Consider the following 576,716-nt stretch of genomic DNA (forward strand, 5'->3'; position numbering starts at 1 on the left):
TTTTAAGTCATCCCTGTTTGGTTCAATATATATTTTGTGTTCATCTAGACCTAAAATATTTTTAAATATATTTGGTTCATCATGCTTTTTTTTTTTTTTTTTTTAACTTGCAGGACAATCATTTACCCTTAGAACAACTGGTAAATGTAATAATGGCAACATTTATTACTCTTTAATTCATGGTGTTAGATGAATCAATGAAGGATGAGCTATAAAAGAAGAGATATTCACAAATCAGAAATCTTTCATAGGTCACAAAACTGCAATTTCTGCTGCAATTGTTGTTGATACTGTCATTGATTTTTGTTTTTCTCTTGGAGCATGTTGCAACATCATGACTAAACGTTCAAAGAAAGCATCTCATTTTACAAATTACACTGTTACCATTAAGAGGATTTAATTTCTTTTTCCTGAAAATAATCTGATATTTTACTTGCCTTGCATGATTGCAGAAATAGAAACTTTCAAATATATAACCTTAGGATCTTTCAAGAGAAAACAAAAAATGGAACATGCTATTATTACTAAGTGCCATTATTTTATCATTGTCATCAATACAATCATCCTTCAAATCTGAATAACTTCACATCGAAGTTTTCTTGAATTATAATAGGCACTATTATTACTTTGTAGTGATCTGTCTGTTATGGAATATAGCTGTAATTATCACTCTGAAGTAAAATGCCATTTCTTCACACATTATTTCCTTTGAAACCCTTTGGTGTGACAGAACATAGTAAAATCATATTATAGTTCTAATATTAAAATCATGACATTTCTATGGACTCTGAAAAACAATCTGAGGGTTTTGTAGTGGCAGGGGGATGGGAAGGTGGGTGAGCCTGGTGGTAGGTATTAAGGAGGGCACGTATTACAAGGAGTACTGGGTGTGGTGCATAAACAATGAATTCTGGTACACTGAAAAGAAATTTAAAAAATTAAAAAAAATCAAAAATTTAAAAATAAAAAAAAATCATGACATTTCTGAAATGTACCAAAATACAACTTTTTAACTTTATTACCCCCAAAAAATGTATTCTGTTTATTTGGTGATTTCCTTTCTGTAATACTCTGGTAAATTTTGTAATATAAGAAATAACTGCCAGAGAAAAATTGTCCAAAAACTTAAAAAATTTTTAAGTTCTTTGATCTTTTTATACATTTTAGTAATATTACTACATTAATTGATTAGTTAATTAATTAATTAAAATGTATACTGTATTATTTGTTTCCGGGGTGCAGGTCTGTGATTCATCAGTCTTACACAATTCACAGTGCTTATCATAGCACATACCCAATGTATACCACCCCGCCACCCCATCCCTCCAAGCCCCTTCCACTCCAACAACTCTGTTTGTTTCCTGAGATTAAGAGTATCTTATGGTTTATCTCCCTCTCTGGTTTTATCCTATTTCGTTTTTTCCTAGGATCCTCTGCCTTGTTTTTCAAACTCCTCATATCAGTGAGTTCACTTGATCATTATCTTTCTCTGATTGACTTACTCTACTTAGCATAATACCCTCTATTTCCAATATTTCCATCCATGTCATTGCAAATGGCAAGTTTTTTTGTTTTTTTTTTGTTTTTTTTTTTTTTTTGAGGAGGGCGCTGCATAATATCCCATTGTATTTGTATACCACATCTTTATCCATTCAACTGTCAATGGACATCTGGGCTCTTTCTATAGTAGTTTGGCTATTGTGGACAGTGCTTCTGTAAACATAGGGATATATGTGCCCCTTCAGATCACTGCATTTGTATCTTTGGTGTAACTACTCGGTAGTACAATTGGTGAGTCATAGGGTATCTCTATTTTCAACTTATCGAGGAACCTCCATACTGCTTCCAGAGTGGCTGCACCAGCATTCCCACCAACAATGTCGGAGGATTCCCCTTTCTCCACATTCTCTCCAACATCTGTCATTTCCTGACTTGTTAATTTTAGCTATTCTGACTGGTGTGAGGTAGTATCTCATTGTATTTCCCTGACATCAAGTGATGTTGAGCAATTTTTATGTGTCTGTTGGCCATTTGGATGTTTTCTTTGCAGAAATGTCTGTTCATGTCTTCTACACATTTCTTGATTGGCTTATTTGTTCTTTGGGTGTTGGGTTTAAGTTTATAGATTTTGGATACTAGCCCTTTATCTGATATGTCATTTGCAAATATCTTCTCCCATTCTGTTGGTAGTCTTTTGTTTTCATTGACTTTTGGTTTTGTTGTGCAAAAGCTTTTTATCTTGATGAAGTCCCAGTAGTTCATTTTTGCCCTTACTTCCCTTGTCTTTGGCTATGTTTCTAGGAAGAATTTGCTGTGGCTGAGGTTGAAGAGGTTGCTGCCTGTATTATCAAGGATTTTGATGGGTTCTTGTCTCACATTGAGGTCTTTCATCCATTTTGAGTCTATTCTTTTGTGTGGTATAAGGAAATGGTCTAGTTTCATTCTTCTGCATGTGGCTGTCTAATTTTCCCAATACCATTTGTTGAAGAGACTGACTTTTTTTTCATTGGACATTCTTTCCTGCTTTGTTGAAAATTAGTTGACTGTAGGGTTGAGGGTCCACTTCTGGGCTCTCTATTCTGTTCCATTGATCTATGGGTCTGTTTTTGTGCCAGTACAGTAGCATCTTGATGATTACAGCTTTGTAATAGAGCTTAAAGTCTGGAATTGTGATGCCAGCAGCTTTGTTTTTCTTTTTCAACACTGGCTATTTAGGGTTATTTCTGGTTCAATACAAATTTTAGGATTATTGGTTCTATTTCTTTGAAAAAAGTTAATGTTATTTTGATAGAGATTGCCTTAAATGTGTAGATTACTTTAGGTAGCATAGACATTTTCACAATATTTGTTCTCCCAATCCATGAGCATGGAATTTTTTTTTCCATTTCTTTGTGTCTTCCTGAATTTCTTTCATGATTATTCTATAGTTTTCTGAATACAGATTCTTTGTCTCTTTGGTTAGATTTATTCCTAGGTATCTGATGGTTTTGGGTGCAATTGTAAATGGAAACAACTCCTTTAATTTCTCTTTCTTCTGCCTTGTGGTTGGTGTATAGAAATGTAACTGATTTTTGTACATTAATTTCATATCTTGACACTTTACTGAATTCCTGTATAAGTTCTAGCAGTTTTGGAGTGGAGTTTTTTGGGTTTCTCACATAAAGTATATCATTTGCAAAGAGTGATAGTTTCACTTTTTGGACTGATTCAGATGCCTTTATTTATTTTTGTAGTCTGATTGATGAGGCTAAGATTTCTAGCACTATTTTGAATAACAGTGGTGAGAGGGGACAGCCTTTCCATGTTCCTGACCTTAGGGGAAAAGCTCTCAGTTTTTCCTCATTGAGAAAGATATTTGCTGTGGGTTTTTCATAGAAGGTTTTAATGATATCGAAATATGTATTTCTACTCCTACACTGTGAAAAGTTTTAATCAAGAAAGAATGATGTAGGGGGGAGTCAAGATGGCGGGGAAGTAGGAGGAGGCACCATTTCGACCTGTACCCTAAAGTGAGCTGATTACCTAACAAAGAACTCCAACCACCCATGAAATCAGCCTGAGATCAGAATTATACACGTCTGGATCTCTACAGGAGTAGAAGACGCCAGTGGCAGGTAAAGGAGACTGGGAACGACCGACTGATATCGGAAGATAAACAAAAGGGGGAGGGAGCCACCAGAGGTGACCGATCGGAAAGTAACACCCCAACACGAGAGTGCTCTGCGTCTGGGAACCAGCATTAACTTGGAGTCTGGTTGAAAGCACTCAAAAAACAAACAGCAAAGGATCGCGGGGGGTAATAGTGGGAACCTGGGCAGTTAGGGTCAGGGACCTAAGTCCCCGGACCCAGGACAGCCTACCCTGGCGTGGAGCCAGAGAGAGTGTGGCGGAGAAATCAGGTCTCCATCCCTGAGCCGCCAGTGCACCTGAATGCCAGCGCGCCCGAGAACAAGTGGGGTCTGGCTCCCGTGAGGGGCTGGGAGCCTGGCCAGATGGCAATCCTGAAACGCGCCGCGTCCCACACCCTCCCTTGGGATAGGTGCTCATAGGCGCTAGCCTGGAGCTCTGGCATCCGGAAAAACCAGACATCCCCAGCCCGGGACAGTGGGAAAATCTCAGTGTGCAATCTCTGCTTGGAACCTCTCTGGTGGTCTGGAGCTGCCTAGACAGCCACCGCTGCCCTGGTTTTGGGTACAACGAGGAGCTCCTGCATCCCCAGGGACAGTGACTCAGAACCGACTCTGCCAGCAGCTTTTGCAAAACAGTCTGAGGCTTCTCTTTGAGAGGGAAGTTGGGGTGCTGTTTGCTCTCCTCTAAACCTCCAAAAACCATCAAAAGCTGTCAAGGCGAGAGAAAGCAGATGAAAGAACATAAAAACCCCCAGAGAACAAAAGGCTGAAAAAAACAGTTTCCTGAAAAAAAAAAGAGCTCACCCCTTGAGGGGAGCGGAGGACCTAACTCAGGGAACATCATTGTCTGAAAACCCACGTGGCAGGCCCCTCCCCAGAAAACCAACCAGGAAGGAAGAAAAAAAAAAAAAAAGACTACAAGAGAACAACCACCACTACTTCATAAATACAACTTTTATTTTTAACTCTTTACCAATATTCTGGTTCTTTTTTTTATACATACAGATAATTTTTTAACCTATTTACCATCACACTGAGATGTCCAGTACATAAAATTCTTTAATAACCTTCTAACCTGAACTTTTTGAAGCATACACCCGTGTTTTTCTTTTGTTTTTCTATTTTTTTAATTCTTTTTTAATTTTAACTTAGTTTAGTCTAGTTTATTTTTTTAACTTTTATTTTCTACAATACATATAGAGTTAAACTTCAAGGTAATCCCCTTTCCCCAATCAATGCTACCCCTATAGACAAACCAGTTTCTAATCCCCCTGTAACTTAGGAAAGTTGAGTCCCTTAACAAAAACATCAAGATACCTTCAGGAAGAATCAAAATAACTTTCCTCACCCACACTGAGAATCTATAACCATTCTCCCAATTTTTCCTTCTGTCAGTGTTTCTGTGAATTTCTGTTTGTCCTGATAATATATAAACCTTATACTTGGGGTTCTTTCTGATGAGGTTCTTCCCTTTTTTTTGCTTATATATACATATTTTTTCTCTTGTCATATACTTTTATCACTCTTTTTATCTGTCTGTTTTTGTTTGTATACTCCACAAATCTTACCTTGTGGCCCATTTAGGCTGAGCCTTCTCTTTTATCTTCCCTTTTTTTCCTATCTCTCTCTCTCTTTTTTTTTCCTTTTTTCTTTCCCCTTTTTTTTTCTTTCTTCTTCTCTATTTCTTTTTCTTTTCATTTTTCTCTCATTTGGGTGGGGAATCCTGATTGCACAGGAGCGTTCCAGGGTGCACATTGACTGCACCACAATCGATAAGTCCAGCTGCATCTGTTCAGTCATCTCTTACCAAAATGACTAGGAGGAGGAATACCCAACAGAAGAAAAATACAGAGGATGGGCCTTCTGCAACAGAGCTAATGGCTATTGACATAGACAATATGTCAGAAAAGGAATTCGGACTAACAATTATCCAGGCAATAGTTAGGTTGGAGAAAGCCATGGATGACCAAACAGAATTGATTAGAGCAGAACTGAAAGCCACCAGGGATGATGTTCACAATGTTAGGGCAGAACTGAAAGCCACCAGGGATGATGTTCAAAATGCTCTCAATGAGTTCCAATCCAATCTAAATTCTCTAAAAGCTAGGGTAACTGAGACAGAAGATAGAATTAATGACCTGGAGGACCAACAGATAGAGAGAAAGGATCAGGAGGAAGCCTGGAACAAACAGCTCAGAAGCCAAGAAAACAGATTCAGGGAAATAAACGATGCCATGAAACGTTCCAACATCAGAATTATTGGAATCCCTGAAGGGGAAGACAAAGAAAGAAGTCTAGAAGATATAGTGGAAGAAGTTGTCTATGAAAATTTTCCCAATCTCACGAATGGAAACAATGTTCATGTACTAGAGGCAGAAAGATTTCCTCCCAAGATTTTAGATTCTCGAAAGTCCTCACGGCACCTTATAGTTAGAATGTGGAATTATGTTTCAAGAGAGACCCTCTTAAAAGCAGCTAGGACAAAGAAGCTCCTTACATACAGAGGAAAGCCCATTAGAATAACGTCAGACCTTTCCACAGAGACCTGGAAAGCCAGGAAGGGCTGGCAAAATATATTCAGAGTACTAAATGAGAAGAACATGCAACCAAGAATACTCTATCCAGCAAGACTGACATTTAAAATGGATGGAGAGATAAAGAGTTTCCAAGACCGGCAAGGCTTAAAAGACTATGCAACCACCAAGCCGACACTGCAGGAAATATTAAGGGGGGGTCCTATAAAAGAGAAAAAATCCTAAGAATATCATTGAACAGAAATATAGAAACAATCTACAGACAGAAAGACTTCAAAGGCAACACGATGTCAATAAAAACCTATCTCTCAATAATCACTCTCAATGTGAATGGCCTAAATGCGCCCATAAAATGACACAGGGTTGCAGATTGGATAAAATGACATAACCCATCCATATGTTGTCTACAAGAGACCCATTTTGAACCTAAGGATACACCCAGACTGAAAGTGAAGGGATGGAGAAGCATCTTTCATGCCAATGGGCCTCAAAAGAAGGCCGGAGTAGCGATTCTCATATCAGATAAATTAGATTTTAAACTAAAGACTGTAGTCAGAGATACGGAAGGACACTACATAATTCTTAAAGGGACTATCCGCCAAAACGATCTAACAATTGTGAATATCTATGCCCCCAATATGGGAGCACCCAATTACATAAGAAAACTATTAATCAAGATAAAGAGTCATATTGATATGAATACAATAATAGGATGAGATCTTAATACGCCTCTCTCAGAAATAGACAGATCATCGAAGCAGAAAATTAATAAAGAAATAAGAGCATTGAATGAAACATTGGACCAGATGGACCTCATCGACGTATACAGAACATTCCACCCTAAAACAACAGAATACTCATTCTTCTCAAGTGCACATGGAACCTTCTCCAGAATAGACCACATACTGGGTCACAAAGCAGGACTCAACCGATACTAAAGGACTGACATTATTCCCTGCATATTCTCCGATCACAATGCTTTGAAACTGGAGATCAATCACAAGGAAAAGTTCAGAAGGAACTCAAACACATGGAAGCTAAAGACCACTTTGCTTAAGAATGCTTGGATCAACCAGGAGATCAAAGACGAACTTAAACAATTCATGGAAACCAATAAGAATGAAGACACCTCGGTCCAAAACCTATGGGATACAGCAAAGGCGGTTCTAAGGGGGAAATACATAACCATCCAAGCCTCCCTCAAAAACATTGAAAAATCCAGAATACACCAGCTGTCTCTACACCTTAAAGAACTGGAGAATCAACAACAAATCAAACCAACTCCACATGCAAGAAGGGAAATAAGATTAGAGCAGAGATCAATGAGGTAGAAACGAGAGATACAGTAGAACGTATCAATGAAACTAGAAGCTGGTTTTTTGAAAGAATCAATAAGATAGATAAACCATTGGCCACACTAATCCAAAAGAAAAGAGAGAAAGCCCAAATTAATAAAATTATGAATGAAAAGGAAGAGATCACAACTAACACCAAGGAAATAGAAACAATCATCAGAAATTATTACCAAAAGTTATATGCCAATAAGCTAAGCAACCTAGATGAAATGGATGCATTCCTGGAAAGCTACAAACTCCCAAAATTGAACCAGGAAGAAATTGACAACCTGAATAGACTGATATCTACTAATGAGATTGAAGCAATGATCAAAAACCTCCCAAAAAACAAGAGCCCAGGACCTGACGGATTCCCTGGGAAATTCTACCAAACTTTCAAAGAAGAAATAACACCAATTCTCCTGAAGCTGTTCCAAAAAATTGAAGTAGTAGGAAAACTTCCAGACTCTTTTTATGAAGCCAGCACTACCCTGATCCCCAAACCAGGCAAAGACCCTACCAAAAAGGAGAATTTCAGACCAATATCACTGATGAATATGGATGCAAAGATTCTCAACAAGATCCTAGCAAACAGGATCCAGCAGCACATTAAAAAGATTATCCACCATGACCAGGTGGGATTCATCCCTGGGTTGCAAGGTTGGTTCAACATTCGCAAATCAATCAGTGTAATAGAACACATCAATAAGAGAAGAGAGAAGAACCACATGGTCCTCTCAATTGATGCAGAAAAAGCATTTGACAAAATCCAGCATCCGTTCCTGATGAAAACGCTTCAAAGTATAGGGATAGAGGGAACATTCCTGAACTTCATAAAATCTATCTATGAAAGACCCACAGCAAATATCATCTTCAATGGGAAAAAGCTTGCAGCCTTCCCGTTGAGATCAGGAACACAAGGATGCCCACTCTCACCACTCTTGTTCAACATAGTATTAGAAGTTCTAGCAACGGCAATCAGACAACAAAGAGAAATAAAAGGTATCCAAATTGGCAAGGAAGAAGTCAAACTCTTTCTCTTTGCAGATGACATGATTCTTTATATGGAAAACCCCAAAGACTCCACCCCCAAACTACTAGAACTCATACAGCAATTCAGTAACGTGGCAGGATACAAAGTCAATGTACAGAAATCAGTGGCTTTCTTATACACCAACAATGAAAATACAGAAAGGGAAATTAGAGAATCGATTCCATTTACTATAGCACCAAGAACCATAAGATACCTGGGAATAAACCTAACCAAAGAAGTAAAGGACCTGTACTCGAGGAACTACAGAACACTCATGAAAGAAATTGAAGAAGACACAAACAGATGGAAGACTGTTCCATGCTCTTGGATTGGAAGAATAAACATTGTTAAAATGTCTATACTGCCTAGAGCAATCTATACTTTTAATGCCATTCCGATCAAAATTCCATCGATATTTTTCAAAGAGCTGGAGCAAATAATCCTAAAATTTGTATGGAGCCAGAAGAGACCCCGAATTGCTAAGGAAATGTTGAAAAACAAAAACAAAACTGGCGGCATCACATTACCCGATTTCAAGCTTTACTACAAAGCTGTGATCACCAAGACAGCGTGGTACTGGTATAAAATCATACACATAGACCAGTGGAACAGAGTAGAGAGCCCAGATATGGACCCTCAACTCTATGGTCAAATAATCTTTGACAAAACAGGAAAAAATATTCAATGGAAAAAAGACAGTCTCTTCAATCAATGGTGCTGGGAAAACTGGACAGCGATATGTAGAAGAATGAAACTTGACCATTCTCTTACACCGTACACAAAGGTAAACTCGAAATGGATAAAAGACCTCAACGTGAGACAGGAATCTATCAGAATCCTAGAGGAGGACATAGGCAGTAACCTCTTCGATATCAGCCACAGCAACTTCTTTCAAGATATGTCTCTAAAGGCCAAGGAAACAAAAGCAAAAATGAACTTTTGGGACTTCATCAAGATCAAAAGCTTCTGCACAGCAAAGGAAACAGTCAACAAAACAAAGAGGCAACCCACGGAATGGGAGAAGATATTTGCAAATGACAGTACAGACAAAAGGTTGATATCCAGGATCTATAAAGAACTTCTCAAACTCAACACACACAAAACAGATAATCATATCAAAAAATGGGCAGAAGATATGAACAGACACTTCTCCAACGAAGACATACAAATGGCCATCAGACACATGAAAAAATGTTCATCATCACTAGTCATCAGGGAGATTCAAATTAAAACCACATTGAGATACCACCTGACACCAGTTAGAATGGCCAAAATTAGCAAGACAGGAAACAACGTGTGTTGGAGAGGATGTGAAGAAAGGGGAACCCTCTTACACTGTTGGTGGGAATGCAAGTTAGTGCAGCCACTTTGGAGATCAGTGTGGAGATTCCTGAAGAAATTAAGAATAGAGCTTCCCTATGACCCTGCAATTGCACTGCTGGGTATTTACCCCAAAGATACAGATGTAGTGAAAAGAAGGGCCATCTGTACCCCAATGTTTATTGCAGCAATGGCTACGGTCGCCAAACTGTGGAAAGAACCAAGATGCCCTTCAACGGATGAATGGATAAGGAAGATGTGGTCCATATACACAATGGAGTATTATGCCTCCATCGGAAAGGACAAATACCCAACTTTTGTAGCAACATGGACGGGACTGGAAGAAATTATGCTGAGCGAAATAAGTCAAGCAGAGAGAGTCAAGTATCATATGGTCTCACTTATTTGTGGAGCATAACAAAGAACATGGAGGACATGGGGAGATGGAGAGGAGAGGGAGTTGAGGGAAACTGGAAGGGGAGATGAACCATGAGAGACTACGGACTCTGAAAAACAACCAGAGGGTTATGAAGGGGCGGCGGGGGGGGTGGGTGGTTGGGAAGTTGAGGAACCAGGTGGTGGGTAATAGGGAGGGCACATACTGCATGGAGCACTGGGTGTGATGACAAAACAATGAACACTGTTATGCTGTAAATAAAGAAATAAAAATAAATAAAAAAAAAGAAAGAATGATGTATTTTATCAAATGCTTTTTCTGTATCTATTGAGAGCATCATATGATTCTTTTTTTTTTTTTTGAAAGAGAGAGAGAGATCATAAGTAGGCAGAGAGGCAGGCAGAGAGAGAGAGAGGGAAGCAGGCTCCCTGCCGAGCAGAGAGCCTGATGCGGGATTCGATCCCAGGACCCTGAGATCATGACCTGAGCCGAAGGCAGCGGCTTAACCCACTGAACCATCCAGGCGCCCCCAGAGCATCATATGATTCTTGTTCTTTCTTTTATTAATGTATTGTATCATATTGATTGATTTGCAGATGTTGAACCAAGCTTGCAGCCCAGGAATAAATCCCACTTTGTGGTGAAAAATCCTTTTAATATACTGCTGAATCCGATTGGCTAGTTTTTAGGTAAGCATTTTTGCATCTTGTTCATCAGGGATATTGGTCTGTAATTCTCCTGTTTGATGGAGTCTTTGGTTTTGGGATCAAGGTGATGCTGGCCTCCTAGAATATGTTTGGAAGTTTTCCTTCAATTTCTATTTTTTGGAACAGGTTCAGGAGAATAAGTATTAATTATTGTTTAAGTATTTGGTAGAGGCACCTGGGTAGTTCAATGGGTTAAGTCTCTGAATTCGGCTCAGGTCATAATCTTAGGGTCCTGGGATTGAGCCCCACATCAGGCTCTCTGCTCAGCAGGGAGACTGCTTCCCCATGTCTCTCTGTCTGCCATCTGCCTACTTGTGATCTTTCTGTGAAATAAATAAATAAAAATTATTAAAAATAAGTAAATAAGTAAATATTTGGTAGACTTTCCCCAGGAAGCCATCTGGCCCTGGGATTTTCTTTGTTAGGAGATTTTTGATTACTGTTTCATTTTCTTTGCTGTTTATGGGTCTGTTCAAGCTTTCTATTTCTTCCTGGTTCAGTTTTGGTAGATTATACATCTCAAGGAATGTATCTATTTCTTCCAGATTTGTTGTCATATAGTTGCTCATAATATGTTCTTATACTTGTTTTGATTTCTTTGGTGTTGTGATCTGTCCTCTTTCATTCATAATTTTGTTCATTTGAGTCCTTTCTTTTTTTCTTTTGGGTAAGTCTGGCCAGGGGTTTATCAATCTTATTAATTCTTTCAAAGAACCAGCTCCTAGCTTCATTGATCTGTTCTACTGTTATTTTGGTTTTTATTTCATAGATTTCTGCTCTGATCTTTATTATTTCTCTACTTCTGCTGGGTTTAGGCTTTATCTGCTGTTCTTTCTCCAGCTCCATTAGGTGTAGAATTAGGTTGTGTATTTGAGACCTTTCTTGTTTTTTTGAGAAAGTCTCGTATTTCTATGTAATTTCCTCTTAGCACAACCTTTGCTGCAGCCCAAAGATTTTGAACAGTTGTGTTTTCATTTTCATTTGTTTCCATTTGTTTCTTTAATTTCCTGGCTGACCCATATGCTTTTTAGCCTCCATGTATTTGAGTTCTTTCCAACTTTCCTTTTGTAATTCAGTTCCAGTTTCAAAGCATTGTGGTCCAAAAATATTCAGGGAATGATCCCATTCTTTTGTTACTGGTTGAGACCTAATTTGTTACCCAGGATATGATCTATTCTGCAGAAGATTCCATGTGCACTGGAGAAGAATGTGTATTTTTTTTTCTTTTTTTTTTTTTTTTTTGCTTTGAGATGCAATGTTCTGAATATATCTGTGAAGTCCATCTGGTCCTGTGTGTAGTTTAAAGACTTTATTTCCTTGTTGATCTTTTGCTTAGATGATCTGTCCATTTTAGTAAGGGAGGAGTTAATGACTCCTACTATTTTTGTATTATTGTTGATGTGTTTCTTTGATTTTGTTATTAATTGACTTATATAATTATGTCTTCCCATGCTAGGGGCATAGATATTTTAAAATGTTAGATCTTTGGGCACCTGGGTAGCTCAGTCGTTAAACATTTGCCTTTGGCTCAGGTCATGATCTCAGGGTCCTGGGATTGAGTCCTGCCTCAGGCCCCCTGATCAGCGGGAAGCCTGCTTCTTCCACTCCCCCTCCACGGGAAACCTCCCTCTCCTACTCCCCCTGCTTGTGTTCCCTCTCTAGCTGTATCACTCTCTGTTAAATAAATAAAATCTTAAAAAAGAAACTGTTAGATCTTCTTATTGGATTGACTCTTTAAGTACGATATGGTGTCCTCCCTCCTCTCTTATTATAGTCTTTGGCTTAAAATCTAATTTGTCTGATATAACTATTGCCACTCCAGCTTTCTTTTGATGTCCATTAGCATGGTAAATGATTTTCTACCCTCTCACTTTAAATCTGGAGGTGCCTTTGGGTCTAAAAGAGTCTCTTGCAGAAAGAATATTGATGGGTCTTGTTCTTTTACCCAGTCTGATGCCCTGTGACTTTTGATTGGTGCAATTAGCACATTTACATTCAGGGTAACTATTGAACTTTATGAATTTAGTGCCACTGTATTGCCTTTAAGGTGGCTGTTACTGTATCTTATCTCTTTTACTTTCTGGTCTATGTTACTTTTGGGTTCTGTCTTTGCTTAGAGGACCCCATTCAATATTTCTTGTAGGGCTGGTTTGGTGTTTGCAAATTCTTTTAGTTTTTGTTTGTCCTGGAAGCTCTTTATCTCTATTTCCATTTTCAATGACAGCCTAGCTGAATATAGTATTCTTTGCTGCATGCTTTTCTTGTTTAGTCCTCTGAACATATAATGCAAGTCCATTCTGGCCTGCTAGGTCCCTGTTGATATTTCTGCTGCCAATCTAATGTTTCTACCATTGTAGTTAGAGACCTCATGTCCCAAATTGCTTTTGGATTTTCTCTTTGTCTCTGAGACTTGTAAGTTTTACTATTAGATTATGGGGTTTTGACCTATTTTTATTGATTTTGAAAGGGGTTTCTTTGTGCCTCCCAGACTTTAATGCCTGTTTCTTTCCAGAATTAGGGAAGTTCTCCACTATAATTTGTTCCAATAAACCTTCTGCCTTTCTCTCTCTTTCTTCTTCTTCTTGGATCCCAATTATTCTAATATTGATTTGTCTTATGGTATCACTTATCTCTTAAATTCTCACCCCATGATCCAGTGGTTGTTTATCTCTCTTTTTCTCTGATTATTTATTCTCCATAATTTGGTCTTCTATGTCACAAATTATCTCTTCTACCTCATTTATCCTAGCAGTTATGGCCTCCATTTTTTATTATACCTCATAAATAGCCTATGATTTGGACTTGGTTAGATTTTAGTTCTTTTATTTCTCCAAAAAGGGATTCTCTAGTATCTTCTATGCTTTTTTTAAGCCTAGCTAGTATCTTTATATTTTTAAGATTTTATTTATTTATTTGTCAGAGAGAGAGAGAGCAAGTGAGCACAGACAGACAGAGTGGCAGGCAGAGATAGAGAGAGGGGCAGGCTTCCTACTGAGCAAGGAGCCTGATGTGGCACTCAATCCCAGGATGCTGGGATCATAACCTGAGCCAAAGGCAGCTGCTTAACCAACTGAGCCACCCAGACATCCTTAGCTAGTATCTTTATAATCATCATTCTGAACTCTAGTTCTGACATTTTACTGATGTCTGTATTGATTAGGTCTCTGGCAATTCATGTTGCCTCTTGTGTGTGTGTGTGTGTGTGTGTGTGTGTATGTGTGTTTAGATTAGTTTGTCTATTTTGTCATTTTGTCCAGAGAAGAATAGATGAATGAGACAACAAAATGTTAAAAATGTAACAATAACCCCAGAAAAATATACACTAAACAAATCAGAAGAGACTCAAAACCTTAAACGGGGTGGGTAGACAATGATCAGTCTGATGAATAGAACAGAGCCACACACTAGATTTGGGGTGTATTTTGGTCTATTAGAAGAAACTGCCACCCAAAATTTTAAAGAAAAAGAAATATGTGCATACACACACACACACACACACACACACACACACACACACAAATAGGGTAAATATAATAAAGGGATGGAACATGACTGTAAAAATGAAAATTTAGAAATATTTTTAAAAAGGAATTGATAAGATAAGAAGTTGGTTGAAAAAAAAGAAAAGGATTTTTAAGAAATGGAGAGAATGTGATCAGGCTGGAGACTAAACAAAACCATATACTTGATTTAAGGTATATTTTGGTCTGTTAGAAGAATCTGTATCTCAAAAATTTAAAGAAAGTATATATATCTATATATATAGATACACACACACACGCAAATAAGATTAAATACAATGAAGGGATAGAATATGACTATAAAAATGAAAATTTAAAAAAGATTTTATTTTTTAAAAGATTTTATTTATTTGTCAGAGAAAGAGAGAGAGAGAGCACGTACTAACAGGCAGAGGGGCAGGCAGAAGTAGAGAGAGAAGCAGGCTTCCGGCCAAGCAAGGAGCCTGATAGGGAACTTGATCCCAGGACCCTGGAATCATAACCTGAGCTGAAGGCAGCAGCTTAACTGACTGAACCACCCAGGCATCCCTAAAAAAGATTCTAAAAAAGGAATTTATAAGATGTTCATTGCAAAAGAACAGAAGAAAAATTTAAAAAAAAGAAAAAGAAAAAAAATAAGGAAAATTTAAAAAGTTAACTTCAAAAAACTATAGCATCATGGGATAAAAGCCATGAATTCTATGTGCTATATTCGCCTAGCACTGGAATTTTGCAGTTCTCCTTGATAGGTAAACTTGGTCTTGCCCTGATGTTCTTGCTGATCTTCTGGGTGAGAGGACTGTTACAATGATTTTCAAGTGTCTTTGCCTGAGGCAGAATTGTACCACCCTTGCGAGGGGCCAGGCTAAGTAATCTGCTTGTTTTGCTCTTAGCAGCTTTTATTCCCTGAAAGGTTCACATACAGCTTTGGGAGACAAGAATGAAAATTGCAGCTTCCCAATCTCTGGCCCCAGAGGAGCTGAGAAACAGGGCTCTACTTCTCAGTGAGCCCTTAGAGAAAACAGTCAATCACTCCTGTCTCCCTGTTTTCTGGCCACACTCCATGCTCACCCAGCTGTGACCGAGCATGTCTATCTCTGGCACACGACCCTGTTTGGAGTCTCTAAACATCAGATTCTTGTGGCATGCTCCCATGCTACTCCTCCTGGGGGAGAAAGGGGCATGCTCCCAGATCTTTCACTTGTGGGGTCTCTGCTTGACGAGTAGTGACCCTACTGTGCCTCAGATCATGGTTTATGGCAATCCCAAGCTGAAAGTCCACTCCTCAGCTCTTTCTTTGTATCAGATTCCCAACTCCAATATCTGGGAGCTCTGCTGCACTCAGGCACCCACCCCGTCTTTCTGTGATCCTGTGGGTCCTGAGACCACATTGTCTCAGTGAAGTTTCCATTCCCCCTGCTTAGCCACTGGAGTGACATCCCTCAGTGGAGCAGACTTCTAAAAGTTCCAATTTTGTGCTCTTCTGCTCTATCACTTGCCAGTAGCTGGCTAACAGAGGCTTCCTCCCACTGTGGTCTGTCTTCCAAAATACTACTTTAGATTCACTTCTCAATATGCCCTACCTTTCAGAAAGTAGTTACTTTTCTTTTCATACAATTGCTACTATTCTTTTCTTAGATCTCTTGTTGAGTTTGTAGGTGTTCAGAATGGTTGGATAATTGTCTAGCTGAATTTCTGGGACCAGACTAAATTTAGGTCTCCTACTCCTCTGCCATTTTTTTCTCCCCTGCTATATGAATTTAAATATTAGAACACATTTAATAGTATAGTTTATATTCCCTGACTAAAGTAGCTCTTAAGGATTTTATTTACATAAATAATATACTGATTATGAGTTTTTGCATTTAATACTCAAGTAACACATATGCAAAAAGAGGCAGTTAATCAGGTATCCTTCAATTCTCAAATTGTTATCTGTGGCTTAGCTTGAGGAAACAAGTCAGAATGTGAGGATCAAATAAAATAACTCTATTAGATTATAAGGAAATAAAACAGGTAATGTAAGTTATGTGGGCTAATCCAAGTTTGGAGGAGAATGCCACCCAATAAAACCAAATTCTGGCAGATCAAACAGAAAGAAAATCGGGATTTTTTGGAGGTGAATGAGGAGTATAGAAAATAAAAACTGTATGTGTTTAAGCAAATAGAAGTTCTAGAATTAAAGGAATCATGAAAAAATAGGCATAATCTTCTATACTAAAAGTGAGAAATAGCAACAAATCAATAACAATGAAAATACCTAACAGTTATTGAATACTTAATATGTGTCTGATGTTATGTTTTATATGAGTTATTTAAATTAACTCCCAAAATAATCATACCAGGTAGTAATATTATTATCCTCATGTAAGAGTTGAGTAATCTGATACTTGAAATAATGAAGAGATAGTTAATTTGTGTGACCAGACTCAATCTGCCTCCAAAGTATAAACTCTTTTTTTTTTGCATAATCAAACTTTGCCTACTTCAGTCATAATCTCTATACCTAATACTACTATTTGCTTTGAATATGCTAAAGAACTATAGGTTTTGTATTGATTTTTATGATGTGTCCTCAAATTAAATATTGCATTATGTGTTGTTATCCTCATTGTACAGATATATAGGTGAGAACTAGAAATAATCATTATTTGTTCAGATTTACCTAATTAATAATTAACACATCCATAATTAATCTTTTCTTGCTCTTCAACAGAAATTATTTTCAGACAAAGAATTTGAGTAGCAGGACTAAAAGAAGAGCATAGGAAAATATGGATAATATGGAAGTGGATTGTCTCTTTGAGTTCTCCCATCTTTATCTATAAAATTGAAATAACTATGATCTACTGTATAACAACATTGAAATAATTAAATGAGAAATTATGTATAAAATATTTAAATTACTGTGGGGATAATGTAAGTTCTCAATAAATGCTGGTTTGCATTATTAACACAAACAACCTTAAGACTCAAGTATCAAGTAACACTACAAGAAAAATCACAAACAAAACAAAAAAGAAAAAAAAGCTCACAGAGATGGTTATTGACTGTCTTGTCCACTTAAGCAACAAATAAGATAATAAAAATATGAAAAATGTTTACCAGAGTGTTTGGGAAATGACAGGTACACAAAAGATGATGCTTTATGTGAATCATGCAGTGGAATCTTCCAGAGAATAATATTCTCACATTGAAGGATTACCAGTCTACTACCTACCCACGTCAAGATGTTAGAGCTGAGTCTTTCTTCTGACACTCCCTCTTTTTCAGTACATTTATCTAGCTTATGCTTCATCAATTCATAGAGATGATGGATAGGTGATGACAGATGATGAAGATAGATGATAGATCAATGATAGGTAGATAATTGGTAGATCATAGATAGTTGATGAAGATGGTGTGTGGTGTGTATACATATGTTTAGGCTCTCCAACACTTTAGCAATCAATTATTCTACTATTCAAAAATTGGTGGTCATATTATTCAAGAAAAGGTTTAACAGGCTTCCAAAGTAATACACATTAAAGAAAGAAAGAAAGAAAGAAAGAAAGAAAGAAAGAAAGAAAGAAAGAAAGAGAAAGAAAGAAAGAAAGAAAAGAAAGAGACCTTTGGAATAAAGAACATTCTTAAGAAAATAAATGTGGATGTGAAAACTAAAGGATAACCAGACTATCCATAATTACAAAGAAATAATAAAACTGCTTAAGTCCTGATAGAGAATTATTTAAGCTAGAAATACAAAACAAAGGAATGTTTTCATCAGTGCTAGAGTAACCCCTGAATAATTTATAGCTGCTTTTCTTTAGAGATGCAAGTAATTATTTTTGAACCTATCAGCATAGATTATCAGGTTTCTGCATTTGTATAGAATTGCCTTATTGAATTTATTATTATAATTTGTGATAATTATTTATTTATTTATTTTTGCTATTCAAGGACTTTGTTATGATTTAAATTGCTTGCACAAGGTCGTTCTTTGGAGACTTTGGATTTCTAGGAAAAAATCTTTTTTAAGTTCCTAATGTGAGCTCCTCACAGTGTGCTTTAAAACTGTATTATTAAAATTCTACACTTGTAAATCCAAAGATTAAATATTTCCTTTTACCTTAATAAACATATGAAAACATTTCAGAAAAAATGTATAATATTTTGGTTAATGAAAATATATATAAGCAAAGCATTTTAAAATTCTATTTTAAAGAGAGACTGTCTGTTTCCATTAAGTAGATTTTGAATAAAGTCTCAGGAATTTATTCATTGACTAAAGATCATAATTACAGAATAGAATTTATTTCAATATCATTTTATAATGTTCTATTTCTCTGGAAGACTAACACTTAGAAATCATTTCATGAAATCATACACTACTCTTTAGTGTTGTAATGTAGGACATAAGTCTTTCTAAACCACAAATATGTGTTCCAATTTTACTAGCATCAGAGTAAAAAGCTTTGGAGGCAATGGCATCTCCATTTCATGAATAAAAGTCATGTAATTAATTGATCTTTGTATGTAATTCAGAAACAGTTTTATCTAAAAGAGCATATGCATTTTATTGTGATTTCATGAACTCACAGAGTCCAGTGATTGTGATGACTGGATGTTGAATTGAACTCTTAATTTGAAGTCTTTTGAATTCCTAATGACTTTCACTGCACCATTACCATCAATCAAAGCTGTTTTCTTTTATTGTTATTCATGTTTGAGTCATCATAAAATCACAATGACTTGGTAAAGTAGGTAATATAAATGTACTATGATTGAAAGCCATAATGGTTGAATCACTAGTTTGTATAAGGTATGTGATGGTCTCAGTTATGTTTCTTAAACATTTATCATTTTAAAATTTAGGAAATGTATTCAATCACTTGCATAGCACACTGAACCAAAATGTTGAATCAAATAATATATCACCCTGAAGACAGAATAAAATGTAACAAAATGTCAAGATCCTTTTACAGTTTTGTTTAGTCACAAATTTTGCTTGTCTTTGACTCTTTCCTTCTTGTTACAAAATATATTTAATTAAAGTGAATTAAATTGAATAATACATTTTAGTTATACACAATAAAATAATCTTCCAGTCAGGAAGATCTCCTTAAGTGGCCCCAACAGTTCCTCTATAGTCTGAAGTCTAAGCTTTTCCTCATTAGTTTCTAGGCACAGAGAGAATAATGAAATATTTTCTCATTCTGTAAAGAAAAATATTCAGTAGCTGTTCTTCTAAGTGTTTTAGCTGGGGTGTGTGGATCAGTTGTTAAGCATCTGCCTTCTGCTCAGGTCATGATCCCAGGGTCCTGGGATTGAGCCCCACATTGGGCTTCTCCTTCTCCCACTCCCCTGCTTATGTTCCCTCTCTCACTATGTCTTTGTCAAATAGGTAAATAACATCTTTTAAAAAATAGAAAAATAATAAAAAATAAGTGCTTTAGCTGGAAAATTTTTCCAAGGTACATTTGTACTTTTGCCAAAACACATTTCTTTGGAAAAGCATATTTGAGGATACTTGTTACTATATTATGCCCTATTACAGGGTTTTCTTAGGTACTGCATAGATCTTCAGAATATATAATGCAGAGATTTCTCATTTTACTTGAGGAAATTTTCAAAAATTATTTTCAAGGACTATATTTCTAAACATATGTTCTGTGGATGGTGCAGAGTCATGAGGCTTTGGCAAAAGATATTCTAGAGCAAGAGCATTTAAAGGAAAAAAAAGGTTCTTGTTTAGGTTCCATTTATAGATGTTTCTTTGAAAACATTACTATTCCTTTTTCTCATATTGTATTTATTCTAGAGACAGAACCACAAATATTAAACTAAGTTTGACCATTTACAGAAATACAGTATTATGTGAGTGGCTGTCGCATCATGGTGCAATTTTATTCCTCACAGAGGCAAACCCTATTACAGTGTTCTGAACAGCTCTATCTGGGGTGAGAAACCTGCCTACAGAACCCAAAACTGGGTTCTGTAGGATCTTGGCCTTTTACATCTTTTTAAATCCCAACAGAATGGAAGCAGAGATTAATTTTTTTTTAGGGTAAACAACCCAGAGTTAATTTTGGGGTTACTTTATGTGATTCCCTGCGGTAGTTACTTCTGCCTTTCATGACTAAGAGAAATGTTTGGTCTATTTAAGGGATATCATATCAACAGGACTGACTTGTAACACTTTGAGGGAACTTGCAGTCAGGGGGAAAAAATTGATGTTTGTAGATAATGGCACTGATCTAAAATTTAACTTTGCTTTTGACGTTGTGTCAGTAGTGACTCATTTCCTGGTTGGTTTAGTTTTTGTTTAGACTTTCACAGTGTTGGATGCATAAGCGAATTTAATTAGATTGCATTTGTTGTAGGAATGTATCCATGAAGGATAGATCTTTTCTTTCTCACAATATACTGCTTCACTCTGGTAGCATATGTCCTGAACTCAGCAAAACAATCAAAGACAGAGTATAGTCTGATGTGGAATTCAAGGAAGGATTAGAGAGACAAATGAAAGTGTGTATGTTGGATTACTGCAAAATATTGGTGGCTTCTGGTACTAAACAGTATGTGTGTACCTCTCCAAGGTCACATCCTTCTTCGGTACCCTTTGGTCTAGCTCACCTGGCCTCCTCAGGGATCATATTCTAGGAATTCCTGTTTCTTTTCTTTTCTTTTTTTTTTTTTTTTCAGTATTACTCATCTTGTCTATTTTATCATGCCCAGAGTAAAATTATTATATCTCCAGAATTAAGAATAAAGCTTTCTCGCCCCACATTCCTCAATTGCTGTGACCTCATTATCCTTTTCCTTTTTACGACAAGTGTTCCAACTATTTATATACCCTGCCTGTAATTCTTCTCCTTTCTCTCTTCTATGTATGTCAATTTGCTCTTGACCACCATAACCTGACAAATTTACTCTTATTTCTCCATCAGGGATCCCACTGATATTTTGCTATGACCCAATGGCTGGTTGGGACTTCTCTAATTTAATGTATCTGCATGCATTGCCAAAGGAGATCACTCTTTCCTCCTTGAAATACTGTTCCCTATTACATTCCACAGGGTACGTTTTCCTAGGTTTTCTTTACATCACACTCACAATCTATATTCTGGTTCATCTAGCATCTCCAAGAACTGGAGGGCCCCAGAGCTCAATTTTCACACCTCTTCTCTAGGTGTGAAAGAGAGAACACCTCTTCTCCCCCCATTTACTATTTAAATATTATAATCCATCTTATTGATTTTAAACACTAAATATGTTAACAACAAACACCTCCACTAAAATTTTCTTCTCAACTCCAGGTTAGTATATTTGTAATTTAAATTCCTTGCTGAATAATTCTAAAAATCTGTATCAAATCTGACTTTAGTTCTGATTTTTTTTGTTTCATCAAATTGTAATTTTTGTTTTTGCTTTTAGCATTTCTTATAATTTTTTTTATTTGTTTATTCTCAGCATAACAGTGTTCATTGTTTCTGCACCACACCCGGTGCTCCATGCAGTACGTGCCTTCCCTATTACCTACCACCTGGTTCCTCAACCTCCCACCTGCCCGCCCCTTCAAAACCCTCTGGATGTTTTTTTAGAGTCCATAGTCTCTCATGGTTCATCTCCCCTACCACTTTCCCTCAACTCCCTCTCCTCTCCATCTCCCCATGTCCTCCATGCTCTTTGTTATGCTCCACAAATAAGTGAGACCATATGATACTTGACTCTCTCTGCTTGACTTATTTCGCTCAGCATAATCTCTTCCAGTCCTGTCCATGTTGCTACAAAAGTTGGGTATTCATCCTTTCTGATGGAGGCATAATATTCCATTGTGTTTATGTACAACATCTTCCTTATCCATTCATCCGGTGAAGGGCATCTTGGTTCTTTCCACAGTTTGGCGACCGTGGCCATTGCTGCAATAAACATTGGGGTACAGATGGCCCTTCTTTTCACTACATCTGTATCTTTGGGGTAAATATCCAGCAGTGCAATTGCAGGGTCATAGGGAAGCTCTATTCTTAATTTCTTCAGGAATCTCCACACTGTTCTCCAAAGTGGCTGCACTAACTTGCATTCCCACCAACAGTGTAAGAGGGTTCCCCTTTCTCCACATCCTCTCCAACACACGTTGTTTCCTGTCTTGCTAATTTTGGCCATTCTAACTGGTGTCAGGTGGTATCTCAATGTAGTTTTAATTTGAATCTCCCTGATGGCTAGTGATGATGAACATTTTTTCATGTGTCTGATAGCCATTTGTATGTCTTCGTTGGAGAAGTGTCTGTTCATATCTTCTGCCCATTTTTTGATATGATTATCTGTTAACAGATAATCATTTCTTATAATTTTTTTGAAAGTTGGGCATGATATGTCAGATAATGGGACTGAGAGAAACAGCCCTTTAATATGTCTTATGTGATGCTGGCTAGTGTTCAGACAGTGTAAAATGTTTGTTGTAGCTTTAAGCACCAGAGGCTTCAATTTCTCCTAGTATTTTTCTTCTGTTTTCTTCTTCAGTGCTGTATTTTGACTTCCCTAAGGACTCCTCCTCAGAACTACAATCCTCTGTGAGTATACCAAACACTGGAGTCCTGATGATGTGGAGTAAAGTGTCAAGGAGAAGCATTCTAGCCCTAAGATTAGGTCTCAGTTTTTTAATGGACCTGTGTGTTTAGTCCATGATATTCATAATTTTTTCTTATCCTCATCCAACTTTTTTTTTAAGATTTTTATTTATTTATTTGGCACAGAGAGAGAGCTCAAATAAGTAGAGAGGCAGGCTTAGTGAGTGGGGGACCAGGCTCTCCACTGAGCAGAAAGCCCAATGCAGGGCTCCATCCCAGGACCCTGAGATCATGACCCAAGCAAAGGCAGAGGCGTAACCCACTGAGCCACCCAGGCGCCCCCCTCATCCAACTTTTAAGTGAGGCAAGAGGGATAGATGTGACAGCATGAAGCAAAAGTCCTTCTCCCAGGTGGAATGAAGGTCTTTTAAAGTATTTTCCTGCAAAGCAGAGGCCTCTGTTATGGAAAAAGCACTTAGCATATTGCACAATGGTCCTTTTTGTCCTCTGCTAGTGCCACAAATGACTCTTTCTTGGCTCACATGAGAAACTGTTAGGATTCCTGGAGGTAAAGGCCATCATATTCTGGAGGAGGCTGCTGGAAGACTGTGCCAGGAGGCATTTCTCAGTCTCACTCAGATCACTCAGCTTCAGCCACTCATCAAAGTACTGTTTATGTGTCCTATCAGTGCATGGCTGCAACAGCTTTTTCTCCTGCTAAGCATATCCTGCCTGGGACCCACTGGATTTGCCTATCTCTCTAGATTTGGGAGAAGTGGTTTGCCCTGTGAGCTCAGTTCTCTGACGAACCCAAGAGAAGTCACTGATTTTCAGTTTGAAAAAGCTTTCCTTTTTCTTAATGTAAGGACAGGAGTGATGACTTCCAAGCTCTTTATGTTTTGGGGCTGAAACTAGAAGTCCTATATCAGTAATTTACTCAACACGTCCATGTATATCGACTCTCACAATCAACTATTCAACAACTAAGCCTGCCCTCCACCAAACATCCATCACCATTCAGGTTTTTTCCCCCCTCTATGTTTTTCCCATGTCACTAAATGACAATTCCATCCCTAGGTACGCTTTGACCCTAAGCGTTAGAAATAATTTTTATTCCTATATATCACGACTCATATACATTCTATGAGGAAACCCAGTTGATCTTATCACCTCTGTTACCACTTCCACCACTCCCACCTTGATCTATGCATCAATATGGTAACATGAATTATTGCAAGATCCTTACAACTAGCCTCCTTACTACTGTCCTTCCCAAAATATACTCCATTTTTAACACATTAGCAATAGTAGATCCTTTTCAAGGATGAGTACAATCTTGTCACTAACATTTTCACCATTCTAGAGTTTACTTGCTATGAGTTAAATACAAAAACCCAGTATTAGGTGAATCTTCTATCCACTACATCTATTCTACCAGTCCTACCTTCAGCTCCAGCCACAATGACTTCTGTACTATCTTTGGAATACACCCATGTATACCTTACAGGGCCTTTTCATTTGCTCTTCTATCTGCCTTGTGTATCTGCCTTGTGAACAGAGCTTTCATACTCTGTTCAAATTATAGCTTCTCCTTGGGGCACCTGGGTGGCTCAATGGGTTAAAGCCTCTGCCTTCGGCTTGGGTCACCCAGGGTCCTGGGATCGAGCCCCACATGGGGCTCTCTGCTCCGCAGGGAACCCACTTCCTCCTCTCTGCCTGCCTCTCTGCCCAGTGTGATTTCTCTCTGTCAAATAAATAAAATATTTTAAAAAAATCTTATAAAAAAATTATAGCTTCTCCTTGACAGGCATTCCTTGACCAATGCACTTCAAACTAATTGCACCTCAGGTTGATCTTCCTCCTATTCATGTCCTTAATGGTGTGTGTTTATTTCTGTATGGGTGCATTTCTCTGTGTCTCTACCAGTAAAATATAAGATCCCTGAAAGCAAGTGTATTTATCTATTTTGTAACCAGATGCACCACCAGAGCAATAGAATCTTGAAAACAGACTGAGATAAAAATTGGTGTTTAATACATATTTATTGAATAAATAACTAAATTTTAGTTCCTTCAAATAAGAATATTCTGACTATATTCTCTGTTCTTAAATAATAAAAGCAAACAGACCTAGTTATATTTAGAGATAATATTTTATACCTAAAACTTATAGTTAGTTCTTGTGGTTAAATTTAGTGTGAAATTTTGACCTTATTATAGGTTAATAAAGGGGAAAGAATACAATACTGATAGATGAAGCTTAAGTGGGATGAAAGTTTTCCTTTAATTCCTTTTTTCTCTGGAGTATATTTTTGATACTGAACATTTTGGCAAGTGACCTCACTTGATATAAGTAGCTACAATTTGCATGTACTGTACAAATTCCATTATAACCTGGATAAATAACTCATGTTAAAAGATATACACTTTCTCAAAAATGTACAACTTTCTGCTTTAAATGGGACCTCAAAATACTGCTTGCTTCTCAACTATTTTTTTTCTATTTAATTATTTCTTAAAATTACTTAAGCAACTCCTTACATCCATAGAGTTTATACTTAGACATGTGATCATGTACTTATCTTAAATCTCAGACTACTTAGTCATTAAAACTTTCCTAAGAACCTGCATTTCTAATATAGAATCACTTACAAATTAAATTTATAATCAATTAATAATTTCTCTAATAGTAATAATCATTATTATAATAATGTTTCTTTTCCTAATTTTCATAATCATGTTACAAGTAGCAGAAAATGTCACAGCTTGTTAGATTTTTGGGAGTGACATAAGTCTCACTTCTGATTCTTCCAGCTAATAGAAATTATTAAAGAATGCTAACACAGTTTTATACTTCCTACCTATCCTTGTAGTTTTTCCAATGAAATATGGAATGGTGCTTCTTTTTCCATGCAAAAAAAGAAGACCTTAAAGAATAGGAAATACACAAGACACGGAGTGGTGAGAGGATTCAAACTATTATTTATTATTCAAGGTTGATTTGAATAAAAAAATCATCAGTGTAATTAATAGCAATAGAGTCAGAACAACTGCAATTACACCTCTAAACATTTTCTTCTCTGAAAATTACAAAGATATTGCATTACTTACTACTTTACTCCCATACTTATGTAGAAATGCAATCTACAGAAAATGTTAACATTCCCATTTGGCAAAGATATTACTTTTTATTTATAGGTAAGTTTCTACATAGAAAAAGAGAAGCTGATAATTTTCCTACTAAAGAAACCTATGTCCTCTTTTTGGAAATAATTAAAATTCTATGTGCATTTTCTAGGAAGAATAATGCAAGATAAACATTCACTTACTTTGAAATTAAAGCTACAATAAAGTCCCTTTTAATTTATTGATATGCATATCTTATTGGTATAAATAAGAACATATGTTTTTATGCATTTTAGAAAATTACTGAAAAAATAATATATAAGAATTGAAAAGACTTTAAACTACATGTAAGAAATTGAAAGTAAATAATTTGATACAATTTATTTTATAATTCTTTTTGAATTCTGATACTCATATATTCTACCTTTGTGATGGAAACTGTACTTATTTAAAATAAGCTATGTTTATTTATCTACAATTTAGAGAGATTTCACTTTATATTAATTTTTATAAATGAAACGAAATCTTGAATATATTAAGTAGGAAGTTCTATTGCACACAAATAATATATTTCAACCATCTTCACACATCCAGTAATAGTTGTTCCATTCAATTATGAATTAAATTCAGCAGGCATTTTGTTTACTTACTGGATAATGTGTTATACTGGAGTTTACTAAAAATTAGACACTTTTTTTTTTTTTCCTGAAGGAGTTTAAAGCCTAATTATTGGGTCAGGGAGAATAACCATGGGAGCCACAATTTTTTTTTTTCCACATAGTACCTAAGACTTTGCCTTTTTCTTTAAACTGTTTCTCTGAATTGTGAAATACAGGGTCAATAAAAAGATGAATTAAATAATTATCTCATTCTGTGGCCCAGCAAACTTACAGAAGGTCTTCCTAAAGTTGTATCAGTAAGCTATGCTAGTGTTGGGTTGATCAGCCATGCAAACAAATGAGCATATTTCCCCCTATTTTTTTTTTAATTGAAATGTAGGTGACACACAATGTTACATTAGTTTCAGGTATACAACATAGTGCATTTATGCATTATGGTATACTGACCAGACATTTATGCATTATGGTATACTTACCACAAATGTAGCTACCTTCTGTCATCAGACAATGCTATTAATATACCACTGACTATATTCACTATATTCTACCTTTTATTCCCATAATTTATCCATCCCATAATTGGAATACTGTATGTCCCACTCCCCTCTATCTATTTTGCTCATTTCCCATTCTCCACCCCGTGGTAACTATCAGTTTGTTCCAGATGAACATATTTCTGAATAAAGAGCTTAAGGTTATGTATTTGTAATTCTGTATTCATACAAATAAATTTATTTGAGTAGAGTTTGTCAAAAATGATTCAAAATGACTTGTATCAGAATAACTCAATTCACCACATGACCAAGCTAACATAATAATTTGCATGCTCCAGGAAGATTTTTCTTTAGTATACAACTGATCGTAAGTTTGGATCACTAAAAGAAACCTTGCCAGGTTTTTCAAAGGATGATTTGGTTCTCTTTTCTTAATATTCAACTGAAATTTTATATTTTGTCTTCTTAAATAATAAATTCTTCAATTTTATGTTAAAATTCATGTTCAAAGAGAAAGATATCTCCTAATGAGTTATAGAAAGTGTTAGAAAAATATTTGTAGCTATAGCACTTTTGTTTGAAATATGCTGACTTGTGAGTAATTAAGATGTTAAGTATTACATTCCATTAGTGTACTTTCTTGGATATAATTGTGCCTATGATAAGTTAAGAGTATTTAGCTACTATCCAGATATAAGACCTACATGGTTTATTTTTATGCAATAAATTTGAGCTGAATTGGTGTTAGTGAAGTTTTTTTAATCTGTACCTATAGATAAAATAGAGGCCAACTGCTCTCCAAAATTATGCTGCAGCCATAATCCTGAATATCAAAACTCTAATAGGTTAAAGGAGTGGGGGGATTTTTGCTGTTAAACATATACAAAATGCCATAATGGGGACTATACCAGAATTACCTTAGGAAAAATTACCTTAGGTAAGCTCCCCAACTTGTAAAATAAGAGTGATGAATAATAGAAATTCAAGAGATCATTGTATAAGATCTTAAAATTCTCCAAGCAGGTTAAGAGAACAATCACACTCACACACACTCACACACACAATTATACCCTACATAATTTTTAATGTTACTAAAACTTTATTACAAAAATATTCTATGACTGTGAATAGATCCATGGAAACAAAAGGTGTTTCTTTGTTTAAATACATTGACAGGAACATTAAATACATATTTCAATATACTTAATAAAATTTGATTTTAGGGGTTTATTTCAATATTCTTTAAATTATATAATAACTTAATCATCAAAGGCTTATGTTCCATATCAAATGAAGTTAAATAAACAGAGAGAGAATTTACAATAACATATTTTAGGAATTCGATAAATCTGTATTACTTTAGCAAAAAAAGTGAGAAAAACACCCATTTTAAAATTTTTATTATTTTATATTTTTTATAAACATATAATGTATTATTAGCCCCAGGGGTACAGGTCTGTGAATTACCAGGTTTACACACTTCACAGCACTCACCATAGCCCATTGTTTTTTATAATATAAAATGTCATGTCTCTTGTAGTAAAACCATTGCTTATTTTTTCACTTGCCAAAATATTTGTGCTTCCCAAAATGGATAATTTAATATCTCACCAAAAAGTAGTTATAGTCTGTATACCATTCTGTACTAGGATAATAAAAGAACATTTTCAAAGAAATTTTTGAAGTTGATCATTACAGTGTTGAGAGAGGATTATAACATTTCAAACTGTGAACACTTCAGGTGCTGTATATAAAGATGCCAATTCCCATGACCTTCTCTTTTTAAATCATGTGCTAGAGATTATTTTCTCTTTTAACATAATACTTAGATAGAAGCCAGTTGGTGCTAATGCTAAAAAGGACACATTCTGCCATTGGTGAAAGCTTATAATGAGCGCTGTAATTCCTAGTACTTCATCTCATATCAAATCTCAGTTTTGACATATTTTATTGACCAATGTATGGTTTAAAGAGCAATTGTGAAGCATTATTTTTTAGGTATGTATGTAGCTGGAATAAATACAGAACACAATAGAATTGCAGCTTTTTTTTCAGACATAACATTCTCTGGTCGCTATTTGTTCTCATCTTCTAAACTTAAATTATATTGTTGTAAACTTTGAAGTCAAGTTGTACAATTTAAGGCCAAATGGATATATGGTTTAAAAACTTAATAGCCTTTTTAAACTTAGTTTTCTTACATTAATTGAATTTAAGGATTTCTTTAACAGAGTGAAATCAACTAAAATATCAGGTCAGTCAAGGGGTGCCTGGGTGACTAAGTCGGTTAAGCATCTTGATATCAAAACCTGAGTTGGGCTCTGAGATCAGCAGTCTGCTTTTCCCTCTCCTCTCCTTGTTTAAATAAATAACAAAGATTTTGTTATTTATTTGTTCTCAAATAAATAAATGAATAACAAAATCTTTGAAATATCAGGTCAATTCCTTTTTGTTTCTTTGTTTCTAAAAATAACTGGTTAACTGATTAACTGAAATAAACTATTTGGGTTTTTGAAGTGTTTGTTTGTTTGTCTTATGGGTATAGCCAACATGAGGTAAAATGAAGGGATTTTATTTTTTAATTTTATTTATTCATTTGAGAGAGAGTAGGGGGAGAGTCAGAGGGATAAGCAAGCAGACTCCCTACAGAGGGGATCCTGAAGAGGTGGGACTCTAATTCAGGACCCTGGGATCAGTCATACCCTTAACCATCTGAGCCACCCAGATACCCTGAAATGAAAGGATTTTTATGACACTTTTTAGTAATAGATTTTTACTTACGGCAGTTCTACAAAGTTAAGCAAAAACATATCTTAAACAATAAGGGCAATAACTTAATACTATAATTTGGATAGTAAGATTATTTGTGCCATGTCTTTACATAATGAAACTTTATAATTCATCACTCAGAGCCTCTTTATTTCCATTATTCTAAAACGTATCACTTCTTAACAATTAGTTGTATTTTTAATTATCTCTTTACCCTGATAGAGCACAGCATCTAAAAAAATAATAAATGTTTGTCTTATTCATGCTTTAATTTCTGAAACCCAGCAGAATGTCTAAAATAGAGTCCAGACAGAACACATATTACTTGACTGGCACACCACTGAGTGTTAAATGCATCTCCTTCTAAAATAATTAGTTAATTTTGAATTAATAGGAAAATATATCAGTTACTTTAAAAGACATATGGACAAATTAAAGTGGTGTTATGAAATCATTTATCTGAAATACATTAGCAAAATAAAGTGGAACATTTATAAATTATCATAGCACTGAACTTATTTCAAATATCTAGTTCTCTATGGAGTAAATAAATTTGAGCCAAATTTCTTCTCAAATTTTTCATCTTTTAAAAAATATTAAATTAAAAAATTATAGTAGAGAGAATAAATATGTTTTTCAAAGCATTCATAAATAGCATATACATGGATAACATTATTATTTTATTGTTATTTTAATGTTATGTTGTCTATCAGAGTTGGTTATCTTAATGTATCTTTAATATATTTCTTTTCTTGTTTAACAAGCACTAATTTTGTTCTTGAGTATAGGTGTCATCTATATTCTTAGGTTATTTTACTGACATTACTAACACAGAAGTTAAATAAATTGGTCAAAATAACAATTTCTAATAGGACATTAGTGTGTTATTTATCTATTGGCTTATCACTATAGCTACCAAAAATGTTCTTTGGGAATTTATTCTACTTTGTTTTGTGGAGCAAAGGCAACATTAAAATATGGAATGAAATTTGGAAAGAAAAGTAACCTAGTATTTTCACTTAAAAATGTTTGTGCTCTTTTGTTGTCAACCATAAATACCCTGACTTCTGTTGTAGTTTGCCTTTTTCCTTGAAAGTTATTCTTAAGTATAATCTAAATCTTGGTAATTTTATTATTTTTTCTTCTCTTTTCATTCCACATTTTACTATATTCAGTTGTAACTTATTTGTATTATAGCCCTCTATTGTTAGTTACAGTGAAATTTGTCAATAAGTAAGTCTCTGCTCCGCGGGGAGCCTGCTTCCTCCTCTCTCTCTGCCTGCCTCTCTGCCTACTTGTGATCTCTGGCTGTCAAATAAATAAATAAAATCTTTAAAAAAAAATTGTAGAGTATAGTTGATACACAACTAATAATACATTAATTTCAGATGTACAAAATAGTGATTCAACAAGTTTATACATTATGCAATGATCACAACAAGTGTAGCTATCATCTCTCACCACAGAATGCTATTACAATATCATTGACTATCACCCTTTTCTGCCTGGACTTACATTCCAATGACTTATTCACTCCATGGCTGGAAGTCTATATCTCTAACTCTTCATCCATATGTCCATCCTTCCACCTCCTCACTCCTCTGGCAAACATCAGTTACTTCTCTATATTTATTGGTCTGATTCCACTTTTTGCTTGTTTCTCTGTTTATTCACTTTTTTTTTTTAAGATTCCATAAGGAACCCTCATACACTGTTTTCCTGTACTGAATATTTATCCATTGAAAATGAAAACACTAATTTTAAAAGATATATGCACCCTTATGTTTATTGCAGAATTATTTATAATAGCTAAGATATAGAAGCAACCTGTGTTCTTCAATAGACAAATGGATAAGAAGGATGTGACACTGACATATTTCTAGTTCAATAATTAAAGAAACAAAAACTGGAAATCATGCATTATTCATGATATTCTTATTAATATTTTAAGTATTTTATGCAATTGTTTATATAGAAATATCTCTCAAATACCTAAACTTAAAAATATGTGTTGATTCATATATTTATTCATTGCAAATTAAGAGCCAAAAATGTGTTGGGCTAGCTCAAGTATTTATATTGGTCTACTAACAATACCAGGTTGGATAGGGAATTTTTTTTCCATGTCATTCATTCAATATTTAATAGTCACTAATTATTTATTGAGCCCCTATGAAATGTTTTGCTACTTGAGGACACAGTAGTAAGCATGACATGATAACCACTAACTCCATGACGCTTGTATATGTGAAGTGCTGCAAATAAAGAGATAATAAAATATGGTTAGGGTAATTAGTTTAGAATGGTGGTCAGGGAAGGCATTTGAGCTGAGCAGAGATCTAAAAGTAATAGATGAGTATGTATCTGTTAAAATGGTAAACTAGGTGAAGATCAATCTTACAGTTAGAAGATATAACAAGTACAAAGGCTTGATTATTATTAGAAACACAAAGTTATGGGGCACCTGGGTGACTCAGTTGTTTAAGTGTCTGCTGTCAGCTCAGGTCATGATTCTAGGGTTCTGGGATTGAGTCTTGCATGGGGCTCCCTGCTCTGATGGGAGTGTGCTTTTCCCTTTCCCTCAACCACTCTCTTTCTCACAAATAAATAAATAGAATCTTAAAAAAAAGAAAAACATTATAAATATTATTTAAAGGAATATGTTACTAATATTGATATTAAGTAGTACACATCTATAAGGATTTTTTAACCGTATCAAAAATCAAGGTTCTTGATCCTTTTATGTGCAACTCTGCTTCTTAACCATTTTTGATCATAGATTCTTTTAAAAATCCTTTTTTATCTATGCTGTCTCCTCTATAGTCTCTTGGTTTCATGTATGCATTAGTCTCTTCGCAGTATCTAGAGAATATAGTCAGAATGCTAACTGCCAGCCATGGTCCCTAGGTTAGAAACTCCTCTTTTCAATTGAAACAAACAAACAAACAAAACAAAAAACAACAACAAAACAAAACAAACAAACAAACAAAAAATTGAAAGTCTGGATCTGTTGCTTGAAATGGTTAATTAAATAATTTATACATAATAACAACTACTATATAATATAATCTAAGGGAAAGTAGTCCTTTAATTTTGCAGAGATCTTAAAATATTGTTGTATTTCATTAATAGTAACACAGTATTCATTTACTCACGAACTTTTATGTGCAAACCTCTTTGTGATGTGCACAGAAAAATGCAAAATCAAAGACAAGTGAAGCTTTCTCAATAAGGAGTTTATATGCATCTTTAATGTTTCACATTGGATATTATTATGTTTAGGTGTGTTTAGCCTCAAATTTTCTAGGAGGGCTTTTTCTCCCAAATGGAATCATCATCCCATGGCATGAACTTATAAAATATCAATAGAGCAAAGTTCTGAGAGATCTATCATCTCATAGATCTTTCTTTCACAAGTATTACCAATTACCAGATTTACATCCTTCTGTTACCTTGTAAATGAGTTCAGAGGGAAATATCTCAAAGCAATATCTTTTAGAGTTTCTCATTATTCTTTTATCAGGCATAAGAACCTAATTAATTAGATGCATGTTATGTGTAATATATTTAATGCATCATTCACTTATCGATATACACAGACATTCAGGAAATGTTTGCAGACCATAGTTTTTATCACACCACCAACTCTGAGTAGATTAATGGACAGGCAATTCAATTGTCTGGAGAAGTATTCACATATTACCCAATTTTTTTCTTAAAGATTTTATTTATTTATTTGAGGGAGAGAGAGAGAGAGAGAGAGCAGACACCAGCAGGGGGAAGGGTAGAGGGGAGTAGAGAGAGAGGAAGAGAGAGAATTTCTCAAGCCAACTCCCTGCTGCTCATGACTGCAGCTGAAACCAAGACCCTGACACAGAACTGAGTGTCACTAACGTGCCCCTACCCAGCATTTTTAATACATTACTTGTTCTAAGCATTATCCTAGATATTGGGAAAACCAGACAAAAATAAAACAATAAAAAATTTACAAACTTTTGGAAACCACAGTATATTTGTGAGATAAGATAAGAATTAAAACATAAATAAATGAAATATCATAGGAATGACAAAAATAGGTACAATGGTGTATGAAGCCTCTTGCTTCACATTTTATTAGGTGTGTTCTAATTACAGGAACAGCACTTGGAGTTCTGAATAAAAGGTCATTTTTTAACTGTATGGTTCTTCCTCTGGGCATGTGAGCCTCAATCTCTCAATTATCTTCCACATACCGAAAAATTTGGAATCATGTTTATAATCCAAATAGCTAAATACAGTATGTAGTTGTTTTTATATAATACCCATTAACCTTGATCCAACTACATATATAAAAAGAAGCAAGGAGGGATGATAAAATTTCCTAAAGTGGTGGCAGTCTATAAATTATTTGGAGGTGAATGTTTTGGGCTCATATTTCTGCAAACAATTGTAGGAATAAAAGAGGATCTTTTTACCTTCACATTTGGACAGAAAATTTTATAGGTATAGAAGTGTGGAATCAAATGTAATATTCATGTGAGGAAGTTTGAGTTCTAACTTGTTTTTTTTCCTCTGGTAAAGATATTTCCTTTCATAGAAAAAGAAGCTGAGACTGTCAGACAGACGAAGAGTCATTTAGCCACTTAAGTCGATCTTAGTTGTAACATATATTGGGGATGAATTAGGTAGGGAAACTGAAAGTTTAAGTCAGTATTTTTGGTCACCACCGAAAGGTGCCCTCCATTAAATAGCCCACTTATTACAATGGTATCAAGCCAAAAATATAGTAGTTAAGGATATTGGGAGGATAATCTTGAAGAAACAGAGAACAGCTTTCGCTGTTACTATCCTCTTGAGTTCTGTGTTCTTTGAGACCACTCACTAAGTGTGCTTCTGCTATTGTCACACTTGTCCCTCAGGAGTATATGGTAGCTTTCACACTAAAACAGAGTTGTGTAGTTACAACAGAGATCATATGTATCACCCACAAAACAGAAAATACTTTTCATCTGGTTCCTATGGAAAAAGTTTGCTATACCATTGGTAGGACCCTGAAAATGAAGCATTCACTGAATTCACCTGAAAGGCAAGACTCCCAGTTTACAGAGTCACAATATGTCAGTATGTTAACATTTTTATAGCTGTAATAGTTAAGGAGATGATCAGCAAGCATACAGTAGTAGATGTTCACTCTTTCATGAAATTGTATTTAAAATTAATTTTTATCTCTACTTCATTATATATAACATTTTCAGTCAAAATTGCAATGATAGTATTTAGATATCAAGTTACACATTTTCCAAAAGGAAAACATCTCACTATCTTCATTATTCAGCATAATTATGAACTATATATTAACTATATATTAAATATAGCTATATTATATTATATTACATTATAATAATTATATTATATTACAAATGTATATTAAAATCAGACATATAATCCAACTAGGTATATATGGTATATAATATCCTTTATGAGATTAATGCCCAATTAACCTAATAGAACCATAGATAAGGAAAAGTAAGATGACCCTAAATTATTTGCATGATGAAATGAGAGGAGATCCATTAAGATATTAATTTAAGGGGCACCTGGGTGGCTCAGTGGGTTAAGGCCTCTGCTTTCATTTCGGATCATGATCCCAGGGTCCTGGGATCCAGTGTTGCATCGGGCTCTCTGCTCAGCGGGGAGCCTTCTTCCTCCCGTCTCTCTGCCTGCCTGTCTGCCTACTTGTGATCTCTGTCTGTCAAATAAATAAAAATATAAATCTTTAAAAAAAAAGATATTTCTTTGTGTCTTCTTCAATTTCTTTCATGAGTACTTTATAATTTTCTGTGTATAGATTCTTACCCTCTTTGGTTAGGTTTATTCCTAGGTATCTTATAGTTTTGGGTACAATTGCAAATGGGATTGACTCCTTAATTTCTCTTTCTTCTGTCTTGTTGTTGGTGTACAGAAATGCAACTGATTTCTGTGCATTGATTTTATATCCTGACACTTTACTGAATTCCTGTACAAGTTCTAGCAGTTTTGGAGTGGAGTCTTTTGGGTTTTCCACATATAGTATCATATCATCTGCGAAGAGTGATAGTTTGACTTCTTCTTTGCTAATTTGGATGCCTTTAATTTCTTTTTGTTGTCTGATTGCTGAGGCTAGGACTTCTAGTACTATGTTGAATAGCAGTGGGGATAATGGACATCCTTGCCGTGTTCCTGACCTTAGTGGAAAAGCTTTCAGTTTTTCTCCATTGAGAATGATATTTGCGGTGGGTTTTTCATAGATGGCTTTGATAATATTGAGGTATGTGCCCTCTATCCCTACACTTTGAAGAGTTTTGATCAGGAAGGGATGCTGTTCTTTGTCAAATGCTTTTTCAGCATCTATTGAGAGTATCATATGGTTCTTGTTCTTTCTTTTATTAATGTGTGTACCATCCATTTTTTTCAAAGAAATGGAACAAATAATCCTAAAATTTATATGGAACCAGAAAAGACCTCGAATAGCCAAAGGAATATTGAAAAAGAAAGCCAAAGTTGGTGGCATCACAATTCTGGACTTCAAGCTCTATTACAAAGCTGTCATCATCAAGACAACATGGTACTGGCACAAAAACAGACATAGATCAGTGGAACAGAATAGAGAGCCCAGAAATCGACCCTCAACTCTATGGTCAACTAATCTTCGACAAAGCAGGAAAGAATGTCCAATGGAAAAAAGACAGCCTCTTCAATAAATGGTGCTGGGAAAATTGGACAGCCACATGCAGAAAAATGAAATTGGACCACTTCCTTACACCACACACGAAAATAGACTCCAAATGGATGAAGGACCTCAATGTGAGAAAGGAATCCATCAAAATCCTTGAGGAGAATGCAGGCAGCAACCTCTTCGACCTCAGCCATAGCAACATCTTCCTAGGAACAACGGCAAAGGCAAGGGAAGCAAGGGCAAAAATGAACTATTGGGATTTCATCAAGATCAAAAGTTTTGCACAGCAAAGGAAACAAAACCAAAAACCAAAGAACACCCAAAGAACAAACAATCCAATCAAGAAATGGGCAGAGGACATGAACAGACATTTCTGCAAAGAAGACATCCAGATGGTCAACAGACACATGAAAAAGTGCTCCACATCACTCGGCATCAGGGAAATACAAATTAAAACCACAATGAGATATCACCTCACACCAGTCAGAATGGCTAAAATTAACAAGTCAGGAAATGACAGATGCTGGTGAGGATGCGGAGAAAGGGGAACCCTCCTCCACTGTTGGTGGGAATGCAAGCTGGTGCAACCACTCTGGAAAACAGCATGGAGGTTCCTCAAAATGTTGAAAATAGAACTACCCTATGACCCAGCAATTGCACTACTGGGTATTTACCCTAAAGATACAAACATAGTGATCCGAAGGGGCACGTGTACCCGAATGTTTATAGCAGCAATGTCTACAATAGCCAAACTATGGAAAGAACCTAGATGTCCATCAACAGATGAATGGATCAAGAAGATGTGGTATATATACACAATGGAATACTATGCAGCCATCAAAAGAAATGAAATCTTGCCATTTGCGACAACGTGGATGGAACTAGAGGGTATCATGCTTAGTGAAATAAGTCAATCGGAGAAAGACAACTATCATATGATCTCCCTGATATGAGGACATGGAGAAGCAACATGGGGGGTTAGGGGGATAGGAGAAGAATAAATGAAACAAGATGGGATTGGGAGGGAGACAAACCATAAATGACTCTTAATCTCACAAAACAAACTGGGGGTTGCTGAGGGGAGGTGGGATTGGGAGAGGGGGAGGGGGCTATGGACATTGGGGAGGGGAGGCGAACCATAAGAGACTATGGACTCTGAAAAACAACCTGAGGGTTTTGAAGGGTTAGGGGTGGGAGGTTGGGGGAACAGGTTGTGGGTAATAGGGAGGGCACGTTTTGCATGGAGCACTGGGTATTGTGCAAAAACAATGAATAGTGTTACGCTGAAAAAAATAAATAAAATGGAAAAAAAAAGATATTAATTTAAGACCTATTTTGAAAAACAAAATATCACCTGTAGTCAGCCAATGTGATAAAATGAAAGATTTCATTAATACTTATGAACTTTCTTTTTTTTTTTTTAGCTTTCGTTTTTCGATAGCGAACTATTTGAATGGTATCCTCATTTTCCCCATAATAGGCTATAAAAATACGCTTGCTTTCACTGAGAAGTTAGTTTGAATATATGTTCTAGTTTTCTAAATTTTATTCTTACTTCCTCTTTGAACATTTATGTAACTATTAATGCAGTCTTCGCAAAAACATGACTTTCAAACAAGCCATATAAATATCCAACCCTCATCCTGCTTCAGTGTCTTTCTCTCTGCTGTTTCTACTGTCAACAATAATAAACTGCTTCCTCTTTGTTAAACTGGATCGTATTCCTCCTTGAAAATTTTTCCTATCCTAAGTTTAAGCTCTACTCTCAAGCACAGTCTGATGATACCATTGCATCATTTAGTGATCTCCCTAGACATTAGAGTATTTAATTGTTATGTTTCTCAAATATAGATAGTGAAATAGTAAATTTAAAATGGAAACACTTTAAAAAAAATAAAATGGAGACACAGAGTTGTACAGATGGACAGATGAACAGATTAATAAGTAGATAAGTAAACAGGTATGTAAGTACACATGGATAGATATAAACATGAAGAGATAGATGAGATAGATGATAGAGCCACTTAACAACCTAATTGGATAAAATATTATATATACCTATACATGTATGTCATATAATATAAATTAGAAAATATACATTCATAAATGCATATAAAATCATATGTGTGTTAATGTATATAATTTAAATTCTGAAATATTATGTATACATGCATATGAACAACAAATATAGACATACATATACACATGTATACCTATACCATATATACATGTATATGTCCAATTTCATTTTCATTATATTCTCTGAGTCAACTGCAGTTCCTAAGACTTTTCCTTACTGACATTAAGGTGAAGGTATATTAGTTGATGTTAAATAAAATACACAAATAATGTAGGATTGTTAATCTGTGTGCCAAGCCTTTTTCATGATGAAAATAATAATAATCACTCTGTCTTTTTCTTGTCCTGTGAAGAAATTCCTGACACTAGCACCTTTTGGCCACTGTTTTGATTCACTTCCATTTAATTTTACACATATAAAGCAAATAATGGTTGTCAGTGGACTACAAGGAAGAGCATCCTTAGGTCTGGTACTTTTTTTTTTTTCTTTTTCAAATTTTTACTTTACTTCTAGTTGGTTGACATCCAGTGCAATATCAGTTTCAGGTGTGGAATCCAGTGATTCAACACTTACATACAACACACAGTACTCATCACAAGTGCCCTTCTGCCTATGGCTTTCTGATAGCAGTCATTATGATGACTTAGGAAAAAAAAATTCTAGACATTTCATGACCTATGAGTAAAATTTATTTTGGCTACTTAGCAAATCTCTTTTATTCCTCAGAATCTCAGACATTTATTATGTTTTAATTATTTACTTAGTGAGTCTCAAAAGATAGAAGTTTTTAAGAACTGGGGTGAATGGGTATCTTAGGCCATCTGTGTTTGCTAATTGATTTTACCCAGAGGAAAAGAAAACTTTTTTGTATCTAAGACAGGCAGCAGCTTTACAATTTGGAGCATGGCACCTTTCTAAATTAGGGTCCTGTCCTGTCACAGACTCTGGGAGATAGGGGCATTATCTTCTTTGATGATGACATTTCCGTGAGATGGTTCCTAGGCCCTTCAGACAGATTACTGGTTGTGAAAACTTGCAAGAGGATTTTAAAAAGATTTACGTCTCAAAGAATCACAGTTTTCTCAATAAATGCTCTAAAAAAAAAAAAGGCAGTCAGGGGCTTCATGTCAGGAAGAAGCCTGTCTAAATTTTAGTCAAGCTGTGGAGAAGTTTAAGATGCTCTTGCTCTTGGTCAGTAACCATGGGCTTTCTTATATGGGCTTGGAAACAGGATCTTACCAGCTGCTTTCCTCTAACTCTTTTCTCCAATTTCTCATGTTTATATGGCAGCTTAATAATATATTTTTGATAGGACCATGTTTAACTTAGAACATGAAGATAAATGTGAATGGACAAGTTATTTGATGACACACACTGACCCATTTTTCTGCTGGTATAATAATGAATAGTCTTTTAATGCCTGTTTTTGTTACTAAATGACCCCTTGTCATTGCAAAAAATAGCAAATCCTGGGTAATGGTTATTGAGCATGATTAAAGTGCATAGTTCTAGCATCTTTTTGAATTATCAGGCTTATTGGAACTAATTATATATAGAAATGTCACCAAGACAAACTGAGTTTTAAAACACTGATCTGTTGTGCCTAAAAATATCAGATTTACCCAAAGAATTTTAGTAAATTCTCTTATTTAGCAATAATTACAGTTATACATAATTGATAGGTAGCTTTCAACTCAACAACTTCTCAAAAACCATTATTATTGATACTCACTATTTTGATAATATGGTTGGAAATTTTAGAAGTTATATTTTAATATATTCATTATACTTTGTTTTTCAGAATTTAGAAGAACAGAAACTAAGATAAGTGGTACTTAATACATTGCTGAATATAAATTTATCGAACATGTTATAATCCCTAAACAATGCTTAATTGATATGTTATAATGTGAATAAAACCAGTAACCTCAAGAATAATCTTTTAATTACTAGAAAAATGATTCACAGGGTCATACTTGTCATTCTTCCTTCCCTGAGAACACTTCTTTCAAATCGCTAAGGTTCTCCTTAATAACATCTCAAAATGTGCAGATGCTATAAGGTCAAATCTCATCATTGCCCTTGGTTCATTAATAAATCACAACCATTTGAAGTAAGAGAGACAAATATCTTAATGATTTATTACCTCAATAAAATTTAGATCTATGAAGAGATGGGAAAAAGACAGGGAAATATTTATTTTAAGAGAAATAGGCATTTAAACATTGCACTGCTTTTGAATATATTATATGGGTTAATCATTTTATACATATTGTATGAAAATATATTCCACTTACTGGAATTCTAGTCCTCAGACATCCATTATATGAAAACTATTATGTGTACTACTTGGTGCCTTATATCAGAAAAGGCAACATGTTTGCATTTTTTTGAGTCGTTTCTGAGGGGGTGGGGCAAAATCATGTTGGAAAGAAGTTGGAAGGCCATAACACAGTTAATTGAACACTTAGTATTCAATTCAGGCATTCTATATCTAGATATTCACACAAGAGAATGAAACCATACGTCCACACAAAGACTTCTATTTAAATATTTGTAATAGCTTTATTTATAATAGACAAAATCTGAAAAATATCCTTATGGACACCAATGGGAGAATTAATTGTGGTGCATCTAGACAATGGGACATTACACAGCAATGAAAAGAAATTAACTACTGATAAGTAGAACATTATGGAGGCATCACCAAAGCATTATGTTAAGTGAAAAAAATCAAGACAAATATGAATACATATATTATCTGTTACACAAATAGTTTATGTTAAGTGGAATTCTAGGGGGAGTAAATACAGTGATGGAAAGTAGATTAGTGGTTGCTAGTATCTAGGACATATGGGAAGGGGCTTGAGTGCAAAGTGAACAAAGGAACAGTTTGAATGATAGAAGACTCTATATTTTCAAATCATGTTGCAAATGACATAAATCTTGACTATAAGTTTTATTTTCCTGGCTTCAGTGCTTGTCCAATATCTTTGTCCTTTGACTCACAAGGTACCTAATTTATCAACATGGAGGTCTATGTAACTTCTCCTTGGATCAAGGCACCCACACTACCTCAAACAAGGGGAATTGCCCAGTGAGGCAGTGCTTACCCAGAGGTTAACAGTGCAGCAAAATGTTGACATTTTAAGGTGCAGATAAAACAACACATGGAGAACAATGCACTGCAGAATTGGACATTGTCCTTCCAGACAAGATGCGTATTTTGAAACAAAGACCATTATATAGCTGCCCCCATGAGATGAAACACAAAGTCCATGCATCTGCCACTTAAGATTGAATAATTTGGTAAAACTACCAACATTGACCTGTCAGAAAAATAATAATAGTATCCAATAATGCGTGCTACAGAAATGTAAATTAATAATAATGTAAGATGCTTACACTAAAAGGACAGATAATGGATACTTTACAAAATTAAAGCTTATTGTATATTTGAACAACAGTATTTTTTTTTTTTAAGGAAGAATGCTACATACAGTGCCTCATTTGGTTGTGTCTGGAGTCCTGAAACCTAGACAACCTTAAGGTCTCCTACATTTAAATTGACCTTTAGAGCTTGTTTGGATGGATAGTCTAGCAGGGGAATGCAGCTACCGCTACACACTTGACTAAAGAAGACTGGTCCACCTCTATTGGGATAGGTCGTCCTCTTTGACCCAGGGTGCAGCTTTGGGAGGAATTCAAGAGCAGTCAAGAAAGAAGGGGACACATGCCTAGACAGCCAGATCAGTCTAGTCAATCCTGGTGATCAGTGGGGGTGACCAATGTTATAGGCAGCTCTCCCTCACATCCAACCACAGGTGATTCTTTACACATTGCAAATCACCTTCCTTTCACCACCATTTCAATTTTAAAAGGTGGCTTAGGTTCCTTAACAATGACTTTCTTTTTTATTTGCTGATCATAAAGTATTCATATCTATAGGTTTAGTGAAGCCATTCTTTCTACTGAAATTTTCTTCAAAATTCTAGTATCAATACATTTTTTAAAAGATTTTATTTATTTATTTGACAGACAGAGATCACAAGTGGGCAGAGAGAAAGAGAGGGAAGAAGGCTCCCTGCTGAGCAGAAAGCCCAATGTAGGGCTCGATCCCAGGACCCTGAGATCATGACCTGAGCCCAAGACAGAGGCTTAAACCTCTGTATAGAATACATAAAACTTTTTTTTCAAAAATTAAACTAATACACAAGAGGATATCAAGAAGTTGTGGGAGGTCCCCATGTAGTGTTGTTATTTTCACTTTGAGCTTCTTTTCAGAGTACGGCCATAAACACAGAGTGTGGTGTTCTTTTTCCCAGGTTAAAAGAAATAAAAATATATAGGTACACAATAATAGCAATGAGGACACCTAGCATTCAGAACTTGATTTCAATACAATTCTGTCACAGCCAGGAGGAGCCAAAATAAACAAGGCGACTAAATGGTATGTGTATCCTGGGTGGGATGCTGGAAGGAAAAAGATACTAGATAAAGTCTAAGAAAATCAGAATAAACGATGGATTTGAGTTAATAATAATGTATCAATATTGATTCATTAATCATAAAATATATCTTACTAATCTAAGATCTTAATAATAGGGAAAACTGGATATAAGATATGTGGGAACTATCTGTACTGTCTTCTCAGTTCTTCTGTATATCTAAAACAGTTCTTTAAAATAAAAGATTTATTTATTTAGAGAGAGAAATCTCACAAACAGGGGGAGAGGCAAGAAGAGAGAGAGAGGGAATCTCAAGCAGATTCCCCCTGAGGGAGGGGACTTGGGGCTCAATCTCATGATTCCAAAATCATAACCTGAACTGAAACCAAGACTGGCTGCTTAACCCACTGAGCCACCCAGTTCTTAAAATTAGTCTATTGAAAATGTTGAGTATAGGGACACCTTGGGGGCTCAGTGGGTTAAGCGTCTGGCTTCAGCCCAGGTCCTGGGATCAAGTCCCACATCGGACTCCCTGCTCAGAGGGAGTATGCTTCTCCCTCTGCCTACTGCTCCCCCTGCTTGTGTTCTCTCTTCAAATAAGTAAATAAAATATTAAAGAAATGTTCAACATATACTGAATATGTATATATAGGCACAGTACAATCATTCAATATTCTATGCTTATCTCCATACTCTACACACTTTTGTATGTTTCTTCAATTTTTATTGAATGAGTAGCATATCTTTATGCACTACTAAATTAGACAATCCTTGAAATATGGAAGCAGTAGGGGCAGTAGTGGATATATTGTATTACTTTACTAGATGATAAAAAATTTAACAGAGAAGAATTTCCTTCTGAATCTTCACTTGAACAAGTCACTAAAAATTAAACTAAATTAAAGCAATGAAACACATGCATACACACACACAGAAAATAACTAATTTTACTACTGATTATGAGAAAAAAAAATGTTCTGGGTTTGAAATTTTCCAGGGTAGACTTCTGTTTCATTCCAATTTACTGAAAGTGAGTTATATTTTGATGAATTATTAAACATTTCATCAAAGTCATATATATGTAATATCATTTCTTCGATGAAATGAAAATGTTTCTAATCTTAAATGAAGTCCTTTCTAACACTAGATGCCTTTTTTAGGTCCTGCTGATGAACTGAACTGGCCCGTGTTTATTAAAATATGAGTTACAGAGTTTGGTCTAATGTTAAAAAGTGGTTTCATATTTACATATCCATGTTATAGCTGTATCTTATGTAAGGCCTAATATAGGCAGAACTAAAAGAACATTGAAGGAAGAAGAACACATTCTATGCATAAATTTAACATAGGATTTCAGCTCCAGAGTATTTTGTATTTATTTACTCACACTCAAAAGTGTACCAGCTTTGAAAAAAAAAAAAAGTATGTTTATATAAAGAAAATCATTTTAGCAGGCAGTCTTTATAATTCTTTAACATAAGCATACTTAAGCATACTTATTTCCTGTTAATCTCAATGGCATATCAAAAAATGAGTGAAACAAGAGTAAAAACTTTACGAGTATTTTTTTTAATATACAACTATTAAATTATGGTGAAGATAATAGATTTCACAATAATTTTTGCTATCTTTATATTTAAAAATCAGGATGTTTTCATGTAGGTCTTAATAGCTGCTTTATCATTCTTATGCAAACTACCTGTGTATGCTACAATCCATTTTTATGTAATGACATAGATCCTCTAATAATATTATCTCCTTGAAAAAGATGGAGTACTATGTCAAAATGTTTTATATGGTTACTTTGATGTTTAGTCCGTTGAATGTCAATTATTTTGCTTTCAAAGGGAAGGTATTACTTTTCCAATGCTAAATTCACAAAGCAATGTAAAATCCCTGTTACTTTTTTTTCTATCAAGACAAGGGTGGTCATGTGTAGAAGTCATTGTCTCCTCACCTCGAGTGGAAAAAGGATTCTAGCAAACATACAGTAAATAATTTCAATTTTTTTCTCAAGGCTATACTCATAAATTAGGAGAAATTACCAATTTGACAGTATCAGTACTTTTTTATTTTCAAATTGAAAATTAGAAAAATATATTTCACTCAATGAATACTCAAATATTTTACTCAGTGAATTTGTTTATTTATTTTATTTTATTTACTTACTTGACAGAGGGAGAGAGATCACAAGTAGGCAGAGCAGCAGGCAGAGAGAGGAGGGGAAGCAAGCTCCCCGCTGAGCAGAGAGCCTGATGTGGGGCTCTATCCTAGGACCCTGAGATCATGACCTGAGCTGAAAGCAGAGGCTTAACCCACTGAGCCGCCCAGGCACCCCTTTACTCAGTGAATTTAATGCAATGATCATTTTACTACATTTAATAACAATGTTGAACTAAAAGTGCTTCTTTCAACTTTTTTACAACGTCACTAAAATGTTTAGTTATTCAACTCACTATTCTCTTTCAAGGGACTTTTTGGTAGCCTATTGACTACTTTATTGTAAGAGTAGTCATTTCTGTATTTAGCACTGTGCTTGCACAGAGTACTAATTCATCAATAAATACTGCATTGCTACATGAATAAATGATAAACAAAGTAATAGGTTGACAGACAGCTGATCAAGATGGAATTAAAAAAGTAATTCTTCATATTTGTTTTTTTAGGATTTCTTCTTACCTTCTAGATGGGTAACACTCAATTTTACTGAAAGATGTATCCTACTTTCCTCCCTTTCTCCTTGGTACTTTTTTCTTAAGATTCATTTATTTATTTGAGAGAGAGTATGAGCAGAACGGGCAGAGGGAAAGGAAGAGAGAATCTGAGCAGACTCCCCCTTAAGGGCAGAGCCCAATGCAGGGCTTGATCTCAAGACCCTGAGATTACTACCTGAGTAGAAACCAAGAGGTGGATACTTAACCAACTGCACCACCCAAGTCTCCCTTTCCTTGGTATCTACAATAACAAAAAAATATTTATTCGATTCACTTCTGACTTCCTGTAGACAAATTATTTAAATATAAACTTTACGGACACATACATTATAGAGTGGAAAATGTGCTATAGCTTGAGAGAGAAAGCTTAAGTAACAGCTGCTGGAAGGGAGCAATGGCAAGGAGATTGGGAACTTGGGGACCACAGGTGAGGGTAGAGGTATTGGAGAAATTAAATCTCAGAATGCTGAGATTCTTCAAGGAATAAGAAGTATGTTCACCTTTTCAAATATGGTATTTGGCATTTTCTCATGGAAAGTTAAAAGCATTTTGCTGTTTTTGTTGTTTTGTTTTGCTTTTCCAAGTAGAACACTTCCTAATCTCTGGAACTTGCATCACCTAAATTTACAAAACTGTATGATACAGATAGCAAATACTTGTAGTTGCTGTGTAAATTCTATAATGGTGAGTTAGGATTTTTTAAATTTTGTGTACGCAAAAAAGAAGTAAAAAAAAATCACTTAAAGTGAAATTTGATTCAAGTCATGGAACAGACTTCAATAAGATAGTGCCCACAATAACACCCATTTCTTTCTATATAAAGCTGTTATTTTATTGTGTCATAACAGGATTTTGCTTTATATTTTTAAGGGTTGAATAGCTTTTAAAATTTACTATAAATTTATGGCTCATATACTCTGAACTGTCATTAAATCAATCTCAGATGCCACATGTTCAGATAAAATTTCTTCAGAATATTTAGGTCCTCCATATTTGCATGAAAGGCTTTACATATCCTGAATGCCTTATTTGTCACATAAAAGTCAGCTAAAGTATCATAATTCCATAGCTATTCTCATATCTTCTAGGCTTTGGATCCCTTCATGAATCCACTTCCTCTGGGGAGGTACTAGGTGCAAAGCACATGTTCACTATATGCTGTGCAATGACTAAATCATTCCTTCTATTTTTAGTTATTTTAAAATAATATTGGTGCCAGCATCTGTCATTTCCTGACTTGTTAAATTTAGCCATTCTGACTGGTGTGAGGATGTGGAGAAAGGGGAACCCTCCTACACTGTTGGTGGGAATGCAAGCTGGTGCAACCACTCTGGAAAACAGCATGGAGGTTCCTCAAAATGTTGAAAATAGAACTACCCTATGACCCAGCAATTGCACTACTGGGTATTTACCCTAAAGATACAAACATAGTGATCCGAAGGGGCACGTGTACCCGAATGTTTATAGCAGCAATGTCTACAATAGCCAAACTATGGAAAGAACCTAGATGTCCATCAACAGATGAATGGATAAAGAAGATGTGGTATATATACACAATGGAATACTATGCAGCCATCAAAAGAAATGATATCTTGCCATTTGCGACGACATAGATGGAACTAGAGGGTATCATGCTTAGTGAAATAAGACAGTCGGAGAAAGACAACTATCATATGATCTCCCTGATATGAGGACATGAAGATGCAACATGGGGGGGGGGTTAGGGGATAGGAGAAGAATAAATGAAACAAGATGGGATTGGAGGGAGACAAACCATAAATGACTCAATCTCACAAAACAAACTGGGGGTTGCTGGGGGGAGGTGGGGTTGGGAGAGGGGAAGGGAGTTATGGACATTGGGGAGGGTATGTACTATCATGAGTGCTGTGAAGTGTGTAAACCTGGCGATTCACAGAACTGTACCCCTGGGGATAAAAATACATTATATGTTTATTAAAAAAAATTGGAAGGGGAGGCAAACCATAAGAGACTATGGACTCTGAAAAACAACCTGAGGGTTTTGAAGGGGCGGGGGTGGGAGGTTGGGGGAACCAGGTGGTGGGTAATAGGGAGGGCACATATTGCATGGAGCACTAGGTGTTGTGCAAAAACAATGAATACTGTTACACTGAAAAAAATAAATAAATTTAAGAAAAAAATAAAGTAAAATAGTTAAAATAGAAACAAAAATAATAACATTGGTGCCCCTCATTATTTCTAAAACTAGGCCATTCAACTTACAGATATAATTACTCATCTGCCATTAATAACATACAGAATGAGTGAGAGTTTCTGATTTCATTATTAGAAGTACAATTTGTAAACCAGAATCAAACAACGCCTGTGAAATTTTGGTGGCCTACTTATCTCTTTGGTATTGGAAATTATTTTTTCCATTTGTGTGAATCAAAAAATAAATATGCTGGACTAAACCATTGTTGCCAAAAATGTGTGTGTTCTATCGTTATGTGAGCCATTAATAGTAAGTGTGCAAAACTTCAAAAAAAATGTTTTCTGACTAACATTATTGGAATACACTGGGTTGAATTAACAAAGACAGGGTTCTTAGGTATAACAGCTGACAGTACAGAAGGCTATAAGGCTACATGGGGAAGAGGTGACATGACATAGCTTTTAGGTAGTACCAACTGGCAGACATTAATGAGGTCATATTAGACTCTCTGAGGCAACCAAACAGCTGCATGAGGAGAAAAGAAAAGGGAAAACAAAGAACCAAATCACAATCATAAAAAATAATCAACTATAGTTGTTTTAAAATACCAAGTTTTCTAATGCTTTATGGTATAATAAATAAAACTTTCTTATTTCTAACTAAATGCTGAGAAATATTCTAGATGCCTCACATATATTAAGTTACTTATTTTTCACAATAATTATCAAAAGAAGTATTACTTTTTATCTCCATTTTATTTATTTATTTACTTATTTTTTTTAAGATTTATTTATTCATTTATTTGACAAAGAGAGACCACGAGTAAGCAGAGAGGCAGGCAGAGAGAGAGGAGGAAGCAGGCTCCCCGCTGAGCAGAGAGCCCGACGTGGGGCTCGATCCCAGGACCCTGAGATCATGACCTGAGCTGAAGGCAGAGGCGTAACCCACTGAGCCACCCAGGTTCCCCTTTTTATCTCCATTTTAAATACAAGTAAAAAAGACATGATGAGGTTATCATCTTCCAAAGATCCTCAAATTAGTAAGTGACAGAACCTGGATTCAAACCCAGTAAGTGTATATCTAGATCTCTTTCTAAACCTCTACCATTCTATTTCTATAATCATTTTACTTTTCTTCTCAAACTCTCATTTGGAAATCATAACGAATAAAGTTATGTTTATAAAGTTTATTAAAAAAGTTTATAAAGTTTATAAAAAATTCATTAATGAATATTCAAAAATTGTTACTGTTCCTTCAAAGTCATCGAATTTAAACTTGGTTACATTGTCAATTGTAAATTTATTATAACTACAGATAGATATTTCCTAAAAAGTTAAAATGTATTTTTGTTTATATAACAATAGAAAAATACATCCAAATGTACTTATCAAAAAATGATGACCTTTTATATGACATAAAATTACCATATTTAGTAACCAAGAAATCCCCATATTAATATTAACATCTTTTAGCATCTGATCAACTGTGCATTCTGTTATAGTTATTCCACTATTACAAGTCAAAATATGATAATGATGACCAATGATTGAGAGCTTTCTTATATGCCAAACCTTTGCTAAACACTTTACATGATATAATGCTTCATTGAGGCGTCCGAACAAAGCAAGGAGGCAAAGAAAAGGACTATTCCTTTTAACTTATGAGGAAACTAATAAGTTATATAAATTGCCTAAGTTTAAAATGCCTGCTTATCTGCTCCAGCTTCTGCAGAATCACCCACTGTCCGATATTGCAGTACCTAATTTTTTGTCTGTTTTTTACTGTCTAATGAAAATAATAGTTTTCCTTTATGAACACTTTCTCTTCCTATTTCTTATGTAAAACAATTTATCTACATCATTATTTATTCATATAGCTACCCAAGAAAGTAAGGATTAAAAGGAAGGCACCAAGACTTTGTGGTGTAACTTACCTAGGATTAAAGGGCTAGCAGGTAACAGAACTAATATCAGCTGTGTTACAGTTGTTTCTTTAGTCTTTGGTAAATTACACAGAACGTATATACCATTCCATAGAATTTCAAAATGATATAGCATTCTTTTTTTTTTTCTCATTTTATTTATTTTTTCAGCGTAACAGTATTCATTCTTTTTGCACAACACCCAGTGCTCCATGCAAAACGTGCCCTCTCCATTACCCACCACCTGTTCCCCCAACCTCCCACCCCTGACCCTTCAAAACCCTCAGGTTGCCCCAACCTCCCACCCCTGACCCTTCAAAACCCTCAGGTTGTTTTTCAGAGTCCATAGTCTCTTATGGTTCGCTTCCCCTCCCCAATGTCCATAGCCCGCTCCCCCTCCCCCAATCCCACCTCCCCGCAGCAACCCCCAGTTTGTTTTGTGAGATTAAGAGTCATTTATGGTTTGTCTCCCTCCCAATCCCATCTTGTTTCATTTATTCTTCTCCTATCTCCTACCCCCCCATGTTGCTTCTCCATGTCCTCATATCGGGGAGATCATATGATAGTTGTCTTTCTCCGATTGACTTATTTCACTAAGCATGATACGCTCTAGTTCCATCCACATCGTCGCAAATGGCAAGATTTCATTTCTTTTGATGGCTGCATAGTATTCCATTGTGTATATATACCACATCTTCTTGATCCATTCATCTGTTGATGGACATCTAGGTTCTTTCCATAGTCTGGCTATTGTAGACATTGCTGCTATAAACATTCGGGTACACGTGCCCCTTCGGATCACTATGTTTGTATCTTTAGGGTAAATACCCAGTAGTGCAATTGCTGGGTCATAGGGTAGTTCTATTTTCAACATTTTGAGGAACCTCCATGCTGTTTTCCAGAGTGGTTGCACCAGCTTGCATTCCCACCAACAGTGGAGGAGGGTTCCCCTTTCTCCACATCCTCTCCAGCATCTGTCATTTCCTGACTTGTTCATTTTAGCCATTCTGACTGGTGTGAGGTGATATCTCATTGTGGTTTTGATTTGTATTTCCCTGATGGCGAGTGACGTGGAGCACTTTTTCATGTGTCTGTTGGCCATCTGGATGTCTTCTTTGCAGAAATGTCTGTTCATGTCCTCTGCCCATTTCTTGATTGGATTGTTTGTTCTTTGGGTGTTGAGTTTGCTAAGTTCCTTATAGATTTTGGATACTAGCCCTTTATCTGATATGTCGTTTGCAAATATCTTCTCCCATTCTGTCAGTTGTCTTTTGGTTTTGTTAACTGTTTCCTTTGCTGTGCAAAAGCTTTTGATCTTGATGAAATCCCAAGAGTTCATTTTTGCCCTTGCTTCCCTTGCCTTTGCCGTTGTTCCTAGGAAGATGTTGCTACGGCTGAGGTCGAAGAGGTTGCTGCCTGCATTCTCCTCAAGGATTTTGATGGATTCCTTTCTCACATTGAGGTCCTTCATCCATTTGGAGTCTATTTTTGTGTGTGGTGTAAGGAAGTGGTCCAATTTCATTTTTCTGCATGTGGCTGTCCAATTTTCCCAGCACCATTTATTGAAGAGGCTGTCTTTTTTCCATTGGACATTCTTTCCTGCTTTGTCGAAGATTAGTTGACCATAGAGTTGAGGGTCAATTTCTGGGCTCTCTATTCTGTTCCACTGATCTATGTGTCTGTTTTTGTGCCAGTACCATGCTGTCTTGATGATGACAGCTTTGTAATAGAGCTTGAAGTCCGGAATTGTAATGCCACCAACTTTGGCTTTGTTCTTCAATATTCCTTTGGCTATTCGAGGTCTTTTCTGGTTCCATATAAATTTTAGGATTATTTGTTCCATTTCTTTGAAAAAAATGGATGGTACACACATTAATAAAAGAAAGAACAAGAACCATATGATACTCTCAATAGATGCTGAAAAAGCATTTGACAAAGTACAGCATCCCTTCCTGATCAAAACTCTTCAAAGTGTAGGGATAGAGGGCACATACCTCAATATTATCAAAGCCATCTATGAAAAACCCACCGCAAATATCATTCTCAATGGAGAAAAACTGAAAGCTTTTCCGTTAAGGTCAGGAACACGGCAGGGATGTCCATTATCACCACTGCTATTCAACATAGTACTAGAAGTCCTAGCCTCAGCAATCAGACAACAAAAAGAAATTAAAGGCATCCAAATTGGTAAAGAAGAAGTCAAACTATCACTCTTCGCAGATGATATGATACTATATGTGGAAAACCCAAAAGACTCCACTCCAAAACTGCTAGAACTTGTTCAGGAATTCAGTAAAGTGTCAGGATATAAAATCAATGCACAGAAATCAGTTGCATTTCTGTACACCAACAACAAGACTGAAGAAAGAGAAATTAAGGAGTCAATCCCATTTACAATTGTACCCAAAACTATAAGATACCTAGGAATAAACCTAACCAAAGAGACTAAGAATCTATACACAGAAAATTATAAAGTACTCATGAAAGAAATTGAGGAAGACACAAAAAAATGGAAAAATGTTCCATGCTCCTGGATTGGAAGAATAAATATTGTGAAAATGTCTATGCTACCTAAAGCAATCTACACATTTAATGCAATCCCTATCAAAATACCATCCATTTTTTTCAAAGAAATGGAGCATTCTTTTTTTTTAATTAAGATTGTATTTATTTGAGAGAGAGAAAGAGAGCATGCACTAATATGAGCAGGGGGTGGGGCAGAGGGAGAGGAAGAAGCAGACTCCCTGCTTAGCAGGGAGCAAGTAGTGGGACTCAATCCTAGGACCCTGGGATCATGGCAGGAGCCCAAGCAGAAGCTTAAGCAACTGAACCACCCATCTGTGCCCTGATATATCATTCTTTTAATAATCATATGAAAATGTTACTTTAAAGTTTTCTCCACTCATAGCTAAATACATCAAATTTCAGTCTTCCTTTTCACCTTTTTTCCCTGAAAAAAAAATTGATGATTCTCTTTCTTTCTTTTTTTTTAATGTTTAAAGACAATTCATATATGCTTACCAAATAAGCATTTTGCAACAAGAACCTCAGCTCTTGGGGCACCTGGGTGGCTCAGCGGGTTAAAGCCTCTGCCTTCAGCTCAGGTCATGATCCCAGGGTCCTGGGATCGAGCCCCGCATCGGCCTCTCTGCTTGGCTGGGAGCCTGCTTCCTCCTCTCTCTCTCTCTCTGCCTGCCGCTCTGCCTACTTGTAATCTCTATCTGTCAAATAAATAAATCTTAAAAAAAAAAAAAAAAAAGAACCTCAGCTCTTTTCCTTTTATCACTATTGTCATTGAGGCACACATTGTAAATACTCAGTAATTACTTTAGAAATTATTTTAGTCAGCTTTGTATTATGGTCAATTTTTAATATGTTTGGCTATCCTGGTTGTAACGATATTTATGGCAAGAATTGTATCTTATGTGTCTCTTATTTGCTGTGTTTAAGGCAAACTTTACACATAAATATCAAATGCATGTATGCTCAACCAAAGTAAACTGAAATTTTGGGGAGTTAATTGAAAGATTAAAAAGGATTAGAAAAAAGAATTAAATTTGACCAACATCTTGAAACTGCCAACAGATTAGTCTCAACCAAAGCTGAGAAAGCAATGATATATTTTACTATACTCAATTGTCACACATATTGTTTATTTAAATCTGAGTCTTAAAAGCAGTTTAGCTTAAGTAAAAACAAATCCTCCTGACATGCCTTTGAGCATTTTGAGGTTTAATGATGCCTAGCACAGCAGTGTAATTAACAGTACCCATGATATATAACAATGCTATGTTTTCTAGTGCTATAAACAGAAGGCTTATGCCAGATTGCTTGTTAAGGTACACACGGTATCAAAGTACACCAGATGAAACAATCCCCCAGTAACCATGTAATGAGGTAAAGACATCTGTAACATAATTCTAGAACTTTGAATGTGAAGATTTAAAGTCTTTGTAATGGTGCAGATGGAATTATTACCATCCCCATGGACACTGTGACTAGAAATAGATCAGCCCCCAGTCATAACAGACCACTAAGAGATAAATTGTATTGGCCTTCAACAACAAGAAAAACTAACATCCCCAAAGTTAATGGTAAATCTTAACTGCAAATGACTATCACAATCTCAAAGTGAAATATAAAGATTTCTACAGCACAAACACAGTACACATTGAGAGACATCAAAATGATTATAAAACACCAATCTGATGAATAATTTTATTGAAGTGTAATTAACATGCAGTATCTTATTATTTTCATGTGTACCTCATAGTGACTCTATATTTTTGCATACTATGAGATGATCCCCATGATAAGTTTAGTTAGCACCTGTTCCCATAAAATTTATTACAATATTATTGACTATGTTCCCAATACTATACATTATATCCCTATGACTTATTTATTTTATAACCAGAAGTCTGTACCTCTTCATTCTCTTCACCTCTTTTGCCCACTCCCTAACCCCTCCTCTCTCTGGTAACAGTTTGCTTCCTGTATCTGTAAGTCTGTTTCTGTTTTTCTTTGTTTTGTTTTACTTGTTGCTTCATTTTGTTTTGTTTTGTTTTGTTTTAGATTCTATATAAGTGACATCATATGGTATTTGTTTTTCTCTGACTTATTTAATGAACATAATACTCACTAGGCATCCATGTTGTTGCAAATGGCAAGATTTCATTATTTTTTATGATTACTATTCTGTTATAAATATGGATAGATGATATAGATATAGATAGAGATAAAGATAGACTGCATATTCTTTATCCATTTATCGATTAGTGGAAACAGGTTACTTCCATATTTTGGCTATTGTAAACAATGCTGCAATGAGCTTAAGGGGTGCATATAGTTCTTCAAATTAGGGTTTGTGTCTTCTTTAGATAAATATCCAGATACCTTTCCTTAGTGGCTGCAGCACTTCACATTCCCACCAACCCAACCATGGACAAGGAAGGATACAAAAGTGGCCAAGTAGGAACTCCATCTAGGAAAGGACACCTTTGATACAGGAAAAAGTGGGGAAGTTCTTTAATTAAAGATTCTAAAGAAGTCAAAGTATTGTTGGACTCTGAAGACTGGAAAGAGATAAATTGCAAAGTTCTTGGAAAGATAAGTGTTGCTTAAAGTAGGATGTTTGAAAGTGAGACTTATGATAGTACAGCTATTGATAATCCCTAAGCCCAGACATAATAATAGGAGTTTCTGACTAAGTAACTTGGAGTAGTAAGCTGTTCTTAGTTAAGAAATTAAAAAGTGGTCATGTATGTCAATGCTCTCCAGGCAAAGACCTATAGGAACATACTTATAGCTGATCAAGTTGGAATTTACATATTGTGAGGGAGTAGAACACACATCATGGGAAAACTTGGGGCATTTCATTAAGATGATGAAAGAAAGGGTTTATTAATGTCTGAGTTCTGGTTGGATAACTTTGGAGAGAGTTTGTGTAGCAAGGCTTTGTTCTGGATTGGATGTTATAATAAAACAGGGATAATTCCATAACTGAATACTTCAATATAGCTTACTAGTCCAAAGGTAAAACTATATTTTGTTGGTAAAGAAGCAACAATTCCTCATATTAGTCAAGACAGATGTTTGGTCATTTCTGTGGTTTGGAAAATATTTTTTTTTCTTTTTTACTGTTATCAGACATAATTCTGGAACAGAGCTGAATTTTTCATGATTTACCTTGATCACAGATTGTCTTTGTCTGTTCTTGATACTTACAGTCTAAAGGAGAACACCAAGGCCTAGCTGTGAGGGTCAAGCAGCTTCTATCAATAACAAAGCACACCTCATAATAAGTAATAGGCTAGCTCCTATAGATGTATATGTCATTAGAGAGCCCTTCTCTTTCTCAGTGTGTTGTATGAATGACTGCCTCTTAAAGTAATTACTAAAGTCATTATAAAGAGGAATGAATGAACTAGATGAAATCTAGTGAATGGATGACGGAATGAATGAACTAGATGAAATCCTTAAAAGAACAAGAATGACATGGAGGTTGATCTACTGTTGAAAAAATGAGTGCTTTGGGTGTCGTGGTTTGATGACATATGCTTCAAAAAAGCTGAGCTTTTTTGAGAAAGGACCTGCGGTGGGTGGTAGGAGTGGTGGTGGTGGTAGTGGTGGTGCAGGGACTGGAAGTAGCAATGAAAAGCAACAAGGACAATATCCTCACTTCTAGAACTTATGTAGAGCATGAACGAGAGAGGGAAATAAGTAGACCAATTACTCAAGAAAGATAAATGATGTATTCAGGACCTTAACAGATTTAATTCCATAAAGATGTTGAAGGCAATTGTGTCAGGTAATGTTCGGTGGATAACACTGCAGTTATTCCCATGTGTCTTATCATTCGCTCTCTCCCCATAATTAAAAGTGTATCCCTTACAAATACTACTAGGGTCCATGTAACCTAACTTCGACCAGTAAGACCTAAAGATGAATCATTAGAGAGATTTTGTTTTCCTGTTCAAATAGGCAGATACAACCTTCTTACTACCTTCAGCAAGAATTGGATGCTTTCAGTTACATCAGCCATCCTCCATTTAAGAGGTAAAGCAAAAATATGAGGATAGAAAACCATTCTCTTGAGACAAATGGCAGAGGGAAAGTACTGAAACTTAACCAAAACTAGCAATTGTCCATATGTGAACCTCATGTTATGTTAGGGAAATATGACCAAAAAAGAAAGAAAAAAAGAAAAATATGACCATATTGTCAAGCCACTTCACCAGGAATATACTATTTACAGATAAAAGCAATCCAATGTAACTGAACCAAAAATATTCTGAAAAAAATTGAAAACTATTAGGTCAAACTGAAAATTCTAGATGGTACAACAGAAAGCACTTGTTTGGTGGGAAGAGTCCCAGGGATAATGTCTAACCTGGCAGTCTTTACATACTGGTGGTACCTAAATGACTGATTGGTTCAGGAAAGCTCTCAAATCTAAAAATAGTCTATTTTGGAGAAATGGTTACTTATGCAGCTTCTCATATACTGTGAGGAAGACAATGACCTGGTGGGTGGTATAGATATGAAATGGGAAAGATTTGTCCAAGGTAAGGGGAGCTTTGGGCATCTCAGTCAAGAGCTAATTTCAGCCTCTGCCTAACTATCTTTTTCCTTTCCTTTCCTTTCCTTTTCTTTTCTTTTCTTTTTTTCTTTTTTTTTTTTTTTCTTTCCTTTCCTTTTCTTTTCCCTTTCCTTTCCTTCTTTTCCTTTTTTTTCCCTAGATGGAGAGCCAAGGGGTCTCTAGACCCCACAGACTAACTTAATTTTAAGTGATTTTGTCCATTTCTATTATACAAGCTGAATTTCTGTCAGGCATGATAATCTGGGTAACTAATTGTATGCCCACAGAATGTCAGGTATTGTTAATCTTTTTGCATTTTGTGTACTCACCTTATAATCTATAAAGCAAATTTGTGAATATAGAGATAAAAGGAGACTGTACTCTCTACTACTGTCTTATATACCTGTAACTTTGGTGTAGAGGGATCTGAACCAGACTCCTTCAGTTCACTTCATGCCTAAGGGTATAACTGCATGTATATAAGTTCCGAAATATTCTCTGAGGGAAAAGATAACATCTGCACAATGTTTTTATATTTTGGATTGATTTACACCCTAAGAACTAAAACTCAATAAAAAGAAAGAACAAATATCATGCTGAGCACTAAGCTTTTTCTGATTTATTGTCAGTGTATATAACCATTTTAATTTTCCTATATGATTACTTTATTATTAATTATAATGAGACTTTAATAGAAAGTCAATTTTCTAAGTTAATTTTCTTTCTAACAATCTGACAATTAATTAAGTCTTGTATGTTTACAGAGTTATTTTTCTTTGTTCCTTCCTTAATTCATTCCTGAAATTCACCCTTTCTTACTGATTTCATTTTTTCCACTCTTTAACCTCTCTTCTCTTTCTTTCTGATTCCCCCATTCTCCTTCCTTTCTAGTCTTTTTTTTTTTAATTTATTTATTTGACAGAGAGAGATTACAAGTAGGCAGAGAGGCAGGCAGAGAGAGAGGAGGAACCAGGCTCGCTGCTGAGCAGAGAGCCCCATGCGGTGCTCGATCCCAGGACTCTGGGATCATGACCTGAGCTGAAGGCAGAGGCTTTAACCTACTGAGCCACCCAGGTGCCCCTCTAGTCTTCTTTTATTCCCTTCTTTCCAAGTTTAAAAAAAAATGACATATACTTGATATATAGTACTGTACTATTTAATACTGTTGTATAATACAATATCATGATTCAATATCTGTATGCATTTTGGAATGACTACCAAAATAAATCTAGTTAACACCCATCGCCATACATATTTATAATTTTCTTTCTTGGGATGAGAACTTTTTTTTTTTTTTAAGATTTTATTTATTTATTTGACAGACAGAGAACACAAGTAGGCAGAGAGGCAGACAGAGAGAGAGGGGGAAGCAGGCTCTCCGCCGAGCAGAGAGCCCGATGCGGGGCTGGATCCCAGGACCCTGAGATCATGACCTGGGCCGAAGGCAGAGGCTTTAACCCACTGAGCCACCCAGGCGCCCCTTGGGATGAGAACTTTTAAGATGTTTTCTCTTAGCAAACTTAGCAACTTTCAAATATGCAATACAGTATTGTTAACTATAATCAACATGCCGTACATTATATTCCTAGGACTTACATAGCTTGTAACAGGAAGTTTGCATCTTTTGACACCCATTTTGTCCACTCCACAACTCTGCCTCTGGCAACCACCCTGTTCTCTGTATCTATGAGCTTTTAGCTTCCTGATTTCTTTAAAAAAGAATTTATGGTAGTTTAGAGTATTTTGTTTCATGTTTGTTCAAAGACATAAAATAACTGCCTTCCAAATTTTATGTGTAATATGCTTATAAATGAACCTTTGTGTTCTAAATTTTAAATATTTGCAGATAGAAATAGATATCATTGACATAACTGTCTTAGAACTCTAGGAAATAACCATACAACTTACCCTACAATTTTAATGCTCTGATAACTACATATCATTTTGTATTTTATTTAGTGATCTCCTATAAGTTGTTCCTAACTTTGTAATCTTAGGACAATAACATGTCAGCCTTAAAAACAACATATTTACTTTCATGGACAAAACTTTTGAGAAAGTAAAAAAATGCTCAAATTTTTAAGTTTTGTGAAAGAATGCCTTATTCTTTTCAAGAAAGGCTAATTTAGGGGTCTCTGGGTGGCTCAGTGTGTTAAAGCCTCTGCCTTCAGCTCAGGTCATGATCTCAGGGTCCTGGGAATGATCCTCACATCAAGCTCTCTGCTCAGCAGGGAGCCTGCTTCCCCTTCTCTCTCTGCCTGCCTCTCTACTACTTGTGATATCTCTCTCTCTGACAAACAAAGAAAGAAAATCTTTTTAAAAAAGAAAGGCTAATTTAATTCACTGTATGTAAGCAAAATATAAATGTAACCATTTCTCTATGCTCTTTTTTTTTTAAAGATTTTATTTATTTATTTGACAGAGAGAAATCACAAGAGAGGCAGGCAGAAAGAGAGGAAGGGAAGCAGGCCCCCTGTTGAGCAGAGAGCCCGATGTGAGACTCGATCCCAGGACCCCGAGATCATGACCTGAGCCGAAGGCAGCGGCTTAACCCACTGAGCCACCCAGGCGCCCAATTTCTCTATGCTCTTAACAATCCTGGAGCTTATAATATTTTGTTTATTGACAATATGATAGTTATAAAATTTTATCTTTTTGTATTAATTATCACTCCTCTGACTTTCAGCAGGGCTAAGAAAATTTTCTACATTTACTACTATTCCCCTAAAATTCCTTTTCTGTGAAATGTTCACTTGTATTTTTGTATATTGATTTATTGTGCTTGTTTTTCTTGTCTTGCTTGTCTTGCTCTTATGAATTATTAGTATCTCTGTGCATATTTTTAAATCACATTTTGGTAATACTTCTCCAAGCTTGTCACACATACTTTAATTTTGTTGATTCTCTTTGTAAACTGTGACCAGACAGATGTTTTTTTCACAAATTTCTGTATTGCGAAATGTGTTAAATTTATCATTGTGACTGGTCTCCCCAACACTAAAATATAGATATAGATTAGATTCTACCTTTATCTTGATCCATTATATATATATATATATATATATGTATATGTATATATGTATGTATGTATTTTTTTTTTCCTTTTTTTAATTTGTCTGAGAAGAGAGAGAGAGAGAGAGTGCACAAGCAGGGGAGCTGCAGGTAGAGTGAGAAGCTAAGCAGGGAGCCCGATATGGGACTCAATTCCGGGACCCTGGGATCAGGACCTGAACCAAAGGCAGATACTCAACCAACTGAGCCACACAGGCATCCCTTGATGCTTTTATTTTTCATATTTAATGGTAACATAATGATGTGGATTTAGAATCTGGGTACCTCAATTCAAATTTCAACTCCACCACTTTGCAGCAGTATTACATCAGGCAAGATACTAATCTCTTTGTGAAAATAGTAATACGATGATAATAATACTCGCCATGTCATGAAGCAGCTGAGAAGAATAAATATGTTGGTTAAAGGAGTTTAGAGAAATGGTCTATAAACAATAAAAACTCTTTATATGCCTTAGACATTATGTAATTTATCAATAACTTATTTATGTATACTATTTTATCTTTATTTTGTCAAAAACTCTGTCAAAAACATGTTATATATTTAAATACTTAACTGATAGCTATTAAAATCACAGATGTGATAGAAATGTCCATTAAAGAAATTCCACACAGTATTATTGAAAGTTTTGACTCAAAAAGAGAGAAAGTTTTGACTCAGAGAAATATTAGCATTTAAAATATCTAACAAAATTATAAGTGTACCTTGTTTTCTTACACTTCACGGATATGGTGTTTTTTACAAACTGAAGCCTTATGACAACCCTAGATCAATTCTGTTGGTTCCATTTTTCTGACAGCATTTGCTGACTTCATGTCTCTGTGTCATTTTGGTAATTCTTGCAATTTATCAGATTTTTCATTATTATTATATTTGTTATGTTGATCTGTGATCAGTGATTATGGCTTTCTGAAAGCTCGTATAAGAGCATTTTTAGCAATAAAATATTTTTAATTAAGGTGTATACATTGTTCTTTTAAAACATAACATTGGGGCACCTGGGTGTCTCAGTGGGTTAAAGCCTCTGCCTTCGGCTCAGGTCATGATCCCAGGGTCCTGGGATCGAGCCGGACATCAAGCTCTCTGCTCGGCAGGGAGCCTGCTTCCCTTCCTCTCTCTCTGCCTGCCTCTCTGCCTGCTTGTGATCTCTGTCTGTCAAATAAATAAGTAAAATCTTTTTAAAAAAAACAAAAAACATTGTTTTGCAAGCCTAATAGACTATAGTATTATGTAAACATAACTTTTATATACACTAGAAAACCAAAAAAAAAAAAAAAAAAGTTCATTTGACTCATTTTATTGTGATATTTTATTGCAGTGGTCTACAACCAAACCCTAGTATCTCTAAAGTATGCCTGTATTCTGAATTAATATAAATTACTATAAAATAAAAACAATAAAACATTAGATATAAGGAAAATATTTTAAAAGGTTTATTAATATAAATTTCATGTACAGACAACTTGTTTATATACAGTTGACCCTAGAATAACATGGGTTTGAACTGCATGTGCCCACTTATATATGGATTTTTTTCAATATAGTGCAGCACTGTAAATATATTTTTTCTTCCTTATGACTTTCTTAAAGGCATTTTCTGTTCTCTAGGTTGCTTTATTATAAGAATACAGTATGTAATACATACAAGACACAGAATATTTGTTAATTGACTCTTTATGTTATGGGTAAGGTTTATGATCAATAGTAGGCTACTGGTGGTTAAGTTTTGGGGGCACCAATAGTTATTCAGGGATTTTGACTATGAAGGGATCCAGTGCCCCAAGCCCCACATTTGTTCAAGAGTCAACTGTATTATCAAAAATTCAACTGATAGGAAAAATCCAAGTATATTATCACTTTGCTAGACTTTATTCTGAATCTTTAGTTAGAAGTTTAATTGATCTTTCTTTTCCTTCTCTTTCAGAATTTTTATATAGTTACAGCAACAGGGTTATACTGAATTTATAGAATAAATTGGTGACTTGTTTATTTTATTGACTTTTCTTTTGATTCATAATAAATTACCACAAAGTTAACATTAGAAAACTGCACCCACTTATTATGTCACAGATTCTGCAGATCAGGACTCCAGGTTTGAGTTAGTTGGGTCACTCACCAGCCTCAAATTCTGGTGCTGACCAGGCCTGCAGTCTCACCAGAAGCTTGAGCTCCTTTTCAGAGCTCAATAAAGCTCTTGGCAGAATTTCGTATCTTGAAGTTATAGAACTGAGGTCACAGTTTTTTGGCCAGCTATCAATCTGGGACTATTCTCAGCTACTAGAAACTGCCCACAGATCCTGTCCTGCATTCCTCTCCACAACAAGATAATTTGTTCTTCAAGGTCAACAGGAGATAGCTTCAAATCTTTGTGCCTTTTTTGATCTCTATCCCTTAGATATTCTTCTAAAGGACTGAGCAGATTAGTCAAATTATAAGTACAATTATAGGGCTTCTACCAAAGGTGTGGGGACATCTTAAAATTCTGTCTAGGGTATTCATTTATTCCCATCATCTGGAATATGTTGAATAACTTTGACATTATTTCTTTTCACCTATATTGTCAAACTGATTGTCATAAAATTATTCTGTTTCAATTACTCTTAGTTTTTCTGAATTTTGTTAAATTCCACAAATAATATACTTATGTCCTCTTTTACAATTCCAGCATCATTTACTTATTTTGCTTTTTAAAATTGTGCTCAGTTTTGCTAAAGATACATTTATTTGACTTTTCAAAGTACCAGAACTTATAATTGTTGATGCTTGTGACTTCAGTCCTGACTATCAAGAATCATAGATGCCAGGTGCCTGGGTGGTTCAGTGGGTTAAAGTCTCTTTGGCTCAGGTCATGATCTCAGGGTCCTGGGATCGAGCCCCATATCAGGCTATCTGTTCCTCTCTCTGCCTGTCTCTCTGCCTACTTGTGATCTCAGTCTGTCAAATAACTAAATAAAATCTTTAAAAAAAAAAAAAGGATCGTATCTGCCTTTTGGAATTTTTCATTTCATCCTTCCATTTTTTTGTTTTTGTTTTTGTTTTTCCTGTTTTAATTCTTCATCATCATGCCACACTTTGGGCTGACCTTTGTCAGGAGTTCAGCCAAACTGGAAATGAAAAGCTGAGCTGCCAGGTATCAGAGTTATCAATTAAAGCAAACTCCAAATGAAAGTAACAGTGTAACTCTGGATCAGTTACTGCAATAGTTTAAACAAGAGGTTAAACCAGACAAGTCCTGACTCCCTCCTGTTTTATTTCCTTCTGTGGAACAGCATGCCAGCCAAAGCTCGGGTGGACCCACATAGATGTGTGTCATCTCACTACCAAGGAGCCCTGAACTGAAACTTTATGGACCAGGGGTGAGGACAAGGCGAAGGCCAAGGTCAACGGGAGGAAAACTGAGAATGTAAAGAACTGAGTTCTAAGTTGATTGGGGAAAATTATCTTTAAGGTGTCCCTTCAGCAACCTTTAATAAGGCCTTTGCAGAAGTGCCAGGAAGAGCTCATGTAAGACCCCAGGAAAGCGACTGAGGAACGAAGATGTCTGGACTAGAAACGCACATGTGTGTTAGGACATGAGAGTATAGAGGGGCTTTGTCCTTGACTGCAACTCACTCAGAGACAGCAGTGAACTGGCCCTGTCCCACATATCCTGAAGAGTTCAAAATTAAGCAGTGTTGTTTTCTTCTATACCATCCCTGATTTCCAATACATACAACACATATGCCCCTGAGCAATGAAGATTTTCTTGCCAGCACATCGAAAATAACTTGCAATTTCTCAGGCAAGATAATGTAGAGAGTAAACTCTGACTCACTCTTCCTTAAAACAGACATGCTGAATGATAGAATATAAAAAAGGAAAAAACCAACATAAAACAGGATAAACTCAAATGCAAGATAATAATACGTGTGTACTAGATTACATAATTGAAGAACAAAATACTGAACAGAGCTAAACACTGAAGGCTTATTGGGATTCAAGCAATAGAACAAAGTAGTGAAAGGTAAATTTGTTGGGTCGCCTGGGTGGCTCAGTGGGCTAAGCCTCTGCCTTTGGCTCAGGTCATGATCTCAGGGTCCTGGGATCCAGCCCAGCATTGGGCTCTCTGCTTAGCAGGGAGCCTTCCCCCTCTCTCTCTGCCTGCCTCTCTGCCTACTTGTGATCTCTCTCTGTGTCAAATAAATAAATAAAATCTTTAAAAAAAAAAAAAAAGGTAAATTTGTTCCTAGGAGAAAAGAAGATTTAACCTTTTTTAAATTGAAATATATTTGACATATAACATTGTGTAAATTTAATGTGTACAACATGTTAATTTGATACATTTGTATATTGTAAAATGATTGACACTATAGTGATAATTAGCACCTCTGTCACATAACATAATTACCATTCCTTTTTAGTGGTTAGAATAATTAAGTTCTAGTCTGTCAGCAAGTTTGATGATTATAATATACTGTTGTTGTCTATATTCACATTAGATCTCTAGATCTTCTAGGTATTTACCAAAGAGGAATGAAAATAAGGACATCTAGGAGATATCTCTACCCTTGTGTTTGCTTTATGAATTTTCACAGCAGCCAAAAAAAAAACAAAAACAAAACAAAACAAAAACAAACCAAAAAACCCTGAAGTGCCCATAGACTGATAAATCGATAAAGAAGATATGCCATCTGAGTCAACGTGGACCTTGAAAATTTATGCTAAGAAAGAGAAGTCAGAGAAAGACAAAGACTGCATGATCTCATTTTCATGTAGAATCTAAAAAAGCCAAATTCATAAAAACAAATAGAGGGGAAAGAGGGTGGAGGGATAGGGAATAATTGTTTAAATGTACAAATTTGGTACAAGTAGTAAATAAGTTCCAGAAGTATAGACTCAAACTGCAGTCTGAAGCCAGGACTGGGGAGATCTCTATTCTTTAGAGTATCTATACTTATTAAACAGTGTTTTAACAGAAAGATTATTTACTTTGTATAATGTAGTATATATTGTAGTATATATAACCTCTCCTTGAGTTTAAGATTAAAAAAAAAACAGAAGAGTTGCAAAGTCATCCCCTATGGATGACTTTTTTTTTTTTTTTAACAATGATGTACTTAAGAATCAGTTGATCAATTTCTCTTTAAATTTGTGTCATCTGATCAGTAGGAATCGATGGGGCTTGAAAGCCTTGGAATTTTCATTTCTAATAATCAACCAAACTTTTCTGTCATTTAAGTCCTCAAGGGGCACTTTTTGAAAACATTTCCAGTTCCCAAGCTTGAGAAACATTTGTAATTTAAAGTCCTAACCTCCTTGATTGACCCAACAGTGAGGGTCACTGCTTTACCCTTTCCAGTTCTTAATCACCACCATGCTTGATAAAAACCCTACTCAGTGTCATGTGATCAGTCTTGTTTTTTGAACAACTCTCAAGTCTGAATTTTTTAAAAAATTAAAATTTGGCTTATTACACATGCAAAAATATGATTACATTTTAAGGTGGGCATGACTATTGTGTTGCAGATACTTGATCATACTCCTTTAGTGAGATAACATTTGGGAATCTGTATTGGAGGGTAGGGAAACCTTTATAAGAAATAGGAAAAGAAGATATAAATCAGGCCAGCCCACTCTTAAGGATTCAAACATATTCACAAATTTTTAATTTAATTGCTTCATAAATAATCTAATAAAAAGTGAAAATATAAATTTATGTGTTTTAAAAAGCACAACTGAGTTTAATTTTGTAGTTATAAATTCCTCTAAAATGTATAAAAGTCTTAAGTATATTTTTCAATCTGATCATGTACAGAACATGAAACATTTAAACCTGCTAAATATAATTACTTTATTTATTATGGCTTAATGTTTTGATTTTTCCCCTACCTTGTTCTTTTCAAGAAGCTCTGAAGGAGATAAATTTGATTTATAGCAGATTATTGGAGTAAACAGAAATATCATTTATGCATTTTAGCAGTCAAGTATTAAAAGCATCCAATATAATAATAAGTTGTTCATGTCAACTTCCCTGTAAAAACTGAAAAACATATTATAAGAAAGTATCATTTAAGAATTATAATAATTCTATTTACTCTGGAATATATAACTGTCACTATTTACTATGATTTTGATCTATTTTTAATATTTCAGCTTCCTATTTGTCCCTCTCCAAATAAAGTGAAAATCTGAAAGGCACAGAAAACCCAAATGTTTTCATAAATCACAAAATAAAAACTTAGGAAAAATATGATTGAGAATGGATAGTCATTTTCCTTTTATTTGTTAATATTTTGTGTCAATGTTACTATTTCTGAGATTTTTATCTCTTCAAATAACTCCATTCTGATAAGTCAATCGGAGAAAGACAACTATCATATGATCTCCCTGATATGAGGATATGGAGAAGCAACATGGGGGGTTAGGGGGATAGGAGAAGAATAAATGAAACAAGATGGGATTGGGAGGGAGACAAACCATAAATGACTCTTAATCTCACAAAACAAACTGGGGGTTGCTGGGGGGAGGTAGGATTGGGAGAGGGGGAGGGGGCTATGGACATTGGGGAGGGGAGGCGAACCATAAGAGACTATGGACTCTGAAAAACAACCTGAGGGTTTTGAAGGGTCAGGGGTGGGAGGTTGGGGGAACAGGTGGTGGGTAATAGGGAGAGCACGTTTTGCATGTAGCACTGGGTGTTGTGCAAAAACAATGAATACTGTTACGCTGAAAAAAAAAATAAAATGGAAAAAAAATAAAAAAATAAAAAAAAATTTCAAGGTACACCCTTGAAATTTAAATGATTATTGCTTCCACATAGTTCATGTAAATTGGTAGTAGGCAGAATAATATTCTTCCTCCTGGTGTCCATGTCCTAATGAGTGGGACCAGCCTGAAATTTCTGTCATTATAGATTAGTTTGTGTTTTTGAAATTTTGCAGACATGAAATCTTACGATATGTACTCTTTTTTTTGTACAGCTTCTTTTACTCAATTTAACAATTTTGATTTATTCATGTAGTTATGTGTAGCAGTAGTTTTTTTTTTTCAATACTTTTTCATTTATATTGCTGAGGATTATCCCATTGTATGGGTATGTCACAATTTGTTCATCCATTCTCCTTCTGGTGGACATTTGGTCTGTGTCCATACTTTGGCTATTACAAAAAAATCAGTTACAAACATTCATAAGCAAGTCTTTGCATGGATATACATACTTTCATTTCTTTCATATGAATTCCTAAGAAAAAGTGGCTGGGCAATATGCTAGATGTACATACAAGTTTTTTTTTAATAATCTGTCAAAATGATTTCCAAAGTGTTGCACCATTTTATATTCACACAAGCAGTGTGGAGGTTCATGTTTCTCAGTACTCTTGCCAACATTTGGTATAATCAGGTTTCCTATTTTTAACTCAGAGCTACCCTAACAATTGTTTAGTAGTATCACTTTGGTGATTTTAACTTTCATTAATTAAAATGTTGTTAAACATTATTTCACAGGCATCTGGGTGGCTAAATGGGTTAAGCCTCTGCCTTCGGCTCAGATCATGATCTCAGGGTCCTGGGATCAAGCCCCACATCAGGCTCTCTGCTCATCAGGGAGCCTGCTTCCTCCTCTTTCTCTCTCTGCCTGCCTCTCTGCCTACTTTTGACCTCTGTCTGTCAAATATATAAATAAATACTTAAGACAAATTCTTAAAACAAATTCTTAAAACAAATACATCATTTCACTTTCACTCACTCGAGTGCATGCATGCGCGTGCACACACACACACACACAGAGATAGCAAATGATTTTTATATGTATTGTTTGGCAAAATATATGTCCAAATTTTTTAACTTTGCCAATTTATTTGTAAATGGATTGGTTTTCTTTTAATGAGCTCTGAGGGTCTTTGTAAGTTCTTTATGCAAACCCATTTTAATGATTTAGAAATACTTTCTCCCAGGGGTGCATGGGTGGCTCAGCCAGGTAAACATCTGATTCTTGATCTCAGCTCAGGTATTGATCTCACGGTTATGAGTTCAAGCCCAGGCTTGGGCCTACTTTAAAAAAAAAAAAAAGAAAGAAAGAAAAAGAACTTTCTCCCAATTTGTAGCTTATCTTTTCATCCTGTTCAGTGATGTACTTAAAAAGGGAAAGTTTTCATCTTTATGAAGTCTAATTTATAAACATTTTTCTCTCATATATCATCTTTTTGGTGTTGACATAAGAATTAAGAAATATTTGTTTGAACAGATGCCTTCAAAATTTATTTTCTTATATTTTCTTTTAGAAGTTTTATAAATTCAGTTTTAGATTTAGGTCTTTGATTCATTTAGCTTAAAAAAGAGATTCCTATTTAGGAATTATTAAACATGTATATTAATTATCAGAAATCAGGGAGGAGATCACCAAAAAGAATTAATGGAAACAGTACCTGAAAATCACACAGACCAAGAGAGTGACAGTTTCTACCAGAGAGAATGGAAAACCCCATAAGTCACAAAAAGGGTTATAGTCCTCATAGGGTCTTGCTTTAATAGTGGGTCATAATTACTTTTAAATTAAATGTTGATCTGGTACTATCTTATGAACTTTGAAAGACAGTTCTTAAAGGATAAAAATATATCCCAGTACTTTATCTGCATGCTGAAATAAAGTTAAAATATATTAATAGGATTACAAAAATGTTTACATCTTTAAATAAAAAAATCTTACCTAAAAGGTAAAAATTCAATTTGTGACATCCAATTAAAAATTATCAAACATGTAACAAGGAGGAAAATATAAATTATACTGAGAAGAAAAAAATTCAATCAAAACTAGCATAAAATTATTGATCTAGAGATAAGACTACATATGTTAAATGGAAAACATGAACAAATATAAAAATTCGGAATGAAAGCTTACAGATTAAAAACCATAAATCCAGAGATGAAAAAATATTATATAGGATTAAAAACAGATTATGGATTATAGAAGAAATGATTAGTGAGTTGGAAGGCATATTGATATAAACTATCCAAACAATACACAGACCTGATTATCAGCATCTGGGTCTCCCCAAAACAATGTCAAAGCATCATGGAATATGGATTCTTATCCAGGCCACCACAGCAAATGAACCAGACTGTATTTTTTTTTTTTTTTAATTTCTGGATTTAGGCAAATGACCTGGGCTTTTGGTCAGACCATTGGTAAAACAGGCCATCATATAAAACAAGCTCTCTCATAGAGACAAAACATTTATATAAAAATCAGTTCTGCTCCTCATATGTGCTTTGTTACCCTTGAGGATGCTCACCAAAAAGATCCCTCTGCTGATGAAGCAGAGAAAACCAACCTGTGTGAGCTTAACCTGAGAATGAACTCTTTTCAACCAGGAACACGTGGACATGTCATCAGTTGCCCTCTGGCTCCGTGAGAAGATGGCTTGTGGATATAGAACACCATCCTAAATCGAGCCTGCAGACAGGGACAACCCCTCTTTCAGAAAAAAATCGAAGTATCATGACAAAGCTGCCTATCTGCCAGATTCTACTCAAGATTAAAAACACTGTCCAACAAGCCAGGGGATCCCTGGCAAATAGATCATCTTGGGCCTGTCATTCCATCACAAGCATTCCATCAGATCCTGACTGCAATTGACATTTTCTTTAGGTTTGGCTTAGCCATTCAGATTGGTTCCTCTGACTTAGGTCACATTATGCAGGCCTTGCAAGACCTCATCTGCTTCCTGTTTAGTTTCCTTGAGCCCATTGCATCTGGTAATGGCCTTAGATTGGAAGTCAATGCTACGTACAAATGGTCATATGATAGATCCTCCATAACACCCCAACCTGTAAGATGGTTGAATGTTTTAAAGGACAAATAGATTATAGGCTTAAGTGTTATGGGGTGGGAGGGACAAAATAACTTCACTCTGAACTACACATCTCAGGTAAGCAGCTGGGCTTCACTGTAGCAATGCCCTCCAAATACTTCTAACTAGCTGCTCATGATTGACCAGGCTGTCTGCCCCTTTTCTCCTCCTTCCTTGATATAATTATTGACAGCTACATCTCCATGGCAATCCTGCAAGGGCCTTCCATCCCTTCTACCCATTCATGAGAATCTAAGTTGATGGGAAACCCAGGATGGCTATAAACAGCAAATGATGAAAGGTTAGAGGTGATGGAAACCCATCATAAAGTTTCCAGAATTTTGTTCTGCTTAATTATTAAGTATGATATGTCTCTGAATAAATTGTATAAAATATTTTTCTATAAAAATGTTTTTCTGCCCTCTTGCACAACTCTCATGGATGAGAGTTTGGGGGTAAATAGGGAATGATTAAGAAAATATGAAGTTTTCATTATTGAGTAAGTTTTAAAACAATGGGGGTGGGGCAGGGGAATCTCGTATTTGGGAAGGTATGGAAAGAATGAAGGTATTAGTAATCTTTATTTTTCAGAATTGCTTCTGAAATTTTTCTCCTCCTGAAGAAAACTTCCTTGTGATGCTTTTCCAAGCTCCTGTGAGCATTTGCAATTCAAACCCACTGCTGAGATCAGAATCGCACCTGACAATACTGACTCTGAGACAGCAGGGGGTGGCCCCTGCTCCTGCAGTTTCCACATAGGACACCTCCAGAGGTCATCCACACACCTGAGGTGATGAACTAATGTCATGGATGAAAACAACAGCTTGCAACTGTCTCAGGTAGCATTTTTTAAACCAAGGACTAACCTAAATTATTCAGACTGTACAAAAAACCCTGTGGTGCAGTAACATATTGGTTACATGACCGATTAATGTATCCACTAACATGGTGAATACTTTGTTTCCAGCAGGACTGTGTATGCCCTCTGGAATTGTACTTTTATATGTACATGATTATTATGACAGGGTTGCAAAAAATCCATCCAGAATTACAGCCCTTGAGGGTATACCTAACAGGGCAGCTGATGCTTTAAGGTCAGTCCTGACAGATAGAGACTAGTGGAGCTAAGATGTCAGACTTGAAGCCCAAATCCTGTGATCTTTCAGGCTGCATCATCAACAATTAGAAAAACTGTAATAGCAGGCCTCATGAGAGACAACTGCTCTCCCACACCAGACTTAGTGCACAGCCAGCACGCGGTAGTTTTCCGGAGAGTTTAGTCAAGGACTCAGGCACCTACAGGACCAGCTGTGCTCATGGGCCCATCTACATTTTAGCCTGGGGGCCTCCTTTGGCAGGTCTCCAGACTGGGGCCATGTTCATGTTCCTCAGCTGAGACCTCCTTAGTATGTGATAGGAATTGGGCATGACTAAAGCCCATCTCTCCATTCTGACTCAGTACTTTTCCACTCCTAGCTCTTCTTCTTCTTCTCTCTCCTCAGGCCACATCCCTGTTCCATAAAACCACAGGAGCCTTTTATTCAGGACTCCTCAATGGTAAGATGATTCCATTCTCTTCTCTTGGGCTACAAAACATCTGACCAGCCTTTACCTAGTACCATTACATGAGAAGAAAATAGGACAAGCGAGGGTCTTTGTTTTTAGACATTATGACTGGGGGTTTTTGTTAGCAAGTACACTTATATATGTCACATTATTATCACCATGTAATTTAATTAGAAACAATTATAAAAAGATAATTTGAAAAATACATAAACAGCACAGAGATTTAATACACATTTTAAACAACCGATCACTTTAAAATCTCATTGTATAGAAAAGAAATAATATGGACTGTTAAGGTTGCATATATGTATATGTGTCTATGTATATAGATATGATATACATATTGTTCATGGAAACAGTAATTAAAAGGAACATTCAGATTTTAAATGGCATAAAGAAAACTAAAATGGTTCACTAAATGAGCCAAAATTTAAGAAGTTAGAAAAAAAATTAGTGTAATTAAACCAAAAATAGTACAATAATGGAAATAATAACAGGAGCTGAAAATCATACTAAAATAATTATGTAAGAGAGAAAAGGAAGCAAATTAAAAAGTGTTTTTAGAAAATTAATTAAGTGAGCAAATCTTTGTCAAAATTAATAAGCAGAAAAACAATATAAAAGGTTAAAATAACAATATTAAGAATTGTGGTTTTGATTTGTATTTCAAAACCACAATTCTTAATATTGTTATTTTAACCTTTTATATTGTTTTTCTGCTTATTAATTTTGACAAAGATTTGCTCACTTAATTAATTTTCTAAAAACACTTTTTAATTTGCTTCCTTTTCTCTCTTACATAATTATTTTAGTATGATTTTCAGCTCCTGTTATTATTTCCATTATTGTACTATTTTTGGTTTAATTACACTAATTTTTTTTCTAACTTCTTAAATTTTGGCTCATTTAGTGAACCATTTTAGTTTTCTTTATGCCATTTAAAATCTGAATGTTCCTTTTAATTACTGTTTCCATGAACAATATGTATATCATATCTATATACATAGACACATATACATATATGCAATGAGATATCACCTCACACCAGTCAGAATGGCTAAAATGAACAAGTCAGGAAATGACAGATGCTGGAGAGGATGTGGAGAAAGGGGAACCCTCCTCCACTGTTGGTGGGAATGCAAGCTGGTGCAACCACTCTGGAAAACAGCATGGAGGTTCCTCAAAATGTTGAAAATAGAACTACCCTATGACCCAGCAATTGCACTACTGGGTATTTACCCTAAAGATACAAACATAGTGATCCGAAGGGGCACGTGTACCCGAATGTTTATAGCAGCAATGTCTACAATAGCCAGACTATGGAAAGAACCTAGATGTCCATCAACAGATGAATGGATAAAGAAGATGTGGTATATATACACAATGGAATACTATGCAGCCATCAAAAGAAATGAAATCTTGCCATTTGCGACGACGTGGATGGAACTAGAGCGTATCATGCTTAGTGAAATAAGTCAATCGGAGAAAGACAACTATCATATGATCTCCCTGATATGAGGACATGGAGAAGCAACATGGGGGGGTAGGAGATAGGAGAAGAATAAATGAAACAAGATGGGATTGGGAGGGAGACAAACCATAAATGACTCTTAATCTCACAAAACAAACTGGGGGTTGCTGCGAGGAGGTGGGATTGGGGGAGGGGGAGCGGGCTATGGACATTGGGGAGGGGAAGCGAACCATAAGAGACTATGGACTCTGAAAAACAACCTGAGGGTTTTGAAGGGTCAGGGGTGGGAGGTTGGGGCAACCTGAGGGTTTTGAAGGGTCAGGGGTGGGAGGTTGGGGGAACAGGTGGTGGGTAATGGGGAGGGCACGTTTTGCATGGAGCACTGGGTGTTGTGCAAAAAGAATGAATACTGTTACGCTGAAAAAATAAATAAAATGAAAAAAAAAAAAAAAAAAAAAAGAATTGTGGAATAAAGTAGCCATGAAACCTGCAGAAATTAAGATGATAATATTTCTAAAAGCTTTTATTACAATAAACCTGACATTTTAAAGGAGATCAGATACCATAGTTTACTTATTATATGTACATATGCATACAATATATAACTTACACATTCTCTAAAAGAAATAGATTACATGACTGTTGTATACCATTAATTCAAATTAAAATCTTCACACTAAGAAAATATAAGCTGAAATCCCAATAAGATTCTTTTAAATAAATACATACCACCAATCTCATATAAATATCTGCAATATATAACACCTTAGCAATACAAAGACATTAGAAGTTAATTGGCTTAATAACAAAGTCAGCCAAAGATGAAATCAGGAAACAAAGTTAGAGGGCAATCCACAAATATAGATGCTTGAGTTCTAGCTACTTAAAATGCTATCCAATTGATTATGAAAATGCATAAAAAAGATAATGCATAAGAGATTTGTGGTTGCCAGAGGCAAGGTGTGGGAGGTAGTAGAAATGGATGAAGAGGGCCAAAGGTGAATAAAAAATAATTTAAAAGAAGAAAAAGAGATAATATATCATGGTCAGGTTCTAAAAGCAACATGGCCACCCCTAACCTGTCACACCCCCATCAAATGGGAAATATCTGGAAATGCTATTCTGAGATTGCTAAAAGGAGATCCACTTTCAAATTCCAGCCCTAAATTTATTGGGAGAATCACTACAAGGCAAATGTCTTTTTTCAATAATTACTCAACATCCTTAAATACGTCTTCAACTTAAATATATCCAAATTGCAGTCATCAATCAATCACCAAAATAATATCCTGGATGTTTGTCCTGACTGGGATAATCCCCTAACTTGAGTCATTGGAATAAAATATGGTTTACATCTTACACTATTATCTAATTAAATTTACATGTTAAATATACTCAATTAATTTTATAATCATTGTTACATGCAATTATTACCTTAATACCATACATGTTAAACTAATTATATATTCCTTTTGTACTTCAGTTAAAACAAATATATACTTTAATTACAATTTTAAATATAATGTCCAGATAACACCCATAGTTACATTGAATACCACCAATGCTGTGCATAATATTTTCTATCATGGTTGTACTGCACCTTTACTTCTTATTCCTTTGTTTCCTTAGCTTTGACCCAGATCTCCTCCCTTCTCCACACAGTCACATCAATACTACTTTCTTCCTCAAGATGCTACATTGTATTTGGTATATGTCCCTACCACATGTATATCTGGAATATACATGTTTTACCACCTAGCCTTAAAGAAAATTCTCTTATAATAGCTCTTAATTTTCTCATGTTTCACCATCCATTGAGTTAGTTGATAAGATTGGTATCTTTCTTACTTTCCACATGTTTTCCCAAACTATTAAGTGCTCCTCTGTTGGAGAAAAACAAAACAAAACCAAAAGAAACAAACAAACAACAACAGCAACAACAAAACTACCTCATCCGATCTTTTTTATGAACACAATTATCTTTACCTTTCTAGTAGCTATTCATACTTAAGAGGTTTTTGTGTGTGGTATACTTTATTGATTGTTTCTCCATTTCCCAACAGCATCCTTGAGGAGTTCAACATCAATGTAGGGAAAAAAAAAAAAAGGGATTTTTACATCACATGATCTTTTCCTCCACTTACCTCAACTACTTGCACCTACATTTATACTAGAATTATTGTCAAATCAAAACACTGATAAAATTTGTATTGGAAACTGAGGTAAGCCTGATCATTCACAATTATTTGAGGTATTTTCATCGTAACCATTCAGTTTTAAGCAGTAGGTGAAGGTTATCAGTCAACCTACTACCAGGTTGTATCCTGTAACAAAATCAAGTCTCAGAATGAATTCCAAATTACCAGGAAATGTTATTGCCATTTAAGCACAAAAATAATTATTACATGAGGGGCGCCTGGCTGGCTCAGTGGGTTAAGCCGCTGCCTTCGGCTCGGGTCATGATCTCACGGTCCTGGGATCAAGTCCCGCATCGGGCTCTCTGCTCAGCGCGGAGCCTGCTTCCTTCTCTCTCTCTCTCTGTCTGCCTCTGCCTCTCTGCCTAGTTGTGATTTCTCTCTGTCAAATAAATGAATAAAATATTAAAAAAAATAATAATTATTACATGATTCTGGAAGCTCAATGAATTCCCAGTGTGGTGTCCTTCTATGCTCTCCAGTAAAACTTTGAAGAGTTCACATAAGTAACCTCCAACAATATTCCAGTAAAAGAATTAAGTGAACCTTCTAATCAATGCCAGATGACTCAGAAAACCATAGAATTGAAGGCCAAAGGACTGATTTCTATAGTTTCTTATATTTTATATGAGCATGGAAGTGCCTTTGTATTTTTAGTGGTCTGTACTTGATGATTATTCAAGTTAGAAATTCTTACAAAAATCCATTATACCAATAAATCCTTTGTATAGACAGCAGTAAGTATATCTAAAATATTTTCAGTAGTTATATTTCAAGAGTAAACTTTTCATTTTAGTTTTGACATATTAAATAACCACACAGGAAGGGTCTATATCAGATTATGTAAATTCAAATATTAGCTAAAATATGAAACATGAGCCCCAAGGATTCAAGCTTCAATAGATAGACTGAGTGAAATGCTAGGTATTAGTGATAGTAGAAATATAATTGTACAGGTATTTTTACTAGGAATTATTATTATATGTTAGGACATAGGCTGAGTGGTTCCTTCCAGACTCATTATTTTCCTATGATTAGGGTTGCCCTAAAATTCATAATCTAAACCTATGTAATTTTGAAAGGAAAAGTAACAATAACTAAACAGTCTTGGAAGACAATATGCTTAGCACTATTCCAAGCACCCTGGGATAAGAAGTCATTCTATTACTTAGAGTGTATAATTTATAGAACATGGAGCTTCTCAAAAACACGGTATGTATGATATTGGAAATTTTTGTACAAGCTATCACCGACAGACTGGCAAGTTATCCTACTGGAATGGAATCTCCTTTCTGACCACAAAAAATCTCTTTTCTTCTCCCTGAAATTAAAGATAAACTAAATTGCCCAACTTCATTTACTTATGGTAATATGATCGATCTCTAGTCAATAGAATGTGAACAAAAATAATGCGTGTTGCTGTCATTTTCTTTCTTCCGGCTGATTTGGCAACAGAATAATGATCCAATGGTCTGGAATGGCCTCATATTGAAGATGGCAGAGATCCTCAGCTTTGGCCTGCGAATGACTAGGGAAATTACTTTTGTCCCCTCACCAACTACCCTGAATTATTACAGGGGTAATAAATACTCTTCTACCATGTGAACCTCTACACCTAGAGTCTATCAATCATGGTAGCTCTGCATTCCCTACCCTATTAACCTTCTGTTTTGAATCTCAAAAATTTGGCTGTATTTAAGGTTTCATACACCAAGCTCCTAGGACACTCAGTTTTCACTGTGTCTTTATGTGCCTTTGTTATTTCCACCATTACCTTAATCTCTGTTTAGGAAAAAGTATTCTTCAGATTTTACTGTGGTTTGTTTTAATCCCAGCATTGAATCATATGCCACATTTGCCTTACTAGGTGGCAGGACAACAATCACCAAATCCTACAAACCAGGACACCTTTATCCTTCAGACTGCAAAACAGTGAGATAATGAGTAAATGGTGTTAGTGAAATGGGAAGGTATTTTTGATACAGTAGTCAGACTTATATTTGAGTTGATCATTGATTCATATGAAATAACAAGCCACATGAAGCTGGCAGAAAGAGTTTTACATGACTTTGTTAATACTGCAAAACTAGATTCCTTACAATTTCTACAGGAAGCCCAGAACACTCAGGGAACAGATCCAACCTTAAAGATTTAGAGTTGTGGGAGTAGCAAAACTCAATCAGCTATATTGTTTGAGAGGGGGAAAAAAGGCAGCATTTTATTGGTATTTCATTTAAGTACTGTTATATACAAGTGTTTCTATTACTTCTTATCATCTGCAGTAATACATCTTTATAAGTATAATTGAATAAAGTGCCACTATCCATATATTCCCTGCCTAGTTAATGACTCTAATACTAATTGAAAAGCTTCTGCAGTGTCATAATTCTATCAATAAATCTATGTATTTATAGCACTACTATCATCAGAGTATCTCATTGTTTTGACCCGGCGCCATTTTAGCAACAGGCAATAAAAAAAGGGGAGGAATAATATCTTGTAGAGCAAACCTTCCTGCTGCTTATGCACACATATTTTTCAGGTCTAGAAAAATAGCACTTTTTAAACCTCTTCCTTTAACTTCTGGAGGACTTGATTTTATTGTTCTTAATTTATATAATATTTCTCGATAATCATGTTTTAAGACTCTCTGTAAGTCGTCCATGTGAACATTTTATTTTCCCTTTGGTCATTGACCTTCTGTTGTACAATAAGATTTTAATTACATTTGGGAGTTTTTTTAAAAAGTGCTTAATGGCAATTTTAGCATTGCTAGTCTAAAGCTCTCTCTCCTGTTCACACTTTCCATCACTACTAATATGATTTTCATAGTTTATAACCTGTTTTCAACATTTAACTGTAAATCCAAGTAGGGGCAGGGAGAGTTCATGTTTGAAAACTTGGTAGTTTTTATTCTGACATTTAAACTGTTTTTGTTTTATGTAGTACATATAAACTTTTTTGCACAATGAAATGTGTTGCATAGAATTCATAGAATTCTATTTTGAGGCTGATTCTCCTATTATAGCTTAGTATGGTTTGCTGGAGTAAAAACTATGTCTTGCTTACTGAATATGTATTTGGTTTCAATGAGAGTGTTATCCACCGATGATCAAATAATGACCAAAGTTGACATGTGACTTCTGTTCTCACAGTGATTAGTCAATTAAAGAGTGGAAAGATAGGCAGCATTAGATAATCAATTAAACAGTGATTATTAAATAACTATTATGTCAAATTTAGTAAAAATTTGGGTACAAATTTTTTAAAACCGATATTTGTGACAAAAATATTACAGAGTCTAAGCCTAACCTGGAACATAAAGCAATATGTCCCTGGGAAAGTAACTGTAACTTGAGATCTGATTGATGAGTAAGTGCCAGTAGGAAAATAGGGTAAGCAGAGGAAGCTAGTTAGTAATCCATGTAACAAAAAAATGTATAGTCAATGATGATAAATCAGAAAAACATTTGATATTTTAAAAAACGGAAAAAAGTCTCCTACATCTGGGCTTAATGGATGAAAAAGAGATAGAAAATGGACAGGAACCAGCATCAAATGGACAGATTACAGAGTTTATGAGAGAGTAAAATATGTAGTTTTTATCACAAGAGCAATGGAAAGGTGCTTTGAGGGTTTAAGCATGGTGTAACATGCTTCCAAAAGGGATGATTCTGACTTGTGAACCTGGAAAGTACAGAGAGGAATATTGAAATTGGGTGTTCTGGTTGTATGGAGGGCTTTGGAAAGCCATGGCAGCAGTTGAGACAAAAACTGACAATGATTTGGATGCATGTAGATGAAAGTTGATGGTGCTAAGACATTGGGGAGGGTATGTGCTATGGTGAGGTGAGTGCTATGAATTGTGTAGGACTGATGAATCACAGACCTGTACCCCTGAAACAAATAATACATTACATGTTAGCTAAAATGTTCTTAGATTAGAGATCTATTTTGTACTTAAAATTAGTAAGATTCTGATTGAAGGAGGAGAAAGTGTTGATGTTAATTATGAAGGAGCTGGCAGGGTGATCAATGATAATAGACTAAGAGCGATTACTCTAACTCTTCTACTTAAGTTTCTTTCTTGAGTTTCCAAAGCCACAACAATGGAAGCATGCTAGGACAATGATTATAGAGCAAGTACTCCAGTATGGACTGCCATTATTTCCAGTTCTAATTCTGCTACTCAGAAGACATGAACTCTCAATCTTAACCTCAGTTTCTTTCTCTATAAATTGTGATGATAATTACATGTTGCTCAGAGTATCAGTATATGGATTAAAAGCACAATGTAGAAATATACATATTTATACAATAATTGATCATTAACAAGTATAAATGAATATTAGCTATTAAATTCAACTCTATCACTATGTTCTATCACTATAGACTATTATCCTTTGAGCTCCTATAGAGCTTATCTCTCTAAGATCATCTAGAGATACTCTCTCCTTTGCACCTGGCACTCCAGGGAAACCATCCACCTGTCCTTTTCTTTGATATCTGATGATCTGTTCTGCCTCAGTGCCTGCTTTGTAGGATACCAGGAATTAATTGTCTCTTGCTCCCTCCCCTCACCTGGTTAACATTTACCTATCATTCAGGTCTCAGCTCAAATGTCAAATTCCTCAGAGAATCTACAGAAAGTTCCCTCTCTTATAATCCTCGGAATTTACTAATTTCTACAAACAGTAAAGTATTATTTATTTGTTTATTTGATCAATGTCCACTATCTTCTACCAGACTGCAAATATATGAAGGCACAGGGCATAATGCTTAAAAAACTCTTTCTCCAGAGCAGCGATTTCAATGTTGGCAACAGGATAGAAACTCAATAGTTATTTATAGGATAAATTAAGTGCTACTTATCAAATAAATGGAAAAGAATCTTGTTTGGGGATGAGAACTAAGTTCAGTTTTGGATATACTTAATTTGAGAGGTTTGTGGACCATTTAAATGGAGATTTTATTTTCCATTCTAAAATCATATTTGTTGATAGCAGGAAAAAATAAAAAAAGCTAAGGATCATTGACTTCCTCTGACTCAGTGTGCCTAAGGGCTCTCCAACAATGTAGAGGATTTAGTATTACTGAAGTCTTAAATAATAAGGTAGAAATATTCAGAGAGAAATCACAAGAGACATAAGAAAATGGAGGTAATCACAGTGAACAGGAATGTTACCTATTTCTATTAACAGATATTAAGTCTTTATTGGGATGGTAAGCACATACTAAGGGAGCAGACATTGTTTAATTCAGGATAACTTAGAATTAATTACCAAATAGCCTAAGAATTTCAAATTTACAAAACTAAAATTTTGTATTAAGAGTAATTGTGTCTGTCTGGGGCGCCTGGGTGGCTCAGTGGATTATGCCGCTGCCTTCAGCTCCGGTCATGGTCTCAGGGTCCTGGGATCGAGCCCCGCATCGGGCTCTCTGCCCCGCAGGGAGCCTGCTTCCTCCTCTCTCTCTGCCTGCCTCTCTGCCTACTTGTGATCTCTGTCAAGTAAATAAATAAAATCTTTAAAAAAAAAAAAGAGTAATTGTGTCTGTTTGCTATCTGATACATTTGCAATATTTAATAGAATATGGTATACAAAGTGCTTACTTGACAGTGATATTATGAATTCTTGAAAAAGGTTATGTCCTCCAAAATCAGATACTGAAATTAGTGAGTTAAAATAATGAATGAAATTCCTGGGAAAATAGAGACATCCATGCAAAATCTCTATAATTTTTTAACCAGAGCTCTTAATAATTAATCACCAGAGTATAACTGAAAACTTTGTTATATCTTCACTGACATATGATGCCCCCTAAACCAACTTTTAGGTCCCTTATGTAGAACTCAAGGTGATGTGCAAGAGTAGATCTCCACTCCAGACTCAGGGTTTAAATTTCTGAGGAGAAAATCCTAGTGCCAGTGCTTTCGAATTTTTTCTTAAAATTGAACTAAAATATTCCCTGATGCCAATGAAGCAGCAAACTCAATAAATATATCTGTTTCTGCTGAAGTTTATAACTGTATTACACTTATATTACCTGATTTGTCAATCATTTATAAACTGTTTTTCATTGTAGAAACTCCTATTATAGCACATCAGACCATTGAAAACCTATTGGAAAATAGGTTCCAACAATTGATCAGGTTTGGTTCCATAATGAAGATTTCAATGTCTTCATTGTCTTCAGTATATTAAATAAATAACATTGGATTCATGCAAGAGAAAAATTGGCTATTGAAAAGAATATGGCAAATCTATATATGAAAATACAAAAAGATGCTCAGGTTAAATTGAACAGGGAGTACCAGCCTATTCTTCAAGTGAGTATATAATTGACGAAGAGGAAGATGAAGTTAAGCAATTTCTTAGTACAGAGTGGCCACCTGTAGACTTTAGAGGTCACAAGACGTTGACATCTTTTCTCCTTCTTCCCCACCCACAATTCTTCTCATTTTTATTTCATCCTCAACAAGTATGATTTTATTTCCCATTTCCAGCATTTTACTTTCTCTCCTATTAGAAGTGATCCACTCTCAGTACATCTTTGTATTGACAGTATACCTGTTCGATTTTTGGAGCAAAAGAAATGAAGCCTCAGTCTTGAGTAGAAACATTATTTCTTCTTGCTTTTCCTCATTCTCTCTGTCATCATAGGACTAGATTTTATTCTACTCTCAAAATGTTTCCCCCCTTTTTGAAATTTTTAATTTAGCAGCTAGTGATTAAAATATTGGGGTAAACCCTGTTTTGTGTGACCTTCCTAGAATTCTACTGTCCATCTGAAAAAGTATCACATCATCATACTAATGCATTTTTCCCAAAATAATAAACCCAGCTATATCTCTGAAAACTCTCCCTTGCACAAGCATGAGAATAATAGAATGGATGGCAATGAGAATAAAAAAGAAGGCAACACTGCCATATCTCTTAGGCCTATTGTTAATGCATTAGAGATTTTCCCAGAAAATATTGTTCTGGCCTTGAAAAAAAAAAAAAAGCATTCCTGGGGTGCCTGGGTGGCTCAGTGGGTTAAAGCCTCTGCCTTCGGCTCAGGTTATGATCCCAGGCTCCTGGGATCGAGCCCCACATCGGGCTCTCTGCTCCGCAGGGAGCCTGCTTCCTCCTCTCTCTCTGCCTGCCTCTCTGCCTAGTTGTGATTTCTCTCTGTCAAATAAATAAAGCCACTTTGAATACAATAAATTAAAATAGCCTTGTATAATAGTGATAGGGTCCATGAGTGTTTTATATTATTGTGCTCTCAACACTTTTTTAAACTTTTTGTTTGGAAAGAACTTCAGACTTAAGAATTAATTTGCAAAAGTGTACAGATAGTACTATTTACTCACCTTTCCTTAATGAGAACATCTTTCATAACAATCTAAAAATTACTGAAAGAAGGAAAGTAACATTGATATAATAGTATTAACTAATATACTGCCTTTTTCCTGTTTTTTCATGACTGATACTTTTAAAAAGAGTATTGGTCAGCTCTTTTGCCCCTCAATTTGGTTTTGTCTGATGTTTTTTTCATGAGTAGATTGATATTAGCATATATTTTTAGCAAGAATGTCATTGTAATTCCATCGTATTCTTGCAGAATTTTATCATATTCTAGCAAAAATATCTCTCAATGAATGTCAGGAGTTCCATTATGACATTATATCTTATTACTAATTGGTGGTTAAGGTAGTGCATGTTCAAATTTTCCACTGTAAAATCATTAGTTTTCTTTTTGTAATTAGTAAATAATTTGGGGGTAGATAATTTGAGTGCACATATCTTCTTTTTCATGATAATTTTACCTATTAATTTTAGCATCAATTCTTAGTGGTCTTGCTTGCAACAGTTATTTTGAAGTTTTATCCTGTAACACCATTTTAAGTAACATTTTAGTCAGATTTATTTTTTTGTTTGTTTGTTTGGTTTTCTTTCATTTGCTCCCATGTCCTGATATGTGTAGAATTTTTGTCCACTGGTTGCCAGACAATTACATTTAAAAATTGTAATGTCCTCACATGATATTAATTTTTCTAAGAGAAATTTAATTTTCTTCTGAAATGGAGTATATATGCAAATCTCCTTCTTGACCTTACTAGACAGTCAAATGATTCAAGACCCAATTTTCAGTTCTTGTGAGAGAATACCTATTTCTTTTATTCCTCTTTCTCCTAGAGGGTGACCTTCATGTGTCTCTACCAAATGCAGGGATATTTACAGATACCTTCTTCTTGTTAAATGCTGATGTCTGATGTTTACCTATATCATAATTTTCAATCTGCCAAAGTCTCTGCTTAGCCTTTTTGTCATCCAGGAAATGCTTTATGCTAGGAACTTTTCACCTTTCACTCCATGCATTTGGGACTTGGGAATGAGCAAATCCTTCATAGGAAATTGCACAGACTTAATTCTGTACAGTTTTCTTTTTCTCCAATAGTAATCCTTTCTCTGTGGGCTGTTCAGTAGCCCTGGAATCAAATGTTTTGTCTCTTGCACTTCAGTGAGTCTGTTGCACATTCTACTCCACAGCTATCCCCTATAAACCTGCAGTCAGAATTGTAGGACACATATTAAAAGTTTTCCTTTGCTCCAAGAACTTAATGACTCAAATCCCAGCTGTCTCATTTCTTTAAATAGCTGTTTTGTTTCTTTTGTCCAGCTTTTACCACTGTTCTTATCACACAGTTTGATATGATACAACTTACCCTGTTACAGCCAGGAATAAAAGCTTTAGTATGCCATTCAAGTCAGGATTAGGCTGGGAGTTCGGATATTGAAGTATCTAGCTATCATTACTGTTGTTATCATTACTGCTACTATTATCATTAAATATATGTAAATCCATCCATATATATGTGTGTGTGTGTGTGTGTGTGTGCATGCTCATGTGTGTGTGTGTTTTTTTTTTATTAAATTTTTTTTTAAGATTTTATTTATTTGACAGAGAGAGATCACAAGTAGGCAGAGAAGCAGGCAGAGAGAGAGAAGCAGACTCCCTGCTGAGCAGAGAGCCCGATGCGGGACTCAATCCCAGGATCCTGAGATCATGACCTGAACCCAAGGCAGCGGCTTAACCCACTGAGCCACCCAGGCGCCCCATGTGAGTGTGTGTGTTAAATGCAGAGTAGAAATGAATGTTTTGTAAAATAACTTTTTTGTGGTTCTTTGTTAGTGAATATTAAAGGTGAATATTTCTCAGCGTTTGCTCTCTTAGGTTTTTCTGAGACAAATCTGTAAATGCAGAGTTTGCAGAGGCCTAATGATACATGATTTAATATCCACATAAACTAAAGTGTTGGCTTCAATCTTTCTTCCCCCCAAAGTTTTATTTAAATTCCAATTAGTTCATAACACTGTAGAATTAGTTTCAGGTGTAGAATTCAGTGATTCATCACTTACATACAACATTCAGTGCTCATTGTCACTATTGCCCTCCACAAGTGTCTACTTCCATCTTGATATTTGAACACATGTTTTTTACTTCGTGTGAGATTCCTCTTTACATTAGTTTTGACACTTGCATCCATCAAGGATCATCTAGTTTATATTTTATCAGTTAGGATAACAATGTCAGTTATTATGAACAAAAACTATTATTCAAATTATTGTTAATATCTATATTCATTATCATATATATATGGCAATTCTAGATATAACTTGTAGTGAATCTATGTAATTTATCTCTGGATAATTCATTGGTTCATTGAAGGACCTTGAGGGCATTGGGCTAAGTGAGACAGGTAAGACAAAAACAAATACTTTATGATCACCTTTATATGTGAAATCACAAAAAGCCAGATATAAAAACAGAGAGTAGGATGAGGCTACCAGGATGTGGGAGGTGAGGGAAATGAGGAGATGTTGGTCGAAGCATATAAAATTCCAGTTATAAGATGAACTGAGTTCTGGGAATCTAATGTACAGATAATCTATAATCTATGGTGCTTATAGTTAACAATAATGTATTATTTACTTGAAAGTTGCAAAAGAGTAGATCTTAAATGTTCTCACCACACACCAAAAAAAAAAAATGATAATGATGTGAGGTGATGGAGATATTAATTAACCCCACTATGATAATCATTTTGCAGTATATTAGTGAACATATAATTTAATTTTTGGACCTTTGATATTTGACCAAAACCTACTATTGTTTTACTTCTAAAAAGATTTAACTAACCTACTAGGAAAACATTGTAAATATATTGAATGGAGAATAATTGCTATCTGTCTGCTGGGTCCTCTGCTCTTTCTTTTCAAATTTCATTATAAAATTGTACAGCTGTAATGCAACTATAGAACCACTCTAGCCTTTTCCTTATGCCAAGCTTGGGGGCAAACATTTTCTGGCAGAGAAGAGACACATTTCACTGCAATATATTTCTAATTTAATAAAATCACCAAAGAGTCCCTTGTATGTACTTTTGCACAGTGCTCTACAAGGTGCTTTTCCAGAGAATACTGCAAATTACAAAAAAAAAAAAAAAAAAAAAAAAAAAAGAAAAAAAAAAAAAAAAGCTCAATATCTGTATGTGAAATGTGCTATTTTTCTCACAAATCAACTGTAAAACTCTGTAGACATGATCTGGAATAGATGTGAGAAGATTGTGTACATAGACCCACAACTTTAGTTTTCTGTTATTTAATTAAGAAATTTAATTTTCAATATTAAATCTAGGTGCCTTCTCTGCTTGTGTGGATTTTCAATTACATATTCAACAAAATGAAGAATAATGGAATATGTTATAATATTTGGATTGCATTTTTACTTGTTAATTTGAAAGGGAGTCTTTAAAGCATGTGCCAGATTTTTGGTATATCTAAAGCAAAATTGAAGCTCAGGAAAAGATTCAAGAAATAATGCAATAGTTTTGACTACATGTTTCATCTTTAATATATTCATTTCTTATTACACAGTACATTTACATAGAAGTCATTATACTTTCCTTCAAGAGCAGATGAGAAATTGATGAAAAAAAATGACTAGTACAGATAAAATTTGAAGCTCTTTTGTAGCAAGGTATTTATTACTATACATTTTATCTCAGTCAATGTTTAAAATTAAACCTTTGATGCATTACAGTTTGTCTCTACTGTTGCAGTGGTTTAAAGGCAGAAATCCAACATGAATAGATCTGACCAGAATTAAGGTGGAGTTACCAAGTGGAAGCAATCATTTATTTTCCCACCTGTTAAATTATCTCCTGAACTATGGAACAACTGGAAAGTTCTGCCAGCCTTTAGATAGCAGTGAAGGTAAAGTGCAAAAACAAACCAACAAACAAAGCAAACTACCCCTTGACACCTGAGCCAGAGGATACAGAATCATGTCCATCTTTTTTTGTGGTGGGACTCCAGGATGTCTCACCCTTGAACTTGACTGTAGACGGAGTCTTCACACACACTGCCCGTGAACCTTAAGACATTTGTAAAGAAGAGTTTAAATTCAGAATGAAACTGAAAAAAGTATTGAAGTGTCTAGGCATAAGCAACATTAAAATGGAATTCAGCAAATTGCTGCTGCAAACATGGCTTAGCTTTTTAAAGAATTTTGAAAGTCAGTGTCTTTTCTCTTAGTTTAATTCTTTCACTTACCTCCACCTTCTTGTCTGTGTACTCTTTCAAAAAATATTTCTTTTTTAAATAGTTTTATTGTGATATAATCGATATACAAATAACAACATATATTTAATGTGCATGATTTGATGAGTTTGGACACACACAAACACCTGTAATACCATCACCACAATAAAGAGAGCAGACATACCTAACACTTCCCAAAGTTTCCTTGTGTCTCCCTCACTCATTCTCTTTTGTGATAAAAACCCTTAATGTGAGATCTAACCTCTTAAATTCTGAAGTGGGCTTATTTCACTAAGCATGATACCCTCTAGCTCCATCCACGTCGTCACAAATAAGTCAATCGGAGAAAGACAACTATCATATGATCTCCCTGATATGAGGACATGGAGATGCAACAGGGGGGGTTAGGGGGATAGGAGAAGAATAAATGAAACAAGATGGGATTGGGAGGCAGACAAACCATAAATGACTCTTAATCTCACAAAACAAACTGGGGGTTGCTGGGGGGAGGTGGGATTGGGAGAGGGGGAGGGGGTTATGGACATTGGGTAGGGTATGTGCTATCGTGAGTGCTGTGAAGTGTGTAAACCTGGCGATTCACAGACCTGTACCCCTGGGGATTAAAATACATTATATGTTTATAAAAAAAAAATTGGAAGGGGAGGCGAACCATAAGAGACCATGGACTCTGAAAAACAACCTGAGAGTTTTGAAGGGTCAGAGGTGGGAGGTTGGGGGAACAGGTGGTGGGTAATGGGGAGGGCACGTTTTGCATGGAGCACTGGGTGTTGTGCAAAAAGAATGAATACTGTTACACTGAAAAAATAAATAAAATGAAAAACCAAAAAAAAAAAAAACAATGAATACTGTTACGCTGAAAAAAATAAATAAAATGGCAAAAAAATAAATAAATAAATAAATAAAATAAAATATGGACATTGTTAATTACAAAAAAAATAATTCTGAAGTGGGCAATAACATATTGTTGACTAGGCAACATGTTGTATAACACATCTTCATAACTTATTCTTCTAGCACAATTGAAACCTTATACCCACAGAACAATAACTCCTCATTTCTTCTACTCTTCAGGCCCTACTGCAGTTTCTGCTTCTAAGAGTTAGACTATTTGTGAGACTTCATTTGAGTAGAATTGTATAGTATTTGTCCTGATGTAATTCCCTTATTTCACGTAGCATAATGTCTTCCAAGTTCATTCATGTTGTCTCAAATGTCAGGATTACTTTTTGTAAAAGGTTAAATAATATGTATTTCATGGTTATTTCCATATCTTTTCTATTGTGAATAATATTGCAATAAACACAGGAGTGCTGATATCTCTTTTGATCCTAATTTCAATTATCTTGATTCTGTACCCAGAAATAGGATTGTTGAATCATATGACAGTCCTTCTCTTAATTTTCAGAGGAACTCTGTACTATTTTCCATAGCTGCTATGCCATTTCATATTTGCACCAACAGTGTACAATGGTTCTACTTTCTCTATATCTTTGCCAACACTTGTGCTTTAAAATCTACAAATATTGATGAAAAGAAAAAAATAAAGGAGACATAAATAAATGGAGAGACATCCTGCAGTCATGGATTGGAAGACAATATTGTTAGAATGTCTAAGCTACCTAAACTTATCTACAAATTTGATGCTATTCCGTCTATATTCAAATGGCATTTTTATACAAATAAAAAAATAGTCTTAAAATTCATGTGGAATCACAAAAGATATACAAAATCAAAGCAATTTTCAGAAGTAAGAACAAAGCTGGAGGCATCACACTTCCAGATTTCAAATTGTATTACAAAGATATCATAATTAAAACAGGCTGATTCTGGCATAAAGACAGACATAAGACCAATGGAATGGAATAGAGAGCCCAGAAATAAGCCCATGCATTTACAGTTAACTGATCTTTGACAAGGGTACTGTACCAAGAGTACATAAGGGAAAAATGATTAAACAAGCGGTGTTGAAAAAAAACAACAAAAACTGGATATCTACATTAAAAAAAAAAAACTGGACCACTACTTTTTACTATACACAAAATAAACTCAAAATGTATTAAAGACATACATATGACATAGAACTATAAAACTACTAGAAAAATACAGGAGAATCTTCTTGATATTGGTCTTAGAAATGAATTTTTGAATATGACAAAATTCAACAATTGCAACAATTGCAAAAATAGACAACAGCACTACATCACAGCAAAGCTTCTGCACAGCAAAGGAGAAAACAGAATCAAAAGACAACTTACCAAATGGGAAAAAGTATTTGTAAATCATATATCTGAAAAAAGGTTAATTTTTAAAATATAAGAAACTCACATACCTCAATAGTCAACAAACAAACAATTTATCCAATTTAGAAAAATGGGTAAAGGACTCAAACATTTCTTCAAAGAAGATGAGCAAATCCCAATAGGTATATAAAAAGATGCCCAACATCATTAATTATCAGTAAAATGAAAATCAAAATTACAATGAGATACCAGCTCAAACCTATTAGAATGGTTATTATCGAAAAAAAAACAATAAAAAGATAACCTAATTTAATTTTATTCAGTTTTATTTATATCAGTATGGGCTTATGCATATCTATTTTACCTCTTAACTTATAATCCAATGTCACACTATTTTATACCTCAAATTATTCTAGGGGACGCCTGGGTGGCTCAGTGGGTTAAAGCCTCTGCCTTTCGCTCAGGTCATGATCCCAGGGTCCTGGGATTGAGCCCCGCATCGGGCTCTCTGCTTGGCAGGGAGCCTGCTTCCTCCTCTCTCTCTCTCTCTCTGCCTACCTCTCTCCCTACTTGTGATCTCTATCTGTCAAATAAATAAATAAAATCTTTAAAAAAAAATTATTCTAGCTCTGGTCACTAGGAGCTCCTGGTTACCTAAAATCTGGTTCCTCCTATTGGAGAATGATATGTAGAAACCAGTATCTAAGTGGTAGGTGTGTTCTTTGCTACCATGGTCACTGCTTTTAGATTTCTCCATAGACAGATCTAGAAAATTATATGTATATAATATATAGATATAGATATAAATATAGATAAAGATATAGATATGTGTGTATATATATCTCTCACAAATATTTCTGATCCATCAATCAAAAAAGGTACATATATATATATATATATTTAAGCTAGACAAAATGTCTGCTTTTTCTGATTCTAATTCAGTACAACAGGATTATTCTACTCATCCCACCTTACATACCTGTATCTTCCTTCTCTAGCATTGAAAACTTGGTTCCTACCATTCTCTACCCAGTTACTTATTTGTCCAGTCCTAGTAAACATGTAAAGTAGGTTCATGATTGTTAATTCATATCCTCTCTTCCAAAGGAGAAACACATTTTTGGTTATGGAGTCTGAGTACTATAAATTTGTCTTGGGTTTACATTTACAGTCAAACCGTCATTTTCCAAAGCTACATAGGTCAATTTCCTTTTTATCCAATCTCCTTCAGCAAGGTTACATCAAACAATAATAATAGAGTTGTATTAATTTTTTTTAAGGTTTTTATTTATTTGACAGAGATCACAAGTAGGCAGAGAGGCAGGCAGAGAGAGAGAAGAAGGGAAGCAGGCTCCCCGCTGAGCAGAGAGTCTGACATGGAGCTCGATCCCAGGACCCTGTGATTATGACCTGAGCCGAAGGCAGCAGCTTAACCCACTGAGCCACCCAGGCGCCCCAGAGTTGTATTAATTTTCTATAGTCTGCATTCCATCTTGGGATCCCCTGACATCCTAGTTGTTATTTTAAAATTTTCATACACCTAATTTCATTCCTTATGCTGTGCAATTCTATAGATTTTGACAAATTCTTAGAGTCATATTCCATTACCATGCAGAAGATTTACATCATCCAAAACATTCCTTATACATCATTTTTTTCCTTAGTCAACCTTCTTCTTTCAATATTTGATATCCACTGTTCTGTTTTCCATCCTTATACCTTTATATTTCAAAAGTGTTAGATAGAGTCTATAATATGGAACTTTTGGGGTCTGTTTTCTTTCACTTAGCAAAATGTATCTGATACTCATTCATTTTGGTATATAATCAGTAACATATTCTATTTAATTGCATCCTTTCAATGGAGGTTACCGGCTTGCATATCTGTCCCATTGTTGAAGAAAATTCTGATTGTTTCCAGTTTTGCCAAGAAAATAATTTCATATAATTTAATTTTTAGAACATTTCTAAGTGTACAAAGAAGGTTTACAGAAAGTGCAGAGTTCTTCTACACTCTTCCCTTCTCTTTCAGATTCCCCTGGTATATATATCTTGTATTAGTGCTGTACATTTATAACAATTGATGAACCAATATTGATATATTATTTTTAACTAAAAACCTACTTTTTACACTAGATTTCACATTTTGTGTTGTACAGTTCTGTGGAATTTGAAAAATATATAATGTCATGTATCCACCACTACGGTATCATACAGAACAGTTTCACTGCCTTTTGTTTATTACTGTGATTTTTTTACATAGATAATAATGTTATCTGCAAACAGATTTTTTCTTCCTAATCTAAATACACTTTATCTCCTTTTCTTATTGCATTATATAGGACTTTATAAGCAAGATTTGGAAGGAGTGGTGAGAGGAAGAATCCTTGTCTTGTTAAGGATGCTAGAGGTAAACATCTCATTTCTCACCAAATATTGATTTTTAGAATAGTTTAGACCACTCCTTTTACCACTAACAAAAATGCAAAGAGTAGCATAATCTGAGTTTTAATGGGAATACAAATATGTTTCAAAACAAGGAAGCAACTTCAGATTTAAGGGATATATCATTATTATTTAATTTACTCTAAATTTATACATATATATCTATATAGATAGATATATATATTTAAAAATAAAGAGAGAGTGTAGAAGGGGTTAAGACAGGGTCAGAGGGAGAGGGAGAGAGAGAATCTTAAGAAGACTCCATGCCCAGTGCAGAGTCCTACACGGGGCTCCATCTCACAACGCTGAGATCATGACCTGAGTTGAAATCAAGGGTCCAATGCTTAACTGACTGAGCCACCCAGGTGCCCCAATTTACCCTAAAAGTTTAAACATAAATAAGAGTCATTATTTTAATATGTATCTGATATTGAAATTCTGAATTTTGTTTATGTGAATATAACAATATTCTATTCTAAACCAAGATTAATTTCTACTTTCATTCATTCAGTCATTCATGACTTAAAGTATTTTTATTATGATAATAGTTAAATATGCATAAACCTATTAGTTGACAGAAAGTTCCCACTATTATAACTTTTGTTAACTATAAAACCTAAATTTGTTTTAAATATGTATAAGCTACATAAAAAAATCTCTGATATTCAAATAAACATAACTGTTTAAACATAATAGTTAATGTGTTTATTACTTAAAAGACTTCTTTAATATGAATATGGTACTAGTTACTCTATGCAGTTGTTTTTAAGTTGCCATATATATATATATGATTATACCCTTTACACACCTTATATTTCACTCTATCTTTCTTTAACTAAATTACTATGAGGGCACCTGGATGGCTTAATGGGTTAAAGCCTCTGCCTTAGGCTCAGGTCATGGTCCCAGGGTCCTGGGATCAAGCCCTGCATCTGGCTCTCTGCTCAGTGGGGAGCCTGTTTCCTCCTCTCTCTCTCTCTCTCTCTCTCTCGGCCTACTTGTGATCTCTGTCTGTCAAATAAATAAATAAAATCTTTGAAAATAAGTAAATACACAAATACATAAATAACTGTGAAAGTTTCTATAGAGCTTACATTGAGATGCTACTGGTCCATGAGTTGGCATCACAAATACACTTCTAATCTTTTCTCATTGGGCTATAATAATTACATAGTACTACTTTAGATCCAAGCTATCATAAATAAAGCTGCATAGTTAATTATTGAAATATCATGGCTTCTTTGTTTCTTGTATTGTTTTGTTTGGGATCTAACAATAACCTTCAGGTTGCTATTTAAAGTGTGTTTCACAGACACACAACATAAGCATCAAGCATTATGAGCACCATGTAGGGTTTCTGAGAAATGCAGAACCTTGGGGCACCTGGGCAGCCTAGTCCTTTAAGTGTCTGACTTTGACTCAAGTCTGATCTCAGAGTTCTGGGATTGAGCCCCTCTTCAGGCTCCCCACTCAATGGTAAGTCTGCTTCTCTCTCCGCCTCTGTCCCTCTCCCTGCTTTGCCCTCTCTCTCTCTCAAAAAAAATAAATCCTTTGTGAAAAAAAAAAAAAAAGGAATGCAGACTCTGTGTTTCACTCCAGAACAATTAAATCAGACTTTTCAAATTAATAGCACCCAATTGTTTCATATGCACATTGAATTTTGAGAGGCATTGCTCTCTCAAGATCCACGTGATAAGGACAATCTAGACTGTGCTTACATAATTTACATTGTATTTCTAGCAGAAACTCCAAAATTAAAAATAGTTTGCTAGCAAAGTCTAGTATTGATTCATTTTTAAAAACATGGCCCCCAAATTTGAATTGTTATTTAGTGTTGACTAGAGATTACAATTAAGTATCTTTAAATGTGTAACTGGACCTCTTAGCCTCTGTCTCAGAAAAGAGAAGGGGTCTTCATTCACCTAGGTATTTTAAAGTTTCTTTTAAGATATTAAATTTCAGTTCTTATACCTTAATTACTATTTTACCATCTATAATCACATTCTAGTTATTATAAGAGTTCTGTAAAATTTTTTTTCACTTTGCAAGTGCCCTTAATTGTAGGTTATAACATTATAGTTTATACTTTATTGTGTAAAAGGGTACTTTGTTTATTTCTGTTTTAGCTTCCATGCATTTACAGTGAAGCTGAGAAAGGTGAATGCATTGATGAAAGAAAAAAAGAAAGAGAGAACGAAGAAAGAAAGAAAGAAAGAAGAAAAGAAAGAAAAAAAGAAAGGGAAACAAGGAGGGAGAGAAGAAGGAAGACAGGAAGAAAGAGGGAGAGAGGGAAAGAGAAAGGGAAAGGGAGGAAGGGAGGGAAGGAGGAAGAGAGAAAGAAAGTGAGAAGTGAGAGAGAAAGTAAGAAAGAGAAGGAGAAAAAGATATCTACCTGGAAAAGAAAACACAAAATGTGGAATTTGGAAGAGGGAGAGGCAGTAAAGGAAGGTAGAAAAAGAGCCCTGGGAGTATAGTTAGCAAAGAGTTAAGAGGGATGATGAAGAAGCGAACATGGAAAGTGGGACTTATGAACAGTATCAAAAACAGTAAGAAATGTTGCCTTGTGTGGTATGAATTCACTTCCACCCCAACTCCTTTAGAGGCATTCCATAAAAACGTTGATTTTTTAAAAATTTTCATTTAACTCTGTATCCATAATAAAAGAGTTAGTGACAAAGAGAATCCAGTTAATAATGGTACCCAGGAATATTTACTGTCCACCTGCTTGACTCACTAACATTTGTCTTACATATTTTCTGAAGTTCTTCTTACCCACTTACCTTTTAACTCAACCAAATGAAACTCCAAACCATTGCTCAGATGAAGGCGACTGCCCTGAAAAGACCTCTCAGACTACCCAGACCACCCAGACCTTTTGAGCTAAACCCCCAACCCTCTGCACAGGTGGCCCCAGATTGACCATGGAATGAGCTCTGGAGTGACCTACCATTACCTTTACCTCATTATAACACTAAAATCTCTGACCACGGAGGAGCCTCAGCCTCTTTAATATAACTTACAACATATATATAGGCATGTTTCTCTAAGGCACATGTAAGACATTATGCCACCTCTCTACTCAATGACAAGGCTTCCCTACCTAAATAGTCATCCTAACCTTAAACAAAAGAGACACATTCATCCTTTTTTCAGGGAGAGGTAACTTAAAAGCCATTCCCTGTTTTAGTATTATTAAAAAAGATAGTTAATTATTTTAGAGAAAAAGGCAAGGTAAAAATAAATACATACGTAAACAAACAAACAAACAAAAAAGTGCCATTACCTGTGATCCACTTATTTTCTACAAATCAAAGTTTTCTTTATCTGGAGCAGTTTCTGTGGCTCACCAAGGAGTATACTCAACTCACATTGGTTTGTCTACATAAGACTTGCACTTTCCCCTGTACCCAAACACAGAGATAGCTGAGATTCACTCATATTAATTTCAACCACACAGCACTCAAACAAAACCTGCCTCAGAACTGTGTCACTTTGATCTTGCAACAGTATATTTAAAGAGTTCAAGGAAAATGTCTTCTTTACTTTTTTAATGTCTACCCCACCCACCTCCTCAGACCCCCCCAATACTCAACCTCACCAGAGAGAAGAAGAAAATGAGGTAAATTAACGTCCTTAAATGATCTGTCAAACCAAAAAAAAAAAAAAAAAAAAAAAAATCATTTGGGAAACATATCTTTACCAATGCATATCTTGAATAGAAATTAAAAATAAGCAAACATATAATTTAGACCTGGGAAAAATAAAACTGTGTGCTTTACTTTGGGCATCTAGAATAAAATAAAATATATTACAAGAACAGTATGGCTTACAGAATGAATTTTGAAAAACATGTTTACATTCTGATTCTAATTTTACTAATAGTGGAACAAAGTTCAAGTCACACTACTTCTGAGCACCATAGTATCTTATTGCAAGATGAGAAAAATAAAACATACACAATCTTATGCAGTTTTAGGAGAATAGAATCTTGATTAAACTCAAAATATTTTCTCATCTGTATGTGAGAAATATGTGAAGTATTTGTCAACAAAGGAATGATAAAGCATTGAAATGTAAGCAAAACATTTTTTTGTAGATCTCAGAATTGCAATTTGGGGAACACAGATTTGGGTAATAACCCGAAAAGTGTCTTGTTGAAGAAAATGGTGAGGGATTTTTAAAGGTAAAATGATAAAATAGCTATGAATTACATAAATTGTGTTTCAATTATTCTAACTGGAGGGGAAATTTGAATTTATAATTCAAGAGCTTTCTGATGTCATCTCATCAGTTTTTAGGCTAAAGCACGTTTTTGTTTTTGTTTTTGTTTTTTAAACAGTCCTCAGAAAGTCCTTTCTCAGCAGTCTCAATTTTGCTTCTTCAGTGTCAGCAAAAGCTTAACAGTTCAACAAAATGCAGGGAAGACAAGACAGAGTCATGTAGGCTGCCTTCTCAGCAACCTGTGGCCCTTCCTTCACATATTTAATCCACCACTATAAGAAGAAAGATAGATATATATGTCCTAATACAGTCTACATTACAGCTTTTTAGTATGTCCCTAAATAATAGGCACATTTAAAAAAAAATTGTTAAAAAAATCTTCAAAGTATTATTGATTTGTGCCCACATTAAAAATGTTAATATGTGGGGGCACCTGGGTGGCTCAGTGGGTTAAAGCCTCTGCCTTCGGCTCAGGTCATGATCCCAGGGTTCTGGGATCGAGCCCCGCATCGGGCTCTCTGCTCTGCGGACAGCCTGCTTCCTCCTCTCTCTCTCTGCCTGCCTCTCTGCCTACTTGTGATCTTTGCTGTCAAATAAATAAATAAAAAAAATCTTAAAAAAAAATGTTAATATGTGTAATTAGTTCATTATATTACATTGCCTATTTCTTTCATATTTAACCTAGATCAGTTGTGATCTAGAAGATTATGGAAACATTAGAAAATAGAAAAAACAAAATTGTATAATTTTAGAAGCATGCTAATAGCATGTACTTTGCACCACTTAATTAGAGTTTAGCCAATAACAATAACCACACCTGGAGGCCAATTAAAATTTGAAGCCTTTAATTTTGCTCTTGTAAAATTTCTGCCACTTTTTACTCTGTTCTCCACCTGCTTGGAAATCCATCTCTAAAAGACAAACTAACCTTTAACTTGATACCAGGAGAATTTACTGAGCATGTTTATGTAGTATTCAAATGTGACCAGAGAGAGAAGAGTAAATGATCTGAGGTGGGCTTGAAGGTAAACAGCTGTCAGTGAACTATGAATTATCTCAAAGGCACATTAGCTGAACTCATTTCAAAAGGGAAAATTGTTTTGCATGTTAAAAGGAATAACCACAAGAACCCTGCAACTACTCTTAATTTGCTGTCTATCTTACAGCTTCCTTGGGGAAGCTGTATGATGAGCTGTATTTATTTATTTGTTTGTTTATTTATTTATTTTCTGGCATTGCAATGAATATGGAAAGGAAAACAGAAACGTCCTTCCTGACAGAGAGGGAGCAAAATACCAACACTCCTATTCTGGAGCTGAATTCCCACCTAGATTTAGTTGCTAAAGCTTCTCTGTTGGTAGTTCATTTTTTATTTTGTTTTTCAAAGTATAATTTTTCAGAATGTTTAGACCACAATACGTGATGCATTATTTGATATTTAAAAAATCAGTGCTATTCTGTGTGTTCATGTACTCGATGAACTAATAAGCCTTTATTTTGTTCCTTTTTTTAATCCATGGAATATAAGATAATTTTGCTTAAATCATATGAACAGTTCAAATGGAAATGCTTTTCTAACATTGGGTTTTATGGTTTTATAAGACAATTTTTTTTAACCATTTAATTAATTTATTTTTTCAGCGTAACAGTATTCATTGTTTTTGCACAACACCCAGTGCTCCATGCAATATGAGCCCTCCCTATTACCCACCACCTGTTTCCCCAACCCCCCACCCCTGACCCTTCAAAACCCTCAGGTTGTTTTTCAGAGTCCATAGTCTCTTATGATTCGCCTCCCCCTCCAATTTTTTTTTTATAAACATATAATGTATTTTTATTGTGGAGGGTATGTGCTATCGTGAGTGCTGTGAAATGTGTAAACCTGGCGATTCACAGACCTGTACCCCTGGGGATAAAAATACATTATAAGACAATTTTTATTTAAACAGAAATGTCATGCAAAACTTTATAGTCATGCCTGCAACAATATCGAACAAACAGTTAATCTAGCAACAGAACCTGAAAACTTCAATGGGCTGCACCTTTATACATGATGTATTTGAGTATGTGTGTTTGTTATTGAAGTTTTAAAATATTCCAAATTAAACTAAATTAGAATCAAACACGACACCAAGGCATTTCTGAAGAAACCCAAATAACCACAAAATACTCTTCGCAAAATGTGGCTTTAAAGATTTGAGTTAACAATTTGAAGAGCTGTGAAAAGAGGTTAATTAGATAATCCACTTATGAAAATGCAGTGTGAAATCATACTAAAACAGATAGTCTAATTTAAAAAAAGGATATGTCAGGAGCAATGCGCTTTGATAATTTACAACTTACTAATCACCTTTCTGTCTGTCTCTAACAGTCTTTGGTTGTTCTTTTACATTCTCTCCATTATCTACTATATTTTTCTTTCATTATCTTTCTTTGTCCTTATGCCTTTCTACTATTGTACCTCTCTTTGTGATTCTTTCTCATTCTACCTTTTTCTGAATTTCTGAAGCCATATTTCCTTTTTCTTTTTCTTTTCTTTTTTTTTAAGATTTTATTTATTTAAGGCACAACCAGGGCAGGGTACGGAGAGAGAGAGAGAGACAACATGAGCGGCGGTAAAGGGCAGAAGAAGCACGTTCCCCACTGAGCAGGGAACCTAATGTGGGACTGGATGCAAGGACCCAGAGATCAGGAGCTTAGCCAAAGGCAGGCATTTAACCAACTGAGCCACGCAGGTGCCTCCCAAAGCTATGTTTTCTTATACTTCCCTTTTGTTAATGTCCCTTACAAACCATGTATCTTATTTGATATTAGTTTTTCTTAAAATATAGCAATAAATCATAAATATAGTGTTCACATATTACATTTACATATTTGTAACATATACATCTAAATCACTGATTCCAGATAAGTATTTATTCAATAGCCTTCTCTTTTGAGAAATGAACAAGAAAATTAAAGATTTGGTCCTCAGCTGTTGAAGTGAATCAGTACTTCACAGATGTATTTTATTTAAAATCTTAAGCGTTCCACAGTCTGTTTAATTTGTGGGAAATGCCATGCGCAGGTTGTGTTTATGATGGAAGGAGGTAGATGTGGTCTAGGGAGAGTTGTATTGCTGCCAGTCAACAAGCATCAAAAATAAAAAAAGCATGTGAACAGTACAAGACCCCTTGGCCCTTTTCAGAGTTCCCCACTGTAAGGAAAAGAAGCAAAAGTATAGAGGCAAATTCCCTTCATAGTGATTCTATGACACCTGCATTAACAAATACTGATAATAAGTAGGATGAAAACAGATGGCATTTCTCTCTAGACCTTCACTCAAGAGTAAGAAGAGAAATACCAGTCTGAGTTTCAAGGAGCCAGATTCAAATTTTCTTTACTTGTAAACTTGGGTGGTGATACTATTTGATACAAATACTGATTATTATTAGTAGTGAAAGCAGTCAATATTCTGTAAATAAGCTTTGCCTCACAAACTGTATACTTGTGGCAGTTTGGGATTAGCTGACTATCTCACAAAGAGTAACTAACAATTGTAGTGCTCTAATTTCTTTCTGTTTGTTTTTTGTTTGTTTCTTTGTTGCAAGGAGGATGGTAGAGTCCAGCAGAATGTTCTGTAATATCTTATAGTGTGTTCCGTTTTTAATTCTTAAAGAGAAAACTTAAGCATAAAATAAACCTTTTGGGGTATTTGCTTTTGAGATAATTATAGTGTCCCTAAATGTTAACTCAAAGTTTGGAGAAATTTTTGTTCAAATGGAGGGAGATCATACACAAAGAATTTGTTTGAAAGTTGTTGAATGTAAAGATAGGAAGATGATTTAAATTTCAGGACATGTGACAGCTTCAACAGCAAAAAAAGAAAAATTGTTCTCTTTCAACGTACTCACATGGATAGACTATACTGTGACTCCAATATTTTAGAGAGTGATGATGGAGTGATGGATTTTTCTTAATATTGTCATGAAAACCATTTCATAAATAACATGATGGAAATTGTAATAAAAGTCTTGAGAGTGAATGGAAGCAATTTTGTGTTCTTTTCCCCAATTAATTCTATCTTTAAAGGATGAAGATATATTGCCAGAATTAAGAAAGTATAAAGTCATTGTGATTGTGTGTTTTAGTTGTTTCTTATTTCCTCTGTAATAGAAAATGCTACTGTGAAAATAAGTATGCATCTGTTTAGTATGTATGAATATACTTTTTTAAAGTATAGGGTGCCTGGGTGGCTCAGTTGGTTAAGCATCTGCATTCAGCTCAGGTCATGATCCCACGGTCCTGGGATCAAGACCCACATCAGGCTCCTGGCTCAACAGGGAATCTGCTTTTCCTTCTCTGCTCTGCTCATGCTCTTTCTCACTCTCTCTCAAATAAAATTAATAGTTAAAAAAATTTAAAAAATAAAGTATAGGCTGTATTACAGGTACTCACATTGTTTGGTTTGATTTGATTTGGTATGTGGGGATCAGGAAGGTATAAATAAACACACAATCTCTTTCTAGGTTCTAACTCACCCGATGTTTTAAGGCTAAGAAGGACAGAGGATAATCAAAAAGGCTAACTATTTCTTTACCGAACTGGACAAAGTTACACTTTTATTCTCTTTAGCTACGGATAAGGACAAACTGCCTGTCCCTGTAGTTTTTATGACAGAAAGACTGTTGGCGATAAGTGTAGGTTCCTCAGAATCTCTTTGGAGCCTCTTCGTTATCTGATGTGGGACGTCAAGGTCTTTTTAAATCTCATCACTCTCTCCTTCCTTTTTTCCTTTTGAAAACTGTCTTTATATATGTATCAATCACTTACATGTTTTTACATGTTATCTGTTCATCTATTTTGATTTAACAATATTTTCCAAATCAGTATATAGAAATTCTTTGTAATTAAAAAATTAAACTTTTATTTCAACAATATTTGAAATTTGATTTCCTTTGATTTCCAACATTTTCAATTTTTGTTTACTTTTTCTTATGAGTTTCCTTATGTCTTATTTGGTCAAATTGTTGTCAAATAAAGTATTTTTTCCCTTTATATCTTCATTATTTCATGTGTTACTTAAAAGGCTCTTGGATCAGTATTCTAACATTCCAAACTGCAATGTCCTCATCTATAATATAAACATATAAGATTATTGCTATATAATTTAAATAGAATCACTATGTAAAACTTTGTTACATAAGACATGCTTAATTACGCCTAATTCTCTTTTTACTATGGGGATTTATGTTCAGTTTCTATATCAGCTCCTTCAAAAAAAAAAGAAAGTATGAATTTAATGCCTGATCATTATATTCTATCAAAAAGTCATTTTAAAACTTAGTGAAATTGGATATTGCAACCATTTCTCAACCTGCTTTATTTTCAAAACCATGATAATAATTTCCTCATTGATATGGAACCAACAATTTTTCTTAATATATTTTTTTCTTTTTTCATTGCTTTAAGTAAAACATCCAAGGAGGTAATATGTGATACAATAAAGGAACTGATTTTAAGAATTTGGAGTTCTGATCCTTGTAGATAAGCTGTATTCGTAAATCATAAAATAAGATCATTAATACCTGAATTTATTTTCACAAACTGAATTAACTTTCTCAAAGTTCTGTGTGGTAGATTCTTTGCCAAAAATACCCATCTTTTCTGTATTCACACTAGTATCATCTATTACTGTCTAACAGATTACCCCAAAACTTAGCAGCCTAAAGCAACACACATCATTTCACAGATTTTCTGAGATTCAGAAACCCACAAGCAGCCTACCTTACAATTCCAGCCTCTTACGAGATTGCAGTTAAGATGCTGGCTGGAACCAACATCTCTGAGGGCTTGGCTTAGTTGGAGTATCCGCTTCCAAGTGTTTTTGGCAGGATGACTCAGTTCCACAACCCATGGACCTCTCTATAGATCTGTTCATGCATGGCAGCTAACTTCCACAAGAGCAAGCAACTCAAGAGAAAGAGCAAGACAATAGCCATTCTGTCCTGCTTTAGTCTCACAAGATGCATGCCATCACTCTTGCCATTTTCTATTTGTCATACACATCAACTCTAACACAATGGGAGAGGAGAGTACACAGACACATTCAAGAAAGAAATCCTTGGAGGCTGATTATCACAAAGTGGTTTTGTTTTGGTTTTGGTTTTGGTTTGTTTTTTAAATAATATGACTCTAATTGCTTCAATAATTAGTTTATTTTGCCAGTAGAAGACAGTAGAAGGAGATCAGAAGATAAGAAAGGAGCTATATTTTTCTTCCAATTCTTCTTCTTTGGGCAGTGACTAAATGGTGGCATTTTCTTCTTCAACCTACTCTATACTTTCTTTAAAAAAGACTCCTGGCTGGACAGGCAGCGTGGCTCAGCTGTTTAAATGTCTGCCTTTGGCTCAGGTCATGATCCCATGGTCCTGAGCTTGACCCTATGTTGGGTTCCCTTCTCATTGAGAAGCCTGCTTCTCCCTCTGCCTGCTGCCCCCCTTGCTTGTGCTCTCTCTCTCTCTCTGAAAAATAAATGAATAAAATATTTTTTAAAATAAAAATAAATAAAAGACTCACAGTCATTTCCTAAGAGGATTGTATACAAAGGGAAGGAACATATTCTGAGCATTCAAGAATTTACTTTAAATCCTAGGTCCTAAAACTTCACTGTGGTGCACAATTATTATGACATCTTATGAAGGAAACACACACTTAGGTTGTTTTTCCAGTCCCTGAATGTATGTATAATTCTCATAGACTTACCTATGCAACAGCTTGTAAATTGTAAATTCTCCACATCATCCCCTTGATCCATAAATTGTGACCATTATTTGAGAAAGGACCAAATGGAAATCCCTGGAACTTCTCCCTACCAGAACATCTCCCTACCATATTAGTAAACAGTACACAATACATTATCTTCATGGAGTTTCAAAGATCAGTGCCAGTGTCAAAGATGAAAATGCAATGATTCTCCCCCTCTTCTTTTTGGCCTGGGCTGAAGTTTGTTGATTTATGGAATCATCAATAGTGACTATGAATTGTGATAAAGTTCATCAGGTGGTAATTCTAGTTGCAATCACTCATCATAGCACAAGGCGCATGATCACACTTTTCTGTTTCTATTTTCAAATAAAAGGAAACGTAAATAAATAAAAATACCAGGAAGCAGCTTGTTTTTACTAGCAGAGACCAAAGTAACACCTCATTCTCTTATTGAAGGACAATGTCAATGCTCTTGCTCGTTTTTCATAATAGAGTCACTCTAATAGTCCATAAACTTTTTGTGGTTCATTCCATTGAGGACATATGTGGATCTTATAAGGAAGTAACAAATCCAAAGATGCCTCAAAAAAACATGTGCTCCATTCAGAGAATTATAATGTTATCCCTTAGGGTTTTGGGGTAAAGCTGTGCTTTTTTCTATGGATAATTGTTTTCTTCTGAGAAGAGCTTCCTCTCTCTACTCCTTCCTTGGTTGTCAGGAGCCTGGCTCTGCCTACTAACAGACTGTTTGTGGTTACCGTCGACTGGGGTAGAGTTATAATTTAGAAAGAAATAGTTTACCAAAGGAAATAATGATCCCATTGAGTTGGAATCAAAGACTTGAACCTTATAACTTGAGGGTCTTCATATCCTAAAGGTATAGGCAAACCAGTAGATAGCTGTACTGATGGGATGACTGATTCCAATTGCCAGAAGTATCTTTTTTGGTCGCTGACACATTGTGGGAGCAGGAAGAACTAGAGCAGAAACTCAAAGGTTTTCCTAAGCTATCTCTTAACACTTCCATAGCCAACAGTATAAGTGGTAAAAGAATAGTGTGACCCAACAAAGGCAGAACTGCTTTGAAACCAGACCATTGGGAAATAAAATTTTGGTTTCCCTATCTAATAAAAAGGCCTAACCAGTTGAGGTTCTAGATGAAAGAAAATAAAATATGGGATGATGAGTAGAAGAAGGAAATCATGAAAACAAAGTCTAGCTTCTTGACCTTTGACACAGTATTACTCTGTGTGTTTTCCTCCTTTCATAATCAACCAATCAGTTGATCAATCTAAATTTTTACCTTCCTTTTAATCTGTTTATGATTCTAGTAATAGTGGTTAACTTCCAAATTTAGTCTTAAGTTTATGGAATATTCAAGAGTGGGATTGTGTTTAAACTGAACGGAGCATAAATATGAATAGAGAGAATATGGTGGCTACTATTTCTCCCATTTTTGGAAAAAGGACAGATTCTTTGTTTCCAATAACATTCTGCTGGTCAGAAATAGCCCACCATTTTGTAATACTCTCTAGGCTTCTGCATTCTCAAGTTCCTTTGCCAACTGTCTTCTCACTGAAGTCACAAGAAAAACTTTTTTTTTTCCCCTTTCTTGCTGCATTCTAGATATCTTCTTACTTCTAGCCATTTTTCTAAAATCCTTCAAACTTGCAAACTCTTCCTATGTGACCTCTTCTCCACAAACTCATTGACAAAGTAAGGAGTCCTAAGGTGAACACATCTCCTGAGGATGAGTAAAAGAAGGCTTCCATCCATGCTCCTAGATTCTGGAACACCCATCTCCTCTGTTCCCCACCCCCACCCCCAGCTCTAGGAATGATAGCTATTTCCTAAAATCTCTAATTGGTAGGACATCTCCCTTTTTGTTGCCTCTTGGGCCCATTGGCAATTATGTATCAATTCCTTTATTAGAACATGTTACTGTGAAGTGAGTACCTAATATGGCTTATATTGGTATTTGTTTGGTTTTGGATAGGTGATAGAACTGTTACAGCCCCAATTTTCTTGGTAATTAATAAAAATTTTAATGAACTATATAGATTTTCAAGATACCCAGTTCCCCTTAAAGCTATGTTTAATTTTACAACTAAATTTTGGTCAACCAGCTGAGTATAAGAAATATGACGCCCTTAAAAATAAAGAAATTTCTTCCTTTCCCCTTTCAGTCATTTTGGCTAGAATATGACCATATAGATAAGCTTTGCAGAGAAAGGGAAACATTTTAAGAATATGAAAATGGAGGTTTATGATAGAAGAAGACTGAGCCTCTGACATGTCATGGAGTAAAACTGACTTGCATGCGTGGACTTGGATAAAAAAGAAAAATATTATCCTGTTCAAGTTGTTTTAGGTGTCTGCTACAAATATCCAAATGAAAACCAATATATACTTTGACATAATATATTTTTGTTCTCCTAACCTATTAACAGCAATACAAAATTTAACTAAGTCCTGTGATAATATCAATTACTCACCTTCTCAGATAAATTAAAACAATTAATCTTAATTTACAGTCCTCTCCTTTCACCAAAGCTTGGCTTACTGCTGCTAACAGCAATATAGACTGTATAGGATTTTCTCCTTTCCTATGTAATGGCACTTAAAATAATCTTGTCTCAAACAAGATAAAAGAGTGACTTGACAGCAGTAAGTCACAGATGTGTGTGCATGTGTGTGTGTATGTGTGAGACAGAGAGAGAAAGAGAGACAAAGAGAGGGGGAGAATGAAAGGCCCTCTTACAGATAATAAAGTTTGCAAAGTAATAAATTGCCTATATTTTACTTTATGTATGGTCAAAAATGTTTTCAGACATTTGTCTGTTATCCTTATATCTGAAAATCTCTGGATTTATTGAAACTAAATTAGAGCAAGTATATTTGTAGTAATGCAACTCTACATATAGGTCTGTTCTCTAAGTTTCCTTGTGTGCCTTAATGAAGCACATTAGATAGAAGCAACTCTGTACTTCTTATAACAGTCTTTTGAACAAAACACACCATGCACATTAATACACAAAGAAACTATACATTGGCTGGAAATATGAGTCCCAAAGGAAATGACTCAAAGACTTATGTTCTATATTTCTAGTGTTGTTTTACAAACAATATGTCTTTCATGGGATGACACCAAAGATAAAGTAGTAAAGCAACATTAAAAAGGTCACTTAGTAAATCTTATGAAATAAGTAGTTCAAAACGCATTCATGATGAAATATTGGATTTTTTTCTTTCTCTTTTTGTTTGTTTTGTTTGAGAGCAGAATAGTTTTGTTAAGAAGGAAATCCTCAGCTGTGCTTTTATGCTACTTCATTGTATTTCTTACTATGTGTATTTAAACTTAAAATAGGACTCCTTGAAACACAGTTTTCATTGTGTGACAGAGCCTTTGAAAGAATTGAAATAAAAACCATCATTTTATCATATTAACCTGCATTTTCTGAGGCAGGATGTTTATTTCTTTGAAAGTAGAGCCTACTATTAAATACCACACCAGTCAGAAACACCATGTAAACAGATGAAAGTACAACTATGTTAATTTACAAAATATTTTTCTAAGGTGCTTTCCTCTGTCGAATATCACTTCTCAATAAATATTTCTCAAGCAATACTTTTTGTAAGAAATAATAATCATCACTAGTCAAATAAAAAGTTCTGCTTTTGTTTTTGTTTTTTTGTTTTTTATTTTTAATGAGAGAGAGAGAGCACAAGCCGGGGGAGTGGCAAGCAGAGGGAGAAGCAGGCTCCCTTCTAAGCAAGGATCCAAATGTGGGACTCCATCCAGGACCATTAAGATTATGACCTGAGCTGAAGGGAGCCACTGGCTGAGCCACAAAATTCTGTTTTTCTCAAAGAAATAAAGTGATTTGCTAATAAGGACTTGGAAATGCCTCTTTAGCATTTCCTGTTATAAAGTGACTATCTTTATGTAGTAAGAAGACAACATCACATAAGACCTACAGTAGAATGAGGCTTCATTCATCACCAAGAAATTTTATTGTTCCCATTAGTTAGAGGTAAAAATGACTGACTTTGTCTGCAATAAATCTGGAAATGACAGATCCTTACTTCTTAAAAAAAAAACAACAACTTGATTTCAATATCTAATTTAGTATATAGTTGCATATTTGGTTTATATCTGTTTGGCTTTCACATGACTACAGATTATGGTAAGATATTAGACTAAGGCAAAGACCAAAATTTATTTTTCTTGTTATGATCATGTATAGATGCCCTGTGTAATTATTATTTTTACAGTTATTTAACTGTGGGTTTTCTATATCTATATTGTTGCACTTATTTCTCCTTTCTTTCTATGACTTTTCTGTTATTTTCTATCACTTATTTGAATTTATCAATAATAAACCTCAGCGTGAAGTAACTGGGTCGTGTCTTCTTTAGAAACTATAAAATGGTTCTTTTTTTTTTTTTTTTGGTCTTTATGAAACCTAAACTCTTTATGCTGATGTATTCAAATGCTTCAGGTGTCTGAAGAATTCCTAATGGCTAAAGAAACTACTGTGAGTATATGAAGCATAAGTAGGAATGGATGAAACAGCTAATCCTGAATAACACATTTATAAATTCTTCGGCCTAATCTTCAAAATCATATTAAATTTCCATTCTATTCCATAAATTGATGATGTCTGTTTTTAAGATGAATTATGTACCCAAATATTCAAATAAAACTGATATTAGTGGAATATGCATACATCTTTATCTTATTTCCAAGGAAGTAGGTAACACACAGAGAGAATATCTTCTCATCCCCATTCTTCTGGCCACACCTAATGTTTTTCATTTCCCGTTGTGTAAGTTCTTGAAATTGGTTCTTTACAAAGACAAAATGTATGTACGGCATTTTCCTAATAATTAGTTTACAAATTATATGACCAAATTAATATAACATTATTCAAATATCTATTTATTCTTAAAAATGGCAGTTTCTGTTCTTTTTTGGAGAAAATAGTATTTTAAAATATTGTTACTTCCTCTTTCTATGATATGCTCTTTGAAACTATTCTAGCTGGCATTACAGATTTCTGAATTAATAAATTTCCTATATCTTTCCATATATAGACCTGAACAGAATCAGTACCCAAATATATACATTTCCACAAAGAAATTTAATTTGTATATCTAATATCTAAATGCAAAATAATCTCATGTGAAAATTGCCAAATTGTTCAACTTCTCCAGATCCAAAAATCGATTGTTAAACTGTCAGCAAATCACATTGACACACACAAGATTTTCCTAAGCTATAAAGCAAACTAAACTTTTACTATAAAATACTTTGTTCATATATAATTTATGTATTTAAAGGGTTTGTGGTCTCTGAATAAAGTACACTAATGATAATTATTTGATTCAACCTGATTCTGTAAACTTGGGATTTTTCATCATACTACTGTCCAGTCTATGTTTTTCAAATATAATCATAAGTGAGATGGAACCTATTCTATTAATGCCATGTTGGGCAGAACTATTATTAGGAATGATTGAATATAACATCCATTTCCTGATTCAATTGTAATTCTTTAGCAAAAAGTTATATATCAGCATAAAAAGATTTTTAAAAGAATGAATATCAGAGCTTCGTTTAACTGACATAAAATTAAGTCCAAGCCAAATTCCAGGGATTTTTGAAATGATATTCATTTACATTTTAATTTTTCTCTGCATAAAATGCATCTCCTTCAAATACCATTAGATGCTGATGCATAGTCTCTAATCCCAGGGATAAAATTTATGTCTAAACTTACTTCTTAGAAACAAGAATAGCATCAAATTCTAAACAATTTTATCATCAGGATTATAATGGTGAGGGGCACCTGGGTGGCTCAGTGGGTCAAGCCTCTGCCTTCAGCTCAGGTTGTGATCTCAGAGTCCTGGGATCGAGCCCCACTTAGGGCTCTCTGCTCAGAGGGGAGCCTGCTTCCCCCTCTCTCTGCCCGCCTTTCTGCCTACTTGTAATCTCATTCTCTCTCTCTGTCAAATAAATAAATAAAATCTTTAAAAAAAAGATTATACTGGTTAAATATTTGTCAACATACTACACATGCCTGTGCGGATTTGGGTATCAGTTAACTTCTGTACAGAATGAAACCAGATAATTAAAACTAAACACCATTATTTTCCATGTCTTAAAAGATTTAAATACTACAAAGTTTGTATATTTTTTTTTTTACCTTGTATTTATTTATTTATTTGAGAGAGAGAGAGAGAGAGCAGGGGAATGGGTAGAGGATGAGAATCTCAAGCTGACTCTGAGCTGAGCATACAGCCTGACACAAGGCTTGATCTCACTATCCTAAGATAATGATCTGAGCCAAAATCAAGTCAGTCGTCCATCCCACTGCCACCCAGACACCCCTATATATTTTTTAATAGTCAACAATATTTTAATAACATTGTATGGTGACTAACTATGCCTACATTTATCATGGCAAGCATTGCATAAGGTATAGAATGGTTGATTCACTATGTTGTGTTCCTGAAACTAATATAACATTGTATGTCAACTATACTTAAAGGACTTTTTTTTTAAAACTGTCAACTGAAACATACTCTAAAACTTCTAGCTTCCCACATCCTTATTTTATTCTGTATTTAGAAACTAGAAAGAATATTTCTTCCTTAGGACTAAGACTGTGTCTAGCATTTATTTCTTAAAAAATTGCTAATATTCTTTTGCCAAAGAAAAATTATCAATATGGTTGAATTATAGAGAAACTTTCATAACCATGAAAATTTTTCAGAATTTCAGCCTAAAAAGTTTATATCTATCTCTGTTTTTGCAACATTACAAGCAGTATCTACAAGAAAACAAAAATTCCAAATGGCTTTGAGAACAAATAAGTTATTATTATTTAAAAACATAAAGCTTTACATGTGTTTTTTGTTTGTTTGTTTGTTTGTTTGTTTTCTGGAAATTAGTTTGCTGTTTGTTTGTTTTTGATGCCACTCAATTGTAGTCAAATGACACAGTTTCTTTTCGGTATGTTCATGATGATAAATGTAATCCCAATTGAGAGGGAAAGTGACAGTTGGATTCCTGAAGGTCTTAAATTATTTTTCTGGTCTAGGTTAGGTAACCAAATGCTTATTGATAAATATATTTGTTATTTGTCATATCCCTCTAAGTTTTTGTACTGTAGTTCATGTTTCACTTCCCTATGATAAGAAGTTTAAAAGAACAATTTAAAGATTATTATATTTACTTTTGGTACCATAAATTTCCATTATATTTGCCATGTTTGACCAATAGAAAGATTTTATTTAGGGCATCTGGGTGGCTCAGTTGGTTAAGAGACTGCCTTTGGCTCAGGTTATGATCTTGGAGTCCCAGGATTGAATCCCCCATCAGACTTCCAGCTCAGCAGGGAGTCTGCTTCTTCTTCTGATACTCCTGCTTCTCATGCTCTTTCTCCCTCATTCTCTCTCTCTCAAAAAAAAAAAAAAAATTTATATGGATATTTGTTTGTTCAATTACTCTGTTGTTTGCCACATTGAAAAAAGTTGGCTCCTCACCAAAATATTTATGATCCATTACTAATTCTTCCAGCTTAATGTTAAATCTTAGAGACATTGCAAAGATATTTAAAACCTGAGCTATGTAGTGAGTGAAGTAATAGTTTCAGTAGTCTTTATTTATTCCAGAAATTTCTCCATTAATGTACTCAGTCTTCTCTTTTATGACAACTTAGTAACACTGATCCTCTTCTTTTTTTATCTACATATGCTATTTTTGCTTAGGATAGTGTCATTTCAGTTTATTAATAAAGACAATAGAAAGTGTAGGACACCCAGGTGGTGCAGTCAGCTAAGCGGCTCACTCTTGGTTTTCTGCTCAGGTCATGATCTCAGAGTCCTGGGAGCACACCCTGCGTCAGGCTCCACACTCAGCTAGGAGTCCCCTGGAGACTCTCTCTCTGCATCCATCTGTCCCTCACCCCACTCATGCTAACACCCTCTCCCTGTATCTGAAATAAATAAATAAATCTTTAAAAAAAAAGATAAATTAAACATAATAGAAAGTGTAGCAGTAGCTTCCATTTGTATATTGTTATGCAGTTCATGAAGGATTTTTATATACATGAGATCATTTGACCTATTTAATAGCCAAATGAAGAGAAGAGCTAATTATCATTTTCATTTTATTGTTGAGAATACTAAGACTTAATGAGACGAATGAGTTATCTAAAATACTTTTTCTAACTCAAAGCCAGATTCTCATTTAAATAAACTATGTTTTGGGGTTCCTGGGTGGCTCAGTGATTAAGCATCTGCCTTCAGGTCAGGTCATGATCCCAGGGTCCTGGGATATAGCTCAGCACCAGGGTCCCTGCTCAGTGGGGAGTCTGCTTCTCCCTCTCCCACTCCCCCAGGTTGTGTTCCCTCTCTCACCGTCTCTCTCATTCTCTGTCAAAAAATAAAAATAAAAATCTTTTAAATAAACAAACAAACAAACAACAAACTAGATTTCATATGTTTGGTTAGGCTTTTGTAAAATCCTCCTATCAAGAAGTGTCATCATATGTCCAGCAACTTTAAAGCTCCTCTCAGGCTTGAGTCCATGCTTCCAAAATGGGGAAAGATCACCACATGAAAACCTGATTTTCTTTTTTTTTTTTTTTTTTTTTTTTTTATTTGACAGAGAGAGATCACAAGTAGAGAGGCAGGCAGAGAGAGAGAGAGAGAGGGAAGCAGGCTCCCTGCTGAGCAGAGAGCCCGACGCGGGACTCGATCCCAGGACCCGGAGATCATGACCCGAGCCGAAGGCAGCGGCCCAACCCACTGAGCCACCCAGGCGCCCCGAAAACCTGATTTTCAAACCAGAGTCAACTAAAGCATATGGTTTACAAAATATGCCAAAGTGGTATGTAGCTACCATTCAGTAATCAAATACAAATATTCTTAATTGGATGTTTGTATTTAAACAGCATTGATAAAACAAAGAACAAAAATTGAAAAAAACAGTAGCAGTTTAAGTAAGGACTCTTTAATGTTGTTTCTCATTCTGAACAGTTTTAGGCGATGGTCTATTATTGTAAGCAAGTAATTCATTTGTATTATCACTAGACTTTCAAAAACTCAGAATGATTAGAGCTGTTATCACATGCTGTGAACTAAGGAGTCAAATATACATGTCAAGTGAATTTTCTGGGGCCATATAGCTAATATGAGGTAAACAAGAAATTAAGTCCCTTTCACAATATCCCACTAACTGCGTTCTTTCTACCACAACACACATGTAATTTGTTTAGTCCTCATTTACATTGTCAAGATGCAAAAATAAATAGAATCTCAACAATGACCCCCAAATTTCTGGTAAACTCAAATTTGGCATTGCCTCTACGATTCTCAGTAACTGTTTGTTTAGTGCATGTGTAATATGAGTGGAATGTACGGAAATAATAAACAGTCCCAATAAAATAGCTCTTCTCAAAGTAGCACTCAGTCTGAAATGTGCCAGGGATGAATAGCATTGAATAGAAGTTCCATATTCAAGTGGCAGAGTGAAGCTGACTGGATTAAAAACCTGGCCAATTCAATTAGTGACTCTGTGGTCTTGTGTATTTTACCTAAACTTGGTGAGATTAACTTTTTTCATTTTAAAATGGGGATTACGATAATATCTTCCACATGAATGTTGTCACAATGTAAGAAAATTTTTAAAGTACATGGCCCATAGATTTACACTGTGATAATAAATAATTGGAAGTCATTAGCAATTGACAGTAATTTCCGTGGTGGCAAAGACCATGTCAATATTTGTACATCAGTATATGCTCAGCATATATTTGAGAGTCTTGTTTTTAGTGGACACTCAAGAATTTTTGTATTTCATTTATTTCTGAAAATGTGAGTTAACCATATAATTTACCAAGGATTTAATCACTGATGATTTAAAGAAAGCCAAGCCTATTACTGGCTTTAGGAATGAAGTCTTATTATTTTAAGATAATCATGGTAATCCTACTACCCCTGCCAGTTGATTTATGAACCCAGCATAAGTCGAATAGCTCACAGCTGTTTGAAGATAAATAAGAGATATTAACCTATGTTGGCTCAATGATATTGATAAGGATTTTCATTCCATAGTGTGGGAGAAAGAATGTGCCACTGGACTTGAGCAAAGAAGCATACAATTATAGCTGTGAATGGCATCTATTTTACACCTAGTAAGAGAAATGGGATAAAGCAAATAATTGTATGTCAAGGTGAAGAGAGAATAAAATGGCAATATTGAGTTGGTTAGTCAACTAATGCTAAACACATACTACCTCTAGATTCTGTAATGCATAAGATAATAGATTAATTCATTGTTTTAGCTAATCTCTGTTATTGCAGCTAAAAGCAATTTAACAGATGGACACTCCTTGATTTTCAGCTTTAAAAAAAAAATAGGAAAATGACGTGAACTCCTAGCAAAATAGCAAGAGAATTGACTTTTTTAGTCATATGAAAATTCCATTAAGTTTCCTTAGGTTCTGATTAAATATAGTTATAAAAAGCAATGATTGAGAAAAAGGATTGTCTATCTGGTAAATTAACATAGAAAAACAATGGCATGATTATTAGAAAATGTATACCTTTATCTTGTAGCTCTATGCCTAAAGCTTGAAGCATTGTTCTAAAATTACTTACAAAATCTATGTTTTTAAAATTTTATTTATTTATTTGACAGAAAGAGACAGTGAAAGAAGGAACACAAGCAGGAGAAGTGGGAGAGGGAGAAGCAGGTTTCCTGCTAAGCAGGGAGCCCTATGCAGAGCTCAATTCCAGGACCCTGGGATCATGACCTGAGCCACCCAGGTGCCCCACAAAATCTACTTTAAAACCCTACTGATACTCAAAAACTATATAGACTTATAGAAAGTTATATATTTTCTTTCAGCTCTGTTCCTTGAGATATAATGGTAAGAATGTTTGGATCTTTGTGTGATTGTAAAGATTAAACATGAGAACACATATAGCCTATGTTCTTTATTATCTGTAATTAAAGTGTTTCTACTTTCTCAACACTTTTACAGAAACATTTATTTGTTATAGCAATCAAGGCTTAATTGTCTTAACTTTATACTCCATTTCTGTTTGTAAAATACCTGTAATTCTTGAGCACTGTAATTACAGTCTATAAACTTATGTAATAGAATATTAAATAAGATTCAAATTTTAGCTATTCATTTGAAACTTTATAACACTGGATTTTAGACTTAAACAGCTTTTTTTTAATTGTCAGGCCTAAGGAGTACATATAATGTATACATTATAAAAATCAAAAGACTGAACTATAAGGAATACAACTCTCCTCTACAAAACCAATAACCTTATTCAAGAGAAGGATATGATATCAGAAAACTTAGATAAGGCACTTTATCAGGATAGTTCAGTAATTCTGTATAATAAACTCTCAATTTTTAGAGGCTTAAAATACAAGATTTACTTTTTAACAACAACAACAGCAGCAGCAACAATAGTAATAATAATAATACATGTCCATTCTGTTGGTAGGTTCATTGCAGCCAATTAGACACCCAGTGGAATGGAAAGTCCACCATGTTGTGAACCGGGCAGTCCACAACCAAGCAACTAGACCAAGTGACAACATAACAGATGAGATAATGTTCTAATATTTTCTTATTGGCATTTCCATAACTAAATCCTAGGTTTCTAACTCAATATTTATATAACATAAATATATTTCATATTCTTAACCCTGTGTCCTCGGTGGTAGACACAAAATTCCTTAAACACTTTATTATTCCAGCTAAGAAAATGTATACCACAGAAACAAACAACTCCAAAATCTCAGTGATTTAATATGATAAATGCTTTTTTTTTTCAATTTGAGTATAGTTGATACACACTGTTACATTAGTTTTAAGTGTGCAACTTAGAGATTTAACTTCTGTGCAGTTTATGCTGTCTATGCCCACCACACGTGTAGCTCCCATCTGTCATCACACAACACTCTTACAATGTCATTGACTATATTCCCTATGCTGTGCCTTTTATTCCTGTGACTTATTCAGGTCATAACTTGAAGCCTGTATATCCCACTCCCTTCACCCATTTTGTCCATCTTCCCACCCTCTTAAACCCCTGCCCTCTGGCAACGATCAGTTGGTTAACTGTATTTATGAGTCTGATTCTGTATTTTGTTTGTTTATTCATTTCTTTTGCTTTTTCACCAAGAGTGAAAAATCATATGGTACTAGTCTTTTCTCTTTATGACTTATTTCACACAGTATAACATCCTCTAGGTCCATCCATGTTGTGGCAAATAGCATGATATCATCTTTTATGGCTGCATGATATTCTATTGTGTGTATATGTGTGTGTGTTCACACACTTGCTCACATTTATACCCAAGTTCTCATCACATGGAGATCACACTGCAAAGAAGGTTAAGAAATATAGTCTTCTATGTGTCTGAAATGGAGTAACAGATATCAGTAAATATACATAATAGTTACAATGAATATTTTTTTAATTGATAAAAGTATGCAAATACTAGTCCAACACTTAGATAGATTTATTCACTCTAAAGTAAGTCTAATACTGGCTACTATTTAGAAGGAAATGTTAAAAATAGAGCAATTTTTATTGAAACTATTATTTGTTCCTATTTCTTAGTTTTTTTCTTTCTTTTCTAATATTTTCCTTTCTTTTAAAAATTTTCTTTCCATCTTCTTTCCTTTTTTTCTTTTTTTCTTTTAGAGCATTATGCCTCAAATGTTTAAAGGAAAGCATGTCACAGCACAAAGCTAGGGGAAAAACAAGATAAAAAAGAGAAAAACAATTTTTTTTTTTTTTTTTTTTTTTTTTTAACGAGAGAGAGTGCAAGGAGAGGAAGAGAGAGAATCTTAAACAGGCCACATACCCAGTGCAGAGCCTTATCTCCCAAGCCTGAGATGATGATCTGAGCCAAAATCAAGAGTGGCTCATTTAGCCAACTGAGCCACCCAGACACCCCAAGATAAAAGCAACTCCTATTCACTTTGGAGTTTCAAATAAAAAATTAACAAGGAAAAAAAATCCACTTTATAACTACATAATACATTTGTGAATGTTTTGTTATGTGTCATAGAAAAATACTCTATGCTTATAACCAGAAATAAATTCCTAAGTAGGGAACACTGGAGAGATCTAGAGGAAACAGAAGAAAAATGAGTTGAATGTGTAGTGGGGGCCTAGACCTGGAGAGAGACACCAGTGGACAAAGGTAAGTTCAGCAACCAAAGGTCACCTAACCTCCAAAGTCATAATACGATCTGTCCATGACAAATGGGGCTGGGTGGACATGGAGGCCATGCCCACAGATACCTAGTCCTCATTCCAATAAATGATCTCCTGCATCTAGGCCTGCTTTTATCAAGCCACAGTCTGGGTTGTGATTATTTTACACTACATAAGGAACAAAGGCCACAGGGAAGGGGGGATGGTTTAGCTTAAAATGGAGCCTGTTAAATTTACCTAGGTGTCGTACTTATGCGTATAGACACATCGGGAAAGAGAGTCTTTGTTTTCACACAAAGGTGCCAGCAGTTTGTCAAGATGTGAGCCTCTGGGGCTGCCCCATGCAAAGGAGTTTTTATTTGTGCATTTTCGCAAAAGTTCCAAAAAAATTTAATGGTGTCTTGTACTTTGCAGTGGCCTCTGCTGAGAAAATTTATACCAAAAAAAAGTCAGTTGGTCATCTGTTAACTTTCAGGCAGGAGTGGGCCTTGAGTGGCTCAGTTGGTTAAGTGACTGGCTTCTGATAGGGTCATGATTCTGGGGTCTTGGGATCAAGTCCCATATTGGGCTCTACCTGCTCTTTGATGATCCTGACTCTTCCTCTGCCTGCCACTCCCCTTACTTGTACTCTCTCTCTATCTCTGTCAAATAAATAAATAAAATCTTCAAACAAACAAACAAACAAACAAACAAACAAACTTTCAAGCAGGAGTGACTATTCAGTCTCTTCCTAGAGACCCATGGAAACTTTTTCAAATTTTCTTCCTTTTCTGTTCAGGATAACACAAATCCTTAGCTCTGAATGAGTGCAGCAGCTAGAACTATCTGTAGCACCTGTAACTGACTAATTTTGAAATAAACTGGCCAGACCAATTATCACTATTATCACCATCACATCACTAATATTCTGTCAAAAAATACTAACACACGGGTACCTGCATGGATCAGTCAGAATCTCTCCCTCTGCCCCTCCTGTAACTTGCACATGTGTTTGCTCTCTAAAAAGCTTTTAAAAAATACTAACATAGATATGTTTGATATATATATATATATATATATATATATATATATATAAACTGAGAAGTAATTCAGTTCTAATTAAGATGTAATAAAATGTAAATTTAAAATCTGAAAATCTGATTTTCTGAAAGCAGGTTTTCTTTATCACTAAAAAGGTATATAGCATAAAGCTATTTGCTTCATAACTGTTTAAAACCTAAAACCTATGATACAGGGACACCTGGATGGCTCAGTTGGTTAAGCAACTGCCTTCAGCTCAGGTCATGATCCTGGAGTCCCAGGATCGAGTCCCACATCAGGCTCCCTGCTCAGCTCGGAGTCCGCTTCTCCCTCAGACCATCTCCCTTCTCATGCTCTCTCTCTCTCTCTCACTCTTTCTCTCTCAAATAAATTAAATCTAAAAAAGAAAAGAAAAAGATGATTCAATAAAATGGTGATTTCTGAATTGAATTTCTGAATTGATAACTGAAGGTAAATTTGTAAAATATTTGCTAAATGTTGCCAGGAATTAATGAAAATCTCAAATGGAAGAATGTCTTGGTTCAAAATTAAATTGTCTTTTTTTTAAATTTAAAGTTTTTATTGTTTCAAGCTTTTAATTAAATTCTAGTGAGTTAATATGCAATGTAATATTAGTTTCAGAAGTAGAATTTAGTGATTCATCATTTATATATAACACCCAGTGCTCATCACAAGTGTCCTCCTTAATACCCATCACCCATCAAAATTAAATGGTCTTTTAAATCAAGGTTCTTTTTTTTTTAAATTTATTTATTTTTTTTCAGCGTAACAGTATTCATTGTTTTTGCACAACACCCAGTGCTCCATGCAATACGTGCCCTCCCTATTACCCACCACCTGGTTCCCCCAACCTCCCACCCCCGCCCTTTCAAAACCCTCAGGTTGTTTTTCAGAGTCCATAGTCTCTTATGGTTCACCTCCCCTTCCAATTTTTTTTTTAATAAACATATAATGTATTTTTATCCCCAGGGGTACAGATCTGTGAATCATATTCTAGCTGATATATGAAACAGTTGGAAACATTAGTCACCACATCTAATAGTGTCTACTTTTTTTTCACTTGAAGTTACTTATTTCATAAATATTAGCTATTAAAAGCCACCAATGCAATTTAATTAACAGCTTAATTAAAATTTGTAAGAATTTATATAATTGGTCACTTGCTATTAATTATACATACATTTTATAAAAGAATTGATCTCTATGAAAAGATTAAATTTCAACATATTGATATTTTGAGTAACTCACTATTTAAACATATGCAAAAAATAAATTAACATTTATTTTTTCCCTCACACCTACATTTCAGAGTTCTTTCTTAAATCAGTGATTGTGATATGTTTTAAAAAAGGAAATAACAAAGACCCCAGAAAAATGTGCTGTAACCAAATCAGAAGAGACCCCAAATTGTGGGGGGGAGAAAGGGGATAAAAAGAGGTTCAGGAAAAAAAAAAGAAAAAATTTAAAAAATAAAACAAATAAAGAAAAATATAAAAAAGAAAAAAAAAATATATATATATTTAGATAAACTAGTCAAAAAAGAAAGGATGAATACCCAACTTTTGTAGCAACATGGATGGGACTGGAAGTGATTATGCTGAGTGAAATAAGTCAAGCAAAGAGAGTCAAGTATCATATGGTTTCACTTATTTGTGGAGCATAACAATGACATGGAGGACATTGGGAGATGGAGAGGAGAAGAAAGTTGAGGGAAATTGGAAGGGGAGGCGAACCATAAGAGACTATGGACTCTGAAAAACAACCTGAGGGTTTTGAAGGGGTGGGGGTGGAGGTTGGGGGAACCAGGGGGTGGGCAATAGGGAGGGCACGTATTGCATGGAGCACTGGGTGTGGTGCAAAAACAATGAATACTGTTACACTGAAAAAAATAAATAAATAAATTTTTAAAAAAAGGAAATAACATTGGAAAATAAAAATGTGACTCATTTTTATGACGTCTTTTCTGATTACAAGTATCTGTAGCTACAGTTATGAGAACTTTTTTTTCATAATCACATTGCACATCATACATTTCTTCCATGGATCTTGTGTTTCTCCATTAATTATGTTCTCCAATAATCTGGCATTATTTTGACTGGAAGATAAAATATCATTCAGAGTAAAATCAATTTATTTGTGTTTCTAATTTATAGAATAATTTCTCCAAATTATAGAAGTGAGTTTTTTGGAGTATACAGTTATAGAGAATGGGGATCAGGGAGTAGCGGAGAACATTCAGTGAAGGGAGATATTTCCATGCACCTGGCACATTTCAATTAAATGTGCTCCTAAGGAAGCTTAATGATCCAGAAGTTATCTTTTTTAATGATAATAACTAGACCCTAACTAACTAAAGGCTATATTTATCTAACAATGGAGTCAGAATTTTCCACTTAGATTTCCTATTTTTTCCTTAATACAAAATGTTGGAAAAACAGTGAGAGCTAATGTCTCTCTTTTTTCTCTCTCTCTCTCTCTTTTTTTTTTAATATTTTATTTATTTGACAGAGAGAAATCACAACTAGGCAGAGAGGCAGGCAGAGAGAGAGGAGGAGGCAGGCTCCCTGCGGAGCAGAGAGCCCGATGTGGGGCTCGATCCCAGGACTCTAGGATCATGACCTGAGCCGAAGGCAGAGGCTTTAACCCACTAGGCCACCCAGGCGTCCCTCTCTCTCTCTTTTTTAAAGATTTCATTTATTTGACACGGAGTGACACAGAGAGAGAGAGAGAGAGAGCATGCACAAGCAGAGGGAGTGCCCAAGGGAGAGGAAAGCAGGCTCCCTACTGAGCAAGTAGCCTAACATGGGACTCCATCTCAACACCCTGGGATCATAACCTGAGCCAAAAGCAGACGCTTAGCCAACTGAGCCAACCAGGCATCCCTAGAGCGAGAGTTTATGTCTCTTTGATTTCAAGACTTTCTTTCTTTTTTTTTTTTTTTTTTTTTTTTTTTTTTTTGTTGCAAAGTTGAAGAACTTTATTCATATTTTGAAGGCTGCATGATTTTAAAACCAAAACCTGACAAAACAACAGTACAAAAAATAAAACTATAAATTAGTTGCACTGACATATATATATGTAAATAAGTCCAATTATGTTTTTTAAAGTATACTCTAATAATTCATAAGGAGTAAAATTCATTATAGACAAGTATAGCTTATTTCACAGTTTTAAGGATAGTTAAAATATCAGGAAATTATTATTATTGACACTTGAAGCCATCTGTGTCAGAATGACTTAGATAAAATCAGACCAACTATGCCAACATCACTTCGCTATGTGATGCAAAAAGAAACTTTGCCCAGTAGAAAGAAAAGTATAAACCAGTATATTATTTCATTGTTTGCCTCACAAAATTTCATCAGAATTATTTAGTGAAGACACGGTTTGCCAACCTGGGCAATTTACCTTTAAATATTTTACTTATCGAACTTGACTCAAAGCCCTTACTTTGCTGTCTACCAATCCAAAATGATTATGTCTTTTTTTTTTTTTTTTTTTTTTTTTCCCTTTTTATTAATTTTTTCAGCGTAACAGTATTCATTCTTTTTGCACAACACCCAGTGCTCCATGCAAAACGTGCCCTCCCCATCACCCACCACCTGTTCCCCCAACCTCCCACCCCTGACCCTTCAAAACCCTCAGGTTGTTTTTCAGAGTCCATAGTCTCTTATGGTTCGCCTCCCCTCCCCAATGTCCATAGCCCCCTCCCCCTCTCCCAATCCCACCTCCCCCCAGCAACCCCCAGTTTGTTTTGTGAGATTAAGAGTCATTTATGGTTTGTCTCCCTCCCAATCCCATCTTGTTTCATTTATTCTTCTCCTATCCCCCTACCCCCCCATGTTGCTTGCTTTTGCACAGCAAAGGAAACAGTTAACAAAACCAAAAGACAGCTGACAGAATGGGAGAAGATATTTGCAAACGACATATCAGATAAAGGGCTAGTATCCAAAATCTATAAGGAACTTAGCAAACTCAACACCCAAAGAACAAACAATCCAATCAAGAAATGGGCAGAGGACATGAACAGACATTTCTGCAAAGAAGACATCCAGATGGCCAACAGACACATGAAAAAGTGCTCCACGTCACTCGGCATCAGGGAAATACAAATCAAAACCACAATGAGATATCACCTCACACCAGTCAGAATGGCTAAAATTAACAAGTCAGGAAATGACAGATGCTGGAGAGGATGTGGAGAAAGGGGAACCCTCCTCCACTGTTGGTGGGAATGCAAGCTGGTGCAACCACTCTGGAAAACAGCATGGAGGTTCCTCAAAATGTTGAAAATAGAACTACCCTATGACCCAGCAATTGCACTACTGGGTATTTACCCTAAAGATACAAACATAGTGATCCGAAGGGGCACGTGTACCCGAATGTTTATAGCAGCAATGTCTACAATAGCCAGACTATGGAAGGAACCTAGATGTCCATCAACAGATGAATGGATCAAGAAGATGTGGTATATATACACAATGGAATACTATGCAGCCATCAAAAGAAATGAAATCTTGCCATTTGCGACGACGTGGATGGAACTAGAGCGTATCATGCTTAGTGAAATAAGTCAATCGGAGAAAGACAACTATCATATGATCTCCCTGATATGAGGACATGGAGAAGTCAAGACTTTCTTTCTTTAAGATATAAAGTATCTAGACTTCTCTCAATACCAGATAGCAAATTTAACTCTGTGCCGCTTGCATGGGCACAGAAAAGTTAGTTCAGGAATGTCTGTAAGTCATCTAATTGTACTTCTGTTACTCCTTTCCTCTATTGGTTTTATTTTATATTTTTAAGATTTTTATTTATTTATTTGACAGACAGAGATCACAAATAGACAGGCAGGCAGAGACAGAGAGAGGGGGAAGCAGGATCCCCTCTGAGCAGGGATCTAGATGTGGGGCTCTATTCCAGGACCCCGGGATCATGACCTGAGCCAAAGACAGAAGCTTTAACCCACTGAGCCACCCAGGCTCCCCCCACTATTGGTTTTAAATCAATTAAAATCTATTTAACATTGACTGGCTATAGATGTTTTCTATTTATATAAATCTCCTGAGGCATTATTCTATAATGAGTCACTTGGCTTTTATATACAGGACATAAATTGCAAAATATACAAAATAATTAAGATATTAATAAATGTGTAATGGGACAATGAATTTCATATCAAAATATTTTTACATGAAATAAAACACTAACATTGAAATTGATCCAGTAAACATTACTGTAGAGATTTTAACTAAATTCTTCAAATAATAAATATAAAAATGGTACTCTTTTAGGGCCATTTCATTGGTATTATTTTTAAAAGCCCAATATAATAGTTCAAATATTTAAAGACTTTTTTTGCTGATGATAGACAGGAGGACAGGCTTTCATTCCTACCTTTACTTGGTCTTAATTATGGCTTAAAAATGGGGTCTTTTAATCTTGAATTTATTACTCAATCTTTGTGTGTTTCAGCGTCTCTGAATATGATCTGGCTTTAGTGAAAGCTGGATTAAGACTTCCACTTCCTGGTAGTTTGTAGCTGCAAAAGCCTGATAAATTACAAAATCACAAACTCAAATGCTTCAGCAAGAACTAAATGAATTAAAATTCCATCGGGGTGGGGGGAGTCTTTCATCTCTGTAGCTTTTATAAGGGCATTTGTCAATTTGAACAAAAACTCGATGGAAGAAGGGAGTTAGTCCAGCCAGTGTTGCTGAAGGGACACAGAACCAGCAGAGGTTTTAGCAGTCACATGGAGCTAACATAGTCAAATCTAAGACACTAAGGCCCTCACACATGGGGAGGATTGTTTTTCCTAGAGACATTGTCTATATTTCAAAGTTGAAAGGTGCAAGAGAATGAAACAATAAAATAGAATAGAAATTCCCAGAATCATGTGGTGGCTGGGAGAAAAATAGCCTCAAGAGGGAGGGCCGACTACAAGTCAGAGCTGAGTGCCCCAGAGGGAATGATGAATCTGTAATTGCTTTTTCCTTGAGCCAGCTGCTATCTGGAGCATAGATGGAACTAAAAAGTCAGAGAACCACTACTGGTGTTCAGAGGAATTAGAAAAAGTTTGGCAGCAGAGTGACTCTTGTCTGGTAAGATAAAAGACTTGAGATTTCAAATACAAATCGTTATCTCCCCCTGGCATTTCCAAATTCTAAGGATGCATAAGGGGGCTGCTGAAAAGCAAAACCAAATTTAGCCCCCTAGAAATCACAGGTGAAATTTCCATTGCTTGTGAGTATGGAGTGAGTATGGAGAAGACAAAACAAAGTTTTTTTTACAAAAACTTATAAACTGTCAAGAAAGCCCTTCATATTCTTCACAGAGGTACCATGCCTGAGACACAGGACAAACCTGAGACTTACAGATTGATCTTAGAAAAGATGCAATGCAGTATCAATCCAGCTCAGTGGGTCATTGGACTAATTAGCACCCCCACACCACTCACTCTGTTGTAGAAGAGTAAATACTCTTTTCCTCTATATATGTGGAAAATTTACAATTCTTTAGATAACGTATGAATTATCAAGCATGTGGTGAGGACCAGATTATATACAACGAAGAGAAGAGGAAAAAATACTAACTCTATATGTAATCTAGATATTGTAATTAACAGAAAAAGCCTTTAAAATATCAAGAAATTGATGAAAAGGTAGACAAAAGTGTTAAAATACGTAAAATTTTTAAGAAGAATTGAATTCCACAGAAAATATAAAAAAGATAGCCTGGAATGCATAATATAATATCCATAATTAACAATCGATACATGAAATTGACTGCAGAAAGAAGGTAGCAGAAGAAAATATTGGAGAGCTATAAAGCCAGTCAATGGAAAACGTCCAAATTAAAACCACAAGGAAGGGAGACCTAGGTGGCTCAGTTTGTTAAGGGTCTGCCTTCAGCTCAGGTCATGATTTCAGGGTCCTGGATTCAAGTCCCCAATCAGGCTACTTGCTCAGCAGGGAGCCTGCTTCTCCCTCAGTCTGGCACTGCTCCTGCTTGTTCTCAATCTCATTCTCTCTCTCTCTGACAAATAAATAAATGAAAATTTCACTAAAAAAAAAAAAAAAAACCACAGAAGGAAAGTAACACAACAGTATCTGAACATTAAAAATGTGGAAGACATGATCAAGAATATATTGGAAGGGTTAATGGCTGAGCATTTTTCAAAATTGATACATCTCATAACACATTTATTATGTCAATGAATCAAAATTAGAATAAGTTTATAGAAAACTACACCCAAGCATATTACAGTAAACCTGCTTAAAAAAAAAAAAGAAAAAAGGAGAGAGAGACAAAATCTTAAAAGCATCCAGAAGAAAAATACACATTTTCTTCAAAGAAACAAAAATAAGACGGACAAGCTTACTGAAAAAAAGTGGTGTCAAAAGACAATAAATATTGTAATTATTATTTTTAAAGATTTTATTTATCTATTTGAGAAAGAATGGAGGCAATGGGAAGGGGGAGAGGAAGAAACAGACTCCCCACTGAGTAGAGATCCTGGACATGGGGCTTGATCCCAGGACCCCGGGATCATAACCTGAATGATAGGCAGACACTTACCCGCGTGCCCTAGTAGTTGTCATTAAGGTGTTGAAAAATATATAGGTAGTATTTTATAAAAGTACAGAAAGAAAATATGTGTCAACAGGACAGAATTCAAAATTAAAAGTGATAATGTCCCAATTTCAAGTAAAAAAATAATAATAATAATAATTACCCACACTATATCCTGTCTCTGCTACTGAATGCAACTAAAAATCCTAGACAACATGCATGAAACATCTGTCTGAGTTCTCTGAAACATAAATGCTGGAAAACAGATTAGGGAACATAAAGAGGATGAGAATACAAATTATTGACCAGGAAAAAATATTTGCAAATCACATATTTGACAAAAGCTTGAATCCAGAATATATAAATAACTATAAAAACTGAATGCAAGAAGGCAAAGAACTTAATAAAAATGGGGCAACATATTTGAAAAGACACATCATCAAATAAGATTTACAGATTCTAAATTAGCATATGAAAAAGGATGTTAAAATTATTAGGTATTAGGGAAGGAAAAAATAAAATCATAATGAACACACATACCAGTGATAATATAGTAATAAGATTAAGAACAAAAGTGACAATTACAAGGAAATCTCATACATCACTCATGGAAATACAAAATGTTATAGCATCCATTTATAACATGATCTTGCAATTCCACTTCCAATGTAGAGAAATGAAAAGTTATGTTTAGGCAAAAAAACAAACAAAAAAAAACAAAACAAAAAAACCCACTAAAATGTTTATAACAGTTCAATTAATTATCACCTCAAACTGGAAACAATCCAAATGCTCTTCAGTTGACAAATGGACAAACACACTGTAATGCTTCCGTACAATGGAATTATTTGCAATGATATAAAGGAACGGATACTCACACACATAACAACCGAGCTGAATATCAAAAACATTATGCTAAATAAAAGAAACCAGTGTCAAAGTTTACATCTTACATTTACTTGACATTCCAGAAAAGGCAAAGCTATAGCAACAGAGAACAGATAGATAGGTTAGTGGTGAGTGACTGATTTTACTACAAAGGAACAGCATGATAAAATTTGGGAAAGTTTGGGACTGTCCCATATCTTGACTGTGATGAAGGTTAAATACATGCATGTAGGCTATAATTCATAAATGCCTGTAACCATAGTTACATGCAATTAGTATGATACGAATTTGTATAATACATTATATAAGCAACATGTGTTATACGACTATAATTGTGTGTTATTGTAGAAATTGCATAGGTATATACATTTTTCAAAATTAATAATACTTAAAATGTTTTAAATTTTTGTATATAAATTGTATGTTAGTAAAATTCATTAAAAGCAAATAGCTTCCCCCTAATAAAAATAAATGTGAAGAAAATACAATTTTTCACAAATGAAAATGTATCACCATCTGACTTGCATTAAAATTACGATACTTGGATAAAAATGCAGGAGTTAACAGTAGAACCACAGAGAGCCAATTACAAAGAGCAATATGCATCAGGTATTTAGTGGTTTAACATATTTTATATGTTTAACTCATGTATACTAAACATATGTAGTTTTGGGAAAAAATACTTTTGGAAGTACACAGCCATCAAAATCAGATTGTTATTCAAAGGATATTTGGAAAGATATGCACATTTTTCTTCTTAAATCTGGAAATAATTAATATTATTTTAAAACTATAGCTTACAAAGGAAATCCAAAGGTGGAATTTTAGTAAGAATATCATACAATGAATGAAACTGCTTATAGTTCAAACTCTTCCAGTTAAAAAAAAAAAATCCAGTTTTAAGGAGACTATAGGATTTTGATATTTCAATACCCAAATCTAAATATGTAGAATTAGTGGTTTTCAGTGATAAATTCATATTATTTTGCCATGTATTTTTTATATATATTTCAATCTTGTCTCATCAATGTCACAGCAATTCTTTTCCATGTAAGAAAGGGTTTGAAATGTGCTCTTAGAAGATCATGCTATACCATATACTAATCAATTATAAATAGGAAAAATTATTTCTAGTGGCATTATGGTCAGAATGACAATAAAATAAAAGAAAAAGATTAACACTTTAACTCAAATATCCATGGTCAATTGTAAAGCAGATAGAAATAACATAACGGTCACATTATAAAGATTTCTTTACATAAATTGCCAACTGATCACTATTTATGAGAATGTTTCTAAGTATGAAAGAAAATATTTTAAATTCTACCTGCATACTCTTTAAACATTGATTTTTAAAAACTGATTGCACATTTTTTTCCTAATTTATCAAGTGTTAAAATGGTTGTTCATATGTCATCAGCACTAGTATTGTCTAGGAGACAAAATTCTTGTGTATCACAAGATTTTTTAAAACACCTAAAATAAAGCTAATGTTTAAAGAATAAAATTTAAAAAGATAGGAAAAAATGATTTATTAGCACATAACAAACTACACTGTTCTGTATTTTTGTAATGTTCTTGGTAATATATGTATAAGAGATTATAATCAAATATTGTTTTCTCATTAGGCTCATCATTAATGATGCTGATTCAGCTCTTGCTAATGAGAATTATAAGCTTTTGTTGATTAGGTCATTGAATTAATTCTTGCTAGTATCATTACAACACATTTACTGTAAGGAAGGTAATAAAAATGGGAATTTTGTCTTTTCATTTCTGTAGAAGTACATGTTTTCCTTGAAATGAGCCGCACTTACTTTAAATACCTTCACTCAATTTTCTTCTCTTACAGCCCTCAGTAGCAAATAAAAATATCCAATTTATGGAAAGTAAATTATGTAAAAATATGCACTGGGTGTATTATAATTCAATAAGAAAAGTAGATAGAACTGGGATATGCAACTGGCTACAGATCAACTTCAAAGAATGTGACCAAGCAAATGACTACAATGGAACACACAGTGATTTGTGTTAGCACATTAGTCCACAAGAAAAAAAAAAAAAAAAAAAAGAGAAGAGGATCTAAGTGACAATCTGCATCAGCAGATGAGGATTCCAAATGCAGAAACTTGTTATGAAAGACTAGTTCTAGCTACAAGATTCGGACATAGTTACCATCGGAAAGGAGGTCACAAACAGAATGAAGCCAGCCTGAACATGCAGATTCCCACAAGCACACAGCTACAGTCCACTGACAACCAAGTAAGGTCTTTACACTTTTCCTTCACTTCAGAATATTCTCAACAATAATGTGGATAACTTTCTATTAAAAAAATCTGAGGAGATCCTAGGATCACTGTAAAATAAAACACCATCAGGCAGAAATTCAGGAGGCAAAATATATATGTTTGGAAGCTCAACTTGAAAGAATAAAAGCCACACACAGGTGGGGATTAAGTTAATATACTCCTAACTTAAAAATGGTGCTTCTTGGATTTAAAAAGCACGTTTGATTTTCTGACAATCATTACATTTTCCTAAGCTAATATTCTTCTTTATGATACAAAAGCCTTGTTCAATTAACCATTTGAGTAATACATAGATTATTAGCTCTTATATTCTCTTTTCAATTTAGTAGTAATTTTCAATTTGTAGGACCTCAAATCAACATCTTGAACCCAGTTGTTTAATAAAGCATGTCATTTCAAACATACAGGGGTGCCTGGCTGGTTCAGTCAGTAGAGCATGAGACTCTTGATCTTGGGGCCATGAGTTCAAGCCTCATGTTGAGGGTAGAGTTTACTTAATGAAAACAAACAAACAAACAAACAAACATATCAAACATACAGCTGCTCATACCCTTATTGAAGTTCCACCACACAATAGACAACCTGGTAATCCACTCTTCTGTGTCATTAAAAATTCTGCTAAGTATCTCTTTAAAATATGAACATTTGCTATTTAATGTCCTAAGAATAAAGATATGATGTGTAATTTACAGCTAACTATAACAGCTTTGATGCTTCAAAGTAAGAACTACTGCTTTTGTTTCTTTACATGAGTTATTTGAAAAAATAGACTGAAAATGTAGATTTGATGTAGAGAATGTATTAAGGTTTATCTCCTACCCTCTCAAGTGATTGTATCTTTTTAAGTCTTTTCTGATGTGCTTTCAATTTTTTGCTCATCTGGTTCTGTAAACATGAGGTAATTGAGATTGTGGAAAAGGCTAGAGGACAGAAAAGGCAATACAGCCCTGGGGCAAAGCTATAAATGTGTACTCTTGTGTATCCCAGGGGAACCCAAGCTACTTCTCACCTTCCACCTGATAGCAACAGAAAACAATGCATTAGTCTCCTCAGTGAACACAGATGGTGTACCTGGAGCCATGTTAATCTTCTCTAGCAAAGATACTATAAATTGCACTAGTAGCTCCAAATGGGATTATTTTTTGTTGAGTTGTGGCTGTCTATTCTCATCTCTCAGGATGAGTAGAAGTATTGCTAGAAGCAAGGAAAAAAAAAAAACATACAAAAACAGGGCAAGATTATTAAAGGGATTGCACAAAATCAAGATTTGTAAAGAGATTATAGACAGAGAAAACAATATGTGGAAAGCATGGAGGTATAAAAATTAATATGATGTAGCTCAAAGGGGATGGAATCTACCTAGGATGTGTGAGGAAATGAGTGCCTAAGCTCAATGTGTATACAAGAGCCATTGCATAAAGGCTTCAAATTAACATAAAGATCTTTCTTAATTTTTATACAGTGAATTGGGAATGATTGTATTTAACCAAGAGGCTGATATTTCAGAATTTCATTTTAGAAATATTGATCTGGTAACAGTGGAAAATGTGACAAGTTAGCAAAATCTGATAGAAAAAAAATTGTAATAGACCAGGTGAAAGATGACTAAGGCTTGTCTCAAAGTAATATGATACAGGATATTTACATATTTTTACAGGGGTAAAATATACTTGAAGATCTTACAGAAAGATAGAAATTTCCAGATATATGAAAAGTAAGTTCTGGGGCTCTGGTGTACAACAGGATGACTACAGTTAATAAAATGAACTGTAAACTTGAAAGCTGCTGAGAGTAGATCATAAGCATTCTTAACACACACACATACACACACACACACTCACCCACAATCACACACAAAAGGAAAAAGGAGTTAACTAGGTATGTGAAATGATAGATATACTAATTATCTTGATCTTGTTAACCATCCTACAATCTATATGCATATCAAATCATCACATTGTACACTTTAAGTATATACAATTTTATTTGTCATTCTGAAATAAAGTTTTAAAAGTAATTGTAATAGGGAAAATGTGTAAGGACTTCATGATATTTTAAGGGAAATGGGAAGTACTATGACTTGCTTTTGAGCTAACGGGAGGAATTAACCATGAGCAGAAGAAAAGACAGTGCTGAATTGGGAGCCAGAGGAAAGGAAGAGTAGGTGAAAATGGAGATTCACTGTTACCCTTGGCAGTTGTGTGTACATACAAATGTGTGTATGTGCCTATCACCACCTGAAGGCCTGTGCAGTGAGAACTGAGAACAGGAGCTGGGAAATGAGGTGCGTTTTTTGTTTTTTTTTTTAAGTCAGATTATTTATTTATTTATTTATTTAGATTTTATTTATTTATTTGACAGAGAGAGACACAGTGAGAGAGGGAACACAAGCAGGGGGAGTGGGAGAAGGAGAAGCAGGCTTCCTGCTGAGCAAGGAGCCCGATGTGGGCCTCTATCTCAGGATCCTGAGATCCTGAACTGAGCCAAAAGCAGAGACTTAACTACTAAGCCACTCAGGCACCCCAGTGAGGTGCTTAAGGAAAAAAAAAAAATGTCTTGGGCACCTGGGTGCCTCAGTCAGTTGAGTGTCCAACTCGTTTTTTTTGTTTTTTTGTTTTTTTTTTTAAGATTTTATTTATTTATTTCACAGACAGAGATCACAAGTAGGCAGAGAGGCAGGCAGAGGGAGGAGGAAGCAGGCTCCCTGCTGAGCAGAGAGCCTGATGTGAGTCTCAATCCCAGGAACCTGGGATCATGACCTGAGCTGAAGGCAGAGGCTTTAACCCACTGAGCCACCCAGGCACCCTGAGTGTCCAACACTTGGTTTTGGCTCAGGTCGTGATCTCAGGGTCCTGAGATCCAGGCTGCATAGGCCTCTGTATCCAGGGAGAGTGTGCTTGAGATTCTCTGTCCCTTCCTGGCTTGTACTCCAGCATATGTACTCTCTCTCTCTCTAAAATAAATAAATCTCTTTTAAAAAATGTCTTGCCAGGGGCCTCTGGAATTATAGCACTCATCACTGCTCTAAGAATTGTATATTTGGATATTGATTTGGATATTGTAGATCTTTCCTACTTTATGCAACTATCATTCAGCAATCCCTTTAGTAAAAATGAACTGTGTAAGAAATTTATAATATTAACATGAACACAAATCTTTATGGAAAGCAATATTTCCTGTTACTAGGTTACATCTATAATAGAGTCTTTTATAATATACATTCAGAAAAATTAATGAAAACAAATCAAATGCTCTTAGAACCATCTAATATGATGGCCACTAGTTACATGTGATCCTTGAATAGGTGCAATGTACCCAGCTCATATGAAGATGCACAATTGAGTATAAAATAGATGCTAGGTTTGAAATATATAGTAGGAAAAAAATAACAAAATATCTTAATATTTTTTTCATTTTATTTTATTTTATTTTTATTTCTTTTCAGAGTTCCCAAATTCATTGTTTATGCAACACACACAGGGCTCCATGCAATATGTGCCCTCCTTAATACCCACCACCAGGCTCACCCAACCCCCAGTCCCCTCCCCTTCAAAACCCTCAGTTTGTTTCTCAGAGTCCACAGTTTGTCATGGTTTGTCTCCCCCTCCAATTTCCCTCAACCCACTTCTTCTCTCCATCTCCAAATGTCTTCTGTATTATTCCTTATGCTCCACAACTAAGTGAAACCATATGATAATTGACTCACTCTGCTTGACTTATTTCACTCAGCATAATCTCTTCCAGTCCATTTTGATAGAAAAGTTGGGTGTTCATCCTTTCTGATAGAGGCATAATATTCCATTGTATATATGGACCATTTCTTCTTTATCCATTCTTCTGTTGAAGGGCATCATGGTTCTTTCCATGTTTTGGCAACTGTGGCCATTGCAGCTATGAACATTGAGGTATAGATGCCCTTCTTCTCACTATATCCAAATCTTTGGGGTAAAAACCCAGTACTGCAATTGCAGGGTCATAGGGTAGCTCTATTTTTAATTTTTTTGAGGAATCTCCAAACTGTTGGCTGTACCAACTTGCATTCCCACCAACAGTGTAAGAAGGTTTCCCTTTCTCCACATCCTCTCCAACACTTGTTGTTTACTGTCTTGTTAATTTTGGCCATTCTAACTGGTGTAAGGTGGTATCTCAATGTGGTTTGGATTTGAATCTCCCTGATGGCTAATGATGATGTACTTTTTTTTTTTTTTTTTTTTTAAGTGTTTGTTAGCCGTTTGTATATCTTCTTTGGAGAAGTGTCTGTTCATGTCTTCTGCCCATTTTTTGACATGATTATCTGTTTTGTGTGTGTTGAGTTTGAGGAGTTCCTTATAGATCCTGGATATCCGGGCTCTCTGCTCTGTGGGGAGCCTGCTTCCTCCTCTCTCTCTGCCTGCCTCTCTGCCTAGTTGTGACCTCTCTCTCTGTCAAATAAATAAATAAAATATTAAAAAAAAAAAAAAAAACTCTTAGATCCTGGATATCAGTCCTTTGTCTGTAGTGTTATTTGCAAATATCTTCTCTCATTCTGTGGGATGCCTCTTTGCTTTGTTGACTGTTTCCTTTGCTATACAGAAGTTTCGATCTTGATGAAGTCCCAAAAGTTCATTTTTGCTTTTGTATTCTTTGCCTTTGGAGACATATCTTGAAAGAAATGGCTGTGAATGATGTCGAAGAGATTACTTCCTATCTTCTCCTCTAGGATTCTGATGGATTCCTGCTTCATGTTGAGGTCTTTTATCCATTTTGAGTTTATCTTTGTGTATGGTGTAAGAGAATGGTCGAGTTTCATTCTTCTACATGTAGCTGTTCAATTTTCCCAGCACTGTTTATTGAAGAGACTGTCTTTTTTCCACTGGATATTTGTTCCTGCTTTGTCAAAGATGATTTGACGATACAATTAAGGGTCCGTATCTGTGCTCTGTACTCTGGTCCACTGGTCTATGTGTCTGTTTTTGTGCCAGTACCATGCTGCCTTAGTCATCACAGCTTTCTAGTAAAGCTTGAAATCAGGCAATGCGATGGCTCCGGCTTTGTTTTTGTTTTTCAACATTTCCTTGGCAATTCAGGGTCTCTTCTGATTCCAGAGTTTGGGATTGTTTGTCTCAGCTCTTTGAAAAATGCCAGTGGAATTTTGATTGGGATGGCATTGAAAGTATAGATTACTATAGGCAGTATAGACATTTTAACAATGTTTATACTTAAATAATTTTTATAATGATTGAATGTTGAAATAGTATTCTGGAGAAAATTGAATTAAATAAAATATATTGTTAAAATTAATTTATTCTGTTTCTTTTTACATATGTCAGTATGACAATTAGAAAAGTTAGTATTTCATATTTAGCTCAAAATTATGGCTATTATTATGGTTTCACTGACCAGCATTGCTCTAGAATAGAATAGAAGTTAAGATACTTAAGATTATTTAAATTACCAACTCTCCTCAAAGTTTTAACTTCAAGAGTCTTTCTTTAAAGAGTATTAATAGAGTGCTTAAGAAGCACTCTGGGTTTTTAAGTTTGCATTGCTTAATTGTCCATATTTGAATAGTATTTCTCTTTATTCCTTTTCCCATGACTAAAATTGTTATTTCTAGCATCTTTTGTGTCCTATTTTATTTAAGTGGTGACTTTGAAGAGAGTTTGCTTTCTATTTTTTTGTCTGCTTTGCTTTCATCTTCGTGGTAGATGTGTGACAGTGAGAGAGTCTGCATGTGTGGATGGAGGTCTTGGTCCTTGGATTCCCCACAAGATTTAAGAGGTTGATCTCTGCTCAAATAAAGACAGCAAGAAGGAAAATAGCAAGCATAAAACAGTTTATTAAAGCAGAAGTATACTCTCAAGGTGGGAGTGCAGGTGTGTGCTGCAAGAAGGAATTGACCATAGGTTCTTCTGGGGTTGGATACTTGACACTCTGAGCTGGGAGGAGCTGTATAGTGACTGCTCTCTAATGGAGACTGCTTCTAATCCTTTAAGGAACTCCTCCCACAGGGTGGGAGGGGGAATTTTTTGACCCTGTAAGGACCAGGACCTTCAGGGCAGTCTTGGGGGAAGGGACTGTAACCAAAATGCAAAGGCATTATAATGATTCTAGAGGTTACCTTGGGGCAGAGGTGATGAGAGCACAGGCTGTGCACCGCTACTCTTGAGATATTAGTCCCAAGGCCTTGGGAGTGACAAGACAGGATGTTGTGAACCCTAGGCTATCAATATAGCTTATTTATCACCATCCTTGCCTCCAGCTCAAGTATCTATCATCCCCTTCAAGGACTTGGGACCTTGAAAGATAGGTAATGATTCTGGTTTAATAAGGATTTCTATCACTTGTTAAAAAAAACAAAACAAAACCCTAAATAATTCATAATATTTTGTCTGTTCTAGCTGTATTAAATTAGAATTTACCTAACTGCCTTTATTTACATTGTCTAGAATATGTCAAGAAATTTTGGGTCCAATATTGAATTTCACTATAATAAAATTGAAGACATTTTGAGATAAAAAGAATCCTGGCTTAAGTCCAATTGATTATTATGCCTCCAATAAAAAATAATTTAACAAACTTTATAATCAGTTGAATTATTTAACAACTGTTAAGTTTGTTCACATAAACATAATGACAACAGTCAGAAATCACAATGTACTCTTGCCTAGTAGCTACTGAGTTTCTTTTGACATTTATTTGCAAGTTGCATTACAATTTCAGAATGTTTCAAATGTGAAGGAAAAAAAATATGTCTATACTTGTGAAAATGTGTTAGTTTTTTACAGTGGCCTAGACACATGCCTACACTCAAGACTAGTAATGGATTTAGGCTAACATTGATAAGAATGACTTGAGATATCAGGAAATACCACAGCTACAAAATGCTCATGACAATAAAATACACCAACTTAATATGAAAACAATAAAGAAAGGCATACTTTTTAATAGTTCTGCCACTATTAAAATTTGGTTAGGCTTCAAAAGATTTAAAATTAAAATTATCAGTCTCCTTTAATTGTCAGTTCATTTTCCTTTCAGGAATTCAGCTAGCTAAACATATCAAACCAGTAGTCTTTGTTCTCAATCAGAATTAATTTTTGTACGTGATGCAGAGGCGGGTAAGTGGCCAATTGTAAAACTATACAAAGCCCTCACTTTCTTTACTTTGCTTAATTTTGTTCTGTCTCCCACAACTTTTAATTAGTTCTTTCAGTTTTGGGTTTTCTTTGTTTTTCTTCCACTTTTTTCTATTACCGGATATTCCTCTATATTTGTTCTGTGTGTTTAGGACTACACATTTATAAAACTATGTACAGGTATGTACAGGTAGTGAGAGAGATGAATAATACCATAGTTAGTTTTAAAACATTATGAAGGGGGGCGCCTGGGTGGCTCAGTGGGTTAAGCCACTGCCTTCAGCTCAGGTCATGATCCCAGGGTCCTGGGATCGAGCCCCGCATCGGGCTCTCTGCTCAGCGGGGAGCCTGCTTCCCTTCCTCTCTCTCTGCCTGCTTCTCTGCCTACTTGTGATCTCTGTCTGTCAAATGAATAAATAAAATCTTCAAAAAAAAAAAAAACATTATGAAGGGATTAGTAGATTTAATTTTATGTAGTTAATAAAAGAAACTGTTTTGTATATCACAATATGCACAGCATTTATTACATAACAATCATATGTATGATTGTTTTCAAAAGAATACTTATATTGCAATATTTAAAATGAAAACTGAATTTATTGGGGATTTCTATAAAATTATTACAATGTTAACCAGGCATTGTCTGAATTCTTAATAAAAATATTCATGAAATTCACAATATTTAATCAACAGTTTACATAATTATACTAAATAAATTTCATAATAAACTAATTATAGGAGACATTTGTAACTTCCTGAGCTGCATTATGATAGTCAAAACATTTGTCTGAAAATTGGAATTAAATTGTTGGTATACAGTTGAACTTTGTTTATGAATTTATTTAATATAATAAAAAGTTAGTATGAACTGTTTTGTATAGAACACCTTAAATAAGATTAGATTTTTGCTTGAAATTTTAAGAAATGTCAATAAATTTTAATTTAATAATTTTATAAAATTTTAATAAATTCTAATTTAATAAATATGCAATTTAGCTTTTCTAGATATTTATTCCTTTTTCCAATTTTTAATAAACTATGGCTTATAAATAAATCAACAGGAAATAACTTAATTTATATATAATGTTAAAATATGCATGTGTGATTAATTTTAATATAATTAAGATTTTATTAAAATTTTAACATAATTTAAAATTGAGTTTTGGGTGAGTGATTGCTCCTTCATTACTAAAAATACAGCTGACACAAGACTGATCTGTATAATAGAATTTGGGGCACTATAATGGTATTACTACATAGAACTTAGAACCCTCATTCTTCCGGCTGGGGACTTTCTCATAGGACATTCTACCTTGGCTTTCTTCCAAAATAACTATTTTCAGTCTTCATTCACTACTTCTTCCTGACATCTCCTTGTGGACCAACCTGTATTTCCCCATTTCATTATCACTCTATGGAGGGCAAATAGCACTTCCTCCCATTCCTCTTCCCAAACTAGACCTCAGATCTACCTTTCAGTATCTAAATGTTACTAAAATTTTCACTAAAGACTATTGATAACACATTTCCATCTTTAGTAGGAAATGTCTATGCTATTTGCAGACCTCGGTAACAGTAATTTTTAACAATGAATTTTAAAAACAGGTTTCCCATATCTACAACCTAGATTTATCATAAGGGTTTGGGGTGGGGGGAGTGGAGCTTATTTCTTGCTCTTGAATAATGTTTAACTAACTTGATAATTCATTCCAGAAAGGTTTATGCCCCAGCTATATACCAGTCATATCTTTAGTGCTGGGCATTCAATAACAAGCAAAAACTAAATGGCTCTGCCCAAACAGAGCTTGCAACTAAGTATTAAGGAAAACAACAGGATAATTTTTCATGAAGTCACTGCCCCTGAGTTCCCTTGCCAGTAGTTTTTAAAAAGTGCATTTTAAGTACAGATTATAGTCCATTTATTGGTTTGATATATAATTTAGATGTAAGAGTGGGAAAATGAAGAAATCATAAATAAATCTTGGCTTTCTAGTGAGAATGACTAGGGAGTGGTATTTGAATTGAGAGATAAGAAGAAGAAGATATCAAGGTTCATGGAGAGTAAAACAGATCTAATTTTTAGATGACAGTTTTGTTTTTGTTATAGAAAAGTCCAACTAGAACTTAGAAATCTAAATCTTCATCTAAAGTATAAAGTTCAGCATTAGGGAGAGTTTTAAAAGGCAACTACTCAAACATAGTCCCTACTCAGGGATTTCAGCTCAAAGCACAGGAATTTCCTTCACTGGCAACCAGCCTGGCCTGTTTCCATTCCTTGAGTCCACACCCACAGGGAATGATTTTTGATGTATCTTGTGTGTAGACATTTTCAGCCAGGGTTCCTTGGCATTCCCTTTGTACATGGTTCGACATGACTACTACATTCCCTTTTCTCTCATTTCACCTCCCCAACTCATCCACATGGGAAATATTTTAAAAAGTATTGAGGTTTTATATTTCACCCCTCCCCCATTTTTTTTTTTTTCTTTTCCTGGCCCTGATACATACCAAGGACTTAGAATAAAACAGGCCTCAGAGTATTTTAGGAAGGGGGGAAAAAAAGCTAACGGAAAGCATGATTCTGAAGGTAGTTAAAAAAAAAAAAAAAGGAGATAATAGCAGAATAAGGTACAAGTGAAGGAAACAGTAGATGGAAACAGCTGGGCAGACATACGGTAGCCTCATCAGTGGGATGGTATTAAGGACACTTCAGAGACAGAGGTTTTATATTTGCAAGCCTTATTTTATTATTTATTTGATTATTTATTTATTTATTTTTCAGTAATGAGACAATTTTTTTAAGGCTCTAGTTCATAGCCTAATATATATAAACACTCAAAAATCCAAGTCTTGGTCCAATTATTATTTTAAAGTGAAAATGAAGGTTAGAGAGATAAGGACACTTATCAAATTACAAAGCTAGTATCACAATTCAAATGGATTTCTTTTGTGGTTGCTCTTGTTTGTTTCAGGTTTTTATTTAAATTCTAATTAGTTAACAAATAGTGTAGTATTGGTTTCAGGAGTAAAATTGAGTAATTCATCCCTTACATAAAACACCTAGTGTTCATAACAACAATTATCATATTTTAAAAGTTGTAAACACCCAATATTTTTAAAATTCCTTAAATTCCTGGGAGATTCCATTGGATTAAGAATAAGATATGACATCCAACATTTTTATTTTCATTTTATTTGTATATTTTGCTTCTAACTCTAATCCTGTAGCTCTTTCACTTTGGAGTTTAATCTCTTCTTGTTTTATCTAACTTAATTATGCTTTCACATATTTTTAAAACTCAGATATGACTTTTTCTCTGCTAAATGTTTTATTTTATTAATTGTGGAAGAGGGTAAAATAATTGAAGGCAGCAACATTTTAGCACAGAATATATGGTTAAGAAGTAAAGGTCACTGAGTTTTCCAACTAGAGTGAAAGAAAAAAACCTTAACATTTCCTCATAAGTATTTTAAAGATATATATAAATACTACAGTTATCAAATACATGAATGAGTAAATCTAAAAATATTTTGAACATTTTAGTATTTTATAAATCAGGTTATTTATTTTTTAATTGACTTTAATTTTTAGAACATTTTTAGTTTTATAGAAAAAGTGCACAGAAAACCTTGAGTGACCAGATACCTCCTGTACCCCAACCACACAAAGTTCCCTCTATTATTACTATTAAGTTCCCTATATTATTAAAGTTTTGCATTACTGTAGAAGAGCTTTTGTAAATGGAAACCCAATATTGACATATTATTATTAGCTGAAGTACAGAGTTTACATTGGGGTTTATTACATGGTCCTTAATTTCTCCACCATTAAAGTATCAGAGAGAATAGTTTTACCACCTTAAAATCTCCTATTTGCCCCTATTCATCTCTCCTTTAGCCGACACTCTGGCAACCATTATCTTTAACTGTCTCTGCATTTTTCCGATCCCAGAATATTATATTGTTGGAAGCATACAATATGTAACATTTTCAGACAGGCTTCTTATACTTAAAAGTATGAGTTCAAGCTTTCTTTGTGTCCTTTCATAGTTCATTAGCTCAATTCTTTATATCACTATGTAATAGTCCATTGAATGGATGTACCACCTTTTTTTCACTAATTTATTGAAGAACATCTTAGTTGTTTCCAATTTTTGACAGTTATGAAAAAAGCTGCTATAAACATTTGTGTCCACTTTTTTGAGTCAAGATTTTTTTTTAACTTAATTGAATAAATTTATAGTGTTTCTATTGTTGAATCATACTAGATTAGTTTTGTAAGAAACTATCAAACTGTCTTCCAAAGTCGCTGTTCTATTTGCCTTTCCACCATCAATGAATGTAAATTCTTATTGCTAATCCACATCACCATTCATATTTTTAGTGTTTTAGATTTTAGCCACTCTAAAAAAAATGTGTAGTGAAATCTCATTGCATTGATTTACAATTCCAATGTGACATGTGACTTTTTTTCCTTTTCCTTTTTCTTTTTTTTATTTATTGTGTGTGTGTTCCAACATTCATTGTTTATGCACCTCACCCAGCGTTCCATGCAATATGTGCCCTTCTTAATGCCCACCACTGGGCACACCCAACCCCCACCTCCCTCCCCTCCAAAACCCTAAGTTTGTTTCTCAGATTCACAGTATCTCATGGTTTGTCTCCTCCTCCAATTTCCCCCAACTCACTTCACCCCTCCATCTCCCAATGTTATTCCTTATGCCCCACAAGTAAATGAAACCATATGATAATTGGCTCTCTCTGCATGACTTATTTCACTCAGCCTAATCTCTTCCAGTCCCATCCATGTTGATACAAAAATTGGGTATTCATCCTTTCTGATCGAGGCATAATACTCCATTGTATATATGGACCATTTTTTCTTTATCCATTTGTCTGTTGAAGGGCATCTTGGTTCTTTCCACAGTTTGGCAACTGTGGCCATTACTGCTATGAACATTGGGGTACAGATGGCCATCTTTTCACTGTACCTGTATCTTTAGGGTAAATACCCACCCAGTAGTGCAATTGCAGGGTCATAGGGTAGCTATATTTTTAATTGTTTGAGGAATCCCCATGCTGTTTTCCAAAGTGGCTGTACCAACTTGCATTCCCACCAATAGTGTAAGAGCGTTCCCCTTTCTCCACATCCTCTCCAACATTTATTGTTTACTGTCTTATTTATTATGGCCATTTTAACTGGTGTAAGTTGGTATCTCAATGTGGTTTTGATTTGAGTCTCCCTGATGGCAAATGATGATGAACATTTTCTCATGTGTCTGTTAGTGATTTATATGTCTTTGGAGAAGTGTCTGTTCATGTCTTCTGCCCATTTTTGATGTGATTATCTGTTTTGTGTGTGTTGAGTTTGAGGAGTTCTTTATAGATCTTGGATATCAGCCCTCTGTCTGTAGTGTCATTTGCGAATATCTTCTCCCACTCCTTGGGTTGCCTCTTTGTTTTGTTGACTGTTTCCTTTGCTGTGGAGAAACTTTTTATCTTGATGAAGTCCAAAAGTTCATTTTTGGTTTTGTGTCCTTGCCTTTGGGGACATGTCTTGAAAGAAGTTGCTGTGGCTGATGTCAAAGAGGTCGCTGACTATATTCTCCTCTAGGATTTTGATGGATTCTTGCCTTACATTGAGCTCTTTTATCCATTTTGAGTTTATCTTTGTGTATGGTGTAAAAGAATGGCCGAGATTCATTCTTCTATACAGAGCTGTTCAATTTTCCCAGCACCATTTGTTGAAAAGACTGTCTTTTTTCCAGTGGATATATTTTCCTGCTTTGTTGAAGATTATTTGATCATAGAGTTGAGGGTCTATATCTGGGCTCACTTAATTTGGGGTCTCTTCTAGTTCTATATAAATTGTAGGGTTCATTGTTCCAGCTCTTTGAAAAATGCCAGTGGAATTTTGATGGGGATGGCATTGAAAGTATATATTGCTCTAGGCAGTATATGCGTTTTAACAATGTTTATTCTTCTGTTTATATAAACATTATAAATAATGTTTATTATTCCATGAGCATGGAATGCTCTTCCATATTTTTGTGTCATCTTCAATTTTTTCATGAGTGTTCTGTAGTTCCTTGAGTATGGATCCTTTACCTCTTTGGTTAGGTTTATTCCCAAATATCTTATGGTTTGTGGTGCTATAGTAAATGGAATCGATTCTCTGATTTCCCTTTCTATATTTTCATAGTGTGTAAAAAAGCAATTAATTTCTGTGGATTGATTTTATATCGTGCCACATTACTGCATTGTTGTATGAGTTCTAGTAGTTTGGGGATAGAGTCTTTTGAGTTTTCCTTATAAAGTATCATGTCATCTGTGAAGAGAGAGCGTGTGTCTTCTTTGCCAATTTGAATACCTTTTATTTCATTTTGTTGTCTGATTGTAGTTGTTAGGACACCTAGCACTATGTTGAACAACAGTGGTGAGAATGGACATCCTTGCCATGTCCCTGATTTCAAAGGGAAGGCTGTCAGCTTTTCCCCACTGAGGATGGTATTCACTGTGGGTTTTTCATAAATAGATTTTATGAAGTTAAGGAATGTTCCCTCTATCCCTATACTTTGAAGAGTTTTAATCAGAAACGGATGCTGTATCTTGTCAAATACTTTTTATGCCTCAGTTGAGAGGACCATGCGGTTCCTCTCTCTTCTTTTATGAATTTGTTCTATCACATTGATTGATTTGTGAATGTTGAACCATGCTTGCATCCCCTGGATAAATCCCCTTGGTCATGGTGGATAACCTTTTTAATGTATTTTTGGATTTTATTAGCTGGGATCTTATTGAGAATCTTGACATCCATATTCTTCAGGTATATTGGTCTGAAATTCTCCTTTTTGATGGGGTCTTTGCCTGGTTTGGTGATAAGGGTAATGCTGGCTTCATAAAAAGAGTCTGTAAGTTTTCCTTCTGTTTCTAATTTTTGAAACAGCTTCAGGAGAATAGGTATTATACTTTCATTGAATGTTTGGTAGAATTCCCCAGGGAATCCATCAAGTCCTGGACTCTTCTTGTTTTTTGTGAGGTTTTTGATCACTGCTTCAAAATTGTTACTAGATATTTGTCTGTTTGGGTTATCAATTTCTTCCTGATTCAGTTTTGGAAGCTTATGAGTTTCTAGGAATGCATCCATTTTGTCTATGTCGCTTAACTTATTGGCATATAACTGTTGATAATAATTCCTGATGAATGTTTCTATTTCCTTGGTGTTAGTCATGATTTCTCCCTTTCATTCATAATTTTATTAATTTGGGTCCCCTCTTTTATTTTGGATTAGTTTGGACAGTGGTTTATAATCTTATTGATTCTTTCAAATAACCAGCTTCTAGTTTCATTGTTGTGTTCTACTGTATCTCTAGTTTCTGTCTCATTAATCTCTGTTCTAATCTTGATTATTTCCCTTCTTGTGTGTGGGGCTGGCTTAATTTGTTGTTGATTCTCCAGTTCTTTAAGGCGTAAAGAGAGTTATTATCTGGGATTTTTTAATTTTTTGAGTGAGGCTTGGATGGCTATGTATTTCCTCCTTAGGACCATCTTTGCTGTATCACATACATTTTGGATCAAAGTGTCTTCATTCTCATTAGTTTCCATGAATTGTTTAACTTCTTCTTTGATTTCATGGTTGATCCAAACATCTTTAAAAACAATATTTATTTATTTGACAGAGAGAGAGAGAGATCACAAGTAGGTAGAGAGGCAGGCAGAGAGAGAGAGGGAGAAGCAGGCTCCCTGCTGAGCAAGAGCCCGATGTGGGCCTTGATCCCAGGACCCCGAGATCATGACCTGAGCTAAAGGCAGAGGCTTAACCCCCGAAGCCATTCAGGTGTCCCCTGATCCAAACATTCATAAGCAAGGTGGTCTTTAGCTTCCAAGTGTTTGAATTCCTTCCAAACTTTTTCTTGTGGTTGAGTTCCAGTTTTAAAACATTGTGCTCTGAGAATATGCAGGGAATATTCTCAATCTTTTGGTATTGGTTGTGCCCTGATTTGTGACCCAGTATGTCATCTATTCTGGAGAAAGTTCCATGTGCACTCGAGAAGAATGAGTATTCTGTTGTTTTAGCATGGAATATTCTGTATATATCTATGAGATCCATCTGGCCCAATGCATCATTCAATGCTCTTGTTTCTTTATTGATTTTCTGCTTGGATGATCTGTCTATTACTAATAGTGGCATGCTAAGATCCCCTACTATTAATGTATTCATATCAATATGACTCTTTATCTTGATTAACAGTTGACTTATGTAGTTGGCTGCTCCTGTATTGGGGGCATAAATATTTACAATTGTTAGATGTTCTTGGTGCGTAACCCTTTAAGAATGATGTAGTGTCCTTCTTTGTTTCTGGCTAGTCTTTAGTTTAAAATCTAGTTTATCTGATATGAGAATCACTACCCCAGCTTTCTTTTGAGGCCCGTTGGCATGAAAGATCCTTCTCCATCCCTTCACTCTCAGTCTGGATATATACTTAGGTTCCAAATGGGTCTCTTGTAGACAACATATGGACAGTCCTGTCATTTTATCCAATCTGCAACCCTGTGCCATTTTATGGGAGCATTTTGGCTGTTCATGTTGAGAATGATTATTGAAAGGTATGTTATTATTGACATCATGTTGCCTGTAAAGTCCTTGTTTCTATAGCTTGTCTCTATAAATTTCTGTTCTATGACACTCTTGGGTTCTTTCTTCTTTTATAGAAACTCCCTTAATATTTCTTGTACTGCCAGCTTGGTGGTCACATACTCTAAATTTTAGACCTTGCCAGTCTTGGAAGCTCTTTATCTCACCATCCATTTTGAATGTCAGCCTTGGTGGATAAAGTGGTCTTGGCTGTGTGTTCTTCTTATTTAGTGCCCTGAATATGTCTTTTTTTTTATTTTAATTTTTTATTTGTTTATTTACAGCATAACAGTGTTCATTGTTTTGGCGTAGTCTTGCTAGCCCTTTCCAGCTTGCCAGGTTTCTCTGGACAGGTGTGACATTATTCTGATGGACCTTTCTCTGTACGTAAGGAATCTCTTCCCCCTAGCCACCCTCAGGAACTCTTGTCCAAAATTATGATTCATCAGTCTCACAAACAAGTGTCCCAAGGTCTTTTAGAGTCATTGATCTTGAGGGGGTGATCTTTCTGTCTCTAGGACATAAATTCTGATTCCATTCCCCAGACTGGGAAAATTTTCATGGAGAATTTGTTCAACTATATCTTCTAGTCTTCTTTCTTTCTCCTCCCTCTCAGGGATCCCAATAATTCTGATGTTGAGACATTTCATGGCATCATTTATTTCCCTAATTCTGTTTTCATGGTTTCTAAGCTGTTTCTTTCAGGCCTCCTCTTGATCTTTTTTCTCTATCAGTTTGTCCTCTAAATAAATAATTCTATCTTCTGCCTTGGTTACCTTAGCTATTAGAGTATTTAGATTAGATTGGATCTCACTGATAGCATTTTAACTTCTTCCTGGGCAGCTTTCACTTCTGCCCTTAGAGATTCTAAGTTGTCACTAGTGGTTTTCTCCAACCAGTCATTGCCTGGATAATTGTTACCCTGAATTCCCTTTCTGACACACTGTTTATGTCCCTATCCAGTAGCTCTGATGAAGAGGACACAGTCTGAATTTTTCTTCTGTTGGGTGTTCCTCCCCTAGTCATTTTGGTGAGAGGTGGTTGAGGGGATATGTAGCTGAATATATCAACTGTGATCCAGGCAAGGTGCACCCTGGAATGCTTCTGAGCAATTGGAAGTCACCACCTGGGCAACTGTAGTCTCCTCTGAGCCAAAAACATCCTCTGTCATGACACGTGATGTTGAATATGTCTTTATATGTATATTTGCCAGCCAGATGTATGTCTTCTTCAGTGAGACATTTCTTTAGATCTTTTATACATTGTTCAGTTGGTTTGTTTATGTCCTCTTTGAGCTCTGATGGTTCTTTGTATATTTTGGATATCAGCACTTAGATACATGTTGTCCAAAGATTTCTCCCCATCTTTTGCTTATATTTTCATTCTCTTAATGTTGTCTCCACAGAATAGAAGTTTTTAAGTTTAGTGAAGTCCAACTTTCAACTTTCTCTTTCATGGATTATGCCTTTTTAATTTTATCTAAAGAGTCATTGTGGAATCTAAAGCCACCTAGATGTTCTTAAGTTTTATAGTTTTGTATTTTGCATTTAGTTCTATGATCTAGTTGGAGGCTTTTTTGTTTGTTTGTTTGATTTTGGGTGGGGGTGGGCTTGGTTTTTTTGTTTGTTTGTTTCCTTTCAAAGAGTATAAGGTCTATGTCTAGATATAGGATTTTTTTGATAAACTAGGGTTCTAGTTGTTCCAGTGCCATTTATCAAAAGGCAAAATTTTATTCATTGAGTTGTTTTTGCTCCTTTGTCAAAGATTAGGTAAATATATGTGTGTGGCTCTATTTCTGGTTTCTCAATTTGTGCCAGTCAATAATTTGTCTTTTCTTTTCCTAGCACCATATTATTTTGATGTTTAATTTTATGGTAAGTCTTGAAACTGAATAGTAAGTCACTGACTTTTTCTTCTTCAGTACCATGTTGCCAAGTGTGACTCTTTTTCCTTTCAATATAAACTCTATATTCATTTTTTGATGTCCATGAGAATTTTCATTGAGATTCCACTAAATCTACAGACGATTTATAGAAAAACTGATGCATAACAATATTGACTCTATATATGTATTAAGATGGACTATCTCATCATTTCTTCAGGTCGTTGATTTCTTTCATCAGAGTTTTGTAGTTTTCCTTTACATATTTTGCTAGATTTATATTTAAGTGTTTCCCTCAGTTTCGTGCTGATATAAATGGCACTTTGTTTTCAATTTCACAATATATTAATGTTGTATCCCACAGCCTTGCCATAATGTCTTAGTAGCTGTAGGAGATTTGTTTTGTCATTTCTTTGGGATTTTCTAGTTAGAAATTCTGTCATTTATGAAAAAAGACTTTTAGTTCTTCTTTTCCAATCTGTATTGCCTTTATTTTATATTCTTTTCTCATTACATTGGCTTGGATTTCCAGTATGATTTTAAATAGTAGAGGCAAGAAAAACATCTCTTCATTGTTCCTGATCTTACAGGAAATGCATCTAGCTTCTCACCATTAAGGATGATTTTAGCTGTAGATTTCTGATATTTTTTTGTCTGCTCTTGTTTAACGGATTAAAAAAAAATGATTTCACTTTATCTCGCCACCTCCTATTTAATAGAAATTAATGTTAAATATTATATATATTAGCATATTGAAAAGTTTTTAAACATTTTTCTGGAGGAAGAGTTAAAATTATTCAGAACTTACATGAAAATCTATATTCTCTTCACCTTCAGAGTGAAACTTTACTTATACTAACTCATTACTTTGAAAATTATTTAAATAAAAGTGAAGTGATACATATTATGCTTCTCAGTCATGCTTCTCAGATATATAAAGGGTCAAAGAAAATTTCTAAGACATAGAAAGTGGTAAAATTATCACCAGAAAACACTCTGCATGATCTCTATTCATATTTCCTAAAGAAATTTAGAATGATTTGAAGTAATCTATTATTTTGATATTTTTAAATCAAATGTATTATTTAGAAAGTAGTCTAAATTGCCTTAATAAAGAATCTCAAAATATACATTTTTAAATAGGACTGAAATTTCTTTATTTTTACAAAATAGTTCAGAAGAGGTGAATCTGTAGCTTCATCAGCTCATTAAAAATCCGAGTCTTTCAATCTTATTGCTTCACCTTCTTTGATAGTACTATACTTGTCTGTAGTGTCAAACCTTTAGTCACCACTGCATATAAGTATTCCAAGCCCTAGGAAGAAAGAAAGAGAGCAAAAGCTCAGGATAAACATCCTGAGAGTTACTATTACTTACATTTCATTAACAAGAACTTAATCACGTGGCCACACATAGTTGCAAAAAAAAAAAATGGGAAATATGGTATTTAGTTAGGAAGTCAATGGATAACTAAGACATAAAATCAGGGGATTGGGGGTTTCTATAACAAAAGAAAAATAAGAGGATGATAGAACATATATAAGTATTACACCAAGCATTTAATTCTATAAAACGAATGTATCTTTATTTATATATTATATATATATGTATCTGAAAAAAAAGTAGAAAATCATATATGATTTTAATATATTTTATTTTTATTATATTTTTATTTATGTTATATTTTATTTTATTAAAACATTTATATTTATGTTGTATTTACTTTATTTTTATAAAATTATTATTTACATTTATATTATATATTTGTATTATTTTATATACATATATATGCTTTCCTTTATATGTATACTTATTTATATGCTTTGTAACCAGGCATCCAAAAAGAGTAGAAGGAAAATTAGTGTTACTGATACTAAAAAAAAATGGATATTTATAATGCCTGCAAGTGGTACTCAGCAGGATTGACTAAGGCATCATCTATTTATTATCTGTGAAGCAGCTAAGGACTTCTGGCAAACTGGAAATTGAATCAGATCTCTAAAATGGAACAAATTATACAAAACAATTCTATTTTTTCTTGCTATAAATTATCTTGGTTTGTTTAAGCTTATAACCTTTGCAAAGATTAAACCTGAAAATGCTTCAAAGAATATACACACATATACATATAACATATATATGTATATTAGATGCATATATTTGCATATCTATATGCATTCATTTACATGTAGACAAAGTATCTTAACTAGTTTATTCTAATGTAGGTAAATGTGATTCTAATGTAGGTAAATCAGAGTCCTGATTTTGTGCTCCGTTGCTCTGCCACTTGCTGGGAGCCAGCCCCTCCCCCCATGGTCTATCTTCCCGTCATCTTGGATTCACTTCTCCACCAGTCCTACCTTTCAGAAAGTGGTTGATTTTCTGTTTCTAGAATTGCTGTTCTTCTTCTCTTCGATATCCTGTTGGATTTGTAGGTGTTTTCAATGTTTAGATAAGCTGTCTAGCTGATCTCCTGTAGTCTCAGCCTGCTACTTCTCTGCCATCTTGACTCCTCCTCCCTTTTATTTCAACTTGAAAAACTTCTTTTAACATCTCTCCCATTTAACAGGTGTGGTGCTAGATTTGTGAACAAACTCCTTCCAGAGAGAAGCTGGAGACTTGATTTTATTGTTGGAGTTCTAGACAATAGGGGACATGCTAACTAGTCTATCAGGTTCCCAAAAGGATCTCAGTCAACTCCCATATTCAGCCTGCCTAGAAGCTGGAACCTCAGCAGCAGCTGGGAAAGTATGCAGTCAAATATCTTGTACAGAGTAAGAAATAGGCATTTTCCCTTCTGCCTCTGCCCTGTGCCAGTGGGAGATAACTGCAAGAAATGTTTTAGAGCCTGTTTGAAACTTCCTTCTTGGTTTAGTAGTCCTGTGGAACTCAGGAATGCTGAATCCTGTTGGCTATCAGAGATGGGTGATTTAGGCCCTTGTCCCATGGGTGGCAGCATAAAAGCTGGGTTGTTGTATGTGTGGTGCAAACCCTTTGCTCTTCAGGGAAAACCTAGGAGTTGAAGGATCCCCTCCCATTTTTAAGGTGGTGTGTGGGTGAGCTTTATTGCAAAAGTGTCTTTCAGCCTTTATTACCTGTTTCAATGTAGATATTTTCACAGTCATCCAATGTGTAGATATCACTCAAGTAGTTTCTGCATTTCTCGCAGAGGAAAATGAGGCATACATAGCTATATATTATACATAGATATGTATAATATATAGTAACTGGTGGCTACTATAGAGATGGTGCCATTGTTGATTCTCAACTCCAGTTGTCCTTGAACTTACTAAGCCTCTTACAACATTCTAGTTCCAAGAGAAAGTGCTTCCTCGAAGTTTTCAACAGTGTTGGTAAGAGTCTCTTCACCAGTAGCAGATGGCAACTCATGGTTTTCAGAACTAGAGCATGTACAGGTTCCTGAATTTTGGCTTAACTTACTTACTTTTTGTTCTTATTTTCTTACTTTTCTATGCTCCCTTTTGCTCACTCATCCCTTTCAACATTTTTCTTCTTTTTACATTGAGATAAAATTGACATACAACATTATATTAGTTTCAGGTGTATATCATAATGATTCAATATTTGTATATATTATTGCAAAACGATTTCCACAATAAGTCTAGTCAATACTTTTTATTTTTTTTAATTTTTTTAAAGATTTTATTTATTTATTTGACAGAGAGAGATCATAAGTAGGCCGAGAGGCAGGCAGAGAGAGTGAGAGGGAAGCAGGCTCCCTGCCGAGCAGAGAGCCCAATGTGGGACTCAATCCCAGGACCCTGAGATCATGACCTGAGCCGAAGGCAGCGGCTTAAACCACTGAGCCACCCAGGCGTCCCAGTCAATACTTTTTAGACATGTTTTATATTTCTCTGTTTGAAATTGCTGTTAGTTTTCTGTTTTTCTTATTGGACTTTGATAACAACTATTTCTGAATATATGCTATTTTACTCTATTAAAAGTAGTTGTAAAAACCGTAACATAAAAAGAAATGAACATAGTCCAGGAAAGTGCCTCCATAAATTTTGTCAACATCAGTTAGACCAGCTCCCAGGAAAACAGGGATGGGTTCTCTGAATAGGCAATAGTCAAGGGGCCCTTTCGCTGATGGGACCTCATACATAAAGTTTAGAGCAGCACATAGGGTCCATGAAGGGAGAAATATTTCTTTTACTTAGCTGTTTCCCTCCCCTAACAGGTACAGAGAAACATTTTGTAAAGGCAATAAATAATTACACCATATGACACATATTATGGCAAATTTATTGTGTTTAGACGATGGGTATTTGGTGAGTTTTGCATTAATAAATTTATAAATATTTTATTTCTAAAAACTTCAAATATAATACATAAAAAGATTTTTGTTGGCCTCAACTAAACCACTAACGATATCAATATGTCTCTTTTCAAGGGAGTCATTTATTTTTCTCTCTTTTTTATTGACCTCTATAATATTCTAAGCACAGAAATATGTTCAAGTTTCTCAGCTCAAGGTATCCACTAGAGAATGATTTTGAGGACTATAATAGAGAAATTACTTTCAAAAACATTATTCCAAGCAGATTCCTTAAGTAAGTTATTTGTGGATTTTCAAAGGGTAACATATTAACCACACTTTGTTATCGTGTAGTTCTCAAAAGCAGCATTAAAAATTTATAATTATTATTTGCTTAGAACTTTTCAAGTGCTAATAGCATATTAGGATTTTGGACACAAACTACTACTTTTTAACAGATGCAAACATAGGAAATTAAAGTGAAGAAATCAAGATCTACAATCCAGGCTGAAGAGATAATCCAGGAATACTTTTTTCCTTTTTCTTGTCCTATTTCCTGGACAATATATTCAGTGACTTAAATGATTTTTAATTAAACATAAAATCACCAATTCTACTGAAGGTTTAGCTAAAATTTTATATTCATAGACACAAAGAAATATAACACATTGGATTCACAGCCTAATATGTCTCTCTCTCTCTCTCTCTTTCAGACATTTTTCTGATCACTTAAATTTATCTGTTGTGGAAATCATTTCTAATGCTGCATTAAACATAGAAAAAAATACTGTCCTCTTTTCATACATGTTTGTATCTCTAAGTATATGAAAGATGAATGGAAGATGAAAGATTAATGTTATGATAGAACTCTTCTCTTTTCTTTCCCCTCCCTTTTCCTTCATCTATCAATCCCTGTATAAACATACATAATAATACTCGTATATGTAGCAACACACATGTGTGTAAATATATATTTTTTTGAACATGCATTGTTAACATTTGAGTTCTTAAAAAGAACTCTGAAGCAAATATGTCAAAATATTAACAGATAATAATGTAAGTGTTAGATGTACATTTTCTTTCTTTTTTTAAATTAATTAATTAATTTATTTTCAGGGTAACAGTATTCATTGTTTTTGCACCACACCCAGTGCTCCATGCAATATGAGCCCTCCCTATTACCCAACACCTGGTTCCCCAAACTCCCACTTCCCGCCCCTTCAAAACTCTCAGGTTGATTTTCAGAGTCCATAGTCTCTCATGGTTCATCTCCCCTTCCAGTTTCCCTCAACTCCCTTCTCCCCGTCATCTCCCCATGTCCTCCATGTTCTTTGTTATGCTCCACAAATAAGTGAAACCATATGATACTTGACTCTCTCTGCTTGACTTATTTCACTCAGCATAATCTCTTCCAGTCCCATCCATGTTGCTACAAAAGTTGGGTATTCATCCTTTCTGATGGAGGCATAATACTCCATCACGTGTATGGACCACATCTTCCTTATCCATTCGTCCTTTGAAGGGCATCTTGGTTCTTTCCACACTTTGGCGACCGTGGCCATTGTTGCTATAAACATTGGGGTACAGATGGCTCTTCTTTTCACTACATCTGTATCTTTGGGGTAAATACCCAGCAGTGTAATTGCAGGTCACAGGGAAGCTCTATTTTTAATTTCTTGAGGAGGGGCGCCTGGGTGGCTCAGTGGATTAAGCCGCTGCCTTCGGCTCAGGTCATGATCTCAAGGTCCTGAGATCGAGCCCCGCATCGGGCTCTCTGCTCCGCAGGGAGCCTGCTTCCTCCTCTCTCTCTGCCTGCTTCTCTGCCTACTTGTGATCTCTTTCTCTGTCAAATAAATAAATAAATAAAATCTTAAAAAAAAAAAAATTTTAATTTCTTGAGGAATCTCCACACTGTTCTCCAAAGTGGCTGCACCAACTTGCATTCCCACCAACAGTGGAAGAGGGTTCCCCTTTCTCCACATCCTCTCCAACACACGTTGTTTCCTGTCTTGCTAATTTTGGCCATTCTAACTGGTATAAGGTGATATCTCAATGTGGTTTTAATTTGAATCTCCCTGATGGCTAGTGATGATGAACATTTTTTCATGTGTCTGATAGCCATTTGTATGTCTTCATTGGAGAAGTGTCTGTTCATATCTTCTGCCCATTTTTTGATATGATTATCTGTTTTGTGTGTGTTGAGTTTGAGGAGTTCTTTATAGATCCCGGATATCAACCTTTTGTCTGTACTGTCATTTGCAAATATCTTCTCCCATTCCGTGGGTTGTCTTTTTGTTTTGTTGACAGTTTCCTTTGCTGTGCAGAAGCTTTTAATCTTGATGAAGTCCCAAATATTCATTTTCACTTTAGTTTCCTTGGCCTTTGGAGACATATCTTGAAAGATGTTGCTGTGGCTAATATGAAAGAAGTTACTGCCTATCTTCTTCTCTAGGATTCTGATGGATTCCTGTCTCATGTTGAGGAATTTTATCCATTTCGAGTTTATCATTGTGTACGGAGTAAGAGAATGGTCAAGTTTCATTCTACATATAGCTGTCCAGTATTCCCAGCACCATTTATTGAAGAGACTGTCTTTATCCCACTATATATTTTCTCCTGTTTTGTCGAAGATTATTTGACCATAGAGTTGAGGGTCCATATCTGGGTTCTCTATTCTGTTCCATTGGTCTATGTGTCTGTTTTTATTCCAGTACCACACTGTCTTGGTGATCACAGCTTTGTAGTAAAGCTTGAAATCAGGTAACGTAATGCTGAAAATTGTTTTTCAACATTTGTTATCAATTCGGGGTCTCTTCTGATTCCATACAAATTTTAGGATTATTTGCTTCAGCTCTTTGAAAAATACCGGTGGAATTTTGATCGGAATGGCATGAAAAGTATAGATTGCTCTAGGCAGTATAGACATTTTAACAATGTTTATTCTTCCGATCCAAGAGCATGGAAAGGTCTTCCATCTTTTTGTGTCTTCTTCAATTTCTTTCATGAGTGTTCTGTAGTTCCTCGACTACAGATCATTTACCTCTTTGGTTAGGAATATTCCCAGGTTTCTTATGGTTCTTGGTGCTATAGTAAATGGAATCGATTCTCTAATTTCCCTTTCTGTATTTTCATTGTTAGTGTATAAGAAAGCCACTGATTTCTGTACATTGACTTTGTATCCTGCCACATTACTGAATTGCTATATGAGTTGTAGTAGTTTGGGGGTGGAGTCTTTGGGATTTTCCATATAAAGAATCATGTCATCTGCAAAGAGAGAGAATTTGACTTCTTCATTTCCAATTTGGATACCTTTTATTTCTCTTTGTTGTCTGATTGCCGGTGCTAAGACTTCTAATACTATGTTGAACAAGAGTGGTGAGAATGGGCATCCTTGTCGTGTTCCTGATCTCAACGTAAAGGCTGCGAGCTTTTGCCCATTGAGGATGATATTTACTGTGGGTCTTTCATAGATAGATTTTATGAAGTTCAGGAATGTTCCCTCTATCCCTATACTTTAAAGCGTTTTAATCAGGAATGGATGCTGGATTTTGTCAAATGCTTTTTCTGCATCAATTGAGAGGACCATGTGGTTCTTCTCTCTTCTCTTAGTGATTTGTTCTGTCACATTGATTGATTTGCAAATGTTGAACCATCCTTGTAACCCAGGGATGAATCCCACCTGGTCATGGTGGATAATCTTTTTAATGTGCTGCTGGATCCTGTTTGCTAGGATCATGTTGACAATCTTTTTTTTTTTTTTTTTTAGATATTTTATTTATTTATTTGACAGACAGAGATCACAAGTAGGCAGAGAGAGAGGGAGGAGGAAGCAGGCTCCCCGCTGAGCAGATGCGGGGCTCGATCCCAGGACCCTGAGATCATGACCTGAGCCGAAGGCAGCGGCTTAACCCACTGAGCCACCCAAGCGCCCCGGATCTTGTTGACAATCTTAGCATCTATATTCATCAGTGATATTGGTCTGAAACTCTCCTTTTTCATAGGGTCTTTGCCTGGTTTGAGGATCAGGGTAATTTTGGCTTCATAAAAAGAGTCTGGAAGTTTTCCTTCTGCTTCAATTTTTTGAAACAGCTTCAGGAGAATTGGTGTTATTTCTTCTCTGAACGTTTGGTAGAATTCTCCAGCGAATCCGTCAGGTCCTGAGCTCTTAGTTTTTCGGAGGTTTTTGATCACTGTTTCGATCTCGTTACTAGATATCGGTCTATTCAGGTTGTCAATTTCTTCCTGGTTCCATTTTGGGAGTTTATAGTTTTCCAGGAATGCATTATTTCATCTAGGTGCTTAGCTTATTGGCATATAACTGTTGGTAATAATTTCTGATGATTGTTTCTATTTTCTTGGTGTTTGTTGTGATCTCTCCCTTTTCATTCATAATTTTATTAATTTGGGCTTTCTCCCTTTTCTTTTGGATTAGTGTGGCCAATGGTTTATTGATCTTACTGATTCTTTCAAAAAACCAGCTTCTAGTTACATTGATACATTCTGCTGTATCTCTGGATTCTTCCTCATTGATCTCTGCTCTAATCTTGATTATTTCCCTTCTTGCATGTGGAGTTGGTTTGATTTGTTGTTGATTCTCCAGTTCTTTAAGGTGTGGAGACAGCTGGTGTATTCTGGATTTTTCAATTTTTTTGTGGGTCTTGGATGGCTATGTATTTCCCCCTTAGAACTGCCTTTGCTGTATCCCATAGGTTTTGGACCGAAGTGTCTTCATTCTCATTGGTTTCCATGAATTGTTTAAGTTCATCTTTGATCTCCTGGTTGATCCAAGCATTCTTAAGCAAGGTGGTCTTTAGCTTCCAGGTGTTTGAGTTCCTTCTGAACTTTTCCTTGTGATTGAGCTCCAGTTTCAAAGCATTGTGATCTGAGAATATGTAGGGAATAATGTCAGTCTTTTGGTATCCGTTGAGTCCTGCTTTGTGACCCAGTATGTGGTCTATTCTGGAGAAGGTTCTATGTGCACTTGAGAAGAATGAGTATTCTGTTTTTTTAGGGTGGAATGTTCTGTATATGTCTATGAGGTCCATCTGGTCCAATATTTCATTCAATGCTTTTATTTCTTTATTGATTTTCTGGTCAATAATCTGTCTATTATTGAGAGAGGTGTATTAAGATCTCTTACTATTAATGTACTCATATCAATATGACTCTTTATCTTGATTAATAGTTTTCTTATGTAATTGGCTGCTCCCATACTGGGGGCATAGATATTCACAATTGTTAGATCATCTTGGCATATAGTCCCTTTAAGAATTATGTAGTGTTCTTCTGTATCACTGACTACAGTCTTTAGTTTAAACTCTAATTTATCTGATATGAGAATCGCTACTCCGGCCTTCTTTTGAGGCCCATTGGCATGAAAGATGCTTCTCCATCCCTTCACTTTCAGTCTGGGTGTATCCTTAGGTTCAAAATGGGTCTCTTGCAGACAATATATGGATGGGTCCTGTTGTTTTATCCAATCTGCAATCCTGTGTCATTTTATGGGTGCATTTAGGCCATTCACATTGAGAGTGATTATTGATAGTTACATTTTTATTGACATCTTGTTACCTTTGAAGTCATTATGTGTGCAGATTGTCTCTATATTTCTGCTCAATGATATTCTTAGGATTTTTTTCTTTTATAGGACCCCCCTTAATATTTCCTGCAGTGTCGGCTTGGTGGTTGCATAGTCTTTTAAGCCTTGCCGGTCTTGGAAATTCTTTATCTCTCCATCCATTTTGAATGTCAGTCTTGCTGGATAAAGTATTCTTGGCTGCATGTTCTTCTCATTTAGTACTCTGAATATATTTTGCCAGCCCTTCCTGGCTTGCCAGGTCTCTTTGGACAGATCTGACGCTATTCTAATGGGCTTTCCTCTGTATGTAAGGAGCCTCTTTGTCCTAGCTGCTTTTAAGAGGGTCTGTCTAGAATTGCAATTCTTCACTTTAACCATCAGGTGTCATGAGGACTTTCAAGAATCTAAAATCTTGGGGGGAAACCGCTCTGCCTCTAGTATATGAACATTGTTTCCATTCATGAGATTGGGAAAATTTTCATAGACAACTTGTTCCACTATATCTTCTAGACTTTTTTCTTCTTCCTCCCCTTCAGGGATTCTAATAATTCTGATGTTGGAACGTTTCATGGCATCATTTATTTCCCTGATTCTGTTTTCATGGCTTCTGAGCTGTTTGTTCCAGGCTTCCTCCTGATCCTTTCTCTCTATCTGTTTGTCCTCCAGATCACTAATTTTATCTTCTGTCTCAGTTACCCTAGCTTTTAGAGAATTTAGATTAGATTGGAATTCATTGAGAGCATTGTGAACATCATCCCTGGTGGCTTTCAGTTCTGCCCTAACATTGTGAACATCATCCCTGGTGGCTTTCAGTTCTGCCCTAATCAATTCTGTTTGGTCATCCATGGCTTTCTCCAACCTAGCTATTGCCTGGGTAATTGTTAGCCTGAATTCCTTTTCCGACATATTGTCTATGTTGATAGCCATTAGCTCTGTTGCAGAAGGTCTATCCTCTGTATTTTTCTTCTGTTGGGTATTCCTCCTCCTAGTCATTTCGGTAAGAGATGACTGAACCGTTGCGGCTGGATGTATTGACTGTTGTGCAGTCAAGGTGCACCCTGGAACGCTTCTGTGCAATCAGGATTCCCCACCCAAATGAGAGAAAAAAGAAAAGAAAAAGAAATATAGAAAAAAAGAGAAAAAGAAAAAAGAGAGAGACAGGAAAAAAAAGGGAAGATAAAAGAGAAGGCTCAGTCCAAATGGGCCCCAAGGTAAATGTATGAAGTATGCAAACAAAAACAGACAAACAAAAAGACTGATAGAAGTATATGACAAGAGAAAAAAAAAATATATATATATATAAAAGCAAAAAAAGGAAGAACTTCGTCAAAAAGGACCCCAAATATAAGATTTATATACTATCAGGACAAACACAAATACACAGAAACACTGGTGGAAGGAAAAGATGGAAGTGTTGTTATAAATTCTCAGTGTGGGCGAGGAAGGTTATTTTGATTCTTCCTGGATGTATCTTGATGTCTTTGTTAAGGGACTCAACTTTCCTAAGGTAAAGGGGGATTGAAAATTGGTTTGCCTGTGAGGGTAGCATTGATTGGGGAAAGGGGATTACCTTGAAGTTTAACTCTATATGTATATTAGAAAATAAAAATTAAAAAAGAATAAAGTAGACTAAACTAAATTAAAATTTTAAAAAAATTAAAAAAAATAGAAAAGCAGAAGAAAAACACAGGTGTATGTATCAAAAAGTTCAGGTTAGAAGGTTATTAAGGAATTTGATATACTGGACATCTCACTGTGATGGTAAATAGGTTAAAAACTTATCTATATGTATAAAAAAAGAACCAGAATAGTGGTAAATAGTTAAAAATAAAAGTTGTATTTATGAAGTAGTGATGGTTGTTCTCTTGTTGTCTTCTTTTTGTTGTTGTTGTTTTTGTTTTTCCTTTCTCATTGGTTTTCTGGGGAAGGGGCCTGCCACGTGGGTTTTCAGTCAGTGATGTTCCCTGAGTTATGTCCTCCAGCCCCCCTCAAGTGGGTGGGCTCTGAGGAAACCATTTTTTTCCAGGCTTTTTTTCTCTGGAGGTTTTTATGTTTGTTCATCAGTTTTCTCTCGCCTTGACAGCTTTGATGGTTTTTGGAAGTTTAGAAGAGAGCAAACTGCACCCAGACCTCCCTCTCAGAGAAAAGCCTCAGAATGGTCTGCAGAACTGCTGGCAGAGTAGGTTCCAATCACGGTCCCTGGGGATGCAGTATCTCTTCCTTGTACCCAAAACCATGGCAGTGGCGGTTGTCTGGGCAGCTCCAGACAGCCAGAGATGTTCCAAGCAGCGATTGCATGCTGAGATTTTCCCGCTGGCCCGGGCTGGGTATGCCTGGTTTTTCTGGGTGCCAGAGCTCCGGGCTAGCGCCTGTGAGCACCTCTCCCAGGGGAGGGTGTGGGATGCGCGCGTTTCAGGAATGCCCTCTGGCGAGGCTCCCAGCCCCTCACAGGAGCCGGACCCCACATGTTCTCCAGCAGATAGTGGCTCAGGCCTGCTGGCAGCTCAGGGACCGAGACCTGGTTTCTCCACCTCACTCTCTCTGGCTCAGCGCCAGGGGAGGCTGTCCTGGGTCCGGGGACTTAAGCCTCTGTCCCTAACTGCCCCGATTCCCACAATTTCCCCCTACGACCCTTTGCTCTTTTTTTTTTTTTAGTGCTTTCAATCAGACTCCAAGCTAAGGCTGGTCCCCAGACACAGGGCATTCTCGTATTGGGGTATTATTTTCTAATCAGTCGCCTCTGGTGGCTCCCTCCCCCTTTTGTTTATCTACCAATATCAGTCTGACGTTCCCACTCCACTTTACCTGCCCACTGGCATCTTCTGCTCCTTTAGAGATCCAGCCATGTATAATTCTGATCTCAGGCTGATTTCACGGGTGATCAGAGTTCTTTGGTAGGTAATCAGCTCACTTTAGGGTGCAGGTTGAAATGGTGTCTCCTCCTACTTCCCCGCCATCTTGACTCCCCCTGTGTAAATATATTTTTTAAATGTGTTATTTTCTTTAAAAATTAAAATTATGGATAATTCATGGAAGGTGATTCTTGAGAGAAACATGGCCTTCAAGTACGTCCTGTATAGACAAAGAAAATGGAAGAGTGAGACCTTATGTGGGGAAAAAACAAAAACAAAAACAAACAAAGCAAAAAACCACACAAAACAAAACAAAACAAACAGACAAAGTCTGAGAAGATAGATATGAGAGAAAATGCTTAACATACTTTATCTGTAGAGTTATATGAATGGGCAGGAAACTAGAAGCTCCATTCTTTTCCCAAACTCTGAATTTCTGTCTCCATTCTATCACTCAGCCCTTACAAACATCGTCAACTTTTCTATTTAAAGCCATGACTTGGTTTAAAAGTGGTCATTTATATGGGTAGACATTTTTTGAGGATAAATTTTAAATATTATTAGGAACTAAAAGTTTTCTCCATGGAGCAGTCCTTCATAATGGCATAGTTCAAATGATACTGCAAAGATTCTTTTTTCAAGGCAGTTGTCACAAGTACATGACACTGTGAAAATATTTTCTATATTCACTGGTCATATACCTTGCTTCTGCAGGGTAGATGCTTTGGACAAAGAGTTACTATGTATGTCTGGTAGTTATAAATTTTTTAAATGATATATAAAATAAAAATAAAAAGAGAGAGATTAAATGAAGAGAACTTTAATATGGAACAGTAAAAGAAATAAAAGAAATAAATAGTGCAGAAAAATATTTAAATGCATTAAAACTAAACTTTCTTTGCACAAACCACTCAATAAAATGACTCACTTTTAGAAGAATTTAATTTTTAAAAACAGATGCACACTATTTTTATCACTTTTTTATTTCTTTAATTCATTTACTGCTAATTCTTTTGTGTGTGTGCTATTACACAGTTCTGAGATAATACCCCTGTGTGATTCATTTTAGTGAACAATTAAGGCTGACCTTTCAGGCATCAGGTCATTGCTAGTCTTCCTTATTAATATTTTTAGATTCCATACTGTCATTTTATATTTCCCTGAAAGTTTTTCTCACAAGGACTTTGAGTCTTGCTAAAAGTAAAAAAAGAAAATTAAAAAAGAGAAGACAGAGCATATTAAGAAAAATGAACAATGAGAAGATAATTAGAATCCATAATGCCTTTGAGATCTAAGAATTCTGAACCCTATAAGCCCAAGCACTTTGATACTATACCTATATATATATATAATTATAGTTTTGCCTTCAGTTGGAGATTACCAGAAATCTCAGGTATTAGTTTTCTATAAAAATAGCATATTGCATTTTTGGCAAAGAAATAACATTTAGGAAAATTTCAATGAACAAAAAATATAGTGATGATTTCTTAAGAAATATTTTCAGATCAGGTATGCAATGAGGCAATTTGTATGCAATTATTAAAGATGTCCTCATCTTCTGATCTTTCCTTTATAATCACTAATTAGATTTTTTTCAGTAAAATCCCCTAGGAGATCCATTTGTAACTTTCAATCAAAGAGTTAAGTAAATTAATTTCATTCAGTGGTGCATTTTTTCTATGTTCCCCTACTCTTCTCATCATTATGCGTTAATGTGCAGTAATACTAAAATATATGATAAAATAATAAATTAACCCTAATTTTCTACAAAGTGTTTCTATCTTTAATTAAGGGGAATAAAAGCCACAAAAGCTAACTAATCAAGAGACATCATTTATCTTCCAAATTAGCATCTATTTATGTATACTTACTTTAGGCTTATTGTGTTCTCTTATTAACACAATACTAAATGGAACATTTTCTCAGCCTCAAAGTTATTGTTGCCTAATAGAGGGATTTATGTATGTGAATATTTAAGGTGTTTTATTAACAGAAAATAGGCATATGAGGATGATGATTAGTAACTAAAGAAGGAAAGAGCCCTTTTATTTAGGAACAGCAGTGAAGGTTTATTCAAAGAATTAAAATGCCATTGAGTTTTCAAAGATGAATAAGTGTTAATGGGAAAGAGAGTTTGGGATGGTGTGAAATAGTGTAGATGTAGTTCAGAAAGAAGAAAAAATACAGAAGGATGAAACAGCTTGTTGTTTTCTGGAACTGCATGCACCCTTGTCAATCTAGAAAATGAGATCTATCAGGGAAGATGAAAGAAGGTGTGACTAGTGAGAATCCCAGAGAGATATAAGAACCAGATCAAGTTGAAGGAATTTTTATACAAGTTTAATAAATGTTCACATTATTTTTAGGTAAAGAGAAATCAATGTTGGGTACTATGCAAAGAGATTACATGATTGTAATTTTTAACCGATGATAAAATTTGGAAAGTTAGTCATATATTTATCATTCAAAGTGATCTATCTTTAACTGTAAGGTTTGTTTTTAATTATTGCTGCTTTGTTTTTAGTGTTCTAATCTTAGACCTGAGTCTAAGTCTTATTATGCCATCTAAGACAAGAAACAAAGTAAATAGAGAAAATGAAGAAATCATTCAAGTGTCTAAATAAATTCTTTTAAAAACTCATAATGAAGACTATCAATTTAAAGTCAAAATGTTATATTAAAAAACAAGCTTTTCGAAAAAGGAAAAATTCTTTTGAAAGTTAAACTATTGTCAGAAATACTCTACCTAATACTTGTGTTTCATGCACCTAGGTAGAGACAATGCAAAATAATTTGAGTCATTTTTATTTTTCTCCTAAGTAGGGAGTTAACTCAGGAGGTTGAAATAGGGATATCTTCAGAGAAGGAAAGATGAACAATAGAATAAATCCTTGGTGTAGATATTAATAGTCAGAACACTAAATGAAGGTAAACTAGAAATTCCCTGTAAGTTTAGAGTAATCTCAGAGTAATCTCTTCTGACTCATGTCTCATGGTATATCCTGAGAATGAGCCTCACAGAGAAGTTGTGCATCCATCTCTGTTGTGCCTCTGAGAAGTGAGGAGCAGTAGCTCAGGAAAATCAAGTAGATTGAAAGATTTAAGAAGACTCCAGCCAGTCATACAAATCCCTATGTGGTAGAAGACAGGGAAAGTAGCCAAGAGTTCCTAAACACATTAAAATCTTAAAAATGCATGCATTTTTCATAAAAAAGGTGTGTATGATCTACTTGTATCATTTTTATTTCCTATATTATATATATAATTAAATTATATATGTAATTTCCTTGATTTTATATATATATTTTTTTCTTTAGCTAAACTAATGAAATAAAAAACAATAATAATTGCTCCTGAGAAATACATTCCTTCTCAGTTTAATTGTTACTGATTTTCTAGGCTTCTATATAGTACCACTGATATTTTTATATTCCATGGTTTCTCAGGGTGTGGGGGATGCCTATGTCATAATTAAAATCCAAACTCTTGCACTGTTGCACACCAAAATATGAGCTGCCTAAATATGAGACCCTGTATTATGCTGGTACATTAGAAGTTACATTTACTGGGCCCAGATTAGTAATATCTGGATGATTTTTAGGAGGAATAGACTCAATTTTTTTTGAAGGGAAAAATCCCAAAGTTGGGCTTTTGAGATTTCCAAATATGAAATTAAATGTTATTCATAGTAAAACAATTGAACAAATATGAAATTAAATGTTATTCATAGTAAAACAATATGAACAAGCATCAAAAAGCTATACACTATGGATATCAATAAAAACAACAAATAATAGATGAGATACTATCATTTGAGTAATGAGATAAACATTACAAAATTCAAAAAGACAAACAAAATATTTAAAAAAATAAAATACATTTGGAATGGAAGAATGAGTTAAGTAATTAGAGCTTGTCTAAAAGGACACGATGTAAAGAAAAAAATCCAAAATAGTGTTTCAGAAATGATAAAATGGGTTTATCAAAATTAAAAATTCAGTAGGTAGATTAAGCAAAAATTTTGCAAATGGTGGAAAGAGAATAAATGAACTAGAAATCAAATCTGAATAAACTACCAGAATAGCAACAGTGGATATAAGATATAAAAGACAGGTTAAGAGACATAGCAGATAAAATAAGAAAGTCCAATGCATGTTAAACAAATACACTAAGGAAGACAATTTTTTTAAAAAAGAAGAAACTGGGTGTTGTCTGGGTGGCTCAGTCAGTTAAGCATCTGCCATAGGCTTAGGTGACGATCCTGGGGTCCTCAGATCAAGCCCTGCATAGGGCTCCCTGCGCAGTGAGTAACCTGCTTCTTCCTCTCCTGTCTGCTACTCCCCTTGCTTTTGCTCTCTCTCCCTCTCTCCTTCTCTGTCTCTCAAATAAAAAAATAAAAATCTTAAAAAAAAAAAAGAACAATATAAACTAGACAATGACTTGGTTTTTGAAAGTTTGATAAAATATTTACATCCACAAAAGAAATATGTAAAAGAAGATGATAAAATCAAAGAGCTTGATTTATTGTAGAAAACACCAAAGAGGGAAAAAAAAATGTTAAATCAGCCAGAAGGAAAGCAATTGTATTTGCTAAAATTTTTTAAACAGCGACAATGGAAGTCAGACTGTACCCCTAAATTTTATGATCTGTACTTCATTTAGTTACAGTCAGAATTGAACTTAATTATATGATACTCAACTGGTGTCAGAAAATTGATGCCAGAATACTTACCAACATTTATGGACAGAAATGTATAATGTTAAAAAAAAACTTTCTAAAAATTAGTAAAAATTAAATCCAAACCCCACCTTTCTTTTATGACAAGAAAATTGTGATCTAAAAATCTAAGTGACTTGCCTTAAATCAAATTCTGGTAAGTAGAAGCTTGTGTTAACATGAATGTCTAAGATCAATTCCAATGCCTTTCTACTATACTCTGCTAATAATTTCAAAGTATGAATCAGTAAAACACAAAGAGTATAATATATTACTCAGGAAATGTAAATAGAACATTTAACTACTTCATTTAACAGTGGCATTTAAAAACTTTGAATTAGTAAAAAATATTGGCCATAGTGAGTTTCACACCACATGGTCACATCATATTCACATGTAAGTAGATAACTGGTCAAAATATTATTATCAGATTGTTCATCATAATTTTAGTTTACTTTATAATGTATTAATCTAAGCAGTCACATTTGGGGTATTAGGAAAAAATTCTGAAATAATCTATTTATTTATAGGGAAGAGAGATGAAATAGGCCTTCAGTTTTTAAGATTCCATGATTAACCGAGGGCAAAAATAATATGGTATAATCTGATGGAGGGTGCATCAAACACTTTATTATATAATTGGTTGAGGAGTGAAGGTACTAACTTAGAACCATACTATGTCAAGATGAAGGTAAAAATTAAAAAGTCAGTTATCTCAGTAGAAGACTAATGTGTAAGCACAAATATATATTCTAATCATTATATATTAATTTTAAACTAATACTTGTGTACTTTTTAAAAGCACTTTATTGATGCCCTTAATGATTAAGCAATAGTCTAATCTCTTTCTCTTTGTGTTTTGTTTTAAAAGAGTAGAAATGAAGTTTGATTCAAAAATTGAAGAGTGAGTGTATAATCCACTTTTTAAAATAAAGCTATGATTTAAGTCTGGAATATTTTGATTAGTTAATATCATGATATTGGGATAAAAATGAAATGGACAGTGAGAAGGGAAAATGTACATGTTAATCATAATGAAAAATAAAACAGGTTGAATGAATTATGGCAGCTGTTGTAATGAGACATAACATTCAATCTGTAATGGAGCACACAGATAATAGAACAGTGCACTCAAATAAGGCTTTTTGCTAAAAATTGAAGATGACATAATTATAGTTTCAGTAAAAAAAGGTCTGACCTTGATTCCTGGATGTGTTTATCTGAAATATTATGGGCAGTAATTCAGTAAGATAAAAGGTGATTTAGGTCTCTAAGTTAAAAAAAAAATAAATAAAGATACACACACACACAAGCCAGTAAAACAAGTTATAGAAAACAAAAAAGAAAAATAAATTAAATAAAGTTAGCCCATATCATAGTTTGTTCTTGGACAGTTATCAGAGTCTAACTTGTAAGTGTGAAATTATTGCTGAAAACTTTAAGCTAAGATTTGCAGTGTCTGTGGTTTCCTATATTCTAGTTTTGAGTCTAGCAAACAATTTTTATCACTTCACTTCAAGACAGGCAGTCTCTGAAGAATTGAGCCTTTTGATTAAAACAAGCAGTTCTTCCTTAAAAGTCACAATATTTGTACACAGTTAGGGATCTATGTTTACTCTAAGAGCTTAACTAAATACAAGGCCATATTTGAATGCATACAATTAAAATAAGAGATAAAATGACAATTTAAAATCTCTGTAAAGTTAGAGTTTACCAAGAAGTGAACTATTCCATAGAAGTGGTAAATGTATTATAAAATATCAAATATATATTTTATATTTTATACAAAAATATAAATATATAAACTTCATTTGTGTGTTTATCAGTATAGAAAATATATTTTATGTGCTTATATATGATTTATTATATTATACATCTTTATATATTTTAAATAATACATCATGTATTTATATAATATATATTAATATGTGTTTAAATATACACATGTTATTCATATGTAGAAGTCTGTAACATAAGTTTTATATAAAATATACAAGATCATATATATTATATTTTGAGAACTGTTTAGTCTAGGAATTACAGTACATCCTTATCTATCCTCAGGAAATAATCCAATTTAAAACTAAGCTGACTAAAATAATAAGAAAGTTTGAAATTTCCACCTGTTTTAAAGTAGATTGTATATATAATCATGATTGAAGAGAGTGTCATAAAATGTTTAAAAGACATTTTAGTGAATTCTAAAAAAAAAAAAAAAAGTGACAATATGCAATACTGATATTTTCCATGCGTTTGAATCCTAATATTTATTCATCTGTTAATTCATTTACTAGACAATCAGGGAGCTTACCCTATTGCTCAGGCTATTTTTTTTATAAAAGGACAAATGAGAAATTCTGGAGCTAGAGAGAGAGAACTTTTAAGCAGCTACCGTAATTACCTATGCGAGAAAGTGAACCAAAACAACAAAAATCTCCTGAGAGAGGAACTAATGAGGTAGAAAATATATGCCATAGAATGTATAGTTAATAAAATTTAATTTATGAAAGCACTACTAAAATTGATATAAGAGGTAACTAAATTATTAAAGCAGAAAAAGATGAAATTTTTTTAAAAAATGCTAAAAAGATTATTAAGAACAATTCTGCTGATAAACATGCTTGCAATATTTATCACATATTGGACATTTAATAAAGCTTAGAAAAATAATTTATCACAACTGAAGCAGGAAAATACAGGAAATCTGAAGTACCCTATACTCTTAGAGAAATTTAAGTTTAAATTTAAGATCCACTCCTCCTCCACCAAAGAAAATTTCATAATGAAGTTCAGATAGTGTCACTAGAGCTAATGTCTTTCCCTATAATTTTAAAGAAGAAATAACAGCAATCAGTTATCCAGAAAAAAATAAAATAAGTAGAAATATTTCTTAAAATGTTTTAGGAATTCAGTATATCATAGACACCAAATGTGACAGTACAAAATAAAATTAAAGACCATGAATATCAATACAAAATCCTTGAAAAATCATAGCAAACCCATCTAGTTATATATAAAAAAAATGATAATACATCCTTACCAACTTGAGTTTATTCCAGGAATGTGTTATTTACTATTAAAAATAAGGAATATTGGGGTGCCTGGGTGGCTCAGCGGGTTAAGCTTCTGCCTTTGGCCCAGGTAATGATCTCAGGGTCCTGGGATTTAGCCCCACATCAGGCTCTCTGCTCAGCAGGGAGCCTGCTTCTCCCTCTCTCTCTGCCTGACTCTCTGCCTACTTGTGATCTCTCTCTCTGTCAAATAAATAAATAAAGTCTTTAAAAAAAATAAGGAACATATTCAACAGAAATGAAGAAAAAAGATAAAAAAGATCATGTAAGCATATAAAGAAGAGTATTTAATAACACTCAGCAACAATTTATAAAAGGAGACCTATGGAAAAATTTACACTAAACAACATTTGAATTTCAAAAATTTGCAAGATTTGCCCTTGGACGAGGATGGCCATTGTCAACATTTCTGTGTAGTTTTGACCTAGAAACCAAGCTACTGCAATCAGGCAAGAAATGCAAGAGATGTCTACACAGAAGTCATAAGTAAGGGTATAAGAAATTAAAGCTTCAAATAAATGAAATTATTAAGTTGAACCATATAAAATATTTTAATAGGTCATAAAAGACTTAACATGAGCACTTCAATTTTAATACACAAAATTATAAAAATTACATAAAAATCCCACTGCTATTTTTGTAGAAAGTAAGTTAGTTTGTTTATATATATATATATATATATATATATATATATATTTAAATAGAATAAGGCAAGAACAATAAAGAGAGGAAGCAGTAAAACAAGGATGTGTTTATGCTACTGGATATCATGACGTATTATAAATTATTGTATTGAAACATCGTCATAGTGACACAAAGATGAACAACTATATCATATCAATAGGTAGTTCAAAAATAAACACAACCCACGTAAGTACACCTGATACAACAAAAATGACATTGTATAGAAATAAAGAAAGTACTTTTCAATAATGATGCTGGGTTACTTGAGTTTTATAATGGGAGAAAAGAACAAAAACTATACCCCTGTCTGTTGCATGGTTTAATTGAAAAAAATCAATTCCTGATAGTCTATGGATATAAATTTGAAAATTAACCTAAGACTTCTAGAAGATAAATGTTAGCATAGATTTTTTTTTCCCCTTGAAGATAGATAGATAGATTGATTGATTGATTTGCTAGAGAGAGAGATCACAAGTGGTAGGAGGGGCAGAGGGAGGACAAGAATCCTTTAGCAAACCTCCCCACAAATCAGGGACCCTGAGGAAGGGCTCCACCTTGGACCCTGAGGTCATGACTTAAGCCAAAATCAAGAGTTGGCTGGCTGAGCCACCCAAGTGTCCCAAAATATGAGGATAGTTTTAAAAACCTTCAGGAAGTCTATTTCTTTAAAATGAAATGAAACAGCAAGTTGAAACAAACAAACAAAAAATTTGGTCTACATTAAAACAAAGAATTTTTGTTCATTAATAAGTACCAATGGGAGAACGAAATCTAAGCCATGGAGGGAAAGAACATAATTGCGTTACACATAGCCAACAAAAGGCTTTATCTTTAATATAGAAGGAACTATTAAATTAGAAGGAAAAGATAAAAATCTCAAGAGAAAAATGATTGACAGACTTGAAATACTACTTCATAAATGATAACCAAACATAAAAATATGAAAAGTGGCACAATAGAATTAGTCATTAAGGGAATGCAAATTAAAACCAATATGAAATACTAATACTTACCCCCTGAGAATTATTAAAATTAATGAAATTATGAACACAAAGTGATATGGAGCAATAACAACCATTACCTTGTACTGATGTGATTGACAATTAGTTAAAAACCTACTTGTTTGGCACTTTCTTTCATTTTTTTTTTAAGATTTTATTTATTTATTTGACAGAGATCACAAGTAGGTACAGAGGCAGGTGGGGGTGGGGTGGGGAGTAGCCTCCCTGCCAAGCAGGGAGCCTGATGTGGGCTCCATCCCAGGATCTTGGGGTCATGACCAGAGCCGAAGCAGAGGCTTTAACCCACTGAGCCACCCAGGCGCCTCTGTTTGGCACTTTCTAATAAAGGTTAAATGATGTAGAAAGTTTACTACTAGGTATATACCACAGAAAATATACGTATATGTGCAGTAAATGTTATGTCCAAGAATATGCTTAGGAAAATTATTTGTAATTGGCCCAAATAAAAGCAACCAAAACATGCATCAATAGTGGCATATGAAATTTTAGCACCTCCTTAAAATGAAATACAATGGGTAAACTATATTTACACATAATCACATTGTTTTATACCATCAAAGGGTTTTGGGACTTTTTTTGTTGTTGATTTTGGTTTTTGGTTTTTGTTTGTGTGTTTGTTCATTTGTTTTAAATTGTGAGACATGATACACTGGCACTGGGGTAACTGGAAAGTAGAATTTTTTATTTCCAGTTCCAAATGAGAGAAAGCTCACGAGCAGAGCCACATAGAGATTGTACCCAGGTACAGGGTGATAGCAAGCTGAAGTTGTAGGGGACAGTTCATGTATGGCAAATAGAGAGTAGGATTAACTATGTTTCATGGGATCCCTATAGATTGGCTATTATGCGTAATTTCAACATTCTGGTGTTTAGGAGATGTCTCCAGTTGTGCCTGGACCTGGTAACTAGTCCTGGGCCAATTAGGACTGATGCGCTGAAATCCAGTGATGGACTGAAGAACAGTGTGGACCAATGCACAGTGACACAGGGCATAAGAGCCCGATAAAGGAAGTGGCTGGGTGGGGACTATATCAGCTACTAGTAAAGAGGACTCGTAAAGAGGAACTAACTGACTCCTAGCCAGGGCTTCAGTACAGACAGTTCCTGACTTAAGATGGTTCAACCTGCAATTTTTTGACTTCATGGCCATGCAGAAGTGCTATGCTATTCAGTAGAGACAGTACTTCAAGCACTGAAGTTGGATCTTTTCCCAGGCTAGCTATCTGCCCTGTGATACTCTGTGGTGATGCAGGATAGCAGCAGCGAGCGGCAGCTCCCAGTCAGCCTGGCCATCACAAGAGAAAACAGGCAAGACACTTACAACGCATACAACCATTCTGATTCTTACTTACAGTAGAGTATTAATAAACTACAACACTTTCTTATAAAATAGGCCCTCTATTAGACGACTTTGCTTAACTGTGGGTTAATAAAGTGTTCTGAGTATGTTTAAGGTAGGATGGGTTAAGCAAAGATATTCAGCAGGTTAGGGATAATAAATACATTTTCAAGGTAACGGTGTTTTCAGGTTATGACGGGTTTATCAGAATGTAATCTCATCCATCATAAGCCAAGAAGGATCTGTACTGGGTCAAGACAGCATGATTAAAACATATAGATGTAGATATATGCATATATAATTAATATTATATATAAATATATAATAAATTTCTTATTGATTATATATAAATATACATATAATATATATATAACATATAAATTACAAGACAATATTTAGTAAAAATAGCCTAAATAAAATATACTGTCATTCCATTTATCAAAAGATAAATTAAACAATACTCATGTACCAGTTTAAAAGTCGAGTTAGCAGTTTCTGTTGAAGTCTAGAGAGGAGGTTCTGTTTGGGAATGGGTATGTGGCTGGAGCTTTTTGGATCCAATGAAGTTATTTTTATTCATTGTATAGTGGTTCATCTCCTCACAATACATTTAGTTGTGCATTTACATACATTCATATATTAGTTTTATTTCTATAGAATGATTATACACACACAATCTAATATACATTTTGTTTTCTACAGCCATTCATTTATAAAATTCAAATGGATTGTTAAAAAATCTGAATTTACCTAAACTAAATATGAGTTTTACCATCAATTAAAGTACAGGGAAATCTAATGTGCTAATTTTATGAGAAATGGTTAGTTCAAGAAAGCTGCTAATTTATTATCTCCCAAATGATAATATTTATGAAGTGAAGATAACAAGAAGAGCAATCCACAGAAGAGTTTATTTTTCCCATCAGTCCTGTAGTAGCTAAAAAAAAAAAATTAAATTTTCTTATAAAAGACCATGGTAATTATTACAGAACCCAATAGCAGAAGACAAAATTAGGTAGAAATTAGAAATAGAGAGCAAATGTAAAATTAACTAGATAAACCATAGTAACTCTTGAAAACATACTTTGATGGCTCATACAACTAAATGGCTATAATAAGCATCACTTTGTCTAACAGCTGTGTTAACATTAGTCTCACTTTACCCTAAAGGTGACTTAATCAAATTAAAAAAAAAATAATGGTATCAAGTTTTGAGGATCTAATGTAGAACATAGTGACTATAGTTAATAATACTTTTGAATATTTGAAATTTGTTAGGAGAGTAAATCTTAAGCATTTTCTCCAAAAAAAGCCAATAATTATGGAGTGATAGATACTTTAATTAACTTGATTACAGGAATCACTTCACAAGTATGCATGCAACAAATTATCACATTTTATTTATCAATTATATCTCAGTAAATCTGGGAAAAAATCTTTGAAACAGATAAAAAATTGTAATAGCTATAGATGATCATCTACAGTAATTCTTGCAGATATAGAGAACTCTGGTTTATGAAGTGACCTGTGAAGTACTCCTCAAATAAATCAAACAACCCTGTTTGACACAGGACAGTCCAGGCTATGCCAGATGTCCTACCATAATCATTTTGTTTGTTTGTTTTTTATTTTTATTTATTGTACTTACTTTTTATTATGTTCAATTAACCACTGTATAGTACAGCATTAGTTTTTTGTGGGGTTTTTTGTTTTCTGTTTTTTGTTTTTAAGATTTTATTTATTTATTTGACAGACAGAGATCACAAGTAGGCAGAAAGGCAGGCAGAGAAAGAGAGGAAGGGAAGCAGGCTCCCCACTGAGCAGAGAGCCCGATGTGGAGCTCGATCCCAGGACCCCAGGATCATGACCTGAGCGGATGGCAGAGGCTTTAACCTACTGAGCCACCCAGGCGCCCACATCATTAGTTTTTGATGTAGTGTTCAGTGATTCGTTAGTGGCATATAACACCCAGTGCTCATCACAAGTGCCCTCCTTAATACCCATCACCCTGCTACTGCATTATCATTAATAGTAATCCTTGCATAATCATTAATAGTAATCCTTAATCTTCTCAAAGGTGTCCCTGTGTGAACTAAAATTATACAGTTACTCAAAAAGAACTAAATAACCATTGAGCTTCCCGTTCATCAAGTTATTGTTAATCACCACTTTTTAATATTTAAGAGGCTACTGTTAATTTCATCTGAATATCAACTCATAAGACCATAACCGATTAGAATATTTCTGATATCATATCCTGCCTGTCTTACCAAATTTTTATAGCAATATCGGTATCAGCTGATGTCCCAAATATAACAGTCGTGATTTGTAAATTATTTTTATTCAAAAAATATTGAGAAATTATGCACATTGAGTAACTAATCATATTGGGTTTATAAATAATAGAAAATTATTTATCACTTTGTATTAATTCAGTGAAGAGATACACATACACTTGGATATTTTTTTAGAACTATTGAAATACAAACCAGTGCTTCTGAATTAACATTTTATTAAGAGGCATTAGGTGTATCTCTGAAGGTTATGAATCTTATTTTTTAATTTGTTTAAAAAAATAACATGTATGCTATAATAAATTCTCCAATCAGGTATATCGCTAGATAAGCACAAGCCTGTGAACTTATAATTTGCCAAATGGTTTGGAACAAATATTAATTTTAATCCCTAATGTAGATATTATAATTTGCAAATACATCTTATAATATAATTTAAAAAGTAATTATTTTTTCATTTACAGAAAGATTATAAAATATTTTTATGTATGTATAATGGAATATCCAATTATAGCTTTATGTTAAAGAGATAAGCTTCTTTTCAGCTTTATATTTTAACTATAATTTTTAGCAATTTAAATATTTGATATTAATTTAACATAATTTTTTATATTGAAGTATTGAAAATTTTAATCTTAATGTATAATATATATGTAGAACATGTAAAAAACTTTATAATTAGATACATTGGCGTGAAAGCTGATATGAACACTTTTTTTTTTTTTAAGATTTTATTTGTTTATTTGACAGACAGAGATCACAAGTAGGCAGAGAGACAGGCAGAGAGAGGAAGGGAAGCAGACTCCCTGCTGAGCAGAGAGGCAGATGAGGGGCTCGATCCCAGGACCCTGAGATCATGACCTGAGCCGAAGGCAGCGGCTTAACCCACTGAGCCACCCAGGCGCCCCTGATATGAACACTTTTAAATACTATAGACTAAACCAAAAAACAAATCATTTGATTACAGTTATATGACATGTTGCCATGTCTTGAACATGCATTGTTTCAATGTCCTTAAGTAAAATTTTTGGTGGTATAGCAATATTAAGGGATAGACATTACCATTCACACCACAATAAAACACTACAGTAAACTATTTGATTGAGCAGTAACCAGGAAATAAAAGACATACATTGTATATATTTCTTTAGGAAAATTCACAATCCTGTTGTTCAATTTCACATTGTCTGCAAAATCTCCCAAAAATATAGAAGTAGTCATGGCCATATGGAAGCAAGCATCATGCAAAGCACACAAGTGAGAGAATGCAGACATGTCCCTGGAGCCAGGGTTTTCATAGGCCCAGGCTCTAGTAACCATACCAGCAGATTCTTCAGGGCTTTTTGCCTACTCAGAAAATGCATTCATGCTGTGTTTAATGCAAAATGTAACCTTCCAAGAAAAGGCTTTAAGACAAGTGAGATTTGGAACAATTAATATCCCAAATGACCTTTTGTACTTGTAATAAGTAGTAGAAATGAGCACTGATCTGAGCTATGGACATATTTCTATTAAAATGATTGAATTTGATTATGTATAGCTCATTTCTTCAACCAAATTTTATTTAGGAAAAACAAATTTGAAACTAATATGAGGAGTTTGGAGAAATATTCTAGGCATTTATTTGTAGCAGATTGTGTAATGGCACAATGTGGGCAAGAACTTTCTCTTTTACACTAACTATATGAGTTTTATAAGATGCTGATATATTAAGTTCTCAGGTAAACAAACATTTTTAAAAAATATTTTCTTTATTTATTTGACAGAGAGAGACAAAGAGAAAGAGGGAACACAAGCATGGGGAGTGGGAGAGGGAGAAGAGGCTTCTTGTGGAGCAGGGAGTCCAATGTGGAGCTGGATCCCAGGACCCTGGGATCATGATGTGAGCCAAAGGCAGATGCTTAATGACTGAGTCACCCATGTGCCCATGTTTTCAGGTAAACGAACTTTTGTAAACAAGTGTTTATTTTTGAAATAAATAAATGAAATGTAGAATTACTATTCTTTTTTTTTTTTTTTTTTTAAGATTTTACTTATTTATTTGACAGAGAGAAATCACAAGAGAGGCAGGCAGAGAGAGAGGAAGGGAAGCAGGCTCTCCGCTGAGCAGAGAGCCCGATGCGGGACTCGATCCCAGGATCCTGAGATCATGACCTGAGCCGAAGGCAGCGGCTTAACCCACTGAGCCACCCAGGCGCCCTAGAATTACTATTCTTAATAAATAATATAACTTTATGTCATTATCCTAAATAAATAAACCATTTCAAATAATCTGTGATCATACAGATAAAGCAATTAAATTACAACAAAAGAGGTTTATTTTGTTTGGCTGTAAAGACTGCAACATTAGAGATTAGGTCTTCTAGAAGCCCATTTTTATCATTCTCACTCTTGTTTATTTTGAGCATAGGAATTAATTCTGCTTGGGAAATAATTTAGCTACTGGATACTATCTAGGTCAAGAATTTGGATAAAGTAATCTGGAACTCTATAGCCTAGAATTTTTCTCATTCTGTAGTCTTAGGAAAGGGCAAAATATGTTCATGTCTAGATAATTTATTACAATTTACTAGCATGGAAGGAGGAGAACAGATTGAGAAGTTGTTTCCATGTACTGTAAACCTGGCTGTAACATTTGCGTAGAAACACAAACTTGTTCTGAGACAACAGATGAGATAGGGAACAAGTTTAACACAATGCAAATTTCGCATTTGCTTATTTATTGTTTCATCTGTGCGAAATCAGGTATACACATAACTTGAATTCACACACACACACACACACATACACATCCTATAGTACAACATTCTATCAGATTTTAGATAATTCCTCTTCTGTTACTTCATAGTAACTAACAAGCTGCAACTCTTTTCACAAGCAAACTTCAGGTCCTTTGCTTAAGTAGTTACACATTTCTTAACAAATTCAACACGTGAAATTACTTTTATTAGTTTTTTGTCTTTTTTTAATATGTGTTACTAAGTTTTTTTTATAGTTTTGACCAATAAACCATATTTTCCTCATAAATTCTCTGTCATAGTACAATTTGGAATAAGAACACATTTTATGTTATAGCAGAACTGACTGTACTATATTTTTATAGGAGACTAGAGCACAGATGATTAATAATTCCACACACTTGTAATAATACAATTAGAAAATAACATTAATAAAATGAATAAAGAAATCAAAGTCTTCATTTACTAAAAAATCCAATAATTATATATATATGTATGTATGAATGATACATGATATATATATGTGTGTATATATACACATACATATATATTTTAAACTCAGTTACATCTCTGCTTCTATGCCTGTGCAACTAAGGAGAAATACTAATACTTTCCTTTTACACTAAAATAACAAAAATGTTTAAATATCTATGTGGTTCAGAAAGTATACATACTAATTAACATAGTGATATTTGTGGGGCGCCTGGGTGGCTCAGTGGGTTAAAGCCTCTGCCTTCAGCTCAGGTCATGATCTCAGGGTCCGGGGATGGAGCCCTGCATCGGGCTCTCTGCTCAGCCGGGAGCCTGCTTCCCTTCCTCTCTTTCTCTGCCTGCCTCTCTGCCTACTTGTGATCTCTGTCAAATAAATAAAATCTTAAAAAACAAAACAAAACAAAAAAAACATAGTGATATCTGGGGTATACATATAAACAATGAAAGCATTGTAAGTATAGACTATTAATGATTAAGGTTTTTAAAAATAGACAAAATTTTAGAAGTCTCAGTATTTTACAAAGCATTATTGCTTAATTTAAATATTGAATCACTATACTATATACCAGAAACTAATCTTACACTGTACGTTAAGTATGTGGAATTTATATAAAAATTTTTTAAAAAAGATTTTATTTCTTTCTTTCTTTCTTTCTTTCTTTAGACAGAGAGAGAGAGAATGCCAATGAGCCAGGGGAGGAACTGAGAAGCAGACTCCCCATTAAGCAGAGAGCCTGATTAAGGACCCGATCCCAGGACCCCAGGAACATGACCTGAGCTGAAGGCAGATACTCAACTGACTGAGCCACCTAGGCACTCTTAAATAAAAATTTAAAACTAAATAAATAGTTAGCTATTCTTTTAATCTTTGCTAGACTTTTAGGGATTAAAGTACTCAAGGAAAATTACTTATTTTTCAAAATTGAGGTATGACTCTTAATATGTAATCCAACTAATGAAGTCCAATGACAATAATAACTAAGTATATCATTATCTAATTTTATTTTTCTATAATAAATATCTAATATATTATTAAAATTATCTTTCAGAAAGTGCACTTTAACTAACTTTTATTTCTTAGTGAAGTTAAGTTATAAGTAACAGAAAAAGAGTGATTCTAAGTTTATCATTTGAACTGTAGCTATAACATTTTAATGAAGTTTACTATACCATACTCAGAATATTGATGAGTCAGGTTATTACTACATGAACCATTCACTCAACCCATTACTATAAAAATAGCATGTTATATGATTTAACTTATTAGGGACCTTTGTCATGCAGCATCCCCATTAGAATCTCTAAAGCACATGCTAATATGCAAACGAAATATTTTTCAGTATTACACTTGATGCTTGATATGTATCCCACAAGTTTGATTTTCATATTGATATAATATGATTATTTGCTTTATTATTATTGTAACAATTTTTTAAATTATTTCCCAACATAAAAATAATCTTGTTCAAGATTTTCATTTAATGTTTTACAATCAATCATTTCAAGTGTATTTTCTTGTAATTATGCTGAATATAGTTTATGCTTTGAAGTAACAAAATTCTATTCTTACGAAAATATAAAAGTGCTGTGATTTCCTTCATGGATCCTGCTAACAGATTAAACAGGTTTTTTTTGTTGTTGTTGTTGTTGTTTTAGCTATTAAGAATATCAGTGAATCCAAAAATATTTTTTATAACTTGTAGGGTAATAAATATTTTTTCCAACATAAGATCAAACATTACATTTTATTTAATGTAGCGTATTAGCAAAGAGTAAAGTGAGGGCATCCTTTGCTCTTGTTATAACAAGAGGTAGGGAAAATTGGAGGACAAGATGAAGGCATAAGGGAGTGGGCCTGGAGAGGGAGCTATTTTCTTTGCAATGATCATACCCAGCTGTAGCCAAGATGAGAATGAGTGTGGGCTGTGGGAATTTGAACCACCAGTGGCAAGTTAGGACATCCTCAGCATGGTACTTCTTTATCCTTCCAGCTTATAGTATGCCTTTGTTAACCACCAGCCTGAACTTACGTAGACTTCTGACAAGTTTTCTAGAAAGAGAATTGCTCTGTCCATATACCAAATTAGCACCGTAGGAAAGCATGACTTGCAGAAGAAAATTAGGATGAACAAGAAGGAAGAGTAGAAGTAACATAAAGAATTTAGAAGCAGTCAAAGTTTCTGTGTCCCCATAGTAGGGAAAAGTAGCAGGAAAATGGTGGAGCTTTTGAGCTATAAATATTACTAGAGAATTCACAAAAATTATTCAAGAAGGAAAACAAGGGTAGTATGTGAGAATTTTGCTTATGTGTGCACTGAGGACCTTGGCATTAACATGATTTTATTATTAAAGAAACTTCAACATTTCTAACTCAAATTTCTAACTCAAAATATTGATGTGTGACACAGCTAATTATTTGTTATCTAAGTTTACAGTGAAAATTTTGTTAAATTTTTAATTATTTTTGATATGTAATTCCAAAAAAACACACACTTTCCCAAGGTAGCTGTAATTCAAATTGCTCTTACTCAACAATATATATTTTTTCTGTCCTTCATAGATACACAGTTGATATATATACCAGTTTCTGTTGTTATTGGGTAGCTATATGACAGTGTTTCAGCCAATAGAATGTTGATGGAAGTAATATGTACCCCTTCCAAACCTGGACCATAAAATCATCTGTAACAGATTTTCTGTTCTTTCTTTTAACTACTTGGTACCTGTGAGAGTATGTATTCTAGATGGCTTATCTACACAGAGGAAGAGACATCAGATAGTGACAGAGCAAAAAGTTAAGCATTGTTTTATTAATATTCTGGGATCTTGGAAATTATATGTCATTTGTCTTTATCATTAGTATAATAATAAATCATGTAAATAATCTTTTCAAAGTTTCCAATTTTTCCTATGATGCATCTCTAATCTTAGAATATTCAATTCTGTTGTAACAGTGAATTTGTTATTTCCCATGACCTCCAGTCCATTAGAAATAAAGAGGACCTCCATATGATTAAAAAGAACCAAAAGGAAATAAAGTGTGTGTTAACACTAAATACATCAAACACCATACTTACAGTGCTGTTGTATTTTATAATTTATTTTTCCTGACAACAATATATTTTTAAGACCAGTGATCAAGGGGCATCTGTGCATCTTGGTTGGTTGAGCGTCCGTCTCTTTATTACAGCTCAGGTCATGATCTCAGGGTCCAGAGATCCAACCCAGAGTCAGGATCTGCTCTGGACAGAGAGGCCTGCTTAATATTCTCTCTATCCCTCTCTTTCTGCCCCTCCCCAGCTCTCCCTCTCTTAAAAAAATAATAATGCTTAAGGTATGAATATCATTCTCCCTGTATCTCTTTTTTCTTGACAAAAGCAAGAGCCTGTTAATTGCTGACATTGGAGACGTTGTTACCAGATAGTTTGATCTTTATCTTTCAACCTTCCCATGGTTAAGACATTACAATAACACACTTCAACAACTCTGAACCCCATATTGAATTGTTCTAAAAGGAATCATAGCATATCAAAAAAACATTTTTTCATGTGCCCTTAAGACAAAAAAATAAACTCTTGGGGCACCTGGGTGGCTCAGTGGATTAGCCGCTGCCTTTGGCTCAGGTCATGATCTCAGGGTCCTGGAATCGAGCCCTGCATCGGGCTCTCTGCTCTGCAGGGAGCCTGCTTCCTCCTCTCTCTCTGCCTGCCTCTCTGCCTACTTGTGATCTCTCTCTCTGTCAAATAAATACATAAAATCTTAAAAAAAAAAAAAAAAGACAAAAAAATAAACTCTTAAAAAAGAAACAAAGGGCTCCTGGGTGGCTCAGGGGGTTAAGCCTCTGCCTTCGGCTCAGGTCATGATCTCAGGGTCCTGGAATCGCGTCCTGTATTGGGCTCTCTGCTCAGCAGGGAGCCTGCTTCCCCCTCTCTCTCTGCCTGCCTCTCTGCCTACTTGTGATCTCTCTCTGTGTGTCAAATAAATAAATAAAAATCTTAAAAAAAAAAGGAAACAAAGGTCCATTTTTATTGATCAGACACAAATTTTTGCCTATATAAATTCTGCAGCAAGACCCAATTTCTACCCTACGATCCTTATAAACATAACAGAGAATTTTTTTAAGATTTACTTATTTATTTAAAAGAGAGAGAAGCATGGGGGGAGAGGCACAGGGAGAGAGAGTCTCAAACAGATTCTATGCTGAATGTGGTGCCTGACACAGTCTCAATCTCATGACCCTGAGATCACAAACTGGGTGAAAACCCACGTCTGGTGCTCAATTGAATGTGCCAACTAGGCACCCCAACACAACAATAATTTTTAACAGTTTTATTGAGGTAAAATTTATATACTATAAATTTCACCCATCATAAATTTACAAATCTATAATTTAATAAATTTATAGATTTGCACAACTATCAGCACAATCCAGGTTTAGAATATTTTATCATCCCAAAGTGTTTCCTCAGGTTCATTTGTAGTTGATCCCTGCTTCTACTAGCAGCCCCACACAGCAGCTGTTCTTCTTTCCTTCTAGCTCTTTCATATAAATGGAATTATATGAAATGTATTATTTTCCATGTGGGTTCTTTTACTTACCATACAGTTTTTGAGATTTATCCACATTGGACTATATATCAGTGCTTAATTCTTTTTAATTTATTAAATAATACCACTATATGGATACAACAAATTTTGTTTATCCATTCATAAATTTATGGACATTTGGTTATTGGACATTTGAACATTCATTTCCACTTTTTCGCTATAGTCAATAATGCTGTTCAAAACATTTGTGTACCTGTTTTTGAGTGGATATGTATTTGATCCAAAGATAAGCTTATACTTAATATTTAAGAAATTGAAAAATAATTTTCCAAAATTGATTACATCCCTTTCAGTAGTATAAAATGGTTTAAATTTTTTTGTAGTCTTGCCAAGATTTGGTATTATCTGCATTTTTTTTTATTATAACAATTCTAATATTGTAGCTCATTGTGGTTTTAATTTCTTTTTCTTAAATGGTTAATTATAGTAAGTGTATTTTTATGTGCTTATTAACAATCAATAAATCATCATAAGATTTAGGTATTTTGTATTAAAAAATTGTACCAATTTCTGTATCTCCTCACCTTTTGGGACTCCACTTACAAGTATATTAAAATATTTGATGCTGTATCACTGGTCTCCAAGATTCTGTTTATTTTTTTTCAAACTTCTGTGTTTTTTTTTTTTTTCGTTACTTTCTGTTCTTCAAGTTGGTTAATTTTTATTGATTTGTATTGAAGTCCAACAATTCTTTTCTCTAATATCATCCATCTAAAATTGACTAAACTTAGTTAACATTTTAATTATTATATTCTTAAATTTCATAATTTCACTTTGATTACTTTAATACTTAATAGATCTCTAGTAACTGGTTTATTGTTACCACAATTTATTTCTTTACACTCTATTTCCTTTTTCTTTAAATACATTTATAATAGTTGATTTGAAATCTCCATAGAAACTGGGGCAGTTTCTACAAACTCTTCTTTCTTATTTTCCTAAGTATGGATTGCAATTTCTTGTTTATTTCCACATCTCATAATATTTTTGGTTTTAAAACTGAGTATTTTGTTTAGTATACTTTATTAACTCTCAAGTCTGATATTTTCTCCCAAAGATTATTTTCATTGCTTTTTTTGTTTTTTTCTCTGTTGTTTTGTTTACTTTTTGTTTTTTTAATTTTTTTAAAAAAGTTTTAATTTAACTACAGTTGACATACAGTATATGTTTGTTTCAAGTGTACAACAGAGTGATTCAACAATTATACTTAATATGAAATGCTTATCACACTGTCATTATCATCTGTCACCATACAAAATAAAATTGCAATATTAACATTATATTTTTTAAAGTAAGCTCTGCACCAAACATGGGGCTTCAGTTCATAACCCTGAGATTAAGAGTCACATGCTCTACCAAACGAGCCACTCAGGTGCCTCTTGACTATATTTCTTAAGCCATACTTCTGTTGTTGTTGTTCCTTTTCTTAAAGTACCTTCCTGTACTAAGTCTGTGGATTCTTTCTCCCCTGCAGTGGATAGTTACTGAAATCTCTGTTCAGTTTTATTTTTAAATAATCCTTGGTTTTATATTTAAACCTAACTTTACTCTGGTTTTCCCTTCCTTCTATATTAATTAGTAATGAACCAATGACTACATAGAGATGGTTTTAAAACAATATAAGTAACATTTCAACGCTGTCCACAGATCTGTGTTTGAAGAGGAGAGAGTATTTAATGTTCAAAACATTTCCAACGCATCATTTCTTTCTGGGCATTTTGGAATCTTCTGTGTTTGTGGACAGCCATGAAGTATATCAGTGGTTTGTCAATAGTTTGCACCCTCTCTCTTCTCCATTTCACAAGTACAAACCCACAGTCAGAGATAAGCTTCCTTCAACCATGGACTACAATCTGAGGTTAATAAAATGAACCATAGCCCATTACTTGCTCATTGGCTCTGAAAAATCACACCCATGGATGATAATGTTTGCTGGGCATGGCTATTGCTCATTGCTCTAAATCTAAGAAGTCCCTTTTACCTATAACAGAGAAGCTACATGTTCTCATAGTTTCCCCACCCTGACAGGAACATTTTGTCACTGGAGCTGGAAGGAGAAGACCCAGGCCAATTGCCACAGATTCCTACAGTTCTTACCTACTTATAGCTCAGCAGTTTTTTAAGCATAAATGCTTTTTAAATTTGGTTTATGCCTTTAGTCAAATACTAAACACTAAGATAGTTGCTGCTGAGTATTTTTTTTTCCAGCTCTGTTGCTAAAAGAGAGGATCTGTCAGTCTTATCATGTGGCCAGAGCTGGAAGTTCTACCTCCTTGCATCACGTTTGCAAAGACCAAAGCAAAATGTGATGTTAAAAAATTAAAGTTTGTTTTTTCAGTCTCTTAGGGCTGCCAATAGTATCTACATTAGTGGAAACAGGTATATTGTGTGGAAAGTTTTATCCATCCATTCTACTTCAATTTATCTGTGATATTCCATTTGTGAACTAAGTACTCTAGTTAATGGATAAACTATCCAGTCTTGTTATCTTAATTTACTTCATTTATTAAATTGGATAGTTTTCTCCAAGAATATTCTTCATATATTTCTTCTATCCCATTTTTCCCTCCAACTTAGTGTCCAAAGTGTCTTTTATTATTTAGCAAAGTAGATACATAACTTAAAGATTATATAGTATTGCCAGAGTTGTTGAATGAATCACTAAGTGGAGCAATTTCACTATTTTTTCATACTTTTACAGGAAATAATTTCATTCTAGGAGTATTTCTCAACTACTTCCAGGAACCCAAATAACCATATATCTGCTGGTCAAGTATTTTATAATATTGCCTTATAAGATTCAGTTTACCTACCTAGATAACTTTTCATAATTTTACCAACCTGTCTCTCTAGTAATATCATGCCTGAATTTTACTCTGATATTCATTTATGTACAGACTGCCCCTTGCAATCCTCAGGTTCCTCATCATCTCATCTGTTACTATATTTAGCATTGTAAGATTACCAAGTAGTGCCAATGTACTAATTGTAATATGCATGTAATACAAATGCAAGAGTGTCTAATGCTAATACATAATACTAATACTAATATGTAAAAGTTTTTTTTCCTCTTAAATGACTGATTATTTGATGTATTTATAAGACAGTAAAGGTCTCTAAGGTAGAATTCATAACATGGGCACAGTAATGCCATAGAAGAAGACAAAGCCATTCATTATGTGGCCTCAATAAATCATTTTAGAATGTTTATATCCCATTTTGTAGTATGGAGAGAAGCGAAGAATAAAGCAACACTGTAGTTTGCTCAAATACTATTTACCAAGGTATTACAGAGATGAAGGAAGTCAACATTAGTCAGATGTTCACTTTTCTTCCTAACGCTCTAGTATAATTTGTCCCTAGTTTAATGAAATAGTGAGTATAAGTATTCCCCATACTTAGTGGTGTATATTACTTTCCCTTCCATCACACCACACTGTTTTCAATGGGATTTACGTCTTTTAGTCAATGTCCTATTATTCTCCCAGGGTCCTGTGATAGGTGTACAAATGACTACAGGGATTGCACTCATAAAAATACATAATAATTTCCTTCAAGAGGCAAAATATGCAAACATACCAATTGGATCCATAGCCTCTATACCATAATTACTAGGAAATACTTAAAAACTCAAACAAACAAAGGGAGAAATAGTTTTAGGGTCACCAGTCATCCTGTCAAAGCCCAGACATATGCCTTGTTCTTTGCTAAAAGTTTGTTGTTTTTTAAGATCACCTAGCCTATAACTACAAATAAGTACAAATGAATTATACAAACTCAACTGGAATCACTTCACTTTCAAGTGAGAACTAGATTCTGAAGAGATTTCTAAAAACAACTGTGAATGGAATATTAAATGAAACAACCACCACCAGTGTGATTATGGAGTTTGCCTTATTTTTATAGCTATAAAGTATTTCTATTCCCTGTACGTGGGTGACTGGAACAATTTTATATGCTGCAAACATCTTTCTTTTTCATATAATATAATACTGAAATATTGATAAAATCATATGAAGATTTTTTATGAAATTTCTATGTAAATGGTCCTTCATAGGAATAGTGCTAATAGTAATAGCAAAGCATGTTCTATCACAGTGATATACTCCTGATCCTACATAGTAAGAGCTTTACATATGTTACACATTGTGGAGTCATTTAAAAACTTTTATTAATTTAAAAAGTGTAACTATTTTAAAGGCTAAAAATTAAGAGTACAAATTCCAAGATTTAGGTTATGCATTACTGTAATACATTATAGTATTAAATCATCAGTTGTAATATGAAAATCTACTATTTGTAATCTTTGAAGTCGGATTCAAAGGAATGTTTTATCTTCAGTATGTATCATTTCATCACTGCAACAGTACAAATGTTTTGTCATATATATAGCAATTCATAGAAAATAAATTTCTACTTTGTATTATATTTGGTGTCAAGAGGGACACAGATATAATTATAAAATGTTTAATGAAAGTATATATATTTTGCACAAGATCATATTTTAACCAGATCCTATTATTTTAAAAGTTTTACAGTAATAGTCTGAAATATTATGCTACTTAAGTGCAAAATATCAGACTATTCCTATTAGGACTCTACTGAGTTGTTTATAAATCACCATGTCTCTTTAAGGCTTATAAATTCAAGAAATCCACAGAAACAATGAATTTCAAAGGAGATGAAAAAAAGTAGAAATAATAACTTAAGAAAAATATTTTTTCAAATAAAATTCCTTAGTCTAGAAAAGAAAAACAAAAATAGTGAACACCTAATCACAAATGTTAATGGGCACAATGACACAGAGAATGACATCTAGTATATCTTTATTTCTGTGTCAGATTCAAAGTCAACAATCACTCATAAAACATGAAGTGTATCACCATAAATGACTCCTTATTAGTGAAAGCTATTACATATTAGACTGACTTGAAAACATGAAACCTCCTCAAAAGTCCTTAAAAATATGAAAGGTTCATAAGAGACTAATAATGATAGAGAACAAACTGAAGATTGATGGAGAGGGATGAGAGGGGGATGGGCTGAATGGGTGATGGGCATTAAGGAGGGCACTTGTTGTGATGAGCAATGGGTATTGTATGTAAATGATGAATCACCAAATTCTACTCCAAAAACCAATATTGAACTGTATGCTAACTAAAAATTAAATTAAAAACATGCAAGAGGTTTAGACCTCTTTTTCATGTTTTACTTATGGTTCTGCCTAGAAGATAGCATGGCCTAGACAACCTTCCATGATTCATTTTCAATCCAATCTGGTTGTTTATTGCTTTTGGTGAGTGGTGTCTCAGCTTTACAGTTGTGAAACAATAAGAAAAATCTGAAAAGTCCTTGATTTCATGTCATCTACTATTAAGAAATCCAAGATAAGGATTCCATTAACTGTACTATTTTTGGAAGATATCCTCAATAAATAATTTAACATTTAGGAATAAGAAAAGCATTGAATTTACAAACCACAGCAGTATTATAACCATTTAAGTGATCCACTCAAACACAAGAATCATAAGAATGTGTAATTGCAGTGAAATTTAATTGAATAAGAGGAAAATCCTTCTGAAAAATATACTAAATGGTGGCCTTTTTTTTTTTTCCAATTTCTTATTTTTTTATAAACATATAATGTATTTTTATCCCCAGGGGTACAGGTCTGTGAATCGCCAGGTTTACACACTTCACAGCACTCACCATAGCACATACCCTCCCCAATGTCCATAACCCCCCTCCCCCTCTCCCAACCCCACCTCCCCCCAGCAACCCCCAGTTTGTTTTGTGTGATTAAGAGTCACTTATGGTTTGTCTCCCTCCCAATCCATCTTGTTTCATTTATTCTTCTCCTTTCCCCCTAACCCCCCATGTTGCATCTCCACGTCCTCATATCCGGGAGATCATATGATAGTTGTCTTTCTCCGATTGACTTATTTCACTAAGCATGATAACCTCTACTTCCATCCACGTCGTCACAAATGGCAAGATTTCATTTCTTTTGATGGCTGCATAGTATTCCATTGTGTGTATATATACCACCTCTTCTTTATCCATTCATCTGTTGATGGACATCTAGGTTCTTTCCATAGTTTGGCTATTGTAGACATTGCTGCTATAAACATTCGGGTGCATGTACCCCTTCGGATCACTACGTTTGTATCTTTAGGGTAAATACCCAGTAGTGCAATTGCTGGGTCATAGGGTAGTTCTATTTTCAACATTTTGAGGAACCTCCATGCTGTTTTCCAGAGTGGTTGCACCAGCTTGCATTCCCACCAACAGTGGAGGAGGGTTCCCCTTTCTCCACATCCTCGCCAGCATCTGTCATTTCCTGACTTGTTAATTTTAGCCTTTCTGACTGGTGTGAGGTAATATCTCATTGTGGTTTTGATTGGTGGCCTGTTATTTTAAACACCCATCACATCTTGTATTGGAACAACTTTCACCTATTGCTCTAATTTTTAACTAATTTTTAAATTATATTTTTCTAAGAAGAAGAAATCTTACTGCTCCTTTAAGATATGTCTTGATACGTTTCTGCTGCTATTGTTGTGGAAATAAATGAGGACCACCAAAGAGAGAGTAAGCAAAGGTTATTTATTCAAAACTTGCAAGGGAGTCAGCTACTATCCCTTGCATTTGGCAAAAATTCAAAAGCAGGTAGGTGATTATGAAAGCTTTATAGTGAAAAAGAGTCAAGGCTTCTGGTGTTTCCTGATTGGAAGTTGTTGGCATGAGGAGACTGGAGTTAAGCAAAGAATAAGTGGGTTATCTTATATGATTGGTCAGTGTAGTATTTTTGTCTTTTTCTGATTGGTTCTGAGTTGGAAGATGGGAGGTAAAAGAGAGGAGGGCAAAAATGGAGGAAAACTGGTAGGTATTCACCAAGCTGATCCTTTGGGACTGATGCATCTTGGCTTCCTGAACTGGTTGCTTTCATATATGGTCTGGTGATTACCCATTTGCATATTCATTATTTAGTCACGATGCTTTTATTGTAATTTTCTATATGTTACACTGTACTTGGCTCTTATTTTTTAAAAGTTTTTAAAAGATTTTATTCATTTATTTGAGAGGGAGAGCAAGCAAGGGAAGAAGCAGAGAGAGAGATACAAGCAAAATCTGCACTGAGTGCAGAGGCCACCCCAGGGCTCAATCTAACCACCTTGAGATTATGATCTGAGCAGAAATCAAGAATCATATGCTTAGCTGACTGAGCCACCCATGGGCCCCAAAACGCTATGTACATTTTAAAACACCTAATTATGTATCTGATGTTCAATGTGGCTGAAATCAATAATGCTATAACCATATATATCATGTTTACATGTACCACAAATGTCAAAGGTAATCAACTATCTCAAGTCTACATTACCCTGCATCATCAGGACCATTTTTTTTCCCATCCTGAAGACAATTCCCCTTTCCTCTGCAATCCAATTCAACATGACGCACTAGTCCTTTGTGAGAACAGCTTTCAATTTCTCTGTCTGCCTTACCTTCTATATTACTTTATACTCACTTCCAGGGAAAGTGACAGGCAAGTTTTTAATTCTTCTGCCTTTGATGTGGGGATCAACCATTCTTTTGGCCCTGAGAACGAGGTGAAAGTGATGGTGTGCAAATTCCTAACATAGGCTTAAGATGCAGAGGATTCAGAAAGCCCTTGCTTTCTGTCCTGTGTTTCTATGATTGTAATGCGGAGGACTTGACTATGCTAACCTGTTTGTTCCAGGAAAAGCAAAGAACATGTGAGAAACCAGCACTGAGACATATCGCTAAGTACAATGAAGATTAGCTAAAACCAGCCTAGATCAGTCAGACCCTACAGATACTGTATGCTAGTGTTTTGAGTATATGTTTACAAAAAAAAAAAAAAAAAAAAAGATAGATTTGTATTGAACATTGCCCTGAAGCTATGTGAGTCTAGATGTATGTAGGGAAATAAATTTCCCTCCTTTCCCAGTGCTACTGTAAAAAGCCTTAGTCTCCTAGGAATCTTCATATACTGTGAGAATTAGATTTTTAGACATTTATCTAATAAATTGTTTTGACCTGAAGGGATAATGTAACTTCTTTTATCTCTCTGTGAAAACAGAATAGGTATAGCCTGGACTTTATCTCTAAGTTAACTCCTACAGTGGGAGCATCTTGGAGAGTTATCTCCCTGGGTAATTTATGTCAAAAGGAATGAAGACACCAAATGTGCCATAAAAGCTGAGATACATCAAATTTTATGGATACTAGAGAGACTTTATTTACTTATTACAGGTTTGGAGTAAGGACTCAAGCCAATTATTTTTCCAAAAAGACCCCTTGGTTGGGGTAGGGGTTGGGGGGTGAGCAGGTAGCAACAGTCTCTTTCCTCTTGTAAGCAGAGGAGAAGGATTTTTCTGGCCCCTGGCACTATGGAGTGCCTGGCTATGTTTATAGGAAAATCTGTTATTGATTCTCATCATGTCCTATCAGAAATATGCATGAGGACAAAGGGGGCCAACACATTTATTATTTACTATAATGTAATAAATAATAAATCTATCTCTGACCAGAATATCATGTGTGTGCACTCAGGATAAAATTGATAAATATGGATATTTATTTCCAACAATCTAACTTGATTTTGTGGAAATAAGAACAAAATTTAAATCTTAAAAATATAAATATCTTCAGTTTTTAACTCATAGACAGTTCTATGTATGCTATACACTATGGGAGTCTTAGAAAAATTATAGGAGCATTTCTATCCAGTCACCAGCCAAAAGGAAGCAATCCTTAAACCAAGTATTTAACCCAGGAATAACACCTCAATGTGAGACAGGAATCCATCAAAACCCTTGAGGAGAACACAGGCAGTAACCTCTTCTACCTCAGCTGCAGCAACGTCTTCCTAGAAGCATCACAAAGGGCAAGGAAAGCAGAAGCAAAAATGAACTATTGGGACTTCATCAAGATCAAAAGCTTTTGCACAGCAAAGGAGACAGTCAACAAAACTAAAAGACAACCAACAGAATGGGAGAGGATATCTGCAAATGACATTAGATAAAGGGCTAGTATTCAAAATTTATGAAGACCTCACCAACTCAACAACCAAAGACCAAATAATCCAATCAAGAAATGGGCAGAAGACATGAACAGACATTTCTGCAAAGAAGACACCCAAATGGCCAACAGACACATGAAAAATTGCTCAAGCTCACTTGGCATCAGGGAATACAAATCAAAACCACAGTGAGATACCACCTCACACCAGTCAGAATGGCTAAAATTAGTCAGGAAAAGACAGGTGTTGGTGAGGCTGTGGAGAAAGGGGAACCCTCCTACATTGTTGGTGGAAATGCAAGCTGTTGCAGTCACTCTGGAAGACAGTGTGGAAGTTCCTCAAAAAGCTGAAAATAGAGCTACCCTATAACCCAGCAATCGTACCCTAAGGATACAAAGGTAGTGATCCCAAGGGGTATGTTCACCAAGTGTTGATATGTTGATAGCAGCAGTTTCCACAATAACCAAACTATGGAAAGAGCCTAGATGTCCATGTTCATGTCCATCAACAGATGAATGGATAAACAAACTGTGAGATTTTATATATATATATATATATATATATATAAAATTTATATATATATATATAAAATGCAGTCATCAAAAACTGAAATCTGGCCATTTGTAATGACATGGATGGAACTAGAGGGTATTATGCTAAATGACATAAGACAATGAGAAAAAATTATCATATGATCTCTCTGATATGAGGAATTTGTAAGAGGCAGGAGGTGAGGGGTTGTGGAAAGGGAGGGAAAAATTAAACAAGATGGAACCAGGGAGGGAGAAAAACCATAAGAGACTTTTAATTTCAGGAGAAAAGCTGAGGATTGCTAGAGGGAAGGAGGTGTGAGGGATAGGGTGGCGGGGTGATGGACATTGGGGAAGGTTTGTGCTATGGTGAGTGCTATGAATTGTGTAAGACTGATGATTCACAGACCTGTACCCCTGAAACAAATAACATATTAGTTGTTAATGGAAAATAAGTAAGGCAAAAAAAAAAACAAACCCAAAAACCAAACAATAACAACAACAACAACAAAAATCCAAAGTATTTAACCAATTGGATTGGAGTTCAGATGATGATGATATGATAGGTGCTGGCAAAATCTATTGGAAGACGAAAATGGAAAATAGGATACTAATAAACTTTAATACTGATAAGCTAGAGCAGTAAGGTCCAGTTTAAAAAAAATAAACTAAAATATATGATTGAAAATCCCATTTTCAATATGTAAATGAATTCAAGGAAAATAGAATAACATGAGAAATGATACTCGATTACAGGTCCAGAATAATGCTAAAGGCCTTTAAAATAAATAAATAGTAACTATAAGAACCCTTTAATATAGAGTAATAATATAGAAGCACAAGGAGTCAGAGAGTGATAAATAGTTCAGGAAGAGACTTAGCCAGCAGATAATTTGATTGACATTTTCAAGGCCTCTGAGATTGAAATCAGAGATGAGAAGTAATTCATCATTAAATCACAGAACCTTGGTCTCAGGATTGATGTTTTTAAAATGGAAACTATGATGAGTAATATGTAAATCTGAGGTCTTATATATTTTTTTTTTCAATTCAGTTCTTGTTTTAAAGGTCATGGAGAGTTCTGACCCATTTTGGAAACAAAAAGCCACATTTTTTGACACCCACCTGTTTCAAGCAAATTCTTCAAAGTTAAATCTTCCATTCTACTATGAGAAAATAAATCTCTGTAGATTGAACTGTTTCTTCAAAATAAATACACAGCTTTCCAAATATTAAGACACATAACTTTAGAATAATTTTCCATCCTCTGTTTCCCACTAAATACTATTCTGGAATAAATCTTATTTCTATACTTTTAGGTACTTCTGTAAGTATATTTCTAAATTAAAATGTTGGAAAATAAGTTTCTAACATCAAGAGTTTGGGACATTTTAGTATTTGCCCATATGGCCAAATCCTCCAAATCTTTTACCAACTCATAACCATATAGGTGAGATTACATTTATTAACATTTTCATTTTTCTTATAATGAGTGCATTAGCACATTTTCATGTTTTTCTAAGTGATTTATATTTCTGAAAGTTCATACTCTGCTAATCTTTTTTTTTTTTTTTTTTTCCTATTTGGCTTCTAGTATCCACTTGGTTTTTAGAACATGCATTGAGAAAATTAGCCTTGTTGGCAATAACACAACATAACCTTTAAAAATGTATGATTTACTTTTTAACTTTGGGTGAGTTACAGCAACATTTTTACTGCTGTGTATTACGTTTTATATTATGTTCTGTGAGGTTATGGCTGCCTTAGTAATGTTTTCTTCACTCTTTGTGTTAAAGTCTCACACTTTCTAATAACGAGTTTATTTTCTTTTAATGTTTAAAATATTAGAAAGTCAATAATTCATGTCTTAATAAAATGGTTAACATTTTGTAATTATCAAATGTACTGAATGTTTTATTTTATCTTAAATCACTATAATGTTAGCATCTATTTTTATATGTTCTATAACATTATGTTGGTTAATGAATTCTTATGTCCAAACCATTTTAATTATTCTAAATCCATAATATCTTTCAATATCTTGTACTATAACTAATTCATCCCTCATCAACTTTTCTGAAATTCCTATCTACTTAAGAATGCTTAATTTCTATGTGAATATTCATACTTTATTTTTTTTTCTTTTTTTTTTTTCCATTTTATTTATTTTTTCAGCGTAACAGTATTCATTCTTTTTGCACAACACCCAGTGCTCCATGCAAAACGTGCCCTCCCCATTACCCACCACCTGTTCCCCCAACCTCCCACCCCTGACCCTTCAAAACCCTCAGGTTGTTTTTCAGAGTCCATAGTCTCTTATGGTTCGCCTCCCCTCCCCAATGTCCATAGCCCGCTCCCCCTCTCCCAATCCCACCTCCCCCCAGCAACCCCCAGTTTGTTTTGTGAGATTAAGAGTCATTTATGGTTTGTCTCCCTCCCAATCCCATCTTGTTTCATTCATTCTTCTCCTATCCCCCTACCCCCCCCATGTTGCTTCTCCATGTCCTCATATCAGGGAGATCATATGATAGTTGTCTTTCTCCGATTGCATACTTTATGATTACTTTTCTTTCTCATAAACATGTATTCTGTAAAATACGCAAATAAAATCCTACAATCACATATTCTTTTTCTGATTGGGATAATCTTTCATTTAACATTATATATTTAGTGAGAGAAAGAGGGAGAGAAAGAAAAGATCTAGGCAAATTTACTATATTTGATTTTCTCCTTAGGTGAGCTATGTTTCTTTTTTCATTTCTTCAATGTTACCTTTATGCCACTCAGAAGATAAATTGCATATTTGTGCATATCAGACCACTTCTTGATATATTGTGGTTTTTAAGTGGCCAAAAGGACCAGAACCTCCACTGCCAGTCTCAGGTAATTAAAGAAAGTTCACTAGGCTCAGCCTGAAACTCTGAAACTTGGGGAACAACAACAAAATACAGCTAAGGTGTCTGGAAAGGAATGATGTCAGAGTTTATGCCCAGCTAGTTGGTATCCTGTGGCAGAGGGGCTCTTCTGCAGAAGCGCTATTTACTTCTTGGTTCTCCAACGGCCCTGGCACCACTTCGTGTTCCTCCAAAGTAGATTAGTTCCTTCCTGCCTTCCAAGCCTGGCAATTTTCTTGTCAAGATGCCCAGCACACTTCTGATAACCTCTCCTTTTTTGGCTTGTGATGGTCAATGGCAGTTCCTGCAACAGCCCACCTCTGTGCCAGAAATTCTAGGCCTCTGGAATAGATAAGGAAAGAGAATAGTAAATGGTGTCCTCTTTTAGCAAGAGCAGTCAGAAAAGTATGCTCCAGGGGGCTGTCTTTCATCAGAGACCTGAGAGCATGTGAGAGATGAAGGCATGAAGTACACAAAAAAGAGCCATCTGGCCAACTGAAAGGGCTCTTTGCAGGAGAGGAAGCAGGACTTTGGGAAATAATGAGGAATTTGAACCAGAAATAACTCTATGGAGCTGTTCCTCCATGGAAAAAAATACTATTGCCTATCACCCAAGGGCTAGAAATAGGATAGCACCTTTCAAAATGGATATTTGGATTGTCAGGGAAAACAATGATTTTTATCAGTGTAATTTTAGCTTCTATGATCTTTCCAATCTAAGAAAAATGAATGTTTCTAGAATATCATAAACTGTATCTGCAACCAGGCCACTTGAGGCTCTTTATTCCAATTGATAAACAGGCAAAAACAAGATGAGTATTCTGATGGAAATGGATGTTCCCGATAACAAGTAGATAAAACTAGAAGCTGTGGAGGGAGTTTCCTATTATTAATACATCCAATGATAAATATTAAGATGACACAAGGATACCCCAAAGAAACATTACCACCATGAACACCCAGTCTCGGAAATGAAAAGTGTGGTTCACCCTAATGGATAAAGAGCTTTTAGCAGCTTATCAGCAGAATTGCAGTAAATGGATGGGTAGTAGAAGAAGAGCATCATAAAGGTAAATTTGCCATTTACCAATTGTAGAATAAGACTTATATAGTGTGATTTCAACATCCATTTCTCTTTATTCCCTCTTCCTAACAACTGTATTTGAAAGTTGTAGTAGTGGTTAACTTGTCCATTGGACCATTTGTGGAATATTGGCAGAGACATAACATTAGGAGTACAACAGACTTACCCCAAGATAATGGTACTGGGGCACATGTGATCATGAAGATATTTAGGGTTGAAATCCTTTGGGGAGGTTGGGACTCCTTTGTTTTCTTTATTGAAAAGGGAAGACTGCATTTACAAGCAGACGGTTTTTTGGCAGTTTAACTCTAGAGAGAAGGGTGAGTGTCAGTGTTAGGAAACCAATAGGATTTTCACTATGTTTTGGTTCTTCATCATGCCTGTTCATAGCCTGGTGGGAGGCATTGCTCTACATTTCATTACAGGAAGAAGAATATCCCAGATATTTCTCTCTCAGTTTCACAGAAAATGGAGCACCTACATCTTGTCCAAACATAAACTGCTGCCTTATATTTTATTTTAGCTTTTTTTAAAAATTTTATTTTATGTTTTTTTTTCAGTGTTCCAAAATCCATTGTTTATGCACCACTCCCAGTGCTCCATACAATGCGTGCCCTCCATAATACCCACCACCAGGCTCACCCAAGCCCTCAACCCTCTCCCCTTCAAGACTCTCAGTTTATCAGACTCCAGTTTCTCATGCTTTGTTTCCCCCTCTGATTTCCCCAACTCACTTCTCCTCTCCATCTCCCAATCTCCTCCGTGTTATTCATTAGGCTCCACAAGTAAGTGAAACCATATGATAATTGACTCTCTCTGCTTAACTTATTTCACTCGCATAATCTCTTACAGTCCTGTCCATGTTGATACAAAAGTCGGGTATTCATCATTTCTGATGGAGGCATAAGACTCAATTGTATATATGGGCTATATCTTCTTTATCATTCATTCCTTAAAGGATATTGTGGTTCCTTCCACAGTTTGGTGACTGTGGCCAATGCTGCTATGAACATCAGGATAGAGATGGTCCTTCTTTTCACTATGTCTGGATATTTGGGGTAAATACCCAGTAGTGCAATTGCAGGGTCATAGGGTAGCTCTATTTTTAATTTCTTAAGGGATTTCCACACTTGATTCTTTCTCCACATCCTTTCCAACACTTACTGTTTACTGTCTTGTTAATTTTGGCCATTCTAACTTCTGTAAGGTGGTATCTCAATGTGGTTTGGATTTGAGTCTCCCTGATGGCTAATGATGATGAACATTTTTTCGTGTGTCTGTTAGCTCTTTGTATATCTTCTTCCGAGAAGTGTCTGTTCATGTTTTCTGCCCATTTTTAGACATGATGATCTGTTTTGTGTGTGTTGTGTTTGAGAAGTTCTTTATAGATCTTGGATATCAGCCCTTTGTCTGTACTGTCATTTGCAAATATCTTCTCCCGTTCTGTGGGTTGCCTCTTTATTTTGTTGACTGTTTCCTTTGCTGCACAGAAGCTTTTGATCTTGATGAAGTCCCAAAAGTTCCTTTTCGTTTTTGTATCCTTTGCCTCTGGAGACATATCTTGAAAGAAGTTGCTGTGGCCGATGTCGAAGAGGTTACTGCCTTTGTTCTCCTATAGGATTTTTATGGACTCCTACATCACCTTGAGGTCTTTTATCCATTTTGAGTTTATCTTTGTGTATGGTGTAAGAGAATGGTCGAATTTCATTCTTCTGCACATACCTGTTCAATTTTCCCAGCACCATTTATTGAAGAGACTGTTTTTTATCCACTGGATATTTTTTCTGGCTTTGTTGAGATTATTTGACCATAGAGTTGAGGGTCCATACCTGGGCTCTCTTCTATGTTCCACTGGTCTATGTGTCTGTTTTTGTGTTAGTACCATGCTGTCTTGGTGATCACAGCTTTGTAGTAAAGCTTGAAACCAGGCAACATGATGCCCCCAGTTTTGTTTTTCTTTTTCAACATTTCCTTAGCAATTTGGGGTCTCTTCTGATTCCACACAAATTTTAGGATTATTTGTTCCAGCTCTCTGAAAAATGCCAGTGGATTTTTGATCAGGATGGCTTGAAAGTATAGATTGTTCTGGGCAGTATAGACTTTTTAACAATGTTTCTTCTTCTGATCCATGAGCATGGAACCCTCTTCCATCTTTTTGTGTCTTCTTCAATTTCTTTCATGAGTGTTCTATAGTTCCTGGAGTACAGATCCTTTACCTGTTTGGTTAGGTTTATTCCCATGTATTTTATGGTTTTTGGTGCTATAGTAAATGGAATTGGTTCTCTAATTTCCTTTTCTATATTTTAATTATTAGTGTATAAAAAAAGAACTGATTTCTGTACATCTATGTTGTACCTTTCCACATTACTGAATATACCAATATTTAGTAACGAGATTAAAGCAGTGATCAAAAACCTCCCAAAAAACAAGAGTCCAGGACCTGATGTTTTCCCTGGAAAATTCTACCAAACATTCAAAGAACAAATAATACTTATTCTCCTGAAGCTGTTTCAAAAAATAGAAAGAGAAGGAAAACTTCCAGACTCTTTTCATGAAGCCAGAAATACCTTGATCCCCAAACCAGGCAAAGACCCCACCAAAAAGGATAATTTCAGACTAATATCCCTGCTGAATACAGATGCCAAGTTTTTCAACAAGATCCTAGCTAATAGGTTCCAACAGTACATTAAAAAGATCATCCACTATGACCAGGTGGAATTTATGCATGGGATTTAAGGGCGGTTCAACATTTGCAAATCAATCAATGGGATAGAACAAATCAATAAGAGAAGAAAGAATCACATGATCCTCTCAATTGATGCAGAAAAAGCATTTGACATGATACGGCATCTGTTCCTGATTAAAATATTTCCAAGTAGGGGCGCCTGGGTGGCTCAGTGGATTAAGCCGCTGCCTTTGGCTCAGGTCATGATCTCAGGGTCCTGGAATCGAGCCCCACATTGGGCTCTCTGCTCCACAGGGATCCTGCTTCCTCCTCTCTCTCTGCCTGCCTCTCTGCCTACTTGTGATCTCTCTCTGTCAAATAAATAAATAAAATCTTAAAAAAAAATATTTCCAAGTATAGGGATAAGGGAATATTCTTCAACTTCATAAAATCTATCTATGAAAAACCCACAGCAAATATCATTGTCAGTGGGGAAAAAACTGACAGTCTTCCCTTTGAGATCAGGAACACGACAAGGATGTCCACCCTCACCACTGTTGTTCAACATAGTACTAGAAGTCCTAACAACAGCAATCAGACAACAAAAAGAAATAAAATGTATTTAAATTGGCAAAGAAGAAGTCAAACTCTCTCTCTTCAGAGATGACATAATACTTTATATGCTGCCTCATATTTTAAACTTGTGTGAGCAATGCAACCAGAAAACAACAACAACAAAAGTGAAAAATCCTTTTTGCAATTGTTGCAGTAAAGGTATCCAATGGAAGCAAGCACCTCATCGAACAGAGGTACCTGCAATGTCTCATGTTGGCCCCAATGTCTTTTCCTGAGGTTTTACATTAATATCCTATGTACCTTTTATTCTTTGTTCCAATGGCACTGTCTTAGTTTCTGAATTTTTTGTCTAAGCAAAAATTTCCAACCTTAAATAAAATCAATAAGACCCTGGCATCTGTCCAATGAATTTACTTTTCATGTAAGTTTGACGGAATACATTTATCTCCCTTGAAACCAAGATCTGGGAGTACTCCAGTATTTAAGGAAAAGAACACTAAACTTATACTCAAGTGGTACGATGTATTATGTTTGAATTTCTTCCTTCCTTTTTTTTTTTTGTTTAACCTATAGCTTGCTTTAGCAAAGGCATTATTTTCTTCCATTCAATGATCTATCTCCTAATTTTATATATAGAATCTAAGTATTTATTCATTTTGTGACAAACCACTGCAAGAAAAATTATCTTATTTTAAACTTTCAAGTGCATTTTCTAAAATGTTTTAGGTGCACAATAATATTATCTAAAGCAATGAGAATTTTGCTTTTTTCTTTAATTTAACTAATTGACTAGAAGTACTTTTAGAATACTGTTAAATATTAATGTTTGTAATGCCAACTTTATTTCTTAAAATTTATGCTTCTGATGATTTGACATTATGCATGATACTGGCTTTTATCTTATGATATATATTTTAATTTATATTGAGAAATAATATTCCTTCCTATTTTATTAACAGTTTTTGTCAGAAATGCATGCTGTATTTTATCAAATGACTTTTTGGCACTTGTTGAGGTGATCATATCTTTTTATCCCCATTGACTTTCTAACATGTTGAATTGTAATAAAGATGTTCTGACAATGAGCTACTATTGAATTCTTGGAACAGATTTCACTTGATACCATTAATTGTTTGTCATAATATGTAGCTGGAATTTACTTCATTATATTTTGTTTGAAAATATTTTATGATCTCAATATATGAGACTGAATACTGATTCTTATTTTATTGCGTATTACTCTTGTGAGTAGTTATCAAAGCTCTCTATGTATATAAGAAATATAAATATAAATGGTTTTAAATCCTCAAATTTTTATTAAAATTTACTAGTGAATTATTTTACACAATGCTGTTGTGTGTGTGTGTACCTGTATGAGTAAAAGGCAAGAAATGATTGAGCAAAAGCATGTGGCATTTTGGTGCCACTTTCTTGATTTCTCCAAATGTTATTTCTATGGGATCTAGTTTGAATAATTGAAACTGTATTTTTTTAGAAAAACACTATTTTAAATTAGATTTTCAAATCATTTTGAATGATTAACTATTCTTTTGTAATTTTTAAATATCACATGTTTATGCAATTAATTTTTTTCAATTTTCATTCTTACTTTTATATTTTCAATTTTTTGTTAAGATTTTATTTATTTATTTTACTGAGAGAGAGCACAAGAAGTGGCAGAAGGAGAAGGAGAAGGAGATTCCCCGCTGAGCAGGGAGCCCAATGCTGGGCTCCACCCCAGGACCTGGGATCATGATCTGGGCCAAAGGCAGACACATAACTGACTGAGCCACCCAGGTGCCCTTTCATTCTTACTTTTAGAAAGAACTTTCATAATAAACTTTCTTTTTTTTTTTTTTTTTTTTTTTTTTTCTTTTTCATAATAAACTTTCTTGATTAAATTATCTGATTGTTCATGTTTTGTTGGTTTTCTCCTAAAAACACACTCGGATTTATTTATGTTTTTTTTTTATTTTACTAAATTATGATTATGGCTTTAATTTTTATCTCCTTTTTTATAAAACCAACATACAGTATGTATAAAATGATATAATATAAGCAATAAGGAATTGGATCACACAATTATGGGGGCTAGCAGTATTTGCCCCTTTGCCAGGGGGCTGGCAAGTCTGAAGGACGGAAAATGGGCTGGCAGGCTGGAGGCCTGTAATGGATGAAAATCTTGCTGTATAATGTGGGGAACAAAATTAGATAGAGTTCCATATTAATATCCTATCATAAGCATTATATATATATAAAATATTAAATATGATTGAATGCAAAATGAAATTTAAGTATTATTTTATATTTACATTTATAAATATGTATTATGCTTAACAACTGATGATTGTCTAATATTAATTATTATGTCCCCATCAGGTGGTAAGGAAATTAGCACATTTATTATGCTGTTTATATGCTTTTCTCCTATTACTCATTTTTGCTAATTATTTAGGAACTACACATCTAATAATGGTTGAATAACTGATTTGTATTGATTAAGTATTATGTGTTTGAAATCATGCTAAAGAATATGAGTAAAACTGAAATTTCACTTCCTCATACCTTCTCTCCTCAGTAGTTTATTAATCTTAGTCATTTTTGTTATTCACACTTTGTTGAGGTTCATTTGATTTAAAATTAATTTCATGACGTGATTCCCAAATAATAGTGAATGCCCAATGCCATTACTTTCCTGAACATCTCATTTTTTTTCTCTTGGTTGCTGGACTTAGTCACCATTGTTTAAAAACAAAAAACAAAATAGATTTCAAAATATTTATCTGCAATTACCATAATTTTCCTAGCAGTTTCCTTCTCTGTGCTTTTGAAGAATTTCATTGTTACTGAGTCTTGTAAGAGTGACTTCTCATCCTAGTTTCTCCTTACTATAACACACATGCACACATACACACACAGTCATACACATATTGTAAGTTACTTGTTTTTTTTTCTGATAGCCCCCTGAATATTTATTCGTGTAAGTCAGAATACTTCACATAGACAGATCTTTATGTCAGTTGTTCTATTATTTTCTTTCCTTCATCTGCATAAATACAAATTACATGTGTTTGCAGCTTTTTCCCCCTGCCTTATATATCTAATATTTTTTTATTTTTTTATTTATTTTCAGCATAACAGTATTCATTACTTTTGCACCACATCCAGTGCTCCATGCAATACATGCCCTCCCTATTACCCACCATCTTGTTCTCCAACCTCCCACACCCTGCCCCTTCAAAACCCTCAGGTTGTTTTTCAGAGTCCATAGTCTCTCATGGTTCATCTCCCCTTCCACTTTCCCTCAACTCCCTTCTCCTCTCCATCTCCCCATGTCCTCCATGTTCTTTGTTATGCTCCACAAAGAAGTGAAACCATATGATACTTGACTCTCTCTGCTTGACTTATTTCACTCAGCATAATTTCCTCCAGTTCCGTCCATGTTGCTACAAAAGTTGGGTATTCATCCTTTCTGATGGAGGCATAATACTCCATCATGTATATGGACCACATCTTCCTTATCCAATCGTCTGTTGAAGGACATCTTTGATCTTTCCACAGTTTGGCGACTGTGGCCATTGCTGCTATAATTATATCTAATATTTTATAAGTATGAACCTCATGTTCCTTCCCAGTCAGTTTACTTATTTTTTAAAAGATTATCTCTGGGCACCTGGGTGGCTCAGCTGGTTAAGCAACTGCCATTGGCGCAGGTCATGACTCCAGAGTCTTGGGATGGAGGCCTGCATCAGGCTCCCAGCTCCACAGGGAGTCTGCCTCTGACTTCCTCCTCTCTCATGTTCTCTCCACTGTCTCTCTCTCAAATAAATAAATAAAATCTTTAAGAAAAATAAAATAAAGGGTTATCTCTTTGTTTCTTCTCCTCCTCCCCTTTCCCTTCTTCCTCTTCTAGAGCAGGGGGAGGAGCAGAGGGAGAGGGAGAAAGAATTTCAAGCTGACTCCCCACTGAGTTCAGAACCCATAGCAGTCTCAAACTCAGGACCCTAAGATCATGACCTAAGTTTAAATCAAGAGTCCAAACCTTAGCTGACTGAGCCAATTAGGTGCTCCCCTTCTCCTTCTCCTTCTTCTCCTTCTCCTCCTTCTCCTTCTCCTTCTCCTTCTTCTTCTTCTTCTTCTTCTTCTTCTTCTTCTTCTTCTTCTTCTTCTTTTGAATCAGAATATATTCTCCTTTCTGATGCTTCAAATATTGCCTTTATTTATGTACTTGTCTTATTTTGTTTTGTTTTCCTATTACTTACAATCCTGTGCTATATTAGCTCATGGTTCTCATGGTTCTCATATTTCATCATTTTTTGGTTTTTGACCTTTTATTTGAGCTCTTGTTTCTATCTTTAATTTTTGATGTCCTTTTACACTATATATGTTCTGTGGTTATGTTCTTGTGTTATTGAAGCTTAGGTTCTTACATGCTTTTATTCACTCATCCTATGAGTTACATGAAGAATTGATTTGGGGGTTCGGACAGGGGTAAAATGAAGGAGCAAACTTGTGACCTGAGATGCTAGGAACACTGACTATATTAATTTTCTCAGAATTTTTTTTCAAAACTCTTTTTTTTTAAAGATTTTATTTATTTATTTGACAGAGAGAGAGAGATCACAAATAGGCAGAGAGGCTGGCAGACTCCCTGCTGAGCAGAGAGCCCGATGCGGGACTCGATCCCAGGACACTGAGATCATGACCTGAGTTGAAGGCAGAGGCTTTAACCCACTGAGCCACCCAGGCGCCCCTTTTTCAAAACTCTTATAGAAACTTCCCTGATAGTGCATCTGTGATCATAGCTCTCAGCATTTGGTATGTTCTCTATCAGAAAAATCAACAATGCTCTCCATGTCCTGTGTTTTTTGTTTTATTTCTGTTTTTGCCATCAAATGACAATTTAGCTTTATTTATTTTTTCTTCTTCAACTGGCTGTAATTGGCAGCTTCTGTTCTCTTCCCCACACTGTCACCTGCCACACCCAGAGCTTGCTTCTCTGTAAGAACGTTGTGCTGCTTTGCCTCCATATCTAGGTGAATCAATTCTCCCAAACTTCACCTTTAAAAATAAAGGCCAACATTACTGACCTGTGGAAAACTTTGCATCCATCCAAGACTTTTAGGGATGTGTTTCTTTGTTCGGCATCATCTCTGACTAGATCCGTGTATCATTAAGTTAATTTTGGGTAATGATTCAGAGTTGTTGTAAATCCTTCTTTCTTTCAGTTATTTCTCTCTGCTTGGTGTGTTCTGTGTTTTTAAAGAAATGTAGCAGATAATATGTAAATGGGTGCAAATTTTTCTAATAAAGTAAAAGTTACAATTGGATCTCATTCTACTGAGATTATTTTTGTGACAGAGTGGAAGAAAGTTTAGAATGGAAGAAAATGAAATTTAAGACTCAAATATTTTTTAATAAAATATGAGTCATTTTTTGGAAGAGAGAAATTCTTCATTTGTAAACCTAATTTTTGTAAGTGCAGTGGTTTTATCTTTTCTACTCACTGCTTTGGGCCTATTATCAAAGGGGAAAAAAAAAACAGAAAGACTTCAATAAAGTTATTCTAAGTGAATGAATACATTAATTTTAATTTTTTTAATTGTAAGTTGGAACCCTTTAGCATTTTCAGGAAAAAAAAATTAATCAATATGGGGTCTGCAGTACATTGTATGATTATGTTATAATTTCATATGATCCTCATAGGGAGTTTCTAGAAAAATTATATATGGTAAATAATCAGTTTCTAACAGAGATAATACACTGGCCCAACATCTGTTGGGCACTGGAGTTTTCAGTCCTGTTAACACTCTCCTTAATGGTTTCTTGGGAAAAAACAGAGTTTTGCTTTAGGTAGGGTGGTGTGTCCTTGATTTGTGGTCATTTTTTTTAAATATGCTATCCAAATTCTATTTATAATTTTAAATGGCCTTTTTTAAAAAAATGAATTGGGGGGCGCCTGGGTGGCTCAGTGGGCTAAGCCTCTGCCTCGGGCTCAGGTCATGATCTCAGGGTCCTTGGACTGAGCCCCTTATCGGGCTCTCTGCTCAGCAGGGAGCCTGCTTCCCTCTCTTTCTCTGCCTGCCTCTCTGCCTACTTACGATCTCTCTTTCTGTCAAATAAATAAATAAAATCTTTTTAAAAAATGACTTGGAGCATACAAAGTCATCAGCTTCCAATAGTATGAGAGTCTGAAGTAAGTTTTCTGTTGACCATTCATCATTCATTCATCATCTTGCACCAGTGATGCATCAAAATGCACTTTTTTTTAAAGATTTTATTTATTTATTTGATAGAGATCACAAGCAGGCAGAGAGGCAGGCAGAGAGAGAGGGGGAAGCAGGCTCCCTGCTGAGCAGAGAGCCTGATGCAGGGCTCAATCCCAGGACCCTGAGATCTTGACCTGAGCTGAAGGCAGAGGCTTATTAACCCGCTGAGCCACCCAGGCATCCCTCAAAATGCACTTTAAAAACCAACTTCAGGTATCTCCATTCATCACTGTAATAATTTGGGAAGAATACATATTAAATACTTCTTACAAATAGGTATAAATGTAGATGTTCAAACAAATAAAAATACATTTTTTTTAAATTGAGAAATAAATTCTTCAGGTTTCTGATCATGAGTACAAACTTACCTGCAGGACTGGTTTGCTTTCTCCTTGGCTTGCAGATGGCCACCACTTCACATGGGTGTTACCCTGCGCATGCATGCTGCTGGTGTCTCTCCGTCTGTCCTAATCTCCTCTTTTTTTTTTTTTTTTCATTTTATTTATTTTTTTCAGCGTAACAGTATTCATTGTTTTTGCACAACACCCAGTGCTCCATGCAAAACGTGCCCTCCCTATTACCCACCACCTGTTCCCCCAACCTCCCACCCCTGACCCTTCAAAACCCTCAGGGTGTTTTTCAGAGTCCATAGTCTCTTATGGTTCGCCTCCCCTCCCCAATGTCCATAGCCCCCTCCCCCTCTCCCAATCCCACCTCCCCTTTTTTATAAGAGCACCATTCACATGGAATTAGGGCCCACCCTTATGGCCTCACTTTAACCTAACTAAGGTTTGAAACCTTTATTCCCAAATACAATTACCTAAGAGGAAATGGGTGTGAGAACGTCAACATTTGATTTTGTCAAATGAAGAAACACAACAGAACAGTGTATAATGTATTTTTTCTAAGGAATGTCTTTAAAATAAGCATCTATGGAAGGGAAGAAAAGGAGCAGGACCGGGCAGAGAGAGACTGTGAGCTGCTGTATTGCAGGCCTGAATGATAGCCCTGGATACCCCAGAAGTAGATTCAAGGCATTTATACTTCACCCATGAGACTTGTTCTGTATTGGGTCAAAAAGATCAGACCTTATGACCTGTTTTGATCAGTCTTGAGATGTGTGAACCTCAAGAATCACATTACTTAATCTTCAGTAAAGACGTTCTCTGATGGGGCTGAGATCAAGAGGCTATCTGCTGACAGCACTCCCAGCATCTGAGGCACCAAATCCTACCTGGAAGCAAAATACAGTGGTGTGTTACCTTGTTTCATCACAGTACTTTTTCTGCTAGGCCCCTTCCCATTTAAGTTTAAGCACCTCATATTTATAAGTGCAATTTTCCATGGGAGAATCCAATATTATGAAAACTTCGATGGTGAATTTTCAGAAATACTTAACTTTCTTGCTTTTAACAGCTGAAGAGGAAAGCATGAAATATTTTGAGTGGTTAAATAACATAATGGAGATGTAATTTATTAAGCAATATTTGTCTAAAATAGTGCACTAATATTGTTTACAAAGACATTTCTACCATATCAATAGTTTTCATACTAGAAAGAATCAAAATCAAGATTTAATTTAAAAAAAAAAACAGTTATTTCATCAGATAATCAGCATAGCGAGAGGTAAAAAAAAAATCTGACATAACGCATTACTCACAAATTCTGAAATAGAGCCTCAAATAGCATGAAGAATTTGTTTTTATATCCCCTTAAATCATTTCTTATTATCTCTTGGAAATTCTTATAAGACCAATCAGCACTGAGTTCTCAATTCTAAAAACAGCAGGGACGTTGCTTGGAATTTCCAGCACATAATTAATGGGTCAGTTATAAACACAAAGCCGACTCAGTTTGTATTATCTAAAGACAGTTTGGAATGGCAGGTGTTTACTACTTCCTTACATCTCTAATCATTCTTGGCTTGATGCTTTAATGCCTGAAACTACATATAATGACAATTCCCGTTGTGAAAATGCCACAGAAACATTAGAAGGCGAAGTCATATTTGCAGAGACAACAGAAAACAGTGGGAAAAAGTCAGTGTATTTCTAACAAATTTGCCAAAACTGTGATTTTGTAGCAAGATGAACACAACGGGAAGTTCCAAAGGGAAATTTATTTTCATATCCTATAATTAATAGAGAAAAAAGTTAAATTGTCTTTTTCAATGTCAGATTTTTAATGATATATATTTTGAATTATGGAGGGTAAGGCAACATGTTCAGTTTCACTGCAATAATAAATAAACTCAGGAGTGGTGAATGTGATTAGTGTGGTCATGAGTAGATGTGCTATGTGCTGTCATGCCTTCAGACCCCTCAGGCTATTCATTCTTTCATATGATTTCTTTAGTTTCTTTCTTTTTAAATTTAATCCATCAATTTTTTTTAAGATTTTATTTATTTATTTGACAGAGAGAGATCACAAGTAGACAGAGAGGCAGGCAGAGAGAGAGAGAGAGGGAAGCAGGCTCCCTGCTGAGCAGAGAACCCAATGCGGGACTCGATCCCAGGACCCTGAGATCATGACCTGAGCTGAAGGCAGCGGCTTAACCCACTGAGCCACCCAGGCGCCCTAATCCATCAATTTTTAAATGACATTTCCACTTCATATTTTTAACCCACTTTTTAGAAATACATTGTTGGAAGGATTGCTTTATTATACCCCCCAATAAGTGCTAATTAGAGAAGAGGATCATAAGGTTATATATATATATACATATATATATATGTATATATATATGTATATATATGCATGCATATAAGGAGTTAATAAAATTTATCATTTATTGTCCCACAATTTATATAATGCTTAGCTGTAAATATTTGGTGAAAGTTATTACAAACAGTTAAACTTTTTCAAAGCAAAGGACTTTTGGTCAGATCAACTTTCATAAACATAAAAGTGGAATTTAGTGATATTTGATAAATTTCTTAATTGTAGATTATAGACGTATTTATTAGGGTTGGCTTGGACACAATAGTGATAGTTAAACTGACTTCACAAACATAAATATAATAACCAACATGTTTATAAAATAGCAATACATGATCCAATGCTTGTGTTCTTTGTGGGCCAGTTAAGATATAAAAGTGAATATACAAATTATAATTTGACAGAGTTCTTAAATAGCACTAAGATCCTTCTACCTTAAATTAGTAAAATACACTATTTATATAAATGAAAAATTCTTCTCAATACCAAGAAGAAATTGAGCTTAGAACTTTATTCCTGATTAAGTGAATTATCCTCTACCAACATAACTTCCAAATAAAAACACAAACTCTGTGTAAATGTGTTTTTACTTGTTTCATTATAATGTTGTCTATATCCTGTGGTTTCTCTTTATGTGTGAAACACTTATTTCCTTAACGGTATCTTGTCCAAAAATGAGAAAAAATCCAAAGCCAACTGGTCTCTACATAATCTACTACAAAGATTTAATACAAATTACCTTGCTTGCTTAATATTTCCATGAAATTACAAATGTTGAAAACTGTACTATTTTGATTACGTGTTCTACCTATTGTCTCGGGAATTTATATTTTACCAACTGAGCAAAGATAAGTAAGAGAGAGAGAAAAATATAACCTTTACTAACATGTAACCAAATGATCAAAAGTATGGATTTGAGCAATAATAAAGAGCTATAGCTTCAGGTGTATCTTACATGTTAAACTTGACTGAAGGAATAACTCCCCTTTGCTTTCCCACTTGGTTGCCTGAGACACTAATTCTCAGCTCTGAAGATTATCTCACACTCCAGTGGCTTTGGTGCCTTCATATAATCATCTGCTGTGAACTTTTTCTGCACTTCACAGATACGCTGTAGGGAACAGAGCAGTCATAAAGGATAAAAAACTATAAAAGGTGAAAGCTGGCTTCATCATAATAGCTACTATTTAGATTTCAAACAAACTTCCACAAATTTTATTTTAAGCAGAATTCAAAAAGAATGCAGATTTGCAGTCTAGGGATTCCCCATCCATGCCCTAACTACATTCTCTGAAGATAAGTTCACTGGTTTTTGTATGATCAGATACCATGGGTAAAGGTGTCAAAGAGCTTCTTGCTTCTTCAATGTTGACAAGTATAATTTAATCAAGATGTGATGAAGCAGCTTGAGGTGTATATTAGAAAAGAACACATACATATAATTCCCCCAAAAGTATTCTAAATTAAAGTAGGTGAAGACTTTCAAACAAATATATCACTGTTATCCCCACGTAATTTTATAGTTCACCAACAATCAAATTCATGTTCTTAAGCATTTATGTATTATTACAAGGTAGGTTTCTAAACTTAGTGCATATCTGCAGGCAATGAAAATAAATATGTTTGGTTAAACTCTTTCTTGAGCACTTTAATGATTTTAAGCTATGGACCAACTATTCATGTCAATAAGCATGCAGAAAAAAAAAGATTTATACTACCAAACTATGCAATGAAAGACATTTCAGGAGAACTGGCTGTAGAATTATTAAGAGTAATTAAAAAGTGCAGTAATGTTATGGCCGAGCTTCTATGTGTATGCAATACATAACTAAAGCAACAACCAAAGAGAAAACACCTTTTATTAATAAGGAAAAAAGGACCCCCTTTATTAATAATATACTTTAATATTGAAGAAATGTATAAACCTATTTGAAATAAACTTAAAAAAATTGACCAAAAGGAATAGCAGAATGTCTATATCAATGAAAAAACCTACTTAAATATGTTTTTAGTATTTAAAATTATAATAAACATTCCCTCAAATTATCACTAATATTATCCTAATTCAAACTCCTGAGTATGTTTCAATAAAACTTTAAAAGATGAGTCTAGGGCATCTGGGTGGCTCAGTCATTAAGTGTCTGCCTTTAGCTCAGGTCATGATCCCAGGGTCCTTAGATCAAGCCCTATATCAGCATCCCTGCACAGTGGAGCATCTGTGTCTCTATCCCTGCACCACTTGTGCTCATTCTCTGTCTGAAATAAATAAATCTTTAAAAAAACCCTGAAAACCTAAGAAGTCTTAAAAATGGACAGACATAATTCTTAACAATATTCAATTACTTAAAATGTATTTGTTGTGTGTATATTAAAATGATGGGATCTGATTTATGAACAAAACTAAATGAAAATGTATACTTGGTTTTGTACCTTCTCTTTTTTTCCCAGAGGTATATTTATTTGTACATACATTAAGCAATATCATCATGCTTTAATGTTTATGATTTCATAATAGGCAATTTTTGCCTTGAAGATTAAGTCTCTTTACATTGTACTCTTTCTCAGTAGGTTCATGATGGTTTTGAGAAACACTTGCCAAGCATTTTTTGGAATATCCTGAGTTAGGGTTTGTCTGATGTATTTTGTGATTAGAGTAGGATATAGGTTTTGGAGAGGACTACAGAGGTAAGGGGACATTCCCAACACATTATCTTTAGGATACATACTAACAGCATCATTATTACTATTTTTGTTCACCTTGATCATTGGACTTGTTATTTTTGTTACATTTCTTCCAGTGCAGTTACTCATTTTTCTCCTTCACTTTTTAGGAGAAAGTCACATCCCACACTTAATGGATGGAAAGTATTGCTCCTTCTCCTTGACAAGGCACTGCTTATATAAATTAATGGGATTTTTTTTCTATGTGAGAGATTTGTCCATTCTATTTTTTTTCAATCATTTGCTTATATCAATAACATATTGTTTAACTCATTTCTCAAATTCTTCTAACAATAAGACAATTTTTCATTTGATATGTCCTTTGACATACCCCATTACTGTTTTATTTGGTTGGGGGCACTTCCTCACTTTCTGACTGAAGTCATATATCCCTTTTCACAGCCCTAGAATCAGCAATTTCTCCAAGAAATACTTTTTGGGGGGTGGGTGGGTAGAGGTGGTGTTAGAAAACAAGACCTGGCGGCAAGACCTAGTTGCTTTGGGGTACGGGGCTAGCTAGGTAAATTAAATGTCTGCCTTCAGCTTAGGTCACAATCCCAGGGTTCTGGGATCAAGCCCCACACTGGGCTCCTTCTGTAGTGGGGAGTTTGCTCTCCCTCTCTGTCTGTTGTTCCTCCTGCTTGTGCCCTCTCTTTCTATCAAATAAATAAATAGTTACAAATCTTTAAAAAAATTAAAAACAGAAGAACTAGTTGCTTTGAGGTTGTCTTCTTTCTAGACCATCTCAGCTAACAGAGCAAGGAAACATAGATTTATATACTAACTCATGTATGTATACATACCCATAAATATTTTTATACCTGTGCATAAGTTGAATACAAGTTTGTACTAATGCTTTCTTTCTTTTTTTTTTTTTAAAGATTTTATTTATTTATTTGACAAACAAAGATCACAAGTGGGCAGAGAGGCAGGCAGAGAGAGAGAGGAAGAAAAACAGGTCCTCCACTGAACAGTGAGCCTGATGCGGGGCTCAATCCCAGGACCCTGAGATCATGACCTGAGCTGGAGGCCGAGGCTTAACCCACTGAGCCACCCAGGTGGCCCTGAACAGATGTAATGCTTTCATCTGTAAGCTAGTACCACATGGATTACTCCACCTTTCCTCCACCCTGTCAGTAGCTTTTCACTTCAGCAGTGAAAAATCTATCTCCCTTCATATGCCATTTATTTCTTAATTGTTCGACTCCAGTATACATGTTTTAAGAATTGGTAAATTCACGGGAAACAGCTTTATCAACAACAGGGCTACATTTATGTACCTTTGGATTTTACTTGTACAATATTCACACATTTCCAGATACTTAATTCAGATCATTTTTCTCCCATCCATTTCAATTAGGCTATTTTGTATATATGTAATGTAGTAAGATTCTTTTATCATAGTATTTATTTCATCCCAGAATATCCTGACTTCCTGATGTATTTTTATAAAAATTTGCATACTTTAAAGTTCATTCCTTGTACTATACAGTTCTGTGGGTTTAACAAACTATAGAGTCATGTACAGTAATTACATGGAATTTAACTACCATAAAACTTCCCCCTTGTGCTTCACCTTCCAGCTCCCTAAATGTCTGGCAATCACAGATCAATGTATTATCTCTATAAATATGTCTTTTCAAAATGTCATACAAATGGGGGTGTCTGGGTGACTCAGTGGGTTAAAGCCTCTGCCTTCAGCCCGGGTCATGATCCCAGAGTCCTGGGATCCAGCCCCGCATCAGGCTCTCTGCTCAGCAGGGAGTTTTCTACCCCCCCCAACCCCACCTTTTTTCTGTCTACTTGTCATCTCTGTCTGCCAAATTAAAAAAAAAGTCATATAAATGGAATTATACATAGTATGTAGCCTTTTTCAGACTGTCTTCTTTAAATTACCAAAATGCAATTAAGACTCATCCATTTATCTGTATGGTTTTATAGCCCATTTCATTTTATTGTTAAGTAATATTCCATTGAAAAGGTGCACCACAGTTTATTATTCAGTTTTCTTGTATTTGAGTTTGAAGTGTTTGCTTATCTTGCAATGCAAGTTTTTTCATCAAATATATTATCCTAAATACTGTACCAATGGAAAACAGAAAGGTGTCAACCTGGCCTTGAGGAGAAGGTAGTTGGAAATTTCTGTTACTGTTGTGCAGATTCTCCCCTGTGTTCAGAGAAAACCGAGGGTGTAGCAGTCCAGGTACCCAGGTGGAAGACACAGGATATGTGATACACAACCATTGGGTTCCATTGGACCACCCAATAAATACATGGGTGGGATGACCAGTCAGTGCCCAACCACAAGCTATGCTTTGGTATGACATAATGAGTACACAGTTCCAGAGGTATCCATCCCATATTTCTGGTACACTAGGGTTGGATCTGTTTAGAGTGGTTTTTCAGTACTGAATATAGGGGTCCCTGGGTGTTCAAATGTTTATAACCCAGATAAACCAAACAGACCCAATCCAAATCTGAGAATAGCCACCTACAACTCTCACAGTGGTGTTTCTAGGAACTTTCTGCCCAGCAATTTGATGGGTTGCTTGTGTAGTTTAAGTGACACAGAAAGAATACCCATGCCCAATGTTACTGATAGTGTATGTCAGAGGCCAGGTTTCTGGATCAACAATGGTAATTTCAGAGTACTAGTCATAGCTTGTTCGTCCTTAATGTATTGTTTTAGGACTTTCCAGTCCGTTTCCTGGACTAATGATTCTCACCTTGGAGATCCTGATGAGCTAGACTGATGGGCAGCTGCCTATATGCCCAACAATTGTAATGGTTTCTTTGTCGGGCATATGAGTGAGACCACTGTAGGAAGGTATTTTCATCAGGGGTCCATCTCATGGCCGGACACTACAGGAGCAGCAGAAATCTAAAGTCAAAAAGACAGACACTTATTAGGAAATTGAATGGGGAGATCTTCCCCTTCTGTGAAAATTTAACTTAGTGCCCTGATCTTTAGATGTTAATGTGACTGCAGCTTTATGAATTTGACCAAGTTTCATATACCATACATGTCTGCCAGGGGAAAGGGCACTGGCAGTACTGTCAGATAGGACCCTCACCTTCTCCCTTTTTTCAGTGGTGTGTGGTCCATTTAAGGTATACTACATTTCATCTGGTCCTGCCTGCAGCAAGATAATGTGATCCCAGTGGAGAGTGTGCAGTTCCTCCTTACCTAGGGGTACAAAGTAGCTCACCCATCCCTGGAGGATGTTCCACTGTAAATTCCAATAGACAATTCCTTTCCCAGGAAGGATGGAGCTTGTTTTTCTCTGCAGAATAGCAGATAGATCCACAGTGAGAGTCAGGGCAATGGCTGTTTCCTGTGAATTTCATACTTTTTCATTATTGAGTGACTCAGCAAGGGTCCCCAGTCTGATATATGGGGCAACAAGTCTTACTGGGTGATCATTTAAATGCAGTAAATCCTGGGATGATACTACAGTCCACCTGGACAAGGTGATTTTACCTATTAGTAATTTAATATGCTGTTTTGATATTCTACATCCTTTTTACCAACACTGCTGCTGCAGGTTATAGGGAAGATGGAACCTCCACTGAATGTCATTTCCTTTTGCTCAGTCTTGCAGATCATTACTTTTGCATTGTGACTTCTGATCACTGTCTAGTTGATAAGGTGATTGTTACTCAGCTTCTCTAGTCACCTCATGACAGCAGGCTGGTTCACACAGTGATGGGAGAAAGTTTGGATTAGGCCAGATACAATGTCCACATAAACCAAGGCATATTTAAAATACTCACTTGCCAAACTGGTCAAGATGGCGGGGAAGTAGGAGGAGGCACCATTTCAACCTGTACCCTAAAGTGAGCTGATTACCTACCAAAGAACTCCGACCACCCATGAAATCAGCCTGAGACCAGAATTATACACGTCTGGATCTCTACTGGAGCAGAAGACGCCAGTGGCAGGTAAAGCAGACTGGGAGCGTCGGACTGATATCGGAAGATAAACAAAAGGGGGAGGGAGCCACCAGAGGTGACCGATCGGAAAGTAACACCCCCAACACGAGAGTGCTCTGCGTCTGGGGACCAGCATTAACTTGGAGTCTGGTTGAAAGCACTCAAAAAACAAAGAGCAAAGGATCGCGGGGGGTAATAGTGGGAACCTGGGCGGTTAGGGTCAGGGACCTAAGTCCCCGGACCCAGGACAGCCTCCCCTGGCGCGGAGCCAGAGAGAGTGTGGCGGAGAAATCAGGTCTCCGTCCCAGAGCCGCCAGTGCGCCTGAACGCCAGCGAGCCCGAGAACGAGTGGGGTCTGGTCCCGTGAGGGGCTGGGAGCCTGGCCAGACGGCAATCCTGAAACACGCGCGTCCCACACCCTCCCTTGGGATAGGTGCTCATAGGCGCTAGCCTGGAGCTCTGGCATCCGGAAAAACTCAGACATTCCCAGCCAGGGACAGCGGGAAAATCTCAGTGTGCGATCTCTGCTCGGAACCTCTCTGGCAGTCTGGAGCTGCCTAGACAGCCACCGCTGCCCTGGTTTTGGGTACAACGAGGAGCTCCTGCATCCCCAGGGACAGTGACTCAGAACCGACTCTGCCAGCAGCTTTTGCAAAACAGTCTGAGGCTTCTCTCTGAGAGGGAGGTTGGGGTGCTGTTTGCTCTCCTCTAAACCTCCAAAAACCATCAAAAGCTGTCAAGGCGAGAGAAAGCAGATGAAAGAACATAAAAACCCCTAGAGAACAAAAGGCTGAAAAAAACAGTTTCCTGAAAAAAAAAAGAGCTCACCCCCTTGAGGGGAGCCGGAGGACATAACTCAGGGAACATCATTGTCTGAAAACCCACGTGGCAGGCCCCTCCCCCAGAAAACCAACCAGGAAGGAAGAAAAAAAAAAAAAAAGACTACAAGAGAACAACCACCACTACTTCATAAATACAACTTTTATTTTTAACTCTTTACCAATATTCTGGTTCTTTTTTTTATACATACAGATAATTTTTTAACCTATTTACCATCACACTGAGATGTCCAGTACATCAAATTCTTTAATAACCTTCTAACCTGAACTTTTTGATACATACACCCGTGTTTTTCTTTTCCTTTTCTATTTTTTAAATTCTTTTTTAATTTTAACTTAGTTTAGTCTAGTTTATTCTTTTTTCATTTTATTTATTTTTTCAGCGTAACAGTATTCATTCTTTTTGCACAACACCCAGTGCTCCATGCAAAACGTGCCCTCCCCATTACCCACCACCTGTTCCCCCAACCTCCCAGCCCTGACCCTTCAAAACCCTCAAGTTGCCCCAACCTCCCACCCCTGACCCTTCAAAACCCTCAGGTCTGTTTTTACAATGGAATACTATGCAGCCATCAAAAGAAATGAAATCTTGCCATTTGCGACGACGTGGATGGAACTAGAGCGTATCATGCTTAGTGAAATAAGTCAATCGGAGAAGACAACTATCATATGATCTCCCTGATATGAGGACATGGAGAAGCAACATGGGGGGGTAGGGGGACAGGAGAAGAATAAATGAAACAAGATGGGATTGGGAGGGAGACAAACCATAAATGACTCTTAATCTCACAAAACAAACTGGGGGTTGCTGGGGGGACGTGGGATTGGAAGAGGGGGAAGGGGCTATGGACATTGGGGAGGGGAGGCGAACCATAAGAGACTATGAACTCTAGTTTATTCTTTTTTAATTTTTATTTTCTACTATACATATAGAGTTAAACTTCAAGGTAATCCCCTTTCCCCAATCAATGCTACCCCTATAGGCAAACCAGTTTCTAATCGCCCTGTAACTTAGGAAAGTTGAGTCCCTTAACATAAACATCAAGATACCTTCAGGAAGAATCAAAATAACCTTCCTCACCCACACTGAGAATCTATAACCACTCTCCCAATTTTTCCTTCTGTCAGTGTTTCTGTGAATTTGTGTTTGTCCTGATAATATATAAATCTTATACTTGGGGTTCTTTCTGATGAGGTTCTTCCCTTTTTTTGCTTATATATACATATTTTTTTCTCTTGCCATATACTTTTATCACTCTTTTGTTTGTCTGTTTTTGTTTGTATACTTCACAAATCTTACCTTGTGGCCCATTTGGGCTGAGCCTTCTCTTGTATCTTCCCTTTTTTCCCTATCTCTCTCTCTCTTTTTTTTTTTTCCTTTTTTCTTTCCCCTATTTTTTTTCTTTCTTCCTCTCTATTTCTTTTTCTTTTCTTTTTTCTCTCATTTGGGTGTGGAATCCTGATTGCACAGGAGCGTTCCAGGGTGCACATTGACTGCACCACAATCGATAAGTCCAGCTGCATCTGTTTAGTCATCTCTTACCAAAATGACTTGGAGGAGGAATATCCAACAGAAGAAAAATACAGAGGATGGGCCTTCTGCAACAGAACTAATGGCTATCGACATAGACAATATGTCAGAAAAGGAATTCAGACTAACAATTATCCAGGCAATAGCTAGGTTGGAGAAAGCCATGGATGACCAAACAGAATTGATTAGGGCAGAACTGAAAGCCACCAGGGATGATGTTCACAATGTTAGGGCAGAACTGAAAGCCACCAGGGATGATGTTCAAAATGCTCTCAATGAGTTCCAATCCAATCTAAATTCTCTAAAAGCTAGGGTAACTGAGACAGAAGATAGAATTAGTGATCTGGAGGACAAACAGATAGAGAGAAAGGATCAGGAGGAAGCCTGGAACAAACAGCTCAGAAGCCACGAAAACAGAATCAGGGAAATAAACAATGCCATGAAACGTTCCAACGTCAGAATTATTGGAATCCCTGAAGGGGAAGAAAAAGAAAGAAGTCTAGAAGATATAGTGGAAGAAGTTGTCTATGAAAATTTTCCCAATCTCACGAATGGAAACAACGTTCATGTACTAGAGGCAGAAAGATTTCCTCCCAAGATTTTAGATTCTCAAAAGTCCTCATGGCACCTTATAGTTAGAATGGGGAATTATGTTTCAAGAGAGACCCTCTTAAAAGCAGCTAGGAAAAAGAAGCTTCTTACATACAGAGGAAAGCCCATTAGAATAATGTCAGACCTTTCCACAGAGACCTGGCAAGCCAGGAAGGGCTGGCAAAATATATTCAGAGTACTAAATGAGAAGAACATGCAACCAAGAATACTCTATCCAGCAAGACTGAAATTTAAAATGGATGGAGAGATAAAGAGTTTCCAAGACCGGCAAGGCTTAAAAGACTATGCAACCACCAAGCCGACACTGCAGGAAATATTAAGGGGTGTCATATAAGAGAGAAAATATCCTAAGAATATCATTGAACAGAAATATAGAAACAATCTACAGACAGAAAGACTTCAAAGGCAACACGATGTCAATAAAAACCTATCTCTCAGTAATCACTCTCAACGTGAATGGCCTAAATGCGCCCATAAAACGACACAGGGTTGCAGATTGGATAAAACGACAGGACCCATCCATATGTTGTCTACACAAGACCCATTTTGAACCTAAGGATACACCCAGACTGAAAGTGAAGGGATGGAGAAGCAGCTTTCATGCCAATGGGCCTCAAAAGAAGGCCGGGTTAGCGATTCTCATATCAGATAAATTAGATTTTAAACTAAAGACTGTAGTCAGAGATACAGAAGAACACTACATAATTCTTAAAGGCACTATCCGCCAAGACGATCTAACAATTGTGAATATCTATGCCCCCAATATGGGAGCATCCAATTACATAAGAAAACTATTAATCAAGATAAAGAGTCATATTGATATGAATACAATAATAGTAGGAGATCTTAATATGCCTCTCTCAGAAATAGACAGATCATCGAAGCAGAAAATTAATAAAGAAATAAGAGCATTGAATGAAACATTGGACCAGATGGACCTCATAGACATATACAGAACATTCCACCCTAAAACAACAGAATACTCATTCTTCTCAAGTGCACATGGAACCTTCTCCAGAATAGACCACATACTGGGTCACAAAGCAGGACTCAACCGATACCAAAAGACTGACATTATTCCCTGCATATTCTCCGATCACAATGCTTTGAAACTGGAGCTCAATCACAAGGAAAAGTTCAGAAGGAACTCAAACACCTGGAAGCTAAAGACCACCTTGCTTAAGAATGCTTGGATCAACCAGGAGATCAAAGATGAACTTAAACAATTCATGGAAACGAATGAGAATGAAGACACTTCGGTCCAAAACCTATAGGATACAGCAAAGGCGGTTCTAAGGGGGAAATACATAGCCATCCAAGCCTCCCTCAAAAACATTGAGAAATCCAGAATACACCAGCTGTCTCTACACCTTAAAGAACTGGAGAATCAACAACAAATCAAACCAACTCCACATGCAAGAAGGGAAATAATCAAGATTAGAGCAGGGATCAATGAGGTAGAAACGAGAGATACAGTAGAATGTATCAATGAAACTAGAAGCTGGTTTTTTGAAAGAATCAATAAGATCGATAAACCATTGGCCACACTAATCCAAAAGAAAAGAGAGAAAGCCCAAATTAATAAAATCATGAATGAAAAGGGAGAGATCACAACTAACACCAAGGAAATAGAAACAATCATCAGAAATTATTACCAACAGTTATATGCCAATAAGCTAAGCAACCTAGATGAAATGCATGCATTCCTGGAAAGCTACAAACTCCCAAAATTGAACCAGGAAGAAACTGACAACCTGAATAGACCGATATCTAGTAAGGAGATTGAAGCAGTGATCAAAAACCTCCCCAAAAACAAGAGCCCAGGACCTGACAGATTCCCTGGGGAATTCTACCAAACTTTCAAAGAAGAAATAACACCAATTCTCCTGAAGCTGTTCCAAAAAATGGAAGCAGAAGGAAAACTTCCGGACTCTTTTTATGAAGCCAGCATTACCCTGATCCCCAAACCAGGCAAAGACCCTACCCAAAAGGAGAATTTCAGACCAATATCACTGATGAATATGGATGCAAAGATTCTCAACAAGATCCTAGCAAACAGGATCCAGCAGCACATTAAAAAGATTATCCACCATGACCAGGTGGGATTCATCCCTGGGTTGCAAGGTTGGTTCAACATTCGCAAATCAATCAGTGTGATAGAACACATCAATAAGAGAAGAGAGAAGAACCACATGGTCCTCTCAATTGATGCAGAAAAAGCATTTGACAAAATCCAGCATCCGTTCCTGATGAAAACGCTTCAAAGTATAGGGATAGAGGGAACATTCCTGAACTTCATAAAATCTATCTATGAAAGACCCACAGCAAATATCATCCTCAATGGGAAAAAGCTTGCAGCCTTCCCGTTGAGATCAGGAACACGACAAGGATGCCCACTCTCACCACTCTTGTTCAACATAGTATTAGAAGTCCTAGCAACGGCAATCAGACAACAAAGAGAAATAAAAGGTATCCAAATTGGCAAGGAAGAAGTGAAACTCTCTCTCTTCACAGATGACATGATTCTTTATATGGAAAACCCCAAAGACTCCACCCCCAAACTACTAGAACTCATACAGCAATTCAGTAACGTGGCAGGATACAAAGTCAATGTACAGAAATCAGTGGCTTTCTTATACACTAACAATGAAAATACAGAAAGGGAAATTAGAGAATCGATTCCATTTACTGTAGCACCAAGAACCATAAGATACCTGGGCATAAACCTAACCAAAGAAGTAAAGGACCTGTACTCGAGGAACTACAGAACACTCATGAAAGAAATTGAAGAAGACACAAAAAGATGGAAGACTGTTCCATGCTCTTGGATTGGAAGAATAAACATTGTTAAAATGTCTATACTGCCTAGAGCAATCTATACTTTTAATGCCATTCTGATCAAAATTCCACTGGTATTTTTCAAAGAGCTGGAGCAAATAATCCTAAAATTTGTATGGAGTCAGAAGAGACCGCAAATTGCTAAGGAAATGTTGAAAAACAAAAACAAAACTGGCGGCATCACGTTACCCGATTTCAAGCTTTATACAAAGCTGTGATCACCAAGACAGCGTGGTACTGGCATAAAAACAAACACATAGAACAGTGGAACAGAGTGAGGAGTCCAGATATGGACCCTCAACTCTATGGTCAAATAATCTTCGACAAAACAGGAAAAAATATTCAATGGAAAAAAAAAAAGTCTCTTCAATAAATGGTGCTGGGAAAACTGGACAGCGATATGTAGAAGAATGAAACTCGACCATTCTCTTACACCGTACACAAAGATAAACTCGAAATGGATAAAAGACCTCAACGTGAGACAGGAATCTATCAGAATCCTAGAGGAGAACATAGGCAGTAACCTCTTCGATATCAGCCACAGCAACTTCTTTCAAAATATGTCTCCAAAGGCCAAGGAAACAAAAGCAAAAATGAACTTTTGGGACTTCATCAAGATCAAAAGCTTCTGCACAGCAAAGGATACAGTCAACAAAACAAAGAGGCAACCCACGGAATGGGAGAAGATATTTGCAAATGACAGTACAGACAAAAGGTTGATATCCAGGATCTATAAAGAACTTCTCAAACTCAACACACACAAAACAGATAATCATATCAAAAAATGGGCAGAAGATATGAACAGACACTTCTCCAATGAAGACATACAAATGGCTGTCAGACACATGAAAAATGTTCATCATCACTAGCCATCAGGGAGATTCAAATTAAAACAACATTGAGATACCACCTAACACCAGTTAGAATGGCCAAAATTAGCAAGACAGGAAACAACGTGTGTTGGAGAGGATGTGGAGAAAGGGGAACCCTCTTACACTGTTGGTGGGAATGCAAGTTAGTGCGGCCACTTTGGAGAACAGTGTGGAGATTCCTGAAGAAATTAAGAATAGAGCTTCCCTATGACCCTGCAATTGCACTGCTGGGTATTTACCCCAAAGATACAGATGTAGTGAAAAGAAGGGCCATTTGTACCCCAATGTTTATTGCAGCAATGGCTACGGTCGCCAAACTGTGGAAAGAACCAAGATGCCCTTCAACGGATGAATGGTTAAGGAAGATGTGGTCCATATACACAATGGAGTATTATGCCTCCATCAGAAAGGACGAATACCCAACTTTTGTAGCAACATGGACGGGACTGGAAGAAATTATGCTGAGCGAAATAAGTCAAGCAGAGAAAGTCAAGTATCATATGGTCTCACTTATTTGTGGAGCATAACAAATAACATGGAGGACATGGGGAGATGGAGAGGAGAGGGAGTTGAGGGAAACTGGAAGGGGAGATGAACCATGAGAGACGATGGACTCTGAAAAACAACCAGAGGGTTATGAGGGGGCGGCGGTGGGGTGGGGTGGGAGGTTGAGGAACCAGGTGGTGGGTAATAGGGAGGGCACGTACTGCATGGAGCACTGGGTGTGATGGCAAAACAATGAACACTGTTATGTTGTAAATAAACAAATAAAAATAAATTAAAAAAAATAAATAAAATAAAATACTCACTTGCCAAAATAATAATAATGATAATAATAATAATAATAATATTTTTAAAAAGAACACTCATTTGCAGGGAGTGGGCTAAATATACTTAATTTACCAGTTCCTTATAGTTAGGAAATTTGGTGGATGGCCCCAGACTTATTTGGCAGTTGGTTTGGATGTTGTTTACAACACAAAGGAAATATTGTTACTGCATTAAACACACTGCTGTATTCCAAGGGTAATCAGCATCCTCGGCAATACATCATCTCACCCAGGCAGTGCAGTGACCAATCTTTCTATGTATGCACCAGTCTGCTGTATCTACTCGGGTCAGTTGCTAGGGCTCATATGCAAGGTAAGGCATTTGATTGCAAGGGGATACCAATGCCTTCTCTGTTGAGACATGAAAAACATTGAGGCCTGACTTGAGCTCTGAATTGGTATATAATTGATATCCAGAATGTGTGACTAAATAAAATATTTTGTATACTACCTCTCAAGTGCTAGATAGGAATCACCTCCCCAAGTGCCTTCTTGTGGAATTTTTTAAAATTTTATTTATTTGACAAAGAGAGATCACAAGTAGGCACAGAGAGAGAGAGAGAGGGAGACAGAGACAGGAGGAGGAAGCAGTCTCCCTGCCAAGCAGAGAGCCTGATGGTGGGACTTGATCCCAGAACTCTGAGATCATGACCTGAACCAAAGGCAGAGGCTTAACCCACTGAGTCACCCAGGCATCCTTCTTGTGGAATTTTAAAATGTTATTCTGTTTTTAATAATTTTAATTATTAAAATTATTTATTTTAGATAAATAAATAATACTTATTGTGAATTTACATGTCAGTTATAGGTTAAAGAATGAAAACTGGCATACTGAATATTTAACATATGCTCACAAATAAAAATGCTACTAGGGATTGGTCCTACTTTCAACACTCCATAATACTTTCTCCTGGAGCATAAAAGCTAAAATTGGACATGAGACCTCTATGCAGACACAAATAATTTAAAAAGAACAGAATATGAAAAATTATATGAGAAGTATACAGTATAGGGAATTCAGTACATGAATAGATAGCATCTGAGCAGAGAGCTCAGAAGAAGCCATTGAGGTTATTGAGACTAAAAAATTAGAATTGATCAATGAGAGGATATTGTATTTCATGAAGACCAAAACTCAGGAGGGCATACTGGAGCATCTTGTGAGATAAGTTATGACTTGATTTGATAATTTCAAAATGGAAATGTGAAAAACACAAGCAGATTGAACCAATGTGTTTTAGACTCTGAGATTTAACTGAGTGACTCAAACTCACTAATTTGGATGAAAAATAACAAAAAAATCATAAAGTTTCAAAATAACCCACACTGATATCTTCTGCACTTGAAAAAGATTATAAAAGAGCTGTTTTCATAATTTATCATAAACACCCCAAGAGCCTGCACTTCATTTTATGTCTGATTATAATAATATCTGCATGTATAATTCTCCATTGGCAATAACAGATTGGTTTCAGAAAGCAAGAAATTAACAGCAAACAAAGAAAACACATTCAAATCCCTTACCACTAAAATCAATAAACTGACCAATTTTAAAGCTGAGCTGTTTTATTATGTAGTAATGAAGTTTATTTAGATTTTTGGCAACCACATTATAGCTCAGGGATTTATCAACCACTCTAAAACAAGGACATTTACATACTTCTTTAACTAACCCAATTAGTCTTCGACAGAAATATCCATTTTTTCCTTTGAATATTTAGTTTTTAAATCTTAAGTCTGTTCACTCTTCTTAGTAGTACTGAATAATTAGGCTTTTTATTTTAGTGTTCGATGGGAGAAAAACTAACATAACTTTTTTCTTCTATTCTACATTTTCTTTTAAAAAATGACATTAAATGTCTGGACTCAGTTCTATTAAATCAACACAGCTAAATTTTAATTTATTACCATCACAAGCACACATTATTGCCAAGAACTAGAAATCAAACTAATGATTTTACAAGTTAAAACATAAACAAAGTACGAATCCATGCTTATATTGTAAGAATGTCGTGTATTTGTTATTCTGCTCTGTCATAATTGTATAATGGATAATTAGGTGTCTATGAAAATACAGTCTGAAATTATTTCTAAAGTAATATTATCAAAAGACAAATTTAATCATTCAAGCTGGAGTATGTAGCTACCACGTGGAGGGTCTGATTTCTATCACTGAGGTTTTATTGACATGTCTTTTATCATATAACTTGGAAAGATGAAAATTATTCCAACATAGTCATTCATGCTAGTAGACCATAATTACCCCCTTTCTCTCCTTTTTCATTGTCATTGCCCTGGTTTAACATTTTGCAATTCATAGTATACATGCTGTCATGTATTTTAATCTTTATCTCTTTTTCACCTACCTCTTCACCTGGTGGCCAGGAAGAGAATTTTGTGTCAACATCTGAAATGAAGACTGGGGACCAGCCTTGACCAGTTTTGGCTAAACAATTATCTATCTGCTCTGATCCTGACACATGTTGGATCTTACTGATTTTTAAAGAAAATCCTGTGGTTTAAAATTCATTTTACCTCCATTATATCAATGAGGAAGTAAAGGTTCACAAACATTTTGTGATAAGTCCAAGGATAATTTGCATTTGAGCAAATGATACAATATTTAAACATATATAAAGACAATCATAAAAAAATTATAACTATGTACCATGATGGATGTTAACTACACTCATTGTGGTGATCATTTTACATTTCATACAAATATCAAATCACTATGTTAGACATCTGAAACTAATATGTTGTATGTCAATCACACTTTAATAAAAAAACAAAAAAGACAATTCCAGTGTCAATCAAGAAATATAATTTAAAATAATCAAATATTTTTTTTATCATCAGATTTCTAAAAGTCTTGAAACATCTGTGTTTGGTGACTGCGTAGTAGAATCAGCATCCTTATTTATTAGATTGTAGAAATGGAAATCAGTCCAATATTTTGGAAAGAGAATTTGAAGATTCTCATGGAAGTAGAAAAAATATTTATATCTTTTCACCCAGCAGTTTTACTTGTGGAAATATTTCTTGTAATATATTCACAAAGTATATTATGTATTTTATGCCCAACTAAAAATTCTAATTTTATTGAAAATTATTTTATATTTTAAGCAATTAACTATATGAAATGTTATTAATTTTTAAAAAGGAAACAATAGATTATATAATGTGTTTTTATAAATCTAAAAAAAATGGTTCTATTTAAGACACAACATGAAAAGAAAGCCTGAGCTTCCAATGAGAGAAACTTTCTATTTTTATTCAGTAACAAATACTTCATATTGTTTGGATTTTACAAGAAGTGTGTATCCTTTATTATTTGCAAATAGTTATAGAAATGAATATATCTCAAAATAATTGATATAAACAAGTATTATGATCTTAAATTATTAAAAATATATTATTGCTAAGAATAATATTACAGTGGGTTCATACACTGAAAAATGAAGAACCTAGGAGAGATAATCAAGCTCTTAACATATATGTATATATTATCAAACACACATTTATATTCTTATATGCATATATTTTTATGTGTAGAATTTATATGTCTAGGTATGTTATATATACATTCTTATATGTATATGTATGTGTATGTGTGTACTCTGAGTGCTTCAACTTCTAGACAGAAGAGTGCCACAACTAAGTAATTCAATAAATGACACTTAATGACAATAATTCATTGGATAATCCATTTTCCCTCCTCCTTCCTTGTACAGTCTTGTATATTATATCTTGATTCTATAGGCCCAACAACACAGTTTATGGATTTTTTGGCAATATTTTGTTGTTTTGAATTGGTTTAGAGAAGCAATGAGAAGAAAACTTTAATTAGACTTTTACAACTATTTTATAATATTTTTACATATTATCTTTTACATACTATCTTTTACAATCATTTTAGATAAATGTCTTATTGCTCTAATTTAAATTTCTAATAATATTATATAAAAACAAGATTATATCTCTCTAAGGTATTATGGAATAATTTAAATACTAATTTGATAGGCAAGCTGACTTTATGGTTATTATATAAAATTTTAAATATTTATACTTAGTTTTAATTATTCAGAAAATCACTATTCCTTCTTACTAATCCATGGAGATAAAGCTCACAAATTTAAATTCATTGTGTTTTTTAAAGTGTTTTAGGTACAAATTTAAGTGTTGAGTCCTCCTTTCCAGCTTTATTTTTAAGTGTAAATTAAAGCTTTTATTTGCCAACTCTACCTAAATACTAAGCATTTTGCCTACATAAGTTCACTTTCCCCATGTCAACATTGAATTTTAACATATTTGGATAATGAGAATTTTGAGAGATACATGATTCTTCATTTCTCTGGATACAAATAAATGCCACTTTAAATGGCCTTTGAGTTTTAAATTTTGCTACAAGGCTCAGCTTTAGATATATTGGGGAAGTTTGACAGCAACCTGTTTAAGTGCTGGTGAGGTTTGCAAAACTCAAAGAGCTGTGAAAGTCTGAGATTGAAAGCATTTCCTGTGAACTGCTGGAGGAAGATTGGGCAGTTTCACACACCTCAAATACAGATATGAATTGTAAGTCTTTGGTCACAGGCAGCATTATTCAGTTGCAAAATTTCTTTTATTTTTCAGTCGAGAGAGCTGGTTTTTCTAGTTGTTTGTGTTTTCATAGTGCTATTATGGACAAATAAATTCTCTGTGTATGAAATTGTGTATCGTGATTAATAAATGTTAATATAAGCAATAACACTTTAAAGTTGCATAAAACTCTGTGAATGGTATTTGTTTTACTGATGGGTAGGAAAATATTGTTTTCCTTTCCATTTTCAATTTTTGCTAAAGCACTGAGATTCAATTCTGAAATAAGCAGCATGTATTGTCACTTATCTCTTCAAATCTGCTCTGCAGCATGCCTGCACAGGCAAAATGTATTTTCCAGGGTACCCTTTGATGCATGAAACACATGGGAAAGTGCAATTTAGCCATTAGAAATCTTTATTTTTTTCTTTAAAGAAAGTCATTTATAGCATTTCAATTTTAAATGTTTGATAGTGGCATAATCATGTTCTCCCTATTAAAGCAAAAACTATTAACAAACAACTTCTTTAAAAAGGAAAGTTGACAAAAAAGCCATTTATTTTACTGGAGTTTGAGGATTATTTCCTGTATCCCCCAGAGATACAAATATGCTTATTTTGTAGTTCTAATGCAAAATCTTGCTCTCCTGCCACTCAGAATCTATATTATGAAGATGCTTGCATTTTTAAAACAGTATCTATATACTTAGAGGCTAAAATAAGTTCTTTATAATTCAATCTGAAATAAAATGTCTAACAGTCTTTGAATGACTTCAAAATTCCTTTTGTGTAAAGATAATTAAAAATAGTGAAGATGATAAACTGAGCCACCAGCCTGGAATGACAGTGGTTTCTATTCCATGAAAACTTTCTTAAAATTCCTAAATAATTTTAAATGTATATTGAAAGAATATATAACTATGTGACATTGATGAGATATACAGGGAATTACTGATAATATATGTCAGTAGATCCCAAGTTTAGTTACATCATCTAAAGACACAAACAACAATTTGCAGCCAAACAGTGAATGCAGTGATGCTTGTCATTTGTCATGTCTTCTGTGACTAGTATTAGTGGAAAAGCAGATACAGATGAAGAATGTGAGTTCTATTACTTCACACTTTGCCTTAATGACTTTGTCCAATTCCCAACTCAGAGGAGTGGCATCAAGGCAAAAATAGGGTCTCCTTGTGTTGGAAAGTTAGCAAATAGAATTAGTGCTAGCAGCTGCGCAGATGGCTTGTCCTCAAGCAACAAAATCCGAGAAAAGAGTGCAATGGAGAAGGAGCCTCAAAATCTGCATGCAGTTTTCCCCTTGATTTTTTCTCCTGAATTCTAACCTGTGTTGAATGGGGCAAGGCTCCAAGGCTAACATGAGACAAAAATAAGAAAGATTCTAAATATGTGAGCAGGTATCTCAGCAGTTGGAATGGGAGAGGGAGACAGATTGGAATTCTGGACCGACCATCCAAGGTGGAAGAGCTCTAGTAAATACTCCAAGGTCTTATTTACTCTGATCTTAAAGATAAGGTCTGCATTGCAAAAAAGCTACAAAAAGTTCTTCAGGATGAATGAAAATGAAACTAGATGAAAGTGAAGATTTGAAGCTAGAAATAAAAAACGATAGAAAGAGTGCATATGTCCATGAACTCACTTAATAACTGAACTCTTCTAACACCACTTGTATCTCTGTACTTGGAGCTCCTATCATGCTACTATTTGATATGGAATGAGTAGAAATGATCCAATACAAAAATTAAATAAATAAAAAAAGAAAGACTGACAGTTGAGGAAAAGCAGAGGCCTCACTGATGAATTCTCCTTACATACTTGAGTTCTAATATTTGCAGGATGTCCACCAGATGCTGTGGGCACCAGAGGCTTATCTCAAGGGATACCTTAACGCACATACTTATCAAGAACTGCCTACAGTCTGGGGGCGCCTGGGTGGCTCAGTGGGTTAAGCCTCTGCCTTCAGCTCAGGTCATGATCTCAGGGTCCTGGGATCGAGCCCCGTATCGGGCTCTCTGCTTGGCAGGGAGCCTGCTTCCTCCCCTCTCTGGCTGCTGCTCTGCCTACTTGTAATCTCTCTCTCTCTCTCTCTCTCAATCTGTAAAAAAGAAAAAAAAATTAAAAAAAAAAAAGAACTGCCTACAGTCTGGATATATTATGATATGTTTCACCTACATATACTGTTATTTTCATAGGTATATACATATTGCAGTGATTTATTTAATTAAAATTGCTTAAAATAGTGCTCTGTAAAGGAAAGGTCATTTACCTCAAGGATTCTATGACCCCCCTGGAGTGCTAAGAAAAACTCCAATGCTGAAGACAATGTCAGAACTTTATTGTTTTGTGTCCTTTTAAAATTTCTACTTGGTGTTTAATGTTTATAATAGTAAGTAACATAAATACATATTTTATAAATAAAGTTTTACACTTAATAAATTAAATAACTGATATGCATAATAAATTAAGATTTAAAAAATAAATACATAATTTGAAAATGATAAGGTTTGAGATATATATATCTCACATCTTCTTTATCCATTCATCTAGACCCAGATAGTATAATACTAAGTGAAATAAGTCAGCCAAAGATGGATAAATACCACATGATTTCACTCAATGTGAAATTTAAGAAATGAAATAAATGAAAAAACAAACAAACAAAAGAGACAAACAAAAAAACTAGCTCTTTTGCTGTTGTTGGTAGTGTTTTTTTTAGTAGCAGTGGTGGGGCTGACTCTTAAACACAGAGAACAAAATGCTGGGGGAGGTGGAAGGTGGTATGGGTGAAATTGATAAAGGGGATTAAGTGTACAATTATCTTGGGGCACTTGGGTGGCTCATTCGGTTAAGCAGCCCACTCTTGATTTCAGTTCAAGTCCTGATCTCAAGGTGTAGCATAGAGTCCTGCACTGGGCTCCATACTCAGCAGAGGGTCCGCTTGAGATTTTCTTTCCCTCTCTCTCTGCCCCTCTCACCCGCTCTTGTGCGTGCATTCTCTCTCTCTAAAGTAAATAAATAAAACATTTACAGATTTTATTTATTTATTTATTTGACAGAGAGAGATCACAAGTAGGCAGAGAGGCAGGCAGAGGGGGAGGGGGAAGCAGGCTCCCTGCTGAGCAGAGAGCCTGATGTGGGGCTCTATCCCAGGACACTGAGATGATGACCTGAGCCAAAGCCAGAGGTTTAACCCACTGAGCCACCCAAGAGCCCTGAAAGTAAATAAATAAAATCTTAAAGAGGACACTTATCTTGATGAGCATTGAGGAGGAACGCTGAGCCATATTTTACACCTAAAACTAATATAACATTGTATGTTATATTAATTAGACTGAATAGAAAAAAAAATCCATATATATGTTTATTAAAAGATCAGAGGACTCGTAAACATTTGATCTTAGCTAAAAGGCCAAGAAACGATAGAGGACTAGTAAACAAAGAAGAAAGTTCAACAGAAGGTGTCCACATAGAACCACAGAGAGAAAATTTGTGTGGAAAATATGGTGATGAACCTAAGAGTCATGTGGGATCCTAAAAGCAAACTGAAATGTAATTAGAGACAAAGAAGAGGATGAGGAGGGTAAGACAGAAGAATCATTTGAAGAAAGACTGGCTAAGATTTTGTAAACTATAATAAGAATTACCTTAAATTCACAATCATAAGATTGACAACACAATTTCCAAAACAAGGGAAACCAGAATGGGTGGCATGGAATGGCATATTTATAAGACAAGAAAAAGAATTCAACACAGAATTCTATACCAATGGAAATAAAAAGTAAAGCTACATTATTTTAAGTAAAGAGAAGGAAAGATGAGTGAATTGATTGCCAGGAAACCTACACAAAAGGAAGGGACATCGTCAGACAGACAGAAAACGTTCCAAGATGGAATATGAAATTTCAGATGCAAAGGAAGAACATAAGAAAGAGTTAATATGTGAGAAATATAATATGATTTTTATAAGCAAAATATGATAATACCTCCAAATATAAAATATAAGTAGAATTAAAATATATAACAAAAAGGCTAAAAATGAGACAGTTAAATAGAATTAAACTACATCACAATTTTATATTGTTTTGGATATAGTCAAATTTGTAACAGAAGTTGCATAGATGGCATGATGCAATCTTCAGGGCAACCAGTGTAAGTACAAGTATAAGAAGAGTGCATGAATATTACACCAACAGAGAAGAATAAGAGTATAAAAGATATTTGTATCTTCTAAGAGAAGACAGGAAAAGAAAAATACAGGAACCAAAAGAGGTGAGACATAAAGGAAGAGTCAAGAGGTACATGGAACCCAAATATATAAATAATTTAATTATATTAAATAGAAATAAAGTGGAACTCACATACTTGCTCATGAGAGTGTTAAAGGATGTAGCTCTGTTGGAAACTTATTTGATGGTGTCTAATTAAACAGAGAATCGGACTACAGCACCAACCAGAGATTCTTCTATATATATAGATAGATACATCTGCATCTATCTATCTATATATATCCAACAAAAAATAAGTGCAAAACACCAAAATATATATGTAAACATTTCACAACAGCGTTTATCCATAATGGTCCCAATGTGGAAAGAACCAAAAGTGCATCAGTAGATTAGAAACACAGTTGTGTATTCCTACTATAAGATATTACTCAAAAAGGAAAATGAGAAAGTGGTGAGTCATACAAGATTAATGCATTTCACATGTTTGATATGAGATGCAAAAAAGCCCAATATAAAAAATAATACATGCTCTTTATGTGCAGTTCAAGGATGGGCAAAACCTGAAGGTACAGCTTTAGACATCAGAACGAGTTACATTGTGTCGTTACCAACAGGTACACAAAAGCTTTTTCTTTTTCTTTTTTTTTAAAGATTTTATTTATTTCTTTGACAGAGATCACAAGTAAGCAGAGAGGCAGGCAGAGAGAGAGAGGAAGGGAAGCAGGCTCCCTGCTGAGCAGAGAGCCCCATGCAGGGCTTGATCCCAGGACCCTGAGATCATGACCTGAACTGAAGACCAAGGCTTTAACCCACTGATCCACCCACGTGCCCCACACAGAGGCTTTTTCTTGTGCGGGAAATATACCATATGTTAATCTTGATAGCAGTTCCATGAGTTTAGAAAAAGATTCAATTAATTGTATACTTAATATTTCTGAAATTTCCTGCATGTTTATGAGATATAACACTTTTATTATAAATCAGCTCTGCCCCCTCATCTAAAGCAACATGTTTGATATAATTGTCTTCCAAAGTCAAAATACTACCATTCGAATCAATGACCTGTATTTTTTTTTGCTTTTTTTTTTTAATTTATTTTTTGTTTTTATTTTTCGGATCACAGCACTTTTACCCCCTTGACATGAATTTAGCCCAGGCACCGTATATTGGTGATTTATATACTTGTCATATTTCTTCCTAAATTTCCTAAACTGTAAACTCCTTGAGGAAAAAAAAGTGTTTATGTCCTTTCCTCTTGTGTTTAACACACTGGGGAGTAATAAGTGAACATACTTCTTCATAGAATTGTTGGGAGAACAACAGAAGAGGAGCCCTCTTCCTCACTGTCACGGGAATGGTGTGTGTGCAGGCAAGGCGCTGGTGTCAAATCCCCTGCGAAAATGTCGAGGAAGGTATATGGTACCTCACAGTTGCTACATTCTTTCAAAGATGAATTCATTTAATGCCCCTACCAACCTGACAAGGTAGGTAAGACCAGTACTCCGTTTTACTTATGGTCAAAGGAAGGTACAGGAAAGTTAGGCAGTGCGTTCAAGGTCAGATTCCTTGGAAACAGCAGAGCTGGATTAAAATCCTACACTTTGGGAGCTGGGGTCCAGGTTCTTAATGGCGTGGCTTTCCCTTTCTCATTCTCCACAACCTTTTCTTTATGGCTATTTATCAGTCTAGTTTCCTTCCACATTATTTCATAATCTGTTCATGTTTTTCTTTAACCTTTCTCATTTTTAGATGTTACCCAATGTGTTCTATTGTTTTATTTTCAAGGATGACTATCTACTATAGTTTTAAGGAAAAATTCCTGTATCTGCCCCAATTCTTTCAACTGATACACTGTGTAAAAATAACCAGCCATATACAAATTCTAATAAAATTCATATTTTTATTATTATTAATATCAGGAGCAGTAATAGTTGAGATACTGTATAAGGCAGAAATATTCATTTATTTAAAAAGACTAGGGACACCTGGGTGGCTCAGTGGCTTAAAGCCTCTGCCTTCGATTCAGGTCATGATCCCAGGGTCCAGGAATTGAGCCTGGCATCAGGCTTTCTACTTGGTGGGGAGCCTCTTCCTCCTCTCTCTCTGCCTGCCTCTCTGTCTACTTGTGATCTCTGTCTGTCAAATAAATAAATAAAATCTTTAAAAATATATAAATAAAAAAATAAAAAATAAAAAGACTGTAGGGAGCCTGGGTGGCTCAGTGGATTAAGCCGCTGCTTGGCTCAGGCCATGATCTCAGGGTCCTGGAATCGAGTTCCGCATCGGGCTCTCTGGGCAGCAGGGGGCCTGCTTCCCTCTCTCTCTCTGCCTGCCTCTCTGCCTACTTGTGATCTCTTTCTGTCAAGTAAATAAATAAAATCTTAAAAAAAAAAAGATTGTAGGGCCCTTCTATTACTATTTTGTTATAAAATATTATAACTGAAGTTATTAAACACCTTGGATCACTCTGTTCTATATTTTTGTTGATATGAATTCTACCTATCTACTCTATTGACTCAGACTTCTCTGTAATGTTCACATGCTTGAATGCACATGAGAGCAGCTTAAAGACCATGATTGTGGTATGAAATATATCTACTTATTAGTAATAGTATTATAGTAAAGGTGCCAAATTATAATAATCTTGATTATAGGTGGGAGAATATTGTCTTTTAAAATCACCATTTCTCCTCCACCATCACCTCAAAACCACTTAACGGAGTTGGGACCAACTCTAACAGATCCTGCTGGAGCTGGAAGGGGAAGAATTTACCTTGTTACAGCTAGACTTGAAAATGAGAGGGCAGCTGGACATGGCTGGGACTCTGATGCATTATCGTGTTATGCTGTGGATTATAAAACATCCAGTAAGTTACATATTTTTTAAAGATTTTATTTATTTATTTGAGAAAGAGCACAGAGGAAGAGTGAGAAGGAGACATCCACTCCCTGCTGAGCAAGGAGCCCAATGCAGGGACTTGATCCTAGGACCCTGAGATCATTACCTGAGAGGTGAAGGCACACATTTAACAAACTGAGCCACCAAGGAGCCCCCACCCCCAACTGAGTCATATTATTTTTAAATATTTCACAAGTTTTTCTGATTCAGTCACAAATACATAATTTTTCTAAAGAAGAGCTAACGCAGTTTGGGAGACCCATGTACAAATAAACTTTTTTTTTAATTCTTTAAGTAAAATTAATTAGTGAGAAGTTTATATAAATAAGAGATTGTCAAACTCCTCAGGGGTGGAGGTTGGCAGAGAAAGGGGAAATGAAAAACTCAAAACTGCCTTTGATTGTACATATACTAAGTTTTTGTTAGTCATATTATTCTGATAGCTATCCAGGAGGTTCAAATGCCTAACCACTGGGGACAACTGTAAATACGCAATACGGCAAAAATTTTCACATAATGAGCATAAATATCCTTTCAAAGAGAAAATCGTAATCTACCCTGCTCTAATCAAGTCTGCATTGTTGCATAAAGAATGCTAAGCAGCTGAGTATGAGAAAATGTTGTTGAAAGAAAACCAGAGAGAAATTATTGTGAAATGTTTTTAAAAAAACATTTTATCCCTTGTTATTCATCTATAAGTAATTATAAGTTATAATTTATCATTAGGGCAGAGTCTGTATTCTTACTAATGAAGTTCTGAATGAATTAAAATAACTGGAAATGTATCTTCTTCATAAACAGTCATATCTAAAAGAGATTTTTGTTTGAGTGAATTTATAACCCTGAACTTCCAAATATATAAAGAATTTTTGGATATTTTTAAAAGTTTGAATTTTTAATATTAACTTCTCACCTATATAATATGAAATATGGATATTTAATCTTAAGTACACTTTTTTTTTCCAAAAAACAAAATTGGTATTGTGATCCTATTTCTTATAGTTGTATATGTTTAAAGAAACAGTGGAAATGAGTTGAATAGCATTTGAAAATGTGGAAGAATATTATGTGATTTTAGGAGACACTTGGTAAAAGTTTTTGTAGATTTGGTCATTAGGAGAAAATAAAAAATCCTCCCTGTAGGAAAATCTTCTTCCTACTTATTTTCTTTAAGGTAAACCAAAATCTGAATTCTACAGTTGAAGCTGTATTTACCTAGGTCTTTTCAAATAAGGTTAATACCTGTATTTCAAGAAGAAACATAAGAAAGCCTCACGTTTTGTGCTTTGTTTATACATATTCTTCTTGTCATGCATTTTTCAAGGAAATAGATATTACTAACATTAATCTTGCTTGGCTGATAAGCTAAATGAGACACAGGGATATTTTATTTTATTTTACATATTTAATAACCCTATTGGGAATCTCTGAGCTTGAGTCTGCATCCATTTTTAATAAATTAAATAAGAACAAAATTTAGGGGCAGAAGACAGAATCAAATATTCGAATTTTCAAATCTATTGCTTTTTCTGTGAGCTTGGTCATGATCACTCAAATACCCAATAATGTAGCTTTCTTTTAGTAGCTTTCTTTTTAGTAGCTTTCTTTTATGACTATAAAAATACTAAGTTTTCTAGGTTGTGCTTGTAGAACATTGCATTGTCTTACATCATGTATTTTTTCTAATTCAGCTAACAATATCATGTTTAAGATTATTTGCAGAAAATTTTCAAATTATAAGTGAAATATGCTATCACTTTCCAAGAATACACTTTAAAATCAGCCACAAACAATTACTTGTTCCTAGATATTATGGTGAGCTAAATAAAATTATACAACAAATGAAACGTGTTCTTGGTGTGGTAGTAAGTTTGAATAATATGCTGGAGATTTTGTTTGTTTGTTTTTGTTTTACCAGATATAAATAACTGAAAGTCAGTCAATTACTTTTTAAAAATTTTCTATAAAACCAAATCTTGAAGTGAGGCACCTGAGTGGTTCAGTCATTTGAGAGTCTGACTCTTGATTTTGGCTCAGGTGATGACCTCAGGGTCATGAGAAGGAGTCCCACATTGGGCACCATGCTCAGGGAGGAGTCTGCTTGAAATTCTCTCTCTTCTTTCCTTCTCCCTCTGCCCCCACCCACTCCACTCTCTCTCTCTTCTCTCTCTAAAATAAATAAATAAGTCTTTAAAGAAAATTTCCAAAGTAAAATCATATAGTAAATTACAGATTTACACACATTTATATATAAAACAATATATATTATAGCATAAAGCTTAAAGAAGTATCAGTGTGTTAGAAGTGAAGTGCCAGCCTCATGCTAAATGGATTTCTGATATACATTTCAAGAAGACTTAATTCTTCCTCTTCCTTTTCTCTGGTCTTTCTGAGATGTAGGGAGAAGGTGGGGCTGGGGAGGCTCTACAGCTTTGTTTATCAATCCCAATTATGATTTATGTTGATTCTTCTCAAAACATATCAGAGAGTCATCACAAACTTTAAGACATTTTCATACTGAAAGTATTAATTAAGCATGCTTTTCTGCTCATCTACCTCTCAATGCATTTCTTTTAAAATGTTTGCTTTACCTTTTTAATTCCAGCTATATAAAGTTTTTTCTTTTTCTTTTTTTTTTACATAATGTTCATGGCTCTGAAGAGCACATATAAAATTTATTCATGAGATTCTTTGTCCTTTATATTATGTATAAAGCTTTATTGTGTTCTTCAAGACCAAAAGTATATTGTATAAATAATATTCAATATCTTGAACAAAGCTGTAAGTGCTACTGAATAAATGAAAATATGCTTAGCTGCCTGAAAGCTGCTCAGTGTTTATTTAACAAATGTGTGTGTGTGTGTATATATATATATATATATATATATATATATATATATATAATACAATATATGCCAAAGATAGTATTATGCACAAGACAGAGACTGTTAAATGCTCTTGAAGATGTCCATAAAGTAGCTCATTTTTCTAAATAAAGGTATATATATATATATGCAAGTAAATGTAATAAAGTGGTGCATTTATAAATATCACAAAAAGCACACAAAGGAGTCCTCAAAGGGAGTTGGTGTGTTCCTCCTAATTAGAAAAGTTTTCACTCTGGGTAAAGTGATGCTCAGTTTTAAAGATGACAATCATCAGGTAATCATGGAGATAGTGGAGCAGGTAGTGTCTGGAGAACAAAAAGGATATGAGAGCCAGAACTGCATTACAAGGTCAGCTTCAACAAAGGTAAAGGGATGTGAACCTGTCGGAGAAATTCAAGAGAACGAGAGCAGTTTAGAGTTAGCATCTAAGTGTATTATGGGAAGAAATAAAGTCAGAAGCAGTAATCAGAGAGCCTTCTGTGCTGTCCTGGGGATTATGAATTTTATTATGTAAATTCTACAAAAAACATAAAGTTTTGTCAAGAGTACAGGACAACTGATTATCAAATTTTAAGGGGAAAAGATAAATGGTTTTACTAAGAATACAGATATACATTGGCAACCATATAATAGAACGAAAGTTTAGGGAGACCTCTTTGGAGAGTAACGCAATTGTTTATGTGAGAAATTGTAACAGAGTTAACTAAGACAGTGGGAGTGGAAACATGGAAGGATAGAATCAAATCATACTTAGTAGCTAAAATTGAGAAAGTATAGTAATTGATTAGAAATAAAGAATAAGGAGATATAATAATTTATGGCATTTGGAATTCTGATTTGGACTACCAGCGTCATTACCAAGAGAAGAAATAGAGGATAGAAAGCAATTTTTTTTCATAAATTCAAAGGCCAAGTGGAGACAGAATGCTACATGTCTGTGTGGATGTTTCAATGAATTTTAGTGCTGTGGGAGCATTAGGTAACAAGAATTATGCCTACCATGTGACATTACCTTTGCACTAGTTAGCATCCATAGGGGCTGGAAATTGAAGGATTAAGGGTCCATTATGAAAATGTTGACTTTGAGATACTGGTGGAACTTCTAGATAAGGACCACCAGTCAGCATTTGTTTAAGGGAAGCAAATGAACTAGGCTATAAAAGAAAGAAAAGAAATAAGGTGTACTGAGTTATGTCAAGAGAATAAATCAGCTTTGTCATCACCCAAACCTATCCCTGAAAGGAAATTGCTCTTGATGTGGCCTAATTGCTTAACCTCTTTGAGCCTCAATTTCTCATCTCTGAGGAGAAAATAGTAGTGCCTAGCTCAAAAGGTAATGTGAGGGTCAAATAAAAAATGAATTGAGGAATGCTTAGGTGGTATATAAACTTCTGGATCACAGATTTAGATCACAGGTAGTAATGATGTATGAATGGTCATCCTAACTGTGGTGTCTGAAGTCAGAGAATATATGAGATTATTTAAAGAGAATATGGGTTTAGATTCCTGCAAAAAGAAACCTTAAAAGGACAAAAAATAGAGTTAGAAGGAAATGATTTAAGAAATAAGGAACTAGAAAGAAGAATGTTTCACAGAATAGAAATATGTTTATGTAATTGTTCAAACTGCCTGATTCTACAGGGTAGCCAAACTATAATACTGAAAAGAAAGAATCCAGGGGGCGCCTAGGTGGCTCAGTGGATTTAGCATCTGACTCCTGATTTGAGCTCAGGTCATGCTCTCAGGTAGTGAGATGAGCCCTGGGTTGGGCTCTGAGCTTAGCAGGGAGTCTGCTTGAGATTCTCTCTCCCTCTTCCTCTGCCCTCCCCCCAAATGTGCTCCCACCAAAAACATTTTTTTTTTAAAGTACTGAAAAGAAGGAATTCAGTAAAAAGAATCGAGGGAACACCGGGATAATTTGCCAATGGATTCCTTTGAAGGAGAGCAGTTTGCTGTGTGTTAGACAAAGAATGGATAAAAAAGAATGAGTGGGTAATGAGTGGAGCCTTTCTGTAGAAGGACTAGGCTATAAAAGAAAGAAAAATAAGGTGATGACTGTAGAGAGGCATGGAACGGAGATGTGTTCTTTCTGTGTATCCACAGGATGATGTAAGGGAAAGGTTAAAAATACAAAAATGTGGGATGATGGTACGAAGGCAAAAAAAAAAAAAGAGTAGCTTAGATGAAGATCACAAGTTGGGGGGCTAGTAAACATGAGATTAGCAGGAAGAAGAATTGCTAGATTGACCTATGATTATCTTTATAATTTTTATGATTTTGAGTAATTCACTAGTTATTGATCTCACTGTTTTTTCCCCATAAGGCAAATATTCTGCAGAAGTGTGGGTTAACAGGATGAGAGGTTGACAATAATTGGATAAAGTCATTGTAGCTCTGCCAGTTTCAGTGTATGTAAACTTACTTTCATCTATTTGAGCTACCTTATTCTACTGTTAGATATGTACAGAGTAACTATGATATCTGAACATTTCTTATTTTGGAAATTAGCCTTCCTTTTGGATTTTTATCCTTGAGAAGATGGAGGCAATGATATAGCTCAATTACTGTAATTTTGAGTTGTCCATTTAAGGTTTTTTCCCAATTTCATACAGTAGTAGGCTCTATTCTTTAATATCAGTTGGTACTAAATTATATGGTCAACTGAATATATTCAGGAAGTCTAAATTCAGCTTTTAATAAAATAATAGTACTCATTTTATAAAAATGAGAGAGTTGACTAATGGATGCCAATGTTTTCCTTGGTACATATTTTGTAATTGTGAACATATTTGTTGTGTTTATTCACCTGAAATGTTAAATAACATACTCTAATAAGATCATGTTGATTAAGTCGTTGATCTTAAAAACTAAAACAGAGGGAGATATTTTATGTTAAACATCAGGTGTTTATTAATATTTCCAAATTTATGTAGACTTAAGGTGAGCATTGTAATATTGAGACATATATATTGAAGGCTTTTCCCAATGCACCCTAAATGAGTAAAATAAAATATGTTGAGCTAAGTAAAAAAAAAAAAAAATGCTATCCAGGAAGACTTAGGAAGGAGCATAAAATGTTAAAATGGTTACTAGTGTGACAAGCAACCTTGTGACCTTTTTTTTTTTATGTCTTTTTTTTTATTTTTATTAACATATAATGTATTATTTGTTTCAGGAGTACAGGTCTGTGATTCATCAATCTTACACAATCCACAGCATTCACCATAACACTTCCTAATGCCCTTCATCTAACCACCCTGTCCCTGAGAGGGGACATCCTTCCCTCCAGAAACCCTCAGTTTGTTTCCTAAGATTAGGAGCCTCTTATGGTTTGTTTCTCTCCCTGGTCTAATGATGGACTTTGATTTCGGTGCAATCCTAATGTTGCCGGCAAATCCATTTAGATTCTTCACTTATCCCAGGATATGGCTCCACACTAGAGCACTGTTTTTATTTATTTATTTATTTGTTTATTTATTTATTTATTTATTTATTTATTTATTTATTTTCTGTTGCTGTTGTGGGTTTTTTTTGTTTGTTTTTTGTTTTCTGGCTTTTTGTTGTTGTTGTTTTGTTGTTGTTGTTGTTGTTGTTTTTGGACCACTGTTTTAATCTTCTCTAGCAATCCTAAAACCCATGTTTTCTGAAAAACTTGTAAATGTCAACCTAAACTTCTCCATTAAACCAACAAGTTCAAAAGTAAATTCGAATTAGAATACTTATTGGACTGGTTAGTTTTTAGCTTTAAAAAAAAATTCTATGTTTATAGTCACCAGATATTTTATATATAGTCCCCAGATATAGTCCTCAGATATTTTTTATATATCATTTTATGTGTGTCATACCCAGGTATTTATTCTTGTTTGCTATACTTATATATGTTTTGGAAATACATTTTAATGTTCATTGATAATAATACATAAGATAATTGCCAAAAAGTCTGGAAAGTTTTCTTTCTTTGAGGAGTAAAAGTAAAAATACCTTTATTAAGGCATGTAATTAATATCCTACAAAGCCAATGAACCAATATATATGAACACATAGAATCTACAATAATAGACCTTTTAAGTAAATAATACCTTCAATACGGTAAGTAATTAGTAAAATATACATTTAAGAAGACAAGAGTCAACTGTAAATAATAATCTATTATGTACAATGATATAATTTGTGTTAAAGTTGGAGACATAATTCTCTCTTGATACAATTAGTGAAATGTGATTTGAAAATTCAGGAATTATCAGGTGAATTGTATTTGTGATGCTCCTGGATTTGTTCATTCTAGTAAGGACTAAGAAGACAGAGGGAATGGATATTTAGAATACAGTAAATACAATTGATTTCCAGGAACAAACTCATGGTGGTTTTCTTCCACAATGGCAACTCACTATGGATAGGTTCCTATTAAATGGAGATAGGAACACATTTGCTTTCAGATTGGTATCATTATTGCTCATTCATGCCACAATAGTAAAAAAGAAAAATTTAACATCAATGCATGTGGTTTGTTTTTATAGACTCTTTCTCTACTTCATAGTATATATATAAAAAAAAAAAAAAAGAAAGAGTAATATTTAGGTGACAAGAAACAAGCTTAGCATTGTACTTTATTTGCTTTGGGCTGAAAGGTTTTTTAGAGGGTAGGTGTGGGGAGTGGAAGATTTTAAACACAAATGAGAATGTTCCCTGCTCTGATGTTCCAAGTCATCAGAGTGTGAGTTTGATCTGACTCACTTCACCCCACCCACCCCAATGCCATTAACTAAATGACTGAATTAACCATATTTATCTAAATTCTATCTGCGTTTAAAAAGTCTCTTTCTAGACTGTCAGTTCTATAGATGATACTCTGATTCTCATTTAGACCTTGAAATTCTTTAATATGTTATGTAATTTCATCAAATCTAAAGTCTTCATAATATTGTCAAATGACAAATAAAAATAACTTTTATTTTGTTTCTGTTTATTTGTGGAATTATAGTGAGGTCTATGAGACAAAAATTGTGCTTATGTTCACTCTAGCTGACACTATGTGGCTTTTCAGCAGCTCAGTTTCTCCTCTGCTAAGCTCTTTTTAGGTCCATAGGTAAAAAATATCCTCAAATTCTGGATTCACATCTGAATTTCCTCCTGTGCAGAATTTTGACCTCTCAGTTCCTCACTACATTGGAAATCTTCCATGTCTTCAAAAATAGATTTCTTTTTTTTTTTTTTAATTTTTATTTTTTTATTTATTTGACAGAGAGAAATCACAACTAGGCAGAGAGGCAGGCAGAGAGAGAGAGGAGGAAGCAGGCTCCCCGTGGAGCAGAGAGCCCGACATGGGGCTCGATCCCAGGACCCCGGGATCATGACCTGAGCCAAAGGCAGAGGCTTTAACCCACTGAGCCACTCAGGCACCCCTCAAAAATAGATTTCTAAAACATTTTCCAGCTCTCTTGGTTGTGTTCTCATTGAACTATTTTTTATGTGACACCTGTGTGTAATCAACATAAAACTAGCTTCCATTAATCCAGATACATATTCAATTAAATGTAGGTTGTGGCTATATTTTATACAATGTTGAAAAATTTAGTATGTGACAATAAACCTACAACAATCAGAAAAATAATCATGGTATCTAAGGGTATTAAAAAAGTTATAAATATTTAAGATTGTAGCAGAACCCATTATCATATACTCTAAAAGAGATAGTAATTAAAGTTTGGAATCATTAACCCTATTTTTGAGATGAAAACCTGATATCTATAGGAGTAAATTTTTTTACAAGAACTCACAGAGACCTAACGTCAATTATTGAACTGAAATGCTAGTTTTTATTCCATTTATTACTTTTATTATATAAAACAAAAATGCACAATATCATAGAGCCTAAACACCTTATGGGATAACTCTTTAATTTTACAGATAAAGAAACCAAGACTAGGGCACCTGGGTGGCTCAGTGGGTTTAAGCCTCTGCCTTTCGCTCAGGTCATGATCCCAGGGTCCTGGGATCGAGCCCTGCATCGGGGTCTCTGCTTGGCGGGGAGCCTGCTCCTCCTCTCTCTCTCTCTGCCTGCCTCTCTCCCTACTTGTGATCTCTATCTGTCAAATAAATAAATAAAATCTTTAAAAAAAAAAAAGAAAGAAACCAAGACTCTGAGGAGTTCATTTGAGCAAACAAAACTAGAATTTATATCCCCAGTTTCCCTATCAGAGCTTGTTTCTCTGAATCCAGAGCATTTAAGAGCAAATTTAAATTGGGTTCCCAATTTTTGTTTTTGTTTTTTTTTTCCAAGAATAACTTATGAAAAAATGTGCTAATGCTAATACAAGTGTCATTTAAAATAATTAAGGAAATTTTGTGTGTGCCAATTGTAATAAATAAATAACTTGAAAGAGTAGGGGGAAAAAAAGAACAAAAAGACAACTTGATAATGAGATAATAGTACACACTGCATGAAAGCCAGTTAATTGAAGGTTTGTCATGACCAGTGAATGCTACTTGTAAACCCTCTTGAGAAAATAATAGCCTGCTAAAAGAAGAAAAATAATTAAGAGGAAGAAATCGCAAAGAAGTATAAATTAGCATATTTTGATCTATGCATTGTCAAAACATAATGGTCACTCTTAGCTCATAGAAAAGAACATATATAAGTGTACTGATGAACTTAATCATACTTATTAAGCCAAAAATATTCTAGCAGCTCCAATCCACCTTTTCCTATGTATATCCTGTCAACCCTTTATCTAGACAGGTGTAAAGAATTTCTTTTCAAAATTATACCTCTTTAGAGAATGCCATATCTTCACTTTTCTTCAGATTCCTCCAGAATGGAGCTCCTCTACAATTTGCTAGAAGATGTGTTGGAACTCTGGAATATCTACTTAGGTCAGTTTCTTTTACTTTTAGTTTATGTTGAGCCCACTTCTGAATATCTCATTTTCACTGTATGTTAGAGTTCTGTTAGGCACATCCAACACTACTGAGGGTTGAATTAGATAACACTCATTTTGTTTTGGACAAAGTAAGACAAGCATTTATTCTCAAAATTTTATATTTATAACCTTCAATATTTTATATTTCAAACCAAGATTCTGTCTAATACTATTATTTAGAATAGATTTTGTTAGTTTTGTCAATGAAACATCTGCTTGTTACAAATGTCCTCATTTCCTATTAGGATTTGTTTAGGAATTTTGTGCCAATTGGACCTGGTAGGTCGGAATTGGGTCACTCTGCAAAACATTTGTAGGGTAACTTGAATTCAGTCACCAGCTTCCTGCTCTGGGCCACACTTACAGTGGGGATTCTTCAGGTACTGAAATTATATATCCCAATACAAATGTCGGAATTAGAGCAATGACTATCTCAGGGTTTCAACATTCCACTAAGCTGACTGTGATATATACTTTGGTCAAACTCTGTTACTTGTCTCACTGGTCCTGCATACTATCCTCTATCATCTTCAGGAATAAGAGTTAGCTCAGGACCGTCTTCAAGTTTCTAGAAAGACACTATCTAATCCCTAAAGTCTGGGTCTTTTTTCTTTCTTATCAGTTCAAAAATACCATTTTGGCTGTCTTCAGGTCACCTCGAAGGAAAATAGAAGGCAGGGTATGGTACACATTTGTGATTTTATGTCAGTATGCCAGGCTCCCTCCTCAAGCTAATTGAACTAGTGTTTATTTAATGATCTTAAATCTAAAAGTTGAATTAATTGTGAGAAATAGATCAGAGACTCTGACTCTTTTTCTTGCCCCATAACAGCATTATATTTTTTTCATCTATTTATACTAAATGAAATGATAACTGGTCTTTCAATGTCTTTATTGAATCTTGAAGTTGGAATTTCCCCATACACATGCACACTCACATGCATGCACACACATACATCATTAGAAACATACATGGTTCCTCAGCTAGCATGTTGAAGGCAGAATTTCTGCTAAGTGCCCTCATCTCAACACTGAGTAGGTTAAGGATATAGTAATAAAACATATGTGCAGCAAATCTCATTCCTAATCATTTTCTTTAGCAACTTCCTGAAATTGTATTTGGTTGAAAGCCTTTACTACCTTAGTTGATAAGCTATAAAAACAAAAACAAAATAGGGGATCTACCTGAAGTCTAGGTAGAATAAAATGCTCCCTTTTATTGTTGCACTGCTGTAATGAATGAATTCAAACCCTTGCTTTCTGTTTTCATTTTCAAGATTCAAATCTTAGTGATGTCTCATTGGTTTAGCTTCAGCTCAAACTCATGATTCAGGTAGGAAAATTTAAGTGCCTTGATTTATAGCCTACATGTATTTATGAATAAAAAACTTGGAAGGAGTAATTCTCAAAAATTCTCTCTTTTTTAAGAACTTTCACTGGATGCAAGATGCTAATGTTAAGGAAGTTAATGAAGGTCCCAATAATTAACTTGAAGAAAATTCCCATTCCCAGTTGAACAAAGTTACTTGAACTCATATTAATCTCTCCCTATAGTGTTCTAATTACTGTAGTAGAAGTTCCTCTCTTCTAACTGAAGGCTGAGCCTTCCTCCTGAGTTCATGAACATGATTGCATCACTTCCTATCTCTCAAAATTTACATCATCAGCTCTTCTCTTTCTTTTTTGTGTATTCAAGCTGTTCCTCACCTTGATTTTCCCCCCATACTATTTAAAAGTACTCAACTTTCACTTCCTCAAAAAACTTTTTTTTTAAATCAAACTTCCTATGAAAGCCAGCTACAAAAATCTCACCTCTTGAACAACTGCACTTGCTGCTCCATTTCTTCACCTCCAAATAGACTCAATCTAGTTGAGAAAGCAAAAATAATCGAATGGAACAAGACAAGAATAAACAGAAGTTTCCTAATCTATTCAGAACCTCAGTGGAGGTCTATTGAGTCTTCTGAATTGTTGATTTAAGTAATTAAGATTTACTTAAGTAACAGGATTTTGGCACCCTAGAGTCATTCGTTATAGACATTGGTATATAGAAACAGGGAAATTAAGAATATTTTAAGTGTATTCAACAGTTCTCCCAACTGTCCCTGCAATGACTCAAAAAAAAAAAAAAAAAAAAAAGGAACAATGAAGCTATGCTGAAAATAGCACCTGCTGATGTAAGAATAAACCCTCTGGGGGCATCTGGGTGGCTCAGTGTTTTAAGCCTCTGCCTTCTGCTCAGGTCATGATTCCCAGGGTTCTGGAATCAAGTACCGCATCAGGCTCTCTGCTCCGCAGGGAGCCTGCTTCCCCCTTTCTCTCTCTCTGCCTTTCTGCCTACTTGTGATCTCTGTCTGTCAAATAAATAAATAAAATCTTAAAAAAAAAAAGAAAGAATAAACCCTCTGGGGCTTATTATGCTAATAAAACCCCCCTTAACTGAGAAAATAATAATTTATGCAATGTTGTACGGCTGATCATCAGCAAAGTTAGAATTGCAAATCAACAATATAGTTCCAGAGCATTACATCTTTAACATGACATTAAGCCTACTAATATGGGATTTAAATAAATTTCATTGGAAAAATTTAAAGAAACATAGGTAAAAATGCCAAAAGAGATAGTTGGGCCAATAATTTAGCAAAGTAGCATAATATGTATATATTTTTTTAAGTTTATTTCATTCAGAGATGTCTGGTGACTCAATAAGTTAAGCATCCAAGTCTTAGTTTGAGCTCAGGTCATGATCTCATGGCTCATGAGAGCCCCACTTTGGGCTCTATGCTCAGGACAGAGTGGGCTTGAGATTCTCTCTCTCCCTCTACCCCTCCCCCCACAAAAATTCACATTTTCTCTCAAATAAATAAAATCTTTAAGGGAAAAAAAGTTTATTTTATTCAAACCAGTAATCTCTGTTAATGAATTTATCCTATTGACATATGGCAAAGATAAACAAAGATACATATGTACAGAAATAGTCACAAAATAACACTGTTTAGGGACGCCTGGGTGACATGGTGGGTTAAGCCTCTGCCTTCAGCTCAGGTCATGATCTCAGGGTCCTGGGATCTAGCCCCACATCTTGCTCTCTGCTCAGCAGGGAGCCTGCTTCCCCCTCTCTCTCTGCCTGCCTCTCTTCCTGCTTGTGACTTTGCGCTCTGTCAAATAAATAAATAAAATATTTTTTTAAAAGGGGGGGGTGACTGGGTGGCTCAGTGGGTTAAATCTCTGCCTTTGGCTCAGGTCATGATCCCAGGGTTCTGGGATAGAGCCCCACATTGGTCTCTCTGATCAGCAGGGAGCCTGCTTCCCCCCCTCTCTGCCTGCCCCTCTGCCCACTTGTGATCTCTGTCTGTAATAAATTTTTTTAAAAAGCACTGTTTATAATAGAAAAAAAGAAAAAAAATTCATTGCCATCATCTATACTGCAGCTGATGAATCTGTATGTGGAATATTATGCAGTTATTAAAAAATAGAAAATGTTAAAAGACCCAGAAAGTGTTGGATATCTTCATATAATAGTTATATATTTTTAACTTTATATTTAATAAATTATATAAATTATAAATTATATAATAATATATAAATTATATATGCTATGAAATTTATAGAGATATAAGATAGATTAATATTATTAATTATATATGAGGGTAATATTTGATATTGAGAGTTTCAGGAAAAAAGTTTTATTTTTATTTTATACACTTTTTTTCAAATTTTACCATCATTATTTTAATAATTACTAGTTTATGTAAGAGAACTTTTTTAATTCTAATTTTCTAATAAAATTTATATTGGAAAATGTTTATACTATGTTCGAACTATATCCATAATGAAGAAAATGTTATTTAAAAGTCATCTTGAATTGGGGCACCTGAGTGGCTCAGTCAGTTAAGATTCTGCCTTCGGCTTGGGTCATGATCTCAGGATCCTGGGATCGAGCCCCGCATCAGGCTCCTTGCTTGGTGGGGAGCCTGCTTCTCCCTCTCCCTCTGCCCCTCTTTCCAGCTCATGCTCTCTCTGGCGCTGCGCTCTCTCTCAAATAAATAAAATCTTCAAAATACTTAAAAAAAAAAAGTCATCTTGAATTGCCATAAAAAGCACTTTCACCAAAACAAACCAAAGCTGGCAGAAAGCCCTTAGAAATTTAGTGTAAGTTTTTCTCCTGACCACTTGTACAGTTAAGATAATTTCTTCAAAAGAGCCTTATCATTGCTGTTCTGACATGTAAAGAATTTGAAAGTCATCACTCTACCCCCACAACAAGAAGCAAAGCTGAAAAAAGTGCAAATCCATCAGTGAACAGAGGTCAAAGGAGAAAATCATTACCCAGAAAACATGAGAAGTGGGTGAATATGGCAACTCACTAGGTGCAGAACCCACTGGAGCCAGTAACTGGTAGAAATACTTAAACTGATGAATGGCTAGGGACAGAGTGTAAACTAACTAAGAATTCAAAACACCCCAAGACCCAGTCTTGAGAGGATCCCTACACTCCAGGAGCCTATGTTTCCTGGTAAATGTTGGTAAAACTATCCTTTTTCTTTGGGCAGGTAGACAGAATAAGTAACCATTTAAAAATGTGTCCAGGAGAAAAGGAACCCTTTGGAAATATGCCAGCCTACAGGGTTTTGTTCTCTGTAACCAAATTCTGCCTCAGAAAAATCTACCTTACTTTTACTGGAGCATTATCTGACCTGGGAGTGGGAAGAGGGGAGAGAATGGTAATTAAAAAGCTGGAGCACCCTCTATCCTTTCTGTCACATATAAGGGGTCAAAAAAGGCTTAAAAATTCTTTGGAGGGTCACAAACAAGGGGCTTCGGCTGATTCAAAAAACCCAGATTTAATCATAAGATAATTAAACTCCTCTCCTCCTCATTAGCTTACCTCTACATCAAAAACACTGGCAATGTAAAACACTGCAATTATTTCCACTGAGACAACTGCAACACACATATTCTATTTAAGTAGGAGTTTCTGCAGAACTCCAAACACAATGGGGCAGAACGAAAATTAGAATGCTAAAGGAAACTGAAGCCTCTGACACTTAGAGCTATGCAAACATTTAATATAGACTAACTTTGGACAGATAAACATAAAACCCCACATCAAAGGTCACTTTACCTAGGTTCCTATTACTCAATATATGATGTCTATATTTCCGTGAAAGTTTTTTTTTTTTTTAGTTTTTTTATTTATTTATTTGACAGAGATGGCAAGTAGGCAGAGAGGCAGGCAGAGAGAGAGGAAGGGAAGCGGGGTCCCTGCTGAGCAGAGAGCCTGATGCGGGGCTCGATCCCAGGATCCTGGGATCATGACCTGAGCTGAAGGCAGAGGCTTTAACCCACTGAGCCACCCAGGTGTCCCTATATTTCCGTGAAAGCTTACCAGGGATGCTAAAAGGCAAGAAAAAAAAAACAGCAAAATCAGACATGGTGTATGGCAGAAATTTGGAAACTTATCAGACGAGGAATTTAAAACAACTATGATTGACATTCTAAATGGTCTAACGGAAAAAAAGAGAATTGGGCAACATAGAAGAACAAATTCATAATGTAAGTAGAAGACATGAAAACTCTATGGAAGAATCAAAAATAAATGCTAGCAAGTATACAGAGAATTATGTATACCTCAAACTAATGTAACACTGGGGGATCGCCTCTACTTTAATAAAAAAAATACTCAAAAAATTACTTTAAAAAGTGTTGTAGAAATAAAGAATGCCCTGATGAGCTCATCAGCAGACTAAAAATAACCAAGGAAAGAATCAGTGAACTTGAAATAAGTCAGTAGAATTACCCAACTGAAATCTAAAGAGGAAAAAGCCACAACAACAACAAAAACCACACACACAAAATAGAATATGCAGCTATTCTTTATGATGCTGTAATGGCAGATTCATGTCATTAAGCATTTGTCAAAATGTATGCAACTGAACAACACAAAGGATAAATGTAATATAATATAATCCAGGAATTTTAGTTAATAGTTATCAATTCTAACATCTATGCCACACTAATGAAACTAATGCAAGATGTTCTAGCAGGGGATAATGTGTGAGGTGTGGGGAGAATAAAATTATGAAAGTTTAATATACCTTCAGCTCAATATTTCTGTAAACATAAAGCTCATAAAAAGTAACAAATTTCAAAAATGCTAGTTAATTTACACAATAAAAATAATTTTTACATTATTAGCTTTTTCTCTTTTTTGTTTTCCTCATTCTTCTTTCCTTCATTCTCTCATTACCCTTTACCTTAATCTAATCAACAGAGAAGCATCTAAATATATGTGGTTGCTAAAAACAGTCAACATTTATTCTTAAATGATGTAATGTTAATTATATATTCTCCTAGGTTTAATTTTAACTACATTAACAATTATTTTAAAAATACTCTTAATCTAACAAAACAAACTGAGGGTTGCTGGGGGGAGGGGGGTCCGGAGGGGGTGGTGGGTTATGGACATTGGGGAGGGTATGTGCTATGGTGAGTGCTGTGAAATGTGTAAACCTGGAGATTCACAGACCTATACCCCTGGGGCTAAAAATACATTATATGTTTATTAAAAAATTTAAAAAAATATAAAAAAAATCTTAAAATTTTAAATATTTATGCAAGCTAGCTATATGGCATGTTTTTATTATTAAAATAATTGATTAAAAAGTATCTTTCAAAATCTTACATTATATTAATGAAAAAAGTGTAAATCAGTTACTGTGAAAATATTTAGGTTTGCCTAAATTACAAGTCACTTAATATAAGACAATATTATCTTCAATTACTTATCACAGTCAGAGACCTGGGCAGATTTCTCTCACTCCCTAAACATGCAAAGTTAAAGATAATGCCTCCAAAGGAGAGCTTTAAGAAAATGGTGTATATCTGTCATCCCCCCTCATTATCTGTTATCTTAGATATCACAAGACCAAGACATTCCCCAAATCAAATCATACAATTAGGAACACCTAAAATTCCCAAATTAACTATAGGGTACATATTAACTAGACACTAGAATCGACTTCATGGCCATTTCAAAATTACAATTTATTTGTGATTATTTGTTTAATGTTTTACCTCTTTCTGTAATGTGTACATGTCATGAGATTAGGGCCTATTAGAATTTTGTTCACCAAATATTTATTCGTTCATGAATAAATAAATATTCTATTTTTATGAGTTGCTATAATATAAAAAGGCGTCATCATTATGTAGACATAGACATAGATACAGACTTATAGACAAAGCATTTTAACTACACAGACACACTACAAAATGAGCCATATCAGTTAAGTATATCAGACATAGATCTTTTTTAAGTTTTGTTTCGTTTTGTTTGTTTTTAATTTGAGAGAGAGAGAGAGAGAGCATGAGCAGGGGGTATAGCAGAGGCAGAGGGAGAAACAGGCCCCCTGCTGAGCAGGGAGCACAATGCAGGGCTTGATTCCAGGACCCCAAGATCATGATCAGATAGGAAGGCAGACCCTTAAGCAACTTAGCTACCCACGTTCCCCTCAGATGTGAATCTTCTTATCCTAGGATATTATCTATAATTCTTAAGATATTAACTATATATCATTAAATATAAGATATCTATAATAAGGGGCGCCTGGGTGGCTCAGCGGGTTAAGCCTCTGCCTTCAGCTCAGGTCATGATCTCAGGGTCCTGGGATCGAGCCCCTGCATGGGGCTCTCTGCTCAGCAGGGAGCCTACTTCCTCCTGTCTCTGTACCTGCCTCTCTGCCTACTTGTGATCTCTCTCTCTCTCTGTCAAATAACTACATAAAATCTTTAAAATAAAATAAAATAAAACCAACAACCTTGAATTGGCTTTAAAAAAAAAAAAAGATATCTATAATATCAGATAGCAATCCTAGATAAATTGGTAAGATTCTAGAATTCTTTTTTTTTTAAGATTTTATTTATTTATTTGACAGACAGACAGACAGACAGACAGACATCACAAGTAGGCAGAGAAACAGGCAGAGAGAAGGGGAAGCAGGCTGTCTGCTGAGCAGAGAGCCTGATGTGGGGCTCAATCCTAGGACCCCGAGATCATGACCTGAGCTGAAGGCAGAGACTTAACCCACTGAGCCAACCAGGCACCCAGATTCTAGAATTCTTTTTTTTTTTTTTTTAAGATTTATTTATTTATTTATTTGACAGACAGAGATCACAAGTAGGCAGAGAGGCAGGCAGAGAGAGAGAGAGGAGGAAGCAGGCCCCCGTCAAGCAGAGAGCCCGATGCAGGGCTTTATCCCAGGACCCTGGGACCACGACCTGAGCCGAAGGCAGAGGCCCCAACCCACTGAGCCACCCAGGGGTCCCCAAATTCTAGAATTCTTAAGCATTCCTTTTGTTTTGCTTTGTTTTGTTTTACATTAATTTTTTTTTTATTTTGAGATAAATGTGGATTCACGCAGTGATAAAGAATAATACAGAGATCCTGTGTACCCTGTTTCCACTTTCCATTAACGGTGATAGCTTGCAAAACCACAATACAATACCACAGCCAGAATACTGACATGATAGAATCAAACTATAGACATTTCCAAAACCAAGATAATCTCTCCTATTCACTATTACAGCCACACCCACTCCTCTCCCACCCTACCCTACCTATGACAACCACTAATGTGCTTGTTTCTATAATTTTGTCATTTGAAGGACATTGTATTAAAGAAATCTAATGGTTGATGATGTTGAGCAAATTTTCATCTGCTTATTTGCTATCTGTATGTCTTCTCCAGTAAAATGTCTATTTGTGTCTTCTGCCTCTGGCCTAATTAGACTGCTTTCATTTTCACTGTTGAGTTTTGAGAGTTTATACATTCTAGACGCTAGTTCTTTGTTGGATATCTAGTTAGCAAATATCCCCCACCCCATTCTATAGCTTGTCTTTTTATCTTCTTTTTTTTAAATTTAAATTCAATTAATTAACATATAATGTATTACTTGTTTCAGAGGTACAGGTCTATGATTCATCAGTCTTATATAATAGCCAGTGCTCATTACAACACATAGTCTCCTCAATATCCATTCCCCAGTTACCCTATGCCCTCACCGTCTCCCCTCCAACAACCCTCAGTTTGTTTCCTAAGCACTTTTTTTTTGATCTTTGGTAGCAGCTTGGGTGTTTTGAGTATACTGTTTTCAAAGCTAATGATTCCTTAAAAAAATAAATAAATAAATTATTTGGGAGGAACTAATGATGGAGTATTAGGTTGATTCTCCCCACTGTCTTGATTTTGTATATGAGCACATTTGTTTCGGTATAACTACAGAAACATTAAAAATAAAATCATTTCCAACCTCTCTCTTTCTTTTTGGATAAGGGCAGGACTTCTCACCTTCTGTTTCCACAATAATGGATTAGACCTTTCATCTATCACCATCACAATGAATTAAACTGAAAGGATGGTTAAAACAAAGTTCATAAAAGTGATAAACACATCCACTAAGCATTTAAACCAAAATATAGTCGGGAATTGTACATACTAGGTTGACTAATTAAAAAAAAATCATGTCCACTTAGAACCTGTGAAAGTAATCTTATTTGGAAATAGGGTCTTTGCAGATGTAATCAAGTTAAGATGAGGTCATGCTAAATTAGGACCTTATCCAATGAATGCTGTCCTTATAGAAGAGGAAAATTTAGACAGACACAGGGGAGAAAGCCATGTGAGCAGGGAGGCAGAGATTGGAGTAATGCATATAGAAGCCAAGGAATTCCAAACGTTGAAGGTGACTACCAGAATTTAAGAGAGACACATGGAACAGATTGTCTCTCAGAGCTTTCAAAGGGGGCATAACCCTCATGACATTTTGACTGGAGACGTCTAGTCTCCAGAACTATAAGAGAATAGATTTCTACTGTCTTAAGCTACCTAGTTTTTGGTGATTGGTTATGTTAGCCTTAGAAGACAAATAGAATATTTTATCAACTACCCAGTAAATTGTTATTGGTCACTGACAAACTGCAAATGCCATTCATTTCCAACTCTTTATACATACATTTTATTCCTTGTCCTAGTAAGGTTCTTGAAGTTTACCACCAGCTTATCTCATAAAGAACCAAACATGTATATTCTATACATAGTTTTTATTTCTTTGAAGTACAATAAAAACTTAGAGTACAAGCAAAATAAAGATATTTTAAAATGTAGATTTTTTTCTCTTTAAATTCTTTATCTATTTCCTTCATTTAAAAAATTATAGCTGGCACAGCAATTTCTAATAAGGCAAATATTTTTAATCAGCTTGCTCTTTTAGTTTCTCAAAAAAATTGTTTTTAACTTAGTATTCAAAGAACCTATTTTTGCAACTATTTTTTGCCCTCATTTTTTCAGCAATCAGATTATATAATTATAACATCAGGTGTGACTGGCATAAATAGGATTTGGAACAAACATCACTGACTCTTAGTAAACACACAAGTGACTGGTGGGAGTGTACTCTAGCATAGCACGTACACCATGGTCTGGGCATCAGTCTGTTGTACAAAGGAAACACAATTTGATGTTCTTAGAATAAGATTATGTGGAGGTCTGTTGGAAGAGCCACTCCTATTATCTTTGCGTAAGTCTCCATGGCAATAACATTTGCTCATGTATCTTTATACTCTATTGGTTGTGAAAGAAAGGAAGAGATTCCTACCCTATCTATGCAAATATCATGCCTAGGAGTGCCTGAAATATAGCAGGCATTCATTTAAATATTTAGTAAAGGAATAAATCAATAATCAATGAATGAACAAAGTGGTTTACTTAGAGAAACACTACCAATGATAGCAGTTGTTATTTGAAGGCAATTGGTAGGAAGGGACTTTTAAATAGAGAACCATTTTCCCCCTGTGGTTATAATAAAGGACACAAGTACCCATTATCAAACGATTTTTTCTTTCTCTGAATTTTATTTAGAATTAGCGCTCTGTGTGGGTGAGAATACCTGTCATAGAAAAATACCCATCAGAGACTTAGTAAAACAGAACAGATTTCATAGACTTGAGAGTTTTCTGTATTTGGAAATTAAGAATTACAAGGAAAGAAATGAATAGAAAGATTCCAGGAATCCGTCTTGAAAGTTGATAAAGATTACTTCACAAATATTAATAAAGTCATAATATAATTTTGATTGCTCAGAATTACTAAAGCTAATTATAGAGCTATTACCTTTTGTTTGCCCTATGTGATTGATGCTTTTTTATATCTCTCCTGGTGATAGCTCCAGGGGAGAAAACTTGTCTACTGAAACAAATCATTGCACCTCCTGTTTTTCTTCATGTCTGGTGTTAACACATTATATCTTTATGGCCAATGTTTATATCTGTAGAAGTCTTGTAGCCCTAGCAACCTCAGCTTTAGAGGCGACTTGGGCCACCTGAATACATTTCAATAAAGAACTTTATTTTTCTTAAGGAGTTACCTGATCCATGTATGATTTTATGGAAGAAATTTGAAAAGTTCAGTTTGCTTTCCTCCCTCTCAAGCAGATCCACTGTGTTGAAAAAAGAGATTCTTTCACAAATTAAATCTTTGTCTTAAGAAAAACAGATTAATGCTCCAATATTTTTCAGTAATTTCTTGAAAATTTACTTAAAAGTGTCTTTCATATTGAGAAGTTATTGATAATTTATTAAAAGTTCACATGCTGTACGTCAAACTAAAATTTCAAGGTCTAACAGTGAAGTGAGAGACTCATACATTAATGTATCAGCAGTGATATCTTTTCCTTCATCCCACAGACCTCACACCAAATTTATACAGCCTTAAAAAAAAAGGGGGGGGGAACCGGACCATAAAGTATTTATGGTTTACATATTTTTCAGCTTCCTTTTTGGAAATAGGTAGCATCAGTGCAATGAAGTATTAAGGAAAATGCAATAAGAAAGTTTCACCACGATTACCATTTTTAGCATGCTAATAGCTATAATCTTAAAGTAATTCCCCAGAACTCCTAAAGAGTTATGCTGCCATCTATTGACAATGCGGATGTCTTTTAATGGCTAGATGGTATAAGAAAACAAATTTTTATTAGAAAATATGTCTTTGGGAAATCAGTGCTTCTGAAAATACCTACTTTGTATGGTAAATATATGACATTTGAAATTATTTGTAATACATTATTAACTTTTCTTTTTTATTAATATGGAAAGGGCTTATCAACAAATTATCTTGTACTAGCAAATTTACTGAATGTTGTAGAGATTTTAGAACACTACAGCCACCAATTTGCAAGAGTTAATGTATTAACTGTTTGTGTTTATGCATCAGAATATTGTTATGCTCTATTTACTACATTCCATTGAATGGGATTAACATGCACTGTTAAGAATGCAAGACAATATTTTAAATTTTTTTTTTTCTCATTTTATTTATTTTTTCAGCGTAACAGTATTCATTCTTTTTGCACAACACCCAGTGCTCCATGCAAAACGTGCCCTCCCCATTACCCACCACCTGTTCCCCCAACCTCCCACCCCTGACCCTTCAAAACCCTCAGGTTGCCCCAACCTCCCACCCCTGACCCTTCAAAACCCTCAGGTTGTTTTTCAGAGTCCATAGACAAGACAATATTTTAAATAATTTTTTTATCTATTTGACAGACAGAGACTACAAGCAGGCAGAGAGGCAGGCAGAGAGGAGAGAGGAGGAAGCAGGCTCCCTGCGGAGCAGAGAGCCCGGTGCAGGGCTTGATCCCAGGACTCTGGGATCATGACACGAGCCAAAGGCAGAGGCTTTAACCCACTGAGCCACCCAGGCGCCCCACATTTTAAAAAATTAAATAAGACTTCAGCAAATTGGCTATTTAGAAAAAGAACAAGTATGTGTGATCAAATAATATAGATAAAAAGCATTTTACCAATTTTCTTTTTATTATTTCAAGACAGATTACATTAAGATAAAAAGCATCTGTATTTCATGTCTTCTAAAGCAGAAACTTTCCAAAGTTTCCCAAAGACAGACTGTGGTTGGGCATCTAAAATGTAAATCACTATTTTGAATCTTGGATAATACAATGTTGAGAAAAGCCCTTTTGAGAATTTTTCTCCCCTCTTTTCCTGGTCAAACATTCAATATGTCAAACATTTGGTATAACAAAATGCTAGATGGAGTAAAAATACATAAATATACCAAATGCTTCTATTTCCATAGTTGAACAGAGCAGGTAATTGCTCATCCTGGTAGACAAATACAGTTCTCATCAACTAGGAAAAGTGATTGATAGAATAGTGTGGCTTGAAAGTGTTCTCTGTTTGGGACCCTAGATGTATAGTGAGAAGTACTGATGTAGGTAAGGATTCCTGAATATTCCTGGAGGAGATGATCAATATTCCCCAGCTTCTATCCAGAGTAAGTCTACTTAAAGTCTTGAATGTGGGAGTTGCAAGGAGAGGGAACAGACTGGTGAATTAGTGTCAACACAAAGGACCTACGTCCTGATGACAGACTGTTGGTAGCTAGACTTGAAGTCTTTCTGGACTCTGTCACTCTGAATTAAGGTCATATACCGTTGAGTCATCGGTAAGCATGGAATGTGAATTGAAAGAACTATGACCTTGCACTCCTGTATTAACAAGGACATCTCTATAGCAGCAAACAGGCATCTGGTAGAGCCTGCAGGACAGAACTCCAGAGCGTCACCTACTGACAGTGGCTACAGAGCTGGAGCCCAAGTGCTAGAGGATTTAAGAGAATACTTGTTCCATCTTTTTATCTTAGCATTATAGAACTGATCCTTCCTCACCATCTGGCACAACATGAAATGAGAAAACTCTCAAACTTATTAAAAAATTCGGTTAATGAAAGCCTAAGTGGGGGATATTGGATTTTCTAAAGATAAAGGTATTTCAGGGGTTAAGTGCAAGTTTGAAAGAGGTGGGGAGGTAAGATGTGCCTTTATTTGCATTTCATACAGGTAAAGCTATTCATTTTATGTTCTGTAATGATGGAAAAATACAAAGAACAAAAGATGAATAATGCATGGTGTGTAAAAGATAAACCAAGGGCAAATGGGACCCAAAATGTTTGCATAGCACTGATGCATAGTGATGCGGGGATTATATAACATCACTGGGAAAATTTTATCCAACATTAACTGGCGTCACCATGTAGAGGGGTTCTGGGAAAAGTGCATCTGTTCTGAGGATGCTGTCCCTTAAAATAGAAACTAAAATGTTTTTTGCTTTGTTCTTTGGTTTCTTCTCACCCCAGTCTTTAGCCTCCTATTTGTGATCTTTATCTTGACTTCTTCATGAACTCACGATATTATATTAGACTTACACTCTATTTTCTGATGACTTGACATTCCTTAAACATCATTTCTAACAAAACATAAGTTCATGGTTTTGCAAATATTTGCATCTATACCAAAAATGGCCTCTGATATGACTTGCCAGGAAGTATCTAATTTTCTATTCTGTATAAACAATGAAATAATCATGAGAAATGAGCTTATTTCATGCAGCTAATTTTATTTATTTATTTATATTTATTTTACAACTAATGGTCATCTGAAATGCAGTGTTGATGCTCAAATGGTAATCTGGGGAGATAGATGGTAAAGACTGCAGAAGATTATAAAAATATTGGCATTGTAATACTAGACTGCTTTTATTCTTATGGAGAATTTGGAGTGAAACTGTAGAATTTAGCTCAGAAAGAATAAAGTAGAAATTTTAAGATACTGATTAATGTGGTATGACTTCTATTGCTTTTATTTGATCCATCATCAGTTTCTAGTGAAAAGAAAGTGACTGTGACCAGTGAAGTTAACAGCACTTCTAAAAATACCAAGCTCTTCAAGGTTTATGTTCTATTTTTCCAATTGTACCTGCACACTAGAGGAATAAGTATATGCATTTTTTTTGGTATTGACTTTATTTTGAAGAGAAAGATTTAACTAAGACATGCCTGAACATTTCTTTGTTTCAGAGAAATGATAATGTTATGAATTTGGAACTGAATGAAAGATTTCAGCCTAAAGATACCTTATTCTAATCCCCTCATTAATTACCATTAGAATCACTATGATTTAATATTACCAAGAAGCCAAATTTTCTAAGTTCTCAGCTATAATTTAGGTGAAATTAACACACTTTTGAAAGTTTTTGCAGTATAACAGGTCTAGCTTTACAATACTGTCAAAAACAATTTGTCCTAGTGTAAAAACTATGAACTTTGGATTCAATCCAAGATTGATCCAAATCCCGGCTTACCCATTTACTAGTTGAATGAGCTTCATCAAGTTCAAAAATCCCTGAACCTCACCCTCTCATCCCTATAATTCTTCCGAGAGTTAAAGATAATATATGTGATCTGATGTGTGGTAGAAAGTCAATAATTGGAAGTTGTGATACTTTTGAATGCAGAGTGACTCAATTTTATTCTTTATCCAAAATAATTGTTCTGGAGTTTTAAACCTTAGCAGTTCCTAAAAAATTAGGTAATAAGTAAGACTAACTCAAAAGTTTCTGTTTATACAGAATGAGAAAGGGAGTTCTGGTTCACATTAGAGATTCTTCAAGGCAGTCTAAGAAGAAACTTCACAGTTGATTTGTAGGTCTCCAGGCTGGAACAAAACTTCTATTTTTCTTAAAATAAAATGAAAATTTTAGATGCTAATATTGATATTGTTTTATAAAGCAATATTTTATTTAAAAATCTGCATAACCTAAACAGTAAGTGCTCAGATGGTAGAACAAGGCTACCTGAGTTTGACTTCTGTTTTAGTCTGGATTCTTCAGAGACAGGATCAGTAGGAGATTATCTATTATCTATCTATCTATCTATCTATCTATCTATCTATTACCTATCTATGAAAACACTTGTTATAAAGTATTGACTCATATGATTATAGAGTCTGGCCAATCCCACAGTCTACCCTCTGTAAGCTGGAGACCCAGGAAACCCTGCTATATAGTTGGAAGGCTTTAGAGTTGACAAATCAACAGTGTAGATTCCAGTCCAAGTTCTAAAGGCCTGAGAATAGGAGCACCAAAGGCAGGAGACTATGATATTCCAGCTGAAACAGAGTGTGAATTCCCCCAACTTTTTGTTCTACTCAGGACCTCAGTGGCTTAAGTATTGCCACCCACATTGGAGAGGACAATCACTGTGCTCAGTCTATCCATTCAGATGCTAATCTCTTCCAGAAACATCCTTATAGAAGCTCCTGGAAATAATGTTCAACCAGATATCTGGCCATCTCATGAGCTAGATATCAAAATTAACTATCACAGCTTCTGAATCTGATACTTCTTAGCTCTGTGCTCTTTAACCCCAACCATTTACTTTCATGCTTTGTATTTCAGGTTCTTCACCTGTGAAATAGACGAAATAAAATTGTGTGAAGAATAAATTAGTTTGGGGCGCCTGGGTGGCTCAGTGGGTTAAAGCCTCTGCCTTTGGCTCAGGTGATGATCCCAGAGTCCTGGGATCGAGCCTTATATCCGGCTCTCTGCTCAGCAGGAAGCCTACTTTCCCCCACCCCTCTCTGCTTGTCTCTTTGCCTACTTGTTTCTCTGTCTGTCAAATAAATAAATAAAATCTTTAAAAAAAGAATAAACCAGGTATTATTATTGTTATAGTAATATTTGTCCTATATTTATTAATAGTAAACGCTCAATAAGTGCCAGCTCTTACCAATTTTATATTTTATTTTTCTTATGCATTTTGGTCTGTTTCCTCCCAGAAGTCAGGGATATAAGAAATACAGGAAAACTTCTAGCCAATGGTCAAGTAATAGGAAATACAGGAAAACCAGAATGTTAGTGACTATAAAAACACAGCTTCCAGTATATTGATTGGTAATGTTCTTATAATTTATACACAGAAATGGCCAATGAATCCACTCACTATCTAAAGTACTGTTTTTTTTTTCTTTGTTAATAAAAATGTGTTATTTTAGATTTTTTTAAAAACTAGAGTTACACTTTATCCCATTCTTACTGTAATCTTATAAAGCAGTCATATGTTCACTTCTTAAATTTATCAAATTTGAGAATGAGATGAAGACACAGAAGAAAGCAGCCAGGAAGAGAGAAGATGGGGACTGGACTGGGTGCTGCAAGAGACCCATCACCTCCTCCTTGGATGGCCCTGTTGCTGTTTTCATTAGTGTCCATGTGTTGACAAATCACTGAGAGACCTCCTTCTCATTACCGTTGCCCATTGACTAATATTCCCTTCCTATTAAAATGTAATCTGGTGTATGTAATACATATTAATATATTAAGAACAGAATCATCTGATACTAAAGACAATAAGCATAGTAAGCTCAATGGTACCCACCCCCAAAGATAAATCCAGGTCCTAATCTGTGGAACCAGTTAGTATTACCTTATGGAGTAAAATATGCGGTGAAATTACAGGTTTTGAAAAGAAGAACATATCCGAGATTATCCTGGTCAGCCCTAAATCGAATAAGAAGTGTTCATATAAGAGAGAGGCAGAGGAAGACTTGAGAAAGAGAAGAGGAAGAGGTAGTGTCCATGGTAGTGACCATGAAGGCAGATACTGGAGTTACATGGTCACAGGTCAAGGAATGCCGACAACCCCTGGAAGCTGGAGACAGAACAGATCCTTCTCTAGATTCTTTAGAGGGGGTGTGGCCTTGGTGATACATGGGCCTCAGGCATCAGGCCTTCCCAAAACTGTGAGTAAATTTTTTCAGTTTTAAGTCAAGATTGTAGTGATTTGTTTTACAGCCACAGGAAACTAATACGAGTAACTGGATAATTGAAGAACTTTGCTAAGACCGTGAAAAAAGGCTAATTGATAAATCTATGTACTTCTTTCACAATCAGCCATTATTAAAATAACTTTTTTGATACAATAATCTTGAATTCACTGACTCTGTGGTTACAAAACTAATACATCAAAACATATAGAAAAAGTTTGTGCTTCACGGAGTATTTGAACGCAGAGTGTACCTGTATTTGTGCATGTGTGTATTTTAGGAAAAAAGGAAGATGCATTGATGTAAGGATATCTGTAATTCTGAACTCACACCCATCAGAGAACCACTATTTCACCTACCTAGCTACTGTTTTAAGTGCAGTTGTTGTGGCAACAGTATTTCCAGGTTTACTTCAAAGGAAACGATAGTTAAACTGCTATAAGTGTTCGTAAAATGTTGAGAATATAAACATAACTTAAATTGAAATTTAAGGAGCATTTCAATGACCACGAGATTATTGATTTTTTTTTACACTTTCCAAACATTTGAAACTGTCATGAATAAACAAACACTTAGTATATAAACACCTACTTGTATTAGTGGCAAATATCCCCAGAGCTGTTATGGATATGTGCAAAGCTAGGTAAATAGACAGAGTGCAATGCTTTTACATGTTTAGAATCTAAATAGAACATCTTTGGAGGAAAATATGTAAAGACACACTTAAGAAATATCAATTACAATAGAGTATGTACACATCAGTGGAACATAAGTTTAATTGAAATATTATATGGGTTGCAGAGGAGCAATATGTTCAAGAAAGTCCCAACAGGGTTAGAGCAATATCCATCTTCCCATTACTACAGAAACCATTATGAGGAATTTAGAAAAATTTAGAAATTGAGAACAAGTAATCAGGTTTATCTCAGAAAATACTTTAAAGAAATGATCAAGGCAAAATATATAAACATATACATATATATGGATGTATGTATAAGCACTTAAATTTCAAAAAATAATTCAAATGATCACTTGAATGAATTCTATGAAAAGTTCTTCTCTAGTTACCACAGAAAAATTTCACCACAAAGAAAATTTGTGCTGTTTTTTTTTTTTTAAATCTTACGGATTTTCCTCATCTCTAGAATGACTATAACCTTGACAGCAATGAAAATTGAATCTTTGTTTAACAGAGGAAAAAGTTCATATAAATATGAAGAATTTAACCTCATTTAATTCAACAACATCCATCATAATGACACATTAAGACTGCTAACTAGTACTAGGACTCTTGCTTTGTTTATATGAATCCCTCCATTTCCAAATAAATATTTCATGGTTTCTTTTTTTCCTCCTCATTCCTGCTGTTACTTTTCTTTCCATTTTTATTTTTCATTATGAACTTGTTCATGTTTCATTAAGAAAATGACACCAATAAACCTAGAATTCCTTCATCTTCCCATCACTCTATCTGTATTAGTTCTATAAATATTTCTGTACCTGTACCTATTGTCTCCTATTTGATGGATGAAGCAGCCTTTGTTCTATCAAAGCTCAGCATCTCCATTTGTGCTCTTGACTTTTCAAGGATATCTCTTCTAAAATCTGTCCTTTGTTCATACCATTTATTAATTCCTCTCTACTAGAACACTTCCATAAGATATCCATATACTAAAGCACCTTCTATTAAAAAAAAAAGATAAAATATTACCTTGGTTCAATAACCAGTTCCCCATTTCTCCATTTTCTAGCATTACATAAACTCTAGAAAGAATTTTCAATAACAGCAGCCCTCAAGAGTTCATCTGAATCCACTTATAAGACTTCCTCCTCCCAACTCCACTCTGAAATATCTCTTTTTAAAATCACCAGTGGTGGGGCGCCTGGGTGGCTCAGTGGGTTAAAGCCTCTGCCTTTGGCTCGGGTCATGATACCAAGGTCTTGGGCTCGAGCCCCACATCAGGCTCTCTGTTCCACGGGGAACCTGCTTCCTCCTCCTCTCTCTCTGCCTGTCTCTCTGCCTACTTGTAATCTCTGTCAAATTAAAAAAAAAAAATCATCAGTGTCCTCCATGTGACCAAATTCAACAGTATGTCTTTGAATGCATCTTACGTATACTTTTGAAAATGTTCAAGTCAAGTTGTTCATTCTACCTTCTTAAAACATTGTCTTTTCTTGACCTTGTCACAATGTGCACCTGTTTTTCCATTTCATTTAAATGACTCCATCTTCTCAGTTTTCTTTTCTATCTCCCTCTCCTTGATTGATGTTTAATTCACTCTGTAACTCTCATATCATTTCTTTCATGGTCTTAAATAACGTGAATAATCTTAAGCAAAGCTTATTTGTATTTTCGGCACCAATCCATTCTCTGAATTCTAGGCTATTTGCACAGTATCTCAACTTAATATGCTCTAATTAATGAGTATGTCACCATTAACATGTACAAAATAAACTCTTGCTCTATATCTCTATATCCTAGCACTGCCCCTCTCTCAGTATATGACACTAGATTTAGCCAGTTGTTCCTGTCAGGACTTGGGGATCATCCTTGATTTCTCTCTTTCATTCAATCCCCAAATCCCAGGCAAATATTCAAGAAGCTTGGAGTTTTTTTTTTTTCCATTTTATTTATTTTTTCAGCGTAACAGTATTCATTCTTTTTGCACAACAGCCAGTGCTCCATGCAAAATGTGCCCTCCCCATTACCCACCACCTGTTCCCTCAACCTCCCACCCCTGACCCTTCAAAACCCTCAGGTTGTTTTTCAGAGTCCATAGTCTCTTATGGTTCGCCTCCCCTTCCAAATTTTTTTTTTTAATAAACATATAATGTATTTTTATCCCCGGGGGTACAGGTCTGTGAATCGCCAGGTTTACACACTTCACAGCACTCACGATAGCACTTACCCTCCCCAATGTCCATAGCCCCCTCCCCCTCTCCCAATCCCACCTCCCCCTAGCAACCCCCAGTTTGTTTTGTGAGATTAAGAGTCATTTATGGTTTGTCTCCCTCCCAATCCCATCTTGTTTCATTTATTCTTCTCCTATCCCCCTACCCCCCCATGTTGCTTCTCCATGTCCTCATATCAGGGAGATCATATGATAGTTGTCTTTCTCTGATTGACTTATTTCACTAAGCATGATACGCTCTAGTTCCATCCATGTCGTCGCTTGGAGGTTTTTTGAAAGAACTCACAAGAATTCAAAGAGTATCCACATGTAAGACTTTTAATGATGACAAAGAGAGTGCAGGCAAACATTGAAGGTCTGAAAGATATTCAGGCACAAAATCCCTGGGATTCTTCTTATTCCTAAAAGGATACATCCCCCCCCACCCCCCGGATGGAAGTGTAAAGATTTGTCTGAAAATTATGGTTTCAGGACAGATCAAGGCAGGAGTTCACAGTAGGGTAATTTACACCTCTTTGGTCATGTGGCTAAACTTGGCTGTTGACCTGATCAGTCATGTGAAAGACACTAATAAAGAAAACTTGGCCTAGGTACTCCCAGAGAACTGCAGACTATAAAAAAAGACATCATAAATCATTTATTAGTTATTTAGATAATTTCTATTATATTTGCTGGTGTTAAAACCAGACATCAAGGCATACCTGGAGATAAGCATAGATCTGCCCCATTCTAGCTATAAAGTCACTCTCAAACCTACTCATCCTATAGGGAGTTCTGTTGACTCTCTGAATAAAACATGATATCCCCATTTTTCCTACTAATACCTTGGCCCAAAACACCAACTTTTAAAATTTGGGTACCTTCAATTTCTACATACCTTATCCCATTGTATATCTTTTTCTTCCATCCCTCATGCACTTTCCTCACAAAGCAGTGAATGTAAATATTTAACAATAAAAATCAAGTCATTTCTCTCCCCCATTAAAATATTCTAATGTCTCTTCACTTCACAAAGTGAACATTTCTCTAAGTTTTTTATAAATTTTAAAATATTTTGTTATTATTAGAATTCCATGAGGAAATTTCTCTTATTTTCATATTCTGATATTGAGGAAAGTAAGACAGACAGAGGTTTAGGAATTTATGCAAAGTCACACAGGTTGTAAGCATCAGAGCAAGAAGCTGAATTCCAGAAGTCTGTCTCAGAGGACCGCACCAATAAGCATTAGACTATGTCTTCTCTTGATTATTTGATTGTGTTAACATAAAACAAAGCCTTTGTACGTTCTGCATATGCCACAGTGTAATCTGAAATACCAGTCTGAATTCTTAAAAGAAAGGTAAAATTACTCTGCCTTCTTTTCTTACTACTTGAAACTAGTGAAATTTTACGTCTTAATCAAGTTAGGTCTCACAGGCACAATAATATCTGAATTTTACATTTACTAGATAAATTGGAGCTTCATTTTAAGTAGAATTCCCTTCAAAGGCAGATGATAGGTGATGGTTTTGTACTTTTAAAAGCTTATGCTATTTGAGTGCCACTACTCTTCATCACTATGAATAAAGCATGGTTAAGCAGATAACTTGTCACTTAAATATATGATGGTTCTCTTTTTTTTTTTTCTTTACATACTTCTGCATCTTAGTTTCATTGCATCCAATTTCTAGATTATATCCTGCCAGAGAATCACTCACCATTCTTGTCTTTGGTTATTTAGGTGAGGTGACAACCAAGACACTAATATTGTAAAAGTCAGTCATGGAAGAAAGTGTAGGGAAGTTCAATAAGATTTTGAAATAAAATGAGATATTCTTGAAGCTAAGTGAAACAAAGGTTTTTTAAAGCCATTTTTTTTGCCCTTTAAAGTGTTCACATTGTGATTTAACCACATTATTACTAGGCGAGATAGGGGAATCTCATTTGATACACTTCATTGTATGTTATATTAAAATTCAGGGATTCTGAGGCTTTTAATGCATAGAAATGTAGCAGAATTTACATCTTCTACTTTAGTAATCAGCCATGTTATTGTCTGTTACCCTTTGCTGATTCCAATGTCAGAAACAATACTTCTATCTATGTCTCAAACCAAATTCATGTATGACTTAAGGTACAAATGAAATTTTGCCCAATCTTACTTTAGCATGTTTAAAATATATACAACTCAACCAGTAAAGCAATTAATTGAATATAATTTAATAATACCAGCAACAAATCTCCCCAAGATATTGACACATATTTCATTATGGCCAGGTACTTATAAATGTATACAATAAACAATTAAGATAAAATTTTCATTAAAAAAATCAGTGTATTTTGTGAGATTAAGAGTCATTTATGGTTTGTCTCCCTCCCAATCCCATCTTGTTTCATTTATTCTTCTCCTATCCCCCTACCTCCCCATGTTGCTTCTCCATGTCCTCATATCAGGGAGATCATATGATAGTTGTCTTTCTCCGACTGACTTATTTCACTAAGCATGATACGCTCTAGTTCCATCCACATCGTCGCAAATGGCATGATTTCATTTCTTTTGATGGCTGCATAGTATTCCATTGTGTATATATACCACCTCTTCTTTATCCATTCATCTGTTGATGGACATCTAGGTTCTTTCCATAGTTTGGCTATTGTAGACATTGCTGCTATAAACATTCGGGTACACGTGCCCCTTCGGATCACTATGTTTGTATCTTTAGGGTAAATACCCAGTAGTGCAATTGCTGGGTCATAGGGTAGTTCTATTTTCAACATTTTGAGGAACCTCCATGCTGTTTTCCAGAGTGGTTGCACCAGCTTGCATTCCCACCAACAGTGGAGGAGGGTTCCCCTTTCTCCGCATCCTCGCCAGCATCTGTCATTTCCTGACTTGTTAATTTTAGCCATTCTGACTGGTGTGAGGTGATATCTCATTGTGGTTTTGATTTGTATTTCCCTGATGCCGAATGACGTGGAGCACTTTTTCATGTGTCTGTTGGCCATCTGGATGTCTTCTTTGCAGAAATGTCTGTTCATGTCCTCTGCCCATTTCTTGATTGGATTGTTTGTTCTTTGGGTGTTGAGTTTGCTAAGTTCCTTATAGATTTTGGATACTAGCCCTTTATCTGATATGTCGTTTGCAAATATCTTCTCCCATTCTGTCAGTTGTTTTTTGGTTTTGTTAACTGTTTCCTTTGCTGTGCAAAAGCTTTTGATCTTGATGAAATCCCAATAGTTCATTTTTGCCCTTGCTTCCCTTGCCTTTGCCGTTGTTCCTAGGAAGATGTTGCTATGGCTGAGGTCGAAGAGGTTGCTGCCTGCATTCTCCTCAAGGATTTTGATGGATTCCTTTCTCACATTGAGGTCCTTCATCCATTTGGAGTCTATTTTCGTGTGTGGTGTAAGGAAGTGGTCCAATTTCATTTTTCTGCATGTGGCTGTCCAATTTTCCCAGCACCATTTATTGAAGAGGCTGTCTTTTTTCCATTGGACATTCTTTCCTGCTTTGTCGAAGATTAGTTGACCATAGAGTTGAGGGTCTATTTCTGGGCTCTCTATTCTGTTCCACTGATCTATGTGTCTGTTTTTGTGCCAGTACCATGCTGTCTTGATGATGACAGCTTTGTAATAGAGCTTGAAGTCCGGAATTGTGATGCCACCAACTTTGGCTTTCTTTTTCAATATTCCTTTGGCTATTCGAGGTCTTTTCTAGTTCCCTATAAATTTTAGGATTATTTCTTCCATTTCTTTGAAAAAATGGATGGTATTTTGATAGGGATTGCATTAAATGTGTAGATTGCTTTAGGTAGCATAGACATTTTCACAATATTTATTCTTCCAATCCAGGAGCATGGAACATTTTTCCATTTTTTTGTGTCTTCCTCAATTTCTTTCATGAGTACTTTATAATTTTCTATGTATAGATTCTTAGTCTCTTTGGTTAGGTTTATTCCTAGGTATCTTATAGTTTTGGGTACAATTGTAAATGGGATTGACTCCTTAATTTCTCTTTCTTCAGTCTTGTTGTTGCTGGGGGGAGGTGGGATTGGGAGGGGGGAGGGGGCTATGGACATTGGGGAGGGTAAGTGCTATCGTGAGTGCTGTGAAGTGTGTAAACCTGGCGATTCACAGACCTGTACCCCTGGGGATAAAAATACATTATATGTTTATTAAAAAAAAAAAATTTGGAAGGGGAGGCGAACCATAAGAGACTATGGACTCTGAAAAACAACCTGAGGGTTTTGAAGGGTCAGGGGTGGGAGGTTGGGGGAACAGGTGGTGGGTAATGGGGAGGGCACGTTTTGCATGGAGCACCACTGGGTGTTGTGCAAAAACAATGAATACTGTTACGCTGAAAAAATAAATAAAATGGAAAAAAAAATCAGTGTATTTTATAGTTCAAAATATTCATTTCTGGGAATAAGGTGGACACTTCTAATAATAGTTTTTACTGAATTTGAATAATGAAAACACTTTAAGTCCAGAAATCTGTACTTACAAGTAAATTCCATTTTGATTTGTCAATATTATAGCATCCCACAGATTAGGACAAGGATTTTCAGATGGGATCATTATGGGGAAAACAAATATATACCTTGTTAATCTTTATCTTTTTATTTGTTTTGGAAGAGTAAATATTTTAAACACTATCCTGTGATTCTTACGTGATTTAAAAAATATCACATTCTTATGTGATTTTTGAATTTTGATTCAAAAATTGGCTTAACAAATATAATTGCAGAGTTACTTTGAATAATAACAACAGAGTTACTTGCTTTGTGTGATATCAAAACACCATAAATCAATCACAATTAAAACACTAGCTTAGCATTAGCTTAGGTATATACAGATATGTCAATAAACAAAATAGATAATCCAAAAATAGATCTAAATGATGAAGCTGGCCTAAGAATATTTGATATTCCAGATATAGTGAAAAATAGACAGTAAATACTTCCCAGCTATTTTGGTATCCATATTTGGGGTAGGGGAGAGTCTCTCCCTAACATACTCAAACTGAGTTAAATGCACTTAAGCAAATGTTTAAAAGCACTTTCAAGAAGTATAGAAAAATTAGGACAATATTTTATTTTTATTTCTTTAATTTTATTTTTTAAGACCTTAATTTAATTTAATTTTATTTTAAAAATCATTTTAGGTGTTGCACATCCTGTGAAAATTTTGCAAGATCAAGGGTAAACTTCAGACTTCATTAAGAAAAGACTACATATTTAAGTACATAGACTATGAAGCAGCATTAGTTAATCACTAAAGCCCTTATTTAGGATTGGAATTAATCCTCAGATCTGTATGTGTTTTTCTTTTCTAGCTATATATATTTATTTTATCTCCCTGATTATTTAGGGCTTAAAAGTTACATTTGTCTCCATGTCAGTGTTCTCTTCTTTTAGAAGATACTCAGTAGATAATGGCCAATACCTTTTATTCCCAATCTTTCTTTCCTTCTTGTTCTTGTTCTTGTTCTTGTCCTTCTTCTTCCTCTCCCTTCCTTTTTCTTGCCCCCTCCCTCTTCCTTCTCCTCCTTCTCCCTTTCTCCTCCTCCTCCTTCTTCTTCCTCTTCACCTTTCCCTCCAAGTAACTCTCCCAAACAAACTACTTTTTTGCTCCACCCATTTTGGGAGGGGGTTAAATTCTTTTATATTCTCAGTTCTTCCCTGCCAGAATACTCAATGTTTTGAGAAAGCACACATTTGCTATTCCCCAACTAGTAATTTAGTGGGTCTTTGGACTTCCACTGTGCAATTCATTCTCATTTCTTTGGTGATGTACCTTCTTTATCTTCATTTCAAGTAAATAATATTTACTTCACATTTTTTATGGTACTTCTATAATGTATATTACCATATCCTAACAGGATAAAAATGATGTATAGTGAACATATTCTTAAACTGTTATGGTTATAGAAGCTTCAAGGTCGATACTACATAGAAGTAGTTGACTTTATCATTGTGTCTAAATAAAAAAACTTTTTTTTTTTGGTAAAATTATCTAGATTTTTAGTGTAATTGTAATTAGTACTTCTTTTTAAAGAATATGCCATGTGACTAAGATTTTAAAAGGCACTGACTGGTATATCTATTTTTCAATGCATTGGAATCTGTTATTTTTTATATTTTATAATATAAATTTATATTTTATAATATAAATATATATTTATATTTATATATAAAAATATTTATATTTTTATTTAAATTTATATTATTTATATATTTTTATATCTCTTAAGAAGAAAACCTGAAGCTTACAAAGATTAGAAAGGAAGGGAGAAAACCATTCTAAAGATATTTTAATTCTCATCTCTCTAGCCCTTCTCTATTTTCCTTCCTGGCCTTGTCTTTATTCTTTTCATCTTCTCAAACACACTCAAAAACACATTTATAGACTCACACAAGCACAGCAAGGCAATTTTATTCTAATATATATATATATGTGTGTGTGTGTGTGTATACATATATAACTCTCTAAAGATCTCTAAATTGAAACCTAATTATTCTAGAACTCCAAAATATATCAAATTACAGGAAGTTAATTGAGCTATTGGGTAAGCTAGTTTTCATTTAATGTTCATTAACTGATTTTCTAATTGTAGTGTAAGTACAACCATTAGACTTCGCATTCCATCACTTTCTCTATGTGCATCCCATCTGCACATACTTCAACTCCTCTCAGTTTAGAATGGTGTAATGAAAAGACCTTGGACCGTGGTATCAACATAGATCAAGTCTGTGGTTCAACTGTGATTCTGCTTGCTGTGTGATACCATGTAAATTATTATTTTTTTTAAAGATTTTATTTATTTATTTGACAGAGAGAGATCACAAGTAGGCAGAGAGGCGGGCAGAGAGAGAGAGGAGGAAGCAGGCTCCCTGCTGAGCAGAGAGCCCTATGCTGGGCTCAGTCTTACATAACTCACAACACTCATCATAACACATACCTTCCCAGTGTCAATTGCCCAGCCACTCCATCCCTCCCACCTTCCTTTACTACAGCAACCCTCAGTTTGTTTCCTGAGATTAAGAGTATCTCATGGTTTGTCTCTCTCTCGGGTTTTGCATTTGTCATTTTTTCCTCCTTTCCCCTATGATCTTCTCTCTTGTTACTTAATTTCTTCATATCAGTGAGGTCATACGATAATTGTCTTTTTCTGACTGACTTATTTCACTTAGCATAATACCCTCTAGTTCCATCCATTTTATTGGAAATGGCAAGATTTCATTTTTGATGGCTGTACAGTATCCCATTGGGTATATATACCACATCTTCTTTATCCATTCATCTGTTGATGGACATCTAGGTTCTTTCCATAGTTTGACTACTGTGGACATTACTACTATAAACATTGGGGTGTACATGCCACTTTGGATCACTACATTTAAATCTTTAGGATACTAGTAGTGCAACTGCTGGATCTTAGGGTAGCTCTGTTTTCAACTTTTTGAAGAACCTCCATACTGTTTTCAAGAGTGGCTGCACCAGCTTGCATTCCCACCAACAATGTAGGAGGGTGATCCTTTCTCTGTACCCTCACCAACATCTGTCATTTCCTGACAGGTTAATTTTAGCCATTCTGACTGGTGTGAGGTGGTGTCTCACTGTGATTTTTATTTATATTTCCCTGAGTCCCAGTGATATTGAGCACCTTTTCATGTGTTTATTGGCCACTTGGATGTCTTCTCTGCAAAAGTGTCTTTCCATGTCTTCTGTCCATTTATTGATTGGATTATGTATTCTTTGGGTGTTGAGTTTGATAAGTTTTTTATATACATTTTGGATACAAGCCCTTTATCTGATATGTCATTTGCAAATATCTTCTCCCATTCTGTCAGTTGTCTTTTGGTTTTTATTGTGCAAAAGTTTTTTTATCTTGATGAAGTCCCAATAGTTCATCTTTGCCCTTGCTTTCCTCAACTTTGCCGATGTTCATAGGAAGAAGTTGCTGCAGCTGAGTTTTAAGAGGTTACTTCCTGTGTTATCCTCAAGGATTTTGATGGATTCCCTGTCTTACACTGAGGTCTTTCATCCATTTTGAGTCTATTTCTGTGTGTGGTGTAAGGAAATGGTCCAGTTTCATTCTTCTGCATGTGGCTGTCCAATTTCCCAACACCATTTGTTGAAGAGACTGTCTATTTCCATTGAACATTGGAAGAGACTTTCTTTTTTCCATTGGACATTTTTTCCTGTTTGTTGAAGATAAGTTTGCCATAGAGTTGAGGGTCCATTTCTGGGCTCTGTCTTGTGTTCCTTTGATGTATGTATCTGGTTTTGATCCAGTACCATACTGTCTTGATGATTACAACTTTGTAATAGAGCATGAAGTCTGGAATTGTGTTGCCACCAATTTTGGTTTTCTTTTTTAACATTCCTCTAGCTATTCAGGTTCTTTTCTGGTTCCATATAAATTTTAGGGTTGTTTGTTGTAAGGTTGTTTTAAAAGATTATGTTTACATTTATACAAATTTATATATTGATGTATTTATTCAGTCATCCATTCACTTAAAAATGTATTGAGTATTGAGTAAGGATTGCACACTGTGATAATAACTATAAACAAAAGATAGGCACAGTTCTTTTCTTCTTTCATATGACATGAAAGCACAAACTTAATTCAAGTCTTTGAAGTTAACTCAGTTACTTCAAAGTTGTGATGAACAATGCATAACAACTTAAATCATTGTCATTTTATGCACAAAAAATATTAGAAACTAAATGAGCCTATATTATCTTTTAAGATTATTAAAATAAAGCTGTATTGCATGTTTAATTTTCACTTGCAATAGTTTTAGAAAACAAAGGGATTAAATTTTAAAACACCACCAAAGATCTGTATCTATTATTTTTGATAAAGAAATAGAGAAGTTGATATTTACCAAACTGATTGATACAGATAAAGTTTTCAAGGAACTTCATGAATTTGTAATCTCTAGGTTTGTATTAGGTCTTTTAAAAAATCTCTAATCAAGAAAATACATGCACCCCAAGGTTTATAACAGCATTATCTATGATTGGTAAATTATGGAAACAACTTAATTGTTCATTGACTAATGAATGGATAAAGAAGAGGTGAATATATATATATATATATATATATATATATATATATATATAGGCTCAGTCATTTAGCGGCTGTCTTTGGCTCAGGTCATGATCCCAGGGTCCTGGTATGGAGCCCCACATCCAGCTCCCTGCTCAGCAGGAAGCCTGCTTCTCCCTCTGCTTGAGTTCCCTCTCTTGGTGTGTCTCTCTCTGTCAAATAAATAAGTAAAATCCTAAAAAAAAAAAAAAATGAAATTTTTGCCATTTGCATTGACTTGGATAGAGCTACAGATTATTATGCTAAGCAAAATAAGTCATAGAAAAACAAATACCATAAGATTTCACTCTTTGTGGAATTTAAGAAACAAAATAAACAAACATTGGGGAAAAAAAAAGAAAGAGGCAAACTAAGAAACAGACTCAACTACAGAGAACAAACTGATGGTTATCAGAGGGGAAGTGGGGGGGATGATAAGGATAAGGAGGGCACTTGTGATGAACACTGGGTATTGTATGGAAGTGTTGAATCATTATATTGTACACCTGAAAATAATGTTACATTGTATGTTAACTACCTAGAATTTAAATAAAACTTTTTTTAAAGAGAGTAAGTATTCCATTCATATATCATTAGATATTTCTAAAGCCCTTTGTTTTTACTGCAACAAACAAATAAATATAAATCTGCCATTCAGCACTTGTTATAAAGTTTTAAAAGAATTAATTTTGCTATTATATTATCCAAGTTAACAAGTGAAAAAAGTAAACAAATAATCAATCATTGTTGTTAACTATGTCTACCCCATTTGGTTATTTTATTTGGTTACTTTATTTATTTATTTATTTAATTTATTTTATTTTTTTAAGAAGGAGAGGTAGGGAGAGCAGAGCAGAGGGAGAGAGAAAGAATCTTAAGTAGGCTCCATGCTCAGTGTGGAGCCCAATGTGGGGCTTGATCCCAAGACCCTGGAAGTATTACCTGAGCTGAAATGAAGAGTCAGACACTTAACCAACTAAGTCACTCAGGCACCCCTATTTTATTTACAATTGGAGTCTTATCTACACTTAAATATATATAAAGATTTTTGATAAGACTGTTTAACTCATGCTTAATGTTTAGATAAGTTTAGAGTTGAAGAATTTGCATTTCTGGATGGTAAAATTGGTGGCAATAAATTACGAAAGACAAAATGCACAGGGCAAGTAATATGACTTTATTCAGTCCATTGCAATAAATAGAATTCTCAGTATTACAAGTATTTTCAAAAACAGTGTACTTTTATAGAGGCAGGTAAATAAGGGAGTCAGCATGGAGTCTTATGAGTGTCTTGAGGAAGAATGGAGACTAGTCCTAATCTGAGTCATAGAAGGAAGATGAAAGCAGATCTTTTCCTGGATTCTGTAAGAGCAGAATGGGTTTTGCATTTTGCTGTTTCTAGGATCACAGTAGAATGAAATTTCTCAAACAGCACTACTTTCTGGGATTACAAATTCAGATAAAATTCAACATGTCAATTTCCTCTTTCATGAAGATGAATAAAAATAATTTGTCCCTAAATAAGTAAGAGGCAAAATTACACCTCTTGAATAGAGTGAAGCAGGATCAAAGACAGTTTCTAGGAGATTCTTTTTGGAGTTTTTCCCTTAACACTAGTTGGACTCTCTGATGAATGGAGCTGGTAGGGATCTGGTTTTATTTTTAGGGTGTTGAAGTTCAGACATCTAAAAGGCGGATGACTAAAATGAAGAAAAAGAATTAACATAAAAGTTGTATTACAGTTCCAATGTTAATTCCAAAGATATCAATATTATAGATTTAAAGAGGCCTATAAGGAAAAAATCTTGCCATTATACAGCACAACTGCTAGAGTCCTGAAGTTCTCAAGCTAGGATGCCAAGTTCTTGGTAATGTTATTCAAGTCTTGTTTATCTCTTATATAAGAACTTACATGAATCCAAACATTTCATGAGACTTCCTTAGCGGCCCACACATCAGCGTGTTCATGGAAGAATTGGTCCACCCATGGTTTGTTGTTGTGGAGAGTTCTGTGGTAGAAGCTTATATCAAGCTATTGAGCTACATTTAGATCAGCATTTTGGATCCATAGGATAGAAGGGCCAACTACAAGGCAATCTAGTGTCCAAATGGGGATCCAAGAAGTCAATTTTTATTTCTTCATGCTGTCCAGTCAGGAAGGGGGAAAAAAAATTGGAAAGGTTATACTTGAGAATTGTAGCCAAAGAATTGAAAAATTGGTAAGGATTAACAATTGGTTCTAATGAGGTGCCTGGGTGGCTCAGTGGGTTAAGCCACTGCCTTCAGCTTAGGTCATGATCTCAGGGTCCTGGTATCGAGCTCCAAATCAGGGTCTCTGCTGGTGGGGGGGAGCCTGCTTCCCCCCCTCTCTCTGCCTACTTCTGATCTCCCTCTCTGTCAAATAAATAAATAAAATCTTTAAAAAAATGGTTCTTATAATAAGCTAACAAAATTGTTTTTTTGAGGGAAGGAAAGAATGGGTCAATTAAATTTTATCCAGCTAAAACAAAATATGTGTGTGTGTGTGTGTGTGTGTGTGTGTACACATCAGTTACTTGCAATAACTGGGAAAGATGTGCTATAGAAGATGCATAGTTTTCCACTTACAAAAAAAAAAAATAGTGTACAATTACCCCTCTTTTGACCAAAAATAATTTCAGAGAGATTATTCTTTATTAAAAAATAAGGCTAGGGGCGCCTGGGTGGCTCAGTGGGTTAAGCCACTGCCTTCGGCTCAGGTCATGATCTCGGGGTCCTGGGATCGAGTCCCGCATCAGGCTCTCTGCTCAGCGGGGAGCCTGCTTCCCTCTCTCCCTCTCTGCCTGCCTCTATATCTACTTGTGATCTCTCTCTGTCAAATAAATAAATAAAATCTTTAAAAAAAAATAAGGCTAGTGTTATTATAGTTGGCCAAATCACTTATGTAGGAAAGCCAAAAATAGTATTTTATTATATAGACATACTTAAATTTGTTTAGCTGGAAAATTTTATAAAGGATCTCAGATTAGACTTTCATAAGCCTCTTGAGAGTATGAAAACAAGCTATAAACACTTCATCAGATTTCATTTGCAGTGCCTATAAGTTTGGGTAAATCCCTTTTTTCCTTGTTGATTCTAAAATATCCTAAGATTTCTGGACCTGCCAAAAATGATCTTTACTTATGTGAAAGATCAATAATTCTGTAAGCCTGATACCAGGCCAGTTTTCTCATTAGAACTTTTTAAGCATTGTCTCTTTAGAGTTAAACTTAATTTCTTCAAAGTATTTGGTCACATATGATGATATTAGCATCACTCTCAAATGTGGCATTACAGGGAACAGCTCAGTTACATAATCAATGTTTCCAATTACCTTACCTCCCAGTAAAATGGAAGATAGATTCTTATGGAACTTATGTAAGTAATTATACTGCCATAAAAATAAGAATACTTAATAAGAGTTTCCAATTCTAGAGAAATATGTAGGGAGAAAAAACATGCACAATTTATAAATCCTTTATTTCTGTTTTTTTTTTTAAATTATGGTCTACTTAAATCTTCTGATTTATAGATTATTTAAGAGAAAAGAAGGTGTTTCTATTATGCCCAGAAAATAAAACCTGAAAACATTAGCAGTATGCCAACAAAACCCATATTTATGTCATCAGCTAAATTAAAAACTATTACAGATGTCAATAAAATACTCAGTGTGTATTTTTTGGTATCTGTTGCTTAATTTTGGTTTGTCATACTCTGATTTTAGATATTGGATACTACAAAAAATATTTTACTAATGCCTGAGTAATCCATTTGCTCACATCACAATAATTTAATGTTTAGTAGTAAAATAAATGGAAATCATTAGCATGATCAGCATATTGGTATTGTTTACAGACTAAAGCACAATTTGCCTAAGACAATAAGAACTGCAGGAAAAAATGCTATATGTAATGGTTTTAATTGGCAGCTTCTACTTATTCGAATTCCAAAGGCTATTTTTAATGCTTTAATTTATGTATCTTCTTGTGATTTCCATGCTCATAAGTGGCAAAAAATTTACAGTCTCAGAGAACACCATCTCCAGCTTGACCACCAAGCCAATATAAGCTAAGTAATGGCTACAGCAGTCTCCCCTAGCTTGTATCAAGTGTTGTCCATCAGGAAGAATGTCCTCATGCAATCATGCTGGCAAACTGATCTTGGACTTCCAGGCTCTAGGCCCTTGAGAAATAAGTTTCTGTAGTTTATAGGTCAACTAGTCTGTGGTATTTTCTTACAGCAGCATTAAGGGACTGAGATTATAGATATTACTTGAATATAAAGCATATCTTTAAATATTTTATAGTTATCTAATCATGACAGAAGGCATCTAAAAAAATACTTTCTTGCCAATGGAACTCTTTAGCCCAATTCTTCAAGTACAAGATATTCAGTAATACCCTAAAAAATATTTTCCGTATTATATGGAATATTAAACTAGATAGAGAAACTAGGTCCATTTTCAAAAGAATCCAATAACTTTGTAAATAAATTAATTTAACAAATACAATTTGAAAAACTAAATAACTAATTAAAATATTAGGGCACCTGGGTGGCTCAGTGGGTTAAATTATTAGTAAGTCTTTATTAAATAAATGTCTGAAGATACAAGGTAATGATGATATATTTCCTTTTAAACCAGTAAGGTTTTCAATTGGTGTTTGTTGACATACGAATCTAATTTGGAATTTCTTAACAAATTCCTCTTTATCAAAGGAAAGTAAGAACTTTTACTCCATTCTTCAGTTCTTCATTGAACTTTTTTCTTCCTTTTCATACTGTTAAAATTTACCAGAGCCCTCTGGTCCTAGACAGTAATGATGGTTCACAAATGCCCCATCTTTCTACCATCCCAGAAAGAGCCACCCTGCTCTTGAAATACTTAGTTTTATTTGATGTGGTTTACAGAAGAATTTTCGCCATGAATATCTATACCCCTTTTCCATACTGTGGTGTTGCTACCTGTTTGTTGGCTCCTTTTTCTTTTGCATATTGGCTTGGCCATAGTCTTGAATTCCCCAATAGAATGTCAAAATGACTGCTGTGTGTGACTTCCAGACCAGGGATTTAGAGAGGCCTTGATGCCTTCTCTCTCCTTTCCCTTTTTTCTGGCTGGATGTTGATGCTAATAGACATAGGCAAAGTCAGTGAGAGGAGACTTTTGAATTACTTCATAAAGGAGAGGCAGTCACTAGAAAACCAATTAACTGACTAATAATCCATTTGGATTATTATATGAATACAAAATAAACTACTTTTGTTAGTCCCCTGGAAATTGTTACATCTTACGTGAAACATTTCTTACATATACTAATGATGAGAATGTTCATTCTACTCTACTATGAATCACCTGCTTCTCTCTGATCGTGACTCATTTTCCTGAACCAGACATGTATATCTGACAACTAGAGATTATTATTTTCTCTCAAATTGCTTTTCTATTTCAGTAGATTTCTCTACCACACATGCACATGGATTCATCTATTAGTCTAAATCTGGTGGCCATCATAGTTTAGGTAGAGTATTAAATGTGATCCTTCAGGTTGCAAAGAACAAAACACTGTTATACACCTTCAAGTGTTAGGGATTTTAGTTTATGAGACTGATGGAGACATAAGAGGCCTAGAAAGTAAATTGGCAGTAATATAAGTCAACCTCTTGATAATAGGAGTATCATTAGAGTTTTGATAGCATGTCATCACTTTGGCCCCTTGGAACTACTTGTAATTGTCCTTTTTTTTTTTTTTTAATAATTGTCCTATTCTAATGCTCTAGTACCCTTATATGTTCACATTCCACATCTAAAAGATTTTCTCTACTATAAAACCTAGGAGTACTCAAAACCTCTCAAAGAGATACTGATAACCAGAGGTAAAGGCCATCAACATATATGCTTTTTATAACTTATCCTCTTCCAGCTTACTATCTTTGAGATATCTTTTTGATATTTCTTTATAAAGTTATAAGTGTGAGTGTTGACCTCTGTATGGCTATACCATCAGTTCTCACGACTTGGCAACAGTTTTGTGTCTACCCACTCATTAAGAAAGATTCTGATTTGATCTATTAGTCACTATTATATATTATTACCAGTTCTAAATTTTTAGAGATTATTTAATCTTTCCTTAATATAAATTTATTAGAAGTTAATATTTTTTTTTTATTCTGGAGATAATGAAAGTGAAACGAAGTTAAGTCACTTGCCCAAGATCACATATCTAGTACATAAAGAAGACAGGAGAGGGCGCCTGGGTGGCTCAGTGGGTTAAGCCGCTGCCTTCGGCTCAGGTCATGATCTCAGGGTCCTGGGATCGAGTCCCGCATCGGGCTCTCTGCTCAGCGGCGAGCCTGCTTCCCTCTCTCTCTCTCTGCCTGCCTCTCTGTCTGCTTGTGATCTCTCTCTGTCAAATAAATAAATAAAATCTTTAAAAAAAAAAAAAAAAAAAGACAGGAGAGAATTTAAATACCACTAGATATTGTCTTTCACAATTTACCCCCCATTGATCCTTGAGCATATGGGGAACAACTTGACTTTTTTTGGCTGAGATGTTAATTTCTGACTCAATTAGTGGTGTGCAAGATGGCAGTATCATCTGGGATGTAGAATGGAGACTTCTACTAAAATACAGAGTCTTTTCTTCAGAAGAAGACTCAGTATATCAAAGTGATTCAACTACTGTATGCTGTTTAGCCCCAATATCAGGTATATTAATTCCTGCTCTTTTTCTTTCATCCTCCTCCCTACACTTTCTCCCCCAACCCTAACTTTGTCTCTGTCTCACTTTAACACTCTTCTCAGCCACATGCCCATTACAGATTATATAAGTAAGTTATGTTTTAAATTATGATAATTAAGGGCGCCTGGGTGGCTCAGTTGGTTAAGCGGCTGCCTACGGCTTGGGTCATGATTCTGGGGTCCTGGGATAAAGCCCTGCATCAGCCTCCCTGCTTAGCATAGAGCCTGCTTCTCTCTCTCCCTCTGCCTGCTGCTCTGCTTACTTGTGCTCTCTGTCTGTCAAATAAACAAATAAAATCTTTTTAAAAAATATGATAATTAAGGGCAGGTAATGGTAGTTTCTTCCTCTTTTATTTTAAATTTGAAGACTATTGAGGAAAAAGGAATTAATTTAAATTTACAAACTGTCTTTATAATATAATGATGTCAGTAATATAATGTCCAGTATTATGTTGTAATTGAGAATCATAAAACTATAAAAGTACTGTATTGCAAATAGCTCTAAATTTTAAAAAAAGTAAAATAAATAAGGTAGAAGAGGGTTTAGATTTTCAAAAGATAAGACAGACAAAAAAATGACTTGCTTATATTTTGTATGAACATATATTACTTAGGTTATTTTGCATTTGGCACTTTTTAAAAATCCCAACTCTTGTGGTACAAATGTGTGAATTAATAGCTGGTATTTAATGTTTAAAAGATGTGTAATTTGTCACATTGGGATATACTTTAAATGCAAACTTGTGTTGCACCATGTCATAAGCCAAAAAAGATATTCTTCAGTTTGATACATCAGAAATGCAATTTAATTCTGCAAAAAAAGTACAGAGAAGGGACAGCTATTTTTGGCTTCACAGTATGAACATATAGAGGTTGACTTTTCAGTTGTTTAAGTAACATAATTTTATTAACTGAGAGCATGAAATGCTGGAAAAAAAAAACCTGTAAATTCTTGTACTCTTCCAACATTGTCTGCTGTTTGCCTATAATCTTCAATGAGATTGTTCTGCAGAGTAAAAATGTTTATGCTTTTACAGAGAAAACGAAATTAGCTGATTTAGAAGTACAAATTTATATTACCTGAGATGTCACTGAATTAATTACAACATGAACAATTAAGTATTATGTTGTATTATTATAGGATTGTTTATAAAAACTACTAAAATATATATCATAAATTTCAGTTTCTGGATTTTGAAGTCTAGAAACAGCTTTTATTGAAGTCTTGTCATTATTGCTGTACTATGAAAGCTGATCTTGCTTGGTAAGCTATTTCCTAGAGCCTTTACAGGTAAAAGTAAAGCATCCAAGGAAATCCCTTCTGCGCATAATTATAGTTTAAAGTTTGATTCCAACCTCGAGAGTGATATTTTGAGAGATCTTTGTTTCTGCCATGTCATAGACCTGTGAGATTTGTTTAGATGCATCAATTACATGCTGTCATGATATAGAAGTTTCCCTGTTGCGCTTCTGAATCCACTCAGAATGTTTTTTTTAACTATTTAAAATTTGACATAGTTCCTGGCATATAGTTGCCATTCAATATATAAATATAAATAAATAAATTAAATAAATAAATAAATAAATAAATAAATCAGTGAAAATTTTAAATATTTTATCTATCTAGCTAAACTATGACTCTACACTGGGTTATGCTTTGTCTTTATTGATTTGAGATTCACATGCTTTTCAAGTTTAAGTGGAAACCTTTACAAGATGAAAACTGAATGAATCATTTGAATCTATAATGGGTGATTTACTATTTATTTATCTAGTGAACCACTCATTTATGTTCTAAGATGTCTAGGAGAATAAAAGTTCACTCTTAACTTTGATAAGGTAAATAAAAATATGTATCTAACCTAAACCTGGAATTTGCTGGAAGGGACTGAAAGAGCTACGAGACAAGATGATTAGCAAAGAAGAAGACCAGGAGAAGAAGTTTTTGCTGCTGCTGCTGTTTTCATTGCTGTGAATTCAGAATGGAGTGCAAGAGAACTTCGAATCATGTTCTAGCAAGCATGAATGCATGGGCCTCAGGTTGGGTTATGCTGGGTTATCACCTCCTTCTTTATGTGCCAGACCTGAATACATTTTGTTTTTCACCTCTAGTTCCTTCAACCCCTCTTTGTTCTTAAACTTCCTATAGTAAATATGCAGTTTCTGAAATATTTAAAGTGGTTTCATTTTTTTTTAACTGACTGATATCCATCATTCAGACTCTCAAAACTCATTTTTCATTTTTGTTTTCATTTCTAATTTGTTTTGGATATTGAATAATTCTGATTCTAAGAAACACATTTTATTCCAAGTTATTCTAGTGGCATTGACCTTTTTCTGCTTCTAATGACACTACTATCCATCCATACATATTATTATAAGATATGTCAACCAATTATCAGACCATAGTGCTAATAAGACACTTTTAGTCTCTAGCCCTTCATTTTACAGCATGAAATACTAATTCTTCATGATATACATAATTTCCTAGACATTAAAAAATAAATAATACAATATTATTAATCTCACAATCATATAGAAAAATAGGATATTTAACATTTTCCCTTTGAACCATGAATATGCATTTGCTTAGTGATCACTAATAAGTACATTATATTTTTCCCTTATGGAATTTATGATTGCCAGTGTCTATAAACTGGAGACCAAATAGTAGGCATCATCCAGATAGTTAGAAAGAAAGCTCTGGAGTCTAAAATGGCTATTTTTGAAATCTATGTCCCTCAGTCTCTGACTCCAGTCCAACTACTGGACCCCTCTGGACCACAGTTCCCAATCTGTGAAGCAGGTAACAACACTAGCTTCGAGGAGTGGTGGTAGTGATTAAATTTAAAAAGATATAAGTGATACTTGGAACAGAGGGTGACTCATATTAAATCTTTTATCATTGTTAGTTGTTATTACTGTTACTATTATTATTTTCTCTGAAAATGGCAGAGAATTGTTTCAAATGAACAACAATGGAGGAAATTTCTCATGGATTATCATTCTGAATTATAGCACATAATTTGCTGAAAATAATTTGAAGATTCAAAGTACAGATTAGTATTTTTGCAATTAAAATGTCACTTAAGAGTGCATTTATAGCAGTAGTTTAAAACATAATTGGCAAATACTACCATGTATCATTTATTTTGATTGGATAGGTGTTAAATGCTTATTCTGATATTTGATGCACAATATTATATCAGGTTTAAATTTTACTAGAATAATTCAGAGCTTTCAGTAATACAAATATATCAGGCTTCATCTTTGTGCCACATAATAAGTTAGGATCTATAATAAAAGATGAATTGAAAATAGGGATATAGTCTATTTCTTCTCAGAATGCATGATATACATGGTCTAGACAGAAATACAGTGACATGATTTTAATACTACATGATAGACACTATAACAGAAATATGTCAAAGACTCCATGAGAATATTTTTAAAAAATAAGAAGACAAAGACAATTATAACTTGCATGCATAGGGATTCTATGGAGACTTGAGGGAAGTGGTAGTTTTTGAGTTAATAAATGTAAAAGAGAAATAGCATTTTTGGTAAAGACTGACATAGAAAAATATACACATGTATTCAAAAAGCATGGTACATTTAAAATAATCCTTTTAATAATCCTTTAATAATCCATAAGCAGTATGATAGGATCCAAAGGTAAAGTAATGAGAGCTGAGGTATGACTTTAAGAAAGTGAAGACAGGAAAGAAAAGAGAGAGATTGATTCAACTCATTGCATGAAATTCTGGCAAATTCAAAGTAAATGACTTCCATTTTATCAAATTTAACCATTTTCTCCTCATCTTAAGTTGTAAAACTTTCCTTTGATGAACATTTTTTGTTAATTTATCAGAAAAAATCTAATACTTGGAGGCTTGAAAAATACAATCATATTATTTTCTCATTAATATTTCTATTTTTTTAAATAAACCTTTCTTTATTTCTTATTTTTTTTTTATAAACATATAATGTATTTTTATCCCCAAGGGTACAGGTCTGTGAATCGCCAGGTTTACACACTTCACAGCACTCACCATAGCACATACCCTCCCTAATGTCCATAACCCCACCCCCCTCTCCCAACCAAAACTCCCCCCAGCAACCCCCAGTTTGTTTTGTGAGATTAAGAGTCACTTATAGTTTGTCTCCCTCCCAATCCCATCTTGTTTCATTTATTCTTCTCCTATCCCCCTAACCCCCCATGTTGCATCTCCATGTCCTCATATCAGGGAGATCATATGATAGTTGTCTTTCTCTGATTGATTTATTTCACTAAGCATGATACCCTCTAGTTCCATCCACGTCATCACAAATGGCAAGATTTCATTTCTTTTGATGGCTGCATAATATTCCATTGTGTATATATACCACCTCTTCTTTATCCATTCATCTGTTGATGGACATCTAGGTTCTTTCCATAGTTTGGCTATTGTAGACATTGCTGCTATAAACATTTGGGTGCATGTGCCCCTTCACTATGTTTGTATCTTTAGGGTAAATACCCAGTAGTGCAATTGCTGGGTCATAGGGTAGTTCTATTTTCAACATTTTTAGGAAACTCCATGCTGTTTTCCAGAGTGGTTGCAACAGCTTTCATTCCCACTAACAATGTGGGAGGGTTCCCCTTTGTTCGCATCCTCGCCAGCATCTGTCATTTCCTGACTTGTTAATTTTAGCCATTCAGACTGGTATGAGGTGATATTTCACTGTGGTTTTGATTTGTATTTCCCTGATGCCGAGTGACATGGAGCACGTTTTCATGTGTCTGTTGGCCATCTGGATGTCTTCTTCACAGAAAAGTCTGTTCATGTCGTCTGCCCATTTCTTGATTGGATTGTTTGTTCTTTGGGTGTTGAGTTTGCTAAGCTCCTTATAGATTTTGGATACTAGCACTTTATCTGATATGTCGTTTGCATTCTGTCAGTTGTCTTTTGGTTTTGTTAGCTGTTTTCTTTGCTGTGCAAAAGCTTTTGATCTAATGAAATCAGAATAGTTCATTTTTGCCCTTGCTTCCATTGCCTTTGCCGATGTTCCTAGGAAGATGTTGCTGTGGCTGAGGTAGAAGAGGTTGCTGCCTGTGTTCTCCTCAAGGATTTTGATGGATTCCATTCTCACATTAAGGACCTTCATCCATTTTGAGTCTATTTTTGTGTGTGGTGTAAGGAAGTGGTCCAATTTCATTTTTCTGCATGTGGCTGTCCAGTTTTCCCACACCATTTATTGAAGAGGCTGTCTTTTTTCCATTGGACATTCTTTCCTGCTTTGTCGAAGATTAGTTGACCATAGAGTTGAGGGTCTATTTCTGGGATCTCTATTCTGTTCCACTGATCTATGTGTCTGTTTTTGTGCCAGTACCATGCTGTCTTGATGATGACAGCTTTGTAATAGAGCTTGAAGTCCGGAATTGTGATGCCACCAACTTTGGCTTTCTTTTTCAATATTCCTTTGGCTATTTGAGGTCTTTTCTGGTTCCCTATAAATTTTAGGATTATTTGTTCCATTTCTTTGAAAAAAATGGATGGTATTTTGATAGGGATTGCATTAAATGTGTAGATTGCTTTAGGTAGCATAGACATTTTTACAATATTAATTCTTGCAATCCAGGAGCATGGAACATTTTTCCATTTCTTTCTGTCTTCCTCAATTTCTTTCATGAGTACTTTGTAGTTTTCTGCATATAGATTCTTAGTCTCTTTGGTTAGGGTTATTCCTAGGTATCTTACGGTTTTGGGTGTAATTGTATCTTATGGTTTTGGGTGCAATTGGGTGCTTCTTAATTTCTCTTTCTTCTGTCTTGTTGTTGGTGTAGAGAAATGCAACTGATTTCTGTGCATTGATTTTATATCCTGACACTTTACTGAATTCTTTTAGAAGTTCTAGCAGTTATGGAGTCTCGGAGTCTTTTGGGTTTTCCAGATATAGTATCATATCACCTGTGAAGAGTGATAGTTTGACTTCTTCTTTGCCGATTTGGATGCCTTTAATTTCTTTTTGTTGTCTGATTGCTGAGGCTAGGACTTCTAGTACTATGTTGAATAGCAGTGGTGATAATGGACATCCCTGCCATGTTCCTGACGTTAGCGGAAAAGCTTTCAGTTTTTCTCCATTGAGAATGATATTTGCAGTGGGTTTTTCATAGATGGCTTTGATAATATTGAGGTATGTGCCCTCTATCCCTACACTTTGAAGAGTTTTGATCAGGAAGGGATGCTGTACTTTGTCAAATGCTTTTTCAGCATCTATTGAGAGTATCATATGGTTCTTGTTCTTTCTTTTATTAATGTGTTGTATCACATTGATTGATTTGTGGATGTTGAACCAACCTTGCAGTCCTGGAATCAATCCCACTTGATCGTGGTGAATAATCTTTTTAATATACTGTTGAATCCTATTGGCTAGTATTTTGGTGAGAATTTTTGCATCTGTGTTCTTCAAGGATATTGGTCTGTAGTTCTCTTTTTTGGTGGGATCCTTGTCTGGTTTTGGGATTGAGGTGATGCTGGCCTCATAAAATGAGTTTTCCTTCCATTTCTATTTTTTGGAACAGTTTCAGGAGAATAGGAATTAGTTCTTCTTTAAATGTTTGGTAGAATTCCCCTGAGAAGCCATCTGGCCCTGGGCTTTTGTTTATTTGGAGATTTTTGATGACTGTTTCAATCTCCTTACTGGTTATGGGCCTGTTCAGGTTTTCTGTTTCTTCCTGGTTTAGTTGTGGTAGTTTATATGTCTCTAGGAATGCATCCATTTCTTCCAGATTGTCAAATTTGTTGGCATAGAGTTGCTCATAGTATGTTCTTATAATTGTCTGTCTTTCTTTAGTGTTAGTTGTGATCTCTCCTCTTTCATTCATGATTTTATTGATTTGGGTCCTTTCTCTTTTCTTTTTGATAAGTCTGGCCAGGGGTTTATCAATCTTATTGATTCTTTCAAAGAACCAGTTCCTAGTTTCATTGATTTTTTTCTATTTTTTTTTTTTTTTTGGTTTCTATTTCATTGATTTCTGCTCTGATCTTTATGATTTCTCTTCTCCTGCTGGGTTTAGGTTTTCTTTCTTGTTCTTTCTCCAGCTCCTTTAAGTGTAGGGTTATGTTGTGTACTTGAGACCTTTTTTGTTTCTTGAGAAAAGCTTGTACCACTATATATTTTCGTCTCAGGACTGCCTTTGCTGTGCCCCACAGATTTTGAACTGTTGTGTTTTCATTATCATTTGTTTCCATGAATTTTTTCAATTCTTCTTTAATTTCGCAGTTGACTCATTCATTCTTTAGAAGTATGCTGTTTAGTGTCCATGTATTTGGGTTCTTTCCAAATTCCTCTAGTGATTGAGTTGTAGCTTCAGAGCATCGTGGTCTGAAAATATGCAGGGAATGTTCCCAATCTTTTGATACCGGTTGAGACCTGATTTGTGACCCAGAATGTGATCTATTCTGGAGAATGTTCCATGTGCACTAGAGAAGAATGTGTATTCTGTTGCTTTGGGATGAAATGTTCTGAATATATCTGTGATGTCCATCTGGTCCAGCGTGTCATTTAAGGTCTTTATTTCTTTGTTGATCTTTTGCTTGGATGATCTGTCCATTTCAGTGAGGGGAGTGTTAACGTCCCCTCCTATTATTGTATTATTATTGATGTGTTTCTTTGATTCTGTTATTAATTGGTTGATATAGTTGGCTGCTCCCACGTTAGGGGCATAGATATTGAAAATTGTTAGATCTTCTTGTTGGACAGACCCTTTGAGTAGGATATAGTGTCCTTCCTCATCTCTTATTATAGTCTTTGGCTTAAAATCTAATTGATCTGATATAAGGATTGCCACCCCAGCTTCCTTCTGATGCCCATTAGCATGGTAAATTGTTTTCCACCCCCTCACTTTAAATCTGGAGGTGTCTTCGCATCTAAAATGAGTTTCTTGTAGGCAACATACTGATGGGTTTTGTTTTTTTATCCATTCTGATACTCTGTGTCTTTTGGTTGGGGCATTTAGCCCATTAACATTCAGGGTAACTATTGAGAGATATGAATTTCGTGCCATTGTATTGCCTGTAAGGTGACTGTTACTGTACATTGTCTCTGTACCTTTCTGATCTACTACTTTTAGGCTCTCTCTTTGCTTAGAGGACCCCTTTCAATATTTCCTGTAGAGCTGGTTTGGTGTTTGCAAATTCTTTCAGTTTTTGTTTGTCCTGGAAGCTTTTTATCTCTCCATTTTCAATGATAGCCTAGCTGGATAGAGTATTCTTGGCTGCATGTTTTTCTTGTTAAGTGCTCTGAATATATCATGCCAGCTCTTTTTGGCCTGCCAGGTCTCTGTGGATAAGTCTGCTGCCAATCTAATATTTTTACCATTGTATGTTACAGACTTCTTTTCCCGGGCTGCTTTCAGGATTTTCTCTTTGTCATTAAGACTTGTAAATTTTACTATTAGGTGACAGGGTGTGGACCTATTCTTGTTGATTTTGAGGGGGGTTCTCTGCACCTCCTGAATTTTGGTGCTTTTTCCCTTTATCATATTAGGGAAATTCTCTCCAATAATTCTCTCCAATAGACCTTCTTCTTCCCTCCCTCTTTCTTCTTCTTCTGGAATCCCAATTATTCTAATGTTGTTTCGTCTTATGGTGTCACTTATCTCTCGAATTCTCCCCTCATGATCCAATAGCTGTTTGTCCCTCTTTTGCTCGGCTTCTTTATTCTCTGTCATTTGGTCTTCTATATCACTAATTCTTTCTTCTGCCTCATTTATCCTAGCCATGAGAGCCTCCATTTTTGATTGTACTTCATTAATAGCTTTTTTAATTTCAACTTGGTTAGTTTTTAGTTCTTTAATTTCTCCAGAAAGGGCTTTTATATCTCCAGAGAGGGTTTCTCTAATATCTTCCATGCCTTTTTCGAGCCTGGCTAGAATGCTCAGAATCGTCATTCTGAACTCTTGATCTGACATATTACCAATGTCTGTGTTGATTAGGTCCCTAGCCTTCGATACTGCCTCTTGTTCTTTTGTTTGTGGTGATTTTTTCCTCCTTGTCATTTTGTCCAGATAAGAGTATATGAAGGAGCAATTAAAATACTAAAAGGGTGGCAAAGTCCCCAGAAAAATATGCTGTAACCAGATCAGAAGATACCCCAAATTGTGGGAGGGAGGGGAGAAAGTGGATAAAAAGAGGTTCAGAAAAAAAAAATTAAAAAAATAAAACCAATAAAGAAAAATATAAAAAAGAAAGAAAATATATATATTTTAGATAAACTAGTCAAAAAACGTTAAAAAAGAAAAGGGTAAAAGTTTAAAAAAATTAGCAAAAGAAGAAAAAAGAAAGAAAAAAAATTGAAAAAAAAATTGAATTAACTGCAAGGCTAAAGAATCATGGGGAGAAAGCCATGAGTTCCATGCTTTGCTTTCTCCTCGTCTGGCATTTCGCTGCTGTCCTAGGTATTGAACCTGCTTTCCTTGATATATGAACTTTGTCCTGGCTGGATATTTTGTTGATATTCTGGGGGAGGGGCCTGTTGTAGTGACTCTCAAGTGTCTTTTCCCCAGGCAGAATTGCACTGCCCTTACCGGGGGCCGGACTAAGTAATCTGCTCGGGTTCGCTTTTGGGAGGTTTTGTTCCCTGAACACTTTCCATAGAGTTCCAGGGGATGGGAATGAAAATGGCGACCTCCCAGTCTCTGGCCCGGAGGAGCCGAGAGCCCGGGGCCCCACTCCTCAGTGTGCCCCAGAGAACAGCACCTAATCCCTTCCGTATCCCCAGCCTCCAGTCGCGCTCCAAGCCCACCCAGCCTGTGACCGGTTCAAGGTAACCCCGAGCTGAGAGTTCAGTCCTCGGCTCTGTCTCTGTAGCTGGCTCCTCTGTTCTAATACCTGAAAGCTCTGCGACACTCCGACACCCCCAATCCTTCTCTGACCCTGCGGGACCTGGGGCCACTCTGACCCCGCATGGGCTTCACCCCAGTTTAGCCTCTGGAGAAATGTCCTTCAGTGGAACAGACTTTTAAAAGTCGTGATTTTGTGCTCCGTTGCTCCACCGCTTGCCGGGAGCCGGCCCCTCCCCTGGTCTATCTTCCCGTCGTTTTGGATTCACTTCTCCGCCAGTCCTACCTCTCAGAAAGTGGTTGATTTTCTGTTTCTAGAATTGCTGTTCTTCTTCTCTTTGATCTCCCATTGGATTTGTAAGTGTTTTCAATGTTTAGATAAGCTATCGAGCTGATCTCCTGCTACCTGATGTAGTCTCAGGCTGCTACTTCTCCGCCATCTTGACTCCTCTTCTATTTTCTCATTAATATTTCTAAATTTTATTCATCATATAAGATATACTTAAAATGTATGTATTAAGTAGCTGTGTATTACATTATGTATTTTGTGACCTATTCTATAAACTTACATCTAACATAACTATAAAAGCTCTCGTAAGATGGATTCCAATTACCCTCAATAAGAAGCCATTTGGAAACATTTCATGTGGTCTTTACCTTTACTTTTGTATTGCAAACTTAGAAAGCAAAACTCTTATTCTTAGACATTGAGCTTAGGTGAGTTAAAAGCAGTAGGTTTCTGCTTCAGGGTTTGTTATTTGTTTTGGACAGGTGTGCTATAAACGAACAATTCCAACCTACTTCTAAACAGAGATTCCTCCCCGGAGCCCACTATGAAGTGGATGATCACTATTTACTCTCCTGACAAACCCGGTACTGTTAATGAACATCAGGGTTAACGTATAGCTGTGCATCTCCCTGGCTTGTCTTTTTGAGATGAAAGTTACATCGTGTGATGAAAAACACTCTTGTCTCTTCTAACTAATGAGAAACAAACCTACTGCCTGGGCAAAGATAGTGCAGAGAATGTGCCTCAGAGGGATCACTGAAACTATCCAGAAAACTATATTAAGGATCATTACAGATCTCAGTACAGCATTTTTCATATCTTTACTTGAAAAGAGCATAAAATAGAATTTGAAAGCACATGGTAGGGACTGAAATCATTTACTCTAATGCAGGTCATTATTTATCTAAAAAATATTTCACATACTTATTTAATTTAAAATCTCATAAAACATCTGGGTTATTTGCTACATTTGGTTATCCAAGCACAGACCACAGATTGGATCCCTAGACCCAGCAAAGAGCTCTATGCAGAATGGAAGCTAATGACAGAAAAATTCATTTGTTCCAGGATTCCAAGTTGGACAGGAAGGGAAAAAATTCCTACTTTTGAAGTACAGAGCCCTTGAGTATAAATATAATTCACTCTTTGACTTGATTCACTAACTGCAGAGAACATTAAATGGCATTTCTATGTTGTTTTGTTCTTCTCAAATTCACTCCCTATATTTTATTTAAAAAGATTTTTCTAGGAGTCAATTCTAAGAACTTTTCATGGATCTTGCCAGACAGTCATAGTCAGAAATGTGACCCCACTTGAAAAGCACCTTCTCCCCCATAACCAACCATAATGAACCAAAGTAAACATAAATAACCACAAACTATAATATATATGATTACACATTATGATTTTGAGCACTTTGGAAGAGAAGAGTAGAAGTCAGAATGTAAATCCTTTTTGAGAGCCCGGCATGCTAGCTGGCAAGTAACTGGAACAATTCTGACAGGGTCACTATGATACAACCCAACATATTGAGTCTGCATTCTGAAACCCCTTGATACACCTATCTTTCAAAATTCAAAATATTTCCAACATAACTAGGCCATACCTTCCTCTACAATATATTGTGTAACATCCCCAGTAAGATCTGGGATAGTAACTATAGGAAAAAATAGAGACAGTATATATATATCCTCATGTAAATCCAGGTCTATATCAGATATACATATAAGTTACCTTCAAGAAATTACTCCCCAATTATGGATGGATTTTAAAAATGTGGATAAAGCACAGTGGACGTTCTTACAGTGGGCCTGTAAGAAGGGTGAGGAGGAGGAGGAGGGGAGGAGGAGGAGGAGGAGAAGGAGGAAGAGGAGAAGAAGCTGTGAAGTTCTGGGATGAGTATTGAAACTATTGGGAATATCTCTCCTACTCCTGTCTACCTCAAAGGACAAGTCATAACATCAAAACTAAAGAAAAGCCAAATATTGAACATTTTTCATGAGCATCTTATCCTAACAAGAAGGATAAAGAACTAAATATAAGAGTAATTATTAGAAGCAGGAGAGGCAAGGAAAACAAGCTTTTGTAGGGAACATTACCATGCTAATCTGTAATTTAAGCAACTGTAACTTGACCATAAGAGATAATACAAACTGGGAGTTTCATTCTTATGCAATTATTTCCTTCATGCTGGCTCACTCATAATTGGAATAGCAAACTGAAATCTGAAATATGAAATTTGAGCAGACACATGCATTGGGAAGGTTATACTCCTCAGGACTCATGAACTTTTCCCCATGACATTTAGATTTTCCCTTCATTACACAAAGATAAATTCAATGGCTACATTCAACTACATAAATTTAAAAGTAGATTTAACAAAAGTATCAGAAAAATGGTAAGTTGATGGTTTTATTTTCTTTTATGGCCATAGTAAAGGTAGATTTTTGCTCTCAAGTTCAGATATGCAATAATGAAATTGTTTATGAGTCAAATTGTTATTACAAGTTCCTTTTCTTCTGTTTTCCCAGAAATATAATCTCAATTAATTTGAGGTCCTTCTTCCATGTGGTAAGTTTGGAGTGGGAGATAGTGTTTGAGTGGTGTCATGGTTTCATAGGAGCTCAAGTTTTTTCCTTGGTGTCATGTGATTACAGAGACTCTTACTTAATATCTACCACTCATTAAGTCCTAAGGTAGTAGTCCTCAATGTCAACTGCATATTTGATTTTCATTCTTGTTTCATGGACACTATAGCCTGAAAACTGTTTCTTCTACTTTCATGTTATCTTATGATGCACTACAGTGGTCCTGCAGCAGCCCCTATGAATGTTGAGAATAAAATTTACCAAACTGTGAGGTTTTTTGAAGTCTTTCCTGTTTATACATACTTGGCATCATATCATTTTTGAATTTATCCCAACTTTTCCTTAGACTCTACTTGAAATATCTTTCATAGAGCTTTGCTGCATTCAGATCTAGATCACTAAAGTAATTAGGGATGTTTGCCAAATCCCATGCCTACAATGGAATGTATAGAGTTATTTCCCTAAAATCCCATAATTTCTTCTATCAATCTTACAACCTCCAAAGCAGAGATTATGCTTTTTTGTTGAGAGGGTGGGAAAAAGCCTATTTTTTTATGATGTTTCTTTCAAGACTTGGACTTTTATATTACTTTAGTGGCCTAGGTTTCCTTAATCATGAAAGTGAGAGAAAGACATTTTTATTCCTTTTTTTTTTTTTTTTTTTGGTCATGCAACATCTCCTAAGTTTGGGCACAGAACCTCTCTGTCTGAATAAGGTGAAGAAAGAAATGCTTTGCTGACGGGGATAAATAAAAATTATTTATAGAGCAAAAATAGCTTCTGTTTTTAATAGCAAAACTTTGTGTAAGATTAATATATAAAGGTGGGAGAGTATAAAAGAGAATATGAATTGTTTGGACCCTGATGACTGGAAAACTATATATAAAAATATAAAGTCATAGTCAACTGAAAAACTAGAAAAATGTTTTCATAATACACTGAAAATATAGTCATGTCACATTAAATATAGCAAAAGTGTTCATATGTAATGTAAACATTTGCTTACAAATATATTAAGAAAAGCAAAAAGAAGCGATGGAAAATTGAGTGAAAGTCATAAACATTTGTCTCAAAAATAAATGAAATTCTCAATAAACATATCAATAACATACATGTTCTACTATTTTGGGGAATAATTTAATAATATATATTAAAACATCATGTATGCATATGCTGTTCCTTATATTTACTTTAGGCATATAAAATTATCTAATCTATTAATTTATAGCTGTTTATCTAGACATATGTCATATCTTTATGATAGTTAATATTATTTAACATATCTGTAATAAGGAGTCTATTAAATAAATTCTAATAATTTTATAAAATAGAAGACTTTACTGCCATTAAAAATTATATAGATCTTCATTATGTCTGAGTGTATACATACATATATATATAAGAATTTCAAGATAAATTATTAAGTGACTTAAATAAGCTACTTATAGAGTATGATCATATTAGTGAAAAGGTGTTTGTTCAACAAATATTTTTCTAGTACTAGTGTATATTAAAGCCTGTGTTAGGATAGGAACTGGGAAGAAAATGTTAGGCACAATAATCATAATCTTTTCCTCATGCAGTTAACAGTCTAATAAAGAATAAAGAAAATCCTTAATAAATAGTCATGGAACCTCTATTATTGTTTCTTTTTATTTCATTTATATCTAAATAAATTAACATATTAATATGAAACGTATCTCTACATTTTATATATTAATTCAAGAACTAGTCTTCTAGGCACTGAAATTATAACAATAGACAAAGTTTGCATGCAATTGCCCCATGCATAAGTAAAAATATAGTAAAGGTCCACGACATTGAGATTATAAATGTTTGGTGGCCATATATGCATCCGTTTCATTCACTTCTAGCACATCTTATTCATTATTACAGTATCTAAAATACCTTATCACAATAAAGACTGAAACTCATGACCTTTAAAAATTCAGTGTGTTTGTTGCATCATCATAGATAAAATTCAAATTACTTTCCTAGAATAAACATCTTCTATCATCTTTTCCTAACTTCTAAGTAATGAGGATTCTTTGAGATTTTTCGTTATCACAAATTCTTGGATTTTCCAAATTGCATTTCTGCAGATTTCAATGTATTTCCCATATTCGCCACTTCTTGGTCTATGTGTTTAGTGTTCCTACTGTGTGGAGTGAATATCCCATGATGTAGATACTGAAATACAACCCAGTCTTCAATTTCCAGCTCTAATGTTATTTTATCTCCAAACTCTCATGTTCCCCATAACTGTAATGTCAACTCTCCATTGAATATTCATTGAATTTGTCCAGGTCTGCCCTCATTCTCCTATAGTTTTTTTTTTTTTTTTCCTTCATTTTGTTATGTAACTTGTACACACACACACACACCCCTGCATGTGTTTATCCATATATATACATAAATAATCTTTTCTAAAATTATAATCTCAAGACAATTCATGTTTTGAATAATTTTTGAGTTGTTCAAAGCAGCTACCACAGATATTTAAAATAATGTTAAATATGACAACTATTTGCTACATACCAGGAACTATTCTAAACACTGTACATATATTGATTTATATTAACAATTCCAAAAGTATATTTTATTATCATTAGAGAATATTAGTTTTAATCACTCATTTGTTTTGAATGGTTTTATTGAAAACAGCAACACACATAGGGGAGCATATCTGCTTTTCCCTCAATTCTCTAGAGCAGAAGTCATGTAATACCATTCACTCACAAAAACTGTGATTAGTGATGGCTAGCCAGGCCTCAGTGAATCTTAAGTCCCACGATCCTGCCTATATCCTTTTCACACTCCCTTTGGCTCATGAACGTGCTAACAAGTTGTACTGTTTATCTGAACATCCCAAATCAAAGCAATTGAAAGAATCTAGGAATTAAACAATGAGATCAGTTTTGTTATACCTCAAAAACATTTTGCATGTTAGTTTAAATTGTGTATCGATATTTTTTGTACTACCATGCTTTATGCTTTTCAGAGAATATTCTTTCTCTGATTTCTTTTTCTTTTTGTATGAAACCCAGGCTTTAACTACATTTTCTTGTTTCCCTGTAATGCCCACCTTTTGTACCTGCTTCAGGCCTCGTAACTAAAACCTCAGGTCAAGTAGGTGGCAACTCTCTGTGTTCTAAGCATTAAGAGATTGAGGCTGTGATGGCTCATTACCATAAATGGTGGGGAATGGGTCTTCAGGGAAAGGAAGATCTATTTAGTTACATAATGAAGCAGGACAAGGGACTGGCTTTTCCTCTACTGACTGTTGCAGTTTGTGGAGCACTGTTGCCGAGCTCCTTGCGTGCTCCCATGGGCATAACTGCTCCCTCTGTTTCACAGATCCACTGTGTTTACTGTATTATTCTCACCTAACATAATCCTTTACCTCTTTATTGTGAAAAAATGATTTTACCATATAATTCCCTGGTCTTCATCCCCCTTTATTTATTTATTTATTTATTTATTGTTTCATTTTGTTTAGAAACAGCAATTGCAGCTGCTCCTTGAGAGGTTCAGAAACATCAATCAGTTTCACAGCTAGAGGTAGAGTGATGAAGATTCAGCCTTGACTTTTTTTTTTTTTTCTCATTTTAACTTTGTTCTTCTAGGAGAACCACTTTTGGTTGTGTCTTTGTTTTTGTTTTTTTGCACTAAACGTAATGTGCTGGAGGAGCTACAGATTGAAATGTTACAAGCAGCTGGATCTTTGCCTTTGCCTGTGACTGGGAACAGAGAAGGTAAGGGAACAATTCCCTTCTCCAGCCGCTGACAACTGCAGTTCCAATATCCTTGCTGCCTCTGCTTTTCAGTCACTTCATTGGCCATTGGCTGAATATTATTTAAATTTCCAGTGGGTCACCTGGGTGGCTCACTCTGTTAATTGTCTGCCTTCCACTCCTGTCATGATCTCTGGGTCCTGGGATTGAGCTCCAAGTTCACTCTGTACTCAATGGGGAATCTGCTTCTCCCTCTCCCTATGCTCCTCCCCCACCATTTATGATCTCTGTCAAATAATTACATAAAATCTTTAAAAATAAATAAATAAATAAATAAATAAATAAATGCTCTGGTGACTTTCCACAACTTAAGGAAACACAGATTTTTCTAGTGGTACTGCATCAGTTATCTGGTCTTCCTTCATTTGGTCAAACCCTGCTGTCACTAATGTCATGTGGCTTATATGAGTCATTTTTTTTCTTTTCCTGTATTTCCTAATTGTAATATAAGTGTTTTATTTTTTTAGGAAGAAAAAAATTTTCCACTTTTACATATCCTTAACATAAAATACAAAATAAGGCTGAAAATGGAAACTAGGATCTTACTACAGGGTTCCACAGCTGGAAGAAGTGACTGCTGAATCCTATAGGTGATGAGGAGGCAGTAAAGGTCTATTTGTTCACTAAATGTCCACTCAAATGTAACATGCCAAAATTTTAATTCTGTGATACAGTATGTGACCCTTATCATCTATCTATGAAAACATATCTTGTTATCTTCAATTATTACTTAGTGGCAGAACTTTAAGATCTATCATTACAGGCCTGGTATATACACTTGTGCAATAGATGAAAGATGTGGTAAATTTAAATGGGTTTTACTTAGTAAGTAGGAAGTGAATACCTTGACTAGAGCTCACTTTTATAAAAGTTAATTCACCACAGTGCATAGCATGACTTGGGGTTGGAAGTCTGTAAAAACTATATAACTGAAAAATCACAAGCTTATTTTTATAGGCTTCGAAGAGTGGTTACACAGGTGAAATTTTATAAGGTCAAGGACTATTGACTTGGCAATAGCAACAAAAAGAGAGAATGGAGTGCATAGACTTTGTACTTGTAGAATCTATAGGACTTTGTAAATTATTTCTTTGTTTCGAGAAGAGTAGAAGTAAGATATTTTTAACTTACACTGAGCAAGGTAAGTGCAAAAACCTAAATTTCAAGAAATAACAGGATGAGTGTAGAAGGAATATCTGATGGAAGAAAGGAAACTGAATTTTATATTTTGAAACTTTAGCTATTGTTCTTAACTATGACCATAACTAACAATCTAATATTGGGTTAATCCCTTAAGTTTTAAGATCTTAATTTCTCATCAATAAGGGAAAAAAAAAGATTAAAGATCAAAATGCTGGCACACCTTGTTTGCTCTCTCAGTATAGAGCATGTGGTTCTTGATCTTCAGGTCATGAGTTCAAACCCCAGACTGGGCCTAGGACTTCCAAAAAAAAAAAAAAAAGCTTCTAGATCCCTATTCCATGATTTCTGAGAAGAAAACCCAAGCTATAAAAGACAGGGACAGAGAGTGAGATGAAAGAGTGGAAGAGTGAGAGGGATTTTCATATTCTAAAGGAAATGTTTTGTTTGTTTTTGTTTTAACATGAAGAAAAAAAATGTATAGCTAGAGAAGTGAGGATAATTTTAGCACCTGGCCCTGTAGAACATATGTAAAAAAAGGTATATATAGTTTAGAATTTGCCAAGAAAAGGGACGTCTAGGGGCACTGGGTTTCTTAATCAGTTGGGGGCAGACTTTTGGTTTCTGCTTGGGTCTTGATCTGTGGTTGTGGGATCAAGCTCCATGTTTAACTATGCACTTGGCATGGAGTCTGCTTCAGATTCTCTCTCCCTCTCCCTCCCACTCACTCTTTACCTCTCTCTCAAATAAATAAATGAAATCTTAAAGAAAAGAAGGAAGAAAAGGAAGGAAGGAAGGAAAGAAGGAAGGAAGGAAAGGGGTGCTTGGTGGCTCAGTCAGTAAAGCATCCTACTCCTGATTTCATTTCAGCTCATGATCTCAGGGTCATGCATAAATGCATGCAAGTATAATGAATAAATCATGTTTTCTCAACTTTCTGAGAAAGGTTCAAAATGAGCCTACTATTGACTGAAGACCAGAAATAGGCACAGAATGGTTACTACAATGCTCAGAAACTGTGCATGGGGAAATGAGTGATTCAGCAAGCCAATATTAAATGATTAAAAAGAGAGATCACATCTGAGGAGACATAAAATGAAATTTTGTTATATGAACAAATGTACTTTCTTACAATTTTTTTCATCTTCCATTTTATGCATTTGAAAATGATAGAGAATATATTTGTCAACTGACTCACAATATTATTTTGGAAAGAAAATTGCATATGGTCATTTTGATGGGTGGTATTCTAGGTTAGAGAGTGAAGATGAGCCAAAGAACTTGAAGGGACTTTCTAAAGAGACTGAAGAGTAGATTCAGAGAGAATATAGAAGTTGGGTTCACATTTCAGGTTTCAAGGTTAAGAAAATGATACAAATTAGAGTTGACAAGGTGAAAGGTATAGTCAGATCACGGTAGATTGTGGGCATATGAGGTAAAGGTCACTGAAATAGAGCAGGTAGAATGTTTATGATGTCAGGACTTTGTTAGGGACATGAATATAGCTGTTAACTATGTGGAGTTTTTTAGTACAATACGTAGTCTGTTTTATACTATAGGTGTATATCAGGGTTTTCAAAATATAAAGAACACATCTTACACTGAAAAGAAATAAGAAATTAAAAAAAACCACACACCTAGGAGATTAAAATCTAAATAAATCTCAAAGGTTTATCATCATCATCATCATCATCATCATCATCATCATCATCACCAGTATACCCTTGAAGTAGATGCTGAAGTTTAGTGGAAGAAATGGATAATAAGCACACACTGAATAAATGTATAGTCACACATAACAATGAAGAATTTGAGAGATGAGAAAATGGAAATCTTGGAGAAAAACTCATTTAAATATGAGTTTATAATACATGTTAGAAAAAAAATCCCCCTAAAAAACTGTTGATCTTAACCTAAAACCTGACATATGTGTTGAAATTAGCAAAATGAAACCTTAGAGAAAAATGTTCCTGGAAGTGCATACAAGAAAACCCACACAAGAATAGTTCATATCATTCCCTTTTGGCTGGGGTGGAGCTCAAAATGACGTTGAAGAATAACTGATACTTTACAACCCAATAAAATGTGTAAATAAATTCTAACTGTATAGCAAATAACATAAATGATAGAGTGGGTAAGTCTGTTTCCTTTTCTTATTATGAATAACTATAGACCGTGAGGGTTATTACCATATTTTCAATCTGTAAAATGCAAGAATGGAAAAGCATTGATTTAGATGTTTGAATAGAAACAGGAGGAAAATGTATCAATTATAAAATACATGGCATTTGCCTTGCTTTGTAAAAGCTCCAAATATTCTTCATTTAAAAGGAAAAACTAGAACCAGGATGTTTAACAGAGGATGTTAAACTGTCTTTCTAAGCACAAGATTACAAACAGATTTTATCATTTTGTTTTTCATTGGAGAAGCTTGCCCTTTTTCCAGCACTGGACCCTCCATTCTTAATAGCTCTGACACTCCATTGTCATATCTACATACAACTGTCCTGTGCTATCAGAGGAGGAAGTGTTCATTCAAATTAGATCATATGGTACTGAACTGAGACTGGGCAGAGTATGGGGATCCAACCCAGTATTATTCAAAATGGATGATCAGCACATGACAGATGACAATCAATGATTTTTACTCCTTATGAGCTGGTACTGATGGTGGATGGGTTTTGCCCAGGTGGGTCTCATGATGTTCCTCCTAGAAGCTTGGTACCTTCTGTTAACTCTCCTTCTATCATTAATGCTAGCAAAAGTGATATATAGGTTTTTTTTTTAAAGATTTTATTTATTTATTTATTTATTATTTGAGTGAGAGAGTACAAGTTAGGGAGAGGCAGAGGGGAAAGGAGAGGGAGAGAGAGAATCTTAAGCAGGCTCCATGCCCAGCATGGAAACCCACATGGGCTCCAACTCACAGCCCTGAGATCAAGACCTGAACCAAAACCAAGAATCAGACACTTAACCAACTGACCCACCCAGGGGCCCAGGAATATAAAATTTTTATTCCCAAAGTTGAAAGTTGGTGAACCATCTCCTAGATACACTACAAGTGCAAATTATTAAGTCCTTTTTGCATTTGCTTTGACCAAAGCATTGATTTCAGTACTTCATTGGAAAAAAGATAGGTAAATTTTGAGGCATTTGTTAAAATTTATTTCAAGAAGATAGATAAGAAGTTGAACCCAGACTAGATTGGCACATATCAGGAAAGGATTACAAACTAAGCACAGTGGAAGACCATGGAGGGAAATTTCACAGAGGAGCTTCCCTAAAATATGTCTGAGATGAAATTTGAAAAACGGGAATACTTTGAAGTGATGGAGTTGGGGTTTTAGGACATTATGGGTAAATGTAGTAGCCTGAGGTTAAGATCAAAGAATAAATGTCAAAGGCTTTGAAATGTTGATTTATTCCCCTGGATAGGATTCGTCTATGGATTTAAATTCGACAATCTGTATGAGAATGCTCACTGAAGTTAAAGAAATGAATAAAATCCCATTAAAAATAATGGAAATGAAAGAAAAAAGGACAGAGTGCAGAATAAGCCTCAGCAAACAACAAACCTCTCTGCTTTTTCTCCCCAATCACTTTCCACATCTTCTTTCCTTTATTTTTTTAAGATTTATTTTAGAGAGAGAGAGAGAGAGAGCAAGTAGGAGAAGCAGAGGGAGAAGAAAAGGGCGAGAATCTCCAGCAGACTCCCCACTGATCATGGAGCCCCACGTGGCTCCATCACAACCTGAGCCAAAACCAACAGTCAGTCACTCAACTAATGGAGCCATCCGGCATCCCTCTTTTACTTTAAATTCTATAGTTTTGCAGTTTTTTGAGCCTTATACTGTCTTTATAATACTGAATTGTATGTATTCCTTTATATTTGGCTTCTTTTGCACAATACTAAGTTTAAATTAATAATCCATTTTGTTGCATGGTGACGTATAATATTTTTTTAACTATTAAAAATGGCACTGAATGAAAGTGGAAATAGTAAATGCTCTTTCCTTGAACCCAAAGTAAGGTTGGTGTCTACTAGTTAATTTAATGTAAGCTTTGGGTTTATTAGAGGTATCTTTTATGAAATAAAGTTTCCCTCCATACTTTGCTGAAAGGTTTTATGTAATAATAAGTAAACTTTGTATAAAAAGATTTTATAATAAATGTCTTACTTACTCTGTATCTTCTGATGTGCACATATGTTTTTTCTCATTTTTCTTGCTAATTTGAAGTATTGATTGATTGATTATTGAATGTTAAACTAACCTTGCATTCTCTTTTATATATTAATTCAAAGTACTAATATTTTGTTCTGAACATTTCTATCAATATTTATGAACCATACTGTTCTTTCATTTTCTTTCTTTAATGTCCTTGCCAGGTATTAGTGATATAGTTTATGCTGGTCTCATGTAACAAGGCGGGAATGTTCTCTTTTCTGAAAGATGTTTGCAAGATTGGTAAAAGTCTTCCCTAAGTGTTAGGCAAATATCACCAGTGCAGTCATTTTGGATGGAGTTTTATTTTTTGATAGTTTAATTCATTAATTAACATAGAATTATCCAAATTTTCTATTTAATCTTTCTCAGTTTTGGTAAGTTGTATTTACTAAGCAACTTTCCTATTTCACTTATGTTGTCTAATATAGTGCCATAAAATTTTTTGGTAATATCCCCTCCTAATCTTTTAAATATCAATAGCCTGTAGTGATACCACAACTTATTGGTATTTTATGTTATTATTCTTTATTTTTTGACCTGTTTTGATAGAGGATTATGAATTTTGTTAAACTTTTAAAGAAGCAACTTTTGCTCTATTGTTTTCCCTTCTATCAATTGTCTGCTTTACTTAATTGATTAATCTTCTTAACCGCAATGTTTTGTATACTTATTTATTTATTTATTTTTACTTTATTTGATCTTTTTTCCCTAGCTTTTTGGGATAAAGTCTTAGATCAATTTTAATTTTTGTTTTTATTAATATAAACATTTAAAGCTCTAAATTTTCAGTTAAATATTGATTTAGCCAAATCCAAAAGTCTGTTATATCATAATTTCTTCATGTCCAAATTATTTTCTAATTTCCATTTCTTTAGACCCAAAATATATTTTGAAAAATTCTTTTGATCTTCATCCTAAATTTAATTCCTCTGAGTGCAAGAATCTAATGTGTATTTCTCCAATTATTTGAAGTATTTTGAAACTTATTTTATAGTATATCATAAAATTTAATTCCTCTGAGTGCAGGAATCTAGTGTATATTTCTCCGATTGTTTGAAATATTTTGAAACTTATTTTATAGTATATCATATGACCACTTTGGTAAATGCCATATGTACAAAAAATAGGAATACAGTTATTGGGGAATAATTATACTTTGTATAATTAAGTCAGATGGTTAATTAGGTTTCTTTTTTTTAAAGATTATATTTATTTGACAGACAGAGATCACAAGTAGTCAGAGAGGCAGACAGAGAGAGAGAGAGAGAGAGAGAGAGAGAGAGAAGCAGGCTTCCCAAGGAGCAGAGAGCCCAATGTAAGGCTCCATCCCAGGACCCTGATATCAGGACCCCTGAGCCAAAGGCCCGTCCAGGTGCCCAAGATGGTTAATTAGGCTTCTTAATTGATCAAAATAACACATTTTTAAAAATGTTTAAAAAAAAAAATTGGAAGGGGAGGCGAACCATAAGAGACTATGGACTCTGAAAAACAACTTGAGGGTTTTGAAGGGTCAGGGGTGGGAGGTTGGGGGAACAGGTGGTGGGTAATGGGGAGGGCACGTTTTGCATGGAGCACTGGGTGTTGTGCAAATACAATGAATACTGTTACGCTGAAAAAATAAAATGGAAAAAAAATGTGGTGAAAAAATATATTTGCTAGTAATATCAATTACTAGGATCTCAAGTACAGTTGTGGATTTGTTCATTTATTATGTTAATTTTGTGATTTTTGCCTTAAATGTATTGATGCTCTGTTATTAGAGTCTCGCACATTAGTAATATTGCTTCTTGTTGCTTTGTTTCTTTCCTTTTATTATGAATTTACTTTCATCCCAAATAACATTTTTTTTAACCTTAAAAATATACCTTGTATGGCACCTGTTGGCTCAGTTAAACATCTATTTCTTGATTTCAGCTCAAGTCATGATCTCAGGGTCATGAGATTGAGCCCCATATATAGCGCCATTCTCAGCATGGAGTCTGCTTGACTTTTTCTTCTTCCTCTCACTCTGCCCCTACCCTGTGCTTGCTCACTCTCTCTCTCTCCAAAATAAATAAATCTTTGAAAAATATATATCGTGTAACATTAACAGTCATACTAGCTTTTTTATATTGAGAATTTTACAAAACTTGACTTTCAAATTAATTATGTTTTAATTAAGTGACTTCTGTAAACAGAATATAGTTTCAACATTTATTAGGTTTTAACCTGAAAAATGTATTCTTTAAATTTGAATGTTTTGTCCACTAATTTTTAATGTAATTATATAGAGTTTGCTTGAATCTACCATCCTACTTTTTGTGTTTTGTCTTTATTTCTTTATTCCTATTTTCTACTTCATTTAGATTAACTTTTTTTTTCATTTTTATTTACTTGTTTGTTTGTTTTTAAACTTATTTTTTTTAGTGATCCATAATTCATTGTTTATGCATCACACCCATTGCTACATGCAATACATGCCCTCCTTAATACCCACCAATGGGGTTACTCAACCCCCCACTCCCCTCCCCTCCAAAACCCTCAGTTTGTTTCTCAGAGTCCACAGTCCCATTTTTTAACTTTATTTTCTTATGGTTGACTTACAATGAACTGCACACATGTAATATGTAAAGTAAGATTTGATATGGGTATAAACCCATAAACCCATCAACTTAATCTAGATAGTAAACATATCTGTCACCCCATGTCCTGCCAAAGTTTTCTGGTGTCTCTTTGTAAGCACTGCTACCTCCCTATCACTCCTAGGAAACCGGTGCTCTAATTTCTGATTGGTTTGCATTTAATAAATTTATATATGCATGAGATCATAAATGTGAACTTTTTGTCTAGTATCCCTAATTATTCTGAGATCCATCTATGTTATTTCATCAATAGTTTATTGTTTTATGCTACTAAACATAATTTTTATTGTGTGGTACAATATAATTTTTTTCATTCACATATTGATGAACATTAGGTGGTTGTACTTTGGAGCAATTATAACTACCATGATCATTATTATGTAAGGTTTTCTGTAAGCTTTTTCACGTATCTTGAGTAAATATTCTGGAGTAGAATGACTGGATTGTAGGATAGGACTGCTATTAACTTTTTATGAAAATGTTAAATTGTTTTCCCAAGTGGTTATATTATCTTACATTTTTATCAACAGTGGATAAGAATTCTAGTTCCTCCACATCTTTATTACCATGTGATATGGTAAGTTCTTTTAATTATAATAATTTTAATTATAAAATAATTTTAAATATAATTAATTATAATATAATAATTATAATAATATAAGTTCTTTTAATTATAATTATAATTTTAATTATGATAATTTTAATATAATTGTATGCAGATGTGTCTTATTGTGACTTTAATTTGCATTTCTTTAATGACTAAATATGTTCATCACCTTCTCAAACCTTGATGAAGTGTCTGTTCAAATCTTTTCACATTTTTATTTGGAAGCTTTTATTACTGAGTTTTGGGTGTTTTTATAAATATATCACAGACACAACTTTTTTTATGAATACATGATGTGCACATATTTTCTCCTAGTCTGTGTCTCTGGGTCTTTTTATTCTCTTAACAGTATGCTTTAAATTTAGGCCAAATTGATTTTTTTTTTTTTTTGGATTGTGCTTTTGGTATTGTATTTAAAAAATGTTTGCCTAACCCAGGGTTATAAAGATATTGTCATATGTTTTCTTTTAGAAAATGTGTAGTTCTAAGTTTATTTAGGTCTATGACCCATTAAATTAAGCTTTTTATATTGTGTGAAGTATTGATTGAAGTTAATTACTTTTATAGATGTTTAATTGTTCTAATACCACTTGTTAAAATGCAGTTGGGAAACTATAGTTTTTTTGCATTTTACACAAAGAGTGTAAAAGTGTCATTTAAATACTGACAATGATAGTTGAAATGTGTATGTGCTAATTGTTAGGACAACTACAAGTCTAAATAAATGTCATGTATTAAAATCATTCATAGTATTTTCTACAATTTGCTTAAAATCAATCTACAAATCAAACATAAAAATTCAATTAACTACAATATTCTTATATATGTAAAAATTAAGAAATGTCTAAATAAGTGTCCAAATATTAAATAATGACCTATGTGTCAAATAAGTTGCTGGAATGGGTTTTAGGTATATTTTGAAGAACATGGAAGTGAAAATGCCAAATGTCAAGACTTGAGGAATACAGTTAAAACATGTTTATAGGAAAATTGTGTAAGTACAAGATTAATCTCAGATGGCCTACTGCAGCCTAATGCATTTTCTAGGGATGCTTGGAGACACAGTGCCAAACCTTGACTAAAAAAGCAATGGAGTTGGGACACCTGGGTGGCTCAGTGGGTTAAGCCACTGCCTTCGGCTCTGGTCATGATCTCAGGGTCCTGGGATTGAGCCCCACATTGGGTTCTCTACTCAGCAGGGAGCCTGCATCCCCCTCTCTCTCTGCCTGCCTCTCTACTTGTGATCTCTCTCTCTCTCTCTCAGTCAAATAAATAAATAAAACTTTTAAAAAAAAAAAAGCAATAGAGTATATGAGCTAATAAGTATTGTTTTTCTGTTTTAAGGTTTATATTGTAATAAGGAATAACATATAGCAGATTTTCAACTTTGTTTTTAGATATGTGCCGATTTGTGTCTATGTTATCAAGGTTTGTATTATTGATGTTGGTCATGGTTTTAACACGGTTTTAGCTAGCTAACAGGAGTGGCATAAAAGACTTGTCTGTGTCCTGTGAGAGAGAAGTACTCTGAAGACGCCCTGAATGCTATTCTAGGTTTGTTTGTTTTTCTTGCTATGTATTTTTTGTTTACATTAAAGTGTTTCCTGGATAAGTGTTTTGTTCTTGTAAGTCCTTTCAATTATCTAGACCAATATAATTAGTATAGCAGGCATATTTGGTAGAATAATAGCATAATCTATCAATAATAGTATAATATATTCAGTAATGTAGAAGTGTTTGATTTTTTTTTTTAATGAAAAAGGAGAAGTAAAAAGCAGAATATGCTATCCCAAAATATGATTGTAGAGGAGTTTGCCGCTTTGGTAAGTTGGTTATGTTAAGCTGTAGGCACTTGAAAAACAGCAAATATGGGGAGAGAACTTTCTTTAAACTTTCTGTGTCTGTTCAGATACAGATTTTCCAAAAGGAACTTAGCTTTGTAAATCTTTTCCCCAAGAGTTTCGTCAACCAAGAAAGATTCATTCTTATAACAGGAGAGATTTGAAGTTAACACCATATTCTGACAAACTTTTTCACAAACTACTATACCTTCAATCTATTCTTCTAAGAACTCATTCATCTTTCTAAGAATTCATTTACTCTCCCTAAAGAGGTCAAATCTTCCTGCCCTTTTCCTTATTAAGATGTTATGTAACTCTGAAATCTATTTTTTCAAAGATTTCATTTATTCATTTGCCAGAGAGAGAGGGAGAGCACAAGCAGGGGGAAGAAGAAGCCAGAAAGAGAAGTAAACTGTCGAGCAAGGAGCCCAGTGTGGGACTCTATCCCAGGAGCTTGGGATCATGACCTGAGCCAAGGACAAACGCTTAGCTGGATGAGCCATCCAGGCATCCCTTAAGTCTGAATTCTAAACTACCTTGCGGAATTACTTCTTTTTCCCTAGATGTCTCCCCTGTATACAGGAGACATATGCATTAATAAACTTTGTGTTTTTTTTTGTTTGTTTGTTTTTAAGATTTTTTTTAATTTATTTATTTGAAAGACAGAAATTACAAGTAGGCGGAGAGGCAGGCAGAGAGGAGGAAGCAGGCTCCCTGCTGAGCAGAGAGTCCGATGCGGGGCTCGATCCCAGGACTCTGAGATCATGACCTGAGCCGAAGGCAGAGGCTTTAACCCACTGAGCCACCCAGGCACCCCTGTTTTTCTTTGTTAATCTGTCTTTTTTTTATTAGAAGTCTTTCAGCTATGAACTTATAAAGGTAGATGGAAAATCATTTTTCCTCCCTTACAGAAGGAACAGGAGGAAAAGGAATCTGTGATACCTGGTTTGCTGCTGAGCCATACATGACTTAAAGTTGATCAAATGTTATTGTCATTGACAGTTAGAAAAAGCTTATCAGTGGGATTTAGAGGTGGTAGGTCCAAAACTTGAGATCATTGTTAAATCAATAAAAAAGTAATTTAGACAGAAGAGAACTCAACTAAGAATTTGGAAAGCTATTGCTGAGCTGTATATTATGCAGTGGGGACCCAAGAGTTATCTCTCCAGCTCAAGACACAGTGATCTAAGTGTAGTTTAAGCTTACTCAGCATCCCCAGTTAATCACAGCTCTGTAGAAATATAAATGGAGGGATAGATCTCCAATCTGATGAGCTGGTTAAAGGTGAGAGTTATGTAAAGATTATTGTGAGAAGAAGAATTGCCCAAACCCATCTTTATATATTAAAAGGAACATTCCTGAGTCTGCTAAATTTTAAGAAGATAAGCTACTTCTGTTTGGGTATATGATATTAGGATGCTAAGTTATCCCTTTAACTGAAGTCATGACTGATGCTAAAAACTCTGCCTCTTTGAACATCTTATTTTTCATTTTTAGTTACAAAAACAAAGCCAAATAAGAGAAACTATCATGAAGCTAATAGCTACCTGCACATAATGGGGCAGCATGACAGAAAGAAGATATGAATTATTCAGAAAAAGATGGAAATAATTTAAAAAAGGATGATACAAAGGCAAGATGTTTAAGTAAAATGTGTTTAGGTAGTGGTTAAAAGTGCTACAAAAAATAGGAGATAATTGAAGTGGCAACTAAAGTGATCATGGATGATAATGTGAGATGATGTGGTCAGGCTGCTCTAACAACTCCTAACGTTGGAAACAGATTTCCTCATTCACCCTAGTCCTGGTGAATTTAAAACCAGATAATGACATAAAAGTGAAATCAGTAGTCTCTTCAGAATTGGTGTTGTTCAAAATAGTAAGAATTAAAACAAGGTTTATGAGTCAGAATGACTGGGAAGCTGAGGTATCTCTGAACACAACCTCCAGAGGGAATTTGAGGCCTTTTAATTGGTGTGGGTGAAACAGTCTGGAAATGGTGAAGAACCATTCTTGGGATTATAAGAAACGGGTGCTCAATACATACTGATACCTAACCTGAAAATGAAAATCTGAAAGGCATTGTGTTAAACTGACAGGATGTGGTGATGGTTCTATGGAACATTCAAAAGTAAAAATGTGCCTTAAGATGGGAATTTATAAATGAATTATCATGTCTGATAATCACGTTGCCTACAGATTTACACATTATCAGAATGAATGTAATGTCCGAATGAGAAGTTCTGCCCTTACCCAAATGATTGAGGAATGAGAATCTCATGCCAATTGTCCTTCATTTTTTTTTTTTTTCTTTTTCTGGTCAGATTTTTGTTTACTTTGATTTCATTTTTTTTAATTTTTTAAAAATTTTTATTTATTTAACAGAGAGATCACAAGTAGGCAGAGAGGCAGGCAGAGAGAGAGAAAGGAAGTAGGCTCCCTGCCAAGAACAGAGCCTGATGCGGGGCTCAACCCCAGGACCCTGGGATCATGACCTGGGCCGAAGGCAGAGGCTTAACCCACTGAGCCACCCAGGCGCCCCTTGATTTCATTTTTATTTTATTTTATTTTTTTTGTTTTTTGTTTTTTTTTGGGGGGGGGATTTCATTTTTAAAAAAGATTTATCTAGGCATAATTGATATGCAATAAACTTACAATAAACTACATACATTTATGACCTGGGCCAAAGGCAGAGGCTTAACCCACTGAGCCACCCAGGCGCCCCTTGATTTCATTTTTATTTTTTATTTTTTTTTGTTTTGTTTTGTTTTGTTTTTTTTGGGGGGATTTCATTTTTAAAAAAGATTTATCTAGGCATAATTGATATGCAATAAACTTACAATAAACTACATACATTTAAATTATACACATCTGTCTTAACATATGTAAAAATACATTGCACCTACATTGTGAACAAAGCCATCACTTTCAAAAGTTTTTCCACATGCCCCTTTTTATTCCCACCTTCCTTTTTTTTTTAGATTTTATTTACATATTTGACAGAGAAAGAGAGAGCACAAGCAGGCGGAGTGGCAGGCAGAAGAAGGCTTCTTGCTGACCAGGGAGCCTTATGTGAGGTTCCATCCCAGAACCCTGGGATCATGACCTAGAACCACCCACCCTAGTGCCCCTAATCCCACCTTTCTGATGTTCTCATTTTTCTATCTTCAAGGAAATATTGGTCTGATTTTTTCCCCTATAGATTAGTTTGCATTTTCTAGAATTGTATATAAATGGAATCAGTTAATGTGGATTTTTTTTTTAAGAGAGGGTTGTTCATCTCCTTTTTCTCAGCATAATTCTTTGAGATTAATCAATGTCATGGCATATATCAAGAGTTTTTTTTTCTTGCCAAGTTCTATTCCATTGTATGGATATATGCTATTATATGTATATTACCATCTACCCATTGATAGACACTTGGGTTGTTTCCAGTTTGGAACTATTAGAAAATATCAGTTATGAAAATTAGAGTAAATTTTTTGAATAGCTATATATTCTTTTTTTTTACCTCTTGGATTAATACCTAAGAGTGGAATGATTCATAGCTGTATCTTCAATGTATGAAGAGACTGTCAAATTATTTTTCCAAAGCAGTTTTATATACAACATTTTATATTCCTACCTGCAGTACATGATGGTTCTATTAATTTCATGCCAACACATGGTATGATCACTCTTTTTAACTTTAGTTCTATTAGCATGTAGGTTTTTCTCCTTGTGGTTTTAACTTGCATTTCCTTAAGGACTCATGGTTTGGAGAAGCTTTTTGTGTGTATTTGCCACTTAAATATTTTGTGGTGACATTTCTATTCACTTTCTTTTTATTAAGTTGTCGAATTTCTTGTCAGGTTTTGAGAATTCAGTATCAAAGATATGACTTGAAATTTATCTGCCTATGGTTTGTCTTTTCCCTGTCTTAATAATTCTTTTGAAGAACACATGTTTTTCTTTATTTTTTTTAATTACATCCAACTTAAAAAGTCCTTCCATTGGCTGAAGTTAATATTTCATATATACTCTATTTCAAGTCTTCCTAGTTCTCCTTTGAGATTTGATTTAATTGAACATATTTAATAACAAGTATTTAAATGAAAAATCAACTTACATACCTGATATAAACACATAATGGGAAACATTAATTTTCTCCCTTTACCAGGTGTACCATTTTGTCTATCCTGGTCATACCACTTGTGTACCTTACAGCAATCACCGTTGTAATCCACTGGACAATGGCTTGTGACACACAGCCTCATTTTTTCCCCAAAAAATACATATAGGAGTAAGGGTGGATTTTGGGGCAATATCTTAGCAGCATGTATATAATACTATCTTTAGTAGCACAGTCTGTTTTAACAGTTATCTAGATAAAATCATTTCTCGGTTCAGTCTCTTTGAATTATGTTCTTTAAGAAGGAAGCATCTTATTGTTCTTTGTGCTATGTTCCTATGTCCTAGTCAGAACTTTGAAGGTATGGGTACCACTGACTTATCCCACTTATATTAGCTGGAAAGAAAACCATCATAAATGTTCAACAGTGATTTAATGCATCAACACAAAACACAACTCAGGAATAGCAATAATGAAAATAAAAATAGTGTGTGTTCAATGCTTAATACATGCCAGGCATTGCCTTAATCATGCTCTATGTTATATACACAGTTTTTCCCTAGAATGTAAGCCTAACCCACAAATGGATTTTTGGAAAACAAAGTTAATTGTCTTCCATCTCACAGACACAGAGCCCACCTCCTCTGTATTGCTTTCATCTTAGGAAGTACATCACTTGCTTTCAACACCTCACTTTAGGAAAGTATGTTCAATACACTAAAATTTTAATAAATGCAACTTTGGAGATAAATGTTTGATATTTGTCTCCTCCCTACTAACCTTCATAACTTTCGTATTAATAAAATCTCTCGCACGTAGAATATTGTTTTCCATTAACCAAAATACATACATACATATTACTTATTTATTTTTATTTGTTGCCCTATATGCCCTGAATGCCATCTATCCATTATGGACATAGATTATGTTGCCCTATATTAACTATAGCTAACTTTATCTGTTATGTTTTGTTTTTTTTTTACTTACTATGTGGCAGTCGCTGAGGTAAAATGAACTTGATTCATCATATACTAACTCAAAAGGAAGTGAATTCAGAATGTCTGAGTTTGACTATCTAGACATTTTCCTTAACTTTTTTATGCTTTATTCCTAAAAAGAAGAATAAGAATAACAAATCCCTCATAGGTATAGAATAGACAGTTTTGCCAGAGGCTCAGATAAATCTCTTTTACCTTTAAAACTGTTCATATAAGGCATTTTAAAATCATGGATTTTAATGTTTGGTAAATTTTATTATCCATGTTTATTGATATTATTCTAAAAGCAAACACAAAGCTTTTCAATCAAACACGGATTACTTATGACAGCATTGACTATGCCAATTCCCACATTCCATGCCCTCCACTTCAGGATGATGCCATGAGAGCCTCGTGGACTATGCGTGTACAGAAACAGTTTTATACACCCCAGTAGAGGGAGCAAAAAATTGTGAATCTTGGAGTTTATAGATATCACTGCCCCCTTCCCTCCTGAGAAATGAGGGAAACATTTGATCCCGGATGTGCTGTAATTCTGTAGAATGTAAACAGCCTACTGTATGGTTCCAGGTTTCATTCCACTTTGAAATGTAAGCAAATTTTAAGATAAATATCTAAATCTCTCCAGAGGTCTCCAACTATCGAGTCCAGCATCTTTTACCTTTCAAGACTTCTCCTTTAATCCAGGTTTCAGTGTCTTTGCTGAGAAAGGCCCAACCACACAAAAACATGAAAATACTCACTTCCTGATATGGTAAATTTAAATTAAAACTGTATGTAAGTATGAAGTCTAGAAGTACTAAACAAAAAATTAACCGTGAGATTACTAAATATGTATTTCCTCAAACTTGACAAAAGGCAGCCAGCTTTTTTATTTGTGCCAATAATACAACTAGCCTGTATTACTCAGAGTCTTTTGTACATAACTCTAAAAGTCAAACTATTTTTTAATGAAAATTAAATACAACATGCTGTTTTTGTCTATCTAATTGTCACTACATGGGATAAGATGAAAATATTGCATTTCAAATAATTGTACATCATGCTACGTTTCCTCAGAGACTTAATCTACATGCAAGATTTTTGGAAACAGCCAAAGCTTTAATAAGAGAAAGTCAATGAACCTCATGTACCTTTTATAAAACATGACATAAGGCAATATAATTAAAACTAAACTTATTTCCTGTGGTGAAATTAACTTACAGAAATGAAGGTGTTTATTTATTAAATGGGATCTCTGGAGCTCTCGCCTTATACTTTCCCCTCCTGGGAAGGTTTTGATTGTTTGCTTCCTTTCTCTTGCCTGCTTGCTGTGTAATTTAAAACTGATGCCTTCCTTTGGGAAACAAAATTTGATAGGAGAACAGCCTGCACCACCAGCTAAACAAATTACCAACGTTTTACTCACTTTTCTTCCTGTATTCTTTTTTTTTTTCTTCTTCCTTTAAGAATCAGAAGAATTGCGTGCAGGGGTTTACAAGTGCTGTTGTACAGTTCAGATTTGATTTGTAACAACATGGAGGACATACCGGTCCCTTTAGTGACATATAGCTGCTTGATGAAAGTCAGCTTAGAAGCGAACGGGTCACTCTTCTCTTTTTTTCCCAATGTGTGAAGTTTGTTTTTTTTGTGACAGGATTTTGGTTTCTAAGGAACTCTACTTTGATGACTGATTAAATTATAAATGCATAATAATTAAGTAAAAACAATTATATTTTTTTCTTGTAAAAGCAAAGACCGAATGATTTTTAAAGCACCATACATTCAAATACTATCAGGTAGAGCATATAACCACCTATTTGTTCATTAAATAAAACATTTCTTGAGTTCAAACTCTGTTTCAGGTATTATGGAAATGACTGCTAATATAGATGTAAATATGAATAATATACTGTTTTTGCTGGAGGCAGTTTATGTAACAGTCTATTTACTCATTTTGAGGAGGATGTACATGAAATATATTTAGCCAACATGACCCCAGATAGCAGTAAGGTATGATTCACACTTGATTACTAGATGATGGTCAGAAATATCTTTTAAAGTATAAGTAAATTTGGTCAGTTAATCTTATATATTGAGAAATTATTTTTCACTTAGGCTCATATTTGCTTTGGAAAATGATGTTCTATACCTTTGGATTTACCATGACAAATCTAACTTTATTAGATAGGTTATTATTTCTAATCCCTTATTTTCTTTGTGATCAGCAAATTTATTCTAAATTTGGAAACTTCAGAATAAGTTTAAGTTTTTTAGAATGTGTTTAGTACTGTTTTAAATAAAGAAAGCCTTATTACTATTATTTATTTAGCTTTATCTTTAAATTTGTAGACAATTTATAATGGTACAGAAAATTCTCCAAATTTAAGAGACCTTAGAAATCTGAAAATACCTTAATAACTGAAATATTTCCATGTGACCTCAGAGAGTGTTAAAGACTGATTATTTGTGCCCCCCCCAAAATTTACGATAAACTTAATGCCCAGCATGATGGTATTATGAGGTGGGCCTCTCAGAGGTGCTTATGTCATGATAGTGAGCCCTCATGAATGGGATGAGTGCCTTCATAAAAGAGGTCTAAGAGAGCTTGCTTGTCCCGTTTCTGCCACGTAAGTTTACAGTGAGAAGATGGTCATCAGTAAGGTTTCAGACTCTGAATCTGCTCATACCTTGATCTTAGACTTTGCAGCTTCCAGAACCATGAGAAATAAAAAAGTTTGTTGATTACAAATGTTGAGTATTTAGCTAAGCTAATCCATGGTATTGGGACTTAGCATCCATTTCGTCTGCCCAAGCACCTGACAGTAATCTTAAACTGGGACTAGGTTCTCATGCAAGTACAAACCTACATAGCTGCCCTCAGAGTCACAAGTAAATGTAAGTTCCTAATATGACTGCCTCAACAGCCCCTGTGATCAATCAGCAGTCTCCCCTGCCTCCCAATATCTTCCCCTTAGATAAGACTCCCATAGGGCTTACCAAAATCGAACTCTTCTGGCTTGAATTGACCAATCTGGCCTTAGCCTGAGTACTCCAAAGCACTCTATGCACAGTCCCTAATAAAGTCATGTGTCCCAGGTTCTGTCTTTCTTTATCTGTCTGCACCCTACCTTGATCTCCATTGTGGCCAGGAGGCATGCCAGATATTTTATCCAAGACCTGTGAATAATAAATTTCTCTCTTTTAATTGTTCTTGTGGTCACATTTTGAGTTATGACTCACCATTCAGACCCTGTGTTCCACTTAACAAGTGTTAATTCAACAAACCCATTACAATAAGCCACCTAATGTATGGTATTTGGTTATTGTAGGTCAAACAGACTGAGACATAGTGAGAGTCCACACTGTAACTCAGGTTTTCTCATACTGAGTCCAGTGTTTCTTCCATAGAAAAACTTACACAAAGTAAGTATTTTGTCCTCTCATTTATCCAACAAACAGGGATTAATTGAGTATCTATTCTACCTGACATTTTGCTAGGTGCTGAAGACAGAATAGCAAAAAGACCAGGGTGGGGCTTGGGATCTAATATGGGAGAGAGCCACTGCTAATTATAAAATATATAAAGAAAATAATAGCAAATTGTAAGACGTGGTATAATGGAAGTAAACAGAGTGCTAATATAGGGAATATCAGGGTTCTGGAAGTGTATTGTTAGGGATCATTTGTATATAATAAGCAATAGACTTTCCACTTTTCTAACGTGAGAAGACTACAAACAATGACTCTGTATTACATAAACTGAGTGATGACCAATGATTGCTTTATATGAGGATCAATGTAATTATATGTGCTCTTATGTGTGTATGTGCTAAGAAATTTAATTTTTCCAATGCAATAAAAAATAAAATTATTTTAAGGAACAAAATGATATAATATATTCCTTTATCTTGCTGCACTGTGGGAAATATATTGAAGGGATATAAGTGTTAACACTGCTTAGGAAACTATTGGATAAGTGAGGGAAGTGGATAGATTAGGATGTGATGGAGAAGAGTAGATAGATTTGAGAAATATGCAACATGGTATTAACAGAACAGGTTGGTAAAACAGATATCATTTGCAGGAGTATAAAAGAAAGGGAGATGTCAAAATGACCATTAAGATTATGGGTTAAACAATTGAAAAAGAGTGTGATTTCCTAAGATTGATGAATCGGGGGTATTATCAGGCTATTATTTGTGGAGGGGAGGAATTAAGACTTCAGTTTTGGACATGATAAGTTTGAGATATCTGTGAAAGACCAGGAGGAAACACCAAGTACATCCTTGGAGGTGTGTGTAGGGGGTTACAGAGACTTGGGGCAGAGGCATAAATTTAAAACATGGCATTGAACTGAAAATTTGGGAAATCAATGACACAATTGACTGGGGAATTCCAAGACAGAAAAGGGACTAAAATCCTCCCTGTGAAGCATGTAATTTTAGAGGCCAACCAGAGGACAGAGAATGGAAAAAGGATTCTGGAAAGAAACTGTCAATGAGGTAGAGGCGATAACAATAATAATTGGTGACAAAATACTACCATTTGTACAAGAATGATGATGAGCTCACATCTTTAAATGATCCCCAAAGATTAAAAATATGACGATGGGAGAGTTTACTTTAGATTCTGAATGTTGAGTTCACTAGTGACTGGGAAGAGAGCAGTTTCACTAGAATTCTGGGGTTGAAAGCTGATTTTATAATTGATTGAAGAATGAGTAGAAGGTAAGGTATGGGCACACTGTGTATAGGTGATTCTTTGAGATAGTTAGCTGTGAAAGGGAACAGAGAATTTGGTGTTCTCCATATTTCACTATTTGGCAAGAACATTACTAATAGAAAGTGTCTGTACACCAGTGAAATTATTCAGCCCAAATGGAGAGAATGATGGTGCAAGAGAGGAGTTAAGGAAAAATGCAGATATTAGGAAGTCTAGAGTAGAAATGATCCATAGCAGAAATGGGGAAATTGTTTCTTGGTTTCTTGGTTTACAGGAAGAAATACTTTTTTTTTTTAAGATTTTTTATTTTATTTATTTGACAGAGAGAGATCACAAGTAGACAGAGAGGCAGGCAGAGAGAGAGAGAGGGAAGCAGGCCCCCTGCTGAGCAGAGAGCCCGATGTGGGACTCGATCCCAGGACCCTGAGATCATGACCTGAGCCGAAGGCAGTGGCTTAACCCACTGAGCCACCCAGGCGCCCGTAAGAAATACTTTTAACAGGAATAAAGATGATGGGAACAAAAGCAGTAGGTGTGTAGATTTCAGAATGTGAGAGTGAGAAAATGTGTAGCTGTTTATTTCCTCAATGAAATGTGGGTAAGACTGCAACTGAAAATGAGAGGAAATGAAAACATATGGAACACTGAAAAAGAAATCAAAGGCTGCAAAGTAAACATTTTAGGAAGTGAGGAAAAGAAAGTTCATTATAAGTAAAAGGGATTGAAGTATGGTTGCATTTGTTATTGTTAAAATATGAATAACAGGAAAGAAAAGTAAGGATGGCTTAAGTAAGACCACAGTTTTACTATTTCTTATACATATGTACAGACAGACCGGAGGGAGTGTGAGGATAATGTGATCATCAGGAAACCAAATTCCCAATTTTTCTTCCACTGCCCTTAACCTTGTTCCCACCTCATGGTGCAGGTTGCCTGCTTAAGCTCTCTGATAGGATACCACCATTTATATGCCTTCCAGACATCCAGAAGAAGATAAAGACAGAAGGAAGAAGGGCAAATTCTTTCTGTTCAAACACAATTACTATTAGTTTCTTGCATCATTTTATGTTATATGCAATTTGGCCAGAATTTAGATATGTAGTCATGCCTAGCTGCAAGGCAAACTGAAATACAGTCTTTATTTTTGCCATGAATCCAGCAATAATTTGGGATCTGTTGCCAGAGAAGGGGAGCACAGATATTAGCCTATGTGATGGTTAATTTTAGATGCCAGTTTGACCAGGCTAAGGCATATCCAGAGAGCTGGTAAAATGTCATTTCTGGATGTCCCTGAGGTTGTTTCTGGAAGAGATTAGGATTTGAATCAGTAGACTAAGTAAAGATCTGCCTTTACCAATGTGGGCAAGGTATCACCCAGCATTAAAGATCTGAAGAGAACAAAAAGGTAGATGAAGAATGAATTCTCTCTCTCTTCTTCCATCTTCTTCTGCCCTTGGTCGTTGAAGTTCCTGGTTCTTGGACCTTTGTATTCAATCTGAATTATAAAACTGACTTGTCTGGTTCTCCAGCTTGCAGACAGCAGACAGTGGGAATTTTTGGTCTCCATAACTATGTGAGTCAATTCCTATAATAAATCTCTACTGCTATTGACTCCATTTCTCTGGAGAAACCTGACTAATTCAGGCAACAAAAGTAATTTGTGCTACAGCATATAGAGGACATTTTTAAGATTTTTTTTTTTATTACAAATTCCAAGTGAAATAAAGCAGCTTTACTTAATCCAGTGCTGTTATCTAGCAGCCATGGGATGTATATCAGATAAATCAGAGAGGTAAAGGGTTCAACCAGGTTTTAGATTTTTCTGGGTGAATATGAGTAAAAATTGATAGATAACATGTTTATATAAAAAAACAGAAGACACCCAAAGTTATGTGTTAATATTTCAAGCTAATCAAGCAGTAGAAAAATCTGTATTTTAAAGAAATATAATTATATTCATTTATATACAATAACTCAAAAAAGACAATTTCCAATTAAATTAAGCAATACAAATTTATAATGATACATTCACATTTGTTCATCCAGCAGATGTTTTAAATTTGTAAAGAGTGAATTGCACCCTGCTTTAGAACATGTAACTATTTATCCAGATAATATACTTTTCTTTAATTCAATTATTGGTTTAGATCTTTCTTTCATATTCATTGAAGTGAGTAAAAGAAATATGTATATACTTGCTGACACAAGATTCTAATTGCTTATTATATAATTTATTGTTATACTTCTAAAAGTAAGTTCCTGTCTCCTGGCTTTTATTTTCACCAATATTGTCACCCTTTTTTCCCCAATATTAAAATACTTATAGATTTATCATCCAAAAGCAATTATAATTTTGGATACTATAAATTGGTGTTCTTGAGGGCTATGGAGGGAATACGAAGATAAGCTGGCTGAAAAAAACTAGGACTTTTTTTTATTGGCCTCATGGCACCATTCATACTATGGAAATCAGGCAAAATCTTAACCTATGACCAACAGAGAAATGTTCATATGCAATTTATGAGCTATTTTCCTCTTTTATCCTCCTGGTTTTCACATAAGAAACTTTTCTAATTTTTGGTAGTCCAAGTATTTACCAAAAAAGCAAACTGTGTGCTTTAGATTGATGTTTACCAGAGATTGCATACCATTTAGATGAGATCTCTTTAGGAATGGTGAATAATTTAGTTAACTAATGTCTTAGAAAGAAGAAAGGAAAGCCACTGTGCAGTGGCTAAGACACTCAGATCACTACCCGAGAAGTCAATAAAGGCTGGAATATCAAATAACCCCAGTTTTGTTGTGGCTTAAAACCAAACAAAATAAAACAAAAATTACTTCTTGTTCATGTTACATGTCCAGTTAATGTGGAACATTAAAGTGTTTTGCTCCACACAGGCTTTCAAGTACCCAAAGTAACAAAATCTCTATCTTTTCCTTTCTGTACCAACTGAAATATGCAGCAATATGCAGTAGTCAGGCAATGAATCAGAGGAAAAAATATTAGGCACTCATTAATGGGTTTCCATTGCTTGCACTCAGAGTAATATATATCACCTTCTCTCATAGCCCTCTGACCAGAGGTACACATAGCCTCACATATTTGGAGGGCATCTGGATAATGTAGAGAAAAAATAAGAAATGGAATATTTAGTAAGTATTAATATCCTTCAATTCAATCTTTTAACTACCAAATTCTCTCTTTTTTCTCTTCCTAACTCATAAAAAATATTTGACAATTTCACAAGGTATTTAACTCTCTGAGAAATTCTTCCATGTCCCTTATCCTACTTGGTCACATACAAAATAGCTTAGAAAATATGCTCTCCCTGTAAGTTATGCATCTTTCTCAGCTCATTACCCAAATGTAGAAATTGTTTGGATCAAAGCATACAGTTCCAACCAGTCCCTGTATATAGCCAGGTTATGACTTTTCAAAAAAGTAAAAAAGTTCGGTCTCCTGGTTGGCTCAGTGGGTTAAGACTCTGCCTTCAGACCAGGTCATGATCTCAGGGTCCTGGGATTGAGCGCCTGCATGGGGCTCTCTGCTCAGCAGAAAGCCCGCTTTTCTATCTGCCTGCCTCTCTGCTTACTTGTGATCTGTCAAATAAATAAGATCTTAAAAAAAAAAAAGTCAAGGTGTGGTACATAAACAATGGATCCTGGAACACTGAAAAAAAAAACAATAAAAAAAAAAAGAAAGAAAGAAATGGGGATGAAGACCAAATATTTACCTTACTATAAATCATAATATTAAAAGTTTTGGAGGGGAGGTAGGGAGTTGGAAAACAAAAACAAAAAAAGAAAGGCAAAAAGATCCTTTAATTGCCTCACTCCACAATATAGTAATAGAATACACCCACAATATAGTAATAGAACAGGAAAGGCAAAACTGTAATAATCACATTCAAAAATTTAGAAAATGTTAATGTCAATGACTGTTCCAAACTAGTAATAAAATCCTGCTGCAGAGACTTTGAAAGAGTCCATTATTCATCAATTCACTTAAAACACCTGGTTTCACACCCTGGAAGGAGCTTGCTTTCCAGCTTGTAAATATTTGGAGCCAAAGTACAGTTCGCTGTTGTTGTTGCTGTTGTTGATTTTTTTTTTTTTTAAGATTTTATTTAATTATTTGAGACAGAGAGAAAGCATGAGCAGGGGAGAGGGGCTGAAGGAGAGGGAGGAACAGACTCCCTAGTGAACAGGCACCCGAATGCAGGGCTCGATCCCCAAACCCTGGAATCAAGACCTGAGCCAAAGGCAGATTCTTAACCACCTGAGCCACCCAGATGCCCCTAGTTGTTGTTGTTTTTTTAAGACTTTATTTATTTGAGAGAGGGTGTGTGCACATGAGGGGGAGGAGAGGCAGAGGGAGAAGCAGACTCCCCACTGAGCAGGCAGTCCCATAGAGGGCATGATCCCCAGACCCTGAGATCAGGACCTAAGCCAAGGCAGATGGTTAAATGACTGAGCCACCCAGGCCCCCTCACAAGACAGGTTTTGCCTTAAACAGTAAGAGTATATTTTAGGACTAACTTTTGACAATTTTTACAGAATATATTTCTCTAAAATTTAGTAAACACACGTATATTTTTCAAGATATATTGAAGTGAAATATTTGTTTTTATTTGTTTTTGTTTTCAATTTTACTTTCTAGTCTCTGTCCATCTTTCTTCCCAACTCAATATTGGATACCTTGAATGGAGTGTCTTTGATCAGAAATCTACATTCTTCTTTGCTCTGAGTCATTGAATTGAAATAATTCACTGGGAGTTACACATATATTTCCCTTTTCTATTCCTTGTGCAATTTCATCATTTGAAAGATACTTAGGATTCACCATTTACATACTCTCTTGGTCTTATTTTTTGCTCTTTGGGGTTGAGAAGTAATTGGGGTCTTTAGCAATGAAAAGTAGTTTTTTCTTCTGGAAATTCTATATTCATTTTCTATTTTGCTTTCAAATTATCATTCATTTCCCTGAGCTTTCCTCTTTCTTTTAATATCTTGGCAATATAACCAATGAAACCAAGACATATTAAAAAGATTCTGTATTCTTACCTTTTCTCATAGGGATCTAGGTTGATTAAGTTATCTTGCATCCATTTAATTTCAGTCAACTTTTTTTCTAAATATTTAGCCACCAGATATCATGGTTCATCAGCTTCCCACCCTTTAATCAACATTCTCACTCTATGCTACATATTTTTTTATATTTTTTTGTAGAAGGATCACCTCATTTTTTTCATGTCAATTTCTTTACCAGTCAGTACTAGGTAGGTTGTAATGTAGTTAACAGAAATTATCAAGATCTCAGTGGGGTGACAAACACAAAGTTAAATTTATGTTCAGATTCATATTCAGTGAAGTCCCATGGCAGTAGGGAATTCTCTGCTGCACATAGTCACTCAAGAATGTAGATGAAGCTCAACATCTTGGAGTGAAAATATCTATCTGGAGCAAATGGGCAAATGTTGCCAAGGCAAAGTAAGAGAGACCAGAGAAGCTCCTGACTAGCCTGGAAAGGGCACATATCATTTCCTTGCCCAGGTTGTGATATGGTCTTCCCTAAATGTGAGGAGGGGCAAGAAATAGAAATGCAATGAACTTTGCCCTCTTTGCTACTTCTATAATGAGATAATTTATTCCTAAGCTATTTACTAAACATACATATCATCAACATCTAGATTTTGCATTGTGATTAACAAATAAGTCCTTGCAACTCCCTTGCATGAAATATTTTGTGGCCTCCCCTGAATTAAAATATGTAGTACAAATGCACAAGCTGAAATTCAGTCTTAAAACATGATTCTAATCTTCCTTTCTAAATATATTCTGTTAATTTCTATTAATATCAACACCTTGTCTTGTGTATAATCTTTGCTCTCCAAATATAATACTTTCATTCACATATAATTATTTTATTCATTCTTTTTATTCCCTTAAAACTATCTAAATCCTAGCATCTCGATAGTGGCAACCCTTAGATCTTGGAATAAAAATAGAAAAAAAAAAGAGTATCAACCAACATCTCTGAATTTACCGACACATTACCTAAATTCTTTGAATGAATGTGGAGTGCTACTCTGTGTTTTATGACAGCATTTTCAAAAGGCATTCAGGTAAGAAGTCCTTGAGAAATGTTCGTTTTCTTTTCTTCACCTTTCCTATTTGATGTTCATTGTCTTATGGGCAATAAAGAAGTCCAGTTACTGAAGAACTGGATTTCACACCTGCTTACAGTTTCTATAACCAAAATATATTATCTCTTCTAATTCTTAAGTTCTCATTGTTTGAGAAAGTATAATAGCATTTTCCATATTGTTTCCACAGACTTACCATGAGAAACAAATTGAACTTTTCAACATGGTTCTTAAATTCTTAATGTGTAATATAAGCATCATGTATTCTTCTGATATCACTACCATTATTGAAGGTTCATTCTGATCTAACAATTTCTTTAAAAATTTATACAGTCTTCTTAGGCCAAATTTAATTATTCTTTTTCTTAAGCATTTATTAGTTGCAATGATTTTGCAGTTAAAAAATAAAGCAGTCTCACAGCTCTTAAGGCTTTTTTTTTTTTTTTCTGTCTTTGTTCCTAGACACCCATTAACCTTTCTGCAGGGGTTGATGTGAAGCATGATTTTTGTCAAACTCACTACTTGGTAAGTGTCCAACATTATCTGTCAAACTCAATTAACACATTTCTCCTTCTGGCCTGTTTACATTAATATCATTATTTTAAAAATCCGCTAAAAGGAAAATTTGCTAAACAATGAAATTTTACTCTAGTTCAAATGATCGTTTCATAAATCATGAATAATTTAGAATTACTGAGATTTAAAATAAAGTATTTTACTCTGTGTACCCTAAAGCTAAAGTTCAGGTCTGTTCAATAAAAAAACAAAATATCACTCTGGTAAGTTATCCACATGATTTTAAAAGCCCTATTTCAATTTTTAAATCTAACTCCTTTCTCTTAGGGTGAAGGTCTTTTCTGAGAGACGTTGGTCCTTCTGTTCCTTCTGCAATGTTTTTCTCACTAATCTTACTATTGATGATTTTCAACTTTTTTATGTTTCACCTATACTGGAAATAAAACTATTTATTTGACAGAGAGAGAGAGACGGAGAGAGAGGGAACTGGAAATAAAACTAAAGATAGGTGAAATAAAAATCACAACAGCTTTGTTTCAGAATTATGAATGGAAATATAAAAGCTATAGAATCATAATCTATGAAAACTCAAGCAATGTTAAATGTCATTCTGATAAACTTGGCACATTCTCAGTAATGAGAAACCTGACTCCTGGAGTATGTATGTGAACTTGCTATGTCCACTCCACTTAAGAGTGTTAAGAAATGGATCCAGAACTCCTGCTTCCTGACTCCCAGGAGAATTTTCACCACACTGCTGTACTTCCAAGTTTCCTTTTCGTACCTAAGTGACAGTATTAAAGAAAAAAAATATTTAAGAAGAGGAAAATATGAGGGCGCCTGGGTGGCTCAGTGGGTTAAGGCCTCCGCCTTCCACTTAGGTCGTGATCCTGGGGTCCTGTGATCTAGCCGTGCATCGGGCTCTCTGCTCAGCAGGGAGCCTGCTTCCTTCTCTCTCTCTGCCTGCCTCTCTTGCCTACTTGTGATCTCTGTCTGTCAAATAAATAAATAAAATCTTTAAAAAAATTTAAAAAAAGAGGAAAATATGGTAAATATCCAGATGTAACTTTTATTTAGAGACAATATAAATACTCATTTAAATCACACAAAATTCAACTAAATGAATTAAATGGCAGGCAAGTTATTATTATTTTGTAATGTACTTAAGGATTTGGAACATTTAAGTAATTTGGCAAATTCCTAATGGCTGAAATATTCATAGCAAGCTAGGGAATGGAGAGAGAGAGATAAGGTTCCTTTCATACATGGCATTTTCTATTGTACTAATTATGTAGGACTTGATTCTAAAGGTGTGCATATTCCCTTTTGACTTGCTATCTTCATATGTATGGCTTCTCAAGAGTGAGATGAAGTCCCTTCCTCTGAAAACTGAAGACAGGATGAGGTACCTTTAAAATTATTGGATATGGATGTGGCTCAAGGTAGGGAGAGCAACAAAAGACAACACAGTTTAAGAAAGAAAGAATGCAGGACACCTGTGTGGGTGTCCTGCTTACCTGACTAGGTTAGCAGCCAACTCTTGATTTCAACTCAGGGCTTGATCTCAGGGCCCTGTGATAGAGTCCCATGTCAGGCTTCCCTCTTAGCAGGGTCTCTGCTTCCCTCCCTTCTCTCTGTCCCTGTGCCCCTCCCCCCTGCTCACTCTCTCTAAAATGAACAAACAGATACACAAATCTTAAAAAAATTAAAAAAAGTATGAAGTAACAGATGAGGGAAGAATTGACAAAAGAGATGGAGATATACTAAAACTAGGAAGCAGAAAAATGAGTTATGCCAATTAATTGGAGAGCTAGATGGGAAGAATAGTATATTTATAGAGATTCATCCTTAGACAACAAGGCTATCCATGTCACTATGATTTGGAATACAGAAGCAGAAAAAAAGGCAGGAAATTGACCTGACAACTTGGCTTTGAGATACAAAAGGAAATCCAAGAAGTGTTTTAAAGAATACTGACATTTAGATTTGAGTTTAAAAAATACATATTTTCAAATAAATTTGTGTCAATGAATTTTTAGGTTTTAGATGAAGCCAAAGGTATAAAGTGTTTAGGAAAGCATATCGAGAGAAGAAAATAAAACAGCGGACAAGTTGCTAGAGGCACTCAAAGAAACATAAAAGCAGCACAGACTGAACAGAGGTCAGCCATGAAATAGACAAAGGCAGAGTAGAGTTAGAGAAATCAGGTGAGGCAAGAGGTTCAAGTGCCTACTGTGGCAGAGAGGTCAAAGATAAAGAGATTAATAGAACATCTCTGCTCAAATAAGTACAAAATAATTTACGTGGAGTGATGACACGATGTGGCAGTGAGCTGAGAAGGTGAAGATGACATAAGGACAGGAGGAACAGACTTTTTTTGGGAAAATTAACTGTAAGAGTGAAAAAAGAGAATGGGTAATACAAAAATGGAGGGAGATAGTGATGTGTGTTATATAAAGGCAGAATAACTGTAAAGATGATTGATGATTGTTTTTAATATGTGTAACAGCCAATTTACTGCTCTCACCATCACCCTTTCATCTCACATATTTTTTTAATTTAATTTAATTTTTTTCCAGCCTTCCAAAATTCATTGTTTATGTACCACATATTTTTAAGCAAAGCAAAGCAGCCATTATGCTGAACTCAAAATTACCTGTGTCTCTTGGTCTTCTCCTTCAAACCTGCTGGAACAAAAGCAGTGTATCTCTGTCTACTGCAGGTACCCTTCCCTGTGTTCAGCATGCTATCTCTTCCTCACACCTCATTCACACTCATCTTTCTGTCATCTCCTGTGCAGCATTTCGGCTAATAGTACTTATATTCTGGTAGCTTCCTTCTTAAAAAAAATTCTCCTTCGATACACATTCTCCTAAAGTGCTACTTTCTCAGCACACATTTATATCTTGTTTCTTTGAAGAAACTATTGAACACACCAGTTTCATTTTTTTTAATCACTTTTAACTTACACCAATCTGGTTATACCTCTATGGAAAGTGGTCTTTCAAAGTCAACTGTGATCTCTCTTTGTTTAACAAAAGGGATTTTTTTTTTTTAAGATTTTATTTATTTATTTGACAGCGAGAGAGAGATCACAAGTAGGCAGTGAGAGAGAGAGAGAGAGAGGGAAGCAGGCTCCCTGCTGAGCAGAGATTCCCGATGTGGGACTTGATCCCAGGACTCTGAGATCATGACCTGAGCTGAAGGCAGTGGCTTAACCCACTGAGCCACTCAGGCGCCCCAACAAAAGGGATTTTTTGTGGGTTGTCATCTTACTTTAACAATGGAGCTTTTAAAAATAGATGAATACTTCTTCTTTCCTTATTATGCATTAAGTTGCTGAACATAAATTTCTTTTTTCTTTTTATTGCTGCTGTTCTATGCTCTATGTGCTGCTGATGATTTTCAGTTTACTTTAGCAACTTGACTTTCTCTGTCCTATTCTGAATGTGTAAGTTGCACTGGGTTTGATCCCATGACCAGTTACCTTGTTCCTCTATACTGTTTCTGTCCCTGTGCTTACATTCATTACAAAAGTTTTGTATACAACCTGTATATAACCTAATATACTTATCTCCCATCCTATACTTACCAAATGTTGGTACCTTCCTTTCCTCATCCTCCATCTTCATCGATGGCACCTTTCACCATCTAGCTTTTCCAAAAATTTTGGGGCAGTTTTCTTTTCTCTCTTTCTCAAACTTCAGAAACAGTTCAGTTTATTCTGCAAGTCTACATGCAAAATATGGATAGCATGGGCCCATTTCTGTTGATTTTGTAAAAATCACCAAGATACAAGATAAGCTTATATCTCCCACCTGGGCTAGTATGTTCACTGCTACATAAAACTTAAATTCACCACATCCTTGATGTGCCATTTTAAGGGTATAATTCAGTGATTTTTAGCATACTACGGTAGTTCACAACTTTAGGACATTTTCATTACCTCAAAAATAAACCACATATACCAATTAGCAGGCAGTCCCCATTCCTTCAACAAGACCTAGACATAGGCAGCCACTAATCTACTTTCTGTCTCTGTGCATTGAATCATATGGTATGTCGTCTTTTGTGGTTTCTTTCATTGGTGATAAATTTTTCCAGGTTCATCCATGAAATATGTTATCGGCATCACATTCCTTCTGAATGCAGAACAATATTCCACTTTATGCATCTACCATGTACAAATGCCATCAGGTATTTGGTTATTTAAGTAATTTTCATTTTGGGGATATTATAAATAATGCTGCAGTAAAGACTAGTTTATAAGTTTTGTGTGAATATGTTTTAAAATTTCTCCTGAGTCTATGTTTAGCAGAGGAATTGCTGATCCATATGATAGTCCTCTATTTAGTTTTCTGAGGAACTGCCAAATTCTGTCAAAGTTGCTGCCCCATTTCACATTCCCACCAGCACTGTATGAAGGTTCCAATTTTTCCATATCCTTGCCAACATGTATTATTGTATGTCTTTTTGATAACAGGTTGTCTAATGGATATAAAAAGATATGTTATTATAAATTGATTTTACATATCACTAATGGATAGTCATATTGAACACCTTTTTGCGTGTTTACTGGGCATGTATATATATTTGGAGAAATATCTATGCAAATCATATATCTACTTTTTAATTGGGTTATTTGTTATTTTTATTGTTGTGCTGTAGGAGCTGTTTAATCTAGATATATCCTTTATCAAATATATAATTTACAAATATTAACACATTCTAAGTGGTTTTTTATGGTATTGATTACAACACAAAACTTTTTAACTTTGAGGAATTATAGTTTAACAATTTTTGGTCATTTGTGCTTTTGATGCAGTATGTATTATCCAAATTATATGTTTTAAGCTCACACAAACTTATTCCTGTATTCCCTTGTAAGAGTTTTAGAGTTTTCCCTCTTAAATTTAGATCTATGACCCATATTAATGTTTTTATATTTGTTTTAAATAAAAAGTCCAAATTCATTCTTTTAATGTGGATATCCATTTGTCCCAGCACCATTTGTTGAAAAGACTGTTCTCTGCCCCATTACTTGTCTTGAGATCCTGTAAAAAAATCAATTGTCCATAAATAAAAAGGTTTATTTCTTGTCTCTAAATTTTGTTCCATTGATCTACATGTTTGCTCTTTTACCATTACCACACTTTCTTGATTATTACAGATTTTTGAAATCTATAATTTGAAATCAGGAATTGTGAGTTCTCCAACTTTTTTATTTTTCAAGATTGGTTTGACTATTACTGGTTCCCTCAAATTCCATTTGAACCTCTGGACCAATTTGTCAAATGCTTAAAAAAAAAAAGCAAACAGTTGGGATACTGATAAAGATTCTGTTGAATCTGTATATAAATGTGGGCAGTACTGTCACCCTAAAAATATTAAGCTTTCTGATCCATGAAAATGAGATATCTTTCCTTTTATTATTTCCATTTCCTTAATTTCTTTCACCATTTTGCAATTTTCAGTTTACAAATCTTTTTTTTTTAAGATTTTATTTATTTATTTGACAGACAGAGATCACAAGTAGGCAGAGAGGCAGGCAGAGAAAGGAGGGAAGCAGGCTCCCTACTGAGCAGAGAGCCTGATGTGGGGCCCGATTCCAGGATCCTGAGATCATGATCTGACCTGAGCTTTAACCCACTGAGCCACCAGGTGCCCCTCAGTGTACAAGTCTTGCACTCATTTTGTTAAAAATATTCCTAAGTATTTTATTATCATTGATACTATTATAAAAAAGAATGTTTCCTTAATTCAATTTTCATATTTTATTGCCATATTATAGAAATGTAATTATTTTTATATTTATCTTCTACCTTGAAACTGTGCTGAAATAATTAGTTCTTACAGCTTTTAAGTAAAATACTTAGAAGTTTCCTCAGATAAGATCATATTATCTACACAGAGAAATAGTTTTATATCTTCATTTCCAATCTGGATTTTTTGAATTTGTTCTAGGGCTTACAATGTACATCTGAATATACCAGGATCTATTTCAGAGCTATTTAATTCCAATGAGATTGATAAATGTTACCCCAATATAGCCCTACCAAATATTTCCCTTTTTTGTGCTATTACTATTATACATATTACATTTAGAGGTGTTACAAACTCAATAGTAATTTTTATAACTATCGCTTTATGCACTATTGTATCTTCTTTAAAAGACTATTTATTTGAGAGAGAGAGAGAGAGAGAGAGAGAGCATGCACAAGCAGGGGGGAGGGGCAGAAGGGGAGGAAGAAGTAGAGAATCTCAAGCAAACTCCCTGCTGAGGGTGGAGCTTGATCCTATGACCCTAAGATCATGACCTGAACCAGAATCAACAGTCTAACACTCAATTGACTGAGCCACCCAGGCACCCCAATATTTTATCTTTTAAAGAAAGTGGGAAGAAGGCAAATATACTTACAGTTCATTATGTTATTATTTTTCATTTCTGGTTTTCATGCTTTCTTCCTCTGGGTTTCAGAAACCACCTATCTCCATTTCCTTATACCAATACAGTTTTTTCTTATCTGTCTCCTTTGTGCTACTGTCATATATATTACAACTCTATATGTTAAGCTCTGTTTCTATTTGCTTTGTTTTTATTATAGTGTTACCAGCCTTCTTTTACTTTCTCACCACCAAAATCTTTATTGCTTTTAACAGTGTTCTTTGGCTTGAATTTCTCTGTGTTCTGAATAAAAGCTCTTTTTAGAGGGAGCTCCTCCAGCATCTGGTCTTATAGCCTGTTCTTCCCCTAGGCAGAGTACCACTGTCTAGGGCTCAGGTGTGGATAAATGTCCTTTTTTTTTTTTTTTTTTTTTTTTTTTTTGAGTGATAACCTTGGTCTCTGAGTAGATACTGAACAGAAGAAGTAGGACTTGGTCCTCTCAGTTTACTTCCCATGGTACAGATTCTTCATTTTCTGAGCAAACTACAAAAGAGAATGATGAGGACCCTGCAGATTTTGGCCTGCCATGCTTGTGGTAGAAATTCCTCTTTGGAAATTGAGGGTGGGTAAAAGAAAGGAGCCCAGAATTCTTAGTCATCCTTGCTTCAAATAGAACTTCTGCAACATGGAATTGATTAGAAGGATAAAAAATCTTGATAGTTTGTCCTTCTTAGGGGGAAACCATACCCTAAACTGGGAGCTTAGGTCATACTTACCCAGAAGTTCCATCTCTCTGAGTTTGAGAAAGGGTTGTGGGTCATTCCTCATGTCCCACAGACTGTTTCATTCTTCTAACCAGATGCATTTGCTTCCTCTGCCAAGAATGTTCTTCCATATTTTCATGTGGATAATATCTGCTCACCTCTCTGGGTTCCATTTATCCATATCATTATCTCCAGAACCTAGCACAATGTCTGGATTATATTAGATTCTGAAAAGTTATACATCACATGAATAAGTAAGTGCATAACAATGGAGGAAATTCATAGAAAGATCAGAGAAATGTTGATAAGGCAAAGTCCTAGAGATAAAGGAAGTGATAGATTACACATCTGATTTGCATAGGGCTTCCTCTTCCTCTGAAACAAGTGAGATATACTTTCTACAAAAGAAGATTTTGTGGAAACACATACTTCATGGGACGCAAGAAGAAAATGTCTGGTATTTCAACTGTTACTTCCTGTCCATACTTTATAGTTCATGGCCTGTCTATTTTCTGCCTGCTACTTTGATAAAAATTAATCTGGCCTCAGCTATAGGAGACATATGTACTATGTACAATATTGTGTTTTCACCTCACAAATTCTAAAGAGCAGAAGGAATTTTGAGCTGAAATGACAAAATAAGAGATAAATCAAAACAAAAACAAAAACAAAAATATTGTTCCCGGAGCCTCAGAAACACACAGGTCGTGGATGTCTGGGTGGCTCAGTCAGTTAAGGTCAGGTCATGATCCCTGGGTCTTGGGATCAAGTTCCACATCTGATTCTCTGCTCAGGAGGGAGTCTGCTTCTCCCTCTCCCTCTGCCCACTGCTCCCCCTGCTTATTCTTTCTCTCTCTCTTTCTCTCTGTCAAATAAATAAATAAAATCTTAAACAATATATAAAAGAAACAGAGGTGCCTATATCTTAAGAAAATCTGTCTCTTAAATAGATAAATCTTTAAAAAATATATTGTAGCCTATTTTTTAATTGGGTTTCAAATGACATTTCTTCAGTTTTACACATGAAGAAACTGGGACTAGCAAAACTAAATTTCTGCTTCAAAAGAATTAAATAGCAAAGCTAAAGTTAATTCTTCCATAATTTAGCATTTCTCTAACAAAACATTTCATTCTTCCCGTAGTTCATTTATTCATAAATACTCATGCATTAAACTTTTCTTTTATATAAAAATGATTTATTCTTTACTTGGAATTATACAATTGAAGTAGATTATGGTTTTCTAAACCTTGGGGTGATATATTAAATATTCAGTCATACTGAATAAGAAATTCTTTTGTATGGATTGAAAATCTATATATTTTCAAGTTTACCTTACAGGCTATGGGATGTGTTTGTGAAACACTTCACTGGACATATAAAGTAGGCTTAACTCCTATTTATATTCTTCTAGTAGGAATAAGATATTTTCAAGAAAAATATAAACCAAGAGTATAATTTACATTTTAAAAAATGTTACAGCTGAGGAAAAGAAAGATGAATTTGTAATTTGAGTGAAAAATTGGCCATTTTCCTTTATAGCCTAGCTTTGGGATGAATGAGTAAGATTTCAAAGGTATAATTCAGACTTTTGTAGTAATGGATTATGTATGAACATAGGTGTGGAAGTCAAACAGTATACACAGGTGTACACTGTGTTGCAATGTGAAAGGATTATGGGGTTCAGAAAAAGAATATTGAAAAATCATGCTAGAAGTTTAGATTTGTGCCAGATAGAGAAGGTTTTGAATGTTGGCCAGGAAGTTGGAATATGGAGCATGTATTGAAGATACAGGTGACTTCTTGATCAAGGGCAAAATATTTTAATAGTTTTATGTATGGAAAAAATTATCTTTTAGACTTCTACATAGCAGATTATGAGAAAACATTCTAGAGATCAGAAGATGTGTAAGCAGAACATTTCTAAGGTCAATTATGAGGTAATGAGCTTTGAACTAAGGTTCTTAAGAAGAAATTAAAGGCACAAACAGAGACCAGGGAAAAAATAATAAAATGGTAAATTCCACACCACAAAGCAGAAACAGGGGGGGAAAAAAAAAAGCCCTAGTAATACTTTCAGAAAAAAAAAAAAAAGCAAATTCCCTCTGTAATATTGGAAACTAATGAAAGAGAAATACAGACTATAGGATTTTTTGCAGTGCAGCATTCCTCAAGGAGATAAAACAATTATTACACATTATTTTCTCCCTTCTTTCAAATTCCACATCGATTTCTACATTATTCCTTTCAAGCTTCATAATGGAATTGAATGCCTACTGAATACTGGAAAATGAGGTTTACTTATTTAAGAGCACCATGACTTTGAACATTTCAGATTTATTTCAATCACCATCATTTCGACTCATATATAATACTCAACTTCAACTGAAAAACCACACACAAAAAAATAACTTCTTCACAAGAAAGCTAAAGGCACTTATTATTATTTTTTTCTTAAACTGCAATAGTGTATGGCTTTTTGGCTTTCATTTTATACTGCAATACAGTATTCAGAATTCATTTAAGCCCACAAAGAAAACACATTCTTCATAAAAGTCTCCCAAATCCTCACAAACTTCAATCCATTCCTTCCTTTGGTTAGCTGTAGAATCGCTTTCTTTACAGTTTCTGTGCTGGGTTATAATTCTGTTCTATCACAGGTTTCCTGCTTTATAATAGAATTGATGATAGTAGCAGCATACTTTATTAGTGATTAGGAGAAGAAAAGATCAGGCAGGTAGTAGTCTAATGGGTTAGGTAGACTTAAGTAAGAGAGGTATCTGTGTACAGTTAGTAAAGTAAAGCATCATCTCAGAGCAAACTGCTATTTTTAATACAATGTATTTTCACAGAACAAAGAAGCAGGAGAAAAATTATCTAATGGAGAGGGTTTGAATTCTGCTGATTTTTTCTGCTCAGAGTAAGTTGAAGATAAGCATAATACAATTCAACTTTCTGAGTATCTATTAATTACATTGTCATCTAAATCTCTCATATTTTAAAATGATAATTGGAGGTACAATTATCTATTTTGAAAAAGGGGAAAAGGCTTCCAAAGTTACTGCCCAAAGATGGCAACAAAAACTGACCAACAGAGTTCCAATGAAATTTTTCCATTTCAAAATCCAATATCTTGTCTTTTCCAGCTTCCGTCTTACTGATGTTTTATTCTTATCCCTCTTCTCCCTGCTATATGTTTTCTATATTTGTCTTTAATGCATTCATCAAATATGAATTCTAGGCATTTTAACTTTCCTAGAGATTCTAAAGTGAATAATATACAGTCTGTGACCTCACACAACTGTGGATACTGGGTAAGACAGATATGGGAAGTTTTGTTGGATAACCTCTGATTTCTACCCCTGCTAAAATTCAAGCAAAAAACGGGCCATTTTACAATCTCAGAAAAGGAATTTCACAAGAACATGAATGTTGTCTGAATCTTTTGTAAAAGAGACAGAGGAGAGTATGTAAATTACACAGTTGTCATCCTTTCAACCCCCAGTCCCCACTGGCTATATTTTCCTAAGTGTCTCTCTTGAACATTTCCCTAAGAAATATAAACCCCCTCCTTGTTCTAAGCTTCTCACTTTTTTTTTCTTAAACTGCATCTTTTTCCCTTTCATATGCGTATTTAATGTACTTCTGTTCTGTTTTTCTAGACATCCACAGAGACATCTACTTATACAAGGATAAAAAGACCCTTCAGGTGCCAGTGGAGAAAGGAAAATAGTAATATTTACTTTCACTGTCAAAACTGCTCTATTGGAGTGTTAATATGGTACTGAGGACTGAAGGCACAGCAGAAGTCTACCCAGGGGAATTAGAATTGACCATTCTTACTTGCCTTCCTTCTGTCCCCAGGATGTCTAACATGGAAATATTGCAGCACATGTATAAACATATTAAGTATTATAATGAAAATCCACATACAAAACTATTTGCAAAGTTTGTTTCTGTAGTGAGAAAATCCAACTAGTTCATTTTATCAGCACCACGCTCTAACCAACTTAGCTAACCAGCCACTTCAAAAATTCATGTTATATCATTTTTCAAAGTAGAATTAAATGTGAACTTTGTTATAATTTTTGTAAGTTATTTGATCAGTTTTTAAAAGCAAATGCCTAAAATAGACAATGCTAATGGGTTGTGTTTTCAATTTGAGACTATTACTGTAAACAGTAGTAAAGTCTCTGGTTTTGTTAACTTGGTTAACAAGTTAACCCTGGTTAACTTGGATCTGCCATTTCTTCAATGTATGACTGGGCAAATCAGAGTCTTTACTCTTAATGTCTTCTCTATAAAATGAAATAATATTTTATTAGTTTTATGATATGCTTTGTATGAGATGATGTGTGTCAAAATATCTTGCATAAATAACAGGTTTAATAACTGTTAAATTAATTAAATAAGGAGGTCATTAGAATGAGGTATTGCTTAGTAGTCTATAAAAGCAAACCAAGACCTAAGCCTATAAATGCCTCAAGGTTAAGAAATGACAACCTAGGGAAGCCTGGGTGGCTCAGTTGGTTAACTGTCTGCCTTTGGCTCTGGTCATGATCCCAGGGTCCAAGCTTCGAGACCCGAACTGGGTTCCCTGCTCAACCAAGAGCTTATTTTTCCCTCTCCCTCTGCAGCTCACCTGGCTTGTCCTCTCTCTCTCTCTCTCAATCTGACAAATAAATAAATAAAATCTTAATTTAAAAAAAATCACAACCTAAAGACAACTAATAACAGCCAACCAAAAACCTTTTCAAATAAGGCTAACGTTTAAACTATAGCCGATCAAATAATTTCCTTGCTTTGTTTCTGCCTTTTCTCTATAAAAATTGTCTCATTTTTGATCATTACTAACAGCTATTAAAATTTTTTCAAATATGTATAAAACTATTAACACAGAATAACGTATGACTAATGCTAATACATTAACTATGTGATACAAACCAAAAATGTGGTAATAAAGAAGAGAAAGTACTATGTAAGAATTGGAAGAAAGAGAAATAGTTTTTTGGAAGTGCTAGGAATGTGCATGAAAGCATTGCTAAAATATTTCAGGAAAGAGCAATAATAATATTAAGTATATGCAGCTGAGTAAAAACGTGATAGGTGTGGTGGGCAGTGGGAATATCTAACAGACTAAATATGAGCAATAAAACTGATGAAAATTTGTATTAAAGTGATATTAATCACTGTATTGTATTAAAGTGATATTAATCACTCAGAACTTTGTATATGACAGCTATTAAAAAATGATGATTTCGGGGCGCCTGGGTGGCTCAGTGGGTTAAAGCCTCTGCCTTCAGCTCAGGTCATGGTCCCAGGGTCCTGGGATCGAGCCCCGCATCGGGCTCTCTGCTTGGCAGGGAGCCTGCTTCCTCCTCTCTCTCTGCCTGCCTCTCTGCCTAGTTGGGATTTCTCTCTGTCAAAGAAATAAAAAATTAAAAAAAAAAAGATGATTTCAATGATGAAAATTGTCACATATTTGCATATTTATTTAGATTTGTAATATCCTTTTGAATAGCTCATTACATTTAGTCTTCACAATACACCTGTGAGATAAATATTATCATTACATTTATTTTGCATATAGGAGTGATTTCCTCAATTTCACCATGTCAGTAAGTGGTGAAAAGAGATGCACATACCGGGCATAAGAATGTCTGGCCAAGGAGGCAAAAAGTACAAGCTGAAAACCACTCCTGCATTGCTTGCCAAATCCTCTAACTTGGCTCGGTACTCTGACAGCTTGGAGAAAGGGAACCTAACTAGAAATTTCATTTCCCCTCCAGATTCACCTTTTATTCTTCCCCACCCTGTTTTAGGCTTTTTTGCCTTCTGGCACCTAATTGTGCTGGTCAACAGGAATCACCAAGGGAGAGTGAAGTGAGGAGGGAGAGTTGGGGCACTTATTTTTTAGTCTTCCGCTCTCCAGCATTTCTTCAGACTGGCTCTTTTTCCAGCTCTCAAAATGGACAACTTTATCATCTAGCTTTCACGCTTATTCCCCTTCCTTACTCAGTTAATGGAAGAGAAAATAAAACAAGTTATTCTACAAACCTTTGTAATTTTAAATATTTGTATGAAGATCTTTAATTGCCCTAACTTGATTATGCTGAATTTTTCCTGCCGGGACCCCGACTGACACAGAGCCTACTTCTACTTGCATAGAAAGGCAGTTGCCTAATTTATTTCTTGAACAAAATGTCTTCTTTTACAGAAATCTAGTTTATCTGCTAGCATTTAGTTAGGGTAAAAGTGGAATTTAAACCTGTCTTCTTATTAGTAAACCAGATGGAACTTATTAGAAACTGGATAATTTCTAGTACTTTCTCTCCTGTTGACCTGGTAGGTGAGATCAGACCTTTCATTTGACCAATCAACAACACCCTTTGGGGCTTGAACTCAGGACCCTGAGATCAAGACCTGAACTGATATTAAGAGGGGGATGTTTAACCAACTGAGCCACCCAGGTTTTGCTAAAATAATATATGTTTGTTAGGGTCCATGATCAAAGGAACGAGACTGACACAAAGCGAAAGTCAAGCAAAGCTTTATTTCGTGCCAAGCATCGAAAATCAAACCAACCAATCGGGGCCCTCTCTTACAAAGAGGCCACGACAACCAGGACACCGACCCCGACTACTTCCCTTACCCGACAACTCCTCCTAACCGATGACTCCCCCTACCCAACGACGGCCGCTACCCCATGGCTCCCCTACCCAACAATGACACTCCTGGCAGCACTGCTCCCCGAGGAGGAGGCTTTCTGATGATGGCGAGGCTATTTCCCAGTGTTGATGCTCCGGCAGGGCTGCTCCCCGGGCGAGGCCGTTCCTCAGCAACGCTCTTGACACTCCCAACGAGGACACTCCTGATGACTATGCTTCCCCTACGACACTGTTGCTCCCGACGACCCCCCACGCTATCACTACTACACTACTACACTACTCCCCTCTGCCTCACAGACTAACCTTTATAGAGGTGGTTGAGCCCGGCCCACACACAGGTGGCCAATGAGACTGCAACACACAGGGAAAACTGCATAGTCACGCTCGGTCAGCAATACGGGCAGCCAATTGAATTCCTATCCACCATAGAAAATATACGTGCACCCCACTGATTGGACATCTCCATCCGGCTGATCCGCCCCATATCCGGGGCTGCAAGCAAGTTCCTCCAGGAGGGGCAGGGTCAACCCAAGCCCACAACGAATGGCTCTCTCTGATCAACCAGGCCCCTACATGTTTAAGGTTATTTCTTAGTATAAAAGTTTTGCTTGTTTGTTTTCTTCTATCTTTGTTTTGTTTTGACTTTAAGATTCTATAAAAATTATACATGGAAAAGGTTATTTTTAACACTAAATAATAATAGTACCACGAATAAGCTTAAGTTTGTTGAAATTAAACTTAAGACAGTAGTATGTTTTATTTGAATTATTTCTGGAATGTGTTTTGATTGATATTTCCAATTATTTTCATATGTTATACATTTTAGTTATTAAAACCATTTCCTGAATATATAAAAAATAACATTGAACACTGCTGTAAATATCTCCAATGTATGTTTGCCTTCTAAATAATCAAGTTAGCTTTGTGAAAATTATTATATTAATAACTCAAGGTAATTATGAAAATTGATTCAATATCATATAGCAAAAACAAAATGCAAGAGCAGTCCAGTGCTTTCATCTTCTCCAAGTGTACTTATACCTGTACAAAAACTCAGTCTAAACCATGAAAGCAATACTTACCCTGTACATAATGTTTTCTTATCTACTTATTTATATTTTATAGAAAATGCGTAATAAGTCTATTAAAATGCACAGAAATGAAAAAAAAATGCACAGAAATGAAACCAAAAGATCATGCATGTAATTAATCTACAAACTGAGCCAAAAAATATTGAGGATTATTTCTTTAAGAAAAGGAAAAGAAGAAGCATATCATTGATTTTTTGAGTGGAGAATTCATTTTAATCTAATGCCAAAAGTGTCAGGTTTATCACAGTATAACATAGCTTGTATTTTTCATGGTCATCTAAATAAAATTCTTTATAAATTATCAAAATTCTTTCCTCTGCCCAATAGCCATCTCTTCCATCTTCCACTGATAAAATTTCAAATTGTTCACACTTAACTCAGCCAGACACTGGGCAAGTCAAACATCTCTACCATCTGGCCCAGGCAAAAAAACTGTAAGAAAGCAGTGACATTCTGCAATTCAAACTGGAATGTCATGCCCATTAAAGCTTCCAATTTGAATATTTTTCCCCAAAATATACACCAGTGAAAATTCAAAAAATAAATAGTTCCATTAAGGTAAACTACACTATAAAGCATAAGATAATATAACTAGGAAAATATTTTAAAATGAAGTATACATTTTATGATTACTGGGAAAGAATAAAAAAATCTTTTCTGTCTACTAGACAATTAATTTAAAAAATAATTCCAAAATAGAGTTTAAAATAGGAAGAGAAAATTTTAATATGACAGTGACAGTATGACCTTCTAGGTAATCTGACGTGAAAACAAGTAAAGCTTCTATGAGATATATATATATATCACATAACAAAAAGGATGATGTAAGGAGTAAGAAGAAGCAAGGAACCTGATCTATATGTCAGTAACTGAATGTCTATGTTCACTGGACAGACCCAGCCTTCCTGACACTCCAGCAAGCCCAACCGAATCCATGCTGCACAGACCCTAATCACAGAGGCGTCTTGCAAAAATTCACACACACACACACACACACACACACACACACACACACAGGAATACTATGCAGCCATCAAAAGAAATGAAATCTTGCCATTTGCAATGACGTGGATGGAACTAGAGAGTATTATGCTGAGCAAAATAAGTAAATCAGAGAAACACAATTATCATATGATCTCTCTAATTATCATATGATCATATGAGGAATTTGAGAGGCAGGGTCAAAGGTTTGGGGAGTAGGAAAGGAAAAAATGAAACAAAATGGGATCGGGAAGGAGACAAATCATGAGACTCTTAATCTCACAGGACAAATTGAGGGTTGCTGGGAGGTTGGGGGGAGGGATAGGGTGGTTGGGTGATGTACATTGAAGAGGGTATGTGCTATGGTAAGTGTTGTGAAATGTGTAAGCCCCCGGGGCAAATAATACATTAGCTGTTAATAAAAATAATTAATTTCAAAAAAATGTTAAAATATACACTTAGGACCTGTTTTTTGGAGGCTTTTTTGTTTGTTTTGTTTTTGTTTTTTGTTTTTTTTAGGACCTGAATTCTTGATCAAATTGAATATTAATTGAAATGAAAGCCTGGAGAAGAAATGAGAGCTTTTACTTCAGGACATTTACTGATTCTATTGAGCTTTATCTTTTGTTATCATTAAGCTCATTCTCAAGAATGACAACAAATCCAGTAAAATGGAGTCCATTGTCAAAAATATCACAATTAACACTCAGTATCATGAATGTGGACTATCACTAACAATGGGAGAATTTTTTTTTTAATCAAAGGAATATAAGGTTATAAAATTAAGTACACTTAATAATAAAAAGAAATGAGACAAATGAGAATAAAGACTCCAGTATAGGTGCTTAAGCTGATTAGAGAAAGAAACTAATTGAGCATATAAAAATTAAAACTATGTAACAAATTAAAAACTGAATGGATTTGTTAGCAGAGATAATACAAAACAAAAGAATCACTCTTAAATATATAATATAAGTCATTATACAAAATGTAAGAGGCAAAGAGATTAAAACAAAAATGAAACTAACACTAAATAACTATGGCTAAGATATGTTTAGAATGGCTAAGATAAGTTTAGAATGAAAATATACAAAATGCTTTAATCAGAATTTTAAGAAAGAGCTAGGACACAAAAAATATTTGAAAAAATAATGACCAAAAATTCCAAAACTAGTAAAAGGAAACAATTCACAGAAGCTCAAAGAGTCTCAAATGAGGTAAATAAAAAAGTTCTACTCCTAGGCATATCAAAGGGAAGCTGTCATACACCAAGGCTAGAGAATCTCTTAAAAGTAGACAGAGGAAGAGAAAAGATTGCCCTCAAAGCATTTTAATTAGACTTACAGGTGACTTCTCAATAGGAACAAAGGAAGCCAGAAAATTTTGGAATATCACAAACGTCCTGACAAAAAACAATACTAAGTCCACTTAAGAATAACTTCTAAACCAGCGAAAAAGTAGATGCTGAGTCACATAAACTGTGAGATCTTGCCCCAGACAGACCCTGCTAATATGAACTTGCTTCGACAGGATGTACTTCTACAGAATGAAAAAGGTGTTAACAGGACATCTATGAAGCCATGCAGAACAGAAAGCAAAGAATCTGTTTTACAGGCCAGAAATTGAAACAAAAATTGCCTAGACAAGCCAAACTTAAATGTATCTTATGGGAATTAAAAATACAGAATTAGAATAATGGATAATTTGGGGAAATTAGGGGAAAGTTCAGTCATATTTGAAGTATTCTAAATACTATTTGTGAAAAGAGTAATAACACCAAATGACTTAAATTAATGGGTGTTAAAATTGTGGGGGAGAAACTAAAGATAAATAAAATATGTAAATTTGACTGAAGAGAGGGGAAATGGAATTAGAACAAATAATTACAAAAGCAGCAAAAGAGTGAAAAATGCAGAAATAGGAAAATTTAAAGGGTAGCCTATGGTATAAAAAATAAATGTATCTAAATCAATAATTAAAATAAATATAAATGAATAAAGTGCTTGAGTTAAAGAACACAAAGTTTATCAGGATGAGCCCTGCAAAAACTATTTATGTGCTCTCAAAAGACATATCTAAAATGCAGGAAACAGAAATATAGAAAGTAAAATGATGAACAAAGATAGAAGGGTCTAACAGCATTACAATGTATATAATAAAAATCAATGCTTAATTTGAAAAACATATGGCAATTATTTTGAAAATATCAAGCAAATAAATGAATATTCACTTGAAAAATATGTTAAAATCAAATTCAGCTTATAACTTTAAAAGTATTGGCTGAGTAAAGTCTTCAAAAAAGAAAACACCAAACCGAGATTTATTTCTTTTTTTTTTACCAACAACTGCTAAAATGCATTCAAGAAATAAATAATCCCATTTCCCATATTCCACTTCAAAATACAGAAAATAAGATATATTCTCCAACTATTTTTATTAGATTGATGAATTCTATATACTAAAACCCGCAAGGACAATACATGAAATGATTATAGACAACCTCACTTATTATAATAAATGCAAAAATTTCTAAACAATTTAACAGATGAAATCTAGTAAGTCCTAAGTAAAAGCTAATATATCTGGATCAAATTCTATTTATTCTGGAAATGTTAGGTTAGTTTAAAATGAGAAAAGATCAACTGAGGTATCTTATATTAACAGTTGAAGAAAAATCATGTCATCATCTCAATAGATGATGAAGATAATTTAAAAACTCAAAGTTCTGTGGCTGAGCATTATAGAAACAAACACAAAAATGAGGAATGAAAGAGAATGTTCTTATTTAGGTAAATACTTCCCTGTAAAAATCTCCTATAAAACTTTATACACAACGGAATACTATGCAGCCATCAAAAGAAATGAAATCATGCCATTTGCGACAACGTGGATGGAACTAGAGCGTATCATGCTTAGTGAAATAAGTCAATCGGAGAAAGACAACTATCATATGATCTCCCTGATATGAGGACATGGAGAAGCAACATGGGGGGTTAGGGGGATAGGAGAAGAATAAATGAAACAAGATGGGATTGGGAGGGAGACAAACCATAAATGACTCTTAATCTCACAAAACAAACTGGGGGTTGCTGGGGGAAGGTGGGATTGGGAGAGGGGGAGGGGGCTATGGACATTGGGGAGGGTAAGTGCTATCGTGAGTGCTGTGAAGTGTGTAAACCTGGCGATTCACAGACCTGTACCCCTGGGGATAAAAATACATTATATGTTTATTAATAAAAAAAAAATTTGGAAGGGGAGGCGAACCATAAGAGACTATGGACTCTGAAAAACAACCTGAGGGTTTTGAAGGGTCAGGGGTGGGAGGTTGGGGGAACAGGTGGTGGGTAATGGGGAGGGCACGTTTTGCATGGAGCACTGGGTGTTGTGCAAAAAGAATGAATACTGTTACGCTGAAAAAATAAATAAAATGGAAAAAAAAAAACTTTATACTTAATGGGACTGTGGGAATGAGAGAGTGTCTGCTTTGTGTGAATGGAGGTCTGGGCCCTTGGATTTCCCATGAGGATATACTCTCTAATAAAAACAGCCAGAAGGAAAGTAGCAAACATGAAACAATTTATTAAAGTGGAAGTACACTCTTAAGGTCAGAGAGCAAGCAGGTGTGCTGAAGAGGAATCAGCCTCTAGGTTGTTTTGAAATTAGATATTATTGGGTCCCTTGTCTGGCAGAACTGTGACATAAAATGGGGTGGTCTCTAATGAAGGTTGCTTCCAATCATTTGGGAAACTCCTCCCACAGGTTGGGAGGGGGAGTTTTTGACCCCACAGGGTTTATAGAGGAACTGTCATGGCAGCCTTTCTCAAGGATGGAAGGGAGGGTGGAGGCTTTGACTTCAGTGCAAATGCATTATAAGGGGTTTACCTGGGACAGAGGTAGATGAGGAGAAAGCATGTTCTGTGGCTCTCGGTCTGTCAGGCCCAAGGTGTTGGAAGTCACAAGGTCAGGATGTTGAGCTCCAGGGTTTATAATATTTAAGCTGTTTGTTTGTTTGTTTTCAGTTTTATTTATTTATTTGTCAGAGAGAGAGCATGCGCAAGCAGGGGGAGCAACAGGCCAAGGGAAAAACAGGCTCCCCGCTGAGGAAGGATATCTCCATGCTGGACTAGATTCCAGGACTTTGAGATCATGACTGGAGCCAAAGGCAGATGTTTAACTGACTGAACCACCCAGGAATCCCATGTAGTTTCTGGCTTGTTTTTATTTTGTTTTATTTAATTTTTCATCACTGTTCTTGTCTCCAGCTCCTGTTTCTATCTTCAAGGATAAGTCTCTGTCTCTTTCCTCTGTTCATGTCTAGCTTCTACCTAACAGACCACTGAAAGCATTTTTTTTTTAAAGATTTTATTTATTTATTTGACAGAGAGAGATCACAAGTAGACAGAGAGGCAGGCAGAGAGAGAGAGAGAGAGGGAAGCAGGCTCCCCGCTGAGCAGAGAGCCCGATGTGGGACTCGATCCCAGGACCCTGAGATCATGACCTGAGCCGAAGGCAGCGGCTTAACCCACTGAGCCACCCAGGCGCCCCTGAAAGCATTATTTTTAAGGATGTACACCTGCGCCAGAGTCCAGCCTCAGCAGGTCCAGGTGTCCCCAAAGGAGGGGTGGTGTTGGCTAGAGGAATGAAAGAGCCACACAGCAAGTTCTGCTCAGTAGTCAGGCATCTCCATCTCTATTCTGATTCTAGAACTTCTTAAATAGGCAGTTTACTTGGGGTAGGGGGTTACATTCATGCAAAGGACATCAAAGGACTCAACCACTCCTCAGATAATTTCTCTTTATTCAGCACATGTTATTCTAGTTAAGCTATAATGGGTACAGACTGGCAGCAGGGATGGGGGACAGGGTCGCTTCTTGAGTAATCATGTCCCTCAGAAAGCCATGGGAGGTAGCACAAATATGTGCTTTTTGGTAACTTATTCTGGGGTCTGCAGGAAAACAGGATATAGGTTAATGGAAAACTAGAAGCTTTAAGGATGAACTAGATAGTAAGGAACTGCAGGAAAACAGGATATAGGTTATTGGAAAACAAGAAGCTATCTGGAGAAACTAAGTATATAGGAGAGAAGTAGGAACCAGAAGGCATTACCTTTTCAGGAGGCAGGGTATATATCAATGGCTCGGCTATGAAAGCATTGGACAAACAACAACCTAGGGAGGAAACTTTCTATTGCACTACATACCTAAAGTTCTCCAGTGTCCTAGGTGCAGAATAATTTACCTCCTTGAAGTTGCTCAGGCCCACAAGCCTGAGAGATGTTTGCAGCAGATTAGCAAGGGGCTCTTTATTTGAGAGAGATACAAGGATCTGCCTGTCTGCAGGGTTGTCCTGCCCTCAGCAGCCTGAGGAGCAATTCAGCCCTTGGCAGAATTAGGCCTACATCAGTTCAAACCTTAACCTAGTGGGGCAATGCCCTTAACCAAGCCTCATGGCTCCCAACACAGCTGTGTACAACTTCAAGAGTTCTCATCCTCATCAGTTTTATTTGTCATTACAGTGAAGAGTCTATTTAACATAGGAAGATACCAAAAAAGCAAAGCTACATTAAAATGAAAAGTTTCAGAAAGAAGGAAAAACCTTTAATAGCATACAGATAATACTATTTCTATAAATAGAAAATCAAATGAATATATGGATACAATGATAAAGAACTATGGTTTCAAATGTTTGCTTGATGCAAAATCAATGAACAGAAGGGCCTATTTCTGTATATAACTACAAACAGAAAGTTATACTAAAATATATATATCAATAAAAATAAAATGTATCAATTAATATAATACAAATGTACAATTTTGTATATAAAGTAAGGTAAAATATATATCTAGAAAAATGTGTGTCAGTCCTTACTTCATTGAAGGATTTTAAAGAAGATTTAAATAAATGAATTTTAATATATACCACATTCTTAGATAAGAATATTAAATATGATAAAGGTCGTAATGCTCTCCAATACAATAGATAGATTCAATGCAATTTCAGTCACATTTCCTAACAGTCTTTCAAGGAATTTCCCAAGCTAATTCTGAAATTACAAGATAAGGTGAAAAATCAAGGAATCACGAGATAATCCTAATGCAAAACTAAGAGGATGGGATGACTTTTGTTATATCAAAAGATGTCTTATTCAGCTAAAATAATAAGTACATGCAATATTGCTACAGAGCAGATAAAGTGAGCAATTAAACAGAAGGCCAAGAAACAAATATCACCGTATGGAAATTTGATTTATGTCAGAAATGGTATTGTTAGTCATTGTAGAAAGAAAGAACTTTATAATAACACACACTGGGGCGCCTGGGTGGCTCAGTGGTTTAAGCCACTGCCTTCGGCTCAGGTCATGATCTCAGGGTCCTGGGATCGAGTTCCGCATCGGGCTCTCTGCTCAGCAGGGAGCCTGCTTCCCTCTCACTCTCTCTGCCTGCCTCTCTGCCTACTTGTGATCTCTCTCTGTCAAATAAATAAATAAAATCTTTTAAAAAAAAAACAATAACACACACTGAGATAATTAACTATTCATATGTCAAAAAATGGAACTGAAATCCTACCTCACAACATAAACAAAGATCTGATGAATTACAAATTTGAATATGAAAGGCAAAACTACAAAACTTGTAGAACGTGTATGAAATTATTTTATAACATAAAGAATTTCTCAAGTTCAAAGGCAAAATCATAAGACAAAGGTAAATATTGATAAATGAGACTATATCAAAATAAAAATATCTATTTATGAAAATAAATCATAGCAGGTAGAAATATAAGCCATGAATTAGATGATATATGAAACTGAAATAATTCATTCATTCAGAGTATATAAAGATTATAAGTCATTGAGAAAAAAGATAATCCAATAATAATGGCAAAAGACAGAACACCCTGGGAACCAAACCTCATTAGATATTAAATATATGAAGATGTTAACCTGATAAATAATTGATGTGATTCAAACTGAATTTATAATGAGATATTCCATATCAACCAAATTAGCAAAAATTTAAGTCTGAAATATCAAGTCTTAGTAATGACATGAAGGAACTGGAATAATTTTATACTCCTAGTGGGAGTGCACGTTGAAAAAGCTGCTTTAGAAAAAAATTTGGCTTGTTCTAAGAGAAATGAAGATACATACTCTACAGGGCAGCAATTTTATTTTTATGCATATACCCCTTCGAATCTCTGGCACATGTGCTCCCAGAAATAAATTAAGAATATCATGGCAATATTTTCATATAAACAAAAAGCTGGAGGGGCACCCCGGTGGCTGAGTGGGTTAAGGCTCTTCCTTTGGCTCAAGTCATGATCCCAGGGTCCTGAGATCCTACTCCTTGTTCAGTGGGGAGTTGGTTCTCCCTCTCCCTCTGCTTGCCACTCCCCCTGCTTGTGTGCTCTCTCTCTCTGTTAAATAAATAAATCTTTTAAAAAAGGGGTGAACATAATCCTATATTTGATATTTTGCTAGTATTATTCAGTGGAATATACCCAGTAATTAAGAAATAATGATAATTATTTATAGAGACCATAGATGAATTTCAGGAACACAATATTAAGCCAAGTACCCAGAGAGAGAGATTTCATTAATATAAAGTTTAAAAACATCCAGGCACAGGACCATACATAATCTGTTCAGGGACAAAGGCACATGTTTGGAAAACTAAAGGAAACTAAAGAACAGAAATGTAACTTTTAGGGTGGTGATTGTCTGTGATGGCAAAGACTGATTTAGGATCAAGCAAGGGCTCACAACAGTTTCCAGGCAATTTTGATCTTTATTGTAGAAAATACACTATATACATCAGTATTTCCTCTACAACTCACAAATATCCATATATATTTTTATTATATCTGATATTTAATAAACTGATAAATATAATACTTAACAAATTCAAAAAGTAAGCATTATGAATTAGGATTCATGAGTCCTACTGGACACAGGAAGGAGAAGTAAGTAAAAGTAAGGGGACAGTGCTATTCAGTCCAAGGAACACTGAATATTTATTAAGTGAAGAACATGTTGAAGACTAATAACTGAAAGACATTAGCATACATAAATTCACAATTTAAAGAGGAAAAGAAGTATTCTGATACTAACTGAGGATAGTTGATATAAGGTTTGGAAGATTAATTTTGATCAGGATGTCTACTTCAAAGCAAGGATAAACATCAAGTTTGGATTTATAGGAATCTAAGGAACTTGTACAAGCCTTAAGAGTTTTCTTGTTTCTTTAATGTTGAAGACATTAAATAAGGGAAGTTGAGATTATCTACTCATTGATCATCAGTTAGTCTTTTCCAGGTTGTGTTCTGGGAACGTGTGGGAGGAATATAGAAGAAAGCATAAAAACAAGTAGACTTGGAATATATGTGTGCTGGGAGCAAACATTGTAGGCTAATAAGAGGTCTTCTCATAATCACGATGTGTGAAGTAGGCCTACAAAAAGAACAATTTACAGTAATAGTATAAAGCAGAAACAGGAAAATTATAGAGTCTGATCTAGATTGGGTTGAATCACATTTATTATAGTCCAGGCTTTAACAAAATCTCACAACTGAAATTAAGCATTTAAATGATATGTTAACCTAATATCTTCTGCATTGTTCCAGCACATGTAGTTTATGTAAGTACCAGCTTAATTTAATTTAGCAACTAGAATAAAATGACCAGGGCCTTGAATATCTAGACTTATCGGTAGTGTATTAGTTTCCTAGGGCTCATAAGGCATCACCCAAAAAAAAAAAAAAAAAAAAAAATCGGCTTTAAACAAAAGACATTTATTTTCTCACAGTTCTGGAGACTAAAAGTCTGAAATCAGGGTGTCAGGAGTGTTGATTCCTTCTAAGTGCTCTGAGGGAGAATCTATCCCATGCCTCTTTCTGAGCCTTTGGTAATGGCCACAAATCCTTGGCATTGCTTGGCTTGTAGTTGCATCATTCCCATCTTAGATTCTGTTTTCACATTGAATATACCTGTTATTTCTGTGTCTTCTCATAGCTGTCTTCTTATAAGGATGCCCATCGTATCACCTTAATGACTTCTTCTTAACGTAATTAATTCCACAAAGATTCTTTTTAGAAATAAGGTCACAATCCACATTCTCTGGTACTGGGGATCATGACTTCAACATATCATTAGTTGAAAGAATTCAATTTGTTATTCATATAAAATTTTATTCTTAGAAATAAGTTCCTCTTCTCAATTATTTATACCACAAAAAGTATGCATGTTCTTATTTCTAAATTGGAAAATTATAGAAATACAGAGTCACTTTATATGTAACAAAGTGATTTCATCTGTAAGTTCCACATTTTCCTATACATTATTACTTGCATGTAAATTATTAGCTGTTTAAGTGTTAAAGACATATTTTCCTTACAAAAAAAAAACAATTACAAACACTATATTGTTTTTCTGCTAGATTCCCTCATGTTAACTTCAATAAAACTACTGAATCACAGTTAAAAGAATAGCTAGCATAACTGATGTGCAGCTCAAATAGAATCCTAGCACAGGATATCCCTCTATCTTAAGTAGTCCTTATAATACAAACAGATTTGTCGTGCAGTAAGAACACCACAATAAAATAGGCAAAAATGAAAAAAAAAAAACTGATTACTTTAAGCACTTAAAAATAACTTTCTAAAGGTCATATCAATGGAGAGTGCTACATTATTGTGATTTTTTCAGATTTGGCATTTATTCTCTAAAAATTGATCCAATCCTTGTATAATTTCCTAAGATTACTCTTTCATTTTCTTAGCTCTGGGGTAAATTGTTAAAATGGATCTTTAAACACTCAACTATGGTCAGATACATATAGTTCCAAAATATAGATCAGACATAAAAATTAGAAGAGACCTAACCATTCCCTTGCATACACAAAATCAGTTTATAAGCCAGTCAAATATAAATGTAGTAAAAGTGGATTTAGAGATTATAAAAATAACTCTCAAATAAATATACAATGCATAGTTTAAGAAATATGCAATAGTTTTTCACTAATGTTTATTTTTACTAATTTTGCCACAAACTAAACAAACGTTATTTTCCCTCTAAAATTCTATTAAAATCAGGGTTAATTTGTGATCACAAACTTTGTATAATAGAAAAAAGAAGGAAAAATGAAAAGAGAAATCTTTTTCCTTTTAAAATTTAAGTATAAACTCCCATAATTGCCAAATTTATTCTGATTTGGTTACTTATATAAATATTAATTATTGAAAATTATTTAAACCAGTAGTTGTGTTTTTTTAAAGATTTTATTTATTCATCTGAGAGAGAGAGAGACAGAGATAGCAAAAAAGCACAAGCAGGGAGGAGAAGGAGAAGCAGACCCCTGGTTGAGCAGGGATCTGGACGCGGGTTTCAATCTCAAGACCCTGAGATCGGTGACCTGAGCTGAAGGCAAATGCATAACACCTGAGCCACCCATGTGCCCCAAAACCAGTTCATAACAATCATTTAGATATGCCTTTTCTCCTGATATTCAAGGTATTATTTTTCTCAAGATATTGTTTTTTAAAGGCTATTTATTTTAAGAAAAAGCTTAGAATTTCTTATAGATAAGTACAATTGATTCATGACAGTTGTTCAAAATGCAGATTATCTGTACTACTCAGGTGGAAAGCAACTTATGCTCAGGAGTCACAAACAGTTTAGCAACATTTTTGTGCTTGGTTTGTCACTAATGCACCACAGAAACTACTAAAAATCAGAAACACTTTTAGAAGGGCTGAGTAATTGCATTTGTAACAGTATGTAAAGAACCTATGATATTAACTGCTTTTCTGTGTGTGCTGGGCTAATTGGAATCCAGTCTCGGCATTATAGTCTGTATGCCCTAACAACAATGAATTTCTGGTTAGCCTCCAATGCACACTCCTTCCAAATTGCTCTTGCTGCCAGTTGAATGTGTTTATTTTCTCATTTGGACTTCCATAGTAGCATTGACTCCTGCATTATATTCTTACAGTATCTCTTAATGGCAACATAATCTGCTAGGGAGAATGTAAAACTCCTACAGAAATTACCTCTTATGTTAGGTATAAAGAGGTATAAAGAGGAGTTGTGGCCAGTGTGGCTAATATGCAGTTAGCAAGAATAAGGTTAATGACAGAGAAAGAGATTTTCAAAGAAAAACTTGGAAGGAGGGGAACAAGAAATTGCCTCATTAAAAAATGAAAAATGTAACTAGCAATTATTGTACTCCTAAATCATGCTAGTGTGTGGGTGTGTGTGTGTGTGCACATGGACAATATGTTTACTTGCATGTTCTTATCCATGTTCTTTTTTTTTTTTTTTAAAGATTTTATTTATTTGACAGACAGAGATCACAAGTAGGCGGAGAGGCAGGCAGAGAGAGAGAGGAGGAAGCAGGCTCCCCGCAGGGCAGAGAGCCCCACGCGGGGCTCAATCCCAGGACCCTGGGAATCATGACCTGAGCTGAAGGCAGAGGCCTTAACCCACTGAGCCACCCAGACGCCCCTTTTTTTTTTTTATAAACATATAATGTATTTTTATCCCCAGGGGTACAGGTCTGTGAATCGCCAGGTTTACACACTTCACAGCACTCACCATAGAACATACCCTCCCCAATGTCCATAACCTCCTCCCCCTCTCCCAACCCCACCTCCCCCCAGCAACCCCCAGTTTGTTTTGTGAGATTAAGAGTCATTTATGGTTTGTCTCCCTCCCAATTCCATCTTGTTTCATTTATTCTTCTCCTATGCCCCTAACCTCCCATCCATGTTCTTTTTAATTGAGTATATAATAGAATGCAGTCCTATATCCTGCAATGCTTCTAAAATTGATTTGTGATAAAAGGTTTAGGTAATAATTAATAGTAACAGGACTAGGTATTTTCTAAATGAGTAAATATTCCTCAAATGCTAAAGTCAGTATCTAGAAGGCAGCAACAACTAAATAAACACTCTTAATAACTTTTAACAAAGAAAAGATTTCTGGGTTTTTGAATATAGTTACTTACAGTACCTGGGCAGTTATCAGTAAGTTACACTGGAAATTTATTGAACACACTGCTAATATCCTAGATTTTAAACAGGCTATATATTGGCAAAACAAGTTCTTAAACATTTTCATGAGGAAAGAGTATTCATGTTTACTAGATCACATGAATACAGAATATGCCACGGATGCTGTGATATTTTACTACTCAAGAATTACATTAGCATTGCATAGGCATACACTTACTGAAATTTTACTTAAGTTATGTGAATTTTATCAATGTCCTGAATATTCACTAAATGTATATATAATGCCATACTAATTTAAAGAGGGGAATTAACAAATTAACTACCTCCTGTTTTCTCTAGGTCTCAAACTGACATTTTAAAATCTATGATTTTAAAATAGCAGTAACAATGAAACAGAAGATATATACTTCATATTAATTTAATCAAAAATCATTTAACCTTGGAATTTCTAAGAATGAGCAAGAACAAAGACGGGTGCTAAAAGCTGCCCCAGCAATGTAAAAACACTTATGAAACACCAACTGAATACATAACACATACTTTTTAAAAGTGCTTTTGAGATTCTTTATATATAGATGCTGGAAGTCAGGAATCCACACCAAAAATTGTTTCCACTAAATGAAATGAAATGATCTTTTGACCTTTACTTCAGAAATGGTAATCTACTTCAGAAACAGAAAATCCACTCCTTACTCTAAGGTTTTTTTTGTTTGTTTGTTTTTGTTTTTTTTTGCTTATTTTCCTCTAAAAATTTCTCCTAAAAGTATGTGCGTATTTTTGTATGTTTCTCTTTACCACCTTGTTTAAATACTTTTTAACATGTTGGGAATTTTTAAAATATTTTTCAAATATATTTAGAATGACAACTGGCTAATGAAGAAGCAATAACTTTTAATATTTATTTTGTGCATTTATTTATCTCATAACTGGAAGTTTTGATTTCTTGGGAGATACCTTCTTTAGTATAGTTTCTTCTCACATGAGCTTCCCCAGTGTTGCCCAGCATAAAAAAACCCGTAGATATCTCTCTTTACCTTAATCCAGATTAGGAGCCAGCAATTTTTCACAGAAAAATGGGAGTTATTGATCACAGGTTCTGCCATTGTCAGTTATGTTACTATGTATTAAGATATTTAGTAAAAGAAAGCAATTGGCATGTTTCTTTTTCCTTCTTTCCCTTTTGTTAATTTGAACTTTCCTCAGCTAAATCTTATATTTAATATCATAATTGGAGTGCTTGGTGTCTGAAAACTAATCAAAATGTGTTTGGCAATATTCATTACTCCCAGATGGGACAGGCATAACCAGGAACCGACTATGTTAGGGTGAGATTAAGACAGTTACTCTGTTACACCACTCTTTGGAAATGCTTCCAAAGCAAAACATTTTTCCAGCTTAGAGCAATAATTGACATGTACCATTGTGTAAGTTAAGGGGCACAACATCATTTGATACATGTATGTATTGTGAAATGACTGTGGAGATGTTGGCTAACATCCACCAACTTATTATATGATAATAATTTGTGAATTGCAAACAAATCATAATAAAATTTATTTTGAGACAATATGGCCAAGGACTGTCCCAACTGTCTTTCCTTGTGATGAAAACTTTAAGATCTACTCTTTTAGCAACAACTTTCAAATATACAAAACAGTATTTTTAAAATTTAATTTAAATTTTTCATTGTTCCAAGATTCATTGTTTATGCACCACACCCAGTGCTCCATGCAATACGTGCCCTCCTTAAAACCCACCACCAGGCTCACCTAACCCCCCACTCCCCTCCCCTCCAAAACCTCAGTTTGTTTCTGAGTCCACAGTCTCTCATGGTTTGTCTCTCCCTCTGATTTCTCCCAACTCATTTCTCTCCATCTCCCCATGTCCTCCGTGTTATTCCTTATGCTCCACAAGTAAGTGAAACCGTAAGATGACTGACTCTCTCTGCTTGACTTATTTCACTCAGCATAATCTCCTCCAGCCCTGTCCATGACAAACAGTATTTTTAACTACAGTCACCATGCTATACATTACATCCCCAGGAATTATTTATCTCACAACTGGAAGTTTGGACATTCTGGCCCCCTTCACCCACTTCTCCAAATCTTGCAGCCCCACCTAACGTAACCACCAATTTATTCTCTGAGTTTGTATTTTTTTTTTTTTACGAGTCCACATATAAGTGAGATCACACAGTATTTGTCTTTCTCATTGTCATTTCAATTTTCATCCATATTGGGACAAATGACATGATTTCCTTCTTTTTTATGGCTGAATAATATCAGACAAAAATATTAAGATTTAATGTAATGGAACTCTTCTCTTTAGTTATTATGATGTTACACCTCAAAAAGCTACATGAATTTTCTAGGTAGTAATATGGTTTAATAATTTGTGAATTGCATGTGATAATAATTTGTGAATTGCAAACAAATCATAATAAAATTTATTTTTGACAATATGGCCAAGGACTGTCTATAACCTCTAGTCATTTAAACTAATTTACAACTTAGGAACTGTTAATAATCCATAGCAAGGAGATAAGACTGTGGCTAATTTTTGACTGTTTATTAAAGTTGAAGATGAAAATATGTCTTTATGGTCAAGCAGGAGTATGTCAATTAAGAAAAACTCCAGAAACTAGTTGCTCAGATTTGTCAAGGCTGTGTCTCTAATATATGTTATGTGCATATCTATTAGTTCATGTGATTTAGACAAGAATTGTTTGGGAAAACAAAATTAATTATATTTTCTGATTCTGCTTTGTAGACACAATAGTTAAGTATGCCTAATTTTAAGCATATCTTGGGTAACTGAAGTCAAGTAACACAGTGGAATAGAGTGAGAAATTTAACACATGTTAAACTCCGGTTTTAGCAGCATACTATAGTTTGGATATTGACAATGGCTGTGATCAAGTCTGTGTTGAAAGAAGCTATGTTTATTGAAACTAATTATTTATTGAAAATAGCTTTACCAGCAATTTGCAGAAACATGATTATAATCTTCCATACACTTGTTATTTGTCAATAGCTATCTCAATGCCTTAGTGTAAAAGTAATTTTGTTGGCATCATCAGTGTCATAATTAAATCTTCATACCTAAACAATGCATCTTCAGGAACGTTTTACCTTTCTTACAGAAAAAAAATTGAATTTAGGAGCAGGTTCCTACATTCATGTTTACTTAAATATAAAGAAACATTTTTTCATCAATATTTTTGACAGGTTTGGATTGAATTCAGACCCACAAGATTTTCTGCAGATGTAAGGTTTCCAAAGCTATTGCTTTAGTGATTTTGCACAGTGTATTATAAATGTGTTTTTCCCCCTGACTTCTCTTCTTTTCACCCTATCTGAAGACATTCTTTGCACATTAATGTATTTCTTCTGAGTCCAGCTATTGTCAACCCAATCTTCTGTGATCTTGCTTTTGTTATTATCAAGGACTATCACTTTGAGTACTTTGTGCTTAAAGTTAAGGATTTATAAGAAGTTCCTATTCAATACTGTATTTAAATACTCAGAGCAAATGTGTTTGGCTTTCTCTTAGTACTTGGAACAAGATGTGTTAGTAAACACTGTGATTGAATTCATCCCCTATAAAATAATTATCTCTAGTATTCTGGAAAAAATAAAAATAAATCATAGTCATGATCACAATTATTATTTTAATTTAATAATAATTTTAATTTAAGTTCACCAGGATGTAATTTTAATTTAAGTTCACCAGGATGATTAGGAGATTAATGAATTAGCAAATGGCAGGTACTCATATAAGATGGGAAGTACACAGTGTACAGTTATCTTCAAATACATAGACTGTGGGATTTAATAGAAACATTTTATAACATCTTCATTTCCATTCACGATCCTTTCTGGTAAATTATGTAATGTATCTAAATTTCATCTTATCTAGCTTTAATACTATATAAACTGCCTAAAATAGTGTTCTGAGGATTAAGCTTAAACTATTCTTGTAGTCGTTGAAATCTAATAACATTTTATTAAACATAAAATTATTATTGAAGTGAGTCTATCCAAAATATAAATATATTACCCTATATTTATTTTTGTTATCCCAGTTATATGTACTTCTGTATTGTGTTTCTCACATATACATATAATCATAGTATTTTTATCAATATCAGTATTTGTGGGGATCCCATATCATGTCAAATGATAAGTTGACATGTGATAAAATAGAGACAATAATAAAGTAAATATTCTATGAGAATATAAAAATCAAAAATAAAGAAAAAAACACAAAACTTGATCAAAGGTCTGACTGTGAAATTGACAAAATATTTTCATTAATCCTCAAATAGTTCGGGAAAATATTTGGAAACAATGCAGTTAAATTTTATTTATTTCAAAAAAATGCTTAATTAGTCCCTAGTAATTTTTGGCAAAAAAAATAATGGGTCAAAAATTATTTGGGCCTTGTTTTCAATGAGTTTTATTCAAGTAATAGAGATAGACATCCATAAAGTAATACTACAAGTAAGAACAAAATGGTTTTATTAAATTCTGTTTACATACTTTATGCAGGGAACTTCATTTTTACTCATTAGTAGAATCTACATTTTTTTCTCAGATAAAAGATCTGGAATGTATTTTAACTGATCACATTAGATGTAAGTTGACCAACATTGAAGCTACTGTTGGAGATAACAATGGGATAATATCAGTAAGACTAAATTGTAAATTGAATATACACATTTAAGGGAAGGAAAGAGTCAAAGATGATTTCTGGGGTGATGGATTTCTTTTTCAAGATTTTATTTATTTATTTGACAGAGAGAGAGATCACAAGTAGGCAGAGAGGCAGTCAGAGAGAGAGGAAGGGAAGCAGACTCCCCGCTGAGCAAAGAGTCCGATGTGGGGCTCGATCCCAGGACCCCGGGATCACGACCTGAACCGAAAGCAGAGGCTTTAACCCACTGAGCCACCCAGGTGCCCCTGGGGTGATGGATTTTTTAAGTGGATAGATGATGATAGCATTTACCAACCATGAAAGTTGAATACTTTTGAGTTTTAGGACTCTTTCAAGCAAATGCAATTAAATAATTGGGTGTAGATAGTCATAGAGATATCCTAATTGAATATATAAATTGTGAGTCTTCTGAGCAGTTGAATCCATTACCATAGGTTAATTGACCTTGAGACAGAGGTAGCATGAAATACAAGCTCATGACCTACAACTGATCATCAACAGCTGATGAAAACATACTTAGAAAATATCACTAAAATGGCACAGAGAGGTAGGAGAAAAGCCAGGAAAATGTGTTCAGAAACTAGAGAAATAAAGCATTTTTGGAAGAAGGGAGTGACTTCAAGCGTGGCTTAGTAATCAGATGATGTGAGCACTGAAAAAAATCTCTCATCCATTGGATATTTTAGAGGCTTCCATAACCATAATAAGAACCGCATTAATAGGAACATCTGAGTGACAGACTGACTTGAGTAATATGGGAAGAAAATAGAAATTCTTAAAAATTAAGAAATATCTTCCCAAAATTTTATCTGTCAGGGGAGAGAGGAAAGGAAATAACTAATGCACCAGGGCTGAGTTTTAAATTTTAAAGGTTTTTGGTTAAAGCTTGCATATGTTAAAACCCATAGAATGGATCCAGTTTATAGGAAGGCATTGAGCAGAAGAGAGGGGAAAAGAAAGGAAGGGATAGGGAGGGATGGAAAGAGAGAGGGACGAAGTGGGAGAGGAAAAAGAGAGAGACTTGTTGGGGTTAATATAGAGCATGAACTCAGCCATAGTATCTGGCTTGCCAAAATGTCACATGGAGGCCACTGGGGATGAAGGAAGTTTTCGGAAAGGGGGTGGGCCTTTGGAATGCTGAGGCCTGTGCGACTACTCTGAACACTGGAATGCCAGGGAGCTGCCTTCCAGAAGCTTTCTTAGCCCAGACAGACACCCTGTGATTGGAAGAGATGTACGCATTGTCCCTTAGGCTATGTTTAGTAGAACAGGCAGATTAGCATATCATATCTTTCCAGTAAACAGATCCTCCTGGTTTCAGTAAGACCCCTTGTCACACATCGTGGTGCTTGAGAAACAGTGATAAGGATTTGTGAGTATCCTGAAGGACCAATAAAAGCGGGAACAAAGAAGAGCAAAGGGTCTGTCTCTCTGTGTTGGCCCTCTTGCCTTCTCTCTTTGACAGCAAAGTTTGGAGTAATTGTTCATCCGTCAGTCCAGGGACTGCTGGCCATTCATGGCATAAAACAGACAGAGTGATAAAGCAAAGCAATACACAATTCCTAAGATGGCAGAAGGTATTGGATCCAATAGGCAGATAGAAAATTTATTAAGGTAACAGCTGGAGTTAATAACTGTCTGCCAAAGGGCAGATATTATAATACCATTGAAACATTGTAAATATTATAAAGATTTTTTCTCAAATAATTAGATGTCAATAAAGTTGCATTAAGAATTTTGGATAATTTATATGCGAACTGAAATCAATATTGCACCTTCAATGCCATCATCCATACTTAAAAGATATGACAGCAAGTTTTATCAATATATTTCTCAAAATTTATAAGGAATTATTTCAAAGTTATAATCTGCAAAGTTATAAAATAGGGGTATATTTAAAAAGGGGAAAAATGTAAAAAATCTGCAATGGATTACAGATTGATCTTTAGGAAGACACAAAATATAAAATAAAGTATGTTCATGGGCAAGTCTTTAGATATAAGTTTTAACCAACTTAAACAATATTAAAGGTTTTTCATTAAAAACTTAAAAATTGTATCTAATACATTTAGTATGGAGTGTTTGCCAAATTCATAAGAAACCTGTCAGATTTCTCTATTTTTTTCCAGAGTTTCCCCCACAATGTTTTAAATGAGGAATTCATTCATATGTAAGAATTTGGAAGGAAATGATGGCTGGTTATAGCATCAAATTATATTGTTGAAGAAGTAAATAAATAATTAAATAACATTTATCTAGCCATGATCAACTGAACAATGTGTGTTAGATTCCTTTTATATTACAAATACTGTAGTCAGTGTTTGGTGGTGTGTGACAAACCTTCATTAAAATTTAATCATGTTAATTAATATCTTACTTAGCTGTACACTCTCATCTTTCCATTAGGCATTTTGCAATATCCTTTCAGAGTATTTAAACTTGTATTGTTTTTTTTTTTTTTTTTTTTTTTTTTTTCTTTTTTACAGAGAGAGAGAGAGAGATTACAAGTAGGCAGAGCAGCAGCCAGAGAGGGGAGGAAGCAGGCTCCCTGCCAAGCAGAGAGCCCGATACGGGGCTCGATCCCAGGACCCTGAGATCATGACCTGAGCTGAAGGCAGAGGCTTAACCCACTGAGCCACCCAGGCGCCCCTGAAATTGTATTGTTTTATAAAGAAGATTCATGATACATATTATCTAAGGAAAATAAGAGAAAAACCAAGTTTATCCTGTTACCCTCTTTCGAATAATATCATTGACATTATTAACAAATCTATTAACATTACAAATGATGATTCTGAAAAAAATGAATCCAGAATTTGAATAAAATACTCCCAGCAAGTTGGCAATTAGATTTTACTTTTTAATTACTAGTAAGTTCCTGTTTTATTCACACACCGAATCATATTGTGATAAATGCTGACATGTTACCTCTTCTTCCTTTAGGCCAATATTAATAAATATTGATTTACTTCAATAGTATTCGAGTAATTTTTATTCTCTACAATCTTTAAAATATTTGAAATAAGACCCTTTTTTTAGAGATATGATACCTTTTATAGATATGATAATATCTTGCCTTTCTTTAGTTGTGCTAGAGTCCAAATTTCCCCCATAACTTCAAAAACTGTACTCTTTTGTCACAATTTGGGGCCCTGGATCCTTCAGTCTCTGATTCTAAAACTCTAATTGCTTTAGTAGAAAATAGACTCACTGAGACTATATTTTCTGTAGCAAACTCTTGGGTAAAATCATCCAAATATGGACGAGAGACATTAGGTATAAGTCTAACTCTCTTATAGTACCTAGTTGGTGGGTATTAAGGAGGGCACATATTGCATGGAGCACTGGGTGTGGTGCATAAACAATGAATCTTGGAACACTGAAAAAAAAATTATGGAGCTACTATTTTGTGTATATCATTGCTTTAGCATTAGAAGTCTCTATCGAATAAAATCAATACGGACTGGAGCTTATATTCCGGTAGGTAAGATACACAAAAAATGAATGATTGCACAATTTCTTGTTTAACTGCTGTTATAAAGAAGTACAAGTGCCATGAGCAGATGGACCAGGTTGCCGTGCTCTAGTTGGGAACTTCAGGGAAGGCTTCCTGGGGAATGTTGTTAAATTGAAATTAAATTGTCATTCCAGTAACAGGAAATAAATTCTGCATGTTCTCGGGCATAACGGAATAAAGCACACTAACAAAGGGAGTAGATGGATTTTATTTATTAGAAGCAAATGATTATATGAGGAGATAGGCTTCTGTTGTTAAAAATGGTGTTTCTTATTTGTACAACTAGAACATGCTGATGTTGAGGGGTTAGATGGGTAGAATATCATCTATATTCAACATCTTTCGATTTCTTGTTCCAGCATTGTATATGCCATGATTCTTTTCCTAGAATACTGTTCCATTTTGGAAGCTAATAATTCTAAAGAGTTGCATGACCAGGCTCTTTAATACAGACTTTACTGAACAAGCACAACCACTCTCCACTTTGAACCAAGAGCCAGTCTGGCAAAGACACAGGAATGATGGGAAGTCCTTTCTCAAGAAGCTATCTTGGCAGCAAATCAAGGTTCCTTAGAACAGCACTGACAGTGAGGATAATGTTTCACCAAAGATCCAGTGCCAGGAAGTAAGATCTGGTATCTGGGGCTTAGAAAAGTAAGAGCCAACTTCTCACTGAATGTGTTCTTTAGGTATAATTTTGCTGAAAGCTCTGAACGTGACACATTTTGTGCGGCTCTGACTGGTTACCTTTTTCCCTTCCTGAAGATTTCTGAGACTGGTTCTCCAGTCTTCTTTACTAATTTAGTTATCTAAACTTTAATCAATTCCCTTTCTGCTTAAATAGACCATAATAGGCTTTTTCTTATTTGGGACAAAAATTCATTCAAGAAGTGCTACCAGGGAAGGATAATGAAGGGGCTAAGAGAAGGTGGTGGGAAAGTTAGGGAGTAGGATCTGGCGTTGCTGGGGCTAAATGGAAAATCCATGTATTTTTAAGGAGTGGGAACACAAAATTGGAAAAAATCTAATGTCATCTGGATATTTGAAGATGTGGAACTATTGTAAAATTGTAACCATGGAAAGAATGCTTATCTTTTATACAAAAAATAATAATAACAATATTTACAGTTCCCTTTCTCAGGAAACACTATCTTCACTCTATTTAACATTTTGGCAGGTTCAGGCTCCTAATGCCAATGAGTTAGTAAGTAGATAATGAGGTTACTGTTTTTGTAAGGGCTTTATTTTGGACTTTGAAATAAAGAGAATTTTTACTCGCAAATAATGCCAGAGAGGAGATTAAGTAGAATTCAGCCTATTTAATGAAATACCTCTTTATGTCCAAGGAAAACAGGTAATATTAGGATACAGGTAGAAACATATGATTCAGATCCCAAGAAATGATGTTTTTGTATTCAACCAGACAGTGACATAGACAAGCTAAAGTGCTGACAACATGAACATGGACATGATTTTTGAGAGGGGAGTTATGAATACTAACTTGGTGACCTAATGCAGAAATGAGAATTATAATCTCCTCTCTTATTTATGTTTCATATATATATATATATATATATATATATATATATATATATATGCATTTTGATGGTGGTAAACTTGGCTATTTTTCCAAAGATTTCAATATATCAAGATATAATGAGGATAGACTAGAATTGCAATGAACATCATCAGACATTCTGAGTTAGAATTGATTGAGGATATTACTTTTGGTATCACTAGTTCTTGGTTGCCCTGCTGGGGTTGAAATAAAAACCAGTTTCCCAAGGATAGCACTGAGTGTCAGGTGACAGCCTCGGCTTCTACTTCAATGAATTTCTTCCTATCTCCAATAGGATTTCACCCAGTGAAAGTATTTCCCTGCTAGGAGTGAGGATGTCTTATCTGTTGCAGATGATGGTTGTGAGGATGGGCAGTTCAATTGTTCAAGCAAGTCATTCATAGTGATAGAGAAAGGGAAAAACCTTGCTTCTATTCTTGCTTCTAATTTTTGATTTTTAAATTCATGTATTCCAAGAAGACAGTGTTAACAATTATACTACTCAATACACAGTCCGTTATCTTACTTAAATCTTCCAAATATTATTCCACTCTTTTTCTAGGCAGACTACATCTGATGATGGACTATATAGAATCAAGGACTGCATAATCAGAAGCTCATTAATTTCAAATTTGGGGAGTTAGAAAAATTATTCTTTAGAAAAGTAGGTGCTAATATGGTATGGGATAACATCTCAAGGGAACATGTATTCTGGAGGCCCTGGTTATGGGGATGTCTGAGTCCAATCCATATTCTTTGTGTGAGTCCATTGCAATAAAGATAATTAGCTGCCTCTTTTACGTGAAAGTGCTCCAATATAGCCTACTGCCATCAGAATACAATATTGGCTTCTCTAGAAATAAGAGTTCTGAGTCAATTTCTGCTGCGAGCTACTGGTAACCAGGAGTCAGTGAATATTTGTAACTTAGTGTTTCCCATACAGAGTGGATGTCCAAGGGTAACACTAGCAGATCTGCCCACTGGATTGATTTCTTCTACCACTGTCCTTTTCTGCTGACCTGTGAGTGGGATTGTAACACAACAGCAGTTTTTTGCAGCTAGAACCAACATATCACACTGAGTTCTTTGAAAACTTGATATGAATCTTCTTCTCCATCAGGTAAGAAATCTCTCTATTAGGTCATAGGTTTATAGAGAGGCATCCATATGAGTGGTATATTATATGGGGTTTGGGCCATCTGCTCATGCAATTTACTCTTGCCTTTTGGATTTCCTCAAGATCTATCCTGGAGAGTTCACTTACACTGTATCCTGGATTTTGGCTGCTTCCACCTGATTTTATGCTTCACAGGTTCTTAAGGTTCCAACTCATTATTGGAGCTAAGTTTACACAACTTCATGTTGTTTCATGATCAAATGCTCATTTTCTCAAAGGACCCAGTAGAATGCCATGCACTGACTTCCAAATAGAAAGTAGTTCCCTGCTGTGGGCACAATCACCCTTAAACAAAAAGAGTGAGTTGTTTCATGATAGTTCCCTCTGATCTCCTGCCTCTTATTCCTTGTTAAAGTTTTTCCTTCATGCTGTTAACCCACAATTTCCGTTGTATTGCTAACCCTTACAGACTGCCACGGGGAATGTCACAGACCTTGTGCGTTAATTTGTGGCAGTTTGGGGATACTGGAGTTCCTAAGGATCCTGCCTATGAATGGAAGTTGACAACACTTAGGAAAGGCCAATGCAGCAAGCAGTATTAAGAGACTAGAAAACAGGTCACTAGACTCTCCACTTAGTAAGCAACTAGACACAAAGGGCAGATGAACACAGGGGATTTCTAAGAGGTTCATAAATTAGGTCCTGTATTGCAGAAATCTGAAAAACACAAATAGACCAAGTCAGAACTTTTAGTGTTCAGCAATGTTTGGAATAGAGCATTCAATTAAAAAACCAGTATTACTTTGATTCCATGATTATTAATTTTATATGTCACTTCGACTGTGCTATGAGGTGCCCAGATATTGGCCAAACACTATTATGGATGTTTTTGTGAGGGTGTGTTTTTAGAAAAGATTAACAGAAGATTTAAATCAGAAGACTGAGTAAAGTAGATTGGCCTCCCTAAAGTATGAGGACTTTATCCAATCAATTCAAGATCTGAATATAACAAGAGTCTATTCACTAAATCAGAGAGAATTCTCCTGCCTGATGTTCTTCAAACAGAGCTTCAGCTCTTCCTGCTTCGACAGTAGCTTCCGGTCTTTGGACTCAAACCAAGACATTGGCTTTGTGGATTTTTGAAACTGCCAGCTTTCTCTCCATATTGCCTGAGCCAATTCCTTATAAAAAAATCACGATTATCGATCTATCATCATCTATCTACCATCATATATCTATCTATCTAATGACAGATAATAATAAATAATATATATAATATTAATATCATGTTATTAAAATAAGATATTATCTATCTTATTTTTCTATTTATCTACCATCTATCACCTTTGGTTCTCTTTCTCTGGAGAACCCTGAGTAATACACCATTACCACTGGTGGAAACATGAAAGAAATGTACTAAAATTGATTGTCATTATGATTATATCCAATAACTTACTAACTGAACTGTATTTTGTAACTGACTTAAACTTTATTTCATATTCACTTAAGCCAACTGATATGTATGGATTGTAGATATTTTTTTAAAAGGCATTTACTTTTATGATCAAACTGTTGGTTAATATAAAAGGACCTACATATTAGAAGTGAACTAGAGATTTTAAAGTCTTGCAAATCTATCAATACTGAGAGTTTAAAAACAAAGGATACATTGTTGAGTCTGTAGGAGAAAGCACTATATCTAGTACATAGATTTTTTTTAATATATGGTTTAAGTTTCAAAAGTCAAGATATCTGTTAAAGTGAACTGAAGCTACTAGAAAGTGTTCTAAAGACTGTGATTAAGATAGCTTCAAATTAAGTAAATGTAAGATAATTATATAGTTTTAGAAAAGAAGTAACAGGGTCAAGCTACTTCATTCATTCATTCACTTAATAAATACCTACAATGTTCCTGGCATGTTTTAGGCATTGGTGCTATAGTATATTTAGAACATAGTTTCTGTCCTAGTGGAGTTTATATTATCCTATAAATATTCTGGTAATAATGTCTGTATGAACATGTGAATAAATAAGTGGATGTAAAAGGTAAGTTTTATAGGTAAGAAAATGGAAACTAAATGAAAACATTTGTGTAGATATGTATCTAAGCAGAGGTTTAAGAGGGGAAAAACTATTAAGGAACTTAACTAAAGATACAGAATTTAGGAATATAACACCAGAAGTTAAATTCACAAATAAGTGAAAGTATCTTAAGAGCCAATAATGAGGAAGTAAAATTGGAAGAGATTTTAATGTGTCTACAGTGTTTTAAAAATGTGTATTTATATATATATATATTTAGGGTGTTGACATTGAAAAGCAGTCCTAATCCTGTTGCAAATCATTATTAGTTGTTTCTAAAATTTATTTGAGGTACTTTAAAAAGGATAGAAAGAGTCCACTTTCAGAATTTTGAAGTACATTACAGAGATATCTGTTTATCTGTTTTAAAAATTGCTACAAGAGGCGCCTGGGTGCCTTAGTCAGTTAAGCATCTGCCTTCAGCTCAGCTCATGATCCCAGGGTCCTGGAATGGAACACCACATTGGGCTCCCTGCTCAACAGGGAAGTCTGCCCCTCCCTCTCCATCTACCTCTCCTCATGCTCATGCTCTTTCTCTCTCTCCCTCTCTCATATAAATAAAATTAAAAAAAAATAACTAAAAGTTGCTTCAGGTATCATAACACCTACCAATTTCATGTATATAAATCAAATAGTCTCTATTCCAATTGTTTTCCTTTCATAAATCTGTTTATGGGTATGGTTAGCTGTTAATAAATAACTGCATACTGAAGGACAAAATTCACTTTTTCCCCCCATAAGCACAGTTTTCAATTACAACATTTTAATTTAAACTTTTCACTTACATTGATTCCATTATCAGTTTTTTTAGACTTGAAATAATATTTTGATAGGAGGAGATATTCCTTCATCAAATAAGTATTTCTCAAAATGTCAGTCTTAATAGAAGTTGAAGTTCTAAAATTTTCGTTCTTATTTATTTATTATTACATATTTTTAATAAAACAAATGGGTACCTGACAGAGGGAGAAAAATCTACTATTCAATTCTTTTTTTCAAGCATTAATATAGAAATTACCATTTATAAAGAAAATCAATTTGAATATTTTTTTAAATTATAAATGCTCACTTTCCATAAAACCTCAGGAAATATTAAAATGAAAGAAATACAATGTTGAAGAACTATAAAAACTATGGGAAGGAGATACGTTTTCAGAGATGTAGAGAACCACATACAGAAGAATAGCTATCTAAGATTATACACACAGAAACAAATAGGGGAAATAATAAAGAGTATATAGGATAGAGGGAGAATCAGGAATAGAAATGGACAGAGCAGGTCCTAACAGGAAAAGGAGTATAGACTGAAATCAACTGGGTTTGTGTCTTAAATTTGTCACTTTAACTTCATAAGGTTTAAATGAGTTTGTATCTCTAAAGACCTTAGAAAAGGAAACAACAAAGCCTGGCCTTCATACCAAATCTAGTCCACATTTTTCATAAATAAAATTATGTTTAAACATAATCACACATCCTTACTTACTGTCTAAGGGGTCTTTCAAACTACAAACTTTAAAACTATACATTTATGTCCCCAAAACTACACCTTCCTTTGCCTCAAAACCACAGTTAGATTTTAATGGTTCTAAAAGCGGACAGACCTTCTTATATCCATTATATTCTACATCTGTGCTAACATCCTAGAAACCACTTCAGAGGAAGTGGACTCTAGTTTGATAGCACAGGTTCAACTATTCACTATCACCAAAGGTTTCTTGGTGACTCTAAGATAGAAAATCATGCAAGTATGTCTCACGAGTAATATTAAATTCAGGAACACATTAACCTTCTTTGTGCTTCAGTCACAAATGGCAATGTACCTCTTTTAACCTTGCTCTCTATTCTAGAAATACTGTCTATACTAACAAGCATTTAAAACATTACCACATATAATCTACTGATATCAGAACAAAAAAAAGATTTTGCCATCTCCATGAAATTTGCTCTTAAGAGAAATCATGTTAACATTGAAATTAATAGGAAAAATTTCCTAATCAAAAAAAGTGATTGAGGGGCACCTGGGTGGCTCAGTGGGTTAAAGCCTCTGCCTTCGGCTCAGGTCATGATCCCAGGGTCCTGGGATCGAGCCCCACATCGGGCTCTCTACTCGGCAGGGAGCCTGCTTCCTTCTCTCTCTGCCTGCCTCTCTGCCTACTTGTGATCTCTCTCTGTCTGTCAAATAAATAAATAAAATCTTTAAAAAAAAAAAGTGATTGAATAGTATTATAGACATGATGTCAAAGATTACTAGCAGTGTTGACAGAATTATACTAATTACAATAGTTAATATTTTATTAAAAATATATTCTGCATAAACAATGAATTCTGGTACACTGAAAAGAAATTTAAAAAATTAAAAATTAAAAAAGTCTGGTTCCTTTTTAAATATTATTAAATTGCAATTATAATTAAAAAAATTCTGTGGCAAGCAGCAAATTAACCCATCATAAATGAATTAATTAATTTACACCCCTGATTCTATTTTGAAATAGGTACAATTATTATGCATATTGCATATTATGGACATAAGGCTTAGAGAGGTTATGCAAGTTTTCCAAAAACAAGTCAAAAACAAGTCCAAAAAAAGAAAAAGTCAAAGAACCAGAACTGGACATACATTTATTGGGTTCCAGAGTGCAGACATCATTGTGTGATATTACCTTTCCAGAACAAAAAGGCATTAACTTTCCTGGGTCTTCTAAACATTTATTTTGTTAATTCTTATTCACTATGTCAAATATTCCTTATTTCATTTAGATATTTTATGTTAAAAATAGTTCAGAGTTAAACTCTTCACAGTTTAGTGAGCTTTAGTAAAAACAAAAAATTTTCTGGTAGTTTTAAATTTCTAAATTATTTTTATGAGTTTGAATTTATAAAAAGGTACATAAGGTATAAAGTATTATGATACAGTAAAACATATCCATTCAAAATCCAGTTAAGAAAGAAAACACTCTATGTAACTTTGAAGAATACTGTCCTGATTGGACATGCCCAATCTCTCACATTAATTTCTGTCTTCAAAGGTAACCATTTGCTCTTATTTTCTTTAGATGATCAATAAGTAGAATAATATAATAGAAAAATAATGCATATCTTAGTTACCAAAATTTTATCCAGCTATCTATCTATAATCTATGTTTGAGGGGACAAATCTATATATAATCATGTAGTTACTTATAATATTGTGTTTTTTAACCTAAAAATATATTATTAAAATTCCATTTCTTTCCTCATGAAAACTAGAGTTATTCTCTCATGCTAAAAAACCTAGGACATTTGTAAAATATGTGAATCAATTATATTCAAATACTTGTCAACATACATGCAGGACTATGATCCCTAAATAAAGGCAAACAAATAAGGGAGTTTTATCAGCTCAAGCTAAAAGCAATTTCTGGACATAAGTATAGAAAATGGAAATGTAAATAGGATAATTCTATATATATAATATATAGAATCTATAATTCAATTTTGTGGCATTAAGGAGTCAGAAATTAAAATTCAAGGAGATCGAGGCAGATAGAATTGTAAGACATTACCTCAGAGAGTCTGGAGTTACACTTTCACTGATATTCCTTCATGATGCATGAATATGTCACATAAACTTCCTTGGGTTTGAAGTTTTTGATAAATTCTTCACATATGTAGCAATTCATAGTGTTAGTTGTACTACCAACCAGGCATATGGCAAGCAGTAACAATCAGGAATTCGAGTGAAAGTTAAAATTAAACTCCCAGTGATATGTCCAATTTAAACAACTAAACTGATGAAAAACTTGAGTACATACTTTGTAGGGAAGGACAAACCATACATGTGTAACAAAACCATAGCCTGTTCCTTTGCCAAGTCCCTGCCAAATTCCCCACACTTTGTTTAAAAGAGCAATTTTAATTTCAGAATCAACTACATTTTTAAATAAACACTAAAAACATGAAATAATTTAGATTTCTTATATTATTGAAATTTTATGTCTAGTGTTGATAGATCTCTAAAAGTTAAAATTTTTCATAAGTTACCAGAAAATTCCACTTTATTAAGATCTTTGATTGTTTTTTTTTTTTTTTTTAAAGATTTTATTTATTTATTTATTTATTTATTTGACAGAGAGAGAGAGCGATCACAAGTAAGCAGAGGGGCAGGCAGAGAGAGAGGAGGAAGCAGCCTCCCTGCGGAGCAGAGAGCCCGATGCGGGGCTCGATCCCAGGACCCTGAGATCATGACCTGAGCCGAAGGCAGCGGCTTAATCCACTGAGCCACCCAGGCGCCCCAAGATCTTTGATTGTTGAGTGAAATTCTAGTTTATGATAGCATGAACATTTTGTATATTATATATACACATAAAATACATTAAGAATAAATTTGTGTGTACAAATATTTATTTATTTGTGTACAAATTGTACACAATCCATGTTTATATATAGAATGTCAACTCCACAACATTCTTATTCACCGAAATTATATACCTAGTGTTTTGTTTATAAACTTTCATAAACTAATATAATTCTGATTCTCTCTCCATCTCCCTGTCTCTCACTCACTCCTCAGATGCATAAAGATACTAATAGACAAATATAATTCATTGTTTCAAAGTGAACATTTTATTTATTTTTTTAAAGATTTTACTTGTTTAGTTGAGAGAGAGAGACAGAAAGCATGAGAGAACAGGAGCAGGGAGCAGGAAGAAGAGAAGCAGGCTCCCCACTGAGCAGGAATCCTGATGCAGCACTTGATCTCAGGACCCAGGGATCATGACCAGAGCCCAAGGCACAAGCTTAACCGACTGAGCCACCCAGGTGCCCCTAAGTGAACATTTTAGATAGCAATATCATTAGTAAAGTAGTACAGTTGTAATATTTGCCACCAATGACCTAAACCCCTTGCATATTTATCACACATCTTAATTGTCCTGTGTGTACTAATATGTCAGAAGCATTTGTTCACATACTATACTGCTGTGTGTTGAGATTTTCAAAACTAGGTAATTAAAATACTAAATATTTTAATTTTATATACTTTAAAATTGTAAAATGATTTAAATTTTACAGTTTATAAGATATATTGAGGAAATGATGAAAACAATAATTTGACCTAAATTTTTGTATCATGACCATATTTTGGGATTCTGATATTTATTTAACCAATAATATTATCTACTGCTAAACTAGATAATAAATTGCATAAATATTTGTTTGATAATACTTATAGGGATATTGGCAGCCAATATTTTAATAGAAATTATGAATTTTTAGGCAAATAAGTCAACAGTTGCATCATTATCAAAGAGATATTAGATATGGAGCAGAAATTAAGAGTGACCTTTTAATGATGTCTTATAGCCCACATGAATTTAGTCATCAGCATTCATAGAGCAACAGGGCCATGGAAGTCAAGGGACTACAGTAAGACATGAAAATCACCTCCTAAGTTCTTACATTTTTTCTTTTTCTTCTATAATGGATTCTTAAGAAAAGGAGATAAAAGCAAACTTTTCTCCCTTTCTCCTTCATCACTTTTCAGATTTCATCATTTAAAAAATTTTATTATTTCTATGTAATTAATGAAGTGTTTTGTGCTTTTATAATTATCATTTGAGTCTCTTGTTTCTAAATCTTTTTATACTCCATGAGCTTATGCAAGGCTTTAATTTTATAGTTTTTCATTCTAGTAATGTGGGAGTAATATTGCATTCATTTCACAGAATATTGAACTCCAACCAATTTTTATGTGCCAAAGATGATCCTGTCAGCTGTGTTAAATAACAGTATTGTTTCTAATGTAATTTTTTGAATAACTTAGTAAAAGTTAAGCTCATAGAATAGAGAATAGCCATAAGAATATCAATGTTGAGGGGTCTTTTTAGTATGCTAGTTGCAATACTATTTCCAATATTTAGCTGTTTCTATCAAATAGCAAACATATTAAAATAAAAAAGAAGTTTGAATAAACTGTGTGGAAGAAAATTTCTCATTTATTAAATAAGTTTATCCCAGGGCACCTGGGTGGCTCAGTGGGTTAAAGTCTCTGCCTTGGCTCAGGTCATTATCCCAGAATCCTTGGATCAAGCCCTGTGTTGGACTGTCTGCTCAGCAGGGATCCTGCTTCCCCCTCTCTCTCTGCCTGCCTCTCTGCCTACTTGGTGATCTCTGTCTGTTAAATAAATAAATAAAATCTTTAAAAAAAAAAGGAATTAACTATATGGAATCAAAATACAGGAATCAAAAATTTCTTTCCCAAAAAACAGAAAACAGCTATATGTCCTTTGTTTAGCTATGATGAAAATTCTTATTTTCTCAGAATTAAAATTTTGCCTAAAAACACACTTTTATTTTCAGTTGGTTTATTTGCATGATTTTGTTCCTGACCTTCAAAACATATCTTCTTGTAAGCATGTGGTAGTTCCATTAAGAGAAACATCAAAAACATCAGTGTTCAGCCGGTCTTTTAAAAATTATACTATTAAACAAATAACATGAAAAGACTAAACAGAACAGCTAACAATGAGGTACTGGAAGTAAGCCAGTCTGTAGGCAATAAAGAGACGGTTATTAGTTCACTTGCCTGCTAGGCTGAAGATTTATAGGGAATAAATACAAATAAAATCCAAAAGTGTTTCTGTAAAACATTGTATTCAAGAGGTGAAACAGGGATGACTAACAGAGAAAGTGTAAACACTTAAAATATATATTGAATTATGACCTCTAGCAATATGGCACTGCTACAAACTGCTTGGCAAGAATAATAGCATGCAAAGTTACCAAGATGTTAAAAGAGAAAAAAAAAGGCGGGGGGAGCTCATGTTGAACAAAGACATTAAAAATAACTAACTGCTTTAATAAACACAATTCATAATGTTAAATCAAGGGTGGATTTGCCTGCTGTACTACACACACACACACACACACACACACACACACACACACACACACACATATATATTTTAAAGAATTTATTTGACACAGAGAGAGAGATCACAAGTAGGCAGAGAGGCAGAGACCCACAGAGAGAGAGAGGAAGGGAAGCAGGTTCTCTGCTGAGCAGAGAGCCCAATGCAGGGCTCGATCCCAGAACCCTGAAATCTTGACCTGAGCCGAAGGCAGATGCTTAACCCACTGAGACACACAGGTGCTCCTGTATACAATATATTTTATATATGTAGGGATTGAGCTTATCTTGGTCTTTCCTTTCTTAAGCACTTAACAAATGTCCTTTTCAAAAAAAAAAAAAAAAAAAAATCCACTACCAGAATTCTGCATTCTCTGCTCGAGTGAGAAAATTATGATGTAATATGATATAGGTTTATTTTTAAAAATCCTTTTTGTTTAATTTTCTGTTGAACAACTAGAAGCAAATATCTAGTCAGTTGTTGGAAATGTATTTCACATGTTTGAGCAAATTGAAATCACAATGAAGATGGTGATGAAAGGCATGAGCATGAGTTAAGAATTGAGAGTAGAAGTAAAGTGAACTGAGAATTGAGCCCTGAGAAACATTCACAGGTTTAAAAAAAAGAAAAAAAAACTCAGGAAAAAAAAATCCATAAAATAGGGAAGGCACAGACAGAGCTTGGGAATAAATGAGTGTTATGAAATATAATAAAAATGCTATCCTAGATTTTGGGCCTCCTCATACCAAAAAATAGACTAAAACATAGTACAATTGATGACTGAATAAATGTTTTTAAAGTACAGAGTTCAGTTTAATTAGTAGAAGCCATAGAAAATATATTTTTGGTCAATAAAAGTCTCCAAACATAGTGAATTTGAAGATATAACAGTAGTAATTATCCAAGCTGAACAAAAGACAGAAAACAGACTGGAAAACAAATGAGCAGAGCCTCTTCTCAAACTCCGTCAAAATGAAATATTAAGGCTGTTTTGTTTTACTCAGGAAGAGAAGGACACCTCCAATCTGTTTTCTGAAGACTTGTTAAATCTTTTGCTCTTTCTCACAATATAAGACACAGGGGCTTTGGTCATTTTTATATTTTACATAATATCTCACTGCTTCTCACAGTCACTAATATGGTGACACCATGTTAACTGTATCTATTGAACAGAAAGTGATGGTTGACCTGAATAACTTAATAGCGAGATAACTTAGAAGATTTAGAGATCTCACCAGTTGGTAAAGCTTACAAGTCTAATTATGCCTGGCATGTTAAAGCCTCCCCTCTAGAGAGCTAATACATTGTTTTTCCTTGTGCTCCCTAAGGTAAGGAAGAAGCACTCAGTTTTTGCTGGATCTCTTGATTGTAGAGGTAGTATACACCATTCTTGGAAATAACTGTTTAGATCCATTTAGGTGAATCAGAATGTTGCCAGTTTTGAGTATATACTGCAAGAGAGGGTCCTGTATTGGGTCAAGTCTGTGGGTAAAATGGCACTGCTGCTTAGACGACCGGCCAGCCAACCCAACGACGTTAAAGATATCAACTGTAGAGAAGGTTGTTATGCAGATTCGAACACAAGGTGCAATAGAAGATTCATAAGGCAGACCTCTGAGGCTGTGAGAAATGCTGTGTCTTCTGTAACAGTGTAAAAGCAGAGCCTCGTATGTTACTGGACTCTAATAAACACAGAGCTTCTGATCAAGTGGCCTCAAATGAATATATGAAAGGAGCTGACCATCAAAATATAGGTATTATCAGATATAATGATCAAATAAGATATGTGTTACTTGTGAGATAAGGACTTCATGTACAAAGAAGGCACAAGTAAATACCATGAGCAAGTGTTCTAATCGACCACATCATCCATCTCTGTTGTACTGATGCCCAACCTCATGGAGTTTCACTATGGCAACTGATGAATGATGAAAAAACCTCAGATCTAGTTGACAGATGAATCAGGTTCCCATTTTAGAATAAGCTGAAGATAAATTGCTGTCACACTGAAGCCATAGTCAGGGTGAATCTAAAGAATAATAGTGAAAGAATATTTTCCTAGCATGTAGATCACTAGGTAGGATACTTGATCATTTGGTTTTTATAGAAAGAGAAGTGTCTCAATATATAGCTATCTGTGGATTTCTTTTTTAAATTAACCAAGTGGATTTGTCTTTTCTATATGTAGTGCCTTTGCCTGTACTACCAGCAGATTTGCAGAATTGTTATTTATTGCCTTGAAATTCCTCATAAAATTGTCTCACACCTACATGTCTATAGGTGAAGGACCATGGAATCCACTGGCCACACCATGTTTCATAAAACTGAAATCTTCTGGTCCAAAGGAATGATTAAAGACCTACAAAATGCTCACCTAAGGTACTAACTTGAGAATACACCCTGCATAGTTGGGATGCTATATGCACACTTAATAATTATGTTATATATAAATTATACATGCACCCATAAATATGTATATATTGGATACACACACACACATTTAATTTTAAGCCCATCTTACCACTAAGGCACCAATCACCAACAATTTGCTATGGCTGACGTGGTGCCAGGTTTCCCAACACTATGATTTAAGGAGTTAATGGCAATCAATCACTCCCTCGGACTCAATTGTATAAATTCTACTTCCTACCCTGATAAACACTGGCTGTGTCAGATTAGGGGTACTGGGTGCTTGGAAAGAAATTTGTACCAGCAAAGAGATTAAGGTCTTACTAAACTTGAAGTTCTAGGGCGCCTGGGTGGCTCAGTGGGTTAAGCCTCTGCCTTCGGCTCAGGTCATGATCTCAGGGTCCTGGGATCGAGGCCCGCATCGGGCTCTCTGCTCAGCAGGGAGCCTGCTTCCCTCTCTCTCTGCCTGCCTCTCTGACTACTTGAAATCTCTCTCTGTCAAATAAATAAATAAGTAATTTTTTTAAACTTGAAGTTCTAACTTATACCTGATCACATCAGGGTTCTCGTTCTAGTAAATATGAAGAAAATAAAGGGAGGATCTACTGGTACATCTAATTTTTTGAGAAATTAGAATAAATTGCTAAACAATGGGAAGAGAAGATTAATGGGTTATTTTTGGACTCCCATGTCTGATAAAAATTGTGCATAGCCAATTGAAGGAAACAAAGCTTATCAAGAGCAAGACAACTCAGGGTTGTCTTGAATCTTTATAAACAAAACTAATAAAATCTTGCACAGAAAAACATGCAACTGACCTCGGGGAGAAATTCTTGGCCATTGTCATAGAATAACTAAAATGTTTATTGACTATAAAGGCAACTGAAGGGGCATAGGAGGATAATATCAAGAGCACCTTCAGACCCCATTACCATAGCTGGTGCTGCAGCCTGTTAGCCTCCCGCATGAATTGCTGCATGGAGATTATAGTTAGCTGCTATCACCTTGAGTGTGTGGTGATTGCTTGGATTTAATGGAAAGCAGTTGAGTATCTGAACAGTTGAAAGGGCAGACAGTATTAAACCTTTGCTGTTCACTGCCTCACATCTTCTCAGCCTTGATTCTGATTACAACCTCAGATAATGTGCATGTTTTTCTGTGCAAGATTTTATTAGTTTTGTTTATAAAGATTCAAGTATATGCCATCATTTTTTCTTCACAAAGCTTCTCTAACATCACACTGTGGTCCATAAAGCAGAGCACACTTCCTTGGCCCTCATAAATGCACAAAATGAAAATGTGGTATCCTTAACACAAGGGTACAACCCACACGAGCTGGAAAGGAATGTAAGGGATAGATATTTCCACTTTTAGTTTTCATCATGAACAATTTTGGATGCTTTAGATAGAATTCCTTAGAAGGACCCACCCAAACAAGAACTAGTCTACTATAGTAATTGCCAACTCAAGAACAAATCCTATACTTACTTTCTCTCCTCCTTGGTCTCCTCGCCTCAGTCCCTAAGTGAAATCGGATTTTGTCTCAGGTTCTGTTCTGATGAAAGCCAGACTAATCAAAGAGCCATAGAACTAAAAATGTATACCTAAGTAATCAGATAAGAGTAAAACAATCTTCAGAAGCCTATGTAGCTCAGTTGGTTAAGCGCCTGACTTCAGTTTAGGTCATGGTGTCACGGTCCTAGGCATCAGACTCCCAACTCAACACAGAATCTGCTTCTCCTCCTGATCCTCCCCCCACACATATTCTCTCTCTCTCCTTCCTTCTCAAAAAAATAAATAAAATATTTTTTAAAAAGAGTAAAATAATATTTTGTTTATGAAAACTTCCAGACCCCAGTATATGTTTTCAAAGTGTAATCAATCATAAAATTTTAAACATGCCTTAACTGTCTCTTCAAATATGGTGGAATGTATTATAATGCAACAATATTTACCAGGTACTTGTTAAATATCAGCCACATAAGAGGTGTTATGCAGGTCTCTTCTAAAGTCCTTCCGTTAGATTTCAGTCATGTTTCCTGTGTCATCAATTATATTTGATGCATGAAATGTAAAGTATTGATGAATTATTTTTAAAGGTATAGGGAGAAAGGATAAAATCAAAACAAAAACAAAAAGCAAAACCAGCAAACAAGTGAACATAAAATCTAAACTGCCACCAGCACTGCTACCATTTCCAACACAACCACCACCACAAATCTTATTAGCTGGTGAAATGCTTTGATAACTAATCAGATACTGATACATTTACTGAAGGTTCAAGATCATATTTTCTATGAATGATGAAAATGAATTGTAACTCAATTGTATATTTTTGAAATCAACAAATAGAAGTATTTCCACCAGTTTTACATTGAGAGAACGAAAATAGAGCTACACTACAACCCAGCAATCACACTACTGGGTATTTACCATAAAGATACAAATGTAGAGATCCGAAGGGACACAGGCACCTGAATGTTTATAGCAGCAATGTCTACAATAGTCAAACTATGGAAAGAGCCTAGATGTCCATCAACAGATGAATGGATAAGGAATATGTGGTGTATATGTGCAATGGAATACTATACAGCCATCAAAAATGAAACCTTGCTATTGACAAGGACATGGATAGAACTAGAGGATTTTATGCTAAGTGAAATAAATCAATTAGAGAAAGGTGATTATCATATGTTGTCTCTGATACAAGGAATTTGAGAGGCAGGGCGGGGGTCATTTGTGAAAGAGAGAGAAAAATGAAACAAGATGGGACTGGGGATAGAGACAAACCATAAAACACACTTAATTTCAGGAAACAAACTGAGGGTTGCTGGAGGGGAGGGGTTGAAGGGATAGGGTGACTGGGTGATGGGCATTAGGGAGGGTATGTGCTATGGTGAGTGCTCTGAGTTGCATAAGACTGATGATTTGCTGACCTGTACCCCTGAAACAAATAATATATTATATGTTAATAAAAAAAATTAAAGAAAAAAAAAGTACATAGAAAAAAATGAAATCATAATAAAAATAAAAACTTCTAGGTGCCAGTTTTTTTTCAAAGAATAATTAAGAAGTTATTCCTCTGTTATTCTTATGTATTACTTACAAATATTAATTCTAAGTTTGCTTACCTGGCAGTGCTTTTTTTCCCCATGAAGACTACTTTTCCAATACGGTCTTTTCAATTGTTTTATTGAACATTTTTATTGAGAAAAAATAATTTCTACAAGTAGAAAACAGGTAATAACACAAAAGGCTTTCAAAAGTAGAGCCAAAGTGTGTGTGTGTGTGTGTATAAAATATACTAAACAGAACATTTTGCTTAATCCTTAATATACTTCCCTTAAATGTTGAATATCCTGTAAATTGCTCTCACTGTGTTTTATTAATCTTATTTATGTGGTATTGCATGATCTGCATGTGAAGTCTTAAATATTTCTTTGTATTCCTATATGTCCATTGTGAGAAGTGGCATAATGGGGCAAAATTCCAGGAAAGAAGAAACAACAGTCTCAAGCTCCTTCCAGCTCCTGACTGTTATAAAAGAGCATATCAGGGGCACCTGGGTGGCTCAGTGGGTTAAGGCCTCTGCCTTCAGCTCAGGTCATGATCCCAGGGTTCTGGGTTTGAGCCCCACATTGGGTTCTCTGTTCAGCGGGGAGCCTCCTTCCTCCTCTCTCTGCCTCCTCTCTCTGCCTGCCTCTCTGCCTAGTTGTGATCTCTGTCTGTCAAATAAATAAATAAAATCTTTAAAAAAAAAAAAAAGAGCATATCACTGTTTCCAGTAAGCCATTGATTGTATTAACAAGAGTCTTGAGAGGCTATAGGCTTTTGTAAAACTTCAAAGAATAGACAAAATCTTGCTTGCATCAAATGAAAGCGAACACGAAACAACCAGTAGGGAGTCAGTAGATTGGGGCCAAAACTCCTGGAGGTTTTTTGTTTGTTTGTTTGTTTGTTTTTTTTAAAGATTTTATTTATTTATTTGACAGAGATTGAGATCACAAGTAGGCAGAGAGGCAGGCAGAGAGAGAGGGAGAAGCAGGCTCCCAGTTGAGCAGAGAGCCCAATGTGGGGCTTGATCCCAAAACTCTGGGATCATGACCTGAGCCGAAGGCAGAGACTTTAACCCACTGAGCCATCCAGGCGCCCAAGAAGGTATTTCAACTGACAAAGCTAGAAGAAAATTGTCACATGGGAATTGTCTGCAATTTTAATAATCATATTAAATTTCATTTATTGAAAAGATCTGAGATAATATTATTAATTTGCACATTTAACTCTTGTCATTCTATCTTCCAGCATCAACCCAATTCAGTAAGTTGGGAGATTTGAAATAGAAATTTGATATGAGTTACTATAAAATATAAAGACTTTTAATCTGTACAAAAATGGGAATTTTTCCCATTACACTGGAAATACATACAAACCAGATTATTGATTTAACACATATAACATACTTCATAATACTAAGATTAAATGATTAAATATTGCTTTGCTCATAACTCCCCAAAAAAGCAATTCCTGGAAATTGAAATTTAAGAAAAAAGTTGTGCTAAAGTCTGGTTCTAACTATGCTGAACAAATTAAGCATTTTTTTTTAATTTCAACAATGCTTCTTGCAAAGATAATGTGAATTATCAATCTTTAAGAATGTCCTAGACTTAATTCCAAGGCACAACATGATTTTTTAAAAGACAATTACACATGCCAATGGTTGCCATGCATGGATTTTTAGAAATGCTTATTTATCCCTAATTTTTCAGTTGAAGAAACAGATGAAATGAAAATTAAGTAATTAGCTAAAAATGAAGAGATAAGCTCTTGAGACAAAAATACAACTCGCCTGATATCACACTATTGACCTTACTAGAATTTTACATTGCCTCCTTTAATTTATTGTGGTATGACAGGAATGAACTGGGATTGTACTTTAAGTAACTTTTTAAAAGTCTCAACCTTGTCAGGTTTTTTTTTTTTTTTCATTAATTGAGTTTACTACTAATGTCCCATAGACACGTTATGAAAAATAATTCTGTTCATTTTAATTGTTATAAGAAGTTTGAGAATGAAGTTTTACTTTTCTTAAACTATAGCTGACATTATAATTCCATAAACCTATTACCCATTTATGAAATAGGTAACCATCATCATATTTTTTATTCAAAAACCACTTTCAAAGCCTTCTTATTAAATATCATGTTATTAGAATTTTATAAACACAGGCCTTAATTGAAAACTGTGTTAACTAAGCATGATACGCTCTAGTTCCATCCACGAGAAAGACAACTATCATATGATCTCCCTGATATGAGGACATGGAGAAGCAACATGGGGGGGGTAGGGGGATAGGAGAAGAATAAATGAAACAAGATGGGATTGGGAGGGAGACAAACCATAAATGACTCTTAATCTCACAAAACAAACTGGGGGTTGCTGGGGGGAGGTGGGATTGGGAGAGGGGGAGCGGGCTATGGACATTGGGGAGGGGAGGCGAACCATAAGAGACTATGGACTCTGAAAAACAACCTGAGGGTTTTGAAGGGTCAGGGGTGGGAGGTTGGGGGAACAGGTGGTGGGTAATGGGGAGGGCACGTTTTGCATGGAGCACTGGGTGTTGTGCAAAAAGAATGAATACTGTTACGCTGAAAAAATAAATAAAATGGAAAAAAAAAAAAAGAAAACTGTGTTAACAAGATCACACATACCATTTAGACCTTAATTATATGCACAAGATCATATATTACATTTAGACTAATTATTTGCATGTCATTTATCTTATTTCAAATTATCAGATTCCTTGATACTGTCCAAAGCAATGAAGCAGGAATAAACATCTTTACAAATTTCCTAGTTATTGACACTGGCACTTTAATGGTAAGTGACCAAACTTTCCACTGTTCCACTTCTGTCACTGGGTTCACACTTTCATCTAAAAATTTAAGGCTTGTGTACATATATTTTGTTGATATATAAATGATTGCAGTAAAGGATAAGGGTTTACTAATATAGATCAGTCAAGACTGCTTCACAGAATATAAATTGTCCTAAAATAATTACTATAATTACTATTCCCTAAAATGTCAGAGCTAATAGAATTTGAATCACAGGTTTAATAGGTAAATGTTGTAAAAAATAAATGATTATAAAGATAGCATAATGTTTATTTTTTGAAAAAAATTATCAATCATTTAATTTGAGTACTATTTATTAAGTGTCCATTTTGTGCCAGATAAGGTGCTGAGGATATCATGGTCAAGGAAGCAGCATCTCTATTTAGGTCATTTATAGATAAATTGAACTTACATCCTATTTTCCCAGGAACCTACATATTTACATCTGTTTTAAAATCCTACTTATTAAGAAGACTTCTTTCACTCTCAGATGTAACACTATACATATATGATTAATCATATGATTACCCTATTTGTAAACTTTTTTAAAGATTTTATTTATTTATTTGACAGAGAAAGAGAGGGAACATGACAAGCAGGGGGAACAGCAGAGGGAGAAGGAGAAATAGGCTCTCTGCTAAGTAGAGCCCAGTGCAGGGCTCAATCCCAGGACCCAGGGATCATGACCTGAGCGGAAGGCAGATGCTTAACACATTGAGTCACCCAGGCACCCCTCCTATTTGTAAACTTGATAAAACTCCTATACACAGAAACATTGAAAGAAATTTAAGTCACAAAATTAGATCTTTTTTTTTTTTTAAGTAAGTTAGACCTTTAGTTCCTTGTATAGTTTGAATCTTATCTTACCTGCATCAATTGAGGCAACCTCTTTTAAACCACAGTGAAAGCTGAATAAATATCTGATTATCTATCAACAGAATCAATCTTACACCACAGAAGTCAGTAAATTAATTTCATCCAGCAGTGTTAAATCCTGTTTGCAGAAAACTGTGTAAAGAGGATTATGACAACATATTATAAATTGACTATAAATAAACTTGTGGCCTTCTCATGGGGGAATACATATTTGCTCTTAAAAATGAGTATTCCATGATGCTCTCTTCCCTTGTTTTTAGATAAAACCTGGATATAGGACATTTATCATTAGGATTTTGTAGGTGTAGAATATATTTCAAAGATATTTACCTAAGAAATACTCCTTTGAAAACAACACAAAGTCCTAAGATGCAACTGTCAATATAAATTGAATTCTACAATGAAATAGAACAGGAGTGCATTCAGGATAATTTTAAAAAGTTTTCTCAGAACTCCAAAGAAATAATTAAAATTTCTCACTAGCCTAAGACATTATTCTGTAACTGTGGTTAGGTTGGATCTATAAACCAGTAAAAAGAGAGAGAGAGAGTGAGAAAGAGAGAGAGATGTTTTCGATAATTCTCTTTTAAAAATTTCAAATCACCGGGGCTGCCTGGGTGGCTCAGTGGGTTAAAGCCTCTGCCTTCCGCTCAGGTCATGATCCCAGGGTCCTGGGATAGAGTCCCATGTCGAGCTCTCTGCTCCGCGGGGAGGCTGCTTCCTCCTCTCTCTCTGCCTGCCTCTCTGCCTACTTGTGATCTCTGTCTGTCAAATAAATAAAATCTTAAAAAAAAGTTGTTTAAAAAAAAATTTCAAATCACCACATGACATTTTGAGGCACAGAGGTATTGGAAACTCACTTTGTTAATTTAATGAAGTTTTCACATATTTACAAATATGAAAGAGAAACATAGATGAACAGCAATGGAGTCTATTTCTCCACAGAAATAGTAAGGACAGAAATTATAGTTCTTCAACTTATATTAAAAACAAACTACAAAAATAATTTGTTTCTTATGGACAAAGAGCAGGATTATTATGAATATAATACTTAATGCAAATAATCTGAATACTTTTGCTGCATATTTAGGGAAAAAAGGCTTTATCATATTTCAGAATGTGGGTGAAAGTAGCAATGACTTCCTAACCTTTCTCCATATACACTACTCCTTTTCACCATGCCCAGGAAAGTGTATTTCTTGCGGTATATGCTCACTTAATATTGGATGAATTTTTAAAATGAGAAATAAATTGAGAGAAATTGATGAACATTTGGGGTTCTTTTGGGGGAAAAATGAAATGATAAAAAAGGATGCAATAAGCTTGTCTCTACAGACTTGTCTCAAAGTGAGCTAGAGGAAAGAAAATGTTAAGAAAATCATAAGAAAGAAAAAATGTATTTACAGTATTGTACTGTATAAGTGGACCCGTGCAGTCCAAACCCTTGTTGTTCAAGGGTCAACTCTCTATACATACACTATTAATTTTTGTCTCTTTGGATAACCCTGGCTACACAATCTCTAAAATCAATGTGAATGAAATGTTGTGTATTTATAGAACCATCATATCTGACCTTAAAGTACCAACATAACTGATTACAACATGAACAAAATTCAATCACAATGCCATAAAAAGGGATTTCTAGATAAATTTCTTAGATCAAAAAAGTTATTTTTCATCATATGTATCCTATCATAAAAAAATAATCTGACCCTCACAATAAGGTGGGTTCCACCACTTCATCATAAAGAATGTTGTGCTATATTAAGTTAGTTTTTATTTTGTTCCAAATTTGATTTTAATAAACTTCAGTTATAACATTCATTAGTCTGGATATAATATGCTATGTTGTGTTAATAAGCATCTCTGAGGCTCACTGGTTTATGAAAAGAAACTTTAGTTCTATCATGTGCTAAATGTCCATTGTGAAATGAATGCACCTCTGTTCCAAAATATCTTCCTTCTAGGCCCAGGCTGAAGAAAAAATATACTCTGTTGGACATGTCAATTTCTTGACAGAGGGGGAAAAAAGAGATAAAGGTTAGCTGTGAGTTTAAAGGTTTTAGAGTGACACATATTACCTCCACAAAATTTTTATTGGCTAAAATGATTTACGTGACCTCTCCTGATTTCAAACTCCAAGGATGTACAATTCTCTTTCTGGGTGGATCATCACAAATCACAATGACTAAGTCTGAGGTAATTGGGCAGGGATGGAAGGATTATCCTTCTGCAGAAAGAGTCACTGCAAATTACACTGCCAACATTGACATTGATAGGGGCAGCAGCATAATCCTTCCCCAAGAGGAGCAGTAAATGTTTTGAACAGTAATCCAATACACACATATTCGGTGTCAACCTAGTAGAAAGAACTATGCACATTGTCAACAGACAGAGAGTGATATTTTGGTTTGCTAGAAAGATATTTTTAAATGAGTGTTGTAACGATAAAACAATAGAAGTGTGAGTTTTTAAGGTGATAATTAATATCTTCTCTCTAAAATAAATAGAACAAGTAATAAAATAGGACCCCAACAATCATCTCAAATAATGCTTTTAAAGCCTGCTGGAATCAATAACCTTCAACTCCAATATATCCCATATATGCAATATATGGCAATCGCATATATTCCTCATTTAAAATATTTCTTTGTTCTTGAGAAATTTGGAAAGAAGAATGAGATGGAGAAAGATTTGAAGGGGTAAAAAAAGTGGGAGGAAAAATAAGAAGAAAAGGAAATAAAAAGAGAAGTCTAGATTTAGAAACAAAATTCTTATCAGTACTGTTTTTATTTCTCACAAATCAATGAGGTAAATTTAAAGAAGAATCAACATTTGCTGTAAGAAAATAAAATTTTGATAGCATTATAGTCAAAACTTAAAAAAACACAAAAAAAGAATTAATGGAAAATATTTATGTAAGGTGTTACAGTGAATTATCATGATTTCCATTTTTAAGTGATAGTGAAGTTTTGTGAAATACACTATTTTTCCTAGAAATTATGAAGATTTGTGTGTGTCTTTTCTTTTTCTGATGGCTTCAATTCAATTGTGAATCTTATCAATTATTCAAAATGGTTTTAACATGAGATGATGGGAAAGTGCACATGTTTTAGAATGACACATATGTGAGTTGCAATTTTGACTTAGAACAGTAGTTAGTAATTATGAACTAATAGTTACCCTTTCTGAATTTAATTTAATGTATAAAATGGTGATAATACTCATACTTAAATCATGTACAGATTTTTAATGTTTATTTTATTACAATTTTTGTCATAATACTTCTTCCCTAGCCTATTAAACATCTAAACTATCAAAGGAATAATTTCACAAGAAATAAATATATGGTTTCATCTGCATTTTATTAACTGAAAATAATACTGATTGAATTTTTGCCTCTTTTTAAGTAATTTCTGCTTCAAGTGTGCTTATACAAATTAAGATTCTATAGATTTGTTAATGAAAACAGTGAAGTAATTTAAGGAAACATGTTGTTTGAGAATTCTAGGTATGTTTATTGGGGACATTGTGCTTAGTATTTACAATGTAAATTAACCATATACTTTGCTTCTAATTTGTTATAAATTAAAAGCTAAAGTGTCATCTTTTTCATATCATTTTTTTCTTATAATCATTTACTTAACAGTGATAGATGAAGCATTTACTTGTCTTGAATAGCATGCTATACATCTATTTTAATGAATTTTAGCCATCAACTTAATTGATAGTTTTAAACAGAGGGATAGATTTATTCCCACAATGAATAAAACTACTTAACATTTGCAGCCTGTATAAATTATGTTAACACTTCTATTGGCTCTCCATTTCAGCCTAATATAGTGCTAATTTTAAAAGAAATCAATCAAACAATATGTAATATATCACTAGACCACAGTTTCTATATAAAGCAGAGTACATTTTTTTTCTATAATACTTTAAAACTCTGTGTTAAATGATTTTGCCAGGAGCCTTCACTGAACCAAGAAGCTTTTGACTTGTCTGATGTATATCTCTGTGGGTTCCCTTTATCATTTTTTTTACTTTAGACTATTTGTCTTTCCCTGGCATCCCACCTGTACAAGTGAGATGTCTCTATTGTAATAATTTATTATATAGACTTTCAGAAAATTTGTCTTCTAATTAGAAATGTAAAGGATCCTAGTCCATATGGTTTATTATAGAGAATAAAATACAAAGAAAATGAAAATCAAATGTTGATTTCTGAATGTATACATATAAACATTTTTTGGTATAAGTGAAAACCCCCAGTCAAATATCAGAGATCCAGTACACTTCATGTGATCTGGCACTTACATAAGGAAGCACTATGATTTGAAATATATATAATACAGTCATTTCTATAATGTTTTATTTTGTTACTAAATCATGTGGGTCATTTACTTTTGCTGCATTATTGAAGATGCATTATTTTATTTTATTTTTGTGAAAAACCATCATTGTCGGGGGGAGCAAGATGGCGGGGAAGTAGGAGGAGGCACCATTTCAACCTGTACCCTAAAGTGAGCTGATTACCTACCAAAGAACTCCGACCACCCATGAAATCAGCCTGAGATCAGAATTATACACGTCTGGATCTCTACTGGAGCAGAAGACGCCAGTGGCAGGTAAAGCAGACTGGGAGCATCGGACTGATATCGGAAGATAAACAAAAGGGGAAGGGAGCCACCAGAGGTGACCGATTGGAAAGTAACACCCCAACACGAGAGTGCTCTGCGTCTGGGGACCAGCATTAACTTGGAGTCTGGTTGAAAGCACTCAAAAAACAAACAGCAAAGGATCACGGTGGGGGGGGTAATAGTGGGAACCTGGGCGGTTAGGGTCAGGGACCTAAGTCCCCGGACCCAGGACAGCCTCCCCTGGCACGGAGCCAGAGAGAGTGCAGCGGAGAAATCAGGTCTTGGTCCCTGAGCCGCGAGTGCACCTGAACGCCAGCGCGCCTGAGAACAAGTGGGGTCTGTCTCCCGTGAGGGGCTGGGAGCCTGGCCTGACGGCAATCCTGAAATGCACGCGTCCCACACCCTCCCTTGGGATAGGTGCTCATAGGCGCTAGCCTGGAGCTCTGGCAGCAGGAAAAACCAGACATTCCCAGCCCGGGACAGCGGGAAAATTTCAGTGTGCGATCTCTGCTCGGAACCTCTCTGGCAGTCTGGAGCTGCCTAGACAGCCACCGCTGCCCTGGTTTTGGGCACAACGAGGAGTTCCTGCATCCCCAGGGACAGTGACCCAGAACCAACTCTGCCAGCAGCTTTTGCAAAACAGTCTGAGGCTTCTCTCTGAGAGGGAGGTTGGGGTGCTGTTTGCTCTCCTCTAAACCTCCAAAAACCATCAAAAGCTGTCAAGGCGAGAGAAAGCAGATGAAAGAACATAAAACACCCAGAGAACAAAAGGCTGGAAAAAAAAACAGTTTCCTGAAAAAAAAAGAGCTCACCCCCTTGAGGGGAGTGGGAGGACCTAACTCAGGGAACATCATTGTCTGAAAACCCACGTGGCAGGCCCCTCCCCCAGAAAACCAACCAGGAAGGAAGGAAAAAAAAAAAAAAAGACTACAAGAGAACAACCACCACTACTTCATAAATACAACTTTTATTTTTAACTCTTTACCAATATTCTGGTTCTTTTTTTTTATACATACAGATAATTTTTTAACCTATTTATCATCACACTGAGATGTCCAGTACATCAAATTCTTTAATAACCTTCTAACCTGAAATTTTTGATACATACACCCGTGTTTTTCTTTTGTTTTTCTATTTTTTTAATTTTAACTTAGTTTAGTCTAGTTTATTCTTTTTTTAATTTTTATTTTCTACTATACATATAGAGATAAACTTCAAGGTAAACCCCTTTCCCCAATCAATGCTACCCCTATAGGCAAACCAGTTTCTAATCCCCCTGTAACTTAGGAAAGTTGAGTCCCTTAACAAAAACATCAAGATACCTTCAGGAAGAATCAAAATAACCTTCCTCACCCACACTGAGAATCTATAACCATTCTCCCAATTTTTCCTTCTGTCAGTGTTTCTGTGAATTTGTGTCTATCCTGACAATATATAAATCTTATACTTGGGGTTCTTTCTGAGGAGGTTTTTCCCTTTTTTTTGCTTATATATACATATTTTTTTCTCTTGTCATATACTTTTATCACTCTTTGTCTGTCTGTTTTTGTTTGTATACTCCACAAATCTTACCTTGTGGCCCATTTGGGCTGAGCCTTCTCTTATATCTTCCCTTTTTTTTCCTATCTCTCTCTCTCTTTTTTTTTTTCTTCCTTTTTTCTTTCCCCCCTTTTTTTTTCTTTCTTCTTCTCTATTTCTTTTTCTTTTCTTTTTTCTCTCATTTGGGTGGGGAATCCTGATTGCACAGAAGCGTTCCAGGGTGCACATTGACTGCACCACAATCGATAAGTCCAGCTGCATCTGTTTGTCATCTCTTACCAAAATGACTAGGAGGAGGAATACCCAACAGAAGAAAAATACAGAGGATGGGCCTTCTGCAACAGAACTAATGGCTATCGACATAGACAATATGTCAGAAAAGGAATTCAGACTAACAATTATCCAGGCAATAGCTAGGTTGGAGAAAGCCATGGATGACCAAACAGAATTGATTAGGGCAGAACTGAAAGCCACCAGGGATGATGTTCACAATGTTAGGGCAGAACTGAAAGCCACCAGGGATGATGTTCAAAATGCTCTCAATGAGTTCCAGTCCAATCTTAATTCTCTAAAAGCTAGGGTAACTGAGACAGAAGATAGAATTAGTGATCTGGAGGACAAACAGATAGAGAGAAAGGATCAGGAGGAAGCCTGGAACAAACAGCTCAGAAGCCACGAAAACAGAATCAGGGAAATAAACGATGCCATGAAACATTCCAACGTCAGAATTATTGGAATCCCTGAAGGGGATGAAAAAGAAAGAAGTCTAGAAGATATAGTGGAAGAAGTTGTCTATGAAAATTTTCCCAATCTCACGAATGGAAACAACGTTCATGTACTAGAGGCAGAAAGATCTCCTCCCAAGATTTTAGATTCTCGAAAGTCCTCACGGCACCTTATAGTTAAAATGGGGAATTATGTTTCAAGAGAGAACCTCTTAAAAGCAGCTAGGACAAAGAAGCTTCTTACATACAGAGGAAAGCCCATTAGAATAACGTCAGACCTTTCCACAGAGACCTGGAAAGCCAGGAAGGGCTGGCAAAATATATTCAGAGTACTAAATGAGAAGAACATGCAACCAAGAATACTCTATCCAGCAAGACTGACATTTAAAATGGATGGAGAGATAAAGAGTTTCCAAGACCGGCAAGGCTTAAAAGACTATGCAACCACCAAGCTGACACTGCAGGAAATATTAAGGGGGGTCCTATAAAAGAGAAAAAATCCTAAGAATATCATTGAACAGAAATATAGAAACAATCTATAGACAGAAAGACTTCAAAGGCAACACGATGTCAATAAAAACCTATCTCTCAATAATCGCTCTCAATGTGAATGGCCTAAATGCGCCCATAAAACGACACAGGGTTGCAGATTGGATAAAACGACAGGACCCATCCATATGTTGTCTACAAGAGACCCATTTTGAACCTAAGGATACACCCAGACTGAAAGTGAAGGGATGGAGAAGCATCTTTCATGCCAATGGGCCTCAAAAGAAGGCCGGAGTAGCAATTCTCATATCAGATAAATTAGATTTTAAACTAAAGACTGTAGTCAGAGATACAGAAGGACACTTCATAATTCTTAAAGGGACTATCCGCCAAGACGATCTAACAATTGTGAATATCTATGCCCCCAATATGGGAGCACCCAATTACGTAAGAAAACTATTAATCAAGATAAAGAGCCATATTGATATGAATACAATAATAGTAGGAGATCTTAATACGCCTCTCTCAGAAATAGACAGATCATCGAAGCAGAAAATTAATAAAGAAATAAGAGCATTGAATGAAACATTGGACCAGATGGACCTCATAGACATATACAGAACATTCCACCCTAAAACAACAGAATACTCATTCTTCTCAAGTGCACATGGAACCTTCTCCAGAATAGACCACATACTGGGTCACAAAGCAGGACTCAACCGATACCAAAAGACTGACATTATTCCCTGCATATTCTCCGATCACAATGCTTTGAAACTGGAGCTCAATCACAAGGAAAAGTTCAGAAGGAACTCAAACACCTGGAAGCTAAAGACCACCTTGCTTAAGAATGCTTGGATCAACCAGGAGATCAAAGATGAACTTAAACAATTCATGGAAACCAATGAGAATGAAGACACTTCGGTCCAAAACCTATGGGATACAGCAAAGGCGGTTCTAAGGGGGAAATACATAGCCATCCAAGCCTCCCTCAAAAACATTGAAAAATCCAGACTACACCAGCTGTCTCTACACCTTAAAGAACTGGAGAATCAACAACAAATCAAACCAACTCCACATGCAAGAAGGGAAATAATCAAGATTAGAGCAGAGATCAATGAGGTAGAAACGAGAGATACAGTAGAACGTATCAATGAAACTAGAAGCTAGTTTTTTGAAAGAATTAATAAGATCGATAAACCATTGGCCACACTAATCCAAAAGAAAAGAGAGAAAGCCCAAATTAATAAAATTATGAATGAAAAGGGAGAGATCACAACTAACACCAAGGAAATAGAAACAATCATCAGAAATTATTACCAACAGTTATATGCCAATAAGCTAAGCAACCTAGATGAAATGGATGCATTCCTGGAAAGCTACAAACTCCCAAAATTGATCCAGGAAGAAATTGACAACCTGAATAGACCGATATCTAGTAATGAGATTGAAGCAGTGATCAAAAACCTCCCAAAAAACAAGAGCCCAGGACCTGACGGATTCCCTGGGGAATTCTACCAAACTTTCAAAGAAGAAATAACACCAATTCTCCTGAAGCTGTTCCAAAAAATTGAAGCAGAAGGAAAACTTCCAGACTCTTTTTATGAAGCCAGCATTACCCTGATCCCCAAACCAGGCAAAGACCCTACCAAAAAGGAGAATTTCAGACCAATATCACTGATGAATATAGATGCAAAGATTCTCAACAAGATCCTAGCAAACAGGATCCAGCAGCACATTAAAAAGATTATCCACCATGACCAGGTGGGATTCATTCCTGGGTTGCAAGGTTGGTTCAACATTCGCAAATCAATCAGTGTGATAGAACACATCAGTAAGAGAAGAGAGAAGAACCACATGGTCCTCTCAATTGATGCAGAAAAAGCATTTGACAAAATCCAGCATCCGTTCCTGATGAAAACGCTTCAAAGTATAGGGATAGAGGGAACATTCCTGAACTTCATAAAATCTATCTATGAAAGACCCACAGCAAATATCATCCTCAATGGGAAAAAGCTTGCAGCCTTCCCGTTGAGATCAGGAACACGACAAGGATGCCCATTCTCACCACTCTTGTTCAACATAGTATTAGAAGTTCTAGCAACGGCAATCAGACAACAAAGAGAAATAAAAGGTATCCAAATTGGCAAGGAAGAAGTCAAACTCTCTCTCTTCGCAGATGACATGATTCTTTATATGGAAAACCCCAAAGACTCCACCCCCAAACTACTAGAACTCATACAGCAATTCAGTAACGTGGCAGGATACAAAGTCAATGTACAGAAATCAGTGGCTTTCTTATACACTAACAATGAAAATACAGAAAGGGAAATTAGAGAATCGATTCCATTTACTATAGCACCAAAAGCCGTAAGATACCTGGGCATAAACCTAACCAAAGAAGTAAAGGACCTGTACTCGAGGAACTACAGAACACTCATGAAAGAAATTGAAGAAGACACAAAAAGATGGAAGACTGTTCCATGCTCTTGGATTGGAAGAATAAACATTGTTAAAATGTCTATACTGCCTAGAGCAATCTATACTTTTAATGCCATTCCGATCAAAATTCCACCGGTATTTTTCAAAGAGCTGGAGCAAATAATCCTAAAATTTGTATGGAGTCAGAAGAGACCCCGAATTGCTAAGGAAATGTTGAAAAACAAAAACAAAACTGGCGGCATCACGTTACCCGATTTCAAGCTTTACTACAAAGCTGTGATCACCAAGACAGCGTGGTACTGGCATAAAAACAGACACATAGACCAGTGGAACAGAGTGGAGAGCCCAGATATGGACCCTCAACTCTATGGTGAAATAATCTTCGACAAAACAGGAAAAAATATTCAATGGAAAAAAGACAGTCTCTTCAATAAATGGTGCTGGGAAAACTGGACAGCGATATGTAGAAGAATGAAACTCGACCATTCTCTTACACCGTTCACAAAGATAAACTCGAAATGGATAAAAGACCTCAACGTGAGACAGGAATCTATCAGAATCCTAGAGGAGAACATAGGCAGTAACCTCTTCGATATCAGCCACAGCAACTTCTTTCAAGATAAGTCTCCAAAGGCCAAGGAAACAAAAGCAAAAATGAACTTTTGGGACTTTATCAAGATCAAAAGCTTCTGCACAGCAAAGGAAACAGTCAACAAAACAAAGAGGCAACCCACGGAATGGGAGAAGATATTTGTAAATGACAGTACAGACAAAAGGTTGATATCCAGGATCTATAAAGAACTTCTCAAACTCAACACACACAAAACAGATAATCATATCAAAAAATGGGCAGAAGATATGAACAGACACTTCTCCAACGAAGACATACAATTGGCTATCAGACACATGAAAAAATGTTCATCATCACTAGCCATCAGGGAGATTCAAATTAAAACAACATTGAGATACCACCTAACACCAGTTAGAATGGCCAAAATTAGCAAGACAGGAAACAACGTGTGCTGGAGAGGATGTGGAGAAAGGGGAACCCTCTTACACTGTTGGTGGGAATACAAGTTAGTGCAGCCACTTTGGAGAACAGTGTGGAGATTCCTGAAGAAATTAAGAATAGAGCTTCCCTATGACCCTGCAATTGCACTGCTGGGTATTTACCCCAAAGATACAGATGTAGTGAAAAGAAGGGCCATTTGTACCCCAATGTTTATTGCAGCAATGGCTACGGTCGCCAAACTGTGGAAAGAACCAAGATGCCCTTCAACGGATGAATGGATAAGGAAGATGTGGTCCATATACACAATGGAGTATTATGCCTCCATCAGAAAGGACGAATACCCAACTTTTGTAGCAACATGGACAGGACAGGAAGAAATTATGCTGAGCGAAATAAGTCAAGCAGAGAGAGTCAAGTATCATATGGTCTCACTTATTTGTGGAGCATAACAAAGAACATGGAGGACATGGGGAGATGGAGAGGAGAGGGAGTTGAGGGAAACTGGAAGGGGAGATGAACCATGAGAGACTATGGACTCTGAAAAACAACCAGAGGGTTATGAAGGGGCGGCGGGAGGGGGTGGGTGGGGTGGGAGGTTGAGGAACCAGGTGGTGGGTAATAGGGAGGGCACGTACTGCATGGAGCACTGGGTGTGATGCCAAAACAATGAACACTGTTATGCTGTAAATAAGCAAATAAAAATAAATAAATTAATTAAAAAAAAACCATCATTGTCACTGAATAATTTGATTCTCAAATGTATTAGAATTAACATGCTGCATAGAGGCAGAAGTTTCATCAACAAAAATTGTACTATTAATCTACTACAATGTTTGATCAACTAATACAATATTACATTGCCATATAAGCCTTTAAGTGAGATTTTACGACTATTTTTCTTTGGGCACTATTGTTTTCTTTTAATGAAACCACACAAAAATTTATAAATTGAGTGCATTGCTTTACTTTTAATGTGTTTAAAGGGGTAAAAAAAATACAAAAAAAAACCAGGGAAACCATAGAATGATACTCTAGACTTGTTAATACTAATACTATAAAATCAAGATACATTTTACAAAACAGAATTTATTTAAATTTTATTTCTACAGGAAGAGTTGTGAAAAAGAATGGATCAGAAAGTACAACAAATTCAGCTAAGGTCTAAACATAAATTGTAATTTTAACTGTGTTAGAATCTACGACATACATGTTATTTATTCCCTGTGATGGAATAAAGTGACCTCTTTTTAATTGTTCTGAACAAATATAAAAGGCTCACCTGACTTGGTGGTCATGAATTAAAGATGAGACCAGTCATCAAAGCTGAGGTGGGTTCTTTGTTTCCAGATATGCTCTGTTACAGAGGTGTACCTGTGGGTAGTCAGAGTTGAATCCAAGTTATTTTTACCAATTTTGTACAGTGACTTGAGGAAGTGATAAACATGTTGAGGTTTTATGTGAGGCAATTCTTTTACCATTGGACAAAATCCAAGGTAGGTTCTTAGAGAAGTAAAAACTTAAGAATGATGATTGTCAGTATCAAAAGGGGATACTTCAGGCACTGTAGGAAATGATCCCCAAATGTATTGTCAATAAATACCTATATATTGTTCTTATCAATCAGAGCATTGAAAAAGGCAGAGTGGGGTTTCCTTATATAAGCTCTGTGATCTCTGTAGCCTCAGGCTGAAGAATCAAAGATTGGGTACTGGAATCATCAGAAAGCTTATGCACTCAGTTGTCTGATTGTTGATGGTTACTGTCAAACTGGGACCTCAGTTTCTTTCTTCAAAGGCATTGGAAAAAAAAAAAAAAGGCATTGGATTGTGAAATCTCCTCAAGGGGTGGTTTGCATTTCCTTATAGTGTGATACTTGGATTCAAAGACAACCACTCCAAGAGAGAAAAGGCCATGCAGAAGCCCTGTAACTGTTTATAATATAACCTTGGAAATTATGCAGCATCACTTCTGTTATGTTCTTTTTTTTTCCCCAGAACTTTACCTTTATAGAGCAATTTCAGATTCACAGAAAAATTGAAAGAAAGGTATAGATATTTCCTGTATACCCTCTAAACCACACATGGATAGCTTCCAGCATTATCAACATCCCCCCTCCAGAGTAGTACACTTTTTACAACTGAGGAACCTACACTGACTCATCTTTATCACCCAAAGGCCACAGTTGTTAGTATAGTTCACTCTTGGTATTACACAATCTTGTACAAAATTCATGATGCCCATGAATTTTAAAAAATGTATGATGGCATATATCTACCATTATTGTATCGTACAGAGTAGTTTCCAAAAGACTTCCATGGTCTGCCTTTATCCCTCCCTGCTCTCTAACCCCTATCGACCACTGTCCTTTTAGTGTATTCTTTGTTTTGTCTTTTATAGAATGTGATATCGTCAGAATCAAACTGAATGTAGCCTTTTTAGATTGGCTTCTTTCATTTAGTAATATGAACGTAAAGTTTCTACATGCCTTTCAAAGGTTTTATAGCTCATTTCTTTTTAGCACCTAATAATATTCCATTGTCTGGATGTACCATAGTTTATTCATTTATTCACTTACTAAAAGACTTCTTTGCTATTTCCACATTTTAGAAAATGCAAATAAGACCACTATAAAAATCTGTGTGCAGGTTTTGATGTGGATAATACATTTGTAAATCTTTTGGATAAATATCAAAATGCCTGATTTTCTAATCATAAGGTAATAAAATGTTTAGTTTTGTAACTAACTGCAACTGTCTTCCCAAATGCCACACCATTTTGCATCTCTGCCATCAATGAAGGAGGGCTGCTGTTGCTCCATTTTCTTACCAGCATTTGGTGTTGTCATTATTTTGAATTAGTCATTCTAACAGGTGTGTAGGAGTATCTCGTTGTTGTTTTCATTTGCATTTTCTGATGACATATGATGTGAAATATCTTCTCATATGTTTATTTGCTTTCTTTGTATCTTTGGAGAGTGTCTGTTAAGGTTTTTGACCATTTTTAAATCACACTGTGTCCTAATTCTTCAGTTTTAAGAATCTTTTTTTTTTATGTACTTTGGAGAATAGTCCTTCATCACAGTCCTTTAAATATACATGTCTTTTGTAAATATTTTCTCCTTGTATGTGTCTTTAATTCTCTTTCTCTCTCCCTATATCCTTCTCTCTCTGTTTGTCTCTCTCTCGCTCTCTCTCTCTTTTTTTTTTTTTAAGTAGGCTCCACACCCAGCATGGAGCCCAGCATGGGTGCAAACCCACAACCCCAATATCAAGACCTCAGCTGAGATCAAGAGTCAGACTCTCAACTGCTGAGCCAATTAGGTGCCCCTGTCTTATTCTCTTGATATTGTATTTATAGAGAAAAAGTTTTAATTTTAATTATAAGTCCAGTTTATTATTTTTTTCTCATGATCATACATTTTGTGTTTGATATAAAAAGTCATTATTATACCCAAGGTCATCTAGATTTTGTCCTGTTTTCCTCTAGAGTTTTATGGGTTTGTGTTTTACTTTGATATCTGTGATCCATTTGGAGTTCATTTTTGTGAAGGGTATAAGATGTGTGTCTAGATTCACTGTTTTGCTGTGATTGCAGGTGGATTTCCAGCTGTTGCAGCACCATGCTACCTTGAATTGCCTTTGCTTCTTTACTGAAGTTCAGTTGACTATATTAATGTGGATTTGTTTTTCTGGTCTCCCTTTTCTGTTCCATTGACCTATTTGTCCATTCTATCACCAATATCCCATTGTCTTAAGTCCTGAAGTTGGGTAGTGTCAGTCCACCAATTTTGTTCTTCTTTAATATTGTGTTGGCTATTCTGGGATTTTTGCCTGTCCCATGAACTTCTGAATTAGTTTTTCAATAGCCACAAGGCAGATTTCTGGGATTTTTGTTGAGATTGCTTTGAATTTATAGATCAAACGTAAAGAATTCATATCATGCTAACATTGTCTTCCTATCCATGAATATGAACTATCACTTCAACTATTTAGATGCTTTTGATTCTGTTCTTCTGAGTTTGTAGTATTCTTCACATAGATCTTGTACCTATTTTGTTATACTTGAGAATTAGGATGTAGACATGTTTAGGATTAGAGCATTTCTCTGTGTATCACATGAAGCCTCAGTCTTCCCATTCCTTATTTAGTCAGTTTGGTACATTACTTTATCAAAAAATGTGTTTATTTCATTTAAATTTTAAAGCCACTTAGCAAAAAAATTTGATAATAGTATCATATTAATTTAATATTTCCTGTATTTATGTTTATATATTTTTCTAACCATAATATTATTTTCTATATTCATTTTGCTCAACATTTTCCTTGTTAGACTTTTTCCTTCCCCTCAAACCATTCTCCAAGTTATGCCTTGAGTTATTGTTAAATATATATGTACATATATGTACAAATGTACATATGTGTGTATATTCCATTTACTTTATTAAGATCCTTCAGTATTTTTTCAATATACTTAGAGTGGGAAACCCTGTATCACTTTCAATATTTCCATTATATGGCTCTCACTTAAACATGAAGAGTTTCTAGGCCAAAAAACTTCTTCAAATACATCTCTTTGTGTGTGTGTGTCTGCGTTTATGTGTAGGATTTTAGAACTGCTACTTCTCTACATAGAAAATATATTTTCTTCTCTTGAACTATTCCTTTAGAGGAATAACTATTGTATGTATTTTAGTTCTCAGTTTTCCTCATTTTCTTTGTCTGAACTTGATTCTCTTTCTGTAATTGCATATTTATTTTCATAACATAGAAATCACCATGTTATGTTACAGTTTTGTACTAAATTGATTGAATCTCCTGGGTGACTGACTATAAATTCAATTACAGATCTGGAGCAGTGATCATTTTGTCTCAAAATTTATCAGTCCTGTAAAAAGTGAGCACTTGATAAATATTTGATGAAAGGGTTATTGATTATAACCATATACTAGATAAGTACTTTACTATATTTGTGTTCAAAGATAAACAGGAGAGAGGATAGAAGTGAACTAGGAGTGAGAATAACTGAATTATATAGTTTTGTCTGTTATTATTGGACAGCTGTAAAATTTATAAAACCACTTATATTATAACAGCCTAAGTAACAATATTCCTATATATAAAGAAATAATTGGAACTAGACAATTTTTCCCCAACATAAAACGGGCTTGAGAGGAAACCGACTTTCCCTCTCAAATTTTTTTTTCATTTATATACCTATAAAATAGTGAAAACTGGAGTCTTGCAAGCATAATCTTAGAACTGTATTAATATTCCAATTTCATATATCAATTTTTTGTTTTAATGAACACTAGAAATTATGAGTATTTGATAAGATAATATTTTGCAAGCCTGTGTAGTGTTAAGTAAACTATTAATTATTTTTTTAAGATTTTATTTATTTATTTGACAGAGAGATCACAAGTAGGCAGAGGCAGGCAGAGAGAGGAGGAGGCTCTCTGCAGGCTGAGCAGAGAGCCTGATGGCAGGGCTCCATCCCAGGACCCTGGCATCATGACCAGAGCTGAAGGCAGAGGCTTTAACGCACTGAGCCACCCAGGCATCCCCTAAACTATTAATTATTAATATAAATTAATAAATTACATTTTAAAAATGTTCTTTCTTTGGAAAAGAGAAATACTAGTGAAAAACAATTGCTTAGCATAGCTCCCATGTCAAATTGTGGACTTTGGTGAAAGAGATAATATGATAAGCATCAGAACCACTTTTGACAAAGCTGTTTCTTACAAAAAAAAAGATGCACTTACTGGAATAAAGAGGAGAGAATACAAAGAAATTAAGAAAAGAAATCAATACGAAAAATCAGCATAATCTTTTTTGTCAGCTCTGGATTAAAAGAAGCAGGGACTATGTGAATTGGGCATCCTGTTAGAAGAGATTTCTATTCAATTTATGCAAATAGACATTTTGTCATGAAAAATAAGAATATTTGATAAGAGTTCTAGAATTTTTGAGGAATCTATAGGAAGAGGGAAGTGCTTCAAACTTTGTTGTAGAGATAAACTTTACCAAATTGCAGTAGTTATAGATGGCTTAAAGAAGAGAAAAAGGGATCCTTTAAATTTGGAAAACAACACAGTAAAGCGATCAGTTTTCTGTTAAGGGTTTGGATATTCTTACTTAGTTCAGTGTTATGACCTTAAATTTATCAAAAACCTGTGTTCTAGAGTACTTGTCAAAGTCTTTTTCATGAATCTTTTTGAAAAGAAAGCACTTAAAACAATCACCTTCAGGGCTGCCCGATTCCATTTTAAATGAGGTTTCCTTTATTTATGTTCACAACAGGAATAGCTAGAGCCAAAAAGACAGACCCCAAAATAAAAACGGATAAATCAAAACGGAGCCTATAAACTTACTGTCTTTCCCCAGATTTTTATCACTTGAATAAGAAAAGTTGTGGGGGAAAGAAGTGAGATAAATCAAGTTTTCTTTTGCTTTTTCTTCTTTTTCCTTTTCTTTTCTTCCTCTTCTTCCTCTTTTCCTTTGTTCTCTGGATAACACTTGAAGATCATTTGGATTTGGATTTGGTATAGACAGAGCTAGACAAAAGTCCAACTTCACCAAAAGTTGCAATATCTAAGTAATTTACCAATGTAACATGTCATAGCTAAAGAAAGTACCAAATCCAGACTGGTCATGCACACCAACTGGTGACCTGAAAGTAAAAACTTCTAGTAACTGAAACATACAACAGTCGAAGGAGATGGCTTTCCCAAGATGACCAGACCACGACTCTCTTGCTGCTTTCTTGCTGCTGCTTCTTTCTTTGTTTTTCCCCTGCTCTTTCTCTTGGAGAGACAATGCTCTGATATAAAATTTTCAGTCCATTCTAAAAGAGAGAAACGTCTCTGACTATTGGATCTGTCACCAGAAAGTCTGATTTGTTCACAATATTACAAACCTTTTGGTTTTACCTGCAGCTAATGTCTCTTTAGTCCCAAATGCCACTGCCAAGTTTATTTGCATGCTTATGGGTGTTACCTCTTAGATTAGGTTGTTACAACCAGGTGTTACAATATCTTGTTTCAACCTTTCCCCAGTCATAACCACACTAGCTCAACTAAACACTTCCACTTCTGCTGTATGACCCTCGTTCCTCCACATTTATCTAGATATGGTCTGTTTCCCTGCACCCAAGGGAGATACAAATGAGTTTATATCTCTTTGTGAGGTTTTTATTTTATTTTTTTTAAATTTTTCTCTTTGTGAGACTTTTTTTTTAAAGATTTTATTTATTTATTTGACAGAGAGAGATCACAAGTAGATGGAGAGGCAGGCAGAGAGAGAGAGAGAGAGGGAAGCAGGCTCCCTGCTGAGCAGAGAGCCCCATGCGGGACTCGATCTCAGGACCCTGAGATCATGACCTGAGCCGAAGGCAGCGGCTTAACCCACTGAGCCACCCAGGCACCCCATCTTTGTGAGATTTTTTTAAAAGGCCTCCTTAAGAAGGGAAAAGTTCTCAGAATGCAGAATGTTATCTCAATTCCTCTGACCAATGGTTTGAAAGGATCAATTAGAAAATTCAAGCTAATGAATCTATCAATAACCAGACGTTGGCTGGAGTCCTTCACTCCACCTGGTTTCACTTTTGTTTGAGGTAGACAGCATTTCAAGGTCATGGGAATGTTAAGATAGCTGACAAATCAGAGGTCTATACTTACTGGGACTTAACTGTCCTGTTAACACCCATACCAAATCAGAAACTTCCCATTGGTCCACTCTATTGAACATCTCTGGCCACTTTAAACAAACTTCCAGGAAGCATACATGACTGGATTTGCTTCCCTAGGCAGAGCTTTTCTCCCATTGATTGGACTTAAATGCCAATGAAATGCATGAAAAGAAATCTCTCCCTAACATCAGGAGAGCTAGCCCATTCCACAGCCAAAACTGTAACAGCCTAACAACTATCACTTGTCTCATTGGCTAAAGTAATTTTGCAAAACAACATAGCCCAAGATTATCTACTTTTTGAGGAAGAAATTTTTTGTGTAATAACAATACCATCTGTTGTAGATGGATAAAGAAAGAATGTGGTAGGGGCAGAGGGCAAGAATCTTCGGCAGACTCCCCACTAAGTGCAGAGCCTGAAATGGGGCTGGATCTCACAATCCATGAGATCATGACCTGAGCAGAACCTGAGAGTCCAGTTGGCCGCTTAACCAACAGAGCCACTCAGGTACCCCCAGTTATTTTATTTTATTTCATTTATTTATTTATTTTTAAGATTTTATTTATTTGACAGACAGAGATCACAAGCAGGCAGAGAGGCAAGCAGAGAGAGAGGGAGGGAGGCAGGCTCCCCGCTGAGCAGAGAGCCCCATGAGGGGCTCGATCCCAAGACCCCGGGCTCACAACCTGAGCTGAAGGCAGAGGCTTTAACCCACTGAGCCACCCAGGTGCCCAGCCCCTGGTTATTTTAAAGGTTGGCATCATGTTAAAGTTGTTGTAAACTCCTCATGAAGTCACTAATTACAGAACACTATTTCACTATTTTCTGTAGTAGCTGTAAGTTAACTAATCCAAAATTAGATCAAATATCAATTTTATAAATCTTAATGTCTTTCTGAAACTGAATATAAATTTAACACAGTTTAGTTAATTCAGTTAATTTTTCTCACAGGCATGTGTGTGTGTCTCAAAGTGCAATTATAGTAACTTGTGATTTTTGTGAATAGATATTTCAGAGGCAAATTATATATCTAATCACTGAGTAAAAGAGCTTTATTCCAAAGACTTAACTCATCGTTTCTTCTTGTGCATATTTGACTGTAATGAAATAAAATAAAAATTTTTTTTCCCTTTTTATTAATTTTTTCAGCGTAACAGTATTCATTCTTTTTTGCACAACACCCAGTGCTCCATGCAAAATGTGCCCTCCCCATCACCCACCACCTGTTCCCCCAACCTCCCACCCCTGACCCTTCAAAACCCTCAGGTTGTTTTTCAGAGTCCATAGTCTCTTATGGTTCGCCTCCCCTCCCCAATGTCCATAGCCCGCTCCCCCTCTCCCAATCCCACCTCCCCCCAGCAACCCCCAGTTTGTTTTGTGAGATTAAGAGTCATTTATGGTTTGTCTCCCTCCCAATCCCATCTTGTTTCATTTATTCTTCTCCTATCCCCCTACCCCCCCATGTTGCTTCTCCATGTCCTCATATCAGGGAGATCATATGATAGTTGTCTTTCTCCGATTGACTTATTTCACTAAGCATGATACACTCTAGTTCCATCCACGTCGTCGCAAATGGCAAGATTTCATTTCTTTTGATGGCTGCATAGTATTCCATTGTGTATATATACCACATCTTCTTGATCCATTCATCTGTTGATGGACATCTAGGTTCAAAAAAAAAAAAAAAAATTTAAGTTGATATCTTATAAAATAGCATTAAATAAATGAATGAATGAATTTTTATGTTTTAGGACTAAGAAAATACATCATAACTTATTTTAATGTATAAAATTGTTTCATGCATAAAATCTGAAGAATGTAATTTCCAATGTCATATTCAAAATGTTATAAAACTATAAATCTTCTTTTTTCCCAGTTCTTTTATTTGAAATTTGAAACACACAATACTGATATTTTAAATATATGTCAAGTCCTTTGAGTAATAATATAATATATGATAACTTATTGTTATCTGTTTTTGAAATCCACATTACTTAGCCCCACAATTGCCCCAATAATTGAAAGTATGGCAAGTCAAAAAATGACTAAACATCAAAGCTAACTTAAATCTTGTTTTGGCTTAAAATTTCCCAATTGTTCAATGTAATTGTCCACTACTTTGAACACCATGGCATTCATAATTTGCCTAGAGTTATGGTGTTTATGCTTGTATAATTCCTCTGACATCTTCTCCCTTGTAAATTCATGTTACTAATGCACAGTAACATTAAATTGAAAAATTCAGGAATACATAAAAATAGCAAAATGTTTTACAAAGGTGTATAAAGCTTATAAAAGAAACATATGAGTTAAGATATTGTAGAAACTGTATATTAGCAGAAAATGTTCGGATAAGCAATTTTGATCTTTACTGAAGAAGATAAAATTCAAACATGTTTAAGTGACTCTGTTAAAGAAATTAAAAAATGTAAGAGAACAAAAGATTTTAGGACTAATTTTATGATTGATTTTGAACAGAGGAAATAATTTAACAATTATCATATGGTTTCACGTACTTATGGAGCATAAGAAATAACACAGAGGACACTGGGAAATGGAGAGGAGAAATGAGTTGGGGGAAATCAGAGGGGGAGACAAACCATGAGAGACCGTGGACTCTAAGAAACAAACTGAGGATTTTGGAGGGGAGAGGGGTAGGGGGTTGAGGGGGCCTGGTGGTGGGTATTAAGGAGAGCATGTATTGCATGGAGCACTGGGTATGGTGCATAAACAATGAATCTTGGAACACAAAAAAATAAAATTAAATTAAACTAAATTAAAAAAATATTCATACACCTGTATATTCATAAACATCTGCACATATTTATATCATAACAAATATACTTTTAAAAATGTTAACCTTAATAATAAACCGTATTTCTATAATTATCACTTATTTATTATTAACAAATTGTTTGTTTTTATTATTAATAAATTAATGAATAACTTTGATGTTAACCTTTTTTTCAAAACAAGAATTCTACTTGGTGTTGCCTATTTTTGCTTTGTAAGGTAAACAGAAGAAATAAATCATAAAAATAGGCTTCTAAATTTGATATTATTTATTAAAATAAAAATATTATAAGATAAATGATCATTTATTGCAAAATGTAAATATTTAAAAGATAGTATATCCAGATCATCATTCTTCTGAGATTTTCACAGCCTTTTCAGTGAACAGTAATAAAATCTCACCTTACAAATTTAACTGTGAATAATCCAATAACTCACTTTCCTTACATTTTCCATCATATAAAAGTGTATAAACCACTCTATTAGAAAATTTGCAGCTTTATAACTTGCAAAGTTCATTTGCAATAAAACCAATGACTTTTGACAAAAAAATTTAAGATTTTTTTCCATAAAATGTACATTTTATTGAATTAACATGCTATCCCTTGTCTCATTTTTTTCACTGTCAAATTTAAATCCACATGCCTTTTGCCCTGTAAACAGTTGTTATTAAAAATAAATATTGGGCGCCTGGGTGGCTCAGTGGGTTAAGCCGCTGCCTTCAGCTCAGGTCATGATCTCAGGGTCCTGGGATCGAGTCCCGCATCGGGCTCTCTGCTCAGTGGAGAGCCTGCTTCCCTTCCTCTCTCTCTGCCTGCCTCTCTTGTGATTTCTATCAAATAAATAAATAAAATCTTAAAAAAAAAAAAAAAATAAATAAATAAATAAATATTGCGGGGGCACCTGGGTGGCTCAGTGGGTTAAATCCTCTGCCTTCGGCTCAGGTCATGATCCCAGAGTCCTGGGATTGAGCCCCACATTGGGCTCTCTGCTAGGCAGGGAGCCTGCTTCGCTTCCTCTCTCTGCCTCTCTCCGCCTACTTGTGATCTCTCTCTTTGTCAAATAAATAAATAAAATCTTTAAAAAATAAAAAATAAAAATAAATATTACATTTGAACTTGAAGATGAATTTTCAATTATAGATCTAAATTATATATATACACATGTATATAGGACCCCAAGCTGATGAGTAATTTCCAGGAAGTGTCACCACTTTATTTTATTTATTTTTTTAAGGATTTTATTTATTTATTTGACAGAGAGTGCTACAGAGAGGGAACACAAGCAGGGGGAGTGGGAGAGAGAGAAGCAGGCTCCCTGCTGAGCAGGAACCCTGATATGGGACTCAGTCCCAGAACCATGGGATCATGACCTGAGCCAAAGGCAGACACTTAAGGACTGAACCAACCAACACCCTTCACCATTTTATTTTGAGCAAGTTATAGCTTTTACGCTGATGAGGTTGTTGAAGGAGAGAAAAACCTAATTTTACTACAAAAGATTAATTTCAAAAATTAGCAAGACAAATCTAAAAATGATACCATTTGCTATCAGACTATCAGTTTCTTATAATTTCAATTATATATTTATTTACATATATATATATGTGTGTGTGTATGTGTGTGTATATATATATATATATATCTCAATATATATATTGCAAGCATGTCTTTCTTTAATTTTTCATTTTTTATTAACATATAAAGTATTATCACCCTAGGGGTACAGGTCTGTGAATTGCCAGGTTTATACACTTCACAGTACTCACCATAGCACATACCTTCTCCAATGTCCATTACTGAACCACCCTCTCCTTACTCTCCTCCACCTGGCAACCCTCTGTTTGTTTTGTGAGATTAAGAGTCTCTTATGGTGTGTCTCCCTCCAAATCCCATCTTGTTTCATTTTATACTTCCATAACCCCAAATCCCCCACTTTGCATCTCAACTTCCTCATATCAGGGAGATCATATGATAATTGTCTTTCTCTGATTGACTTATTTCACTCAGCATAATACCCTCTAGTTCCATCCACAGCATTGCAAATGGCAAGATTTCATTTATTTAGATGGCTGCATAGTATTCCATTGTATGTGTGTGTGTATATATATATATATACATATATGTATATACATACCACTTCTTCTTTATCCATTCATATGTTGATGGACATCTAAGTTCTTTCCATAGTTTGGGCTATTGTGGACATTACTGCTGTAAACATTCATGTGCACTTGCCCCTTCAGATTACTACTTTTGTATCTTTAGGGTAAATACCAGTAGTGCAATTGCTGGGTCATAGGGTAGCTCTATTTTCAACTTTTTGAGGAAACTCCATGCTGTTTTCCAGAGCGGTTGCACTAGCTTGCATTCCCACCAAGAGTGTAGGAGGGCTCCCCTTTCAGCACATTCTTGCCAGCATCTGTCGTTTCCTGACTTGTTAATTTTAGTCAATCTGACTAGTGCGAGGTGGTATCTCATTGTGGTTTTGATTTGTATTTCCCTGATGCTGAGTGAGATGGAACAATTTTTCATGTGTCTGTTGGCCATCTGAATGTCTTCTTTGCAGAAATGTCTGTTCGTGTCCTCTGCCCATTTCTTGACTGAGTTATTTGTTCTTTGGGTGTTGAGTTTGATAAGTTCTTTATAGACTTTGGATGCTAGCCCTTTATCTGATACGTCATTTGCAAATATTTTCTCTCATTCTGTCAGTTGACTTTTGGTTTTATTGACTGTTTTTTTTTTTTTTTTCTGTGCAGAAGGTTTTGATCTTGATGAAGTCCCAATAGTTCATTTTTGCCCTTGCTTCCCTTGTCTTTAACAATGTTTCTAGGAAGAAGTTGCTGTGGCTGAGGTCGAAGAGGTGGCTGCCTATGTTCTCCTCAAGGATTTTGATGGATTCCTGTCTCACATTGAGGTCTTTCATCCATTTGGAGTCTATTTTTTGTGTGTGGTATAAGGAAATGGTCCAGTTTCATTCTTCTGCATGTGGCTGTCCGATTTCCCAAAATCATTTGTTGAAGAGACTTGTCCTTTTTCCAGTGGACATTCTTTCCTGCTTTGTCAAAAATTAGTTGACCATACAGTTGAGGGTCTATTTGAGGGCTCTCTATTCTGTTTCACTGATCTATGTGTTGGTTTTGTGCCAGTACCACACTGTCTTGATGATGACAGCTTTGTAACAGAGCTTGAAGTCTGGAATTGTGATGCCACAAACTTTGGCTTTCTTTTTTAACATTCCTCTGGCTATTCCGGGTATTTTCTGGTTCCATATAAATTTTAAGATTATTTGTTCCATTTCTTTGTAAAAAAATTGATGGTATATAGACAGGGATTGCATTAAACATGTAAATTGCTTTGGGTAGTATAGACATTTTCACAATCCATGAGCATAGAACATTTTTCCATTTCTTTGTGTCTTCCTCAATTTCTTTCATGAGTACTTTATAGTTATCTGAGCACAGCTTCTTTGCCTCTTTGGTTATGTTTATTCCTAGGAATCTTACAGTTTAGAGTACAACTGTAAATGGGATTGACTCCTTAATTTCTCTTCCTTCTGTCTTGTTGTTGGTGTACACAAATGCAACTGATTTCTGTCCATTGATTTTATATCCTGACGCTTTACTGAATCCAAGTTCTAGCAGATTTGGAGTGGAGTCTTTGGGTTTTCTGCATAAAGTATCATATCATCTCAAAAGAGTCATGGTTTGACTTCTTCTTTGCCAATTTAGATGGCTTTAATTTCTTTTTGTTGTCTGTTTGCAGAAACTAGGATTTCTAGTACTATGTTGAATAGCAGTGGTGATAATGGATATCCTTGCCATGTTCTTGACCTCAGTGGAAAAGCTCTCAGGTTTTCTCTATTGAATGATATTTGTAGTAGGTTTTTCATAGATGGCTTTGATGATATTGAAGTATGTAACCTCTATGCCTATACTTTGAAGAGTTTTGATCAAGAAAGGGTGCTGTACTTTGTCAAATACCTTTTCAGCATCTATTGAGAGCATCATATGATTCTTGTTCCTTGTTTTATTAATGTATTGTATCACATTGATTGATTCGTGGATGTTGAATCAAACTTGAAGCTCTGGAATATATCCCACTTGGTTGTGGTGAATAATCCTTTTAATGTACTGTTGGATCTTATGGGCTAGTATTTCAGTGAGAATTTCTGCATCTGTGTTCATCAAGGATATTGGTCTGTAATTCTGTTTTTTGATAGGATCCTTGTCTGGTTTTGGGATCAAGGTGAGGCTGGCCTCATAAAATTAGTTTGGAAGTTTTCTTTCCATTTCTATTTTTGGAACTGTTTCTGGAGAATAGGAAATAATTCTTCTTTAAATGCTTGGTAGAATTCCCCTGGGATGCTGTCTGGCTCTGGGCTCTTGTTTTTTGGGAGAATTTTCATGACTGTTTCAATCTCCTTCCTAGTTATGGGTCTGTTCAGTTTCTATTGCATCCTGTTTCAGTTGTGGTAGTTTATATGTCTCTAGGTAGTTTATATGTGGTAGTTTATATGTCTCTAGGAATGCATCCATTTCTTCCAGATTGTCAAATTTGCTGGTGTATAGTTGCTCATAATATGTTCTTATAATTGTTTGTATTTCTTTGGTGTTGGTTGTGATCTCTCTCCTCTTTCATTCATGGTTTTATTAGTTTGGGTCCTTCATCTTCATTTTGATAAGTCAGGCCAGGGGTTTATCCATCTTATTAATTCTTTTAAAGAACAAGCTCCTAGTTTCGTTGATTTGTTCTATTGCTTTTTTGGTTTCTATTTCATTGATTTCTGCTCTGATCTTTATGATTTCTCTTCTCCTGCTGGGTTTAGGCTTTCTTTGTTGTTCTTTCTCCAGCTCCATTTGGTGTGGTGTTAGGTTGTGTACTTGAGACCTTTCTTGTTTCTTAAGAAAGAGTTGTATCACTATATAATTTCCTCTCAGGACAGCCTTTGTTGTGATCCAAAGACTCTGAACAGTTGTGTTTTCATTTTCATTTGTTTCCATGAATTGTTTCAATTTTTCTTTAGTTTCCCGGTGGACCCCTTCTTTCGTTAGTGGATGCTCTGTAGCCTCAATATATTTGAGTTCTTCCCAACTTTTCTCTTCTGATTGATTTCTAGCTTCAGAGCATTGTGTTTTGAAAATATGCAGAGAATGATCCCAAACTTTGAGTACTGGTTGAGACCTAATATATGACCCAGGATGTGATCTCTTCTGGAATGTTCCATGTGCACTAGAAAAGAATGTGTGTTCTGTGGCTTTGGGATGAAATGTTCTGAATATATCTGTGATGTCCTTCTGGTCCAGTGTGTTACTTAAGGCCTCTATTTCCTTGTTGATCTTTTGCTTGGATGATCTGTCCATTTCAGAGAGGTGGGTGTTGAAGTCCCCTACTATTATTGTATTATTGTTGATGTGTTTTTTTGATTTTGTTATGAATTGGTTTATGTCATTGCCTGCTCCCAAGTTATAGATATTTAAAATTATTTGATCTTCCTGTTGGACAGACCCTTTAAATATGATATAGCATCTTTCCTCATCTCTTTTTATAGTCTTGGGGCTTAAAATCTAATTTATTTGATATAAGGATTGCCACCCCAGCTTTCTTTTGATGTCCGTTAGCATGATAAATTGTTTTGCACCCCCTCACTTTAAACCTGGATGTGTCTTTGGGTCTAAAATGAGATTCTTGCAGAGAGCAAATTAATGGGTTTTGGTTTTTATCCATTCTGATTCCCTATGTCTTTTGATTGGGACATTTAGCCCATTTACATTCAGGGTAACTATTGAGAGATATGAATATATTGCCATTGCATTGTCTTTAAGGTGACTGTTACCGTATAATGTCTCTGTTCTTTTCTGGCTACTACTTTTAGGCTCTCTCTTTGCTTAGAGGACCCCTTTCAATATTTCCTATACAGCTAGCTTGGTATTTGCAAGTTCTTTTAATTTTTGTTTGTCCTGTAAGCTTTTTATCTCTCCTTCTATGTTCAATGATCAACCTAGCTGGATATAGTATTCTTGGCTGCATATTTTTGTCATTTAGTGCTCTGAATATATCATGCCATTTCTTCCTGGCCTGTCAGGTCTTTGTGGATAAGTCTTCTGCCAATCTAATAATTTTACCATTGTATATTACAGATTTCTTGTCCTGGGCTGCTTTCAGGATTTTCTCTTTGTCACTAAGACTTGTAAGTTTTATCATTAGAAGATGGGGTGTGGACCTAGTTTTACTGATTTTGATGGGGGTCCTTTGCTCCTCCTGGATTTTGATGCCTGTTCCCTTTAACATATTAGGGAAATTCTCTACAATAATTCACTCCAATATACCTTCTGCCCCTCTCTCTCTTTCTTCTTCTTCTGGAATCCCGATTTTTCTAATATTGTTAGTCCTATGGTATCACTTATTTCTGGAATTCTCCCCTCATGGTCCAGTAGTTGTTTGTCTCTCTTTTGCTCAGATTCTTTATTCTCCATCATTTTGTCTTTTATATCACTAATTCTCTCTTCTGCCTCATTTATCCTAGTATTAAGAGCCTCCATTTTTTATTACACTTCATTAATAGTTTTCTTTATTTCAGCTTGGTTAGATTTTATTTCTTTTATTTCTCCAGAAAGGGATTTTATTTCTCCAGACAGGATTTCTCTACTATCTTCCATACTTTTTTTTTTTAAGATTTTATTTATTTATTTGACAGAGAGAGATCACAAGTAGACAGAGAGGAAGGCAGAGAGAGAGAGAGGGAAGCAGGCTCGCTGCTGAGCAGAGAGCCCGATGTGGGACTCGATCCCAGGACCCTAAGATCATGACCTGAGCCGAAGGCAGCGGCTTAACCCACTGATCCACCCAGGCGCCCCTCTTCCATGCCTTTTTTGACCCCAGCTAGCACCTTGAGAAATGTCATTTTGAACTCTTGATCTGATGTATTACCAACATCTGTATTGAAGAGGTCCCTAGCCATCAGTACTGCCTCTTGTTCTTTGTGTGTGTGTGTGTGTGTGTGTGTGAGAGAGAGAGTTTTTCTGTTTTTTGTTATTTTATCCAGTAAAGAATATATGAACAAGAGAATAAAATACTTTCAGAAATTGGTCAATTTTCTGTTTCTAGAACTCCTGCTACCTGATGTCATCTCAGCCTGCTACTCCTCCACCATCCTGACTCCTCCTCAATTTGTTATATTTTAACACAATATAAAAATGAAAACATATTGTATTTCTTCTCACTGCAAATTATTTTTTACATTATTATTCAGTATCAAGAGCCCTTAACCAAAATGATTTGTTATTGAAGAAACATCTAATTGTGAATACTTTAGAAAATAAAGTCGCTTGAGCCTTCATGGAATATTGTATCTTCTAAACTTAAATTGTTTTCACAATTATGACTACTAGAACTTTTAATCAATTTACATTTATAAATGTGTTTTGTAAAGAAGAAAGCTTTGAAAATTTTTTTATGGGATAATCTCACTTTTTTGGTATTCCATCATATTATGTGGAGTTCTTATGTCATGCATGCAAATATGAAGAAGTATAAAACGATTCCTTAAAAGGGCTTGCAGGTTAAGTTAGACAACTGAGTAAGAGTACAAAAGAGTAATGACAAGTTAATATATATTATAAGAACTCAACAGAAAAAAACAAAAAAGAATGTAGTTATTAAAATTTAAAAAAATGGAAAAGAAAACATAAAAAATGCTGGACTCATACATAAAATATATATCCAATTATCTTTGCAGAAGAGAAAAACTAATTTCTGTGACTATGGAGAATTGAACAACTCTGAACACCACTTGGAAAAGAGTGAATTAATCAAAATATGAAAATATTAACTCAATTGAATGGGGTCATCTAAGTATTAACAATGACAATAAAAATAATTATAGCAATAATAAAAGGATCACAATACTAAAAAAATAATGATCACATGTAAAACACCTTGAAATATGAGTTCTTAGATGATGATCCATGTAAAGCTGACTTTTTTATAGTTAAGGTTTTAACAGCACATAGTGTGATGAAGAATAAAAAAGTTTTTTCTTTTAAAATTGATTACAGAAGAGACTAGAAAATTATGTTTACATATTTTGATTTGCAATTTGGAAAAAAAAATTGAAAAAGTTAATATTGATTAATCCCCCTAAAATTTGTAGATGTTTCACCAAATTGTTACATACAAAAGTTGAGAATCAGAACTTTGGAGGAATCTTAATGTAATGGAAGAATTATAGATATAGTGTCATTTTATTTGAGTCCTGATTTGGTGTCTCAGTAGGCATGTGACACTTGTTATTTAAACAATTAAGCCTTGGATTTCTCATAGCAATCCATATTGTGCTGTTGGGAGAACTCTGGATATTATAAGTGAGTAACCCACCAGCTCCTCAATAAATGATAGGCATTGCTAGAATTATTATCATTTTATTATAATCCTAATACTACTATTTTTCATAGGTTAAGGTTAAAAATTCTAATTAAATTAGTTTTATCCACATATGAAAAAAATGAGTTACCATAATGCTCATGTTCAATACATACTAATAAACAGTTCAACAAAAAAAAGTGTTACAAATATTAATCATTGTTTACCTGTCAACATAGCTCCAAAATACCCAAAACAAATTGACAGTACAGTAAAATACTGGAAATCTAAATCACAATGGATATTCTAATACATCTGTCTCAGTTTTTAATATATCAAGCAAACCAAAATCAGACATATGTATATTTTTTTCTATTTAGTGAAAAACTTTACTGTAGTGTACATCAAGTTTGATCAAATTTTTACCTTATTAAAATTCATAACCTTAATGTTTTTTCACATTCCTAAGGATCTATGCTACAGTAAAAAAAATGAACTAAATTCCAACTTTTGGGGAACCTTCTCTATATACACTGAAGCCATAATAAGTGAGAAAAAATCTGAAAAAACTTTTATTCTTCTATTAAGAAGTATGGCATAATTTGTGAAAAAGTTGTAGAATGATTGAATCTTGGCATATTTATGTTACAAGAGTAACTTTAAAAGCTTTTTCAGTCCTATCATGAAGAAATTCTGTAGCATTTTGATTAGGTTGTTTCCTTTTCCTCATAAAAGAAAGAGATAGAGAGACAGAGACAGAGATGGAGAGAGAGAGAGGAAGGGAAAAATTTGTAGAGAGAAGCCTAAGGCCAAGGAGTGACTTTATGAAAGTGTGGAGAAAAATATAATAACATATTCTATGAAAATTTTTGTTATTTTATTATTATCTTAAAAAAGTATAAGGCCACTATACTATTTTCCTAGTTCTGTTCATAAATTAGATATTATCCCATCTAAATTGACTTAATATTTGAAATCACATAACTGAATTTTCAGATATTATGGAGGCTAAACTACAGAGGGTTACAATGGAAGTAATTTTTTAAAACTCTCATGATGTCTTCTATCTATTATTATTATATGTTTTTGGATCCTTTAACCAAAGTTTTTCTATACCTCCTTCATATTTTCAAAAAATACTGAAAATTTTTCACTGGACAAGGTGGCAATAAATCTTATAGATACTTAATGAATCACTATATGATTTCTTATTAGTAAATAGACCACAGCATAATGTAGAACAAGTGAAGACAAGTAGACCATTAGTATTAAAGAAACAAAAAGTAATATCAGAAGAGACTCCGAATTGCTAAGGAAATGTTGAAAAACAAAAACAAAACTGGGGACATCACGTTGCCTGATTTCAAGCTTTACTACAAAGCTGTGATCACCAAGACAGCATGGTACTGGCATAAAAACAGACACATAGACCAGCAGAACAGAGTAGAAAGCCCAGGTATGGACCCTCAACTCTATGGTCAAATAATCTTCAACAAAGCAGGAAAAAATATCCAGTGGAAAAAAAACAGTCTCTACAATAAATGGGGTTGGGAAAATTGGACAGTAATGTGTAGAACACTGAAACTCGACCATTCTCTTTCACCGTACACAAGGATAAACTCAAAATGGATAAAAGACCTCAATGTGAGGCAGGAATCAATCAGAATTCTAGAGGAGAACATAGGCAGTCCAGTAACCTTTTCAACATCTGCCAGAGCAAATTCTTTCAAGATATGTCTCCAAAGGCAAAGGAAACAAAAGTGAAAATGAATTTTTGGGACTTCATTAAGATCAAAGCTTCTGCACAGCAAAGGAAACAGTCAGCAAAACAAAGAGGCAACCCACAGAATGGGAGAAGATATTCGCAAATGACAATACAGAAGAAGGACTGATATCCAGGATCTATAAAGAACTTCTCAAACTCAACACACAAAAAACAGATAATCATATCAAAAAACCGGCAGAGGAAATGAACAGAGACTTCTGCAATGAAGACATAAAAATGGCTATCAGACACATGAAAAAATGTTCATCATCACTAGCTATCAGGGAGATTCAAATCAAAACCATATTGAGATACCACCTTATGCCAATTAGAGTGACCAAAATTAACAAGACAAGAGAGGATGTGGAGAAAGGGGAACCCTCTTACACTGTTGGTGGGAATGCAAGTTGGTTCAGCCATTTTGGAAAACAGTGTGGAGATTCCTTAAGAAATTAAAAATAGAGCTTCCCTATGCCCTGCAATTGCACTACTGGGTATTTACTCTAAAGATGCAGATGTAGTGAAAAGAAGGCCCACCTGTACCCCAATGTTTGTAGCAGCAATGACCACAGTTGCCAAACTGTGGAAAGAACCAGGATGCCATTCAGTGGACAAATGGATAAGGAAGATGTGGTCCATATATACTATGGAGTATTAAGCCTCCATCAGAAAGGATGAATACCCAACTTTTGCATCAACATGGATGGGACTGGAAGAGATTATGCTGAGTGAAATAAGTCAAGCAGAGTCAATTATCATATGGTTTCACTTATTTGTGGAGCATAAGTAATAACACGGAGGACATGGGGAGATGGAGAGGAGAAGTGAGTTGGGGGAAACTGGAGGGGAAGATGAACCATGAGAGATTATGGACTCTGAGGAATAAACTGAGGGTTTTGATGGGGAGAGGGGTGGGAGGTTGAGTGAGCCTAGTGGTGGGTATTATGGAGGGCATGTATTGCATGGAACACTGGGTGTGGTGCATAAACAATGAATTCTGGAACACTGAAAAGAAATTTAAAAAATAAAATTATTTAAAAAGTAACAAATTTCTATTCATTTCTCAATAAATATTACTTTATTCATTTAGTTTTGAAAAATGGGAAATGTTATAAAAATTTAATATGCTTAGCAATCTGAGGGAAAAATATAAATATTAGTTTATAATTGTTAGCATATTTTAATGTCAAAAAGGTTCAGTTCCTTTGTGTAATGAAATAGAACTCAAAAATAAGATAAAGCAATTGAACAAAAATAGAAATAAAGCTCTGGCTCTAATGACTAGGAATAAATAAGTCAAAGCCAGTACAACTTTGCTACTGATAGAAAATTTGGGAGAAATGGAAAATTGTGGAGGAAAGTTTACTTCTCTTAGTAGTAATGGGGAAAAAAGGATTATGAAAGGAGTGAACATTGGTCACAAGCCAGTAGTGACACCGTTGATTACTGAATGCATCCCATGTGGTAGCTTGAATAAGAAACTTGCAGCATGCTCATGTCTCAATTCTTGCTACCGGGAGAGTATTACCTTATATGGCAAGGGAGACTTTGCAGATGTGATTAAGCTAAGGATCTTGAGATTATACTAGATCTTTCAGATGGGGCCTAATGTAATCATAGTGACCTTATAAGATGGAGGCAGAGAGAAATTTGACTATAATGGAGCAGACCCTGAAAGCAAAGACTGGACTAATGTGGCCAGGAGCCAAGGAATGTGATAGCCTTTAGAAGCAGAAGAGGCCAGAAATAGATTCTCTTTTGGAGCCTCTAGAAGGAACACAAACCTGATGATACTTTGATTTTAGCTCTCTTAAGACTTTCTTTGGATTTCTGTCCTCTAGAACTGTAAGAAAATAAGAAGGTCATGCTGCTTATATCATTGCATTTGTGGTAATTTGTAACAACAGCAACTGGAAAATTACACACCCTGGGACTGATTATGTTCTTTAGCTTTCACTTCTATAGAAATCTTTGGCAGCCACCCTAAAGCAAGAAAACTTCTTCAAGAGAAGCCAAGACCACTGTATACATTATTAGTTATATTTGACCTCGAAGCAGTTGTTTTACATACCCAGTTATCTACCCTGAGGTCATGGAAAAGAGAAATTGAGAGTGGAACATGCAAAGCACCTTCATTCACCCAAAAATATTCAGTGGAACAGGGTTAATCTATGGTGCAATGGAGAAAAAATACACAATTCCTCCTCTCATAGAGATTACATTCTAGTTTTCTTTCTTATAGAGTGTTCCTTCAATGAAAGTGTGACTGTTTAAAAGGATGAGTGTGGTGCATCTGATGCATGTTAGTTTTGCTTGCCAAAAGGATGGTAAAGGGAGAGAAAAAGAAAATCCCGTAGCAGGTACATTTCAGACAGATTTTTCTGAAGACCCTAAGTGGAATTATGTTTAAAAAGAACTATTAAAATGCTTCAGTTTTAGTGATCTAGATTGTTATTCTAATCAACCTATGTACTATGAATGAAAATTTTACTGGCCTAAAGCTCAAATCCCTCATCTGCTATATTTTAATCCACTTAGCCTATCCTATGATGTTGAATCTATTCCATGTGATAAATTCTTTAAATAAATATAAGTAATAAAAACAAATGGAGAACACATATTTTGGGTCACATTTATAGATTAAACTACCAGCTCTTCCTGTAAAATATTAAATTACATAGTAATGAATGAGTATTTGGGAAATGGGTGTCTTGGTATTAATCATAATTATAATTTTATATGACTTACTAACATTTATGAAAATAAAGGTATAAAGGCTTTTGGTTTTCATTCTAAATGTAAACACATTCAACCACCATAAGAAAATTAAAAAACAAAAATCAATCTTCTTGCTTTTAAAAGCTTTATTTGGAATTTGACATAATATTAAGAAACTGAAAGAACCAAAATTTGAACAAGTTTATTCATGAAGAAAAACTTTAAAAGGAGAAATTTTTGCTAGGGGAATAATTAACAGGAAAAGTGATTTAAAAAAATCAATAATACTTTTGATTTTTTATTAGAAGTTATATATCATAACTCAATACTATTTATAATGAGTTTATTCTGTGTTTCTCAACTTAAACGTATGTTTAATCAGGGCTCTTTTACTTCTCTTATGCGAAGTTTGTCTAAAGAAGAGAAACATGGGTGAAAGGAATAGGATCATTTTCTGCATGTACGTCTCAAACTTTTCACATGTGAATTTCTATATTTTCCTTTTTTTCTGGCAAATACTGTTACACCTTTCATCAAAGCCAATCAAATTAAGCTGAATTTCTACTTACTTGAGAAAAACAATGTTCAAATATTTACAATATTCCTGATAATAAGAATAGTAATGAATTTATCAGATTTTGCAGCCAAATAAATAGAAGGCTCTTTAAAATAAATTACTCAAAATAGACTTAAATAAATAATAAGATCACCATGATATGATAAATTATATTTCATAAATGATGGCTAGGTATAAAAATGTTTAATCACCTTATGATATAGTTAATTAAATAAGTATATTATCATTATACTAATAAAATATTTTATTTGTTTATAAATAAATTTATATTCTTAAAATAATAAAATGTTATTATTCAATAATAATTTCATAATGCATTATTGTTATTGCTATTTATTTTCTAAGATGCCTATTAACCTTAGTTTACAAGCTGATCCTAATGTTCAGAAATCCCTAACTTATCTCAGGTAATGCAAATCAAAGTACATTCCTCCATCGTCAACATCCCCTAGATAGGCATTAGTTTATTTGTTCTAGATCAGTCAATCAATAAAGCAAGGAGGAAGAAATAAAACTGGAGATGTCTCATTCAAATGTGAAGAATGAAGGTGAAATGGACGCAAATCCTTTGCAAACTTCGGAATGTAACTTCCTGAAAAAGTGTATAAGAAAGTAAACATTTGTTATTTTCTGTTCTGTAAAGTGCATATTTGTCTAGACAAAGTCAGAAGCTAGGTCAGTTATTATTTTTAAATACTTTCTATCATTCTGTTTACCAAGAAAGAAAAATTAAAAATATTTGCAAGACAGTATTTAAAGTTACAGTTTCTATAATACAACAAAGTGGAAAGGATTACCTGGCAAGATTTCCCAATTTAACTACCAATGCATCTACTCTTTCTAACTCTAGAATTTAATTAAATCCCACTTTGATAAATTTCCATGGATACTAAAATATAGTAAAGCAATTTTGTGTGATTGTTTTTAATAAAACCTGAGATGTATGCTATACACAGTATATATCTACTAATAGGAAGTATATTTACCTTTTTCTCTGTAAAAATATCAAGAATTTGGCCAACCCAATTTCCTAAGGAAGTTTATACTTACAACCTGCAAGGGGTTTATACAAAGAAAAAGAAAAGAAGAAGTCAAGTTATTGGTGGCTGAGGTGGACTGGCCTGAGATGGCAGGACAGCACTATCAAGGAGTAGAAACCATTGGAAAGAGCTTGGACATCACCACCCATAATTTATTAACTGTATAAAGAAATATGTACACTTCAAAGTAGAATGCATGGTCTCTGGAAGTGTGAAGAAATAGAGTTCTTCTTATAGAAAGCATGATTTACAACTCCTGATGTATTACAGATAACAATTTGCATTGGGCTAAGGGATTATTACTTTATTTTTTTAAGACTATAAATATTTTATTAAGATAACTATATTAAAAGACTAGGGTTTTCTATATATTAAAAAATAAAGTTTAAAGTTTAAAAACATAAGTTCTTTAATTCAAAATTGTAATTTAGCTGTATTCTTAAGAAAAAGCTTTTTTCAGATGGCAGTGTTAAACAGTACATTTATTTTTTTCCCATTATTTCCACCAAATGAAAATTGATCAAAACAACTCTCTTTGCTCACTTCTTCAATACAGAGCTAGCACAGCACAGAACTAGCAGTTAAACACAAATTTACTAGGAATACATTTTTTTAAAACAACTTTTTCATAAATATGGTTTTAGAAACCATATTTTGAAGACAACCCATTAATAAAAAGATTTGACTTCAAGTTTGACAATGTGTTACTATATTCAGCATTTATACAAAAACTGAAATATCATAATGTGTATGTATATATATGTATAACATTTATAATTGCATGTTGGGATAAGCTATGTAAAATACATATTTTTGATCTTACTCTATTTCTTCACATTTTAAATTTAAAAAATAATACCCTTTTTCAAGATTATGGTAGAATATATGAGAAATATAGGCAAAGCATTTAGTAAAATATTTGATGTAGAATACATCATAAATAATTGATAGGTGATTTCACTCGAGCCATCACAGTGATGAAGAGGTTCTGAGTTTCAGTAAATATGTGTAAATGATCAAGCACAAGTCATGTAAGTGAGCTCTTTGAAATTTGGTTCCCCTGATGCTGCAATATAAGTACCATCTTCTAAAGATGGGAGGCAATTTCATACTGTTTTATTTCCCCTTGAAATGAGACTAGCTAACTAGGTCTCTCTTAGTGTACTATAAATTGACTTACTGATTTGAAATAGGTATTACTTAAATAAATGTTTATGTCAGAAAAACCCAGGGTATAGTTTCCTAGTTTTTGTGTATTGTATATATACATATATAACTTTACACACACACACACACATTCTTGATGTGTATAGTTTTACTCTTACCTCAAATAATAATCTACTATTTATATCCCTCTCCTTCTCTCTCTAACATAAGCCTCTAAGGTTTTTTTGTCTATTCTGTTCCCATTTCCTGTAAGCTTTACCTGGAACTATTAACATAATTATTCTTATTTTCAGATCATAAAATTATTAAAGCCTAGAAGATAATGTTGGATGTTAAGAAATAACATTTCAGAAAATTAAATGCCGCGTGAGTATCCTTTGTACCATATATTTCATTAAAGTCATCTAGAGCACAATTGAATAAGTCAGAAATGCAGCATTATCAAATTATTCACAAGGGTTATCTAACTGATTAAAAGTAATTGAAAATATCTTCAAAAGGTTGCAGAGCCATGGCTGATGACAGTCTGTATGGTCAAAAAGCATGTAACTCCTTTATCAAAAAACTGGAGATTTTAAAGTTGCCTCTTGGTCTTAGCAGTGATTTCTTGGATAAGACATGTAAAGCATAGTCAACAACTATTTCAGATAGAGAGTTTCTGCAGGGCAAAGGAAACAACCAATAAATTGAAAAGGCAAATCTGTAGAATTGGAGAAAGTATTTAGAAACCATAGATATTTATGGTGTTAATATCCAAAATTTGTGAAGAGTTCATGCACCTCAATAGCAAAAAAGTAAATAGTCCAATTTAAAAATTGGCACAGGACTTGAATAGACATTTCTCTTAGTTAATACAAATATATACACATGAGCACCATATATTAGAAGTTGAAATTTTTCCGTATCCTCCTTTGTGAATTTTTTTTAACATGTAACTGATTTTTCCATAAACAGCATAAACAAATTTTCCTTATTTTAGAATTTTCCTAATGTATCTCACAATTCTTTTATTTTTTTCTTTTTTAAAGTAAGTCCTAATTATTTAATTTAACCTAAATATTTATTGTGTTCCTTGAACTTAAATGATTCAAATAGTAGCATATTTGGGAAATAATAATACATATGTAATAAACACATATGTTCCATATAAAATGATTGACATGTTAATTAATATGTGAGGTATAACAGAGACAAACAATTTAATTTCCTAGTTGTACAGATTAGAAAAAAAGTATTAGAATATTTTAAAAATTAAAAAATATATTTTATTTTCATTTCTGATCTTTTTAGTTTGTGATTTCTCTCTTTGTTTGTGTTTTAATGGTCTTTTGAGAAAGATGATAGAGTAAAAGAATTTTTATTTTATCCCATGGATACAGCTATATAACACCAATATCAGGATAAATAACCCCCAAAATGACTGAAGACTGGCAGAACAGATTTTCCAAAGCTGAATATACAGGTGTCTACATCAATGAAAATAAGAAGGGCAGAGATGGGATTGGGAGCATAATGGACCATGGTACTGTCTGCTAAAGGAGGATAGAGAACCAGACTCTGTGCCAGGAATCTCAGATATGGGAGTTCCACACAGGGAAGATGATCCCCATAATATTTGTCTTTGAAAACTAGGTGCCTAACAATCAGTGGGGCTAGACACCTGTAACTTTAAAAATTAGCAGGCTTAGCTCTGGTAATGCCACAAGTGTTAGGGTCCGTGATCAAAGGAATGAGACTGACACAAAGCCAAAGTCAAACAAAGCTTTATTTCACACCAAGCATGGGAAATCAAACCAACCAGTCTGGGCCGTCTCTTACAAAGAGGCGACGATGACCAGGATACTGACCCCGACTACTTCCCTTACCCAACAATTCCCCCTACCCAACAATTACCACTACCCAACCACTCCCGCTACCCAACAACTCCAGCTACCCGACGATGACTCCCAGTACCCCATGGCTCCCCTACCCAATGACAACACTCCTGGTGGCACTGCTCCCCAACGAGGCTGCTTCCCAATGATGGCGAGGCCACTTCCCCTATGATGATGCTCCTGCAGCGCTGCTCCCCGGCTGGTGAGGCCACTCCCTGGCTGGCAAGGCTGCTGCACACCGATGCTCACGAAGCTCCGGCAGCACTGCTCCCCAGCAAGGTCGTTCCAGCTGGCAAGGCCACTACCCCGCTGGTGAGGCCACTCCCAATGACGAAGCTCCCGGCAGCGCTGCTCCCAGAGGAACCGATGACGCTGCTCACGATGAACCCGATGCTCCTGATGAACCTGGCGATGCTGCTCCCTACACTGCTGCTCCAGGCGACCCCAACACTATCACCACTACTACCTCACAGACTGACCTTTATAGAGGTGGTTGAGACTGACCCACACACAGGTGGCCAATGAGACTGCAACACACAGGAAAAGTTGCACAGTCACGCTCAGTCAGCAATACGGGTGGCCAACAGAATTCCAACCCACCACAGCAAATATATGTGCGCCCCACTGATTGGACATCTCCATCTGGCTGGCCCGCCCCTACATCCGGGGTCTGCAAGTAAGTTCCTCTAGGAGGGGCAGGGTCAATCCAAGCCCACAACAAAAGGGCTCCCTCTGCCCAACCAGGCCCCTACAACAAGGATGATAGGAAACAGTCTTCACCCTTAAAGAAACAATATAGCAAAGAGCCCCATGGAGGTACAGCAAAGAAGCAGGAGTTTGAAAAGCACCTGATGTATATAGGAAGGAGATTTATTTACTAATCAGAGCATGTGCTGGCAGAACAGGGATCTTTGGGGGACTTCTGAGAATAAAAGAGTTAGCAAACAACATTTCCCTCCTCCACAATCAGCCTAGACACAAAGACATCTGTGGGAACCAGTATAGCACCAACAATTGCTTCATAACTTGCCAATGGCTTACCCTGCTCCCATTATTCTCAGACACCCTTGCTCCATCCCAGCCTGACAGCAGTTTTTCTGGACAGTTGCAGGTCTCCTCACTTAACAGACCATTGTAGACCTTGCTGGCATTGTATGCTCTGCTCCCACATTCTCCTGTGCTCCTGCTTCCTCCAATACAACCTCTTTAATATCCTCTTGTCCAGAATCCATCCAAAGCAGTAGCACAAGTCTGGCAGTATGCAAAAGCCCAGAAGGGTTCCAGTACCACTCTGAAGTGACTCCCTGCTCTGGGGAGAGGCAAAAATAACCACACTAACCAGTCCAAATGCAGCCCCAGAATTTACCTGAGGGCAGATATTAGATCTGACTACAGACCCCAGCCACCAATGAAAGCTTCACATAGGGAGAGTGCCTTGCAGTTTGGTGCTCCTACATCTCTGCCAAATGCCTGGTCTGACTCAACTCAAGCCCCAGACAACCCCAGACTGGCCCATTGACAACACAGGGAAAACTATGACCACAGCAGGCAAAGAGAGACACTACAGACAACTGGACTGAGGCAAACCCTTCTCAGCCACAATAGTAGGTTGCACACAGCACACATATGGGACACCCCTGAAGTACCAGGTTCTGGTGAACAGGGGACTTTGTACTTCAGGGCATTATAGTATTTCTTCTTCACAAGGCCACTATTTGCAAGGTCAGGAGACATAGTTGACTTTTCTACAATACAGAAATGTATGCAGAAAGTTAGACAAAATGAAGAGAAAGTATAAAAATATCATGGGTGAAAAACTCACTAACTGAAATTAAAAATAAACTAGAAGGAATAAATAGCAGACTAGAGTAATCAGAACAGATCAGTGACCTGGAGGACAGAGTAATGGTAAGCAATCAAGATGAACAGGAGAGAAAAAAAATATATATATGTAAAAATAAAGAAAATAGAGTAAGGGAACTCAGTGACAGTAACAAGGGTAATAACATTGACATTATAAGGATTCCAGAGGGAGAAGAGAAAGAAAAGGGGTTATCCAACAGACACATGAAAAAGTGCTCCACGTCACTCGGCATCAGGGAAATACAAATCAAAACCACAATGAGATATCACCTCACACCAGTCAGAATGGCTAAAATTAACAAGTCAGGAAATGACAGATGCTGGAGAGGATGTGGAGAAAGGGGAACCCTCCTCCACTGTTGGTGGGAATGCAAGCTGGTGCAACCACTCTGGAAAACAGCATGGAGGTTCCTCAAAATGTTGAAAATAGAACTACCCTATGACCCAGCAATTGCACTACTGGGTATTTACCCTAAAGATACAAACATAGTGATCCGAAGGGGCACGTGTACCCGAATGTTTATAGCAGCAATGTCTACAATAGCCAGACTATGGAAAGAACCTAGATGTCCATCAACAGATGAATGGATCAAGAAGATGTGGTATATATACACAATGGAATACTATGCAGCCATCAAAAGAAATGAAATCTTGCCATTTGCGACGACGTGGATGGAACTAGAGCGTATCATGCTTAGTGAAATAAGTCAATCGGAGAAAGACAACTATCATATGATCTCCCTGATATGAGGACATGGAGAAGCAACATGGGGGGGTAGGGGGATAGGAGAAGAATAAATGAAACAAGATGGGATTGGGAGGGAGACAAACCATAAATGACTCTTAATCTCACAAAACAAACTGGGGGTTGCTGGGGGGAGGTGGGATTGGGAGAGGGGGAGCGGGCTATGGACATTGGGGAGGGGAGGCGAACCATAAGAGACTATGGACTCTGAAAAACAACCTGAGGGTTTTGAAGGGTCAGGGGTGGGAGGTTGGGGGAACAGGTGGTGGGTAATGGGGAGGGCACGTTTTGCATGGAGCACTGGGTGTTGTGCAAAAAGAATGAATACTGTTACGCTGAAAAAATAAATAAAATGGAAAAAAAAAATGTGTTTGAATAAATAATATCTGAAAACTTCTTGAATCTGGGGAAGGAAACAGAAATCCAGACCCAGGAGGCACAGAGAATCTCCAACAAAATTAAGGAGGTCCACACCAAGACATGTACTAATTAAAATGGCAAAAACACAGATAAAAAGAAGATTTTAAAACCAGCAAGAGAAGAGAAAATAGTTACATACAGGGAAACCCCATAAGACTATCAGCTGATTTTTCAGCAGAAACTTTGCAGGCCAGAAGAGAGTGACATGTTATATTCAATGTGCTAAAAGAAAAAAAAAAATCTTGCAACCAAAAATACTCTATACAGAAAAACTATTATTCAGAATAGAAAAAAATATAAAAGTTTCTCAGACAAACAAAAGTTAAAGGAATTAATCACCACTAAACCAGTCCTGCAAGAAATATTAAAGGGGACTCCTTGAGTGGAAAGGGAAGACCATAATTAGAAGTAAGAAAAGTAAGAAAGTATATTTATAAAAATTAGTCAAGGGATTCCCAAAATAGAAGGATGTAAAGTAGGACACCACACACTTAAATAATGGGCACTGGGGAGGAGTAAAGAATGGGTTCAAACTTAATTGACCATCAACTGAATGTAAACTACTACATGTACCGGATGTTATATATTGGTAAAATACAATGGTAACCAAAAACCAAAAGCCAGTAATAGGTATACAAAAGTATAAAGAGAAAAGAATCCAAGTATATCACTAAAGAAGCCAACTTATCATGAGAGAAGAGAGCAAGAGAAGAAAGGAACCCAGGAAAACTACAAAAACAACCATAAAACATGTAGCAAAATGGCAATAGATGCATACCAATAATTACTTTGAATGTAAATGAAATGCTCCAATCAAAAGAAATAGGATGCAGGAATGTTTAGAAATGCAAGACCCATCTATATGATGCCTACATAAGACTCATTTCAGACCTAAAGACACATGCAGACTGAAAATGAAGTCATAGAAAAGCAATTACCATGCAAATGAAAGTGAAAAGAAAACCAGGGTAGGAATACTTATATGAGACAAAATAGACTTTAAAACAAAGACTGTAACAAGAGGTGAAGAACACTATCTAAAAATTAAAAGAACAATCAAACAAGAAGATATAACAATTATAAATATTAGTTGCACTGAACATGGGTACACACAAATAAAGCAGATAATAATAAACATAAAAGAAGCAATGGATAGTAATATAATAGTAGTAGGAGACTTTAATATCCCACTTACATCAATGGATAGATTATCCAAACAGAATATCAACAAGGAAATAATGGCTTTGAATGACACTTCGGACCAGATGGATCTAACAGAAAATTAAAAACATTACATACTAAAACAGAATGCACACTCTTTTCAGACACACATAAAACATTCTCCAGAATGGATCACATGTTACACCACAAAACAAGTCTCAACAAATTAAAAAAGATTAAGGTCAGACCATGAATCCTTTCTGACTACAACACTATGAAATTAGAAATCAACCACAAGAAAAATATGGAAAGAATACAAACGCATGGAGTTCAACTAACATGTTACTAAGCAATGAATGAGTCAGCCAAGAAATCAAAGAGGAAATAAAAATACAGGGAGACAAATGAAAATGAAATCTTTGGGATGCAGCAAAACTGGTCCTAAGAGCAAAGTATACAGCAATACAGGCCTACCTCAAAAAGAAAGAAAAATGTCCATAATACCCAAGGCAATCTATAGATTTAATCCAATTCCTATCAAAATACCAATAGCATTTTTCAGAGATTTTTCTATTCTTCCCAAATTGTTTATTTATTTATTTAATGACTTATTCTATGACTATGAACTTATGTATATGTATTTTATATTTTGAGTTATAATTCAATACAACCTAATTTAATCAATTACTCAGATTTTCCAACATTGGCCTTTGGGAGCCTTTTCATTGGTTTGTGTGTTCTTCTGATATTTTTCACAGAACTAGAAAAAATAATATTAAAATTTCTATGGAACCATAATGACCCTAAATAGCAGAAACAATCTTTTTTTTTTTAAAGATTTTATTTATTTATTTGACAGATGGAGATCACAAGTAGGCAGAGAGAGAGGAGGAAGCAGACTCCCTGCTGAGCAGAGAGCCCAATGTGGGCTCTCTCAGAGTCCTCTCCCAGGACTCTGGGATCATGACCTGAGCCGAAAGCAGAGGCTTTAACCCACTGAGTCACCCAGGTGCCCCAGCAGAAAAAATCTTGGGAAAGAAATATTTATAGAGAGCAAATTCATCAAAGACAAGAAAGACAATAATCACATTAATCAACACTAAGTCAGACTCAGTGAATCCAAGACTGATTTGGTCCCCACACCTATCTTACTGTATACTGAGAAAATTTTCAGACCTACATTGTCTCATAAATGGTGATGGATTTTGATATAGTAATTTCTGTTGTAATTAGAAAAGTAATAAACTCAGTGAATCCAAAAAGACATAGCATTATATATATTTTTTCTTTAGACGCTCCAAAGACCCAGAGTTAGAATTCTCAAAACTATTAAGCTAAGTTCCACATTAATGAAAGCACATACTTAGTATATTCTCAGAAAACATTTGGCAAATGCTTATTTGTCAGTGATACTGTACTTTGTTCTGGGCATTCAACTTAATTTGAGGAGTGTACTGCTTCAAAATAATCATGTTGAAAAAATGATAAAGATAAATAAAGAGTTTAATTCTGCATATTCATATAAGATTTCTCAAAGGAAAGTAGAAAAAATAAGAAAAGTATTTCAACATTTTACTTAGAAGCTTGCATATTTAATTCAGAATAAGCCAGGTAAGATCATTTAAGGGCAAGCTTGAGCCTGTGTATTCATAAACTTAAATTTCAAAAAATTATTATAAGGAATAATTCAGATTGATAGATTAAGATAAAATTAAAAATTCACAACACACTCAAGAGCTAAGATTTTTTTAAATAATTGAGAGTAAAAAAAAAAAAAAAATTGAGAGGGTACCTGGGTGGTTCAGTGGGTTAAGCCTCATGCTCAGGTCATGATCTCAGAGGCCTGGGATAAAGCCGCACCTTGGGCTCTCTGCTCAATGGAGAGCCTACTTCCCCCCCACCCCTTTCTCTGCCTGCCTCTATGCCTACTTGTTATCTCTCTCTCTCTCTCTCTTTCTCTGTAAAATAAATAAATAAAATCTTTTTTAAAAATTGAGAGTAAGTATTAGAAATAAATGGGTAACCTAAAAAGAATAATTAACAACTATTCTCTTAATAAAACAATACTGATTGCTTTAAAATTCAATTTTTTAGCTAAGGGATGGCTGGGTGGCTCAGTCAGTTAAACACCTGCCTTTGACTCAAATCATGATTCTGGTATCCTGGATCAAACCCCATGTAGGGCTCCCTGCTCTCACTTTCTCTCTGTCTCTCTCCCTGATCATTCTCTCTCTCTCAAATAAATAGATAAAATCTTTAAAAAATAAAATTTTACTTTAGAGCTAAAAGTTATGTTATATATTCATGAGACTTCTTGGGTAGTCTCATTGGTTACTTAACAATAAGTGATTAAAACACAACTCAAATTACTACTTGAGACTAACTACAAAATTGACCTTAAAAGTAATATGTCCTCAATTTTGTTATGGTCGTTCCCTTTATTCTTTTCTTCAGAGACTTCTTAGTTTTAAATAAAGACAAGTGCTGGGGTGCCTGGGTGGCTCAGTTGTTAAGAATCTGCCTTCATGGGGCACCTGGGTGGCTCAGTGGGTTAAGCCTCTGCCTCCAGCTCAGGTCATGATCTCAGGGTCCTGGGATCAAGCCCCACACTGGGTGCTCTGTTAAGTGGGGAGCCTGCTTCCCCCCTCTCTCTGCCTGCCTCTCTGCCTACTTGTGATCTCTATCTGTCAAATAAATAAATAAAATCTTAAAAAAAAAGTATCTGCCTTCAGCTCAGGTCATGATCCTAGGGTGTAGGATCAAGCTCCTCATTAGGCTCCCTACTTGGTGGGAGGACTGCTTCTCCCTCCCCCACTCCACCTCTTGTGTTCCCTCTCTCACTGTGTCTCTCTTTATAACATAAATAAATTAAATCTTTTAAAAAATAATAAATAAATAAAGGCAGGTGCCTAAACTCTTCCTTCTTTAGTAATAGATTTGCATAATGAAGGCCCAATTTAAAGGTAAGGTATTCATTGATGAGATCTAGATCCACAATTTGTCATTTAACATCTAAAGTGTTAAATATTCTCTAATTCTACTTTTTAGAAGTGCTGTGATTTGCTATTTTGGAATGTGCTTTTACAGAAATATTTCAAAATTGTTGAATAAATGCCCAAGGAATTTCTTACGTAAATATTCTCAATATATATACATAAACAATATATGCCTAGGATAATTGATTATGAGGCTCTTTCAATAAACAACTTAAATAATTTCACACACACACACATACACACACACACTTGGAAATATTGAAATAGAGAATTAAAACACCAATATCATTTTTCCCCAGGACTTTTATTCAGAGACATTTAGAGTGACCTTTAAATTCTGTGCATTCCTAAATTTTGTTATTCTTAATTGTTCTTAACTTTCTGTTCTTTCTTATAATTGCAAGCATCAGTTTGTTTTGTTAAAAGAGTAGATCTCCTGTTAAGTGTTCTTACCACAATAATATTAACAACAAATACAGCCATTCACTTTATGAAATATTATGTAGCAATTTAAAAGAGTGGGACAAATGTATATTTAATTACCTTAAAAATTCTGAAATCTCAGGTGCCTGGGTGACTCAGTGGGTTAAGCCGCTGCCTTCGGCTCAGGTCATGATCTCGTGGTCCTGGGATCGAGTCCCACATTGGGCTCTCTGCTCAGCGGGGAGCCTGCTTCCCTCTCTCTCTCTCTCTGCCTGCCTCTCTACTTGTGATCTCTCTGTCAAATAAAAAAATAAAATCTTTAAAAAAAAATTCTGAAATCTCATAATCTAAATAAAATAAATAGAACTATACATATAATATCTTTTTTTAATCTTAAAGAAAAACAAAAGTAGAGTTCATGTCAATGAGAGTCATTCTCATGTGTCCACTACCAGATAATTAATTGTTCCGTTTCATAACCTGCTTCACTCAAAATAAATTTTCAATTGTCAATCAGAATAGTCTAAAATTTAAATGTCATCATGATGCACTCATGCTTGAAGTTATTTCTACTTATAATTAATTTTAAACTCAGTTGGACACACCCTTGCTTAAATAGCTTCAGCTTCTACCACAAAATACTATGTTGTACCCAGATGCAACTTTACTATCTTGGAGAAATTTTCCACTTTTTGCCATGTGGACTTTCTGAACATATGTTAAGCTCCCAATATGAATCAGTTTTGTAGGATACTATGCCCTACACCACATTTTCATTTGGACAAATCATTCTTGAACATGATTTACATTATATTCCTATATGATCTATTATTACAACTAATACTTCTTTTAGCATAAATTTAAAAACCTTAATTGAATTGCATATTTAATTTTATTATTCTGCTAGATTGTAAACTCTTTAATGGTTGGTGCTGCCATTTTCTTGTTCAGCATTTTAGTATTGGTGCATGTCAGAATGCATTAAATATATATCACTGAATAGTAAGTTGTGGCAGACTTTTTTAGGCCCTGAAGTTTTGGTAGTTTACAAGATCAAAAAATGTCACTCAGAGAGCACAGAAATAGACCCTCAACTGTATGGTCAACTAATCTTTGACAAAGCAGGAAAGAATGTCCAGTGGAGAAAAGATAGCCTCTTCAACAAATGGTGTTGGGAAAATTGGACAGCTACATGCAGAAAAGTGAAACTGGACCATTTCCTTATACCACACACAAAAATAGATGCAAAATGGATGAAGGATCTCAACGTGAGACAGGAATCCATCAAAATCCTTGAGGAAAACACAGGCAGCAACTTCTTTGACCTCAGCCACAGCAACTTCTTCCTAGGAACATCGCCAAAGGCAAGGGAAGTAAGGGCAAAAATGAACTATTGGAACTTCATCAAGATCAAAAGCTTTTGCACAGCAAAGGAAAAAGTTTACAAAACCAAAAGATAACTGACAGAATGGGAGAAGATATCTGCAAACAACATTTCAGATAAAGGGCTAGTATCCAAAATCTATAAAGAGCTTAGCAAACTCAAAGAACAAATAATCCAGTCAAGAAATGGGCAGAAGATATGAACAGACATTTCTGCAAAGAAGACATCCAGATGGCCAACAGACACATGAAAACATGCTCCACATCACTCGGCATCAGGGAAATACAAATCAAAACTATAATGAGATACCACCTCACACCAGTAAGAATGGCCAAAATTAACAAGTCAGGAAATGACAGATGCTGGCGAGGATGCGGAGAAAGGCGAACCCTCCCACAGTGTTGGTGGGAATGCAAGGTAAAACCACTCTGGAAAACAGCATGGATGTTCCTCAAAAAGATGAAAATAGAACAACACTACGACCCAGCAATTGCACTTCTGGGTATTTACCCTAAAGATACAAATGTAGTGATCTGATGGGGCACAGGCACCCGAATGTTTATAGCAGCAATGTTCACAATAGCCAAACTATGGAAAGAACCTAGATGTCCATCAACAGATGAATGGATAAAGAAGAGGTGGTATATATATACAATGGAATACTATGCAACCATCAAAAGAAATGAAACTTGCCATTTGAGACGACTTGGATGGAACTAGTGGGTACTACGCTTAGCAAAATAAGTCAATCAGAGAATGACAACTATCATATGGTCTCCCTGATATGAGGAAGTGAGGATACAATGTGGGGAGTTTGGAGGGTAGGAAAAAAATGAATGAAACAAGTTGGGATTGGGAGGGAGACAAACCATAACAGACTCTTAATCTTACAAAACAAACTGAGGGCTGCTGGGAGGAGGTGGGTAGGGAGAGAGTCATGGGGTCATAGATGTTGGGGAGGGTACGTGCTATGGTGAGTGCCATAAAGTGTGAAGTGCTGGAGAGTCACAGATCTGTACCCCTGGGGCTAATAATACATTATATGTTTATAAAACCTTAAAAATTATAAAAATATTAAATAAAATAATAATCTTAAATAAAATATTTTTTTAATCTTTTAAAAAAGTCACTCAGAGAAACTCGTTATATGTTAATGAAAGGGAGAGAGGAAAATTATGGAAATATATAAACATGATAAAGACTCAAAGATTATGAGAAAGATGGTGACACACTAAGATGTAACTTTAAAAAATACTAAGATAATAAGTTAGAGAATATTTTGGATTGGAAAGAATGGACTCTGAAGACATGATAGATGAACTATCATGTGAATACTAAGAAGAGCTATAAAAGATCAGAAGAAATAAACAATCCAGCTAAAAAAATGGGCAAAAGGCAAGAATAGACATTTCTCCAAAGAAGAAATACAAATGCGTAACAGACACACGAAAAAATGTTCAACATCATTCATCAGCAGGGAAATACAAATCAAAACCATGATAAGATGCTAGCTCACCACTGTCAGAATGGCTAAAATGAACAACTCAGGAAAAAAAAACCGATTTGGTGAGGATGTGCAGAAAGGGGAACCCTCTTGCACAGTTGGTGATAATGTAAACTGGTGCAGTCACTCTGGAAGAGTATAGAGATTCATCAAAAAGTTAAAAAGAAAACTACACTACCACCCAGCAACTGCACTAGTAGGTATTTATCCAAAGGTTATAAAGATATTGATTTAAAGGGGTGCATGCACTTCAATGTTTATAGGAGCATCATCCACAATAGTCAAATTATGGAAAGAGACCAAATGTCCATCAACTGACTTCTCTCTCTCTTGCTCAAATAAATAAATATATCTTTTTTAAAAGGGAGGGGGGTGGTTCAGTTGCTTAAGTGTCTGACTCTTGTTTTTGGCTCAGGTCAGATCTCCTGGGTCATGAGGTCAAGCCCCATCTGGGGCTCTGTACTCAGAGGGTAGCCTGCTTCTCTCCCTCTCTCACTTCCTCTGCCCTTCCCCCTGACCTGTGTTCACACACTCTCTCCCTCAAATAAATAAATCCTTAAAAAAAGAAAGTCCATTGACTGATGAATGAAAAAACAAGAAGGGATGTGATATATATAGAAAAGAGAATATTAGATTGAAAAGAATGAAATCTTTCCATTGCAACAACAAGGATAGCATGTATTATGCTAAGTGAAATAAGTCAGTAAGTGTAAGGCAAACACCATATGATTTCACTCATGTGTGGAATTTAAGAAACAAAACAGGTGAACACTGGGAAAGGGAAGGAAAAATTAAAATAAGATAAAAATAAAGATGGAGGCAAACCATAAGAAACTCTTAACTATAGAGAGCAAACAGGGTTGCTGGAGTGTAAGTCACTGGAGAATGGGTTAAATGGGTGATGGGCATCAAGGAGGGCCCTTGTGAGGAGCACTGTGTATTGTATGTAAGTGAAAAATCACTAAATTTTCTCCTGAAACAAACAAAAAGTAGTAAAGAAAAAAAAAATCCCTGAGAAAACACACTCAGAGCTTATGTATATTAAAAGGGGAAAAAAAAAACAAAAACAAGCAAATAAATCAAAAGTCAAGATACAGCATCAGGCCCTTGTGAGATAGAGGAAAAGGGAGTGGAGAAAAGGGCAGTGAGTGGGGTACAAGTTAGCTTGTAAAGCATCTTACAGGTCATGGTAGAAGTTTGGATTTGCTTTGTGTGAAATGAAAACCATCAAAAGATAATAAGGAAGACATTCCTATGATCTTTTTTATTACATAAATGAAAGACCCTATTAACTGCTGTACCAAAAATAAAATGTGAAGCCTGCTTAATAATACATATGTATATATATTCCATTCAAAGTATGATAGTGGCTTAAAATAAGTAGAAAATGAAGACAGTAAAGTGTAATTAAAATTGGGAAAATATTTTTTGAGGTTGAACCAAAAGAAATTGCTTATAATTTAGGTTTAAAGTATGGAGAAAAGAGATAAATGAATAGTATCTTCTACATTTTGTTGTTGAAAATTTCAGTGAACTAAATGGATTGTTTTATTACTTATGGCACTAGAGAAGGAGCAGATTATAGCAGAAGCTGAGAGGTACATTCTGTCTGAACTATATTTAGGATGTCAGTTAAGCTCCCAAATGAAGATGCTAAACAGAAAGTTTCATGTGTTTGGAGCCCAGGGTTAGAGCAGATGCAAATTTAGACTTGAGACACATTAAGATACATATGGCAGCAGATTTATGAGATTTTTCTGAGTGCCTAAGGTAAGATTGGCTAGAATATCTAACACTGAACCCTGCGTAGTTTTCCACATTCTAGGTATAGTAGAAGACAGAGAGTAACAAAATATGTGGAAAAAGGGAATAAGTTCTCACATAATCTCAGAACAGGGAAAAAAAAATCAGTTACAGAATGAGCTACCAAGATATGGGGTGCCTGTGTGTTTCAGTTGGTTAAGCAACTGCCTTCACCTTAGGTCATGATCCTGGGATCCTGGGATGGAACCCCACATTGGGCTCCTTACTCTCAACAGGGAGCCTGCTTCTGCCTCTCTCTCTGCCTGCTGCTCTGCCTACTTGTGCTCTCTTTCTATCTCTGTCAGATAAATAACTAAAATCATTAAAAAAAGGAATATGAGCACTTAAAAAAAGAAATAATAAAGAATCATCTACCAGGCTAAATGGTATTGAAAGTTCAGGCAATGTTAAGGAAGTTAAATGAATATTGCATTTGCCAAGATTGAGGTTTTAGTGACTCTGAGAATTATCTTTGTGGATCATAAGAATGAGTGACCAAAATGGAATAAATTGAACAGGAAATAAAGGAGATGCCATGTATAAATTACTCATTAGGAAAAGGGATTAGTATGAAAGAATAGGGAAACATAAAAGTTAGTAAAAAGAGCACAAGAAATTATTTTTTAAAGCAAAAGAAGTGAAACCTACATACCAAAATGATCCAGCAGAAGCAAAAGCGGCAACAGTAAAGAAACAAAATAATTATAATAGTAAACGTTATTCATTAGGGTAGAGTAGATGTAGGATCCAGAGATCAAGAAGACTGATCTTTGACAGTAGTCTGGACAATTCTTAGATGGTAAGATAAGAAAGGATACAATACTCACTAATGGATTTAATAAACATGAGTATTCCAGACACTGGCAATAAGGCAATGTTGTAAACAAACCCCCACCTCTCCCTCCTTTGCAGAAACACTATTTTTGAAACATATACATGACAAAGATGGCTCAAAGTCAGAAATTAGTATTTGTTAATATTTTTCAATGAGTAAGTTTGATAGAAGAGATGAATAGGAGAGGCAGACATTTGTAAAGTAAATGGAAATACCTAAAAAAATAACCAGTGGCTTTGAAGAAGTAATGAGAAGAATGGTTTGGAAGTGGAAATGGGGAGTAAGAATGACACCTACCCCATTTTGTTTGTATCCTGTATATATAGTGTGTGTCTGTGTGTGTGTAAAGAGAGAAAGGGTTTATAACTCAAAAAAAAAAAAAATCAATTTGACATAGCTACCAGAAAAAAAAATAATAAAAATGGTCATGTCATTGGAGAGAAATCATCTCTGAAGATGGAAAGGAAATAAAGAGAATGCTTACAGGAATCTGAGGACATACAATCACCTATTTATGACTGATTAGAGATTCTAGTAGGCATGATGGAGAAGTTAAAGTTGGAAGGAAGAACCTAGACTTTGATGTGACGTTAAATGGGAGTATCCTTGTGGACATGGTCTCCCAGTACCATGAGAACATAAGGGTAGATCCAGAGCTCTGGAGGTAGAAATTAAGCAGTGCTCCATCTTATTCTTCTTGAGGTATGATGTCGTGCCTCAGCTGGAGCCAAGTTTCCTACAAGGATCTCAGGGCTCACTAGCAATGAGGTGGAATTAAATCTGTTAACTTCCTAAAAGAAAACTACATAAAAACACAATAATATTGCTTCCATCTGTGAGAAGATAAAATACAAAATCTTAGAAATCAGTCTTAATTAACTATCTTGGAGAATCAAACTGGCATTGAAATGATGATAGATTCATTTTTTGTTTGTTTTTGTTTTTTTGTTTTGTTTTTTGTTTTAGATTTTATCTATTAGAGAAAGAGCACAAGAAAGGGGAGGATCAGAGGGAGAAGTATACTCCCCACTAAGCAGGGAGCTCCATGCAGGGCACCATCCTGGGACTTCAGGATCCTGAGCCAGAAGCAGACACCCAAGGACTGAGCCACCCAGGCACCCCAAAGGAAAATAGATTCCGAGCAAATGTTTAAAGACTTCTAGCCCTAGACAATACAGGGACAAGTCTAGGTATAGAACAGTCATTGTAGGCCTGAGATTTACTGATTAAATAAGTAGTAGGGAAGGTATAACACAAAGGGGTAGAACTTTAAAAATGAAGACAATAGACATAAAGTAGTCTGGAAATTTCAGTAAAGGAAAAACAACCAAAATACTTCAGGGGGGTAAAATAGTATTTACTATAGCCGTATTACAATGGCTTATTTTTCTAATGATAATCTTTAGTTATCAAGGCAAAGATTAAATTTTATTAGCATAGTTAATTAAAATTTTGACCCTTAGAAATATTCATTTCATAAAGGTTCATATTCAAATTTGTTAAAAAATTTTCTTAGTGTCTCATGACACATAACTTCAATTTTCTAGAAATCAAAGCTAGCCTGGTAAATGAAGCCTAAACATTTCTATGTAATTTCACTTTTTTTAAAAAAATATTTTATTTTTTTGACAGAGAGAAATCACAACTAGGCAGAGAGGCAGGCAGAGAGAGAGGTGGAAGCAGGCTCCCTGCTGAGCAGAGTGCTGGATGTGGGGCTTGATCCCAGGACCCTGGGATCATGACCTGAGCCAAAGGCAGAGGCTTTAACCCATTGAGCCACCCAGGCGCCCCCATAATTTCACTTTTAAATTTAAGAAACATTGTCTATAGAAATCAGTAAGAGAGTAAATATTTATCACTTTTGTCAGTATGAGTTTTTGCTTTTACTTGATCATTTTTCTTTAATTAAGTTCTAGATTCCACACTCTCTTGACTAATTAGAAGGAGAGTCTTAGCTGATGCTTTGACTAGCTGTTACACCAAAATACAGATCAACTGAGTTGTTTAGGAGCCAGATAATATAAAAAGCAAAGGAATTATTTTAACTAATGTTGCAAAATGAAAGAATAATGAAATTTATTCATTACAAGTCAACAAATATCTACCTCATAACATGTGACTTTTGAACTAAATGAGTTTCTTCTTAGCTCTTTGTTTATTAGGGTGGAATCAGAAGTTTTCAATTTAAGATTACATAAAAATCTTTCTTAAAGAGTGTTCCATGGAACATTGGCCCATGCATCTTTTAAAAGTGTTGTGCAGAGCAGATTTGTGATTTATAAGACAGGGATATGATTAGTAAAGCATTAAACAAGTGTTTTTCTTTTATAACTTCTCAAATCCTTCAACAAGAAATGTGCCATTTGATCATGGAATCCATTTTTCATGACATTTCTCTTAGGTTTATATTCCACAGAATATACCTTGAGGCATATTGCAATATTTATTTAGTTGGAAAACCATTATGGAAAACTAAATAAGAAATAATGAAACAAGAAAAAAAAACCCTCCTCTCTTGTTCTCCAACAATAATGACAGACAAAAAGAAATGTTTAAAAAATAAATCCCCACCCTACAACTATGGAAGATAAAAGACTACAAATTATATCACAAAAGAAGAAATTATCTTTGCTTTATAGTTAAACGTGATCTGCTTAACCTCATTTTTTTTCTAATCTCATTTTTTTCACTTTAGCTCCTCTCTTTATTTTTTTTAAGATTTATTTATTTATTTATTTATTTATTTATTTGAGAGGAGGAGGGATAGGCAGATAGAGAAGGAGAGAATGAGATTCAGAGGGCAGACTGTCACTGAGCATGGAGCCTGATGTGGGACTCGACCTCATGACCCTGACATTGTGACCTGAGATGGAATCAAGAGTTGGATGCTTAGCCAACTGACCTCCCCAGGCACCCTGCTCCCTTCTTTAAAATAAAATTATCTATAATCAAAGTGATTAATACTTCTTTCAACACAATAAAGAATGGATGGAGGGGACTTGAGGATTGTATAAATTATAAGCAAAAGACATCATTAAAACTAAAAGATCACCCACTGAATTTTTATATTAGATAACACTTATTTCATATTTGTTTTTCCCCAGTTTTATTGAGATATAATTGATATATAGCTACAATAAGCTTAGAGTGTTGAACTGATATACTTACATAATGCAAAATGATTACCATCTTAATACTGGCTAATAAACTCCATCAGGCCACTCACTATGTATTAGGCACAGCCTTAAGTGTTTTCTTTCTCACTAAATCTTCACAACCATCCTATAGAGTTTCATAATGATGATTGCCCCACTTTACAGCTTAGGAAATAGACTGATTAAAGATGTTTGGTAAGGGCACAAGGTTAGTACATGGTGCAGCCATATTTGAAAGTGTATAGTCTGCCAAAGTCCCTTCCTGAAACATTCCTTATCATTCTCCATAATAATGAGGAGCAAACCCTTGATATACTAATAACACTTTTTCTTGGTCTCTATGGGTGGACAAATTATGTTTCACTCTTTTAATATTAAATCATATATTTGGCAAAAAGATAGCCATTGGCATGAGTACTTTTATTAATGATTGTAAAATTATTTCCTTCCTTCCTAGAAGACAACACTATCTTTAGATAAAAGAAAAACAACATAAAAATAGACTTGCTCAGAGTTGAGAAAACTTGTCATTATAGTGGTAAAATCCTTGTGGAATTGTTAAATAAATATTAAACCACTCACTTTACTGCTTCTAAAATAATAATAACTATGCATTTTTGTATAATCCATTCTTCTATTTTACAAGTATATGCATGTTAAATATGCACACCAATGATGTGTTTAAGTCAATATGATTCAATAAAATCATTCTTATTGTATCTTTTTTTCTATTTAAATGCTTTTTAAATATCATCCATAACAGGATGTTAACCTATTTTAAACATGGACAACACCATTAGTTATTATTTTCTCATCCATGCCTCTTTCATGATTTTCAGTCTTTTTCTAAGCACTGTAAAAATAAATGAGTCAGCCACTCAAATACTAAAGAGAGAAAATTAAAAAAAAAACTATAGACAATGTGATATTTACACAACAGTTGAAACTGCAATCATCACAGAAAGAAAATAATGTTTTGACTTATAAACTAAGAAAAAAATAACAAAGATGCCAGTATTAAATAATAGATAATAGATGTCATCTTCTTACATTATCACTTTTCTGACCGTAATCACAATTTAAAATGAAACTTGTGAATAAAGAGTATTTGAAGATAACACAAGCTATAATGAGTATAAGACATTACAGGCAAAATGACTACATTTGTTTTTTCTAAGATTTAATCACCATTAACAAACTCTCCACCAAATTTATGGATTTAAGGAATTGATGAAAACCAGAGTTCTGAAAAAAAATAATTTTGGACTGATGTACTTATGCAGCTAACGAGAAACAAAATTGAAGAACTTGTATTTGCAAAAATTGTTTTTCCAAGATTAATTTTTTAAAAGACCAATGAATTATTTTTCCAAGTATTTTCTTCCATAAGAGAAAAAAGGGCAAATATACATATTCTGCTACCCATTTTTTAAAGTTGACATTATGTTCTCATAAGTACCATGTGCATAAGTTATGAACTTTTATCCTGCTTTACCCTTTGGTAAGGTTAAAGGTAACTAGTCATCAACTTTATCCTAATACTCCTTAATAAATAGGGACAAGGTTATTTATTAGCATTATATGGTAATAGGCATAGGAATTCCCCAATCACCAAATACTGGCAGGAATGCAAAATGTATTTATTGATATTTTTCCCAAATATAAGAGAGGAGTATAAGCTTAGGGGAGAAAAGGATAGGAAAAGGACAGAATATTTTGTCAGTCCTAAAATTTCACAGGATGCAATATATAACCTAAAATATTATATTGTAAAACTGAGATAGACAATTATAAATGCAAATAGACTAATACAGATCTAATAAGATCTAAGGTAGAATGGACATGGAATAATGCACACTTCCAGATGGAAGCAATACTCTACATAGTATGCTTTTTACCAGATTGAGGTCCGTTATGTCGAGAAATGCTGGCATTAGTTGACCCCAACCCGAAAGAATGATAAGTCAATTCTTTGTAACAACTACAAAGAAAGTAACTTGACAATAATTACAGTAACAATTTAAAATGAGAATTATAAATTTTCCAAGTAGTGTAATTACACACACCCAAATAAAACTTTATTATGATGAAAATCTTTGTATTTATTATGGCAGATAATTGTCTTTGCTCTTGTGCCATGGGGATCTCCTCTCTTTTTTCTTTAGTTCAAGAGTTTTGCTCTTCTGATCATTTTCTGGATGTCCTGTCTTACTCTTCCATGTGCTCTTTTGCCTTGGAATGGTTGGTAATATCTTTCTGTTAATATTATCAAAAATTCTTATGTGTCTGCATGAGCATATTTCAAAATTGGCTTTTTTTTTCCATTTTATTTATTTTTTCAGTGTAACAGTATTCATTCTTTTTGCACAACACCCAGTGCTCCATGCAAAACATGCCCTCCCCATTACCCACCACCTGTTCCCCCAACCTTCCACCCCTGACCCTTCAAAACCCTCAGGTTGCCCCAACCTCCCACCCCTGACCCTTCAAAACCCTCAGGTTGTTTTTCAGAGTCCATAGTCTCTTATGGTTCGCCTCCCCTCCCCAATGTCCATAGCCCGCTCCCCCTCTCCCAATCCCACCTCCCCCCAGCAACCCCCAGTTTGTTTTGTGAGATTAAGAGTCATTTATGGTTTGTCTCCCTCCCAATCTTTTAAATACTAGTTTTTAACACTGATATGCTCTGGAGGATTTCTTTGTTCCCATTTGCCTTGAAGAAATTTTAAACATTAGTTACTTATTAATAAGGAATGATTTCTCAATCAATTTTGGTTATCTCACATCTATAAATGTCTTTAATATGAATTGTGTTTCTTGGACGATTTGTCACAATATTTTAGCCTAATTAAAGTTCTGCTCTATTATACCAGTGGGTAGGATGTCATACATTTGTTCTCCTTTGTATGAAAAACAATAATGCCTGATCTGTACTGGTCCTGGATATCTTACAGGTTGCACAAAATTATTGATGCCACAGTGTTTTGTTTTGTTTTGTTTTGTTCTAAATGAAACGTTAAATGTCCCTCCCAGACAAGTAGCCTTTAAGGTTTATCTTTTCACTGCAGCTTAGGGATAGTAATAATAATTTGTAAGAAAGAATTCTACCCTTGAACACACAAATCAGGAGTCATAACCAGAGGTTACTGTAATTTTTTCTCCTCAATACTTATAAACAAGTTCAAATGATCTGAATAAAATCATGTGGTATATTTTCTCACTTATCCAGCTTTCCTCTAGCTTCTTACAAAGATACTCTCAGACGAAAAAAAAAAAAGGTTCAAAAATGAAAAAAATAAATAAAACACGTTGTTTTTGACAAATGACTATCCATTTCTAATTGCTAGGTTCAGGCATATGGGCACATAATGTCCTACACAAACCGAGTACCCAATGACAGGCCAATGTTTGGCTAATAGGATAATGTAGCTGGGAATGGATCACTTTTATTTTGTGATAAAATGATTTTCAAGTCAAATATCATTCTTACATGTGATTTTAGATTTAACACCAAAAGCAAGCAAAACAAAACAAAACAAACAAACAAACAAACAAAAATACAAAATCTTGCAAGAAATAAAGTACATCTATTCTCACATATGGGCAAACTGGATGTTGCTGATGATTCAAACTCTAGAACAAGCCTGGAAATCAGTAACATCACTAAGTACTTACAGTGACAGCAATGCATGATATGAATGTAAGAGGAAAACTCTGTGACAGAATAGGATTGCACAGTTCCTACTTGAATTAATATACTTTGAGATAGACACATTTAAGAATGAGTTATTTCTCTTTTATTTAATCATTTTTAATGTGTTTTGAGGTTAAAAATACCTTTCCCCATGTATTGAAATTGTATTAATGAAATTAAGTGTAAAAATGTCTGATTTACTTATCAGTCATGGTTACTTTTCTTATTGAAGTCCAGAGACCACTGATAAATGGATTCTCAGGTTTTAGGAAAGAAAATTTTCTATTCAAGTTTTTTATATTGATTTTTTTAAAATGATACAGGATATAATTGCATTGTCCTGATAGCCACAAAATTCTCCGTGAATGATCATAATATCTAAATTTATAAGACTTAAATATCTATAAATGACTCAAAACTATAGAAACTATATTATGTGAAGAGCTTATTGATAATTCCATGTTCAAATAAATAATGGTAAAATCATTCTATTTGAAACAACTTTACATATGATTAAAATAACTATTTCAAAGCCATAAGGTTTAAAGCTAAATTCATTTTACTCATGCCCAGAAGGCATTCACAGTTCATCACATATATGATGAAAGCTGTCTTTGCACATTAACTATTTCATTTTTCCCAGCAACAAAACCATGAGGAAAACACATACACACTCTAGGTGTGAAAATCTTGGCATTCCAGCTGTTCTCAAAGATAAGCTTATGCATTTTTGACCTTTCAATTCATTCCAAGAGTTTTCAACTAGCTCATTTCTGCATTATTTTCTGGGAATTTTATGATATGGCATTCTTATCTTCTTCATTATATAGGCCAAGATGAATAAAACTTCTGTTTTGTTTCTTTATTACATCACAGGAAATAATTAACTTCTTCCAAAAATGAAAATAAAATGAATGAAAAACAAAATAACTGATTTTGAACAACCAGACAAAAGTAAGGAAACAGCTTCATTCCCAGTGTGACTGGATCTCTTTATATCAGAATGGAATTGTTGCTTTCCTTTTTGATATTCTTTCTTTATTTTTTACATTTAATTTTTTATAGATAATGCTACACATGACTGAATTATCCAGTGAAGTCATACTTCTCTCCCTGTGCTCCAGCAACCCTGCAATTCCCACAGATAATCATATTTGTTTCTCATCTGTCATACCAGAGTGTCTTAAAGAAAATTCTTCCACTTATGAATGTATGCTTATCCTGCATTTTTTATACACAGAGTGTGTATGTGTGTGTATATATATGTATACACACACACATATATATTCCTCATGTCCTTGCTTTTCCATTTAATATATCTTGAAGTCTATTTTCATATAAGTAAACAGAGAGCTTCTTCACGGATTAGAGTAGCACATCATTGTAATGTATTTTAACACTCTCTTGCTGAAAGACAGTCATATTATTTTAATTCATTTTACTTTTGCTGTTACAAACAATGCTGCAATTAATGACTTTATTGAGAAAAATATATGCATATGCTATTTCTCAATTTAGCCAGAGAATAAATCATTTGTAATTTTAATACTAAAATTATAATTATAATGAAATGAATGCATCCTCCTTCCAGATGTAATAGTTCACACTCCCACAAGCTTTACAAGAGAATGCCTATTTCCCAGAAGCTTCATTAACAAAACATATTGGCATTTATGTTTCAGGTCTAGATGGAGTAACAGGGACAGGATACACTCCCAGTAGCAAAAGGCCTTTTCTGGCTTCCCTTTGATTAGTGTTAGCATGACCTTTGGTTTTCACCCATTTTCCTTTTATCCTACAAGAGTCTTCAGTTTACATTTATACTTGAAGTGAGTTTCTTGTAGTTGGAATACAGTGGGGCTTGTTTCAGATCTTCCAATTTCCACTATCAACAAACACAGAGGTACTCCACTAGAGAGAAGGTAGTGATGATGGATGTTTCAGTGCAATGCTGCTTATATTATAGTATTTGTTATATTATGTCTTGAAGAATAATGTGTGATATGTATACTGTCATAGAGTAAATAGAACTGTGATTTATGGCTCACCATTTACATAACTATTTTAATATACTACCTTCTATCCTGCTTTAATGCATTTCAAAGCAAATTAATCCTATTCTTTATATTTATTCTTTTTGCATTGTGGGCTATGGAGACATTGTTAGACAGAAATTATGGGTCTCTGTGTTATATTCCTGATGCTGTGTTCTCCCCTCCTTTCCTAATATTTGATCTCAGTACAAGACTGAACATGAAGATGAAGTGGCAGATTTGTTACTTTCAGATATTTCTCATATTTGTACATGTAATATCTTAGATAAACCTGGAAGGAGGGCATGAAATCTAGTACAATCATGTTTATTATAAAATATATGGGGTGTTATATACAGCTGAAGAATTATTGAACTCCACATCTGAAACTAATAATGTACTATATGTTGGCCAAATTTAAGTTAAAGAAAAAGTGAAAATAAATAAATAAAATACTGTGTTTCACAAGACATCTATTTCTAATTGCTAGGTTCAGGTAATGCAGATACACTGTTTGGGTGAGAAAATTTATTCAAAACAATTCATGAAAAGTTTGAAAATTTCTAACCTGTTTTTTTTTTCATTAATTTAACTAAGGAAATTTTAGGATATTAATATTCTTGTTATAAAAACACTTCTTTGGAAAAAATAGGTTATTATTTGAGAAATTTTATTATTTGGACAAGATAATGAAAGAATTTCAGTGTTTGGGCAAGTATTAATAAAGTAGCAGATTTCTATCTTTTTCAGGACAATGTTTATAACATTTAATCTCCAGATACTTAAGACAGTTTTCTCCAGAGAAAGATGCTCAGTTAACCTCATAGGAAATATTTGACATGTGATATACAATTCAGTCAGGTTGAGTAATTAGGACTCAGTTTAGACCAAAGTGTTATAGAACGGCAGTGATTTTCTTTAAATTGACAACTTATGATTAGTTCACAGGTGTTTTAGGTTTTATCTTTATATAAACTAGATGTCCCATATTATTAATATAATATGCCATACATATGTTAACTGTGATTAAAATAAGCTTTTATCTTTTTTTAATTTTTTTTTTTTTTAGATTTTTATTTATTTATTTATTTGACAGAGAGAGATCACAAGTAGACAGAGAGGCAGGCAGAGAGAGAAGCAGGCTCCCTGCTGAGCAGAGAGCCCGATGCGGGACTCGATCCCAGGACCCTGAGATCATGACCTGAGCCGAAGGCAGCGGCCTAACCCACTGAGCCACCCAGGCGCCCCAAAATAAGCTTTTATCTTAAGGAACACTATAGTGCTCCTTCTTTATGACATAAAGATACAGGATATAAACTATACTGAAAAATATTTAGTACTTTGCTAAGAATAGCTTAAAATATATTTATTTATATATAATATATAAAATATATAATGTATAAAATATATTTATGTGTTGATTGCTTGATTTTTCAGACTTGATTTTGATGTCCACTTTAATTCGGTAATTCATTAGTATTTTTAATTCATATAGGAAATAATGATACATTTGCTCATTAGCTTATAAGGAAAGAAGTAAAAATAATCAATTAAATTGATAACTATAATGTCACAGTATGGTCAGCCTATGCCTAAACATCACTAGTCTTGAGGAACTGTTATTACCAGACAAAACCCACCTCATTTTGAAAAAATCTGTTAGCAATTCCCTCCCCATGCCCACATGCAGACTTTTATTTTTTAATAAGGATCATTCTTAGCACCCCATTTCCCTGCAAGTTTATTTTAAAGGACCAAGAAGGAAAACCAGCATTTAGCACATTTCTCTTATGTGAGCCATTTCTTTCTCTTTTACCTTATTGTCATTTGTTCTACTTAAATATATTAATTTAGCCTAAACTTCTTTAATCGGAGAAGATTGATCCAATATTTCAGTTATGGCCTCTTCCAAACGGACTACTGTCATTGTATCAATTCTAAATAGATGTATGTAACTGTAATAGCTGAGTAAGCTACAAAATCAATAGGAATTACATTTGAATTTTCTTTCAGAAATGAGTAAGTTTTCCTCAAATATTCTTATTTTCATTAATATTTTTAAAAAATCAACAACTTACCTGTGTCATTAGCTTATTCTTTAAAATTTGTGTTGAGAAATATGCATTTTATTATACTTTCTATTATCACATAGAGCTCTCAGTAGAAGTATGGAACACATTAGAAAGCTCAGAAAATATAAACTTTAAATCAATTAAATACATCAATGGTTAAAAAAAAGACTTCCAATTTAAATTATAATCCTTCACATTATAAAACAATATGAATTTATTTATGCATTTATTTGTGACATGAAATAACTGAATGACATTTAATCTTAAGTCCATTTTGGATCAATCTGATTAGGTAGGCATTTTAATAATAGTATAGTTTGATCACACTGCATTAAAAACTAAATTAACTATTTCAGTATCCACCATAAAACTTGTATTTTATTCTGACAGCAATGAGGAATAGTGAAAATATTTTTACTAGAGTGACATACCACAGTGGATGAGGATAAATCATCGAGTCAGTCAGTTATAAAGTGTGAAAAACATCTGCAACTCAATCAAGGTGATAAAAGAAGAGAAGAACCACATGGTCCTCTCAATTGATGCAGAAAAAGCATTTGACAAAATATAGCAACCATTTCTGATTAAAACTCTTCAAAGTATAGGGATAGAAGGAACATTCCCCAACTTCCTAAAATCTATCTATGAAAAAACCACAGCAAATATCATCCTCAATAGGATAAAGCTGACAACCTGCCCTTTGAGATCAGGAACATGACAAGGATGTCCACTCTCACCACTGTTGTTCAACATAGTACTAGAAGTCCTAACAAAAGCAACCAGACAACAAAAAGAAAATATATTCAAAGAAGTTAAAGAAGGTAAAGAAGAAAGAAGGTAAAGAAGAAGTCAAACTTGCTCTCTTTGCAGATGACAGGATCCTCTATGTAGAAAACCCAAAAGACTCTACCCCCAAACTACAAGAACTGATACAACAATTTGGTAATATAGCAGGATACAAAATCAATCTACAGAAATTAGTTGTTTTCTTATACACTAAAAATGAAAATATAGAAGAGGAAACTAGAGAATTGATTCCATTTACTATAGCACCAAGAATCATAAGATACCTGGGAATAAACCTAGCAAAAGAAGTAAAGGATCTGGACGTGAGGAACTACAGAACACTCATGAAAGAAATTGAAGAAGACACAAAAAGACGGAAGACCATTCCATACTCATGGATCGGAAGAATAAACATTGTTAATATGTCTATGCTGCCCAGAGCAATGTGTACTTTCAATGCCATCCAGATCAAAATTCCACTGGCATTGTTCAAAGACTTGGAACAAATAAACCTAAAATTTGTATGGACCCAGAAAAGACTCTGAATAGCTAAGGAAATGTTGAAAAAAGAAAAACAAAACTGAGGGGAATCATTTTGCCTGATTTCAAGCTTTACTACAAAGCTGTGATCACCAAGACAGCATGGTACTGGCACAAAAACAGACACATAGACCAATGGAACAGAGTCCATATACAGACCCACAACTTTATGGTCAAATAATCTTCAACAAAGCCGGAAAAAATATCTAGTGGGTGGGGGAGAAACAGTCTCTACAATAAATGGTGCTGGGAAAATTGGACAGCAATGTGTAGAAGAATGAAACTTGACCATTCTCTCATGTATACACAAAGATAAACTCAAAATGGATAAAAGACCTCAAGGTGAGGCAGGAATCTATCAAAATCCTAGAGGAGAACACAAGCAGTAACCTCTTCAACATCAGCCACAGCAACTTTTTTCAAGACATGTCTCCAAAGGCAAAGGATACAAAAGCAAAATTGAACTTTTGGGACTTCATCAAGATCAAAACCTTCTGCACAGCAAAGAAAACAGTCAACAAAACAAGGAGGCAACCCACAAAATGGGAGAAGATATTGACAAATGACATTAGAGACAAAGGGCTGATATATAAGATCTACAAAGACCTCTTCCTCTTCAGACTCAACATTCAAAAAACAGATTATCGGGGCGCTTGGGTGGCTCAGCGGTTTAAGCCTCTGCCTTCTGCTCAGGTCATGATCTCAGGGTCCTGGGATCGAGCCCCACATCGGGCTCTCTGCTCAGTGGGGAGCCTGTTTCTCCCTCTCTCTCTGCCTGCCTCTCTGCCTACTTGTGACCTCTCTCTCTGTCAAATAAATAAATAAAATAAATAAATAAATTAAATAAATAAAAAAATTAAAAAAAAAGATTATCATGTCAAAAAATGGGCAGAAGACATGAACAGATTTTTCCCCAAGGAAGACATACAAATGGCTAACAGACACATGAAAAAATGTTCATCATCATTAACCATCAGGGAGATTCAAATCCAAACCACATTGAGATATCACCTTACACCAGTTAGAATGGCCAAAATTAACAAGACAGGAAACAACATGTATTAGAAAGGATTTGGAGAAAGGGGAACACTCTTACACTGTTGGTGGGAATGCAAATTGGTTCAGCCGATTTGTCTTTTTTTTTTTTTTTTTTTTTTTTGGTTCAGCCTATTTGGAAAACAGTGTGGAGATTCCTTAAGAAATTAAAAATAGAGCGACCCTATTACCATGCAATTGCACTACTGTATTTACCCAAACATACAGATATAGTGAAAGGAAGGGCCATCTGTACCCCAATCTTCATAGCAGCAATGGCCACAGTCGCCAAACTGTAAAGAACCAAGATGCCCTTCAACAGATGAATAGATAAAGAAAATATGGTCCATATATGCAAAGGAATATTACACCTCCATCAGAAAGGATGAATATCCAACTTTTGTATCAACATGGGCAGGACTGGAGATTATGCTGAGTGAAATAAATCAAGCAGAATGAGTTAATTATGATATGTTTTCACTTACTTGTGGAGCATAAGGAATAACACAGAAGACATTGAGAGGTGGAGAGAAGTGAGTGGGGGGAAATTGGAGGGGGAGACAAACCATGAGAGACTATGGACTCTGAGAAACAAACAGGGTTTTGGAGGGAGGCAGGTGAGGGGTTAGGTGAGCCTGGTTGTGGATATTAAGGAAGGCATGTACTACATGGAGCACTGGGTGTGGTGCATAAACAATGAATCTTGGAATAATGAAAAAATAAAAAAATTAAAAAAAAGTGTGAAAAATTCTTCCATTGTATTAATTTTAGTCATCAACTAGTTATTAATGTTAGGCTTGCTATTTAGTGCATATTTCCAAAATCTAAAATTAGAGTAAAGTAGCAGATATAATACAGAGTGCTCTGAACCAGGAACAATAATAAGAATATCTATAGAGAGATTTTTTTTTAATTCTTAGAGACAAAGACTAAGGTCATAATAATATGTATGAAGGCACATATTTGTAATTCAAATAAGTGAGAGATTAGGTCTGTGAAAAACTGGAAAACACATTTATCCTCTAAAGGAGATAACCAATGCTAAGCAGGCTATTTTTTTGTTGTTGTTCTTTCACTTTTTTGGTTCCTTTTTTAAAATATTTTTATTAATATATAATGTATTATTTCCCCAGGGGTACAGGTCTGTGAATCATCAGGCCTACACACTTCACAGCACTCACCATTTCACATACCCTTCCTAATGTCCATAACTCAACCATCCTCTCCATACCTCCCTCCCCACCAGCAACCCTCTCTTTTTTCTGAGATTATGAGTCTTTTATGATTTGTCTTCCTCCCATTCACATCTTGTTTCATTTTTTTACTTCCATACCCCCAAGCCCTCTGCCCTGCCTCTCAAATTCCTCATTTCAGAGAGAATATATGATAATTGTCTTTTTCTGATTGACTTATTTCACTCAGAATAATACCCTCTAGTTCTATCCACATCATTGCAAATGGCAAGATTTCATTTCTTTAGATGGCTGCATAGTGTTCTATTCTATATATATATATACACCTTCTTTATCCATTCATCTATTGATGGACATCCAGCTTCTTTATATAGTTTGGCTATTGTGGACATTGCTGCTATAAACATTCTGGTGCACATGCTCCTTCAGATCACTATGTTTGTATCTTTGGGGTAAATACCCAGTAGTGTGATTGCTGGGTCATAGGGTAGCTCTATTTTCAACTTTTTGAGGAGCCCCCATGCTGTTTTCCAGAGTGGCTGCACCAGCTCCATTCCCACGAACAGTACAGGAGGGTTCCCCTTTCTCCACATCCTTGCCAGCATCTGTCGTTTCCTGACTTGTTAATTTTCGCCAATATGACTAGTGTGAGGTGGTATTTCATTGTGGTTTTGATTTGTATTTCTCTGATGCCGAGTGATGTGGAGCGCTTTTTGATGTGCCTGTTGGCCATCTGGATGTGTTCTTTGCAGAAATGTCTGTTCCTGTGCTCTGCCCATTTCTTGACTGGATTATTTGTTCTTTGGGTGTTGAGCTTGCTAAACTCTTTATAGATTTTGGATACTAGCCCTTTATCTGATATGCCATTTGAGAATATCTTTTCCCAATCCCTCAGTTGTCTTTTGGTTTGGTTGACTGTTTCCTTTGCTGTGCAAAAGCTTTTGATCTTGTTGAAGTCCCAATAGCACATTTTTGCCCTTGCTTCCCTTGCCTTTGGCTATGTTCCTAGGAAGAAGTTGCTGCGGCTAAGGTTGAAGAGGTTGCAGCCTGTGTTCTCCTCAAGGATTTTGATGGATTTCTGTCTCACATTGAGATCCTTCATCCATTTTGCATCTATTTTTCTGTATGGTATAAGGAAATGGTCCAGTTTCATTCTTCTGCATGTGGCTGTCCAATTTTCCCAACACCATTTGTTGAACAGACTGTCTTTTTCCCATGAGACATTTGTTCCTGCTTTGTCAAAGATTAGTTGACCATAAAGTTGAGGGTCTATTTCTGGGCTCTCTATTCTGTTCCACTGATTTATGTGTCGGATTTTGTCCCAGTACCATGCTGTCTTGATGATGACAGCTTTGTAATAGAGCTTGAAGTCTGGAATTGTGATGCCACCAGCTTCGGCTTCCTTTTTCAACATTCCTCTGGCTATTCAAGGTCTTTTCTGGTTCCATATAAATTTTAGGATTATTTGTTCCATTTATTCCTAAAAAAAATGATGGATTTTGATAGGGATTGCATTAAACATATAGATTGCTTTAGGTAGCATAGATATTTTCACAATATTTGTTTCTCGAATTCATGAATATAAAACATTTCTCCATTTCTTTGTGTCTTCCTCAATTTTTTTCATGAGTCATTTATAGTTTTCTGAGTACAGATTCTTTGCCTCTTTGGTTAGGTTTATTCCTAGGTATCTTATGGTTTTGGGTGCAACTATAAATGGGATTGACTCCTTAATTTCTCTTTCTTCCGTCTTTTTGTTTGGGTATAGAAATTCAATTGATTTCTGTGCATTGATTTTATATCCTGACACTTCACTGAATTCCTGTACAAGTTCTAGGAGATTTGGAATGGAGTTTTTTGAGTTTTCTACATAAAGTATCATATCATCTGCAAAGAGTCATAGTTTGACTTCTTCTTTGCTGATTTCGATGCCTTTAATTTCTTTTTGTTTTCTGCTTGCTGGGGCTAGGACTTCTAGTACTGTGTTGAATAGCAGTGGTGATAATGGACATCCCTGCCATGTTCCTGACCTTAGGAGAAAAGCTCTCAGGTCTTCTCTATTGAATGATATTCGTGGTTAGGTTTTGCCTAGGTGGCTTTGATGATATTGAGGTATGTACCCTCTATTCCTACACTTTGAATCATCTTGGTCAAGAAAGGATATGGTTCTTTGTCAAATACTTTTCAGCATCTATTGAGAGTATCATATTGTTCTTGTTCCTTGTTTTATTAATGTATTGAAACACACTGATTGATTTGTGGATGTTGAACCAGGCTTGCTGCCCTGGAAGAAATCCCACTTGGTCCTGGTGAATAATCCTTTTAATGTACTGTTGGATCCCACTGGCTAGTATTTCAGTGAGAATTTTCACATATGTGTTCATCAAGGATATTAGTCTGTAGTTCTCTTTTTTGATGGGATCCTTGTCTGGTTTTAGGATCAGGTGATGCTGGCTTCATAAAATGATTTTGGAAGTTTCCCTTCCATTTCTATTTTTGTAACTCTTTCAGCAGAATAGGAATTAATTCTTCTTTAAATGTTTGGTAGAATTCCCCTGGGATGCTGTCTGGCCCTGGGCTATTATTTGTTGGAAGATTTTTGATGACTGCTTCAATCTCCTTACTGGTTATGGGTCTGTTCAGGTTTTCTGTTATAACCTTGTTCAGTTGTGGTAATTTAAAGGTCTCTAGGAATGGATCCATTTCTTCCAGACTGTCAGATTTGCTGGTGTATAGTTGTTCATAATATGTTCTTATAATTGTTTGTATTTCTTTGGTGTTGGTTGTGATCTCTCTCCTCTTTCATTCATGGTTTCATTAGTTTGGGTCCTTTCTCTTTCCTTTTTTTTTCCCATTTTATTTATTTTTTTCAGCATAACAGTATTCATTGTTTTTGCACAACACCCAGTGCTCCATGCAAAACGTGCCCTCCCTATTACCCACCACCTGTTCCCCCAACCTCCCACCCCTGACCCTTCAAAACCCTCAGGTTATTTTTCAGAGTCCATAGTCTCCTATGGTTCGCCTCCCCTCCCCAATGTCCATAGCCCCCTCCGCCTCTCCCAACCCCACCTCTCCCCAGCAACCCCCAGTTTGTTTTGTGAGATTAAGAGTCATTTATGGTTTGTCTCCCTCCCAACCCCATCTTGTTTCATCTTTTCTTTTTGATAAGTCAGGCCAGGGGTTTATCCATCTTATTAATTCTTTCAAAGAACAAGCTCCTAGTTTCGTTGATTTGTTCTATTGATTTTTTTGGTTTCTATTTCATTGATTTCTGCTCTGATCTTTATGATTTCTCTTCTCCTGCTGGGTTTAGGCTTTCTTTGTTGTTCTTTCTCCAGCTCCATTAGGTGTAGTGTTAGGTCATGTACTTGAGACCTTTCCCATTTCTTATGAAAGGGTTGTATCACTATATAATTTCCTCTCAGGACAGCCTTTGTTGTGATCCAAAGACTCTGAACAGTTGTGTTTTCATTTTCATTTGTTTCCATGATTTTTTTCAATTCTTCTTTAGTTTCCCGGCAGACCCCTTCATTCGCAAGTAAGATGCTCTGTAGCCTCAACGTGTTTGAGTTCTTCCCAACTTTCCTCTTGTGATTGATTTCTAGCTTCAGAGCATTGTGTTTTGAAAATATGCAGGGAATGATCCCAAACTTTGAGTACTGGTTGATAACTGATTTATGACCCAGGATGTAATCTATTCTGGAGAATGTTCCATGTGCACTAGAGAAGAATGTGTGCTCTGTGGCTTTGGGATGAAATGTTCTGAATATATCTGTGATGTCCATCTGGTCAAGTGTGTCATTTAAGACCTTTATTTCCTTATTGTTCTTTTGCTTGGATGATCTGTCCATTTCAGAGAGGTGGGTGTTGAAGTCCCCTACTATTATTGTATTATTGTCGATGTGTTTCTTTGATTTTGTTATGAATTGGCTTATATGCTTGCCTGCTCCCATATTAGAGGCATAGATATTTAAAATTATTTGATCTTCTTGTTGGACAGAACCTTTAAGTATGATATAGCATCTTTCCTCATCTCTTTTTATAGTCTTGGGCTTAAAATCTAATTGATCTGATATAAGGATTGCCACCCCAGCTTTCTTTTGATGTCCATTAGCATGGTAAATTGTTTTGCACCCCCATCACTTTAAATATGGATGTGTCTTTGGGTCTAAAATGCAGAGAGTGTATTGGTGGGTTTTGGGTTTTATCCTTTCTGATTCCCTGTGTCTTTTGATTGGGACATATAACCCATTTACATTCGGGGTAACTATTGAGAGATGTGAATTTAGTGCCATTGCATTGCCTTTAAGTTGACTGTTACTGTATATTGTCTCTGTTCTTTTCTGGTCTACTATTTTTAGGCTCTCTCTTTGCTTTGAGGACCCCTTTCAGTATTTCCTGTAAGGCTGCTTTGGTGTTTGCAAGTTGTTTTTTTGTTTGTTTCTTTGCTTGTTCTTGGTCCTGTAAGCTTTTTATCTCTCCTTCTATTTTCAATGATCAACCTAGCTGGATATAGTATTCTTGGCTGCCTAATTTTCTCATTTAGTGCTCTGAACATATCATGCCATTTCTTTCTGGCCTGCCAGGTCTCTGTGGATAAGTCTGCTGCCAATCTAATATATACCATTGTATATTACAGGCTTTTTGTACCAAGCTGCTTTCAGTATTTTCTCTTTGTCACTAAGATTAGTAAGTTTTACTATTAGATGACGGGGTATGCACCCATTTTTATTGATTTTGAGGGGAGTTCTGTCTACCTCCTTAATTTTGATCCTTCTTCCCTTTGCCATATTAGGGAAATTCTCTGTTATAATTTGCTCCAATATACCTTCTACCCTTTTTTCTCTTTCTTCTTCTTCTGGAATCCCAATTATTCTAATATTGTTTTGTCTTATGGTATCACTTATTTCTCAAATTCTCCCATCATGGTCCAGTAGTTGCTTGTTTCTCTTTTGCTCAGCTTCATTATTCCCCATAATTTGGTCTTCTCTATCACTAATTCTTTCTTCTGCTTTATTTATCCTAGTAGTAAGAGCCTCCGTTCTTGATTATATATATATAAATATAAATATATATATTATATATATATTATATATATATAATATATATATATATATTATATATATATACACACATACTCCTGGTGAATAGAACAATAGAACAGAGCTACTTACTTCATTTTGGGTGTATTTTGGTCTCTTAGAAGAAATTACCTCCCAAAATTTTTTTTTTTTCAGAGTAACAGTATTCATTCTTTTTGCACAACACCCAGTGCTCCATGCAAAACGTGCCCTCCCCATCACCCACCACCTGTTCCCCCAACCTCCCACCCCTGACCCTTCAAAACCCTCAGGTTGTTTTTCAGAGTCCATAGTCTCTTATGGTTCGCCAAAATTTTAAAGAAAGAAAAACTTACATATATACAAAAATAAGGATAAACACGATGAATGGATGGAATATGCCTATAAAGATGAAAATTTAAAAAAAAAAAACTAAAAAAAAGAATTGATGAGTTGGTTGGAAAAAAAAGAATAAATAAAAGGGGGTATGTGCTCAGACTGGAGACTAGAACAAAGTCCTGTGCTAGATTTAGGGTATATTTTGATCTCTTAGAAGAAATTGTATCCCAAATTTTTTTAGGAAAAAAAAAAGAAAACCTACATGTATACAAAAAATAATGTTAAATACAATGAAGGATAAAATATGACTATAATAGGGGCACCTGGGTGGCTCAGTGGGTTAAAGCCTCTGCCTTCAGCTCTGGTCATGATCCCAGGGTCCTGGGATCAAGCCCCACATCAGGCTCTCTGCTCAGCAGGGAGCCTGCTTCCTCCTCTCTCTCTCTACCTGCCTCTCTGCCTATTTGTGATCTGTATGTCAAATAAATAAATAAAATCGTTTAAAAAATATATGAGTATAATAATGAAGGTTTAAAAGATTTTTTTTTTCAAGAAAGGTATTGTTAAGATAAACTAGTTAAAAAACGTTAAAAGAGGAAAGAGGAAAAGTTTAAAAAATTAGAATAAGAAAAAAAGAAAATAAAATAAAAATTAATTTAACTTTGCAAGACTAAAGGATCATGAGGAGAAAACCATGAATTCCATGCATTACTTTCCACTATCTCTGGAGTTCCACTGTTCTCCTTCATTGGTGAGCTTGGTCTTGGTTGGATGTTCTTGCTGATCTTCTGGAGGAGGACACTGTTGTAGTGATTCTCAAATATCTTTGCCCATGGTGGGATTGCACCACTTACCAGGGGCCAGGCCAAGAAATCTGTTTGAGTTCACTCTCAGGAGTTTCTGTTCCCCAAACACTTTCTGTAGGGCTTTGGAGGGCATGAATGAAAATGGCAGCCCCCAATCTCCAGTCTGGAAGACCTAGGAGCTCAGGGCCCCACTCTTCAGTATGCCCTCAGAGAAAAGGAGTCAATCACTTCCATCTCCCTGGTTTCCAGCCATGCTTTGGGATCACCCAGCCTGTGACTGAGCATTTCTGTCTGATGCACAGCCCTGTCTGGAGTCTCGAAACCCAGCAGATTCTTGCTTCCAGAGGAGGAAAGTGAGTCTCCCTGGATCTGCCACTTGTGGTTCCCCTCTTCAAAGAGCTGTGGCTCAACTGTGCTGTGGATCACAGTTTAAGGTAACCCCGAGCTGAGAGCTCACTCCTTGGCTCTGTCTTTACAATTGGCTTCCCCTCTCCAATACCTGGGAGCTCTCCCATACTCAGACACCCCAATAATTCAGTGATCCCACAGGTTCTGAGACGACACTGTCCCTGCAAGTGTTCCACCCCTGCTCAGCCTCTGGAGTGATATCCCTCAGTGGAGCAGACTTCTAAAAGTTCTGATTTTGTGGCCCACTGCTCTTATACTTGTCAGGAGCTGGCCCCTCCTCCAAGGTCTATCTTCCCATCACCTTGGATTCACTTCTCCACATGTCCTAACTTTCAGAAAGTGGTCAATTTTCTGTTCCTAGAATTGCTGCTCTTCTTCTCTTCGATCCTCTGTTGAGTTTGTAGGTATTTGGAATGGTTTGATAACTATCTAGTTGAACTCCTATGACCTGATGTCATGTCAATCTGTTATTCCTCCGCCATCTTTCTTCCCTGTCGCTATTTTTTTTAATTTAATTTTTTCATTCTCTTTTTACTGTCATGGAATTATTGAAACAAGTGAACTATATGACCAAAATTAATATATATTAATAACATATTAATTATTATTTGAAGTAGGCTGCTTTGCCAATTTCCATGGTGTAAAACTTCTAATATGACTAATTTAAAATTGTCAATGTGATGTCACTGAACATGGGATTGAGAAGAATTGCATACAATCATTTCTCACAAGCATGTAAAATTCATCTTCAGCACACCACTCCCACAGGCCATGGACTTGCTACCTCTGTAGCTTTTTAACCATCCATAAGCACCAAGAAGTCTACCAAAGGGGGAGTCTATCTATATATTGGTACATTTAGAAATATTTTAACTTTTTCTTTACTCTTCACACTCCTTGGTCTTATTATATATCCTCTAATTCATATTTGCTTCTTGCTTTTCTATCCTCACTGCTCCACTCTTTCCCACCTGCTCCAAATTTTACATTTATGGTGACTAATATCATTTTACTTCTCGAAGTCACTTTACACAATACACAGTTTCCTGTGTTTGGTTCTCTCTTCTCCCCACAACCATACTCAAGATTTCCTGACTTTCTTCTAGTCATGAGCCTAGCTCCAAAGTCTCCTGGACTTTGCTCAAGAGAGGACAATGGAAAAATATATACCATTTTCCACCGAAAATATCATTTTTGTTATTCCAAACTGGAATAAATACCCTAGCAAATGCACTAAGTATTATAAAAATGTGCAAAAATGACAACTAATGATCTAAAGTGTTAATAAAGGAAGGAGACGACACTTCAAGAAGAAACTGGGAGGTCAACATCTTCAAGGAAAAGAGTACTTACATTAGACCACATGATAAATCATTAAAATACCTTCACCGTTTATAGACAGTGACTATATTTTATCTCACATCCCCATTGTATTATGGAAAAAAGAACACACACATACGTGCACACACACACACACACACACACATACACACACACACATGCCGCAAGAGAGATGTTCATCTTGAAGCTGGGCTTTGGCTTTAAACCAAACCTCTAAAGAAGTGGAAGTACAGAGAAAATTGTAAATAAAGACCTGAGCAAATTTTCCTTATTGCTTCACAACTCTCAGTGAGAAAAGAACATATACTTATTGTGCTAGAATGCAATTGAAAAGCCAAGAAAAGGAAATTGCAAAATCATACACACAGAGGAATAGGGGCAGAGAAAAACTCTCACCACACAGATACACACACACACGCACACACACAAACATACTTCAAAATGGATCCACAAACCGAACGCTATTATTCTAAAATATATAAAGAAATCTTAGGCTGCCAAACAGTCAACAATCTAAATATAAGATCACTGGAACAAAACACAATTTTCCAGTCACATCATATCTAACAAAATCTGTATTAAAAAAAAAAAAAAACACTTAAATTTTTAAAAAGAATTTTCATTTACAAAAGGAAAAACCCAGATATGTTTTAAGAGGCAGTTTAAGCAAAACATGTAAGTCTCAAAATAAATCTATTGTAAGTCTTGGAATGAAAATGTGCTCATTTAATTGAAGCAAGCAATATAGATTCTATACTGAACACCTAAGGAGTTTCTTAATTCTAATATATAGCTGGGAGCAATACTTTTTTTTTTAATATTTATTTGACAGAGAGATCACAAATAGACAGTGAGGCAGGCAGAGAGAGAAGGGGAAGCAGACTCCCTGCTGAGCAGAGAGCCCAATGTGTGGCTTGATCCCAGAACCTTGAGATCATGACCTGAGCCAAAGGCAGATGCTTAATGCATTGAGCCACCCAGGCACCCCTGGGGGCAATACTTTTAACTAAAAGACCAGCCAAGAAAAAACAGACAAACAAATAAAAGCAAGAAAGATAAATGAAGAAGCTAAAAATATCTCATAAGACATAAACAGAGGACCTAGGAATTTACAAAAAAGCAACATAGAAAAAGTCAGTGTTTGAGAATGCCCCACAATTGAAGGAAGACATGTGTCTCAAGCAAAGGTATATCTCAAATATCAAGAAGAGTTAACATAAATCTATATTAATATAAATTATGATAAAATTATGAAATATATGAGATGACTGGGTAGCTCAGTTGGTTAAGTGTCTGCCTTAGGCTCAGGTCATGATACGAGGGTCCTGGGATTGAGTTCAGCATCTGTTTCATATTCAACGGAGAGCTTACTGTTCCTCCTGCTTGGTGTGTGCGCTCTCTCTCTCTCTCTCTCTTTCTCTCATTCTGACAAATATAAATATATATATATATATATATATATATATATATATATATATATATTTTAATCTTTAAGGGGCGCCTGGGTAGCTCAGTTGGTCAAGCGAGGTTAGCTCAGGTCATGATCCTAGAATCCTGGGATCGAGTCCCATATTGGGCTCCCAGCTCCACGGGGAGTCTGCTTCTCCCTCTGACCTTCTCCTCACTCATGCTCTCTCTCACTGTCTCTCTCTCAAATAAATAAATAAAAATAAAATATATTTTTTAAAAAATTAAAAATAAAAAATCTTTAAAACAAATAGAATTGGAAAATTTAAAAAAATATATATATATATGAAATGCCAAAGATGTAGGTAATTTTTTAAGTATCAAAAATAGTTTATGTCTTTTAAACAAATAATTGAGTGGGATAAGTCCTCTCAGTAAAAAAGATGGTAGAAATCAATGAAGTCAATTTTTCAAAGGGTAAGGAAAATTCACTGACAGTTTATATTTCTTATATAGATGAACTTATTCACCAAAATTGAGTAAAAAAAAAAAAAGACATACAAGACCTGAGAAACTTTGTCACATCTATGTTCTTATGAAAAACAATACTAGGGGCTCCTGGGTGGCTCAGTGGGTTAAGCCTCTGCCTTCAGCTCAGGTCATGATCCCAGGGTCCTGGGATCTATCCCTGCATCAGGCTCTCTGCTCAGTGGGGAGTCTGCTTCCTCCTCTCTCTCTCTGCCTGCCTCTCTGCTTACTTGTGATTTCTGTCTCTCTGTCAAATAAATAAATAAATAAATTTTTAAAAAATAATAAGATAACTTAAAAAAAAAGAAAAAAAGAAAAACAATACTAAAAATATAATTCACCAAGAAGATAAATAAAACTGAAGGGCAAGGATAGGGAAAAAAGGAAATTAAAATTAGATAGTTTTAAAAACATCAGAAATGCAAATAATTTGGCAAATATAAAAATTTTAAAACATCATATTTTTAAAAAGTAAAATATAAATACTAAATGACAGTATCAAGGTATGGATAAGTGAACTGGGTAATTAAATTTGCTAAAGTCTTTATATAGTTAGAAATGGATGTAGATAGTTAATAACTATAGGTTTTTTTAAAAAGTCTTATTATTATAATTTTAAAGGTAATAAAAAAATGAGAAGAATACAATCTACCACTTCTGAAAATTTTCTCAAACCAAACAAAGGAAAAAGAAAAAAAAAGGAAAAAAAATTATAAAGTGAAAACAAAAGCATGAATGTAAAGGGTATTTATTCTACATACATTTTAATCATAGAAAATGTACAGTGAGGTGAACAGAAAATAAAAATATCCAACTACAAGTTACATTCGATGACACCTCTAAAATATAACATTGAAAGATTAAGGATAAAGGGATGGGATAAGTTATTTTGTTTAAAGGCTAATACATAAATAAAATCCTGTGTCTCAGTATCTGCATCAGATAAAATGTATTTTATGGCAAAGATGTAAAAGATAACAGAGATTCTGCTATATGTAACTGTAAAGTCAATAATTCAAAATTTGTAAAAATTATCAAAATGAATACAATTACTATATTGCTTAGAATTATGCATAATAACAATTAACAGATATAAGAAGTGAAATGAACAACTCCAAACTCAAAAATGATAGACCAGGGGCGCCTGAGTGGCTCAGTGGGTTAAAGCCTCTGCCTTCAGCTCAGGTCATGATCTCAGGGTCCTGAGATGGAGCCTGGCATCGGGCTCTCTACTCAGTGGGAAGCCTGCTTCTTCCTCTCTTTCTGCCTGCTTCTCTGCCTACTTGTGATCTTTGTCTGTCAGATGAATAAATAAAATATTTTTGAAAGTGATAGACCAGACAAGAAACTGATTTCCAAGATATAGAATACTTAATCTTATTGAAACATAATAGAGATAAATAGTAAAGTTCATTCATTTTAAAGGTTTAGTCTAATGTATTTTGGTATAGGAATACCCTTATAATCAATACAATCTAGTCATCTAGAAGTTCCCTCATGTTTTTTTGAGAATGTTCTCTTCACACTTGGGTATCTGTAACTGTTTGGGTATATTTTCACTTGTTTGGATTTAATAAGTAATTATCAGAAAACTTTTGGAACACATATTTAAAAATTACTATGACAATAAGTATTATATTTATATTTACATATTACCCATATTTAAGATTGATAAAATCCAAGATACCATTGACTGTATAATGTAACATTCAACTATCATTAAGAAAGAGAAACTAGGGGCGCCTGGGTGGCTCAGTGGTTTAAACCTCTGCCTTCGGCTCAGGTCATGATCTCAGGGTCCTGGGATCGAGCCCCGCGTTGGGCTCTCTGCTCAGTGGGGAGCCTGTTTCTCCCTCTCTCTCTGCCTGCCTCTCTGCCTACTTGTGACCTCTCTCTCTGTCAAATAAATAAATAAAATATTTAAAAAAAAAAAGAAAGAGAAACTGCTCCCACTTAATGATGATAAATGTTTATAACATAACCTCCCTAACTGCTTTTTTCCTTTTGAAATAGTTGTTTTGGATTAATTTAAGCACTGATTTATTTTTATTTTTTTTAGTTTTTAATGTATGTGCAATTATGCATACATTAAAAGGGAAATATTGGCAATAGCAATATATACTGATGTTACAATGCTTATATATGAGATAAAAAGTAATAGAAATTTAGATTAATGCCATACATTGAAATACATTGAAAAACTGAATAAAACCCAAAGGTGTATCTTTAAATATTTTAGAAGGAAGAGAAAATTTAATAAAGCTATGGCAGTGTACCCACTCCTCACACAGACATACATAGTCCCCCCCATCACTATTCTGCGTCAAAGTGGTTATAATCTATAGATCAATATTCTGCACATCATTATCACCTAAAGTCCACAGTTTACATTATGTTTGTTTTGGTAATTCTCCAGTCTCTATATCTGCCTGTCTCTCCAACTTTAGGAATAGAAGTTATTATGACCACAATTTGCTGACAGATCAACTAAATACTGTTGCTGAATTTTAGTTTGTTCAGCTTATTTCTTTTTAGGACAAATTCCAAGCTCCTTACATGGCTGAACAGAAACTAGAAGTCTGTAAGTCTTAATAAAATCCATTGAAAACAAATTACTTTTATAAAATAATAATGATTATAAAGAAAACTTCATTGGTGGTGGTATTTTTTTAATTCATGCATTTATTCTATCAGTCAGTCAGCATCTGCCAAGATTTATTGAATCAGGTGTCATTCTAAGTACCAAGAATGTATCAATACATTAAAAAAAAACACAAAAGCAAAATCTTTGTCATCCTGGAGCACATGTTCTTGATGCAGACTCTAGCACAGAAGGGTTTTATTTTTTCCACATTGAAAAATAACTTAGACTTAGGTTCTCTAGGAAGAATGTAAAAAGGAAGGGCCGGCAGTTTTTGTATGGTATCTGTAGGGGAGAAGCATGAAGATTTCCTGTGTGTTTCATTGAATGGCAGTACTGCCAATGTCCCTTTTGAAAGACATTTGTGCTGCTTTTTGGCCAGAGTGCCAATGGCTTTGTGTAGTTCCATTATTTCATCTCCCCACTGATTGAAAACAATATTTTGAAAGAGTTGGCTAAAGTTGAACTGCTGTCTATGGTCCAGAAATGAACAGTGTTGGGTGGTGCCTTTGAGACTATTTGAAGCAGGAAGTTGTGTTCACCTAGCCCATGTGGTGAATTCAGCCCTTGAAATAAAGGAAAAATACATGGCTGATTATTCAGTCCATTCTAGAAAGATATTCATTTCTCCTGATAACCCATCCTTCCATGATTTTCCTTTCTTCAAAACTTCACCTTGCACAGACACATACACAGACAGTATTTTAAGGCAAAATGAAGAAACTGGGGCCCTACAGAGAATGAATCAGAACCATGACTGTATAACTGAAGTAGGCTAATCCAGTTTTTCTCACTGTGCTCAATATGTAGTCCAAGGATCATCTGTAGCTGTACTAAGAGCACTAAAGAGGAAATAACTGCCCAGATTTCTGCGTGTTCAACTTCTCTCCTCTGTCTCAGGACTTAAAGAATCTAAATCTCCAGAAGTGAAACCCAGACTCTTCATTTTCCACATTTCTATATCCACTACCTAACGTTATTTTTGCTTTTTTTTCACACACAAGAAGAATTAACGCAATCAGCTGAAGGTAAATCACACAGTTAAGTGTCTGCTCATCTCTCCACAATTAGCACTTGGTAGGAAGCGGAGAATATTACATGGACACTAAAAGTACTTCACTGAGATTCAATGAGAGGTAGAATTTCATGGTGGTTAAGAGACTTTGGAATGAGCCACATCTAGGTTCAAATGCTAGCTTCAGTAATAACTTCTATGTAATCATGATAAATTATTTAATCTCATTGAAACATAGTTTCCTTCATCAGGAAAATGGAGATAATACCATGTTACATATTTGTTGTGAGGATTAAATCAAACAGCAAAAGGAAAGTCTTGAGGATAGAACTGACATCTTCTAGGTGCTTGATATATGACGATGATTATGATGATTGTTCTTTGATTTTCTTCCTTTCCTTCACCTTTGTTATTATTAGGATCTCAAGAAGATATAAGAGAATTATCAGATGAAAAGAGATTACTGGGGGAAAAAATTAAATAGTGAATGTACCTGATTTCAATGAGAACATGTAGAATCAGGAATTCCCTAACAATGATACTGAAAATTTAAACTGTAGCTAATACTATGTACCTAAATCTGGCAATACCATATAGTGTTTAGGATTTTCCATGTACAACCGCCAATATTATTTCTAAGTATATTTGTAGGCTAACTCACATATGTTCATTGAGGTAAGTTCAATAATGTTTATTATAACCTGTATATTAATTATCAAAATCACAATTAATCTGAGCACTATCAAGAGAAGAATAAGCAAATGAACTGTGGTATTGTCATTTTTACAATTGTCAACAGACTCCACTAAAAGATCACCAGAACCCACCCCACCTATAGTTGAATGAGCTGGATGTGCAGTTGATCCTTAAGCAATGCAAGAATTCAAGGCTCCAATTCCCTGAGCTGTTGCAAATCCATGTGTAACTTTTGACTTTTCAAAAACTTAACCACAAAAAGCCTACTCTTGACTAAGTCTCCTGATAACATAAACAGTGAATCAGCACAGATTTAGTATAAATTTCATAGGCTATATTCTTACCATAAAGTAAGCTAGAGAAAGAAAATGTAATTAAGAAAATCATAAGGAAGAGAAAGGGTGCTTGGTGGCTCTGTTGGTTAAGTGGAGAACTCAATTTTGGCACAGTTCTTGGTCTTGGGGTCTTGAGATGAAGCCCCGCCTTAGGCTCCAATTTCATTGCAGAGTCTTCTTGAGTTTCTCTCTCTCTCCCTCTGACCCTCCCCCCCTCACGTGCTCTCTTTCTCTCTCACTCTCAAATTAAAATCAATCAATCAATCTTAAAAAAAAACAAAAGAAAAGAAAATCATAAGGAAGTTTACAGTCCTTTGCAGTGTTTATTGAAAAACAAATCAAGTTTAAGTGGACCCACACATTTCAAACCTGTATTGTTCAAGAGGCAACTGTATTGTTAATTACAGCTAGATTTGGATCTGTTAGATTATTTGGGGGCGGGTTCAGGAAAACTGGGCTTTGTTTTAATTTGAAAGCTGTTAGAAAACTGTAGTAATTCCATCATTTGTTATTTTAGTAAATCTTAAGACAGAAAACTAGTATAAGACTGAAATTGTAATTGGTAAAGAAACCAAAGTCACTCATACCAGCTAGAATAGTAGTGCATTTGTTTTTTTTGTAATTTTTACCATATATTTTTTGCTTCTTTCAGGGACCAAACTCTTTCCCTTACTTCCTCACAGCCACAGTGTGTCCTTAATGAATGTTGATGTTCTATGAAATTGTTAACATTTAAAAGAAAGACCTCAGGCTTAGCTCTGAGTGCTAGACCAGCTCCTGGATATCTGCTTTTATCTTTCTTACATGAAATAAAATATGGAAGCTAAACAAAATAGAAGTACACACCTGAGCTTGTATTTGTTGTAGGCCCTCCCCATCATAATTTTAACTCTTCTTGTTTTGAAAATCCATGACCTCGTGCACTATCACTCTGCTATAGTTCTTTGGTCCCAATCTTGCTGATTTTAATTAATTTCTAATAACTTTGATTTTTGTTTTTTTCTCTCTCATGTTTGATATAAAATTTTTGTTTTGATGTTTAATGTTTCAGTTTAAGCCAGTTAATATATAGCACTGACTTTGGGTGGCAGGTTAATAATAATGTGTTGACTGTTTTTATTCAAAATTAATTTGAGAGACACCATAGATCTATCTTGGGTACTTTGATTTGGTTGTATAATGAATATCTTAGCAGATGGTAAGAAATTTTTTACTTAATTAGACATATTAAGAATAATTAAATGACTTTGACTTTGAAATGATATTGCTCTTGTCTTTAGTTGTTCTCATAAAGCATATAAACTAATTGATTAATGAGGAAGAAGATAGGCCAACTGTGCAGACGCAGTCTATTTATGAATGTGTGTGCCCTAGATTTTATACACACACATACACACACACTCACACACACACACACACACACACACACCATTTTTCCAAATTTGAGATAATTGCTAAATACATTGAATCATTATCAATGTTAGAAAATACCAAAAGAGGCAGACATCTAGCTTGGTATAATCTAAAATTATTTCTTACTATATATTTTACTTGCTAACGTTATAGTATCTAATTCCTAGATTACATAAATAATGTCAAGTCTTTATTTTTTTTTAAAGGTTTTATTTATTTATTTGACACAGAGAGAGAGACATCACAAGTAGGCAGAGAGACAGGCAGAGAGAGAGAGGAGGAAGCAGGCTCCCCGCTGAGCAAAGAGCCAGATGTGGGGCTCAATCCCAGGACCCTGAGATCATGACTTGAGCCAAAGGCAGAGGCTTAACCCACTGAGCCACCCAGGCGCTCCAATAATGTCAAGTCTTAAGTGAATTAAAGCTGTGGAATACACAAGGCTTTGATTTATTCACTAACACTGATACTGTGAAAGTTATTAATATAATTTTCTCTTTTTGTGTTCTCAAATACATAACATGCTCCTTTACCTGTTCAGTTTTCTCAGGAGTAACAAGTGTTTGCTACAGAAGGAATATGCATCATAAGAAGATCAAGGTAACATACAACTTCAGGATTAAAAAAATATATATATTAGCATGGATATATATTAGCATGGATACAAACAGGGTAGTTTCTCCTAAAAAAAATAGTGACAATTTGTTTCTCAGTTCATTATTAAAAACTTGCTTTCAACTTTTTTGTCTAATTTGGCAAGCCCTAGTTGCATGTGACTTTTACAAACTTGAAATATATACCAGTCAAATAAATATGTGCTGTAAGTGTAAAATAAAACATTTAAAATATCTAATATGAAAAATGATCTTAAATACATCATTAATAGTTTCTTTTTTGTTTTTTTTCATTTTATTTTATTTCTTTCCAGTGTTCCAAAATTCATTGTTTATGCACCACACCCAGTGCTCCATGCAATATGTGCCCTCCACAATACCCACTACCAGACTCACCCATCCTCCCACCCTCCTCCCCTCCAAAACCCTCAGTTTATTTCTCAGAGTCTACAGTCTCATGGTTTGTCTGGTTTGTCACCCCCTCCAGTTTCCTCCATCTCACTTCTCCTCTCCATCTCCTAATGTCCTTCATATTAATAGCTTCTTATATTGATTATATTCTGGAATGTTCACTTGGATGTTTACTGGCTTAAATTAAATATATGGTTAAAATAAAATTTACCTAATTATTCATGTATCCATTAAATATAAAATTATGTATATTGATCTCATTGTATTATTATTTGACAGCACTTGTCCAGACTGCAGATAACTTTTATAAGGTACAGATGGAGAAAGGAAAGTAAAAGGAACTTCAGAAATTGAAGGAGCGGAGATGGATACCTTCTTTGTTGGTCAGACTGAACTAAAAGAGGAAAAAAGAGGCAGGAACAAGAAATGGAATAGCAGAGTTTAGGGAAATCGCATTATAAACATACAAATGAGCACACATATCGGTCCCCAATAACATTTAAATTCTCTATTATGAAGAGAATGAGGTGTGAAGGTCATGGTGGGAGAAGAGAAGTGATCCAGTTGTTCAAATTCTAAGGTCTGGCTCACGTAGCACTTTGTTAGTTTTACTTGTACAAGCCAAATAGCTACTGGGGGCTTAAAGCATGCTAGATTGGCTAGGAATCACATCCAAAAAGACTAGATCCTCTGTATAGCTATTTTGTTAAATAGCTTTATTGTGATTTAATTCAAATAAAATAATACAAGTCATGCTTTAAACTGTACAATTCAATGGTTTTTAGTAAATTTCCAAATATCAGCAAGCAGAATTATGGTCAATTTCAGAACATTTCAAATTACTTCAAGAAGAAATCCTGTATTCTTTAGCTATCCCTTTCCTATACATAGCTGTCAGTAGACTTCCTTCTGCTGTCATGCCAGAAACTGATATCTGAGATAGTCTTTTGATCTCATGAAATTAATGACTATGAAAACAATAAACTATAAAGTATTCTAGTGTTATGGAAGAAAATTTATTAGTAGTAAGTTCTTAAATATTTTATTACATATCCACATATTTCAGTCCTTGGGGAATATAAAATTATCTGTGGAAAAGTTAAGATTATATCTTTCTATATTCTAAACCCAAATTTGTATCTGGGGAAAGCAACAAGACACTTAAACAAAAAATACTAAAGCTTATTCTGGCATGCAAAATTAATGAGAAATAAATGTAGTGAACTATTTGAGCAGTCATCTGTACACTGCACTTCATTGTGAACTAAGCATAAAAAAATAGGTTGGGATAAATAATATGAAATGCTCTAATACATATAATGCATGTATAAATAGTTATCCAAGACTCTATCTATATCTATACAAGCTATCTGTATAAATAGGTTATCCCTCTTTTTTCCCAAGTTTTAATTTAAATTACAGTAAGTTAACACAAAGTGTAATATTAGTTAGGTGTATATTATAGTGATTTACCACTTCCATACAGCACCTGATGCTTATCACAAGTATGCTCCTTAATCCCCATCAGCTATTTCACCCTTCACTCCCACCATCTCCTCTGATTAGTTTGTTCTCTATAGTTAAGAATCTATTTCTTGGTTTGCCTCTCTTTTTTTTACCAAGTTCATTTGTTTTGTTTCTTAAATTCCACATATGAGTGAAATCATGTGGTCTTTGTCTTTCTCTGACATTATGCTTAGCATAATACATTCCAGTTCCAGCCACGTCATTGCAAATGGCAAAATTTTATTCCTTTTTATGGCTGAATAATATTCCATTATATATCACCTCTTCTGTATCCATTCATCAGTCAACAGACATCTGGGCTCTTTCCACAGTTTGGCTATTGTGGACAATGCTGCTATAAATATTGGTGAGCGGGTGTCTCTTCAGATCATTGTTTGTATCCTTTGGATAAATACCTAGTAGTGGAATGGCTGGGGTCATAAGGTAGTTTTATTTTTAACTTTCTGAGGAAATGCTATACTATTTTCTACATTGGTTGTACCAGTTTGCATTCCCACCAACAGTGTAAGATGGTTCACCTTTCTCACTTGCTTGCCAACACCTATTGGGAACCTGTGTTGTTGATTTCAACCAATCTGACTAGTGTGAGGTGATATTCATTGTAGTTTTTTTTTTTTTTAAAGATTATTTATTTATTTATTTGAAAGAGAGAGATCACAAGTAGGCAGAGAGGCAGGCAGAGAGAGAGAGGGAAGCAGGCTCCCTGCTGAGCAGAGAGCCCAATGCGGGACTCGATCCCAGGACCCTGAGATCATGACCTGAGCCGAAAGCAGCGGCTTAACCCACTGAGCCACCCAGGCGCCCCTTCATTGTAGTTTTGATTTGTATTTCCCAGATGATGAGTAATGTTGACCACCTTTTCATGTGTTGAACAGATTTTTCTCTTAATGATAAAATGACATAGCATCTGTTTCTTTTCTTTCTTTCTCTTGAAAATATATTTAGAATGTTCTTTAAATATGGTGTCTTTGGTAAACATTTGGAAACATGCCATAATCATAACTATTAAAGTGTAGATCCACAGATCTAAAGTGGCTACAACTGGAAATTGCAAAGTTTCCAATTTTTATAATTAATTGTGCCCATCTTTCAGCAATAAATGAGTGTGTAAGGGCATTTCTCTAATAGCAGATATAATATGAGGTGATCATTACCTTACTATAAAGAAAAAAAAAACTATTTCTACTTTATTTCTTTCCAAAGTAAACTTGCTCATAATTTCTTATATAAAAACATAGAGAATACCATTAAAAATGCGAACTTACTAAAAAAGGTTCTATTCCTTCCTTTAACTTACATCTAATCTTACATCTTACATCTAATTGATATATTTTTAATGATTTCCTTTTTAAAATTATTGTCAGTAGTTGGGACATATCTACTTTAAGAATTTCTTCTCTTCTATTTTTTGTTTGGATGAAAATGATATTCAATTATTTCCTGTCAGTTATAGCCATCAAATACTACTATAGCAATTAATATATAGGTATTTGTGCATCTATACATTATTTTAATTGATCATATTATTAATACTATAATTTGATATTTGTATAACTCAGTTGTTTGATGTTATTAAATTTTACATGACTTAAGATGTCTAGATTGTATTACATTTTTTCAAATTATCCCATGTTGTCGGTAAATTAGGATTTCAATTTATTGTTATTATGAACATTGTTGCAATAAATTTCTTATAGATCTTTTCATTCACATAATTGTTTCCTTAGGATATATTTCTGAAGTGCTATTTCTTGCTCATTTTTAAGGCTTTTGCAACTCATTACCAAATTGCCTTCTAAAAAGGTCATACCAATTTATACTCATATTAATACAGTGTGAAGAAGACACTTTTTTATGCTTTTAATTGGGAGGTTAAGTGGCAGATACTTTCTAGAGTTTAAAGAAAAGTAAAGTAGCTAGTAATTCTAAATAAAAGCAAAAATGCATGTTATAAATTATATATAATTACTATGTGATTTTCTCCCTATAAACCAGGAGGTGAAGATTAGAAATAAGCCCAAAGTCATATAGTCCCACTCTTTCATTTTTTTCTTATGAGAATGGTAAATTGATAGAATGACTCACTACAGAAAAGAAAGCTTTTATAATCCATAGTTTGAGTTTTTGTTCAATGGGCAAAATGTTTCAGTTACTCAAGACGAATAAACTAAAATTCTGCTGTACAACATAACATCTATAGTGAAAGACACTGTATTGTACCCTTAAAAATTTGTTAAAAGGGTAGATTTCATGTTAAGTGTTGTTACTGAAATAAAGTAAAATAAAATAAAATAATAAAATAAAATAAAAACCAAAGGCACAGGAAGAAACTTTTGGGAATGATCATTAATTATTAATGTTCATTAATTTGATTGTGATGATAGTTTTGTGGGTTTATACATATATCCATACTTATCAAATTGTATTAAATATGTGCAGTTTTTTTGTATATTTATTACACTTCACTAAAGCTCTTTAAGATATAGCCCATAAGCTTATACCTCTATATCTAAGTTTATGCCTTTATATTAATTTTGATGAACAATAACTATAAAATATAATCTCCTTTACTACTCAAGAAAGCAAATGAGAATGCCAATGCATGCTCAGTGAAGGTTTTGTGAACATACTATTGATTCCATTGAAATATATATAAATTGTGTCTCTGAGTCCTTACACATATTCTGATCTTTGACAACCTGGTAGATTACTTGAGGCAGATCAGACAAATAGAGTCATCAGGACAAAAGGCCATTAGTAGGTTTTATCGCTACTAATGCCACCACAATACAATTTCCTCAAGATTAAGCTCATTTTTAGCAATTACTGCCTTTCCATATCTGATTCTAAGTGATCTGTTTAAATTTGATCTTGTATTCAATCTAGTAATTTGTATTCCTGCAGTTTATTTATATTATATACTCTTGTTTATATATCTGTATTCTAATGCAACACTAACATTACATAAAACACAAAATCAATGTATTAGATATATATCAATTAATTTTATTTTATTTCTTTTTCTTTTTCTTTTTAGGGAGAGACAGAGAGTGGGATCGAGGTGGGGAGAGGGCCGGAGGGAGAGAGAAAATCTTAAGCAGGCTCCATGCTCAGTGCAGAGCCCAACATGAGACTCCATCTCAGGAACATGAGATTATGCATGACTTGAGCCGAAATCAAGAATCAGAGACTTAACCAACTGAACCACGCAGGTACACCATCAACTGAACTTATTTTAATAAATAATTCTCCTATGTTCAAAACTCTTAGTTAAAAGCAATCCACTTTACCATATTATAAAGGTCAAAAGCTGAGCACTGGAAAACTATCTTTGTGGCTAAGACAGAGTCAACAATTCATCCTGTAGTAAATTATGGTATGTAAGTGTATAGGTATCCATGTATGTTTAAGTATAAAATCTGGAAAGCAACTGAGATTTATATATACATCTCATACATGTATGCATGCATATATATACCTTTTTCTAGCAACATTTAATGTAATGATATTTGTGAAATATTTGGCATAATGAATGCCTGGTACAGAACAAGCATTCGTAAATGCTAGTTTTATTTTGGTGAACATTTTCTACATATTCTCTATTATAAAATAATTTGTCATAAATTATAAAAAATGTTATATAACATTTTATAATAGAAGTATTATATTCCTTATAATAATGATGAGTTATACTAAAGATATCAATTCTTATTTGTACTTGTTATTATGTATATTAAATAAAACCAAAAGGAGATTTATTTAAACATAGCAAATTTTACTTCTCTTTCTAAATGTGAGGGAAAACATTTTGTCAAATACTGGTTTTCTATAAATAGTTTAAAACCCTTTCTACCAAGAAAGGGAGTTAAAGGGATTCAATATATTTGAGAAAAGAAAATAAGAGCTAAGAAAATGTGGCACAGAATGGCTGTGACATGTATATTATCTTACCTGGAATCATTTCATTATGAGGTCTAAAAAAATAGCTGTTCTTTGGGACTCAGTGAATATAGCTCTAATTTCAGCTTCTAATTTCAGGTTCTCATATATAATTACTCTCTCTATGAGTGTAGAGTGGAGGGTTTTCTGTTACCTTGGGTATGAGCTTTAATTTAAATCCTCAGATTTCCAAAATTCTAATTTAAACCGCAGAGCAGCACAGCTATGATCAGATTGTTCTCTTGCAAATGGGCTTTATAATTTGCGAATCCCAACTGAAACAAATCATTTAGCAGAACTCAAAGAAGCCAGTAGTCTCTGCTTTAATTTTTTTTCTTTTACAAAATGAAAGTAAAGAAAAGCTTAAATACTATTCTGAGAACCTAATCAAGAAGAACTACAGAGTTACTTGAATTATATGCCCAAAGGCAATTTAAAACCAATCCTTTGGAGAAATATTAATAAAGTAAGTTAAAGAAATCGCAAATTGGGGTAGTCTGAAACTTTAATGTCATGTAGCTGATTTTTCATGGTTTATATTGAAGAGAAAGGACCTTTCTCTTATAGATTATATCACACAATTTTGATGCCATTGCTACTGTAGTAGGAAAGAATTCTCTATTCCCCATACACAATTCTCAAAAATATATAAAATGTCAGATATCAAAAATTACTAGTTATTTGCATTTGTCTTCTCTCTTTCTCTATTCTGCATTTCCCCAAAAGCCACTGGTCCTAAAAATGGTGAGAAGAACAATCTAGTCAGATATAGAAAACCAGGAAAAATGTCTTTACAAGCAGAAAATGAGCTCCGAAATGTGAAGAAAGAAAAGGCGAAATCAAACAAGGAGGCAATCTGCAAGTCCTTTTAAGAGTCATGTTGGAGCATTCCTATCCATTTGGGCTTTAGGTAGAAGTTAGCTGACATAAAGATGTCGAGATAAGCATACTGCCCTAATCCTAGCTTACCTTCCTTGGTGATATAGTTCAAGACTTCAATATTGATAATGGAAAGTTGCAGCGCAAATTGAATCTTTTTGAAGATGAATAGTTGTTATCAAAAATATCATTCTGGTCTTTATAAAATCTACTACACCCACAATTGCTTCAAGTGCTAGAAGTTTCTAAAGTAGTGCCACAAATTTTGAAAATATTAGAAAAAGTATTCATTTTTTTCATTTAACGTTATAAAGCAAGCTGCAAATTTAAAAGTAGTATGAAGGGGAAAAGGAAGAATTTAAGTGGGATAAACATGCTAAGTAGCTATGCATGAACAGAAAGAGAATTTTTAATTGATAAGATTTATCTTGGTTATCTTGTTGTGAATAGACACAAGAAATGGCTCACAATTATAAATATTATAGAAACAGCTTCAGATTAATTTTTTAACCTGCATACTTTCCTGTGGAGCTTGGACAATGGAATGCTATCTTGTGGTTCCTTTTTTTGTGTCCATAATTAACATTTTTTTTCAATTCATTTAATTTTATTTTTTTCAGTGTTCCAAAATTCATTATTTATGCACACACCCAGTGCTCCATGCAATAAGTGCCCTCCTTAATACCCACCACCGGGCTCACCCAAACCCTCACCCGCCTCCCCTCCAAAACCCTCAGTTTGTTTCTCAGAGTCCACAATCTTTCATGGTTTGTCTCCCCCTCCGTTTTCCCCCCACTCACTTCTCTCCATCTGTCAATGTCTTCCGTGTCATGCCTTATGTTCCACAAGTAAGTGAAGCCAAATGGTAATTTACTCTCCCTGCTTGACTTATTTCACTCAGCATAATTTCTTCAAGTCCCATCCATGTTGATACAAAAGTTGGGTATTATCCTTTCTGATGGAGGCATAATACTCCATTGTATATATGGACCATATCTTCTTTATCCATTCGTCTGTTGAAGGACATCTTAGTTCCTCCCACAGTTTGGTGACTGTGGCCAATGCTACTATGAACATCAGGGTAGAAATCGTCCTTCTTTTCAATAAGTCTGGATCTTTGTGGTAAATACCCAGTAGTGTAATCGCAGGGTCAGAGGGTAGCTCTATTTTTAATTTCTTAAGGGATCTTCACACTTGTTGATTCTTTCTCCACATCTTCTTCAACACTTGTTGTTTACTGTCTTGTTAATTTTGGCCATTCTAACTGGTGTAAGGTGGTATCTCAATGTGGTTTGGATTTGAATTATCTGATGGCTAGTGATGGTGAACATTTTTTCAGGTCTATTAGCCATTTGTATGCCATTTTTGGAGAAGTGTCTATTCATGCCTGCTGCCCATTTTTTGACATGATTTACTGTTTTTTGTGTGTTGACTTTGAGAAGTTCTTTATAGATTTTGGATATCAGCCCTTTGTCTCTAATGTCATTTGCAAATATCTTCTTCCATTCTGTGGGTTGCCCCTTGATTTTGTTGACTGTTTCCTTTGCTGTGTAGAAGCTTTGGTCTTGATGAAATCCCAAAAGTTCATTTTCACTTTCGTGTCCTTTGCCTTTGGAGACATATTTTGAAAGAAGTTGCTGTAGCCAATATTGAAGAGCTTACTGCCTATGTTCTCCTCTAGGATTTTGATAGATTCCTGCCTTATGTTGAGGTCTTTTATACATTTTGCGTTATCTTTGTGTATGGTGTAAGAGAATAGTCAAGTTTCATTCTTCTACACATAGCTGTCTAACTTTCCCAGCACCATTTATTGAAGAGACTGTCTTTTTTCCACTGTATATTTTTTCCTGTTTTGTCGAAGATTATTTGACCATAGAGTTGAGGGTCCATACCTGGGCTCTCCTCCATGTTCCACTGGTCTATGTGTCTGTTTTTTTGACAGTACTATGCTGTGTTGGTGATCACAGCTTTGTAGTAGATCTTGAAATCACATAATGTGATGCCCCTAGTTTTGTTTTTCTTTTTCAACAATTCCTTAACATTTCAGAGTCTTTTCTGGTTCCATACAAATTTTAGCATTGTTTGTTCCAGCTCTCTGGAAAATGCCAGTGGAATTTTGATCAGGATGGCATTGAAAGTATAGATTGTTCTGGCCAGTATAGATATTTTAACCATGTTTATTCTTCTGATCCATGAGCAGGAATGCTCTTCCATCTTTTTGTGTCTTTTTCAATTTCTTTCATGAATGTTCTGTAGTTCCTTGAGTACACATCCTTTACATATTTAGTTAGGTTTATTCCCAGATATCTTATCATTCTTGGTGCTATAGTAAGTGGAATCAATTCTCTAATCTCCCCTTCTATATTTTCATTGTTAGTGTATAAGAAAGCAACTGATTTCTGTACATTGATTTTGTATCCTGCTACATTACTGAATTGCTGCATGAATTCTAGTAGTTTGGGGTGGAGTCTCTTGGGTTTTCTATATAAAGTATCATGTCATCTGCGAAGAGAGAGAGTTTGACTTCTTCATTGCCAATTCAAATACATTTGATTTCTTTTTGTTTTATGATTGCTGTTGCTAGGACTTCTAGTACTATGTTAAACAACAGTGGTGATAATGGACATCCTTGTCTTTTTCCTGATCTCAAAGGGAAGGCGGTCAGCTTTTCACTATTGAGGATGATATTTGCTATGGGTTTTTCATAGATAGATTTTACGAAGTTGAGGAATGTTCCCTTATCCCTATACTCCAAAGCATTTTTAAAATTTTTTTTTAAGATTTTATTTGTTTGACAGAGAGAGAGAGAGAGAGAAAGAGAGAGATCACAAGTAGGCAGAGAGGCAGGCAGGAGAGAGGGGGAAGCAGGATCCCCACATAGCAGAGAGCCTGATATGGGTCTCGATACCAGCACCCCGGAATCATGACCCAAGCCAAAGGTAGAAGCTTTAACCCACTGAGCCACCCAGCACCCCATCAGGAATGGAGGCTATATCCTGTCAAATGCTTTTTCTGCATGAATTCAGAGGACCATGTGATTCTTCTCTCTTTTATTGTTTTGTTCTATCACATTGATTGTTTTCCAAATGTTGAACCATGCTTGCTTCCCATGGATAAATCCCACCTGATCATGGTGAATAATCTTTTTAATGTACCATGGGATTCTATTAGCTAGGATCTTGTTGAGAATCTTGGCATCTGTATTCATCAGGGATATTGGTCTGAAATTCTCCTTTTTGTGTGGGGTCTTTGCCTGGTTTGTGGATCAGAGTAATGCTGGCTTAATAAAGAGTTTGGAAGTTTTTCTTCTGTTTCTATCTTTTGAAACAACTTCAGGAAAATAGGTATTATTTCTTCTTTGAATGTTTGTTAGAATTCCCCAGGGATTTTGTCAGGTACTGGGCTCTTGTTTTTGGGAAGGTTTTTAATCACTGCTTCAATCTCATTACTAGATATTGGTCTATTCAGGTTGTCAATTTCTTCCTGATTCAGTTTTGGAAGTTTATAGGTTTCCAGGAATGCTTCCATTTCCTCTATGTTGCTTAACTTATTGGCATATAACTGTTGATAGTAATTTTTGATGATTGTTCTATTTCCTTGGTGTTAGTCGTGATCTCTCCCTTTTCATTTATCATTTTATTAATTTGGGTCTTCTCTCTTTTCTTTTGAATTAGTTTGGCCAATGGTTTGTCAATATTATTGATTCTTTCAAAAAACAAGCTTCTGGTTTCATTGATGTGTTCTACTGTATCTCTAGTTTCTATCTCATTGATCTCTGCTCTAATATTGATTATTTCCCTTCTTGTGTGGGGGGCTGGCTTAATTTGTTGTTGATTTTTCAGTTCTTTAAGGTGTAAAGAGAGCTGGTGTATTCTAAATTTTTCAGGGTTTTTTTGAGGGAGGCTAGGATCGCTATGTATTTCCCTCTTAGTACTGCCTTTGCTGTATCCCATAGGTTTTGGACCCAAGTGTCTTCATTCTCATTGGTTTCCATGAATTGTTTAAGTTCTTTGATTTCCTGATTGACCCAAACATTCTTAAGCAAGATGGTCTTTTGTTTCCCAGTGTTTGAATTCCTTCCAAACTTTTTCTTGTCGTTGAGTTCCAGTTTCAAAGCACTGTGGTCTGAGAATATGCAGGGAATAATCTCAGTCATTTGGTATTAGTTGAGCCCTGATTTGTAACCTAGTATGTGGTCTATTCTGGAGAAAGTTCCATGTGTGCTCAAGAAGAATGAGTATTCTGTTTTTGTAGGGTGGAATGTTCTGTATAAAGCTATGAGATCTATCTGGTCCAATGTGTCATTCAATGTTTTTGTTTCTTTATTGATTTTCTGCTTGGATGATCTGTCTATTACTGACAGTGGTGTGTTAAGATCTCCTACTATTAATGTATGCATATCAATATGACTCTTTATCTTGATTAACAGTTGTCTTATGTAGTTGGCTGCTCCAGTATTGGGGGCATAAATACTTACAACTGATAGATCTTCTTGGTGAATAGACCCTTTCAGAATGATATACTGTCCTTATTTGTCTCTAACTATAGTCTTTAGTTTATAATTTAATTTATCTGATATGAGAATCGCTACCTCAGCTTTCTTTTGAGGCCCATTGGCAGGAAAGTTGCTTCTCCATCCCTTCACTTTCAGTATGGATGTATCCTTAGTTTCCAAATGGGTCTCTTGTAGACAACATATGGACAGGTCCTGTCTTTTTATCCAATCTGCAACCCTGTGCTGTTTTATGGGAGCATTTAGGCCATTCACATTGAGAGTGATTATTGAAAGGTATGTTTGTATTGACATCACATTGCTTGTGAATTCCTTGTTTCTATAGATTGTCTCTGTAAATTTCTGTTCTATGACACTCTTGGGTTCTTTCTTCTTTTATAGAACCCCCTTAATATTTCTTGTAGTGCCAGCTTGGTGGTCACGTACTCTTTTAAACCTTGCCAGTCTTGGAAGCTCTTTATCTCTCCATTTTGAATATAAACCCTGCTGGATAAAGTATTCTTGGCTGCATATTATTCTCATTTAGTGTCCTGAATATGTCTTGCCAGCCTTTTTTGGCTTGCCAGGTTTCTGTGGACAGGTCTGACATTATTCTGATAGATCTTCCTCTGTACCTAGGGAATCTTTTCCCCCTAGTTGCTCTCAAAAACTCTTGTCTAAAATTATGACTCATCAGTCTCATAATGAAGTGTCTCAAGGTCTTTGTAGATTCGTTGATCTTGGGGAGGGGGTGATCATTCTGCCTCTAAGACAGAAACCCTGGTTCCATTTCCCAGATTGGGAAAATTTTCATGGAGTTTTTGTTCAACTATTTCTTCTGGTCTTATTTCTTTCTCCTGCCTCCCAGGGATCCCAACAATTCTGGCGTTGGAACATTTCATGGTGTCATTTATTTCACTAATTCTGTTTTCATGGTTTCTAAGCTGTTTGTTCCAGACCTCCTCCTGATCCTTTTTCTCTATCAGTTTGTCCTCTAGATCACTAATTCTGTCTTCTGCCTCAGTTACCTTAGATGTTAGAGTATTTAAATTAGATTGGATTTCATTGGTAGCCTTTTTAACTTTTTTTCCAGGCAGCTTTCACTTCTGCCCTAATCAATTCCATGTTATCACTAATGGTTTTCTCCAACCTAGCCAATGCCTGGTTAATTGTTACCCTAAATTCCCTTTCCAACATACTATTTATGTCCATATCCAATAGCTCTGATGGAGAGGGTACAGTCTCCAATTTTTTCCTCTGTTGGGCAATCCTCTTCTAGTCATTTTGGTGAGAGATGGTTGCAGGGATGTGTAGCTGAATATATCAACCACAATCTAGGCAAGGTGCACTCTGGAATGCTTCTGAGCAACTGGAAGTCACCACCAAAAAGAAAGGAAAAAATGAAAAATGTGAGCGAGATAGAGAGAGACCAAAAAAAAAAGAGAGAGAGAAAGAGAAAGAGAGAGAGAAGACACAGCCAGAATGGGTCCCAAAAGTAAGATTTATATGATATACAAACAAAAACGGACAAACAAAAAGACCGACACAAGTAAATGACAAGAAAGTAAAAAAAAGAAAGAACTGTGCCAAAAAGAACCCCGAGATTTATGTAATACCAAAACAAAAACAAATACACAGAAAGACTGATTGAAGAAAAAGATGGGATGGTGGTTATAAATCTTTAATGTGGGTGAGGAAGTTTATTTTGATTCTTCCTGGATGTATCTTGATATCTTTGTTAAAGGACTCAATTTCCAGAGATAAAGGGAGATTAAAACTGGTTTATATATAGGGGTAGTATTGATTAGAGAAAGAGGATTACCTTGAAGCTTATATGTATATAAATATTAACAAAAATAGAAAAGAAATAGAAAACACAGGTATATGTATGAAAAAAGTTTAAGTTAAAAGGTTATTATGGAATATGTTGTATTAAACCTCTAATTGTAATGGTAAGTGGGTTAAAAAAAGTAAACAGAACAAGAATAGCAAGAATGAATTAAAAATAAATGTTTTCTCTATTAAATATACAGTTAGGACAATACTGGGAGCTTAACATATTGTTTTCCCCTGATGTTGGGGTTTTACAGTTTTATAGGGAACCCATGGTGGTTGTCCTCTCATTCTTTTGGTTGGATTTCTGGGGGAGGGGCCTGCTGAGTTGTTTTTCAGACAGTCTTGCTTGGGTTGAATCCTCCTGCCCCCTATCAAGGGGCTGGGTTCTGTAGAAACCAGTTTTTCATGCTTTTGTTATCTGGAGGGCCCCCCGTTCCCCCGCTTTGGTGGCTTTTTGCAGTTTTTTGGAGGTTTAGTGAAAGCAAACTGCATCTAGACCTCCATCTCAGATAGAAGCCTCAGTCTGGGTGGTCCAGAATACCCAGACTCATCCTTTGTAAACTCCACTGAACCGTGCAACCTCTCACAGGCAGTGCATGTCCCCAGCCACTCTCTCAGGGGTTGCCCGAACCACCCGCTTGTCTCTGCACCCCGGTGCTACTAAAACCACGAGTGATATTGATCCAGGGACCCTGCTTTTGGTGGCTGCCTTTGCCAGGACTGCTGTTTAGGTCTAGACCTCAGGTTGCTACTTGGGACATCATTACACTGAGTTCCTTTCAGCCCACAGCTAGGAGAGTTTAGACCCTTGGCTGGTCCTAGAAACTGCTGGGTCAGACTGTGGTTGTGCAGTGTGCAAAAGTTCCAGGGAGTGCAGGGTGGTGCCATCACCAGACTCCCTCATGCTGGGGCAGGAGTGTGCCCAGCAAGCCCTGATGCAAGCCACACAACCCTGTGGCCTCCGCTGTACTCTCTCTGGCAAGGGTGGTCACCAGCGGTGGCCATCCTGGGACTGTGACTTTAACCCATGCCCATGAACGCCTTATTCCACCAGTTGCCCCCTAAGATCTTTTGTTCTTTTTGAGTCCTTTTAATAAGACTCCAAGTTAATGCTGGTCCCCAATCAAAGGGCACTCTCTTATTGGGGTATTACTTTTCAATGTGTCACTTATGGTGGCTTCTTCCCCCTAATGTTTATCCTCTGAGATCATCTTTCCCACTCCGCTTTACCTCTCCACTGGAGTCTTCTGCCCCCATAGAGATCCGAAAGTGTATAATCCTACATCTCAGTCTGATTTCTTGAGTATTCATTGTCCTGGTAGATAATTAGCTCACTTTAGGGGACCATTTGAAACATGGTCTCCTACTTCTCTGCCAACTTGCCCCTTGTTCCATAATTAACTGTGATAAAATGGAGTTGTAGGTCTAGGATGGGTTTCAGCAGGTACAAATGGGGGGAAAAAATCAACAAACCCAGAAAGTATTATGGCTTCAGTTCTATTTTTAGTAAGAACTAGGATGAGTCTGCCAGGTTAATGATATTTGTTTGCTCCAGATAAACAATCAAATTACATACTTGAGTAAATTGGATGACCCAGAATGATGAAGACAAACATATATTGAGCCCAACAAGGAAGACCTTGAAAGCCTAGCTAATTATGTAAGTGTTGACATGTTAGTGGAGTAAAATCTATGGGTAAGTGAGACAAAAGCAAGAATCATAAAATGTGGACTGTGGTGGGAAATTTCTACCAAATCTATGTTAATGGAAAATTTTAAGCAGGTATAATCCTTAAAAAGGATTAGCAGAATTTATGAAAGTGATGTAGGTCTCACCATGCCAGGCTGCAATGCTAAATTATTCTTTGGGGATATGAAAAATAGCATATGAAAAACAAAAGTATATGAAATGAATAGAGTACAGTCAAATATGCAGACAGCCTTGTTATAGGAGAAGACAAATTCAAGATATCATATATCTGTGGCTATACATACTTTGAGAAATCTGTTGCTTTTTAGGAATTTCAGCCCCGTGTGCACGAGAAATGCTACATAATTTTAATCTCCTGGGGCTGAGATGGTGAAAGATAACAGAAAAATATCCAAATAACCTACAAGGGGTCTAATAGGTTTGGATTGTAGATGGAATAATCTTACACCTCGTATTTTCATTTTATCTATGTCATATATATATATATACATATATATATACACACACATATTGCATGATGAACTTTACAGTAAGTTTCTCTTAGAATTCAGAATGAAGGAAAATAAAATAAACAAAAACTATAACTGCAAAAAAAAAGAACGGATATTCTTTCTTTTGGATATCAAGACTAAAGCAGATGATTCATATTCCTTACTCTTCTCTGACTCCTTACTCCAAATTGTTCAATCCTTTCCCTTTCCTTCCTTAACCATTTAGTTTGTTTTTCCCTTAATTTTATGGTATATTGATTTGATCCTTTAAAAGTGACAAAAATTATTTTAAGAAGAATATACTTATAAAATATAGCACAGTTAGTTAGCAACCACGAGCTATTTCTAAATCAAAAGTAAAGACCCTCTATAGAGAGTACATGCAATATTTGAACACATTCATTTAAGTTGTATGTATATGTGCATATTCACAAAGGTTAGAATGGTGGCAGAAGTTCATTATATATCTATATCTATATCTATATCTATGTATACATATAGATATTTTTAATTGGTAGGCTTGCCCATGAATGATGTCTTCAAATTATCATTATATTTCATCAAAGCTATTATGAATTATTCCACTATACATATAATATGTGATCAAGTACACTTGTGAATTAGCTTGGTTAAGAGTATTCCTTACAGGGGCACCTGGGTGGCTCAGGGGTTTAAAGCCTCTGCCTTCAGCTCAGGTCATGATCCCAAGGTTCTGGGATTGAGCCAGCATTGGGCTCTCTGCTCCACGTGGAGCCTGCTTCCTCCTCTCTCTCTGCCTGCCTCTCTGTCTACTTGTGATCTCTCTCTGTCAAATAAATAAATAAAATCATAAAAAATAGAATATTCCTTATAATACTTTATGCAATATGAGGACCTTCAAATTACCAATAATGGAGAAGAAATGGTTTTTGATATTTGGTCATTATGGGGTCTTTTGTCAAGCTGTAGCAATTTCTTAACAATCTAATTCAAATTCCAATAATTTGTTTCCATATTATTAAATCAATTGATTAGAGTAAAGAAAAACTAAAGATGGGTATTTTTGAATCATCCAAGTATTTACCTTCTCATTAGTATGATTAGTTCTACTTACTACTAAAACATCAGTGCTACTCTTTCATGACAGACATCCAAATTAAAAATATGCACAGTTCATGACAATCAAAGACCTCCTAGCCTTTAATAAACCATACCATTAGACCTTAGAACCAGTAGCCTAAAAAATATGTCTTTCCTTAAAAGAAAGGAGGAAATTACTCCTGCTTTTAGTAGACATTGCCTCCTTGGAGAATTACCATGATGGGTACTTACTGATCCAATCAGCAGTTTGAATTTGTTTTCTTTCATTTCTCACTTTTTCTCTAACCCTAAGAAATATAACATCTGAAGTCTGACCCTTATGGAAAATGCATGAGAAATTAAGAAAAGTAATGAGTAAATGCATTAGCCCAGAAAATTCAGCTCTAGGAGTCTATTGTCCCTCCTTTGATGTTTCTCACCTCAGGGTTGTGCCTTGTCTTAATTCATAACTCTGTTGATGCCATACACTGGAGAATCCCACCTAGTAAGTGTGGTCTCTGCCTTAATTATCAACCAACACACTCCTTCACATCTCGCTGGGAATTTTATTGCTACATAGGGAGAATTCCATACATTATCTGTAAAAGCTCCACATAGTTAAGGCTGCAGTAGACATGAAGAATACTAAAATTTGAAGTTTATTCCCTATTAGCCTATTATTTTACATGAAGTTAAATAATTCTTACAATAAAATCTGGCAAATGAGTAAACCAACAAGAACAAGGAAGATAAAGAGAATGATTTAGAAAAGACTTTCTCCATGATGATGCTTTCATCCTACCCCAGTTTAAATAAAAATGTAAAAAGTGTCCTAACACAATTCGCTATACTAAACTGTGCTGACAAAGACACCTGAGTGAATTTGTCACTTCTACTACAATATACTAACTGAATTTTGATTGGGATTAAATTAAATGTTTAGATCAACTTATGATAAATGTATATAAGATCATAATAAAGTTTTCCAATCCAGGAATAGGATAAAATATGCAATTATTTAGATCTTCTACACTTAATTTCTCTAATGTATTGCAATTTTCTATACACAGGTCTTACACATATTTTGTTTGATCTATCTGTTAGATTATTTATGTTGTTAGATTTCAGTATTTGATGTTTTGATGCTACAAAATACACTTGGTCTATAAATTGAATATGCCAAATCATTGTTTTTGATATCTAGAAAAACAATGTTTTTCTGTTGACCTTGTATCTGACCCCCAAAATAAACTAGTTACAATGCAAATGATGTTTTACATCATTTCTATAATATATATATGACTTTATTTCTCTATTATCCTTCATTGCACTGACTAGGAAATCTGAAATACTGCTGAATTCCAGTAATAGTGAGCACAGATTCTGTTGTCTCCTTATTGAATTAAAGGAACACCACATTCAATATTTTACTGCTTATTATATTAACAGTATATAACAGTATATAACAGTATATAACAATATAATATATTTTTGCTTTTTACTATGTGTAAATATCTTTAATCAGGCTAATGAAGTTGTCTTCTAATCCTGTTTATAATTTTTTAAGGGATAATTGGATAATATGTTTAATTAAGTGCTTGCTTTACATCTCTATATATCACATTCTGATATATTGATTCATTGATTTTTATATGTGAAACTTGCAATTCCTGAAATTAATCCATCTTCATTGTCACATACCTTCATTTCCTGGTATTACTGAACAGAGTTTGGTTATGTTGGCTTAGGATTTCTAAATCTACATACCTGAGAAAGAGTTGCTTTTAATTTTTCTTTATTTGTAATGTCCTTGTAAGGTTATAGTATCAAGATTAGCTGGCCTCCCATAAGATATAAACTTCTTAAATAACCATGTTGTATATCTGAAAATAATGTAACATTGTGTATCAACTACATTCAATTTTAAAAGAGTTGGGGGAAATATTTGGTCTCATAAAATAAGTTGGGAATATTTTATCCTTTTGAAATATCTTTAAAATATAGAATTATTATAATTTCTTTCTTGAATTTGGTAGAGCTTATTAATAAAAACCACAATCTCAGTGTACTTGTTTTTGATATTTTAAGTTATACATTCAAAATGACTGAAAACAATTCCAATCTTTCATTTTATTTGTAATTTTGTTAATGGTGTTTTGTGTTTTTGACTTATTTTTCTACTTCACATATATATTTATCATTTTATAGTTAGTCATAATATATCCTTTATTCTCTTTTTAATGTCTATAGCATTTGTTTTTATTAAAGTAATTTTAGGGGCACCTGGGTGGCTCAGTGAGTTAAAGCCTGTGCCTTTGGCTCAAGTCATGATCCCAGGGTCCTGGGATCGAACCCTGCATCCGGCTCTCTGCTCAACAAGGAGTCTGCTTCCCCCTCTCTCTCTCTTCCTACCTTCCCACCTACTTGTGATCTCTGTCAAATAAATAAATAAAATATTTAAAAAGAAAGAAAGAAAGAAAGTAGCAACTTGGAAAAAGGAGGTGTACCTCCAGATTTGGTGAAGAGGAAAATAAAACAAATCAAGGAAAGCCAAAGGACTGACAGAAGCAAAGAAAATTTTAAAAAATCCGGAGACAAAAAAGAACACCTCCCACAATGTGAATAAAGCCTAATTAGCCATTTCAGAAGCTCAAATGTTTTCTATATTTAACTGTTGTTTGGACAAATATTATAAGAAATGAACAGAAAATGGAAGGACATATCCATCCAGGAAGGAACATTGACTTGTTATTTCCTAGCTGATCCTCACTACACATGGCTGATAAATTGTGGAGATTGAGTAAATATTTATTTATTAAAGACAGGTTGATTTTAAAAAATGATAATAGATTACTTAAAGCATGTAATATAAAATACCCAGATAAAGTCAAGAGATATCTTTAGGATTCACTAAAAACATGAAAATTCTTTAAACCAATTGAAAGGGGAAGGAAAGGAAAAGTGAATTGCGGTAAATTGGAGGGGGAGATGAAGCATGAGAGATTGTGGACTCTAAGAAACAAACTGAGGGTTATGGTGGAGAGGGAGGTGTGGAGATGGGTGAGCCTGGTGGTGGGTATTATGGAGGGCATATATTGCATGGAGCACCAGATGTGGTGCATAAACAATGAATCTTGGAACACTGGAAAAATAAAATAAAATTGAAGTTAAAAAATTAAAAATCAATAAAATGGAAAAAAAAATAAATAAAATAAATAAAACCATTGAAAGGGGGCACCTGGGTGGCTCAGTCATTAAGTGTCTGCCTTCACCTTTGGATCATGATCCCAGGGTCTGGAATGGAGCCCTGCATTTGGCTCCCTGCTAGCAGAAAGCCTGTTTCTCCCTCTCCCACTCCCCCTGTTTGTGTTCCGTCTCTCGCTATGTCTCTCTCTGTCAAATAAATAAATGAAAGCTTTAAAAAAATAAATTGAAATATCAGACTTGAAGAAAATCTGTATCATTCAGGACACATATATGTTTGAAACTTTTTTATAATAATTAATACTGTTTTTTAAAAAATCATTACATTAAAAAATGATTGATATGTATAATGAAAAGTTAATAATTAATTTTCTCATAAGCCCTTAATAAGAAATTGAAACACAATGTTAAGAAAGCAGTAGATGAATCAAATTATGAATTATTTGAAACATCTGAAGACCATCCATCAGACCACTGTGGAATTTCTATGGTGCTTCTCACAGGCTCTCTAATTTTTTACTTATGTCAAATTTGTAATTTAAAAGTTGTTAAAGCTATATTGATTTTGAAAACTTTGAATTAGCTAATTTTTATTCTTATCTTTATACATAAATTATCCATAGCTAGTATAAACATGTGACAAATATATTTACACACACACAAAAAAATCATATCCAAAATAAAGATTTAATTCTTTGGGAAAAATATTTATCTTAGAAAGAGTAAAATATATTGTATATAAATAGATTGTACAAGGAATCAAGGAACTTCATTTAACACACTTCAACTTCCCTAAGCACCACTCACCACCTACCGAATGGAAATAACTTTTATAATAATATGTTATAAATTATATATTTCAAAATAACACGTAATATATAACAAGCTATGGAAAGCAGAAGTAAAAGTGGATGAGACATGAGAGGACAAGGAAAGCAGTTCCACATTTATTATGCAAAAAATGCAGTTATAATCTTAGTATATACGTTTACACAGGTATCAAGTCACAAGCCCAAAAGTGCAAAGGTTGTATGAGTTAAGGAATTTTTAAAAATAAAAAAGTGGGGGGGCGCCTGGGTGGCTCAGTGGATTGGGCCGCTGCCTTCGGCTCAGGTCGTGGTCTCAGGGTCCTGGGATCGAGCCCCGCATCGGGCTCTCCGCTCCCCGGGGAGCCTGCTTCCTCCTCTCTCTCTGCCTACTTGTGATCTCTCTCTCTGTCAAATAAATAAATAAATAAAATCTTTAAAAAAAAAAAAAATAAAAAAAATAAAAAAGTGGGAAGGTAAAGATAGAAAAATGTATACCAGGTTTTACTGCATAACTACCAACCATAAGCTTTCAGCAGCATAGAATACTAAAAAGTTTATTTCAAAAGTGTGTGCAGCTGGATGGATAATGATAGAGTAACCTTGCTAACACAGTCCTTCTTCTTCCCCCTAGACTGAAGGAACACCCGCTGACCCTGGGAAGATTTTCTCATGGTGATAACACAAACATAAACTATATGAGTACATGGTCCATTGTCCTAACAATTTCAAAAATTCTAAGAGAAAAATGCACTAAAACCTGCATTAAAGTTTTTTTTTTTTTTTTATGAGTATGTGTTGGACTGTATCAAATTATTTTACTACACAATTAAGTTTGCTTGTTTGTTTGTTTTTAAGATTTTATTTCTTTATTTGACAAACAGATCACAAGTAGGCAGAGAAGCAGACGGTGGGGGCGGGGGAAAGGGAAGCAGGTTCCCTGCTGAGCAGAGAGCCTGATGCGGGGCTCGATCCCAGGACCCAGAGAACATGACCTGAGTTGAAGGCAGAGGCTTAACCCACTGAGCCACCCAGGTGCCCCACAATTAAGTTTGTTAAGTGATTTTTCTGCTGATTCATTTTCTACTGTTTCATCACTTTCCAGTCATGTATAAACCCAAATTCAATATAATATAGTATTTGTTTTTATATTTTACAGGTTTCTATTTACTAATATTTTAATAATTTATCTCCTACGTGAGATTGGCTTAAAGATTTCTTTTTCTCTACAATTCTTTGCAGAATTTGTTATCAAGGTTATTCAATCTTCATATAATGCATTGGGAATATTTAAATAACGTAGCCCTCTAATTTATCAAAGGTAATAGGGATATATAAAATGACATGTCAAAGTTATTGACCTAAAGACATCTTTTGATTCCAAAATTTTTTTTTCAAATACTGTCCATAAGATTTATATAAAGTATACCAGTTTTTAAAATGTAAGAACAATTATTTATCTGTAAGTGTGTCTCACAAACACACATGTATAATGTGACAAAACTATAAACAAGGCTGAGTGAGTATATCATGACCTCTTTTCCATATGCTTCTAATCCTAGTCCGTGAAATCCAGGTCCCTGAAATGTCAGTCTGGCTTTGGATTCTTCCTATCAGCATGTCTAGCTCTTGTTTGCTTCATCTTGAGGTCATTTGACTCCACTAATAAAACCTATATGTTGGGGGCACCTGGGTGGCTCAGTGGGTTAAAGCCTCTGCCTTCGGCTTAGGTCATGATCTCAGGGTCCTGGGATCAAGCCCCACATCAGGCTCTCTGCTCAGCTGGGAGCCTGCTTCCCCTCTCTCTCTGCCTGCCTCTCTGCCTACTTGTGATCTCTGTCAAATAACAAAACAAACAAACAAACAAACAAACAAACAAAAACCCTATATGTTGATTGATAACTCAATTCCACAACAGAATATGTAAAAATATACCAGCCTAACTTTAGATTCTGCCTGTCAGCATTTCTAGCTCGCTCTTTCTTCATCAAGATGTCATTTGATTCCACTAATATAATCTTATGTTGATTAATAACTCACTTCCACAACAGAATTACAATCTGTTTCTTCCTTTCCTCCTGATTTTTTAAGTTTTTTATTTAGGATTCAGGATTTGTGTATATGTGTACATATGCATTCATATTATGTAAGTTCATATATATATATAGTATGTACATATATATGTAAAAATATACATATAGTCATAAAACTCCAGTAAGGCATTCTTATATGGACATCTCAGTAAAAGTTATACTGCAGATACAAACAGCACTAGTCACAGTTTCCTAGGATGGGACAAAGGGATTAACTACAAAGTGTTAGAAGTAAACTTTTTCGTGAATAAAATTATTTTATATCTTGATAGGCATTGTCATTACATAGGTGTAAACATTCATCAAAACTCATCAAGAAGCAAATAAAATAAGCAAACTTTATTGTTTATAAGTTATGCTTCAATAAAATTGATTAAAAATGGAATTTATTTTTTTGGAGTTTACTAGCTAGTAGTTAACCAGAAGTTGTAGTTAGTTTAGTGGCAATGTATTTTTAGGGGTACAACATGTGATGAAAGATATTAAAGAAATTATATTGATTAAAGGTGACTTTTTCACATTATTATTATTATAGGACTTGTCTAGGTAGTACTAATTAATAAATTAAATTTGGCCAAATTTACATACACTCAAGACATTTGATGAGAATTGAATTCAACAAAATTAACTTGAATAGTGTGTCATGAAAGTTGAAGGTAGTTTGTCTACCACACATTATATTAGCAAAATATAAATGCATATAATATATATATATTAAGCGAATTGCACACTGAAACAGAAGAATTATTTTTTTTTAATTTCTTTTCAGTGTGCCAGAATTCATTGTTTATGCACCACACCCAGTGCTCCGTGCAATACATGCCCTCCATAATTCTATAGAAAAAACAAATACTCTCTGGGACACCTGAGTGTCTCAGTCAGTTATGCTTCAGCCTTCAGCTCAGGTCCTGATTCCAGAGTCTTGGGCTGAAATCCCTCATTGGGCTCCTTGCTCAGCGGGGAGCCTGTTTCTCTTGCCCACTGCTCCCCTTGCTTGTGAGGGCTTGCATGCTCTCTCTTTCTTAAAAATAAATAAAATCTTTAAAATAAGAAAGAAAAAAATACTCCCTAAATTACAATCTCATCTCACTTTTCTGACCTTCAACAGAAATTAGCTATCAAAAAACTACTTACCACCCACCAGATTAAATAACAGCATTCTAAGTTTATCTATCATTAAAATAAACGAATGGCTTTAGATCATATATTCAAATTTATATACGAGTAAAGCAGACTGTATAAACAGTATTACATTTAAAATTTAAAGTGAACACGAATACCTCTTAGTATAATTGGTACTCTCTAAATATTGATCAATGAGTCTGCTGGAAAGAAGGAAAGTGAACCAGGGTAACCAGGATAAGGTTAAGCTTCTTGTGTGTAAGCAAGATTTCTCAAAAAAAAAAAACAAAAACCAAAAACCAAAAAACAAAACAAAACAAAAAAAACCCTGAAAATCCCACACGGAAAACTAATTTGTCATGTCTTTAAGCTCCTCTTCTAAATCAAAAGTCCACAAACTTTGTAAAAAAACAAACAAACAGAGAGTAAATATTTAAACCTTTGTGGGCTATATTGTCTCTATCACATTACTCAACTTTGCCATTGCAGTGCGAAAGCTCTAATACATACATACATACATGCATATTAAGTTATTTTTCAGACTTTCCTTCCAGCACTCATTTTTCTATCCCCTTTTTGTGTTTGTTTCAACTATATTGGTTTCCTTTTTAAACAGGAGCTAGTAATGTATGGGTGTGGTTGCATTGGGGTAAGAAGTTAGTAACAAAAGCTGGAGGCTGTGGGAATTGGCCCACAGGCTGTTATTATTATTATATATTATCATAATTACCAGAGCTTATAAGCCAATGATGTTATAATTGTAAAAGCTATTTCCTATTCCCTATTAGCAAAATAAGTTCAGAAATAAGCTTAGAACATGGTTATATTTTATGAAACTGGATGGAGTGTTCAAATTCTAACACTAAGCAGTTTTGAGATCTCTAACGTAGACCTCAAAATATGGTATATTTCAATTTCAACCAAGTTCTTCATATTGAGAAATAAATCAAAGGAGTAAAAATAGAAACTCAAATGTCAATTATATTCTTGACAGAGGCCAGGTCAAAGGACATCCTTAGTGCAAGAGTCGAACAGTTCTGCTAAATAAAGCTCAGCATTAATAAGCATATTTATCCACCTCATAAAGTGGTGCTTGATGTAATGGGGCTCTATCTTTTACTTCAAGAGAAAGAAGGTCTGAGTGAAGATAAGCACCTCGTTATTCCTCCCAAATTTGGTTCACTGACTATTTATTTCACTTCCTTGGATCAGAGTGATTAAGAAGAAAGAAAGGAAGAAGCTCTTTCCTCTAATAATTATATAGTATCTCTTAGAGAATTTATATTTAGTTTACGTACGTTAACTTCAAAGACTACTGCTTGATGCTTATGTGTTTTAGTCTTTTTTTCCAAGAATCATTAATCTGTGGTGGATTCTAAATACTTTTTTCAGTTATTGCAATCATAGTCAATAGACACATCAATGACACATTGGTGAAAACACTACTGATTTCATGAACTCATCTGAGATTTACACAGACTGATATTTATTTCCCTAAAATATTCTACTACGATGTAGAATTAGTTGAGTTCTGCTGCTTTCTGAGGTTCTGGATGGCTGCCAAAACTTAGTTTTGTTTTGTTTTTCTCATTGTTAATTGTGTTAAATGATCTTTGCCTTTTACACATTGTAAAATTTTATTGCTAAACTAAGCATATAACAACTATCAGAAATTGAAGGAAATATCCTAAATTTATGCTGAATATCGATTAGAGAAATACAATTGTCCCACATTAAATATCTAGCTGTAACTTGATATGTGTAATGCATATATATATTATGTATAAAAAGATGTCATCGGTTTTATTACTTTTTTCTCCAGCTTAAAAATAAAACAAATAAATTGAAATAAACACACATAATAAGAAAGATAGAGTAAGTCCCAGAAAGATCAAAGTTTAGAAGTAAATTAAAGCAATTTTTGTTTGCATGCATGTAGATGGGTGTTTATTTTTGCCCAGATGAATTAGGATTGGAGATAGATGAAAAAAGTTACAATAGAATACAAAAGTGTTATGAGTAAGGTGCTTCAAAAATAAAGGGGAATTTTATGAAGACAGTGTGGAACACAGGTACCAGATGATTGTTTTAAAGATTTAAGTGGGCAGGAAATAATATTCTAGAGCTGTGTTATCACATACAGTAGCCACAATTCACATTGGCTACTAAATTTAAATTTTCATTAATTAAAATTAACTAAAATTAAATTTTAGCTATGTAGTCACACTAGCGATTGGTAAGTGTTCAGTAGGCATGTGTGGTTATCACAGTGATCATTATATCAAACACCATTTATTTTATTTGAAGTGTAGAATAATATTCCAATATGTATATTATTATATATATGTAGTACAGTTTATTTATCTATTCACCTATGTTTTGGCAATTATGAGCAAAGTCACTGTAAACACTTATGTATAGGTGGATGAATGGATAAATAAACTGTGGTACTTATTACTAAGTAAAAAAAGCCAAACCCATAGAATGTACAATACCAAAATTAAACACTAAGGCTAAGCTATGGATTTGGGGTGATTATTATGTGTCAATGTAGATTCATCAATGATAACAAAGGTACCACTCTGATAGGGAGGGTTGATAATGGGGAAGGATATGCATATGTGGGTGCCAGGAATATATGGGAAATCTCTTTACTTTTCTGTCAATCTTGCTGTGACTCTAAAACTGCTCTAAAAAATTAAGTCTTTAAAAAAGCTAATTTAGAAAGCACATGAGTAGGGCACCTGAGTGGCTCAGTGGGGTAAGCCTCTGCCTTCAGTTCAGGTCATGAAGTCAGTGTCCTGGGATCAAACCTCGAGTCGGGTGTTCTGCTCAGCAGGGAGCCTGCTTTCCCCTCTCTCTCTGCCTGCCTCTCAGCCTACTTGTGATCTCTCCCTCTCAAATAAATAAATAGAAAATCTTAAAAAAAAAAAGAGAGAGAGAAAGGGAGAGAAATCACATGAATAGATGTCTCTACAAGGAAATTATTCTATGGCTCAAAGAACATGGAAAGATACTCAACATTATCAGTCATTATGGAAATGCAAATCCTAACCTCACAAAATATCACTTCTCACCAGCTAGCATAATTCTAATCAAAATGACAGACAATAACTAGTGTTGGTGAGGATTCAGAGAAATTGAAATTGTCATTCAATGCTAATGGAAAATGTATAATTGTGTTACCGCACTGGAAAACAATTTGAAAGCTCCTCAAAATGTTCACCATATAGTTATCATTAAAGCCCAGAAATTCCAGGGGCACCTGGGTGGCTCAGTGGGTTAAAGCCTCTGCCTTCGGCTCAGGTCATGATCTCAGGGTTCTGGGATTGAGCCCTGTATCAGGCTCTCTGCTCAGCGGGGAGCCTTCTTCCCCCTCTCTCTCTGTCTGCCTCTCTGCCTACTTGTGATCTCTCTCTCTCTGTGTGTGTCAAATAAATTAAAAAAAAAAAAAACCCAGAAGTTCCACTACAAAGGATACTCAAGAATAATAAAAATATATGCCAATACACAAAATTATACATGAATGTTCAGAGTAGCGTTATTCATTAAACCTTGAGAGTAGAAAAATCACAAGGTCAATCATCTGATGAATTAATAGTAACGTGGTATATTCATACAATGGAATATTATTTGTCAATAGAAAGACTGAAGTCTGATACATGGCAGATCACAGATAACCTTGAGAACTCTATGCTAAGTGAAAGAAGGCAGTCATAAATTAAGATCTACTGTAGTACTCCATTTTTATTAAATTTCTTTAATAGACAAATTCGTAAAGACAGAAAATAGACTATCATTTGCCAGTGAACTCTAATATATAGTAGTTTCTTTTATGGTGGTGAAATGTTTAAAATTAAATAATGCTGATATTTGCACACCTCTGTGAATATACTAGAACCACTGAATTATAGAGTCTAAAAGAGTAAAATTTATGATTTATAAATAATACCTTAATAAAGCTGTTACAAGAAAAATATTGTGTTGTGCGCATCTCTTCATCTCTTTCCATGCACAGGTGTATTTATTTCTTCTGGTATATGCTTCTTGGTGAAATTTCTTGGCTTGCTCTTAACCATACTAACACCCAATTTTACTATCTTGTGCACTTAAAAAAGGCAATTTATGTTTGGCTCACATGTGGGAGGTAGAGAGCATTATTCTGTATTAATTTAGGTCTCATTATAGCTCTAATAGACTGAAAAGATCAAAGAAAACACAGTAAAGAAAATATACAGAAAAACATAAGTCAAGGTAGGTCATTGCTAAAAACACAATCAAATTGTCAATGAATAAATAAAAGCCTAAAAGAAGAGTGACTAATGTTATGGGAAATCAACATAAAATGATTTGCAAATATACTTATGATTATGGACTCAAATTTCATACATCTCAAACTGTTTTTCCCTAACAGGAGCTCTTCCTGGTAAAACACCAAAGCAGGGCTTCTTTTCTTTAATTCTCTTTTGTTTTTATTTATTGATAGAAATATTAAAGGAAAAACAACTAATGCAAATGTATTTTTAAATATCTACATACCAAGCACATTTAATTTTTGACTTCTTTCCATTAGAAATAATTAGATGATTACTTGATAATGCAGTGCAAAATATAAACATAATAGTAGCACTTATCTAATGCTTATACACACCATGCATAATTTTGAACACTTTACATAATTAGCTGTTTTAAAACTTAAGCAAAACAATTAGCAGACACTGAAAATGTTACATGAAAGTACTAAATATCTAACCCACACTATATGAGTATAGAAATCCTGACTTTTTTTTTAAGATTTTCTTTTATTTATTTGACAGACAGAGATCAGGAGTAGGCAGAGAGGCAGGAAGAGACAAGGACAAAGCAGGTTCCCTGCTGAGCAGAAAGCCCAATGTGGGACTCAATCCCAGGATCCTGGGATCATGACCTGAGCCAAAGGCAGAGGTTTAACCCGCTGAGCCACCCAGGCACCCCAGAAATCCTGACTTTTAAGTTCACACTCTTTATTTGTAAGCTCTCTCTAAAATTACAAAAACATCAGTATATAATTTAATGCAAATTATATCTATGTCTGAAACAAAACTGAACAAACATATAGTCAAAATTGAGGTCTCCATAACACAATTATTTGGTCATATTTAAAATCAATTTTTGTGGGTCAAACATATGCTGTTTTCTAACTATTAAAGTGTTAAAATAGAAAAATCATATATTTATGTGAGTAAGCCTTTCAAACATATACACTTGCTCTGAGTTTGCCTTTTGCTTCTCTGAGTTGAATATTATTTCAATGTTCTGTATCAGTCAGGTTCTGTAAAATATAAGTGGATTTTCTTCTAATAATATTTCCCACTAGTCAACAATCCAGCCATGTCTGATTATCATTTTCCTAGCTTCCTGAATTTATGACTTTCCATATATTCAGACTTCTTTAGAGCCAAATATAAACAATCCTTATCCCAGAATATGGGAATATTCACATTATCTAGTGTGATAACCATCAGCATATGGTGCTATTGAGTCATGAACTGATTAATCTGAACAGAAATATTAAGCTCTACATATTTGGAAATTAAGGACTATATTTCTAAATAATCAGAATGAATACTGTTACGCTGAAAAAATAAATAAAATGGAAAAAAAAGAAATCTGAAGGTAATTTTAAAATATTTTGAACTAAATGATACTGAACAATATAGCTAACGCTACGGGACTTAGCTAATAATGGCAGTGCTTAAGGAGAAATGTATAGCTTTAGAGACTTTAATTGGAAAGAAGATCTAAGGTTAATCATCTAAGTAAACTAGGACAGAAAGCACAACCTAAACTCAAAGTCAACAGAAAATATTTATAATTGCTTTATTGACTACCATTTAGAGTAAGGCAACATACCAGTGTTTTAATTTCACACATCCTTGAAACTAGTTTTACACATTTCACAATGTGACTGAAATATATATAGCAACAGAAAAATTTTTAAGATGTGCATTTTTCTTTCTTTCTTTCACTATTATTTCAATGATAATAATTTTGCTACAGACAAACCTTTTACTTTTATGATACTGAAAGTTGTTTGGTTTGGGAAACTCACATTAGCATGGAGAGTGCTAACTTGAACATACAAAGAGGCACTTCTAATATAAGAAAATGAATAAATAGTGGTTACATGAAGGAACAAAATTTGGAAAAATATCCTAAAAGAATGTGAATATAGTAGTTGAATTGGTGTACAGCCCAACAAAATTGTTAGATACATGAGTCAAACTGCAGAAGATGGAAATTAGAATTAGAATGGCATTTTCCCCATTAAACTGCCATATTTACTGATATTAAAGTAACCTATAATGAATTTGAGGAGTCCTCAGTTCCTACTAACTTGCTATCTTGTGCAAGGTAGAAACATGCAGGCAGAATTCACATTGTATAAGAAAATATTTTGGAGTTATAATATACATAAAAAATATTTTGAAACAGCATCCTCTGGGTCAAACTGTGGTCGTATATTATATTTTTGGGATTAAAGTCTTTAGCAACCAGGATAATACCATAATTCAAAGATATTTTAAGGAGAAAGAAAATAAATCTAAGCCAATAAAAATCTCTTAAGACAAATAAGAATAAAGGAAAAAAAAAACCTAAACAAATCACCTTGACCACCAGTATATATTTGGTCTATTCCATGGTGTAGAATTTTATTAATTTATAGTATCTTGTTTATTTGGTTGTAAATACAACCTTACGTTTCAAGTATTATTTCACAATGAAAATATATTCATCACTTACCAAGTCCTAATGAATGTATCAAAATATTTCTTAAAATCAAGTTTTGATAAGTCATTGGATAAACAAAGTGATTTACTTTTATTTTTTTGTATCATCCTGTGTTAGTGGATAAAAAGCATTTGTTCATGCCCTTTTCTTGAGAGCATTGTTATATCACCCTGATGACTAGAAGAACATAGCTAAGCCATCAGCTGATATAGGAATTTTCTTTGTAATGAAATAAAGATATTCACATTTCTTAGTTCTTCTATTTAACAAGATTGTGAATAATCAAGAATTCCTTTCTTTGAAAAATGCCTTTCTTACACCATACACAAGAAGAAATTCAAAATGGATTAAAGATCTGAATGTGAAATGTGAAATCACAAAACTCCCAGAATAAAATATAAGTAATTAAGTAAGTAATACAACGTAATTAGTAGCAAGTAGTAATATCTTTGACATTAGCTATGGAAACATTTTTCTAGATATGTCCACTCATGCAACAGAAACCAAAGTAAAAATAAAATACTGGAACTACACCAAAAGAACAAAAACAAAAACACAAAAATATATATAGAAGAAAAATTTTTCACAATGAAAGAAACAATCAACAAAATGACAAAGCAAGCTACTGAATGGGAACAGACATTTGCTAATGTTATATCCAATAAAAGGTTAATATCCTAAATATATAAAGAAGTTATACAACTCAACAGCAAAAACAAATATCTGATTATATAATGGACAGGAGACCTGAATAGACATTTTTCCAGAGAAGACAAATAAATGGCCAAAGGATATATGAAAAGATGATCAACATTACTAATCATCAGGGAAATGACAATCAAAACCACAATAAGATTACTTTATACCTGCCGGAATAGCTAGAATTAAAAGGACAAGAAATGACAAGTGTTGGCAAAGATATGGAGAAAAAGAACTCTTGTGCACCGTTGATGGGAATGCAAATTGATGCAGATATTATGGAAAATAGTATGAAGTTTCCTCAAAAAATTAAAAATATAATTATCACATTATCCAGTAATTCCACTACTGGGCATTTATCCAAATAACACAAAAACCTTAACAGAATAGTACTCAGTTATAAAAAACGACAGCTTGATATAGTTGGCTTCTTGATGGACTCGGTAGATTTCTGCAGGTCTAACTTGATCAGAGTCCAGCCACCACTTTAAACATGGAGACCTGGTTTTGTGAATTTGGAAATTGGCTTGCTTATGTGATAATTCTGAAAAATGCCTGTGAAAGATGAAAATATTTGATGCTATTCTTATTGATTATATTTAATTACAAATTATCTAAAAACTACAGAGATGAGACAACAAACTTCTTGGTCATATGTAGGACTATTTTATTAAAAATTTATAATCTTTTCATTTTGTGCAACGGAATGGATATCCTAAAACAAAATGAAAGGATTCCTGACAATTTGCTTATTTATTTATTTATTTTTAAGATTTCATTTACTTATTTTAGAGAGAGAGGGAGAGAGAGAGAGCATGAGTGATTAGGGGGAGGAGCACAGGGAGAGGGACAAGCAGACTCCACGCTGAGAGTGGAGCTTAACACTGGGCTCATCCCACGACCCTGAGATCATGACCTGAGCTAAAACCAAAAGTCAGATGCTTTAACCAACTGAGCTACCCAGGCACCCCAGGATTCATGACAATTTAAAATTTCATTTTCATATATTTCAGTCACACTTTTATTATTTAATTTTTCATTCTTTTTAACTGCTCCTGTACTTCTAGGTGATGAACATGTTACAGAAATTAATATACTAATATTAATTTTATAATAGATTAGTTTACTATATATTATATTACATATATTCTTTATATATTTATGTACTATATATTATTGTTTATATATTATCAGATAATATTTGAGGTGTCAATGGCAAAGAAACAGTCAATCTTCAAGTTGGAATCAAATAATTTAACTATTTACTTTTTATTGCAATTGAGTGAAGCCATCTGTAAAATAGACTTCTGTACAGCCAGAGAATAGGCAAACTATCACTTTAATATTTATTTCCATTATAGCTTGAATGGAAGCATAAGAATATGTAGGACTGAACCAAGAGATTGGTCCCTTTGGCAAACTAGTCACAATAGCGACCTTAAGAAAAATGTAAGAGTATGGGATTGGGAGGGAGACAAACCATAAATGACTCTTAATCTCACAAAACAAACTGGGGGTTGCTGGGGGGAGGTGGGATTGGGAGAGGGGGAGCGGGCTATGGACATTGGGGAGGGGAGGCGAACCCTAAGAGACTATGGACTCTGAAAAACAACCTGAGGGTTTTGAAGGGTCAGGGGTGGGATGTTGGGGCAACCTGAGGGTTTTGAAGGGTCAGGGGTGGGAGGTTGGGGGAATAGGTGGTGGGTAATGGGGAGGGCACGTTTTGCATGGAGCACTGGGTGTTGTGCAAAAAGAATGAATACTGTTACACTGAAAAAATAAATAAAATGAAAAAAAAAAAAAGAAAAATGTAAGAGTGATCTAAATGTAAAAAAAAAAAAAAAAGGAAGAGTAGATCTAAATTCCCAGACTATGATATATTTCATTCTTGGTTCATATGAGACACAGGACATTTAAGTAAAATGGGAAATAATCATCTGAGGGACTACCAGAAAACCTTTGGGTGCTCACCTGATATTAACTAACTGCAAAGAAAATACCATTTTGGAGGGTGTTTTTCCTGATTCTAAGGATGAATTTTTGAGATTTTTTAACTCTCAAATAAAGTATTGAGAAGACTCTGATTTTAATAAGATAAGACCTAAACATAAAAAGAAAGTAGAGTTGAATGTCTCTGCTAAGATCTGAATAGTAACAAAAAAGAGGGGAGGATGGGAATCAAATTATATAAAAGTAATGTTTTATACATCACTGGAGTTAAACTAGTATAAATCTGAAGTTAATTCTAATTAGTTAAGATGTATATGTTAAACCCTATACAATCATCCAACAAAAAATTCTCAAAAAAATACATTAAAAAACATGAAATAAAAATTAAAATACTACATTAAAAATATTTATTTAATGCCAAGGAATGCAGTAAATGAAGAATATATGATCAAGAAAAAACACATGACACTTATGAAAATAAGAAGTAAAATAGAAAATAGAAATCTAGCAACATCAATAATAATATCAAATGTTAATGGAGTAAATAATCCAATGAAAGTAAGACATTGTCAGACTTGATTAAAAAAATGATCCAACCCTATGCTATCTATAGAAGCTACACTTTAGATTTTAAGGTACAAAGAGGTATGGGAAAGGGGATGTAAAGGACATTTCATGCAAGTAATAACCACAAGAATGGTAGATAGGCTATTTTAATATTACATAAAATAGACAAAAAAAGTTGCTAGTGATGAAGAGGGCATTTCAGAGTGATTAAATGGCCATCAGAAGAGGCAATATAAATATATATGGACCTATTAATATAATACCATAGTACATGAATCAAAAACTAACATAACTGAAGAGACAATTCAATGAGTTGGAGACTTCAATATCCCATTTTCAATAATGGTTAGAACAAATAGAATATGAAGAATTAAAGATTTGAAGAATACAGTAAGTCAATAGACAATATAGATCTAACAGAAAACACTTCACAAACCAAAAAAATTATACCTTCTTCTCAAGTCCACATGGAACATTTCACAGGATAGACCATATGCTAGGCCATTAAAAAAATAATAAAAAAAATTAAAAACTTCAGTAGCTTTTAAAAGACAGAAATAATATGAAGTATATTATCTGATCACAAAGAAATTAATTAGGAATAAATAGGCAAAAGAATCTGATAAACTCACATACATACAGAAATGAAACAACACACTTCTAAGTAATATATGGATCAAAAAAGGAAAACAAGGGGCTCCTGTGTGGCTCAGTGGGTTAAGCCTCTGCCTTTGGCTCAGGTCATGATCTCAGGGTCCTGGGATTGAGCCCAACATCAGGCTCTCTGCTCAACAGGGAACTTGCTTCACCCCCTGACTCTCTGCCTACTTGTGATCTCTCTCTCTCTGTCAAATAAATAAATAAAATCTTTAAAAAAAAAAGGAAAAAGCAAACTAAACTTAAAAGCAAGAATAAAGAAGAAAATGATAAAGACTAAAATAGAAATTAATAAAATAGAGAACTAAAAATGGTAGAGAAAAAAATTATTAAGCAAAACACTGATTCTATAGAAAGAGAGAGAGAGAGAGAGAGAGAGCTAAATTACTAGACTCAGAAGTGAAAGAGGAGACACTACTACTGGCCTTACAGAAATATCAATTATAAGAGAATAACATGAGCAAGTGTATTCCAACAAATTAGATAACTTTAGAAAAATTCAATAAACTGGAAAGCAAGACATTAAATTTTAAAAAAAGGATGGTTTTTGAAGAACCTAATAAAATGGCAAGTATTTTGATAAAACTGATTTTAAAAAGACACAGATAAACATAATTAGTAATAAAAAGTGAAGATGAAATAAAAATTTTTAAAAGCTTAATAAAAATAAATCTTAATCCCAATAAAGTAGATTTGAAAGGGATAACCTTCTATAAAATATAATTTACATAAGCCCAATAAAATGGGAAAATGCGATGATAAAATAATGCAATGATAACAGTCCAATGGAATAGGTTGAGTTCTTTGAAATTGGAACTCATACCTGTGCTTAAAAAGGGGGAAAGTAATTCAAAGTATGCTCAAAGGTGATAAAACACCCAGGAGCTTTTAAGTATTGTCTACAGAAGATTAAGTGTAATGGGAAGGAGCCTAATGGAAGGTATGATCACCACTTTATATAATTTTATGAGAACTTGGAGAAAATTAAAAACATGTTCCCATATCTGTAAAATAATAATCATAATCTAGTACCATAAAAAGTAATAAAATCTGCTACTAAGCAAACCAAATACTTAAATAACTTCCAACCCAAATTTGTAAGCAATTTTATATCACTTCAGAGATTTTAAAATAAATTTAAGCTTTTAAATGGAATCTTAAAAAAAGAAGCATTTAGAAATCATATGAAAAATGTTTCATAAAATTAAGATAGTGAGTTAGTCTTTTGTCATATTTTCTGCAACTGAATCATAAGTGAACTGGGGCTGACTTAAGTGGGAGCCCCAGTTGTGATAGAAATTGTTGACATTGCAAAATAGTATGTAATTACCCAGATCACAAACAAGATTATGACCTAACATTCTTACATTGATCTCGATTTGAAGAGGAGTTAGTACAAACTGCAACCTACTTTTTTAAAAAATTTATTTTTTTCAGCGTAACAGTATTCATTGTTTTTGCACAACACCCAGTGCTCCATGCAATATGTGCCCTCCCTATTACCCACCACCTGGTTCCCCCAACCTCCCACCCCCGCCCCTTCAAAACCCTCAGGTTGTTTTCAGAGTCCATAGTCTTTTATGGTTTGCCTCCTGTTCCAATTTTTTTTTTTTTATAAACATATAATGTATTTTTATCCCCAGGGGTACAGGTCTGTGAATCGCCAGGTTTACATACTTCACAGCACTCACGATAGCACATACCCTCCCCAATGTCCATAACCCCCGCCCCCTCTCCCAACCCCACCTCCCCCCAGCAACCCCCAGTTTGTTTTGTGAGATTAAGAGTCATTTATGGTTTGTCTCCCTCCCAATCCCATCTTGTTTCATTTATTCTTCTCCTATCCCCCTAACCCCCCATGTTGCATCTCCACATCCTCATATCAGGGAGATCATATGATAGTTGTCTTTCTCCAATTGACTTATTTCACTAAGCATGATACCCTCTAGTTCCATCCATGTTGTCGCAAATGGCAAGATTTCATTTCTTTTGATGGCTGCATAGTATTCCATTGTGTATATATACCACTTTGTCTGTATCCATTCATCTGTTGATGGACATCTAGGTTCTTTCCATAGTTTGGCTATTGTAGACATTGCTGCTATAAACATTCGGGTACACGTGCCCCTTCGGATCACTGCGTTTGTATCTTTAGGGTAAATACCCAGTAGTGCAATTGCTGGGACATAGGGTTCTATTTTCAACATTTTGAGGAACCTCCATGCTGTTTTCCAGAGTGGTTGCACCAGCTTGCATTCCCACCAACAGTGTGGGAGGGTTCCCCTTTCTCCGCATCCTCTCCAGCATCTGTCATTTCCTGACTTGTTAATTTTAGCCATTCTGACTGGTGTGAGGTGATATCTCATTGTGGTTTTGATTTGTATTTTCCTGATGCCGAGTGACGTGGAGCACTTTTTCATGTGTCTGTTGGCCATCCGGATGTCTTCTTTGCAGAAATGTCTGTTCATGTCCTCTGCCCATTTCTTGATTGGATTGTTTGTTCTTTAGGTTTGTCTTTGGGTGTTGAGTTTGCTAAGTTCCTTATGAATTTTGGATACTAGCCCTTTATCTGATATGTCGTTTGCAAATATCTTTTCCCATTCTGTCAGTTGTCTTTTGGTTTTGTGAACTGTTTCCTTTGCTGTGCAAAAGCTTTTGATCTTGATGAAATCCAAATAGTAGTTCATTTTTGCCCTTGCTTTCCTTGCCTTTGCCGATATTCCTAGGAAGATGTTGCTGTGGCTGAGGTCGAAGAGGTTGCTGCCTGCATTCTCCTCAAGGATTTTGATGGATTCCTTTCTCACATTGAGGCCCTTCATCCATTTGGAGTCTATTTTCGTGTGTGGTGCAACCTACTTTTGATTACAATTGACAGGAATGTTTTGTTTTGTTTTTTTGAGGAGTACAGGGAAGCCTGTATTCAAAAGTTGCACTAATAACCCAAAACCTAAATGACAGATAGAGAGAAGTACCACCCTGGAAAGACTATAAGATAAAACATAAAAGTCCTTCAGCCTGGAGTTGCTCCTCTGGGATAAGTGACCCCCAAATTTAAGCTCCCACCTGAGGGAAAATCAGAATATTTACTGAGACAGGAAAATTTGAGAACATGACAAATATTTCAAAATATTAAACCCAATGTTGTCAAAGATGTAGGTTAAAGGGATCCATCATAAGTTGGTTTGGGGAGTGTAAATAGAACAGACTTTTTAAAGAGTCACTGGATGATGTCCAGTAAAACTGAAGTTGCATCTGCCCATGACCCATCAACTATATAGAGAAATATATCTCAGAGAATCTCTTGCATATCTATTGGGTTGCACATATATTAGGATATTTATTTATTGCATTATTTACAAAATAATAATAGCCAACAATCCAGGTCATCACAATCAATTGTGATGTATTTTTAAAAAACATTTTATTTATTTATTTATTTGACACAGGGAGAGAGAGAGATTACAAGTAGGCAGAGAGAAGGGGAAGGAGGCTTCCCCTCTGAGAAGAGAGCCTGATGCAGGGGTCAATCCCAGGTCCCTGAGATCAGACTTAAGCAGAATGCAGAGGCTTAACCCACTGAGCCACCCAGGTGCCTCAATTGTGATGTATTTAAATTATCTTATACTCTTTTTTAAAATTATCTTATACTTTATAGAATTTTAACAGATGACCTGAATTTTCATAAATCAAAATAGTTGAATCATAGAAAAAAAATGATGCTGTGTGGGATAAAAATGTGAAATCACAGAGAAATATAGAATATAAATTATAAAAAGTTTTTGAAATACACAAAACAATAGCATTTTATTTGGGGATGTGAATGTATATGGCAAGAAGTGCACACAAATTCCTCAAAGTGGATCCCTTTGAATAAAAGGGAACGGATGTCAGGATGGAGGGTTTAAATTACATGTAACATATGATTACTTTTAGATTTAGACACATGGTGCATTTTCTCTAGGCTTAAATATATAATTATTTGTTATTTTAATTTAAAAATGTCTACCAGGTAAATGTCAATCAAAGAATACAGGTGTGGTTTACTTAATTTAAAAACAGACTTCATGGATGAGCATAAAATGTCATAAAAATATTGATGAAAGTTAAAAATCACAAATTAGATATAGCAGTCAATAAATATTTATTCACTTATCAGATTTCAAACAAGGCCATAAACTGTGTCACAAACACATCACAATAAGATTAAAAATATTAAAATTTTACAGTATAGTTTCTCTAATGATGTTGGAATCAGTGTAGAATTAAAAAATAGACTACTATGTGAAAAATCTAAATATCTGGAAATGAACCAACATAATTCCAAGTAAAGCATGGTCAAAGAAAAAATTTTTAAAATATATTTTAAACTGAATGAAAATGCAAACACAAATCACAATGGAATATAGCTAAAGAAGTACATGGAGAGATAGATGTAGCTTTAAATACCTAACATTGAAAAGAAGGAAGAGAAAAAAATTAAATATTGAAACTTCAACTTTAAAAGGCTAGAAATTAAAATCATATTAAACCAAAAAAAACACAAGGAAGGAAGACAAGGGATGAGCATCAATAAAGCAGAAAATGTGCAATTAAGAAAAAAAATCAATGAAAGCAAAATCTGATTCTTTGAATTACAAAAAAGAAGAAAAAATTCACATATACCAATTATTATGAGTGTAAAAGGAAGAATCACTACACTATGTGAGATCTGATGCATCAAATCATACTTTGTTTAATGTGATATGGGGAAGTGCCATATCCAGGAATTAATATCACTCAGCAAAAGTTACATGATGGAGTATTATGCCTCCATCAGAAAGGATGAATACCCAACTTTTGTAGCAACATGGACGGGATTGGAAGAGATTATGCTGAGCGAAAGAGTCTCTGAGCAGAGAGAGTCAAGTATCATATGGTTTCACTTATTTGTGGAGCATAACAATGAACATGGAGGACATGGGGAGATGGAGAGGAGAAGGGAGTTGTGGGAAATTGGAAGGGGAGATGAACCATGAGAGACTATGGACTCTGAAAAACAACCTGAGGGTATTGAAGGGGTGGGGAGTGGGAGGTTGGGGAACTAGGTGGAGGGTAATAGAGAGGGCAGGTATTGCAGGGAGCACTGGGTGTGGTGCAAAAACAATGAGTACTGTTACGCTGAAAATAAATAAATTAAAAAAAATTAAGGGTTCTGTGGATGTTTGCCTGTGAAATTCACAATCTTCATTTTCATAGTGCAAAATCTCTTCTGTTTTAAAATATATAAAAGCAGGGGTGCCTGGGTGGCTCAGTGGGTTAAGCCGCTGCCTTCAGCTCAGGTCATGATCTCAGGGTCCTGGGATCGAGTCCCGCATCGGGCTCTCTGCTCAGCAGCGAGCCTGCTTCCCTCTCTCTCTCTCTGCCTGCCTCTCTGTCTTCTTGTGATCTCTCTCTGTCAAGTAAATAAATAAAATCTTTAAAATATATATATATATATGTATATAAAAAGGCATGCACACTGAAGTCATTGGTATTCAAGTAAAATAGGTTAGCATATCAACACTTGATCCAGATCTTTAATTCTTTTTGTAACCTTCATTAGACAGGATTATTTTGCTTACATTCTTTTTTTAAGATTTTATTTAATTTGTCAGGGAGAGAGAGAGCATGCAAGCAGGAGTGGCAGGCAGAGGCAGAGGGAGAAGCAGGCTCCCCTTTGAGCAAGGAGCCTGTTGTGGGATTCAATCCTAGGAGTCTGAGATCATGATCTGAGCTGAAGTCAGACACTTAACTAACCGAGCCACCCAGGTGTCCTTTGCTTACATTCTCGATGAAAACTTTCTTTGACAGGAAACTCTATATGATATAAAAATAGCACTGCATCTCATTAAAACAAACAAACAAACAAAATTGATTACAAATGTCACTTATAATGAAAAAACATAAAGCCTCTAGTAGATAATGATTTTGGTCCTGGTTTTGACATATTATGGAAAAAACACAGACCTGGTCCAAAGTTCTTCATGACATCCTTCAAATAATAAAAATAAATAAATAAAATATCCTCCTCCAAGCTCAATCATACCAGGAAACAACGTTTTTTTCCCAAAAATATCCTTAAACATGTCAGAAAGACCTTTCCTGCAATATAGCCCTATTGTTCTCTAAACTTTCAAGTCTGAGACATTTCTAATAACATTTAGACAGATGGAAAGTATGTTCCTTCAGTAGCTGAGAGCTGTGTCAAGAATGAAAATTAACAAACGGGTTTACCTATTATCATTAAATATTTATTGAGGCTTGGGTAATGCAGATATAATTGTAAAAAGAAGGAAAAAAGAAAGAAAAAAAAAGACAATAATCCCTGCATTTACATATACATTCTTTTAACCTTGCTCCATTAATTAACATATGCATGAAGTCATGTGAGCTTCCGAGTTTTCATTCTCTCTGTTCTGGATACCGTCATTTTAGAAAAAACCTTATAGAATTTTATAGAGTGAAGAAATAAAACAGTATTTCAGCACTCAAAATACTATTTTAGTAGTTTGCCAATGTATAGTACTATAAACCTAGTATTTCTTTCTTTTGGACTCAATTTTGCATTAATATAATCTAACATAAATTAGATTTTATGATTATGTCATATTTGTAACAGTATAACAATATTTGAAACAGTGTACCCAAAAATTAAAACAACAATGACTTCTTAATAGGGATGTATATTCAAGTGAACATGTTGTTCAGATTCAACTGTCTTATAAACTGTGTGTACTTTGTCTATGGCCCTCTTGGTTGTGACCTGATGAGTTTTTATTTTAGTTCTGCTTATGTCACAGATCATCCTTTTTTATTTTTGTCTTGCAGTTCAATTTAATGAGTGAATTACATTTTCCTTTTATGTAGTTCTTAAAGATACTTAATAGAAACAAGTCAAATACAAAATTCTGTAGTGCTTCTACAGTTTTCTGAAAGTTGTGATATAGTTCCAGAACCAATTATAGGTTTGTGTAAATGTTTTATCATATAGAAATCATTTATTCACTTTCTCTCTCTCTCTCTCTCTCTCTATATATATATAATATTTCTCTAAATAATATATTAAAATATTTTCTAAATATCTAATATTTAAATATGATGCAATCAATAAAACTCCCTTCATGAGTGGCCAATAATCTTGTCAAAAATTAAGTATGTTTCATTTGGCTTTACTTTGACTTTATGAATTTATGTTAAATCTTAGAGATTCCTGTCTTCTCTTACTTAATATTCACCAACCAGCTATTTAATCTTTTAAAATTAATTCCAGAATTCAAAAAGCAATCTCAATTTATTCAGAAATTCTGTAGTCGATATTTTGAAGATTTTGAGTTCTTAAAAAAAAAAATTCTTTAAGGCATGCCTGAATGGTTGATTAAATGTTTGTCTCCTTTTAGGTCATGATCCCAGTGTCCTGGGATAAAGTCTTATGTCTGATTACCTGCCCAGTGGGGAGCCTGCTTCTCTGTCTCTTTTTGCCTGCCACTCCCCCTGCTTGTGCTCCCTCTCTCTCTGTGTATCAAATAAATAAATAAAATCTTTAAATAAAAATAAAAATAATTTAGTCTTTGATGTCTTTCCTGTTTACCGTTGCTGTTTGAAAGAAGACTTCTGCAATCTACTTTGGCAGTGCCTTAGCTTTCAACTTAAACACATAATGTAATATCATATATTTCCAATATTTTGATGATTGGATATCATCTTCCAAAGAATGTTATTCTCTTATTTCTAGTGTCAAAAATTATTTTTAAAGAAAATAATTACAAATTTTAGGTATTATATGTGTTGGGGTGAGTATTGTCTGTGTGAGAGACAGAGGCAGAGACAGAGATTTTCCTCCTCACTTTTAACCTTGACTCTTCTCCTACCATTCTTGTTCCTTTTCCCTTCTTCCCCTTCCACCTCCCAGCTGCTGCTTCTTTCAACGTGGCATTCTTCTATTCTTGAAATGAATCAGTTTAGTCTGTGATGCTCAATGGTACATGTTATTATTCTTCCTTTATTGGCTTACTTACAACATTCTCTTCAAATAGCTAGAAAAGATACTTTCTTAGCCAAGTTATGTAGTTCTTCAGACTCTGCTGAGAAGGAGAGCTTGCTGTTATCTAGTCAATTTATGTGTTCTAAAGTTTAAACCTAGTAGCCTTTTGCCATTTAGTTAGAGAAAGTAGAAACTGGAAACTTCTAATTAATTTCTAATATCTTAAACAATATGAAATGCATTGTAAATGACATTTTAAACTATGTGTTATTAAATATTACAATATAGTGTTAATTGTTACAATAACCATAAGCACTGAGTGACATCCGGAAAAAACAACATTGATCCTGTTCTAGTAGGAACTAAGGTAGGTTGTTGCATGAGGGACAGTGGTTAAATTTAAAAAAGAAAGAGGATAGCATTTCAAGAGGAGATGCATTGTATGCAAAGGCCTACTCTTAGGAGAAGAAACTAATTCGAAATGGTTCAGACACACAAAATGTGAGAGAAAAGAAAGAATCTTGCATATTTGTTGGAAACACAACTCAAACAATAATTGAAGCCAGATAGCCGTGCATAACATGTGAGGAGTTTCATAGTTTAGATGAGAAACTATAGAAAGTTCTAAAGGGAAATGACAACACAAACTATTTTTTTTAAGATTTATAAATAAAAAGTTAACAATAACTGTTTCTGTGGGTTTTCATACCCTCAATAATGCCTAAAAATTTGACCCTGGTTTAATTTTACTTGTATCACCAACTCAAGAAATTTATGAGAGTACATTTGTAATATTGAAAACTGAGACTCTAGTCAAACACTATGTTCCACAGTTCAAGAACGTGTGCTTCTTTGTCAAGATAATTTTATTATGTAGAGAATAAATAAAATTGTTAAGATTCATTTGAACAAGAGAATAAGAATGAGTCCACTATCCCTGAACAGGGGCAAATGGCTGGTTTACCATGAAAGATGAGGGATTCCCCCAAATGGTGGCTTCCCTGAGCTGAAATAGTTTGGGTCTGCCCATACTTGTCATATTTTAGTACACATGTACAATATTGGAGACATCGGATTACAAAATCTGGAACAGGAAGACAAGGAACTCTGCTATACTGTTGCTCTGAAAATGATGTGGTCTATCTTCTTTTATTCTTCAAATCAAAACAAACTTGTTGCTGGAAGAAGGCTAGCGTTTCTCGGGCACTTGTTAATTCAGCCCTAATTCTACACTGCTGTGGTAAAGCAGAATAAGCATTGCAAAACCTATTCATCTAATACATTCAAGTGATGGAAGAATAGAAGTAGGGAGACTTATTTAGAAAGCTGAGCATTCTACTAGTAGTTAGGATAGCTAGGACAAGAGAGGTAAAAGACAGAAATACAATAAAGGTAGTGAGGATGAAGGGGATAAGATAGTGTTAGAACACAGATTAAATAAGATTAATGCTGTATTAAGGATGAACTATGAAGGACAAGGTGAAATAACTTCTCAATGTCTGTCTTAAACCACTGAGTAAGAGACATAGAATGAAGATAAGGTTAAAGATGTAGATGATAAATTCTCTCCTATGCTTTTGGAGATCTATCAGGAAGGAGTGTGTTGCAATTACTTGCAGTTAATTGTTTCATTTGAAGGATTTAATTGAATGCAAAACAAGCCTCTTTTTATCCTACTAATATTATAGAAGCATTACTGTTGCTTCAGCTCATATTTTACTTTCCATTGAAATCATTCCCTTTGAATAAATAAAATATATTATTTAATACTCCCACAGATTTACTGCTTTTTCTTGGATCACTGTCATTGTTCAATTTTTAATAAACTGCTGGACATCTTCTTAGGTACCCAGCTCAAATAAGTCCTTTTAATCTACAAGACTGCTGTGTTACACACCTACGAATAAAATCCTCATCTTTGAATTCTCAATTTGTAATATAAGTAATAATAGTAGAATTTATTTGAATATTTTCTTTGTGTCAGACAATATGTTAAATATAATTTAGGATGATGGTATAAATGTATTCATGTACATACATGCATATTCAATGTTTCTATATACATATATGTATTTATGTGTATATGTATGTGCGCCTATATATAGAGAGAGGGAGAGAGAGAGATATATTATTTATATATTCTTTCTTATGGCACTTAATTCTTCCTACATTCAATTCTGTGTATATGTGTGTGTGTTTACAGATCTTAACCTATATGGGATTATTAGACTTCCAAGAGATAGTTCTAAATCTGACTTAATATTCATACTCCTCACAATGCTTTCTCTGTGATTTTAAATACATTTTTTGGTTGGAAAAAAAAAGGCTGAGTGAGTGAATAACGAATTTTCTATCAGAGGAATATATGGGGAAAAAGGAACCTTGTATGTTGTGCTCAATAGCTATTTGAACAGGAATTTATAAAGACATTAACACTAAAACAGGTATGGTTTTGGTCCTTTGGAAGCTCTATATACTTTTATAATAGCTACAAAACCTGTGTGCTCAGGTAAATTACTCAACATAATCTCTTAATTATCATAAAGTTAAAGATATTTTTTCCATTTAGGCATCCACCCTGCTTCTAAACTGGTAAATACTGAAATCTTTCCAAGAGGATAAAATTTCTAGAATATATGTATGTGTGTACCCGTAAATGTAAAGAAATTCATTACATGTAAAGAATACTTTACATATACAGGGGCGCCTGGGTGGCTCAGCGGGTTAAAGCCTCTGCCTTCAGCTCAGGTCATGATCCTGGGGTCCTGGGATCGAGCCCCACATCGGGCTCTCTGCTTAGCTGGGAGCCTGCTTCCTCCTCTCTTTCTCTCTGCCTGCCTCTCTGCCTACTTGTGATCTCTATCCGTCAAATAAATAAATCTTTAAAAAAAATACTTTACATATACAAATACATGTAAAGAAATACATTCTCCTGAAAAATTTGAAAATTAGAAAAAATGCTAATATAAGGTAGTCAGTTTCCTAGTTCTGGGGAAGTAATTTTTTTAAAGATTTTATTTATTTATTGAGAGAGAGTGAGAGAAAGCAAGCATGAGTGGTGGGAAGAGGCAGAGGCAGAGGGAGAAGCAGACTCCCTGCTAATCAGGGCCTACCACAGGGTTCTATCCCAGGACCCTAAGATCACCACCTGAGCCCAGGGCAGATGCTTAACCAACTGAGTTACCCAGGGGCCCCCTGTTCTTAAACATTATTTTTCAGAAGACAAATTAGCAAGAGTGATTTTGGGGTTTTTTTTGTTGTTGTTGTTGGTGGTGGTTTTTTGGGTTTTTGTTTTTTTTTTTGAAATTTATAAATATATTCTTAACGACCTAAAAAGCCCTCAGTTAAACATGAGGGAAAGAATACGTTAATTTTATTTTGTATAATGCTGTCATGTAAAGCCATGATTTTAACAGAAAACTTTCAATATAAATGTTGTCAAGTCAAATGTTATCCAATAGAAATTTTTCTAATGCTGAAAATGTTCCATATACGTGTTGTCCTACATATTAGCAGCTAACCCCAACTCATTACTAAGATTTGAGACGTGTACAGAAGAACTGAACTTTTATTTCCTTTTAATTAATTTTAATTTAAATATCCACATGTGGCTAATGGCTATAATATAGGAAAGCAAAGCAGGAATTGATAAATTTTACTCAGTTGGGACTTCATGTACAAACTTGCATCCTCTAAGACCCATTATACATAAGTTTTGTGAAAGTGAATAATCACTTTCAGCTTTTTTAAAAAAAGAAATTGCCACAGGAATCCACAAAAGCTTAATTTTGGAAAGAACAAATGAGTATAGATTTACTGCCAAGTTAATTAGTGTTTAAGGGTGTTAAGAAACAACAAACAAAAAAAAAAGATAATAAGGATATAAAAAGCTACCTGCTAGAACTACTTAGGGAACCAGAAAGCATTTTTCTCTGATGGCCTAGTTTGACAACATTTCAGTAAGTCTGTCCAAAAGAACAGTTTGTTTAAAGACAAAATTATCCAAATAAAATATATTGTATGGAATTTTGTTATTGAGGTCTGGTTGATAGGAAAATATATAAATCACATTTGTCATCTTTCTTATTGTCAGGTATTTTGTGTGACTTTTTACATTTATTTGGAAGAAGCAAAGGAAAACATAATTATTTTGTCCTGGCTCTTTAGATATTTTGGAAAATCCTTCCAAATTAGTACAAGTCTTTTTTAAATACTCTGATTCGGATTAAAAATGAGCATTCTTGTTGAAAGATTATACAAGGTAAAACAATTCTTGGTTGGACAACTGGGTAAACTTATTTAGTATAATTTTCAAGAAACCATAGAAATACACATTTTCTTGTTCTAAGTAACTGATGTCAAAACTGTTTTAAAATGTTCTTATAAAGTCTCATAAAGTAAATTAAAATACAATCACATTGATTATAATAGCATGAAAGCAGCAAATACTTTGAAAATAAAGACTAAAGGGCAAAGGACCCATAATAAAGAGACATACAGTTAAATTTACTAAAAATCATTAATAATTTTAAACATAAACTCTTGAACCTAAAAATTAGCTCAGTCACTTTATCAGTCTGTGAAAAATGGAATCAAAATGAATTATGCAGATCTTACTGTCCAATAAAATGACTCATACAATACCATCAGAAAAAAGAAAGTTGTTTTTTCTTTTTTAAATCTAATCTCTGATGAGAATTATTTTGGGATGTTATATTTTCAATGGTAAATGTATAGATGTATTTAATACAGTCACTCCTCATCTTGACCCCATACATAAAAACACAAAACATAAGTGCATACTTGTCAAAATAATAACTTAATTTTTGCTTCTGAAACTATTCAGATCACAAGAAAACTTTATGCTTTTATAAAATAGAACTATACTACAACCCAGCAATTGCACTCCTAGGTATTTACCAAGAGAATACAAAAATATTGATCCTAAAGGGCACAAACTACCTGATGCTTATAGTAGCATTATCAACAATAACCAAATTATGGAAAGTGCCCAAATGTATATCTATTGATAGGTGGATAAAGAAGAGGTGATAAATATACACAGTAGAATAATACTCAGCCATCAAAACAGAATGAAATCTTGCTATTTGCAACAATATGGATGGAACTAGAGGGTATTATACTAAGCTAAATAAGTTAGAGAAAAACAAATACCATATGATTTCACTCATGTAAAATTTAGAGAACAAAACAGATAAACATAGGAATGAAGAAAAAAGAGAGAGGAGGTAAAACATAAGAGACTTCTAACTATAGAGGACAAACTGGGGGTTCCTGGAGGGGTGGTGGATGGAAAATGGACCAAATGGGTAAGGCATATTCAGGAGGGCATTTGTGATGATCACTGGATATCACATGAAAGTGATGAATCATTAAATTCTACACCTGAAACCAATATAACACTATATATTAACTAACTAGAATTTAAATTAAAACTTGAAATAAACAGGGAGAGACAAGATGACGGTGAAGTAGGAAGAGGTGTCTTTTCAACCTGTACCCTTAAGTGAGCTGATTACCTACCAAAGAACTCCGATCACCCATGAAATCAGCCTGAGATCAGAATTATACACATCTGGATCTCTACAGGAGCAGAAGACGCCAGTGGGCAGGTAAAGCGGAGTGGGAATGTTGGACTGATATTGGAAGATAAACAAAAGGGGGAGGGAGCCACCAGAGGCAATCTACTGGAAAGTAATACTCCAATACGAGAGTGCCCTGTGACTGGGGACCAGCATTAACTTGGAGTCTAGTTGAAAGCACTCAAAGAGCAAATGATAGGGGAAAATTGTGGGAATTGGGGCAGTTAGGGAAAGGGGCTTAAGTCCCCGGACCCAGGACAGCCTCCCCTGGTGCTGAGCCAGAGAGAGTGTGGCGGAGAAACCAGGTCTTGGTCCCTGAGCCGCCAGTGGGCCTGAGAACACTTGGGGTCCAGCTCCCGTGAGGGCTTGGGAGCCTTGCCAGATGGCAGAACCTGAGATGCGCTCGCGCCCCACAACCTCCCTCAGGCGAGGTGCGCCACCTGGTGCACTTGGATCTGAAAGGACCAGGCACAGCCCAGCGCTCTCTGACTGGAAAGATGAGGCACTCCAGCCGGGCCAGTGGGAAAATCTCAGTGTGTGATTGCTGCTTGGAACCTCTCTGGTGGTCTGGAGCTGCTCAGACAGCTGCCGCCACTGTGGATTTGGGTACAAGGAAGAGATCCTGCACCCGCAGGGACTGTGACTCAGAACCTGCTCTGCCAGCAGATCTGCAACACCCAGAGGGAGCAATCTGAGGCTTCTCTATGAGAGGGAGGGCGGGGTGCAGTTTGCTTTCCTCTAAACCTCCAAAAACCATCAAAAACTGTCAAGGCGAGGAAAAAAAAAAACAAAACGAATGAACAAACATAAAAACATCTAGAGAACAAAAGCCTAAAAAACCCTTTTCCTCAGAGTCCACCCCCTTGAGGGGGGCTGGAGGACTTAACTCAGGGAACATCATTGACTGAAAACCCAAGTGACAGTCCCCTCCCCCAGAAAACCAACCAGGAAGGAAGAAAAAAAAAAAAAAAAGGACAACAAAAGAACAACCATCACTACTTCATAGATACAACTTTTATTTTTAACTTGTTCCCACTATTCTGGTTCAATTTTTTTATATAGATAATTTTTTTAACCTATTCATCATCACAGTGAGATGTCCAATACATCAAATTCCATAATAACCTTCTAACCTGAACTTTTTGATACATACACCCGTATTTTTCTTTTCCTTTTCTATTTTTTAAATTTTTTAAAAAATTTTAGTTTAGTTTAGTTTTTTTTATATTTTTATTTTCTAATATTCATATAGAGTTAAACTTCAAGGTAACCCCCTTTCCCCTATGAATGCTACCCCGATAGGTAAACCAATTTTTAATCCCTCTTTATCTTAGAAAAGTTGAGTCCTTTCACAAAGATATCAAGATACATCCAGGAAGAATCAAAATAACCTTCCCCGCCCACACTGAGAATTTATAACCACTCTCCCATCTTTTCCTTCCACCAGTGTTTCTGTGCATTTGTGTTTGTCCTGATAGTATATAAATCTTATGCTTGGGGTTCTTTGTGATGAGGTTCGTCCCTTTCTTTTGCTTTTATATATATATATATAAATATATTTTTCTCTTGTCATATGCTTTTATCAGTCTTTTTGTTTGTCTATTTTTGTTTATATACTTCATAAATCTTATCTTGGAGCCCATTTGGGCTGAGCCTTCTCTTTTATCTCCCCTTTTTTCCCAGTCTTTCTCTCTCTTTTTTTTCTTTTCTTTTCTTTTTTCTCTCATTTGGATGAGGAATCCTGATTGCTCAGAAGCGTTCTAGGGTGCCCCTTGACTGCACCACAGTCGATATATCCAGGTACATCCATTCAGTCATCTCTCACCAAAATGACTAGGAGGAGGAATGCCCAACAGAAGAAAAATACAGAGGATGGGCCTTCTGCAACAGAGCTAATGACTATCAACACAGACAATATGTCAGAAAAGGAATTCAGGCTAACAATTATCCAGGCAATAGCTAGGTTGGAGAAAGACATGGATGACCAAACGGAATTGATTAGGGCAGAACTGAAAGCCACCAGGGATGATGTTCACAATGTTAGGGCAGAACTGAAAGCCACCAGGGATGATGTTCACAAAGCTCTCAATGAGTTCCAATCTAATCTAAATTCTCTAAAAGCTAGGGTAACTGAGACAGAAGATAGAATTAGTGATCTAGAGGACAAACAGATAGAGAGAAAGGAACAGGAGGAAGCCTGGAACAAACAGCTTAGAAGCCAGGAAAACAGAATCAGGGAAATAAATGATGCCATGAAACGTTCCAACATCAGAGTTATTGGAATCCCTAAAGGGGAGGAGAAATAAAGAAGTCTAGAACATATAGTGGAACAAGTTGTCCATGAAAATTCCCCAATCTTGTGAATGGAACCAGCATTCATGTACTAGAGGCAGAAAGGTCTCCCCACAAGATTATAGATTCTAAAAAAACATCTAGGCACCTGATAGTAAAATTGAAAAATCATAATTGTAGATACAATCTCTTGAAAGCTGCTAGGACAAAGAGGCTCCTTACCTACAGAGGAAAGCCCATCAGAATAACGTCAGACCTGTCCACAGAGACCTGGCAAGCCAGGAAGGGCTGGCAAGATATATTCAGGGCACTAAATGAGAAGAAAATACAGCCAAGAATACTTTATCCAGCAAGACTGACATTCAAAATGGATGGAGAGATAAAGAGTTTCCAAGACCAGCAAGGCTTAAAAGACTATGCAACCACCAAGGCGACACTGCAAGAAATTTTAAGGGGGTTTCTATAAAAGAGAAAAAAATCCTAAAAATATGATTGAACAGTAATATAGAGACAATCTACAGAAAGAAAGACTTCAAAGTTAAAACGATGTCAATAAAAACATATCTATCAATAATCAATCTCAATGTGAATGGCTTAAATGCACCCATAAAATGACACATGGTTGGAGATTGGATAAAATGACCAGATCCATCTATATGTTGTCTACAATAGACCCATTTTGAACCTAAAGATACACCCAGAGTGAAAGTGAAGGGATGGAGAAGCATCTTTCATGTCAATGGGCCTCAAAAGAAGGCCGGGGTAGCAATTCTCATATCAGATAAATTAGATTTTAAACTAAAGACTGTAGTCAGATATACAGAAGGACACTACATCATTCTTAAAGGGACTATCCACCAAGATGATCTAACAATTGTAAATATCTATGCCCCCAATATGGGAGCAGCCAATTACACAAGAAAACTATTAATCAAGACAAAGAGTCATACTGATATGAATACATTAATAGTAGGAGATCTTTATACGCCTCTCTCAGTAATAGACAGATCATCAAAGCAGAAAATCAATAAAGAAAATAAGAGCATTGAATGAAACACTGGACCAGAAGGACCTCATCGATATACACAGAACATTCCACCCTAAAACAACAGAACACTCATTGTTCTCAAGTGCACATGGAACCTTCTCCAGAATAGATCACATACTGGGTCAAAAAGCAGGATTCAACCGATACCAAAAGACTGACATTATTCCTTGCATATTCTCAGATCACAATGCTTTGAAACTGGAGCTCAATCACAAGGAAAAGTTCAGAAGGAACTCAAACACATGGAAGCTAAAGACCACCTTGCTTAAGAATGCTTGTATCAACCAGGAGATCAAAGAAGAACTTAAACAATTCATGGAAACCAATGAGAATGAAGACTCTTTGGTCCAAAGCCTATGGGATACAGCAAAGGCAGTCCTGAAGGGGGAAATACATAGCGATCCAAGCCTCCCTCAAAAAAACTGAAAAATCCAGAGTACACCAGCTACCTCTACACCTTAAAGAACTGGAGAATCAACAACAAATCAAACCAACTCCACACACAAGAAGGGAAATAATCAAGATTAGAGCAGAGATCAATGAGGTAGAAACCAGAGATACAATAGAATGTGTCAATGAAACTAGAAGCTGGGTTTTTGAAAGAATCAATAAGATTGATAAACCATTGGCCACACTAATCCAAAAGAAAAGAGAGAAAGCCCAAATTAATAAAATTATGAATGAAAAGGGAGAGATCACAACTAACACCAAGGAAATAGAAACAATCATCAGAAATTATTATCAACAGTTATATGCCAATAAGCTAATCAACCTAGATGAAATGGATGCATTCCTGGAAAACTATAGACTCCCAAAATTGAACCAGGAAGAAATTGACAACCTGAATAGACTGATATTTAGTAATGAGATTGAAGCAGTGATCAAAAACCTCCCAAAAACCAAGAGCCCAGGACCTGACGGATTCCCTGGGGAATTCTATCAAACTTTCAAAGAAGAAATAACACCAATTCTCCTGAAGCTGTTTCAAAAAATTGAAGAAGAAGGAAAACTTCCAGACTCTTTTTTTGAAGCCAACATTACCCTGATCCCCAAACCAGGCAAAGACCCTACCAAAAAGGAGAATTTCAGACCAATATCACTGATGAATATGGATGCTACGATTCTCAACAAGATCCTAGGAAACAGGATCCGGCAGCACATTAAAAAGATTATCCACCATGACCAGATCGGATTCATCCCTGGGTTACAAGGATGGTTCAACATTCGCAAATCAATCAATGTGATAGAACAAATCAATAATAGAAGAGAGAAGAACACATGGTCCTCTCAAATGATGCAGAAAAAGCACTTGACAAAATCCAGCATCAGTTCCTGATTGAAATGCTTCAAAGTATAGGGATAGAGGGAACATTCCTGAACTTCATAAAATCTATCTATGAAAGACCCACAGCAAATATCATCCTCAATGGGAGAAAGCTTGCAGCCTTCCCACTGAGATCAGGAACACGACAAGGATGCCCACTCTCTCCACTCTTGTTCAACATAGTATTAGAAGTCCTAGCAATGGCAATCAGACAACAAAGAGAAATAAAAGGTATCTGAATTGGCAATGAAGAAGTCAATCTCTCTCTCTTCACAGGTGACATGATTCTTTATTTGGAAAACCCAAAAGACTCCACACCCAAACTACTAGATCTCATACAGCAATTCAGTAACATGGCAGGATACAAAGTCAATGTACAGAAATCAGTGGCTTTCTTATACACTAACAATGAAAAAACAGAAAGGGAAATTAGAGAATCAAATCCATTTACTATAGCACCAAGAATCATAAGATACATGGGAATAAACCTAACCAAAGAAGTAAAGGATCTGTATTCGAGGAACTACAGAACACTCATGAAGGAAATTGAAGCAGACACAAAAAGATGGAAGACCATTCCATGCTCTTGGATCAGAAGAATAAACATTGTTAAAATGTCTAAACTGCCTAGAGCAATCTATACTTTTAATGCCATTCCAATCAAAATTCCACCGGTATTTTTCAAAGAGCTGGAGCAAATAATCCTAAAATTTGTATGGAATCAGAAGAGACCCCGAATTGCTAGGAAATGTTGAAAAACAAAAACAAAACTGGCGGCATCACGTTACCTGATTGCAAGCTTTACTACAAAGCTGTGATCACCAAGACAATGTGGTACTGTCATAAAAACAGACACATAGACCAGTTGAACAGAGTAGAGAGCCCAGATATGGATCCTCACCTCGATGGTCAAATAATCTTCGACATAACAGGAAAAAATAGACAATGGGAAAAAGACAGTCTCTTCAATAAATGGTGCTGGGAAAACTGGACAGCTATATGTAGAAGAATTAAACTCGACCATTCTCTTACTCCGTACACAAAGATAAACTCAAAATGGATAAAAGACCTCAATGTGAGACAGGAATCCATCAGAATCCTAGAGGAGAACAAAGGCAGTAACCTCTTTGATATCAACCACAGCAACTTCTTTCAAGATTTGTCTCCAAAGGCAAAGGAAACAAAAGAGAAAATGAACTTTTGGGACTTCATCAAGATCAAAAGCTTCTGTATAGCAAAGGAAACAGTCAACAAAGCAAAAAGGCAACCCACGGAATGTGAGAAGATATTTGCAAATGACAGTACAGACAAAAGGTTGATATCCAGGATCTACAAAGAACTCCTCAAACTCAACACACACAAAACAGACAATCATATCAAAAAATGGGCAGAAGATATGAACAGACACTTCTCCAGTGAAGACATACAAATGGCTATCAGACACATGAAAAAATGTTCATCATCACTAACCATCAGGGAGATTCAAATTAAAACCACATTTAGATATCACCTGACACCAGTTAGAATGGCCAAAGTTAGCAAGACAGGAAACAACGTGTGTTGGAGAGGATGTGGAGAAAGGGGAACCCTCTTACACTGTTGGTGGGAATGCAAGTTGATGCAGCCACTTTGGAGATCAGTGTGGAGATTACTCAAGAAATTAAAAATAGAGCTTCCCTATGACCCTGCAATTGCACTGCTGGATATTTACCCCAAAGATACAGATGTAGTGAAAAGAAGAGCCATCCATACCCCAATGTTTATAGCAGCAATGGCCATGGTCGCCAAACTGTGGAAAGAGCCAAGATGCCCTTCAGCGGACGAATGGATAAGGAAGATGTGGTCCATATACACGATGGAGTATTATGCCTTGATCAGAAAAGATGAATATCCAACATTTGTAGCAACATGGACGGGAGTGGAAGAGATTTTGCTGAGTGAAATAAGTCAAGCAGAGAGAGTCAAGTATCATATGGTTTCACTTATTTGTGGAGCATAACAAAGAACATGGAGGACATGGGGAGATGGAGAGGAGAAGGGAGTTGAGGGAAAGTAGAAAGGGAGATGAACCATGAGAGACTATGGACTCTGAAAAACAACCTAAGGGTTTTGAAGCGGTAGGGAGTGGGATGTTGAGGAACCAGGTGTTGGGTATTAGGGAGGGCACTATTGCATGGAGCACTGGGTGTGGTGCAAAAGCAATGAATACTGTTATGCTGAAAAAAAATTATAAAAAAAAAACTTGAAATAAAAATAAAACTTTATGCCTGAGTATACATTACCCTTACTTGTTTGGGACCCTATAATATAAACAAGAACTGAGACAAATAAGTACCATAGGCTAGAAATTAAAGGCATTTTCCAGAGGCAAATATTAAGTAAAATGTGTGTGTGTGTGTTTATATATTCTTTTAAATTATTTTATCTACTTGTCTGTTTGAAAACATCAGACATCTGTTAAAGAAACCAGGACTTGAAAGGACAGGATTATGAACATAAAGAAGGAAGATGACTTCTAGCCCGATGGCAACTAAATCTTTTCTGAGATATTTGCCAGTTCTCTATGTAGAAGAAGTTAAGGATCTGAGTCCACTTAGCTGGTCAAAATGAAAACGCAGAAACACAAACAAAAATTTGATAAGTTTTGTGGGGCAATATTAGAAAATATGAAGATGAAGATCCTGGTGAGAAAAGCAAGGCATAGAATGGAGTCACTTGCTCTGTTTTCCCCTCAAGACAATAGGCTGCAACCAAAAGCTATACAAAGGAGACCAAGAAATTAAGTAGAATGTTTCCTGAAAGCAGAGTACAAATGTTATAACTATTCCAATCCCTAGGATCCAAGGTATTTGGTCAGAAGGGACTCTGATGACCACCTGGGACTCACAGTAATGTGGTTATGACTGAGAAGTAGGCAAAAATTTTGTGTAAGTACTCAAAAATAATTAAATATAAAGAGTGATAAATTCAATTATATTATTTAGAACTGCCCTTCATTAAAATATTAAGACAAAATAAAACCACAAAGAATATGACTTATAATGCATGTGTCTGACAAAACTTAGTCCATATTTAATTAAATTAATTCCTTTTATCAACTTAAATAAGAAAGAAAGAAGCAGAAAATCCAAAAGAAAAGGTGATCAAAAGACTTCAACAACAGTTGCTAAAAGGATATCTAAATAACCAATGAACATATGAAAAAGCACTCAGCATCACTAGTGATCAAAGAAATGAAAACTCAAATTATAGCATTATCACACATATCAGCATGACTAAAATGAAAAATACAATGTCATATGTTAACAAGGATGCAAAGGCATTGGCACATACATTGATAATGAAAGTTTAAGTTTTTTTATATTTACTTTTAAAAATTATCAACATCTAGTAAAGTTTAACATACACACTGGTAATTCAGCAGTTCCATTCCTGGCAATACATAGCAGAAAACCACATTCATGTTCATGAAATATATGTTCACTTTTATAAGCAACTAAAAAATGTTTTCCAAGGTGACTGTACTAATTTGCATACTCACCAGCAACATATGAGCGACCTGTGACTGTGCATCCTTAATGACATTTTGTGTTATGACTATTTTTATTTTACCTATTCTGATATGTGTGTACTGATATTTCATTGCAGTTTTAATTTTCATTTTCCTAGTGGCTAGTTATGTTTAATATCCTCATGTGCTTATTTTCTCTCTATATATCTTGTTTAAAGTGTGTATACATCTTTGCTCATTTCTTAATTGGTTTGCTTATTTTTTTAATGTTAAGTTTTGAGTCATTTAAATACTGTTTTGTTATCACCAGCCCTCTGTCAGATATGTTATTTGCAAATATTTTCTACTTGTCTGTAATTTGTCTTTCATCGTAACAGATTCTTTTGCAGAGCAAACCATGAGGTCTAGTTTTACAAATTTTCCTTTTTTTTTTTTCCCTTTTTATTTATTTTTTCAGCGTAACCGTATTCATTCTTTTTGCACAACACCCAGTGCTCCATGCAAAACGTGCCCTCCCCATCACCCACCACCTGTTCCCCCAACCTCCCACCCCTGACCCTTCAAAACCCTCAGGTTGTTTTTCAGAGTCCATAGTCTCTTATGGTTCACCTCCCCTCCCCAATTTTCCTTTTATCGCTTCTGCTTTTTATGTCAAATATAAGCAGTCTTTGCCTAGACCTAGGTTCTAAAGATTTTGTTATTTTTCTTTTTCCTAGGAGTTTTATGATTTTATGTTTAAGTCCATGATCTATTTATTTTTCAGACACATAATATTTTCTTACTCCTGTTGCAGCAGGCAGCATGAGTCTATTTTTGTTCACTTCTATAGACTGTGTGATTCAGTAAAGGTTCTTTATTTGACGGTTGATGTCCAATTGTTCTAACACCACTTATCGGAAAGACTATTCCTCTTCCATTGAATTGCTTTTACTCCTTTGTCAAAACTAAATTGGGCATATTTGTATGGCTCTATTTCTGCATTCTCTATTGCATCTTTATTTTTAATAGCCAGAAACTAAAGTCAATTCAAATTTCCATGAACTTTAGATTGGCCAAATGAACAGTGGTAGAGTCAAAGAGTGGGATATTGGAAAGTTATAAGAATAAAAAATTATTACTGCACAGACACACACAATAGATTCATCTCAAACAATACTGAGCAAAAGAATTCAGGCAAAAAAGCAAGGCATAATATGTATCAGGTTTGAAATGGTCAAAATCATTTACATTGTTATAATTCAGAGTAACAGTTACATTTCATTGAGAAGTGACAGGCAAAGGTCATAACAGAGCTTCTTAGAGTGTCAAACATTCTATTTTTTGATGTGAGTCATGGTTAGCCTAGTGTGTTTACATTGTGAAAATTTTCTTAATTGTACACTTATGATAAGTGCATTTTTCTGTATGCTGGTTATATTTCAACATTTCAATTAAAATATGAGTAAAAATAGCCTCTTTCATTCCTTGATTAGTTTAAGTGAGGAGAATATACACTGTTCATGTACATGGAAGGTATGCTGGATGAAGGATTAAGGACTAAGAATACTGCTCAACTTGCATATTACTTAATATATTGTAAAGTCTTTCTCACTGATAACTTAGAAATATAATTTTTCTTTCTGCGTTTCCCAACACTCAGAATAATTTCTTCATATTTTGTGTTGCTTAAATATTGTATATGATACTGTGATAATCAGGAATTAACTTCATATACCCAAATAGTTTGACAATAGAAAGACATTTTTCACTTAGGTTGAATGTATATTTTAAAGGCTTTAGAAGAACTTTTGGCACAAAATGAGTCCAATGTATAAACAGAATTTACAAATAGAATAAAAAATAAAAAGTCAAATATGCAAAGCTGAACTTAACTTTTTTACTCAATATAAATTTTAGGAGATTTGGTGAAATGAAATTATAACAGGATAACAAAATCTTCTGATGCAGCTCCCTCTTTTAGTATCTTATAATTTTTGCAGCATTGTAAAAACAATGCTATAAAACAATGAATCACAGTAAAATGTCACACAGAAAAGAGGGTAATCCCTTATTTTGAAGAAGTTAAGATGGGATCCTTATGGAGAAATCCATGATTCTCCAAAACTCCTTACTCAAAAACTCTCCAAAACTTTCCAAAAACTCTTTATTCTAATCTTCCTCAACTTTTAGAAAACATAATTTGTAATTTACAGGGGTAATGCAGGATATATTTCCCTCCTTTTTTAGAATTGTGTCATACAATTATAACATACTCTGTCTGAAAAAAAAAGTGTCAATACATGTTTCTATGATATCACTTACATGTAAGGTTTTATTAGTTGGCAGTATTTGTCTCCACTTCACATTTTTATGCAGAACATTGTTAATTTCTTCTGTACTCTTTCTTCTGTCAGCTTTCTCTCTCTGTCTTTCTCAATAAAAGCTGTAAACATCTCATGGCTAATGACTATTTTATACACAAAGACCTTGTCAAAGCTTTTAAATACCCATAGTGATTTTTCATTAATCTCTTGAACAAGTCAATTCCCTACATTTTCTGTTGGCTATGTTTGTGGATAATGCGGATCATTGAGTTATAGAAGAAAAAAAATATATATTGGCAAATAAAGGATGCAGAGTGCATATATATATATATATATATATGTAATTAAAGGAAGACACAATGAAAGGTGTATGGTTAACAGGGATGTAGGGAATTAATGGCCAATAGAGTTGAAATAATAGACACTTAGGGAGGTCTTCAACATCTGATAAGGAATTCTTGCTTAAATTAGGAAATAGAGCTTTGCGCAGTGGCAGTATCGTAGCCAATGAGCTTTATCCGAGGCGCGATTATTGCTAATTAAATTAGGAAATAGAAGTGAAATAAGCAGTACAATAAGTAACTTGGCAACATCACTATAGATGAATTAAAGAAAGATATAAAAACTAGATTTTGAAATGTCTATCAGGAAGTACTACACTTGACCAAAAAAGAAAAGTAAATTTTAAGCCAGTGAATCCTCAGTGAATGAGGAAACGAACTATCTATATGAATGATTTAAAGAGAGAAGAAACAATTTGCAACTAATATATTATGGGGACAATGGCTAAGATTATATCACTGGAATAATGGTTATGTACTGATGAATTTCTCAACCAAATTAGAGAATTTAGAAAGAAGAGCTGCATTTGAATATAATGAATAAGTTTTTTATTGGATATTTACATATATTAAAAAGACAATATCTAGGGGCGCCTGGGTGGCTCAGTGGGTTAAAGCCTCTGCCTTTCGCTCAGGTCATGATCCCAGGGTCCTGGGATTGAGCCCTGCATTGGGCTTTCTGCTTGGCAGGGAGCCTGCTTCCTCCTCTCTCTCTCTCTGCCTGCCTCTGTCCCTACTTGTGATCTCTATCTGTCAAATAAATAAATAAAATCTTAAAAAAAAAAAGACAATATCTATTTGTAATTTTTAGTCACTAATTACATCTAACTTTGGACATCTTAGTTTCCCCCCCGATTCATTATCAATCATAAAGAATAAATGAGACCTTACTGGCATGCCAGTGTCCTGATGCAGAGGCAGGGGACAGTAGCAAAATGCTTGTCAAAACCCAAGTCAAAATCTGCCAGTAGGTCAAGATCAGCACTTCTAAAAATATAGTGAATGGAATGGAATAGAACACAATATAAAAAGAAAGTATCTGAATGTATCCCAAGCAATAAGGGTAAGTGTGTGTGTGTGTGTGCACGCACGCGCACACGTGTGCACGTGTGTGTGTACACATACACGTGTGTGGGATCATTACATAAAAAGAATTTCGGTTTCTGTATGGATCATTCAAAACATGATGAAAACTACTGCTATAGGAACTTAAAAAACACCCTGTAGAGGGGCGCCTGGGTGGCTCAGTGGGTTAAAGCCTTTACCTTCCGCACAGGTCATGATCTCAGGGTCCTGGAATTGATTCCCGCATTGGGCTCTCTGCTCAGTGGGGAGCCTGCCTCCTCCTCTCTCTCTGCCTGCCTCTCTGCCTACTTGTGATCTCTGTCAAATAAATAAATAAATAAAATCTTAAAAACAAACAAACAACAACAACAAAAAACACCCTGTGGAGTCAGACATCCTGGCTTTGAATCCTGGATCCACCAATATCAAGTATTTTACATTGGCATGTTACCTGAAATCTGTAAAATAACTGAAAAACCAAATAAGATCATAATTCGTAACATGTCCACAGAGATCCTGGGATGGGTGAATGAGGTACATATATGTGGATGGGTTATAATGGTGCCTAGATCATATTAAGTTCAATGAATTAAGTCAGATATATCCTTTCTATACAACAGACAGTAAAAAACACTTAATATTCAGCAGTCAGTAGTATATCGCATTTTTTTACTATAGACGCCAGGAAAATGCCTACCTTTAATAATGCAGCTGCTAAAGGAGAATGGGACTCTGGAAGTAAATCTTTAGACAGTTAAATAAACCTCAGTACTATAGAGAGAAAGTGCTATATAGCCTCACTGGCCAGAGCCCTTGGATTTAAAGGCCTTTCAATTCCTTTCATTTTTCTTCGTCTCCATGGAGGCAGGCTTCTGCCAACTGGTCGTTCATTTCTATTAAAGTAGCTGAAAAATCCTTTTTGGTTACAGAAAGATTTTATTGGATATCAATTGAAAGTTGAAGTGATTTCATACGTGATTGGCAGTACCAGTCTTTTATTCATTGATTTTTGAGACTGTAATATCTAGTTCGGTAGACTTTGGAAAAATTATGGAACCACAATGATTTCTGTTTATTTAAAAAAAATGTAAACAATCGTGATTCTTTCCAAAATTTATGTTTGTTTATTTAATGCTTAATTTAACAAAACATAAGCTTCAATTTTAAGATGCAACAACCATTTCAAATGTTACATGTGTTATTTTACATTTTTTATAACAATTCCCATTTTTTCCACAATAATGCTGATTAAGTTGAAATATTTTCACTGCTCTTTTTCTTGTGCCCTTTGCACCTTGTCCAAATTTATATCTTGTCTGTTAATGTCTTCTAACTTCTCCTCCTTTCTCAAATATAATTCAAAAGCCTTTCCCCTTACCATATCACCTGTACCTTTTTCATACCCACTTTTACTAAATGGTCACTCTCAAACTAAATTTTACAGCATTCCATTCAAAATAAAAAAAAAAAAAAATGCATCGACGTTTTAAATAAATCTGGTAAATCAATTACTTGAATTAATGTCTTGGGAAGAAGGATAAGAAAATAACCTAAGACATATATTTTTCGAATACCTACAAAATAAATAAAGATAAGAACATTTATTGTAAAACTATTACAAACTAACTATACTTGTGCTGTTTTCAAACAATTCTTTTTTCTTTTTTATGTATGTTTTATATACATATAATTAAAAAAAATAGGTATTTAAAAAGCCTCCAATAAGAATAATGTTCTGAAAACTTAGCAATGACATCATGATCATGAATATTAACAGGTAACTTTCTTTGAAAATAAATTCCTTGAAATTTAGAACACTGAAAAAAAAATAAAATTAAGATGTTAAAAAAAAGTCTGTATCAATGACCAACCCTGCTATTGATTAATTAACAAAACAATATAATTTAATTATCCTTGGAAAAAATTAACATATATATGCATAAATATAACACACACACATATATAACATATAAACATAAAATGCAAAGCACAAAATCATAAATAAATAAATAAATTTAGTATACAAAGTGGAAAAAAAAACCTTCAAATGTACAATCCAGGATAATTAACTTTCACATAGTAGACTCTATATGCATAATAAATAGATCATTTAAATGTTATTCCATGGGACAATGAACACACATCTGAGAGCCTAGGGAAACAACTGTGTACTTTTGTTGTGATTGGTAAGCTCCTTAAACTTTCAGTTCTTCAGCTTCCTCAACCAAAAACAAGGATAATACAGGAACCAAGCCCACTGGATAGCAATGAAGACTAAGAAAACTGCTATACACAAATCACTTAGAACAAGGCCAAATATGTGAATCATAAATGCTACTTATTTTTTATTAGTTACTTCAGAGATAAGTATTACAAAACACTAAGAGCTCAGAATCTAAAACATTTTTATAACTTTATGTTATCTGTAAATTCCCTTTCCTGGGGAAGGAAATTTAATAATTTTAGTCTCATTTATTCCAGAATTTTATATTTAATATATTGTTAGAGGTTTTATTATAAAGGAATATTCTTTAAGTGGGCAATGCTTCTAGACTACATATCTGAATTTGAATTATGGAAAGAGATTAAGGTTATAATTCTTAAGATTTACTATGCAAAAGTATCATTGAAATACATGCGGTTTTCTACCCCTGTAATCTCTGAATTCAAATTCTGGATGAAAGTTCATGTTAAACAAGCATTACAGTGGATTTTGATGCAGGTCGACCTAATGAAAAGCAGTGTGTTTAAAAAGGCATTTTTCCCAGACTGTCCCCGAAATTCTTATGTATGTTGAATAGTCTATAGATTTATTTGATTTCACATGTAAACTCAAGCAGTAAACATTCTTTTTTAAATTTTTAAAAATATTTTATTTATTTATTTGACAGACAGAGATCACAAGTAGGCAGAGAGGCAGGCAGGGGTTGGGGGGCAGGGGAGAAGCAGGCTCCCTGCTGAGCAGATAGCCCAATGGGGGGGCTCAATACTGGGCTGGATCCCAGAACCCTGAGATCATGACCTGAGCTGAAGGCAGAGGCTTAACCCACTGAGCCACTCAGGTGCCCCAAGCAGTAAACATTCTAAAAGGATGTTCTTCAATTTTAAAAATATGATTAAGGAAACTGAATACTCAAGAAAAATTCAGAGCAGATAAAATATTTTTTAGTTTATTTCTGTCAATAGATACTTCCAATTGCAAGGTTAAGGAGAGAAAAATAATGATAAAATGAAGATAGTATGTGCAGAATGATTGTATCTTCTTAAAAATGATAACTATGTTTTCATTCATACAAATATTTCAAAAAGGACAAGTTTAAGACTAATGAAGTGGAACAAAGAAGTTTACAAATGAGCTGTCAGGATAATTTCATAACATTTTGTCTAGTGAAATATTGGGATGGGGTGAAGTGTAATCCATATTAAAACCTTAACTGAGATTTAACTGATTAAAATCATAATGCTAAAAATTGGCTATCTTTTCATGGATTGCAGAAACATGCCTAATAGAACATTCTTAATGGGTAATACACATTCATTAACAAACAGCTGAGGCAGCATATACAAAAAAAGGCTGTTGGATATTGAGAGAAGAAGAAAAACAGTCTTAAAACTAAGAAATGAGCAAATTACGTTTTGCCTCACTGCAGCTTGAAAAAAAATCACTGGTTATGGTCTCTTTAAAATTAGCATATACTGTCTAGTACTCTGCTTATGGTCTCTGTGTGACACCATTTCCTGTCTTCATGCTTGTCGGTCCCATTGGATCCTACTGACAGGGGATGAAATCCTGTTATTCCAATTTCAGACACAGATGGGACTTTCTCATTTGCTTCTTCAATGTGTTAATTTTGCCTCCAGACTGATATTCCACACACCTGGCACCTCTTACCACCAAACCCCAGACCTCCTATGTAAAATCCAATATAGACATGAACATTTTAAGAATGTGTGGATTTAAAATACAAAGCTTTCTTTTTCTTAAAATTAGCTGCTTATATAAGTATCCTTGAACACCCCCACCCACCCTGACACCATCCTGCTTTATTTATTTGCTAGCAGTTTTATGTTTTAAATGTGGGGTTTTAAAATGTGGGGTGTATAGTTGATAGTAATAAAATTTTGTTTTGAACAAAAATATTTTATCAAAGCAATAATATATATTAAACAAAGAAAAAGAAACATCAATAAATTTCATAGAATGATTAAAATGAGAATTGCCAGAGTAATATTTGAGTAATAGAAAATATATATTTAAAAGAAGAATCATGTATGAGTAGCATAGCATTCTAATCCATGAATTGTACTTTCTTTGTTGTCTCATAAAAAACTTTCTCAGGGTGCCTGGGTGGCTCAGTTGGTTGGGAAACTGCCTTCAGCTCAGGTCATGATTCTGGAGTCCTGGGATCAAGTCCTGCATCAGGCTCCCTGCTCAGCGGGGAGTCTGCTTCTCCAGCTGAGCTCTCTCCTCTCAAGCTCTATCCCATTCTTTCTCTCTCTCAAATAAATAAATAAAATCTTAAAAAATTAAAAATAAACAAACAGAAAAACCTTTCTCCCTTCTTCATTTGCCTGTTTTGACACAAGAAAACAAATATTGTGCTCTGTGGCATCCAGAGATAATTATAAGTTAAGGAGACAAAATTATCCATTTTTTCTCTGATAAGAACAAGTAACTAGTCATGGCCCACTTGCTAAGATCATGTTCAAGAGACCCATGTCACAACAGAATGACATGGCAGAAACCCAAAAATTTAGACTCAGTGGTGGGAGACAAGGATAAATGGACCTTTATTTTCAAATTAGAACCAAGTTAGTTTACCTGTGACTGATGATAGCTAATGCCCAGTGACACAGGAATGTAAAATTGACACAAAGAATATTGAAATTGTTTTAAGTTAGCTGTGTATTTTGACAAAATTATATTCTAAATTATACAGCAACTAATTTTGTTATTGTATTTATAATATTTGAGTTTTGTAGGGAGGAATAGTTTAGTGGCTCACATACTAAAAATATTGAGTTTATCTAGTTATACATGGAAACTTTAGCTTATTAACTTATATTTGTACACAAAGAGTTGCCAGTTAGTGGCAAAAGCATAGATTATGTACATAATTCTAGGAAGAATAATTTAAGTCTATAAAGAAGAATTTGAATACATTATAGAAAATATACGTGATCACAGATTCACCAATACTCTGGAAAATTCACCATTTGAAAGTCTTCTTTCAATTTCATTCATTAAATGATTATTTCTCTTACTTCATACTATGTAGATTTCTAGATATTGGAGACACAAATAAAAAGTCTTGATGTCTGCAAAAGTGAAAATGAACTTTTGGGACTTCATCAAGATCAAAAGCTTCTGCACAGCAAAAGAAACAGTCAACAAAACAAAAAGGCAACCCACAGAATGGGAGAAGATATTTGTAAATGACAGTACAGACAAAAGGTTGATATCCAGGATCTATAAAGAACTTCTCAAACTCAACACACACAAAACGGATAATCATATCAAAAAATGGGCAGAAGATATGAACAGACACTTCTCCAACGAAGACATACAAATGGCTATCAGACACATGAAAAAATGTTCATCATCACTAGCCATCAGGGAGATTCAAATTAAAACAACATTGAGATCCCACCTGACACCAGTTAGAATGGCCAAAATTAGCAAGACAGGAAACAACGTGTGTTGGAGAGGATGTGGAGAAAGGGGAACCCTCTTACACTGTTGGTGGGAATGCAAGTTGGTGCAGCCACTTTGGAGAACAGTGTGGAGACTCCTGAAGAAATTAAGAACAGAGCTTCCCTATGACCCTGCAATTGCACTGCTGGGTATTTACCCCAAAGATACAGATGTAGTGAAAAGAAGGGCCATTTGTACCCCAATGTTTATTGCAGCAATGGCTACGGTTGCCAAACTGTAGAAAGAACCAAGATGCCCTTCAACGGATGAATGGATAAGGAAGATGTGGTACATATACACAATGGAGTAATATGCCTCCATCAGAAAGGATGAATACCCAAATTTTGTAGCAACATGGATGGGACTGGAAGAGATAATGCTGAGCGAAATAAGTCAAGCAGAGAGAGTCAAGTATCATATGGTTTCACTTATTTGTGGAGCATAACAAAGAACATGGAGGACATGGGGAGATGGAGAGGAGAGGGAGTTGAGGGAAACTGGAAGGGGAGATGAACCATGAGAGACGATGGACTCTGAAAAACAACCAGAGGGTTTTGAAGGGGCGGGGGGGTGGGAGGTTGAGGAACCAGGTGGTGGGTCATAGGGAGGGCACGTACTGCATGGAGCACTGGGTGTGATGGCAAAACAATGAACACTGTTATGCTGTAAATAAACAAATAAAAAAAAAGTCTTGATGTCTGCTTTCATAACATTTTGACTATTAAACAGATACATAAATAACTAAACACAAGGAGGTAAAATGTGAAAATTAATGCTACTATTAAATTATTATGGATTCTAAAAAAAAGTATGGATAAGATACTATACAAACTATCCTGATAAGGTATAAGGGAGAGGAACAGAAAAAAATTTACAGATTAAAGAGATGCTCAAGATGGGCATGTCAAAATGAAAATAAAACTAGAATCTTGTGCTGTTCAAATTCTATCACTAGAAAGAAAAGTATTTTAAAACTTGTTGAACAACTGTTACAAATTGGTAAGCAAATAAATTGGGGTATTTAGAAATATAATCTAGAGTTCATCTGTAGCAGTTCATGATTCTGCAATAATGAATATGATTCAAAAGGCCAGTCACAAAAATTTTTTTCTGGATTGAGAAAAATTACTTATTTCTTGCTGTCACTATACCTAAACAATTCTTCCAATACACAATTTTACTCTTATTTTACTAATCATTCTCAGAAGAAAATTTGTTCAGCAAAATATCTATTCAGATATTGCTGCAAATGGAATTCCACTAAATATCATTTTGATTTGAGAATAAAAGTAAAATTACTGATTAAAAAACAAACACCTCCTTGTTTTGGGTGACAAGGTTTTCACTGGTAATCTATAAGAAAATAAGATAAGTAAAAAGATACTTGGTGGTAAAAATTTGAAAAGCAAAATAAATAGCTGAATTGTAAGAAAATAGAATGATTGAATAATGATTTCAAGTAAGAGAATATATGAAAGTCAATAATGTGTTAATACCAGCCTGAAAAAGATGTTAGTTTTCTATTTTATTTTACTTTATTGATAAAGAACATTATTAAAAAATAAGCAAACCAATTCACAAAGTATGTATACTAAGTTGACCATCTGAAAATTACTGTCTTGGGTAATATGGAGGCAATACAAGGATCATCTTTTTTTTTTTAAGATTTTATATATTTATATATTTGACAAAGTAGGGTGGGGCACAAGCATGGGGAGCAGGAGAAGCAGGCCCTCCAGTGAGCAGGGAGCCTGATGTGGGACTCAATCCCAGGACCCTGGGATCATGACCTGAGCAGAAGGCCGTCGCTGAACTGACTGAGCCATCAAGGCACCATGAGGAATCATCTTTTTAATCAGAAAATTAGATGAAAATGATTCATTTCATTCATTTCATTCACTCAGTTGCTGAAACTTTGGTTCCTGAGTTTTTAAGTTGTAACTCTTTATTTCTGAGCAGATATTAATAATAGAATAATAAAAATCACTATTATAAACACTACATACTACTATGAGATATAGAGAAAAGAATGATTTAATGGTTATTACCAGGTGATAAAAGTGCTAGACTCAAGGGCACATTCATCCGTCTCAGTAAGATAATAGATCACATATTCACCAGAAATGAGATTTAAAAAGAGAAAAAATATGAAAAAAAAAGAGTTATTGGTGGAAAGAACCTCAAAACAAACAAACAAAAAAACCACAACAATAAATGTCATATGTCTTGGACAGGAAATATTTAATATTTAATATTTAAATACACTTATCCTGAAGAAAGTCTTTTTTTCCCCGGGATGTTGTTTAAAAAGTTATCTTTCATTAGCTACATAAAATACATTTCATTCCGAATATTTACTTAAGTAACAAGTAGACAATTTTGAACAAACTCAATATGGAATTTACTTAAATTAATGATATAACACTTAAATGCATGAGAAAAAAGAAATCATAAAATGTTTTATGACTCAACTAGTTCATATTAGGTAGTACTTTGGGGAAGTTTCTAAAACACTGCAGAATTGCAACTGCAAGAGGAAAATCAATCAAGATTCCTTTGCTAATATTTCTGTAATACAATTGTAGAGTATTAGAAATCCACTTTTATGTGACTATGAAGCATTTGGGGAAAATACAAATAAAAAACCTTTAACCTCAAGTGTATGTATATTTGCGTTTGTGTGTGTGTATGTGTGTATATGTGTGTATTCTAATCAATCCATTGCCATGAATCCAATCAACATGATTAGGTTATGAAGTTTTTTTGTTGGAAAGGGTAAGATTATATTTGAATATTAGAATTATTGGAAAAATCTATTTTATTTTAAATTGCATATTAAAACATGATGCATATTGAAAAAATAGAACACACAACTGTCAGTGCAATTAAAACTTAAGCTGGCTTCTTAGGACAAAATGAAATCACTTTTAAGAAATTGAATTAACTAATGCAATATCCATACAAACACTGGAGGGGGAGAATTTTCTTAGCTAAGCTGTTTGGAAAGCAGAGCAAACATTAAGCACACTTTTCTAACATGTGCAAACATTTAAAGTTGCCTATTCTATAGGATAAGCCACTTGGCTGTAGCCAGAATCTGGCGTAATTGGTGTATATTTAAGTGACTTCAATCTACATCACTTCAAGATATTAAAAGTTGACCAACAATACAATTTTATCAATTAAGGGCTAGGCGGGAGACAAAAGCCACCTTAGTATTTTGTATAAAAGGAATTTAATATAAGTGATCGTTAATGAAGTATAAATCTGTTAACTAAGTAACACAATGGATAAAAGGAGAACCCAGCCATCAAGGAAGTAGGGTCCTTCAGTAGCAGCTACTCCTCCAGAGAGGAATGAACAAGAGAAGACGTTATGATTATTAAAATTTAGAAATTTAGAGGAGGGTTCTGAGAAGCTGAAACTCAGGCTTTTGAGGAGAGGATGGTCCTTAGCTCATGTGGTATCTATCACCAGAGCCATCCCATGGGGCTGATTCCCACCCCAGAGGAGGGGGCATCTGCTACTTGGTACTTATGTCTCTGCAAGAGTACAACAAGGCTATTTTTGTCAATGCTGGGAAAAGTTCAAAGAATCCAGCTCTGCTATAGGAAGACAATTCTTCTGCTAAGGTCAACAGATGAGGTTGAGGTAATACTCACAGAAACTCAACTGCAAGCCTCAAATATTCTATCTGCTGCCACCTACTAAAAGAACCTAACAAGGAGAAGCTAGCAGGGGAGAATATGAAAGAGTGGGCTGGGAGCTGAGAGGAAATAATTTAATAACCTGTTTAATATTGAATCCTGAGCCAGAGGATTAAAAGAAGTTATTGAGGTAAATGTAAATAAATGTCACTTAAAAACATAAAGCAGAAAATTTATTCTTTATTGGAATCAAGCCTGGATTTAAACTAATCCAGTAGAAGTTTGACCAACTAGTATAAATAGTGACAACAACAACAACACAAAAATGTAATCATAATATCATACACTTCAAATACTGAAGAATTTTAGGAAGCATTTTTTAAAGGTTAAAATATTTCAAAAGAAATAAAGGTAAAAATACTTCAAAGGATCATTATATAGCTTGCTCAAAACTAGAACAAAGATTACTGATGGGAGGAAAATTGCAACTCGATTTCTTGACTCTTGTTTTCTATTTCTTATAATACAAGGCTTCTATGCTCATTTGTAAATAGGTAACATTTGTAGCAAAAAAAAAATTTAATATCCTTATTTTTGATATGAGGAAAGTGATGAGGTCTCAAGTTAAATGACTATAAAATCATAAACTAGCCAGTACTATCTTTTCCTTATAGACTACTAATTTTGCCTCTAATTTATGTTATCTCTTCTACTACTGTTGCAAATCTGATTCAATCATGATAACAGTAACAGAGTTAGTGTTAATTATTCTTTTCTTAGTATCTATTGATAGACTAACCTTGATATTTAGACATTAAATGTATTTAGGTAATTATAAATGAGCCATATACCTTCAGAATACATCACTGAGATACTGTAAAACCTAATGAATTGCTCCTTGAGCCTACATGCAGAATTTGTAGAAGAAACAGATAGCACAGAAAACCAATAATCTACCAACATTCTGCATTAGTTATCCATTGTTGTTATAAATTATCTCCAAACTAAATGTCTGAAAACAACAGAAACAAACTGTGACAGTTCTGTTGCTCAGGAATCAGATCTAGCTTAGTGAAGTCCTCTAGTTTAGGGTCTGTCACAAGGCTGTAATCGAGCTGTTCACTGGGCTTCAAACATCTCAAGGCTTGACTGGAGGGAATTCATCCCATAGTTCCTGTGACTCTTGGGAAGCTTTATGTCCTCAGTGACTGTTGATTGACCTGAGAGGACCTACTTCCAACTCACTCACATGATTGTCACTAAAGCCCCAGGTTCTCACTGACTGTTGGTGGAATACCTCCCTCCCTTGCTATGTGGGTCTCTCCACTGGGATACTTACAATATGCAACTTGCTTCTCCCAGAAGGAGAATACGATCAAAGAGAAGGTGAGAGATGACTAGAGAACAGAGGTCACATTCATTTTGTAACCTGATCTTGGATGTGACATTCAACCACTTTTGTGGTAGTCCATTCATTAGAAGTCAGTTGCTAGAACTAGCCCATATCCAAGGGGAAGGACTGGTTACACAACAGCACAAATACCAAGAGGTGGAGGTCATTGGTATTTGTTTTAGAGGCTGTCTACCAGAAGCTCTATTTCCAGTGCCCAAAAAGAAACAAAGTGCAGAGGGAATCATATTGACTTTTTTCAATCCTTAGTAATTACAAGTCCCTCTTCTATCAAGTCCTATTTAAATATCCTAATTAAATTTTACAACAGAACAAATAAAGAAAAATATTTTGAAATGTGACAGAGCTATCAAAAACAGATCAGACAGCATAATTTGTGAAATTGTAATGGATTTTTAAAAAAAGAAACATTTTTAACAGTTCTACCAAGGATCTTTTACTGAATGCTTTTTTAAAGTATAGTTGGCCTACTATGTTACATTAGTTTCAGATGGGCAGCATAGTGATTCCATAGTCTATACAGTATGCTATGCTAACCACAAATGTAGGTACCATCCTTTCCTATATAATGCTTTTACAATTACCACTGACTCTCTTCCCTATGTTGTTCCTTTTATCCCAGTGACTTATTCATTCCATAACTGGAAGCTTGTATCTCACACTCCTCTTCACCTATTCTGTCCATCTTCTCGATCCACATCCCACCTGGCAAGTTTTTTTCTCTGTGTTTATGGATCTGTTTCTGTTTTTTATTTGTTTCTTTATTCATTTGGTTGTTGTTGTTGTTTTTTAGATTCCCACATATGAAACTCTATGGTATTTGTCTTTGATGACTTATTTCACTTAGCATAATATCCTCTAGATCCACTCATATTGTCTCATATGGGAAGATATCATTCCTTTTTTATGGCTGAGTAATATGCCATTGTATCCAAGGATCCCTTCATTAGTACAAAAATGTATCTGTGAAATTGTGATTTTAAAAAAATCTGTTTTCATTATATGACTGTCCTAAACCCAACAGCTTCAGATTTCAGGTTATAAAAATGTCAAGCTTTAAAATAGATGCACTAATAATTTCAGTCTAGCATGCTTTCCAAAACTCTTATAACATTATTATCTACTATTCAGATTGAGTTTTTCATTTCATACTCGTTAATACTTAACATATTAAGTTAACTGGTGATTCAACATCACTGGTGTAACTAGTGACTGTGCATCTTTGCCTTCTAGCACCACATATTCCTTTTTTTTTAGGTAAGAGACCAAATTATACAAGACCCTTCATCTCCACTCTTAGGCCAATACTCAGTGAATTCCTTACCCCTGGCTAGGGCAATTATTTTGGAGATAGGAACTTATCCCAGATTAGACTATAAAGCTCAGGTCTGGACTCTCCTTGCAATCAGTTGAGATATAAAGAGGTCTCTCAGTTTTGCTTGTTTTACCAAGAAGAGGAAAACTAGGCTGAAGATTCTAACTCTGCCCTAAGTCTTAGATCACCTGAGAATGAAAACAGTGCTGAGTAAATCTAGATCTTAAAGAAGCAGACAGTAAATCAGTGAGCTCATTCTTGAGCCACTTAATTCACCTATGCCTGAAATAAGCTTTTTTAGTAATCTGATTCCAAATAACTAATATTCTGTTTGTTGTGCTTTCACTAAGCATGTTTGAATTGGTTTTGTGGAGTTTGCTACCCAGTGGGTTCCAAATTCTATATTCAGTGAGTAAAAATGTGTTTACCTGAATGTGTGTCTTCCCAGTATAATTCAATAATGGAAATAAAAACCAATTGGCTACCATATAGTGAATTCAGAATATTTTTATTTAGATTTAAATATGATAGAAGAAGAAATGATTTATTATTTGAATAAAAAGCTTTCAGTACTTATTTGATCAGTTACATTTGTATGCAGAACTTAATTATCTACTGAGAAAAAGAAGTACCTTCACTTCAGAATCAAACTTTTAAGCAAATGTAGGGAATGTTTAAACTGCCACTTGATATATTGAGTCACAACTTTATAAAGAGGGAACAAATTCTTTTTCTGCAATTAAATTAATTTTAAAAATGTGCAATTAAAATAAATCCAAAAGCTATTTTATGTAACAATTTCACCTTGTTATTAAACTGTTTTTAGTTATTAGTTTGACATATCAAACATGCTAATGTGTGTAGTGGAAGAAAATTGTTCTAATATAATTAAATGCAATACTTTAGCAGGAATAGTGAAATCTTGTTGCACTCCTGCAGTTAAGAAGCTGTGTGATTTCAGAACTTTTTCTGACCTCTCTGATATTTGAAAGTCAAGTCATTTTCTCTACAATAATTGTCATAGAATTTATTCCATAGATTCTACTAGATTTTAAAAAAATGAATCAATGAACTATTTTGGGGAAATATACACCAAGTGATTCACTAAAAATGAGAAATGTCATTTATCCTGCTTATAACTTTTAAGCTTATATGCCCTTAGGATGATGTTTATCATCTTTTAAGGAGGACTTTTAAGTCTGAATATCTTTCCTTTGCTTGCTTTTCTAAGCATTTTCTTTTTTCTTTTTCATTCCTTACATACACTCTAGCTAATCTGACCCTCAATCATTTCTCCTTCTAACCTGTTTTCAGTCTTATATACATTGAATATACTATTTTTTTCTGTCTCCAGAATAGTAACTTATGTATTCTTGATTTACCTAACTCCCTCTCTTTTTTTTGTATGGCTTTAAATGTTATATGCTCAGTTATTCCTTCTTTAACCCATTGCCACTAACCCAAATTTAGTCCTTCCTTCATTCTTCTTCATAGTATTTTGATATTTGCCTAAAGATAACTTGCTATAGTTTGTAATTTTATAGCTACACATGTATATAATTTATTCTGTGTATACATAAATACATATATGCATATATGTATACATGTGTGTAACTATGTATGTATGCATATGTACATATTTTACCTGTTTAAAAAATCTGCAATATTGTATAAGCACTGCCTGACACTTCTGTCTTGTGAATATTAGAATCAATATAAAACCACTAGATTGATTCATATTCTTAAAAACTAAAAGAAGAAATAATGGATTGATTTTTCTTTCTGAATCCATATCTTTTTGGAGGTTCTTCAAAAAGTTAAAAATAGGGGCGCCTGGGTGGCTCAGTGGGTTAAGCTGCTGCCTTCGGCTCAGGTCATGATCTCAGGGTCCTGGGATCGAGTCCCACATCGGGCTCTCTGCTCAGCAGCGAGCCTGCTTCCCTCTCTCTCTCTCTCTGCCTGCCTGTCTACTTGTGATCTCTCTCTGTCAAATAAATAAATAAAATCTTTAAAAAAAAAAAGTTAAAAATAGAACTACCCTACAATCCAGCAATTGCACTACTAGGTGTTTACACAAAGGATACATGAATACTGATTCGAAGGGATACATGCACCTGATGTTCATAGCAGCATTATGAACAAGAGCCAAACTATGGAGAGAGCCCAAATGTCTATCTACTGATGAATGGATAAAGGAGATATTATATATATATATATATATATATATGCACATGTATATATGTGTACACACATATATATATACACATATATATGTGTGTATATATATATATATATTTCAGCTATCAAAAAGAATGAAATCTTGCTATTTATAACAACATATATACACATATATATACACATATATATATGTGTATATATATATATATATTTCAGCTATCAAAAAGAATGAAATCTTGCTATTTATAACAACATGGCTAGAGCTAGAGCATATTATGCTAAATGAAATAAGTCAATCAAAGAAAGACAAATACCATATGATTTCACTCATATGTGGAACTTAAGAAAAAAACAGATGAACATACTTGAAGGCGAAAAAAATAAAAAGGAGAGAGGGAAATAAGCCAAAGTGAATCTTAAAGATAGAGAACAAACTGAGCATTGATGGAGGGAGATGGGTGGCGGATGGGCTAGATGGGTGATGGTTATAGTGAGGGCACATGTGATGAGCACTGGGTGTTGTATGTAAGTGATGAATCACTGAATACAATACTACACTCTATTTTCATTTTTTTTAAAGACATGAATGATATAGTCAAGATTTTGTGAATATCTTATTACATTTATTTGCTCATTTCTTTAAGATTTTATTTATTTATTTGACAGAGAGAGATCACAAGTAGGCAGAGAAGCAGGCAGAGAGAGAGGAGAAAGCAGGCTCCCTGCTGAGCAGAGAGCCCCATGTGGGTCTCTATCCCAAGACCCTGGGATCATGAACTGAGCCAAAGGCAGAGGACTTAACCCACTGAGCCACCCAGGAGCCCCAATTTGCTCATATTTCTAATTAACTTTAAAGATGTAATGCATTAAAATATAATTTTTAAAAATATACATCATAGCATGCATTGTGATAACTTAGGGTAATCAAGGACAGTACATGGAAACACACTTAACTAATAAACTTATTATATTCCCTTCAGAAGACACTGACACTTTTACTGCAAATAAAATCTGAATTTGCACTTACTCTATTTTTAAATCTTATGTACCATATAGATAATGATCATTTTCTTTCTTTCTTATAAATACATAAACTTTGATTTACCTATCTACTCTTACTGTCAGACTTGTGTCCTAAATTCAAAACTCTAATCATTATAACCTGAATCCTTCTGCCTCTCCCACCCCTAGAATATTTCCCTATGTCCCTTTTCTGGGTGAGGAACTCATATTTATTCACTAAGACTTTCTTTTAAACAGACACTTTTGTTGATATTACAGTAATCACCACCCTCAATTGATTTATTTTTTTATTTTCTAATGTTCTCTTGGAATTATAACATGCAAACAAAAATTGAAGCATAAATTAGTACCATGACAAATGATCACAACGTGCAAATATCCACATAACAGAAATGGAATATTATCACTGTTCTAAAGTTCCACCCTTCTCTTTCCAGCCATTACCTTGTACCTCTATTCTAAAACTTATTATTCTGATAATTAAAAACATAACTCAATTTGCCTGTCTTTGAACTCTGAAAAATGGAATCATGCTTACATGTTCATTTTGACTTGGCTGCCTTTCTTCAGTATAATATTTTTGAGACACATCCATACATTTCAAGAGAGGGGTTATATTCTCATTGCTGTATATAGTATTCTGTTGATACATCTAAGATTTTTTATTCAATTATTATAAATATTTATGTGTCTATTTTCTATAATAACAAATAATGTAACTGCAGACATCCTTGTTTATGTCTTTATTTGAACTTCTACATGCTTATCTGTTAAAAATACATACAGGCAAATGTGGATGATGAACACACACACACACACACACACACACACACACACAGGAGAGAAATTACAGCACACCATTATATGAGTACTATAAAACTGTTTACCCAAAACTCCACTGAATAGATGGTACCAAATGAAAGTACCAATTGCTCTACAGCCTAGTCAATACTTGGTTTTGTATTTTTTGGGGGGTGTTTCCCATGCTTAGGCACAGTATCACATTCTGTCTCATAAACATGTTGGTACACTAAGATTCCACTGAATATAGGATAAATTTGTGGAAAATATGTGACATTAGAATATCAAATTGTTTATTAATGAACATAATATACTGATTCATATATTTAATTTCATTTATTTTTGGTAACAATATTGTATTATTTTCTTTTTTTTTAGTTTTCCTTCAATTTTTTTTTTTTAGTTTATTTGATTATTTTTTTCAGTGTAACAGTATTCATTGTTTTTGCACAACACCCAGTGCTCCATGCAATATGTGCCCTCCCTATTACCCACCACCTGTTCCCCCAACCTCCCACCCCCAACCCTTCAAAACCCTTAGGTTGTTTTTCAGAGTCCATAGTCTCTTATGGTTTGCCTCCCCTTCCATTTTTTTTTTTTTTATAAACATATAATGTATTTTTATCCCCAGGGGTACAGGTCTGTGAATTGCCAGGTTTACACACTTCACAGCACTCACGATAGCACATACCCTCCCAATGTCCATAACCCCCTCCCCCTCTCCCAATCCCACCTCCCCCCCAGCAACCCCCAGTCTGTTTTGTGAGCTTAAGAGTCATTTATGGTTTGTCTCCCTCCCAATCCCATCTTGTTTCATTTATTCTTCTCCTATCCCCCTACCCCCCCATGTTGCATCTCCATGTCCTCATATCAGGGAGATCATATGATAGTTGTCTTTCTCCAATTAACTTATTTCACTAAGCATGATACCCTCTAGTTCCATCCACGTCATCGCAAATGGCAAGATTTCATTTCTTTTGATGGCTGCATAGTATTCCATTGTGTATATATACCACTTCTTCTTTATCCATTCATCTGTTGATGGACATCTACATTCTTTCCACAGTTTGGCTATTGTAGACATTGCTGCTATAAACATTCGGGTACACGTGCCCCTTCGGATCACTGCGTTTGTATCTTTAGGGTAAATACCCAGTAGTGCAATTGCTGGGACATAGGGTTCTATTTTGAACATTTTGAGGAACCTCCATGCTGCTTTCCAGAGTGGTTGCACCAGCTTGCATTCCCACCAACAGTGTAGAAGGGTTCCCCTTTCTCCACAACCTCGCCAGCATCTGTCATTTCCTGACTTGTTCATTTTAGCCATTCTGACTGGTGTGAGGTGATATCTCATTGTGGTTTTGATTTGTATTTCCCTGATGCCGAGTGACGTGGAGCACTTTTTCATGTGTCTGTTGGCCATCTGGATGTCTTCTTTGCAGAAATGTCTGTTCATGTCCTCTGCCCATTTCTTGATTGGATTGTTTGTTCTTTGGGTGTTGAGTTTGCTAAGTTCCTTATAAATTTTGGACACTAGTCTGTTATCTGATATGTCGTTTGCAAATATCTTCTCCCATTCTGTCAGTTGTCTTTTGGTTTTGTTAACTGTTTCCTTTGCTGTGCAAAAGCTTTTGATCTTGATGAAATCCCAATAGTTCATTTTCCCCTTGATTCCCTTGCTTTTGCCGATGTTCCTAGGAAGATGTTGCTGTGGCTGAGGTCGAAGAGGTTGCTGCCTGCATTCTCCTCAAGGATTTTGATGGATTCCTTTCTCACGTTGAGGTCCTTCATCCATTTGGAGTCTATTTTCAAAATGTGGTGTAAGGAAGTGGTCCAATTTCATTTTTCTGCATGTGGCCGTCCAATTTTCCCAGCACCATTTATTGAAGAGGCTGTCTTTTTTCCATTGGACATTCTTTCCTGCTTTATCGAAGATTAGTTGACCATGGAGTTGAGTGTCTATTTCTGGGCTCTCTATTCTGTTCCATTGATCTATGTGTCTGTTTTTGTGCCAGTACTGTGCTGTCTTGATGATGACAGCTTTGTAATAGAGCTTGAAGTCCAGAATTGTGATGCCACCAACTTTGCCTTTCTTTTTCAATATTCCTTTGGCTATTCGAGGTCTTTTCTGGTTCCATATAAATTTTAGGATTATTTGTTCCATTTCTTTGAAAAAAATGGATGGTATTTTGATAGGGATTGCATTAAATGTGTAGATTGCTTTTCCACAATATTTATTCTTCCAATCCAGGAGCATGGAACATTTTTCCACTTCTTTGTGTCTTCCTCAATTTCTTTCATGAGTACTTTATAGTTTTCTGCATATAGGTTTTTAGCCTCTTTGGTTAGGTTTATTCCTAGGTATCTTATAGTTTTGGGTGCAATTGTAAATGGGATTGACTCCTTAATTTCTCTTTCTTCTGTCTTGTTGTTGGTGTAGAGAAATGCAACTGATTTCTGTGCATTGATTTTATCTCCTGACACTACTGAATTCCTGTACAAGTTCTAGCAGTTTTGGAGTGGAGTCTTTTGGGTTCTCCACATATAGTATCATATCATCTGCGAAGAGTGATAGTTTGACTTCTTCTTTGCCAATTTGGATGCCTTTAATTTCTTTTTGTTGTCTGATGGCTGACGCTAGGACTTCTAGTACTATGTTGAATAGCAGTGGTGATAATGGACATCCCTGCCGTGTTCCTGACCTTAGTGGAAAAGCTTTCAGTTTTTCTCCATTGAGAATGATATTAGCTGTGGGTTTTTCATAGATGGCTTTGATAATATTGAGGTATGTGCCCTCTATCCCTACACTTTGAAGAGTTTTGATCAGGAAGGGATGCTGTACTTTGTCAAATGCTTTTTCAGCATCTATTGAGAGTATCATATGGTTTTTGTTCTTTCTTTTATTGTGTTCTATCACATTGATTGATTTGCGGATGTTGAACCAACCCTGCAGCCCTGGAATAAATCCCACTTGATCGTGGTGAATAATCCTTTTAATGTACTGTTGGATCCTATTGGCTAGTATTTTGGCGAGAATTTTTGCATCTGAGTTCATCAAGGATATTTGTCTGTACTTCTCTTTTTTGGTGGGATCCTTGTCTGGTTTTGGAATCAAGGTGATGCTGGCCTCATAAAATGAGTTTGGAAGTTTTCCTTCCACTTCTATTTTTTGGAACAGTTTCAGGAGAATAGGAATAACTTCTTCTTTAAATGTTTGGTAGAATTCCCCTGTGAAGCCATCTGGCCTGGGCTTTTGTTTGTTTGGAGATTTTGATGACTGTTTCAATCTCCTTATTGGTTATGGGCCTGTTCAGGTTTTCTATTTCTTCCTGGTTCAGTTGTGGTAGTTTATATGTCTCTAGGAATGCATCCATTTCTTCCAGATTGTCCAATTTGTTGGCGTAGAGTTGCTCATAGTATGTTCTTATAATTGTCTGTATTTCTTTGGTGTTAGTTGTGATCTCTCCTCTTTCATTCATAATTTTATTGATTTGGGTCCTTTCTCTTTTCTTTTTGATGAGTCTGGCCAGGGGTTCATCAATCTTATTGATTCTTTCAAAGAACCAGCTCCTAGTTTCATTGATTTTTTACTATTTTTTTTTTTTTTTTTTTTTTTTTTTGGTTTCTATTTCATTGATTTCTGCTCTGATCTTTATGATTTCTCTTCATCCTGCTCGGTTTAGAGTTTCTTTCTTGTTCTTTCTCCAGCTCCTTTAGGTGTAGGGTTAGGTTGTGTACTTGAGACCTTTCTTGTTTCTTGAGAAAGGCTTGTACCGCTATATATTTTCCTCTCAGGACTGCCTTTGCTGTGTCCCACAGATTTTGAACTGTTGTGTTTTCATTATCATTTGTTTCCATGAATTTTTTCAACTCTTCTTTAATTTCCTGGTTGACCCATTCATTCTTTAGAAGGATGCTGTTTAGTCTCCATGTATTTGGGTTCTTTCCAGCTTTCCTCTTGTGATTGAGTTCTAGCTTCAGAGCATTGTGGTCTAAAAATATGCAGGGAATGATCCTAATCTTTTGATACCAGTTGAGACCTGATTTGTGACCCAGGATGTGATCTATTCTGGAGAAGGCTCCATGTGCACTAGGGAAGAATGTGTATTCTGCTGCTTAGGGATGAAATGTTCTGAATATATCTGTGATGTCCATCTGGTCCAGTGTGTCATTTAAGGCCTTTATTTCCTTGTTGATCTTTTGCTTGGATGATCTGTCCATTTCAGTGAGGGGAGTGTTAAAATCCCCTACCATTATTGTATTATTATTGATGTGTTTCTTTGATTTTGTTATTAATTGGTTGATATAGTTGTCTGCTCCCACGTTAGGGGCATAGATATTTGAAATTGTTAGATCTTCTTTTCGGACAGACCCTTGGAGAAGGATATAGTGTCCTTCCTCATCTCTTATTATAGTCTTTGGCTTAAAATCTAATTGATCTGATATAAGGATTGCCACCCCAGCTTTCTTCTGATGCCCAATAGCATGGTAAATTGTTTTCCACCCCCTCACTCTAAGTCTGAAGGTGTCTTCGCGTCTAAAATGAGTTTCTTATAGGCAACATATTGATGGGTTTTGTTTCTTTTATCCATTCTGATACCCTGTGTCTTTTGATTGGGGCATTTAGCCCATTAACATTCAGGGTAACTATTGAGAGATATGAATTTAGTTCCATTATTAGCCTGTAAGATGACTGTTACTGTATATTGTCTCTGTTCCTTTCTGATCTACTACTTTTAGGCTCTCTCTTTGCTTAGAGGACCACTTTCAATATTTTCTGTAGTCTGGTTTGGTGTTTAAAAATTCTTTCAGTTTTTGTTTGTCCTGGAAGCTTTTGATCTCTCCTTCTATTTTCAATGATAGCCTAGCTGGATAGAGTATTCTTGGCTGCATGTTTTTCTCGTTTGGTGCTCTGAATATATCATGCCAGCTCTTTCTGGCCTGCCAGGTCTCTGTGGATAAGTCTGCTGCCAATCTAATATTTTTACCATTGTATGTTATAGACTTCTTTTCCCAGGCTTCTTTCAGGATTTTCTCTTTGTCACTAAGACTTGTAAATTTTACTATTAGGTGACGGGGGTGGACCTATTCTTGTTGATTTTGAGGGGGGTTCTCTGCACCTCCTGGATTTTGATGCTTGTCCCCTTTGCCATATTAGGGAAATTCTCTCCAATAATTCTCTCCAATAGACCTTCTGCTCCCCTCTCTCTTTCTTCTTTTTATGGAATCCCAATTATTCTAATGTTGTTTCGTCTTATGGTGTCACTTATCTCTCGAATTCTCCCCTCGTGGTCCAGTAGCTGTTTGTCCCTCTTTTGCTCGGCTTCTTTATTCTCTGTCAATTGGCCTTCTATATCACTAATTCTTTCTTCTGCCTCATTTATCCTAGCAGTGAGAGCCTCCATTTTTGATTGAACCTCATTAATAGCTTTTTTTAATTTCTACTTGGTTAGATTTTAGTTCTTTAATTTCTCCAGAAAGGGCTTTTATATCTCCAGAGAGGGTTTCTCTTATATCTTCCATGCCTTTTTCAAGCCCGGCTAGAACGTTCAGAATCATCATTCTGAACTCTTGATTTGACATATTACCAATGTCTGTGTTGATTAGGTCCCTAGCCTTCGGTACTGCCTCTTGTTCTTTTGTTTGTGGTGATTTTTTCCGCCTTGTCATTTTGTCCAGATAAGAGGATATGAAGGATCAAATACAGTACTTAAATGGTGGCAACAATCCCAGAAAAATGCGTTATAACCAAATCAGAAGAGACCCCAAATTGTGGGGGGTAGAAAGGGGATAAAAAGAGGTTCAGAAAAAAAAAGAAAAAAATTTAAAAAAATAGAACAAATGAAGAAAAAATATAAAAAAGAAAGAAAAGAGGAGGAGTCAAGATGGCGGAGAAGTAGCAGCCTGAGACTACATCAGGTAGCAGGAGATCAGCTCAATAGCTTATCTAAACATTGCAAACACCTACAAATCAAACGGGAGAGCGAAGAGAAGAAGAACAGCAACTCTAGAAACAGAAAATCAACCTCTTTCTGAAAGGTAGGACTGGCAGAGAAGTGAATCTAAAACGACGGGAAGATAGACCGCGAGGGGAGGGGCCGGCTCCCGGCAAGCGGCGGAGCAATGGAGCACAAAATCAGGACTTTTAAAAATCTGTTCCACTAAGGGACATTGCTCCAGAGGCTAAACCAGGGTGAAGCCCACGTGGGGTCAGCGTGGCCCCAGGCCCCGCAGGGTCACAGAAGAATCAGGGGTGTCAGAGTGTCGGAGAGATCGCAGGTATTAGAACGGAGAAGCCGGCTACAGAGACAGAGCCAAGGACTGAACTCTCAGCTCGGGGTTACCTTGAACTGGTCGCGGGCTGGGTGAGCTCGGAGTGCGGCTAGAGGCTGGGGATACGGGAGTGATTGGGTGCTGTCCTCTGGGGGCGCACTGAGGAGTGGGGCCCCAGGCTCTCGGCTCCTCTGGGCCGGAGACTAGGAGGCCGCCATTTTCATTCCCGTCCTCCAGAACTCTACGGAAAGCGTTCAGGGAACAGAAGCTCCCAAAAGCGAACCCGAGCAGATTACTTAGTCCAGCCCCCGGTAAGGGCGGTGCAATCCCGCCTCGGGCAAAGACACTTGAGAGTCACTACAACAGGCCCCTCCCCCAGAAGATCAACAAAATATCCAGCCAGGACGAAGTTCATCTATCAAGGAGAAAGCAGGTTCAATTCCTAAGACAGCAGAGCAATTCCAGAGGAGGAGAAAGCAAAGCACGGAACTCATGGCTTTCTCCCCATGATTCTTTAGTCTTGCGGCTACTTCAATTTTTTTTTTCTTTTTTCAATTTTTTTTCTTTTTTTTTTCTTCTTCTGCTAAATTTTTTAAAGCTTTTACCCTTTTCTTTTTTTAACATTTTTTGACTAGTTCATCTAAATATATACATTTTTTCTTTCTTTTTTATATTTTTTTATTTGTTTTATTTTTTAGATTTTTTTCTTTTTTTTTCCTTTTTTTTTCAGAACCTGTTTTTATCCCCTTTCTCCCCCCCACAATTAGGGGTCTCTTCTGATTTGGTTACAGCACATTTTTCTGGGGTCTTTGCCACCCTTTTAGTAGTTTATTTGCTCCTTCAAATCCTCTTATCTGGACAAAATGACAAGGCGGAAAAAATCACCACAAACAAAAGAACAAGAGACAGTATCAAAGGCTAGGGACCTAATCAACACAGACATTGGTAATATGTCAGATCAAGAGTTCAGAATGACGATTCTGAACATTCTAGCCGGGCTCGAAAAAGGCATGGAAAATATTAGAGAAACCCTCTATATATATCTATATATCTATATATATATCTATATATATCTATCTATATATATATATCCTTCTCCAAGGGTCTGTCCAAAAAGAAGATCTAACAATTTCAAATATCTATGCCCCTAACGTGGGAGCAGACAACTATATCAACCAATTAATAACAAAATCAAAGAAACACATCAATAATAATACAATAATGGTAGGGGATTTTAACACTCCCCTCACTGAAATGGACAGATCATCCAAGCAAAAGATCAACAAGGAAATAAAGGCCTTAAATGACACACTGGAACAGATGGACATCACAGATATATTCAGAACATTTCATCCCAAAGCAACAGAATACACATTCTTCTCTAGTGCACATGGAACCTTCTCCAGAATAGATCACATCCTGGGTCACAAATCAGGTCTCAACCGGTATCAAATGATTAGGATCATTCCCTGCATATTTTCAGGCCACAATGCTCTGAAGCTAGAACTCAATCACAAGAGGAAAGCTGGAAAGAACCCAAATACATGGAGACTAAACAGCATCCTTCTAGGAATGAATGGGTCAACCAGGAAATTAAAGAAGAATTGAAAAAATTCATGGAAACAAATGATAATGAAAACACAACAGTTCAAAATCTGTGGGACACAGCAAAGGCAGTCCTGAGAGGAAAATATATAGCGCTACAAGCCTTTCTCAAGAAACAAGAAAGGTATCAAGTACACAACCTAACCCTACACGTAAAGGAGCTGGAGAAAGAACAAGAAAGAAACCCTAAACCCAGCAGGAGAAGAGAAATCATAAAGATCAGAGCAGAAATCAATGAAATAGAAACCAAAAAAACAATAGAAAAAATCAATGAAACTAGGAGCTGGTTCTTTGAAAGAATCAATAGGATTGATAAACCCCTGGCCAGACTCATCAAAAAGAAAAGAGAAAGGACCCAAATCAATAAAATCATGAATGAAAGAGGAGAGACCACAACTAACACCAAAGAAATACAGACAATTATAAGAACATACTATGAGCAACTCTACGCCAACAAATTGGACAATCTGGAAGAAATGGATGCATTCCTAGAGACATATAAACTACCACAACTGAACCAGGAAGAAATAGAAAACCTGAACAGGCCCATAACCAATAAGGAGATTGAAACAGTCATCAGAAATCTCCAAACAAACAAAAGCCTAGGGCCAGACGGCTTCCCAGGGGAATTCTACCAAACATTTATTTTTTATTTTTTTATTTTTAAAGATTTTATTTATTTATCTGACAGAGAGATCACAAGTAGGCAGAGAGGCAGGCAGAGAGAGAGGAGGAAGCAGGCTCCCCGCGGAGCAGAGAGCCCGATGCGGGACTCGATCCCAGGACCCTGAGATCACGACCCGAGCCAAAGGCAGCGGCTTAATCCACTGAGCCATCCAGGCGCCCCTCTACCAAACATTTAAAGAAGAACTAATTCCTATTCTCCTGAAACTGTTCCAAAAAATAGAAATGGAAGGAAAACTTCCAAACTCATTTTATGAGGCCAGCATCACCTTGATCCCAAAACCAGACAAGGATCCCACCAAAAAAGAGAACTACAGACCAATATCCTTGATGAACACAGACGCAAAAATTCTCGCCAAAATACTAGCCAATAGGTTTCAACAGTACATTAAAAGGATTATTCACCACGATCAAGTGGGATTTATTCCAGGGCTGCAGGGTTGGTTCAACATCCGCAAATCAATCAATGTGATAGAACACATTAATAAGAGAAAGAACAAGAACCATATGATACTCTCAATAGATGCTGAAAAAGCATTTGACAAAGTACAGCATCCCTTCCTGATCAAAACTCGTCAAAGTGTGGGGATAGAGGGCACATACCTCAATATTATCAAAGCCATCTATGAAAAACCCACCGCAAATATCATTCTCAATGGAGAAAAACTGAAAGCTTTTCCGTTAAGGTCAGGAACAAGGCAGGGATGTCTATTATCACCACTGCTATTCAACATAGTACTAGAAGTCCTAGCCTCAGCAATCAGACAACAAAAAGAAATTAAAGGCATCCAAATTGGTAAAGAAGAAGTCAAACTATCACTCTTCGCAGATGATATGATACTATATGTGGAAGACCCAAAAGACTCCACTCCAAAACTGCTAGAACTTGTACAGGAATTCAGTAAAGTGTCAGGATATAAAATCAATGCACAGAAATCAGTTGCATTTCTCTACACCAACAACAAGACAGAAGAAAGAGAAATTAAGGAGTCAATCCCATTTACAATTGTACCCAAAACTATAAGATACCTAGAAATAAACCTAACCAAAGAGACTAAGAATCTATACACAGAAAATTATAAAGTACTCATGAAAGAAATTGAGGAAGACACAAAAAAATGGAAAAATGTTCCATGCTCTTGGATTGGAAGAATAAATATTGTGAAAATGTCTATGCTACCTAAAGCAATCTACACATTTAATGCAATCCCTATCAAAATACCATCCATTTTTTTCAAAGAAATGGAACAAATGATCCTAAAATTTATATGGAACCAGAAAAGACCTCGAATAGCCAAAGGAATATTGAAAAAGAAAGCCAAAGTTGGTGGCATCACAATTCCGGACTTCAAGCTCTATTACAAAGCTGTCATCATCAAGACAGCATGGTACTGGCACAAAAACAGACACATAGATCAGTGGAACAGAATAGAGAGCCCTGAAATCGACCCTCAACTCTATGGTCAACTAATCTTCGACAAAGCAGGAAAGAATGTCCAATGGAAAAAAGACAGCCTCTTCAATAAATGGTGCTGGGAAAATTGGACAGCCACATGCAGAAAAATGAAATTGGACCACTTCCTTACACCACACACGAAAATAGACTCCAAATGGATGAAGGACCTCAATGTGAGAAAGGAATCCATCAAAATCCTTGAGGAGAATGCAGGCAGCAACCTCTTCGACCTCAGCCATAGCAACATCTTCCTAGGAACAAAGGCAAAGGCAAGGGAAGCAAGGGCAAAAATGAACTGTTGGGATTTCATCAAGATCAAAAGCTTTTGCACAGCAAAGGAAACAGTTAACAAAACCAAAAGACAACTGACAGAATGGGAGAAGATATTTGCAAACGACATATCAGATAAAGGGCTAGTGTCCAAAATCTATAAGGAACTTAGCAAACTCAACACCCAAAGAACAAACAATCCAATCAAGAAATGGGCAGAGGACATGAACAGACATTTCTGCAAAGAAGACATCCAGATGGCCAACAGACACATGAAAAAGGGCTCCACGTCACTCGGCATCAGGGAAATACAAATCAAAACCACAATGAGATATCACCTCACACCAGTCAGAATGGCTAAAATGAACAAGTCAGGAAATGACAGATGCTGGCGAGGATGCGGAGAAATTGGAACCCTCCTCCACTGTTGGTGGGAATGCAAGCTGGTGTAACCACTCTGGAAAACAGCATGAAGGTTCCTCAAAATGTTGAAAATAGAACTACCCTATGACCCAGCAATTGCACTACTGGGTATTTACCCTAAAGATACAAACATAGTGATCCGAAGGGACACGTGTACCCGAATGTTTATAGCAGCAATGTCTACAATAGCCAGACTATGGAAAGAACCTAGATGTCCATCAACAGATGAATGGATAAAGAAGAGGTGGTATATATACACAATGGAATACTATGCAGCCATCAAAAGAAATGAAATCATGCCATTTGCGACGACGTGGATGGAACTAGAGCGTATCATGCTTAGTGAAATAAGTCAATCGGAGAAAGACAACTATCATATGATCTCCCTGATATGAGGACATGGAGAAGCAACATGGGGATGTAGGGGGATAGGAGAAGAATAAATGAAACCAGATGGGATTGGGAGGGAGACAAACCATAAATGACTCTTAATCTCACAAAACAAACTGGGGGTTGCTGGGGGGAGGTGGGATTGGGAGAGGGGGAGGGGGCTATGGACATTGGGGAGGGTAAGTGCTATCGTGAGTGCTGTGAAGTGTGTAAACCTGGCGATTCACAGACCTGTACCCCTGGGGATAAAAATACATTATATGTTTATTAAAAAAAAAAAATTTGGAAGGGGAGGCGAACCATAAGAGACTGACTATGGACTCTGAAAAACAACCTGAGGGTTTTGAAGGGTCAGGGGTGGGAGGTTGGGGGAACCTGTGGTGGGTAATGGGGAGGGCACGTTTTGCATGGAGCACTGAGTGTTGTGCAAAAAGAATGAATACTGTTACGCTGAAAAAATAAGTAAAATGGAAAAAAAAAAGGATACTAAGAAAAATAAAAAAAAAAGAAAAATATATATATATTTAGATAAACTAGTCAAAAAACGTTAAAAAAGAAAAGGGTAAAAGTTTAAAAATTTTAGCAGAAGAAGAAAAAAGAAAGAAAAAAAAATTTTTAAAAAAATTGAATTAACCACAAGACCAAAGAATTATGGGGAGAAAGCCATGAGTTCTGTGCTTTGCTTTCTCCTCCTCTGGAATGCCGCTGCTATCTTAGGAATTGAACCTGCTTTCCTTGATAGATGAACTTCGTCCTGGCTGGATATTTTGTTGATCTTCTGGGGTAGGGGCCTGTTGTAGTGACTCTCAAGTGTCTTTGCCCCAGGCGGAATTGCACCACCCTTACCGGGGGCTGGACTAAGTAATCCGCTCGGGTTCACTTTTGGGAGCTTCTGTTCCCTGAACGCTTTCTGTAGAGTTCTGGAGGATGGGAATGAAAATGGCGGTGTCCTGGTGTCCGGCCAGAAAGAGCCAAGAGCCCAGGGCCCCACTCTTCAGTGTGCCCCCAGAGAACAGCGGCCCAATCACTACCATATCCCCGGCCTCCATCCAGGCTCCAAGCTCACCCAGCCTGTGACCGGTTCAAGGTAACACCAAGCTGAGAGTTCAGTCCTTGGCTCTGTCTCGGTAGCCGGCTTCTCTGTTCTAATTCCTGCGAGCTCTACAACACTTCGACACCCCTGATCCTTCTGTGACTCTGCGGGACCTGGGGCCACGCTGACCCCGCATGGGCTTCACCCTGGTTTAGCCTCTGGAGCAATGTCCCTCAGTGGAACAGACTTTTAAAAGTCCTGATTTTGTGCTCCCTTGCTCCACTGCTTGCCGGGAGCCGGCCCCTCCCCCGCGGACTATCTTCCCGTCGTTTTAGATTCACTTCTCCGCCAGTCCTACCTTTCAGAAAGTGGTTGATTTTCTGTTTCTAGAATTGCTGTTCTTCTTCTCTTCGATCTCCCATTGGATTTGTAGGTGTTTGCAATGTTTAGATAAGCTATTGAGCTGATCTCCTGCTACCTGATGTAGTCTCAGCCTGCTACTTCTCTGCCATCTTCACTCCTATTGCATTATTTTCTGTAAGAAGTCTTGAACATCTTATACTTACTTTTTCGTATTTGGCATTTTTGAGACAACAAAATTCCCTCTTCTTATTTTCTAAAAATTTGTGGTATATAATAATTAGAAAGTGTTTTTTTTTTATTTACCTTACATTCAATAACCTAGCTAAATTTACTTATTAATTCAAATACTTTATTGCTAAGTTCTTCTTGGTTTCTACCCACTCAAATATGTTGTCTGTAATTAATAACAATTTTGAGAAAGAACAAAGCTGGAAATATCACAATCCCAGATATCAAGATATACTGCAAAGCTATAATAATCAAAACAGTATAGTACCAGCAAAAAAAACAGACAGGAACGTCAGTGGAACAGAGTAGAGCACCTAGAAATAAACCCATGTTTATATGGTCAATCTACAACAAAGAAGGCAAGAGTTACAATGGGAAAAGATAGTCTTTTCAATAATTGGTACTGGAAGAACTCTACAGGTACATGCAAAATAATGAGGAAAGATCAATTTCTTACATCATACAGAAAAGCAAACTCAAAATAGATTGAAAACCTAAATGTACAACATGAAACCATAAAAATCCTAGAATAAACATAGGCAGTAATTTTTTTGACATTAGCTGAAGAAACGGTTTTCTAGATATGTCCCTTCAGGTATGGAAAACAAAAGCAAAAATAAATTATTTGGACTACACCAAAATAAAAATCTTTAGCACAGCAAAAGAAACCATCCATAAAATTAAAAAGCAACCTCCTGAATGGGAGAAGATATTTTTATAAGTGATATATTTGAAAAGGGGTTAATATCCAAAATATATAGGGAAATTATACAACAACACAAATAATGATGATGATGATGATGATGATGATGATAATAATAATAATAATAATTCTATTTTAAAAATGGGCAGAAGATCTGAATAGGCATTTTTCCCAAAAAGACATAGAGATGGACAGAAGACACAAAGAAAGATGCTCAACATCACTAATCATCAGGGATATGCAAATCAAATCCACAGTGAAATATGATCTTAAACCCATCAGAATGGCTAGAATTAAAAAGACAAGAAATAAAATTGTTGGCAAAGATGTGAAGAAAAAGGAACCCTCATGCACTATTGGTTGGAATATAAATTGTTACAGTCACTATGGAAAATAGTATAGAGGTTCCTCAAAAAAACTAAAAATAGAATTATCATATGATCCAGTAATTTCACTACTGGATATTTTCCCAAAGAAATGGAAACACTAATTCAAAAAGATATATGCACCCTTATGTTTACTGCAGTATTATTTATAATATCTAAGATACAGAAGCAACCTAAGTGTCCATTGATAGTTGAATGAATAAAGAAGATATGGTATATATATACAGATGACTATTATTCAGCCACAACAAAAACATGAGATCTTGCCATTTGTGACAACATGAATGGATGCAGAGGGTATTATGCCAAGTGAAGTATGTCAGAAAACTAAAGACAAAAACAAAGAAAAATAAAATATAGAATTTCACTTATATGTAGAAGCTAAACAAAAACAAAACAAATAAACAAAAAACCAGAATCAGACACGTAAATACAGAGAACTGATAGTTGCTGAAGGGAAGGGGGAGGAGGAGATGAGCAAAATGAATGAAGGGGAGTGGAATGTACAAGCTTCTACTTATGGAATGAGTAGGTCATTCCATATATGCAGTATATGAAATGTATTCAATGTATTCAATGTATTGAAGTATTGAAATGTATTCAATGATAATGTAATAGGGTTCTGTGTTGACAGCTGGTAGCTTTTCTTGTGGTGAATGTAACATAACCCATAGAGTTGTTAAATCACTGTTGTGCACCTTAAAAGTAGTGAAACATTGTGTTTCACTATACTTCAATTTTAAAAATGTTCTTTGTTGGCTGAGTTTATATTTTAATTAGAAATAAATTTTATTGAATTATTTTTCTGCATCTATTGGTATCCCCTTATGACTTTTCCTTTATTCTGTTAATCAGATAAATTATAGTTAAATGTTAAGTTACCAATATATTCCTGAATCTATTTTGGTCATTTTGTTTTTTTTTTAATAATTAAATATTTGAATTTAGTTTAATAATATTTAACTTAAGTTATTTATGTTTATGAAAAATATTTGTCAAAATTGTTACTGCAATATCTTTGTCAGGTTTTGTTATCTAGGTTATTATATCTCCTAAAGCAAGTTTAGATATGATTTTTTCCTTTATTCCTTCAGATTATTTTGAATATCTGAAGTTATTTCTTCCTTAGAAAGACCTATGTAAATTTAAACACAGATAAAATGAATCAGAAATATTTAAGACAGTATATTTCAGATGTCTTTTACCTGTCTAACCTATTGTTTCAACATACTAAATATTTTAAACTTCTGGTAAAATATAGGTTCTTTCTCTCTTTGGTAAGTTTTCTGTCACAATTAAAGTATTAACAAATGTTACTATCTAATTTGTTACATTCCAGAGTATATACACCTTTATTCCAAAAATAATACCAACCAAAAATAACCTTAAATATAAATTTAAATAAGCAATATTGAGTATAGATGCTTTTCATTTATTTATTTATTTTTAATTAACATTATATATAATGTATTATCTGCTTCAGGGGTACAGATCTGTGAATCATCATTCTTACACAAAGCACAGAACACACCATAGCACATGCCCTCCCCAATGTCCATAACCCAGTGTCCCTATCCTTTCCCCAACCCCCCCATAATCCTCAGTTTGATTCCTTTCATTTATAATATATATGTTCAAGCTGGAAGCAATTAGCTTGAATTCATTTTTATTCATAATTTTATTCATAGTTTTCATAATTTCATAATTCATTGTCTATTAATATATTAGTAGAAAAAAGTAAATTAAAGCTAAATTAAATAAAACCCAATGAATATGTATATTTGATTATTGTTAGTGATTAATTAGAATTGCAGTGATTATTTAGAATTGAGAAGATCAGATAATCCAAATTTTCTTCGGAGTTTATCACAAAATGATATCTCAGGTTGAGCAATATTTGGTTGCTATACTGAAGAAATAACCTTTTTAGATATACTACATTATAAACAGACTATATAAACTATTAAGGTGTCAATAATTTTAAACATATATATATTTTATCTGTACCAAAAATCTTTATTTTTTAAAACATAGTCCTATTTAAGAAAATATATTGCTTGGTGTATTTATTATATACCTGTGAAGCATAGTTAGTTACTACTTTTTGAACCATTAGCCACATTTTCAAATTTCCTTCTAATTATAATTGTTCAAAGGTAGGGGAGTCTCATTCTTAGTAAAATCACAACAAAATGTTTTCATGTATTGTATTTTGTGCTAGTTTTTCTTGACTTTTAAGAATATAAAAATATTTTTAGGGGCACCTGGGTGGCTCAGTCGTTAAGTGTCTGCCTTTGGCTCAGGTCATGATCCCAGGGTTCTGGGATCAAGTCCCCTATCAGGCTCCCTGCTCAGCTGGAAGTCTGATTCTCCCCCTCCTGCTCCGTCTGCTGTGTTCCCTTTCTTGCTGTCTCTCTCTTTCTCTCTCTCTCTCTCTCTGTCAAATAAATAAATAAATAAATAAATATTTTAAAAAATCATTTAAAATATTTTTATCTTTAAATTGAATAAAGCCATAGTAATTGACCATAATAAAGAAATTTCAAATTTTTAATCATATTTAACTCTTCTAAATTATATCTAAAACATAGGGCAAGAATTATTTAAGATTATAATTATTAATTTACTACAGGAATAGAAAAATACTAGACTTTTTATTTGTTTCTTTAGCCTTAAGGAAAAAATGTGAAAGGGAGAATGTCTTCCATTTATACTTCTTTACTATCTTTCCTTAACATTTGCTCGCCATGAAATCCATGAAAGAATTATTTTCCCAGAGTCAACAAACTAAAAACAACCCATGCCACTGAGGAGTAATCCTGTTTATCATCCTTTTTTAGATTGTACACAGATTCCAGCACAGTGCCATCTATATATGAACATAGTACAGCAATAAATTTTAGGTAGATTTGAGGGGCACCTGGGTGGCTCAGTGGGTTAAGTCTCTGCCTTTGGCTCAGGTCATGATCTCAGGGTCCTGGGATCGAGCCCCACATCAGGCTCTCTGCTCAGCGGGAGCCTGCTTCCTCCTCTCTCTCTGCCTGCCTCTCTGCTTACTCCTGATCTCTGTCAAATAAATAAATAAATCTTAAAAAAAAAAAAAAAGCTTTAAAAAAAAATTTTAGGTGGATTTGAGTACGGAGCTTACATTTAGTGTCGCCTTTGTTTGAAAGAAGTAAGCAAAGGAGATGTAGGGAAATATAATCTCTGATATCGCCATGCTATAAAAGGCAGAAAAAGTGTGTTACAAGGAGAGGGTCAAATTTTTACAGGAAAAAAAAATTTAAAAAAATTAAAAACAGTGGGGAAAGAGCGATCCAACGTTTCCAAATTAGTACATGAATCTACTAGTGTATGCCACATTCCTTCTTTCATTATTTTTTCTTGTCTGCTGATGAGCAAAGAGGTACCATTAGAAGTGACAATGTAGGGGCTCCTGGGTGGTTCAGCAGTTAGGCAGCTGGTTTCAGCTAAGGTCATGATACCATGGTCCTGGAATCTACCCTCATGTCGGGGCTCCCTGATCACTGGGAAATCTGCTTCTCCCTCTTCTTCTCCTGATCACTGGGGAGCCTGCTTCTCCTTCTCCTCTCCACTCATGTGCTCTTTCTTGCTATCTCTGTCTCTCTCTCAAATAAATAAAAATCTTTAACAACAACAAAAAAGGAAGGGACAATGTATCCATATACAGCAATAAAGCACAGTGTAACTTTTCCATTTCCAACATCTGACCTCATGAGTGTGCTTCACTATCAGTTGTCTCTTCAGCTGGATAAATTAGAAGCTGCTCCTTGTAAGGGAAGGTTGAAGACTACTAATTTGGCCCAAATTTCTCATTTTACAAAGGGAAAATTGAGGTTGAAAAAGGTTAAATGACTTTTTCATGGTCATGCATATATTTAACAGGAAGTCCATACAAGAACTCTTGTTTCTTTACTATCCTTCAGAGATCAGAATATGATCAGAATATGAGAGATGAAAAACCCTGAGATTGAGTCATATACTTTTACTTAAAACAGCGTATGTGTAAGTGTGTTCATGTATACTCAATCTATGCATAAGTTTAGTATATATAATATATATAATATATTGACTATAAAGAAATTCTATATTCACCATTAAGGCATACCTTCTATAGATGTTAAGTACAGTTACTGATTCAGAAAAGATTTGAAAATTAAGAAAAGTAACATTAATCAACTTATAGACCGTTATAAGTGTATAATATAATCTGAAAATATTTTAATCACAAATAACACATTTATTTGCATTATTTAAAATGAAAGCATTTTTATATGAAAATACTAATTGGGAGAATAATTTTTCTACATTAAAATAATTTATTAGTGAGTTATGTTAAATTTCAAAAAATAATAAAATAAGTGTCTTAGCTTACTTCCATGTAATCATTTAAATTTCTATGAATGGAATATGGAGGTAGCATGTGTTATATATGCAACTTTTTGAGAGTTGAGGAAGTATTTGAAGAAAATAAGGTCATCACACTAAACAGTCCATTTGTTTATAATTTGACTGGAAATTTAGTAGACTTTAAAATGTATTTTAACCTATGACCATTTTCCTTATTTATTATTTTCTTTAGAACCCTTTCTAAGACATATTTCAATTAACGTACATGTAATTTTGTTTTGGGCTAGTTCATAAATGTACTTCCTCAATTTCATTGTGATGAATTTATTTTTCCTCAGGATATGATCAAAATAATTATTTCAATTTAAAATATAGTAAATATAGTAAAGTATTTCCTCCACATATTAGGCCCATTCTCATGTATTCTCTGTTGTTAAATCAAAACAATTGATTTAAACTGAAAAGTGATCAACAGATGTAAGAAAAGTATCTCCAAAGAGTTGGGACAAAAATGAATTAATGAACTCTACTATTTTTACACAAGTTCAAGTTTTATTAATAGAAATCTGAAGAATTGGTACAAACTCTAGTTATGTTTTCACTAAACTGAACTATTCTTTTAAGTATCATATCACAGAGTTGGATTTTACATTTTGAAGGAAGCCAAAGGGAAACAAACAAACAGAACTTTTTAAAAAGTTGAGTGATTGGAAATCTAAATAAAAGTTTAGCTCTCATAAAAAAAAAAAAAAGTTGAGTGAAATACCACTTCCTTTAACATTATAAGCATCCCCTCAACCTAATATAACTTTATTTTCCTTTTGTTCCTCCTAAAAACATCTATTTTCTCTCATTTATAAAATTTTTTGGCCCTTGCCCTCAGCTTTCCTAGGAGATACTTATAATTTGAAATAAATAAGTAAATAAATAAATAAAGACAAGTCATTTTTTTCCTCATACTTGTTGAGTAGCCTCTCTATAGTAGAAAGTTTTCTGTTCTGTGAACATTAATGTGAATCACAACCCTCACAAACTTTGTGTCTACTTCTATAGATAGTTTCAGCCAGTTTCTTTCCCAGACTTCCTTTATGTCAATTTTTTAATAATGCTCCTTCAGGGTCCTGGAAAAACCAGAAGAACCACTTAATCACTGCTCAGGAATACTTACATATTCTTACCTCACAATTCTTCTCACACAATATAGACTCCCAATACCATGAATAACATGCTGCCCAATCGAGAGAATTTCTTCTCAGTAATATGGTTTAGAGCCATCCTTGAATGGAATTACAGCTTAGTAGGAATCCATTTTCAGATATGTTCCAAAATATTAAGCCACCCCTTTGTAAATCAGGTGTAAGCATTTTCCTTTTCTACCAACTAATCATGAAGATTGCCCAGCAGACCATAGGTGAGACTTGAGTAAGATGAGAAGATGCATTACAATAGCTATTGTAAGAATCTGGGGCACCTGGACCAGTAACACACTTCCATTGTCTGAACTGGCTCCAGTCCAATCCTAAATATCATATTTCCATCACATAATGGATTGTTGCTCTGCCCACTTAAACTCATGTTGTGGTAGATCTTAAAACACCCAGTTTTGATGGAAGGCAGTTTGTGTCACAGTCATTTACTATCATCTGTTATTACCTTTCATTCAGGAATGGACTGGTTTGTGGCTTGTCATCAGAAAAGCAGATAGATAGATATTCTTGGTATATGTTTGCCATCTCTGCTGGCAGAGCCTCAGCCAGCACACCATGCAGGGGAGAATACCTGGCACACAGGCATGGGATACACTACAGCTTAGCATAGGATTAAGGGGTCCACTTCACATCAAAGAATGCTCAGGATTGAATGCCTCACAGTATATCCCACAGGTTGCATTACACAGCACATAATCCAGAAAAAAAGATGGCTTTGCATAACACTGAAACAACTTTCTAAAAGCACAGCTTATGTCTTTCACTTCTGCTTCCTAAAGCAGCATTGAAAATACCCAGTACTGTCCTTCATGATGAAATATTTGCACAAGGAAGGATTTTTCAGTCTAAGGCCAAGGAGTGGAAGCAGGATCAACTCCATTTATCATTCTTACTAATGACCCAATAGGGGATTTTGTGCATCTCACACATCCCCAAACTCAGGGCTCTGCATGAAAAGCAGAGGAACTCTTCCCAGAGAAACCAACATGGTCCCATTGAACTATAAGCAATAGCTACCACCAAGAAACTGAAATTCTGATATCTTGGACAGCAGTCATAAAGAAGTATAATTATGACCAGAGTAATTGCCCCTGATGAACAGAAGCTGGTGAATAAGGCTGTTTTTAGGTCATAACTGTAGGAAGAAATATGTATTGAAAACAGGGGATCTAGTTGGATAAATTCTGGTACTTGCTTCCCACATTATAACTGTGAATGGATATGTTCAGCAATCTTAACCTAAGAAGGGTTTTCAGACCTTTCAGGTTTCAGTCACACAACCTGCTAAGCTACCAAACCAATGAGATGTCAGCTGATATTTGAAGGAATTTTGAATGTGTAAAAAAGGAGAAAGGGGGTGCCTGGGTGGCTCAGTGGGTTAAAGCCTCTGCCTTTGACTCAGGTCATGATCCCAGGGTCCTGGGATCGAGCCTTGCATCCAGCTCCCGGCTGAGCAGGAAGCCTGCTTCCTCCTCTCTCTCTCTCTCTCTCTCTCTCTGCCTGCCTCTCTACCAACTTGTGATCTCTGTCTGTCAAATAAATAAATAAAATCTTTGGGGCGCCTGGGTGGCTCAGTGGGTTAAAGCCTCTGCCTTCAGCTCAGGTCATGATCCCAGGGTACTGGGATCGAGCCCCACATCGGGCTCTCTGCTCAGCCAGGAGCCTGCTTCCCTTCCTCTCTCTCTGCCTGCCTCTCTGCCTACTTGTGATCTCTCTGTCACACAAATAAATAAATAAAACCTTTAAAAAAAATAAAGGAGAAAGGGAATGGATACCAGGTTGTGGCTCTAAGACTGACTATAGTAAAGGTAGCTCGTCCTATTAATTTCCTCTTTTAAGTTTCTTTCAGGAAAAAAGCCCACAGAAACCGTGGAGGATCTTATCTTTGAACTTGTGAAAGAAAGATATATCTATGCAGGGATTGGCAAATGCCCTGAGGGACCAGCTCCAAAATATGAGCAAAGTGGTCTTCTATTAGATATTTGTCTCATAAACTCTTACTGTTTCAACATCTCTTGATATGATGAAATAGGGATTTTTTTTTCATATGTAATTTTACTTCTTTTGCTGTTGTTTTGGAGAGAGATTTTGTCTTCTATAAATTATCCCATCATAACCAGAAGTGAATGGTTTCCTAAATTTAAAGGAGAATGCCTGGGAATCTCACACAAAACATTTGTTTGCTTTCTATTGACAAAAATTTAATCACATGGCTATACAAATCTACAAAGAAGCATAAAAAATATACCCAGTGAAAAGTCTTAACTTCTGTTACTGAAGAAGAAAGAGATGATAATTAATGAGTATGCAAATAATAAGGCTTATTACAATCATGAAATCCAGTTTAAAAAATGGGAGGGGATATAATCAATTAGGAATGAGGAAGCAGATGTAGCTTGTAAGCACAGAATCCAGTAATTATTTAAATAATATTGGAAGCTTAACTTATATATAAAAATAGTAAATACAGAGGGGTCCCTGGCTACCTCAGTTGGTTAAGGTCTGACTCTTGATTTCACCTCAGATCATGATCTCAGGGTCATAACACCAAGCCCTTTATGGGGCTCCACACTCAGCATGGAGTCCATTTGTCCCTCTCCCTCGCCCTCTGCCCACTCCTGTATATGCATTCATTATCTATGTCTCTTAAATAAATAAAATCCTTAAAAAAATAAAAATAGTATATACATAATAGAAATACTAACAATGTAAAAATTATATAATGACCACATGAGATACCACTTCACTCCCATGAGGATGGTTATTAAAAAGAGGAAAATAGTAAGTGTTGGTGAGAATGCAGATAAACTGAAATCCTCATACATGACTAGTAGGAATTGAAAATGGTATTCCTCCTGTGCAAAACTGGAAGTTCCTAAGTAAATTACACATAGAATTAGTAAATGATCCAGTAACTCTACTCCTGAGTATTTTCTCAGCATAACTGAAAGCAGGTAAACAATAAAATATTTGTACTTGAATGTTTGTAGCAGCACTATTCACAATAGCAAAAGAGTGATTTCAAATTAAGTTAATGATTCACTATAATTAGTTTCATTCTTACATCTTAGTTTTCTTAATATTTCAGATTTAGAAGTTTATGTTAAAAATTAATAAAGTACTAGTGCTTTAGGACATCAAAACTCCAAGATATATGCAAATAATTCCTATTTATGTATATATTACTATGCATTACTTTTTAAAAATTACCATTTCACTGATATTTTTTTTTATGTAACTACTGAAGAAAGTATAGAATATATTACATATTTTTAGCAAAGCCTAAACTATTAAATATTAAAATTTGTCCCATCGACCCCTTGCCTCAGAACCACTTAGGAATGACATTTGTTAATAACAGATATTTTGACAAATTCCAACACCCATTCATGATCAAAACTCTCAACAAACTAGAAATAGAAAACTTCTTCAACTTAACAAAGAATATCTCTGAAATAACCTACAGCTAACATATATAATGATGAGAAATGAAGCTTTTCCCCAAAGATCAGAAACGAATTAAGAGTGCCTTTCTCAAAAATCAAGTTGGAAATCCTGGCTAATATTACAAGGAAAAAAAAAGAAGGAAATAAACTATATATTGATTAGCAAAGAAGATATAAAAGAGACTTTGTTCACAGATGACATGATTATCTATGTATAAAATCTGAAATATTTGCCAAAAATAAAACAGAAGAACTCCTGGGGCACCTGGATGGCTCAGTGGGTTAAAGCCTTTGCCTTTGGCTCAGGTCAGGATCCCAAAGTCCTGGGATCAAGCCCTGCATCAGGCTCTCTGCTCAGCGGGGAGCTACTTCCCTTCCTCTTTCTCTCTGCCTGCCTCTCTGCCTACTTGTGGTCTCTGCCTGTCAAATAAATAAATAAAGTCTTTAAAAAAACAAAACAAAACAAAACTCTTGGTACTAATAAACAATTACAGAAAGGTTGTGGGATACAAAGTTAATGTATAAAAGTCAATTACTTTCTTATATATCATCAATAAATAAGTGGAATATGAAATTAAACAATAACTTCATTTACATTAGAAATCCAAAAGTGAAAACCTTACAAATAAATCTAACAAAATATGTGTAAGATCTTTGTGAGGAAAACTACAAAATTCTAATGAATGAAATCTAAGAACTAAATAAATGGAGAGATATTCCATGCTTATGGATAGGAAGACTCAATATTGTCATAATGTCAATTTTTCTTAACTTTATGTATGAATTCAATGTAATCACAATCAAAATCCCAGCAAATTGTTTTGTAGGTATTGACAAGTTGCTTCTAAAGTTTGTACGGAGGAAGAAAAGACCCAGAAGAACCAACATAATATGAAGAAACAGAATAAATTTGAAAGAGTGATACTAGCCATCTTTAAGACTTACTACAAAGCTAGAGTTATAGAGTATGATTTCACAAAAAAAAAAAAAAAAATCAAATCTATGGAACAGAATAAAGAGCCCAGAAATACACCTGTATAAATACAGTCAGTGACCTCTGACAAAAAACAAACAAACAAACAAAGACAATACAATGGCACAAAAATGGTCTTTTCAGCAAATGGTACAGTAACAACTAGAGATTCACAAGAAAATAAATAAATAAATAAACAAATGTAGACACAAACTTTATATCCTCTAATAAATTAATTCAAAGTGTATCAGAGACTTAAATGTAAAACACAAAAATGTAAAATTCTAGTGTAAACTGAATGTTTGTGACACATTTCCTTGTGCCACTGTGAAGACCTTACTGACAATGTGATGGTAGTTAGAATAGGGCATTTGGAAGATAATTAAGTTCACATATGATCTCAGAGGTAGGGCCTCCAATATGGAATTAGTGTCCTTATAAGAAGACAGAGACCAAAGTTCCCTCTCTTTCTCTCTCACCACCATGTAAGGGAATAGCAAGACAATAATAGCCATCCCTAAGTCAGAAAGGAATTCTCACCAAGAACTGAATCAGCCAGCACCTTGACTATGGAATTCCTAGCCTCTAGAACTATGAGAAATAAATTTCTGTTGTTTAAGCCACCAAATCTATGTTATTTTGTTATAGCAGCCTGAACAGTCAAAGACAAATTATTAAAAGATAATATATGAAAAAAAATTAGAGACTTTGGTTATATGACTTGTCAGATACAACACTGAAAGTATAATCCATGAAAGAAAGAATTGATGAACTGGACCTCATTAAAATCAAAATCTCTATTCTGTGAAGGACAATGTCAAGAGAATGAGAAGACAAGCCACAGAATGCAAGAAAATATTTTCAAATGATATATCTGACAATGGACAATTATCCAAAATATGCAAAGAACTTTTAAAACTTATCAATAAGAAAACTGAACCATTCAATTAAAACAATGCAAAAGAGTTGAACAGACACCTTTCTCACACACGCACACACACAAGTATACAAATGACAATCAAGGATATGAAAAGATGCTCCACATTAGATGCATTAGAGAACTGCAAACTAAAACAATAAACAATGATATACCTATTAGAATTGTCAAAATCTGGAAGTATGACTGCACCAAATGCTGACAATGATGTGGAGCAACAGGAAATCTCATTCATTGCTGGTGGAAATACAAAATGGTACAGCCACTTTGGAAAATAGTTTGGAAGTTTCCCCCAAAACTAAATATATTGTTTTCATGTGATTTAACAATTGTGCTTCTTGATATTTACCCAAAGAAGTTGTAAACTTATGTCTACAGTAAACCTATATACATAGATGTTAAGATCAGCTTTATTTATATTTGCCAAAGCTTGGCAGTAATGAAGATACCTTCAGTAGAAAAAAAAGGATAAATAAATTGTAGTACCTCCAGACAATGGAATGTTACCTAGTTTTAAAAGAAAATTAGCTATCAAGCCATGAAAGGACATGGAGGAACCTTAAATACATATAAAGTGAAAGAATTCAATCTTAAAAGTTGCATATTGTATAAAACCAGCTATATAGCATTCTGGGAAAGGCAAAACTATGGAGATATTAAAAGGATAAGTGTTTGTCAGGGGTTAGAGGATAGGTTGGGCCAGGGAGAACATGGAGAATTTTTACCCAGTGAAATGACTCTATATGATATAATAATTCATACAAGCCTTTAAACATTTTTCAAAACTCACAGAACATATACCGTTGAGAGTGAACCATAACACAAACTATGGATTGGGGATAATAAGAATGTCTCATTGTAGGTTCATCAATTGTAACAAATCTACCACTGTGGTGGAAGACGTACAGAACGGGGGAGACTGTATATAGTGGAGGCAGGAAATACTTGGGAAATCTCTGTACCTTCCTCTCAGTTTTGCTGTGAACCTAGACCAGATCTATAAATAAATAAATAAATAAATAAATAAATAAAGTCTGCAGTAAAAAAGAAATGACTATTCCTAGACTGCTCAAACCAATAGATTAACCAGAATTTCTGGGAGTGTGATCTTATACATTTATAAGCTTTCCAGGAGATGTCTTATAATACAAACATCTAAGATGGATCAAAATCACTCTCTTTTTTTTTTCCATTTTATTTATTTTTTCAGCGTAACAGTATTCATTCTTTTTGCACAACACCCAGTGCTCCATGCAAAACGTGCCCTCCCCATTACCCACCACCTGTTCCCCCAACCTCCCAGCCCTGACCCTTCAAAACCCTCAGGTTGTTTTTCAGAGTCCATAGTCTCTTATGGTATATATACACAATGGAATACAAAATCACTCTCTTAAGCTATGTCTCAAACCACGATAGCTTCATCTCATAAAATTTTGTATTAGAAAATTATGACTCATCTTTTAGTTCATCCATACTTTCTGAGATATTTTATGAAATTGCTAAAAGCTTAGGAAAATAATATAGTACACTCAAGTTTAATTTCTAAATATATGATTACTCACCTCTTTCTGATTTGTTTATTTTTTAATGAACTGGTTTATTAGTATTGAATAAACAGAGAAATTACATAATCTAAAGCCCTTCTGTGTTTTTAAATAAAAGTCAACAATCTATCCAGCAGTCATATTCTATTTTCATATTTAATTTTATGTATTATAATACTGCATTATAAATATTTTATTTGTCAGTTATGATTTTTAAAATTTTATGACTTTATGATTGCCACATGAATATTTGACTCACTTTAAAATCCAAATGAATTATATTCTACTGTTCACACACTACCCATCTCATGCAGTCACTCATGTTGTCATCCTCTGCTGCCTTCCCACATTTTCTCAAAATATAGAAAATATTAGCTTATAATCTATCTTAATATAACTGTTTAGATTTTCTCTCTTTGATATCTCTGATTCTCTTCAGGATATGAAAAGTTGAAGATAAAATATCTAAAGGCAGTATTACTTTTACACTGAATCAGAACTATAAACCATCTTGAATTGGTTTTTCTATTTGAAATGGTTACTGGCAGCAGTTTGTGTCAGCTTTCTACATAATTTTCAACTCACTTGATACAGACAGTTAATAGTATTAGTGGACAGTATCCAAGAAGCTCTGTACTTAAAATCACCTCAGTAAGATGACGAAAACTTAGCAGTCAATTAAAAGCAAATTTTCATCTGATGAAAAAATTAGAATAAATTATTGTACATCTACAATCAGAACACAAAAGACTTTTGTTAATATAGAACTAGCCCCTAAGAATCATATTGGACATTCTAATTTATTTAGCCTGCCTCATGTGAATTGACAAAATAAGAATGAAGATTCTACTCAAGCTTATTTTTATGATGAGAAGAAAAATTAAGCTATTCCAAAGTTTTCTCTTGATTAAAAAGGGGAAATAAAAAGCTATATAGCTTCCATGAAATCAGCCAATGAATTTTTCTTTTGATTGTTGTTGGGGAAGTATGAGAGGTTAAAAGATATAATTTAATATATATTTTTCTCTTTTGGGTTTTAATCCAATTATTTACATGGCGTATATTTTTATATTTTAAATTGATTTAACAGCTTTCCGAGCAATTATCCACTCTATCAGCTGAGAACTTAATGCTCCTGAAGTACTACTTTTACCCTCACAAAATTATTATATCAGAAATTTTAGGGGTGCTTGGGTGGCTCAGTGGGTTAAAGCCTCTGCCTTCAGCTCAGGTCATGATCCCAGGATCCTGGGATCGAGCCGGGCATCGGGCTCTCTGCTCAGCAGGGAGCCTGCTTCCTCCTCTTTCTCTGCCTGCTTCTCTGCCTACTTGTGATCTCCATCTGTCAAATAAATAAATAAAATCTTTAAAAAAAAGAAATTTTAATTAAAAAATGCTAATATCTATACTATTTGACTATAGTAACATTACTCACTATTACACCAAATGATAGCCTCGGTTTCTGATTAACTATGCATACATAAACACATATACACATACATGCATTTGTATATATGTATGCATGTACATACATGTGTATATATGTACCTCTAGTTATTATTGCTTATTTTTATAATTCTTATTTTTCTTTATTCTCAGTGCTTTGAGTTTTCTTTCTAAATAGTTTTTATGTGAGTCTTTATTAACTTCATTAACTTATTTTTCTGGGCACTGGAGAGATCCCTTTTATCTGAGTAACAAGTTCTGGAATTACTTTTTTTAAGATTCTTTTTATGGTCATCTCTTCTCTGATTTTTTATTAATATTTTGCAAAGAATTAATATTGGTGGAATACTGAAACTTCTTGTCCAATCTTTAAATAACCTTATCTATCTTTACCTATTGTGTTTATTATCTTTTTTTGTTTGTTTTAAATCTAGAAACATATCCTAAATTTTATCTTTTAAATTTCCTACTATTCTTTTCCTGATTGTTGCTTTTAGTTTCTATAAGATTATTATTGATTTATAATTATTCCTTTTCACAAAGTTATTTTTCCATGATTAGAGAAATCTAATATCTCTATTACACTATTTAAATTTCTTTTTCTCTCTATTCCCTTCCCCACATTATAATGGGATGCTTCCTTATGTCACTCATAGGCAAGGCTTGAAGAAAGCAAAGGCACTTTCAAAAAGAAAAAAGAGATTAAAAAATGTCAAGGTAAGTCACCAGAACTATTTAGAAGGTTCACCAACATCCAGAATAAAACAGAGATTTCAAAGAGGATTTGTTTGGAGAGCATTTGACTGTGAATCTCTCTCCCCAAAGAGGAAAGTGGGTGCTGGGAAGATGCCATATTCAGTCACAAGCTTAGGGAGTCATAAATGTTTTCTTGCAGGTGGAGGCATTCTGCAGTCAAATGCTCTACCCCTGAGCTATACCCCCAGGTGGAAGCATTCTGGACAGGTATCAGATTCATGGCTGTGATGGAAGACTGTAGAGTTGCCTCTAGGAGAGTCAGCAATTGATTGGCTTCATGAATGAATGCATGACTGAATGTAAAAAAGGACATCTACTGCTATTTATAATGCACTGCGTACACAATTATAATGTAGTTATATACTTATGTATATTATACATGTATATATAGTTAAATGTTTATATATTATATATAAGAACATCAATTATGACAACAAATATGACAACTAATACATTATAAAATCATGAAAGGAGTTTTCATTAACTTGAATTCAGTTGTGATTGTGGAAGCAACATTTGTTGACTGATTCATCTATACTCTCCACCAGTTGGGTAGGTAGAAGTTCCTTGTTTGTCATCTACTACTAGTAGCATGACCTTTATGCTATATTTTAAAGCACTCATAGTTAACCCAAGTAAATTTTCTATTATTATTGTTTTAATGGCATAAAAGTTTATTCCTTTCAGAAAACAGTAAGTAGGTAGGGATTGAGCAAAGGTGTAGGGTGCATCCTGCACTATAAACTCCACACACATTAAATCTAAACATAAGTAGAGAGCAGATATCAGGGCATATTGTAGGTTGCAGTATTTTACAATGGAAGTATAGTTGGCACTAAATGTTACATTAGTTTCAGGAATACAGCATAGTGATTAGACAAGTCTAAATTTTATACTATGCTAAGTGTAGCTACTACTATCAGTCATCATGCAACACTATCACAATACCTTTCAATATGTCCCCTATCCTGGACATTTTATCCCTGCAACTTATTCATTCCACAACTGGATGCCTGTACCCCAACCCCCTTTCACTTGTTTTGTTTATGCAGTATGTTTTAATAAGGCACCCAGATTCTCTGAGACAGAGGCCTGAAAATAAAAGTTAGAGAGAATATCTTTGATCAGGAAAGCCACTCCAGAATGCTGGGCTATGAGGTTGCAAACAATTTACTAGATATGTAACTGTAGATTTATTGAGTAAGTACAATTAAAACCTATCTCCGATTGACTTATTTCACTAAGCATATGATCTCCCTGATATGAGGACATGGAGAAGCAACATGGGGGGGTAGGGGGATAGGAGAAGAATAAATGAAACAAGATGGGATTGGGAGGGAGACAAACCATAAATGACTCTTAATCTCACAAAACAAACTGGGGGTTGCTGGGGGGAGGTGGGATTGGGAGAGGGGGAGCGGGCTATGGACATTGGGGAGGGGAGGCGAACCATAAGAGACTATGGACTCTGAAAAACAACCTGAGGGTTTTGAAGGGTCAGGGGTGGGAGGTTGGGGGAACAGGTGGTGGGTGATGGGGAGGGCACGTTTTGCATGGAGCACTGGGTGTTGTGCAAAAAGAATGAATACTGTTACGCTGAAAAAATTAATAAAAAGGGAAAAAAAATAATAAAGTACTTCCTTTAAAAAAAAAACCTATCTAATTGCAATCATATTAATTAATCTGGGTTTTTCTTTCAGTTGTGATTCTAAAGGAAGAATTGATAAAAAGGCAAATCTGCTTAGAACAGATAACCAAGACCTGAATTTTTGAAATGTCTACACATCAGGAGAAATATAAAAAACAAAACTTTGAACATTGAAGAGAGATAGGAAGACTACTTTAATGCTCTATATGCAAAAGCAGAAAATGTCAAGATTAAGGAGTGATGAATAATGAACATATAAGGTTAGCAGTTGTCAGATAAAAGTATAAATCCTAACAGAAATTTTTTTTTTCTTTTTCCAAATGTTGATGTTGTCAGTGAAAACCTGCCTGCCATGGTAGTCACCCCATTCTACATAAGAACCTTCATGATTATTGAAGAAACTGCCTTTCTCCTCTGGATATTTTTTCCTACTTTGTTGAAGATTATTTGACCATAGAGTTGAAGCTCCATATCTGGGCTGTGTACTCTGTTCCATTGGTCTATGTGTCTGATTTTGTGCCAGTACCATACTGTCTTGGTGATCACAGCTTTGTAATAAAGCTTGAAATCCGGCAATGTGATGCTTCCAGCTCTGTTCTTCTTCAACATTTCCTTAGCAATTCGGTGTCTCTTCTGGTTCCTTACAAATTTTAGTATTGCATAGATCACTGGGTGTTGTATATAAACAATGAATCTTCAAACACTGCATCGAAAACTAATGATGTATTTTATGGTGACTAACTTAACACAATTAAAAAAAGAAAGAACCTTCATGATTATGACATTTGACAGAAGAAAAGCATTCCATCAACCCCCACTTGTTCCAGGAAATAGCTGACCATGGAAAATGCTCCACCCCTAATACTGAATAATTCTTCCTTTTTAGAAATGACCCCAAAAGGTTTCTCCTGCCACCTTGTAGCCAACCATAGGCTGTCAAATGTACCAGAAGACCAACTAAAATATCTCCCTGCATCTAAAATGTTCACCTTAATAGAAAAGTTATCTATCAGAGAGAATTTTTCCTGTTTTTACTTTATAAAACTTACTTTCCTTTCCAACTCCTTTGAACTCCTGTTAAAATGTAATCGTTGACAGATGGGTTCCTTCATGGCAAGTTTGTGAATAAACAACCTTTGTGTATGTTGTAGCAGACTTAGTTTTGTCTTTGACATCAATAAAGGGACCCATAAATTTAAGAGGAATACATTTAAATATGAAATAAGGAAGTATACAAATGCCAAATAAACACTGTAGTAATCTTTAACATTTTTATAGTCTGTTCTAATTAACAAAGTATCTTCACCTAGATTATTGAAACTTTAACACAACCCAGATAATCATTCATTATAATGAATATTGGGAATAGGTTTTATATTTTGACTTCTATTTTCCAAAAATTCAGTAAATATGAGCTAGAACTTGAACTGAGGCCCTCTTGTACAAGATCCTTTTCCTTTGACGATTCCTTTGCTTATATTATAATACAATGACAAAATTGAGAGTATTGTTCAATAGTGGGGATATCTAAAGTGAGAAATAGAACATGGTTTGGCTTCTTAAAGGAATCTAGCCTTGACTAAATTTCTAAAAAGTGATATTCACAGATTGAGAAGGAACAGAAGAGTAAAATGTCATTAGAATGATGATATTTGAAGGAAAAAAAACATAAAACAAATATGTTTTGCAGATTGATTTCTTTTTCCAGTTTCAAACCTGAAAAAATGAGATAAAAATGTACCATCTGTTATGTTTAACCTATAGATTAATGGATCATCAAATATCAAATGTTACATCTAAATTTGGAAAGAACTTGAGGGGATTGCAAATATATACATGGCATTTACTGTACAATTCTTATATCAAATATATGTGGTTCTCTTAGATAGAAATCTGACTTTTAATCTCCATATGATAAGTTGTTGTACTTCATATGTTTACTCCCTGTTGGATACAACTTTTCATAAAATCCTGACTTTCTTAGTTTCTAGCCACTTGGAGTGAGAAATGAATACATAAATATTTAAAGATTTCAGAAAATTGTTGAACTTTATACTAAACATACGTTAAACAGAACAAGGAAATTACCTTTTAAAATATTATCGAAGTCACTGCTATCTTCATTTCTATTGTATAAAAGGAAAAGGAAAATTTCTTCTTTATTCCTTATAAATTTTAGTATTAGAAAGATTGCTCTTTTTCTACTCTCTTCCCCTAGACCCAAACCTCTTTTTCTTAAATTGATCACATTTAATTCAAGTTTCTTCCATATTTAGGAAATTTTATTACATAAGCATAAAAATATTAGTAGACAATTAAGGATATAGCACCTAAAAATCCAGTTGTCTAAACAAATTATATAAAAACTTGGCAATCAGAATGCCTAGGTAGCACAGTCAGTTAAGGATCCAACTCTTAATTTTGGCTCAGGTCATGATCTCAGGGTCCTGGTATCAAGCTCTGTGTGGGGCTCTGTACTCATTGTGGAGTCTGCTTGGGATTTTCACTCTCCCTCCTCCTCTGCCCTCCCCCTGCTAGGGATTGCTCATTCTCTCTAAATAAAACAAACAAAAACTTTGCAATCAATGAACATTGCAATAGTGTACATGCTATAACCTTTTAAAGTAGTGTTAAATCATATTCCTACCTTATCAGTCAAGTTTTAATGATTAACAATTCCACATTTAACATAAATATCAAGTCTGAAATTTTCTAAAAGGAAAGGCAGAATGATTTTTAGAACAAAATATCCAACATCTAATCAGTAAGATTGATAATCTTTCACAAATACCCTTTCTTGGTGTTATCATATCCAGAAAGCATCTCCTCTTAGAAATGTGGCCCTGTCATATGCACTTGACATAATAATTCATAATTTTTATCAGTAATGGCTCTAAATGTTGTCCATTGACAGTGAAATGATATCTTAGGAGATATACTTTTATAGGCTAAATTCTGTCCAGGCCCAGCATCAAAGAAGATTACTTTTTTCTTCTTAGGAATTACAAATCTCTCATCTACTGCCATACCACCCTGAATGTGCCTGATCTTGTCTGATCTCGGAAGCTAAGCAGGGTTGGGCCTGGTTAGTACTTGGATGGAAGGAGTTATAAATCTTTCTGTAATTATTTTCTTCTTCCCTCAGGTCTTGATATTTCTTCTACTTGACTATATTCCATCCATATAAACCTACAAATCTGATCACATCATTACAATACTTAAAATCTTCTTCTGACTTCAGGGTGAAATTCAAAACTTATTAGCACATAAAGGTTATGTGTGCCATAGCAGAAATATCGTAGTTTGGGGAGTCAGTGAGAACTAAGAATAAATCTGGATCTGTCATTTCAAGAGACTCAATTTCTTAATCTTTAAATAGATATAATAATAGATAATTTATAGATCTATTGCACAGATTGGGCAAGAGTGTTGCATAAACAGCACAGCGTATAGCAGGTATGCATTAGGGATACATGACATTATTAATGTTCCTTAGCATTATTCATTTATGAATCTTTATAGCTTTCACACAAATATCACCTCTTACCCATTAAAATATACTTATCTTGTCCTTGAAGCTCTTTTTTCTACTTTTAGTCACAATTTTGCTCTTTCTGACCCAGTTCTCACCTGTGATACAGAATGAAAGAAGAATAGAGAGGGGACTGCAGAGGTAGGGAAAAAGAGTGGAAATTTTTTGATTCTTCGTTTTTACCAGTCTCCTTTTCAATGTAAGGAATTCAAATAATGGACATATTCAAGACAAAAAAAATAAGAAAAAATTCCATAGGCTAAATTTATCTCCATAGTAAGAAAATGAGGGAGGGGAAATTTTGCAAGTCCCCCAAATTCTATTATAATAAATTTGGGTTGTTGTAACATTCTCTTTATTTTTGTGCAATATTTGAAACTGGAAAATACTTAAAATATATTGCCATTTTATATAATTTTTTAGCCAAATTAACTTTCCTAATTTCAGTTGTTTTTTTTCCAGAACTTATTTTAATGTCACAAGGTAAATCCCCTTTAATATCCCCACCATATCAGTTATCAACCCTCAAACAAAGCAACAAAACATATCCCAGTTACAAGGACATATACAAAAATACACCTTTGGGAATTTAATTTGGGAGTTTCAAACAAAAATAATGATTAACGAATGAAGGCAACACATCACATGCATGGGACATTTAGTCTCTAATAATGTTTGAAGTTAGAGACCTGAAATTCCCCTTGATGTGGCAAAATCCGAGGTTATGTGTCACACATAACTGTAATAAAATACTTGAAGTAAATATTCTTTTTTTAATTAATTTATTTTTTAAGCAAGAAAGAGAGTGAGCATGAAAAGGGAGGCAACCCTGAGATCATGACCTGAGCTGAAATCAAGAGTAGGATGCTTAACAACTGAGCTGGAGCTACCCAGGTGCCCCTGGAAGTAAATATTCTAATTCATGTACTCACTATAGAATGGGTAATTTAATGAAAGCTCATAAATATAACAGATCCTTTAAATTTTCTATTTGAAATTTTCACAAAACATGTTGAGACTGCATTAGCATCTAAAGATAATTGTGTTTTATATATATTCAAGTGTCAACTTCAAAAAAGAAATGAACATTTGTCAATATTTGGGGAATTACATTGAGCCATTATAATAAAAACATTAGAATTACAGAGGAAAAAATTACAAACTGAAATAGGGATATAATAAATGCCTTTCACAAAACATTATCTCAAATTCATGCCCTTAAACTTTGAAACCATAATGTAGAGAGAGAAAGAGAAATGTTGTGATGCATTATCGTGAACCTGTTATATCACACTCCTGAAGCAATAAAAGAGAGTGGGAAAACAAGGTGAGCAAAAATTATTTAAAAAAAAATGTTTTGGATTCAGTCCAATGCATAGAAAAGTATTGAGCAGGTAGTATGGGAAATAAACCAGCATGAATTTTTTAAACAAAAATTCCTCAACAAAACAATAGATATTCCATAAAACATGTAAAATAAAGATGAAAAAAAAAGAACCACTGAAGTATAAAAGAGATGACTAGAAGAAAAAGACATTCGTTTAAAACTCTCCTCTTCTCCCACTATGAATTAAAAATGGCATAGAGGTCCCCAGACCACAGTTTTCTTTATCCTCTTTTCTGTGGAGAATTTAGTAAGAGAAAAAAAAAAAGACAAATAATATGAAGGACTGTTAACCAATGGTTTATTTCCTCTACTCACTGAATCACTTGGGATTGGTAAAAATCTGAATTTTATGAGGACAATCCCACTGGATTTGTTTCCTGGTCTTTGTTAAAAAACAAAAACAAACAAACAAACAAAAACTATGCCTAATTTAAGCGAAACAGTCATTTGTTTGATAACTCACTGAACTGCTAGAAGTAGGACTGAGGAGGACACTAGCAAAGCTTCATGAGAATTCAAGAAAGGCCAAGTTGCATGGCACAACCTCCAGGGACCCCACACTTGCAGGAGATCTGGAAATTTGTCTCTGTTCCTCAGTTTCTTAAATCACCCCAATCATAGAAACTAATCTCTATCTTTCCCTTGTCTCTTTGGTCATTGAATTAGTTTGCTGATACTGCCATGACAAAAGTAACACAGACAAGGTTGCTTAAACAACTTATTTTCTCACAATTCTGGAGTCTGGAAGTCTAGGAACAAGGTGTCAATAGGGTTGGTTTCTTCCATGCCTCTCCTCTTGCCTTGTAGATGGTCATCTTCTTATCTCTTCATATGGTCCTCCTTCTGCATCTGTGACAAAAGGTCATCTTTTTACAAGGTATCAATCATATTGGATTAAGGTCCACCCTAATGGACTCATTTTAGTTTAATTAACATTTTAAAGGCCCTATCTCCAAAAAACGGTCACATTCTGAGGTACTGGGGACTAAGACTTTAACATATGAATTTTGAATTTTGGAAGGGACATAATTTAGTTCTTATTAGTACCTCAGCTGAGATTTAAAGTTCTTGAAAGACACATCTGATTAGCCAAACACAGGTTTCCATTCCTAATCACGAACTATGACTTTTGTTAACATAGTACAAATTTTATCTTACAATCGGAAATGGGTCCACCATGTCCCCCACAGTAAATCAACCTACCGTTTTGTGGTGAACTTCATGTTCAGGATCTATGGATTGATTCTTCCTTTGTGTCTATCATGATCTCATCTTGCTATTTTGCATCCTTTTGACTATATTGTCACAGTATCTACTGTCAATATGCTCTATTTAAAACAGTGAGGGAAAAAGAAAAAAAAAATTGTGTATTTGCATTCTACAAATATACCACAGCTTAGAATATCCAGGTATATACAGTGCTATTTTAGACATATACTTATATATTTGCAATTTACATTTACATCTTGTGGCAAACTCATCCAATGATTTCTCAAGTAAAATGACAACTGAGAATTAAATTTGTTTATAGCAAAGTAGTAGTCACTAATGATCTTTTTAAAAAATGATTTAAGATACTATTATGATGGGTATAAGAAATAAAGTATAATCTTATGTACATAAATATAGAAAACCTTTAGGATGATTTTATTTTCCTGTATTGAAAATAGTATGGATGATTAGCTAGAGACAGATATGAATTCAAGGCAGAATTTTATTTGTTTTATTTTTAATAGTGAAGAAATTATCAAAAGTTTGTATGTTAATGGGGACCATTCAGTTGACAACAAAACCAAAATAGTGTGAGGGAAAAGGGACATTTTCTTTCTTTCTTTTTCCTTCCTTCCTTTCTTCTTTCCTTTCTTCCTTCATTTCTTTGCAGCTTTTAATTTATTATTTACATTTTTCAATAAGTAATATGTTCACAGGAATCAAAATAAAATGACACACAATGATCAACATTGAAGTCATTCCTATCTTGTGCCCATGTCCATACCATACCCCCACCCCACTTTTTAAAATATATCTGTTCAGTGTTTATTCATGTCAACTTAAAAATGCAAATATATAGGTTTATTTCCCAAAAGGGACATTTTCTGTATAATCATCTTAACTATGTGAGAAGCAATATGACTCCAGGGCAATGGAGAAGGTGAGATCTGCCTAGTGTGGCTTCATAGGGATGGGTGCTTTAGAAGAATACTTTAAAGTGGAAAGAAAAAGCTGTTTCAAATATAAGAATAGCATGACAAATAATTCTTGACATTGACATAGGGTCATATGTTTCTAAAATATTTTCTGAAGATTTTTACCTCATCCGTCTCTCACTCTGTGATCTAAATGAGGCAATTTTGAAGCTAAGAAAAATTAATTTTGAGGAAGTTATTTTTGTCCTCAGAACTATTCTGTACAATGTGTTCTTTTTAATAATCTATTGCATATCTATGGAATCTTTCTTGTGTTTCATTTGATTTAATGTGTTATTTTGTTAAACATGAAATGCTCTTCTAGGGGTGCCTGAGTGGCTCAGTGGGTTGAAGCTTTTGTCTTCAGCTCAGGTCATGATCTCAGGGTCCTGGAATTGATGCCTGCATCAGGCTCTCTGCTCAACAGGGAGGCTGCTTCCCTCTCTCTCTGCCTGCCTCTCTGTGTACTTGTGATCCTCTCTCTGTCAAATAAATAAATAAATAAATCTTAAAAAAAAAAAGAAATGCTCTTCTCGAAATGTTCATTGAGGATAATGTCTGTAATTACTCCACTGTTACATTTTTTACCTCTTTCCTGTCTCTGAATCTAATTTGTTGCCATTTACATTAGCATTGAATTAACATCCTGTACCTTTTGAAAGCAATATAATGTTGGGAAAATAATTTCCGTAAATGCCCATATCCATTATATATAATTTAATCAGCATATTTAAAATACAAATATCTATGTATATAAACAAACAAAATGTTTTAAATATTATCTAAATATTAAGAACAGAAACACACGATGTAAGATATGGTTTTATATTTTATGTTTAATATGTTTACTCTTTGGAAATTCAATCAATTTACTCTTGACTTACATTTAGAAATGTATACAATGTAGTATAATCTTTATCACAAATCTTTTATGGCTAACTATTATAAGAAAGTATAAAATTAAAATTAAAGTTTAGTTTATATATAAATATATATTAGTATATAAGTAATTCAAGGAAATTTAAATGGTTTGAATATATTTTTCAATTCTAATTAAGTATTTATGCTATTCCTGAAATTATAGTATTACTGGTTTCTACCTCTGTTAACATCTTATAGTTCATAGTAACTATGGTACTAAAATTAATAAGTATAATAAGGAGTATGACTCATTTTTTAATATTTGACCATTGACTTTTTGTAAGTCTAATGCTCCTTCTCCCAGACCCTCCATCTGAACAAGCCATTGTTAATCTCCTTCTTTGGAACTGCTTGAGAAATTTAAATCCTGTAACTTTCTAACCTACGATTGGAACCTTTCCTCAGTCGCACTCTCTATCCCCCATAAAGACCCATAAAGACCCAACTCAGTCCCACTCTCCATTCAAGCCAAACATGCTTTATATGTGTGTGTGTGTGTGTGTGTGTGTGTGTGTGTATCCAAATGAGAACACTAATGAGAGCAAAGAGAACTCTTCCAAAGATTATGCTGATTCAAGGGGTATAATGCAAAACTATCCAGAAAATCTGAATTGTGTGGTAATTTATACTAATCAGATTCAGATATACCTATAATACATGTAACTTCACCTAACTCTGTTATCCCATGGTCTTTTCTTCATTTATATATTTATTCATTCTGCAATGCCTTTAAGGCATTTAAGTTTTACCACTGTAACAAATAATATTCTGTGTGTCTAGATTACTAGATTGAATGAGTATTTTGTCTCCTACCTTGACTTCCTTTCTTCTCTCAAATTCTATACTAGGCAAATTGAATCTTCTTAAATTATACTTTGTATCTCTTTACTCAAGAATAATTCCCCCCAATTACTTTCCAATTTCTCCATTAATCAAACTGAATTATCTTCCCCTTTCTGACCTACCAATTCAAACCCCATCTATAATTTACACCATTATTCAATTCCAGCTTCTCTATAAAACCACTTCTTTCTCTTTCCTGTTGCACTTTACACTAAGTTGTCAAACATCTGGATCTCCTCTGAGTATAAACTGTCTACCATACCACCTACCATTATTGTTTCTCTCTCTCTCTCTTCTTTCTCTTCTCTTTGTCTCCTTCTGTCCTTTCTTTCTCACCTCCCTCATATATGTTAATCTCATCTCTCCAGTCGCAATCACTAACAAATGTGTTTTTTTTCTTTTATTATTATTCTTCCAGCTGAAGCAAAACACACCACAGAAACTTGCTTCTTTAGAAAAAAAAATACACACACACACATATATATATATAGACACAGAATAACAATGTTAGAGGTAATGGCGGGCGTGCCTGGGTGGCACAGTCAGCTAAGCATCAGGCCCTTGGTTTTGGCTCAGGTCACAATCTTGGGGTCATAGTTGTGTGTTGTGAGATCGAGTCCTATGTGGGCTCCATGCTGGACAGAGGCTGCTTGTCCCTTTCCTTCTGCTTCTCCCTCTCCCTCTGCTCCTCCCTCTGTGCTCTCTCTCACAAATAAATAATTAAACAAAATATTAAACACTTAAAAATTATACATAAAGGTAATGGCTATTGTTTAGTGAACATTTACTACATACAAGATCTGTGCTAAGATCTGTGCAGGCAGTATGTAATTTTGATTTCACTCAAAATTCTATGGTTACTGTGATCATCCTTTTGGTGGTGATAATTTTGAGGCTTGAGGAAAGTGAGCATATCCCCAAGATCGTTCAGAGCAAGGGATGCTATTCAAACTCTATTGACAGTAGGCTTCAAAGTCTGTGCTATTAAAATTGACAGCATGCTTGAGGATTATGTCAGTTAAGCTGTATACAGAGCATATGATAAAGGATTGGTGGCATGTAGATTTTTGTTTTGTTTCATTCTGCTTGATTTTTTTTCAAAACTGATGTAGTTGGAATTCAATTGATGTGTCATTTGACCAGAGAGATGATGTCAAATCCGAGTGATAGTTTATTTTTTAAATTATTTAATGTTCTTTTAGACTCAACTTCAAATGTATTTAGTGTTTCCAAATTTCGCTTTTGTCTTATAAACTAATAATGTTTAGTAACTACCCACATATATATTTCTATAGTATCATAAGCAGTATAATAATGAAGTTCATGTTCAAACTTAAGAACATAAAGATGTAGTAAAAATTGCCATTATATTATCCATGCTATTTTTTTAATATTTTATTTATTTGACAGAGAGAAATCACAGTAGGCAGAGAGGCAGAGAGGCAGACAGAGAGGGCAGAGGAAGAGGGCTCTCTGCGGAGCAGAGAGAGCCAGATGTGGGGCTTGATCCCAGGATCATGACCTAAGCCGAAGGCAGAGGCCTTAACCGACTGAGCCACCCAGGCGCCCCTATTTTTTTTATTTTTTTTAAAGATTTTACCCATTTATCTGACAGACAGAAATCACAAGTAGGCAGAGAGGCAGGCAGAGAGAGACAGAGAAGCAGGCTCCCCGCTGAGCAGAGAGCCCGATGC

The 576,716-nt window shown here is 34.9% G+C and overlaps 1 pseudogene; it reads left to right on the forward strand.

The window, feature by feature from the left end:
• The first annotated feature begins 519,012 nt into the window (after window positions 1–519,012).
• Window positions 519,013–519,185, forward strand: LOC123937720 (annotated as a pseudogene).
• Window positions 519,186–576,716: the final 57,531 nt, after the last annotated feature.

The sequence above is a fragment of the Meles meles genome, chromosome 2 (assembly GCF_922984935.1).
Source record: "Meles meles chromosome 2, mMelMel3.1 paternal haplotype, whole genome shotgun sequence".
Classification (NCBI taxonomy): Eukaryota; Metazoa; Chordata; class Mammalia; order Carnivora; family Mustelidae; genus Meles; species Meles meles.